Source organism: Sus scrofa, chromosome 18 (assembly GCF_000003025.6).
Source record: "Sus scrofa isolate TJ Tabasco breed Duroc chromosome 18, Sscrofa11.1, whole genome shotgun sequence".
Lineage (NCBI taxonomy): Eukaryota > Metazoa > Chordata > Mammalia > Artiodactyla > Suidae > Sus > Sus scrofa.
This window is the reverse complement of record NC_010460.4, coordinates 20,213,395-20,786,763: the sequence shown is the minus strand read 5'-3', so window position 1 is coordinate 20,786,763 and position 573,369 is coordinate 20,213,395. Positions and strand designations below refer to the sequence as shown.

General features: G+C 47.7%; 6 protein-coding genes and 1 long non-coding RNA gene across 8 annotated transcripts; 3 read left to right on the top strand and 4 right to left on the bottom strand.

Moving 5' to 3' along the window:
- Positions 78,711-85,079, bottom strand: GCC1 (GRIP and coiled-coil domain containing 1). Its single transcript, XM_003134715.4, has 2 exons — positions 83,625-85,079; positions 78,711-81,762 (listed from the first exon to the last, which is right to left on the bottom strand). The coding sequence occupies exons 1-2, from the start codon at positions 84,654-84,656 to the stop codon at positions 80,467-80,469; spliced, it is 2,328 nt and encodes a 775-aa protein (XP_003134763.1). The 5' UTR covers positions 84,657-85,079; the 3' UTR covers positions 78,711-80,466.
- Positions 87,376-87,977, bottom strand: LOC106506786. Its single transcript, XR_001302336.2, has 2 exons — positions 87,718-87,977; positions 87,376-87,607 (listed from the first exon to the last, which is right to left on the bottom strand). It is a non-coding gene; the product is annotated as an uncharacterized LOC106506786 (long non-coding RNA).
- Positions 88,129-91,058, top strand: ARF5 (ADP ribosylation factor 5). The gene is given in 6 exon segments (NM_001145221.1): positions 88,129-88,251; positions 88,780-88,860; positions 89,164-89,273; positions 89,995-90,066; positions 90,571-90,696; positions 90,799-91,058. Coding segments are annotated over 6 exon segments (543 nt in total). The 5' UTR covers positions 88,129-88,184; the 3' UTR covers positions 90,886-91,058.
- On the top strand, positions 93,212-102,143 carry FSCN3 (fascin actin-bundling protein 3). The gene is given in 7 exon segments (NM_001044547.1): positions 93,212-93,456; positions 94,479-95,175; positions 95,790-95,908; positions 98,539-98,698; positions 99,166-99,336; positions 99,813-100,018; positions 101,969-102,143. Coding segments are annotated over 6 exon segments (1,497 nt in total). The 5' UTR covers positions 93,212-93,312; the 3' UTR covers positions 101,969-102,143.
- Positions 106,449-110,890, bottom strand: PAX4 (paired box 4). The gene is made up of 9 exons (XM_021078737.1): positions 110,806-110,890; positions 110,243-110,751; positions 109,892-109,967; positions 108,868-108,993; positions 108,561-108,643; positions 108,191-108,260; positions 107,533-107,588; positions 107,122-107,248; positions 106,449-106,793 (listed from the first exon to the last, which is right to left on the bottom strand). The coding sequence occupies exons 1-9, from the start codon at positions 110,888-110,890 to the stop codon at positions 106,606-106,608; spliced, it is 1,320 nt and encodes a 439-aa protein (XP_020934396.1). The 3' UTR covers positions 106,449-106,605.
- SND1 (staphylococcal nuclease and tudor domain containing 1) lies at positions 133,143-525,291 on the top strand. 2 transcript variants are annotated; one of them, XM_021078633.1, is made up of 24 exons: positions 133,143-133,477; positions 160,664-160,813; positions 167,803-167,923; positions 171,657-171,735; positions 174,343-174,503; positions 175,202-175,293; positions 176,199-176,357; positions 177,776-177,882; positions 180,572-180,662; positions 192,121-192,234; positions 276,784-276,873; positions 310,051-310,151; positions 343,868-343,978; positions 358,996-359,068; positions 380,887-381,028; positions 430,017-430,126; positions 510,370-510,558; positions 515,902-516,043; positions 519,269-519,392; positions 520,245-520,314; positions 521,252-521,365; positions 522,670-522,873; positions 524,526-524,570; positions 524,680-525,291. In XM_021078633.1, the coding sequence occupies exons 1-24, from the start codon at positions 133,400-133,402 to the stop codon at positions 524,743-524,745; spliced, it is 2,733 nt and encodes a 910-aa protein (XP_020934292.1). In that variant the 5' UTR covers positions 133,143-133,399; the 3' UTR covers positions 524,746-525,291. The 2 variants fall into 2 exon arrangements, 1 of the variants encoding a protein (XP_020934292.1); XR_002340257.1 differs by having other exon boundaries at positions 133,152-133,477; positions 522,670-524,570.
- On the bottom strand, positions 463,889-467,447 carry LRRC4 (leucine rich repeat containing 4). Its single transcript, XM_021078634.1, has 2 exons — positions 466,707-467,447; positions 463,889-466,513 (listed from the first exon to the last, which is right to left on the bottom strand). Exon 2 carries the CDS (start codon positions 466,411-466,413, stop codon positions 464,431-464,433), a length of 1,983 nt encoding a protein of 660 aa, XP_020934293.1. The 5' UTR covers positions 466,414-466,513; positions 466,707-467,447; the 3' UTR covers positions 463,889-464,430.

Here is a 573,369-nt window from a genome sequence, read left to right as displayed (position 1 = left end):
AGGATAACCTGACCCCCTTGCTGTACAGTGGGAAAATAAAATTAAAAAAAAAAAAAAATAAAGCTTAAAAGATGTAATCTAATCACCATAAAAGGAGTATTATTCATAAGACTTTTAACTAAGCACACAAAGATGCTTATGCAGGGATTAACTAGCAAATAATAAAATGTAATTAAAGTGGAATATCCTTGAAAACATCCTCTTTCCGTTATTTACTGCTGTGTAACAGACTACCTTAAAGCCCAGTGTCTTAGAACAGCATCCATATTACTACATTTTATGATCCGGAAAGGGCTGGGCTAGGTGATTCTTCTGCTCCATGCAGCACACAGTCACATGTGCTGTTCACTTGTGTGAATGTGGGTCACTCACTCGTGGTGTTCAGCCAGGGGCAGGGCTGGGCTGGAGAGTCAGAGACTCCCCCCTCACTGGCCCAGGGACTTAGCAGTGGTTCAGATGGCTGGGTTTCGCTGAGCTCCTGGGCCGCACAAGTCATCTCAGGACCTCTCCACATGTTTTCTCCAACAGGGTAACCACAGTTCTTATCTGATGGCTGACTTGTGATCAAGGCTCCAAGAGACAAAGGAGAAGGCTGTCAGACCTCCTAGAGTCCAGCCCAGACCTGGCATCGTCACTTCTGATGTGCTCTGTTGATCAAAGCTAGCCAGGCCAGCCCTGCTTCAGGGTGGGGAGGAAAGGACCCCTCAATGTGAGGCATGTCAAAGAACTTGAAAGGATCTTTAATCCATCACAGATGCCCTCGGAAAACTGTCAGGAACTGAAAACTCTCCCTGTCTGCCTTTAAGGAAAACCAGAAAGGAATTTTCCTGCACTCAAAGTTTATTCAATAAAAAAGATAAATAGTTCTACATATCTCAATATTTCTATTCTTAGCCAGACCAACAGAATATTCTCCATCACATACAGAAGAGCTTTGTTCCTCAGCTTGCCTGTATATGTGGGTGAATGTATATAAAATAGGTATGCATCCCATTGCATGTGCATTCATCAGATGACATTGTTAGGCAGTTAGGATTGTTCTAGATAACATGTAATACTGAACGAATCATTTTATCTTTAATTTTCTTTCTTTCTTTCCCTTTATTTTTGGTTTTTGTTTTGTTTTTGTTTTGTTGTTGTTCGTTTTGCTTTTTAGGGCCGCACCCATGGCCTATGGTGGTTCTCAGGACATGGGTTGCATCGGAGCTGTAGCCACCAGCCTACACCACAGCCAGGCAACACAGGATCTGAGCCGCGTCTGCAGCCTACACCACAGCTCACGGCAACGCCAGATCCTTAACCCACTGAGCAAGGCCAGGGATCGAACCTGCAATCTCATGGTTCCTAGTCAGATTCGTTTCCGCTGCACCACAACAGGAACTCCTTATCTCTGATTTTTCTGAAAGAGTCTTAAAGCTTGGCATAAGGAATATATAATAATAGCAATAACAACTCATGGTTGCCAGTGTAAAGACACAGAGGTATCTTTTAGTAAATTGCATCATTTAATCATTATAGTAACTCAGTAAACTGACCATTAGTTCAAGGTCACATGCTATAGCCTGGATTTGAACTCAGGTTCACAGTAACTCTGAAGCCTATAGGCACATTATGAATATAGCAGAGAAATAACAAATATTGGCAAAGAACTAAAGTGACAGGAATTCTCATACACAACTGGGAGGATTGTTAGTTGTCACAGTTATTAATCAACTTGGAAAACACTTTTTGAAAGCATATATTATGCAACCCAGTATTCCCACTACTAGTTAAATTCCCTAGAGAAACTCACGCACGTGTACAGGAGGAGACAAGCATATTTATAACTTCACTGTAAGTAAAACCAAACAACAGGAAACAACACAAATGTCAATCAATAGGAGAACAGATAGCGAAATGGCAGTGTGTTCATGTACCGGGATAGGGAGCACTGCTGAAAACGAATGGACTGTAATATTATACACCAATAAGGACGAATCTCAGAAAGCCAAAACTGAAGCAAAGGGGCACGTCAGAGGTAAATACCTAAGTATGATTCTATTTATACAAAGCAGAAACCACTGAACAATATGTTCACTAAAATGTATACACAGTGGAGAGTTCCCACTGTGGCACAGCGGGTTAAGGATCCAACACTGCCACAGCTATGGAACACGTCATGGCTGCAGCTCAGATTTGATTCCTTCAGCCATGCATGCAGCCAAAAAAGAATAAAATAAAACGCAGACGCAGGAGTAAAATTGATGAAATAAGACAATATCACACAAAATTCATCCAGAAGGGAGAGGATTATCTGGTAGAAACACACAGTAAGTAACAGGACAAAGTTCTATTTCTTGTTCTGGTTGGGAGTTCACTTTGTTACTTTTCTTTTCACTGAAAATACATGATTTATAGGAGTTCCTGTTGTGGCTCAGTGGTCACAAACCTGACTAGAATCCATGAGGATGTGGGTTTGATCCTAGCCTTGCTCAGTGGGTTAAGAATCCGGCGCTGCCATGAGCTGTGGTGTAGGTTGCAGATGTGGCTCAGATCCTGCATTGCTGTGGCTGTGGTATAGGCCGGCAGCTGCAGCTCTGACTGGACCCCTAGCCTGGGAACTTCCATATGCCCTAAAAAAAAAAAAAAAAAAAAAAAATTATACCATCAGTGGTCCACAGCATACAGAGTTTTCCAGGCTAGGGGTCAAATCGGAGCTATAGCTGCCGACCTACACCACAGTCACAGCAACACCGAATCTGAGCTGCATCTGCGACCTACCCTACAGCGCACAGCAACACCAGATCCTTAATCCACTGAGGGAGGCCAGGGATCGAACCTGTGTCGTCATGGATCCTAGTCTGATTCGTTTCCCCTGCACCACAACAGTAACTCCCTGGCATTTTATTTTTTAAATCACCATCACAGATCAACTATACAGTGTAGCACCCATAGTTAGCAATACTGTATTGTATATTTTAAAATTTGCTAAAACAGTAGATCTATGTTAAATGTTCTTATTATACACACAAAAATAATAGTAATAATCAAGAGCGTGAGAGAAAACATTTGGAGGTGACAGATATGTTTATGATGTAGACTGGGGTGGTAATTTCACAGGTGTATAATTATCTCCAAACTCATCAAGTTGTATATGCTGTGCATCATGATACCTCGATAAAGTTGTTTTTTAAAAAATAACCACCACATGCCACTGTGAGATATATTGCTTTAAAAGCAAAAGATTCATTAAACCTATGCACTTATGATCAATTTATCTACAACAAAGGAGGTACAATTACACAATGGAGAAAAGAGTCTCTTCAATAAGTGGCATGGGGAAAACTGTACAGCTACATGTAAAAGAATGAAATTAGAACATTCTCCAACACTATATATAAAAATAAACTCAAAACAAACTAAAGCCCTAATTGTAAGACTGGAAACTATAAAACTTCTTGAAGGAAACATAGGCAGAATACTCTTTGATATAAATCGTAGTAATACTTTTTTGGATCTATCTCCTGAAGCAAAGGAAATAAAAGCAAAAATAAACAAACAGGACCCAATTAAACTTAAAAGCTTTTTCAAAGAAAACCATCAATAAAACAAAAAGACAGAGTTTCCATTGTGGCTCAATGGTAACGAACCCAACTAGGTATCCATGACAATGTAGGTTCAATCCCTGGCCTCGCTCAGTGGGTTAAGGAGCTGACGTTGCTGTGAGCTGTGGTTTAGGTTGCAGATGTGGCTTGGATCCTGAGTTGCTGTGGCTGTGGCATAGGCTGGCAGCTGCAGCTCTGATTTCACCCCTAGCCTGGGAACTTCCATATACCACAGGTCCTGCCCTGAAAAGCAAAAATAAATAAACAAATAAAAATAAAACAAAGATAACATACTGAATGAGAAAATATTTCTAAATGATATGACCAATAAGGGGTTAATATCCAACATATATAAATAACTCACACAACTCAACATCAAAAAAGCAAACAACCTAATTTTAAAATGGGCAGAAGAACTGAATAGACATTTCTCCAAATAGGACATGCAATGCATGAAAAGATTTTCATCACTGATAATCATCAGGGAAATGCAAATCAAAACTACAATGAGGTATCACTTCACACCCGTCAGAATGACTATCACCAAAAAGAATACAAATAACAAATGTTGGTGAGGATGTGGAAAAAAGGGAACCCTCCTTCACTGTAGGTGTGAATTAGTAGTTGATGCAGCCACTGTGGAAACAGTATGAAGGTTTCTCAAAAAATAAAAATAGAACTATCATACGACCCAGCAATTCCATTCTTGGGAATATAAATGAAAAAAAAAAAAACCATTAATTTGAAAAGATGCATGTGCCTCAAAGTTCATAGCAGCATTATTTACAATTACTAAGCTAAGGAAGCAACCTAAGTGTCCATCAACAGAGGAATAGATGAAGATGTAATATATATATATGTGTGTATATATATATGTATATATATAATGGAATCCTACTCAACCATAAAAAGAACTGAAATTTTGCCAGTTGTAGCAACATGGATGAACTTGGAGGGTGTTATACTAAGTGACATAAGTCAGACAGAGAAAGACAAATATTGTACGATATCCCTTAGCTGCAGAATCTAAAAAATACAACAGGAGTTCCCGTCGTGGCGCAGTGGTTAACGAATCCGACTAGGAACCATGAGGTTGCGGGTTCGGTCCCTGCCCTTGCTCAGTGGGTTAACGATCCGGCGTTGCCGTGAGCTGTGGTGTAGGTTGCAGACGCGGCTCGGATCCCGCGTTGCTGTGGCTCTGGCGTAGGCCGGTGGCTACAGCTCCGATTGGACCCCTAGCCTGGGAACCTCCATATGCCGCGGGAGCGGCCCAAGAAATAGCAAAAAGACAAAAAATATAAAAAATAAAAAATACAACAAACTAGTGAATATAACAAAAAAAGAATCGGACTCTCAGATATAGAGAATAAACTAGCGGGTACCAGTGGGGAAAGGGAAGGGGAGGGGCAATATAGGGGAAGGGGAATACGAGGGACAAAGTATTATGTATAAAATAAACTACGAGGATATATTGTACAATACAGGGAATACAGTCAATATTTTACATTAACTATACATAGAGTACAACTTTTAAACTTATGAGTCACTGTACGGTACACTTGTAATTTATATAAAGTTGCACCTCAGCTGAACTTTAAAATAAATAAATATAAAAATAAATAAAAGCAAAGATCATCACCCCTGTGCAGAAAGGGTAACCACCGTCTCCATTATGGGCAAATTTGTCTATGTTTGCTGTGTACAAAGGCCAGCAAAAACACGTTTCTAGCTTGATGTTGAAGGCAGATGTAACGACAGAGGAGGGAAAATGTCACTTCTCCGGTGTGGAAAGAAGTCATTAGAAAAGTAAGCAGCGCTTTTAAATAGTACTTCTTGGAGTTCCTGTCATGGCTCAGTGGTTAAGGAACCCGACTAATATCCATGAGGATACCGGTTCAACCCTGGCCTGCTCATGGGTTAAGGATCTGGCATTGCTGTGAGCTGTGGTGTGGGTCGCAGACACGGCTCGGATCCCCCGTGGTTGTGGCTGTGGCTGTGGTGTAGGCGGGCAGCTACAGCTTGATTCGACCCCTAGCCTGGGAATCTCCATAGGCCAAAGGTGTGGCCCTAGAAAGACAAAAGAAAAAAAAAAGTGGGGAAGAATTCAAGAGACATTTATGAAGGACCAGAGTGACCTGGAAAGTTGCTGTTAAATAATACTTCCCATTTTGAAATATAGATATGCTAGAGCAAAAGGTGTAAAGATTTCTAAAATTGTTGTTTTCCACATTCACAAATGAAGTAAATGGAACCTTCCAAGTGAAGTATATTTGATTTCTCCTTGTTGGCATAAATGCAAAGCAGAAAGCTTCTTAGGTTTTCCTTTAGCAGTAAGTTAATGTCAAAATAACTGGAGAAAAAGAACTTCAAACCATGATCTTTTCTCCCTTCACATCAAAGCCAAGGTTTTACTCCCAGTTATTTGAACAGGTAACATTATGTCAAAACAAAGTACATTAAAATTCATTCTCTGGGGGGCACAATTTATCAGATTAAAATGAGACAGTAAGTTATACATCAGGTGAGAAAAAAACATGCTTTCAGGGCAATTAGAAAGGGAAGTACTTTTCTACAGTTGTGAAACTTCTACCCATTTATTTTTAAGAATTAGTAGTTTTGACCTATTCCTTTTTTTTTTTTTTTTTTTTTTTAATCTTTTTAGGGCCATACCTGCGACGTACAGAGATTTCCGGGCTAGGGGTGGAATCAGAGCTGTAGCTGCTGGTCTACACCACAGCCACAGCAACGCAGGATCCAAGCCGCATCTGCCACCTACACCACAGCTCATGTCAACACTGGATCTTAACCCAGTGAGGAAGTCCAGGGATCGAACCTGCGTCCTCATGGATACTAGTCAGATTGTCAGATTCATTTCCACTGAGCCACGGCAGGAACTCCCCCATTTCTTTCTTCTTCTTCTTCTTTTTTTTTTTTTTTTTTTTTTTTGCTTGTTTTGTTTTTTAAGGCCGCACCCAGGGCATATGGAAGATCCCAGGCTTAGGGGTCATATCAGAGCTACAGCTGCTGGCTTGCACCACAGCTATAGCACCACAGGATCTGAGCGGAGTCTGCCACCTACGCCACAGCTCATGGCAATGCCAGATCCTTAACCCACTGAGCGAGGCCAGGGATGGAACCTGAAACCTCATGTTTCCTAGTCAGATTTGTTTCCACTGTGCCATGATGGGAACTACCCCCCATTTCTTTTTAATTTTACAACTGATACATTCCAGAATCATGCGATCTTCTATTATGCATATTGAACTATCTTAAGGCAAAGAATGAAATCAAGATTATATGATGCAAATTTGTTGCTTTTAATAAAATTAATAGGATTCCCTAGTAATACTCTTTATTATTATTAATATAATACTAGATTCTCTAAATCTTTCCTACACAAGAGTAAATACAAGCAACGTAAAATAAATTCTACCAATTTTGTGCCTAGCATTGTAGATTATCTCTGATCCTTAAAAATCCAGGCAGGGAGTTCCCATTGTGTCTCAGCAGTTCCCGTCGTGGCTCAGTGGTTAACGAATCCAACTAGGAACCATGAGGTTTCGGGTTCGATCCCTGGCCTCTCTCAGTGGGTTAAGGATCTGGCGTTGCCATGAGCTGTGGTGTAAGTTGCAGATGTGGCTCGGATCCTGCGTTGCTGTGCTATAGGCCAGCGGCTACAGCTCCACTGGACCCCTAGCCTGGGAACCTCCATATGCCGTGGGAGCGGCCCTAGGAAAGGCAAAAAGACAGAAAAAAAAAGGATAGCCTACCAAGTTATCTCTGTCCCTAAATCTAGATACTGCTACTAGAAAGCACCACTATGTACCATGAACTGGGGACTGCCACATTAGAGGGCATAAAGTCCAAATTACCAAAGGGAGAAACAGAATTAACATTTACTGAATTCCCATTGTGTGCTAAGCCCTACACTAGGTTCATTACAAGTATTTTATCATTTGGTAACATTACATTATTAGAGCCACTTACAGATTGGAAAACTGAGACCTGAAGAGGTTAAGTAACATCCCCAAGTTTCACCACATGTAAGTGGCAGCCCAAAATTTAGCCCCACTTTACTCTTTCTATGGCTGTCTCCTGCTTCACAGCCCTACATATAGGGTGCCTGTTAGTGATACATTCTAAACAGCAACAGATGTGGCCAGAAGCCAGAGTTACTACCACTGAGCTAAGGGAAGATGGACTGAAGTTTCCAGTATGGGTCAAAAACTCTCATGTCATCATGGCTTGCTGCCCCCATCGGATTCCTTAACGTGAGTCTCTCATTCCTGCCTCTTCACCTGCTTAGACCTAAGTGCTATGACTAAAACTACTTGAGGAGTGATGGCTGTGTGTGCCATTGTCCATGGTCCTGAACGACTGAACGGGTTTGTGTCGTTCATCTGGGAGGTAGGTGTGGTTATGGGCATAGGATGGGCCACAAAACCAGGAAGACCTAGCGGAACCGGGTGTGGTCCAAAGAAAAGGAATCATTCAGTAAGTGCCTTAACGTGCGACAGAACTTTCTGCAATGATGGTGATGATCTAATTCTGCACATTAGCTACATGTGGCTACTGGGTACTTGAAATGTGGCTAGTAGATGAGTAATTATTATTATTATTATTGTTTTTTAAGGCTGCACTCATGGCATATGGAGGTTCCCAGGAGGCTAGGGGTCGAATAGGAGCTATAGCTGCCAGCCTACGCCACAGCCACAGCAATGCCAGATCCTTAACCCACTGAGTGAGGCCAGGGATCGAACCCACAACCTAATGGCTCCTACTCGGATTCATTTCCGCTGTGCCACAATGGGAACTCCTAAATTTTGAATTTTATGTAATTTTTAAGTAACTTACATTTAAATAGCCACAGGTGTTCCATGTTGGACAGCACCGGTTAGAGTATTAGCACTGAACTGTTTCCCGAAAGTGCAAATTCCTGGGCACCTCGCCAAATGTACCAAGTCAGAATGAATATCTGGGATGAGTCCAGGTATGTGCACTTTTAGCCATGAAATTCCCGTGCTCACTGACCTCTGAGCCCCATGTAACTGCAGGGCATCTGTGTCAGCCTTTGGGATGTTTTCCTCAGGGCCCACTGATGTCTGCCACTTTCACTTCAGTTCCTGAGTTGGCCCTGACCCAGGAAGTTTAATAGCCTCAGCCCCATGGCCAGCTCTGCCTTTACAATAGAGCCAGTGGCTCAGGATAGTTTCTGATCTCCCACAGCCTCCCTCTGCATGCCAAGGGTCCTTAAGGGCATGCTTGATATACAAATTCGAAAGCATCTGCCAGACCCTGCCCTGAATCTTAATACTCCCAAGTTCATATGCTATTTACTCTGCCTCCCCATGTATTTTTGTCTAGTCCATCAAGTGTTTGTCTTGGTTTCTGTCTCCTTATGCCTCCTGCACCAGTCTCCTCTGGATGTAGGGGTGGTGTCTTCCCACTTCCCACTAGTCTGGCTCAGGTGAATCCTCTCTTTACCGTCTTTATCCACAGTCAGGATGTATGGCGCGCTCTCATGACATTGACCCCAATCCTTCCGACTTTCAGGTTAAACTCACTTAGAATGGGCCTTCAGGTTCTGATGAATGACTTATTCATCCATAAATTTGATATATCCTCAAGCCAACTCTCTTGGAGTGCCACTTCTCTACAGTTGAGTCCTTTTCACCAAGCTTCAGGTACTGATCACACGATCCAAGTTCCAGCATGCTATACCTCTGAGCCCATTTGAGTTAACTAATTTTCATAATGGAAGTCAGAGCTGAAAACTAAATAATTATTTTCAGGACTGTAAGTTCAATATCTATTAAAGTTTTCATGTACCACGTCTTCTACTCACCCCTCCCCCACCACTCATGCACACAGAGCACACAAAACTTTCCATGATGTAACACTTCAAAAATAATTTTTCATTCATTGTCATATTTGACCAGTAGGACATACAGATTGTTACACTAACTGAAATCAGGCTTTCACACTGCGGCAAATGTCCCACCCTCACTGACCTTGGGCTTGGTCGTGTGACTTGCTTTGGCCAAAGACATTGAGCAAATGTGACCTAAGCAGAGATTTGGTAACCATGAGCACATCGGGACTTGCCTTCTCGGAATTACTGCCATTGCCATGTAAGAAACCTGGGCGCTGCTGCCGAAGCAGCCACATGAAAGAATTTGAGCATTCCACTGACAGTCCCAGCTGACTATCACATCAAGGTGAGGCCATCATGGATCAACCAGCTCCAAGCAAACCGGCAGATCACTGTAGCTGCATGAGTGACTCCAGAAAAGACCAACAGAAGATCTGCCCAGCTGAACCCAGCCCAAAGTGTGAGCAAACAAATGACTGTGTTTTAAGCCCCTGAGTTTTGTGACAGCTTGTTACTTAGCAACAGATCACTGATACACAGAGAGACCCTAGGAGATAGTGTTACTATTTCCAGTTTGTAAGTTAGAAATATGAAGTTCAGAGAGATTATGTAATTTATCTAAGGTCTTAGAGCTAGAAAGCAGCAGAAGGGGGTCTAGATCTTCAGTCTGTCCCCAAGTTCAGCACCTCTACGCTATTCTAAATAAGCTGCAACTACACAAACTTCATCCAACTAGTAAAGGGTCATCGATGACCCAAGTCCTTCCCACATCCATTTGCTGACCTAATTACCAACCTCTACTGAGGATCAGAGTCACCCCACCCCCCCTCCTGGCCTGCTGGTGACCTCACCTCATTTCTTTCAATTTGAAGAGACTAAACCTACTCTTTATCTTAAGGGACCACTTGAATATAGCTAGCAGAAGCATTAGAAGTTGAGATCTACTTTATGTACCAAATGAATATTCTAGTCTGCAGTCCTGATTTAGGTCATCATAATGGAAAAAGGGAAAAGAGACTTATCTGGTCTGGAGGAAAATAATGACAATTATCTAAGGATTAAAAGAAAGGCATTCATTGAGAACTTTGTCTAGATACTCATGTTGCAACAGAACAAAGGATGGGGGAAAATGTAATTGTAATGTATACATGTAAGGATAACTTGATCCCCTTGCTGTACAGTAGAAAATTAAAAAAATAAATAAATAAAAATAAATAAATAAATAAATAAAAGAAAGGCATTCGTGAAAAACAGGTTTTGGAATCAAAGGTCTTGTTTATAGAGAACATTATAGTTTATTTATTCTTTAATACAAACTGAAGAATGAGGAGTTCCCTGGTGGCCTAGCAGTTAGATCCAGTGTTGTCACTGCTGTGGCTCGGCTTTGATCCCTGGCCCAGGAACTTCTGCATACCATGGGTGCAGCCAAAAAAAAAAAAAAAATCTGAGGAAGGCAATGGATTTCAATGACAGAACTGTAAAAACATGCCGCAAAGCTGAATACAACTTTAAAATGCAAATCTTGGGATAAATACGGCTCTGACAAACGTATTTGGAAAAATCTCACCTTCTGAGAAGTTCGTAGATGAATTACCAGAACAGAAAGAAGATATAAACAGGTTTATCTTTCATTTCTTCCCCAGATTCTTGAACAGCGTCATGCCCATTGGGCTAATTTGTGGATTTAGTCCCAGATGAAGCAAATGACTGGAAAGCCATTCCTGCTTCTCAGCTGGAAATGTGTTTATTTTGCTATTAGCTAAAAGCATGTTAACGGGTCTTCCAAGTTTTGGGCGTGGGAGCCCAAAACTTAATTTGAAAACTAAAAATTTCATATCTGAATGTAAAACAGAAGGCAGCTGATATACATTAAGTCACCTGATCTGCAGGTCAGTTGGCGAATAACTTTTGGTGTGATGAGGTGAGGTGCTTATGAAAACTAGCTCATCCACAGAGTTCAAACGACAGGGCGAGCAAACATAACTCATACACAAGCCTTCTCTGACACATTCACTCTCTTGCCCTCTGTCCACACAACAGAGTGTGCAACCACACGGTGCGTCAGCTACAATGGAGTGCGCAACTGCACCGTCCTGCACAGCCTGGCCTGGTGTTGGTTCCAGCAGAACCTGAAGCAGGAAAGGGAAGCAGCGTGGGCTGCCTTTAACTCACCGTTTAACTGCTCTGTGACTCGTGGTTCTCATCTGTAAACACCGGGTGGGAAGACTCATGCTTCCTACTTGACAGAGTTGCAAGCATAAGAAATGTAAACCTGCTTTGAAAAAGTCCAAAGTGCAGAGCAAAACCAAAGTGCTTTGTATCTGACGAAGAGTGTGAAAAGGCGAAACCGCAAGGCCTCTGGGTGATGTCTCGAATAAGCAGAGGCGTTTTAAAACACAAAAGACCCGACAGGGAGCAGAAATAAAGATCTACTATCTGCAAAGAAAAAAATGATTGTGGTTATTCTGGAGTCCTCACGTAAGAAAATAATACTTTGAAAAATAGTCATGTTAAATTTAAGCTACCCTTGGGTGACTTCAAACCATGCCATTTGCATTCAGCCTGTGCTTAATTATATCCTAGAAGAATTCCTCTAATTCTCATTCATGACAATAATCCTGCAAAATTTAATATAGATCCAGTTACAAAGACTTATGCACAAGGTTAATAATAACAAATCAATCATTTCTTTTTTTCACCTACTTTCCGAATAATGATTTTCTTTCTTCTGCATAGTACAAGCGTTCCAAATCCTGTTTACACACAAGCCACACATTCTTCCCATACATTTTGTTACCTCCATACAGAATTTCACATATATTAATACTGAGAAAAGAGTGCTCTGTGTTCAAACTAGTTTATTTCATCCAATTAAACAGATGTTTCTGATTATGTTACATCGGATGCTTCTCTTGAACCTATACCACAGGTATTTGGCACTGGCTTTGGCATTTGGGGAGGAGTACACTTGTGAATAAGAGTGTCTGCACCAAGGCTACATTCTAACAACAACAACAAAAAGGTAAGAAAAAAGAAACCAAAATGATGGAGTTCCCATCGTGGCACACCAGAAATGAATCTGACTAGTATCCACGAGGATGCAGGTTCAATCAGTGAGTTGGGGATCCAGCGTGGCCATGAGCTCTGGTGTAGGTCACAGATGTGGCTCAGATCCCGCACTGGCATGGCTATGGTATAGGCCAGCAGCTGTAGCTCCGATTCTACCCCTAGCCTGGGAATTTCCATATGCTGCGAATATAGCCCTAAAAAGCAAAAAAAATAAAAATAAAAAATTAATAATAATAATAATAATAATGATGCAAGGCAGAATTGAAGAGCTTTAAGGGATGTTGAAAGGGTTCTGGGTGGCAAAGAAAGAGACTACATCTTATCTGTCAGAGTGAGGTTTCAAAAGGTTGCTTTTGAAATAAACCTCAAAGTAGAAATAGAGATAGAAAAGATGCACTTTTGCCAAAAACCATGTGGTTTTCAAAAACATAAATAAATAAAGGCACAGGTGGGAGAAGGAAGAAGGACAAGTGTAAAGACTTTGAGGGGGCAAAGCAAAGAGCCGGGTCAGGATCCAGTGGTGGTGAAATCTGGTGGAGTTCAGGGTACCAGTCTCTACAAAGAGAGGAGAGGAAACGTGAAGCAAAATTAGCTCTCCTGTTTGGAAGAGCATTGATTGCCAGGCCAAAATTTGGGGTATTAGAGCGTCTTTGAAGAGTGAAAGGGAGGAAAATACGATATTTCGCCCCTACAAAACCCTCTTTTTTTGCTTTTTTGCTTTTTTTTTTTTTTTTTTTTTTTTTGGCTTTTTAGGGCCACACCTGCAGCATACCATAGTTCCCAGTCTAGAGGTCGAATCAGAGCTGCAGTCGCCGGCCTACACCACAGCCAGAGCAACACAGGATCCGAGCCACATCTGCAACCTACACCACAGCTCATGGCAACACTGGATCCTCAACCCACTGAGCAGGGGCAGGGATCGAACCAGAATCCTTATGGGCACTGCTTGGATTCATTTCCACTGTGCCACAACGGGAACCACCCCCAGCTCTTTCTATTAGACAATCATTAACACAAATCATGTATTAAATGATGAAATTAAATGTTCACAGTTGCATTAAAATCCAGATCAAATACTGCTTTACTATTTTACTTACATATTTACAATATTATTGCTAGCTATACATTTATTAGATTTCGTGAACAGCATCATATATTTCACTTTGTGTAGTCAAATGCTATCCAGTTATTCAGTATCAGGAAAATATTCCCCAATATACAGTTGACCCTTGAATAATATGGGTGTTGGGACACCAACTTCACCCCAGCCCGCATAGTGGAAAATCCGTTTACAACTTTTGTTTTCTCTTTTGGCCCCCCTGGTGGCATATGGAAGTTCCCAGGCCAGGGATCAAATCCCAGCCAGACCTGTGACCTGTGCCACAGCTGCACGCCACTCACTTTGGCAGTGTGAATACTAACAAAATATAACTTTTAAAACTAAAAAGTGTAAAAGTCCAAGAGACAGACTAGAAAAAGCCGAAATGTGAAAGGAGAGGACAGATCCAAGTAAATCATCCTGAAGGTGGCCTAGGGAGATCATGAGAGAAATTACAAAAGAAAGGCCAAGAGATGTGCGAAATCAGAGCCCTAAAAGGACAAAAGAGAAAAAGAACAGGAAAAAAAAGAATATCTGGATTGATGATTAAAAATTTTTCAGAAATGATAGGGTTCCTCTCCACAGGTTGAAGAAGCCTAATGAATTTCCAGCTTGAGAAGAAAAAGAAGCCTGTGTCTAGATACATCCTGGAGAAGCACTGCATAACAAAGACAAGGAAAATATCTTAAAAGCAGCCAAAGAGAAAAGACAGCTAACTTTCAGATGAAGCACAAAAGACAGCCTCAGTCAATGTCCAAAGACTGTAGAACAATGTCCCAAAGGCTGGAAAAAAAAAAAATAGCTGACAGTCTAGAATTGTAAACAGAAAATATTTTTCAAAAAAGGGGACAGAGGAAGATATTTTCAAACACAAATATCATGACAGACTGCTACCCACAGACACTCAGGGAGGGAAATTCTAAAAGATACATATTTTATACAGAAGGAAATTGATTTCAGATGGAAAAATCCAAGATACAAAAAGAAATCATCAACAAAGTAGTGCATACGTGGATCAAACCAAATAAATACTGACGTTATAAATAATAATAATATTGTCTTGTGGAGTTAAAAGAAAAACAAAATAAACCTAAAATGCAAGACAAAAATATGTTTCAAGAGTGGTGTGATTAAATGTTTTAAGGTAACTGTATTGCTAGAGAAGAGGGTGATAATATAACTAACTTTAGGATTAACAAACCAAACGTGTGTGTTAAAATATCTAGGATAGCAAGTAAAAGAACAGACACAAGGTATATAGTAAAGAAGAAAATGGAAGGAGAAAAACACTCAATTCAAAAGAATGCAAAAAAAGAAAGAGAAAATAACATTGAAAAGGGTAGGACAAATGGAAACCTCATGATAAGATGATAATCCAACTATATCAATAACTACAGAAATAAGTGTAAACAGCTAAGTATCTGGTGGGAGAAACATGTTTTCCAACTAGATAAAATAATAAACAAAATCCACCTAAAGACGGTTCCAAAAAAACACATCTAAAATATGAAGATACCAACAAAAGAAATGGCCTCTACCCGTCATGCATATCGAGACTGTAAAAGACTGCAGGAATGTTTCTGGTCAAAGAGACAAAAGACTATGACAAGTGAATGGGATGTGTGGTCCTGAATTGGATCCTGGACCAGCAATTTTTTCTTCTTTGCTCTATAGAACATTTGTGAGACAAATGTTGACATTTGCATAAGATGTATAGATTAGACGACAATCCTGGATCAGTGCTGATTTCCTGATAATGCCTCTGCCATGTCCTGCCTAGGTGCTGACTGAAGAAAGGTGAGGGGCATATAAAGCACAGTTGTACCAACCCAACCACAATCCAGCGACTGTGACTGTATGAGCTGCCCCCACTGCCACAGCATCGCACAAAGCCATGTGCTTACATCAGCTGAAACCCAGATGACCCAAGACACCTTGGAATAAATGTTTCTTGTTGGATACCATTGAGATCTGGGGTTGTTTGTTTTGCTGCAATAGGTAACTTATATAGTAACACGATTAGATTACTGTAGGAAGAAAAGGTATTTTCACACTAGAAAAATCAACAGGCATAATTCATGATAAACATACAGAAAAAAGCATTTGATAAAATTTAACATCCATTCAATACAGTTTTAAAAAATTAGCAATAGAAGGGCTTGCTCTGACAGATATTGAATTATTATTAAGCTATAGCAAATAAAAGTGGTTTTTGTACAGAAACAGTCAAATAGGACAAATAGGAGAGTCCGGGAAAGGATACATTCATATATAAATGATTTATAGTTAATATAGGTAGGAAAAGAAATTTGACAGAGGAAGATAGGCAAATCAAGTATTTCCAACAAATGGCGTTTGAACAACTGGACCTCCACATGCAACAAAATGAACTTTGACCTAAATTTTACATCTTACCCAAAAAGAGAGAGAGAGGGAAGGAGAGAAGTAGCATGGCAGATCAATTAGGAAAAGGGAAGTGTGTTTTCAGTAAATAGTCCTGGGACAGTTAGATATTCAAATATAAAATTAAATTGTATGCCTATATCACATTATATATGAGTCAATTCTAGGTGAATTAAAGATCTAAACACAAGGGGAACAAATTCAAAACCTTAAAAAATAATAAAGAAGAATATAGTTATGACCTCAAGGTATACACTCAGAGAAGTATTTCTTAAATAAGACATAAAAAACATAAACTGTAACCATAAAGACTGATAAGTTATACTACATTAAATAAGAACTCGTGTCCCTTAAAAAAATGAAAAGAGACAAGCCACAGAATAGGACAAAATTCTTACAACACATACCAGCATCAAAGGACTATTATCCAGAATACATAGAAAAAAACCCTATAATAATTGTAAGGTTAAGAAGGAATTTCAGGAGTTCCGTCGTGGCTCAGTGGTTAATGAATGCAACTAGGAACATGAAGTTGCGGGTTCGATCCCCGGCCTTGCTCAGTGGGTTAAGGATCCGGCGTTGCTGTGAGCTGTGGTGTAGGTTGCAGACACAGCTCGGATCCTTCGTTGCTGTGGCTCTGGCGTAGGCCGGTGGCTACAGCTCCAATTTGACCCCTGGCCTGGGAAGCTCCATATGCCGCAGGAAAATGGCAGAAAGACCAAAAAAAAAAAAAAAAAAGAAAGAAAGAAAGAAGGAATTTCAGCCAGTGATGTCGAGAATACCAATAGTTTTTGTTCTTATTTAAAGCTGTGGACTTGCTGAGCTAAGGGATCCTCAGAGATCATCGTCCTACCTACGGAGTCGTCTGTTTCTCAGGTGACGTTGCCAAGACCCAGGAAGTGGAGGGCTGGCTGCATAGCATGTCCGGTGCCCTCTTCCACGTTGATTCCTCTTCTGACTCTCTGCACGCCCAAGTCTGTTTCGCCCCCAAGTGTTGAACTTTAGATGTGGTCTCATCTCTCCAGCCGTCCCCTTTTCCAACCAAAATTTGCTTCAAGAAGGGATGAGCAGGAGTTTCCGTAGTGGCTCAGCGGTAACGAAACTGACTAGGATCCCTGAGGATGGGGGTTCAATCCCTGGCCTTGCTTGGTAGGTTGAGGATCCGACGTTGCCCTGAGCTGTGGCGTAGATCACAGGCGCAGCTTGGAACCCTCCTTGCTGTGGCTGTGTCACAGGCCAGCAGCGACAGCTCCAAATTTGACGCCTAGCCTGGGAACTTCCATATGCCGCAGGGGTGGCCATTTAAAAAGAAGAAGAAGAAGAGGTGAGCATGCCCAATGACCAGAGAGTCTGATGGATGGCAGCATCCACTCAGTATATTTTAAAATATCTAGTCAAAAAAAGGGGAAAAAAAATCTGCTCAATTCCAGCTGCTGGAGTTTGTCCTGAATTCTATTTAGGGTCTCCAAAAAGAAGTCTGTTTTGTGCCATGTTATTTTTCTCTCCTGTTTGTGGGCCAGATGCAATTGGTCACTACTTGGATACTGAACACTTTTTGCAAATTAAAGAGAAAGTCACCTCAGGCAGCTCTCAAATACAGGCTTATTGGAGACTTGATGATACTGCAAATCATTAAAGAGCTTAGGTTCTGTTCCACTGCCTTCGCTGATCAAATAGAGGGCACTGCTTTGAAGCCAGCAAGGACCCCTGGGACTGACCTAATGCTTTTGCCTTCAGCTTCTGAAGTTTATTACATTACTAATGTTTGCGTCTCTGGATTCTGCTGGCTAGTTTAATCATCTTGAAGTACAGTGATACTATTAACGCTGTTAGGAATGATTTATCCTCCTTTGTATTAACTGTTTCCCTCTGCTTGATTCATTCATTTTATTTATAATTTTGCAAATACAAGTGTTCTTCTCATAAGCCTCTCCTTTCTGGTCATTCAAAGTAAAGACTCTATGAACCTCTTTCTTTCATGATAATCTGTTGCTATGGAAATAGAGTTTCCAAACAAGGATTAAATGATCCAGGAGTACTAAAGAAAGAAGCATTTTTTAAGAGAAAATTTGTGTTAAATATAATCCTTTTAAACTAAGCTATCATAAAAACGTTACATAATTATTAACTGAGCACTATACATCTAGCAAGGTGGTCCCAAGAAACCCAGAGAAAGAAAGTCCATAAAATTGTGATCCAGCTAAGGAAATAAGACACATAGAGAAGCAATGTAAGACTGTTAATAATTCAGGTATAAAAAATATGTCTGGAATCATAAAAGCAATTTTAAAAAATCAGAGTGGATGTGTTTGAGGTGAATACGTCAATAGAATAAGGCTTTAAAGACAAAATCAGGCATTTTAATTTCATAATTGGAAAGTAGGCTTGGAAAGAATGTATAATGTGACCACCTTGCTGCTTAGGGAAGGTGACTTCACTTGCTCATTTGATGAACATTTTCTTTCTTTCTTTTTCTTTTTAGGGCCACACCTGCAGCATATGGAGATTCCCAGGCTGGGAGTCAAACTGGAGCTGTAGCTGCCGGCCTACACTACAGCCACAGCAATGCAGAATCTGAGCCGAGTCTGCCACCTACACCGCAGCTCACAGCAACACCAGATCCTTAACCCACTGAGCAAGGCCAGGGATCGAACCTGCATCCTCGTGGATGCTAGTCAGATTCGTTAACCACTGAGCCAGAAAGGGAACTCCTCACTTGGAGAACATTTTCTGAAGGTCTAATTGGCATTGGGCCCTGGGCTAAGCCTGAGGCAAGGGACGATAGAAAATACTGAAACAGGGTGTGCTGGATCGGGTTCCCTAGAAGCAGAGCCTCAGCCTGAGACAAGGATTTGGGTGCACATGATTTATTAAGGGTGTTCCTCGGGGAACAAGAAAAAGAGAGAAACAGGATAGGGCTGGAGAAGGAGCTAAGCTAAGATGTGGTGTCGGTGAGGGACTGGCTTCAGCTTGATCCCTTGGGGAGCTCTGGCGCATGAACATTCTCCGCAGAACTGGTCCCACCTTGAGGCCGCGAGAAAGCCTCTGTACATCCCTACCAGGCAGGGGCCGGAGGCTGCCCCCAGGGAAAGTGAGGGGTAGTTTACTAAATAAGTTAGCTCTTTGCAAGTGAAGGGCAATTCTCCCGACAAGAAAGCCGGAGTGAGCTGTTAGTAGCCAGTGCTCATGGCAGCTGCCGAATGGATGCCCTGGACTACTAATATCTCAGTGGGACACCAGCAGTGTAACCAATGTCTTCATAACTATTAAGGGAATTTTGTTTTTAACTTAGAATCCTACGCCTGGTCCTCCAGCCTCTCCCTGAAGGAATTACTTGAGGGCAAGATTGTAGCAACAAGATAAACGAGTTCAAGAAATAGAAATACATAGTATACAAGAAAACATGTGAACAAAGAAATATATAAAATGTCAAGTTAATAATCCCTAATGTAAAAATCAAGAAAAAACTGGAAGTAGAATTCCAGATGATTAACACGAGGCAGATGGTGATGCAGGATGAGGAACAGAAAAATCCAAGAATCCTAAGGTAAGTAGCAGTGTATCTGGAGAGGCAGAAATAAACACAGATTAACTCTGGGCCTGTGCTCTCCAACATGGTTGTGATGGGCTGGATTATGTCCCCGCAAAATGCATATGTTGAAACCCTAACCCGCAGTGGCTCAGAATGTGACTGTGTTTGGACAGAGAGCCTTTAAAGAGATGAGTAAGTTAAAATGACATTGTTAGGGTGAGTCCTGATCTAGTCTGACTGGTGTCCTTGTAAGAAGAGGACATGTGGATGCACAAGTGACACCAGGGGTGTGTGCACACAGTGGAAAGGCCATGTGAGGACAAGGCAAGAAGACAACCAGCTACAAGCCAAGGAGAGAAGCCCCAGGAGAAACCAAACCTGGCAACACCTTGACCTTGGACTTCCAGCCTCCAGAACTGTGACAAAATATATTTCTATTGTTCAAGCCCTCCCCCCATGCTCTAGCACTCTGTTACTGCGGCCTGTGCAAACTAATACAATGATACTCACTGGCTACATGTGGCTCTTGAAATTTACATTAACTAAAATTAAATAAATGAAAACTTCAGTTCTGCAGTCACACTAGCCCCATTTCACGTATTCAATAGTCACATGAGCTGGCAGTTACCCTTCTAGACAGTGTTAGAAATAGAAGACATTTCCATCATCACAGAAATTTCTATTGAACAGCACTACTCTAGAGGTTGAACCAAATTTTTAGTTTAAATATATGGAACTAAAATCTTAAAGGGTAATGATTAGAAAAACAGAAACAAAAAATTAAGTGAAGAAAACGTTAAATCTCACAAAAGATCCAAACGGATAAAACACCAAGAAATAATGACGAATATGAAACAAGGTGGTGGGAATATAACCAGCCACATCAATAATCATAATAAACACAAATATATTAAATTCCCCCTTTGGAAGGCAGCGATTTGCACACTGCATAGAAAAGGAAGGAAGGGAGAGGGGCGAGAGGAAATTATGATGTAAAATTAAAAATAGGGGTATGGAAAATATACACTTGCTAACCAAAAGAAAAAGTAGCAATATTAATACTAAACAAAATGGCATTCAAGCTCAAAAACAGTAAGTGGAACAAAAATATTTACTAAAAAAATGTGCAATCATGAAGACTGATAACTCCTTGAAATAGAAGGTAAAACTGACAAATCCATGAATGGTTACATTCAGAGTGGAAACTTTATACTCACAAATGGAACATATACTCTTGCATCAGTAATAAGATTTGATGTATATTACATCACAGGTAAAATTTCAATAAATTCCCAAAGTCGGAAGTTTTAGGAGTTCCCATTATGGCGCAGCGGAAATGAATCCGACTGGGAACCATGAGATTGCAGGTCCAATCCCTGGCCTTGTTCAGTGGGCGTTGTCATGAGCTGTTGTCATGAGCTGTGGTGTAGGTCTCAGACGCAGCTCAGATCCCACGTTGCTGTGGCTGTGGTGTTGGCTGGCAGCTGTAGCTCCAATTAGACCCTTTGCCTGGGAACCTCCATATGCCGTGGGTGCGGCTCTAAAAAAGACAAAAGCCAAAAAAAAAAAGGAAACATTATTTTAAAACACTGTTTAGAAAGGAATGACAATGAGAGCATGTATTCAGTCAAGATGCTGAGCTGGAAGCAAAGGAAACCAACTCTGGCTAACTTAGGCAGAAAATGAATTTATTACCAGGACACTGATTAGCCTGCAGAATCACTGGCTTGGCTGTAAAACTAGACTCAGAGCTGCACAGTTAAAACAATGCCGACCATATTGCCACTGAACCAATCTGAAGAGGACAACGCTACTGCCACCACCAGGTGCCAGCAGCTGCATCTTGAACCATGGGCTCTGACAGCCATGGATGCTGAGAATGTCCCTGACTGTCCCCGACTGGTCCCAAGAACTTCGTCTTGCTGCCAGCGCCACTGCTATCATTTCTGTGCACTGCTAACGTCTCAATGCAAAACCGGGGTGGCACACCTATGCTCAGACCCTAGATCTTATATCTGTATTCATGCTACAAGACAGACTGACATTTTCAGCTTTTATGGAGAAGGCAGGATTTGCCTCCCACTAAGACTTATCAACTCAGGAACAAACTAAGCCCAAAGAAAGTAGAAGAAAGCAATTAACAAAGACAAATGGAAAAATTTTTTAAATGGAAGAAAAAAATGACTTGATTTTTTAAAAGATAGACAAATTTTTATTATGCCTGATTAAGGAAGAGAGAGAAAACACAAACACTTTTTAGGATAAGAAAAGGAACAAGGTCAGAATTCCCATTGTGGCTCAGCAGTGACAAACCCAACCAGTATTCATGAGGATGTGGGTTCAATCCCTGGTCCTGCAGGATCCAGCATTGCCTTGACCTGTGGTGTAAGTCACAGATGTGGCTTGAATCCTGTGTTGCTGTGGCTGTGGAGTAGGTAGGCAGCTGCAGCTCCAATTCGACCCCTAGCCTGGGAACTTCCATATGCCATGGGTATGGCCCTAAAAAAAAAAAGGAACATAACTGTAGATGAAGATTATTACTTTGAAAATAATATTACACACAGGTTATCAATAAATTTGAAAACTTAGAGCCAATGGATATTTTCAAGTATAAAAATATATGTAAAATAATTGACTCAAGAGGAGATACAAAACACAAAGAGACTAATACCCACTGAAGAAAACAGAAATATAATTTTAAGAATCAATCCCTGAAAAGGCATCAGGAAGGTCCAGATGGTTTTATAAGTGAGTTCTAGAAACTTTTTAAGGAAAAAAATGTTATTTCTATTTCAGATAAACAATAACAAATTGAGTACAGAAAAGGTGAAAAGTTTTCCCATTTAATCGTCTTACAAATTAAAAATAACTATGTTACCGGAGTTCCCGTGGTGCAGTAGTTAACGAATCCAACTAGGAACCATGAGCTTGTGGGCTTGATCCCTGGCCTTGCTCAGTGGGTCAAGGATCCAGCATTGCCGTGAGCTGTGGTGTAGGTTGCAGATGTGGCTCAGATCCCGTGTTGCTGTGGCTCTGGCGTAGGCTGGTGGCTACGGGTCCGATTCGAGCCCTAGCCTGGGAATCTCCATATGCCGTGGGAGCGGCCCTAGAAAAGGCAAAAAAAAGACAAAAAAAAAAAACTATGTTACCAAAACTGGACAAAAGCTGAACACTGAATAACACGGTTATTGACAGTGTGATCCAAAAATGTAGGTGCTGCAATTATGGGGAACACAGGGAAAAAGTAGATGCAAAAATCCTAAGCCAATTATTAGTAAACCAAATACAGTAGTATATTAAAATATAGATCATGACCAAATAAGGCTTACTGCAGGAATGGCAGGATGATTCAACATTAGGGAATCTCATTAACAAAGAAGAAAATATCAGGATTTTCTCTGTTTTGATAGATATAAAAAATGCAGTTGATAGAACACAGCAGGCCTTTTGAAGTGAAAATTCCATTCTAAATTTAGAAAACCTTTTATGAGGTAGGAATAGAAATTCCTTTTCCTAGATAGAAGTTAAACATCAGACACATGCAAATTATTTTTGATGATGAATTACTAGAGGCATTCTAGTTGAAGACTGAGAAAATGTATCAGATAAAAGTTCCCAGGTGGAAAGAAATTGCCTGAAACCAATTCTGACTAATTTGATACAAAGGGAGGGGCAGCTTATTGGAAGGCGCCTAGAAAGCTCTCAAAATCAACCAGAAGCCTAGCTCCCAAACAGACAGGAATTACATGGTCTCTGGAATGAATTTCAGCTTTTCTTGCTTGCTCACACATGGGTCAGTTTCTTCAAGAGCGCAAGTCCTAGGACAGTAAATCCAAAGAGCATCCTTGGGTCATGGGCTGCCCCCTTGACTACGCAGGTGCACTGAAGGGAAAGATTTCATTTTAAGAAATGCCCCAGGGCTCCTTCTATGTCCATAATGGGAAGCAGGGTCCTAGGATTTACAACCCTTCTATGACTTCCCACAATGGGAGAGAAGTAATTCCACAAAAATCAATCAATCAATAAATCAAGGTACTGTTAGAAAGAGAAAGGCCAGGTCCCACGATGGTGCAGTGGGTTTTGTTGTTGCAGCTGTGGCATAGGTTGAAGCTGCAGCTCAGGTTTGATCCCTGGCCTAGTAATTTCCACATGCTGTGCCTGTGGCCAAAAAAAAAGGGAAGGAAGGACAGACGGACGGACGGACGGAAGGAAGGGAGAAAGGAATGCTAGGCCAAAAAATAAATTTTCCACAACATTCTAGTCAGTGCAATAAGACAAAAATTTTTTAAGAAAAAGAAAATAAGTGGTAAAGATCTTAAGAGGAAAAAATAACCATTTATTATTTGGAGATGGCATTCAAGCTAGAAAACTCAGTAGAATCAACCAAAAATATCAATATATTATTATTATTATTATATTTGTATAAATAATAGAAATTCACCAAGGTGGCTAAATATATGATCACCACAAATAATCAATAGGCTTTCTACCTACATACAATAACCAATTAGAAAAAGTAAAGAGGAAACATCCAGTCACAGAAATAGCAAAAAATGAAATATCCAAATACAACCCTAGGGAGAAATGCAGAAAATTCATGTAAATAAAAATATAAATTTTTTCTGAAAGATTACTGAAGGAGACCTGAGAAAAAGAAAAAATATTTCAGGATGGGAAAACTCAAAATTATAAAGCCATCAAATTAACCTACGAATTCATTATCATCTCAATCAAATTCAAGAGTAGATTTTTATGGAACTTACAAGCTTTTTATAAAGTTAATCTGGAAAAGAAAAACATCTAAGAATACATTTTTGAAAAAGAACAATGAGGGACAATTTACCGTACCAGGTTTCAAAATATAGAGCTTTAATGATTCAAATATGTGGTATAGTCAACAGAAGACATGAGAGAACCTAGCAGAAGCTGCATATTCATAATATCTGTTGTGATAAAGGCAGCATTTTACATTAAATGGCATTGGTACAAATGGCTAACCATTTGGAAAGAAAATCAGATCCCTGTGTCGTCTGATGCACAAAAATAAATTCCGCATAAATTAAAGAGCTAAATGTAAAAACAAAAACTATAAAAGCATCCTAGGAAAGTACAAGATTATTTTAATGTAACTTGAGGTGAAAAGTTTTTTGTTAGACCCAGAGGCCATACACTAACAACTTCACTATATAAAAATTTTAAACTTTTAAATAGTAAAAGGTATCTTTTAAAAGATTAAAAAAATAAACAATTGCCTGGGAGAAAATGTAAGAGTTCCTACAAGTCAGTATGAAAAAGGCAACCCAATTTTAAAATAGTCAAAGGATAAAACAAGTATTTCACCAAAACATTTCACACTACACATACTTAGTAAAATGTTTAGTATTACTACTGATCAAAATAAAGCAAACAGGTGGGAAGAAAAAAGAAGTCAAATAAAAGCAATATTTGGCTTTTTTTTTACAATCAGATTTGCAAATGTCCAATATTCAGTGTTAGTATGAGAGTTTCATCAGAAAATTATCTTTATAGAAATATAAATTGGCTACAGCTTTTTGGAAGACAATTTGGCAGCATCTATTGAAAATTTAGATGCATGTACCCTTTGACCAGCAATTTCACTTTTAAGTGTCTGTCCAACAGAAATACACTCTCAATTATGACACAATATATGTAGAAAAATTTTTATAGCAGCATTATCTGTCATGGCCAAAACCTGAAAACAATCTAAATGTCCATTATTTTGGGGAAGGGGAACATTGAGCCTGTACCATGTAAAACTGTGGAGCAGTTTGGAAGAATTATGTGGACATGGATGTAATGATATGGAAAGTGTGCTAAGATCTATTAGGAGAAAAAAATTGAGTGAACACTGTGATTATATTTATGTAAAAATCTAATCCTATAGCTTTGTTTTGAACCTTTATGTACCCAAAAATGCATAGGAAAGGGCTAGAAAGATACACACCAAAGTGTTTCTAGGGATTACCTGGGGAGAGGAGGGGGACTGGGGAAAAGAGGATTTCACTTCTTACTCAAATGCTATGCCTAAAATTTTTACAACACAAATGTGCTGGGTGTCTGCTTAGACAATTTATTGCAATTTTCAAAAGACGAACAATCACGCCACTGGCAGAGGAGAGAGAGATTGAGGAGGAGCACATCTGCTTTGGAAAGTGAGATGGTGACCGGCTGTCACCCTGTGAGCAAGAAGGGATGGGAGCCCAGGGCAGCCAATGTCCACTATGATGAGGACATGGATTCAAGAGAGAGTGGCATGGAGCCAGGGATTGTTCGGGTGTGTGGCTGAAGGGGAGGGATCCTAAAAGATAGGTGAGCTTAGGGGGCAGCTACATAGATGGAGGGTGTCCTTCACCTGGGAAGAGACCTGGGAAGAGAAGCAGATTTGGAGAAAAGAAAATGAGCCTGGAATTCCTGTTGTGGCTTAGCGGGTTAAGAACCCGACACAGTGTCTGTGAAGATGCGGATTAGATCACTAGTCTGGCTCGGTGGGTTAAGGATCTGAGGTTGCCACAAACTACAGTGTAGATCACAGATGTGTCTGGGATCTGGTGTTGCTGTGGCTGTGGCGTAGGCAGGCAGCTACAGCTCCGATTTGAACCCCAGCCCTGGAACTTTCATATGCCGCAGGTACGGCCATAAAAAGACAAAGAAAAATGAAAAGAAAAGAAAATGAGGAGTTCCCATCATGGCGCAGCGGAAACAAATCCAACAAGGAACCACAAGGTGGCAGGTTCCATCCCTGGCCTCTATCAGTGGGTTAAGGACCCAGTGTTGCCATGAGCTGTGGTGTAGGTTGCAGACATGGCTCAGATCTGTTGGTGCTTTTGTGGCTGTGGTGTAGTCCAGCAGCTACAGCTCCGATTAGACCCCTAGCCTGGGAACCTCCATATGCTGCGGGTGCAGCCCTAAAAAGACAAAAGACAAAAAAAAGAAAAGAAAATGAGCTCAGTTCAGGCATATTTGTGCGTGGCATGGAGTACCCGAATGGACATGTTCCTTGGACATCAGTCTGAAGATACAGTCACATGCACTCTATAGACAAGCGGTGCCTGAAGCTATGGGTTTGGATGAGATGCCCTAGGAACTGCTCACAGCCTGGGAAGAGTAGAAATCCAAGCAGAGAGCCCCAGAAAACACTGAGCTTTAATGGGTGATGGGAGGAAGAGGGGACCATGAAGAAGACTGAGAAAAAATGGCTGTGGAGGTGGAGGTAAACTAAGGAAAAGGGGTGATGGAGAAGTTAAGTAGGGAGAGAATTTGGAGAAATGGTCCACAGAGCATCCTATCATCAAGAGGAAAAGCAAGACCCAGCAGTTCAGAGATCACTCGCTAAAAGACAAGGTCAGCTTCAGTGAAAGTGGGGGGCTCATGCCAGACCACAGAGGCTTTGGTGGTGAATAGGCTGTGAAGAAGGGCAACAGCAGGTGGAAATGTCTCTTCCAAGAAGGTGGCAATATTGTTATTTCTACATTTTCTATATAATACATATTCTCTGTTATAAGTTGGGGAAACAAAGAATAATAATTTTTAAAGGAAATGTGTTTTTTGGTTTGGTTTGTTTTGTTTTTTGCTTTTCTTAGAGCCGCACCCGCAGCATATGGAGGTTCCCAGGCTAGGGATCTAATCAGAGTGACAGATCACAGCTAAGGCAGAGGTACGATTCCTGGCCCAGGAACTTCCACATGTCATCAGCGTGACCAAAAACAATTAAAATGATTATGACAGGAAGTAGAGATGTGTGATACAGAAAGAGGGAGATGGGATCAGGAGAAAAGTTTTTGTTTTTGTTTTTTTTGTCTTTTTGCTATTTCTTGGGCCGCTCCTGCGGCATATGGAGGTTCCCAGGCTAGGGGTCTAATCGGAGCTGTGGCCGCCAGCCTACGCCAGAGCCACAGCAACGCAGGATCCGAGCCACGTCTGCAACCTACACCACAGCTCACGGCAACGCCAGATCGTTAAACCACTGAGCAAGGGCAGGGACCGAACCCGCAACCTCATGGTTCCTAGTCGGATTCGTTAACCACTGCGCCACGACGGGAACTCCAGAAAAGTTTTTTTAAGGGTAGGAAATTTAGTATATGTATAGACTGCGGGAAGATGTAAGGAGAAAGTAGGGAGACATTTGAGCAAGGTCACAGGGTCACCAAAGAAAAGGAAAAGATGAGCCCCAAAGCAGCAGATGGTCTCTCTCATTAAGACAGAAGAGAAGCAGAAATAACAAGGGCAGATGGACATGTATTTCTTGGTAAAGGAGGACTTTTGACCTAAATGCCTCCCTTTGGAAAGTACAGCGAAGGCAAGTCCTCCTAGATTCACAAGGGGAAGGATGGAAGGGAAATTTCTCAATAGCTACTGAAGACATCGGACATGTTGGCGAATGACTAGGCAGTAGAGAGCAGTAGCCATCAAACATTTTTTTTCTGCTTTAAGAAATACATTTTAGGAGTTCCCATCGTGGCTCAGTGGTTAACGAATCCGACTAGGAACCATGAGGTTGCGGGTTCGATCCCTGGCCTTGCTCAGTGGGTTAAGGATCCGGCGTTGCCGTGAGCTGTGGTGTAGGTTGCAGACAAGACTCAGATCCCGTGTGGCTGTGGCTCTGGCGTAGGCTGGCGGCTACAGCTCCAATTGGACCCCTAGCCTGGGAACCTCCATACGCTGCGGGAGTGGCCCAAGAAATGGCAAAAAGACCAAAAAAAAAAAAAAAAAAAAAAAAAAAGAAAGAAAGAAACAAATACATTTTATACAATGGCCCAGCACACACATACATATATATGTGTATAACTAACCCAACAGATTCATGAAACAATACCCACACCACTGTTTGAGATGAATGTTTTCTACTCTGTCCTATTTAACCTAACAAACACACAAACCAAACCTCACTAGATCAAGCTCATGATTTATCTGTGGATTGTGACCCAGGGTTTGAAAAACACTAGTATAGAACAAGCACCTAATTTCAGTTGCATTTAGTCAGTTGCTCCACTTACCCGATACAGGAGAAGAGGGATCAAGGCAGATGTATTAAAAGAATGAGGGTGGAGAGACTGCGGGTCACGGCACGGGAATTGTGTAAAGATGGACACTAGGTGGATAAGGAAGACAGAGGAATCGAATGAGAACAAACAGGAAGGGCCAGGAACTGGAGGTGTTTGTCACTAAGAATAGGCTTGGTGGGCATTAGAGAGCAAGCAGCAGAAACCTAGCTCTTGGATTTCAAAGTCAGAGGCAGAGTGATTCTGGAGAAATGGTCCACCGAGCATTCTACCATCAAGAAGAAAAGCAAGACCCAGCAGTGCAGAGGTCACTTGTGAAGGACAAGGTCAGCTTCAGTGAAAGAGGGGGGCTCATGCCAGACCACAGAGGCAAGAGACGCCCAGGTGTGACCTTGATATTCTGGATGATTCAAGGAAGTAGACTGCAAGGATGGAGAAATTGGAGAGAGGAGACCATGAAATGCTTGTGGTGAAAGTACAGGCATACTGTGGGTACTATCTAGGTTAGTTGGTAAAGAAAAATAAAAGCTCAGGAGAAATGTCTTAGATCTGTACTCTCCAAATGACCTTTGCCCAATGATGAAAATGTATATCTACCCTGTCCAACCCAGGCGTTACTAGCCCACCTGGCTAGGGAACACTTGAAATGTGACTAGTGAGACTGGGAAACTGACATTTTAATTCTATTCATTTTTTTTATAAAATAGCCACATGTGGATGGTGGCTACAATAGGAGGCAGAACAGTTCTAGGAGAATCATATAGTCAATTCAAAGTACTGTAATGGAATGAGTCTAAAACACTGGGAACCCATTGATACCATTTTCTTTGACAGAAAAAGGTGACATAATCTGTTTATCTTATTTAGCAGAATGTGAAGGACACGGAAATGTCCTTTAGAGATCCAGAGTTCTTGGTCTGCAGAGAAACGATATTAGAGGAAGAGATGTGGAAATACAATTTATCCATGTAAACTGACACATAAACCAATGAGTAGACCAGTTCCTCAAGACAGCCAGTGTGGTGGCAACCAGCAGTACTTCCTGTGACCACCAGCATGCATTTTGGGGAGCTTCTCAGCTAATGACTTGGAAAAAAGGACTTCATGAAGAGACTGAGGAAGAAATTTTAAAATACTTCAGTGACTTCCATAACAATTTCTTCCCATTTTTATAGCTCTTTCTGTTAATTTTTTTTAACTTATTCTCATATAGTTTATGCTTCTCCCTTTAATTCTAGAAAACTCTCCTTCTTTTGTACCCTCACCAAATCTCTGCTTCTAGAAGGTTCCTAATGAGCCAGCTCCTGGACCTCTTGAGGATCCTTCAGCATCAATAAGGTGCCCTTCAGCTTCCTCCATCTGGACGCACATGATGTCATTTACTTCTCCAGGTACACATTGCATTCCTGATCATTTCTTGTGGCTTTTCTTTTATGTGAATACATGTTATGTCCCTTTTCCCTTCCCAGTTTTATTGAGACATAATGGACATATAGCACTGCATAAGTTTAAAATGTATAGCATCATGATTTGACTTACATTTACATTTGATTGTATGTTATTTCTTTTTTTTTTTTTTTTTCTTGTTGGCCATGCCTGTGGCATATGAAAGTTCCTGGGACAGGCATCACAGGAACTTGCACCACAGCAGCAACAATGCCAGATCCTTAACCCACTGCACCACAAGGGAACTCCCATATGTTATTTCTTTAACAATTTCATACATACTCAGTTTCTATTCTGCATCTGGTAATTCTAAAATCTGAAGTTCTTAGGAATCTAAATCTTCTTTTTTTTTTTTTTTTTGGCTTTTTAGGGCTGCACCCACAGCATATGCATATGGAGGTTCCCAGGCTAGGGGTCTGATTAGAACTACAGCTGCTGGCCTACACCACAGCCACAACAACGCCAGATCCAAACCGAGTCTGTGACATACACCACAACTCACAGCAACACCGGATCCTTAACCCACTGAGCAAGGCCAGAGATCGAACCCGAGACCTCATGGTTCCTAGTCAGATTCATTTCTGTTGCACACCTACGGGAACTCCTGTCCTTCACGTTTAAATAAAATCCTAAAGTTAACCAATACCATAGCATACCCTTTGTAATAATCTTCCTAATTTACATACTATTTTTACCCCTAGCAATTTGTATGATACTATTGCCCGTAATTTAACTCTAATGTTTCAATCCCCACAAATAAAGCATTATTATTTTACATAGCTAAGAATTGTTTGGTTATCATTTTTTTTGCTCACCAGACCATCTATTTCAGATCTTACTTCTGGAGACATTTTTTTCATTCCTTTACAATGGCAATCTCAAAATGTGATTTACAGATCTATAGGGTCCCCAAGACTCTTTTAGGGATCCACAAGGTCAAAACTACTTCTGAGGTGTTGTCTTTTTTGGTTTTTAAAGGGCCTCACCCATGGCATATGGAGATTCCCAGGCTAGCGGTCGAGTCAGAGCTACAGCTGCCGGCCACAGCCACAGCCACAGCAACTCGGGATCTGAGCTACATCTGTGGTCTGCACCACAGCTCACGCCAATGCCAGATCCCTGACCCACTGAGCAAGGCCAGGGATCAAAACTGCATCCTCATGGATCCTAGTCAGGTTAATTAACCGCTGAGCCATGAAGGGAACTCCTGTTATTTGTCTTTTTCACTATGTTGACACACACACTGAGGGTGCAAAAGCAGTGATGGGTAAAAGGGCTGGTACCTTAGCATGAATCAAGGCAGTGACACCAAACTAGGCTGGGAATCACTGTGTTCTCACCATCACCGACTCACAGTCAGCCAGTTTCATTTAATAGTGTGCTTGGTGAAGCAGGAAAAAAATATATTAATTTTATTAAATCTTGACCCCTAAGCAATGTCTTTTTAAACATCTCTGTGACCAAAGGGGAAGTACAGCCAGAAGTTCTGCTGAATACCAAATGATGATGCTTGTCTCAAGGAAAAACACTTGTGCTGATTGAGTCACCAGCTTTTTTATGGAACACCGTCATTACTTAAAAGGATGACTGACAGGTGAACTATAGCTATTCAGACTTGGATAATGGCCAGATAGTTGCTCAAAATATTACTTGAGGGAATACAACGGACAGAATTTATTGCCAACCATAAAGCTCAAGTTTTCAAGCAACAATTAGAATTTTAGAAAACTTGGAGTTCCCGTCGTGGCGCAGTGGTTAACGAATCCGACTAGGAACCATGAGGTTGCGGGTTCGGTCCCTGCCCTTGCTCAGTGGGTTAAGGATCCGGCGTTGCCGTGAGCTGTGGTGTAGGTTGCAGACGCGGCTCGGATCCCGCGTTGCTGTGGCTCTGGCGTAGGCCGGTGGCTACAGCTCCAATTGGACCCCTAGCCTGGGAATCTCCATATGCCGCGGGAGCGGCCCAAGAAATAGCAAAAAGACAAAAAATAAGAATAAAAAATAGAATTTTAGAAAACTTGTACCGTCCACCATGAGCATGACAGATTCTCAGTAGCAGGACTTTTCTAACAAATTTTTTCCTTGTAATTTTGCTGATTATTGGTCGTGAGTTTATATGTGGTAGATCTTAACCCAGAGGAATTCAGGGGCCCGTTGAGGTTGCCTTCCTCCAGAGCAGGCTTTCCTTTGCTTCTGCAGGGGGCCCAGGATGCTAGACCTGGGGCTGTCTCATCCCCTTTCTGGCATCTCAACTAACACAAGAGTCTCAAATTCCACTCATTCACCTTGCTTTGGGCACAAAGCTTAGCTTCTGATCACATTTATTTACTGCTCACTGCCTCTCCTATTCAAATGTCAACAAAATATTCTCTTTTTTCTACCTTTGGATTTTTTTTGTCCTATTTACAGCACACATGGGGCATATGGAAGTTCATGGGCCACAGGTCGAATACAAGCTGGGGCCTATACCAGAGCCATGGTAACACCAGACCCGAGCTGCATCTGTGACCCATACTGCCGCTTGCAGCAATGCCAGATTCATTATCTGATGAGCAAGGCCAGGGATTGAACCAGCATCCTCACAGAGGCAACCCCATCAGGCCCTTAACCCCCTAAGCTACATCAGGAACTCTACCACTGGCTATTTCCCTCATTTCCTACAAACCTAGCCCTGCGTCTGAAATTGCCATGTTACTTAGGCACATAAACATCGTAATAGAATCAAAACCCAACTCCAGTTTTGCTTCCCACTGTTTCTTTAAGCTGTATTTACCAGGGGATGTGCCCCTGCAACTGGATAAAAAACAGTCTTGAATCAGAATCTAGAATGTCCAATCCCGTATAATGATTATAACTGGGCTTGACTTAGGAAATCTCCTCCTCTCCCAGCTTGCTTCAGCGGCAAGTCTTCCATGCGAAAGAGGGATTGACTGACTTCTTCCCTAAGTCACTGCCTTGTGCTTCTCTTCCCCCTTCCAAGCTGAAGTCTTGATGTCTTCATGGTCCACGTAGGAAGGTGGAGAAGAAGGATGGGACAAAATACACTTACTTCATTGATATCCTCATGATTCAAGGGCTAATGCGCTCTTCAGAAGTTACCATCAATAGATAGCCTTCTCTTGCAACTTCCAGCCCCAGGTGAGTGCATTTCTAACCTGAGTGGTCCTTATAATTCCCCCCTTACACTTTGTACACCAGTGGTACATGACCAGCCTCTGTCTTCTGATTTCTTCTCACCTTTTGCAGATGGCAGGCTCTGAGACAAACCACACTGGCTCTTTCTCCCAAATACCCACATCTAGATTTTTGAAACAATGAGACAGCCCTTGTTGCGGTGGGGGGGAAACGCCAATCCCCCCCTACATCTGCCACAAGAGTGGGTGATCAGCTCTCCTCTTGCCCTCTAGATTTCCAACATCAGAATCAGACTCCAGCCCACACTCATCAAAGCTCTCCAGGTGGTACCACAGACCTGAGATAAAGAAGAAAGTGTTGGGAGTTCCCATTGTGGCTCAGTAGCTAACAAATCCTACGAGGAACCATGAGGTTGCAGGTTCGATCCCTGGCCTTGCTCAGTGAGTTAAGGATCCGGCGTTGCTGTGGCTCTGGCGTAGGCCGGTGGCTACAGCTCCGATTGGACCCCTAGCCTGGGAACCTCCATATGCTGAGGGAGCGGCCCTAGAAAAGGCAAAAAGACAAAAGAAGAAGAAGAAGGAGAAGAGGAAGAGGAAGAGGAAGAAGAAGAAGTGTCTCCATCGATGGGGGCTGGGGGAAGGAGTGGAATGTATGGCACGGTTTACTCCAAAGGGGTCCTCCTCACTAATCCTTTCCTTGCTCCGTGCAATGACCCCTCTTCCTGTCCTTGACCTACTTCATGAGCAAGGTGCACAGGATTTTCAAACACGCTTTGGTATCCGTCATATTGGTGTTGCAGTCAAAACTCAGGGGAAAGAATTCCAGTCCAACACCCCGTGACTCATCAGTGAGTATGCTTTATCCAGGAGCTAGCTGAGCATTTAGTCCACCACGCTAGAGGAGGCAGGAGCATGTTCTAATAAACTCAATTAACTCATTTCAATGTTGTAAATGTATGATTAAATGCCTTAAAAATAAGGCTGCAGTATTTAGTCATACACGGAAGGCCCTGAGCTGTGAAGAATAGTGCCATCGCGCCCACAAATCAATGTCGTTTCTGGAAAATAATGACCAAGTGTGATACCGTGAAGGACCAGCCTTCTTCATTATGCATCATGCTCCAAGTTCCCTATTACACGGTATGCCTCAGCCCACTGCTACCTCATTTGGATGCACATGAGGCCCTTTTTCCCTCCAGATACGCATTGCATGATTATTTTCCGCTCTAGTAAATGAATAGCTTAATTAGCTCTTTAATTTGATTTTAAAAGCTGAAAAATATAAGTAATGGTGCAGTCTTCTTTTAATATTCTAAATAATCACACTTTGTGACTAGTTCTTAAATATGCAAACTGCCCAAAAAGAACAGAAAAAAAAAATAGAAAAAAGCAACATCTACTAAAAGTTATTTTTGACAATTAAGAGGATATCTCTTGTTTACATTAGAGGAGTAATAGTACAAAAGTAACTGAACACATGCCAGATAATTAACAGCTCTTGGCTCATTTAAATTATGTGCACATTGCCATTTTAATGCATTTTTTAAACACCCACTTGCAATGCTATTTTACTCTTGGAAGAAAATGAATAGCGTTCTACTAGGTATGACTGGTAAAACCAAATTTGTTTCCTGTTTTCTTAGGAAACGTATGTCTTCCTGGCTTTTAGACCTACTTTTAATAATAATTAAAAACATAAAATAATAATAATTGTACTTTGGATTTATATGAGATTTCTGCATGAAAACTGGAGGCATTCTTTTATGGAAGATAATGCCTCTGTAAGAATATCATGTTGTTTCCTCATGCTCATTATATAATATGTTGATTCTAAGGATCATCTAATAATAATAATAAGAGGATTAAGACGGTGATTTTCTTTGTTTAGGAAAACACCTCAGTGGCTCCCAAGAAACAAATTCAGGTCATGAATTTTACACATTTTCTTCCAAATTTTGGCCTCTGATGATTAGTCACAAGGTAGGGATTAGCAAGAAGAGCATGTAGAAGCATGTTTTTCATCCTGGCAGATAAAAACAGGGAGCAAAGAGAAAAGATAACCACCGTTCCTTCTGAAGACGTAAATCCAGAAAATTTGGTCATAAGGACAGCAGACCCACTGATCTGAAAGCTATGATCCAGACCAACAAAATCCTTGTCATTAAATGGTAAGTAACATGATACACCTCACTCAGACCTCAGAAGCTTTGGGAAGTGTTAACACAACCTGCTCACTATTATCCTGGGCCCAGTCAGCTGGACCCCAACCGCAAGCCCTGTGAAACCACAAAAGTAGCTATGGCTTGACCTGGGCCCTCTAGAGGCTTCCAGTCTATTGATCAGTATACTACTGCATAGGTAATTAGAACATGGTAAGGAGGTGGACATTCTCAGAGTGCCCGCTGTGGCGCAACAGGATCCGCAGAGTCTCTGCAGTGCCAAGACACAGGGTCAATCCCCAACCCAGCACAGTGGGTTCAAGGGATCTGGCTGTGGCGTAAGTCGCAACTGCAGCTTAGATCTCTGATCCCTGGCCCGGGAACTCCAAATGCGGCAGAATGGCCAAAAAAGAAAAAGAAGAAAAAAAAAAAAAAAAGAGTTGCACATTCTCTAAGATAGAATTGGACAGAGTGCTGAGGAAATTCACAGGAGGGAGCTATTACTTCCGAGAGGAGAGACCAGAGAAAGCAAACACAGCCCTCAACGGTGTTTCCTTTTCGGAGAAAGCCATGAAAGTGTATGGACCTCAAGAGGGGCCCTTTCAGGCCAAAGGGAACAGCTGCCATACTTGCTCATGAGGCCGAAGATGACCCCACTTTATTCGTATCAAGTTTTGCACAAATGATACAAAAATAACCTAAGGGGGAGTTCCCGTCGTGGTGCAGTGGTTAACGAATCCAACTAGGAACCATGAGGTTGCGGGTTCGGTCCCTGCCCTTGCTCAGTGGGTTAACGATCCGGCGTTGCCGTGAGCTGTGGTGTAGGTTGCAGACGCGGCTTGGATCCCGAGTTGCTGTGGCTCTGGCGTAGGCTGGTGGCTACAGCTCCAATTCGACCCCTAGCCTGAGAACCTCCATATGCCACGGGAGCGGCCCAAGAAATAGCAACAACAACAACAACAACAACAACAACAAAAGACAAAAAAAAAAAAAATAACCTAAGGGCATACCTCGCAGAAATGAGAACGAGGCATAGTCAGAATAGCTAATGAGGTAATCCCAGAAGAGAAAAGCAGGGACTCTGGTAGAGTGGTTAGGCTGACATGTGGTATTTCATGTAGGGCCTCTTTAGTTCTAGCTTCAAGTCTGAAACAGGATATTTCAGGTGTTGTGACCTGGTCGCGGAGGGCTAGGGAGCTGCCAGGTGAGGGGCGACTGCTGGCCATGGGCATTTCTGTGCAGTTTCTCAGGCTGAGAATGAGAGGCAATCCCAACAGAAGTTGAGAAGGAGGAGCCCACACTGTTAGCCCGAGAAGATAAGGTTTTCTCCCTTCCTTTCGTATATTTACTTCCTTCTTGCTTTGAAAGAAAAAAGACCGATGGCAACAGTGCCATCTTTATTTTTAAAGGCTGAATCCCTTCACTTGATGATCTGCAACTGAGCTCCACCCGTGGAGGCCAGATACCTCACCAAGGACCTTGAAATGATGCACTCATCATTTTCAGGATATGTGTGCAGTAATAATATTCATACTACTTTATCACATTTTTGACAACAAAATAACATGTATAAAATATGCTCTTTAAAACTAATAATTTTTGCCAAAGTATAAAGGTCTCATTACATATTTGAAAAATAGTTCCTCCAGCACACGTAGCAACCTAGTTTGTGGACTGATTTAATGTGACATGTGAAAATGAATCAACATTCTATCTTTGACCCATGCATGTAATTTCATTGATTTCAGTGGAGTCTATCTTCAAGAGCCAAGGGTAGAATTGCTCAACAATAATCTTTACCAATCCCATTACTGTATTCACTACAAAACCCACTTCAGTTTCCATACGGACTTTTTTAAACTCAGCACGCATACATTATATTCCACTGAATTTGTTCCTTCCGTGCGCAGAGTACAAAATCCAGCATGGAATTGGTAATGTAAAATGACCGGAACAAGGATTCATCTGAAATAGTGACAGTGAACATTCCTGAATGTGTCAGAAGGAGACACAAGTTTACATGTACTTCCTTTAGTATATAACCTGCGGTAGAGGAGAGGTCTCCCCAGCTCTCTTACTCAGCAATAATACCAATAACCCTCAGTTTTTGTCCCAATCTTCAAGATGCTTCTTTTAAGTTTTTACCAGTTTCTCCCTAACCCCCCAAATCCAAAATTCACTCTTCTACTTGCCTCAGCAGCACCCTCCAGCCATCGTCCAGCAATACAACATGGAACTTAATTAGATGCTTAAGCACTGAAAAAGGCACTTCCCACTTCTGAAGCCAGAAGACCAGGTCATGCAACAACCAGTACCAAGAAAATTAAACCAGTTCACAGAGCTCTTTTCTAATAAGGCACCAGTTAAAATTTCTCCAGCCCATAGCAAAACAAATCGAGCAGGATGTAATAGAATCGTTTTTGGTTGTTATTTTTCTTCGGAAAAAGACTACAAAGCCTGGCATTCCTTTTTTGATGTACACATGAAAAAGAGCCCAGGGCTCTGCCCAGGGGAGTCAGAAATGGTTTAGATTTATTTAGCTATTAAAACCTGCCATCAGTCACGATTTATCTGCAAAGTGGATGTCTATTTTGCACCAACTGACAGTCTTACTAAACTAGTGACAATATGAATACAATCTTCAGGAGCCAAAAGACTCTGAAATCAGCTCATATCATTCCATTTTTTAGAATTAACTCTTTCTACAAAAATTAATTCAAAGTGGATCATGGACCTAAGTATAAAAATCTATAAAACTTCTGGAAAAAAAAGAACAATAGGAAAAAAAAACTTCAGGCCCAGGAGCAGGCAACAATTTCTTAGACTTGATACAGACAGCATAATCCATAAAAGAAAAACTTGACACATTGAACCATATCAAGTTGAAAACTTCTGCTTTGCAGAAACCCACGTGAAGAGAATAGAGAGCAAGGTACAGACTGAGAGAAAATATTTGCAAATAGCATATCCAACCAAAGACTAGTGCCTAAAAAAATATTTTTAAACTCTCTTAATTCAACGTAAAAAAAAAAAAAAAAAATCCAGAAGTTCTCTTGCGGCACCATGGGTTAAAGGATCTGGCATTGTCACTGCAGCAGCTCAGTTTGCTGTGGTGGCTCAGGTTCAATCCCCAGGCTGAGAATTTCCTCATGCCACATATGAGGCAAAAAAAAAAAAAAAAAAAATTCAAAAATGAGCAAAAGATAGAAACAGGAGTTCCCGTCGTGGCTCAGTGGTTAACGAATCCGACTAAGAACTATGAGGTTGCGGGTTCAGCCCCTGCCCTTGCTCAGTGGGTTAACGATCCAGCGTTGCCATGAGCTGTGGTGTAGGTTGCAGATGTGGCTTGGATCCCCCGTTGCTGTGGCTGTGGCGTAGGTCGGCGGCTACAACTCTGATTCGACCCCTAGCCTGGGAACCTCCACATGCCTCGGGTGCGGCCTTGAAAAGACTGGAAAAAAAAAAAAAAAAAAAAGATAGGAACAGATATTTCAATGAAAAAGGTGTACAGGCAGCAAACAAGCACATGAAAAGGTATTCAACATCCTTAGCCTCAGGGAAATACAAATTAAAACCAACCACAACAAGATATCACTGCACACCTATCACAAAGGCTTAGAGAAAAAAATAGTGGCAACATCACATACAGAGGAAAAAAAAAATGGATCACTCATACATGACTGGTGGAACCGTAAAAGGATACAATCATTCTAGAAAACATTTTGGCAATGTGGCAGGATGAGGGATGGCCCCCAAAAGGCATCCATGTCGTAAACTCCAGATCCTTTGAAAATGTTACCTTGTATAACAAAAGAGACTTTGCCAATGGAATTACGTTAAACTCTTGAGATGGGAAGATTATTCTGGATCATCTTGTAGGTACAACGTAAACACCACGGTCCTTATAAGAGGAAAGCAAAAACATCAAAAAGAAGAGAAGATGCTACAGACCTGGCTTTAAGTATGGAAGGAGGGACCAGATGAACCTCTGGAAGCTGGTGGAGGCAAGGAATAGAGTCTTCCCTGGAGCCTCCAGAAGGAATGAATTCTGCTCACCCTGTAAGTCTCATTTCTCAGAGGTCTGACCTCCAGAATTATTTTGTGGGTTTTTCTGTGTGTTTTTTATTTGTTTGTTTGTTTTTTGGCTGCCCTGACTCATATGGAGTTCCCAGGCCAGTTATCAGATTCAAGCCACAGTTGAGACCTACGCTGCAGCTGTGCCAATGCCGGGTACCTTCAACCACTGTGTCGAGCCAGGGATGGAACCTGCATCCTTAGCACTGCAGAGATGCCACCAATCCTGTGGCACCACAGAGGGAACTCCTGACCTCCAGAATTATTAGAGAGTACCTTTGTGTTGTTTTACACCACTAAATTTGCAGCCACAATAGGAAATTAATACATGCAGCTTCTTATGAAAAACATGAACTGCCACATGAGACAACAGTTGTATTCTTGGGTGTTTACGGCAGAGAAATGAAAACATGTTTATTCACACAAAAACCTATATACAAATAGTCAAAGCGGTCTAATTTGTAAGGCTCAAGAGCTGGAAATGGCCCAGATGCCCTTCGACAAGTAGGTACATACATAGCACAGAACACGCACTACTCAGCAACACAAAGGAATGAACTATTGATACACAAAGCACCTTGGATGAGTCTCAAGGGAATTACACGGAGTGAAAAAAGCCAATCCCAAAAGGTTATAGACGGTATGATTCCATTTGCCATTCCTGAAATGACAAAATAATGGCAAAGGAGAATAGATTAGGGACAGAAAGAGTGGAGGGAGGGGGGAAGGTGGATGTTATTGTGAAAGGAACTGGGAAGGATCCGTGTGATGAAATTAATGCTTAGGATCTTACTATAGTGATGGACACACAAACCTACACAGTGGTAAACCTGTGGAGAACCCAACACATACACACATACACACCCCTACAAGTAAAACTAAGGACATCTAGAATAAGAAAAGTAGATTGTATCAATGCCAATATCTTGGTTGTAACAGTGTACTAAAGTTTCACAAGATGCTCCCATTGGCGAAATGAGAGTAAATGGTACGTAAGATTTCTCTGTATCATTTCTTGCAACTGCATGTGAATATACCATTAGCATTTTCATAGAACAGTGTTCTACTTGCAGTCACAGTGCATACTCTGATAGTGAGAAAACAGAATGAAAAATGCTATGGACCAGAAGAGTCAGGACTATTTATTGAGTGCTGGCTCTACATAAGACTCTATATCAAGTCTCTATATGCACAAAAGCTCATTTAATTATCACAGGGACCCTCTTAGGTAAGTGTTAATTTGCACTCCATCTATCAGTTGAGGATCCTGAGTCATGGAGAACTTAAGGACACAAAAATTATAAATAGTGAAACTTGATTTGACCAGATAATCTTATTCCAGCACCTGAAGCCTTAACCCCAGCTCTCTGAGAGGTAGTACATAAGAAGGATCCAATAGAGTAGGGCATTCAGAAATACATACGTGGGGTTAGGGTTAGGGTTAGGGTCAGAAATACATACGTGGCAAAATAAAAGCACATATTTAGAGTATTAAATCATATCTGACTTAAGAATAGTTTCCTTCTACTATTAAAATTTTACATGGGATTAAAATATACACACTACTAAATATAAACTAGATAACCAACAAGGACCTACTGTATAGCACAGGAAACTAAATTCAATATCTCCTAATAACCTATAATGGAAGAGAATACAAAAAAAGAATGTATATTTAAACACATATAACTGAATCACTTTACTGCACATCTGAAACTAACACATTGTAAATCAACTATATTTCAATAAAAATTTTAAAAAGAAAATAAAGTGAAAAAAATTTTATATACCAATATGCAATTGTTTGTAATAAATACAAAAGTGGTTCTAAGATTACTGATAATATTAGTTGTATGAAGATCATAAAATGCCTAGTAAGGAGTTCCCCTTGTGGTTCAGCAGTTTAAGGATCCAACGTTGTCTGTGAGGATGCAGGTTCAATCCCTGGCCTCACTCAGTGGGTTAAGGATCTGGCATTGTGACAAGCCACAGTGTAGGTTGCAGATGTGGCTTGGATCCGGTGTTGCTGTGCCTACAGCATAGGCTGGCAGCTGCAGCTCTGATTCAACCCCTAGCCCAGGAACTTCTATATGCCGCAGGTACATATGCCATAAAAAGGAAAAAAAATGCCTATTAAAGAGGAAGATATTATTTTACTATGCTGATAATAATAAATGCCTTTTTAATGGAAATTTTATTGAAATAATTGTAGATTCACATGCAGTTGCAAGAAATAATACAGAGAGATCCTATGTATCATTTACTCAGTTTTCCCCAGTGGTAGCATCTTGTGCAACTGTAGTACAGTATCACAACCAAGAAACTGGCATGATAGAATCTGCCTTTCTTATTTAGATTTCCCTGGTCTTATTTGTAATCGTGTGTGTGCACATGGGTGTGTATTGGGTTCTGTACAGTTTTGTCACATGTGTAGGTTTGTTCATGGAGCACAGATTAGGGGCAAAAGATATGGCAGGAGGGAGATGGGTGGCTGCAGTTACAAAAAGGCAAAACAGAAATCTCGTAGCCAGATGCTGAGGTTAGACCTTAAAGTTACAACTGCCCACATTTAGCACCAGGAATTTTACCAGAAAGTCCAGAAACTTGCCGGAAGTCTCTTCTACTCTTAGTCCCCTCAGGGTTGCTTAAACCCCACAAAACACCGGATTCCAGCCACTGACACCTAGGCATGCAGTGCTAAGAATGGAGTATGTGGAGTTCCTGTCATGGCACAGTGGTTAACGAATCTGACTAGGAACCATGAGGTTGCGGGTTCGATCCCTGCCCTTGCTCAGTGGGTTGAGGATCCAGCGTTGCCGTGAGCTATGGTGTAGGTTGCAGAGGTGGCTCAGATCCTGCGTTGCTGTGGCTGTGGTGTAGGCCGGCGGCTACAGCTCTGATTGGACCCCTGGCCTGGGAACCTCCATATGCCACAGGAGCAGCCCTAGAAAAGGTAAAAAGACAAAAAAGGAAAAAAAAAAAAAAGAATGGAGTATGCTGTGGAGCTGCTGCATCTCTTAAACAAGCATAGTTTTTCAAAGGATACAGTGGAATCCAATGAAAGAATAAAGACGGCACTCTTGGGAATTCCCTGATGGTCTGGTGGTTAGTATTTGAAAGCCTCAGCCAAAAAAAAAAAAAAAAAGTGGCACCCTGGCATTCTTCATTCACAATAACATGGATAGACCTAGAGATTATCACACTAAGTGAAGTAAATCAGAGAAAAAAGATAAACACCAAACGATATCACTTCTATGTGGAATCTAAATAGGACATAAATGGACTTACCTATGAAACAGAAACAGACTTGCAGGCATAGAGAACAGACTTGGGGTTGCCGAGGGGGAGAGAGAGGGAGGCGGGATGGACCGAGAGACGGGGACTAGCAAATGCAAACTATTACACATAAGATGGAAAAACAACAAGGTCCTGCTGTACAGCACAGGGAACTATATTCAATATCCTGTAATAAACCATAATGGAAATAAACCGTAATGGAAAACCAAGATGTAATAAACCATAATATTTATAGCTGAATCACTCTGCTGTACAGTGGGAATTAACACAACACTTCAACTATGCTCAACAAATTTTTAAAAACAAAGATGATACTCTTTAGAGCTGGTAACTGACTGTGTCAAAAAAAAAAAAAGGATCTGTGCTAACATTTAGCCAATAGATTCCTCACTGCTGACTGTTTTCCTTATTCATTCCATGACATTCATTATCAGATACAGTGTCACCTGAGTGCCATCATTTTGCAGTTTGTTGCAAAGAGATGCACTGCAATGATGCCAACTTATTCATTCTCAAGATCAGTTGAAACTTTCAGGGTGTGAGAAGCAGTTCTCTATGTACAAAAGAGCTTTCCTTAGAATGTACTTTTCCTGATGTATTTTAAGGGAGAGGTAGCTGACAATATTCATAACATTAAATCAAACCTCAAGTATGGCAGGAGAGGAGACACCAAAACAAGGCTGTGTATCGCATCACAACACTGACATCTGTTGGCTACAAATGTACTGAATCCATCTCCCGTCTCTGCGGCTTTAGGACAGACGGCTCCTTCTAAACCAAATCTCTTGCTGGCCCTGAGCACTGGAGGTATGTTAAGTTCTTCATTCCAAACAGGTTCCAAAGGCACGTTCATGGCTTCTCTCTCTCTCTTTCGTGAAAGAGGGCTTTATGCCATTTTAGTTCTTTTCTTTTTTTTTTTTGTCTTTTTCCTATTTCTTGGGCCGCTCCCGTGGCATATGGAGGTTCCCAGGCTAGGGGTCCAATCGGAGCTGTAGCCACCGGCCTACGCCAGAGCCACAGCAACGCGGGATCCGAGCTGCGTCTGCAACCTACACCACAGCTCACGGCAACGCCGGATCCTTAATCCACTGAGCAAGGGCAGGGACCGAACCCGCAACCTCATGGTTCCTAGTCAGATTCGTTAACCACTGCTCCACGACGGGAACTCCTTAGTTCCTTTCTAAAGCTAAAATCAAACATCCCTGTATACAACAGCCCCACTAATCCAAGCACAAGCTCCATAAATGAGAACTGACATTTTAGTGATACAATTTTAAAATGCAAATTATGAGGAAGGTTACACAAACGTTTATTGCCTGTAGCATGTCCCAGATAAATGTCTTCTGCCATTCACCCTGCTAACTCCTCTCTCCCCCTTGACCCTCCTTTTTAACCCTCCCTTCTTGAGCCCATCCTCCACTGTGCTCTTCTCTTCTCTGTGATCCTACACTTCTCTTTTTCTTCCCCTGCCCATTAACTTTGAGAATCTGCAAAGACTCCCCGTCCAGGCCTCCAGAGCCCTTCTAACACTCGGTAAACAGGTATCTAAGCACGAGGCTCAATATCCCATAGGATAAGAATTCCCTGGGAATTCCCGCTGTGGCTCAGTGGGTTAAGAACCTGACTAGTATCCATAAGGATGCCAGTTCGATCCCTGGCCTTGCTCAGTGGGTTAGGGATCTGGGGTTGCCATGAGCTACAGTATAGGTCACAGATGTGACTCAGATCTGGCATTGCTGTGGCTGTGGTGTAGGCTGGCAGCTGCAGCTCTGATTTGACTCCTAGCCTGGGAAGGAGTCATGTGCCATGGGAACTGCCATATGCCATGGGTGCATCCCTAAAAAAAAAAAAAAAGAAGAAGAAGAAAAACTCCCTGACCTATTTCTCCTGCTGTGTCTCTTGAGGTTTCAGTGACTCAGAGTAAAAGGCATCCCCTGCAAAGTCCCATCTCTAAAGCTATGATTTTATACCCTATCAATATCTGTAGCTGTAACATTGTAAAGACTGAGCCATTGCCCCCCTCCTCCTGAATCACCACCCCTTTCCAAGGCCCCATTTCTATCAAACGCAGTGCTGTCCTCCCAGCCTCTTATTTGGAATTGCATGTGGTGCTGAGGCTGGCTCCTCCCTCTTCTCCCCCACAACATTCCCTATCCACTCCTACGACAGGTGTCCTAGTCCCCAGCCCACTGCCTCTCACCTGAACAAAGACAACAGCACGTGCATCCTGTTCCACGAAAGCAGTTACCATCTATGTAATAACGACGGTAGGATGCATCCCTCCTCCAGCCTAGACCGCCCCCTAAACTTCCCACCCGCTCATCTTCACTTGGACACAAGTACCTGAAATGCTAGGAATCCAAAATCAAATTTCTATTCTTTCCTCTCTCCCCCACAACCTGCCTCCCTCCCCTCTGTTCCTCATCTGTTAATAGAAAGACCATTGACTCTGTTGTCCAAGCCAAAAACCTGGGCGCTGTCCACAACCCCTATCTGTCCCTCAGGAGTCATATTCAGTCACTCACAGAAGCTTAATTAGTTGGCCTGTGGATTCCGGGTCCTGGTTTACGCTTTACTTCATTCATTCAACCCAGCTGTGGCAGAGACCACTGTCTGACCACGCAGGGTCTGTGCTCCTCTCCTGTAGCATGGAATCGTCACAGGGGAGGAGCTCTCTAAACAGAAACTATTTCCTCAGTATCGGGGCCGGGGAAGAGGGCATATGATTAGTTCTTGCCCAGAGAACGTAAGCTGATGTTACTCGTACTACTTGGTGTTTACAAAGCAGATGTGCCTTCCCAAGGCTCTTTTCCCAACCACCAGCTGAGCAGAGTGGACTCAGGGCTTAAAGGATGATGGGGCTATGAGACAGAAGAGCCTAGGTCTCTGAATGAGCACCTGGAAAGCCATCTACCAGGAAGACACAGCATGAAACCAACTTTTATTGTGTGAACTATTGGGGAATTCTGGGCTAGCTTTTGCAGTACCTACAGCACTCCCTATTAGTAGTAGTAATGATAATTTAGTGTCTGTTAAAACAGTGCTTGGCACATAGTAAACGCTACTTAGTTCAGGCCACCATCAAATTATTGACAGGAACGCTCAGCTGATCTCTGTGCCTTTAGTCATGTCTGTGTCCCCTCTAGATCGTAAGCTCTGCGAAGGCAGAGTCTGGCTGTGCTCATTCATGCCGTGTATCCCCATCATGTAGCATAGGGCTTCCTGTGCAGTAAAAATGACTAGGATTCTTTCTGCCCCATCACTCCCTGGCTCATATACTCCTCTCTTGGTTTTTATTATCTAGCGCCCTTCTCCCCCTTATACCAACCCCACCTCCCCGATACACACACACACTCAGTCCCAGAGGTCTCACTTGAGCCCTCCTTCCAGCCCTCAGGCTGGCAATTCTCTCACATCCCACCCCTCTCCTTCCCTCCTCCCCCCTTTCAAGCTGCTTATAGCTCAGCTTCTGTGAATTTTTGCCTGGCTTTGTCTAAAACTGATTCTTCCAACATTTAGTTATCCAGTTGTTTTGCGTATCTTCTCCTAGAACTTTGCTTGCATTTGCAATAAATCCTGTGTGTCTAACACACACTCATTCCCGTCCCCTAAGCTCCACTGCACACTCCCTCAGGGAAGAATCGAGGCTCCCTCTTTCATGAGAGCTCCTTAGTGAGTGCTCAGTAAATACCACCCACTGAATCCAACCATTTTCTTTGTATAATCCTCTAACTAGCATCTTCTAGGGCACCTCTAGGGCCAGCTTTTTTGTGTGTGCGTACTTCAATTTGGAGGATTTAAATGGAAATGCATCCATAAATCTAGAATGAAATACATTATTTACCAAAATAAATATCGCTACTGATGTCCTTTGTGACTATGTAGTTTTCCACGAGGGGAAACCGATTGTTAGAGCATGAACTAAGCAATTAGGGCCAATGTGTAAGTGTCTTCATAACAAGTAATAGCAATACTAATTTAATGTCTATGAAACTAGTGCTTGGCACATAGTAAATGCTCTGAAAACATCTCCCTTAATTCTGACACGATAAAATGGTCTTCTTGTTGTTTCTGAAGAATTGTCTCAGTTTCTTCCTCACCTTGCTTTTTAAAGGAGCCCATAACTGAGGAAGGGGACTGTGCTGGAGACATCTGAAAGGGTCCCGGATGAGGCTTCCAAAAGACAACGGTTTGATGAGCACTGCAGAATGAAGCTGAAAAAGATGCGCTGGGTGTGCCCCGCCTCAGAGATGACCCCCCTGTCTTCCTAGGGTGGCTGCTGATAAGTTACAGGGAAATCCTAGAAGTTCAATGCCTATTCCTAATATAGACATCATCATCACTACTGTAATTTACCCTCTGCCTAGGCTCCGCTCATCACACGGTCAACCAGGTCCTGCCATTTGGTTTGCTAATTGTCCTGGGTCACCTAAAGCACAGGGGAGCAATTCCAGAATGCTGACACCCAGGACCAAAAATCTCTTCAAACCATTCGACTGAGCACTCCTCAAAGAGACATAACCTAGCTCCTAAGGAAATGTGTTTAAGCGTTCAGGCATGCCTCCCCATGCTTTAGAAAAATTATTTTTCATTTGTGTGCTGTACTTTATCACTTTGTGTGCAGGCATCCTATATATTGCGCTGCACAAAAATAATTGATTACTCATGAGTGACAGAGTAATTGGCACTACCCTGGTTATTCAGCTATTTTTATGCATTATAATTACCAGCTTCAGTACACTAGACAGAGTTTAATGTTCTTGAAAATTAATATTATTGAAGGACTTGATACAAACAAATGTAATGTTCTTAAATTTAAAGCTTGTCACACACTGATAGAGTCTCACATGGTTGGGTATTTATTAACATTTTGTTTTAATCATTCCAAACCGATTTATCGCATTGCAGAGCCCGCAGCTCGGGTCAATTCAGTACAACCGAATTCTAGTAAGTGTACAATGTGAATTGAAGTTTGCAATAGTAATATTACATGTTTAATGCTGTGAAGACCTAGAATCTTTTGCTCAGTGACCTGCATTATAGCTGAGTTCCCCAAAAGAAAAAAAAAGAAAGGAGTCATTTATATACCATCTTAATAAGTGCCTGGTGTGCTCAGGCTGCGTGAAATATATTTAAAAAGGACAATAATATACAACAATGATGTCTATGAACTCCCTGGAAGAAATTCCGCTGCACTGTGGTCTGTGATGCAGGAGCCAGACTTCCCAGGATAAAAGACGAGACTACAAAGCTGAATCTGGCTCTTAACTTGGTCATCCTACCCAGAGTGATGGTACCAAAACAGAATATCTTTTGTGATGCTTTTGGATATATAAATGGAACCCCTCACTTTATTTATTTATTTATTTTTGCTTTTTATGGCCGCATTCGAGGCATATGGAGGTTCCCAGGCTAGAGGTCTAATCAGAGCTACAGCTGCCGGCCTACACCACAGCCACAGCAATGCCAGATCGGAGCCATGTCTTTGACCTATACTACAGCTCATAGCAACCCAGGATCCTTAACCCACTGAGTGAGGCCAGGGATCGAACCCTCAACCTCATGGTTCCTAGTCAGAATTGTTTCCTCTGTGCCATGATGGGAACTCTGCCACTTCCACTTTTAAATGACTTAATCAAATCTCTCAAAGTGCTTACTGGTTCATGAAACCTTTTCCTCTTCACTGCTGTAATAATTCCTAGTTTACATCAGCCTTTTTCCTTCCTTTTTTTTTTTTTTGTGCCACACTTGCCGCATGTGGGAGTATCCCGGCCAGAGATGAAACCCTCACCATGGCAGTGACAACATCAGATCCTTAACCGCTAGGCACCAGAGAACTTCTTTCTTTCCTCTTTTATTCTGTCTGGCTTTGCACATTTAACAGCACACGTTTTTCATTGAGGCTGTCCATCTGAGTGGGCTCCCCCCTGCCATAGTTCCCCACTCCCCATTGCTCATACCCTAGAGGAACTGCCGGGCGAGACTGACCATCTGGGGGTGCCTTCCGACTATTCACCTCTCTCCCATCTTCATTTTCCCTCATCCTTCCCTCCCAGTCCCATCTAGCTTTTTTCTCTTCCTCAACAGTTGGTACTTACATACTTAATACTGAAGTATTTAAATAGTGCTTTCAGCTGCCTGTTCCTAATGCAAGAACTAGATTTATGAACTTTCATTAATCTCATTACTTTCTTTAAGACAATAATTAAAGTTACATTTTGCTCCTGTGGCTCATGATTGCTTTCTTTTTCCTATGAGTTAGCAAGAGTCCCTTAAAAGAAAATTATTTCCTATCCCCAGTATAATGGCTTAATAGATATGAATAAAAGAATCACAGCATATTTTACTATTATTAGCTTTAAGAATATTAAAGTTAGAAAAGACAGGGGTAGAATCAACCTGAAATTTGGAGCCAAAATTTTAATATTTCTTCCCAATCAGATTAATAGAGTAACATAATTTCAAGCAATTGACTCTATTGTTCTAATACACATTACTTTAGTAATCAAAGTGCCAGCTTGATTAACTCCCATAAATTTGCACAGAAAAAAATGCTTATTACCTCATACCAAATACAAAATTAACTCACAATGGATTATAGACCTAAGATTATAATTCTTACCATGACTAGTAAGAACTAAAACAACAAAACTCTTAGAAGGAAACAGGAGTAAATCTTTGTGACCTCGAATTAGTCAATAGTCTCTTAGATATGACACACAGAAGCACAAGTGACAAAAGAAAAAAAATAGATCCGTTGGACTTCATCAATATTAAAAAACTTTGTGCTTTAGAGAACACCGTCCAGAAAGAGAAAAGACAAACCATAGAATGAGAGGAATATGTGCAAATTATATATCTGATAAGAGTCTAGTATTCAGAGTATATAAAAAACTTACTACTCAACCCAATTAAAAATGGGCAAAAGAAGTTCCCATTGTGGCTCAGTGGCAACAAACCTGACTAGTATCCCTAAGGATGCCGGTTTGATCCCTGGCCCCACTCAGTGGGTTAAGGATCCAGCATTGCCATGAGCTGAGGTGTAGGTTGCAGACAAGACTCTGTTCTGGCATTGCTGTGGCTGTGGCATAAGCCAGCAGCTGCAGCTCCAATTCGACCCCAACCTGGGAACTTCCATATGCTACAGGCGCAGCCCTAAAAAGAAAAAAATTGGCCAAAAGATTTGAATAGCTATTTCTCAAAAGATGAAATACAAATGACCAATAAGCCCATGAAAAGATGCTCAATATCATTAGTCATTAGGGAAATACAAATCAAAACCACTATGAGATACTACTTCATACCCACTAAGATGGCTACAAACAAAAAGACAGACAATAACAAGTGCTGACAAGGGTGTAGGGAAAATTAGAACCCTCAAACATGTAAATGGAATGTAAAATGGTGCAACCACTTTGGAGAACAGTTCGGCAGTTGCTCAAAAAGTTAACATAGAGTTACCACATGACCCAGAAATTCCACTTGTAAAAGTTTGAAAACATATATCAAAAAAATTTGAAAACATCTACCCCCACAAAAACTTGTAGAAACAACCAAAAAGTAGAAACAACCCAAATGCCCATTAATGATTATTGAAGGCATAAGCAAAATAGATAATGGTATTATCATTGCAATGGAGTATTATTCAGCCATAAAAAGCAACTGATTCATACTAAAACATGGATGAATCTTGAAAACATTATGCTAAATATTTTCTTTCTTCTGCTTCTTTCAAGTGAAAAACATACGCCACATATTATATGATTCTATTTACATGAAATACCTAGAACAGGCAAATCCATAGATACAGAAAGCAGATTAATGATTCTCAGGAGCTGAGAAAGAATAAAATGGAGAATGAATTCCAGCAGGTGTGGGATTTCTTTGGGGAATGATTAAAATACTCTGATGAGACTAGGCACATTCAGGGTAGTATGGGTAAAGACGAATGATTAAAATATTCTGGAATTAGATAGTGGTGATGGTTGTACAACTTGATGAATATACTAAAAACCCCTGAATTGTATACTTCTAAAGGGTAAACATTGTAATATGCAAATTATATCTCAATAAGTTGTTACTCTTTCGTAAGTGCTAATTGCTAGGAAGTGCTTTGTGCTCTGATCAGCAAAGGAGCGCCCAGAGATGGAGACTGATTGGTGTCTAAGACCTAGAGTGGATAGAGTACCAGGGTCTTCGTTCTGGCTTTCCACTTTTTGTTCTACTTAATTATTTCAGAAAACTGACTTGTGTTGATGTTATTTTAGTTACGTTAACTTCTGATAACCTCAGTTTTCTAAGATATTCACTCAAGGGAGTTAAAGTCCAAATGTTAAGATTATATATTTCAGGAGGGAGGTGAGAGGGAGTGGGATGGACTAGGAGTTTGGGGTTAGTAGATGCAAACTATTAATTTAGAATGGATAAGAAATAAGTTCCTGCAATATAGCACAGGGACCTGTGTCCCATCATTTGGGATAGAACATGATGGAAGATAATGTAAGCAAAGGAATGTAGGAGTTCCCATTGTGGCTTAGTAGGTTAAGAACCCAACTAGTTTCCATGAGGATGCAGGTTCGATCCCTAGCCTTGCTCAGTGGGTTAAGGATTGGGCATTGCTGTGGCATAGGCTAGCAGCTGCAGCTCGAGTTTGACCCCTAGACTGGGAACTTCCATGTGCCACAGGTGCAGCCTTTAAAACCCAAAAAAAAAAAAGAAAGAAAGAAAAGGAATGTGTATATGTGGTGTATGACTGGGTCACTTTGCTGTGCAGCAGAAATTGGCATGACATTGTAAATCAATTATACTTTAATAAAAAAATAAACAAATATTTTAAAAGATTTCCAGACATCTATACAGTCATGGTCTTCTCTTAAAAAAAAAAAAAAAAAAAAAAAAAAAAGAGTATACATTGAAGTCAGTACAGTTACTGTTTTAATCCCATCTCTACCAAATGGGAAACTTTGGTCACATTATTTAACCCTGCCAGACCTCATTGATCTTCACGGCAAAGTGGGCCTAACTATACCCAACTCACAGATTGTAGAGAATGAAACAATATGCATAGCATTTATTGGGGTCCTTGACAGGGAGGAAGTATTCTGTAATTGCATCTATTATTAGCTCATCATTCCTTTCCAGTTCTAAAATCTCTGAGATGTCTAATAGAATTACAATTTAAACAGTATATATCATAAAAATAGCAACAAACATAGAATAATCGCTTAAGCCAACTTAACACAGAGCTTAAAATAATAAGAAAAAGTTCAAGTCCTGTCATTCTGTACAAACACAACAATGTGTCCTTAAATACTTTTTTCCAACTTCTGCCAGTTGCCTGCTTTCTCAGACAGAGTACCCAGTGATAGTTCAGTTTTCCTGAAAACACGAACATTTTCTTTCCATAATCTGGCTAGACTCCAGGCCATGACTTTCTTATCCTCCTTAAGGTTGCTCTGGTGGGTCACAAAATTGATGGATGTGCAAGGTAAGTCTATGATAAGCCACAGTGACAGAGACTGTTCTGAGTCAGAGAGAAGACACTTTGGTGATGGCCCAGGGATTTTTCCCTACTAATTTCGATGCCCGCATGCTTGAGATGCAATTTCTTAGACTGCCAAGAAACACTATGGACATCATTTGCAAAATGACAAAATTACAGGGACATCTCCACTAACTGTTTGCTAGACTGACTTTTAGCACTCAAGGTGTCTTCCCTTTTCTTTAAGCAGTAATTTATCTAAAAGCTAATTACCAGCCATTAGTTCCCCCACCGAGCTTGCCCAGCAGTCTAAGTTGAGAGTGAAGACAGGGGGGAAATGATATAACTTACCCAAGACACAGACTAATTGTTCTCAAAAAAGAGAGAAACAAGAGTTCCTGTGATGGCTCAGTTGTTAACGAACCCGACTAGTAACCATGAGGTTGCAGGTTCAATCCCTGGCCTCGCTCAGTGGGTTAAGGATCCGGGCATTGCTGTGAGCTGTGGTATAGATGGCAGATACGGCTTGGATCCCACGTTGCTGTGGCTGTGGTGTAGGCCGGCAGCTGTAGCTCTGATTAGACCCCTAGCCTGGGAACCTCCATATGCCACAGGTGTGGCCCTAAAAAGACAAAAGACAAAAATAAATAAATAAATAAGAAAAAGGAAAAAAAAAGAAAGAAAGAAAAAGACAAAAAAAGAAAGAAAGAAAAAAAGAAACAAAAAAATAAGGCTAAAAATAATTGTCAGCAATACTACTACCAACAATAATAACAATGACAATAGCAATAACAAATTCCTGCAAACAAAATCCCTTAGACCGGGTTGTGGGATAATGAGGTGTCATTTTATTTTTAAATGAATACCTGCTACACCAAGAAACAGCAATCTGTGATTAAATCTAAAGCTATCCAAATCCCTTCAGAGCCTGTGAACATTACCATAAAATAAAAAACACTGTGGAGTCCATAGATCAGTCCATCTCTAGTAAACATGACAACCTAGGGGAGGGAGAGAGCAGGTAGAAACTTCAGATAATCCCTCTAAAACATATTAGGGTTTCTACAGGAAGCCTGTCCTTCATCTTCAAAGGTGCCCGCAGGGAAATTACAACCCGTAAACACAAACAAATGGAGCCTTGTATTGAATCACAATCTTGAATATATGAAAACAATACCATTCCACAGATTACTCCATAGTCCCAGGAACTGGCAAAGTACGCAGGCTTCAGCAAGACTGTGGACACACACAATGGCATTTAGAATAACATGACTCCATCTTGATCTTGTTCTGCCATCTGTGAAGCTCCACAATTAACACATCCTACTGAGACTTACCATTTCATCAAACTGGAATACTGCATGTAGGTCCACAGGCTTTGTGATACAGTCACTTAACAGATACACTGATTCACAAGGGGAAACCACAACTTGGGACACATCACAGTAAAAATATTGGGCACTCAAATAAAAAACCTATTATAAAGCCTATGCCTTGGCATGCTTTTGTGAAAGGCAATGGACCCCATGCCTCAGTTTTCTCATCAATAAAGTGGGGATAGGAATTGGATGTATCTTGTAGGGTTGTAAGGAGAATTAAGTAAGTTAACAAGTGTAAAACACTTAGACTAGTGTGTAGTGCAGAGGAAGTACCATACAGGAGTCAGTTGTCATTATTTCTACGGGACTAGAGGTGGGGGTGCCAGGAGAGTGCCATTTCAGCCTGACCAACAAAAAATGAGCCCTTTGGTTTGGCCCTTCTGGATGCTTGGACTTCGAAATCCAACCTGACTGGTGGTCTGGACCAACAGATAAGCCCCTCTGTTACCAATTTGAGGAGGAGCCCATGAGTTCTCTTTGGTCCAGGCAACTTGAACTCCTGAATATCCAGGGGATGGGAAGGAGCACGCTCTGGATGAGCAAACACTAACTAGGAGACGCCTTAAGGAGACCATCCGTGTATTACCAATTATGCAGAAAATTATGAAACAGCAGAGTCTACCAGTAATAACATTGATGCAACAAATTTTGATAACTCAGAAAGCACTTCAAAATCCAATATTCCAGGATCATTACTATGAATAACAGTGATCACCATACTGGCAGTTTCTTATAAAACTAAACATGCAAACAATTGTACTCTTGGACACTCATCCAGGAAAAAAAATGAAAACTGATGTTCACACAAAACCTGGAATTATAAGTATTCGTAACAGCTTTATTTGCAATCGCCAAAATATGGATATAACCTACACATCCCTAAACAAGTACATGGTTAACCGTTGATTGTTTTTCAGTGATATCTTTTAAGACATCATTTGTGCAGAGAAAAAATAAAATAAAAGGAATTCTTAGAAGTGAAAAAAATGCTGATGACCCTGCCCCATCTCAAAGCAACTAAATTTGACTCTGGGAGTGGGAGCGGGGCCCAGGCATCTGTTAGTCATAGAAACTCCCTCCGGTGATTTCAGTGGGCAGCCAGGTTTGAGGCCGGCTGCTGGAGACGCTAAGAGCATAAACCACATGAGGATAGGAATAACATCTCTTTGCCAGCCCAGTATTCGCTGTATCTGGCATGGTGCCTGCATACAGTAGGCATCTGGTATATATTTAGTAATATTAAAAATGAGTGGCTAAGATAGAAATGATCAAAGATTGAGACCAAATGTCACTTACTTTGTCGCCTGCTTGGAACCAAAGAGTCAAATTAGGTACAAGATAAAGTTCAGGTTAAGCCTCCAAACCCTTCCCAATCTCCCCAAAGCGACTGTTGAAAAGCCAAGAAATCCATGATTGCATCAATGGTCATTGTTATTCCCATGAGTTAACAGATAGATACTTTGTCTCTAGGACAGTGAGAGCAAAATCTCATCTCCAGGTAAATGAGGATCTAGAGCCCCTGGCAGCATCAGCCTCACCGGGGAGCTTGTCTGAAATGCAGATTCTCAGGCCCCCGCTCAAAACAACAGAATCAGACAGAATGTGCATTTGAACAACATCTCAGGTCATTCACACCCTCTTTAAAGCTTGAGAAGCACCCATCTAACCCAAGTGGTTGAGAGAACCAGCTGGCTCCAGGGGGAAGGTCCTCAGCCCAGGAGATGTAATAAAGGGTAGGAAGAGACCCTCAGATGAGGATGGGGGAAGCAGTGGAACCACATCCAGAGACCATGTCGCAGAGCTTTCTGACCTGCACAAAACCTCCAAAGCATCTGAGGACCTGACTCCTTAACTGCTCAAGTGCAGTATTAAACTTGAAAGATCAATGAGCAGGTAAACCCATACGGCAAAGGAGAATAGCCTATGGACACCATATAGTGTGTTTATTTTTGCCCTGAAGGATCTGGGTGAAGACAGTGCCCTGAATAGGTACTGGGTGCCATCCTGAGATGGACTACAGAATGTGGGTGTCTCTGAATTACTGGTGGGGCAGCTGAGGCAAACTCTTTGGGTTTGCTCAGGGAGGCAGAGTGGATGGGACTCCTTGCTCCCTCACCCACGTGGCCAGAGTTTTTTGATCCCCACATGATGTCCATTGAGCTGGGCACTCCCCTCACAGCACCAGAGAACAGCACCGAGACCCCTTAGAAACCCCCACGAGCTTGTCCCCATGTCTAGTAGTTTAGGTAGCATGTCAGCACCCTTCCCAGCATTTATGATTGGTGGCTATTATTTTCATCACTTATTTCATCCTAAAAGCAGCCTTCTGTGGCCTTTGCCGACTGAAGGGGATGGCTGTGGTTGTCTTTTTTCTCACAGGGAATCTCACACCTGCAAGGAAATGATTTATTTTTTGCACGTTCCAGATACCCCTTATGCAAATTTCTCCAGATTCCGATTATCACCTACACAGCCTTTCCTACAGAGTCGGTAACTGACGCCCACCAGAAGTTCACAGAGAACAGCTCCCAAACCAGGGTGAACATCTAGGGAAGAGCTCAAACCTCAACGCACTCCAATTCTTAAGAGGCTCTCTGCCCTCCCAGTAACCTGCCATAGCTACACAGACTCAGAAACACCAGAATGGGAGATCTCAGCCAGGAGGTATGTTGCCACAACTATGCTTTGCCCTGCTTTTGCCCTTGACGAAATTGCTTAAACTATTTTCTGCTCTACACCATGATACACAGAAAGCATTTTTCATGCCTGGGCTCTGGCTTGAGGCAGTTTCTGCATTCTGCAATCAGGAGGAAATTGATTAATGTGAATGTTTTAGCTGTGGTTGTTGTTTGTGTATAAACTTTTGTTAAAACAAGTACGGCAGAATAAATGACCCTTATGTAGACACCTATTAAGGCACTAAAAGGCTTGGCTACATTCATCTGAGACGCGTACACATAACGAGGGGAACAATGAGGGGATCAGCAGCTGCAAGGGGTTGAATTGAACACTTCAACAATGGAAAAGTTTTTCAGACCCAAATACCAGCAATCAAAGAGAATTTTTGCAGATAATCCTGGAGAAAGAAAATAATAAAATTAAAAAAAAAAATGCTAGCCAACTTTGCACCAGTTAGCATAAGGTGGCCATCTGAAACATGTCAGCTTAAGAGACGACGTACCACCATTCTTTGGTCCAACTGCAGTATTCAGAACTGTTTCCCCAAATAATCCCAGATGGCATGCCACAAAATTTCAATTCATTTTAAAAGCTTTCTTTGCAGTTATTATGTGATTGAAAGTGCAAAAGCAAGTTGCTATTCTCATGGCACTATTTGCATTGGCTATTATCCCCTAAAATCCCCTTTAAACAGCTACATTGTCAGCCCATAGGCCTCATTTAGAACTACAAAAAAGCCCAGATTAATTCGATCAAAGAAAGAGCCAAGTACAAAATGCACTTTTCAAACTGTATCAGAGTGGGTTGCTTTACAGATCGCTTCAGGGCAAGAACGCAGGGGAAAGAAAGCCCCGAAATAAAGCTTGGTTACGAAGCGAAATAACTTGGTTTGGCTCCTTCTCTGATTTATTGGAGCACCTCGAGACGAAATCTCCAATTAAAAATTCTTAGAGGGAAATATATTTAAATACAAATGCTGACTCGGATGCCCGCAAACAGCAGCATCACGTTCATACCCTTGCCTTTCGGCCACCATTCTCCTCGTGTGGGTAACCTGGTTAGTTAGTAGGCATCTCTGAAATCTCACACATTAATAAGCCAAAGGACTCTGCACTGTAAACATTTATATCCAGGTTTTTTTAATCCCATCCCCAGAGGAAATGTTGTAAGTTACCACAAAATAAGGATTTGCTGGGAAACAAAGGAAAATGGAGGTGACAGGCTTTCTTTTCACAAAACAAAACTTGCTAGGGGTCAGGTGGAATTTGGGGGTGTGAAGCTTGCCGCAAGCCCGCCTTCAGCAGGCAGGCTGATGGGGCTGCCGCCGCGGTTGGTGGGTTGGATTGAGTCTCACCTGGGGGTCTGGAGGTGGGGGAGAAAGCTGGGGTGAGCCAAGCTGAAGTGTGGGTTTCTTAGGGACGCTCCATTGGTTTCCTAGGCAGGGTGAGCAGCGTCCGTTTCCACTGGAGATGGTGTGGGGCGCTGCAGCCGGCCAGCTCCCTCCTCCCTCTCTGCCCGGAGCTGTTCCCCTCAGCCGCTGCTTTTGTGCGCTGAGAACATTTTACTGAGAAGGGATCGGCTGCACAAAGGTAGGGCTCCAGGACGTGTGCAGCAAGTTGTGCAATTGCCTCTTCAGGGACCGAGCAGGGCCAGCTGCTACAAATATGAAAGTGATTTGCACCAGGGAGGAAACAGGCAATTCTGGCTGGGGGTTTCGGTTCAATCTTTCACCCTGGGAGGGATGAACTCCGATTCCTGCTGTTGCCAAAACCACCCTGGAGACAAAATGCATCATGCTGTTCTAATCACATCCCATATGATGTTTGGGAAGGGCACACTTATCAAGGGGCTCCAACCATTAAGCACTTGTCTCGAAATTCTTGGTCACATGCTCCGCTAGAAATGCCCAGGGCTGTTATTCAAATGGCACATAGGTGTTCACAATCCCCACCAACCAAATCTCATAATCATCCCAAGAATTATCTAGAGAAATCAAATATGGACAGGAAAGCCTGCAAATTGGAAAAGGTACCCACCTCCCCCTTTGAAGTCAGGAAGACAGGGAAAGACGCAAATGGTGAACACTTATAGGAAAGGGATTATATAGACTCAATTGCTTTCAGTGAAGGAAAATATTCAGTGCCTCCCCCCCCGCCAAATCCTCCAAATTTGTTGCAGTCTTTTCCTGCAACAAAATTGTAACTACAGAAACATGGTACAAAGAAAAATCGTTCTGGTTTTTCAAGAACTGGAAGAACTTTCTGAAATTCTGCAAACATGAACCTGTAAAGGAAAAGGGAAAGACAACCACGTTTACTGATTCCTTATGAGAAAATGACGTCACTGGCAGGAAACAGATCCACAGTCATTTGTTAGTGAGTTTCTATAGACTGTTGCCTGTTTGGAATGGAAATGTTTCCTGTGATGTTTTACATAGGTCTCACTGGAGCCCTAACTGAAAACACAATTACTTCCCTAGATGGTAAATGTTTGTCTAATCATAATTCAAAATTCTTCCAAGCAAATAAGAAAGGAAGATCAGCACCAGGGGGCTTGTTGGAGTCTCTCTCGGTGCTTCCTTGCCCAAGGGTAACAATGGATAGACAAATTGAGCAACCAAGTTAAGGCAACTAAAGAATCAGATCCCTCGAGGATGAAGGTCAATGTCAGTCTACCAGCAAAGGAACTCAGACCAGCCAAGGGTCGACCAAGGGAGAGAGAGTTCTAGAATGAGTGGTAGAGGGACAAGAAGATGAGTATCTATTACAGCCAAGGGACAGGCTGCAGCACCAGGGACTGTAGAGCATTTTGCTAACTCTCTTACCTTAAATCTTCTCAGAAAGGATGGCTGGCCATCATCTCGTGAGGTACTGAACTCCTTTCTCAGGGAAGACATCAAAAACATCTTGATGTTACAAAAACGAAGGCCATGTGACATCGTACAGTGTGAGAGCCAAATATGCTGGGAGGGTGCAACTGATGTGAGAGATGCCAGAGCAGAGCTGTTCTCAGCACCTCTTTCTTTTGTGCTGGTCCAGACCTTCTCAGTCTCACTCATCCAGGCAAGTTGCAACTGGAGTGACTTTCTCCATGTGGTCTCTGACCCACTTCAGGCACATTAAAGCTGGTAGGTAGCACCTTGCTCCACGCCAAGCCAAGCTGCTCCAGGCTTCCCAATTGACACCAAGGCCTGCTACACAGACTATTCACACACAGACCCTCACAACCAGCTGCAGACTTTGCAGGCCCAGTACAAAGTGAAAATAGGAGACCCTTGTTCAAAAAGCTTTTTTTCTTTCTTCTCCAGGCTCTCCCTTGACCTGTCTTGGTATGTTTTACCTGCTCTTTTTTGTCGTACTCCCTCGGGCAGACAGGCACACACCAGCTGAGTGCAGGCTCTCCCATGTCTAGGGCACCACCCAGGACTGACTTAGGGCGCAAAGCTGGAGCTGAAACTATCCCAGGGTGGCAGGGAAGAGAAGAGGCTGCCGTGAGCAGAAACTCCAAGCCCTCCCAACCCATGCTTCATCATCCCTCAGGTTCCACTTGCAAAGCACAGATTCATAAATAAAATTATTAAGAATTTCCAGGCAGCAACAAGAGAGCATTAAACTCCAAGAGCAGGCCCCCTTCTGAGGTCAGCTGACTTCATTGGTCACGTGCCCAGGAAATCGGCCCTGGCACTCACACATGCCCAGATGAGAGGGTAAACTCACCCTGTGGAGCAAATTTTAACCAATGGGAGTAAACTCTTCTCCCTCCTTAATCCAGACTTACTGTCCCTGAGAGCAGGTTCTCGGAAAACCGTCCTGTAAAAAACAAGTCACACTTGATTCCAACTGCAAGTTGTGCATTTTTGTATTTGGTCTCTTTCCTTCTTTTCTTCATCCGTTTGAGCTGCATCCCCATTAAAGCGACAGCACATGAGCCATTTCCACAGGCTCTGAATTTTGGGCACCTGAAGCTAAACCATCAGTTAACTGAAAAAGCAAGGAAACAAGGAACATACTCTAAATATTTTATTTTTATTTAATGTTTTATTAAATGCTATTTTAAAATGTTTAGGCATGCATTCGTTTGTCAATTTTCCAAAGGTTGGGTTTTTTTTTCAAAGATTGGTTTCACTGATTTAAGTTCTACTTTGTCTTTGTTTAATAAATCACAACCATAATGCATCATTTACAATTTGTGGACTTGATTTATTAAAAGTAAAACAGGAATTCCCGCTGTGGCACAGTGGCTTAAGAATCTGACTCCAGGGAGTTCCCGTCGTGGCTCAGCAGTTAAAGAACCCGACTAGCATCCATGAGGTCACAGGTTTGACCCCTGGCCTTACTCAGTGGGTTAAGGATCCGATGCTGCCGCCGTGAGCTATGGTGTAGGTAGCAGGGTGGCTCAGATCCCACCTTGCTGTGGCTCTGGAGTAGGCCAGCAGCTACAGCTCTGATTGGACCCCCAGCCTGGGAACCTCCACATGCCCTAAAAAAAAAAAAAAAAAAGAATCCGACTCCAGTGGCTCAGGTCTCTGCAGAGATGTAGGTTTCATACCTGGCCTGGCACAGTGTGTTAAAGGATCCGGTGTAACCACAGCTTCAGTGTATGTCACAGCTGTGGCTCAGATTCAGTTCTTGGCCAAGGAACTTCATATGCCATGGGTATGGCCATTAATTAACTAATTAATTAAAATAAAACAATAATTTAAAGATACCTTATTTTTTTGGACGCCCATGCCATTTGGAAATTCCCAGCCAGGGATCTAACCCATGCCACAGCAGTGACAATGTAGGATCCTTAACCTGCTGAACCACTAGGAAACTCCTAAAGATACCTTTAAGGCAACTTGAATGCATAATTTCTCTAAATTTTTATAGTTTTCTTTTCTGATCCTTAACAGTTGCCCTGCCAAACCTAACTTGGCAGCACTATTTTAGTGAGTATCTATATTGTCATTCCAAAATTTTCAGCTTAGTTTCACAGTACTGATTCTTTTTACTACTTTTTCACAAGTTTATGTAATAGTTAATTAAATTGCAATCACAAGTATATTACCTGTAAACAAGTTAACATTCAAACAGGTTTAGGAGTTCCCATCGTGGCTCAGTGGTTAACGAACCTGACTAGGAACCATGAGGTTGAGGGTTTGATCACTGGCCTTGCTCAGTGGGTTAAGGATCCGGCATACCTGTGAGCTGTGGTATAGGTTGCAGACACAGCTCGGATCTTGTGTTGCTGTGGCTCTGGTGTAGGGCGGTGGCTACAGCTTCGATTCGACCCCTAGCCTGGAACCTCCATATGCCGCAGGAGCGGCCCTAGAAAAGGCAAAAAGACAAAAAATAAACAAACAAACAAACAGGTTTATATCCTGACGATTCCAAAGACAATCACATCTAAATACATGTACATATAAATAGGTTTGAGGGCAAACACAATCCATTGCTGGTAACATTCAGCTCCACTGTAGGTATGGAAAACTGTGGTGTCCTTATATTAGTGATTCTCAAAGTGTGCCTCCAGACCAGCAGGATCCACGCCTCCTGGAAACTGGTTAGAAAGGCAAAATACTCAGGCCCCCTCCAGACCTACTGGAAGTGAAGTTTAGAGATTCAAATCTCAGGAGTTCCCACTGTGGCTCAGCAGAAAAGAACCCAATTAGTATCCATGAGGATTAGGGTTCAATCTCTGGCCTCATTCAGTGGTAAATGATCCCACAGTGCTGTGCTGTAGGGTAGACCAGCGGTAGCTACAGCTCCCATTCGAGCCCTGGCCTGGAAACGTCCGTATGCTGCAGGTATGACCCTGAAAAGCAAAAAAAAGAAAAAGAAATGCAAGTCACATGCAAGCATGAGAAGCACTGTCCCAGAGAACTGTTTACTAGCCTGGAGTAGTCACATGATGAGCAACAACTAGTACATTTGGTTGAGGAAATAAGTGTCCTTAATTTAACAAGTTGGTTGATTGGAGGTCAGTTAAAAGAGCTTCTACTCTGTTTTGTTAGGATTAGGTTTGACTTCGAATAAACAAAAAACCTAAAACGACAATAGTTTATGTGACTATAGTTAATACTACTAAATGTACACTTAAAAGTGGTTATGATGGTAAAGTTTGGGTTATTTTTACTGGAATTAAAAGTACATTAAATAAAATTTAAATTTAAAAATAGCTTAAGGAGTTCTTGACGTGGCACAGGGGAAACGAATCCAACTAGGAACTATGAGGTGGTGGGTTCATCCCTGGCCTCGCTCGGTGGGTTAAGGATCCAATGTTGCCATGAGCTGTGATGTAGGTCACAGACATGGCTTGGATCTGGCATTGCTGTGGCTGTGGTGTAGGCCGGCATCTACAGCTCCGATTAGACCCCTAGCCTGGGAAGCTCCATATGCCATGGGTGCGGCCCTGAAAAGACAAAAGACAGAAAAAAAAAAAATGGCAGCTTAAGCAAATTAGAAATTATTCTTTTATCTAGAAGAAATCCAGGAAACAGTTCATTACCTGTACAGAATTCCAGGAAGTGACCAAGGACTCAAGTGTCTTCTGCCTTACTCTCCACCATCCCTAGTGTGGGACACTTGTCCTCATGGTCCAAGGGGGCTGCTAGAGCTTCCGCCACTGCATCTACATTCCAGGCAGCAGCATGAAGCAAAGCAAAAAACAGAGGTATGCTCACCCTCCCTCGATAGGAGCCTTCACAGAAATCTCGCACAATGCTTCCTTTTAACAGCCCATTGTCTGGTAATCACATGGCTTTTCATAGCAGCAAGGAAGCTGGCTCATGTCTTTTACTTTGAGACACAATGTGCCCACTCAGATATTACTGAGACGGGGAGAATAAACAGGAGACAAAACACCAGCTCTATCACACATTGTAATTGTCAAATCATACCTGCCATTACCCATCCCCCAAATGAAGGAATGTCTAGAAGTGCTGTGGAAACTTTTCTAGACATTGCTGTAGTAAAAACGCACATAGATTCAGCTTTCTTTTGAGAAAAACAAATTCACATTTTTCATGAGATTTTTAAAGGGAAAAGGAGGAAGAAGAATAACCAAGGCCTGTTATGTGCCAACCACTGTGCCTTTGTATCTACCCTCTCATTGCTCGTCCACCACCAGGTGTGGTAGGAAGTCTTTCCGTGATAATCAGGATGAGCTAGACTTGATGCAGTTAAAAAGGAAACTCCTGGGAGTTCCCTTATGGCTCAGCTGGTTAACAATCTGGCATTGGCACTGCCGTGGCTCTGGTTCAGCTGTGGTAAGAGTTCAGTGCCTGACCTGGGAACATCTGCATGCTGCACGCACAGCCAAAAAACAAACAAAAAATCCCTCAGGTCTCCCACATGACCTTCCATCATCGTTCAGAACCACTCTTTTCCTGAAAAAAAAAAAAAAAGGCTTCTGCAGCATTATTCCTAGATTCATCAAGCTAGTGAAAAAAATAACAACTTGCTGAAAATTAGGTTCTGCCCAACTTGGTTCACACTGCCTGCAGCCCAGGGGAAAAAAATCCCCGTGACAGCATGGACACCAGCCCTCTAGTGGAGAAGACACTTATTTTGACTTTCATGTTGCACTGCAATTAGATGTGTCAAAATTTTGTCTTAAATTGCCCTTTTGCAAGGAAGTAATAACAAATGTTATAATGGGAAATACATTTTTTCGATGATGAGGTTATATAGCAGACTAATCACTTTTGCTTTTATGAAGAATCAAGTGCTGGTGTTGTTATTAGGGATTGTCAGCTAAATAATTTAAGCTGTGCTATTTACGTAAGTCCCTAATTACTGCTGGGATTTGTATTAAGATGGAGTTAATGGTCTTTTCTGTCATAGCTCTTCTGTAATGTGATGACTTTTGTGAGCTTCCTCCTTCTAATTGCATAAAACAACTAAAGCACTCTGTTAAGGACAAATGGGTAACTAAATAATGATGAGTCAAAACCCCCCTAATTAAGACATGAGTGCCAGAGCTGAGCCCAGAGCCGCTTAGGGGCACACTTCGACTCATTACTGGATGTCTCAAAAGCCAACTGTGTTAATGTACCAGGGGAAATAGCCAGTATTATCCATCCAAGTATCTTCATCAGTACATTCCCCTGAGCCTCTGGTGTCAAGACTTTAACGCTGTAAGCAATAGAGTGCTGAAAGTAGATAATTTGACACCGCATTTGGAAATAAATCTTATTATGTGGGTCCTCATTCCACCTCTCAACTCCTCAGTCCACTTCTGGATCCATAAAGATTTTAGGTTTTGAAAAGAAGTGGCCCTTGGACTATTGCAGACTTTTGGTCTTTCTTATGACTTCATGGCAGTGTTTGCTGGCCTGAACTCTGCCCCAAGGCAGTTCACTGCAAACAACCAGGGGGTGGAGAGAGAAGTGTCATGGACTCCAGACACAGGACTCAGGACATAGGTCACATGTTGGGTTCTAAGCTTGCCAGCTTACTGGAGCATGAGAAGTGCAAGGCCAAGGAGGAAGAGCAGAACCCAGCTGCACGGGGAGGATGGGGGCAGGAAGAGACTACTTTCCCATCCAGATAGGAGACTTCAAAGGACTAAGCCTGGCCTGAAGACAAAACAAGGTGACCAAGAGGAGCGGCTCCTAATTCGAGGCTGCGAACCAGAAATGGGAGAGACAAAAGGAGCTGGAAGGAACTATAAGATGCATTATTATATTTTCCCCTCTTAATTTCCTTAAATGCATATTTGTGTCCTACAGTCTCCTTGTACAGTATGAAAAGTTGATGTAGACAAGCTTTGCTGGTGTATTGATTGGGTAATTCCTACACCGCCACCAACCATATTTCTGTGTGTGCGTATCTATGTTTTACTTCCTCCTAAACTGTTCAATATCTATCTTTTACATCTTAATTAAAAACTCGGCATGAGTTCCTCATTTTGAAAGAGGCGGGGTCTTTGATTCTAGCTGAGGGAAGGGGTAAATCAATACAGGGCTTAGCATACACACTGATGTGTTCAGACCTCCAATGCAAGACCTGCATTGACCACGTGCTGCTGGAGCTCAAGGATGCGCTATTAAGCAGAACACAGATTCGGGAGTCACACGTAGTGGCAATTACCATAAAGAAACTGGATGGACACCCAAGGGCCTCTTACAGTGATAAGAGAAGATCAAATACGGATCCCAAGTTCAGAGCAACATTTTCCAGTGGAAGGAGGAAGAAGAGACAAGTCACAGAGGTAAGAAGAGAGGAAGAAAGAGGAGAAAGAAGAAAGAGGTATTGCTCCCAAGGAGAGAAGTTTTGGGAAAAGATGGTTCATGGTGTCAGAGCCACAATGGTCCAGCAGATCACAGATCTGAAGAAGAGGCTCTTCTGTTGGGAGGCTCAGGAAAGGGTAACACCTAGAGAAGAAAAAGTGGGTGCCTCATGGAACCACAAGGTAAATTTCAGAGGAGGATCTACGCCTTTTGCTTATGGGACAAGGATTTCACAATGAAATCCCACCTGGGGAGCCTTTGCTATATGGGGTAGAAAGCTTGGGGGGCGCATTTTGTCACCTATGCTAATTTTTTTTGCCCACACCCATGGCATCTGGAAACGCCCAGGCCAGGGATGGTATTCCAGTCACAGCTGCAACCTATGTCCTAGCTACAGCAATGCCTATCCTTAACCTGCTGCACCACAGTGGGACTCCCACCTATGCTAATTACAAGTAATTTTTGGACCATGCCAGGGCTCACAAATAGGAGGCTCTGCCACCAGACCAGGGATCACATATCCCCAGGACCTCCAGGGCACCTGTGTAGCTGGGTACCACATACTTTCCCAGCATTGTCCTCAGCGAATCACTCATTTCCTTGAGCTGCCATAACAAAGTACAATCTAGGAGGCTTAAAACTACAAAATGTATTCTTTCATAGTTCTGGAGGCTGCACGTCCAAAATCAAGGTGTTGGCAGGGACACGGTCTCTCTGAAGGGATCTTGCCTCTTCCTAGCTTCTTCTCCCCAATCCTTGGCGCTCCTTGGGCTGTGGCTACATCACTTCAATCTCTGACTCCAACGTCACGTGGTCTTCTTCCCCATCTGTGTCGGAGATGTCCTCTCCTCTTCATTATTTTTTTATTTTTTATTTATTTTTGGCTGTGCCCATGGCACATGGAAGTTTCTGGGCCATGGATTGAACTCGTGCCACAGCAGTAACCCAAGCTGCTACAGTGACACTGCCAGATCCTTAACCAGCTGCACCACAGGAAACCTTCATCCTCCCCTCTTCTTATAAAGACAATAGTCATTGGATTAAGACTTGCTTGAATCCAGGAAAACCTCCCCTTAATGATTACAACTGCAGAGACATGGCTTCCAAATAAGCTCACATCCTGAGGCTCCAGGAAGATGTGAGTTTGGGGGACACTACTCAGCCCAGGACACTGAATAGGTGAGCACCTCCCTAGGAGAGCCAGTCACGGCTTGAAGAGCCGGACAGGCTGCCTTGTCATTTCTCTCTCCTCCCTCCACCATTCAATCCCCTTTTCCCCTCAACTGTGCCCCATGGAGGAGTGGGCAGTAGTTCTTGAGGTATCTTTTTGGGCCAGGCTGTCTGCCTTAACCATCTTTCATGGGAAGTGTGCTGGCCGGTTGTGCACACAAGCAGAGGCCTAGGAACACAGGGCCCCTGAATGCATTCCTGACTGACCCAGTCGCATGGCTGGCACACGCTCAGCCCCTGCTCATTCTCAGACACAAAAGCTGACTACATTTTCAGCTTCTGATCTTTCACTTTACACTGGGTGCAAACTTACCTTGATTCCCTGAGATGATGTCTTCATGGGCTGGTCCTTTCCTAACAGCCACTGGGACATGGCCCAGCATTACTCATTGTCACTCACTGTCCTGAAAGTCCTCACTCAGCCTAAGACCAGGATGTGTACTTCTGCTCGAGGCTCTCGTCTTCCTATCTACTCATCCAGGACTTGAAAACTCTTATAAACAAGTGAATGGAGCTGTCCTGATGATCCACACGGTATCTGACAACCTCGAAGCAGGCATATTGGATGATGCTCTTCTTTTATTTACTTATGTATCATTTTTTAAGGCAACACCCACCGCATATGGAGGTTCCCAGGCTAGGGATTGAATCAAAGCTGTAGCTGCTGGCCTATGCCACAGCCACAGCCACAGCAGATCCGAGCCCCGTTTGTGACCTACACCACAGCTCTCAGCAACTCCAGATCCTTAACTCACTGGCAAGGCCAGGGATGGAACCTGTGTCCTCATGGGTATTAGTCAGATTTGTTTCCACTGAGCCATGACGGGAACTCCAATGTTCTTCTTTTAAAATGGTCCAGCCAGGTCAGAGCTGAAAGCTCTCATGGGGGTGGTGATAGTATATCTTTGGAGGATTTAATAAAATTTTACCTTTAGAATAATTTTAGATTTACAGACAGTTTTCAAAGACAATATAGAGTGTTCCTATGTACTCCAAACCCAGTTTTCCCTCTAATGAATATCTCACATTGACATGGCATATTTGTCACAATTAATGAATCAATACTGATTTGTTACTACTAAGGTCTATACTTTATTTTTTTCTTAATTTTGACTTAATGTCCTTTTTCTGTCCCAGGATCCCATCCTGAACACCTTGTTACATTTAGTCATCATGTCTCCTTCCACTTCTCTGGATTAATTCTCCCGGCTGTGACAGTGAGGACACATCTTTTATAACAGCTCTGCTGTCTCAGAGTCAACAGCCATGCGAATCCACCGACTTAGATGCCCAGGACCCATGAGCATGGGAAGGAAGTTCACAGGGGCAGACATGGGTCACTTAGAGTAATGCATGGGGCCTGAACCAATCTGCACTGTTCATAAATGTCTACAAAACAAGTGAAACAGGAGTCCTCATCGTGGCGCAGTGGTTAATGAATCCGACTAGGAACCATGAGGTTGTGGGTTCGATCCCTGCCCTTGCTCAGTGGGTTAAGGATCCGGTGTTGCTGTGAGCGCTGATGTAGGTCGCAGATGTGGCTCGGATCCCACGTTGCTGTGGCTCTGGTGTAGGCAGGTGGCTACAGCCCCGATTCGATCCCTAGCCTGGGAACCTCCATATGCCGTGGGAGCAGCCCAAGAAATGGCAAAAATACAAAAAAAAGTAAAACAACTCTTACAGTGGTGAGTAGTAAGTTTCTTTCTTGTCCTGAAAGAAACAGTACCTTCGTTTGTACAGCACAAGAAGAGGAAAAGGGAACGGATCAAGAATAAAGCCACACAGACTCAGACACAAGGAGAACAGACTTGTAGTTGCCAAGGGAGAGGGACCTAGGGGAGCGGGGTGGGGGGGGGTTAGTAGATGTAAGCTAAGGAGGGACAAACAACAAGGTCCTACTGCATCGCACAGGGAACTATATTCAATGTCCTGTGAGAAACCATAATGGAAAAGAAAATTTTTAATAGTGTATATATAGGTATAAATGAATCACTTTGCTCTACAGCAGAAATTAATACACTACAAATCAACTACACTTCAATTAAAATTAATTTTTTTTGACATATGGATTAAGAAATGTGGTACATATATACAATGGAATACTACTAAGCCATAAAAAATGAAATAATGTCATTTGCAGAAACATGAATGCAATTAGAGAGTCTCATACTAAGTGAAATAAGTCAAAAAGAGAAAGACAAATACCTTTTTTTTTTTTTTGCTTTTTTGGGCCGCATACATGGCATATGGAGGTTCCCAGGCTAGGGGTCTAATTGGAGCTACAGCTGCCAGTCTACGCCTCAGCCACAGCAATGCCAGATCTGAGCCATGCATCTGACCTACACCACAGCTCATGCCAACACCAGATCCTTAACCCACTGAGCGAGGCCAGGGATTGAACCTGCAACCTCATGGTTCCTAGTTGGATTCATTTCCAATGTACCACAACGGGAACTCTGACAAATACCTTAGGATATCACATATATGTGGAATCTAATAGGCACAAATGAACCTATCTACAGAACAGAAACAGATTCACATAGAGAACAGATGTGTGGTTGGCAAGGGGTGGGAGAAGGAGTGGGATGGACGGAGAGTTTGTGGTCAGTCGAGGCAAACTATCACATTTAGAAAGGACAGGCAATGAGGTTCTGCTGTATAGCACAGGGAGCTGTGTCCAGTCTCTTGGATACATGATGGGGGATGATATGAGAAGAAGAATCTGTGTATGTATGAATGACTGGGTCACCCTGATGTACATGAGATATTGGCACAGCACTGTACATCAACGATAACAATTTTTTAATGTAAAAAAATGTTAATGAATAAAGCCACACAGCTGTGATGGAAATAATCAGAGTACATGTTATGAGGAACTGCTCTCTCGGTGGAAGAGGAGGGAGAGTGAGCAGCCTGAGGGTTCCGAGCAAGGCCAGCCAGCGGGCAGAGACAGGCACTGCTCGTTCCCATCTCCCATGGGGAGCAAGGGCACAGGCAGCTTCTAGTGTTCGAGCCCAAGATTCCTCATCCTCCAGATGGGTAGACTGTGTGGTGGGCCACAGGGATGTAGCCAGCTCACAGAGCCCCTCGCCTGTGCCCTCAGGGCCAGGGAACCATAAAGACATTTGTTCCCCAGAACCAGAGGCACCTGTCATGTGCAGACACCTTCAGGAAGCAGGGGCGGGGATTCTATTCCATCCTCTTCCCATCAGCACATTCTCCACTGAATCTCCATAGGGAGCAGAACAGTCATCTGGCTCCTTATGTGGAGCAGGGGCCAGGTCAGGCTCATGCAGTGAACATCCTGCTGATTCTAGTAGGGGAGGGGAGAGGAAGGAGAGCTAATACATGGCAAAGAAAGAGGTAACCACTCTGAGCCCTGGAGAAGGAACTGGGGCAAAGGAGGGAAAAAAACAGAAAGTAATAGGTACTAATAGGAAGCACTTTTTTCATCTTTTTTTTTTTTATATAGGTCCACACCCACAGCATCTGGAAGTTCCCAGATTAGGGGTCAAAATAGACCTACACCTGCCCGCCTATGCCACATCGACAGCAATGCAGGATCCAAGCCGTGTCTGCAACCTGCACTACAGCTCACAACAACACTGGATCCTCAACCCACTGAGCAAGGCCAGGGATGGAAGCTGTATCCTCATGGATACTAGTTGGATTCGTTTCTGCTGTACCACAATGGGAAATCCGACCCACCTAGTATTTTTTCAGTAACTTTACTGAGACAAAACAGACAGAACAATTCACCCGTTTAAAGTGTAGAAGTGGTCTTTAGGGTTTTCAGTATGTTGGCAAAGTTGTTTAATTATCACCGCTATGTAATTCCAGAACATTTCTATCACCCCCTAAATAAACACTGTACCCCTTAACAGTCACTCCCACCCTTTCCTCCCCATGTCCTGGCAACCACTAATCTGCTTTCTGTCTATGGACTTACCTATTCTGGCAAATAAAAAGAATCATACAATATGTGGCTTTTTGTATCTGGCTTATTTCTTAATATTTTCCAGGTTCTTCCATGCTTTTCAGTACTTCATTCATTTTTATGACTGAATAATTCCATTGTGTGGATATAGCACATTTTGTCTATCCATTTATCTGCTGATGGACATTCATGTTGTTTCTACTTTTTATTATGAAGTATGCTATCATGAACATTACTGCACAAGTTTTTCTACAGAACTATGTTTTCGATTCTCTTGTATACACCTAGGAGTAGACTTAAGAACTGCCCAACCACGGCTGTACCAATTCTTTCACAAGAGCAATAAATAAACCTCTCTGTTTAAGCCAGTGTTCTTTGGGGGGGTTGATGTATGTACAACTGAGCCTAAGTATATAACTGGTACACTTGGCCATTAGGTCTTCAATATTTTGTAAATGGGTATATATGCTTTCATGACCAGGGTGGGTTTTGTCTGCCCAATAAGACTGGGTGCAATTTGAGGATAAGGATCCTGTTCTTATTTTCCTGCCTCAATCACAGAGCCCAGTATGGTGACATGCCCCAAAGAGAATTAATTTAAATACTTCTAGATGGATGCATGGGTGTCGGGGCTCACACAGTCCAAAGGACGCATAGAAGAGAGAACGACCAGCTTCTCCCTCTATTAGTGAGAATTTCCTTTTTCCGTCATCAGTGCAGTGAGCTGCACTTTCTATTCTACCACTTTAATTACAGGACACTTTGTTTTTGGTTGAAATGTATTTGAAGAGACACTAGGTGTTGCTGGTTTCCCATGAAAAAGAATATTGCCAGGAATTATCTAGAAGTATTGGAAGCCCTCATTACCAACAAGTTAGGAGGAATTTTGATTTTCTATTTTCACTTTTGCCAAAGTTGTTTCCAGATTTAAAAAAAATTTACAGAATATGTCATACCAGTAGGCAGAATACTATCCCCCAACAGATGTTCACATCCTAATCTCCAGAACAGGTTACATGGCAAAGGGGAAATAAAGCTGCTAATTGACTGACCTTGAAATAGGGAGATTATCCCGGATTATCCGGGTGGGTCTAATGCAATCACAAGGGTCCTTAAGAGTGGAGGGAAGAAGAGAGTTAGGGGAGAAAGGCCAAGAGATCCAACACCACTAACTCTGAAGACGGACGAGGAGGACCGTGAGAAAAGGAAGGCAGGCAGCCTCTAGATGAGGAAAAAGGCAAGCCAATGGCTTCTCCCACTGAACCTCCAGAATGGAACATGGCTATGCTGACACCTTGATTTCAGCCCAATGAGACCCACTTTTAGACATCTGACCTCCAGAATTGCAGGATGATTGATCTGTGTTGTTTTAAAGTCACCAAGTTTATGGTAATTTGTCATGGCAGCAATAAGAAGTCAATACAAATATTTTTCCCCACCTCATCCTTTTAAAAGTATGAATCTACTTCTTAAGAAGACAGTGGGATAGGGGAGCCGTGGTGGGGGTTAGGTGACAGTTCACCAAAACACAGGTAATCGATCATTGTACTATATTGTCTACTATGTGTTATGTCAGACATTAACAAGAATTATACTTTAGGAGTTTCCGTCGTGGCTCAGCAGTTAACAAACCTGACTAGCATCCATGAGGACGCAGGTTCGATCCCTGGCCTTGCTCAGCAGGTTAAGGATCCAGCATCGCCATGAGCTGTGGTGTAGGTCGCAGATGCGGCTTGGAGCCCATGTTGCTGTGGCTCTAGCATAGGCCGGCGGCTACAGCTCCCGTTAGGATCCCTAGCCTGAGAACCTCCGTATGCCTCTGGTGCAGCCCTAAAGAGACAAAAAGACCAAAAAAATAAATAAATAATAAAAAGAATTACACTTTATAGTACTTTATGCTTTTCTAAGAACTGTCAATACATTGTTTGATTTAATCAATAAACAAGTCATCACAGTAACTTTGAGAAGCTATATAAACGCACTGCTTCCCTTTTTGACAGATTAAAAACAATGAGTCACAAAGAAGGTCCCAGAGACAGATAATGACAGAGTCAGCATCTCGTTTTTTTGTTTTCACATACGTGCCCACAGCATGCGGAAGTTCCCAGGCCAGGGACTGAATATGAGCCTCAGCAGCTACCGGAGCTGCAGCAGTGGCAACCCCAGATCCTTAACCCACTGAGCCATAAGGGAACTCTGGTGGAGTATATTTCTAGTGCCCAGCCCAGTGCCTGGGGTAAAGACAACTACATGTTTGTTGAACTGATGAATAAACAGTGATATAAGCTGAATGTTTCAGGCTTCTGCTACAAGTGGGTTAAAATATAGGTCCATAAACATTAGCACCCATGGGTGGGAGTTACTGGGTAAGTTCTCCTCAGTTGGCTAAATCAATAGCACCATCCTCCTGGATCTCTCCCTCTCCTGGATCTCTTTAAGAAACCCACCCTCAGTGTCTGCTGCTGTGCTCGCCCAGACCCATACTGAGCAAAGCCACCATGCTTCCAATGCCCCACTCTGCCTGCTGTCCAATCACTACCCATCAGCCACTATCCTGGACAAAAGCCTCTACTTCGCTCTTAAGCTACAACTTGTGATAGAGCCGATTTGTCCTGGGTGGGTCTTGGTTTCCTCTTCTGCTAAAGGAGCAACATGCCAAACAAGCTCCAATATCCCTTTCAGATCAGACATTCTGGGATTCCATAAATGCTGTGATGGACCTGCATAATCCAGGCCTTCGGTCCATGCTTTTCTCCTGTGTAGGATGCACTTGCCCACCTAATGCCCCTGACAAAGGTCAGATCATTGCTCATGGCCAGGCTTGTATTCCTGAAGCCTTCCTTCATCACCCTGGATCACTGCCTGACTCTTTGTGATCATAACCCACTGACTTGGTGTCCAGAGCTTTCCTGGCAATGGACATGCTGTGAACCCTGATAGACTGTAAGCAACTTTAGGGCAGGAATCATCTTTATTGGAGAAGCAACAAGGCTGAAATGGAGTGAAGGAGAGGTGGCTAGTGAACCCATGCTAACGGCTGGATCAGGTTCTAATTCCCTAGGCCTCCTGGCCAAATTTTCCACCAAAACTTGGGAAGATCTCCAGAGTCACCTTTGTGGCTTATACAGCATCCAGCCATGGCCTGAATCATCTGACAGCTGAATGACCCAGGAGTGCTAAAGTGAGTGATTCTGGCCCCAGGTGTCCCCAGAGTATGGTTCATTAATGTCGAGAATTGTTTCCTTTCATACCCGAGGGACTCACTGACTCTGACCACCAGCCATGCAAAAGTGTTGACCAAGGTGCCGGAGAGGCTCCTAGAAAGCTCCCTGGTAAAATTTCAAGGGAGAGATGGTGCCACTTCTGACTTTTACCTCCTACCAGACAAGCATATCTTGGTAAGCCCCTCTCCAGAATTTGAGTGCTGCTCTGAAGGACCAAGTGTCAACTCACAGAAAGAAATCAACTTTTTATCACTAAACCTAGGCAGCAGAGAAAAAACAAATGAAAAGTTTCATTTGCCAAGAACTTGCCACAACCATACAAGGATATGTGGGTAGAAGAAAGCAAGCCCCCTAGACCCCTTGAGAGATAAGGTAATAGAGGTGCCTACTCTACAAACCCCTCAAGCAAAGGGGTCCCTTGAGTATAGGGACACACTGCCAGAAGCTTCCTGCTGAGTCCTCATCAGCAGTAAGAACCGAGGCCCAAAGTTTGGCTCAGCATCTGAGCCTGAGGGCACTTGACGCATCCTATATCCTCCTTTTCTCACCATCTTCCTCAGAGCTCTGCGAATTCTCTGATGGGAGCAGGACTAGAGCTCCCCAACTCCTCCAAAAGCCAAAGGAAGCTAATTTACCTCAAGTCAATTCTAGTCATATTCCCAGAGACCTAGAGAAAAAGAACATCCACTAAAATGACCAAAGTCAAAACTACCAGGAAAACAGCACAGTGGTTGAAAGCAATACCAGCAACAATTAAATCTCTCGTTCTGAATGTACAGGACTGGTCAGTCTCTCGTTCATTCATTCAGCTGTTTATTGAGCATTTATTATGTACCAAGGTATGAAAAGTCCTGAAAGTGCAAAGATGAATGGGGCCTGGGACATGACCTTGAAGGGTTTATGGTCAAGGATTTAGAGAGATGTAAATTTAAAAATGAAAGTACAAGGAATGACTGTGTCCAAGGTTGTATGAACAAAGTGCTGAAGGACCTTACGGAAGTACCAGAGCACCCCAGGTATCAGAAAAATCAGCATGGAGGGAGTGATGTTTTGGCTGAATCTGAAAGGGCAGGACCACACTGCAGAGGGCTGGAATAGAATGGGGGAGGGATTTTAAAGGTGGAAAAACAGTGTGCCTAAGGATCCTAGGCTGGGAAATGTAGACTGACCAGATGGCCCAATGTAGGTATTTAAAACCAGCACAAGCCTGCCCACCAGACTGCTTCAGTCTCCTCTCAGCTGGCTAAGGCTCCAAGGTAGACAGATACAGGATGGACTATACGGGATGCCAGGGAAAGGATGCCCACCCAAAGGGGCATGAAATTCCCCAGGCTCAGGCTTCTTTTTTAAAACCTGATTACTAAAAACTAAGGGAAAGACAATGGACCCTCCTATAAATACTAATCCCCCAAATATTTTGACTGTATGGACAGCACAGTCTTAGCTAACCAAAAATGTGCATGTAGTCTGCATTTAAAAACTCATTCACGGGAGTTCCCGTCGTGGCACAGTGGTTAACGAATCTGACTAGGAACCATGAGGTTGCGGGTTTGATCCCTGCCCTTGCTTAGTGGGTTAAAGATCCGGCATTGCCGTGAGCTGTGGTGTAGGTTGCAGACACGGCTCGGATCTTGAGTTGCTGTGGCTCTGGCGTAGGCGGGCGGCTACAGCTCCAATTCGACCCCTAGCCTGGGAACCTCCATATGCCGCGGGAGCGGCCCAAGACATGGCAAAAAGACAAAAAAACAAAAACAAAAAAACTCATTCATGGAGTTCTCACTGTGGCACAGTGGGTTAAGAATCTGACTGCAGTGGCTTGGGTCGCTGTGGAGGAGCGGGTTCTATCCTTGGCCCGGGAACTTCCATATGCTGCAGGAGTGGCCATGCAAAACAAAAAACCTCCTTCATGTAAAATGGTACCAGGCTTCAGATTCATTCTCTCAGACATGAAAAGGGAGCGCTTGGTTCTTCAGCAGCAGCCCACAGGGGATGGACCATTTACACTGAGCCAGAGATGGTCTCCTGGCTGAGGTCAGGGACAAGGTTTACCTCCTCGTGACGGTCATTGGCTTCCAGGTGGCCTTCACTCTTCTGGGCTCCCGAGGTTGGTCAGGACCTTTGATAGTTAGGGGATTCAGGAGATCCGGGTCCCAGGAAAAAGCAGGCTGGCCCTACTCAAACTCACATAAAACTGGCTGGTAACAAGAGTCCATTTCACAACCCGCGGTGTGAAGGCTCTCCGCTGTTACGCAAGAATGAAGCTTCAGAGAAATCATAAGGCAGGTGGCTGCCTCTGAAGAGAGGACCACCTGGACAAGGACCCCTTCCTCACCAGCCCATGCCTGCAACGCAGCCCCCAGAGGTCCCCAGAGAGCCTCGCGTGCTCTCGGGATTGTTGCCCTCTGCTGGGAGACAGCACTGAGAGCAGAAAGAGCTGGGCCACCCAGTTCAGATAAATGGGTTTGAATCCGGGTGCCACCATCCCTGGCTCTGGGCTTTGGGTAATTCATCCTGCCAAGCCTCCGTTTCCTCTTTTGCAAAACAGATACGCTTTACCGGAGCCTTGTGAGGATGAAGTAAAATAACGGAGGGAAAATGCTCTCTGTCAGCCGCTCAGCAGGCACTGGAGAAAAAGACAGTCGTTATTTTCCTTTTGTTTACAGCAACCTTTGTGGCTAAGAAACACTGGACTTAAATCCACAAGAGTTCAGTATAACATCTAATTTTGTTTGTTTGTTTTCGGCCATGGCGTGGCTTGATTTGATGTGGGATCTCAGTTCCCAGGCCAGGGATTGAACCTGGGCCACAGTGGTGAAAAGTGTGGCGTCCTAGCCACTAGACCACCAGGGAACTCCCAGATTCTGCCAACTCTTGGCGCTGGGGGGGGGGGAAATATGGTTTCACACCTACTTTGTTTCATATACTGTGCTGGTTCTTCATGTACTTAATTTCTTTTTTCACCTGAAAATATAATGCTGAAACAGGTATTATTATTCTCATTATAAGAAAATTAAATTCAGAGAGATTACGTAATTTATCAAGGTTACACAGTTGGCGGGAGACTAGACTGAGATTTCAACCCACAATGTTTGAAGCTAATACCTTGCTCCAAAAACTATCAACCTGAGGTAGGCAGGTTGCCTGGGCGAGGCAGGGGAAGAAGGCAGAGGGGAGGAAGTAGAGACAGCTGATGGTTGGGCAAAGTGACCCACTCACTAGGGTGCTCTATCCAAGTCCCAGAGCTATTTCCCAGTTTTGCTGGAGGTTCCGGTTGGCACCCATAAGCCAGAGCTAACACCTCCTCTCATTTTGTTAGAATGATCCCGATTCTAAAATCCACAGTCATCTAGAACCTGGGCGCCAGAGCAGCCTGAGGGCTCTTACGGAGAACCAGTGTTGCCTGCTCAGCTCTACAGAGTAGCAACTTCGGCTGCAACTCAGAGCTGAAGACTTTCTCTCCACTTGAACAAGCCCAGTTCACCTGAGAGACGAGTCTCTCCAGGCCTTTCGACCATCTATGGAGACAGGCCTTGACCCTCCCAAGCCCTAAGAAGACAGGCGCACACCCCAATTAAGCAGGCTTTGGGTTCATCAGACCTGGTTCGGATGTGTACTAGTTACACGATATGGGGCAAACCTAATCTCTCGGCCTTCGTTTCCTCATCTGTGCAACGCGGGATAACAACAGCTGTGAGAGTAAATGACAGAATGAGTGTAAATGGCTCAACACGGTGCTGGCATGCTCAACAAACAACCTTGTAGCCGCGGCTTCGAAGGGCAAAGCAGAGAGCCTCAGAGCTCTGGGTCACAGGCGGGGACTTTCCAACCTCCAGGGTACAGCCCTGATGGACGCGTAGGCCCCAGATGGGAGGTACCCAAGAGGATGGGGAGAAAAAGGACCACAGAAACCCACTCAAACAGAGCCAGTTATCACCTTGCCTTCTCGTCCTTTTCTCCCTCCATCTCTTCTTCCCAGCGATTTTCCTGACTTGCCTGGTAGTAAACAGGCACAGTTCATTCTCGTTACCTTATGGCACACGCCAGGCACTTTCTGACAGTCTCGGACCAGGGCCCAAGCAAAATTTACTTTCCTGGGTCTACATTCTACCCTCCCCCCGCCACCTTCTCCGTCTCTTTCCCTTTCCTTTCTTAGAGTACCGAGCACAAGCAAACTAGTCAAATAACCAGAAAACTTATTTGGAGGGAAAGGGCAGGGAGACAAGGAAGTGGTACCCTTAAGGGTAGGAAGGGACCAAGTCTTTTCCTTTCCATTGGGAGCATTTGCAGCCTTATGTATATCAATACTTAAAACTATTCATCAGACGTTGACTTGCTCCTTTGCTTGTTTAAAATCTTCTCAGAAATCACAGAATAATGAGTCTTGAGAAAGCAGCTGTGACTATGGATCTTCCTCATCTGTCCAAAACCACCGGGAAATACCAACAATCATAATTCATCCTACACTGAAGGGAATCGGGTGAGAAAATTGGGAGAGAATGATCCCTACCATCCAGTGTAGCTTGACATCCTGAGAAACTTTTCCAGGACACCACGAATCCTGACTTGAAGTATAATAAAGCGCCCATAAACACATTACTTCTAAAGTTTAAAATAGTAATTATGGACGTTTCAAGCCCGCCCACGAAGCCCACGAGAAAGATTTTTCCAGTGTAGCTGCCTACACACAAACACATACACACAATTCCAGGCTAAAAAAAATCTATGCTGTAACTGAGGCAGTTCAAGCATGTGAGGCACTGTGCCCCACATCCAAGCTCTCGGATGAATAGGAAGAAATATCACTTACATCCTTTTCATGTCCATTCCCATTCACGCTCTCTGTGTCCAGACATACACAGACCATTAAGGAAGCACGCAGGTCAAGTTGGTCAGGTTTAATGATTCTGTGGTTGACGGTATTATCACTTGAACACATCACTTCTGTTCCATTAAGTCTGCTTACGGTAGAGAGACCAAGTCACTCAGCCTCTCAACCAGAACATCTTCTCTTTTTTTTTAAGGCCACACCTGCTGGCATGTGGAAATTCCCGTGCCAGGGACTGAATTCGAGCCAGAGGTGCAGCAAGGCCGAATCCTTAACCCATCGCGGTCAGGCCAGGGATTGAACCTGCACCTCTGCAGCAACCCGAGCCACTGCAGTCAGATTCTTAACCCACTGTGTCACAGCAGGAACTCTCCAACCAGAACATTTAAAGTATCCTGTACCCCAAACCCTTATGAAACAGATCACTGTGGTGAAATAACAGAAAGACACATATTAGTCCAGTCGGTGGCAAAGCTTTGGTCTTTAGGGTCTAAATATCTCCACAACCAGCAAGAAAAGATGATGAAAGCAAGGACTAGGGAAGTGACACTGTCTGAGCCCAACTTTCTGCATCCCTCCTTTAAGCAGTAACATGCAGGGCAGGTCAGGCTTGTGAAACTCTTACTAACTCCCTGAGGGAGCAAAGTACCTGGTGACAAGAATGCAAATACCCCGGCTGCAGGGACAGGGAGATTTAGCCAGAATGCTCTCGACGGAGCAGCAAGTACCCCAGCCTGGCCTCGGCTGAACTTCCACCACTTCCTATGAGGGTCAGAGCAACCTTCCGGAATCCTCTGCAGCAACTCATCCCCTTCTTCCCTGTCCCTACAAAGGCAGAACCAGCTGGGGGAGGGGGATGTAAACATCTGAGCCGAGTCCTTGCAACCAGGCGGGAGCAGAGCTTCCTGGTCAGACCCTTTCTGGAAGCAGTTAGAAATTTTTTTTTTTTTTTTTTTTTTTTGGTCTTAATGGAAGTCCAGTATTGGGGAAAAGACAGCAAGTCATTCACTCACAATCTCAGGCCAACCTTGGGCAGACAGGTTAAGGCAGGGACAAGCGAGAGAGGTCTATTACAACCCTATCCAGGCCAAAAGCAGGTCACTCGGCAAATCCCTACGACCCCACTGGGGCTCAGAGCTCTGTCCAGGATGGTCACAAGTGGTGTGTTCTGTCCACTCCGATTAGGTCGTAGCCAGCCCTAACTAGCCCAAGCTCTCCAGTTACAGGACGAACTATTCCTTTGCCCTCTGGGCTAGGGGAGAATATGTCGCAATTTCAAACTTCCCGGTCCCTCTCCAGCCGGGATTTACGTCCCCAGAGAATTGGGGCAGCAGTGAACCAGGCTCAAGACCGTGATGAGATGGAGTAAATATCTGGTCCCTGTGCACGTTTAGAAAGTAACTGAACTCCCTTTGGAGTCACATGTACTCCAAGCTCTGAGCTAGGAGTATGATATTAAAACCAAAACAAAAAACAAAACCCCACAAAAAACCGATTTTAAAATTTAAAAGACTCTCAATGATCTCACGTCTTCAACTTTTGCACCTCTCCATCCTAACCCCTTCCCTCTCCTCCCCAGCACACACACCACCCGAAGATGCTGTCCCAACACCTTCAGCCTCTCTGGGGCCCAAGGATAAAACGGCCTTAATGGCATCTTGTGGAAAAATCCCAGCCCACCTCAAGGATTCCTCCCAGTTCGACACAGAGAAGAAATGAGCGATCATCTAGGAGAAGAGGCAGGAGACACCAGATCCTGTCCCTTCCCACAGAAGAGGCACAGACATTGTGAGGAGTTTGTGAAAATGGCATCATCTCTTGCCAGAAGGCCACCAACTACCCGCGGCCGGGAGCCGCATAATGACCTGCTTCTCCTCCGGACTGAAGTGCAAGATAGTGAGGATGGCTGTGAGCGTCTGCTGGCGGCCCAGGGCGTCGGGCAAGGTCAGGAAGCGGTAGATGATGTTCTTGAGGTACTCCAGGTTGGCCCCCTCCCGGCTCTGGTCCCTGATGTTCTTTTCGATGTGGCTCTGCAGGGCTCCCACCTCCTCTCGATGCCGCTCCCCCTCCTCCAGCAGCCGATCCTGCAGCTGATGCACCTCCACCTCTAGCCGGTGTCTCTGCTTCCTCAGCGATGTGATCTCCACCTCCTTGCGAGCCAACTGCTCGGCGTACAGGAAGAAAGTGGGCTCGCTGGCGGCAGCAAGTTGCAGGGCTTGGGTCAGGCTGTCCGGGGAAGATGTGTCGGCGGGGTCTCCAGGCCCCGAGCCACCCACGGGGCTTCTGCGTCCCGGCAGCCCGGAGGACAAGGCCACGGAACGCAGCTGCTCCAACTCCAGGTCCTTCTCGGCCAGCACAGCCAGGGCGCGGTCCCGCTGCTTGTGCAGCTCCTCCTCCAGCTTGAGCGTGCGGTCCCTGAAGTCCAGCTGGCTCCGCTCCAGCTCCTGCCGGTGGGTGTGCTGCAGCCGGGCCAGCTCCTGCTTCCAACCCTCGGCTTCCTGCTGGTGCTGGCGCTCGAGCTCCTCACACGACAGCCGCAGCGAGATGTACTTCTCCTTCAGCTCGGCCAGCTGCTCCTGGGCTTCCTCCAGCTCCTTGCCCAGGTTCCCGTCTTTGGTGTTCTTGCTCTTGAGGACGACCTGAGCCCGCACCTTGTACCTCTCAAACTCCTCCTTCAGCTGTTTCAGCTCCTGCTGGTAGTAGAGCGCCGTAGCCTTCTCCCCGTCGGCAGCCTCCGAGCTGGGCATTATCTCCAGGTCGCAGAGCTTCTCCACGTCCAAGGTCGCCTGGCTCTTCCGGGCTGCGACCTGCAGCAGCTTCTTCAGCTTCTCCATCTTGTCCTTTAGGACATTGACATCCAGACTGGACTCCTCTCCATGGCTGTCCAGAGGGGACCGGCTGGAGGCCGCCAGCGCCAGCGTCCTGTTCTCCAGGTCCAGCTGCAGAATGCGCTCCTTCAGCTTCTGGATGGTCAGCTGGTCTTTTTGCTTGGCTTTCTCATAGGTGCCCAGCAGTTCTGACACCTCGGATATTTGATTTTCCAGGGCTGCCACCCTCTGCTCTTCCACCTGCGACTGCTGGCGTAGCTGATCCTCGGCCAGGGCTGTCTGGAAAACAAGGGAACAGATGGAAGTGCATCCAAAGAAGCCACAAGGCCTGATGGCAAACTCTGGGAAGGCAAGAGAAGGTGCTGCAGAAGGGTCACGGGATGGGGGTGGCCTGATAAAATGGGAACTGGGAAGTTTTCTTCTCATTTGGGAGCTAACCCAAGTTCCTATAACCTGCTTGGGGTCTGCTCCCAGACACACATTGTACTAAACAATAGTAAGGACCTTCGTAGATCTGCTGTTGTCTTGCTTATTATTTCTTTCTTTTTTTTTTTTTTTTTTTTTTTTTTTGTCTTTTTGTCTTTTGTTGTTGTTGTTACTATTTCTTGGGCCGCTCCCGCGGCATATGGAGGTTCCCAGGCCAGAGGTTGAATCAGAGCTGTAGCCTCCGGCCTACGCCAGAGCCACAGCAACGCGGGATCCGAGCTGCGTCTGCAACCTACACCACAGCTCACGGCAACGCTGGATCATTAACCCACTGAGCAAGGGCAGGGACCGAACCCGCAACCTCATGGTTCCTAGTCGGATTCGTTAACCACTGTGCCACGATGGGAACTCCTTGCTTATTATTTCTGCTTTCTCCTCCCATAGGCCAAGCTCCCACAAAGTGTGCTTCCCCAAATCCCATGAAGAAACCATATGACATTCTTTTCCTTTTCCAATATTCCTGGAAGTTCAAAATTGACTTGGGGAGTTCCTGTCGTGACTCAGTGGTTAACGAACCTGACTGGCATCCATGAGGACACAGGTTCGATCCCTGGCCTCGCTCAGTGGGTTAAGGATCCGGCATTGCCATGAGCTGTGGTGTAGGTCACAGACTCGGCTCAGATCCCACACTGCTGTGGCCCTGGCATAGGCTGGTGGCTACAGCTCTGACTGGACCCCTAACCTGGGAACCTCCATATGCTGTGGGTGTGGCCCTAAAAACAGAGAGAGACAAAATAAAATAAAATAAAATTGACTTGGATTTCTCCCCACACTGAAAGGAGACATTGGAAAACAGCATACCTTTCCAGAAAAGGCAAATGTTGACTGCCAGCAATATAAGAGGTGATCTCTTCTGGAAAAAAATCCCTTTACCCCCTTCAGCCACCCTACCTAAAGCCATACACTGCTACCTATACACTGCTACACTCTTATCGTTCACTGCGCAGCTGCCACTGCACTGCTTCAAAGAGCAGAGCTGGTAAGATGCCAATGCCCAGACGCTCAGCGCTATCTGGCTCCAATCCAGCCTACACTCAGGAACTCCACATCCTGTTGGAAGCACATTCTGCAGAAACTGTCAACACCACACAGACAGAGTTTCCTGGTGGCCTAGTGGTTAAGGATCCAGCATTATCACTGCTGTGGCTCACGTTTGATCCCTTCACCCAGGAACCTCTGCATGCCTCGAGCACAGCCCAAAAAAAGAAAAAAGAAAGGAAAAGAAAAACACCACCACACACAGAAAAGGATTTCCCAGGACTCACAAGTGAAACTTTTTGAATGGCATCAAAAATCCACAGTGCATGGAGTTCCCTTTGCGGCTCAGCGGTTAACGAACCCTACTAGGATCCATGAGAATGTGGGTTCAATCCCTGGCCTTACTCAGGGGGTTAAGGATCCAACGTTGCCGTGAGCTGTGGTGTAGGTCACAGACGCAGCTGGGATCCCGAGTTGCTGTGGCTGTGGCCAGCAGCTGTAGCTCTGATTAGACCCCTAGCCTGGGAACCTCCATATGCCACAGGTGTGGCCCTAAAAAGCAAAAAAAAAAAAAAAAAAAATCCACAGTGTAGCCACTTAATTCTAACTACCAAAGGAGGGAAAAAAAAAAAAAAAAAAAGCCCTAATACTTCCCAGGCTAAATGACTAATAATTACCTTCCTCATTTCCTGCTGCAACTGAGCCTGGAAATGGCTCTTAAGGCAAGCGGCCTCTTCCTGAAGCTCCTGCAGTCGGGGGTCCGGCCGATTCTTCTCATCTCGAAGAGCCTGTAGCTCACCTTTCAGCTCCTCCACCTCACGGGTCAGCTGCTTGGTCTGCAGTTCAAACCCTTCCACCTGACCGGCTGCATAGGCCTGTCCAGCCAGAGCTTCTCGAGTCTCTTCCAACCGAAGCTCCAAGTCCTGGCGCTGAGTCCTCTCCTCCTGCAGCAGTTTCTGGAGCTCACGCAGCATCAGGGCATGGTCACTCTGCTCTTGGGCCCGATCATGCTGTTGCGTGATAAGTCGGGCTTTGGTTTCTGCTACCTGCTCCTGCAGCCCCTTCAATTCTCCTTCCAGACGGCCCCTCTCCTCCTCTAACTTCTTACTGGCATCCTCTAGGTCCTGTTTCATCTTCTTTTTGTCAGCCAGATAAGAAGCTTCCATGCGGGACTTCTCCTGGGTGACTGTGGCCAAAGAGCTGGTCAAAGTAGCCAACTGAGTCTTTAGCTGGTGCACTCGTTTGTCCACCTCACCACCTCCAGGCGGTCCATCCCCACTGCTACTGCTAACGCCGCTCTCTGACCCGCTGGCCTCCTCGGACTTTGGAGGTGGTGGTCCACAGGCCGGTCTGTCATCTTCAACCCCAAACTCACCCTTGGTACTGGTGAGACTGGCGGCAGTATCCAAGCTGGTGGCGGTCCCAGTGCTGTCTTCGCTATGAGTGGAGCATCGATCATCCACAGAGTCGGGAAAGGTGAGGCTTTGGGGCTGGACACCTGCAAGGCCCACATCCGCCTCGTGGGATACCGACAGCACCTTAATGCTGGCCTCCAGCGCCTCTTTCTCTTTCAGCAGGCTTTTATAGGCGCGGACTACATCCTTGAGACGTGCCTGGTACTGGAGGAGCTGCTTCTTCTGCGTCTCAATGGTCTCCAGCAGGTCCCTCTTGCTCGGGCCGCCCCCGAAATTCATCCCAAACTTCTCCATGACGGTTCAGGACGGCTTGCTCTACGACAGCGTTCGGACAGGCTGGGAGAGGGTCACGAAGATGTTGGCGGGGGCTGTGAGCGACAGGGAGAGAACTGCCCACCCCCCCCCGCCCCGGCCGCACATCTGCTCCTCACAGCTGTTCGACACCGAATGTGGGGCGCGGCGGGGCAGCCAGGCAGAAGCGTCCGCCAGATCCCTGACAAGAGGGTGGGGGCTGGTCCTATCCTAGAGGAACAGACTGCCAAAGCTCACCAGAGGAACACACTGCCAGGGCTCGGCCCCACTGTTCCAGAGCCGCTCCGTGCCCCGCCGGCACCAGGAGCCGACGGTTTAAGCTGAGCTTAGCCGCATCCCGACTTCCTAACTCTAGCCACGAGTCAACAGCGCTTCCGGGTCCGGCTGGAAGTGACGACAGCGTGACGCATCAGACCCCGCCCCCAGTGAGCGCGAGGTGGGCGGGGTTAGTTCAGCCGGCGGTCTGGAGGCCGTTCAGCTGGGCCTCCAGCTGTTTGCTCCTGGCTAGAGCAGAGCAAGTAAAATCGGGTACCCAGGAGTGATGTTGGTTTGGTGAGGGCGCCTGATTTTGCCCTAGCGAGGGACCAGGACGACGTCGCACCGCGTCCTTACCAAAAACCCGGGTAAACGACGATGTTTGGGGGCTCAATACTTTTGCCCCTAAAGAGCAACAGTTAAGACTCCCATTTAGACCATGAAAATGGCAACCCTTTCGAGGACAGTATTTGGAACCCAGTAGGCGTACAGTATAATAATTATTAGCATCCTTCCTGAGTTCTGAGGTTATTCAACAGAGAGAAATATATATAGCCACGCTGTCCATCCTAAGTGCCAAATATATTGCAGGAAGATCACAGGAATTTTGCTGTTTAGTCTTTATAGTAATTCTGCTGAATGGGTATTATTAGCACTATTTTATAGAGAAACTTGAAGCACAGAGAGGTTAAGTGACACTCCCAAAGTCACACACAGCCAGTAAGTTTAGAATCCTATCAAGATCAGTCCCACTCGCCACATATCAAATGCTGTGCTAGATGATCACCTTGAAGAGATAAGGTCTTGAACACTGTAAACCAGCTATAATGAAAAAGAAATAAAAATCATTATATATTTTAAAAAAGAGAGAGAGAGAAGGTCTTGCCCTCAGGGAACCCATATCTAGAGAGAAACCAGATGTGCAAACACAATTATATGCAAAGGGGTATGGAAGTTAAGAGGAGCGAGGCCTGTTTAGAGGAGACAAGCCTCTCAGGGGAACTATTTTGAGATTTGAATGATGAATACTGATTGCCCATCTAACCGGAGAGGAGGGAAGCATTCCAGGCAGAGAGGAAAACGTACAAGGACTCCTAGGGCATCAGAGAGCCTGGGTCCTCCCGGGGAAGCACTGGGAAGCATTTCAAGGCAGTAGCTTAGGTTTTGTGAAGGAGGTGGCAACAGATGGGGCTGGCAGAGTAGATGAGGACCCAAATTAAGGCATTTGGATTTTATCTTGGGTAATAAGACACTAAAGGATTTTCATCACAAGAGTGGCATCATCAAATCTTGTATGACAAGGTGGAGAAACCGAGGTATAGAAGGCTATTTTCAGTCATGGGGATAAGATGGTAGTGAAATAGAGCAGTGACAACAAGGATGAAAGAGGCTAATTAAAAGAGCTAAAGATGTAGAACTGATCTGACTTGGTCACCAGTAGCTGTGTTGTTATATTTGGATTCTTTGAAATGTGCTCTTCAACCTTGTAAAAGCCTTCTTAGGAATGCAGAGTAAAAAAGAGTCAGGTACTCACTCATTCCTGGTGCCTAACATCTGTTCTCTTTACAGACTGAGGGTCAGGATGGGCCCGATACTAGAAATCTGGTCAGACCCAGTTTCTTGGTGGCCCAGATAATATCCAGCTGCATCAAACAAAAATTCAGGTACATTATCTTATCATCTCATTCTTCACTGTAACTTGGGACAGATAGTCTCCTTTTATAGATGAGAAAATGACAGGTTGTGAGTATTGTTGAATTTAAGCCCTCAAAAAAAAAAAATGCAGAACTGAGATTCAAACTGAGGCATGGAACAATGGCACTCAATAAATATTTGTTTAATGAGTGAAGGAAGGAAGGAACGTTCTCTGATTCCCAGCTCACCTCACCATGTCCAGTCCATAGGGATTGATTCTAGAAGCCCAAAGGGAATCCAGAACAGGCAAAAACACCTGTCCATGCTCCACTGAGCAATCAGTTAGTCCATTCAATCCAGCCAGCATTTGTTAAGCATATATTAGGTGACCCAGTCTCCACCATAAAAGAAATTTAAATTAATTCCTATCTTGCTATTTCCCCTCAGATGCTAAGGTGAGTGGGAAAATAGCTCATGAAGCTCTTCAGCCTTACAAAATGCTAGCTAGCTATGCATTAAAGGTGCAGGTTGGAGTTCCCTTCGTGGCTCAACAGAAACGAATCTGACTAGCATCCATGAGGACGCAGGTTGGATCCCTGGCCTCGCTCGGGATCCGACGTTGCTGTGAGCTGTGGTACAGGTCGAAGACAGAGCTCCATCTGGCGTTGCTGTGGCTGTGGCATGGGCCTGCAGCTGTAGCTTTGATTCGACTTCCATGCCGCCGGTGCGGCCCTAAAAAGACCCCCCCCCAAAAAAAATAATAAATCCAGGTTCCGCTTTTCAAACTGAGGAAGGAGCTTCAGAAAGGTTGCCTGGTTCGATTGAAAGGCATTGTTTCCAGGGCCATCGAGGCAAGGCAGAATTCTCCAGTATGCAGGAGTAGTATCTACTACCCCACCGCCTAGAACTGGAGATCCTCCACTGGTTCTGCTGCAGGCGTTTTAAGAAACCATGAAGGGCATCTTCTTTCACCTCTGGCGCATTCCTCTAGAGATTCTAAGGTCACTGAAGCACCTGCCACGTTCAAAGTCCCTGACTGGGAACTGAGAAGACAAAAGGAAGGACTAAGACACCTGCGCGGAACTGCCGCTTCGGGGCGTGGGGGGGGGGGGGTTGGGAGAGGGAGGGTGCACAAAGTCGAGGCACTCATTACCAAGAGCTAAATCGGAGCCTAGAGTGGATTGGACGGACCAAACCAAAGCCCAGCGGTCAGCCAGTGAGGATGGGGATGGAGGGCCGTTATGGAGCTTTGGAGGCTTTCCTTGATCCTGCCCGGGTTGCGGATTCAGCAGCCACAGATCTTACAGGCACGCCAGAAACAGGGGGAAGGCCCAGACCTTTTCCATCTCTAAAGCCAGCGCCGAACCAGAGGCTCGCAAGACGGTCAGCTTCAGGGTCTCCCAGGGCCAGGGCCTGGAGGCGGGGCGGGGGCGGGGCTGAGGGCTGTGTTGGGGGCGGGGCCATGGCGGGGGCGGGCCCGAGGTGACGTAGGGCGGGCCGGGACGCGCGGAGGCGGCGGCGGCACCTCCTCCTCCTGCTGCTGCGCCCATCCCCCAGCGGCCGGCCAGTTCCAGCCCGCACCCCGCGTCCGTCCCCGCGCCCCCTCCCCCAGGCCCCGCCATGGGCCTCACGGTGTCCGCGCTCTTTTCGCGGATCTTCGGGAAGAAGCAGATGCGGATCCTCATGGGTGAGGCAGATAAAGCGCTCGGCCTGGACGGGGAGCGCCGGCCCCCACGCAGCTCTCCTGCCCCCGCGTCCCTCCAGCCCTGCTCACCCGGGTCTCTGACCCCGAGTCACCCCCGGCCTAACTCCCCGGGACCACTACTCTCGGGTGGGTCGGGATCTGCAGCAGCGCTCCTGGGGCCTGGGACCGGGAGCTGCGGGCCTGGGTGGAGTGAAGCTCCCTCCTCCGCCCCAGCCCGGCTGGTAAGAAGGGAGGATTCCGTCCTTGGAGACGACTTTTAAAAGGAGCACGACCCTCCTCTGGCACCTCTTACCCCTCAGTCTTCTACCGCCCCTCGCGCGCTCTGAGGGCTGGACTTGGCGCCCACCCCCCAGACTGCGCTCAAGGCCGCGAAGGTAGAGAACAGCGCGCACCTGGAGGTGCTCGGCTCTCCGCCCCCGTCACCATCAGCTGTCCTGGCCCGTCCCCTTCCCTGGGCTCTAGGGGGCTCCCTTGCTCCCATCTCCATCCCGGTGCCCTTCTCCTTTGCAGTTGGCTTGGATGCAGCTGGCAAGACCACAATCCTGTACAAACTGAAGTTGGGGGAGATTGTCACCACCATCCCCACCATAGGTGAGTCCGGAGGCGCGGTGGGGAGGAGCGGGAGCGCGGCGGGAGGGCCTCCTCAGGATCTGCTCCGCATTCTGCCGAGGCCCTTATCTCGGCCCCAGAGAGCTGACCGTGACATCAGATGCTGCTACCTGAGAAGTGGGTCACGGTATCTTTTCATGCAGGATGGTGCCCAGGCGGGATGGATGTGACCGAGCCCCGCCCCTCGGTGCCTTCTGGCTTGGGGTCCCTGCTGAAACCACATCGTTTTGGTGAGTTCCTCCCTTTCAGGACTTTTTCCTCATATTTTTTTCCAATTATCTGCAGGCTTCAATGTGGAAACAGTGGAATACAAGAACATCTGTTTCACAGTCTGGGACGTGGGAGGCCAGGACAAGATTCGGCCTCTGTGGCGGCACTACTTCCAGAACACTCAGGTTGGGGCTCCCCCAACCCCAGTGGAAGAGGTGTTAGGGGTAGGAAGATGGAGGTGTTGGCCTAGGCCAAAAAAAACCTCTTACCCCCTTCTACCCCCTTGTGTAGACTAGCCTCTCCTTATTCTTCAGAAATGGCCTCAGTCTCTTGAGAAGCAGAATTCTGAATCCAGGCTGCCTCACTCCGCTCCCATCCCATGTCTTTCCTTGTCCCGGTGCACATCATTCAGCCGGTCCCCTTGGCTGAGGGCAGAGGCCGTATCCTAGCAGAGTGTCTCCAGTTTGTGCTAGGACGTCTCCAGAGCCACTGTGTAAGTTTACTAGATGAGAAGGGTTTAGACACCATTAAAGATGGACATGGAGGAGTTCCCTTCATAGCTCAGTGGTTAACGAACCCGACTAGCATCCATGAGGTTGCACCTAGCATCCATGAGGTTGCGGGTTCCATCCCTGGCCTCACTCTGTGGGTTAAGGAGCCGGCGTTTCTGTGAGCTGTGGTGTAGGTCGCAGGTGCGGCTCAGATCCCAGGTTGCTGTGGCTGCGGCGTAGGCTAGAAACTGCAGCTCTGATTTGCCCCCTAGGCTGGGAACCTCCATATGCCACAGGTGCGGCCCTAAAAAGTTAAAAGCAGGGTCAGAGGGCAGAAGAGAGGAGGAGCCAGACTAGGGTGTGGATGTCCCAGGCGTGAGTGATTGCTCCTCTTTCCTTTCTTCTTCCCACCCAGGGCCTCATCTTCGTGGTGGACAGTAATGACCGAGAGCGGGTCCAGGAATCTGCCGATGAACTCCAGAAGATGGTGAGCACTCAGAGCGCCCACATTTCTGTGCCGGTGTGACAGATAGAAATGCCTCACGGGCCTTGAATGTGGGTTCCGCTTTGTGGACACACTCCCAAGAAGTAGTGCCTCCCCACTTTGAATTGGGCCCGGGTAAAAAGTGTGAGACTTGACTTTTTCCTGGAATTCTCTCATGTCTTCCCTTCTGAGTCTGAGAAGCCGGTAGAGGGAGGGGAATTGTAGGTGGTGGAGAGAAGCATCATCTTACGTTCTTGTTTTTTTCCCTGTGGATGACTTTGACATTTTTAACTGGAAGGGTACTCTCAAAAAAGGCCTTTTCTGGATCTAAGGCCAAGCTGATTTATAATTTGTGTCCTGTGTTCAGCCATAGATGACACAATGTTCTGTTTTCCCTGCAAATAGACTAGAAGATAGAAAGCAGGATTCCCATATGCAGCTGGGAAAAGGGAGCCTGGGGGCCCCCAGAGACCCCCCTCAGATGCCATCGCCTCTGCCTTCTCTCAGTTGCAGGAAGACGAGCTGCGCGATGCGGTGCTGCTGGTGTTTGCCAACAAGCAGGACATGCCCAACGCCATGCCCGTGAGCGAGCTGACCGACAAGCTGGGGCTGCAGCACTTGCGCAGCCGCACGGTGAGGACCTGCGTCTGCTCGGGGGAGCCCCAGGCTGGGCAGGAAGGAAAGGCATCGCCTTTCTTCCCTGCTTCTGACCTGTTTCTTTCCTTCTCCCCACAGTGGTACGTCCAGGCCACCTGTGCCACACAAGGCACAGGCTTGTACGATGGGCTGGACTGGCTGTCCCATGAGCTGTCGAAGCGCTAGCCAACCACAGGCCAGCCCCTGCTGCCCGGAAGCTCCCGCGTGCACCCCGGGACGACCAGACTCCCGGACTCCTCAGGCAGTGCCCTTCCCTCCCAGCTCCTCCTCCCCCGCAGACACAGGCCTCTGCGCCTGCTCCTGCCTGCATGTTCTCTCTGTTGTTGGAGCCTGGAGCCCCCGCTCTCTGGGCACGGAGGGGTCTGCTCTCTTGCCTTCTGGGACCCACGGAAAGGGGCTTCGGGGGCCAAGGCCCCTTCTTCCAGAGGAGGAGCAGGGATCTGGGTTGACTTTTGTTTTTTCCATTTCGAGTGTACCCTTGGGGCCAGGTGGGAGGGGAAAGTGAGGGCTCCGGGTGGTGCTATGACGTGGCACTGGATATCAAGTAATAAATTTGCTGTGGTTTGTACATGGTGTTGTCTGTCACCTAGAAGTGGGGGCCTGGGTTATTGGCTGCAAAGAGCCAATCAGTGGGAGGCTCAAAGCTGCTAAGGCTGCAGGACCAACCCCCGTGCCCTACCCCAAACACACACACACACGTGCACACTCATCGCTGCCCTCCTCTAGTTCCACGTCTCCCTCCTTTTTCTTTTTTGTTTTTTTGGCCACGCCCGCAGCCTCTGGAAGTTCCTGGGCCAGAGATCGAACCCAAGCACAGCAGCGACCCAAACTGCTGCAGTGACAACCCAGATCCTGAACCTGCTACAGCACAGGAGAACTCCATCTCCCTTCTTATTCTTGAGGCTGGAAGTCGTTTAGGGGCTCCAGTGAAAGAAATCTCATTCCCTCCCCAATTCTCTGTGGCCTTTGCTGAGGCTAACAAGCTCTACCTTCATGGTCCCATAAACCGCAAAACTCCTGTTTCCCATCTGTCTCCCAGCGACTTAGAGCAGTGGCTCTTAGTGAGGTCTGTGCATAATCAAATCTGAGGAGGAGGAAATGGTTATAGGGTCCTGATGGGGTTTGTGCTGTGGCGCAGCGGGTCAAGGATCCAGCGTTGTCTCTCTGACTACTCGGGTTCTATCCCAGACCCAGCGCGGTGGGTAAAGGATCTGGCATTGCCACAGCTGTGGTTCAGATTCTAACCCTGGCCCAGGAACTTCCATATACCACGGCTGAGGCCAAAAATAATAATAAGAGTCCTGAGGCACACTTCAGAAAATACGATTCATCAGGACTGGTCAGAGGTCCAAGAATAATGCATCTTAGATGTTTCCGCCACGTGAAGTCTAAGCCTTATTTTATAAAACATTGGTGAGGCTTTGGGGATCCCTCACTGTGCACCACTCGAGCTCTTTCTACCTGGGGAGACCCCACCTATGGGGAGTAGGAAAATGTGTGTGGGGGACCCCAGTGTGGGCTGTTTGCCAAGTGCAGTTCGCTCTGCCCCTTTCAGTTTGCATCCTAGCAAAGCTTAAACAAAACCCACCATCACCGTCAGTATTTCTTCTTGCCTTTCTCCAGGCTCTGGGCTGCTTTTCTTCATGAGCTTTGTAGGCAGTGAGTCCTAGAGGCTGTTGGCCAACAGAGGCTCTCTGGAGGGGGAAGGGCTGGTATCCTTAGCAGCAGCCCTGGCTGGCTGCCCAGCAGTAGTGCAACTGGGGACCACGAGGAGGGTGCTCTGTGCGCCCCCCACCTACGCTGTTCTCCTTACCCTGCTCCAGAGTCAGCCCCTGTGGATTAAATGAGTAACCTGATCCTTGCGGGTTATCTAGGGTTTCCTCACACTCCCTGAAAGGTACCTTCTGAGACATTTTCGGCCTTATCCTCACAAGGGCCATAAAAGTTAATAGATTTTTCCTGGCTATCTTGAACTCTAAAAACGCTTGAGCTCTGGAGAGTTCCCTGGTGGCCTAGTGGTTAGGATTCAGACCTCTCATGGCTTCACCCTGGGTTCAGTCCCTGTTCTGGGAAAGGAGATTCTGCTGCATAATGTGGCAAAAAAAAAAAAAAAAAAAAAAAAAAAAGTTAAAAAAACAAACACTTGCTTGACAGCCCCAGGGAGGAAAGAGGCGGATTTCAACCCTGGGATTAAAATGAGAAACAGAAGGAAGAAGGGGAGGGACTTGCCTGAAGTCACAGGCAGGGGCTGGAGTTCTGATTTCCAGTCTTAACTCAGCTACCTCGATGCCTGGAGTGATGCGGGGAGGCTAATGCCAGAGGCCCAAGCCCACCTCCTCTGGGGCGTGGGTCGATGCTGCTGGGCCAGTGCCCCTTCCCCTCTGTGGTGGGATCAGCGGCAGCCCTCACAGTCACAATGCTCCCGGGTCACAGAGGCGCTGGGCCCTAGGCCAGCCTCTGCCTGAGAAGTTCCCTCTGGGAACGTCTTCTGGTGGGTACCAAAGGCCTGATTCCAGGCCCTATGGCCTGTGGAACCTCACCCCTGGGGGGAAGGCTGGGCCGGACAGAGACATCTCCTGTGGCACCGGCCGCATGGATGAGGCGGAGTGGACGCCAAGACCAGCCAGGGCAGAGGACCTAAGGGTTGGGCTCATCAGCTGGGCAGGATCCTACCTCACTTTTGAGACATATAAGAACACGGTCACTGCTACTGCCAAGGGTTTGGGCCGGAGACAGGTAACGAAGCACACCTGTGCTAGAACCATTTTTCCCAGTGGCCAGGCTGTGTGTGTGTGTGTGTGTGTGTGTGTGGTGGGGATGCACTTGCAACCTAATCTCTTGACTAGCCTCTGCCATTGGCAGGGCAAGCCAGGCTTTTGCTCACAGGTCTGCGCTGCTCCATGTCCTCCTCTTTAAAACTATTCCACGAGGTAAAGCCTCAGGCCTGGCTTCGTGGCCTCGTCTTGCCCTGGCTGCTCCCTAGCCTCGATCCCAGCTCAGCGTGGTTGTGTTATCACCTAAAGGAGAGGCAGAGAGCCCAGGCTGGAAGGCAGAATCGTGGGCATCCAGGGGAAGTTGGACCCATGGAGTTACTGCAAGTTCCTTGTTACGGTTCTGGTTCTAGTTTGAAAATGGGGCACTCTAGAAGCCCTGGGAGAATTAGCCTTCACTTTAGAGAGTGTTGTAGGCACCTCTAGGCTGATGCTTCAGAGAGAGGCAGTTGCAAGGCCCTTGCCTATAACAGGGTTGATGACAACTGAAACAGGCAACTGCATCTCCACTTTCTCTGCTCCCATCTTCATCCCTGGAGCCCCAGCCTGCCTGTAAAGAGGTCTTGTGTTTCTCCTGCCATGTTGGATAGGTGGCCTTTGGGGATGGACATGCTGGCTGAGTGTGCGGTCCAGGGGCAACCATGAGAAAGGTCGAAGTAAGACTTAAACCAAAGCATTGATTGGAACGTTAGATATTTACGGAAGAGAAAAGGGCATTTTACCTTCTGTTACCTGGATGGGTGGGCAGCTAGAACTCCCCTTGGGCTCTTGAGAAGCCCTGTGGCTGTAGTGGTGGAGGTGCCATGAGATCTTTTGATTCCCCCGGACTAGAGGGTAGAAGAGTGGTCAGCAAGGAGGCTGATGTGGAGGGAAGGTGCCTGCTTTCAGTGAAAGCACTGGGATGATGCAGGGGGTGATGGTTGGAGGGCGCTTCCGTCTAGTCTCTTGGAAGTACTGATACCCCTCTCCTCCCTCCCAACGCCCCAGACCTGGGAAATCCTAGTGAGCAACGAGCATGATGCACAGGCTATGGTGCGACTAAGAAGCTTGCAAGGCCTCTATCTTCTGTGTGAGGCAGATGGTTCCCTGTGCTACGGCCGGCCAAGAACGAGCCATCATGGATGCTTCCTCCTCCGTTTTCACCGCAATGGCAAATGGACCCTCCAGTGCATCATCAGTGGTCGTTATCTGGAGTCTGATGGCGAGGATGTTTTCTGCACCTCCCGGGTCCTCTCAGCTTACCACATGTGGACCCCTCGGCCAGCCCTGCATGTCCACGTGATCCTCTACAGCCCCCTCAACCGCTGCTATGCCCGGGCTGACCCCACCATGGGCCGAGTCTGGGTGGATGCACCGGTTCCCTGCCTGGAGGAATGTGGCTTCCTGTTGCATTTCCAGGATGGATGCTACCACCTGGAGACCTCTGCACACACCTTCTTGTCTCACTTAGACCGGCTGGTCTCCCAGCCCTCAACACAGACAGCTTTCCACATGCAAGTGCGACCTGGAGGGCTTGTGGCACTGAGCGATGGAGAGGGGGGCACGTTGTATCCTCAGGGTACACGCCTGCTCCTGGGTCTGGGCTCCAGTCCCTGTGGGGGTGAGGAGTGGTTCATCCTACAGCGCTGCCCTACCTGGGTCAGCCTCAGGTCAAAGACTCGGAAGTTTCTCTCCATCGTCTATGGCAAGTGCTGGGTCCAACAAAGCCATCGAAGCGGGAGGGCTGGCTGATGAAAAGATGAAAATGTGTTTGGGATCAGTGAGGGTTTAGAACCTCCTGACAAGGAAGATACTGAGGTCCCAAGAGGATCTCTAGTGCCATGGGCCAGGACTTTAAAGCAGGGTCTAGGGGGGTTCCTGCTGTGGCTCAGTGGGTTAGGAACCCGACTGGTATCCATGAGGATGCAGGATTGCTCCCTGGCCTCACTTCATGGGTTAAGGATCTGGTGTTGCAGCAAGCTCCAGTACAGGTCACACAGGCAGCTCAGATCTGAAGTTGCTGTGTCTGTGGTGTAGGCCAGCAGCTGCAGCTTTGATTCAACCCTAGCCCAGAAACTTCTATATGTGGTGGTAGATAGGGCCCCAAAAAGGAAAAAAAAAAAAAAAAAAAAAAAGCAGGGGCCTGGGCTTTAGGGGGAAAGTAGCCTGGGTCTTCTCGAGGCTACTATGGTCTCAAAGAAGGTGATGAAGGCTGAGGAGGGAAAGCAGAGGGATCACCGGCCACGGAGTGTGGAAGAGGGGCTAAGACTGAGGCTGAGGCGAAACTCGGGTTTCCTCTGACGTGTGCTTCCTCCGCAGATGTTGAGGTGTGCGCTGCCTCTGAGCACATAACCCCCATGTCCTTGTTCCAGTTTGAGTGTAACAATGAGAGCCCCAATGTGCAGCTTCGTTCCTCCAATGGCTGCTACCTTGTCCAGGTGAGACCTTGGCCCTGAGCTCTCCCTCTCTACACACGCTTTGTCCTTCCTCAAGGCAGATGATCGGATGTTGAGGTGAACCGTGGAGGCCCTTCCACAAACACTCATTTTCATCCAGTGGGCCCACTTTACCAACAGGGCCTCTTAGAAAAAAATCTCTTTTTTTTTTTTTTGAAAAAACTTTATTGAGGCATAATAAAGTGCACTTTTTTTTTTTTTGCTTTTGCTTTTTTGCTTTTTTAGGGCGCACCCATGGCATATGGAGGTTCCCAGGCTAGAGGTCCAATTGGAACTACAGCTGCCGGCCTCCACCACAGCAACGTGGGATCCAAGCCACGTCTGTGACCTATGCCACAGCTCGTTGCAAAGCCGGATCCTTAACCCACTGAGTGAGGCCAGGGATTGAACCCGAAACCTCATGGTTCCTAGTCGGATTCGTTTCTGCTGCGCCACGACAGGAACTCCAAAATGCACCCATTTTAATTGTACCGTACAATAAGCTTTTTTTTTTTTTTTTTTGCCTTTTTGCCTTTTTGCCTTTTCTAGGGCTGCTTCCCATGGCATATGGAGGTTCCCAGGCTAGGGGTTGAATCGGAGCTGTAGCCGCCCGCCTACGCCAGAGCCACAGCAACGCGGGATCCGAGCCGCGTCTGCAACCTACACCACAGCTCACGGCAACGCCGGATCGTTAACCCACTGAGCAAGGCCAGGGATCGAACCTGCAACCTTATGGTTCCTAGTCAGATTCGTTAACCATGGAGCCACGACGGGAACTCCTACAATAAGTTTTAAAACATGTATTTAGGTATGCAAACATGCCACAACCATATCACAAGTTAAAGAATATTTCTGTCACCATAGAAATTTTCTCTTGTCCCTTTTCAGTCAGGTTCCCTCCACTTTTGCCCGCCCCACTACCACAGACATATATTCCATTATTATAGGTTAGGTTTGCTTACTCTGGCATTTCATATAAATGGAATCAGGCAATATTACCATATATGTGCTTCTTTCATCAGCATAATGTTGTTGAGATTTGTCCATGATATCACGGGCATCAGTAGTTCATTCCTATTTATTGCTGAGTAATATTCCGTAATACTACTCATAAACACAAATATAACTCCGCTATCCATTCACTTGTTGATGAACACATGTTGTTTCCAGTTTGGGCCACTCTGAACAAGGCTTCTATGAGTATTCACATACAGGTATTTTTGTGGGCCTATACCTTCATTATTTTGGACAGATACCTAGGAGTGCAATTATTGGGTCATATGATAAATGTGTGTCTAATTTTTAAGAAAATGTCAAGCAGTTTTCTAAAGTGATTGTACTGTTTTATATCCTCACCAGTAATGAATGAATGAGAGGATGCGCCACATCCTCAGCGACACTCGGTATTATCTTTTTAATTTTAGTCACTCTAAAATTAAACGTGCAATGCCTTCTTTTTTTTTTTTTTTTTTTTTGTCTTTTTGTCTTTTGTTGTTGTTGTTGCTATTTCTTGGGCCGCTCCCGCGGCATATGGAGGTTCCCAGGCTAGGGGTTGAATCGGAGCTGTAGCCGCCCGCCTACGCCAGAGCCACAGCAACGCGGGATCCGAGCCGCGTCTGCAACCTACACCACAGCTCACGGCAACGCTGGATCGTTAACCCACTGAGCAAGGGCAGGGACTGAACCCGCAACCTCATGGTTCCTAGTCGGATTTGTTAACCACTGCGCCACGACGGGAACTCCTGCAATGCCTTCTTATTGTGGCTTTCATTTGTATTTCCCTTATAATTAATAATGTTGAGCAGCTTTACATGTGCTTATTGGCTATTTGCATATCTTCTCTGTGAGACGTCTGTTCAAATCTTTAGCCCATTTGTTATTGAGTTGTTTGTCTAAGTTTTAAGGGTGTTTATGTGTTCTAAAATCAAGTCCTTTGCCAGACATATGTATTGTAAACATTTTCTTTCAATCCATGGCTTGCTTTTTCATTTGCTTGATGGTGTCTTTTTGAGCAGGAAGTTTTCAATTTTGATGAAGTACAATTTCTCCATTTTATAAAAGTTAATGCTTTTTTTGGGGGGGTCCCAAGAAATCATTGCCTGCTCAGAAGCAACAAAGAAGTTCTTCTATGTTTTTTCTAGATGTTCTATAGTTTAGTTTTTGAAATTATCTGTGATCCATTTTGGTTTTTGGGTTTTTTTTTATTTTATGATTTTTATTTTTTCCATTATAGTTGATTTACAGTGTTATGTCAATTTCTACTGCATAGCAAAGTGACCCAGTCACACTCACACACATGTATACATATATCCTTTTTCTCACATTATCCTCCATCATGTTCCATCCTGAGTGACTAGATTTTGTTCCCTGTGCTATATAGCAGGACTAGGATCCATTCTGAAATGGTTTTGGAATCTGGGCCAGGGTTCATTTCTCTCCGTATGGAGAAGTGGAAGAGCAGAGGCCACAACGTACTTTCCAAAAAGCATCTGAAAGCATAAGCATACCCCTGAGAGAATTTAAAAAACTAGTGGATGGGATGTGAGAAAGAGGGTCTAAGAATAAAAATAATGGGAAAAAAGCCGAGATTCTGGGTCATTGCTTCCCTTCTCTGTTCCCTCCCTTTTCTCCAGAGGCGCCATAGGACAGTGATGGCTGATGGGCACCCACTGGAGTCTGACACCTTCTTTCGTATGCACTGGAATTGTGGCAGGATCATCCTGCAGTCTCCCAATGGACGTTTCCTGGGCATCGTAGCTAATGGTCTGCTGATGGCCAATGCCACCATTCCAGGTGAGCCAAGCAGCCCTCCTGCCAGGTTATTCCAAGTCAGAGATGCTTTCAGAGAGAGCTGGGGATATGAGAGAAGGACCACCGGAGTTGGGCTCAGAAGATTTGGGTTTGTATACCTTCTGAGTCACCGGATTTTCATCAGCACTTGGGCAAACCACATCTCTGAGGCTCAGTTTCATTGTCTCCATCATCAGTGGAGGTGACAGCCAACTTGCCTGCCTCACAGGATTATTGTGAGAACTAGATTCATGCATCTCAAAGGAAGGAAGAATTAAAATTTCTTGGCCTCCAAGTGCTTTCATAAACATTTCATAAGCTCCTAGTGTGAGACCTGGCACATAGTAGGTGTTCACTAAATAATAAGGTATTGGCAACACCCTTCTGTAATGAGTGTCCCTCTTCCTGCTTCCGTCTGGGAAAGTGTCTAGAGGTGGCCCATCAAGATAACTCCTTCCTGTTTCTTTCAGGCCCAAATGAGGAATTTGGGATCCGATTAGCCAACCGTCCCTTTCTCGCCTTGCGGGGCCGGTATGGCTATGTGGGCACCTCCTCCGAACATGACCTCCTGCAGTGCAATATGGATCAGCCCGACTGCATTCACCTGCTGCCCTGCCGCCAGGGCATCTACCACTTCCAGGGTAAGTAGCTCCTCTTCCCCTCACCTGGGTTCATAGTCTAGCCCAGCTTAGCCCCAACTCAGATTTGGGGGCCTGCCACTCAGGGCCTACTTATCATAAAAGGAAAAACAGGAGTTCCCTGGTGGTGCAGTGGGTTAGGGATCCAGCACTGTCACTGCAGCAGCTCAGGTGTTCGATCCCTGGCTGGGAACTTCTGCAGGCCACAGGCACAGCCAAAACCAAAAAACAAAAACAAAAAACAAAAAAAAGGAAAAACAGAGTTTCTGGGTTTTTTCCCCTCACTTCCAGACCCCCAGAGTGGGTGGGCAGAACAGAAACCAGCCTTCCCTCCTGTGTTTCCACAGAGGAACCTGCCAACCCAGGCAGGGTAGGATGGTCAAGGAGGGGTGGTGGCCCTCCTGGGAGTCCCCCAAAGGTGCGGCTGCGAGAGACTCCCCTCCAGAATGACCTGCTCACCTGAGCTCTTCCCCCCCCAGCACAGGGAGGATCCTTCTGGTCAATAACATCCTTTGGGACCTTTCGCCCTTGGGGAAAGTTCGCCCTCAACTTCTGTATAGAGCTTCAGGGCAGCAACTTGCTCACGGTGCTGGCACCCAATGGCTTCTACATGCGGTCCGACCGAAGTGGCACCCTGTTGGCAGACAGCGAAGACATTACCAAAGAGTGTATTTGGGAATTTTAGGTAAGATAAGGTGGGGGAGGACCCAGGGGTGGGGAACGAGGAGCTAAGGAGCAAAGGAAGAAGAGAGAGGAGGGTGGGGAGGTGTGTGAAAATAAGGACAAAGCACACCCCAGGGTGACTTCTGTCGCACAGCTGCATCAACTCCCAACATTTATTTATTCCAAATCTGTGCCTTTCCTCTCCAGCCTCGCTGGAGAAAGGAGGACTCAGACCTAGGTTTCTCACTGTTAATGTCACTGACTCATGTGCTTGCAAGCAAGCCGGCAGGGGACAGGATGCATGTACCAGTGTATCTCTCTCTTCACTGAAATGCAGAGTTTTGCCCCATTGTTAGGGAAGACAGTTAATGGGGGGGGTATCCTTTCCACCCTCTGCACGTTCTATCTCTACACCCCTGAATCCCTTGGGTGCTGGCATTTGCAGCCCTGCCCCTTCTCCTGAAGTCTAACCTCATCTCTTTCCAACTGCCTGATTGAGAGTTGACTTCATCTGGCCATCCCCTCAAAGTCAGCTTCCTCACTTTCTCCTTCAAAGGTGACTCTTCCTGCCCTCCCCAGGGCCACTTGGGCACTGCCATCCTCCCAAAGGCTCAGGGTCAAGACCCCAGCACCATCTCCCTTTCCTCCCTTTCCGCCGCTTCATTAAACCCTGAGAATTCTTGGGTGCTTCCTTAACAGTGCTTCTCGAGGGCTTGCTCCTTATTAATTGTGTGGTAGCAACCACGTGGTTCCAGGCTTTTCACCAGCAGCCTGCACTGCAGAAGGGCTTCTCAGCGGCCCTCCCTGCTGCCAGGCCCATCCCTGCCCAACCTCTTCCCCGAACCAACTTCACTTTCCTAAGAGGCTGCTTCCGCTCCCTCCTCCCCTGCTCACAGCTCTCCAGGCCACTCGCTGCTCTCAGCTCTGGCTCTTCACAATCGCCCTTGCTTTCCTGCCACAGGAAGCCATGAAGACATAATAGAAAGAGCTTTAGCTTTGATATTATATGGACTTGTAAGGCATGGTCCTTACTAGCTCTGTAACCCCAGGGAAACTGCTCTATCATTTCTAGGCCTCAGTTTTCCTACCTGTAAAATGGGAATGACATTTACTTCCTAGGATGGGGTGAGGATTCAATGACCATTTGCATTTAGATGGAGAGCCCCATATGTGTTCACACTTTTCCTCCATCTTCTACCCTTTAACTGTGGCAAATGGGGAACTCTAAAATGAAATCCCATCAAACCTGTTTTCTTATCTGTCCCATGAAGGCTTCGGGTTGAACTAAATTCTTCAAACTCCTTCTAGTCCTGACATTCTGGTAGACAGTGTGTCAGAGTGGTTAGAGGTTCATCTCTGGACCCAGAACTGGGTCCTAATTAGATTTGTATCAGTTAAACTTGTCATTTGACTTTGTGCAAAGGAACTTCTCGAAGTCTGTTTCTTTTGAGTGAAATGGGAATATAGCACTTACCTTGCGGGATTGTTATGTCACATGAGATGATGACAGTGAAACACAGTAAACAGCCTGGCATCTAGCACATTTGCACAACCTCAAACATTTCCCCCCAATCCTGTCTGAATTCTTAGTAAGTCTAACCTCTTGACTAAAGTCTTCTTGTAAACTCGGGATGTTATTTAGCCTCATTCATTTGATTAAAAAAAATCATTTCTACTGCCTTTGCCTATGAATTAACCTCACCTATGTCCTTGTGATCCCCAATCAAGAATGGGAGAAATTGGAGTTCCCACTGGGCCAAAGTGGGCTAAGGATCGAGTAGGTGACAGCTGCAGCTTGGACTCTATCTGTGGTCTGGGAATTTCCATATGCCGATGGTGCAGCCAAAAAAAGAGGGAAATATGGAACAAATCACTTAATTCTCTCTCCACAGGATCTCACCAGGTTTTGTGCTAAAAGCCAGAGATCAGCAAAGGACCGACTGAACGTTTCTATTTCCTCTTCCCTCCCCAGGTCCTTGGGAATGTCACCTACGGAAATCCAGATTCTCCAGGAGAAAGTACTGCACTAAACCCAGCAGGAGGCCCAGAGTCAGGATCCATGAGAAGAATATCTGTTACTCAACTTTTCCTACCCAGTTTAGCAAAACACCTGTTTCGAGCAACAATACATCACAAAAGGCCACCCCGAGACCCCAGTGTGCCTCTGACTTAAGAGTAGGGGTGTGGAGGCGTTCCCTTCATGGTGCAGCAGAAACAATTCCGACTAGGAACCATGAGGTTGCCAGTTCAATCGCTGGCCTCACTCAGTAGTTTAAGGATCTAACATTGCCACGAGCTGTGGTGGAGGTCGCAGACATGGCTCCAATTTGACCCCTAGCCTGAGAACCTGCATATGTCTTGTGTATAGCCCTAGAAAAAAAAAAAAAGAGTAGGGGTGTGGACATGGGTGGTGTGGATGCGGCCCCAGGCCACTCCAAGTTCTTTCTGGAAGAGGAGAGACCAAATGGTGATTTGTTCTTGCACTGACTCCCCCAGCCCCACCAGCACCACTAGACTTTTCCCACTGATCCCAGGAGGAGCCAGCCTTGCCCTGAAGGATTCAGAATCCAGATATAACTCAATTCCTTTTGGTTTACAATAGAGGAAAGATTATTTATCCTATAATAATTAGGCACAAGGTAATGGGAATAACACTTTATGCCTATATAGCCAACCCTCCCCCTGTAGCTTACCAACCATCCTGCCTTATCATCCACCTTTGAGCCAGTCAGTTGGACACAACAGGTACTTTTCCCATAACTGCCCAGCGTTTACAGGGAGCCAAAGTGATTTTCCCACGACCGGGGCCCCTGACTCCGTTCTTCGATTAGAGTAGATTCTAAGGTCTATGACTTTGCATCAAAACAGAGCTTCCAAAATGACTGTTATTCTTGCACTGTCTTCATAACATTGGCCTTTATCTACCGACCATCTGCCCCATTAATGTTTTTCTTGGTATAGACTCTTAAGTACATTTATTTAAGAAGGGCAAGTTTGGAGTTCCCGTCATGGCACAGTGGAAACGAATCTGACTAGGAACCGTGAGGTTTCGGGTTCGATCCCTGGCCTCACTCAGGGTTAAGGATCCAGTGTTGCCATGAGCTGTGGTGTAGGTTGCAGACGTGGCTCGGATCTGACATTCCTGTGGCTGTGGTGTAAGCCAGCACCTGTAGCTCCAATTAGACCCCTTGCCTGAGAACCTCCACATGCTGTGGGTGCAGCCCTAAAAAAAATAAATAAATAAAATAAAAGCCGTAAAAAGGGCAATTTTAATCACTATCTTGAAATGGAAGACCAGAAACACTTGCCATAAATAAAAAGTGGCCATAAAAATAAATATAATGAAAACAAAGTGATGTTATCAAATCTTAGCTTTCCCTTCCCTGACCAGGGCTCGGAGCTTTCCCTCTGTTAAAAAAATAAATTAGGAGTTCCTGTCGTGGCTCAGTGGTTAACAAATCCGACTAGGAACCATGAGGTTTCGGGTTCGATCCCTGGCCTCCCTCAGTGGGTTAAGGATCTGGCATTGCCGTGAGCTGTGGTGTAGGCTGCAGACGCAGTTTGGATCTGGAGTTGCTGTGGCTGTGGTGTAGACCGTCAGCTACAGCTCTGATTCAACCCCCAGCCTGGGAACCTCCATATGCAGCAGGTGCGGCCCTAGAAAAGGCAAAAAGACCAAAAAAAAAAAAAAAAAAAAGTAAATTAGCAACTGTTACAGAGGGGTTAAAGAGTAGAACCAAAATGAAAACACTCCCTTTGATGTCATCAGAATTGAAAGGGAGAAAATAGAAAAAGAAGCAAAAAAAAAAAAAAAAGGACTTTCGTTGCAGCTCAGCAGGTTAAGAACTCAACGTAGCGTCCAGAAGGATGAGGGTTTGATCTCTGGCCTTGGTCAGTGGGTTGAGGATCTGGCACTGCCACAAGCTGCGGCATAGGCCTCAGATCTGGATCCAATGTTGCTGTGGCTGTGGCTTAGGCTGGCAGCTACAGCTCCAATTTGATCCCTGGCCCAGGCATATGGAATATGCCTCAGGTATGACCCTAAAAAAAAAAAAAAAAAAAAATCGAAAGGTTGTTGAAAAGGAAATAACTTATTGCTGACTCAATATTCTATAAAGTAGCATTCAAACAACTCCTAAAAGATTTTCAAATATCAGTGATGCCTGACCCCGATTTGGGGAAGATTGCACCTCCCCATAATCAGTCCCTGGTTTAAGACGAATGAGAAGAAAAGCAGAAAACGGAAAACGAGAGAGATTCCTTTTGGATAGAGGAAAATCAAGGTTTCTGTAAGCATATTTCTCTTGAAGAAATATGAAATAATTTTGTAAAAACATGAACCCCCCCCCCCAAAAAAATACAGTTCCTGTTGTGGCGAAGCAGAAGGAACCTGACTAGTAACCATGAGGTGGCGGTTTCAATCCCTGGCCTCTCTCAGTAGGTTAAGGATCCAGCACAGCTCATCTATGTAGGTCGCAGATGCAGCTCAGATGCTGAGTTGCTGTGGGCTGTGTTGTAGGCCACAAGCAGATGCACAGACATGCGTGTGCCCAGGGACACACACACACACACACACACGTGCACGCGTGCGCGTGCTCCTACGCTCTGTTCCCTGCAAGTGGCCATCCATCCTCCACTTGAATGCTCAGTCATGGGGCCTCAGCAGACAGCTCCTTGCATTGCTGAGGTCAGCTTGGTCACTGAAGTGAACGGCATATTCTCAGGCCTTCCTGAGAAGCTGTCACCCTACAAAACCTTGCCCATCACCCTGACATTCTGTGCCGCAGGGCTTGAGGGGAGAGAAAGCAGAGCAGGGCACTGTGCCCTGCGGCCCTTGCAATTTCATTCTAGAGCCACACTGTCCGCTAGAATTTTCTGTGCCGATGGAAATGTTCCGTGATATTTGCTGTCTGGTACCGAAGCCATGGGCACATGTGCTTGCCGGGTGTTTGATTTGGGGCTAGTGTGAGTGAGGAGCTGACTTATTCATTTTAGTTACAGTTAAATAGCCCCATGTGGTTGGTGGCTACTTACGGAACAGCGCAGCGCAGAGGATTTGATGATAGGGACTCTTTTTGTTTTTGTTTTTTTGCTTTTTAGGAGCCACACCTGCAGCATATGGAAGTTCCCAGGCTAGGGGTCGAATTGGCTACAGCTGCCGGCCTGCACCACAGCCACAGCAACGCGTGATCTGAGCTGAGACTGTGACCTACACCACAGCTCGCGGCAACGCCGGATCCTTAATCCACTGTGCGCAGCCAGGAATTGAACCCACGTCCTCATGGACACTAGTCAGATTTGTTTCTGCTGAGCCACAATGGGAACACCTGATGACAGAGACTTCAATGTCTGGACCAGTACTCCCACACAGGGCTCCCTGCCTGGCTTTGGACCGTCGTCATTCCATCCCCTGCTCTTCAAAAAGGTAAGAATTTGGAAGGACGATCTACCCCCCACTCCAAATAGCCCTTTGTGCACCCCCTTCCCCCATATCCCTCCCTGTCCCTACATCCCAAGGCTTCCCTGGAAGAGCCCAGAGATTTCTCTGCGGGGAGACAAAATCGAGATAGTTTGGAACTTACTGCCAAGAAGAAGCATGAAAACATGTCCCAGGAGCATGAAATATAAAGGGATGAGCAGGCTGTAAAGAGTGGCATTTCCACTCTTGTTTGCTGCTATGCAAAAAAATACATATGCTATTAAGGAGTTGACATCTCTTTTCTTAGATTAGGGCGTTATTATAACTTTTCTTAGACGTGATAACAGTGTGTGTTATTTTTGGAGATGCATGCTGGAGGACTTAGGGGCAATGCGCCACGAGGCACTATCAGTGTGTATGTGGACATACGCATACCTGTGGGTATATGAGCACTCAAACTCCAAGACAGATGTGTATGTACACACATACGTAGATGACACACACATAGATAAATACGAAGATTAGACAGACTGGATAGACAGATAATAGCTAGTTACATACATACATAAATATATTAGATGATAGCTAGAAAGACACAAAGATACATGAATTAGGTAGATAGAGGCAAACTATTTATACTTGTTTTGTTTTTTGTTTGTTTTAGGGCTGCACCCATGGCATATGGAGGTTCCCAGGCTAGGCGTCAAATCAGAGTTGTAGCTACCAGCCTACACCACAGCCACAGCAACGCCAGATCTCAGCCGTGTCTGCGATCTACACCACAGCTCATGGCAATGCCGGATCCTTTAGCCCACTGAGCGAGGCCAGGGATCGAACCCACAGCCTCATGGTTCCTCATCGGATTTGTTTTCGCTGCGCCACAACAGGAACTCCTATGATTTCTGAATCTAGTAGCAAACTATAGAAATGATCCCTGAAATGATCCTTTATAATTGTTAAAGCGAAGGCTGGGAGTACAATTGCTCATAGGAAAAACATGATGGACAACAAAATTACTGCTAATTTTAAAAGCGTTTTTATTAGTGCCAACTGGAAGCCTCTTAAGGCCAATGTGAGAAGCAGGTGGGCACGGCTTCTCCAAGCAGGTGACACACAGGAGGGGCAAGGTCCACAGGCAGGAGGAGACACAGGAAGGAGGACAGAGCACCGCTCGGCTTGGGCAGGCGGTATCAGATGCTCCCCACCCCATCTCCTTTCCACTCCGAACCTTCTCCCTCATCCCAGGCCCCGCAGTGGGGAGCCAAGCCAGAGCAAGGCCTGAGGGGCACCAAGACTGGCGATGGAGGCAGGGGAAGGAAGGGCAAGGATGGCAAGGCAGCACCGAATCCAGAGAGCTCAGCTGTGGGGGGCAGGCAGCCTGTAGGGATGAAGGGGGTGACCCTGAGCTTGTGGCTGCCATTCCACCCCTCAAAGTCAACGGCAGGGAGAGGGCCAGACGTTGGTTCTCTACCCTGGGCGTACACTTGAATCCCAATCCCACCCCCTCTTGCTGCTATGCTGTCAATGGTAGTATAGACTCAAGGGGTGCTCGTCTCCTCAGTTTTGTGGGCTGTGCAGGGAATGAGGAAAGCTGCATTGTGGGGCTCCTTTGATGACCCCAACTGGAGAGCCAAGCCCTCCTGTGGGTCAAGGAGTTGGTTCGCCTTCCCACACCTGCAGGCGTGAGGCCTGGCCTGAATTCTTACCCCAGCAGGGCTGGAGACAGGCTTGTGGTGGGGCATCTGATGCTGTCCCCCAGCACAACGGATGGCTGGAGAGCCCCAAGGATTCCAGGGCGGGCAGGACTGCTGTGGATACACTGCCAGGGGACTGCTAGAAAAGCAAGAGGAAACCCTCAGCTGCCAGTGAGGCCACCTGTTTAGCACAACTGGGAGCCCAGGGCTGCACACGCACCCCCCGCCCCCCACACCGCAGGCTGTATCCCGAACAACTCCAGAGGGATCCATTCACATAGTTGACTAGGAGGATGGCACTGTGTGAAAGCCTGCCCTGTGAGGGCCCAGGGGAGTCATGACTTCGAGATGGGGCCTTCCCTGGAAATGGGGAGAGCAGTGATCCTTTCCGTCTTCCCAGGCCATGCCCCCCTTCCTGGATACCTGTGCAGAGATGACCCCTGGGGAAGCACTTGGTAGACTCGCACCCTGGGCCGCACCTACGAGGTAAGGGTGGATCCGCTCAGAGGAAGGAAAGGGGTCTGGGGAGAAAGGAGTGGTGGTGAGAGGCAGGGAGGTTCCGGGAAACAACCACCTCTGGGAGGAAGGCGATGCTGCAACCCTAAACTGCCCTCCTCCCCAAGGCAGGCTCTTGGGAGATGAGGGAAGAAGGATTAGGAATTCCCATCGTGGCTCAGTGGGTTAAGGAGCTGACTAGCATCCATGAGGATGCGGGTTTGATCCCTGGCCTTGCTCAGTGGGTTAAGGATTCTGCTTGGCTGTGGCTATGGCCGGCAACACAAGCTCCAATCCTACCCCTAGCTTGGGAACTTCCATATGTTGCAGATGTGGCCCTAAAAAGCAAAAAAAAAAAAAAAAAAAAAAGATTAAACCCCAGGAATAGTAAATTGGGAACAGTGAAGAGCAGGGATTGTGTGTAGCCCAGCATTTAACACAGGATCTCATGCTTGGGAAGCACTGAGGATTTGGTGGATGGATGGATGGATGGATGGGAGGGAGGGAGGAAGGATGATGGATGGATGGGTGGATTAAAGGAAGAGAGGATAGGTGAGTGGAGTGGATGGATGGGCAGAGAAATCACCTGGAAACTGCATTTCCCACTTGAGCTTCTCTTGGCGGCGCCATTTGGCTCTTCGGTTGGAAAACCAGATCTGAGGGAGGCAGAAGCAGCAGAGCTGGCTGGGCGTTCCAGTACCCAGCGCCTACTGTTCTCACCGGACCTGGACCCAGAGGGCGTTCCTCAGACCTGATGCCCACCCCTCCTGCTCTGCGCCTCCTCAGCCCAGAGGCTTGGAGGGGGGAGGAAAGGAGAGCGATCCGCAGGTGGGGAACCAGGAGGCTCTTGTCTCATTTCTGCTCCAAACAAATCTGTCCCCACCTTCTTGGCCCTGCTCCCCCTCAGCGGAACCCAAAGCCTTCCCGGCCCGTCCTTGTGATTGGCACATGCTCACCCTCACCGTGTCCTCGGGCAGAGAGGTGGCAGCAGCCAGCTTTCCCCGGGCCACTGAATCAGGATACTGGCCACGCTGGAACTCTGCAGAGAGGGAAGCTCACACAGCAAAGGCGCGGGGCGAGGAGCAAGACCCATCTCCCCGGAAGGCCCCCCTGCCCACCTGCAATGCGATGCACAGCCTTCCTCTGGAGGCGGGGCCACCCACAGCCTCCAGCTCTCAGCCTTGGCCCACAGGCCTCAGGGCCGTTGCCTGCATGCGTCCCACCAAGCACCCTCTGGCCCCCTGTCCACCCCAGCCCTGCAACCTTTCTCCAGTGCCTCAGCTTGGCCTGGGGAGAAGATAGTCCGATTCCGGTGGCTGGTCCCTGGGTGGGGACCCCGGGGAGCCTCAGAGCCACTATGCAGAGTTGGAGGAACTGGAGCCAAAACAGCTGCAAGGGGAGACAGTGGCTGGTGGGTGTTTGTGGTGGTGATTCCTCTGGTCAAATGGGGTCCCTGGGTCCCTGGGTCCTGGGGTATGGGCGGGGGACAGCATGGATGTAAGAGCAGGGCTGCACTGCTGGGGTTCACAGCAGGGGCACTCATAGGAGGCACACTCAGGGTTATGGTGGGTGCAAGCTTAATATTTTGCGGGGAGACAGCTTCAAGCTTGGTCCAGTTCTGCGTGATCCCACAGACATGAAGAGCGCTCTGAGAGGCTGTGAAAGAGGCAGAGGGTGTGGAGGACTCCGTCCTGCCTCCTCCTCAGCAGATCCTGTGAATCTAGGGGCTGTGGGAGCTGGCTTCTGTGCCAGGACCTGCCAGCTCTTAGCTGGTGACCTTGGATAAGTCACTTCCCCTCCACTGAGGCTGTTTTCTCCTGCCAGGAGAGAATAAGACTCCCTGCCAGGTCCTCTTTTGTGGTGAGGGTGTCCCAGGGAAAGAACAAGAAAGGAGTTTGATCAGTCTCTGGCCCAGGAACTTCCACATGCCCTGCTCATGGCCAAAAAAACAAAGGAGTTTGAGGAGCTCCCATCGTGACTCAGCGGAAACGAATCCGATCAGCAACCATGAGGTTGCAGGTTCCATCCCTGGCCTCGCTCAGTGCCTAAGGATCCTGCATTGCTGTGAGCTGTGGTGTAGGCTAAAGATGCAGCTCAGATTCCGAGTTGCTGTGGCTGTGGCGTAGGCCAGTGGCTGTAGCTCCGATTTGACCCCTAGCCTTAGAACTTCCATATGCTGCGGGTGCGGCCCTAAAAAGAAAAAAGAAAAAAAAAAAAAAAGAATTTGAGAACTGTAAAATGCTTAGATTTGGCTCTGATCATTCCTGGAGACAGCTCCAAGACCCACCTGGCAAATTGAGCTGTGTCCAGGGCAGTCTCTGGTCCTCCTGTAGCCCCCGCAGGACTCGGTTGATAGAGGAGACCTGGGGGTGCAGGGTGTTGAGTGGGGAGACAGTGCACAGCCTCAGGGGTGCATCCCAAGGATGCTCCCAACATCTTTTCTCTCCTTCTGTCCTGGCCCCGCATCCTTCCCAAGGGCTGCCTCCTCTCTCCCCAGCGCTTTCTACTTGAAACTTGTGGGTCAGAAGCGAGCCCCCAGCCTGGAAGGCCCCAGTGCCAAGTACAAAGGGATCTTCTCCCTCCCCAGGCTGCCTGTCTGCCAGCCCCGGGTTCCCGGGTCGGAGAGGGTGGCACTTACACTGGGAGTCTTGTCCTGGGTGCAGAGCCCTTCAGCACAGAGCTGGCGTTGGATCTCCCAGGCAAAGAGGGCTGGGCACTCACCCTTCAGCTGGGCAATTCGAGCCACCACGGGGGGTGTGGCCAGGCGTGGCTTGCTTCCCCCAATCCCCTTGGGCTCTAAGGCACCTGTGCGGTAGTAACGCCCTAGGATCTTGCTCACACAGCCATTAGATACCTGGGGCAGGTAGGAAGCAGGAACAGGTAAGGCTTGATGGGCAGAGGGTGAGTGTCTCTGGGCCAGAAGAAGCAACAAGGCAAAGTGAGACTTGCTGGACCAGGCCACGGGGGCGAGACCAGCCCTGTCTTTGGAAGCCCGAAGGTCCCTATCCCAGCCCTCAGGAGGCTCTTCTAGGAAGCACCCCAAGCCCCAAAGGCCCTCAGAGGCTGCAACAGCCCCCGACTTGCTGAACAGGGCCCCTTCTCCCTGCTTCTTGCCCCCATCCCTGGACGAGGTTCCCAGCAGGCTACCTTAAGTCTCCGTGAGATGTCGCAGGGCCGCATCCCGCTGACCGCCAGCCGCACGATCTGCTGCCGCGTGTCCAGGGGCAGGGGCCGACCATTCACAAAGAGCCCGCCCAGCTGATTCACGCTGCTGATCCCTGGCCATGAGAAGGAGGCATCTGCATGCCAGTATCCCCGCTCCCCTGCCCACCTGTGGCAGGGAGGACCCTCCAGCCTGGCTTGCCACCATGGAGAAAGCCTATGGAGCTGCTCCCCTTCTGCTCTCAGGGTCCCCCAAATACACCTCTTGCTTTGGGAGCTGGCTATTGGGTGAGCCTTTGCTCCTTGGCCATATGCACGGACCCTCGTGATCTAAGGCAAGAGGAGTGGAGCAGGGAGGGGGGGGACTGGATGGAGCTCCGGCAGAACGCTGGCCAAGGGCAGGTGCAACCCTGCGGATGGGAGCAGGGCCCTGAGACCTTCCCTCCCTCCTTGCTGTTCACCTTACCGTCCTGCGGCATGCTCTAGGCCCAGCCTCCTCACAGAAGGGCGGGAACTGGAGACAGGGGAGGGGCCTTCCTCCTGGGAGCTCCTTCCTTAGTCCTGGGGCTGGGCCTGCAAAAATCGAGGCTTCTTAGGGTGAAGTCTCTTGCTTACAGTGATCTTAGGATATAATGTTTTGTGCTCGAGAATAAGGTTTCTGAGACGAATTCAAGCATCACAGGACCAGCAGAGGATAAGGGCCTGAAAGGGTATCAGGGAGATGCCCAAATGGACCCCTGTCACCTTGACCCCTCAAAAGCCTTAATAGCCGCTGGGTGATACACTTGGACCAGAGCTCCTGCCTGCTGAGTTCAGGCTCAGCAGGGTCAACACCGACGCTGAGGATGTTCTGAGCCAGAGAGGGCACCGGAGTCAAGCTGGGCCATGTTCAAGGCTCTGCTTTCATTCTCCTGCAGCCCTGAGGTGATGTCTCTAAACCACCTTCCTTCAGAGCCCCTCGTGGGAGACCTTGCTCTGGCTTTTTATGCTCTCCAGCAAGGTCTGGGGCAACACGGGGCTCAGCCCTCCCTCAGCCATTGAGGCTCTGGCCTCACCCGTTGGAAATAAGATGAACCAGCCTAAAGTCCTGGCTTCTCCCAGAATACACAGCTCTTAACCACATCTCACCTACTGAGATGGTTGTTTCCTGTTAACTCCAAGAGTTCTAGATGTCCTACTCTCAGAAGCCACCTCTCTGGGACCAGATGCTCATTCCTTCCATATTTACCAAAGGCATGTGGTTTTTTTGTTTGTTTGTTTGTTTGCTTAGGGCCGCACCCAGGCCAAGGGTAGAATCGGAACTGTAGCTGCCAGCCTACGCCACAGCCACAGCCACGCAATGCCAGATCCAAGCTGTGTGTGTGACCTACACCACAGCTCACAGGATCCTTAGCCTACCGAGTGAGGCCAGGGATCGAACCCACATCCTCATGGATACCTGTTGGCTTCGTTACTGCTAAGCTGCAACAGGAACTCCTACCAAAGGGAGGGAGGGGGGAGTGGGAGAGAGCTGTCTCTGACCTGCCTAGAAGCCAGTGTGAGCTCCGGGCCACCAGGGACACCAGTCACCAGCCACCATGGCTTTCATCAGCTAGTAATGGGAGGTAAGGCCACCTCCTTTCATGTCTGACCCCCAGCAGGACTGCAGGTCACCCCAGAGACGTTTCCTGTAATAACCACACCATCTCAGCTCAGGAACCTAATCTGCAATTATTTACTGAATAAGATATTAATTGTGAGCATACAGCTGGCTGTTCAGGATGAAGGGAATTTAAAAGAAAAGGAACGAGATTTTTGCCCTCCAAGAGATTACAGTGCAGCCAGGGAGAGAGGACTGGCACAGGGGAACAACAGGGAACTCACAAAGAGCATGGCATCCAGAGCTACCTGATCCATTCGGGGAGCTAAATCGGTTTTGATTCACTCCTCCCTAGGCAATCAGAGACACGTGCCCCTCCAAACTCTCATCTTTCCTGAAAGGCAAGAAGGAAGGCAAAGATTTCCCCAAAGAGAAACCTGAGGCTTAGGTTGGGGTTCCCATAAATCAGGGACCACCCAGAGAATGGGTTTGGAAGCTCAAGGAGGTTTAGAAGCCTGTCCGTCCTCAGAAGTTAAAATTTCCAGCTTCTAACCCAAGGCTCACTCTCTCTCCATCTCCCTCTCTCTGCCTCCATGCCTGCTACACTTTTGTGTAATTGCCACCAAAGCAATGGAAAGAGGAAAGTCAAGCCAGGGATGTAAAGGACTATGCCAGGACAGTGGGGACAGGTGGAAGCTCAGAAAATCATCCAAACCCCGAATCCTTGATAGGAGTGTGGCCCCACTGAGGGACCAGAGCTCAGAGGAGCTGTGGGGACGCAGGTTCCATATCCAAACCTAAATCTCCTCCAAACCTAAAATCATTATGCCCCGACTCACAGACAGAAACCCCATTCCCAGGGACCACACCACACATTTCCAACATTCATATTCACTTGTCTGGTCCTCACAGACGGGAGAAAGAGAGAGCGCGAGAGGGTAGTGGCTGCAAAGACAAAGGAGAGGGGTTGGCTGGGCCACACAAAGACATGGAGCCAGCATGGGACACAGAGCAGACAATGAGCCTGCAGGTAAGCTACCTGTGCGCAGGCAAGGAGGTGAGAGCTTCGGTGGGAGGGTCCCAGTTTCCTATGCTGGGCTCCTGAGACCCCTGCTGGCTCCAGGGATGCTGGTGGTCTGGTCCTGGGGACAGCTTCTGCTCTGCTCCTGCTTCAGTCCTGCCAGGGGGTCCAGAGCTACAGGGAGCCCGAGCTCAGGAGCAGAGGGCAGCCTTCTGGGAGCAGCCGGTGATGTCACAGGCCATGAGCAGAGGAGAGAGGAGGAGGGAGGTGTGCATGGGGCTGCCTGCCACTGGCCCTGAGACAGGGCAAACCGCAGCCAGGGACCCACTGTGTCCCTCCACGGGAAGTCCCCCAAGCCCACCTTGCGTCTGCCTGCCACCCTGAAGCAGGTAAAGGACCACTCTCATGCAGGCCCCCTCAGGGGTCATTGCTCCGGAAGGGATGGGGAATAAGGAAGGTGGGGAATTTCAAGCTATGTCTCCAAGGCTTTGAATGCACAGAAGCCCAAGTGTGACTTCCGGAACCACGGACACAACGTCCCAGGCTGAATGCATATGCCTGGGTTCTGGATCAGCTCCTGGGTCTTAGGTGTATTGCCATCAAGGGTAAACAGGTTTATAGCCCAACACCTAAATAGTGGCCAAGTTGGCTTGTGAATCTCTGAAAAGAAGAAGATGCATTTAGAAGAGGGGGTCCCATAGCACCAACTCTTTAAACACTGTATCCTCACCGCACCTCCACTGGCTCCTTGACTAAGAAGATGCCCAGAGTGAGTTCTTGCCTGGGAATTCGGGGGTCTCTGGACTTCAGAAGACTAGCAACAGGGGTGATGGATGGAGTGAGCCTCTGAGGGGAGTTAGGATGCTGAGAGTGGGGTATTTATGAGGTGTGCAGCCTGGTTTTCATTCTTCCATCTAGATTTCTCAGGCTCCATTCCACTGGGGACTTGGTACTTTTAGGCTCTAAGTTATGAATGACCCTCCTGCTCCCACAAAGGACACCGCAGGTTATCTGGATCATTGTTGGGATGGAGGGGCCAGTAGCTGGAAGGGAAACAAACCCCCCAGCGCATGGAAGCTTTATTGTCACCATGGTCTTGAGCAGATCCCTTGTGAAGGAGCCGACATGATCAGTCCTTTGGGTCCATCCCATACCTTGGATGCTGTGAAACCCTCTCAGAGGTGTGGTGCTCTAAGACTAGACTCAGAGCGGGGAAGACTAGGTTTCACTGGTAAATGCTTTGGTTTGAGGGGCAGGGGCGAGGATGTTGTCTGTGCAGCTGCATCCTAGGGTTGAGAACTCTTATTCTCAAAGCAGGGCCAAATGCATCACAGAAGTGGGTTTTCTACCTTCCCCTGGCCACTACTGCCCTTCTCTTCCAGCCTCCTCCAGTATCCTCAGACCAGCCTGGAGCCCTGGGGCACGGGGGAGACCGCAGCAGGTGCTTTCAGCACCAGGGGCAGGACAGCCCTAATGGCTATGGAGCCCATTCGGTCCCAGGGCAGGTGGGAACGCTGGTCACTCCACTCAGCCATGCCTGGGTGCCTGGAGGTCCCCAGGAAGGCCTGTGGTAGCCCTCATCTTAGTCCTCCTTTCCTGCCTCATCCCTTTCTCCTGATTTGCCCCTGCACCTGAGGACCAAAGGCTCCATGTCCGGACCCACTATTCTCATAGACAGCTGCGTGAGGGTGGAGACAGGGGTGTCAGGGGGAGAAGGGACAAGCCCTGGCAGATGGTGGTGGCAGCGATTTCCCCCATAAACTCCCCTCTCCCCCCGCCTTTACAACACACTCGTGGGTCTGAACAAACAGAGGCTTTCGACCCAGAGGTGATGGGGGGAGGGAAAAGAGAGGAAGGGCCCTAGCAGGGGGGCCTAGCCAGCCCAAAGCTTAGCCACTCAGCCCTCTGCCCAACGCGCCAGACTGTTTGAGGAGCAAATATCTGCCTTCACTGTCTGATTCTCTCTGCCTCCCCCACTGGGCTTGGGGCTAATTGTCCCTCATTAGCTGGGTCCAGGCCCCAGGCTGCGGCCAGCTCCTGCCATCTGCTCACAATTATACATTAACTCAGAGGTCTTGCCACCCGCCAGCCAGGCTGTGCGCCCCTCTCCAGGCTGGCCTTGGCCATTCCTGCTTGTCCCTCACCCTGTTGTAGAGCCCTGACCACTGGCTTCTTCCGCCCTTTGGAGCCCCTGGTATAAAGCCCTGTGGCTATGGAAAAAGATCTGTCCTCAGGAGAGGCGGCTGGAGTTCCCCTGCCCTCCTCATGGGGCCAGCAGGCATGACAAGCCCGTGCGTAAAGCTGGAAAAGGCAGGGCGCAGCCCGTGCAGAGACCGGCGCTTTGCTCTGACAGCTCACCTCCGGCTTTGGGCACTCTATAGGGACGGTGACACCAGTTCCAGACTATTTCTACCCCTCCCTGTGGCACCTCTTAACAGGCTGTGGGTTCTGGCTCCCATCTTCCGTCTCTGCAGCAAGCCCTATCTCCTGCCTGCCCTCAGCTTTCCAGAGCGCACCAGCCACCTCACCAAAATCACTCTCTGGCGACGCGTGCCTCTGAGCTTAAAGTTGTAGTAGTTTCCCAGCTAGAAAAACATGGGGAATCTTCACGTTCCTTGGAAATTCGTCAGCTTGGTGCTGAAGTTGCAAGCCCCGCACCGCCAAAGCTCAAAGCTGCCAGCCACCCTCGTCTCCCAGCCTGGATCCTGCTCGAAGACCCGCAGATCCCTGCGCTTTTCAGCTCTGCTTCTGGACGCTGGCTACACGGCTCCCTCCCTCCGAATGTGCTGGGAGGGGAGTGAAGACCATTTCCTCCCAATTAGCTTTAAACTGGGGACACAGAAAATGTCCCTCTTTTCCCTCTTTTTCACGGAGAGCACCTAACCTCTGAGCTCAGCCCTCCCCAGGTTTCTTGCAGGGACTAGACTTTGCCGGGCGGGATGGCGAGTCTGCGCTCCTCGGAGAACCCCCGGCAGAGCTGGGGGGCTCCGGGGCTAGAGCCAAGGGCTCGAGGGGTCCAGGCGGCGAAACCCGTGGGGATGGGGGGAAGGGCAGGCGATCAGCGGACGCTCTTCCGGCCCCCGGTGGAGAGCGAGTCCTTGGATCTGCAAGCGCATCGGCCCTGCCCGAGGGGAAGGGGCTGCGTCCGGACAGGGGTTACCAGACCAGCCAGGTGCCCCGAAGTGCCTTCTGTTCCCTGGAGATGGGAGCAGCTCTGCGCTCTGCAAAGGTTCCCCACTCCATCCCGCCCCACTGTGCATGGGCTGGAGGATCTGGGGAGGCAAGCAGCAGTGCATTTTTAAAATCCATTTTATATTAATAAGCTTTATTTTTGGCACAGCCTTAGCTTTACAGAGATCCTCCTATTATGAACAGCTTTCAGTAGTATTTGTTATAATTAATGAACCAGTGTGGTTATGCTATTATGAACTAAAGTGCCAACTTTATTTCACTTCCTCAGATTTTCCCCTAATGTCCTCTTTCTCCAAGACCCTGTCAAGACACTACATTTAGTCGCTAGGTAGTCTGAGGCTCCTCTTGGCTGGGGTAGTTTCTCATGTTTTTCTTATTTTTGATAACTTTGCACATTTCGAGGAATCAGATGTTTTGTAGAATGTCTCTCACCTGGGATTTGTTTGATGTTTTTCTCATGAGTAGCCTGGGCTTATAGGATGGAGAAAGGTGAAGCGCTGCTCTCAATGAGTCTCATTAGGGGTCCGTGCTGTCAACAGGACTTACCTCTGTTGACACTGACTTTGATCACCTGGCTGAAGTAGTGTTTACTGGGTTTTTCCCCTGAGGTTACTTTTTCCCCTCCTTCCCATACAATGCTTTTCCAAAGGCATCCTGTATACAGCTCATACTTAAGGAAGGGGGGGTTATGCTTCACCCACCTGAGGGTGAAGTGTCTACACTGACTTTGGATTTATTCTGCCCAAGAGATTTTTTACTCCTCTCTCCTTATTTGTTCAATAATTTATGTATACCAATGTGGACTTATGGATACTCGTTTTATTATTTGGATCATTATCTAATATACCACTTTATTTTGTTGCTCAAGTTGTTCTAGCTTTGGCCAATGGGAGCTCTTTCTATATATATATATATATATATATATATAAAACAATTTTTTTTCCATTATAGCTGGTTTACAGTGTTCTGTCAATTTCCTACTGTACAGCATGGTGACCCAGTTACACATACATGTACACATTCTTTTTTCTCACATTTTATGCTCCATCATAAGTGACCAGACCTAGTTCCCTGTGCTACACAGCAGGATCTCATTGCTAATCCATTCCAAAGGCAATAGCCTGAATCTATTAACCCCAAGCATCCCATCCATCCCACTCCCTCCCCCTCCCCCTTGGCAACCACAAGTCTATTCTCCAAGTCCAAGGGGAGCTCTTTCAGTTGGCTCCTGAGTCCCTTTGGCATGCCTTTGTTTTCATGGGGTTTGGGGGGTGTGTGTGTGTGTGTGTGTGTGTGTGTGTGTGTGTGTGTGTGTGTTTGAGCATCCCCTTACTCATCTTGCATATTTCCTGCCCCAGTCCTAGAGTCAGCCATTTCTCCAAGGAGCTGTGGTATGTTTTGTCAGAAAGTGGCACCAGAAACAAAGATCTGGGCACCAGGTATACTTACTGCTCCTGGGGTGGCAGTGCTTTTGGATTCTCTCAACTGACAGAGCAAAGAAATATGCGTGTGTTCCAATCCTTGCCTAGAGACCTATCTGTAAATAGTTCTATATGTAACCCTTTGTATGTATATTAACCTGAACAGGAGTTCATACTGATGTCTCCAACTCCAACCCACTCTCACATGAATCATTCTCCTTTCCTACCTGGCTTAAATGTAAACTCTGTACAATGTATTTCACCTTTCGTCTTACAGACTCCACTCAGTTCCGAAGTTTCTTGAGTCAGCACCCTTTTCTCCACTCCCTTTATTGAAGCTGTTTCATACGTTTGTAATATAGTTAAATTATTTAGTTACACTCTGCATTTTATCTTGGGATCCCCTGACCTCTACACAGTTTTTTAAATGTGTACACCTTCAGGTTCACTCTTTGTGCTGTAAAGGTCTATAGGTTTGGATAAATATGTAATGTTTTGCAGGCACAAGCACCGTATTACACAGAGTTGTTTCACAGCCCTAAGAGATCCCAGTGCTTCACTCAGTCAACCCTCCTCCCCACCCCCCCTCCTCCCTCCCCCCTGGTAACTACTGATCTTTTTCCCATCACTACAGTTTTGCTTTTTCCAGAATGTTATAGAATGCCATCATATAGTCTGTCGTCTTTTCAGACTGGTTTCTTTCACTTAATAATATGCACCTAAGATTCTTAAGATTCCATCCTATCTTTCCAGGACTTGATAGCTCATTTCTTTTGAGGTATGAAGGAAAGTACATTGTCTGGATGAACCACAGTTGATTTATCCATTCACCTAGCGACATCTTGGTTGCTTCCTAGTTTTGGCAATGATGCCTAAAACTGCTGTGAGCATCCATGTACAGGTTTTTGCATGAATATAAGTTTTTAACTCCTTTGAGTAAATAACAAGACGCACGGTTGACTCATACGGTAAGAGTACGTTTAGTTTTGTAAAAACAAAACAAAACAAAACACCAAAAAAACCCCTTAAAAAACCCCACACCAAACTGTCTTCTAATGTGGCTGTACCATTTTGCATACCCACCAGCAATGCATGAGAATTCCTGTTACTCTACATCCCCGCTAGCAGTTAGCGTTGTCAGTGTTTTGGATTTTGGCTGTTCTAAGAGGTGTGTAGTGGTCTATCCTGGTTATTTTAATTTGCATTCCCCTAATGACATAAGATGTGGATAATCTTGTCATATGCTTATTTGCCATCTGTATATCTTTTATGGTGAGGTGTCTGTTAAGGTCTTTGATCCATTTTTTAATCAGCTGTTTGTTTTCTTATTGTTCTAAGAGTTCTTTTTATATGTTGGATAACATTCCTTTGTCAGATATGGTTTTTGAAAATATTTTCTCCTGGTCTGTCTTCTAATTCTCTTCACATTGTCTTTTGGAGAGCAGAAGTTTTGTTTGTTTGGGTTTTTTGTTTTTTTGTTTTTTTGTTTTTTTTTGTCTTTTTAGGGCCACACCTTCAGCATATGGAGGTTCCCAGGCTAGAGGTCTAATTGGAGCGGTAGGCGCTGGCCTACACCACAGCCACAGCAACGCAGGATCCAAGCCACATCTGACACCTACACCACAGCTCACGGCAACACTGGATCCTTAACACACTGAGCAAGGCCAGGGATCGAGCCCACACCTTCATGGTTCCTGGTTGGATTCGTTAACCACTGAGCCATGATGTGAACTCCTGATTAATTTTTAAAGGTTGAACCAGTTTTGCATACTTGGAATAAACTCCCTGGTTCATTGTGTATAATTCCTTTTATACGTTGTTAGATATAATTTACTAATATTTTGTTGAGTTTTTCATCTATGTCCATGTAACATACTGGTGTTCAGGTTTTCTTTCTTACAATGTCTTTATCTCTTTTGGTAGTAGGGTAATTAATATTGGTCTCATAAAATGAGTTCAGAAGTGCTCCCTTAGGCAGCCTGCTTTGAGAGTGAGGACCGGGTTTATCAAGCAAATGTAACTCAGGCTGAGAGACACACAAAGCTCAGTCCTGTACAACATCCAGGACAGTATAACTCAGGAATTAATCGTAGGATCTTTAAGGCCAACAAACCTCAGTTCCTCCCATGCCATATACATGATCTTAGGCCAGTTAACTGCTAATTTAACAAATAATTAGTGAACACCTACTATGTACCAGACCCTGGGATAACAGCAGTGAATAAAAAGAAAAATCCTAGCCCCCTTGAAGCTTACTCTTTTTTTGGCTAGCATTTTTTTGGTTTTGGTTTTGTTTGGGCCATGCTCATGGCACGTGGAAGTTCGGGGGCCAGGGATCGAACTTTTGCCACAGCAGCCACCCTCGAGCCACAGCAGTGACAACGCTGGATCCAAAACCTGCTTTGCCTCAAAAGAACTCCTAGGCTTACATTTTTGAACTTTCTGTGCTTCAGTTTTCCCTGTCTACAGCATATGACTATAACAGTACTTGCCTCATAGGATCATTGTATTATGTAACTGAATATATGGACTGAACCCTCTATGTAAGTATTATAATTGTTGTTAATATTATTATTGCTACTGTTTATGTGCCAACAAGAAATGTTATTATCTATTGACTGCGTTCCCCAGTTCCAGTCTGGGACATTCCCAGACCCACTCTTGCTGCCCCCGTTCTGTACTCCTGTCATTTCTGTTTCTCTGCTTCTTCAATTGACCCCCTGGATCTCTGGGCCCATTACATGAAACTCTTTCTCTGACCTTACTGGGAGATAGTTGTAAGCCTATTATATGAAACTCTCTGACCTTACCGGGAGATAGTTGGGTGGCTATCCTTCCGTTGTTTTTTGAAATATACATACACTTCTGCATTTTTTTGAAAGGGAAGGTGATGAGGCACGTGAGCCGTCGGTGATCCAAGGTCTTTGCCTGTCTGCTTTTTGAAGCTTATGGGATCTTGGCCTTGGTCTCATTCTAGAGTGAAAGTGGACTGTGCTGTTTTTAATTTAGTCTAGTCATCACTGAAACTAAGTAGGTAACAGGTCCTATGTAGGAAAGCTCAGTGCTTCAGCTTGGGTAACTTTCCACTGTTTAGCAAGAGGCAAAGGCAATGAGGAAAAAGCTCCCTCCCTGAGGATAAAGATCTCACCTCTGTCCCAGGAATCCAGAGCTCTTTCTCTTTACTGTGCCCATGGGGCCCCCAAAGCAGCATCTGTTCAGCCCAACAGAAATCACTATACTACCCAAAGGACAAGCTATGTAAACACCGGTAATACAAACCAAGTTTCATTACTGTCTCTGGTTTGGCACCATCAAACTCAATAACCAGACTTTGAATGGTCCATGTCCCAGGTTTCATCCTCAGCCCAGCTGGCATCCTTTCCACCACTAACCCTTGCGTTCCAAGCTACAGCTGCAGGCCTACACCACTGTCACAGCAACACAGGATCCAAGCCTCATCTTCAACCTACACCGCGGCTCACGGCAACACTGGGTCCTTAACCCACTGAGCGAGGCCAGGGATTGAACCCACAACCTTGTGGTTCCTAGTTGGATTCCTTTCCACTGTGACACAACAGGAGCTCCTGTGCACACGCTTTCTAAAAATATTCTTTTCCAAGAAAAAAAAATATTCTTTTCCATCACGATTTACCATAGGATATTTGAATACAGTTCCATGTGCTACTCTTGTTCTTACGTTCTCAAATTCCACCACTTGAAATCAATTACTTTCAGCCTTCTCTTGGCCGTTTCACATTTCTCTCTCTCTCTCTTGCTGCCTTTTTTTTTTTCCTGGGGGCGGGGGGACGCGCCACGCTAATGTTTCATGGAAGCATCTGTTTACTCTGACTCTCTTTTCTCCCACTACCTGGCACTTGGACGGTTCAACGAAGCCCTGACTTTTTCCACACACTATGCTGGTTTCTCTTCAGTCTCCAGGTACTTGGAGTTCTTTCCCTTCGTTTTCTTTCTATTTCTTGACATTCAATGTCTACTAATAATTATTCCAATCAAATTTAATGTCTAATAATAATTATTCCAATCAAGCGTTGACGGGACCGCTGGCTAGAGCAGCTGGACCTCAGCGGCGGGGATCAGCCACTTGGGAGCCTGGGGTGATCAAGGCGGGCCCCGCAGGGTCTGCACGCGGGCTCCCCCTGCAGCCTGCCTAGTGCTCTGCGTTTGGTATCACACCGAGCATGATAGGAATTGTCCTTTAAGTCAGGCTTCCTTCATCACCTCTCCCCTGAACGAGAAGTGTGACTGGTAGGAGTCAGCGTCTGACCAGCATCAGGACAGCAGGGGCAAAGGATCAGGGCAGCATCAGGTCAGAAGGGGCAAAGGAGATGAGGATTTCAGAGACTTGGCAGCTGTGAGTGCTTCCTGGAGGGAGCAGATATTGGGAGGATACTGGCTTAGAAGTGGAACTGGGGCCTCAGAGCCCTGGCACAAAGACACGCTCTGGGGGTTCCTCTGTGGCCCAGCGGTTTATGGATCCAGCATTGTCACTGCAGCGGCTGGGGTCTGCAGTGGCTCAGGTTTGACTCTTGACCGGGAACTTCCATATGCCTCCACTGCAGTTGGGAAAACACACAAACAAAAAACAGTTGAGAACCCAACAGAATAAAATCCCATGAGTGTTATTGTCACTGTTAAGGCAGCTGAGTTTGAGAGTAGAATTCTCCTCTTTTTTCAGAAGAAAACAAGGAATTTGCTTTAAAGCAACCAGTAAAAATACCAGTCAAATTATCTAACAGTAATTGCCTGGAGGCACCCAGTAACATAGAAAAAAATTAAAATTCTGTTGGATCAGTAATAAAGAATGGTAATTTTACCTCTAGTATTTTCTTTTCTTTTTACATTGTGGGACATGTATACTACATAAAGCTTACCATTTTAACTTTCTTTTTTTGGGCCTCACCCACTTCATAGAAGCTCCAGGGCCCAGGGACCTACCCACTGTGGTTGCAACCTATGCCACAGCTGTGGCAAGGCCATATCCTTGACCTGTTGCGCCACACAGAAGCGTCCCATGTTAACCTTTTGTTAAGTGTACAATTCAGTGGCATCAAGTACATTCACGCTGTTGTATAACCACAGTGCTGATGGAACCTGCGTCCTCTTCGATACCGCTGAGCCACAGTGGGCACTCCAGCAAGGACTATTAAAACAAACTCCTTTCTAAAAATCACTCCCAGGTCTTCCAAACCTTCTCAGATATGTTCAGCTCTGTCTTAACCCCAGGAGCTTAGAAGAGACTCCCACTAATTGCTACTTTGTGGAAACAGAAATTTTCTTGGGAAAGAAAGGCAGTCAAGTCAGAGAAAAGAAAAAAATTGCCCAAGGTGCTAGATAACGGTTTCTGTAGGAGTCACACAGAGAATTGTCACAGTGGTTTGAAACAATGACTCATCTAGCCCAGCATTTGTTTCTGGGACTAAAAAAAAAAAAAAAAGGATCATTTGATGGGGAGAAATAAAAGCTGGGTGGGCAAAAGACCTTGTGAGATAAGAAACAATGGGCAGATAAAGTGAATTCTACTCAATGTTACTGAAAGGAAGTCTTTGACAATAGCTTCAGCTTTAGTGGGGGTGGATGGCCTCTTAGATGCTTCCGAAACCATGCCTCATGAACAGACTGACAGAAGGACCAAAAGCTTGAATTTAGGAGTCAAATAGGCTTGGATTAGAATCCTGTCCTCCTGAGCCTCAGTTTTATTGCCTTTAAAATGGAAATGACATTTCCCCCATGGAATTATTAAAGCAATTTCATGAGAACTGACATTATATTAGAAAAAAATCTAGTCCCATGTCTGGACCATTGTAGAGACTGAATAAAAGTAGTGTTTATAATTAAGCACCAATAGAAAGAAAGATGAGGCTTCTTAGTTACCAAAAATGAAGAGCACGTGGCTATGCAGGTACATAGAAGAGATGCACAATGAAGCCAGACTACGGAGTTCCCTGGTGGCCCTGTGGATTAAGGTTCTGGGGTTGTCGCTGCTGTGGCAAGGGTTCAGCCCCTGGCCCAGGAACGTCTGCGTGCCACGGCATAGCCAAAACCCAAATCGAAACAGAACAAAACAAAAACCAGGCTCACCTCAAAGCGGAAAGAGTCTTTTGATATTTTTCTGGGCTGTTGGTTTAGGGTCACCTGGGACTCACCCCGAATCATTCTTTCTCACACAGATGAATGATGATCTGGAGGCTGGAAAGGTGTCACCGTCAATCGTGCTGTCATTGAAGAGAAGCAAGTCGCTGCCTTTCCGGGTGCACTCTGGTGTGTTGGCCAGTAGACAGGGCCAGTGGGACCAAGTGCTACAGATCAGTGGCGTTACTATTACCTGACTATATGATTAGAGCTGAACTTCTAGGCTCTTCTTAACATTATATGACCAGCACCCTCCCTTAGGAGGCTGGGGGCGGTTTAGCCTCATTAGGAATCAGGGGAATGCACATGGAGGCCACTACGAGATGCGATTGTGCTTCTACCAAAATGACTGGAATTTCAAAAGACTGACAATAGTAAATGCTGGTGAGGATATGGAATAATGAGAACATTCACGTACTTCTGGGGCAGTCTAAACTGACACTTTGGAAAAAGTTTGGCTTTATATACCGAAGTGAAAATACTCATAACCTGTACATTCCCCCCAAGAAATGCATGTTCATGAATGTTTATTTATAGTAGCTAAAAACTTGGAACAAGTCCTGTTCCTGACAATATTGCTGTGTATTAAACCACTTCTAACTTAGAGTCATAAAACACCCCCATCTTGTTATGCTTGTGGATTCCACGGGTCAGGAGTTGAGAAAGGGCCTAGAGCAGATGGCTTGTCTTCATTCCACAAGGTCTGTGGTTTGTGCTGGGAGACTCAAAGGCTGTGACTCAGTGGTGAGGGGCTGGAGTCATCGAAAGCCTTCTTACTCAGACATCTGGCAGTTGATACCAGCTGCTGGCCGGGAACTCAGCTGGGGCTGGTGCCCAACACCCCTGGATGCAGTGTCTCCATGTGGTAGCTTGGGCGTTCCCCCAGCATGGTGGAGAATGCCAGCATCCTAAAAGCATGTTTTATGAGCTGACTTAATAAGTCACTTTTGGGAGTTCCCACTGTGGCTCAGCAGTAATGAACCCAACTAGTATCCATGAGGACAAAGTTTCGATCCCTGGCCTCAATGGGTTAAGGATCCAGTGTTGCCGTGAGCTGTAGGGTAGGTCACAGATGTGGCTTGGATCCCACGTTGCTGTGGCATAGGCAGGCAGCTACCGCTCTGATGCTACCCCTAGCCTGGGAATTTCCATATGCCAAACGTGCAGTCCTAAAAAAAAAACAAAAAAAAGGAGCTCCTGCTGCAGTGCAGTAGAAATGAATCCAGCAAGTAACCATGAGGTTGCAGGTTCAATCCCTGACTTTGTTCAGTGGGTTAAGGATCTGGCATTGCAGTCTGTAGGTTACAGACATGGCTCGGATCTGGCTTGGCTGTGGCTGTGGTGTAGGCTGGCAGCTGTAGCTTCGATTTGACCCCTAGCCAAGGAACCTCCATATGCTGGCGTGGGTTCGGCCATAAAAAGCAAAAGAAAAAAAAAGTCACTTTTGGTGTGCTCTGTTAGTTGAGGAAGAGAAAAGTTCTTCAAGGGGAAGGGGAAAAGTGTCCACCTTTTAATGGGAGGAATGTTGAGGTCACTTTAAAAATCACATGTGTGTTGAGAGATATTTCTGTGGCCATCTTTGGAAAACACAATCTGCCACAAGCCAAATGTCCATCAACAGCAGAATGGGTAAACCTATTGTGGTATAGTCATTATGGTGGAATATTATACAACAATGAAGATGATAGCCAATAGCTACGTGAAATAATATGGATGAATCTTACCAACATAATGTTGGGCAGAAGAAGCCACATGAAGGAATACATATTGTTTCATTGCAGTTATATGTTTTAAAAAACACGAACAAGATTATAGTGTTTCAAGATACATACTTAGAGAAAGCAGCAATTAGAAGGGTGTTTTCTGGGGATGCTGGTCATTCATCTTCTTGACTTGGGTGGTAATTACATTGGGGTTCGTTTTGTGCCCATACACGTCTGGGGCACTTTCCTGTGTCTTCTATTTCATAAGAAAAAGGGTAAGAAGTTAATCTTGTAGCACCGAGAACTATGTTTATTTGAAAAAGAATTCACTATGAACTTTAGAAACGATACCCAGCAAACCAACAGAACATTAAATTCTGTCTCCATCTCTAAAAATTCTCCTGGGTTATTTTTAATGTATACATGTCTACTTACCTTGGTGTAATCAATATGCAAAACTATTCTGTGTCCTGGGTTTATATCGCACTATGAAGACAGTTTACACACATCTTTTTTTCTTTTCTTTCTCTCTTTTTTTTTTTTTTTGGTGCTTTTTAGGGCCCCACTCACAGCACATGGAAGTTCCCAGGCTAGGAATCTAATTGGAGCTGCAGCTATCGGCCTACACCACAGTTCACAGCAACGCCAGATCCAAGCTGAGTCTGCAGCCTACACCACAGCTCACGGCAATGCCAGATCCTTAACCTACTGCCCAAGGCCAGGGATCGAAGCCACATCCTCCTGGATCTTAGTCGGGTTCGTTAACCGCTGAGCCACGAAGAGAACTCCTACACTCATGTCATTTTTAAAAGCTGCCTAGTATTTCATTGTTTACATATCATACATTTTCTTAGATAATTTTATATCTTCGGCACTATGAGTAGCTTCAAATTCTCTGGATCGTCATTGCTAGCACACATCTCCCTAAGAACTCCCTAGATGCTGGGCACTGTAAACAGACCTTTCAATCATCTTTCTCACAGTAGCCTCACGAGATAGACGTGACTTTTACTCCCGTTTTGCCGATGAGAAAATTGACAAAGTCTAGGTTTCACCAGCAATTCTTACCTTGGCAAACACATTCCAGAGGCCTTACTCTCAACCCCTTTGACATAATACCTGCGTTGGACGCCTCCCATCCTGCCCCGGGACATTTTTTTCCTTGGGATTCTCAGAGTGGAATTGCCAGCTTCAAAGGCATAAACAGTTTCAGAAGGCTCTTCTGCATGTTCCAGATGGTTCTCCATATACCCTCCAGCAAAGTTCACCCAGATCAGGAAGGTTTAGTAAAGGGTCAGGCTCGTGTCAAGTTTACAGATTCCAGCAGCGGCGCCCCACTCTACCTCCTCCCTCCTCAAAGTGGTGTGGGCGGCACCACCTATTCAGAAGGTTTTGGAAGGTCTTGTCTGCCCTTTCCTAACTATTTTTGTTGACTATTAGTAACTGGAAAGAAAGAATTAGGTATTTTTGACCCCCTTTTTTTTAAAGCAGATTTATTTTTCTTTATAATGATTCCCAGTTTCTACCATGGAAGCTTTCACTGAGTTGTTATCCAATATCCTTTAGGTTTTACATGAACTTTTAAGAAGAAAAAGCCACATTTCTTTTTTTTTGCTTTTTGCTTTTTTTAGGGGTGCACCTGTGGCATGTGGATGTTCTCAAGCTAGGGGTCGAATCAGAGCTGCAGCTGCCGGCCGACACCACAGCCACAGCAACACAGGATCCGAGCCACATCTGTGACCTACACCACAGCTCATGGCAATGCCAGATCCTTAACCCACTGACCAAGGCTAGGGATTGAACCTGTATCCTCATGGATCCTAGTTGGGATGGTTAACCGCTGAGTCATAAAGGAAACTCCCAGAAAAATCCATATTTCTGCATCTCTTATAAAACTCTATCAAAAAACATTGCCCATTATATTACTGAGTGCTCTTTAGATAGTCATATGACAACCTTTTGGAATTTAATGTCAAGGGAAAAGTTTGACCCTTCCCATAAAACAATATGAAGTGAGAATTATAGAACCTAATATATCCTTTGTATTTTTGCCTTGGTTGCAAGTACTTCTAATCCAAATTTCAATTTAAGTCATCATAATGAGCCCCTCCTGAGTTTCTGATATTAAAATGTAAGGTCCCAGAAGGCAAAGGTTTTGCCTATTTTGCTCCTGTTGCAGGGACAGAGTTCCAGGCAGAGGAAAACATCTCAAACGCCTTATACTGGGAAAGAGTTTTTTTTTTTTAAACTGAAGCATTTGCTAAAATTTAATTCTTCACCATAAATATCATTCCTTAACAAGAGCCCTCTAAGGTTAAGGGAAAAAAAAAACATGAACAGAAATAGAAATCAGTATTTTTTAAACTTTATATTTTAATTTTGGACAACATGGAGTGACTCTTGATAAGAAGGATAAAGAGGAGTTCCCATCGTGGCGCAGTGATTAACGAATCCGACTAGGAACCGTGAGGTTTAGGGTTCAATCCCTGGCCTTGCTCAGTGGATTAAGGATCCAGTGTTGCCATGAACTGTGACGTAGGTCGCAGGCACCGCCCGGATCCCGTGTTGCTATGGCTGTGGTGTAGGCCAGCAGCTGTTCCACTCCTAGCCTGGGAACCTCCATATGCCATGGTTGCGGCCCTAAAAAGGAAAAAAAAAGAAAAAAAAAAAAAAAAGAGGGTTTGCCTTGGAAGGGAGATCTATCTGGAGAGGGATGTGGAATAAAGGAAAGATTAGCTTAATTGATTTATTTTTACTCTGCAAGACATTCGAGAAGATTTAAATGCTAATGAGAAGAATACAGGATAAACTGAGAGGCTATGAGAACAGGAGAGAGGGAATTATCTGAGAGTCCTTGAAAAGGTGGAGGGGTGGGTCCAGAACATAGACAAGAGTTTAGCCTAAGCGGTAGGAAGCTTTTTCTTTGTAACAAGGGAGAAGAAGAGAGGAATGAGAAGGAAGATAAGTTTTAGATTTTGTGGTGGGAAATGGAGGGAGTTATTGATGGCTTTTATTATCTCTCTGAAGTGGGAGGCCTCATCACTATTAGAGACTGTAGGAGACAGTGGGATTGGAGTTAAGAGGAGAACAGAGAGGGAGTTCCCATCGTGGTGCAGTAGAAACGATTCTGACTAGGAACCATGAGGTTGGGGGTTCAATCCCCGGCCTTGCTCAGTGGATTAAGGATCTGGCTTTGCTGTGAGCTGTGGTGTAGGTGGCAGCTGTGGCTCTGATTTGACCCCTAGTCTGAGAACCTCCATATGCCATGGGTGCAGCCCTAAAAATAAAAAATAAAATAAAAAAAAGGAAAACAGATCTAGGGGGAGTTCCCGTCATGGCTCAGTGGTAGCAAACCTGTCTAGCATCCATGAGGATGAGGGTTCCATTCCTGGCCTCACTCAGTGGGTTAAGGATTTGGTGTTGCTATGAGCTGTGGTGTAGGTCACAGGTGTGGCTTGGATCTGGTGTTGCTGTGGCTGTGGTGTAGGCTGGCAGCTGCAGCTCCAATTGGACCCCTAGCCTGGGAACTTCCATATGCTGTGGGTATGGCCCTAAAAAGCCAAAAAAAAAAAAAAAAAAAAAAAACCCAAACACAAACCTAGGGATTTTTAGGGCAGCGAAAATACTATGTGTGATCCTATATTAATGGATATATATGTTCATTACACATTTGTCCAAACCCATAGAATGTACATCACCAAGAGCAAACCCTAATGTAAACCATGAACTTTGGGAGATAACAATGTGTCAGTTTAGGTTCATCAGCTGTAACAAATGTACCCGTCTTATGGGGGATGTTGATCATGAGGGAGCCTCTGCATGTGTGGGGGCAGTAAGAGTTGGAAAATCTCTGTATATTCCCCTTGATAGTGAACCAAAAACTGCTCTTAAAAAAATAATGTCTTGGGAGTTCCCATTGTGGTGCAGTGGTTAACGAATCTGACTAGGAACCATGAGGTTGCAGGTTCGATCCCTGGCCTTGCTCAGTGGGTTAAGGATCCAGCGTTGCTGTGAGCTGTGGAGTAGATTGCAGACGCGGCTCGGATCCCTCATTGCTGTGGCTCTGGTGTAGGCTGGCGGCTACAGCTCCAATTAGACCCCTAGCCTGGGAACCTCCCATATGCCACGGGAGCGGCCCAAGAAATGGCAAAAAGACAAAAATAATAATAATAATAATAATGTCTTAATTCAACAACACCAACAATCCAGCCTCAATGGAGCTGGAGACCAAAGTGATCGAGCAAATAGAAGAAGTTCTGGGCAATGTGTGAGGGCCTATGAATCACTGCAGTACCAATCTGCACATTTGAGAGTTTGCTCTAGCTAAGCAGTAGATTTGGAGAAGGCAGAGAGATCTAGAGTTGAAGTTTTGAGTTGAGTCTAGTGGAAGACAATAGGGATAAGAGATGAGGATACTGCTAGGAGAGGGGCAAGAATAATGGGGTCTAACAGGGGACCAGGAGAAAGCAGAAAAGTGCATATAAAGAGGATAGAGCAGTTCAGGGACTTTGAAGAACAGTGTGTGATGGGTAGACTCTAAAATGATCCCTCATGATCCTTCCTCCTGGTATTTATGCCCTTGTGTAATCTTCCTTTGTGGGCTGGACCTAGTGAGTCTTCTAAGGAATAGAACGTGGCAAAACTGACAAGAGCTTGCTCTGAGATTGGTTCAAAAGGACTGATGCTTATCTCACTCACTGGCTTTGATGCAAACAAATTACCATGTTGTGTGCCCTTTGGGGAGACCTACATACCAAGGAACTGAGGCCCTAAATCCTGTCAGTGGCTCCCTGAGTGATCTTGGAAGGAGATCCTCCCTCAGTCAGATGAGGGGCCTTCAGGAGTTCCCGTCGTGGCGCAGCAGAAATGAATCCGACTAGGAACCATGAAGTTGTGCGTTCGATCTCTGGCCTCCCTCAGTGGGTTAAAGCTTGGATCCTATGTTGCTGTGGCTGTGGCTTAGGCTGGCATCTGTAGTTCCGATTCAACCCCTAGCCTGGGAACCTCCATATGCCGTGGATGCAGCCCTAAAAAGCACACACACACACACACACACACACACAAAAAGATAAGTGGCCTTCAGATGAGACCATGGCTCTGGCTGACAACTTGATTGCAGCTTTGTGAGGGAACTTGAGTCAAAGGCACTCAGCTAAGCCCTGGCTAGATTCCCAACAAAAATCAAAATAATGAATGATCAGGTTTTTAAAAATTTATTATTATTTGACTGTGCCTGGTGGCATGCAGAACTTCCCAGACCAAAGATCAAACCCACACCACAGCAGTGACCCAAGTTACAGCAGGGATGACACTAGGTACTTAACCCACCAACCCACCATGGAACTCCTTCATTGTTTCATTTATTTATTTAGTCTTTTTTTAGGGCTGCACTTGAGGCATATGGAGGTTCCCAGACTAGGGGTCGGATCGGAGCTGTAGCCACTGGCCTACACCACAGACACAATGCCAGATAGGAGCAGCATTTGTGACCTACAGTGCATCTTCTGACAATGCTGGCTCCTTAACGCACTTAGCGAGGCCAGGAATTGAACCCTCATCCTCATGGATACTAGTCGGGTTCTTAACCCACTGAGCCACAATGGGAATGCCCCCCATTGTTTTAATACTTAAGCTTTGGGGTAACTCTTACGCAGGAATAGATAACTAATACAACGTACACGAGAAATAACTTAGTGAGAAGGGGACAAGGACAGCAATTATGATCAGATAATGGAGGTGTTTGAGTTTACATGAAGCAGTTGGGTAGCTGAACAGGTGCAGAGGTCAAATTCACTGAAGATGAGGTCAAGGAGCTGAGAGGCCAGGGTACTGGATAAGTCAGGCACATAAATGTTGAAGTCATTCAGGAACACTGAGTGGAGAATGTGCATCAGGTGTCAGTTTCAATAAATGACAAATGGCATTTGGGGCAGTGAGATGGAGAAAGTTCCATAAGCAGGTGGAATGAAACTCCACAAGGATTTTTTTTTTTTTTTTTTTAAAGAGGGTGGCAAATGAATGGTATGGAAGTGGCATTAGACGTCTAGGAAGGTGCTGACCCCAAAACTTGACTCTGGGATATGTTAAGTATGGGAGAATAACCCCTTCTCAAAAGAGCTACATGGGAAGTTCCCATTGTTCCCCAGTGGAAGAGAATCCGACTAGTAACCATGAGGTTTCGGGTTCCATCCCTGGCCTCCCTCAGTGGGTTAAGGATCCAGCGTTGCTATGAGCTGTGGTATAGGTCGCAGCGGCCGCTTGGATCGCAATAAGCAGCTACAGCTTATTCCACCCCTAGCCTGCCAGTGCGGTCCTAAATCGCAAAAAAAAAAAAAAAAAAAAAAAAAAAAAAAAAACCAAAGGGGAAACTGTCCTCAGTGCAGGGCCAGGTTTTAAGATTAAGATTAAATGACATGCAAGTAAAGTGCTTTCTCCTCATAATAAACACTATGAATATTCGTTGTCTCTCAACATTCACTTAAACATTTATATGCCTTTGCTCCGCCCTCCCTCTCCCCAGTCTCTTTATTCAAAAGAAAGGGGCTAGGTAAAGGATGGGTTGGAAGCGGTTTGGCTTCACACACTCAGTCTAGGGAGAGAGAGTGCCTTTCCATAACTTCACTGTCGCATTTCGGAAGAGACGGAAAACGAGGGTGATTCTCCTCTGTGCACAAGGCATATCACCTCTAAGAGATTTATCTTTTCTACCAAGAAACATTAATCGAGCGCCTAACAAGTGCTAGACATCTGGCGACACAAATACGAGCCAGCTGCACTGCCAACTACAGGGAGGATGCACACCGCCACGTTCAGTGTCAGCCAACAGTTTCAGGAGGTTCAGACTTTTTCAAGTTCTCCCCATACTTTCAGCTGAGGCAAAATGTCGGAAGTCGTTGTGCACCAGTGCTGAGATTCCTCCAGGATTCTGCCTCGTTGGCTCAGGTTCCCAGTCCGCTCACCCCAACCGGGGTACGCAGTCCTGGAACGCCAGCGTCCACGTGGGCACCCCAGCTACCCGCCGAATCGGGTGCAATGGGCGGGGCCGGGCCGGAGGGCGAGGCTGGCCCCGCCCCCGGGGCTCCCAGGGCTCACCGCGCCCCGCGGCCAGATGCTGACGTGTCCTTTCCTTCCCACTACACCTCCCGACACCACACACTACCGCTGCCCCGGAAGTCCCGCCCCATACCTAGACCATCACCGCAAATCAGCTCTTTCAGCGCTTCCTGAAGCGCTTCACCCGTTTTGGGACCAAGGGGCGGGGCTCCGCGAACAGGGTGCCTATTGGCTTGGGGTCCGGCGGGCTCTGGGCTCTAATTGGCCGGAGGGCGGTGGCGCTCTGGCACGCTTGCGCGGCGAGTAGAACGTGTGGCGGCGGCTGAGATCGCGTCTCTTTCGCTCCCAGTCCGGCTGTTGCTCTAGTGAGCGCCTGGCGAGTCCGTCCCGTCCATCACCTGCAGCCGATCGCCCGCCCGCTTCTCTTCGCGGCGGCCTCTCACCAACACCGACACTCACATTGACACCTCCAAGCCGGCCAGCCGCCTTATTCGCTGCCTTTCAATCTCTACACATGGCCTCCTCCGCGCAGAGCGGCGGCTCCTCCGGGGGACCTGCGGTCCCCACCGTGCAGCGGGGCATCGTCAAGATGGTGAGAGCGGGGCCCGGGACACCGATCCCACCGCCCGCCACCGTGCGGGAGTCTGGCGCTGGCTTCTTCCCCTTCTGCCAGCCTGCATGGTCTCCCAGATTCTCTTTCCTCTGCCCTGTTCCTCACTTTTCACCCGTTCTGGGAATCCCTCCCTAGACGCAACCCGACACGGACTCCCCTTGGTACTTTGCCTCCCGGACACCCTGACATTAGGGGTCACACTGATTTCCGTGGTCGCGGCACTCAGTCTCCTGGCTCTTTATCACGACAGATCGATTACTGATTGATTAACGGGGATAATTTGTTGGTATGTGTCCTACGATCCATCCGTCCTTCTGTCCATTTTGGCATATGCTGAGCAGTTTGCAGTTTTTCAAGATCCTGACATCCGCTCTGCCATGGAACTCTTGAACGACGTGCCCTTCCTGAAGTTCTTATGTTTTCACCGACGCTCATTTACTTATTCCCAAGTTTTCTCACTCTCTGGCCCTCATTTTCCTTCACCTCTTGTGTCAAGTCTGAAGTCCTGAGAGCTCCTCATGTTTGTACTCCCCCTCTTTTTGACTCTTGAAATGTTAGGCCGGTAGGAATCTTAGTTATCATTATTGTTCCCTCACCTCCTAACAGATGAGACTGGTTTGAAGAGGGCAAGTGACTTGCCTAAGGTCACATGGTGGTTTGGATTGGAGCCAGGACCTGAGCCCAAGTGTTCTGATTCCCAGTCCACTGCTCTCACACTGTAGATTCTGCCCGATTTTATGTCTTCTCGCTTTCTGCATCCTTAAATTGTGAATTTAAAACCCTGCAAGTTTCATTAAAAAAATTTACCCCCAGCTCCGTGATAATTTTGTAGTATAATTTTTGGTTTTTTTTTTTGTTTTTTAATCAGTTGTCCCCCTTATTGTCCTCCCCTCAACCCTTCCAAATATTGGAACCTGACATTTCTTGGTTGTTACCAGAATTTCTGCTTGTGATGACCTCAGACTTGTAGATTTCACTTCAGACTGGAATTCTGACTTTTCCATCTGGATACATTTTTTTAATGACCCTTTGTCCCAAAGCTCTAGTGTTTTGCAGTTGTGGAAAGTTTCACAGGATTAAAATTTTCTTCAGCTTTTGTGTGTGTGTGTGTGTGAGAGAGAGAGAGAGAGAGAGAGAGAGAGAATTAGAAGGGAAGACTTTTTTGTCCCTCTAATTCATTTTTAGCAATATTCTGCCTCTGGGTGAGATTCATAGGGTTTTTCAGTATTGCTTTTCCACTTTATACATAAAGGAGAGTCAGAATTTATCGGAAACTGAGTGAGAAGGGAATTTCCAAGGTCCACATATTTTCATCTCTTTGAAATATTGACCTGACCCATGAAAAGATTATCCTGAAGGGGTGTCTCTTAAATTAGCTTTTTCATTTACAGAGATCTTTCCCTTTACCATAGGAACAAAGCACCACTTGGCGGCCTGTAGTGCAGTTGGCGGTCTGTAGTGCGACTGGCAGCACAGGGTGAATCTTTCTGAGTTTTTTCCTTTGCTAAAGCTTGGATTTTTCTTAAAGGCCCCTCTCATTTGTGGCCTGGGAGTGGAATGAGGTGAACAGCTTTTTGCTTCTACCAATGCTGGAGGCCTCCGGGGCACCTGGATGCTATGGGGTCAGTGACCACGCCTGCCCACAGATATCCAAATGGATACTGGGTATCAACAGTCACTTTTTCATTAAGGTTCCTATCTCATGCTGAGTCTTGTTTGTATTGTCTTGTTTATAACACCTAATAATTAGTAGGGTCATTGGCTACTATTTTACAAGTGTAAATCTGAGGTTTAGAAAGAATGGCTTACCCCGGAGGAACAGGTACTTTTTATTGGTAATGAGAGGCAGAGCCGGGACTTGAACCCAGGCCTGTCACCAAAGCACATGCTCTTCAGCATCTTGGTACGATGCCTCTGGCTCCAGGGCATGATTTTAGTGGAGGGCAGGGCCAGTGAGGCTTGGTGGCAGAATTGCAGGAAACTGAACCCAGGTGTAATTGAGCCGAGGAAAGAAGAGATGGTACTTCTGTCTTGTCCGGGAGCTGCTGCTGTGGTGAGTGACTTTATTTCCTGGAGTGTGGTGTGGAAGACTGGAGTCTGGCAGGAGGCTTTGAAGCTTCAGTGGTAGCTTCGTCTATGTGGCTGTCTTTCCGTGACCAAGCTGCACAGAGTAGGTGGGTGAGTACCAGCCAGGGATTAGGGGAAGGAAGCTGGGTGAACAGAGTGACAGGCAGATTTGTGCCAGGCTTCGAAGCCTGTCTGGAACGAAAAATCGACCCCTGGCAAATTGCTCCGTGTGAAGCTCTTCTGCTAAGCAAAGTTGTATTTTCCTGGAGAGTAATCGTTTCCAGTAGTACCAGGAACTGCTTCTTAACAACTCTGCGAGGGAAGATGGAGCTCTAGGCCAGAGGACAGTAAGAAGGAAGTAGTTTGATGAATAAGAAAACCGTAGTTACTGCTTTTCTGCCTTTGGGGAGAGGGGCCAAAACTGGAACACTGACTAACCAGAAGCAGGCCTTTCAGGCGAGCCCTCTCTTTAGATTTGTCTGGAATTGTGCTGAGCCGAAGGTGTCAAGTGGTATAGGGTTGAGGTTTGCTGCAGTGAAGAGGAATACTAATCCTTCCTCTTTTTCTTTTTTGGAAAGGCCGTGGAGAGCAAGTTTCTTCTGGTCTCTGCCTTGCCATCCTCTTAAGTCCTGTGTTCCTCTTTTAAGGTTGAAGAAGAAAACTGGGGAATCAAGTTGTAAAAGTTTTGCATTTGGAGTTAATGGCTCCATGGTTAAAGAACCTGACTAGTATCCAGGAGGACTTGGGTTCGATCCCTGGCATCATTCAGTGGGTTAAGGATTTGGCGTTGCCGTGAGCTGTGGTGTAGGTCGCAGACGAGACTCAGATCTGGCGTTGCTGTGGCTGTGGTGTAGGCTGGCAGGTGTAGCTCCAATTGGACCCCTAGCCTGGGAACTTCCATAAGCTGCGGGTGCAGTCCTAAAAAGACAGAAAAAAAAAAAAAGGTTTGCATTTGACCAGTTTTTGGTTTTGGTTTTGTTTTTTTTTAAATGACAGTGATGATAGAGGCTGTGTCTCCTATTGAGAGTGGGAGCCAAGGTACAGAGTTGGTTCTGGAATGCGTTTAAGGAGGAAGTGGGTAGTGAGTTGAACACAAGCATTGTGGGTGGAGCTCTTCTGTTGCTGAGAAGGCAGTGAGGATGATGGAAAAACCGAAGGTGGATTTTTATTTTTTTGAGTTGGGAAAATACTGGCAAGTGTGTGGGCAGACAAAATAGAACCTGGAAAAGTAAATGTCTCTGTCAAATCAAATATTTTCTCAAAACCCTAGAGGATTCTATCTCTGGGTTTTTTGAATAATTTGCTGGACTGTCCTGAGCCACGTAAGAATATTGTCAGCACATGTTAAATAGTGGTTGGAGAAGTCTTGGGATACTTGGTATAAAATCTAGTCACCCCACTTAGCAGCTACTTAGAGACTATCTTCTCTGGTTTTGCCAAACTGATTTACTTCTGCTTTGGGGATAGAGCCCTTTCGTGTGTCTTCACTCTAACTCTCTAGTCTTAATGTTCGCATGTCTTTCTCCACAGAAGGATGAACCCACCACAGTTCTTGAATCTTCTGTGCTTATCAGAAGCCTCCGTGGAAGCAGTGTATCTTATCCTGCTTATGGTGTAGGAGCACAAAGGGGCCACATCCCAGTTCCCATTTTACTCCACCCCATTTAAAAGGGGAGAGGAATCCCTCCGTCTTCTTCGGTTGCATGCTCAGTCATTCTCACTAGATGACTGAGTCACGTGGCACTAAAAGGGGGAGGTGGCCATAATTTCCTCCTCCGACAGGAATTGTGCTGCCAGATTGTTGTTAAGCGGGATGTAGGCTTCCTGGTGAGTGGCTTAGTGGAAATTTCTCCAGTTTACAGCTTGTAGGAAATGTTGCCTATAATTTAGATCATTATGGCTAAGTGTCGTGTTTCTGAATTGAGAAGTATGTGTCTTTGTGGAGCGTAGTGGGGACTGAGTTGTAGTCTGTTGATCTGTCCGTAATACGTGTAATTAGACTGTGAAAGAAAAGCAGTCTTCCTAAGCTAATTAAAGTACTTTTACTCTACTGTCCGAAGGGACATGGGAGCTAGATAGCAATGTTTAGTAGGGCCATTTGCAAAGAAGAAAGTAGAATAGAATGGAAGGCATTTTTCTCTAGCCTTAAAATCGCCCAGCATGTAAGCATGGTAGCTTTCAATCAAAATCATAAGTACAGGAGCAGTATGTTTTTGTTATATCTTAAAGGCTTTCTGTCATTTTTTGCTGTATGAAAAGGAAGCATCCCTCTGGCTCCAGTCATGCTAACAGTGGCTGCTGCCATGCACTAACTAATGATGTAGAATGATGAGCAGTCATATTTCCTTCCTTGAATGAATTTTATCGATCATCTGTGTCAAGCTGTCTGGGTAATGGGGAAACAGTGGCAAATAAGTAAATCAAGTTCCTGCCCCTAGGGTTCATGGAGGAGGCAGACAATCAACAAGTAAAGAAAAAGTCAGCATGATAATACAAGGTAGTGATTTCCAGTAGGGGAATGGGACAGAGTGGTTGGGAGTAAGGGAAGGGGTGGCTCCTTTAGGTGGGAAGGGCTTCCCTCAGCTGAGATCTGGTGGACATCAAAGAACTAGCCATAGGGGAAGAGTGCCCTGCAGAGGGAAGAGCAAGTGCAAAGGTCTTGTGGTCTCCATGAGGATCATCTTCAGAGTTATTATAGTAGCTCTTCAAATTCTTCAAGTTCAGTGTTCCACAGAAATGGTATGGGTTTAACCTGAGCTATTAATATATGTGTGTTTTAGGACGATCAAAGGCGGAAAGGCAGCTGAGGTGGTGATTGTTCTGGTATCCTAGTGAGATCAGTAGCAGACATTAAGTTCACTGAATCAATATAACCAGTGGGAGACTTATTAAACAAATACTTGCTCTTGGTCATATTCATATTTCTTACTGGGCCGGGACTAAGGTTTTCTGACTTCCTATCATCCAATCCTATGTGTTCCCAAGGACAGGATCTGAATGAAAAGATAAATGGCAAAAGCAGGCTCGACAGGAGTTACATAGCATCTAGAACTTGTTGGTGTTTATGCTTCTGATAGCATCTTATTACTGCTTGGAATTTAGTAGTCCTGGCCTCTGGCAACCCTTTTAACCCAGCAAGCTTTGGCTAGCAATGATAATGCAAAGCGAAGTAGCATGCTTCAGAGCTCAAACTAATGGTCAGGAAAGAAGAGCACATGCTCAGTGTGGCTCATTAACAGGAGTGGGGACTCCTGAGGCCGGGTAGGGAGCAGTCCAGGTAATAGGCAAGTGATTTGATGCCTCTGTGCCCCAGTTTACTTGGGGAGTGAAATTTGGGAAATAAGTGAACACCTTTTCATCTGTCTGTTCAAAAGAGAAAATGGGCCAGGTAAGAAGGTTCTACGGCCTGTGGTGAAGTCGCTTATCAGCATGCGCCAGCAATTCAGCTGACAGGTGTGATTCTAGCAGGGGGCAGAGTAGATATCCTTTGGAATCTGGTCTTCGGATTTATTTAATTTCGTTTCTTCAAGGTATAGCATAGCCAAATACTGTAGGAAATTCTTTGCCCCATCAGAGGCGAGGAATAAAGTAAAGGGATTCAACTCTTACTGGGCTTGTGTAGCTTTTCCTCCTATTTCTTGTTTGGAGAAGGATTCCTACCCAGTTTCTGTTGCTAATTCCTCTTTTAGGAGACTGACATATGCTTTTTGTTCTTACAGCAGAAATGGATGCAGAATTACAGGTTGTGAACATTTGATGCAGATGGAGTGTTACGGGGTTTCACTCACTTTCAGTGAGACTCAACATGATGAATTAATGTCATGTTTTTCTCACTTAGTTCTAATGTTTAGGGGGAAAAAGACCAATGGTTTCTGTTGGCATTTTTTAAACATTAGGAAGTTAAGCAACTTACAGGGACGATGAACGTAATATAAAGTTAAATGACATTTTCAGATGTCATTTTTGAGCTCTTCCGTCTCTGATATAAACGGGTCTTGGCACATTCGCTCCCTTTACACCCTTGTGATGGTGACTTCAAGGTCTGTCTTGATGCTTTCACGCAGTTTGAGATGCCTTCAATTCTCTCTGTGTGGGAAGAGGTCTGCTTGGGATGGTCTTCCTCACGTGTAATGGGAGGAATGGCGATTTGGAGAACTGTGCTTAAAGTTAATCAATGTAATGCATTAACCTTGTCCCTGGGAAGCAGCCTGTCAGAGAAGACATCACTGGCTGGGATTCAGGGGCACAGGTTCGAGGTCAGATGCTGCTCTTCTCCATCTGGGTGCTGTGGGGTGAGGCAGTCAGCCGCTCAGGCTCTTTGCTTTTTTTTCTTATGCGAAGTGAGTGGATTCGTGGTCTCTAAGCTCCTTGCCGTCCCCAAAGGCAGCAGGTGTGTAAGAAACCCTGTATCACCCTGTCTTTTAGGCGTGAATCACAGCGGAGAGATCGCATGCCGTCTGGTAGTCTTTACTTTGTACCTCTTATCTTGCGTGAACATATTTTCTGTTCCCATTGGGGTGGGTTTTTTTTTTTTTTTTTTTTTCTTCTCGGTGAGAAGGTAGACTAGTTGAAATATGGTTTTCTTAGTGTGGACGACCGGAGAGTAAGGATTGGGATGGGACTAAGTGATCAGATACTGGAGTGGCTGGAGGGTGGATGGAACTGAGCCGGGAGGTCCTGGCTTTGGTGGTGGTGTCAGGACAGACTAGTGGGAATGGTCGCTCGGGACCCACAGGAACATGGTACCCATGGGTTTTACTTACGCCGTCTCACTTGTCCTTCAGAACATGCTGCCAGTCTCCTGGGGGCAGCAGGTCTTGACTTGAGAAGTGGGGGGATGAGGAGGGCGCTCTGGGAACCTGTAGCTCATGAGGCGAGGACATCCTGGCCCTGCTCTTGTCTGGGGGCGGCTGGCAGGAATATGGGGCTTGCTTGGGTTCTAAGCTCTGATTTTCCTGCTCTGAGGCCAAAGCCTCTTCCTTTAGGTCATTCTCATTGTCTTGCAGATCTTGCCCACTTCCATTTAACGTGCAAGTATAGGAATCATCTTAATCTGTTTTTAGTTTTTCTGCACATGGTTTCTTTTCAGTTTGTTATTTTATTTTTTGCATTTTTGGCTGCCCTGTGGCATATGGAGCTCCCACGCCAGGGATTAGATCTGAGCCACAGTCGTGACCTAAGCGGTAGCTGTGGCAATGCCAGGTCCTTAACCCACTGTGCTGGGCCGGGGATTGAACCCTAGTCCCATCACTCCCCAGATGCTGCCAATCCCATTGCGCCACAGTGGAAGCTCCTTGAATTTATTATTTATTTATTTATTTTGTCTTTTACAGCTGCACTCGTGGCATATGGAGGTTCCCAGGCTAGGGGTCTAATCGGAGCTACAGCTGCCAGCCTACACCACAGCCACAGCAACGCTGGATCCTTAACCCACTGAGCGAGGTCAGGGATCGAACCCACGACCTCATGGTTCCTAGTCAGATTCATTTCCACTGTGCCACAACGGGAACTCCTGAATTTATTTTTTATTGTAGGCATTCTTATATCCTTTCTGGGAGTAGATTAAGAGAGACAGGAGCCCAGTGATTTTCGAAACAAGTCATTGCATCAGGAGCCCCTAGAAGGCCATTCTGAGACACTGAATTAGGATCTCTGTAAGGGTGGCCTGGGAATATGTATTTTATTTTTGATTTTTGGGCCTTGCCCATGGCATGCAAAAGTTCCTGGGCCAAGGATCAAACCTGAGCCACATTGGAGTTCCCGTTGTGGCTCAGCAGAAACAAATCTGATTAGCATCCATGAGGATGAAGGTTTGATCCCTGGCCTTGCTCAGTGGCTTAAGGATCTGGTGTTGCTGTGAGCTGTGGTGTAGGTCAAAGACACTGCTTAGATCCTGCGTTGCTGTGACTGGTATAGGCCAGCAGCTTCGGCTCTGATTCGACCCCTAGCCTGGGAACCTCCATAAGCGGCCCTAAAATGACAAAATTTTAGGGTGCGGCCCTAAAATGACAAAAAATTTTAGGGTGCGGCCCTAAAATGACAAAAAACCCCCCAGAACAACCCTGAGCCACAGCAGTGATGGCACCGAGTACTTAACCACTAGGCCACTAGGGAATTCCCAGAATCTGTATTTTAGAAGAGTCTGAAAGAGTCTGCTTTGGGATTGATCCAGGGACTGGCATTTGAGACTCACTGATCTTGTTAAACTTCCATGCTGTATGTAGTCGAAGGAGTAGGACGTAAGTGACAAAAGAAATGTATGTTTTGGGAGCCAGTACACCAGAATTTGATGTGAGGCAGGGGGTGGGGGCGGGGATGGTAGCTTCTCTTTTTCTTCTTAGCTCTGGTCTTCATGGCTCCCAGGACACTTTGTGTTGCTTTTGTTTTTATTATTTTTTTTCCTCTTTTGGCCACCCCTAAGGCCTATGGAAGTTCCCTGGGCCAGAGCTGCAGTAACCCTGGATCCTTAAACCCTTAACCCAGCTAGGTATTGAACCAGCACCTCCACAAAGCCAAACCAGATCTTTAACCCACTGTGCCACAGTGGGAACTCCCACATTGCTTTTCATCGGTAGCTCAGTATTGGGCTGATGTCCTCAGGGCTCCATTTCCAGGGACTCTGAGGGCCCATTCCCAGGTCATAACTGACGGCTGAGAAGTTGTTGTATTCGCCTGATTGAGGCCCTATGCTCCTTTTAACACTCTGCCACTTTTCCTTCTATTTGCCTAGATTCCTAAGATCTTCCTCTAACTTGGCACGTGATTACTGTGGGAGTCTTTAGTGTCATCTCCAAACACGAAGATGCTGTGCTCCTTACCTTTTGCTCCTGTCATCCTGCAGAGCCCCACACTGGGCTTTTTGCTTTATATTTATATCCATCCTAGTTCTTGTTGATAAGCCCCATTCTTTTTTTTTTTTTTTTTGGCTTTTGCTGTTGTTGCTATTTCTTGGGCCGCTCCCGCGGCATATGGAGGTTCCCAGGCTAGGGGTTGAATCGGAGCTGTAGCCTCCGGCCTACGCCAGAGCCACAGCAACGCGGGATCCGAGCCGCGTCTGCAACCTACACCACAGCTCACGGCAACGCCGGATCGTTAACCCACTGAGCAAGGGCAGGGACCGAACCCGCAACCTCATGGTTCCTAGTCAGATTCGTTAACCACTGCGCCACGACGGGAACTCCTGATAAGCCCCATTCTTAACAAGAACAACAAGAGTAAAACCCCAGATGACCTCTCTGGTCTTAGGCTTTTCATCCCACTGCAGGGAAATAAAATTTTCTTGTAATTCCCAAGTCTTTGAGGTCCTTACAATTAAGGGTCACATTCGCACTTCCTTGGTGGCCTTTCTTCCCTTTGACCAGCAGTTTTTCCTCATTCATCCCTGAAGTCCTTCAGAATGCTCAAGTGAATGCCATGCAGTGTTAGCACTTTCATAGTAACTGGCATTTAAGTTTTGGTCTTAATGTTTGCTCATAAGACTTCAAATAGTAGTATGTAAAGTTAAATGCAGAAGAATCTCTCTGCCCTCCTTTCAGATTTTCTGCCATTCATCCTTATTCCCTAAGTAAATGTGCTTCCCATGGTTTTTTCATGCAGATGTATACACCCTTTTTTTTTTTTTTTTTTAAAGAAATAGAGATGAGGTCATAGGTCATAGTATGTCCCCTAACTTCCTTTCTTCCTCTTCTTTTTTTTTTTTTTTTTGGTCTTTTGACCTTTTAGGGCCGCACCCATGGCACATGGAGATTCCCGGGCTAGGGGTCAAATCGGAGCTAGAGCTGCCAGCCTACTCCACAACCACAGGAATGCGGGATCCGAGCCACGCCTCTGACCTACACCACAGCTCACGGCAATGCTGGATCCTTAACCCACTGAGCAAGGCCAGGGGTCAAACCTGTGTCCTCCTGGATCCTAGTCCAGGAACTAGTCTTGGTCCTAGTTCATTAACTGTTGAGCCACAACGGGAACTCCAGTAACTTTCTTTTTTTAATTAGTTGCCATAACTATCTTTCTGTGTTTAATTAGAATGTCTGCCTCATCCTTTGATGTTTGAGGAATATTCCATAGTTTGGGTGTATTACTTATCCATTTTTTCCTTCTTGATCTGTCAGCATTCCTGTGTGTTCCTGTGTGGGCATTTCCCTAAGTTAGATTTCTAGAAGTGCACTTGATGTTTTTGGTGGTTGTAGGGGGCGCTTCTCTCAGACGTCACCTTTTTATATCTCAAGTATCATCTTAGATTTGATTTAGGGCAAAATACATCCCCTTACTTATTAATCATTTCCCGTTTGGTTAGTATCCTTGCAAACCACTCTGTCTCTGCAGCAGAGGGAGGGCAGGGCCCAGCACCTGGGGTCTTGCAATCACTGCACCTCAAGGGCTTAAAGACCCCCAGGTGTTTTAAGGTCTTAGTACCTAAGGGAGAGCCGGCTCTTCGAGCTTTAGCCCTAGCTGCTTTCTCTGCGTTCTGGAGGGCTCTCTGGCTAAGGAATTGCGTTGCTACCTGACTGCTGGAGACAGGAGGAGGTCAGAGGTAAGGTCCTGCGAGAGGTCTTTTTTTCCTGCAGGCTGGTACATAGCTCCTCCTCTTTCCTCTTTTTCTTTTTTTCTTGGATTAGAAGGTGGGGGATGGAGGCCGTGAGCATGACCACATCCTGCAGAGGGAAACCCGGCCATTTTCGTAGTTGTTTGGAGAGGCTGAACCAGGCGAGTCTTTGCAGCCTTTCAATCCAGAGCTGAACTGAGCCCTGGTGGTGGTTTACCTCGTTTCCTGGGCCTCAGGTCTGTGTGTGCATCCCTCCTGTGCTTCTAGCCTGTGGGAACACGAGCTCTGATTTAGCTGGAAAATCTTTTGGGCAGTCAGCTATTTTAAAAATTGCAGTATTATTTTAAAAGGAAACAATTTCACCGTTGAAAATAGGAAACCGGTATTACTTGCTGGTTATTCCTTACTAGAAAGTTCCTTTTAAAAAAACCCACAGTGAAAACAAAAGAGCCTTCTTACATTCTAGCCAGGTACAGTGTTTTGCAGAGGGCTCTGAAGGATGTTTTTAACACGTGGTAGAGACGTGCTAAAGGCTTCCTGCCACCAAACCGAAGCTTTGTTTTTCGTTTAATGGGAAGGATTGAAAGAGAATTGAAACGCGGGCAGGGGACAGCTCTTATTCATGTATAAATATTAAATGTGGGGACATCCAGGGTTCCTACAACAATTTTTGTTTTGTTTTTTTTGTAAACTACCCCAGGCTTTGGGAAACAGAGACATAACCTGTGTCTTGAGGCAGAACTCAACTGATTTTCTGCAGTGGCTGTGGTCCAGCTCATTAGCTTTGCTGACCACGAGCTGTCGTACCTTGGGTCAGTCATTTTACCTCTTTAACGTCCAGCTTGGCCTGTAAGTGAGCATAACAGCAGTGCTCACCTCGAGGGGTTGTTGCTGATAAAATGAGAAAGGTGGTGTTCAGACCATTCGCTGGTGTCAGTAGTTCCAGCCCTTTTCCTGTCTGTGCTCAGCTCAGATGGGGGTGGAAGTGGAACTGGCTGAGGCAAAACGAGAGGATTCAGGGCATCCTGCAAGTTTTGTGATGTTACGGTTGTTTCATTTGAAGGCTTTGATTTTTGAGGTTATATTCCTATTATAATTAATATTTGGAGAAAGTGTTATTTTTATAAATAATGTGATGGCATTTGTTTAATGTTCTTGGCAAAAATAAAAAAAATGGATAACATGTCAGTCCCTACTTTTGGGGGTGGGGGAAGCCCTACTGATCTGGGGTCTCGAGGTCTGGGAACCCTTGGCCTGGGGGAAACCGTGGGCACAGGCAACTGTGTAACCCTTCTGAGTTTTCGTGGGTATCGTTCATTGTAATCTTTCCTGTTAGGAAATATTAACAAATTTAGGTAACACGTTGAAAAGTGCAGTTGTGTCTGTGAATACTAGTTGTGGTTCCATGGCACAGGTGTGGCTAATCTGGCAGAAATGGAGCTGGCAAAGTTCTGGCTCCTTCTGGCTCCCTGCCCCTCCTCCCAGCAACCCTCTAGCCTCTGGTACTTGAGGACCCACCTGCATTTTGTCTGCCTCCCCCCGCCCCAAAGAACTTATTAAGTGTCGAAGTTGATTGTGATGATCACTGTACAACTATGAATGTAAATACATTCATTGAATAATAAAACAAAGTAAAAATCAATTAGAATTAAAAAGTTGAAGTTGATATATTTAGAAAATATTTTCCATTACAATGTGAAATAGTTTCTATTCTCTTTGCTCCAAGGTGGACCAGGTAATCCAGATTTGGGGGTTTTCTGGTCCCCTTTGGAAGACTGTCACTTTGGGGAGTTGGCAGAGAGGAACAGTAAGTAGAAAGGGCCCAAATTGGATATTTACAAGGAACAGCCTCTTACCTTTGTCAGGACTGAGCGACTCACATCCAGGTCTGCCCAGGGCTATTGTCCTGCCATAATTATCAGTAACACCCCCTTTTTCACTCTCGAGAGTGTTCTGGTTTGAGTGATGAAATGTAGGTTTAGTGGGTTTAGTACGAAGAGGCAAGTCTGAAGGAAGAGTGTGGGGTAGCACAGTCACAGGGGCCCGTATGAACCCAAGCAGATGGTCCTGTAAGTCGCTGCTAGGGTGGCCTGAGAGGAGGGTGGTCTCCAGGCTTTTATGGAGCATAGGCAGCCCAGGCTTCAGACCAGGCTGTACACCTGACTCCAGGTAACACTTTGGGCTGATGAGATTTTAATTGTCACTCTCATTAAAATGCTGCGGTTAAATAGAGGCAGGTAACCTTGTTTTATGGTGGAAGGGGGGGATCTCGTGACGTTAAAGACAAAGTTTTCTGGAAGAACGGAGGGGTTGGAAAAATCAGCTGGGATATTTTCAGATCAGTTTCTTTGTTTTAAACATCTTTTCTGGGGAAATGGTGAAAGGGACAGGTCTTGATAGCAGCAGAGGACTAAAAGGGATGAGACAAAAGACAGCAGAAATGGTAGGTACGGGTGGGAACACTCAGACGCTCCTGAAAGCAGCTGTGAGCCATCTGCCGTCGACGCGCAGGTTTAAGGCAACTTGCCTGAAGTGCCAGAGGCCTGCTGGAAGCTGCCGTAGGGAGAGGGTCCAGAATGAGAAGTTTGTGTGTTTCCAGTCCCTGGAATGTGATGTTGGTGAACTTTTAAACTATGAGGTCTGTTCCAGGAGGAGGAGGAGGCACTGTTTTCTATATAGTCTTTAACACGCGGGGCATTTTTCCTTCTGGCAACAGCCCCCAGCAGTAACTTCCTCTGCCAGGGTTAATTTATCTGCTTACCCCGAGTGGGCCTGTCCTAGGTCTCTACGGAAAGTGGGGCATTTCTTCCTGGCGTTCCTTCCCTCTGTGTGTAAGGGGAGAGGGAGACTCCACGCCCCTGGGTCCTGGAGCCCCGCTGAGATCTGCTATTCTGTGTGCGGTAATTGCCTGTGTTATTACCCCTGGCAGGTGAGCCCTTTCACAGCCCAGAGGCCAGGAGGCTGCCTCTGTGACTTAAAAGCCAAGCTAGCTCGTTAAACTCCTCTCTTGCGAGAGCTGAGACTCTCCTGAGACCTCCCGCGGGCTCTGTGTAGCGCCCAGGCCCAGCCCCTGTCAGTCATCTCCACTCCGGCTGGGAGCCGGGCTGCTGGCCACACTGCCGGCCTGCCGCCGAATTCTTTGGTGCCTGTCCTGGCACGTGTCGTGAAAGCACCTCTTACTCTTGGGGCAGAAGAGCATGTGTTTCTTTGATTACCAACAGGAGACGCTGAGAGCCAGGGTAGGGAGAATAATACACCCGGGACTCAGAGTATCTGAGGAACAGGGGAGATAGGTTTCCGAAAGGCATTGATGGCCCGAAGCTAAACACGGTAAAGATGCCCCCTGATTCTGAGCTGGCCCTAAACTGTCTTGTGAAATTTCTACACTTTATATGTTAAAGATGTTCATTTATCTTGTTTTTCATTGGAAAGAGGGCCCCTCCCTCCCACCCCCACCCCCCACCCCCCACCTGCAAAAAAAAAGGTGAACGGGAATTCCAGAGCTGGGCTTTCGTGATAGTATAGGGTAAGTTGAATATTATTGGTACTTTTTTTTTTTTTTTTTTGTCTTTTTAGGGCCTCATCCGAGACATATGGAGGTTCCCAGGCTAGGGGTCAAATCGGAGCCATAGCCACCGGCCTACACCACAGCCACAGCAACTCGGGATCCGAGCCGCGTCTGCAATCTACACCGCAGCTCACGGCAACACCGGATCCTTAACCCACTGATGGAGGCCAGGGGTCAAACCTGCATCCTCATGGTTCGTTACTGAGCCACAACAGGAACTCCTATTATTGGTACTTTGAATAGAAATGGAGGCGCAGTCTCCTCTGGGCAGTACTTGCAAGCAGATTCCAGATAGTGGCCGAATAGCCATCTGTGTGCTGCGGTGGAGGATGGCGGTGTGCCGGCCACCAGCACATAGTGGGGAAGGCATGGCGCGTGTCATCTCCAGCTGTGTTAGGGGCTTCATCATGGTCTCTGTAGGATTTTAATGGTAAGAAGAATCCTGGAATGGTACATTAATTTAGCAATAGAAGGCTCTCAGAGACTTATGATAGATTTGTGGTTTGCACTTCTTTATTTTGACATCTAATATTGACCATCCACATTTCAAATAGGACAAGTTTCCAAAGTGGATTGGACACTAAAATGGGAAAATTAATATTTTTCATGGGTGGCATAGAAGTTGCCTGACTTTCCCAAGTTCTACAGTCCTACATATAAGCGGAAGTAAATATATTAGATATTCTTGAGAGATCCATTCTCCACTTTTTATTATGCTCACTTACCTAGCATTCTTATTCTGTAAGTTCAAAGAAAAAATTCATTGGGCTTTAGGGAAGCAAACCCAGGGACCAGTAGAGGCAGTAATCTTGGTTTCTCTAGGATGCTGCCAGATCTCTCTTATACTTTCACTAACTGTGTCTGGTGCTCCCTTTTTAAGCGTGCGATTGTGATTTGCTGTTTTGCATAGTGTATATTTTGCCCAGGGACCCGGTGATGGCAGCACTGAGAGGAGAAGTTAGAGGTGAGGCCGGGAAAGTGGTAGCTTGCGCTCCTCCCTTCTGCATCAGGGATCATGGCTACACTTCTCTTCTCTGAGCACTGGAGTGGAGGAAGAAAGAGAATTGGGGTGGAGAAGGCTGGATATGTGGACCCTGTTACCTGGAATGTGATCCTAAGCCTCTGTGTCCTACCTTACGTGTGTCGCCTCCATTTGTTCCTAAATGGAGGAAGAAAAGGCTTTGCCATCACAACACTTTTTTTTTTTTTTTTTAGTTCTTGAGCCTCCTTAACAGAAGACCTATCTTTGGGGGAGTTGCCTCCCATACTTGCTGGGCCAGCGCATATGTTCAAGAGAAATAAGGCCTTCCGCCTTCCTCACATGTATATGGTAGCAGAGTGGGCATGTGTGCAAAGTGTATCTGAGCAATTTGAAATGCGCAAAATAGGCTAAGACAGATACCCTAGAAGTGTATATTTTGAGGTGCTTAAGAGAACAGTTGGTGACTTTTTAAAGGTGTTTTTTGTTTTGTCTTTTTAGGGCCGCATCTGAGGCATAAAGAGGTTCCCAGGCTAGGGGTTGAATCAGAGCTGTAGCTGCTGGCTTACACCATAGTCACAGCAACCCCAGATCCTTAACCCCACTGAGCGAGGCCCAGGGATCGAACCTGTGTCCTCATGGATGCTAGTCAGATTCGTTTCCGCTGAGCCATCTTGGGAACTCCTAAAGTGTTTTAAGTGCTTTAAGGTGTCTCGTAGTCCCTAAACCAAATCTTTGGACTAAGGCTCTAGTCCATCTCTGTTTGGTAAATACTACTATAGGCTGCAATGTGAAGGTATTCAGAAGGTGTGCCCTTGGAATTTTTAACCCCATTCATGACAGACAAATGAATACATCTGTAATACTTTGTGCACAGTCAGTGCTTAGAACAGATCTTCACATCAAAGCCGTAGAGACTAGAATTTGATGGTTTTAGTGGCTGCATTTTACTCCACCTGGGATCTTGTTGCGGGGGGGTGGCTTCTGAGCCTGTTGGGGAGAGCCGTGAGCTGGCTTCAGTGTGGCTGCAGTTTGTCTGTCTTCTCCGCTGAGCACTTCCCTGTCAGTGTGTTCTTTGCCTCCACTTCTGTTTCTCTGTGAGCGTCTTCTCTAGGGATTAAATGAAAAAGTTGCTTCTCTTGCTGTCCGTTTAGACATGCAGATAGGTTTTTGTTTCCACGGTATTTGGATATTGGCTTTGGGATGTACATCTATCAAGAGATTCTTGTCTGTTAAACAGGAATGAACATGAGAATCATGGCGACTCTACTCATAGGAGAGATGCCAGCATCTGCTCAGCTGGAGTATCGCTGTGGGGATATAGGAAATGACTGAGCAAAGTGGGAGGACAATTGACTATTGAATTAGTTAATTGGGAGAGTTCTCCAGTGTGGTCTGGGATATACATATGAGCAGTTTCTGTTGAGAACAGACTTGACAGCTTACAGGAAACAGTCAATGGAGTGGTTGGAAATGAGGTAAGACTGTTTTTAGGGCCGAACCACCGGCTGCATATGAAGATTCCCAGGCTAGGGGTCAAATCGGAGCCATAGCCGAGGGTCTACACCAGAGCCACAGCAACAACGGATCCGAGCCACGCCTGCGACCCACACCACAGCTCACAGAAACACCAGATCCTTAACCCACTGAGCGAGGCCAGGGACCGAACCTGCTTCCTCATGGATGCCAGTCAGATTGTTTCCACTGAGCCACGATGGGAACTCTGGTAAGAATTTCTTGAAGGAGGTAACAGGGGAGATTTGACATCTCAGAATAGGACAGCTGAGGAAGAAAGCAAGTTGAAGAATATGTTCCCAGAGATAACAGACTTCTTTGGGGAGAGCGAAGTGATGCTGGAGACAGTTGGGTTGCCGTGAGAGAGGGCTGGACAAGGTATTGAACTTGGGGAGGGGAGCACCTGTAAGGGGGAGAGGAGGGGAGAACAGGCTTGCCTGTAGGTCTTGCTTGGGAGGGGTTCCATGGAAGGCCTTGGAGAACTTCTGGGCTACCTGTTGTCATTTGGCAGAGGACCAGGAAAAGCAGCTGTGAGTGGAGCGCATGCTCTGAAGAGCTCGGCTCTTGCGGGCTTCCACAAAAATCCACCAAGCTATGAGCTGCTTAAGGACACGGACTGTGTTTTAATTGTTTTTATCTCTTCTTTCCAGAGTCTAGCACTTGATGCTTGTGCTTGATACATACTAGGACCATTCATTTATTTAAAGAACAACGCTGAATGCTCACTTTGTCTCTGGTCTCGTTCTGGACTCTAGGGCGACCAGAGTGAACAAGATAGACATAGCCCTTGCCCGGAGGGAGCTGGCAGCGTGGAGTGGGAAACTGATACGAAACAATAATTATGCTGTTTAATGTTGTGATGGATTCTGTGGAAGAGAGATACAGGGGCTCCGAGCCTGTACAGCATGTATCTGACCTAGTCTGGGGATTGGAAGGCCTCTTTGAGTAAAAAGTTTAAGCTGGATTTGCTGGAGGACATGTCTGAGCCAGGCTGTGCCCCAGCTGGAATACAGAGGTGGGGCGTTAACCTCAGTGTGCACACCATCACCCCAGGATCCTGTTAAAAGGCAGCTTCTGAATCAGTAGGTCCAGGTAGGGTCTGAGTCTGCAATTTCAACAAGCTCTCAGGTGCTGCTGGTCTATAATTGTCTTCAGAAGCTTTCTGTGCAAACTCACTTCTCTCCTTTCTTTGGTGTTTTTTTTTTTTTTTTTTTTTTGGTTGTTGTTGTTTTTGTTTTGTTTGGCTGAGGCAAGCAGAAGTTCCCAGGCTGGGGACTGAACCTGCGCCACAGCAGTGACAACACTGGATCGTTAACTGACTTTGCCATCAGGGACCCCCCCCCCTGCTTTTTATAGTCTTTTTAGGGCCTTACCTTCGGCATATGGAGGTTCCCAGGCTAGGGGTCGAATTGGAGCTATAGCTGCTGGCCTACACCATAGCCACAGAAAGGAGGGATCTGAGCTGTGTGTGCGATCTACACCATGGCTCACAGCCATCCTGGATTCTTAACCCATGGAGTGAGGCTAGGGATCAAACCTGCATCCTCATGGGTACTAGACGGATTCCTTTTGCTGAGCTATGGCGGGAACTCCCTCCCCGCCTTTCTTTGTTTCAGTTGAAGATGATGGGGTTCAGTTGGGTCAGACCCCCCCCCCAATCAAAGACATGTATCAGGATGCTCTCTTTATCTCTTGAGGAGGAACTGGAACTCTGTTTTATTACTGAATCGCTGTCCTTCTCTTGTTTAATTGCTTTTTGTTTCTGCGTTCCCTCACTTCCTTAATTAGTAACTGCTTGTGTCTGCTGTTGGGAAATACAGAAGGCCTAGGAGACTAAGAAACGGGGGCACGGAGGGGCTTTTGTCCCTGGTTCAGTTTGACACTCATTCCCTAAATTGTGTGTGCAGAGGGGGAGGGAGGACAGAGTGGAGATGGTTCTAGGAGTTTTTTGTCCTTGTGGCTCTAAAGTAGCCTGTAGTATGTTTTGTACCTTTAAAAAGTATTTAAAAATGTTATTTAAAAATAATTTCAAACTTAAAAGTTGTAAAAATAGGATAAGTAACTCCTGTGACCCTTTCCTCCAGAGCCCCCGGTTGGCATATCATCGTCTTTGCATTTATCATGTACAGTCCGTATTTATGGGAGCTCTGTTCTGTCAAGTCACAAGCACTGTATTAGTGACTTTCGGACCATTGCCGCTGTGAGAATTACAGAGTTCCTGTGAGCTCTGGCCCTCAGACCCGGGGCCCGAGTCGGCCAGGACAGCTGGTCGACCCCGAGGGCCCTCACATTGTCACCAAGTGATAGATACATGACCTTGTTCCATGTGTCTCTGTTTAAAGACATTTAATATGTAGTGTTGATTCATTAACATTGACCACATGAGCAATAGCACTGTAACTTGTGCCTGAACTAAAATGGTCTAATATTTGGTCTGTAAAGCACATCACAGTGGCTTTCTTTGTGCTTAGGGGCACTCCGGGACTGTGCCTGGGGGCCGTTTTAAACAGCAAAAAGCTGGGATCACTGCAGTAATTTTCCTTTAGCTTTAATAATAGTGTTTGACCCTAAACACTTGGTAGAGCAGTCAAAGTCCTATAGTGATTATCTTTTTTATGTTCTGGAGTCAATTCATTTTGGGTTTTTCCTGTGGTAATTTTCACACGTGACGATTGCTCACCCTGGAAAACCTCTTTTGACAACTGGAATGCATTTTTCTGTAATGACACTTGGCGTTTGCCTGCCCCGCAGTTGCTGCTGAGTTCGTATTTCTGAGTAACTCTGGTTCCTTGCCCACAGTGGAGCTCAGCGTGGACTATGAGACTGGCTCTGTGGAGGGCCGTCTTCTGGCTTCCAGAAGATTGAGTTCCTTCATGCTGGGCTCTATCTGTGCCAGTTACAGCCTTGCTTCCTAGCTCTTGTGTCAGATGTTTAGTACTTGGGGTTTATGAGAAAGTGTCTGGGGAGACCTGTGTTCTAGTCTTGATGCCATCATCTCACTGGGCCGCAGTTTCCTCATCTGTAACACGAGGATAGCAGTGCCTGCTCTGCTTGCCCAGAGGTTGCTGTGAGGATGGCGAGGAGTAGATAGGACGGAGGAGAGGGAGACCAGTGTGCCCTTCGCATTCCCTGAGTACCTACTAGGTGTCAGATACCATGGGGCATCTCCCTTAATGATCTTACTGTCTGGAGAAGATGGCAGTAGTGTTGTCCTCACTCACAAGTGAGGAAACATCATGAAGTTTGGAAAGCTTTTTGACTTGAGATTATGGTCCAACGAAGACGCATTGCAGATTCCTGGTCATCTGAGGCTGTGATGGTCGAGACACTGTCAAGGTTGAAGATTAGTGCAGGGAGTTCCCTGGTGGTCTAGTGGCTAGGAATTGGTGCTTTCACCACTGTGGCCCGGGTTTGAACCCTGGTCTGGAAACTGGGATCCTACATCAAGCTGCTGCATGCCATGGCCAAAAAAATTAAAAAAAAAAAAATTTGCAATATAGACCTAAGATATAATACTTAATTACCATTATCTCTGAGGCCAGAGATTCGAAAATCGAAGTCCACTTTCCTAGACAGTAGGTATCTCAGGTGATAAAGCAGGGGAACCAGATTATGGATTATTTATCTAATTCTTTCTGGTCGAATTCAGAAGAAATGGTTCTTTTTCTATGGTACATAGACTGCCAATCTTTACCTCAGATCACACTTTGAGCCTTTTTTTTTTTTTTTTTTTTTTTTTTTGCCCACACTCATGGCATATGGAAATTCTTGGGCTAGGTCTTGAATCTGAGTTGCAGCTGTGTCCTATACCACAGCTGTGGCAATGCCTTTAGCTCACTATGCCAGGCCAGGGATCAAACCCACACCTCCACAGTCACCTGAGCCCCAGTGCACTGCACCATGGTGGGAACTACTGAGACTTTTTTTTTTTAATTAAAAATTTCTTATTTAAATTATAGTTGGTTTACAGTGTTGTGCCAATTTCTGCTGTATAGCAAAGTGACCCAGTCTGTATACATATATATGTGTGTGTGTGTGTGTGTGTGTGTGTGTGTATATATATATATATATATACACACACACATTCTTTTTCTTAGATTATCTTCCATCATGTTCTATCCCAAGAGCCCACGCCATTTCTTCCTTCCTTCCTTTCCTGCACCCATGGCATATGGAGAGTCCCAAGCTAGGGGTCAAATAGGAGCTGTAGCTGCCAGCCTATACCACAGCCACAGCAATGCAGGATCTGAGCTGCATCTGCGACCTACACCACAGCTCATAGCAACGCCAGATCCTTAACCCACTGAGCAAGACCAGGGTTCGAACCTGTGTCCTCATGGATACTAGTCAGATTCGTTTCTGCTGAGCCACGACAGGAACCCGAGCCATTTCTTATAACAACAGTATTAGCTACTATTCATTGGGTCTTTTAGCCAACCAATCTCTGTGCTAAGGGCTTTGTTCCTTTGTTGAGGCTTCATAAAACCTCTCATGGATATTCTGATATACTTAATTTATAAATGAGGAAATTGAGACTAATACAGCCAGTGAACTTTCAAAAATCACCTCTGACATGGATCAGATTCTGAAACCGAATTCTTATTGCCATTTACCACTGCCCTTTCTCTGATTGTAAAAATGAGCAGTTTGTGTAACTTGAAGTGGTCATCCAGAATTTATTTTTTGCTGTGCACGTACTGTTTAGACTACCATAAAACTAGTTCTCATCACACTCCCTTGTCGTAATGTTTTATATCAGAGGCTGGCAAACTGACTCTGTAAAGGGGCAGGTAGTAAATGCTCTGGCCTTGGTGGGCCATTCGGATTCTGTCGCAGCGACTCAACCCCTGTTGGTCTAGTGGGAAAGCAAGCATATAGACAAAATTATATAAGCGAATGAGCTTGGCTCTGTTCCAATAAAATTTTATTTATGGATGCAGAAACTTGAATTTCATGCTCTTTTCATGTGTTACATAATGCCCTTTTTTAAAAAAAAACAAAAAACAAAAACATTTTTAGCTCATAGGTTGTGTAGAAACAGGTGGGAAGGAGGATTTGGCCAGTGGGCTGTAGTTTGCCAGTGCTGCTTTTTTATCATTCTGAAGTTTTCTTCCTTTGTGTCTCCTTTCTGGGTCATCTTTTGTAAAACTGGACTGTTAAGTCTGCTTTCCTTGCATCTGATAGTGTTTAGTAACCATGGGTTTGGTTTGGGGCTGCCAGCTCACGGCAGCTCTACCTAGTGATCTGGTCTCTGACACCTGCTTTGCTGGCACACGGGGATGGAGATTTTTAACTGTGGGAAAGATTTAATCAGTAGGTAACCTCACCTATGGCTTTAACAGATAGCAGCTTCCCCAAGAGCCTGTTTCTCCGTGCAGCCAAGTGGAACATCGGGATCGGGGGCTTCAGGTCTAGTCCTTGCCCAGGGCTCAATTTTATTTTAAGCAAAAGTCACTTTACCCGTCTCGCTTGCAGAGTTTTTCATCTGTAAAATAAAAGGGCTTCGCTTAGATGCTCTGATGAGTGGCCCTCTCTCTGCAGATGGTCGTTAGCGTCCTCATGAGATTTGAACTCGCCTCTTCGCAAACCGAGGCTCGGTTTATCGTACGGCTGCCCCTGGAGCAGCAGCTCACACCCATCCCTCCTGCAGGAGCACCCAGTGCAAGTGAGATGGGCAGCCCCGAGGCCATGGGCTGCCAGGTCCTTGGGTTTGAATTCTGGGCGCTCATTTACGTTTGCCCCTAAGAGAAGGAAAGAGCCGGCCACGGTGGCGCGTATCCTGGGAAGGACCTCGCAGACAATGCAGCTTGTGCTCCTCTGGGACTGCTTGCTCTTTGTCTAAATGACTTGTGAATGTTCAAGTGATGATTCTTCCTGTGGAGGCAACCTCTCTGGCTGCCAGGAAGCTTTTTTCCGGATTTACCCTCTGAGATTTTCTCCAAGTTAGTTTTTTTCTTTTAGTTCTCCTCTTGCTTTAATTCCGTTTCTTTAGAAGTGTTTTGCTTCATTAAAGTGCACCATAGTTCTTCCCCACTGCTGGGTGGTATTTTTAGGTGGAGAAAACACCTGGTCCAGAGAAGTGTCGCTGGCCTGCTTCTTTGTCCTCTAAATGTGCAGCCTTTGGGCTGTGGCCCTTGTAAGCTTCTGGGTGGCAGTTACGGATTGTTCAGCCCAGTGACTTGGTTCCTTTTCTCTGCCACAGAGGGAAAAGAATTCATTCTGTTTGCTGTGTTGTTTCTCAGAAGATGTTTGTATTGGGAGATCCCATCGTGGCTCAGTGGTTCACACATCTGACTAGCATTCATGAGGATGCAGGTTCGATCCCTGGCTTTCCTCAGTGGGTTAAGGATCCAGTGTTGCCATGAGCTGTGGTGTAGGTCAAAGATAACACTCGGACCCCGAGTTGCTGTGGCTGTGGTGTACGCCAACAGCTGTAGCTCTGATTCAACTCCTAGCCTGGGAATTGGAGCTGTAGCTGCCAGCCTCCACCACAGCCACAGCAACTCAGGATCTGAGCCATGTCTGCGACCTATGCTACAGCTCGCAACAACGCCAAATCCTTAAACCACTGAGCAAGGCCAGGGATTGAACTCACATTGTCATGGATACTAGTTGGGTTCATTAACTAGCTGTGTCAACAATGGAAACTCCCAAAGATATTCTTGTTTTAACAGGCAGATAAACCTGTTAAGCCAGTCCTCCTTGTAGAGCTAATAAGATAGTATTCTTAGGCCAAGATGATTTTTGCTTTTGGAGCTGTGAAAAAATATACCGGATTTATTGAAGTACTTACAGATTTCCGTACCATCACTTTTTTTGCCCTGAACACATAGTGTGGCTAGATGTTTGTATAGCTCTCTTCTGGTGTTCATGGGGTTGGGGTTTAAGAGTTAAACTAAGCCATTTATCAGTATCTAGTGATGATTTAAGGTGGTGTTTCTGTTGCTGGGCAGAGTTTTAGGAGCTGCCCCTAACAGGTTTCACTGTAGGTAAATCTCCCAGTAAACTTATTAGTGAGTTTGAGCTGTTAGAGTCCCGTTTTCCTTCTCAGCTGGCTTGTTTCAGCCTTTATCACCATTCGGCTTGTGCCCTGAAGCCAGGTCCTCTGAATCGCACCTCGTCTCTCTGCAACCTTTATTGGCAGAGCTGAGAAATGTCAAATCCATAACCTCAGTCAAACTGACTCATTGTGACAGCTGTTTTCACAAACATTCTGCTGTATCAGGTAGGGCTAAGATCGTTTTTCTAGAACATGTCATTTTATTAATATAATTGGATAAAGCAGTTACCATATGACTTGCTTTCTATGCCCTATAAATTAGCAATTAAGGATAATTACCACATCCACGAAAGTTTGCAACATGAATCAGTACAGCTTTGGCAGAACAATTACCCCTGACAGTTTCCTCTCAATCTTAACATTATTCTTCTAAAATTAAAATTCTGGAGAATAAACAATATTCTACTTGTTTATTGTTTGTCTGGCTCCCCCCACTAGAATGTCAGCTCTCCAGACATTTTTTGTCTGTGTTATTTCACTGAAGTAATTGACTTGCCTAGAACAATGCCTGGCATGCAGATGGCATTCACTAAATTTGTGTTGAATTAATAAATGAATCCATCAATGGATAAAATTGTAAGTAATCAACTTAGATGTCAGGTCTTATCATTTACAGAGGAAAAATGTCTTGTTTTGGTGCCATTCGAGATACAAGTTAAGTTTGATACATAGGCCCTTGGTCTTTTTTGTATTTTTGTATTTTTCTGGAAGACGGTTTAACTTTTCCCCCCAGAAGTTATTTCCCTTGGCTTTATTTGGCTGGGGACCTTAGACAAGAGCAGGCCATTAAGTGTTTTTATTGAGGAAAATCTTTCTTTCTTTTTCTTTTTTAAAAATGACAGTTGACGTACAATGTTGTGCCAATTTCTGCCCTAGAGGAAGAGCTGGAATGAAGACCCTTGGCAAGTAAGGCAGGTGGGGGGAGTTTAATGGTACTTGGAAGATGAGAGGGAGAGAGCTCAAAGGAGGTGGAGTGTGTTCCAAACTCTAAAGAACAGGAAGGAAATGAATTCTTCTCGTATGGACAGATCTCTTCCTTCCCTAATGGCCTACAGACGGTCTTTTCCTGTCTCATCCCCAAGACTGTGGCCGAATGAGTGACGGGAAGAGTTTCGGAGGAAAGATGTAGCCATGTCAGCCCTCGCCTCCTGGGGGAGCAGGAATAGCAGTGGCTGCCCCCGTGAATATCTGTCCTTATTGCTTATCTGTCCTCTTGGCCTAAGACAGGAGAAGGCCGTGAAGTGTTTGACCCTGGTTGGCTGGGTGACTGCTGCTTGCCTTTGATTCCTCAGTAGTATAGAAGGTCTTGAGCCGCCTGTAGAGTCACTTCTAATGTTAATTCCAGTATTGACTGGTCCCAGGGGCATGTTTGGTGCAGTGATGCAGAGAAGCTCTGACAGCAGTCCTCAGACTCAGACCAGCATTCAGGGAGGGGGCGGTGTACAAAGGAGGTTTTTCAAAATTCCTACATCCAAGTTGTTTATCAAAGCCCTTAACGGGACCGGGATATAGTTATAGACCATTGTCTCCCAGGGACCTGCTTTACTAGGTCGAGGCCTGTATTCAGGGTAACACTTTGCTGATATTTAGGGGGAAAGAGGGTACCGATTAGTCACTGGGTTCTTGAGGGTTTTTATTGTTTTTTTTTTTTTTTTTGCCTTTTCTAGGGATGCTTCCCACAGCATATGGAGGTTCCCAGGCTAGGGGTCCAATCGGAGCTATAGCCACTGGCCTACACCACAGCCACAGCAACTCGGGATCCGAGCCGCATCTGTGACCCACACCACAGCTCACGGCAACACTGGATCCTTAACCCACTGAGCGAGGCCAGGGATCGAACCCGCAACCTCATGGTTCCTAGTCAGATTTGTTTCCACTGGGCTGTGATGGGAGCTCCGGTTCTTGAGCTTTTCAGTGGACTTTGTCCAACTTGAAAAATAAGGATCGTTTCCTAGTCTGGGCCTCTGCTCACTGGTCAGCCAAGGTGAGTTTCCAGCTGGCTTCCCAAGAGGGACTAGGTCTCCTGGGAGTACTTTAGTACTTCTTGTGAAAACTTGACAAAAATCGAGGAATAGGCCTTTGAGACAGATGCTGTGGTTTGTTTGCTCTGGGTTTGTCAGTCCTGATGGAGTTTGTACATGAGTGGTTTCAAGGCAGGTATTCTATGGTGTGCTTTTCTTTTGCTGCTTGTGAAGAATTAACTGTAAATGAATCATTTCCAAGTTCTTTCCCTTTTCTTCCTTCTTCTCATTTCAGAAATACCAGCCATCCTTTGCTCTAGCTAGTACATCTGTTCTCTCCTGACTTTCCTTTGTCTGAGGGCTTGTCTTAGCCCTCAGAGCCCTGGGGTGACACCCAGGCAATGGGTTCTCAAGGCTGTTAGCCAGACTGGTTGGAAGCTGTAGAGTTTAATTGCTGGGAACACTTGATGACAAAGGATAAAAATGAAAAGCATGGCTTGCAGCTAGATAAGGAAGACAGTCTTTTATTATGTGTGTCATGGTATTATTATGGAGGAACCATTTAGATCAAGGTCTGTGTGCTTAAGGTACTGGAGATAATGAGATGTTAATCAACACTTTTTTAAAACTTGGAATGTATATATTTGTTGGACAGAGTTCCTGTCAAAAAGTAGAATAGGTTCACACAGTGAAGTACTATGCAGCCGTGAAAATGAACAGTGTTTTGATATGAATGAGTTCCACCAAAAGGGCAAAAGAAGCAAGTCACTGATGGATATGTGCTGTAGACTCAGTTTAGAGACTTCAGAAACAGGAGAAATGAGATCACCACATTGCATAGAGATGTGTACATGAATAGTAAAAGTGTACAGAAAAGCAAGGGAGGGATTATCCCAATGGTCAGGATAAAGAGGGACCCAGGGAACCAAGGTGCGCCCAGTGTTTCAGTTCCTAACTTGGGTGGTGGAGGAACGTAACAAATTCGTAATTGAAAGAACACGGGCAGTGGTTGGCTTGTTGGGGTGAAATGACAAAGGTTTTTTCCATTTCTCACCCACTTCTTCACCTGAGTCTATTTATTTTATGACTCTTCTATCATTTTGTTTAATTCTTTTTTTTTTTTTTCTTTTTTCTTTTTTTTTTTTATTTTCCCACTGTACAGCAAGGGGGTCAGGTTATCCTTACATGTATACATTGCAATTACAGTTTTTCCCCCACCCTTTCTTCTGTTGCAACATGAGTTGTTTAATTCTTATTTGTATTTGGGTCAGTCATTTCAGAATCTGGCCCCAGGTTCTATGTAGGCGTTTTGTCTTATAAAATAAAAAACAGTCTTGTTCATGTAGTCATTCACCAGGTAATTTGAGGGCCTCCAAGATGCCGAGTACTGTTCTGGAGGTTGGGGACATAATAGTGGACCATCTGTATTACCTGTAGAGCGCTGATTTTCTCTGTTTCGCCCCCGCCTAGGTCCTCTCAGGGTGTGCCATCATTGTCCGCGGGCAGCCTCGTGGTGGGCCTCCTCCCGAGAGGCAGATCAACCTTAGCAACATTCGTGCTGGAAACCTCGCCCGCAGAGCAGCTGCCACACAACCTGATGCAAAAGACACCCCGGATGAGGTAGGTGCTTCCCAGGGCCTCCTGGAGACCTTGGACCCAGGTTACAGCCCCATCTCCTCCTTGACTGCACGTCTCATGGACTCTCCCTTTTCGGTATATTTAGAGTGTTTTTATGTCACAGGACTGGTGACAAACTCACAGCTCACTGTGGCTCGCCTTGGTTTATACCTTCACTACCTTTTTTTTTTTTGGCCATACCCGCAGTATGTGAAAGTTCCTGGGTCAGAGATCGAACCTGTGCCACAGCAGCAACCCAAGCTACTGTGCTGACAATGCCTGATCCTTAACCTGCTGCGCCACAGGGGAACTCCTCTGTTCACTACTTTTAATCCCAGTCATCCCAGTCTTTTGCATGTACACTTTCCCCTAGGTTTAGGCCTCTTCAGGTTTGTCAGTGTTTTCATTCCTTTTCCTCTTGAGAGAGGTTAGACTGTTGCCTAGGAAGTCTCCGCTGTTTGAGGTTGGCATTGGTTATGGCAGAGCCCTTTTATTTATGTTTGAATTCTTCGTTCACCTTCAAAATTCGGAAGGAGGCACAATGAAAAATCTAGTTCTTCTCCCCGGAAGCTACTGGTATTGCTTGTGTCTTGAGTCTCCAGAGACATTTATTGCCTACACAAGCAGACACTCATTTTCATAAATGGTAGCATGCTACAAATGCTTGATAATGGATTCTTAATCTGGGATCCACACACCCCTAAAAGCATCTGTGAACCCCATGAAATTATAAAATTTGTGTGAACACTGGATCTGAAAGAGAGAGAGCTCCTAAATCAGTTTCTCGGGGCAACTTGTGGCTCAGTAGTAGTCAAGAGCCCTGTGTTCTGGCAATCTGAGAAACTTCTGAGCTTTTGTCCTCCCATCCTTTCCAGCCCCGGTGCCTCCCCATCCTCTCCTCCCCCCATCGCCCCCCATCTGATGCCTGGTCACCCTGCGTTCTTTGCGGTCTGCCTTGGACTCCTTAAGTTCTTGCCCTTCCAGGCAGCCGCCATGTGTCTTCTTGTCTCCTATGCTTCGAAACACCAGTTCTTGTCTCTTCTTCAGTAGTGCCTTGGCTATCAAAAATGAAATTTCTGGAGTCTGGTTCTTTGTCCTTTGCCTCAGCTTGATGATGATAGGCGAGTGAGGACCTCAGCTCATCTCTGCTGTTTTCCTCCTGTGGCAGTAAGGAAAAAAGCAGCAGCTTTCATTTAAGGAAAAATAGGTAGTTTTTTAGACAAGAATCTAGAAGAAAAAGCATTTTGTTTGTGAAGCAGTGTTGCAGGAGATAGGGAAGAATCATCCTGAGTTCTAAGAACAGCAGTTGGATTCTTGGGATAATGACTCAATAGACAAAATCAGTTACTTTCCACTGGCCCTTTACCAGTAAGCACGCGTGTTGGGCATGATCGCAGTGTCTACCTCATGGTCGTTCCGTGTGGATTAATTGAGATAATGGGGGATGCCTAGTGTGTGCCTATAAGCTACTTAATAAACATTAGTTGTGGTCATCACGAGTGCTGCTGCTATAAACGCTTCTGGTCCTGTTAGTCCAAGTGCTGGAGGTAAAATCTCTCAGCATTCTTCAGATTTGGGGTGCCAAGTGCTTTTCTTGACCAGCATTTTAATTTGTTCTTCTCTTTTCAGTTTTGTACCGTGTAACAGCTTGCCTGGTACTAAGAGAAGAGTGTTAACTCTGGTTGGCTAGAGCTGATCAAGTTCCTTTCCCCAGAAGGCAGAAGCAGAGCAGCCTCTAGTAGAGATGAAGGGGCTGGATTTTAATTTCCTGTTTCATGGATGAGAATCAAAGCCCATTCGAGCTTGTTCTCAAATATCTTAGCTGTAGCCTATGTCACATTACAATAAAATATTACCAGAACTATCCCAGCTGAAAGAATACCATGTAATCCGAGCCCTGCTAGTTGGAATTTGATGTATTTATATAGCCTAGTGCTTTTTGTCCCTTCCAGAGCAATGCAGTTACTCCTACTAACTCTCATTGGTTTTTTTGGTCTTTTTAGGGCTGCACCCGCAAGGCGTATGGAGGTTCCCAGCCTAGGGGTTTAATCAGAGCTTTAGCTGCCAGCGTACATCACAGCCACAGCAATGCGGGTTCTGAGCTGCATCTGTGACCCACACCGCAGCTCATGGCACTGCCGGATCCCTAACCTGTTGAGACGGGCCAGGGATTGAGCCTGCGTTCTCGTGGATACTAGTCAGGTTCGTGAGCCGCGATGGGAACTCCTCTCCTCCATTCTTGAAACTGCATTACAGCCGCTGTTGTTCTTTGTTCAGCTCTGGTAATGGGCTTGGACTACTGCAGTAACAGTCTTTCTGCCGTCATTTCCCTTCCCTTTAATCCTTTCTCTCCCTGCTTGCAGATCTTTTTGCAACGTAACTTCATTTTTTTCCCTGGCTCAGTATTACTCCCAGATACTTCCATGATCCCTCATTACCACTAGGACAAGTCTAAGCCTCAGCCTGGGATACGGTCCCATTTGTGGTTTGACCTTTTGTCCTCTCTTATTGAACCCTTGTGGGATGCCAAGTCCCAAGCCTGAGGGCGTATTCGGGTCTCTTTAACAGGCCACTTGAGTCCTGCCTGCTCCAGCCTTGACTCATGCTGCCTGCTCCTTTGGGAGCTCCTTGTCCATCTGGTGCCCAGGTGACCACCTGTCATCTCCTGAGAAGTTATCCTCCTGAAGGGTCACACCTGTCATCTCTTTCATCATGCCTTTGCCCTCCCATTCCATATTTATATGTCTGCCTTTACTAGATTGTCAGCTCCTCACTGGGAAGGACCTTATCTCTCATTGGTGTTTTTCTGCCTGGTCAGTGCTTCACTCAAAGCAGGTGCACCCGAGTAAGCATCTTGGTGAATAACGAGGAGAGGAAGCTGAGTGTCTCCAGTCGAGGTTCGGTGCGCTGTGCAGTGCAGCACTGCTTTCTCTCGGGCTTTCCATTGTTTCAGAGCATGTCTAGTGTTTTCACAGTCAAATAGAGCCAAGCACATTTACTGCTCACTTGCTTCCCTTTGTGTCACTGTCCCAAATATCATGCTCTGCCTTCTCTCATTCCTGCTTTCAAAGAAACTTCACTCTCATCTAGCTCCTGTATGTCCCCAGCCATCACTGCCCTGTTCCAGGCCAGTCTCGGGGGTTGCCCAGCTACTCTAGGCAGCCCAGATACTGTGTGGATGGGCGCTGTGGGAGTTAGATATTTATTTCCTTATTGGGTTTCTGTTACATGTGAAGCTGTGTGTTGGTTTCATGCGAAATACAGAGATGACTGTTAGTCCTGTGTTCAGTGGAGCTTTTGAAAATTGGGGCGGTAGGGTGCTTGGGGCAGAGAGGGATTGAGATGCATGTACAGGTGGTCTACTGGGATGACTGAGTGTTGGGCTGGGTACAGAAGTAGCTGGCTTTAAGGTTTTACACTGTTGTGGGATTTAATCTGCTTCCAGTCGTTTAGGGTCTACCTGGTGCAAAGAAAAGGTTGGAATTGAAATTTCATTGAGGAGTTCCTGTCGTGGCTCAGAGGAAACAGAATCTGACTAGCATCCATGAGGATGCAGGTTGGATCCCTGGCCTCATTCAGTGAGTTAAGGATCAGGTGTTGCCCTGAGCTGTGGTGTAGGTCTCAGATGCAGCTTGGATCCTGTGTTGCTGTGGCTGTGGTGTAGGCCAGTGGCTACAGCTCCAATTCGACCCCTGGCCGGGGAACATCCATATGTAGCAGGTGCGGCCCTAAAAAAAAAAAAAGACAAAAAAAATTTTTTGCATTCGTCCTGGTGGACACCGGCCAGAACCTTGGGAGAGGAAAGATCACCTGCCATTGGGTGTTCTGAAGGGGAGAAGCAATTTGGAGTCCCGGCTGCTGAAGAGCCACTGCTTCTTAGCTGCAGCTCTGGGATATCATTTGAAGAGACCACAGTGATTCTTCCAATGAGCCCCGTGTGGGCCTTATTGGATAATGCTTTGAGCAGATTTCCTCCACTGGGAGTTGTTTGTGGCAGCCTCCCTTGGGCCAGCCTCGTCGGCTCGGCAGCCTTCTCGGCCGCCTCCGTGAGGACGCTGGCACAGGATTTGCTCCTGGACGGCAGTTGCCCTTGCGAGGAGTGATGTGGTCACTTTCCTGAAACTCCCACGTACCTCCCTTCATAGCTTATAGCTTGTCCACTTACTGAATTTGCCCAACCCTCGGTGGAACACAGCCTGAGAAGCCTGGTTCAAGAAAGGAATGTTAAAGAAACGGTTTGTCTTACAGCGTTCGGTTCATGTCCTTGTGAGGACCTCCAGTGTGGCTTCTCCTCCTGCCCAGTGACTGCCCAGCTGTGATCCGTGAGGTCCTAAGGAAGGGGTGCTCCCTGAGCAGGCCTGCAGAGCTTTTTGTAATTCTGCCTAGCTGGTAGAAATTGGAGGTTTCCCCTCAGGGGTTAGCTGTTTCCTTGTGAACTGACCCTTGATAAATGAATTTTTGCCGAAGTCCTGGCTTCCATTAGGAGTGCTTTGTTTTGTCAGAGCTTTTCACTTGGGAAAGCAGTGTATTGCTGAGTTGTAGGTATTGGTGTTGTGCTCCCAACTGAAGCCTAAACATGCGATCCATAGCGAAGGATGTTTTTAGAGTCAGTGGATCCCTAAGGTAATAAAAATGTACGAGGCTGTGTTCATTGGTTTCGTACTATTTCTCTGATGTAGTTGGTGGCTGGTAATTGGGCTTATCAATCACCAGAATCTTTTTGGGCACAGGCATCTGTTTTTATTGTCATGGGGTGGGGCAAGGGGTAGGAACGGGAGATAAACACATGGCGAACTCTCTATGGCTCTTTTCCTTGTTGGCGCTCTGATGAGAGTGCATTAGGTGAGTGGGCGCAAGCTTGTGTTTGTGTCTTCAAGAGCCCTCACTCAGGATTAGTTCTTCCCAGAACTGTCCACGGTCGATGTTGTCTAACAGTACTGGTTTTGTGAATGCCAGCCCAGCAGGTTGTGGACTCCACTTGTAAATGAGCTTCTGGTTTCTGGGAAGGCATTGGGACATTCTTCTTCTAGAAAAGCTTGACTAACCCCGTGGAATAATCTTCACGGACTGAAAAGATTAGCAGAAGCTTCCTTTTCAGGTCACTGATGTACTGTTTCGCCCTTACCCCACGTAGCCCATGTTCTGTGGCTCCAAGAGGCAACAGACACGTGTGCCCTTTTATACGTTGAATTGTTTCTGCTCATGAGCTTCTGCGGATCATATGTGTCTGGAACTCTTACCCTCTGCTTCCTCATTTCTGTTCTGAGGGAATTTAGGGGCACTGAGCTCGGTCCAGACTGTAGATTCAAGTGCTACAGACCATTGACTGTGACAGGGCTGCTTCAGGGGAGAGACCTCTCTTTTCTGTACCATCCTAGAAGTCATGGGGCAAAGGCATCCCTTTGCCCATTATCTTGAGATCACACGGAGACTCTACTTGTACCCTTTGTGGATGTGTGGCTCACTCCTTGTGTCACGGTCTTCAGTGGATGAGAGGGAAGAACCGCCATTGTCAAGCTGATCCCTTCCCAGGGCCTCTTACTGGTGTCTTCCCTAAGATTCTGGTCCCACTGGTGCAGCTTCAGACTAGAGCAGTGGAGGAAGAGGAGGCTCCGGGGGAGAATCATTTTTGCCCTTCTCAACTCTGCTGTTCTTGTTGTTGTTATTATTATTATTATTATTTGTCTTTTGTCTTTTTTAGGGCTGTACCCAGGGCATATGGAGGTACCCAGGCTAGGGGTCCAATCAGAGCTGTAGCCGCTGGCCTATATCACAGCCACAGCAATGCCCATATCCGAGCTGCTTCTGCGACCCACACCACAGCTCATGACAACACCAGATCCTTAACCCCCTGAGCGAGGCCAGGGATCGAACCCGCAACCTCATGGTTCCTAGTCGGATTTGTTTCCACTGCGCCATGACGGGAACGCCGACTCTTCTCTTCTTAAAGGAGGAGGAGCACAATATAAGCAAGGCTCTCGCCTGCCCAGGGGACTCGTTCTGAAATAACAGCAGTAGAACCCTGTTCCTACTTGGACAGTTCCCTGTACTGGTTTCAGACTGTTCTCTGAAAGTGCTTTGTAAACTGGAAAGGCAAACAGGTGGCGGTAGTAGTAGTAGTTATTTGTGACTTCCCTTTGGCTAGGTGAGTTCCCGGAGCCTAGGCTTCTCATGCAGGAGTGCGTTGATAAATATAAAGCGTTTAGAGTGGTGGCTGGTACATGGTAAGTGCTGTAAAATCACTGGCACTTGCAGTTCCCGAAGTAAGCCGTAGCTCTGAATAGACAGTGATGGGAGGAAAAGAGCTAGTGCTGGTGTCCGGGAAACCATGAAGCCTGTTTTTAGGGCCTGAACTAGTTAAACCAACTATCAGACCTTCCATTTTCAGGGGCTCCCAAAGAGTCTGACCACATTGCCAGCCTTTTTTTTTTTTTTTCCGGCTGTCCTATGGCATGTGGAGTTCCCAGGCAAGGGATCAGATATGATCTGTAGTTGTGACCCAAGTTGCGGCTGTAGTACCGCTGGGTCCTGAAACCACTGTGTCAGGCCGGGGATCGAACCTTCATCCCTGCGCTCCCAAAATGCCGTTGACCCCGTTGTTCCACAGCGAGAACTCCGAGAGCCTTTCTGTTTTAAAAATCTTTTTTAGGGCCGCACGCATGGCATATGGAGGTTCCCAGGCTAGGGGTCGAATCAGAGCTGTAGCTGCCAGCCTCTGCCAGAGCCACAGCAACGCCAGATCTGAGCCTCATCTGCGACCTGCACCACAGCTCACGGCAACGCTGGATCCTTAACCCGCTGCGCGAGGCCAGGGCCTGTGTCCTCACGGATGCTGGTCAGATGGGTTTCCGCTGAACCGCACCCAGAACTCTGAGCCTTTCGTTTTCCTGTTCTCCTCAGGGCTGGGTGTGTGACCGGGCGGTTGAAGGAGGGCCGTTGCTTTGACGCTGACTGGGTCCCACGGTCCTGAGCATCTCTGGTCTGTCTTTTAGCCCTGGGCCTTTCCCGCCCGAGAGTTCCTTCGGAAGAAGCTGATTGGGAAGGAAGTCTGCTTCACGATAGAAAACAAGACTCCCCAGGGGCGAGAGTATGGCATGATCTACCTGGGAAAAGGTGAGTAGCAGGGAGGAGGGGACTCCGCTCTCTCCAAGTCTAAGGTTCCTGCAAAGAGGAGCTAGAAAACTAGTTCCCATTTTTCACCCGGGGAAGGGAGATCTGGGGCAGTTTGCTGAAGGTCTCGCTGGGAGCGTGCAGAGCTCACGGCGCGGAGGAACGGCCCCGATGGTGCTGCTCCTGGTTGACACCTGTGCCTGATCCCTGGTGTGGTTTATGGGTGTGTGTTCACCATAGCCTTCTTCCTCCCTGTATGAGGCCATCAGCCTGGGGCACTCACTGGCGCTGTGCATCTAGGTCAGAGTGCTAATTGAATTCCTATGGATTTCCTGTTGCATCTTCTATTTCCGTTATCTTTCTTGTGGCTTTTCTTCTCCTCCTGGGGACTCTCTTTAGGAAAGGCAGATTTGGTTAGGGCTTGTGGGTTTTTGCAAGCCACGTGATTTGTAATGGACTGGAAAGAACACAGGCTGTGGAGTTGTGTGGAATGAGTTCCTAGCTCTTCTATTATGTATTCTTACTTAGCCCTTCACTTAACCTTTCCAAGCCCAGGTTGCATTTAGAAGTTTAAAGTGAGTATGTGTACAGCATCTTGCTCCAGCACAGAGTACACACTCAATAAATACATTTTTGTGTGTATACACATATGCCTGTCGTTTAGCTGGGCCCGATGGCTCGTGCAATATTAGGTCTTTTTTGATTTAGGTGGACGAAGAGTAAGATTGCAGAATGGAGTTTGAACAGAAGTAGGACATTGAAAGAACGAGTGGAATGTTTTCTGCAAAGCAGTCAGGTGAACAGGAACACTTGTGTTCATCTGGATTGTTTGGGGAGCAGATACTCTTTAAAGTTTCCTGTGAGTCTCTGTGAAAAGAAGCTTCCAACTGAGCTTCACTCAATAGTCTGTTTACCTTGGGTGGCCAGTGAAGTGGCTACCACCACCCTGTTAGGATTCTGATTTTAACTGTAGAGGTCTCAGACAAGTGAGCCGTGGATGACCTTGGAGGCTTCTTGTCCAGTTGACCCAGGAGAGAAATGCCTATTTTAGCAAGTGACTATCTGCATCCTGATTGGAAAATTATACATGGAATCTCTTCAAAAAGGGAAGTATAAACAAATGTGCCTTTTACCCACAATTCAAATAATAGAGCAGGTAATAAAACACTTCAGCGTTATTGTTGGATGACTGCTGGTTAGAAAGAATATAGGACAAATCAAAGTGTACGGTCTTCAGAATGCAGTTGTTCCAAGAATTTTATTACTCCAAATAATACAATATAACACCTGGTCAGGCTTCTGTTACCCCACAGGGGACTCCCTGGACTACAGAACATTTCTTGGGCGCAGATATCTGTGTGGAGAGACCACCGCGGAGTGTTCATTTAGATCTTCAGCCTAAGACTTTTCCCACATGAGCTATTTTGGCACCTAAGTATTCATTTAAATAACCCAAGTCTCCAACTGTAAAATGGTCTATTTATGTTAAGAGGAGCTGACATTTAAAATTTAAGGTTGTTTTTAGAAAGTTTGTTCAAATTTATTTATTTTTGGCCATACCCACAAAATGTGGAAGTTTCCAGGCCAAGAATGAAACCCATTCCACATATTTTCACTCATATTCTGACCACCTCTCAATGCCAATTGTGATGAAATAATACCTTAGCTACATAATTAGTATTCATATATTTGTCCTATTTTGTAGTCAGTCTTGTTTTTCTGTGTTTAGGACTTTTTTTTTTTTTTTTTTTTTCTATACTGAGATTTTGAAAATGTAACTATAGTTGATTTACAGTGTTGTATTATAGGTATATTGCTTCAGACTCTTTTCCATTATAGGCTATTACAAGATACTGAATATATGTATATATATAGTTCCATGTGCTCTTCAATAAACCGTTGTTATTTATGTGGCTAATCTTTTTTATGATGGAGGAGAATGACAGAATTGAGAATTTATGGTTAACCGAGAACTTATTAAAAAAGAGAGGGAGAGATGATTGATGAGTCTTTTCTACTTTTGGAGAAAACACAGTCACCTACCTGCTCTGAACACCAGCCCTGCTGTGACCTGATCAGATTCATACCTGGGTTAGTAATAACAACAATCAAATCTTTACCCTACAAACCCCCTGTTTTCCGTCTCCTATCCACCACATTTTGTTGCCTTCTTTGGGAGTTTGGCCCAGGGAATTGTATTTTTCTCCCTTTTGAGGGGCGGTTAACTCATTTAGAAATGGACCAGCCAACAGCCATTGCCAAGTGCTCTGGGCCAAGGAACTGTCTGAGAGCTGTTGGGCGTGCTGTTGGCCGGCTGGTTTGACGGCCATTTACCTTGTTTATACCCGGTCTTCCTTCTTTCTCCTCCCTGACCCCTTGGCACCGTCCCGTTCAACTTTTCCCACACTGGTGGAATCCTTTTGACTTGCCACTCTGTAGGATTCCTGTTTGGTTTGAAAGAACCGATGTAATATTTACAGTGTCAGATAGCTGTGTGTGTCTGTGTCTGGCCTCAGCAGTGACCTCTGTGGAAAGGTTCTTGTGATCCACGCTCAGCTTTAGAACCTGAGCTTTCTTTGTACAAACATCTTACCTTTTTTTTTTTTTTTTTTTTTTTTTTTGGTGGAAAAGAGGCTTACGATTTGCCTCTGTAGACATTTGGGCAATGCTGATGGCAAGGCATTTAGGTTGGGTTTGGGGGCGGTATGTCTCCTAGTTGCCGCAGAAGTCAATGAATGCATGGTTTACTGAATATAAATCTTACAGCATTTTATTCTACGCTGACATTACCTATCAGCTAGACTGCTGTGTTTCAGTTTATCTAGGAGCTTGTTCTCTGCTATATTAAAGATTTTTATGTGGTGGTTCCCTCATTGATGTCTTCTTTTATCGTTTTGGCTGACAAGCGGAGATTTAAGAGAATACACAGAGCCTAAAAGCCTTTTCAATAGCATGGAAATGCAATTAATGTTTCAAGTGCCCAGGTGGAGCCTAATCAGGTTGTGTTTTATGTTTCACTTCATTTTTCTTGCCTGCTCTGAGGGCTGCTGTGTGCGATTAGAAATCTCGACGTCCCCGCATCTCTGAGAACCAGAGAACGTCTCTGGTGGGTGGTGTAGTTCGTCTTGGTGGCCGCTTGGAACAGAGACCAGCATGTCCTGGGAGGAGCTGGACTCTCCGGTGTGAAGTCTAATAGGCAGTCCTCAGTGAATCTTTCCGACCGTACAGTGTGTGGGAGCTGACTTCTGATGTTATTGTTTTAATTCCTGCTATGTGCTTGGCACCACACTTGGGATTCACACACATTTAATTCTCACAGGAACCTGTCTAGGCCAGTCGTCTTCCCATTTTAGAGATAAGTATGTGTCGTAAGATGCAGAGAGACGTGTAAGTGGCAGAGGTTGTGTCGGGCGCCAGACCCCTTCTCCCCAGGTCAGCATGACTTATCCTGGGCTACTGCATGTGTCTTGCTTTGCTGTCGGCCTCCCGGAGTTCCTGAGATGGCTTTTGGCTTGGGAGATACACGAAGATGAGAAACGAAGCCCAGAGAAGATTGATAGACCTTGGGTCCTCGAGACTAGACATTTGGGGGGGGGAGAGGTTTTCTGAAGACTAGCCCTGCGTTGCTGCTCTGACCAGTTCTCTGGTCACATCGGTCCTTGAAGAGCTAAGGGGGAAGGTGGTCCCGTTAGTGCTGAATAGCACAAGATTGACGTCTCTTTTTTTTCCTCCTCAGATACCAATGGGGAAAACATTGCAGAATCTCTGGTTGCAGAGGGCTTGGCCACCCGGAGAGAAGGCATGAGAGCCAACAAGTAAGTCTTCCTCTGACTTCCTCTCTCTCCACTAAGAGCTGGGCTCACTCAGGGAAGCTTGGGGAGTCCACTCTATCCACATTGGCTTGGCTGTACCTTCATTCCTGCCCCTGACATAAAATGGGCATTACCTGGTGTTCTCATGGCTTCTAGAACATTCCTTCCCAGGCTCAGGTGTGTATTATTCTGAGTGAGGAGGTTACTCAGCATTCATTAATGGCATTTGGTATGTATAACTCAGAAAACAGGCTTGGAAATAAGGCAGTGCTATTCTTCACATTAATACGTGGCAGTGGGCTTATGTCTTACACCATAGATATTTAGTTCCAGGGTATTTTTCCATCCCTCTCCAATTTTTTTTTTTTTTTTTTTTTCTTTTTAGGGCCACACCCACGGCATACGGAGGTTCCCGGGCTAGTGGTTGAATTGGAGCTTAGCTGCTGGCCTACACCTCAGCCACAGCAACAAGGGATCTGAGCCATGTCTGTGACCTCCACCACAGCTCACAGCAATGCCGGATCCTTAACCCACTGAGCCAGGCTAGGGATCGAACCTGTGTCCTCATGGATACTAGTCAGATTCGTTTCCACTGAGCCATGACGGAAACTCCCATCTCCAGATATTTGTTGAGCATTTACTATATGCCAGGCTGTGTTCTAGGTACTATGACTATTAGCAGTAAATAAAGAGACTTTTCTTCTGCTAACAGTTTAACAGGGAAATAGATACTAAACCAATCAACAAATAGATGTACAGGGTTCTATCAGGTACAAGGCATAAGTGCAGTGTAAAGTAGCGCAGAGTGAATACATCAAATTCAAAGCAAAATCTGCTGTTTATTTATTTTTTGTCCTTTTGCCTTTTCTAGGGCCGCTCCCACGGCATATGGAGGTTCCCAGGCTAGGGGTCCAATCAGAGCTGTAGCCGCTGGCCTACATCACAGCCACAGCAACTCAGGATCCAAGCTGTGTCTTCGACCCACACCACAGCTTATGGCAATGCTGGATCCCCAACCCACTGAGCGAGGCCAGGGATCAAACCCTCATGGTTCCTGGTTGGATTCATTAACCACTGAGCCACGACAGGAACTTCAAAATCTGCTGTTTAGAATCCAGGAAAACTGACAGAGCTCACTGGTTCTATTTTAAGATCAGGGAAGATTTGTATGTCTCCAGAGCCTTTTTGGTTTATGGATCTGTAGCTACTGAAGGTAAAATGTATTCGTTGTTAACGGCCATGTGAATTTCTTAGAAATGAGTCTTGGGTGTATAAGGTTTATAGTGTGTATGTTCAGGTTCAGCCACCTCAGTAGGGTGGGTCGCAGCTGGCTTTAATTAACACTTCATTCAGTCTCTGAAAAGTGATGTGGTCCATCCGTAATTTGGAGAATAAAAATGCTGTTTATTTTTTCTTCCTTTCTTTTTCTTTTCTTTTAGCCGCTCCCATGGCATTTGGAAGTTCCTGGGCCGGGAGTCAAATCTGTGCCACAGCAGTGACTTGAGCCAGAGCAATGACAGTGCTCTTGGATCCTTAATATGCTGAGCCACCAGGGAACTCCTAAAGATCCCGTTTAAATCATGACGTCTTTGTGGTATTGTGACTGTTGCAGCTGTAGGAAAAAGCTTTAGACAGATGTTTGTGTGGACTGCACCAGTGATGGCGATGAGCAAACTGTACCTTCAGTTTGCGTCCTTCCTGCCCTCATAGCTTTTGTGGTCAAGTCCTTCCCCATATACTTCTTTGGTCCTTTCTGACTCCCAAAAGGTTACAATTGATTGGGGTGTGCACATGTGGGAATTTGTTGACTTCTCAAACCTCTGGTTTGAGAAAGTGTAGGCGGGGGCTCCCTGTTGGAAATGCCCAGTGCTCAAGGTGGGCGGGTGGTTTCCGCACATGGCTGGTTGATGGAACCAGGCACTGACATCGGGAAGGGCTTTCTCGTGTTCACTTCCGCTCAGACACGTACGAGGGAGAGCCGTGTCTGGGTTTGGTGGCTTTTGTTTTTTATTGTTTTTTGATCTGTCTCCTGACCTTCTGGCTGCTCTTGTATGTCATTCGGTTTCCTGTCGACGAAGGAACTGCTTTGCTTAGCTGGCCTTGTTGAAATTGTAAGTGGTTTTGGGGTGATAATAGCCTGGAATAATGATATTTGTTCTGCATTCCCCAGCCCTGTTCTGCAGACAACAGGGAGTAAAGGTGGTTTTTAGTCACTGCACTGTGTCCTGCCGAGCTCTGCCTGGATTCCAGTTCCTGGATCTAGGGTGGTTCAGTGATGCTGTGCCCCCTGGAGTGGCTCCCTTCTGAGCCACCAGCTTGTCCTCTTGTAATCGCTGGTGGTGGTGGTACCAAGATGTGTGTTCTTGGGATGTTCTCATTAAAAGCTCTTATGATCACATCTTTTGTTTGAGGAAGTAAGTCTGGAATCCAGAAGTTGTATTCATGGTGGGTTTCTGGTTACAGGCCTGGGTCTGAAGCCATAGATCTGAAGCCAATGCTTTGGTCTTTTCAAGGAGAGAAGACACTGAAGAAACCCAGAACCAAAGATGAGCCTGATATTTCTGTTGGGAGCTCATTAACCACATGTGTTGATTATTTTTCACATCCCAGCCCTGAGCAGAACCGGCTGGCGGAATGTGAGGAGCAAGCGAAGGCAGCTAAGAAAGGGATGTGGAGCGAGGGGAGCGGTTCGCAGACCATCCGGGACCTCAAGTACACCATCGAGAACCCAAGGCACTTTGTGGACTCACACCACCAGAAGCCTGTCAACGGTGAGGCTCTTGGGAAAAGACAGGTTGACTCGGGGCGATTTCTCTCTATTTACTCTCTAATAAACCCATTCTCCTCTGGTACCCGGGGGACATGGCTAAGGCTAAGACAACACCATGGCATTTTGGAAGGGAGCTTGAATCCAGTTCATATAGGTTGCCTCAGAGGTATCGTGCAGAGGTCAGTCCTTTGCTGCTATAAGGTAGTAAAACGGCTGGTGTTTTTGCATGTGGGGGATCTTACTATTTTCTCTAAAAGATGGCTACCTCCCATACCGTCCCCATCCTTGAAGGTAGAAATGTATATTCTGTATATGTCTAAAAGCACACACACATGCTTTTATAGTTCTTGGTCCTACTTTGAGATTTTATTAACTTAGAGACTCAGTAAAATAAAATTATTACAATCCTGAATTGTTATTTTTTGCCAGGCACTCTGTGCACAGGTAAGCAACCTAGATTACAGTTAACAAAGCTTAGGTGTGAGCCATGAGGTCCCAGAAAGTTCAAAAGACGGGGAAGTTGTTCTGAACCAAATCCCCCAGGACTAGTTTGGGCAGGGATCTGATGCGTGAGCACACGTGATCTGCTGGTGCTCTCTCGGGACAGTGGGGAGAGGAGCTGTGCTCGGGCCCTTGGACTGGATGTTTATCATGGGCACGACTTCTGTTGGCAACTCACATGATGGTTCTATCACGCAGCTATCATCGAGCACGTGCGGGATGGCAGTGTGGTCCGGGCCCTGCTCCTGCCAGATTACTACCTGGTCACGGTCATGCTGTCAGGGATCAAGGTCAGATCATACCCTGGGCTACCGGGTGGTGATAGGGTTTGTGGAAGGTTCAGTGATAGGTAGGCTTTTCCACTTGGGGATTTTTTTTTTTTTTTTTTTTTTAAATGATGAGATTCCCCCGAGCAATTTTATTTATTTATTTTGCTTTTTAGGGCCGCACAAGTGGCATATGGAGGGTCCCAGGCTAGGGATCAAATCGGAGCTACAGCTGCTGGACTAGGCGTCACAGCCACAGCAACTCGGAATCTAAGTGGCATCTGCGACCTATACCACAGCCTACGGCAATGCCACATCCTTAAGTCACTGGGCGAGGCTGGGGATTGGACCTACAACCTCATGATCACTAGTTGCATTCATTTCCACTGCTCCATAACAGGAACTCCCATCTTGGGGATTTTGTATTTACCATTTCTTTTGCGTCTGGGCCATTAACGTTGACTAGACTACTTTAACCTTTCCTGTGGGGCAGTTCTCATTTGATCCAATGAGACTTTCTTTTTTAACTGTTCAAGGGGCTGTGTGGAGTGGGCTGTGCTGAGAGTGTTGAAACCTAGAAAGGGAGGGGGTGGGAGACACCCAAGTTTGCCGAGTGTGGCTTATCTTAATTTAAAATAGCCATTTTGATTAAAGAAACAATCAGGGATTTAAAGTGAGGCACTGGTGAATCTCTTGGCCAGGGGTCATCTCTGAGTGTAATTAAGATGATTTTCCCCATGGTAATGTGAGTTTTACTGGCTTTACCAAGAAGTCTGAGTTGATATTTCCAGTTGCTTTGGATCAGTGTATTTTAAAAAGGGTCGGAAGGTCTGATTTGAGACCTTTCCAAGCTGCTTTGTGGGGCGTGTGCTTTTTTGGATGGTTCCCTGTGGCCGGAGCGTCACCCACCCCCCCGACTTTTGCTTTAGTGCCCAACTTTTCGCCGGGAGGCAGACGGCAGTGAAACACCAGAGCCTTTTGCAGCAGAAGCCAAATTTTTCACCGAGTCCCGACTGCTTCAGAGAGACGTCCAGATCATTCTGGAGAGCTGCCACAACCAGAACATTCTGGGAACCATCCTTCATCCCGTGAGTGTGCCTGTGCAGACTGGGCTGCGAGGGGCGGGGGATCTGCTTGGGGTTTGAAAAGCTGTAGTTTGCTTCTTTTCTTCCTCTCTATTTGGGAGCCCCTGAAATATTGGCAGGATTATCTACTGATTTTAATTAAGGCCTTTTCTAGCAATTTGTGATAGAAATGGACAATCTGCAATCTTGTGCTTTTAGAAAACTAATCTCGGTTTACTGGGCCTGTAAGGGGAGGAAGGATCCTTCGCTTAATTTCCCAAGCATTGGTTCCGAAGCTTGCCGGGACGGAAGGGGGAGGTGGCCACGTCAACCGCAAGTGGCGCTGAAACTTGGAGAATAGGGTTGGTGGGGTTTGTACGTGGATCTAGATGGAAGTTAGCTATTTGGGGTATTGGGAGAACTATGATGAGAAAACTGTTCTTGGGAAAAACTGCATATTCTACGCCCCATCCAGTTACTCACTAATGCTGCTCTGGGGTCGGAACTAGGTTCTTGTAGTTCTGACCCTTGCGAGTCTTACCCTGTTGTACACTTTGGTAGGTGGGTTATGCTTGGGCAGGAAATGACTGTTTTTTAACGCCCAAGTTTAGGTAGATTTTCATTATTGTAGCTGTATATCCAGCACAGAGCAAACCGCTGTTACTCTTTGGCTAGAGAATTCTTTGACAGTGGCTGCCGTGGAAGGCTGGGAGGCTTGGTTTGGGGTGTGCCAAGGTCGTGTCTTTCTTCTGGAGTGCTAGCTGTCTGCCCAGGCCCTGCCAGATGGCTCTGTGTCACAGTAGAATGTGAATTGTAATTCACTGGGCAGAGTGTGGCTTACGTTATTCCCTCGCTCAGCCTGCTCTTCAGCTCTCCCCTTGTGAAAAGGGGAGTGAGTGCTGATCTCAGGGAAGGAAATAATAAGGTATAATCTCTGCTGAAGATTAACACCCGCTGCCCACAAGAGCTACTGAAATGTCAATTCCATTCAATGCCTCTAACATTTATCCTACCCCTGTTAAGCGAGGGCTACTGTGCCGGGTGTGGTGGGGATACGGAGCCACGATAGTTGAAAGGAGTCACAGAGCAGCATCTTCAGGGCTGGTTTATTTTTCCTTCTTTCTTTTTTTTTTTTTTGGCCATGCCCGCACTATATAGAAGTTCTCAGGCCAGGGAGGGAACCTATGCCACGGCAGTGACACAAGCCGCTGTGGTGACAATGCTGGATCCTGAACCCAGGGCACCACAGGGGAACTCCAGGGCTGGTTTCTTCATGAGAAAAATGGCTCTACCTTTAGCTATTTATTTATTTACTTACTTATTTTAACTGCAAAGTAGACTGCGGCTGTGTTAATTGTGTCGGACTTTAGAGAAATGGATCTTCTTGCAACAGACTCTAATCCGCCTGCCTCCTCCTCTTCCTCCTGTGCCTTGGTTTTCAGAACGGCAACATCACAGAGCTCCTCCTGAAGGACGGTTTTGCCCGCTGCGTGGATTGGTCCATTGCGGTTTACACGCGGGGTGCAGAAAAGCTGAGGGCGGCTGAGAGGTAAGGTCTCTCGGGGAAGCCGTCCAGCCAAGGATCTTGGTAGGGTCTTTAGGGGAAGAAGTCTGGTCATCTTCTCTCTCCCACCCACACCGGTGTCCAGCAGTAGAGAACTTCTGAAAGAGGCTTGGGTCTCCTGGAGGGCGGCTTGTAAGTCTTGGGGTGTAGTCTGAGTCAGTGCTCTAGAGCAGGGGCCTAGATTTTTCACTCAGATGTCATTCTTCACCTGATTTGCCTTTTTTTTTTTTTTTGTCTTTTTGCCATTTCTTGGGCCCCTCCTGCGGCATATGGAGGTTCCCAGGCTAGGGGTCGAATCGGAGCTGTAGCCACCGGCCTACGCCAGAGCCACAGCAACGCGGGATCCGAGCCACGTCTGCAACCTACACCACAGCTCACGGCAACGCCGGATCGCCAACCCACTGAGCAAGGGCAGGGACCGAACCCGCAACCTCATGGTTCCTAGTCGGATTCGTTAACCACTGCGCCACGACGGGAACTCCCTGATTTGCCTTTTTAAGGCTTTGGGTTCACTCTCCCCCTCCCCCCCAAGCCTCTCACTTAAATTCCAGGTTTGAAGCACATGAAACAAATAAGCTTGAGGCTCATTTGAGGACAATGAAAGGGCTTATCAGCTACTCCCCAGCATGCAGGCTGGAGCCAAGGGTGTGAGGGAAAGAGAGCCTGTGGATCCCAGAACAGGACTCTGCCATGTTGTTGTGAGGCCTGATGCCCTCATTTATCTAAAGGTGTGTTTTAATTATAAATGCTCATGCAGCTGCGAGGCATTGGCATGTTTTTGGTTAAGTGCCTCCTGCGTAAAGCAGAGGTGGAAATAACTTCTTTCCAGAGAAATGATGGTGAATCGTCCAGAGGTCAGTGGCCATTTCAAGTGTCAAAGTCAAGTGTTGCCAGGTGTAGGTGAACTTGATTCTCCTGATGGGCCAAGTGTAAGAAAATGAAGCAGGTAGCGAGAGGAGATGAATAGCGATGATGTTCAGAGTGCCAGCCGCCACCTCCTCGGGTACCTTTCAGGAGAAGGCCATGACCTCTGGTGACTGCATCCCACACTCAAGCTGGTGTGGCTTATTTCGGAGTCGTAGAATTATAATGGTCTTGGTAACTTGACATGTTTTGCCTTTGAGGTGCATGGCTGAGAGATGTGCAGGAACAGAAGCGAATGACTCTTTCCTTTTCTTAGGTCTTCTACAGCCTCCTGTACCTGTAAGCAGACATACTTGGAACTTTTTATAAAAGTAGATTTTAATCTGGGCCATTTGATATATAGCATGCCTGGCACAGGTGACTGTCTGAAAAAACAGAATGATTGTGTAAATTTTTAGTCTTTCTGTGTTCCACAACTAAATTCAAAAGTTACAATACTCTTATCAAGCATGGTGTTTCAAATACCTCTGATTATTTTGAGTGGGTTTTTTTTTTTTTGGTAATTCTTTTTAAAAAAATTACTCGTTGAGTTTTATTTATTACATTTATAGTTGTACAACAATCATCACAACCAAATTTTATAGCATTTCCATCCCAAACCCTCAGCGTGTCCCCCCAGCCCCCACCTCTGATGATTTTGTGATGGCAAATGTTTGATTTTTATTCAGAAAACCCCGAAGTCTGTTACTCTAAATTAACTATTTTGGTTGATAATTCTTTTTTCACTCTTTAAGTTCCTGCCTCTTTGAAGAAAGTGAGTTATATAGTGACAGTGGTATCTACATGTTCTATAATATCTGTTGGAGATGTTGTGGTTTTTTAAGAATACTCATCATTAAGCAGGCTTACACCAAGGAGTGCAACCCACATTTCGGTGATATGATTACTTGCCTGCTGTTTCGCATGCTGTGTTAGACGTGCTTGCATTATTGGTAAATCTCTATTGAAGGAGGTCATGTGTTTTCCAGCTCCTACGTGCTGCTTTGTCTTTTCTCATTTTAGTGCTGCTTTTGGAAGATGCAATACTCTTTTCTGAAATAATAGTGTAATAGTTTCTTTCCCTGGCATCTGTTTATTTGTAAATGCTTTGATAGTTGTTCACAGGTTTTTTAATCTTTGCACGTGTTCCCTTTCCCTCCCTTATTCTGCCTCAAAAAAATGTCTTCTGGGCTTAGGGCTCTAAAACGCATTTCTGCCAACATGATTTTTTAACCTCTGTCCCTGAACTTCCATTTTTCTTACTCATTAGATGCACTCTAGTAACAATTTTGGTTTTTTCCATGTGAAATTTGGGTACCTGATAGCTTTTTTATTATTCAAATGGCTATTGAGCAGTCCTGTGCTTTTTAAAAAACATACTTGTTAGATATGTGTGTTTGTCCCTCCCATTGAAGAGAGCAGGTGCTCTGTGTTTGTCGTTCCAGAGCCTGGCATCTAGTAATCACTCAGGAGGTACTTGATAAGCTAAGGCTCAAGGTGGATGCATACTGTCTAGGCTCAAAAAATTGCACGCCTGGACCCCCCTTCCAGCCATGGGTTTATGGTACCTGTGCCTCTTGAATAGTCCCAGGGGCTATTCAGTTTTTCTGGTAGCTGTCACACTTTGCTGGTTAGATTGGCCTTTTCTCCTGGGGGCCTTGACCATGAGATAGGGTGGGGTCAATCCAGCAGTGTTTGCTCCTGTGATGGTGGTGGAGTCCAGTGCCCACCTAGTCCATCCGAATGATTTGCATCCTTGCTTTGTTGCCAGGTTTGCCAAGGATCGAAGGCTGAGGATATGGAGGGACTATGTGGCTCCCACTGCTAATTTGGACCAAAAGGACAAGCAGTTTGTTGCCAAGGTGAGTCATTCTCAGCATCTGGAGATGCACTGTAGACGATGTCAGGCTAGTGATAATACAGAGATTTGAATAATTAATCAAGAGCTGAAGCATTTCTATTTCTAGGCAAGCCAGTGGTGTGGGGATGTGTGTGCATGGCTGTGTGCACATGTGTTTATTGTGAGGGATTTAGAAGCTATAAGAGCTTAAATTTCTTGCCATAAATTTGTATAACCCCATTCGATGTCCATGGGTTAAAGTTGTAGATATTGACACCTTGAAATCTCCTTCATATTCTGGGGAGTTCTTTCTACTTGGCAAATGACCTTCTCTTAGATATCTCATGCCCAAGGACCTATGAGCTCAAATTTCTCTTCTTTCTGTTTTGGGACTATTGTGGTTTTGAATTTTTTCTAATGTCTGTGTTTTTCAGAGGGCTCTCTGCTGATGTGTCCTGGGAAGGATTTCTCTGATGGGAACTAGAGCTGCTGATTAGATTGTTTGGTTCTAGCAGCAGTGCTATAGAAGGGTTTCTTTCTTAGTCGCGGGGTTTGGTACTTGAATAGTAGACCTATCGTAGACATCGCTTTCCTCAAATCTCTAGTGTTTCCAACTTACTTTTACCTCTGGCGAGGCATGCTGGGAGCTTTGTGTTTACAGACCCAGGGTGGTTAAATAGCCCTCTCCTTGGGCAGAGAAGTGGCTGTCCTGTCCAACAGCGAGTTTAAGATGGAGAGCCACTAGGTGGCGCTGTCAGCCTGAAAGATCCTGGACTGTTTCTCTTAGAAAAGGTAACGTTTTAACCAGTCTCTGAGGAATTGGTTGAATTTCTTCACTTTCTTTTTTATGAAGCCCAAAGCGACAGGTCACAGAGCGCTCAGGCAGCCTGTCTCCCTCTTCTAGTAGGGGGTCTCCAAGCACCTGTCAGGTTACGTGTCGCCGGGCCTTTCAGGGGACGTGGGTGGGAGGAGTCCCGGGAGGACCCTCCCGGTGCATTTTCGGGTCTTGGCGCAGACCAGGATGCACCTCTGCTGCTTTGTGCAAGGACCATGCTGGCTTGGAAGCTCGGACGTGGCTGCCCTGCCTCACCGGAACTTGTTTGTGCTGCGGTTTCTGTAATCTCTGCTAAGACTAGAGCTGCGCAAGGAAAGGCTGCAGCTCACTCACCAAGCGCAGCAGGCCTGCCGTTCTTGACCGTCGGTGAAAGGGGCGGGTGGTGTTCGTGAAGCCGAGGACCTTTGGGAGGGTCTCCTTACCCTGCGCCGTCCCTCCCAGGCCCTTCTCAGTTGAAACAGTTTGTAGGGAAACCTGGAAGCTTCGGAAGGGTTTTGGGCGTTTGCCGGTTGGGGAACGAAGGCATTGCTGAAGAAAAATTCCTCATCTAGAGGATTGTACGATTGAGTCCGTGACTTTGCGTTTATCTTCAGTATGACTTTATTGATAACTAGAGAAAGCGCTTAGGGACATTTATGGGATGTTTCTTCTTCCATTTTTGAAAATCCAGGATTTCAGAATCTATCTTTTTTGCTTTGTTTTAAAACAAGGTGAGGGTTTGTGTTTTTTTTTTTTTTTTAGTATTACAGTGACGTTTTATCTGTCACAATGCCAGGATAGAGGAGATGGCCTCTAAAAGCCATCTGATTAAGGTTCCTGTAGTATCCTAAACATAAATTTAGGTCATTTGGATATAGATGTGTTCAGAGGGTAGAGAGAAAAATGTGTTTATAGGTAGATGAATGGTTTTTAAAACTTATTAAATTTATTATTCTATTTTTATTTTTCAAAAAAATTTTTTTTTTTTTTTTTTTTTTTGGTCTTTTTAGGGCCACACCCATGGCATATGGAGGTTCCCAGGCCAGGAGTCAAATCAGGAGCTGTAGCTGCCAGCGTCTGCCTCAGCCACAGCAATATGGGATACAAGCCACGTCTGTGACCTACACCACAGCTCATGGCAACACCAGATCCTGAACCCACTGAGCAAGGCCAGGGATCAAACCTGTGTCCTCATGGCTGCTAGTCAGATTCGTTTCCGCTGAGCCATGGCAGGAACTCCTCTATTTTTATTTTTAAAGGAGGAGAAAATAGGGGTTCTCTGGTAGCTTAGCAGTTAAGGATCTGGCCTTGTTTCTGCTGTGGCTTGGGTCACTGCTGTGGCACTGGTTCAGTCCCTGGCCCAGGAGCTTCTGCATGCTGCAGGCATGGACATAAAAAAGAAAAAAATATAAAAAGAAGGGAGAATGCTCATGCTAGTTGAAACTACTGTGACACAGGTTTTTTTAAAAACAAAGGTGATCATATTGTCAGTCTCAGGTGGGCAAAAACTATGGCCTATGGGCTGCATTGGGCCTATCACTTGTTTTTATGTGGCCTGTGAACTGAGAATGGATTTTATGTAGAAAAACGTTTTGTGGCACATTAAAATTCTATGAAATTCAAACTTCACTGTCACAAGTAAATTGGGACATAGCCACGTCTGTTCGTGTACATACTGTCTAGGGCTTTTTTTGTCATACGGTGACAGAGGTGAGTAGTTATGACAGAGACCATATGGCCTGCAAAGCCTAAAATATTTGCTCTGTGGCCCTTTACAGAGAAAGTCTGCTGACCCTTGAGCTATACCCGTCCTACCCCGAGTGCCTTGATATAAGGAGCTTGAGCCAGAATGTAAATCAAGACATTGCTGTTTTCATCAGGAAAATCTTGCTACAGAAAAAATGTCAGCAGTGTTCTCAGTGATGTGGTTGATTTATGTCTGGTACAGACTCCTTATCTCACTGGCATCCAGCAGCCCCTTTTTGAGTAGTACTGATTTGTATTCTTTTGTACATCATTTTTAAGTGTGTAAGTTTTTATTTTTAAATGATTTTTATTTTTTTCCATCATAGCTGGTTTAGTGTTCTGTTAATTTTCTACTGTACAGCAAGGTCACCCAGTCGCCCACATACACATACATGGCTTTTTTTCACATTGTCACGTGCCACCATAAGTGACTAGATATAGTTCCTAGTGCTATAAGTTTTTATTTTTAACATGTAAACTTTTTTGAAGATCTCTATGAGCTTCTCAAGAAATGTGCTCATCTGTTTCCCTCTCGGAATAAAATGTTTATATTGCTCGCTCTTAATTTTTCAGGCATGACTTTTTCTTGTACACCATGGAAGATGAGGATGTAAATTTTTCGTACGGGAGTGCGCATGCTCTTTTCTCCGGTCCTCCTCCTTTTTCTTTTCCTTTCTTTCTTTTGGTCGCGCCCATAGCACGTGGAAATGCCCAGGCCAGGGATTGAACCTGGACACAGCAGTGACCCAGGCCACAGCAGGCAATGCCGGATCCTTAACTGCTAGGTCACCAGGGAACTCCTTCCAGTCTATATCCTCAGTTAATATTCAGGGTTTACTTCGTAAATGCTAATCACTTCCAAGCTTTATAGCATATTATGACTGCTTTTCGTTTCCTGCATGATGTTTGGTTTTCCCTGGAGTTAATAATTTTTGAAACTTAAGTATATATGTTTTACGTACTTACTAATTCAACCCCCAGATTCTACCTGTCTGAATCTCTTCTCAAGACGTTGATTTAGACTGTCGTTTTTATTGTTCTCAATATTACTGTCTGAGAGTTCCTTGGTGACTCAGTGGGTTAAGGATCTGGCATCTTCATTGCTGTGGTTTGGGTCACTGCTGTGGCACAGGTTCAGTCCCTGGCCCGGAAACATCTTGCATGCTGTGGATGCAGCAACAAAACCAAACAAAGAAAACCCCACTACTTTTCAGGAGGCTTGTGACTTACCAGTCTGGATTAGTTCTCTTCCCCCCCCCAGTTATAAAGCTGTCATGTTTGGATTTCTTTACCATTATTCTGAGATTTTCTCTGCCTCATTCCTGGGTTGATACTATATCTGCTAGATCTTATGGCTTCTTTATGATTTTCGACTTTATTTTGGTGGTACATTTTCTGTAGCTTCATGGGAAAAGAGTGCTTGGTAGGTAAATACTTGTGAGACCTTTCACGTCTGTTCTATAATTATGCTTGTTAGGTAGGTATACAATTTTGTGTTTAAACTCATTTTTCTTTAGAATTATGAAGGCATTGCTCTACTGTCATTTGCCTATTAGAGATTTCTTTGGTTTTCTTGTTTTTTTAGCAGTCTGAAACCATTCTGATTTCTCATTCTTATGTTGTTTTCTTTCTTTCTGTAAGCTCTTAGCAAATCCTTCTTTTTTTAGCTCAATGAATTTTATTACATTTATAGTTGCACAATGATCATCACAACCCAAGCAAATCCTTCTTTATTCTGAAATTTCACAGTGATGAGCTTTGCTTATCCATGTGTGAGCATGTTGTGGTTTAATTTTTAGTCCTTTATGTGTGGGGATTTCAACTGTTGTGTTGTTGATTTCCATCTAGTTTCTCTGCTTTCTGTTTTTCCTAGAACTCCTATTTGGATGTTTGACTTCATGGACTGGTCTTCTAATTTTTTCTTCCTATTTTCCATCTTTTTGTCTTTTCTTCTTTCTAGTTATCTTTATATTTACCTCTGAGCCCCTCTATTGGATACTTTATGATATTACCTTTTAATTTCTACGAGCTTTTTTTTTTTCCTCTGAATGTTTCTCTTGTTATTATTAAAAAAAAAAACATGTCGTACTTCAGACATAAATATCATCTTTTAGTTTTTTTGAGAAATGAATAATTTTTTGAAGATTTTCTTCTCCCTGTATAGTTGGTGTTCTCTAGGTTGTTTTTAATTCTCTTTGCTCATTTTGAGCCCTGATTTTCCATATTAGAGGCTTTCCTCAGATAGCTGCTGATGCCTTGGTTGTCTCTCTCAAAGAATAAGGTCTGGTCCACACTGGTTTAGAAGCAGTGAAGTCCTCGGTATGGGATTTAGGGTGTACATCCTGAAATCCAGGGACTTCTTCCATGATTTTTATACCAGTCCTATTTTGGGGCCTTATTTTCACCCCCTCTTATCCCCTCTCGAGAGTCCTGATTTGATAGTTTCTTAGTCTTGGTGGGTGGGGCCAGCCTGCCTGTAAGTCAGACCGGCTGTTTTGTTTTCTCACCACTAGCTCAGATTTAGCTTTTGTGGGTCTGTGGAGTCAGTTACCACTCATCCTTCTGCTTTCCAGCCTGCAAAGTTTTGTTGCTATATTCTCCTCTCCCGTTATCTTTGTCCTTTTGGGCTCTTGGCAACTCCCCCCCAACCCCCCACCCACGGCCAAAACAAATCCAAAACCATCTCCCCAAGCCCTTTGTTTTTGTGTAGAGGTAGGGTAACAAAGTACATATTTGAACTTGCTTTATGTTCATAATGTTCTCTTGTAAGCCTGCATCATAATTTTCTTAACTAAACCCCGATAGGTCATTAATCATGTCGTTTGATCATTTGTCCATCATTTAGAAGATGGAATAATCTCCCTGTAAATGGCACTCTTTTCCTTAGGAATATTCTGGAGCACATTTGCTCCTCAGGAATGTTAAGTTCATTTTCTAACATGTCGTAGAGCAGCCCTTGACCAGCTTTTTCTTAAAGGGCAATGTAGTAAATATTTGGGGCTTTCTGGGCCCTGTAGACTCTTTGTGACTACTCAGTTCTGCTACTGGAGCAAGAAAACAGCTCTGGCGTGGCTGCGTTCCAGTAAAACTTTATTTATAAGAGTAGGCGGTGGGCCCTTGGCCACAGTTTTCAAACCCTGTTACAGAACACCGGATGTCAGCATTAAGGAAAAAATGTAAAAGGAAAAATGGCCTGTTTTTCTTTTCACAAGCTAGAACCCAGCTGCAGTTTGGTAGTCAGGTTGCCTGATTTAAAACTTTTGTTAATGCCAAACTACTTTTTCATGGAAACCTAAAAAGGTTAGTGCCCTGGGCCTTCCTGGACATGGTCTGACAGTTCACTTTTCTCTGAAGGATTCTGCTCTGAGGCTGGTGTGACTGTAAGGCCTGAACAAATAGTGGCTCTCTCTTTTCAGCGGTCACTCTGTCTCCTAGGAATTAATTGTACATTAATTAATTAGTCATAGCCCGAAAAGCCTGCAAATGATGACCTATGAACTCTTTAAGCAGAGGCCTCCTGGACCCCCTAGGTGACTTCTGGGACCGATGGCATGCTGTAGATTGGGGTGTTGGCCAAGAGTCTCACTTCCGAGAAATTTGAAACTCAGCAAAGTGTTCTCTTGATATGTGGGGCACCGAAAGACTGATTGCCTTTCTCTGCTTCAGCAGCTTCCCTTCCTAGGGAGGGAAATGCCAGGGAGGGCTCTCCTTGTCTCTCCGGGTTAGCAGAGAGCATGTTCACTTCACAGCGATTAGCTGAGCCTGCTTGAGACTTTTGTGCCTGTCGCGGCTTGCCAGTTTCCTGCCTGCGTTTCCTGTGGCGTTTTAGCTGATCTGTGCTGTTTGTAGCCATATGGTCCCCGGAGCACGTGGCTTGGCTCCCCGTCCCTGCTGCTGGATGCTTGGGCCTTGCAGACTTCAGAGACCCAGTGACACTTGGGGGTGGGGAGTAGGGGTGGAGTCTTCTCACTGCCCTGCCTGGTTGGAGGCCTCTCCCTCCGTTCTCTGTATGGATTGATTGCTTAAACCCTCAGAGCCCCGTTGCAAGAAGAATGACAAATGGTTCCTGTTCTCAAGGAGCTTACCCTCTAGGGCTTGTCTGGGAGATTACCCTAAGTAGTTATCTCTGTGGTATTTGTTGTTCAGGTTCTGTTTTGGAGCTCAGGTTATAAACTACCCGTGGATACAGCGGATCCTAGTACTTAACTTGGTTTGGTTTGGCCCTGATTATTTTTCGCCATGCAAAAATGTCAGAGCTTTGAATGGAGTTCATTGTCATGTCTCTCCAAGATGGATTTTAAGCAAGGATACTGCTTAATATTTTTGGCTAGACTTTTAGATTCCCATTTGGTAATATGGAGAGAACAAAAACCACCAGCTACTTCCTTGACCTTTTGTCCTTCGGCTTTCGGATGAAAAGGAAGTTCTGGGGTGGTCTGTCTGGGGAGGTGACCCCTCCTACACCAAACAGAGGTCAGGACTTGGTTTTGTAGCTTAAGTTAGCAAGCTCAATTGCTGATAAGAAAATGGTTGAATTAGAACAGCTTTGTAAAAAACATTTACCTAGCTTTTGAAATGGACTTGATTTTTTGAAACAGTAGGTTTACAGAAAAATGGGTAGACCAGCATCCCCACATTATTCCCCCCCCCCCAGCTTCCCGTTATTATCTGACATGATTGTGGCACATTGATTATAAGAAGTATACCAGTATTGATATGTTATTGTCAACTAAAGTCTATACTTTAGTCAGATTTCCTTAGTTTTTGTCTAATGGCCCTTTTCTGTTCAGAATTCTCATCCTCAATAGCATGCTAAATTTAGTTGTCATATCTTGTTAGGCGCCTCTTGGATTTGGTGGTTTCTCAGGCTTTCTTTGTTTTTGATGACCTTGACAGTGGTGAGGGACCGGGTCGGCTATTCTGTGGGCTGCCCCTCTTTGAGAATTTGATGCTTGGTTTCCTCTTAAGTACCTATTACAGTGTCCAGGTTGCTTTGCTGGTACTTAGGTGCCCAGAGGTATTCGCAGCAGGAAATTGCGCTTCATATTGTGGGAGGACACAGGGTGGCAGCTGCCCTTTTCTAGAGGGTTGGGGAAGGGATCTATGCAGTGAGCTCAGGCCGACACGTAACAGGGTGGGGTACTGCTTGTCTCCCCCCCCCCCGCCCCGCTTTGGTGTCCCTTCTCTAGTGTTCCCAGGATTAGCTCGGGAGAATAGACCTGGCCTATAGCCTTGGGGAGCAGGAGAGGTCCTGAGAAGTCCTGGGTCCAGAGAGTAGGAAGGCTGTTTGCTGTCCCATGTCCAGTGGCCCCAGCAAGGACGCTTGCAGGTGGTCCCTAGAGGCCCGTCTGGGCTGGTGTCCTTTTTGCTCTCTCTGGTACTGAGAGCTTGGGCAGCTTTGCAAGAACTGGTAATTGTACCTGGGGCTCTAGGTCAGGAGGCCATTGCAGGCTCTTTTTGCTGGTTTCATACCTACCGTGGGGTTTTAAGAAGCTGAGTGGCAGCAGCTTCGCGTCCAGTGGCTGCACCGCTCAAGGCTCTGCAGAGGGGGAGTGTGGCAGGAGGCCAGAGCGAGGGATGGATGTCCCTTGCCCCTGACAGCACTCTGCCATTCTCCTGACTTGTGGCAGCCCTGAGCCTGCACTTGTCATCATTAAGCCACTCATTTTTCCTTTTACAATTGGGCTCCAGGAAATGGGGAGGGAATTGGATTTAGGGCGAATCCAGCGAGTGACTTTTTTTCTGTGTAGATTTCTGCTCCTGGAGTGGGCAGTAGGCTAGGGTGTGTGTGTGTGTGTGTGTGTGTGTGTGTGTGTGTGTGTGTGTTTTGACAGTAGCTTGTAGAGAGGGTGAGTGATGATGTGAGCATGCTCCGATTGGCCCTGATGAAAAGCACCATCAGAAATATCACTGTTGGAAACATGGTCTGTGACGGAGCTGACGAGCGGGCTTTGGATAGTAATCCACTCTGCATTTTACTTACTGCACAGTGTGTGGCCATAACTACTCTTTTATTGCTTCTTCCATGTCTCTGCCCAGGAGCTGCCTGTTCTCTGGACAATAATGACAGTTTACAGAGAAATAAACCATCATAAGGCCCACTTGCATGCTCACATCCAGACACGCATACCCGCACCCCTTCACCAGAAAGGCAGGCTCGTTCAGCCGGCAGCGTCCACGTGCTCAGCTCCTGAAGAGGAGGTTTCTAATCGGGGAGATGCGATGCCGAGGAGAGAGCGTCTGCCTCCGAGGCCTGAGATTTATGGCTCCAAGAAGCCATTCGCTGCTGCTGCTGGGGCCACTCACGCATTATAAGGGGTGACGAATGGCAGTAACTTGTCACCGGGGTGTGCTTAGGTCTTCATGTTCTGTAATCAGGGGGTGAAGGTGCGAGCACTATGATACTTCCTCGGGTTTATTTCTCTCTGGGCATGACGAGGGGGTAGAGCCTGCCTTGACGTTTTCTGGGGTCTTGATTACAGGATGCTCCCCTATGTTTTTGGCAGTTGACAACTTCCTAAGAGTTAGTTTTGGAATGAGAGGAAAGTGTAACTTGTCCATCATCGAGCCTTGGGAAACACTGCGATGTGTGTGAATTTGAGCTGCCTGGCGATTGCCAGATCCCTTGGGCAGTGGTCCATACTTTTGAGGGAGGGGCAGTGTTGATTGGCTGTCCTCGCTGGGGCATTGCGGAATGAGGGGTTTGAAGGTGGGCTAACAGTAGAGCACACATCCTCTCCCCAGTGTTCTGTCTTCCATTTTATAATATTTTAATTTTCATACAAATGTGGGGTTTTGAAGGACAGGGAAGTCATTAGCTTGGGTCCGTTGGCCAAACCACTCTTGCTGTCTTTAGGGAATAGGAGGGAGATTCCATTCTGATGGGCATTTTTACTCAGCATTAATGTGTCTAGGTGGCAATGGGAATAGGATGTACCCTTTTAGTGACTGAGGCTGTATTTTTGATTGTACCTTCTTGGCTGTTTTTAAGTTCTACACTTAAAAAGGTCGGGCTGGTATAAGGGGCTCTTTGATGTGGAGGACCCTGTACACTCTGGCACCTAGGAAATCAATCATCCTTGACCTTGACTTGGGCCTTGTGTGACCACAGATGGTGCTTTTGATTTACCCTTGGACGTCACTCAGGCTTTTCTGGCCAGATGAGTTTTCGGTTCTAGGTTTTAGTGTTAGCCTCTTTGTGATTCTCAAATCTGTGAAAAAGGTTATTGCAGTATGGCTGTGGTTATTTGAGACTGGTTTTTTTGCTGGGTCCAGGTTTGCAAGTTAGTCTTATGCATAGTTGAAAATTAAAAATAAGTACCCCCGCTCCTAATCGACACAGCTCTTTCTCAGACCGTTTCCTCTGTTTTTGGTCCCTGGCCTGTGTTTCTCTACACTGCTTCCATTACTTATGGTGTTAAAACCCCAGGATATCTTCCCATCCACCAGCGGTAATCAGCCGTCCATGGACTTACAGCTTGATTCCAACTGTCATTTTTCTTTTTGCCTTCATTCTGTTTGATGGCACTTTCCTCCTGCCATTTCCTGTCATGTATAATTTCTCACTTGATCTTGCTTTTTGCTCCATCTTCACATTGTCCCTTAAGTCACTCTTAACTCTTTTCTGTGTGTGGTTGGCTGGTTCTCTGGAAAAGATAGAGAACAGCCATTTTTGCAAGAGCCTGCAAATAAATGGGTATATTCTGTTTTAAAAAGTTGTGAAGCCTTCCAGGGAATAGTTAGTGAAGGCTCTTTTAGGACACTTCTCCGTGTGAGACCCACCATGGCAAAGGAGAGGCTAGGTCCTTTTGTTTCCCATATAAAAGAGGAGGGAAATTTGGCAAGTCTCCCTCACCGTGGCACCTGACCCTGGAGTTTGTTCAGCTACCTGTTTGCTCCTGATGGGGTCTTGATTGAAGCAGGGAAGAGTTGGTTTTGATTGTGCAGATGAAGTGGATGCTGGCAGTGTTTTGTAGTCAATAGCTACCTTATAGCAAAGTGTTACTTGCAAAAAACAAACAAACAAACAAAAACAACCCAACCAGCCTGTAACAACAGGCTCTGAATATATTTGGGTGAACTGTGGACTGCTGGCTGAATTATGAATTCTCGTTATAACCCTGATGTCCCAGTCTGATTTCAATGGAATTTTATTCTGTTCGCATTGGTGAAGTGTTCTAATAACCTCCACAGAGGAATATTTGTGCTTTTGCCCTTGGAGTGGATGTCCTTGTAAGTCAGCCGAGATTGAGCTTGGGGTCCAGTGTCAGTGATTGGCGTTCCGAAACAGAGATGCTCGTAGTAGCGCTCGGAAAAGGTGGCTTTCAAAGTAGCTGAACTAATGTCTTGGCAATTGGATATTTCTGCCTGAGATTAGCAGCAGAGCGTCTCCTTTCCCACGCTGAGATGACAATTCTTTTTGCCTGTCTCTTGCCTTTGATTTTTCTGCTCTCTGTCGGGGCGTCCTATTTTGGTTCTTTCTCATCTAGTGCTGGTACCTTCTTCTAATCCAGCCCTTGCCTCTTTTCCTAGAATCACATTGAGATAGGCATTTTGATTTTGGCTTAGAACCTGTTTCAAGGAAAATCTTCAATAGCACGTAGAGACTGGATTTCCAGTTTGTAAGCTTTGTAGTTAACCACATATCTTGGTCAGGGCAAAAGATGAAAAAGCTAGAGCATATTTGTGAATGATCCAGATCCTGCCCCATTGAGAAATCATCGTGTCTTTGGCGACTGATAATTACCGGATCGTTTTCTCCAACATTGTTATACCGTAGAGAATGAACGTGGGTCTACCCCCGACGGCTCTTGATCTCGCTGTTCGTCCTGTGACTAGTGTGCCCTGCTCCTTAGCATGTGTGCTGCGAGATTTTGGACCATTGACCCCCATTTAAGCGTTTTTGCCTTCTCGCCCACAGGTGATGCAGGTGCTGAATGCTGATGCCATTGTGGTGAAGCTGAACTCCGGAGACTACAAGACCATCCACCTGTCCAGCATCCGACCTCCGAGGCTGGAGGGGGAGAATACACAGGTGGGACCAGAAAAGCAGCAGAGCCTCTTTTCCAAAGCCAGAGGGGAGGAGCTGGAGCATTAGATGTGGCGCCTGGGTGGGAGGATGTTCTAGTGTGGATCACTCGGTGTTATTTCCGAATGATGTGCAGCCTCGCTGCCACGGGGCAGGTCTCAGTTTCTCTTAACGACCCTCCCCTCTCTCCTTCATTTTGGTTGGGCCTCACGGCCGTTCCTCCCTAAGGGGCTTGAGAGGAGTTCGGGTTGGCATATGTTAGGCAGTGAGCGAGACTTGTTTATGGACAAGATCTTAGTCCCTGAGAATCAGGAGAGGGGAAGATGTGCGTCTCACTCGCCTGGTAGATAGTAAGGCCTGTTGGGCTGGTCACTTTGATTTGGTCCGTGTGTTTTTGCTCTAGGAGATGAACCTTGGCACATATGTTCTCTGGGGTCAGCTACGCATCTTTTCTAAGTGGTAACTAGAATTACCGGTTGCACGGTGTTGTGCTGCTTTGTTGGATCTTTTGGAGGCGTGAGTGTGCCTAGCCGGTGTGTACAATTCCAGTCTGTCAGCTCGGAGAAATTCTGCTTAGGATGAAAACTGCAGGCAGTCCTGTTTTACATTTTGTGGTCATTTTCTTTGCGTTGTTAGACATTGTAAGAGGTTAGGGAGAGGGATTGAGGTTGAACTGTTTTGTTTGGCTGTCTTGTTTTTTATGACCATTTTCCCAGCTCCTGTGTCTGCCTTGGGATGACTGAAGGGTGTGACTCTGTTGACTGGTTATAGAACTGGGTCCTCAGTGAGAGCGGGCGCCAGGGGCAAATTCAACAGTGTGGTTGAAGTTAGTGCTGTGTCGTTTTGTAATGTATCCCTTTTGTAGTTCTAAAGACTTGAAGTTTGCTTTTCTGATGTTGTGCACGTGCACATAGCTTGGTGCATTCACGAGTTGAGATTCAGGCCCTGTTTTCATTTGTGTGAGAGTTTATAGACAGCCCATAGAGTGAAAGAAAAATATTGTGATTGTCTTTTGAATCAGATCGTGCATAAGAAACCCATGCAGGATGGGTTCTTTAATGTCTGGCCAATCAGTTCTCACACACACACTTCCCCCTCCCAACCCCCCGCCCCGATTCCTTCCTTTTTCCCCATAGAGGAGGCAATTTAGTGGAGCAAACAGTATTGTGGTAAGGTTGAGAATTTAAATGCATGAAAACCTAGAAATGCCAAAATAAGATTCCGTCAGTAACTGTAGCTCTGCCTCATTGCACAGAGTAAATATGCATCTCCAATTTTATCAGTATTGGGAGTAGTCCACAATTCTGCATCTGCGCCATGCAGTTGGCATTAAGGTTCCCACAGCAACCACAACTTTGAAGTTCTTGAACGTTAATTTTTGTGCCTGCATCATCAGCCAAAGCATTATGTGCACGTAGACTGAGTAGCTGAATTTTAAACAGTTTTTAGGGGGTGTGGGGAGTTACAGCTTAGGTAAGATGGTAGCAGGTTTTCTGGAATAAGAACTAAACTACCACCAAGAAGTTTTAGTTTTTCTAGGATCCTTTGGCACTCCTCAGGGGGTAAAGGATGGATTTCCCTTAGCCTCGTGGATGACGGAAAGTTGATGGATTAGATTTCCTAGTTTAGGCAGGATTGTGTTTGTAAATTTCTTGTTCTTTACCAAGGTAAGTTATCTTTTTTTTTTTTTTTTTTTTTTTTGTCTTTCTATGGCCGAACCCATGGCATATGGAGGTTTCCAGGGTAGGGGTTGAATTGGAGCTACAGCTGCCAGCCTACGCCAGAGCCAAAGCAATGCCAGATCTGAGCCGCATTTGTGACCTACACCGCAGCTCACGGCTACACCGGATCCTTAACCCACTGAGCAAGGCCAGGGATCGAACCCACAACCTCAAGGTTCCTAGTTGGATTTGTTTCCACTGTGCCACGCTGGGAACTCCTCACTTATTTTTTAAACTTCTGTTCACTCCTGAGATCTTACTCCATTTTAAGAAAGTTCTAAGTAAGGCTCAGCTCTAAAAGTCAACATAGGGCTTTGCAGTGAAATGAAGAATGATTTTCTTTATTTTTTAATCGAATTCATTGGGAAGCTTTTAATGAGGGTCACTTAGGCAATTAGTAAAATATATTTTGAGTCCAGTGATGGAAGGTGCCATGAAGAACCCTGCCGTAGCGGGTACGAGGGAAGTCTCCTAGGAGCAACTGGTATACCTCTTGAGTACTCATGATGAGAAGTTAGCAGATGGGAGCCAGGGCGCTCTAGGCCAACACTGCCCAATGGATACATAATGCGGGCCACAAGCATGAGCTATATGTGTTATTTAAAATTGTCTAGTAGCTATATTTTAAAGAACATTAATTTTAATGCGGTTGATTTGACCTACTATATCCAAAGCAGTATCGTTTCAACATTTAAGAAATAGAAAGTTAATGAGATATTTTATTTTTACTATGTCCTGGAAACGTGGTGTATATTTTATACTTGGAACAAATCTCAGTTCGTCCTGGCACGTTTCTAGGGCTCAGTAGCCACATGTGTGTAGTGGCTGCTGTAATGGATAGCACAGGTTTAGTGATTAAAGTTCGTCATGATTGATAAATATTTCCCAGGTACCCACTCTGTACCAGGTGCTCTGCTGGGGATGTAGTGGGGAACAGCCCTTCGTGGAATTCCTCTCAAGGACCTTTAAAAGCTGGTAGACGAAATACCTAAATAATCGTATTTATGTTACATGTTAGGAACGGAAAGGTCAGAGTCTCTAAGAACACATCATCTGGGAAGTCTTCTTGAGGAAGTGACGTTTAAGGCCTGAAGGCTGGGTTAGGAGTTAGCTGGGTAAAAAGTAGGGAGAAGACGATTTCTGACCACGACAGTAGCAATGACAAGAATCAGGTGAGATTGGAAATAGGGCCTGAATGGCTGCTGTGGCTGGAGGGCGAGGGGTCTGATGACCATGTGGTTCAAAATACAGGCAGGGCCAGATCATGCATTTTCTGTGCATGTTTCTGGGTGCTTATGACGAGAGAGAGAACATTGGGCATGTGGTGAACCGCGAGGAACTCTGTATGACTGGAATAGAGACCAGTTAATGTCACAGTGCCAGGGAGTAGTGAGTGATGGGTTTGAGAGTTAGGCAGGGGCCGTGCGTTGAAAACGTGTGTGCCATGCGTTTTAAGATGTTTGTCTTAAAGACTTTTAAACTAGCAGCGGCGCCTTTGGATTTGCATGTGTCTCTGTTGGTGGCTTGCATTTATAAAACATGAAAGTACTTGGCATTTATAAGAGACGCTCCTGCCAGATGAAAACTGATCGGTAGCAGGGAGTTCTGGTTTTTGTCTTTGGTCAGCCTCACCTGGGGGTGAAAGGGGAGGGGTGTGAGAATGTGCGTGTTGCCCTGGCAGCCTCTGCTGTTGGAGGAGCCAGGAGTTCTTACCGTTCTCCTTGGGGCCGTCCCCCTGGGACTCACAGTGGGTGGAGATTCTGCTCTCTGCATATCTGAAAGAGGTTTACAGTATAGGTGTAGGAAGAGAAATCACCCAGGGATCCCAGAGGGGCTGTAACTATATGTATGGAATGACCAGGCCAGTGGGAGGCCCCTTGCAGTCTTTCCCCAGTGTTCTTGACTCTATCCCAGCTGTGGCTGTACTTCAAGGGGAGTCTAGTCAAGTCCTCAAGGCATGGGTGGGGTCAGAACCGCTGTTAGCCCACATTGCACATGAGAGTAGGGGGCCCCTCCCTTCAGGCAGCCTCAGGTCAGGGCACATGGCTGGGCAAGGAGAGTGGAGGCTCTGACTCTGTCCCCTTGTGCTGGGCACAGGGCATGCAAGACTACGTGGCTGCCCTAGTGAGAGCAGGGCTGGTAGAATCGCCAAAGAAAACGTCCAGAGTGTGTCTGGGGATGCGGGGATGGGGGAATGGGCTTAGCGTTGCAGAAACAAAGGATGCCTGACGGCTGTCTGGAGATGACAGATGGACCTTGCAGGGTGTCGAAGGAAGCCCTGAGAGTGAGTGCCTTCTCGCCTCTTTGGGGGCATTTTTGAGGAGGAGGGTGTTAGCGGCCTTGAAATGGAAAGATACCGCAGCGGTATTGGAGCTTGATCTGAACAGAAGAACAGAGTGGGATAAGGTCCAGATTAAGGAACTGGAGGAGGAGATGAAGAGGGGGCGTCTCCGCCGGAGCTTCCTCAAGGGCAAGCAGGTGGCTTACGGTGACTCTCGCTGTGGCTATGCGGTCCCTGATGTTGACCCAATGGGGCTTGCCCTTCAGGTAAGAATGAGGAGGCGCTTTTACTGTCTGTCTTCCCCATGCCCATAAAACCCTAACAACATGACGTCACCTAATAGAGATCTTCTGAAACATCTATGTTTCGTGGGGATAGTAGGACAAATTGGATTTTCCTTATTTTATATACAGAGACAAATTCACTTCTATTCAATTATACACGAAGGCAAGGAGGTTTTGCCCGAGGCTAACGGTGTACTTCCACTCCCCTCTTTTGGTTACTTTCTAATTGTAGCTAGAGGAAGGGCTCTGGACAGAATGGTGTGATCAAAGGAACTGTTTTCATTCCAGGTAGCTCCTTTCTGGTGGTACCCAGGAATTCATGAGTAGCCACTGCTCCCAGATTTTCGTTAGAGTTGGGTTTGTTGCTGGGATGTGTGACGGAGTTAGAAGCTAGAGTATGTTGTGTTTCCCTCAGAAGGATTACAGTTGGCTGTCCGATGCTCTTTTTTGTTTCTGTGGCACCAAGCTTTGGGATTAGTCAGGGTGAATCCAGTGTCCACGCTTTAGAGATGCAGCTCCTTCAGGCTGAGATCCAGTTTGGACACCGCCACGTGATGCGCCTGTGGACCCAAACACGTATCAGGTCACGTGTGTTCTATCCAGTTGTTTGCTGCAAATATATGAGTGCTAAGTCTTGGAGAAAGGCTGTGGGTTTTCTGAGCTACTGCCTTAAAGGAGATAACAGGTTGTGCGATCTCAGGACTTCCTAGAGAGCTTTTGGCTTTGATCTGAAACTGGAAAACCTAGTGCTCTATTGCCCAGGGCTGCTGCGGGCTTTGTGTTACACTTGGAGCCTTAATGACAAAGGAAATACAGCCCCTGGGCATCTGATGAAGGGGCTGACTTATTTCCCCATGAAGTCCGATCATGCGGTGCTATTGTAGTGGGCAGAGGCACACACACGTCGACACAGTCACACTCAGACACACCCAGCCTCTGGCAAGGGGGGAAAACCCTTCCCCTCGTCTCTTGTCGGTGGTTCTGTGCTTTTAACTCGGGTATTGTTTTCCATCACCCTGTCGTTCAGCTTCCTTCCTGTGATCTTACTTGCCACATAAATGTTCTTTCATGGCAGGGCCTCTAAATATTCAGACCTGGGCACTCCAGGATCAGGCAGTCTGCCAGATCTCCCAGAGTCCTTGCTGCCTGTTTTGGGGGAGGGGGTGTTTTCCAGACCGGCCCCTGCTTGGGTTTCCAGGTAGGCAGGTGATGGGAGACGGAGCTACAGGTAGGCATTATTAGTGCTGCCCTGCCATGCTTAAGGGCTTCTTCTCAGAGCTAATAATCCCATTTGTTGTGCAGGACCCCAGAGTGCTTTGCCATTTAGAACCTATCCCCTCCGGTTTAGCTCTCTGAAAGCAAGATTTGTGGTCTCTCTGGACCCTAAAGCAGACAATGCTGCCACTGAGATGCATACCCGCAGGAAGCTGTGGGGCTGCAGGCCCTAAGTGTCACAGGGGCAAACCAATAAACCCACTGACTGTGATCTTGCGGGTGTGACTAGGAGCAGAAGGCAAACAGCAAATTGGAGAGGGACTCCAGCCTGGCACTGAGGACCTTGGAGAAAAGCAGAAGCTCTTTGAAATGGATATAGCATTTCACCGGTTTCCAGGGGAGAGATTCGGGGACTGCGGCAATGTGATCAAAAGACGGAGAACGTGTCAGCGCGCCGGCACAGGCATTCTGTACCACTCTCAGACTTGTTTGATCTGGGCATTTTTGAGAAGAACGCTTGAAACTTCTTTGTTAGGGGACTGAAAAAAATTACTATTAGGAGACGATGGCTTGGTCTCAGCTCATCTGTTTAAGATTCCAGGATGCATATATCCTGTCATTTTAAAAAGATGAATACCTGTCGCTCGGCCGGAGTGGTCACTGGGCTCAAGACCTTTCATATCTGGGTGGATCCAGAGTTTCCTAAAATGTGCCTTCCACTGGTCTTGACAAGTGAGTTATAACCTGGGGAAGACAGCAAGTGCCTGTTTCCCTTTGATTTACTTTCTTCTCTCTATTACACATTACATGTTCTTCTGTTTCCTTTAGTTCACGCGTCCCCCTTTCCGTGATCTTGCTTATCCCCTACGAATAATTTTTGTGGGATTTTAACAGTCTCCTAGTGGGTCCTCCTGGTTAATCCTTCCCCGAACCATGTGCATTTAGGTCTTTCAATCCATCTCTTTCTCTCTCTGTTCTCTCTTCATTTAATCATCACTATTACCCAGTTCTATACTTTCAATTTATCTAAATCTTCCCAGTGCTGCTGTGTTCATATTTCTTGCCTCTCTTCAGTCCTGTGAGCTGCAGTCATTTTCTGTTGTTGCCAGAGTTGACAGCACCATCACATTCACTGTCCTGTGACCATTTAACATAGCCGCTGTGCCGAGGTAACCCTCTGGCTTGCGTGGGTTCTTGAAAGCATCTTTAGACCAGAGATTTCCCTACGCAGCCTTTCCCTTCTCTGTATCCCCCTGTACTGTCTCTTTACGCCAGGCCTGCTTTTCTGTCATGAAATCTACATTCCACTGCCTGCAGAAATGCATGGCTTTCTCAGCTTCCTCGTTCCTCTTTTTCAGCAGCGTGCAGAGTGCTGTGACCACGGTAGGCCTTTAATAAATGTTTAAATCAACATCTCTGCTGAGGCTGAAGACCTCCTCCATACTATCTTTGGGGGGCATCATTCAGAGCGCTCCCAATCCAGTGCGCATCTCCTCGACAGCCTCTGATAGCCATTGCGACACGAGCCAGTGTATTGGTGTCGAAAGGCCCCAGGAGGGCCCTTCTGTAGTCTGTTTTTCCCTACTTCCTAATTGGATTGCTTGTTCTGACGGTCAGGTCACACATGGCTTAGTTTCCTGTAGGCGCTTCCTCTTCCCCACTCCTGGTTTTAGTCTAGTTGCTGCCATTGGCTTGACAGCCCTGCCCCTGTCTGCGAAGTGGCCCGTGCGGATTGGGTTCAGTCCACCAGAGGGGTTAATTTCAGGATTTCCAGTGCTTGTGTAGATTGGGCCCCAGCTGACTTTCTTTGAATACCTCTGCTCTTATTCAGGTTTTCCCAAATAGCCTTTGTCATAGCAGTTTGATACCTTGATTCATTGGACTTTGTGGGAGCACTTTTTCCCCAGGGCCTGTGTATTTTTTTCCTGTTGTCGACCTTGTTAGTTGTCAGATTATTTCTTTGCTTGGAACTAATTTTAAAATCAATTAGAGGAGCTTTCCCTTCATCTTTCTCTCTTTATTTATGAGCTACTGATTGCAGAGCTACCTACACTGTGTTTAGATAAATTACCTTTTTTTTTTTTTTGCATAACATTTATATTCAAAGCAAGTTGAATGCAGTCATCCAGTGCCTCGCACTTCTGCAGGCCAGGGCTGTAGGTTTCATTCCTTGGTGGACTAATTAGCTTCGTACTGGGAAAATGCTGTTCAGTTCAAAAAACCAAATGTTTTACGTTCCTCCTGTATGATAGGCACTCTGGACCTGGGAAATTATTCTTATTAGTAAGATGTTCATAAGTTTGAAACGGGGCCTCCCATGCTGACCAGCCCGTGCAGGTCCAGTCATGAGGTGGACTTTGGTCTGGGTGGTGGCTTGTGGGTGAAGCAGCATCAGGTCGTGTCACTGTGGAAAGTGCTGCTCCGAACGGAGACGAGAGGGGACGCCGAAGGACACAGACGCCAGCTCATTTTCAACAGGCAAATGACAGGCCTGTTGCTTAGGCAGATTTTTAATGTCACTTTTCATTTCAGCCCTCCTTTGAAATAAATGCACAGCCAGTTTGTGGCTTGTTCACATTGCACAAGCCGTCAACTCCCCGTTGCAGGTGCCTTTGCCTGGTTCTGGGCAGTGTCAGCGGCCACCTTGGCGCATCACTGGTTCACAGGGGGAGTTCTGTTCAGTTTAGCCTTGAAGACGTTATGGAGACTTTGTGCCCCTCAGCTTTTCACTTCTCTGCTAGAAGCCAGTGAATGTCATCTCCTCCACTCTTGTGTCACTGCCTTGGGCCCTTCGTGAGGCTACACGGAAACAGCCCCTCCGTGTAGGCGTCTGCTGCATCTCCGTGTTGAGACCTCGCCCCCCAGAATTTGATTCCTTCCGCTGTCCTATGACTGGGGCTCCCCCGTAAGGGATGCCTGTGGTTCCTATGGTTTCTAGTTTCTGCTTGAAAATGCCTTCTCCTTTTCTCTCCCCTGCACTTCCCTACGCTGTATGATTTTTCTGGGTCAAGTAGATTTCTCATTTCTTCAAATCTGTTGCCTGCTCACTCCCCGGCCCGTAGTTAATACTCACATGTTTGTTGTATAATGTCTCATTTTCTTCTCCTCGGCCCTGCTGAGCCATCGTTCATCATCCAGTGGGGGATGGGCAGCATACACTGACTCGACCTACTGACTTTCTGAGTCCACTGCTTACCCTTCCTAGCACGGCTGCCTTATCATTTCTAGGGAGGCTGGTAGCAAGGTCTGACCGCCCCCCCCCCCCCCATGTGCTGTTGTATGTTGTCTGGAATTGGGAGAGAGCTGCCTTCTTACTCATACAGAGCTGCTCTAGCATCTGCTTATCCAGCTGGAGGGGCTTGTTTCAGGAAGCTGCCAGGCAGAAGCCGTGGTGGATGCTGGTGTGCCACGTGCCCCGGGCTCCCTCTGCAGCTCGCCTGCTCCCTCAGGCTCCAGATGGGGCTGCAGACTGGGCCACCCGCCTCGTCCTGTTGGAGCCTCTTTCCCCTTCCCCTGTGTCTCAGTGCAGCCACTGTGAGCTAGCGCACCGTGCTGTGCCCGGGAGGGTTGGCAGACGGCTCCGCTCGCTGGGTTTGGCCAGTGGGACAGCCAGGGTGATCAGGCCAGTTTGTACTCTAAGAGGAGGGAGACTTGATATCACTCAAAGCAGCTCGTTTTATTTATTTCTTCCTTCTTACAAAGCAGAGAGAAGTTATCCCAGCCCTTGGCTGTTCCTCTCAGTGTTGCACTAACAGCCCAGCATTTCCTCCAGCTTCCGCCCTGGCTCTGGCTCCCCTGTCTCCTTGCTCTTCATGCCTTCAAGCTCTTCATGCTTCACCTCTAGGAGCGAATGGCCCTTTCAGTCCAGATGCTCCTGTTTGCATACCTGGTGATAGTTATTCTGGAGGCACTTAGGCTCCAAAATATCCGTGTTTGGGAAAACATCAGCCTCTCTGTTGAAAAGCCATTCGGCGGCTTCTGTTTGTAACCTTGTTCGGGCCCCTTGTTCCTATTCGATTCCCATAAAATCCCCCAGAGAGAGAACAGTCCTGGGGCTCCGTTAGAGAGAGGTGGCTCCATCCTCACAGATCCAGGTTGGGCCCAGGGCACCCCAGATAGTAAATGGAATTGACAGACTGAAAATTCGGTGCAATAAAATCCTACAGCCTTTGGCTTCTCACCCTCATCACCCAGCAAGAAATGAATTCTGAAGGCAGAAGCCGATAGTGTTGAAGACCTCTGTCTTGGCCTCTTCACTGAACGTGCTCAGGTGGGCACAGGCTCTCTCCTTGCCCTGTGCCCACCCCAGGTGGCCGCTCTGGAGATTCTGTGTCACCCCCACCATTACCTTCCCCACCTCAGGGTTCTTAAAAGTTTTCCTACAAACTGTGCCCCTTCTTTCGTTTGCATTTCTGCAAGTATCTGAACGGTAAGCGTCTAGATTTGTGCTGCTGCTACTCCAGTTTTCCTTTGAATGTCTTTCGGTCACCTCCCCAACGCCCCCCATGCTTCCGCCTTGTTCCCCCCGCCTTCCTGGAGCGCTTAGAGGGAGTTTGGAAACTTTGATTTGAGCGGTGAAGTCACTCCGGGCACAGGCAATGTGGTCATTCTGTTACTCACACTTTACAAAAGAACTGGACTGTCTGCTGTACGCACCTCGTCTTAAATGTCGGTCTGAAACTCCTTCTGCTGTGTTCTGGATGCCGCTTGAGCCTGCACATGAATCCTCTCATGTCAATGCAGCGGAATTGCCGTTCGCTGTCGCCCTTTAGCTGCCTTGCTTTGGGTTCAGCCAGAAGGAATGGCATCTTTAACCTGAATTCACTACTGAAAACATGAACAGCCAAACTGGCTTGCTCTAATTTTCTTGGATAAACACATTTAAGCTGCTTATTAAATGTAATTTTAGGTTCTAGAAAACTCCACTGGCACCGTTGAAGCCAGGCCCATATCCCTGTGCTCCCAGAATTTATGTAATTTGTCTTCACTGGTCAGGTCTCTAAATCTATAGCTGATAGATAGTGGCTTGAAGAAGGTGCCTGACTGATTGAAGTCGAGTCTTTGCCTTTAAATGCGTGTTCGAGCCTGTGCAGGCCACTTGGAGCGGGGCAGAGTTTGTCCTTCCGATGTCCTTGGGTTAAAAACTTATTTGTGACACTTGTCAAAGCACAGTAAGGTGCACTCGGTTCAGCACAGTTGGGGTAGGTGTAGGGACCACTGCAGTGGGGTTTTGCGGTGGCGGAGAGAGATGGGGCTCAGAAGGCTGCGAGGAAGGGTGGGAATTTATAATCAGGGAGCAGGCCGGGGCCTGGGGCCAGTCAGCTATCCAGAGTGATCAGATCGCAAAGCTGGGGGAACCTGGCTCAAATCGGACAGTGCAGAGATGCACAGGCTCCGAAAGGCAGGGCCTCGTTGAGAAGAAAGCGCAGAGGAGCCTGAGTAAGAGTTTGGTCAAGGAGAGAATCTTTGTCACTTCTGATGTCACGTGTCCACCTTGGTATTTGTAGCTCGTGACAGAAGTTTTCAAGACTCCACTTGTTTACAGACTGTGTGGGTTACCTCTGGAGCCTGTGGGAGGAAGCAGGTCTTAGAGAGTTGTAGCTTTGAGGTTTCCCCAGCTTTCCTGCTCCCTCTTGCCTGCCATCTTTCCCTTCCCCTCTCTCCAGCCTGGTCCTGATTAGTACTGTCTTTGGGGGTGGCCGGGATCAATAAGGGGACGCGAAGCCCGAAGAAGGTAGTTTCATTTCCCTTTTCCTCCTTTTCCCGTCAGTCCACGTGGACTCTGATTGTGTCTCTTCTGCTCGGCTCTCCCTTCCTGCCGTGGTTAGTTCAGGGATGGTCGTAGAGGGAACTGAGCTTCATGCAGCAGGAGGCTAGAGGGTGTAACACCTAAGGGAGCAGTTTTTAACTCTTGCACCGTCCTACTTGTATACCTAGAGGCGCTGTAATGATGCTGAAGTGACATGGCCTTCAGAAGCTGGGGAGTAGGGGCTCGTTGCCGTTTCGGGCTTCTGTTTAACCTCGGAGCATGCCCTCCACCTCTGCCCCCTTCCCGGCTGGGAAAAGGACGTTCGTTTGTGGTTCTAAGGTTCCCCCGATGGGAAGTTCTCCAAGGGCAAACCGTTTGATTGTTCAGTGTCAGATTCAGTGCAAACATGGCTGCCAACATTATTGCCTCTCGTTTGTCGCAAGTGACCTTCTGGGTTTGCACAGCACTGCTCTGAGGACAAAGATTAAGTGGATCTCTCTTGACGCCACACCTTTTCGCTGAACAGGCGACTTGCAGTGTGTGTGGGGAGTGGCCATGACCCTTCTCGTCCTGGTTTTCCTTCCCTCCCTCTCTCTCCCAGCCCTAGCTCAGAGGCAGAGGTGGGTGCCCCGTTGGTTGGCACATGAAATCCAGGCTTTACCCCCCCGAGTCGAGGCTGGGTCTCTACTTTTTCTTATGCTGTGGTTCGTAAGCTACTTGTGTTAGCATCTCTGTGATTGGAGCCCAGAAGGTTCATTGTGCCAGGTGTTTCCAGGTGCCAGGTGCTTCCGTTCTATTTTAGCTTGAGACTCGTGTTGTCGATGGCTGCTCCTGGCAGCAGCAGAGGCGGGGTTAACTAAGGCTTGTCTGTCCAGGATTTTGGTCTCTGACGGTACCATTTTTCTTCCCGGAGCCAGACTTAGACACAGTAATATCTCTGCTGTTTCCGGAATGAGCTTTTCTCCCCCCCAGGTCTCAGAGCCAACTGTGAACCAGACGTATCCCTTCTCAGCTCAGAACATCTCCTGAGGATTCCAGTGAAAGCAGATATGAGAGTTCCGCCCAAAGAAATTTGTCTGTTTCAGAGATCAGGCCTCTCCAGGGAAGAGTGGAGTTTCTTAGGGTTTATGACATATTGTTTGAGCTGATGTTTTGTTGAGGTGGGGCCTGCTAATGGTTTCATGATAAAAAGTGCAAAGGTTTATGAAGTGGTGCCTTGTTAGACCTGGGTTCACACCTTATGCACCAGTCTAGACACTGCACTTGTGAGGTGGAGACGGTGCCGGATAAGAACGGGCCTGCTTTGGCATGTGCAAGCAGCCCTCCAACGGGCGGAAGAAAATACAGGCGATTTATGGCACCGAGGACCCAAGGGCTGGATTGCAGTTCAGGACCCAGCATAGCAGCAGCCCAAAGAGCCCTGTGAATCGTGACAGGCGCCCGAAAGTCTGTCCTGCATGGTTAGTGTTGGCTGGTGAGGGCGCTCTTCAGGCTGAGGAGGAGGAAGACTTGTTCCTTTTTTAAGGGCTCGGGGAAGGTTTTTTGCTCAGCTCAGCTGCTTTGTAGGGCTCGGCTCTGAGCCTGACAGGCTGAGAGAGGCTGTCTGTTAGGCTGGTTAATTGATTTATGCTACATGAACTCACAAAGATGTGATTCGAAAGTCAGTTTGTGGATGTGTTAATTCATGATAATGAAGTCCAGCTGCCAAGAAGACCAGCAGCTTCTAATGGGCTAAGGTGTTTTCTTTTTCTTGAAGTCTCTTGGTTGTTTACGGAATTGGGGTTCGGGGGGTTGCTGGATACTCAGGAAGGCTCGGGTGCTCCACCCCCACCCCTGTGACACAGATGAGGAAACAGGCTTGGGAAGACGTGGTAACTTCTCTGGTCTCAGGAGAGCTGAGATCTGTTCTGCTTGTCCCCACACGTGCCCTGTGGACTCGCATGTTGGCCGGGCAGGTTGGTGACCCCTCTCCCTTCCTTTGGGTGGACTTCTTTCCAAGCTCCTGTTTTGACGAATTCCTGCCAGCTCCCAGGAGTGGCAGCTGGTGGTCTTTGTAGCACAAGCTTTCTTATTTCAATGTATTTTTACAAATTAAAATGTTTCCTGCAGCTGTTTTGGAGGCACTGTAATTGATACCAAAGAGATTTGAATTTGTATTTCTAATGGGTGTTTAACACCAGGAAAGCGGGTGAACTGCGTCTCCTGAATGTTCTTGTCTCCTGTATGGAGTGTGCGCGCAGTAGTCATTTCACTGCGCGGAACAGACAGGCCAACTCTGTGAAGCCACGTGAGCACCGGGCTCTGTGCTCCCTGTCCCTCAGCAGGTGAGCTGTTGGATTCTTGACTTGGCCAAACACTCTGGTTTGGTGCCTTGGGGGGATAGAGCATATTCTGCGCCGTCCCAGAAGGGACTCTAACCTCCTTGTGGCATCATTAGACGACAAGATCCGTTCCTTTCATTTGTTCAGATGTAGAGTTTTAGCTCCTCATTGTTTACTTACCGGGTGTTCCCTCTGAGGGTCAGTGCTTGCTGTTGGCAAGTCTTGCCCGCATCCCTGCCCCAGGAGTGGCACGTTGCTTACTTCTGTGGGGGTTCTCTCAGTCACCAGCAGTATAGCTGTGCTCACACGGAAAGCTGTTTAAAGATCAGCTGCTTGGAGTTCCTGTCGTGGCTCAGAAGAAACGAATCCAACTAGTATCTGTGAGGATGCAGGTTCGATCCCTGGCCTCTCAGGGTTAAGGATCTGGTGTTGTGAGCTGTGGTGTAGTTCGCAGACGTGACTCAGATCTGGTGTTGCTGTGGCTGTGGTGTAGGTCGGCAGCTATGGCTCTGATTCAGCCCCTAGCCTGGGAACTTCTACATGCTTCAGGTGCAGCCCTAAAAAGACCAAAAAAATCAGCTGCTTATCTGGGAGAACTCCATCAGAAGTGCAAATTTTAAAGTTGCATCTATTTCCTGTTTTTATTTATTTATTTTTTTTGTCTTTTTGCCATTTCTTGGGCTGCTCCCGCGGCATATGGAGATTCCCAGGCTAGGGGTCTAATCGGAGCCATAGCCAGCGGCCTACGCCAGAGCCACAGCCACACGGGATCCAGGCCGCGTCTGCAACCTACACCACAGCTCACGGCAACGCCGGACCCTTAACCCACTGAGCAAGGCCAGGGATCGAACCCGCAACCTCATGGTTCCTAGTCGGATTCGTTAACCACTGCGCCACCACGGGAACTCCTATTTCCTGTTTTTAAAACTCGAGTCTTTTTCATATCTCTGCAGCTTTTTGAGATGACCATTTCTTCAGATAAATCACAGTCCAGGGAGCCCAGGAGACCAGGGGAGGATGGAGGAATAAGAGCTGAGTTGCCATTCTGTCTGAGCAGGTGTCCTGTATGACATCCCCCCACCCCCTCCTGCCTCCGCTTGATACACCTACTCCGTGTTTGCCTCAGGCTCGGGATCGCTGGCTGGAAAAGCCAGTGGAGGGCTTTGGAAGGACACTTCCCGGGTTGGTTGTGTCTGGTGCACAGGAAGTGTGAGTGGAGATATTTTCATTTGTGCACAGGTGTGTGGCTTGGAGTGCCATTGGCTCCCTCTGGTCTGATTCCGATGAAGCTGAGAGGGGTGGGTTTGCACTGCCGTGTGGCTGCAATTTCAGGAACGGAGAGAACAGGCAGGGCTGGTGATGATTTTGTGATACGGTGTCCTCTGTATGGGTCCTTGCCTGTGGTTCCGAAGAAGAAATTAGTATATCGGTCATTTGACAAAGTAATTTTGGCTCATAGACTCCCTGTCACACTTGAGTAACTTTTGTAAAGTTTAATATTTTACCTAAATCCCATTAAATGTTAGGCGCTCTTTCTATAGTCCCTTTACTGTCCTTTAACTGATTAGCGAAATATTTATGTGACCCCAGAAGGCTGATTTATTTATTTTATTGTCTTTTTTAATAACTTGCTTCTCCCTAGCGCTGGGCGCTTTCTGAGGCCCGGACAACTGCCATGATTTCTTCAGTGATAAAATCATCCGCCCTCCCCCGGCCTGCACCCTCGTGGGGCTGCTTTGGGCTCTCCCGGATTTAATGAAGCCTCTAGCTGTCTCTCCCCCTGGGTGGGTGGTAATAAATCCACTCAAAATGCTCCCTCCGAGGGCCAGTAACTCATGCTGGGTAAGTAGCTGATCAGTGGTTAAGACTGATCGCCCCGACCCCCAGATCCCAGAACGACCGTGGAAGAGCTAGAAATGAAAATGCCACAGAGCACACTGGCCCTCTTGCTCGGGGAGCCTTTCTTGTCCTAGGTCCGAGGGTTTCTTCTGCAGTTAATTTCCTGGCCAAGGTGCTCTTTTTTTTTTTTTTTTGGTCTTTCTGCTATTTCTTTGGGCCGCTCCAGCGGCATATGGAGGTTCCCAGGCTAGGGGTCTAATCGGAGCTGCAGCCCCCGGCCTATGCCAGAGCCACAGCAATGCGGGATCCGAGGCGCGTCTGCAACCTACACCACAGCTCACGGCAACGCCGGATCGTTAACCTACTGAGCAAGGGCAGAGACCGAACCCACAACCTCACGGTTCCTAGTCAGATTCGTTAACCACTGCGCCACGACGGGAACTCCCTGGAAGTTCTTAAACACCTGCCTCTGCCTGGGCTGTTGCCCACGAGGATGGTGTTGGAGATGGCACTCTGGAAATAGATGACAGACTTGGGTTCCGAACCCTCAAATCATGGTGGTGAGAGATTGGTCAGAAGAGAACCCTTTGAGTGGGGAGATACAGTGTACCCCCGCCACCTCCACACCTTGCCGGTGTAAAGCACGTAGACGGCTTTCTGGCAGATCCCTCCTGGCTGAGCCTGTACTCAGGTTGCTCTCCATAATTCATTTCTTATTTGTTGCCTGCAAGCACAGATCTCAGGTGTTAAGATTCAGGTCAAAACAGGTTTCTGTAATCTCTCCTCTAAGGGTAACTTGCTGCATTTGTTTGTAACGGCTGTGCCTGTGTGTTGGGGGAGGTTGGGGTGGAGGTGGGTTGGTATCTTTTATTCATCAAGCATCTTTTGAATGCAAAAGGCTAAGAAAAAGACAGTAGCTTGGGTATTTAAAAACATTTACTTTTTACGTGTTGATTTGGAATCGTGGGATGAAAAGCACACACAACTTGGAACTCGGTAAAAGATTAATGAGAAACAAAGCCATGAACTCATCAGAGTCTCAACTCTACTAAATTATAGCCCTAAAGAATCACAGTAACTCATCTGTGTGTCACGGAACAGAACCCATTATTGCCTGCTTCGGGTCTGACTCTAGCAGCGTGGCTCAATCAGCAGAGCAATGCAGAGTGAAAATGTTAGGTGTTGATGCTTTTAATGCTGAGGTTTTCAGCCCTTGGCTACATATCAGAATCACCTTGGGATCTCTTAAAAACCCTTTGGGTCTCAGGACTACTGAATCAGAATTTCCAAGTTTGGGTCCCAGATAGTTCCCCTCCTCCCAGAAAACCAAACCAAACCAACCCCCCCCCCAAAAAAAAAAAAAACTCAAACTCTTCTGACCTGCAACTAGGGTGTGTGTGTCTTGGGTGGTTGTGGTCGATGCAATGATCCGATGGGCTCTATTCTGGGTGGGTCTTACGGTTAAGTGACGGCATCTAACCCAAACAAGATCCTGCAGACGGAAATCTTGTTGGGCTTGTCTTAGGAATTATTTGAATAAGTCATTCTTTTACACTTTGGGGAATTTTTGGTTATTCCATAATAAAAATGGCATAGGCACTCATTTCTTAATATTTCCCTTCTGGAATGTTCTTTCCTTATAAAGCAGAATTCTGTCTCCTGTGGAGGTAGGGTGAGATAATCATGACCATAGCTGCTATACTGTGATTTATAATAGACATGTCTTTGGTCTCTGGCCCTCTTTTTGGCACAGAGCTGCCCTTAAAATCCTTGGAATTTACGAAGTGGAGAGAGCTCTAAAGGTGTCTTTTTGTTATGTTAATGAAGTGATTTGGGCTACACCTGAGGATAGGAGCCCAGTGCCCAGACCCCTGTGACTGGAGGATTGAAACTTTCAGTCCCACCCCCTGGCCTCAGGGGGAGGGGTATGCTGGAGGTGGAGCCAATGGCCAGTGCCCAGTAATTTCACCAATCATGCTTATTTAAGAGGATCTCCATTAAAAGCCAAAGGATGGGGTTTGAAGAGCTTCTGGGTTGGTGAGAGGCTGGCGGTTTGGGGCTGGCGGTTTGGGGGGAGCGGTGTGCGCTGGAAGAGGATGTGGAGGGTCTGTACCCCCTCTTCATACCTTGCTTTGTACATCTCTTCCACCTGGCTGTTCTCGAGTTACAGCCTTTTAAAGTAAACCGGTAATCTAGTAAGTAAAGTATTTCTTCTGTAAGACGCTAAGAGCTCTGTAAGCTCCAGCAAATGAATCCAACCCAAGGAGGAGGTAAGAAGCAGAGGCGACATCTCGGACGTGCGATGGGCGTCTGGAAGGTGTGGTGGGGGTGCAGCAGTCTTGGCAGATTTTGCCTTTAACCTATGGGGTCAGACATTACCTCCCGGTAGTGTCAGAATGAAATGGTAGGACACCCAAATGGTGTCAAAATTGCTTGGTGCCATAGGGACCCCTCTACTCCCACCCCCTCCGTGCACATTAGAATTGGTACAAGAGTGAAAAAATAGTCGTAGTGTCTGACTTTTCTGTCCTGTGATTTGGGCCAGTAGTTGCCTTGGAAGCTGTCATGCTGTCTCGATTTATGAAATTTATCTGAGAAACTTTAATTCCCCTTTAGGAATGCCCGTAACTTTTCAGATACTTAAGCGGATGTTCTGTCTCAGAATTGACTTGTTCTGTGTCAACTTTCTCAAGAAATTAAAATGACTTTTTGGAGTTCTCGCTGTGGTGCAGTGGTTGTAGATCCGGAGTGGCCCCAGCTGAGGTTGGGATTCGATTCCTGGCCTGGGAACTTCTGTATGCTGAGGGTGTGGCCGAAAAAGAAAAAAAGAAATTAAAATGACTCTTTAAAATACTGTGTGATTTTTGTTACCGACCTGGGTTCTTGGACTCTTTTTAATCAGTGGAAAAGCCTAGACGAGACATTGAGGGGCTCCTTCTGCAGCACGAGGCAGTGAAAACAAGAAACAGGTGGCCTTGCCGCTTCCTGAGGCGGTGTGGGAGTGAGCTAGTTCTTTAAGCGGGGTGGGTGGAGGGTGTAGCTTTGGTGGTCTCTCCACACTCTTGCTGGTGCTGTGTGCAGGGATCAAGCACTTTTACACCTCAGCTGGCCTTGAAAAAAATTTTACCGTTTGTCATTGCTCCAGCTGCTCTTGTGTGCAGTTACATTTGGCCCCCTAGTTTTTTTGCGTTTTGTTGGTCAAGGGAGACCTTTATCCAGGTGCAGGCGGTCAGGTAGAGGGTCCCAGGTCCCAGCCTGCCTCAATTTCTATTTATTTATTTTTATTTTTGTCTTTTTGCCGTTTCTTGGACCGCTCCCATGGCATATGGAGGTTCCCAGGCTAGGGGTCCAATCAGAGCTGTAGCCACCGGCCTACACCAGAGCCACAGCAACTCGGGATCCGAGCCTCGTCTGCAAGTTACACCACAGCTCACGGCAACGCCGGATCCTTAACCCACTGAGCAGGGCCAGGGATCGAACCCGCAACTTTCATGGTTCCTAGTCAGATTCGTTAACCACTGGGGGCTCCTATTTATTTTTTAAGTCTCCTCTTCTACAAGGTGACTCGAATGCCCCTTTCCTCTCGTCCTCTGTTTGCTCTTGAACGGTGTTTGTTAGAGCGGTACCTTAACCTCTGGTGGAACTTAAGCCCCGCCCCCACCGAGACACTCACGCTCAGGAGTTGGGGGAACAGCTGCGGGTGGGCGCGCAGGTGTGGTCCGGCAGGTGATTCTAATTCTGTGTTTGTGCTGTGGCCGATGTGCTCCTGCCCAGCACGTCCGCTCTGGCCTCACTTTTTAACATTGCTTTCAGCTGTGTATCTGTTACTAGGTCACTCATAAGGGCCATATAGCTCATCTGTAGGTGACTTTAAAAGGCCACCTTGTTAGAATGGAACACAGTAGACGTCTCTGCTGTTGAACTTTTTTTTTTTGCCTTTTCTAGGGCCGCTCCAGCGGCAGATGGAGATTCCCAGGCTAGGGGTCTAATCAGAGCTGTAGCCACCGGCCTACGCCAGAGCCACAGCAACGGGGGATCCGAGCCAAGTCTGCAACCTACGCCACAGCTCACAGCAACACCGGATCCTTAACCCACTGAGCAAGGCCAGGGATTGAACCCGAAACCTCGTGGTTCCTGGTCGGATTCGTTAACTACTGAGCCACGACGGGAACTCCCTGCTCCTAATAAATGATGGCCCTGTGTAGTTTTTATTTAGTGCTCTTTGGGGGGAGCTCAGATATCTTTAAAAGCCTTATAATGAATTCCCACAGTGTTTCCCTAGGGTCAAGTGAGGGATTCCTTATTGTTAAATCTAATACTCAGAAATGGTTGGGCTCTGCTATCTTGTTCTCGATTGTTCTCAACTTGACTGCTGCCCCTGTGGGGTTGGAGAGGTTCCCAGATCGCCTTTCCGGGAGTCTGAGCATGAAGACTCAGCACTCGCTTTTCTTTAGACAGAAGTCCTGCAGGGACTCGAGAAAGGGATTCTTGGTAATCGCGGGTGGAGAGCGCTCTTTGGCAGGCAGCTGGTGGCTGGCCCTGGGTGGCCTTAGAGGAAGGATGTTGTCCTGTTAGGGTTAGGGTGTGAAAGTGGGCATGAAAGCCGGACTGATCCGAGGCCAATCCAGTGAGAGCCGAGGACACCATGTGCCTCCAAGATGTGTCTTTGGCTGATGTTTAAATTGCATCAAATTAAAGGGTATTTCTCATTCTCCACTGTGGTGTCACCTAAAGGCGGAATTAGTGTCATTTTAAGCAGCTTTGAGCTTCTGGTGCTGTCACTCTCGCTGAGGGTTGACCAGGAGTAGTAACTCAGCATTTCTCAAGAAGCGAGAAACTTCTCTGAAGGACGCCTAAGGTGAGTTATTCCTCCAAGTCCAGTGAACGCTACTTGATGTTGTTCTTTCTTTGCTTGTTCTCTTTCTCTTGCTCGCTCTTTTTCTTTTTAAAACCGTAGTTAAGAAGTTCCTTTTAACTCTGGTTATTTGTCATAGTTAAAAGAGCAGAAGGTAGGGGGTAGGGGTCGGGGCGGGGGGAGCGTGGCAGGCATGAGCTTCTCCCTGTATGAAGGAGCTCCAGAAAGCGTGCATCACAGGGCTGTTCGCAGTGTCTGCAGTTCCTCAGGCTGGTACCTGGTCCTGTTTTGAAGAGTGTATCAGGTTGCGGATGAGGAGGGCTCTGGAGGTATGAAGATGAAGCCTCCGCTGTCAGAAATTCACAGTTGTGTAGTGGAAATAACTTCAGCCCTTGTTAAACAAGGCAGCGTATGCCACGTGCCAGAAGGGCTACAACCCAGGTATTGTTGGGACCCAAAAGAGAGAAATCAAGTTTGACTTGCTCTTTACACTTGGATTCTGGAGATGTTCCTTCTTGTCCCTCTCCTGAGGTCCTCAAACACGGGCCTGCCACTGGCGGGGTTGTAGAAGGTAACACTTTGTCTCCCCACCAAATTTTATTTTTGCTTCAGGGATTTCTGTTGAGATCCCTAAGTCAAATCCGGAGTTGCAGGACCCAGCCTCGCATCCAGACAACTATTCTGCTTTCTTCCTCTTGGGGGAAAGAAGGTGATAGACAAGGAAGCTTGGTTCAGAGCTTCGTGTTGGGGATGGAACTGATGGTGCACTACCCAGAAGCCCCTCAAACCTGCACGGTGTTGGTCATGGGTTGTGTACCCTCCCTGTGAAGAAGTGCCTTTGCAGTGCCCAGGAACCTTAGTGTGCCAGGCGTTTTCCCTTGAAGCTCTGCTTTTTACCGAGACATTTTGTGAAGGCCACTCCTCAGGCAGCCCTTGTCGTTTTGCTGAATGTCAGCAAGCATTTACTGTCACTGCTCCAATGCCAGGGAGGAAGGTGATGTTTTTACTTTCTAGCAAAATAGCCCCCGGCCTTTTGGTATCTCTACATTTAAAGGTCAGCACCCTCTCTCTCCTCCTCTTGTCTCCTCTGTCCTCATTGTCATCTTTATAACCTGTCCCTTCTGGAAGCTCTTTTTGTTTAAAAAAAGAAAAAAGGCACTGGAGCCCTATTTTGAAGAGAATGGATTCAGTGAGTCTGGCCGTTCTCTTGTTGACGGTGAACTTGAGGTGGTCACCTTGGTCCTCAGGAAGAAGTCGATTGTTTGTGGTTTCTGGCTCTTGGAAGAAGGTAGTACTGACTTTTTAAAAGAGTTGCTTGTTTTGTTTTTACCGTAATCACGTATGCCTGTCGTTCTTGGACTCTTCTGCAGCTTGAGCATACTGTCAATTTGAGTAGTTTTCTTACTGAAATTGGCCAAGGCAATCATGGTGGTTTGAGTGGGAGAAGTCTCACCTGCTGTCCAGGTCGCCTTTCGTTTCCCAGGCCTCGCACCAGTCTTTTATCAATAGGCATGTAAATTGCACATGGATACAAATATTTTTCAAATGTGTAATGATGCTGGTTCTAATGAAGAACTCAGAGTTGCCCTAAAAACCCTTTTAAATTAAGTTTGTATGTGGTGTTTTTTAATGATAGTAAATTATAATCTTTCGTGATGGTGATTAAGTTGTAAGTTTAGTGAAACATCTGTTTATTTAGCAAAGTGATCATGAATATTCCCTTTGCAATTAACACTGATTTAAGGAAGATCTATATTTATAATTAATAGATATTGAAGGTGTGCGAAATATACTTAGGCTCCAGTGCTTTCCTGGTTCTTCCATATTCTTTTAATTCATTTTGTTCTTTTTGGTGAGCCTAGACATTTGTTTCTTTTGTGTATTGAAATTAAGACATTAAAAAAAAAAAACCATGTCGTCTAATAAAGTGTTCATTTGTTAATGAATTGGTTTTTATTCCTGGCCTCCCCAGCACGGCCAAGGGAGAGGCATTGCATGTACAGTGCGCACGAAGTAAATGTTACTGCCTGATAGATTGGCCACTTTCGTCTTTGTCTCTTGGCCTGTCCTGCACAAGAAACACTTTGAACCAGGTCACTCAGGTTCCCCTGTATGTCAGTTGTGATGTGCTCCTCCCCACTGAGCTGTCCTCTGCTTTCTTGTAAAGGAATCACCTGTGTGGGATCATCTCGTTGTGTGTTCAAGAAGATAATGTACTTGATAAAGTCCTTTGTCAGATGATGACTTTTAATCTTGATCCCTTTCCTGTAAATTCGGAAGTACAGGTGCAGGAAAAGAAGTGACCTCTAAAGAGCGCCAGATAGATAGTGGAAGGAGTTTGGAGAGATAATAAATACTTCTATTTAAAACAAAAACAAAAAGGCTCCCTCTGAATGCTAAGATGGCTGCTTCCAGTAAATTCTAAGATGACCACAGTGCAGCTAAGTGATTTTTCGCTGAGTGTTGCTGCATTTGTATCTTGCCAATTACGTAGTCCCTGGCAGGATTTTCTTTTTTAAACTTACGTTACATTCATAAACTGATACTTAGGGTCTTCTTCCTAAACTATAGAAAAATAGTGCTTAATCCTTTAAATCCCCTCAGTAAGTAGAAGGATACTCAGGGGAAGAGGCGCTCGCTCAACTGTGTGACGATTTGGGAAAAGGATGGAAACAAGGGACTTAATTTGTTCTGTGGGTCCCCCCCCCCTCCTTTTGGTAGATGCTTTAAAGATGTTGCTATGTCTTACTTTCAGAATTTTACTGCTTTGGTTACCAGAATCTTCCATGTCGAATGCCTGTTGTAGCCTCCCCTTAGTGATTTGTAATGCAGGGGGAGGTCGTCTTAGCACAGACTGTGAGGTTGTGACTGATGCATACTTTCTGTTCTCCTTCCGAAGGCTGCCGCCAACTTACCTAAGGTGATTTTTACCTTCTTGTGCGCACAGAGTAGCTCCATCATAGGCATCGTTGAGTCAGCAAGAGCCCTTCCGACTCCTGAAACCTTGTATGATAGCCTGATAAAATGCTGATAATCAATAATAGTCTTAGGGCCTGAGCCATGTAAGGGTCTGAATGTTTGAGGGCGGTAGCAGAGCCCCCAGCTTCGGCTGCTGTCCGTCCGGTTTCCTGGCACGTGCTGGGTTGTTGAGATGGCTTTGAGGCCACATGAGTGTACCATGGCTGTCCAGGGGGCTGTGATTGTGTGCACGCCTGAGTGTGACGTCGTCGTCGTTGCTCTTGAAGCTCCCTTAGGCAGCTGGTAGGGAGTACCTGAGGGGAATGGTCATGGTGGAGAATTAGGCACTTTTAGAAACTCCTTTTTGCTTTCCTGCACAGTCTGTGCCTGCCATGGCAATGCATCACGACTTTAGAAATAGCTTTAAAAAATACATAGTATTGGTCGTACCACTGTCTTGGAGACAGAGGTCTTCATTTTCTCCCCACATCCCATTCAGCTCTTGCTCGCTGCCAGCTAACCTAGCTTTTGAGCCCTAGTCGCCTCGCATTCATTTCCATAACAACGGGTTGTTGTGCCTCAAACTCTAGGGACTGATTTGAGGTGGGAGGAAATAGCAGGAACCAATGAACACATAAATGAGAAATCTGTTTGTAGTGTCACAGACTCATCAGAGGAGGGCATGAGAGATGGGAAGGAAGAAGGGGAACACAGACATATCCTGCTGGTGGAGTGAAGCTGCCCTCCTTGCTGCTTTTCTGTGCCTTCTTTCATTGGGAGGTGCTTCCGATTGCCCTCGGGGGCTGGCCTTTCCTTACTGTTGCTCCCATCCTGTGAACATGCATCACCCTCAAAGAGCGTTCTAGGCTAGACAATCAGTGTCTCGCTTTTGGTGGTACAAAAGTACCTATTTATACCCTGACTTGGGTGGCTTTATTGATGTCCAGGCCCCCTTCTCCTCAGTCCCCAGCAATGATGGGCCACTTTGAGCCTGCGATTGGCGAGATGCAGAAATGGCCAGCGAAGGCTGCTAACATTCGATCTTGGCGTCTGAGCAGTCAGCCTGTGCTAGTGATGTGTGACTAGGTAACGGATAGGACTTGGAGGCAGAGTGTGCTATACTTCGCCAGCACATTTTGTTCTGTATTTTATTTGGTCTTGAAAAACTTGGTTAGACTTTGTGAATAAGCACTTTGTGAATAGCTTTGCTTTCAGTACACATAAGGTGTGTGTGTGTGTGTCTCTCTCTCTTTCTCTCTCTTTTTTTTTGCTTTTTTTTTTTTTTTTTTTTTTTTTTTGCTTTTTAGGCCCACACTTGCATCATATGGAAGTTCCCAAGCCAGGGGTTGAATTGGAGCTACAGCTACCGGCCTGTGCCACAGCTACAGCAACGCGGAATCTGAGCCTCGTCTTCGACCTATGCCACAGCTCACGACAATGCCAGATCCTTAACCCGCTGAGCAAGGCCAGGGATCGAACCTGCATCCTCATGATACTAGCTGGATTCGTTTGTGCTGAGCCATGACGTGAACTCCCTCATAAAAGGTGTCTTTTGATTGTCCGTGTTTGTGGGGGGTGTAGCTTGGATGGCAGAGTTCATATCAAAGTGAAGGGAAAATGTGATTTCCAGGGCTGTTGTCCAGGTTGGCCGAGTTCTTCAAAGTGACCAACACGTCCCTCCCTTTGAAAATTATAGATGTGTTGGTGTGCCCACTCGTTAAATGAATTGTCAAGGGCCCTGTATCCTATGCTTGGGACAGGAATAGCACATGTGGCTCTACAAAGGACTCTTAGGTGTAGGGCTACCCATGGCAGTTCCTGCCCTTGTCTGAGGAATCATGGGACTTGAAATACTTCTGTTTTTCACTCAGAGATCACAGCACTTGTGCTACCATGGCCAGGTACCATAATGCATTGCAGAGTATTGGGAGGAATTAGCTATTAGGTTTTTGAGGGATGTTTCTGTGGTCATGCATATCCTAGGTACAAACGGTTTCTCCAGCTAAAGTCTGAGGGGGGTTGGAGTCAGACAATCCAAAAACTTGTTCAGGCCAGAAGATCCCATAGGAAAAAAAAAATTTTTTTTTTTTCTCCCAGCTGACAGCAGCTGTCAGAGCCTGGCCGACACAGTGACAGTACTGAACATCAGTGGTTTGAGGAGATGACTCTTGCTTGTGTAGGCCCACAGCATGGTGCCTTCTTACAAGGACTAATTTTTCAGGACATGCCACTGTAATAATTTTTAGCAGTGCTTTAGCTGAAGGCGACTCATGCCTTCTCGTTATCAATGTCACTGCCTTGTGTTGTCACTTGGGCTTTCTCTCATTTCTTTGCCTTTGATTTGACTAATGTAGGAGAAACTGTTGCAGACAACAGGGGAGAATAGTGTGCTTTGAGGAGTGTAGAATTAATACATTTGTTCCCGACGATGACTTAAATGTAGTTATTGTTCTTGCTCCTTGTCCCTTTGTCTGTGTTTATTGCTTTGAATTAGGAAACATCTTGATCTTTTATATGTTTCTTACATGTCTGGTTATCAGTTGCCCAAGTCAGTGTTGTGCTAGCCTGTTCCTTTGACCTTGTTTCCAGCTCAGTGGACACACAAGCCTGTGTGAAAATGGATATAAAAGCGCGTATCTGGTACTCATGAGAGCCTTCCACCTTGGCTGACTCTGCCTGTGATTCTTTTGCTTTCCTGGTCTGGCTTCCTGTAATCTTCATGCTGTGTCATCTTGTCTCCTGCCTTCTGACTCCATGCAGACAGACCATAATACTTGGTAATGTGACTGCTCTGACGAAAAGGTTCTGGCACTTTTTCTTAGGGTATGTCCTGGGCAAAGCACCGATCCCCATTTTGGGTGCTGGGCCATAACCACATCAGCCAAGTGTATGTTTCCTGGCAGTTACCATCAGAATTGGTAGCCATAAAGTCTATTAATTCTCTGATCTATAAGGGAGAAGTAATCTTATTTATTTATTTTTTTTTATGACCTGTGGCATGTGGAAGTTCCTGGGTCAGGACTTGATTCTGAGCTGCAACAATGCTGGATCCTTTAACCTACTGCGCCAGGCTAGGGATCAAACCTGTGCCTCCAAAGCGACCCGAACTGCTGCAGTTGGATTCTTAACTCACTGGGCCACAGTGGAAACTCCAAAAGTAATTTTAAAATCAAATTATAGGTCTTCAAAAGATTTCCTAATTATATGTGTGAGGATTAAGCTTAAGTACCTTGTGAGGCTAGAAGAGGGTTTAAATATGTCTTCCTCTAAATTGTAATCTAATTGGCCAGCAAGCTTCAACACACAGTTTTAAAAACAAGGGTCTTTTGTCTTTTTAGAGCCGCACCTGCGGCATGTGGAGGTTCCCAGGCTAGGGGTCTAATCGGAGCTGTAGCTGCCGGCCTACGCCATAGCAACGCCAGATCCGAGCTGCGTCTGCGACCTATACCGTAGCTCCCAGCAAGGACGGATCCTTAACCCACTGACTGAGGCCAGGGATCAAACCTGCAACCTCATGGTTCCTAGTCGAATTCGTTTCCACTGTGCCACAATGGGAACTCCAAAAACAAGTGCCTTATAAAACATTCCTACTTTAGTAGAAAATGGTTTCATAAGACTTTTTTTTTTTTTTGGCTGCAGCTGTGGCATGTGCAAGTTCCCAGGCCAGGGATTGAACTCATGCTGCAATTGCTACCTGTGCCATAGCTGCATCAGTGCTGGAGACTTAAACTGCTGTGCCACAAGGGAACTTCCTTATGAGACTTTATGAAATAGTTGTTTGGAAATTGCTATCATTGTTAAGAGGTGAGAGAAAGTGTTTCAAGATGGGGTGGAAGAGGCTGGCTTAATAGAAGAATAGGCCCACAATCCTTTGCTAAAAAATCCTTGGGGTCGATTTGTATGAATCTGAACGTTTTTGAATTTTAGAAAGGTTATATTGTCCAAGTATGGTATATTAATCGCATAGCCCCCTCAGTGGGCTTGTGGATAGCAACCCCATAACTACATTAATTTCTCTGCAGTGAAACATGTTCACACTAAATGCGACAAAGACTTTAAAGTAACCTTGCATTTGTTTAGGTGAGGTTTTGCAGCCTGTAAGTTTGGGTTAGGTCAAGTTTCACTATCAAGTGTGTTACAAAAACAATTATTTTAGCTTTCGGAGCCTTTTGGAATTCATAGTTGTGGATAAGGGATTTTGGACCTGTGGTTTAAGGTTATTACTCTTAGAGTATTTTGACAGGGAAAGAAGATCACTACCGACATCTACCGTCTTAGCTCCGGACCTAGAAACAAGCAGAAAGTCCAAAGTAGAAGGTAGGAAACAACTTCTAAGGGATGAACTTGTGCTAGTTATCTTTAGATGCCACACTTCGCTTCCCATCCATCTGGTCTTCCTTCTGGGGGGTGTGTAATGGTAATACTTAGTATTTTGGTTGTTTTTGATTTGACCAGGGACTCCAATGAGGCAGACCATCCTAGGTGCTTTATTGATGTTACGGAGGCCAATCTAGAGAATTACTGACATTATAAGCAAACAAATCCATTTAAGTTGCCACTGTTGTTTTTCGGCAGCATTTTTTTTTGTTTGTTGTTCACTCTCTTTTGTCGAAGGGAGCTAGAGCCTCCCTAGACTTCTGATTAATGATGGTCAGACTTGTTTCAAAAGAAGCATTGTCACCTTCTCTAGGTGGCCTTCACAGATTTGGGCTTGGCTCTGAGCATAAGCCGTTTGCCATATAGAAGCCCGTTTGCTTGGACAGTGTAGAGGTGTGCGTTGTCTGGAGTATCATCAGGTGAGGAGTGGGGGCTTGCCTTGTGCCTGCGCAATGCCCAGGGGCTTTCCCTGACCTCATAGATGAGATTTCAGGACTGGGTTAGAATGGGGAAGGTTTTCCATTGAATAAGGCAGGCACATTAAATGATTAGAAAAACTTGAAACCTGGTGGAGGGGACCTTGGATTAGAGCCTGTGTTTGGCCTAGGGATATTCTTTCTAGAGAAAATGGATGCCCTCAGCGTCCTCCTCTGTTGGGAAGGGCGTGGTATGGGCTTCTGTGGGACGTACAGCATCTCTCTGCTGGGGCAGATCCTTAGGGCAAGGCCTGGAACAGAAGGAGGTCCTTGCAGTTTTCCAGGATGGTTGTGCCGAACAAATGACGCTGTTGCCTTCCGTGGTTCCTCAGCATCCTCTGGACACTGGCCTGGTCATGGGCCATCGACTGTCCAAATAGCGTGTGCAGGTTTGCAGCCAGAGCGCTTAGTGCGGATGTGGCCCGGCGCTTCCCCAGCCGACTGCTGGCGGGAGCGTTGCCCAGAGTGCTGCTGTTGGCTGCATCATAAGTAGCATCCGAGTGTGAGGCTGGCGCTTGCCCACTCACCTCCCTTTCTCCTCGCTGCTCTGTGACTGACGGATCGACGGGGCCTGGTGCTGGCGGGGATCCGGTTTCCCCAGCCACGTTGTTGGATGGAGCTGTTCCGTCTCGCCCCTTCTCATCTCCTCTCTTCTTCAACAGCCTAGGAGATTGTCCTTCTAATAGAACTGGAGAGTTGATTCCGGCAGGACTGGGACCGGGCATGCTGGTCCCTGTAGAAACTGAGGGTCGTTTTCTTTCTGCTCTCTTGGTGGTTTCTGGCATCTAAACATGAGCATGAGATTTGCGGGGGAGCAGTTGTGTCGGTAAACCCTGTGTGGGGAGTTGGTTGGTTGTGGAGCCATCACAATGCTTAGGTTCACAAGCCACTCAGTGACACGAATGTATTAAATTCTGCGTGTGTGCCAGGCGTTGGGAAATTGAAAGAGGAGTCTGCCCGCTTTCCGTGGGAGCCCTACCCAGCCATTCCCTGCCAGGCGGGCTGCTCAGCCTGTTCCTCAGTGGTTCCAGTGGGGAGCTTTGGGCTGCTTGTACATTGTACACTCTTTCTTGGGGAAAGCAGGAGAATTTAGAGAGCATAAGGCAGGGGTTGGCGCAATTTTTTTTTTTTGCCCCCCCCCCCAACCCATAAGGGACTACATTGTCAGTATTTTTAGTAAATGCTAAACTTTGCAGGCCATATGATCTTTGTCACAACTGTTGCGCTCTGCTCTGCTGAAACCAGCCTGAGGCACCACTTAAAACATCACTGGGGTTGGGTTCCGGCAAAACGGTGTTGATGATCCCTGAAATCCGAAAGGCATGGGTTTCCCTTGTCTCCAGCTAGTCCTCTTTTTCCTCACAAATGTAAAAACCGCTTTCACCTGACAGGCCACAGAGAAACAGGGAGCAGGTGGAGAGGTTTGGCCAGTGGGTGGAAGTTGGCCTGCCCGCTGCCTCCTGGTAAAAGGTGCTGGACACTGGCCCCTGACGTGGCCTCCTTTTTTTTTCCCCCGCCGTCTCCAGAATGGCTCTTGAGGACAGCTGGCTTAGCATCGATCAGGTGCTGGGCTTTTTTTCCCCTCTAAACTCTTGTTTATGTGGTTTGGCAGCTTGGAGACAAACATGGTATCGACCCACTGATCTTACCTCACTTCCAGCTTTTTTTTTTTTTTTTTTTTTAGGGATGGATAGTGTCCCTCTCGAGGACTGCAGAGGGCCAGAGGTCCAGAACCTCCCCCTGGATAATGAATTCCTGTCTAGTGTCTTACCTCAGAGCTTGGTGTAGAAGAGTCTGGGATCTGAATGATATGTTTAAAAATCTTAGTGAAATACTTGGTGCTTTGGGGAGGGTAATTGAATGGAAATTTTTACTAACAGCCATGATGATAAAAGAAAACAGAATCTTCTGAAGAGCGCAGGACGCTCTGGAGCCTTGGATGCTGGGAGCCAGGTATTAGATGTGGGTGTGCTGGGCATGAAAATTGAGAGGCTGTTTTCCTTTCTTTTTAAATTGAAAAGGCACCCCCACCCTGCCCCTGGCCCCCTGCCTCCAACCAAATCCTTGCTTCTTCTGATTGTTGGTTGTATAACAGGGCTGGCATGGGTCAGGGGGAGGGGGCTTCTAGGAAGCCTAAATGCACAGTGCATCCCGTGTCTGAGAAATCTTGATTCTTTGGCAGAAAACCCAAAATACAGAAATGAAGGTGGAACAGTCTGGGCTGTGGATTTTCCTTCCCTCATTGTTATGTTTATTAAGGTAACGTTTGTTGTATCCAGTCTTCTTAGGACTTGGAAGAACTTTTTTGCCCCTGAAATGCACTTCAACTCAGTATATCTTGAACTCTGCACAGCTCATATAATTTTGTGCCAACTGAATCCTGCAAAAGTAGTTACCTCTCTCACACCTCACCTGTCCAGATCACAGTGAAAAAGTAAAAATTTGACTGCTGAAGAGCTACAATAGTTGTCCCAAAAATTAGCTTCCAGTAGAGCCCTCTTGACAACTCGGAGCCTATTTGTTTATATTTTATTCACACTTAGCCCAAAGCAGATTATCAATTAGAAGTGAATTGGATCTAGCAGCCTTATAGAAAGATAGGAAGCAGAGAAAGATGAAACAGATACTAGACACTGTGAATATGATGTGTCATTTTGTGCCACAGTATTTTCTGTTTTGAGGACGGAAAACGATTTCGCTGCTGGAATTGTATAGATTATCTTCTTGAGTGAAAATGGGACTCCAGTTGAGGAGGTCAGGTGGGGTAAAAGAATTTTGCTTTCCTCAAGTGAGCCATCATTCTGTGGGGGATTCTATTCTGTTTCTCTGGATGTTTTGTTGCTTTTCGCTGTAGTGAGAGTATCCTTGCTGGGACCAAAAATTTCCTATAGCTTTTATTTGGTCCACTTAAGCTAAGTTCTGTTTCAGTAACAAAAGCTCAGTACCTCTCAAAAGTAGAGGTTTATTTCTCATTCATAGATCCATCATGGGTAGACTCTGGCCATGAACCAGGCTAAAGGATGATTCCTTAATCTGAGATTTTACCAATGTCATAATGGAAGGAAAAGGGAACATGGCAGCATGGCAGTCGAGCACTGGCTGGTTGTTTCACACCACCCCCACCCCCGTTCATCAGGACTGCCATCGGTACCTAAGCCTTTCTTGAGGAAGAGCTCTGTAAACCACATGGCCATGCCTGACAGTGATGTGGGAGGTTAGCATCCTCTCCTAGAGAGAGAAAGACAATATTTTGAAACAGTATCAGACTTGAAGGTGGCCCGATTTCTCCAGCCCCAAATGGGAAGCCCATATTCCATCACTGGGGAGAGCAAAGTTGAAACTACTTTTGGCTTGCACAACTTTGGTCCGATGGGTCAGTAATGATAAAGCATTAAAAGCCTAAGGGAATAGAGCATTTAAAGTTGTGGGTCTTACTTTCATAAGCAGTTTCACTTTTCCAAAAGCTTCCTTTGTTTTAGACCTGAATAAATCCCTTTGGGTCCATGGACTTGTTCTGATTTGCATAGCTGTACTTAGCGCTGGAGCTGCATAGTAAGGGTGATCTCTGTAACCTACCACAAAACAACTAGAATAGGGTCTGCCATCTGCCGCCAGTTTGTATTTGGGGTGAATGATGCCAAGACGTAACCTCTGTACCTGGCATCTACTTCCTTTCACCAGAAGTACCCAAGTAGGCGCCTGCTAACTTAATTCAGTGCAGCATTGCTTGCCTTGCGTAGCATGGAGCCCAGGAAGGGTGACACCTCCTCCTTCCACAGCCAGTGGAGTGACGACTAAATGCCTACTTGTGTGAGATGCCGAGTGGAGGCATCTGATGGAAGCGGAACCAAAAGGACCTTCTGTTCAGTCAGGGTTCTTCCCCACCCCCACCCCCCTTCCGTCGTCTTTGCTGGAGAAGAATAACCTCATTTGGGGGTTTCATATGAGCCAAGCACTGATGTTGAAATGCCCTGTAAAGCCTGGCCACAGCCTTGCCAGTCTCCAGGTCAGAAACAGTTGAATCTGTCTCTATTTCGGAGTGTTCTCAAAAGACACCCCTGCTGATGCCAGGCTTTGTATCGGAGAGTGGAATATGAAATCTCCTCTGCGGCTGGTGCGCGGTAGGATGTACGCAGAGTTTCTGTGTCTGCCCTTCAGAGTGAGCAGCGCCGCCACTGCTCTCATTTGATGCGGTGGCTCCATCTGAAAGCGGAAGCTGCTGGTTTCAGACTGGCTCCCTGTAGGATAATGAATTGTCATGCCTCTGCTGATTATCTAACAAGTTTGTACAACGTGTAACACAAGCTGACAAGACAAACAATTTTATTAATTTAAGCCTGCTGCTAATGGGATTGCAGCGCTATATGGATGTAGGAGTATTACACACAAATGCAGGAGTGTGCAGCCCCACAAATACTTGTACTCTGGGCTTGGTAATAGGAATAGTCTGTTCATTTTTAAAGAAAATGTTTGGTATTTCCATTTGTCCTTAGTAAAATCATACTCATTTGAATTTGAATGGAAAACTACTTATGAGTGTTCAGGGATTTATAGAGCTCAGATCAAGTGAGCCGTTTTATCAACCTTTGAAGTATTAGTGCTGATAGATGCCGGCGGGCAGTAGATAAACTTGAGGTTTTCACCAAGCAATTTCAACTAGAGGAGCTTTTGTCTTGCAGCTGTCTGGAGTTGGGTCTTCAGCTGGGAGAGTGCTGGGGCTAATGGAGAGCTGGATTATATTTTCATAGCCTCTGGTCTGCAGTATTTTAATTTCAGGTTCTCATGTTCTTATATATAAACTTGACAATGTGAGGTAGTTGAATCTTGGATCGTTGACTAAAACTGACAAACCATGTTTATGAAAGGAATGCATCATGTAAGGGAAAGGGTTAGTTCAGGTAGATAAGAAGGAGCTTTGCTATGATGGACTCGGTGTAATCTGCTTTTGGCTTCTGTGAGATGTGTTCTTAGCATGGAAAATGAGCCACCCGTAAGACCCAGGGAGCTTTCACAGTCTGTAAGAGTGCCTGCGTCTGGGGGTAATTTCAGAGCTGCAGGGACAATAAACGTGGGCCTTTCCTTTCAGGACCTTGGGTGAGGAACATAGAGCATAGCAGACCCACTTGTGTAGCCTCCCAACATCCAGGCGTTTAGAGTGCAGACTATAAACCTTGCTAGGTTAATGCAGCAGCCAATTAAGAAGTGAGGGCACTGGCATTAAAAGTCCCTTGAAAAAATCTGGGTAAATCTAAAGCAGCAAGTGATTGAGGTTTTCTGCTTGAATAGTGTCAACTTTATGTATCCTTGTGGAGATGATTCACTGTGTACCCCCGCCCCCCACACTTGTGATGTTACTGCCTTTCAGCCTTCCTTTCCCCTCTCCCTGTACCTCCTTCATAGCATCTGCTTTAGGAGCAGCTTGTATGCTTCAATCCCGTGTATTGCTCTAAAGCAGATTGGCACAGGGCAGAGGTGACTGCAGGTGAGTTCTGTAAGTGCATTTCGTGTAGTGTAAAAAAGCCCCCATATACTAGAGAACACTAGCTGATGTGTTTCCCATTTTGTCTCTATTCTTGTGAAACATAAGTTATATTCCGCATGTGGAGAGCCTCTCGTTCTTCCAGTGCCCTTCCGGTTACACTCCCAGTACCATTAGAAGTATTATGTTATTCTTCCTTTAAATGTAAATGGTGTTACTTGGCCATTCTTCGTCACTTTCTGAAAGCTTTTTTAAAGAAACCTTTTTATGGAGGTGAGGCATCTTAGTCATTTGTGTAAGGTGCAGTATAAGCGTGCAGCTCAGTGAATTTATAGGTATGTACACACCCATCTGTCTACTCCCAGATCGACATAGACTATATTAGCATCCCTGGAGGTGCCTATTCCCAGGCAGTGTTTTTTGTCTGGGGGTAACCACTCTTCAGTCAGCACTGATTAGTTGAGCCTATTCTTGAATTTCACTAAACGGAATCATGCAGTAAGTACGCTTTTGTGTCTGGCTTTTTTAGTGTCACGCGCATGGCATATGGAAGTTCTCAGGCTATGGGTCGAATCAGAGCTACAGCTGCCAGCCTCCACCACAGCAGCGCGGGATCTGAGCTGCGCCTGTGACCTACACCACAGCTCTCAGCAATGCCAGATCCTGAACCCACTGAGTGGGGCTAGGGATTGAACCTGCATCCTCATGGATACTAGATGGGTTCGTTTCCACTGGGCCACAGTGGGAACTCCCATGTCTGGCTTTTTTAATGCAACATTATGCCTATAAGGTACATTGGTGCTGTTATGAGTCTCAGTAGTATTTCTTTTTTTATGTGTATAAATAATATTCTGTTGTATGCATTAACTATACTTGGTTTATCCCTTCTCATATTGTTCAGTTAGGTTGTTTCCAGCTTGGATCTATTATGATAAAGATACTGATGAACGCTGTATATGCTTTTGGTGGACACGCACGCTTAGTTCTCTTGTATACTTAGGGATGCTTTTGTTGGGTCCCAGGGCAGATGAATGTCTATGGAGCTGGGCTTTTGTGGACATTACAGCTTCATTAATCTATCCTGCTTATTTATTGAGATAGCTGATGCTGAATGGAAAAGGGATGGACTTTAAAAGGACTAGTCTGGTTAATGTCTGAAACCAGCCCACCACTGTTCTGAGACAGTAAGAGGATAACTAAATTTAAATCTTATTTTGGAATCTGTAAGATGAGTGTTACAATGCCTGGTTGTTGTGTAGTAAATAGGTTGAATAAGATAAATAGCTCCTATGCTTTAACAAATACTCCCTTTTTTACTTCCTAAAGAAATCTGATCCCTGCTCATAGCTAATTAAAGGGAAAGTGTTTGACTTTGCACTATTAATTTTGACCTATCATAGCTTTGCCTAGGACAATCATTTATGTGCATACATGACAATAAAAAAATTAGTCAAGAGATTAATGTATAACTTTTATGTAAGAGTCTCAAAAGGTACCTTTGCTATGTTTTGTCTTTTTTTTTTTTTTGCTATTAAAGGATACACTTCTGCAAAATCATAACATAATTATCTCTATATTCAGTATTTCTTTTAAGTGCTTTTTTCTGATAGCTTCTTTCTTTGGTTGTTCCTTCATACCTTCAGTCATTGAAGATGGAAGACTATACTCTGTGTCCAGACATTACTAATTGCTGATACTATAAAAATATGGACTGGAACTAGAAACTGCTATACGCAGAACAAATTTGTATGTCGTCACTGTGTTCATAGCACAATACGATTTTTAGAGCATATTTTAAAAGAATTAAAGGCATTCCCATCGTGGCTCAGTGGTTAATGAATCCGACTAGGAACTATGAGATTGCTGGCTCGGTCCCTGCTCTTGCTCAGTGGGTTAAGGATCTGACTTTGCCATGAGCTGTGGTGTAGATCGCAGACATGGCTCGGATGCTGAGTTGCTGTGGCTCTGGCGAAGGCCAGTGGTTACAGCTCCAATTCGACCCCTAGCCGCGGGTGTGGCCCTAAAAAGACAAAAGTCCAAAAAAAAAAAAAAAAAGAATATAAAGATTTCAAAGATACATTTCATATACCTTAAAGAGGTCATCTGGAAATTACAACTCAACTCCCCTTACTTCAACTAAGTTAATCATCCACAAACCCAAACAAATTTTTATTTTTTATTTGTTTATTTTGGTGAGGGTGAAGGATGGGGGAGGAAAGTGCTTTTTACATTTGGTATGTAAGTTCCTTTATAAAGTAAATCCTTGACTTGAGAGGTGAATAACTAATGCTGTCTATGGTTAGCATTGGCTGTCTGCAGTTTCGTGGATTACATCTATATTTCAGGCTGGGAAAGCTCTGGTCACCAGCCTCTCTGATACACTGGGGTCCTTTACTTTCCCATGTCTTTCAGAAAGTGTTGGAGTTCCCGTCGTGGTGCAGTGGTTAACGAATCCGACTAGGAACCACGAGGTTGCGGGTTCGGTCCCTGCCCTTGCTCAGTGGGTTAACGATCCGGTCCGGCGTTGCCGTGAGCTGTGGTGTAGGTTGCAGACACGGCTTGGATCCCGCGTTGCTGTGGCTCTGGCGTAGGCTGGTGGCTATGGCTCTGATTGGACCCCTAGCCTAGGAACCTCCATATGCCGCGGGAGCGGCCCAAAGAAATAGCAAAAAAAAGACCAAAAAAAAAAAAAATTTAACTAAGGAAGGAAAGCTAAAGAAATACTTACTATGCTCAGGATGTACAGAGACTTAGCTCAAATACATGGTCATGTTTCAACTGTTTGTGGAACAGTCTCCTTCATCCTCTTAGATTCTCAAAGTCAGACTGAAAAGTTCCAGTTTTAGTCTTTAGCTTTGAGAATTTAAAATTCTCAAATTGCCCTCATGCATTCGTTCAAAACTAGCATCTATTTGGTCCTACTGGCCATTTGACCTTATTCTTAACATCCATTTCTCCTGAAAGCTGTTAAAATTAGCTTCTTCCGGAGTTCCCGTCATGGCACAGTGGTTAACGAATCCGACTAGGAACCATGAGGTTGCGGGTTCGGTCCCTGACCTTGCTCAGTGGGTTAATGATCCGGCGTTGCCGTGAGCTGTGGTGTAGGTTGCAGACACGGCTCAGATCCTGCGTTGCTGTGGCTCTGGCGTAGGCCGGTGGCTACAGCTTCAATTCAACCCCTAGCCTGGGAACCTCCATGTGCCGCGGGAGCGGCCCAAGAGATAGCAACAACAACAACAAAAGACAAAAAGACAAAAAAAAAAAAAAAAAAATTAGCTTCTTCCCTCTGCCAGAAGCTAGCAAGTCCTTCCTCTTACTTAGAACCCACGTTGTTTCTTTATCCTGTTCAGTTTTTCTTGGAAGGCACAGCTTTTGTATAGCAGGTGTGATTGGTATAGTAGGTTGCAAAGGCTTATACCTAGATACATTGTTCAAAACTATCGGCAGTTCTTGAGTGTCCTTAAGAATTGGGTTCTAGAAATGGATTGAAGGTTAAATTGTAGGCCTTGGATACTGATGCTCAGCAATATCTAGGAATCTCCTAATGATTCTTCCAGTAGGGCTTTGGTGTGAGAAGAGATCTAGATTCTCTTGTTCATCTACTTGCTTTGCAGTCACAGGTGAAAACTAACCTCATAGAGCTTGATTTCCTGATCTGTAGACAGGAGCGTTTGGAGTCGATCAGGGAGAGGATGGAAGTGTCCTAAGGGGTCAGATGGCTAAAACTTAGTTTACTAGGGAGGCTGGAAGTCCAGATCCAAGGAGGCGTTGGGTAGTTTCTTCTGAGACCAGTCTCCCTCGCTTGCAGGTGGCTGCCCTCTTGAATTCTTCTACCCATGGTCCTCCCACTGTATGTGTGTGACCCTGGTGTGTCTCTGTCCTTGTCACCTCTTACACTGACACCAGTCAGATAAGATGAGTGCCCACTCTAGGTGCTATCTCCAAATATGGTCACATTCTGAGGTTCAACATACGAATCCTGGGGAGTTGGGGGTGTCTTAGCTTATAACCTTAACGCAAATGTACCAGGCAGCTTAGTCTGGCAGAGAGAAGACTTTGCCTACAGCTCAGACTGAGCTCCACATTAGGCTGACACTTGATATGGATTCTCATCTGCAGAAAGCTTGACACTCTTAAGGAACTTCTAAATTGAACTTATGGGGGTTTCATGTTTGTGAAATCCTCTTTATTTTCAAGGAGTAATTGTGAAAGAAATTGGATATGCAGAGGCATAATATCCTTTGCTGTTGGGACCAAGCAGTCAAACGGTCTCAAGATGTGGGTGGCTTCGTAAAATAGTGCATAATCTATCAGAATTGTCACCATCTTAAAGCTCTATTTAAAGAAAGGACTTAACAGAAGAGCCAAGCTTTGTATCTGAAGATGTTCAGTGTAGCACAGTCTCTCAGAAAAAGTAGAAATAGTCTAAAATAGCCAGAAATAGAGGCTAGCTTAAGTAAATTCTTTATCAAAGTTCCATTAACATTTTTGGAATTATTATTTTTAGTGTAGGACAGAAATCTTAAGTGTATGATTTGCTGAAATTTGTCCTTTGTATAGAACTATGCCTTCTAATTATGTATCAGAATCATAAAGATTTTACTTCTGACAGTTATTTAGGATGACAGTGTCATGTGATCAAAAAGGCAAAGGCAAAGATCATTCTACTTTTAGAATTGTACAAAAACCTAGGGTAAGATTGAAAGGGAACTGTTTTATGAGTAGGTTAAATAATTCTGTTTTGGATGAAGAGTAAAGTGAATTTTTTCATTTTGATTTCCCTTAAGGATTTCTTTTTACTAAGTTTGTCTGTATGGATGACTTATGTAAAAGATTTTTGAAGGAGCATTCCATCAAGGCTCTCCTGCTTTGGGCCTTTTTAAAGCTGTCAGTAACAGGTTTAATCTTTCGAGTTCCTCATGGTTTCCTTCTTGGTTTGGAGACTCCTGTGTCTTCATAAAACTGAGGGCCCGAAGAGCTGTTGTTGATAGCATGTCTATTGATATGTTCAGTACATATCAGCAGTGAAAATTGAGACATCTTAAAAGTATTTAATGCATTAAAGATAGGCCCATTGTATGTTAACATAAGTTTTTACAAAAAATAACTGCTAAAAAATGAGAAGTGACACATTACTTTTACGCACATCAGTTTTAATGTATGGTTTAATAGAAGACAGCTGGAATCTTATCTGCTTCTGCATTTTCTTTGTTTTGATGGGTTATTTTGGTGGAAATTTTTGAAGAAATTCTATATTGACGCGTGAATAGCTGGGAAGGGAAGAAAAGAGAGGAGCCGGCAGGGGTCTTTGATCTACCTCTTGAGAACTGCTACTCTAAAACAACAGTATTTCCAAAGTGATATTGTAAATCACATTGAATGTACTGCCTGAACCTTGTAGAAATCTCTTGGCGTGAAGTGAGGGTGGCTGTAGATTGTGGCGGTACTCTAGATAAAGTATCGTCCGTAAATGATAAAGTATCGTCCATAAATCTGTGTTTTGACTGTTCACTTACTTTCATCGAAGTTTCAACAGTAATAGCAAATACGTTCGCTAATTGCACTTAAGGAGGATAGGAAATCCTGAAAATTTTAGCCCACCGCTGTTGTCAAACAGAAACACTATGTCTAGAATTAGGCCTCTCGTGAGAACTTTGTCTAATGTCTCGTGAGCTTTTTCCCTGAGCATTTGAGACCGGCCACCATTAAGTTTTATAAATATGGCACTGGCTCCCAAAACATGTTCAGGTGGCAAACTCATGATACGTAGGGATATTTAGTGCTGTCATTTTGGTCCTAGATAATGCTCCGGGTGGAAAACACATGATTATGGAAGCCGTATAAAATCAAGCGTATGTGTGTACCAAAATAAGGCATTCTATTAATAGTAGTAACTAACAGTAACATGTCAACTTAATATCGGTTCACTGACGTACTGGTGTTTGACACTTTATAGTAAATGCTCTTTTTATTAAAGAAAACCTTAGGGACAAAAATCTCACTGAGATTGTTTACTAACTTAATTTTTGGTAGCATTATTTTTAGTGGCAATGACACTTTTTCTACATTGTTTTCAGAAGCACTAGTATTCTAGAAAAGCAGACGGAGACCTACTAAAATTTATTGTCAAGGCCTATTAACTCCGATTTCAAATAATAAAACTAGGGGATAGGAATCTGAATACTATGGCTTCACAGTAATAACGAAGGTATCGGCTGACCTTTTACCTATTGATATGAAAGTGTTTCATTTCTTTTGCTAGAAAAGCTCTATCCTGCCCTTTTGCCCAATCCCCCCAAAATATGTATTTTCATAGTGCTTTTTTGTTAGCCCGATCTCGAATAGGTGCCCTGTGAGCGCACATGTGAAGTACATTGGTAGGGGATTTGGCTTTTCGTGGTCCTTAACTCTGGAAGGAACTTCACATCCTCGTACGCCTCTGGTGTTGCTGTATTGCAGATGCTGCTGAGGGCTTCCTCTGCCCTGGGCCGCCATCTTCAGTTTGCTTGGTGTAGAGTCAAATAACCAAACCAAAACAGAACCTTGACCTTCTGTGGTTTTATCCGACTGTCTTTTCATGTTTGTATGTTTGACATAATGTTCAGAAATTTTGCCCTTATTTCCGTGTTGCCTTTCTGCATCAAAGTGAAGACTTGGGGATCAGAAAAAGAATAATTTGTTGGTACCAAGTGATGCTTTCAGGACTGGTTTGTAGGATCAGATGTGGGTTTTTCAAATTGGAACCTTTTCTAATGGGCCTCTGGGAAATGTCTTAGCTAAATTGCAACAGTGACTGGTGAAGTCGATCGAGGTAAATTGCTCCCATTGCTGAGGGTTCAGAAACCAGGCAGTCGAAGCTAAAATTCCAGGGGAAATCGGGCAGAACTATTGCAGATGGTTCCCCCTTGAATGGAGAAGGGGGCTGGTGTCACTGCTGATGAATGAGATTAGAGCCCAAAATTTTTTTTTTTTTTTTTTTTTTTTTTTTTTTGCAATGAATTGGTAACACACTCTTTGGGAGGCTAAAGAGAAATTTATGAAAAGACCACCAGAATCTGTTAGGTGATTCTTTTCAATATTGGCTACAGATGGTATCTAAGAACAAACACCATGAATATATTGGTTTTCTAGTGCTTTATAGAAAAGTAGCACCAAGGAACTTTGTTGCGTAGAGGCTCAGCGAACTCAGAGGTTGAGGGCTTCCTTTGGTTATTTCTAATTTCTATTTATTAGGCAACTACTAAACACCTTTGCATTTAGGAAAAAACAGAAAAACAAAACCCTGGCTGGTTGTGACTGGTTATAGTTTTAAGTTGAGGTAGAGGTCATCAAGGAAGTGCTAGTGATTGGTTGCCTGAGGGCCGGCTTAGGTCTTTTCCCAGACACTTGCTGTGTGTTAGAGAAAGTCCTTCAAGTTCCCTGCAAAATGGGAATAATAATCCATCAGAGCTGTGTGACAACATCAAGCCTTTTGTGATAAGACTCAATTGTATAAGCTGTTCATTATGCGGACTCTGGTAAGTGCAGTGGGCACTTAATTAAGGTCTAGGCTTAATCCTTCAATGTTTCCGAGGCCAAGGCCTTTCTGAGCTGTGGCTCATGGAGTTGGTGGGGACGTTGTGAATGTCTGGGAACACAGCTTTTTACGTGTACACTCAGTGGAGAGAACTTGCTGTGTTGTGGTTCTGTGTCTTTCAGAAAATACTTTATAGACATTTTAGAAGCCTAGGACTTCTACTTATCCAGGAGGATAAGGACTTGATGACTTTCTTAGTTGATGAAAATTCTGTAACCATCACTTAAAGGCTGAACTTAATATGATTGAGGTGTGCAGTTTACCCAGACCATGAGGTCATTTTTTGATTTATTTTTCTTTCCTAAGTATTTGGATATTTATTCAGCATTCTCATTTTAATATTACTTGGATGAACTTGGCATCATATATTAGACGACAAAAATTCATGTTTAATGCCAAAGATGGAAATTGCCATAGAATTGCTGTGATGATATCAATTCTTTTGCCTTCAAAAATCAAGGCTTTGGATCACTGATGAGTTGATTCTGGTTTGTGTGAACTCTCTTACAGATCACTGCTTAATGGTCCCTTTCTTACTGTCTCCCAGAATTATTCTTGCCAAGAATTTGGTGCAAGTAAATATTTGCCTGTTCTCCTCACCACTCTGTCCATGTCTAATTTAAGCTGAGTTCCTCCGGGCTCTAATGCCTATGTCCTGTGGTTTGTGAAGTGTTGCGTACTTTTAGAGCCTCTATAAATAACAAAATATAGCTCAAGGCAATAACACTATGGCCCCCTACCCCTTTAGAGAGTGTGCGTAAGAGAGAAAGGGAGAGAGATACGTGTTTATCTTGGGTAGGAAATGACTAGCATGCAAACCTATTCATCTCGTCATACACATCAGTACTGCTTCTGATTTTTGTTCACTTGTTAGTACATGACATCACTTTATCTTGGGGACATTTTATTGTGAAACTAGATGTGATGCTGGTCCTGTCCTTTCTTTTTATCCCTTCCCTCTTTTAACACAGCAAAGATGAGGGGAGAAAGGCTGGTTGCCAGCTTGGTGAGATTTCCCAGCCAGATGCTTGCGTGCTGGGGGCCTAGCTTCCTGTCCTGGTCTTCCTAGTTTGTTTTTCAGTGGATCTCCACAGATGTCATCACATATTTGGGTGATGTGAAGCTAGGAGCTAGAAGCTATTTCAATTCGCTCTGTCAATATAGTTTGATGAATGCAAATGTCTTTTAAAATGGTAGACGTCCAATTAAAAGGCTCCAGCAGGGAGTCTGTTTTGATAATGAAAGTGATTAAGAAGGCTCTATTTTTTTCCATTGGTATGAATATTCAGCTAAAAGAGCTTGGTTTTCTGTCTGTAATTGGACTCTGCTAATGTGGTTCTAATAATGATTCTAACAAATCTATTCGCTATCCTTGGCTATCAGTGCGATCAATGACCAAGAAGACACAAATTTTGATGGTGATGGCACATAGGATCCTTAATGCCAATCTTTTTTTTTTTTTTTTCTCTCATTTTAAGGAATCAGGAGTTTAAGATTTTTCAATGTTAAATTTAGAGTTGCTCTCAAAACTTGCAACTTACAAAGCTACAAGGATTGGTTTCAGTGTGAAAAGGGAAAGACAGCTACAGTTGATGATAGAGGAGGTTTTATCTGAAGCCTAATTTCTAGAGCATTCTGTCTCTTCATACCCTTTGTGCCAAGATTCTCAAGGAACAACGTGGAAGAGGATTTTCTGGTAAAGCTGGGTTGACTTTGTGACTGTGTTATAGCATAATCTGAAACATGTATTGAACTAAAATAGATGACCTAGACAGGCTGCCTGACTTCTCTCTCACCACCTCATTAGCTTCCTGTCACCCTCCATCTCTCCTTAACAGGGTCAGTGTTTGGGTTCCCTCTCATTTTAATCAGTCCTTTCACTGTATTTTCACTTTGATCATTGTTTGAAGTGTTTGTTGTGCATCAGTTCCCTTAAAACAGACATGTGAGTCAAAGCATATCTCTCTAGTACCAGAGGGTTACAGAGGCATTTGAGGGGCAAATAACTGTCCTAGGTATTTTCAGGGACTCAGAGTGGTCTTTGAATTTGCTTTGTCACCTACATTTACCTTTTTTTTTTTTTGGAGAGGGCATCCAGATTTGAAGTGGGGGCTTCTTAATCTTCAGTTCATAATCTCGATTGTGGCTTTGTCAGTGTAGCCACCCGAATGGAAACATTGGGGATTATTACAAAACAAAGAGGTTTTTTTTTTTTATGATCTTGATATTTGAGGAATAATTTTAAAACAAAGGGATGAAACTAAAGATTTGCAGGTGATGAGTCTTTGTGTGGCATTCATGTGGTTGGAAGAATAATTTTTCTCTGATTTCAAACTTGTATAGATGGCATTCGTATTCTCTATAGCCAGTAAAATATAGGGGAGTATTAAAAATTTCAATATCAGAAGGACAAGCTGTTGTATTTTACTAGGACCTAGAGTCTAAGGTAATAACGTGAGGGAAAAGTAGTATTTAGTGAAAATTAGCCTTGAAAGTTTGTTTATGGGAGTTCCCATCGTGGTGCAGGGGAAACAAATCCTACTGGTATCCATGAGGTTGCAGGTTCGATCCCCAGTCTCGCTCAGTGGGTTAAGGATCTGGCGTTGCTGTGAGCTGGGATGTAGGCTGGCGGCTGAAGTTAGATTAGACCCCTAGCCTGGGCACTTGCAAATGCCGAGAATGGGGCCCTAAAAAAAGAAAAAAGTCTCTTTATTGTCATTTTGCACAAATAGAAATAAGTGCTTCCGGATGGTTAGATGTATTGACCATGACCAGTTTAAAATCAAGTCTTTTTTTTTCTCTGAGTGGAATAGCGAGGGAACAGGAGTAGATAGCTAGGAATGGTTAAAACTTGTATCTCTACCCCTATCCCACCCAATCCCCGTCTTTCTGAGAGAATATAGTTGTTAAGCATGTATCAGAGGTAAATTCGGTACCTCTGGAGTTGATAGACTGCCCCTGGAGAATTAAATCCCATTAGATGCCGTGAGGGGGCTGAAATGGGGATAGGCATGGTCTTAGCCCTGCTGGTGAAAATGTGTCTGCTGCAGACCACAACTAACAGTGGTCACGAGGGAGGGCTTGGGTCGGTGTCGAGAGGTCCAGAAGCATTAAGGCAGAGTGTTGTTAAGAAGTGGCAGTGCTGAACTACTGAACTCCGCTGTTTCAGGCTGGGGGCTGTCTGCACAGGTCAGGCAGGTTTGCTCTCCTTGGTCCAAGGCAGGATGTAGAAACATTGGCCCAGCTCTGATGGATTCTTTGTGCCATTGCAGGGTGACTTTCAACCTAGGATATTGGGTGATTGCTGAGTTCTGAAGGCCTTTTTGGTTTCTCTCTAGCAACATACCCAATTCTGCTTGCTTGTTGTGGGGGGCAGACCCTCACTGGCATCTGTTTTGTTAGGAATATTTTAACCAGCTCATATTCATTGTCTGTCTTTTCATTCCATGCATCTTGTTACTGAGAGGGTACTTTGAAATGTCTTTCCTTTTACTTATATAATGTTGGCAGACTCTTTTTTTAATCTTTTGTGTGTGTGTGTATATATATATATATCATATATTGTGTATATGTGTATAACATAAATGTACACATATATAAGTGAAGTGTGAAATTCTATATGTATGTATCATGTATCTTCTCTGTTCCTTTTCCATTGCAGAGGCAGCTGTATTAACTGGAACAGTGCCCTTTTGTAGCCTACTGCTGGAGTGTGCATTGCTTAATCCTCTCTTGCTTTCTAAACTCTCAGCCTGTTATGAATTAAATAGTTTTTGACTCTTCCTGATAAGGATATTTATGGGTCAGACTGGCAGAATTCCACAGAAGCACATTAGTGTCTTCTTGGAGTTGAAGCATTTACATAGAGGCATCCTTCTGGGTGGAGGGAAGTGCAAGTGCCTTGGGACCTCTGCTGTCTCTGGCCCTCCTCACCTCCCAGCTTTGTGCCCCTCACCTTCATCAGCGTGCACGATGCTAGGCACTGAATACCAGGTCTCAAGCCCACAGAGTATATTTATATTCTCTTATGCTTCATTCACTCATTCATTGCTCAGATATTTCTTTAGCAGTGCTATAGAACTTAAATATTTTCTGGTGTTGTATTAGTAACTGGGGTGTACAAAGATGTTTCGGAAAGTAGATGGGGATGACGGGTTGAGTCAAGATAAAATACAAATAGAGATGATGCAAGGTAGAATGAACATTTTTTTAGGAGGTACGCAAAAGCAAAACACTAATGAAATTCAGAGCCAAAAAAAAAAAAAGATGTTTGAAGATGGGGAAATACATGGCTTGATATGAAGATTGGGAAGTACATGGCTTGACAGAATTCTAACTGGTACTCAGGATGAATAGCATGTACCCCGTGACTGGCACCGGGAAAAAAGTACAACATGGTAAGTGCTCTCCTGCACTATCTGATTGATTCTTCACAAAGCCAAAGTCCTGTTAGGGAAGGAATTACTGTCTTTATTTTCATGTGAGGAAACTGAGCTTGGAAAGAAAGGTCAAGTTACCTGTGCAAGGTCAAACAGCTGGTAAGTGGGAACCTTGGGAATAGAATCCAGGCCTGGCTCAAAGGCACTACTTACTTGTAACCACTACATCTTATTGTTTAATTTTTTTTTTTGTCTTTTGTCTTTTGTTGTTGTTGTTGTTGCTATTTCTTGGGCCGCTCCCGCAGCATATGAAGGTTCCCAGGCTAGGGGTCTAATCGGAGCTGTAGCCACCAGCCTACGCCAGAGCCACAGCAACGCGGGATCCGAGCCGTGTCTGCAACCTACACCACAGCTCACGGCAACGCCGGATCGTTAACCCACTGAGCAAGGGCAGGGACCGAACCCGCAACCTCATGGTTCCTAGTCGGATTCGTTAACCACTGCGCCACGACGGGAACTCCTAAATTTTCTTGATTTTTTTTTCAATTCCGTACTTTATCTAGGTCACCAGTTCTTGCAATTAAAAAAAAAGTGTGGTGAGATGCATGTGTTGAATAATTTGTGTTGTGCCGAATGCTTATTGCTATTTCATGCTATACACTTAATTGCTTCTATATGCTTATTGCTTAATTACATAAAATGCAGTAGTCCCTTTATCATCTTTCTGCAAAACTGCCCCTTATTTATTATGACTTAAGCAGATTAAAAAAAAAGTGTGTGCTAATTTAATATTGGTGGCCAGGGTTCTTCTTGGTAATGTTAAGAATGCACTGATAGCTCATTGGTTAAAGCCTGTGTCTGGTCAGAAGGCAGCTCTTCAGCAGGCAGGCATCAAACAGCTGTCACTGTGCAGCATCTTTTCCAGGCACCAGGTTGACATCTGGACTCAGTATTTTGGTGTAAGAGAAATGGTTCTTGCTAATGATGTTGTCACAGGATCATGCATCAAACAGAGCTTGGTGGGGGTGGGGGTGGCGTGCTGTCTCTGCCAATTGCCTTTTGATCATTACTCACCCTGAGTTAATGCAAAGAAAACGATCAGCTTGGGGGCCACAGGCTGATACTTGGCCTACATGTGCTATCGGTTTCCCAAAGTACTAAATATAAGTTTATTTTCTTGAGATTGGTGTAAGTGATTTGGATAAGTGATGTTTGGCCAAGCTATAAGCTAGTTAGGCGCCTTCTATGTGGTTGGCACAATATGGTCTTAACTGCTTAAAGTCCACTTGCTGGTTGAGTGCTTATACCTGATATGAATCATACATAATGGACGAGGGTGGCAAGAGCTATGAAGTAGTATCTACCAGTAATTTTTTAAAAATTCTCTTCATTTATGAACTATATCCTGCCTTCTGCATCTCACCGGAAATAAACCACATTTCCTGAATTCTTAAAAAGCATTCTCCCTCTCCCCAAATTTTAACATCTGATTTCAGGATGAAACTTACAGTCATAACTGACAGCTTTGTATATTTTTTGGCCGTGCCTGTGTCATGTGGAAATTCCTGGGCCAGGGATTGAACCTCTGCACCACAGCAGCTACTAAGCTGCTGCAGTGACAGTGACAGATCCTTAACCTGCTGCTGACAGCTTTATTTTTAATGGTGTATAAAATAGTATATCTTAAAATAAGTGGAATCTTAGATTTAATTAAGTATGATAGCTCTCTTATGCATCATTATTTGGTTCTAACCCCCACTGTCATCTTCATTTCCATTGACTTGGTAAATTGCGTGGTATATTTGGAACACCAGACTTCTTTTGGTTCTGGCCTGGCCATTTGCTTAAAAAGATGTGTTTTTTCATTGTTCATCATTGGTGCTTTCCTACCCATTGGATAATTTATGTAACTCTTCAGAGTTTATGTGGCATCTGAGAATTGTAGGTGATGGAAAAGATGGTGTCTAATTTAAATGCACCGGAAGCATAGTCTCCACAAATATAATCAATGCAGAGGGACATTAGAGGAGGGGAGTGGAGCATATATTTCAGTGAAAACTCATTTAGATTTAATGCTGTTTACCTTCACCAAGAGAAGGAAGAGCAATAGCTGTGTCCTTGAATCTTAGAGACTTAGACCTTGAAGAGACTTTCTCACTAGTCAGAATTTAAATACCTGGGATGTGTGCTCCTTTTCCATGTGTACAAAGATTCAGTATTTCCTCATCAACAGAATATTTTCTTATGCTTGCAAAACCTTTACTGGGGATAGTGACCTTTGACCTCAGTTCTAGAGCGCCTTCTTTATGAAGTATTTAAAAAAATTTTTTTTTTCTTAAAGTATAGTTGACTTACAGTGTTGTGCCAGCTTCTGCTGTAATAAGTATGTTTTTAAACCATGGTAAGGTGTTTGGGGGTATTTTCCCAATCGATGGTAATTTTAGGATAGGAAAACAATGGACTGTTAGAGAACTGGTGTCTGCTTATACTCGGTCTAGATCCACTCCTAAAACATGAAACATATTTTGTTCATTATTAGAAATTGTCAAAAACAAAACCAAAAATCACCCATTTCTGTTCTGTGTGGCCACAGTGCTGACACATGTTAGAAGGATATGCAAGAGGATTGTTTGACAGTGCTGTTTACATGCTGCCTACAAATGAGCAAGTTAGGAAACGTAGTCTTCCTCTTTTTCGACTACCAAGTAATATGTGAAACAGACTTGTCTCCAGGCACTGCCTGGCATGTGAAAGTAGGTAGATGCTTCGAAAGTAGAATGGACCCTCAGTCACCTGTCTCTCTCTGAGAGGTCATTTGAACATCAGATGATTTATAGCTTAGTCTTCAGTTTCTTCCTTAGTGATATGATGGGTTTAATCATCTTCGCTTAATATGTATATTTTACTATTTAACAGTGAAGCTGTTTTACATTAATCTAGAGGATAGGAATCAAATTTTTATTTAGGTTCTAAATTTTGCTAAGCTTATTTGGTACACATGAGACAGTGAACAGAAGAGAATGTTTGAGCTTTGTTGAAATCTTTTAGTCTTAGCCCTTTAAGAGTGTAAGGGTACGCTGACAGTGCTGTACACATGTGTAGTTTGTGTATACAAACACATTCCAGTAAGATCATGAAACACCTTTCTAAAGATAATGACTTACAGGATAAGCCTAATACTCCTTTAGAAGCAAATCGTTCCTTATATATACAATCTTTTTTATATTTTTAAATGAAACTTATACGTATAACTGAATAACCTTGTACAGCAGAAATTAACACATTGTAAATCAACTATTATTCAATTAAAAGATAAAGTTTCATTTTTTTCCTGCTTGTTAAAAAAAAAAAAGCTCAGTCCCCCAAATTAAAGCAGTATATTGGAGAATTTGTAGTAATCAGAGGGAGTTACGGGTCAGGAATTATTTGTTGCACATGTTCAAATTGGACATGATGAAAAGGAAACCAACTTTTGCATTTTGTGAGCCATCTTGAGGTTTTTTGATTCAGTGCAAATTGGACACAAATGTGTATTTAGAAGTGAAAAGTAGGGAGTTCCCGTCGTGGTGCAGTGGTTAACGAATCCGACTAGGAACCATGAGGTTGAGGGTTCGATCCCTGCCCCTTGCTCAGTGGGTTAAGGATCTGGCATTGCCGTGAGCCGTGGTGTAGGTTGCAGACGCGGCTCGGATCCCGCGTTGCTGTGGCTCTGGCGTAGGCCGGTGGCTGCAGCTCCAATTGGACCCCTAGCCCAGGAACCTCCATATGCCGCAGGAGCGGCCCAAAGAAATAGCAAAAAGACAAAAAAAAAAAAAAAAGTGAAAAGTAGGAGTTCTGTCGTGGCCCAGCGGAAGCAAATCTGACTAGGAATCATGAGGTTGCAGGTTTAATCTCTGGCCTCACTGAGTGGCTGTGGCCCTAAAAAAGCAAAAAAAAAAAAAAAAAGAAATGCTACTTGTACATTAACTGAAATCTTACTCTGTTTCATTATTGCCTCCTTGAAGAGAATTTTACTGTACTGGGTATTTGCACCCCCCATCCCCACTGTGGGCGGAGTTGTGAAACCCCGCCTCCCCATAGATCTGTTAAAGTTATAATACTAAGAACCTGTGACTGTTGTTATTTGGCAGTAGGGTCTTTGCAGCTCTGATCAGTTAGGATGAGGTCGTTTAAGCTGGACCCTATTGTCCTCATGAGAAGATCAGGCATACACACCTTTGGAAGGAGACCCTGTGACGGGGGCAGAGATCAGAGAGTTGCAGCTGCAAGCCAGGCATTGCTAAGGGTTATTGGCCACCATCAGAGGCTGGGAAGAGGCGCAGAAGGATGCCGCCCTAGAGCCTTGGCCCTGCCAACTTGGGGCTCTGAACTGGGAGAGGATAAGTTCTTATTGTCTAAAGCCTGATGTTTTTACGGTAGCCCTAGGAAATCCCATGCCTGTGGTGCCCCCTTTTGTTCTTTAAACTTCTTTTTTTTTGTCTTTTGTCCTTTTGGGGCCGCACCCATGGCATTGGGAGGTTCCCAGGCTAGGGGTCTAATGAGAGCTACAGCTGCCCATCTATACCACAGCCACACCAGATCCGAGCTGCCTTTGCAACCTACACCACAGCTCTCGGCAACACTGGATTCTTAACCCACTGAGCGAGGCCAGGGGATCAAAGCTGCAACCTCATGTTTCCAAGTCAGATTTGTTTCTCTTGTGCCACGACGGGAACGCCTCTTGAAACATTTTATGTCTTGTGATTAGAAAGGACTATTTTTTTTCTTTTTCAAAACAGTTGGTTTTTAAGTGGACATTGTGTATATGACATGTTAACTTGGATTTTTGAAAGGTTGCTTCGAATGCTTCAGTTGGTCTTAAAAGAACTGGCACTTCTGGAAGTTGTGAAACTGGGCTAATTTCCAAACATTGTCGTCCCACCTATGTACAGGGCTTCCCTTCATGCGTCACCCCTGGAGCACCCTTGTTGCCCTAAATTTCTCTGCTTACCGCTCTTCTGAAGCAGGTGTCTTTCTCAAGCATTTTGTTGTAAGTTTGTGGAATGTAATGTAGAACAGAGGTTGGCATCCTATGAGGTGTATGGTCCCTGTTTCTTCAGTGTGACCTTTGCATATGACCGTGGGCAAACTGTCTCCTAGCTCTTACTTCTAGAAACTAAGAATGACCCTTTAGATTAAAGTAACTCAATGGGTGTAAATTTTTTAAAAGGTTAGTAAAATCTCCAAAGACCCTGGCAAACTTTATTTATGTAGATCTCTCTGATAACTGCGGCCAATGTGTACATGTTAGTTTGTCTTCCAATATTTATAACTTCATGTAGCCATGACTTTTCTATTTTTTAGGGTTTTATTGGGATATAATGGATATGCAGGAAAACTGCATATTTAAAGTATGCAATTTGGAAAATTTTGAGAAATGCATGTATATCCATGAAACCACCACTGTAGTCAAGATAGTGAACATACTCATTATCCCCCAAAGTTTGCTTGCATCTCTTACTTTTTGTTTTTGTTTTGTCTTTTGAGGGCCACACCCATGGCATATGGAGGTTCCCAGGCTAGGGGTCGAATCAGAGCTGCAGCTGCTGGCCTACGCCGAAAACACAGCAATGTGGGATCCAAGTGCTTCTGCGGCCTGCACCATAGCTCACGGCAACACCAGATCCGTAACCCATTGAGCAAGGCCAAAGATCGAACCCACAACCTCATAGTTCCTAGTCGGATTTGTTAACATCTGAGCCTCGACGGGAACTCCCACTTGTGTGTCTCCCTTTGTATCCCTTCCCATATACCACCCCCTCTTAGCCATTGGTTCACTTTCTGTCACTGTAGATTAGTTTGCATTTTCTAGAACTTATATAAATGACATCATACAGTAATCTATTCTTAATCGGGCTTCCTTCAGTGAGTATTAATGATCTAGACATTGACGTATATTGTGATTCATATCAGTAGTTCATCCTTGTTATTGATGAGTAGTATTCTCCTGTATAGATATACCATGGTTTATTTATCCATTTACCTGTGGTGGTCATTTGGGCTGTTTCCAGTTGCTTCCAGTTTTTGGCTGTTTACTTATAAAGCTTCTATGAACATGTGTGTACAAGTCTTTGTAGGGATATCTATTGTCTTGTGGATAAAGATGCTGGAGTAGAACAGTTGGGTCGTTGTAGTGGTGATAGGCCCAGTTGCTTCTAATCCTCTCCCAAGGTCCTTTCCCTGACCTCAAGTCATTGGTACGTTCTGCTCGCTTCTGGGCTGAACAGTATTGTGCTCAGGAGGAGAGCCCCTTGTGGATCTCAGAGGTCATCTTTCTCTGATGCTCTCTTCTCCCTGGTACCATGTGCCAGGAGCTCTAGCAGCCTTGGTCTTCCCAGACCTTTGTCGATTCCCATGAGAAACTCTTTCTGGGAAGTAAGCAATTGTAGGGCTCACTTGAGTCCTGACTGGTAGGGATCTGCCACCTCTTGTTGCCTGTTACCGATCTTGTTTCAGAATGTTTCTGTTTTTCTGGTTGTTTTAAGCTGGAGGGTAGATTTGGTCCTTGTTTCATCTTTGGAGATGGAAGTTGCACATTTTTCTTTCTGTTTTTTTTTTTTTTTTTTTTACCTTTTCAGATTTTTCTTGAATTATAGCACTTTTAATTTTATCCACACACATTTTCCGTTAAGCATGTATACCATTTTCTAATTATGCCCGTGTTACAGATTTGTTTTTCTTAATGTGCTTCACCCCTCCCCATTTAGGGTTATTTATTTTAGAACCATATCCACAAAATGAGTTAATAGGATAAAGGTTATTATATAAGCTAATTTTCAGACTGCATGCAATACGTGTCTAAACTTTCCTACATGTAATCAAGTTTTGTTTCATCACTATTTCTTCCTAGGTTAACAGAACCTTAGAATTGTTTTCAAAAGCGTGTAACATTACTAGTAAGCATGTGAATTTTCATGTAGTTAACATTATATTTCATGTAAACCATTCATCTCCTTTGATTAAGGTAGAATTATTTTATTGGTTGTATATCTGTATCTTCTTGTATGACTTTCACATGGGTTTTACTGTTTATTCTATATTTAGATATTTTTAAAATCTTTTCTAAAACTAATTCTAGAACATTGATTATTTTATGTCATATTTATTGTCTTTCCTTAGGTGGGCTTAAATCTGAAATCTTCTCCATCCTGTGTCCCATTTATGTAATGTTTAATTATGAGATACAACAGTAAGTGTGTTGCAAGGCCTTAATGAAAGAACTAAAGTTCTTTCTAAAACCCAGCTCTTTTGATAGAGGGGTGATTGGTATCCCAACTCATTCCCGCCCAACTGAAACCATAGTTTTCAAATTGTTGAAACCCTGGTTTTTCATTTAGCAAGCTGCTGCTTTGAAATAGTCATACAGATATTCTGGAAGCCTGCTGAACTCGAAGGACTCCTTAGTGACAAAACATTGATGTTTTGTAGTGCAGAAGTTTAATCATTTGTGGAGTTCCCGTCATGGCGCAGTGGTTAACGAATCTGACTAGGAACCATGAGGTTGAGGGTTCGGTCCCTGGCCCTTGCTCAGTGGGTTAACGATCCGGTGTTGCTGTGAGCTGTGGTGTAGGTTGCAGATGCGGCTCGGATCCCGTGTTGCTGTGGCTCTGGCGTAGGCTGGTGGCTACAGCTCCGATTAGACCCCTAGCCTGGGAACCTCCATATGCCGTGGGAGTGGCCCAAGAAATAGCAAAAAAGACCAAAAGAAAAAAAGAAGTTTAGTCATTTGTCAAGTGAGAGTTGGCTTCAATGTGGACCTTGGCGGGCAGTGCATGCGGTGCGAAAGCCCGAGTGTTGGTTCCACCATTGGATCTGTGTGTGCGCATTTCCTCAAGTCGCTGGCGGCTGCTGCTTAGAACTCTCGAGTGGCTTCGGTTTGAATTGCAATAACAAACATTTGTTGATGGCTCCCAGTGTGCTAGATACTGCTTAAATTCTTGACATGTACTGGAGATTTAATCTTCATAACAGTGTGTGACTGAAAGGATTTGTGCTCCCCAGGTGTAGATGAGGAAATTGAGGCACAGACTGATAAATGTTCCCAGGATAATGCTGCTAATGCGTGGCAGCTACTAAAGTTTGAAGAGTAAAAATAAACTTATTCTGATATTTTACCCCATTTTGAGTCTTTACTGCAGCGTAGAATTAGAAAAAATGACAGACGTATGAACAGCTAGAAAAATCTACATTTGTTCAAGGTGAAAAACAGTTAAAAAAAAAAAAAAAGAATTCTCAGTAATCACAAAGCATAGGACTGTAAGCAGGAAGAACTCCACTCGGTGTACTAACCTTCTGGGGTGAATAAGAGGCCTTCGATACCCTACAAAGCTTGAACAATGCTATGCAAGTGTCCCTGTTCACTTTTCCTTTCAAACGAGAAGTATTTTTTCAGAGGAAACTGAGTGTTGTTAGGGATTGTAATCCGTATCATCTTAATAGAAATTTACTGGGAACATGAATTTATTTTGACCTTTTAATCTTCTGGTCAAATTGTTGTAAAATTTTCATCTCATTGGCTCCTGTCCTGTAGTTTTAGGGCAAAACTTAGTGGAAGCTGAGTAATGTATTTATTTGGATTGATCTTCAAAAGCAAAGTGTAACTTCTGAAATTGCCCTAATAAACAGATCTGCCAGTTTTCTTCATGATTTTTACATGATGCCTTTGATAATCTATGGAAACTAAAATTTATTATGTGTTGTTTGGTGGTTTTTAAGAAGTTGGGAGATATTATGGGGCCGTGATGATGAAGTTTTGTGTCCTGGAGGCAGGACCATGAAGGATGCAGCTTCCTGGGGAAAACAAGAATTTTTTTTAATAAAACACTCCAAATTGTCCTTCTAGTCTTCACCTTCTTAAGGATAACGTAGCAAAGGCTGATAATTATAAGGGTTAAGTAAAGTGTGTGAAAAAGGTATTCCCTGTATGGGTGTTACATAAAGAAATTAAGGAGGGAGGCGGTGTGTGTCGCTGTGCCATTTAGACCTCTAAATTCAGTGGGTGGTATGGAACAGCGGGCATTTATTAAAACTCCGGGTTCTGGGTGTTTATAGCCAAACCACAGAGAAGGAGGATTTTGGGGTGCTGTTTGCTTTCTAGGCTAGTGCTTATTCAAACATGGCTCCAGTTAACTCCAGGTCAGAACAGAAATGTCGGCTCTGGGACTGATGAATTTTCAGAATGCATTGGCCTTTTATCTTTTAGGATCTGTGGGCTCAGGCAAAGCATATCCTTGCTCAGTTGTCAGCCTTGAACTGACACTTTTTGCCTGTAGTCTCCCACGTGCTCACCTGCTACTTTTTAGCTGTTAGACCCTTATTATCCTTGTTCACAAAATGGTGAATTTTATAACTCTTATGTAAGATGTTACAGCCAGTGACCAGCTTGTTAAGAGGAAAGTCGTAACTGTTGCAGCTGTTGGACATCCAGGCCCTCACTGCGCCTCCTCGCCACCCTCTAGAACACCTCCCTGTAACACTTGCTGTAAAGAGGAAGTGAGGCCTTCATTTGGCGGAAGGAGGATTGAACTTAGGAGAACACGATATTGTTGTTAGGCTGATGTGGTAACATTATATACATCGTCATGGAGTAGACCATCATGGGGTTAGTAGAAACACATGCTGAAAAACTCTAGGGAAGAGCTGGTGTTGTTGTTTAACTTAAGGGAGGATTTGGTAGAGGAAGCCACTGTGGAGTTGATACTCCTTTAGCCTATAGCACAGACTCGAGTGTCTGCCATTCTTCCTGTTGACTAGAACAATTGGAAGAGTAAGTTTGGGTGTCCATATTTGGGGACAGTGGCCAGAATGGGCAGTAGGAACATTGTAGCTACTGTACTGGGAGATAACGGACATTTATGTCTTGACCTCAAAAAACGCCTACCCACAGTGTAGTCTAGAGTAGAATATATGTCAAGGTGTTGAAAGGGAAATCCCAGCAGATTTGTCAGCTTACAGAAGAAAATTGGTTGACTTTTGAGATTTTCATACTATACTATCTGTAAAATGATGATATAGTTGAAATCTTAGTCTCTGTAAATATCAAATGGGTCTTATATAGTGCCATACGTATTACGTATTCAAATATTATGTAGTGATTATTTATTCTTGTCAGTCGAGTTTATTTAGTAGCTCTGGCTCACTTTGGGTCCCTAAATAAGAAGCCTAAAAGCAGCCTCCGGCTTTTCATTTTGCACATCCATCTGAGAGCTGCTGCCAGCTTAGGTATGATGGGTCTTTTCCTGTTGAAAGACTTAAAATCTTGGCTTTCACTTTGGCCTATTCTCAAGTGTCATTTTAAGTTGATTTGTTTTGCTAACGCCGTAACAAATAATGTGCTTCCTAATTAGCCCATATGTAGTGAGGCAAGGTGCCCACCTGCATACTTGGTATTGACTATTTCGTGTAAGAAACTTTTAGCTCAGCTTTGCGCTGTGAGGCGGGGTGGGTGGGGGGATTGTTAGAGCACCTGAAGAAGTCTGTCCTCTTACCTCTTAGTGACAGAGTTCACGAGAGTACATCATGAAAGCTAGGGGTACGTGGTGGTTGCTTCGGACAGTGTGCTGTTGAACAGAACGCCTCCTAAGTCGTTCTGACCCTAATTACGTCTTTCCTCTACCACTGTAATAACCTCTTAACTAGCCCCCTCATCTCCATATTGTCCTCCCTCTAATCCAGTTCTATATATGGCTGCTAGGTTAATCTCCTTGAAATATGTCTCTTCTTCTGTCACTCCCTTATCCTAAATTTTTGAAAAAGCTCCCCATTTCCTGGAGCAAAGGGCCAAACTTCTAAAGTCTCATGATGTGGCCTAAATTTCCCATCTTTCTGTATATAGTGCTTGCTTTTAGAGTGGTTCTTAATGCTGGGAAGTTGGAAATGTGTATGGGTATTTTCATGGGGGGCGGGGGGTGCAAAAGTGCTGGATGAGAGACATTCCTACTCATAGAAGGTGTGGCCAGAATGGCAGTGATACACCCATTGAGCAGTATGGCACGACTTTGAGTTGCGGCTCTTCAGTGCATGCTTCATGCTTTCCTCCTTTTATACTTTGCTAATCTCTCTCTGGCTGGGATTATCCTTTCCCCTTATCTGTACACAAATGTTACCCCCTCCTCAATATTCAGATATGGGACCATGTCTATAACGCCTCCTCAGATCCATTGTGTTAAGTCATCTCTCCTGCTGAGCTGCCATTAACACTTTACCCATGACTTACTTTGTGGTGCCATTTTCTATCTTGCCTCGTAGGCACATGCCGCATCTCTCTTTCTAGACTTTGAGCTCCTTTGAAAGGTAGATGATCATGTTTGTATCCCCAGCATGTATAGCAGGCTTCCTTGCAGGTCATGAACACTTGTTTCCTTTGAATGGATGAAGACGTTTGTTCCTGCCTCGAAGCAATGATAAATTAAGGAACGACTGCTAGTTGTTTGAAAGTCCCCAGTAAAGGGTCTGCAGTAGTTTTGGTGTCTCTCTCTCTCTCTCTCTCTCTTTTTTTTTTTCCTTTGTCTTCTTGTCTTTTAGGCCAGCACCGACGACATATGGAGGTTCCCAGGCCAGGGGTCGAATCAGAGCTGTAGCTGCCAGCCTACACCACAGCCATAGCAATGCAGGATCTGAGCCACATCTGCGACCTACACCTCAGCTCACAGCAATGCCGGATCCTTAACTCTGAGCGAGGCCAGGGATTGAACCTGCATCCTCGCGGATACTAGTTGGGTCCGTTAACCACTGAGCCACGACGGGAACTCCTGGTTTCTCATACATTTTATAATTACTCTCCTGATCACACTGACTAAAATGTGGTAGCTTCTACTTGCCAATTCCAGCCAACACGTGAAACAATTAGAGGATTGTTTCATCTTTTCTCCTTTGAAGGAAGCAGTAGAGTGGGTGCCTGGGTCGGAATTGTTTTTACCAGGTACAATAAAGGAGCATTAAAACTGTCAGTCTTGTAAAGTGCCTGAGCCCACTCTCCCGATGTTTCAGTTGTTATTTGAGACCCAGTGAGGCCAACTTGTCCAAGGTGACAACGTGAATCCCAGTGGACATCATTTCAGCACTATTGTATTTTCTTTGTTTTCATTGACATTTTTCTGTGACATCTCTAATTTGTACTTAGAATGACCTGCCTCTTCAAAGATGGCCTCCTTTTTAATTTTTCCTCTTGACATAATGAAAGCCTATCCCAGTGCTCTCTGTTTAGGCTTTAACTCACTGATTATAGTGACAGCATTAGTCTTAGCTCTTGCTAGAATTTTTTCAGTGCCTTAACTGGCAAATGAGATGATGAGAAGAAGAAATTCTTAATTTTACATCTCTTTTGCTCATTTGCAGGATCAACAACAGGCAGTCTAGTTGATGAATAGTGGGTTTCACAATGCACTGGAATTCCGTACCCTCACCTGCCCTATGGCTGAAAGCAGAGTTCTTTATGATACTGGTGGCATTTAGTTCTATGAAATTCGTATGACTTCTTTGTTAGGCTGTACGGCAGGGAAACGGTGATATTGCCTAGTCGGTGAGAGAGTTTACTAGTTTCGTACTGTTAGACATCAAGGAATAAAGGTAGGACCAGTTATAGGGAAAAATATTTCAGCTTAATACGAAAAAACGGGAGTTCCCATCATGGCTCGGTAGAAAGGAATCTAACTAGCATCCATGAGGACACAGGTTTGATCCCTGGCCCTGCTCAGTGGGTTAAGGATCCAACATTGCTGTGAGCTGTGGTGTAGATCAGAGCCATGGCTTGGACCCTGCGTGGTTGTGGCGTGGGCCAGCAGCTACAGCTCCGATTTGACCCCTAGCCTGGGAAACTTCATATGCCATGGGTATGGCCCTATAAAAACCAAAATATATGTGTGTGTGTGTGTGTGTGTGTGTGTATGAAAAACACTTTCTTTTAAGAAAGGCATTTGGTGAGAGAGAGTGGTCTGTCCGAGAAAGTTAGTTTGCTTTCTTCCAAGGTGCTAACACATGGGCTGAAGAACCAGATGGTAGGAATGTTGTGGAGGGGATTTGACAGCACATAGGAGGCTCGACAAGCTTTCAAGCTCCCATCCAGCCCACAGACTCTGTGGGTTCTGTGACTTAGAATTTGTGAAAATGATGAGACCAATTAAGTGCCAGTAGAAACAGCGCATCTGCACTTGTATTTCCTCAGAGTCATCCCAAGTGGGGTACCTGATTCTTGGTGAAGCTTACTTACACTGTGTGGCAATGATCCTGCCTTTTTTTTTTTTTTTTTTTTTTTGCCTCTTCCTATAGTAACTGATATAATTGAACTATATATACATCAAGAAAAATGAAAACTGGTTTTACAGTCTATGATCGTGAGTTTCCTTTTTAATTGTAAATCATTCCTAGTTATAACAAGTTGCTGGGACAGAAGGAATAGCATTTGTGGCTCCGTAGGAATTAAGAAAGGGAGAAAACTTTTTTTGCTGTCTTGAAGTTTTCACTTGGAATAGAAATCAGGGTCTGAACTTTATTTTATCATTTGATTTATACGTCCTCCTTTCTATCCCAGGAATGACTTTGGCCAGCCTTAGAGCAAATTGGCCAGATGCTTATCTATTTTGATAAAGCTTTCCTTTCTCTTATTAATCATTAAAGCAGAAGTAATCATAATGGAATGTCATTCCAGTAATTATGGAAATATTCAAAGTATGTTCGCATTTGTGATTTCATCCAGTACATGCTGACGGTTACCTGGATTGTGCGAAAGAATCCTTTCACAAGGGGAAACCCAAGGTACTGGAACTGGGGAGTTCTTGGCAGAGCCAAGGCCACATTCTTCGACCAGTTCCTTTCAGGTATCTTCATGATTGGGCTGCAGTATCTGTGGTCCTACCCAAGGCTGCACATCTTTTTTTTTTTTTCCCCCCATTGTAGCTGATTGACAGTGTTCTGTCAGTTTTTCTACTGCACATCTTCTGTAAGGGAGGGAGAGAAGAGTTTCATGCCTTGCCAGAGTCAGTACCTTATTTACCTTTCTGATTTCCTGTTGTTTCTTGATTGCCTTTCCCAGGCCTGGGAAATTAATGTAAACAACACTGACCTCCTTTATGGTTGTTGAGGATGTTTACTGTTGGGGTCTGATTGTCTTCCGGGGAGGGGTGGGAGGGAAGTTAATTTAAAGAGATCTTAATCAGAGTAGTAGGTTCTGTGATACATGTGTTTGAAAACCAGTTCTGGGGTCCTCCATCCTGGCACTGGCCTGCCATTCTGATAAGGGATCGGTCTGAAGATGAGACGTGCAGTTCCTTTGAGAGTAAGCCCTCCAGGCTGTTTAAAGGGGTCTTATTTTTCCGTGTAAACCTCATTCTGTCATAGGTTACAGTCCTTTGGGGGCAGATATAGGTTGTTAGTTGGCTGAAAATAGAACTTAATTGGCTACTGCACTGTGAAGTAATGATTTTTAATTTGGCATGAGTCATAATTCCATCAGCCCTCTGGGTCCTTAGAGTTGTATGTTAGAACATGTAACTGCCCCCCCCCCTCCCCCCCGGTACTCTGCTCCTCTGCAGACCAGATCTGCAGACCTCTGTGTGTGATTGTGCTTTGTGCACTCTGGAACTTCTGACCATGTTGGGGGCGGGGGGTGGCGGGGAGGATCTGTGTCTGCCCCACCTCTGAGGGGTGCCAGAAGGTGTGTCTGCTGAGATTTTTTTTTTTTTTTGTCTTTTTGCTATTTCTTGGGCCGCTCCTGCAGCATATGGAGATTCCCAGGCTAGGGGTCCAGTCGGCGCTGTAGCCATCAGCCTACGCCAGAGCCACAGCAACGCGGGATCCGAGCCGCATCTGCAACCTACACCACAGCTCACGGCAACACCGGATCGTTAACCCACTGAGCAAGGGCAGGGACCGAACCCGCAACCTTATGGTTCCTAGTTGGATTTGGTAACCACTGCGCCACCACGGGAACTCCGTCTGCTGAGATTTTCAATTGCTGTATGTTTGCTTGCTGTGGAAGTGCCGAGGACTAGAACTGTCCGGCAGATGAGCCATTTTCTTGACTGGAGGTTTTCCTCTTTTGCTAAATAGGAAGGGCACCCACTGGGGTGGGACAGTAACATACACGGCCAGTGATTGCCTGTGAATTCAGCAGAGATCTCGCAGGGGTGTGGGGACTTGGGGTAGGCACCCGCTCACAGAAAACTGGGGGGAGAAGTCAATTCTGGTTCTATTTCCTTTGAAGGGCAGTTATCATCTCACCTTCCGAGGCAGGCATGAACCACTTCCCAGTGGTCATGAAGAGCTCAAGTTACTGCTCCCAGCAGACGTTGAACCAGATGTGCCTGCTGTTACAGAAGTGAAGTCTGGCAGCTGTTAGCTCACCTCTTTAATATTCTTACTCTGTCTACCTCAGCCTTTTTAGATTTTTGAAGCCTTATTAGGTGTGAACAATTTTTGCCCAAAGGAACCAGCTTCTTCTCGCCATTGACTGACAGGATAGTGGCCATCGGACACGATGAGCCCAACGTTGTGATTCTTGTTTTCCTCGATGCGTGTGGTGTGTTTGTGTTAACAGACCAACGGCAGCTGTAGCGCGGTTGTTTGGTGTCATAGGGAGATGAATGTCCTTCCCGTTTGCAGCTTTATATGTTTGTACTTACTGAGAGATGGGCACTTGTAGCATGTGGCTGATCAAGGTGGCCAAATCTCAAGGGAGTGGTGGTAGGCCAGGCCGGCCTGTATGTTCCTGCCGACTCTTGAAGCAGCCGAGCTTGGACTTGGCCTGAGCCTCTTACTGCTCTTTGGCTTCATGTGACATTTCATGAGAGAAATTTCTCTTCAGTCATGAAGGCTTCATTGAGCACCTACTGTGCCCAGATGTTTGTTTCTGCCCTGAAGACTTCTTAAAATTTCCCTGGCCTGGTTGTTACTTTAATCATGTTATAACATAGATGTTATTTTGACACTTTTTTTGTTGTACCAAGAGGAAACATGTTAAATTGAAACCTTTGGGTTCCTAGACATTTATGGTTAATGGAACCATATCTAGATAGTATTCCTAGGTATAAAGAAAGCAGTTATCAGAAAGGTACTGACTTGTGGAGTTCCTCCGTGGCTCAGCGGTTAACAAGCCCGACTAGTATCGGGTTCAATCCCTGGCCTCACCCCGTGGGTTAAGAACCCGGTGTTGCCGTGAGCTGTGGTGTAGGTCTCAGACTCGGCTCGGATCCTGTGTTGCTGTGGCTTAGGCTGGCAGCTGTAGCTCTGATTCGACCCCTCGCCTGGGAACCTCTATATGCCATGGGTGTGGCCCTAAAAAGCAAGGGGAAAAAAAAAAATTAAAGGTACTGACTTTTGAGTTTCTGCATGTGGATCGTATTGTACGTATTAACCGAGTGAAGCTTCAGAATACTGTCCCAGATTTGCTCTGCCCTGCGCTGTTGAAGTCTTCCTCCTTGGTCTTATTGTACAAGCTTTTGAAACCCAGTTTCAAATATCATTCCCACCAGTCTCCCTTTCCACACTGCCGCTCTGTTCTTTGTAAAATTCCAGTCACATCCCTCCCCTTCCCAGAAAGTTCTCTTCCTTGCTATATTCGAGGTTAACACCTCTGCCTGGCAAACAGCTCCAGGCCCTTGCTGAGCTGCCCCTGGCTCCCTGTCCGGCAGTTACCTCCTTTCTGAACCCCGTTCTCTTCTACAGCTCATCTTGTGTCCCTCCTCCTGGCAAACTCTACCTCAGCCTTCCCATTAGACAACTTGAGAAAAGTGCTTCTCATTTTCTGCCGTCCTTATTTCTTAAAAGAAGGAACAGCTAATTCCCCAAATGTAAAATGTCTGTGTGTGTATAATATGTTTTTAAGAATAACAAACAGCCTTGCAATTTGGAATACTTTACGTTTGTACAAACCGAAACTCGACACATTGCTGTCTTTTTTTTCATTTTTGAAAACTTCACCACAAGCCCTAGTTTTACAGACGTGTGTTTTTGAGTCTCTCGTGTCTATAGTGAAATTGGCAGAAAGGCTGGAAATGCGAGAATGAGAAGGGATCAGGAAAAGTGTTTTTAAAAGATTCTGTTTATTGAAATGAAGAACATTGAGAGAGTAGAACGGCCCAGACAAACCTGGCGGTGATGAAGGGGGCTTACTTCCAGGAGGGCAGTGGACTTGACCAGCAGAAGGGAGGAGAGATAGTCCGAGCAGGGGCATTAATCGGAAGATGAACAGCATTGAGACAAAGGGTGAGCTGTGAAACCCTCCCCCAAGATTGTTTAAAGGACTGCTTGAGTTTTTTGAGTTGTCTCCTGATTATACAGAGACAGAAATGATACCGATTCATCTTGTGTGTTCTGATGCATGCTATTCAAAGAGGAAAGGAACAAATGCCTCATACAAGTATATTAGTGGTGAGATGACATTCTTACAGAAGATCATCCATGGTGGCCACTGGGGAACTTGAGCCATCTAAGCCTTTTGGCCTAGAAGTAATTTAGTAATTAAGGATCTTTCTGGGTGACTGTAATTGTTAGATATCCGATAGTCATGAAATTTAGTTGGCATTCTTGCTGTTGAATTGATTTTTAATGTTTATTTGCAAAACCTTAAATGTGTGTCCAAAGCCTTGAATGCTTTCCCAAAGTTATCCATTGTACCCTCCCCAGATATGAAATAGCAATTTTACAGGCTAGCAAAATGGTATTTAATGGTGGCTGACAGGATAGTGTTTAAGGACAATATGTATTGGATACTTAAATTTTTCTATTATCTGACTCTTGGCACAGATCATTGAATTTAAGCTGTACTGAGATTGCAGAAGATCTGGCTGCCTTAATAACCCAAGCTATGCAGCGTGTTTATTTAGTCCCAGGACCTTCCTGTGTCTTTCTGCTTTCTAAGCATGTACAGAAGAAAATAAAACAATTTTGGTTTCTACCTTCACATCCATTTGCATTAGGAAAGATGTCTAAAAAAAAAAACGGTAGGGACATTTTCAGGACGCTTCTTGAGCCTGGGGCACACCAATTTTTTGTGGTTGTTGACTTTTTTTTTTTTTTTTTCCTTCTCTAATGTTTGCCTTCTTTGACTTCCCTTCAAGATCCAAGGTTTCACCACATTTCACCTTAAAAATTTGAGGCTAAATTTGATCATGCTGCAGCTGTAAAGGATGTTCTGTTTCATACCCACATCATTTTGTCTTGAATTTCATTTTAAATTGATCACTGTATTTTAGGCATAGGCAATGTCTTCTTAATGGCTTCTTGGATAAAATACATTGTTGAGTTAGATAAGTAAATGAAATCGTCTGGGTTACCAAGCATGACTCACTTAAAATCTCATTTGGAACAATTTCTCCGTCCACCCTTTGTTAACCATATATCCTGCTGGCTTTTTGGTACTGGGACTTGCACAAGAGTTGAAATAAGCCCCAAAGATCTGGATTTGGGGTGACGGCCCCCTCCTCAATTCAAGGACTGTGGATCTCTTTCCTTTCTGCTTTTTTTTTAATCTGTTTTTGGCTTTACTTTCATCTTTTTCTGCTTGTTTATTCTTCCTTAGGAAAGCATGAGCATATGCATTAGAATGCAAAGAATTTTGGAATGATTAAATGGAAATAATATCATATACATAACCCATATGGGTTGTCTGAGTAAGTTTCCTCTTTATGATAGGCCAACATTTGCATATTTGCTTATAGCTCCTCCCCCATATCTTTGTGAGGGTGCCTCTGGTACACACGGTAAGCTTCGCATCCTTTCCTGTGTCCTGCTCATCAAAACCCTTTCTACCTAGTCCACTATCCTGCCGCTCAAAATTCTTAGGTCGTAATTGGGCTGTAGAATGGTGAGGGATAATAATTGTTAACCATTGAACATTGTATTAACCTGTTGAAAAAATGGGATGAAAAATCAAAGCCATCAGTGTTTTCTTCATCCCTTGTATCCTCTCTCCTTTTGAAGAGGTTAGCTTTACTGGTGCTAAATTAAAGCAAGATGATCTGTAAACTTTGCAAAGACATAGTTTAAAGGCCCTGGGGAAAAGGTATTGTTCCTCATTATAATTTTCCTGGAATACTGCAAATAAAATTGGCTATTGGTAAATCAGTTTGTGTTGTAGAACCACTGGGAATAATGGTAAACTCTTTTTAAAGTTTCTAATGTAGAAAGGATAGGTTTGTTTTTTTTTTTTTTTTTTTTTTTGTAGAGTCTTTTTAAAAACACAAGTAATCACTAATATTCTGTTACGTTGAGATTTTTTTTTTTTTCCTGCACTTAATTTTAAACAGTGCTGCTCGGTTTCAATTTGGATTGATGAACAGAATAGTCAACTAAATGTGGGCAGGACAAAGTGTCGAAGTTTACCAGTTATGAACGCATTTGGCATTTGGGGATTAATTCTATATTCTTTGAAAATAATCCCAGGTCAATACTTGATTGCTAAATCTTAATTTAACTATTTCCTGTGAATTAGATGAAATTGTTAGCTGTCCATCTGTTCAAAATTCATATGGATGGGGTTCAATTATTTTATTTTTAAATTCTGATTTTGCGTGTGGAGTGGAAGTTCTAGTAAAAGCTGGAAAGATGTGAGGGGCAGGTGGAGTTATTAGGGATGTAGGGGGGGTGGTGGTGAGTCAATCCATTTGTCTTAAAACAATACAGCTCTTGGTGCCTCTATTAAACCCTGTACCCCAGGGACATGCAGTGGTGGTGAGGGTGGGACTCAGGTTTGAGTCACCTTCTCATGAGTCTGATTCTATCTGTCATTTCACAGGAACAGCGGACATAATTGGCTTTTGCTTTTTAAGGTTGTACGGCTTTCTTGATGCAGGAAATTGGGGTATTCATTGGAGTGCTGTTGATGAGTATTGATGCTTTAATGTCTCACCACTGTTTGTTATCTGTCTACAGGTACAGGGGGCATCTCTACTTTGAAATTTGGCTGTTATTTTCCTTCTCTCTCTTCTTCCTTTCCTGCCTCTTGAGCTCCCAATTTAGATTAAAACTTAAATAGTTTAGGCCTAGAATAAATAAGACATTTATACAATTGCAGTTTGTTTATTTATTTTGTCTTTTTAGGGCCCACTCACAGTGTTTGGAAGTTCCCAGGCTAAGGGTCAAATCGGAGCTGTAGCTGCCAGCCTACACCATGGCTCACAGCAACACCGGATCCTTAACCCACTGAGCAAGGCCAGGGATCAAACCTACGTCCTCTTGGATATTAGTCAGATTCATTTCTGCTGAGCCATGATGGAAACTTCTACAAATGCAAATTTATTACTATTGAATTTTAAAAAATGAACTTCTGGGTTCCCGTCATGGTGCAGTGGAAACGAATCCGACTAGGAACCATGAGGTTGCAGGTTCAATCCCTGGCCTCGCTCAGTGGGTCAAGGATCCGGCGTTGCTGTGAGCTGTGGTGTAGGTTGTAGACACAGCTCAGATCAAGCGTTGCTGTGGCTCTGGCATAGGCTGGCAGCTTTAGCTCCGATTAGACCCCTGGCCTGGGAACCTCCATATGCCTCAGGTGCGGCCCTGAAAAGACAAAAGACAAAAATAAAAAGAACTTCGAAAGTGTTTTTTTTTTTTTCTTTTTCTTTCTTTTTTTTTTTTTAAATAAAGTTTCCAAGTACTACCTGTATCTGTGGAGATGACAGTTATATCGGAGGAAGGGAGGGCAGGAGTTTGATCTGTCTTCTCTTTCCTTGCTGTGACCTGATTTGGTAAAGGTATTTCCACCTCAAAGGAGGATCTCAAGAATGCCACAGAGTCTCATTTTTTGGTGAATGGCTGCAGCTTTGATGTTATCAGGCCCTTGCTTGAGTGTGGATGTTAAAACACGGCAAAATTTCAGGGAATCATAGGGAATTAATCTATTTTATGTAACGTTTACAGACTGATGGGCATTTAGAGATAGAAGGAACCTCATTTAGATCCAGCCACTTTTTCTTTTCTAACAGAGGAGGAAATTAAAGCCCAGAGAGATTAAGTAATTTTATTCAACAAACATAATTGAATATGTACCATATGTCAGAGCCAATCCTAGGAGCTGGGGGCTACAGAGATGAATAAGTTGAGGTCCCTGTTGGAGATAGATGCATAGTTCTCAGATCATACAGCTTGTAATTAGAAGGATAGGAAGTAGAATATTTATGAATCATTCATCATCAAATCTTTATTTATATGACAAGAAACGTGTCAACCTTCTGTCCTTCCCCTTTAACTTATTAAATCGTCTAATGAAGTTGATCCCCACTTGCTTATTTTGTCGGACTAAATCTGGTGTTCTCCCTTGACTTGCATACTTCTTCTGGCTGCTGCTTTTTCTGGGAAGATGAATGTCCACTTCTTATCTCCATTTTAGCAACTCTTCGGCCTCTTACAGTGCATCCCTTGCTGAAGTTACCGCCATCTCCAGTAGGCTCGTTTCTGCCCTTACTTTGACCACTTTGAAGGCGCTGCCTGTGGTCGTACCTTCTTCACCCCACTCCCCCTTGGCTCCTTGGCGGCCGATCCTCCTCCCTCTTTGCCTTTTGCGTTTCCCTTTGTGTTCCCACAGCCACTTTGTAACTCGCCAAACGGGCCGCACTGGTGCACATCCAGTAGCAGCTGGTGGTTCCTCCTTCAGGACTCAGCTCTCATCTCATGGAGAAGCATAGGTGACCTTGTGAGGAACGGGGCACTTGCCCTCTTCCGTTCTTCTTCTTTTTTTTATTTTTATTTTATTTATTTATTTATTTTTTGTCTTTTTGCTATTTCTTGGGCCGCTCCCATGGCATATGGAGGTTCCCAGGCTAGGGGTCGAATCGGAGCTGTAGCCACTGGCCTACACCAGAGCCACAGCAACGGGGGATCCAAGCTGCGTCTGCAACCTATACCATAGCTCAGGGCAACGCCGGATCGTTAACCCACTGAGCAAGGGCAACCTCACGGTTCCTAGTCGGATTCGGTAGCCACTGCGCCACGTCGGGAACAACCCCCCCCCCCCCCCCCCCGATTCTTCTTACATAGATAGCACTTTGTGCTTATTCACCGATCCTGTGATTGTGTGTGGTCTGTCAGGCTTCTCCTTTTGAGCTTTTCCTCTCTGGAAAACAGGGACAACTTTTTCCAGCTGTTTTTAAAATGTACTTCTGTGCAGAATGACTTCTCTCTAGCTCAGACCACCCGCCCCGCCAGCAGTCGACCCTGTTTTGCTCTTCGGGGCCTGTGAGCTAGGCCAGTGCACTGCTGCCAAGCAGCAGCCTGCGGTGATGTGCTATTAATGGTAGATTTATAGTGCTATCAGTTGTCAGTATATTAATTCATATAAGATTAAACAAAACCCTTCAAATCGATTGGCACATCTTTTTAAAAAATTCATAAATTATACATACATAAACTTGAGCCAGTCTCTGATTAAATCTTGGTTTATAATTAATGTGAGACACAACCGAAATTTTTTACAGGTGAAATAAGGGGATTTTCTAGTTCTAAATGCAGTAGTGCATTTGCTACATAATGGTACTTTTTTCCGTATTTAATTATAACCTTAAACATCTAGGGTTCAGTTGTGCTCAGCAGCACCCCATCCTGCAGAAGACACAGTTTTTGCCTTTAAGGAAATACAGTGTACTGCAATTAAAAAAGACCAGGCAGATTGGTTTTCCCCAGTGCTAATTCTCTTTACATCACCATGATAGTTCTTTGAGGCCTGTTAATAAGCGGATCCATTTGCTGAGCTGGAAAGTTTTTCTCGTTTCCCCATTTCATTTGGGTTGCTGACCCTTCTTCATCCTTTGCTGTACACTTGCCCTTGATAACAATTAGATCCATAAAGCTAAATTAAGGTAAAAAGCGGAATATTCTTGATAGAGTAAGTGACCATATATTAGCATTAAACTGTTCAGAAGGAAATATTAGGTGATTTTTTAAATTTGTTTTTGTTTTTCCTCAAAGCCATTTATTTCTGATTAGTACTGATAACAAACCTTATGCATTATGCCTTTTATTCTTTGAAAGTATGGAGATAGGGATGCAAATTTTTAAGCTGCTGGCTCAGAATTTTTGTGTTTGTTTTCTCTGTAACCTCCTGGTCTTGGGTTGTGTTCAGATCGGTAAGATTTATTGGGTGAACATTCTGTAGCTAAGTGGCAAGATGTTCTGGCTTCTCATTAGCAGTGACCCTGGATAGTTTTCTCACATTCAGCAACATTTGTTGGGAACCACCCAGCATCCCTGTCATCTAACAGTGAGGCAGAGCTGGGCTTCCGGGTGAGTAGGTCACCTTGCATTTGTCTCCATGGGGGCGGGGTGCTTTGTAGGGAGTGCTTGGGTTGATGGGTTTCCCTTCTCTCTCTGCATGTGAACTCTACTCTTGTAGTACAAAGAGCTTATTGCATAGAAGAGGAGAATGACTCTTCGCTTGCTCTAAGCTGGAGAGGCATCACAGGGTCCTTAGAGGCCTTGTAGTAGAATCCAGTAGCCATGGGTGTTTGAGACAGTTAAATTGAAGTTCAATTTTTGCACCTGCCACTTTCTGCTGTTGTGAGCTTTGGTCTAAATTACGCTGAGCCTCTTTTCCTTCGTCTGTTTTAAAAAAAAAAAAAACAAAACAAGCAAACTATATTTGCTGACTGTTGAATTCTGTTGAGGATTAAATGAGTACAGTGGGATTAAAAAGGTGAGTCAGATGCTGTTTTTAAGCTTAAATAGCTTTGTATCACCTGTGCAGTGTAAGAAGCATGTATACCGACTTGGGCCAGATGAGCCATGAGAGAAGACAGGATATTTGATGAGAGAGCTCAGAAGGTTGTCTGAGGATGGTGGGTGGCATTTGAGTGTAGCCTTGCAGAACGTTTGGCATTTTAGTAATAAGCACGGTCTTTAGCACTGAGATAGCAGTCACATTTCAGGCACAGGATGTAACATTAAAAGGGGAGTAGAGGATTCGGTCATGGGGCTTGTTCAGGAAGGAAACAATTTGGAATGTAGTTGGTGGTTGGGATTGGAAGTGGGTGAGCATGTTTGATTATATCCATAATTAATCCCTTTTTGTAGCCAGTGAAGGCTGAGGCTTCATAGCTGAAAATTCTCATGTTAACTGGGATTTTGAATTTGTTAACATGCTATGGCTTCTACCCAGTTAAATCAGAATATTATTGGGAATGAGTTCCACTTGTCTCTTCCTCGTGGTTAAAAAAAACGACAACAACATAAAATTTACATTCTTAAGCGTTTAAGTGTACCATTCAGAAGCGTTAAGGATATTCACATTGTTGTGAGACAAGTCTCCAAAACTTCATCCGGCAGAACTGAAGCCCTGTACTCACTACTCAGTTACTTTCACCCTTCCTCTCAGTATCGGGGAACCACTGAGCTCCACTTTTTTTGGACAGTCAGCTTAAGAGACATTCTAGATTTCATCTAGTAACATTGCAGGATAAATTATGTGATAGCAAATCTGCTGTTAGCTCATTTTTCCGTCTTGCTGGAGTAGAAAAATGACATGTTTGTGTTCTGTGGGTTTGCCCATGCCCACTAGCCCCCACCTGTATACACAGGCCTCTTCATGCAATGTAGTGACCACACTGACCCAGTTAAGATTTTTTTTTTTTTTTTTTTGTCATCTTGTTAGGGCCACACCACGGCATATGGAAGTTCCCAGGCTAGGGGCTGAATTGGAGCTGTAGCCGCTGACCTATGCCACAGCCACAGCAATGAAGGATCCGAGCCTTGACTGTGATTACACCAGGGCTCACAGAAACACCGGATCCTTAACCCACTGAGAGAGGCCAAGGATTGAACGTCAGATTTGTTAGCACTGAGTCGCAACGGGAACTCCGTTCTTTTCCATCTTTACGGTGACCCCAACTTAAAACTACAAATACATACCTCGTATGGGTGGTCTTTAAAATCACAAAATGAGAGTCCAGCAAAGTATTGGGAAAAAATTGTGAATCCACTGTTTCTTCTCTTGCTGCTTAGATTCTCTTGCTGCTCAGATTCTGTATCTTAGAGGCTTCGTGCATTTGACACGCAATAATAGTTTGACTGTCTTGCCTTGACTCCAGCGTGGTGCCTGTGTCACCAGCTGTTACATTGCTCAAGCATTTCTCTTGATCAGCTATGTTAACTGTGCGCGCTCTCCGAGTGCGGTCCATCCGTTCTTCTGAGGGCTTTGTGCACATTTTACATTACAGGTGGCTCTGCTGTCTGAGGGTTGGCCAGGTAGAGGTAGCCTGGAACAGGTAAGAGGCAGTATTATCTCCGGAGAGTGTGGGACTCCTGCTATCTGATGTTGCACACTTTGTCCAGTTGTCTGGGGTGGTGCTTTTGGCTACTGAGTCAGGAACCACCCCAGTCGTTTGACTGGAAACAACTTAACCTGAGGATTTATTAGTCAGGTGCGGGAAGACTAAAAAGGCAAAAAGAGAACCCTGAGGGTCCCATGGAGGTTTTACCTACATGCCGCAGTTAAAACCTCTAGGAACCACCTCAAGATTGAAATAGGAACACTTAGGGGAGGTCCTGTTGCGGGTCAGTGGTTAAGGAACCCGTCTAATGTCCATGAGGACTCAGTTTCCATTCCTGGCCCTGCTCAATGGGTTGAGGATCGGGCGTTGCCGTGAGCTGTGGTGTAGGTTGCAGACGCGGCTCGGGTTCTGCAGGGCCATGGCTGTAGTGTAGGCCGGCAGCTACAGCTCCAATTAGACCCCCAGCCTGGGAACCTCTATATGCTGTGGGTGTGGCCCTAAAAAGACAAAGAAGGAAAGAAACATAAACACTTAGGCATTTGGCGGTCGGACCCTTTGGAAGTTGAGGCCTTGAAGGGTGGAAGAGTCCCTTGGTGGTGGTGGCGCTGGGGCCCAGGCCTCCCAGGAGGGGCTGCCAGTTGATTGGTTCAGGTGCATCTGAGGAGGTGCAATGCTCCTGGTGCTGGGAGGGTTGGGAAAACTGCAAGCTGGAATCAGTTGCAGCGACTGGAACAAACTGCTAATGCTGAGAAGTATTGCCCTGGAGAAGCTGATTGGAATAGGAGAGGGTCTGTTGTCCCTGCTTCTGCCTGTCCGTTCTCCCTCTAACATCCCCTATTGGCAGAGCCTAACAAGGAACCAGCTGGCAAAGCAGGAACGTGGTTGGCGGTTTTCCCACCTCGGCACCACAAAGTGGAATTTTCAAAAGGCTAGGTTTGAAACTGACTGACAATAGCTCCATAACTGGCACAAATCCTGTGTCCAACTTAATCTCCTTGAGTTTCCCTGGAGCTGGTGGCTTTGGATGGGCATGCGTTTCTTACTGAAATGAGTTGACCCTTTCAGGTCTTGGGGGGAGGGGGGAGGGTTGTGTGTGGAACCAGATGGGAGTGAAAACCCTGCGGGTAGTGTCAGTTCCTGCTTCCTCAGTGGTTGGGAGGCAGGCGATAGAAAGTAGCCTGGGGTCTTCTGCTCTGTTAGCCGGTACTCTGGGCATGTTTTTTCGGTGGACACCTAACTTCTCAGTTGAGTAAAGCCAATAATTCCAGTTTTATTGGTTGCTGTGAGGAATAGAAATAACATGAAGTGTAGAAATTTAAGCCAGAGCTAACCTTTTGTTTTCAGGGGTTCACTCAGAAGCCCAGCAATAGGGGAAACAAAGTGTGTGCTTGTCAAAATGGGACGGTGATGTGATTGACCTAAAAACAGGGTTAAATAGGCGCAGTTAAAGTGACCCTACCAAAAGGAAGAGCTCAAACTGCGTTCTCAAAGACCAAGGCCCTGGCCTCAGGTCACCATGGATACAGACAACTGTGGGTGACAACCTCTGGTGCAGGGTGATGCCCCCTTTTCATGCCCTCCTGCCCCCACCTTCACCTGGCCATTCTGGCAATCTAGCTACTGGTCTACCTGTTCACTATGTGCCAATAACTGGCACAAAATAACCGGACACATTCATGACTGTGTATCTTTCATCTGGGTCAAGGGCTCTCCTCTTCCCCAGGAGCAGCCTTCAGCGGGTCTGACTCGAGGCTTGTCAGGGTCCCTTCCTGTGCTCACACAAGCATGCCGTGTATATTTAGGTGGATCTGGATGTCTGTGCTGTTTACAGTTCGGGTAACTTCATTTGCCCGTATTTCTTCTCGGTAGTAGTGGGTGATAAATGTTGTCTTTTTCTGATTGATGACAAGCAGACTGTATGGTACAGGAGCGTCATCTTTGTTCTGCAGGGTTAGAATGAACCTGTCCTAAAAAAGTACAGGCTCCCATTTTACTGAATATTTAAACACAGGCCAAGAGGACTTGAATTTCGTAGATAAAATATGTGGCACTAGACCTGGCAGCCTGATTTAGACCTTGGAGTGATGCAACTGGCAAGGCAGGAACTCGGTGTCTAAAGGGAGGCCTTAAGCCGTGCGCTTACATAATTCAGTCTCTTCTTTGGAAATGCACCACTATTTATTGCACAAATTTGACTGGAAATCTGGCTCAATTGGAGGCTCCACTGGCACTAGCTAAATAATGGTGTCAGACCCCAGCATCATTTTCCCTTCTGTGTTGTTCCAGGAAGAAACTTTAATAATAACTATTATTTTTTTAATGTGGTGGAGAAGAGAAGGCATTCACAAAGATGCAGTTCTCTAGCAAAATGATACTCTTCTCTGAATGGGCTCACCCAGTCCTGCTGTCTGTCACAGAGAAAATTGCCTTCCTATTGTAAGAGATTGACTTGCCTTCCCTTCGGTGCCTTCCTCCTCCTCTGGAACTGCGGGAGGGCCGGTGGCACATCACCATGCTGGATGGGTTTCATCTGGCTCACAGCCTGGACTTTTAAGTACAGGGCTTGTCTCTTCTGAGGGCACTGGCTCTCCATTTTTAGCCTGGGGATGAAGGGTAAGGAATGTGGAAGAAGATCTCTCCATTACTAGAAAACAAGATTTGGGGCCAACTGGTTAATGATGAGCTTCCAGTGAAGGGGAGAGAAGTTCCAGAGGGGCAGAGCCAGTTGAGATCTCTCAGTCCCCCTGAGTTTCCAAGACCTCGAAGACCTCCAGGCCCGCTCTTGTCCTCACAGACCCCCTGAACCACCACACACACGTAGCCCTGCACCCCCAGGTTTCCCTTCTGAATTTAAACTCTGGTTTCTGGATCGTAGATGTTGTATTTCCCAATGAAGGGGTTTCCGTGTTAACGTTGATTTCTGTTGGCGGTCCATCTTCAGAACTATTAACTCTGTAGAAAGAGGCCCTACCAGAGAGATGCTAATTATTTTTCTTTCTTAGCTTCATTTGCTCATTTGAGCAATATATGAAGAATGCCTCATTCAGCAAGACTTCACGCCCCTTAGTATTGTTGCAGGACAAAGGAAGGGGCCCTACAATCTTTCACTGTCCTTTCCTTAACACACACACACAAATGCTACTCCCCTGAAGGCCGTCCCTTAGGCTTAGTATAATCTCAGATTCATGAGTTCTGTGGGGAGGTGGGATGTTGGTATACTTTTGATTCTACTTTAGGGGAATTAGCCCTTTTTATACCGAAGCTAACATTTTATTTCATGTTGAACTGTCACACTTGATTTTTTTTTTTTTTAACACTATCAGTTCAGCGTTACTTAAATTACTATATATGTTCTGTAAGGATAACTATTAGCTAATGATAGATTTGAGAGCGTGTTATTTCAAAGATCATAGTAATTGAATTCATTATGTCAAATTTGTAGAGAGCAGCGGATTGCCTTCAAGTCTTAGCCAGGTCAAAAGAAAACACTCATTATTCAGATTTTGTGAAATTGCTTCCCCCCACCCCCCGACATAACACGTTGAAACTGCCAAGAGGACTGATTTTGCATCACTGCTTACCAGAGCCTAGAGTTTCCGGCTGTACAATGAGATATGGAGTCTAGAATCTTTTTAATCATTACTCAGGAATGTACCTATCTTCGTGTAGTACAGAATCATGCCTACCAATAGTTGCTGGGAGGGAGAGACAGCAGGAGGTATTCACATTGAACTTGTGCTGTATGGGAGGCGATCATTACTGGCAATGATAGGAATTTACAGTGATGGCGCTGCCTCCTTTTTTTTTTTTTTTTTTTTTTTTTAAATTCTTGGTGTTCCCATTGTAGCTTAGCGGGTTAAGAACCCAGCAGTGTCTGTGAGGATGTGGGTTCGCTCCCTCGCCTCACTCAGTGGGTTAAAGATCCGGCTTTGCTGTGAGCTGTGGTCACAGACGTGACTCGGATCCTCTGTTGCCGTGGCTGTGGTGTAGGCTGGCAGATGTAGCTCTGATTCGACCCCTAGCCTGGGAACTTCGTATGCCTTGGGTGCCACCCTTAGAAGAAAAAAAAATTCCCTTTATGTACTGAATAGTTCCCCTTTTCCTCCTAATCGGAAGTGCATTTGAGTTTAAAAATGAAATCTTTTGGTATTCTCCACTCTATCCTGTGTCTTGACGTGTTCCAGAGAGATGGCACTCTGCCGGGCACTTTGTAGCTATTACAGAGAGCTGTTTTCCTCTCACATCTTCCCTCCTATGGTCTCGTAGGGAAGAGGAGACCTATACGGAGTAAATTACATTATAGTAACAGGAGTCAGTGGTACTTTAGTTTTTGTTAACGTCCGTGTTAGATGTCGTCAAACTTAGCTAAGTAGCTTTGATTCTTGGTTATGTGTAGGTTCGTGGTCCCTCCGCCCGTGGAGTTTATATTCCCTAAAATAGTCCTTGGATGTGAATTTCAGAGTCGCCTGGCTTTGTATTAGTAGATTTAGCCTCTTTCTGGTTTGTACAGAGTTTTGAGGTGATTTTTGCCTGGTTTAGCACTGCATTGTCATGTAGAGCACCAGGTAATTCTTGACTTGCTGTTTCTTAGGAAACTGAGGCAAGCCTGCAGCCAGGAGCTGCTGGTGCCAAAATTGTTGTCCAGAGCCTAGGCTGCGCTTCTCTTGATGAGCAAGCAGTAAACTGCCCCCTTGCTCTTGTTCTTCTGTCTCCATCAAGTGCCTGAGGAACGTTTGATTTCAGGTCCGGGACAGCTCTTGTTGTCTGACGTCAGGAGCGCTGAGCTTGAGCTTGGTTCCCTTCAAGGATCCAGTGCCCTTTCTTGTCTCATTATCCCAGACTTAGCGGCTGCACCCTCACTATTCCTGTGGGAAAGCCGGCCCAGACTTCACTCGCCCTGGGAGTGGATCTTTATTTTAGGAGCACCAGGTGGGCAGGGGAAGGTCTTACCCTTCCTTGTGGGGAAAGGAAGATGGGCCGGGGCTCTGGGGCGCTGTCTGTTTTCTTTCGTGGTCTGGGAACTGATTTGCTGTTGACTGCTCAGCTTACTTGGGGACTTGGGCCTTCTTTGGTGTTGAGGTCTGTGCGTGCTGTTCTAGATTCTTCTTTTTCCTCTGCCTGCAGAAAGAAGTATTTGCAGATCAGTGAAGGCATCGCATATGCTTTGCTACTTCCGTGATGGTTTTGGAGCCCTTAGACCCTTTACAGTCGTCTTTAAAGTCTTGACAGTTCTCGGGGTGGGGGTGGGGAAGACCTAATGTGTGGCCTCCTGCTTCTCCTGTCCCTTCCCTCCCCTGTCCTTACTGCGTCTGAGCAGTAAATAGCAGGAACTTCTGAAAATGCCCTTTGTTGGCTAATTGAGTAGGAGAGCGGTCTCCAGAGACAGATAAGAAATTGCAAGATAGGCTTGAAAAGGTGCTTTAATTTGGGGATGAGCAAGTTGCTCTGGATCATAATCCTACACTGAGCGCCGCAGATGACAGGCGGTGACATGAGGCTGCCTAAATCTGCTTTGCTTCTTTTCCTCTTTGGAGTCTGTGAAACCCAGCTCCTCCTGGCAAGTTGCCAGGAGTCATTTGCAACTGGGGCTGTTTTCTAGGACTTGTCACTACTTCTGCTATCATTGCGGCTAGTATGGGTCTAGACCTTTGGGGGTGTGGATGGGAGGGGGAGGTATGCCTCTGTTGAATGTATTTGGCCGTCTGGTTTTCCACATCATTATTAGAATGTTTCCAGTTGTATTAGCTGTAAAGACATTTAGGGAGTATTTCGAGTTACCTCCAGCTACACAGGCAGAAATAAATGGCAATTTCCCAGTTATTTATTCATTTACCTCTGGCCATTTTGACATTACCTGAGCTCCTCAGTGTTGCTTGGTGACTCTTTCCGCCTTTGGACTCCTTTTTCTTTTCTTTGCATTGGTGTAAGTGAAGCCAAAGTGCTCAGCCGGCGAGGGAAGTGTGGTGACGCCAGGGTTCCAGCCAGGGTTCGAGAAAAGCCACAAGCGGCTTTGGAGCCCAAGCATCTCACATAGTCACAGGGTTCAAAGTCCAGCCCTCTTCCATGCCCATTCTCACCCCTATGGCTTTTTATCATCCCATATCAGATTTTTAAAAACCATTTTCAACCTGATTTCAGTTTTTATTGTTGACCACTCTTCCTTGGCAATGTGTGTGAAATGGGTTTCATCCTTGTGAATTTAGGACTTTTCCAGACCTTGTCTCTTTGATAGGCCGGTATTGGATTAGAAGGAGGGAGTAGAGCTAATTGAGAAACAAAATGTCTTTTTCTTAGAAACCACTTGGGGAGGAATGTTTGGGTATGTGGATCTTTTGTGTGTGGCCCTGTAGGTATAGTGGTGCACGATAGCTTCCGTTTGGCTGAGGTGTTTTCAATTTTAAACCTTTGCCCAGCTGCTTACTCTAATCGTCTATCTAGTTAGACCTGCCTTTCATAAAAATGTGCTATTGTCTGTGTTTAAGGATAATAAATAGTGAATTTCCCTGTGGATTTTGTCTCCTGGCTGCCAAGGGAATTGAAAGGTCCTTGATTGCAAATATGCCAGGGGCATGTGCTAATCTTCCTATTTTAAGTCCCTAATTCAAATGGAAATTGCAGCCTTTGTTTATTAACATAGCATGTGTGGCAGGGCAACTGGGACCTGTGCATTTACTGTTGGAAATTTTATCTATTTCAACACGGTCATATCTCTTGTTCTTTTTTCTTTCTTTCTTTGCTTTCCTTTCTCCCTCCTTCCCTCCCTCTCTCCCTCTTCCTTCTTTCATTTTTTTCTTTTTTTCCTTTTTTGGGTTGTTTGTCTTTTTAGGGCCGCACCTGAGGCATATGGAGGTTCCCAGGCAAGAGGCTGAATCCGAACTACAGCTGCCGGCCTATGCCAGAGCCCCAGCAGTGAGGGATGTGAGCCCTCGTCTGCGACCTACACCACAGCTCATGGCAACGCTGGATCCTTAAGCCACTGTGCAAGGCCAGGGATTGAAGCTGCAACTTCATGGTTCCTAGTTGGATTCATTAACCACTGAGCTACAGAAGGAATTCCCCCTCTCTTGTTCTTATTTGAATTCAACAGTCTGTTTTAAGATCTGCATAGAGTATAATTCTGCTTGGCCACTTTGAATATATTCCAAGTCTCTCTCTCTCTCTCTTTTTTTTAAAGTCTTGTTTTTGACCCAGGTTATTTGAGTGCATGTTTGTCATTAAATTATTCCCCTCTGCTTCATGGAAAGATCTATGAAAGGATATCATTTTGGTAGAAGGAAAAAAAAGGAATTTAATGCATTTCTTACAAGGAAAAGAATGGCCGGTTGGTTATTCTGCCTCTGAGAGAAATAAAAGTGTGAGACGTTGTGAGGGTTGACCAAACAAGGTTTGGGGGTTTCTTAGCCCTAAACATTTTTTTCAGCTTAAAAAAACCCTCAATGTTGTAGAATGAAATATAACAAACATTCTTTGTTCCGCTTTGCTATTACACCACTCTGGCTTCAGGTCCTCTTTGAAGAGACAGCTTTGCAGATGAGGAGCCCCCTGGACCCCTCCCCCCCATATCTTTCCCCTTTCATCTCTTCCTCTGTCCATCCTGCATCCGTAACCACTGACTTTTGTTTGTAAGTATTTTTGTACTTTTGCTGCTTAAATGTCTCTAAGAATAATGTTGCTTGTGCCTGTTTTTAGTCCATATTTAAATCATTATCCACAACTTGTTTTCCTGCTCCATGGTGTTGTTCAGATTGGTTCATTTATCATGTTGTTCTCATTCAGGCCAAGGGCTGTGTTCTGCTCTGCGACTGTACTGTAGACACTGTGTACAGGAGCATTGTGGTACTTGGTCTGCATAAGTTAAGCTTCTCCAGGGTCTATTCCTACCTGTAGGTACAATTTCCTCCATACAGGGATGCGTGTCTTCAGCTCAAACCAAATGATGCCCAGTAGCACCGTGTGAAAGGGCCGTTGTGTAATCCCTTGTGCCGTTAGGGCACACTTGCGCCCTCATCCTTACTTAGAGAAATCGACAATATAGCGCGTGTCCTATAGGATCTCAGCGTACATCGCCCTGCTTATTAATGAAGTTCTACCTGTTTTTCATACACTTAATGTCCAGCTGCAGTTTTTTGTGAAATGCCTGTTGATACCTTTTGGGCAGTTTTTCTGTTGGATTGTTTCTCATTGATTTGTTCTCTCTTCCTTCCTTTATTGAGTGAAAGCAAAGTAATGAGAGACCTTCCAACAACTCTCACTGCCGTCTCCACCCACCTGACAGTATCTGCATCTGCACACCTAAAGGTGGAATTGTTGGTGCCCCAGTGGAAAGCCACCCACTCCTTGCCTATTTAGAGAAACTGCATTAGCAGCTCCATCCTCTTTCTGTGGCATTGCCACTTGCTTGCTTTCCGCAGGACCTCTGCCTGTTACTTCTCTCCTCTCGGCCCAAACACGGAGGAATCTTCTTTGCCTTCACCCTGCTTCCAGTGCCAGCTGCCTCGTCATCTCTTTGTATTCCTTTGTGGCGGGACTTTTAAAGTATTGTATGTACCCACTCTCCCCACTTCTTCTCTTCCCATTCCCATTCCTCAGCCGCCTTCTCCTGCTGCTTCACCAAAATTAGTCTTTTGTCAAGTTAGGGATGCCCCCCCTCCCCCCGGCTTAATACAACTGCACATCTTGGTCCTGGTCTCCTTGCCTTGCTGGGTCGGACATGGTTGCTCTTTGCCTCCTCAATTCACTTTCTTTCCTTGGCTTCCAGGGCGAGCGCTGCTGGTTGCCTCCTGCTGAGCTCCTGCCTCAGTCTCCTTTTGTGCATTCCTTCTTCTCTTCTCCCTTACCTTTTCATGCTCAAGGCCTCAGCCCGCTGGTCCTTTTTAGTCTCTCAGCTTTCTATGCCACCTGTGTGCCAACAGCCCCCAAATGTAAATCACCAGCTCAGAGTTTTTGTCCATACTTCATGCACACAGCCTACTCCATGCCTCCACCTGAAAGTCGAGCGTGCCCATGGCTCAACCCTGATCCCCCACCCGCCGGTCTTTCTCGTCTCTTGTGATGACCTCACCTGTGTTTCCATTTGCTCGGAGAGAAAACCTTGGAGTCATCCCTGAATTCTCCCTTTTTTCTCATCTCTCATTCTGTCTACTACTTTTGGAATATTCTTGGATTCTGACCATTTCCCCCACCCCACCCCACCCCTCCACCAGTCCTCCTTGATATAATCTGTCATCCCCCCCCATTAATACTTTAATCTCCTAGTAAGTCTCCCTTTCCTTGCTATAGGGTCTGTTCTCAACACAGTGGGCAGAGTAGTCCCTCCACATGTGAAGTCTGTTGTTCTCCCCTCCCGCACTCTGCTGTAGCCCCAATGATGTCTTGGCTGTTTTTTGAACCCCACAGGCATCTCCTGACTCAAGGCCTTTGCATTGACTGTTCCACTGCATCCCATGCCTCCTTTGAGTCTTGGCTAAAATGTAATTTAGTAATCAGGTTTGGCCTTGCTGAGAAATTTACAAGTGTAGCCTAGTCCCTCAGTTCTCTCTCAACACTGCTCTGCCTTTTTTCTGTTTGAACTTATCAGCTACTGAGCCCGTGCTTTGGCCTGTCGGGTTGTTCCTGATGCTTTTTCAGTAAAGAACTTTAAAAATTTTAGTGAGGTCACATTTATCAATCTCTTCATAGTTTGTTTTTATTCAGCCTTGTTTTAAGAAATCCTGCAGGATCATAGGGTCCAGTAAAATTTTTGGCTACAGTTTTTCGGTTACAAGATGGAGTCGATAAAGTTGATGGGCGGTCCCTTCCATTCCCTCTGAGCAAGCACTGATCAGAGAGCTCGTTTTGGCAAGATAAGGTCCTCTAAGAAATGCCAGCCTGACTTCACGTGCTGAGATAGGGACGCCAAGCCCCCTTCTCAAACCAGGGAGAGGTAGAGAAGATTGACGTGCTCTCTAATGGGGGTAAGACGGGGCCTGTATGCAGTGTCACCTCTCGGGATGAAGCGATTACAGTGCATATTGGTTTGTGTGTTATCTGCCTGCCAAAGAAATCAAGCATTCTTTTCTATTCTTTTTAAAAAATATTTCCATGTAAATTAGAATCTAAGCTAGACAGTCCTTTTTAGCAGGCAAGATGCAGCTCGAGTCTTGTTTTCGTAGAATACATTCCATACCTCAATTGCCTCTTAGAGATTTCAAAGGCTTTTATGTACCTGGTAATTTGGAGGAATTGCTTTTATTTTGTGGTTTCTTTGGGACTTCTAATATCTCTCTTGTAAGATGTTTGCAGATGTCAATAGCTACTAGCTCTGAAGGGTTAGAGTAACAAGATCACTCTGTTTTCACTTGTGATATCTTGTTTTCTGCTTGTGCTATTAGTTCTTTCCTAGCTTCCTGAGAGATATATAATCAGACTCTGAAGTCGCCCTGCTTTTTATTGGGATGTTTGGTAGACTCTCTATTTCCTTTCATTCTTTTAAAAGTATCTCGGCCCAGTCCTGACACGCATCTGTTTAGACGGCTGTGTTCACACACTGAGGTGCTTGTCATCCAATGACCTTCATCTGAATGCTTATTGAAACTGTTTCTTACCATTTCTTGTTTGGGGATTCAGATGAGTGACATTTTTAAACCTCTGTGATGGTTCGAAATGAGTAGGGTAAGCGTCCAACAGTAGGTTCTATGGCACATCATAAGGCCATGTAAAAGAGATATCGATTATTTTGTTCAGTTCATTGAAAAAAATGTTTTTTTAGTCTTGTGTAATTGTGTAATCACACAGCAGCCCTCAGGGGAATATGAATTCATTGACACTTCTTTATTCCTGATGGCTGATTCTGATAACCATTGATTTTTGTCTTTATTAAAAATCCTGTTCATTATTGGCCCCTAGCATCTTCTGTCTAGTGAGCGTTCTTATGCTATCAATAGTATCATCATAAACTCTATTTAGGACTCCTCAGTAGTGATTCACTATTCTCATTTGGCTGCTTGGGTGCTTATCAAATATCCGTAATCCTCTACATCTGCCTTTGTGTCAGTGCAATATTTCCTGTAGCCAGGCAGCTCTCACTTGTCCCATTCTCCTTGTTATTTCCTATAAGAGAAACTCAGTGTTACGGTATTTCTTTAAAGATTTTCATGGTTCGTGCCGTTCTTCGCTTTTTAGGCAGTGATCATGGCACCACATGACTTTTGATGGGAGTTCGGAAATCCCAGTTGTTTAGAGGGTGTAGATTTCCACACATCAGCTTGGAGAAAGGACAGAGACTCACCTTCGGTTCTACAGGTGTCTTAACTTCTTCCAAGAGCACCGGAGTGATGATGCTTCCTTTCTATCCTTTTTTCCGTAGACTCCCCTCCCTCCTTCCTCGGTTGGATGATTAATGTGAAGATCAAATTCAACAAATTATGTTTTGTGGATGATACCAGTGGATTGAAATGTTTAAATGATTTGGACACCAAGGCTTGCTTTGGGTCTAGGAGGAAACCTCTATTTTATGTCCTTGATCTCAGAATTGTCATTAGGATTACTTTAAATTGGGGGTATTAAAATGATAAATGTTCTTGGAGAATAGTTGGCTATTGAAGAGAACATAATTTGTTTTCTTTTTGTTATTTGTCTTTTCTAGGACCGCAGCCATGGCATATGGAGGTTCCGGGGCTAGGGGTCCAATCAAAGCTGTAGCTACTGGCCTACACCACAGCCCCAGCAACAGCAGATCCGAGCCACACCTGCGACCTACACCACAGCTCATGGCAATGCCGGATCCTTAACCCACTGAGCTAGGCCAGGGATCGACTTGTAACCTCATAGTTCCTAGTCGGATTCATTAATCACTGAGCCACAACGGCAACTCCAAGCGAACATAATTTGAATACTTGAAGTAGAGAACGGACTGTATAGAGATCTTGTGTCAGGTGTGTACAGGTGGCACCAGAGCAAAGTTGAGGTCAGGCGGGTAATTGTACACGATGGGGGAGCAGTGACATGCATCTTGGTAAGGAGTTGTTCATTAATTTTCTCCTTTCTGATTTTTTTCCACGTATTATCTGGGCCCTAGAGGTTCCTAAATCTGTCCATGCAGTCCTATTCTTCTAGAATACTTGTTCTTGTATATATTACTCCGCATATTTCTTTTGTGCTTAGTACATCCAAGTATTTTTTGAGTATATGCTACAAGGTAGGTACTATATATTTGGTCTGGGGTCATAAAGAATAACATAAGTGGAGTTCCCATCGTGGCTCAGTGGTTAACGAATCCGACTAGGAACCATGAGGTTGTGGGTTTGATCCCTGGCCTCACTCAGTGGGTTAAGGATCTGGCGTTGCTGTGAGCTGTGGTGTAGGTTGCAGACTCAGCTTGGATCTGGCATTGCTGTGGCTCTGGTGTAGGCCAGTGGCTACAGCTGTGATTAGACCCCTAGCCTGGGAACCTCCATATGCCGTGGGTGCGGCCCTAAAAAAGACCAAAAAAAAAAAAAGAAGTGGACAGGACCTCTGTTCTCATGGAACTTAGGGGCTAGCAGGAGAGAGACATGAATGAATGTAACGATACCAATCCCCCCAGCGAAGGCCTCCCAGTTTCTTGTGCACGGTTTCCAGTCCTCCATCTCCTCCCTCTACCCCGAAAGCCAGTCTTCTCAGGTTCCTCCTCTTTATCCCCTCTCTCCACTCCATTGCCAGTTACTGTTGATTCATTTCTTAAACTGGTTCTCCTAAGTTCCTGTCCGTTCTCACTTCTGTCACCTTCATCCAGACTCTCTCTCACCTGCTTAGAGCACCTCTTTTGTCAGGAAGTCTGGGACCCAAGAAGTGCTGAAGAGATTGGTTGTATATTTGTGTGTTAAATTATTATTTATTTCTGCCTCTTTTTTTTTTCCCCCTGTCCTGGTTTTTCTGATTTTCTTCATAGTTTATTCCTATTCTGCAAACTCGCACCGAGTCCCACTTTGTCAGTGAAACATTTCCTGATTATTTTTCTTTCCACTTCCTTGAACTGTGATAGCACTTCAGTCCCTAGTCTATATCAAATGATTTAGCACTTACTCAAAACTAGTTTGTGTTATTTTATATATGTAGGATTTCATCTATTACTGTTACTGTTGTTAGGTTACAGGGATTTTTTTTTTTTTTTTTTTTTTTTGGCTTTTTAGAGCTGCACCCAGGGCATGTGGAAATTCCCAGGGTAGGGGTCAAATTGGAGCTACAGTTGCCGGCCTACGCCACAGCCACTCAGGATCCGAGCTGAGACCTATACCACAGCTCACGGCAACGCTGGATCCCTGACCCACTGAGCGAGGCCAGGGGTCGAACCTGCATCCTCATGGATACTAGTCAAATTCGTTTCAGCTGCACCATAACAGGAAGTCCAGGTTATAAGGATTTAGAGCCCAGGATTATAATACATATTTAGAAAAATAACAAGGAAGGAAAAAATGCATTTAAAAGCGCTTTGGGGAAAATAGTCGGTAGGTGCTTGATAAAGGCTTACAGCATAATGGAATGAGGTATATCTGTGAGAGGGGCCCAGGTACTAGCTTCTTCCGTACTGCAGTTCATGTAGTTTCCCTGTTGAACATTTAGGTTATTCCCAGTTGTATAAAATGCTATTGCTTATTTTTGAGCCTGTCATTAGAAAAGATAATCTTGTTTCCCTTTAAGAGTATTTCAACAAAATATTGATCACTCTGTATGTAGCGATGATTCAATATCTGCGGTACCGATATAGCGTATTTCAGATGCCCGTCAGGATTTTGCGCTGTCGGCTATGTTCATGTGTTGGTTTTCCCATTCCTGATGTGGTGTTTGATTTTGGTTTTAGGATAAGAACAAGAAACTACGTCCCCTCTATGACATTCCTTACATGTTTGAAGCCCGGGAATTTCTGCGAAAGAAGCTTATCGGGAAAAAGGTGAGTGGTGACAGAAATGTATTAGCAGATGGTTGGGATGGGCTTCAGCTGGGTCCTCGTGGTGGAACCGCAGAGCCCAGCAGACGCCTCCCCTCCACCAAGTGGAGTGGCGTTACTTTGCTGCAAAGGGAGGCATGCCTCTGTATTACAAGTGGCTTCCCCTGGGAGAACTTTAAAGTTGGGGCCCCGACCACACTGTGACTGCCAGGGCTCTCACGGCGTGTTCTTTCCAGGGTCCGGGCTCCATTCCAGTTTCAATAATTGCATGTTGCTCTGAGCTCCATCCACCCGACTCTCTGCTTCTCTCCAGCCACCCCCGTTAAACGTCTGGGCTGTGGGATTTGCTGGTGAGAGGAGTTAGCTGTTTTTCTCTGGGCCCCCTCCATCTCCCGGAACTGGAGCCTGCCTTCGTGGGGAGGAGGGCCTGCTTTCCTGGTCAATCCTAGGGAGACCAACCCCACCTTTCTAGGGTAGTGCCAGGGCTCAGAGGCCCCCAGCGGGCCATCTCCTTGTGTTCTGAGGGCAGGATGTTCTAGGACCTGCTGCGGAACTTGCTGTTCTGGGAAGCTGGTAGCGAGCCTCTGCTCTTCCTCTGACCTCCCTGACCCACTCCACCCTAAATATGCTGGGTATTTCTCTATGTTCTAGGTAAATAGAGAAAGCAAGTGGAATGGTTCCTTTGGTAATTGAGGGAAATCTGTTGAGGGAAGGACTGTGAGGTGTGGCCCTCTCCTGACTTTGCTTTCGTGGGGATTCTTCCAAGAAACACAGTATTTTGTGCCTTTTTTTTTTTTTTTTTTTTTTTTGGTAGCTTCAGAAAGGTAAGGCCCTTTGGTTCCAAGTCTGGCTTTGAAGCCAAATTAGCATTCTTTCCCTAAATGCTGGTTTTTAAACGATTGGTGATATGAAAGGTTAAAGCAGGGTATAATAAATACAAATATAACCCATTTTATTATGTACCTTAGTCACTAGAATAATACATTTCACATGAGGTTTTGAAGCTGGGCCTATGATGAAATTACTAATTCTGAAGTAGAGAAACCAAACTGGAATCCCTAAAATGAGCATTAAATCTTCTCAGGTTCCTTCACTGACGAGGCTCATCTGTCATTGTAGAAAACTTGACAGAACGCTATATCCATTCATGAAGTGTTGTGCGAATGGCGGCTGTAAGCCTCGTCCAATTTCTAGATCTCCCGTTATCTGATTGAATGTCTAACGTCTCTGTTTCACCAGTTGATATCATAGAGCTTTCATTTACTGGCTCATAAACAGTAGCACAGAGACAGGCCGGGAATCCCCCCACACGTGCGTCTCTGTCGAAAGCCGCCCAAAATCACCTCGGAGGGAGTGGCAGCCCATACTTGTTGTGTGCTGTGTATTGTGTCATCCACCTGGTTTGTCTGAATATCGCCCTTCTCTGATTCTGCTCCCTCTATGCCTGGGAGCATAGATCACCGCCCAGGGTAGCAGCTGCCGAATGGTTCTAGAAGGTTACCCCAGGGCTCTGCTCTCAAACACTGTGTGCCTGCCGGGCCTTTGTAAAGTCCTCTATCTCGGGATAAAAGGACTGACCTCCAGTGTCAGATGCAGTGGCAATTCTTAAGCAGTCAGCTTCCTTCTTGGTGGGAGAAACCTCATTTACTGGTTTCTCTGCATCAGAGTTGATTGGATTCTATTTGCGCTGAGCCCAAGTTTTGTCCCCCATGGTGACATTGTATAAATGATGAATACTGTATCCCTGCGCAGGGAATAGGATGCAGCTCAGCTCTGCTGGGCTGGAACATTCCTGATGCAAACTGCCTTTCCTGACTCACCACCTGAAACCACTTGCCTGTCGTCTGGGCCCATCAGCTGCGACAGCGAACACCCATGTGCTCTCGAGTCTGGGAGCAGGCAGGGCAGTGGCTGCCTCAGGGGGGCGGCTAGCACATCATCGCACATTTCTGCCAATTCCCTTCAGACCTCTGCAGCTGTTCAGTGTGGCACATGGTGATTAAGAGGCACCGAGAGAGGGGGCATGTGTGCCCGCGTGTGCCTGTGCGCACGAGAGCTGATTAGGACAGCCTGTCACAGCTGAAGCAAGATAATGGAGGTACAGTCAGCTTCTCTGCCCAGACTGTTAGTTGACCATCCCAGAGAGTCTGTAACAAGACCGTTTTGAGGGGTTTCTAGAATGCAGAGAAAGAAGATGGAAGGCGAAGTGGTGACTTGCGTCGTTAGTCAGTGGCCTCCGTTTCAGTTATGGAAAGTGACTTTGGATTCACTCCCAAGATTTCCTTCTGGCTAATTGCCTTAATGAAGGTAACCAGGCACCTCTCTGAGCCTTGGTTTTATCATCTATTATTTGCCTTTCCTCTCTCACTGATGAGAATCTAGGGTGATACTAGTCAGTGACGGTTTTCCAGATGCCAGTAAGTTGGATTGTTTTTGTTTAGTCATGCTGCTTTCATGTAGCATCTAGCATAGCCTGACTTTTTCAGTTATGGTTTTTTCCTTTTTCTTTCTTTTTTTTTTTTCTTTTTTGCTGGCTCTGAGGTCAAGAGGTGTGAGTCGGTGTGCAACATTTGATGACCATTAACCCCTTTCACAGATTTGGTCTTTACCTGCTTCCAGCTCCCACAAAATGTGTGTGTGTGTGTGTGGTTTGAGGGAGAGGTGGGACACCTGTGTATCCTGGGAGTGTTTCAGAGGCTGTCTGGATTGCCACACTGCCTGGTCAAATGGCTTCCCCACCCTTTGTTTGCCGTCTGCCAGCTGTGCTTTGACTGCATTTGACGAAGGCGCATGCATGGAGGAGAGACCTGTCTTGCTCGTCTCTTCAGAGGTTCTTCATGGTCCCGGTGTAGTGGACACGTGGAATCCTTGGTCACTTCACCATGTCCTTTTTAGTTTTTCAGAATGGCATTCGTGGTGTATATAAGACGGTGGGACTGATGCCCCCTAAGAGACCCAGGGCTCTAGTCCTCTTCTGAGAGCAGGAACAGTCTTCTTTCTCTGGGTATTGTTTCCCTTCATGTTTCGAGACGGTCAGCCCAAGAAAAGCAAGAGTTTTTTTGTGCCTAAGTCACTTTGCTCTCAGTGGAGTAAGGGCGTTAACAATAGCTGGGATCCTCAATGGCACTTTCCCCCAGCTGTTTCATAGAATCTCGAAAGTAGAATCTCTGCGCATTTTTATCTGTTTAATACAGCATTTACAAATGCCTTATGAATCACTATAACTCTTGTCCCTTGATTACAGAATTTCTATCACCATGGGAACCATTGTGTTCAAAGTTTGTTTGGACAGTGGAAGAGCAAAAGTGGTAGAAGAGATGAAATTCCAAGAAGCAATAAAGCTTCAGCCCTGGTGATAGCTAGATGCTGAGTCCAGCCTCTCCTGTCTCCAGAAACCTCTTCCCCCAAATTCGTCTGTTCCCTAACAGTTTTTGTCACTGTGTCTCTTAAGAAAATTTGGGGCATGAAGCTCATTTGTAAACCAACAGCTGACATTGTATGGTTTTTATGCCATTGAAATTTGTTCTGTAGGCTGACTTTTTTTTAGGCACTAAAAATTGGGCAATGCTCTGGATAAATGCAGACCTTTGGGAAGTTATTGGGCTATAAATTAGGGAGTTATTTCAAATTCGTGTCACCTATATATGTCCTTCTCTTTTGGGAACCTGTCTTCGCTGAGGTCTGTACTTCTGGGGGCATGGAGCTCTTTGGAGTGGATGGGAATGGTTTCCATGTATGCCGGACTTAAAAATCCAGCAGGTTCAAAACTGGACTCGTGATAAATCTGGTCTCACTGTGTAGAATGGTTGGTATCGTGTGTAAACGATACTGTCTCTATTCTGGGTTAATGTGCTTTTTTATGAGCCAGGTTGGAAACCCAGCCATTGTTAATAGCCTTATTTCTGTGGGTTAGAATATTCTGAATCGACTGTAGACAGCATGGCTCATTTACTCTTTGGTGGCTGCCTTGGCACGATCCCCTTGCCATTCCAATATATGTAGCATGAACTAAACAGACTTTTTTTTTTTTTTTTATTAAGGCACCTCATATAATGCTCATCCTAGCTTAAAAAGAGAGCTGTCATTTAAGTTGTTTCTTCATGGGAAGCACTGAATTTTGTTTTCACTTAAAATTTCACCTCTACCCTGAACGATCATATATTGTTCTTATTTTTATAGGGAGGAAGAAACCAAAGCCCATAGAAATTAGGTATCTCAGCTCAGATGTCTGTAACTCAGAATGGCAAGTAAAAGCAAAGGGCATCTAGAAAGGCCCATGTCCCCATTGTGTGCAGATAGCCAGGGTCAGGCTCTTTTGGGGGTATGTCACTTCTTGAGTATAACATACCTGCTCCAAGGAGTTGCTTCTCTGGAGCCTCGTTGTCCTAGACAACACATGTCCACCCCAGGTGGTAGATCAGCCTGCTGACTGCCCTCAGCCCTCTAGACATTATCTCATTAGTCTTTGAGATGTCCCTGTGAAGTGATGTTTCATCAAATTGTTCTTCAGAGAAACCAGTGTCGGATTACACGTTTTTCTTCAGTTTCGCAGACAGTGTGAGGTCATAGGTGAGGTGCCAAGCCCACTGGAGCTTGGTTTTTCTTCAGTCATTTGGCAGAGATGAGACTTCTGGGAGAAAGGAAAGGAACAGAGTGTCATCAAACACAAGTTTGTGTGCCTAACCCATGGTGAGGCCAAACAAACCTGAAAAGAAGCTTGGAGCAGAAAAAGTGTTAGTGCAGGGCCAAGCACGGAGAACAGGGGGCCTGTGCCCCCCCAGAAAAACCCTGAACTGCTCGAAGAGTCTCAGCAAGTGTATTGTAGGTTTTTTTGTTGTTTTTTGTGGGGGTTTTTTTGTTTGTTTTGTGTTTTTTTTTTTGTTTTGTTTTGTTTTTTGGTTTTTGCTTTTTAGGGCCTCACTCGAGGCATACGGTTGAATCAGAGCTGGAGCTGCAGCTGCCAGCCTACACCACACACAGCCACAACAATGTGGGATCTGAGCCGTATCTGCAACCTCCACCTCAGCTCACGGCAACGCCGGATCCTTAACCCACTGAGTGAGGCCAGGGATTGAACCTACGTCCTCATGGATGCTAGTCAGATTTGTTAACCACTGAGCCACAAAGATGTTCTTCCAGCAAAGTGTTTTTAAAGGCCAGGCGAAGGGAGGGGCTTTCCAGGGGATGTGATCAGCTTGTGCACAGGTCTCTGAAAGGTCGCTGTTGAGGCAGCAGGGTGGTTAACATGATGAATCCTTCGACTCCAGAAGGTCTGGGGGCCACACATTCATGATCATCAAGTAGTTAATTCCTTCTATTTGACGGTGGTTTTTGACATCTGGAGAAACTCAGCATCAGAGATGCTATTCTGGGTACTTGAGAGAGGAGCTACAGCAGAGGGTCTGGGGGAGGTGTCTGTCCTGGGAAGGCCCCATCGGGACCTGCTCAGTTAAAAGGTTCCTTGGGCCAGGGTCAGGCCAGCCCAGCTTGAGAAGCCCCATGCAAGGACAGGTCTCTGACGGTAGCAGGTACAGCCTTCCTCAGCACTCGGCCCTTGAGAGCTCTCCAAGGACAAGGAGCTTTTCTGAGGAGGAATCTTTCTCTTCTCACTGGATGTATCACAGAGCTGTCCTTCCCTTAAAAATACTTTTACCGTATGATAACTTAATCTGCTGTGTTAAGTACAAAGGTGGCAGTCTGGGATTCTTGTTCTGCATTACCGCTAATGTATTTTACTTCGGTGTCGGTAAACATTGCTCTGTCAGCTCCCCATTGCCCGCTTGATATGAATGTGTTTCACTCGCACTATGGAAGAGTCCTTTTCCATTAATGATCGAAACAGGCCCTAAGGTTGTGGATGCTTTGTGATCTAAATTGACAGGTTTATGTGAGGTTGCTCGTCCTTGCCTTCTCGGTGCCAGCTGTTACCATCACTGTGGCTGTAAATTTTTTGAATAAATGGCTGAAGATAGCCACCAAATCGAGAGATGTTTTGAATGGCTCATATTTTCTGACCCTGCCTTTTCCTAGTAAGACTTCTCCCGCTTAGACCGGACGGAGTTGTGTGCGTGTGCACGCAAGGCTAGGGGTCATTTTAGATGCCCTGGACTCCTTGGCTTGACTCATTAGCTCCCTTCTGTAGTGAACAGAGGTCATGAACAGAGCTGACAGTAGAATTGCCTGTTTGTGAAAACTCTGTTGTTCTCAGCGAGGTAGTGCTTTATCTGCTGGCGTGTAAGTGCTCCTTGTGAGGAGTTGCCGGGTTTTTTTAATTTGCAGATTGTGCTTTAGGGACCATGAGGGTGCTGGGGTGGGCACATAGCTCTTTGGCCAAGTGTGGTATTTGTAGGATGTATACTGTAATGTCTTCTTCAGGAAGCACCTCGAAGCTACATTCCTGGAAATTTCTTCTGCGTGAGCACCTGTAGGAAATGATTTATTAGCTGCTAGAATCCTCAAGAGCTCCTGTCTCTGGGTAATACTGGGTATCAGTTTGTTTAAAGATGTTCTTCCCAAGTTGCTCGTAGGTTCTGGTGAAAGTTCTTGAATTTATACCTGATTTTTGGTCGGCTTGTCTTAAGCCACCTACTCCTGATCTTTTCAACTAGGATTCTGAAATGTCGTCCTTGGGGCTGGAACTTTCCATGCCTGTTCTCTGCAAACTGGGATTTTATTTTAGAGGGAGATTTGTGCTGAATCAGCTCAGCTGTGTTTGGGGGTAGGCAGAGGGCAGGCTTTTTTTCTTACTTTAAAAATAACCCTATTTGCCAAAAACCCTATGAAACATGCTGAATTGCAAATCTTCCAACTTCCTTTACCTCCTGGTTTACAGAGAATAGATTCTTTGGAGCTTGGGCTCGATGATGGTGGTAAGAATATCCTACGTTGTAGAAGAGAGGAAAGTGAGACTGTACCGTGTGCTCAGTGGGAAGGAAACCCGACTCTTGGTTTCTTTTCTCATGTTTTTTGTTTGTTTGTTTGTTTTTCTTTTTCCTTCTTCCTTCAGTAGTTATCTTGTAAGGGCCTATATAGGGATAGTACATATAACTTTTCTAATAAGAAAGCTTTTGCTATATTTGCAAAATAACACATCATTCAGAAGGAGTAAGTCTGAATTTTAGGCACATACTTTTTAGAGTGGGTTGTTTTGGTGGTTTTTTTTGCTGACCCCTGTTTTTGCTGTGTCTAGAAAGAAAGTTAGGCTCATGCTTCTGGAAGCTTGGGTATTTCTTTTCCCCAAGGGCGTGAATAAGCTGAGAGTGTGCAAGAAGGTAGTGTGCATAGTTATCTGTCGGTTCTAAGGCAGAAGTTTTTTGAGTTGTTTGCACTGGGGTGACTGACGTGCTAGTTGAGGGCTGCAGCTTCATAATTGACGCCCTGCCGTTGTAAGCGCGAAGGATCCGTGCTCCTTGTTGTTCTCATCCGAGTGAAGCCCTTTGTTCTTATTGAATCAGGTTCTTTTACTGATGCGTGGAACCACCTCCTTGCTTTCACTTGGTATTTATCTTTTCTCTGGCAGATTTTCAGGTATTCCTAAAATGTGCAGTTCTACCCCTTGAGGATTGCTGGCTTGGACAGTCCTTCCTGGTATTTTTTATGATGGTAGGTGCAGTGGGCTGAAGAGTATCCCTTCTGAACTGATGTCCTCTTGGAACCTCAGAGTGTGACCTCGTTTGCCAATAGGGTCTTCAGATGTATTGGGTTAAAATGAGGCATGGGGTCCAACACCCAAGACAGGTGCCCTCATCGGAAGAGGGTGGGACATGGACAGAGAGGGAAGGACACGTGACAGTGGAGATGGAGATTGGACTGATGCAACTGTGGACACCGTGAAAGGCACAGAATGCCTGGGAGAGCGCCAGAAGCTAGGAAGAGGCAAGGAAGCGTTCCTCCCCGGAGCCTTCGGAGGGAGCATCTGCCTGCCTCCACCTTGATTTCAGACCCAGAGCTTCCCAGAACTGTTTGAGTAAATGTCTATTTTAAGCCAACCAGTTCTTGGTACGTGGTTACAGCAACAAGGAGAGTAAAACAGCAGAGATACAGGTTAGCTTCTTTTGTATATGTGGCCGGTTTGCTCCTGGCTAGAGTTCTCGCTTTTTGGCTTTGTTTTTTTGTTTGTTGGTTTTGATAGGCAAGAAATAGATTTATTGAGATAGGACGCTTGTGAGAGATGCAAGCTGGCAGGCAAGGAGGCTTTGCCGAAGGACAGGTCTGGCTTTGTGTTTTGGTAATAAGCTCCTCTGCAAAAATAATCCATTGGATGGGTTTGGTGTTGAGGTCCTTTGCCGTCTGACCCCCTGCCTGTCTTGTCTTTTTATATTTGTGTTCATTCTTTCCATCATTACTTCCCCTGGGCATTAATGCCATCCCATCTCCAGACTTGCCGACAGTTGGCATAGAGTACTGAATACTTGAGCACATTTCTAGAGTCGGTAGGCTCACTCTCCAGACTTCTGACCCTTTTCCCTTCCTTGAAGGATGAGTGCTGATGTGTATTTAAGAAGGCTCCTGCAGGGGTTGCTGCTGTGGTGCAGTGGGTTAAGAATCCAACTGCAGTGGTTCTGGTTGCTGTGGAGGCATGGATTCAAAGGTGCAGCATAGGTCACAGCTACAGCTTAGATTCAACCCCTGGCCCAGGAATGCCATGTGCCACAAGTGCAGCCATAAAATAAAATAAGATAAATAATAAAATAAATAAATAAATAAAATAAAATAGCTACTGTAGTTGTAGGGTCTCTATCACTTGAGTCACGGGCGTTGTAGAATCCCGTGCACTCTGGGAGAAATCACTCCTTGCAGTAGCTTTGGATGAACCCTGCTCACCTGTTTGAGGCTGGTGAATGAGACGTTAGGAATGATTTAGCAGAGGTCTGTTCTGGAGCATCGTGGGTAACACGGTGCCTGCGTAGGGTGTGTGCCATGGGGAGCTGTGCCTGAGTTCTCTTCTGCATGTATAGGAATGCTAGGTTTGGTCTTCATTCTGGCTTTTTTTGGACTAGATGACTTTTCTGCACCTTTGCCTTTCTGTCTATTCTGGCTTCAGAAAGTGATGGCGCTGGGCTTGGCTGATGAGCAGGTGCATCATCTTCTGAAGATAAAGACTGAGTTAGGTTTATGTTCTTTGAGGCCTCAGTCCTTAAAGCTCTGCTCATGCCTAAGCCCTTGACAGTTTAAGAAGGCCATAGGCGGTAGCCTGGTGACATCAACTCACTTTTATTATTCAGCAAGTATTTTTTGAGCAACTACTTCATGCCATACCTTGTTCAAGACATTGGGGGTTGAGTCTTACACTCACCTATTCTCATGGAAATAATAGTTTCGAAAAGACATGTATGGCTGTTGGGTACCTTTTTGAGGTAGAATATGAATAAGATATGTCTGTCATAAGCTACTTAACAGTCTAACTGTGGTAAGATTACATCAAAATGTGTGAAGTTGAATAAGAACAGATTTGAATAACTGGTGAGATAACAAGCATGTCTCTTGGCAGTCTTGGATTAATATTAATGTGAACTGTACAGATCATAGTTGTCTTTCAGAGACAGGAGAGGTCACACCTGCTGTGTGACCTTATGCACTTAATGGCTGCAGCTGCCTCTTACATGTGAATATTTCTACCTCTAACTTCTCTCTCTGCCTTCAGATTGGTTTCCAGCTGCTGAATCCTAGATACCCAAATAGAGATTCCAGGAGATAGCTGTCATCTAGTCTGCCTAAAATGTTGTTCTTGGCTTCCATGTGATTTTTTTTTTTTTTTCTCTGCTCACAAACTCCCTTGGTTTTACTTTTGTTGTTGATCTTAAATAATGCGCCCACTCGCCCATTATCCCAAACTTGAGTATCAGCAGTCTCCCCATCCCAAGTTGACCTGAGTCTGCCCTGATTATCATTTCCGAATCTTCCTTTCCCAGTGATGCCCAGGCCTGGCCTGCGTGCCCCTTCTCTCTCAGTTACTGCAACTCCATCTCTAGTAGCTCTTCCAGTCTCTGCCGTCTTTCATGTTGCCACCAGAACTGCTTTCTTCATGCCTGGTCATGGTCCTCTCACAAACTCTGGTGATACCCAGATGCCTCCAGAAAAGCATCTGACGCCTTCAGTGACGATCAGAACAAAGGGAAGCTGCTTGTATAGAAATGACTGTCGTGTCATTCAGGGCTGTTGCTTCCATTTCCAGCCTTATTTCCTGCCCCAGCCTCCATATCATCTGTCACAAAGAACTTCTCACCCTTGCATCAGTGTGTGAGGCCCTTTCACAGCTTCTTGACTTCACACCTTTTTTTTGGGGGCGGGGGGGGATAAGAATCTTAGCCTGATCCGGTGTTCCTGGCTCCCCATGTCATGTCGGGGGCTGGCTGTCCTTGATTCTCCTGTGGGCATTTCTGGAGTACCTGTTTCCAGATCCGACCTTCCCCTCTCACCCTGGGGTCTAACCTTTTCTTCAGCTCACAGCTTCTGACATCGGGAATCAGGTTGGGCTCCCCAGTAAGACTTGAGGAAGTGGTGGGTTTTGTCCTCCTCCAGGCAGTTCTTAAGAAAGAATGGAGTCTTTGGATCTAGAGAGGAGCTATGGAAAGCTCAGCATGCAGCATCGAGCTAGGCAGATGGTTTTCTTGTCACCTGTCGTCTTGCGTTTCCTCATACAAATGTAGATCCACTTTAAGGAGACTTGAGCTGTAGCACTGCCTGACAAATGAAAACCAAGGCCTTAAAAATAGGTAGATAAGGAGGTTTTCCTGGGTGTGAAGTATGGTTATGCACTAACTGCTGCCCCTGATTGGCAGCGTGCTGGACACCCTGCAGGCCCTGCCTCACTGTTGGGCTCTGCATGGGGCGGCCCGAGCATCAGCCTTCGTGCAGGAGGTCTACTTTGGGGCTATTTCTATGTCTTTTCGAAAATGTGCAAGCATTTGTAATTTGTCCTCTTTTAGAATGACAGAGGGATCGACTCAACTAGTAGGCAAGAAGTTAATACTGTTTGCTGCACTCCTTCATTAGAGTTTTAGAGCTCTTAAGTGGCAGACGCTTGATCAACCCTGACTGCTCCCTGCCGTTTCTGTTCCCCCTGACTTGGGGTTCACAGTGTCCCCGCTCTCCAGCAGTAGTCGGGATGAATGGCAAGTAAATAAGTCACTGACTCGCTCCCCTTTGCCACTTCTGCGATGTATGGGGTACCTTTCAGCCTGGCAGGTTCCTGCTGAGCCCAGCTCCTTAGAGCCTGTCACTCTAGACTTGGGTGTGTGGGGCACGCTGGGCAGGGCAGACCCTTTAAGCATCAGATTTTCCCTTGCCAGACCCAGGTTCTGCAGTCCATAAACCTCTTACACCTTTTATCCAAGAAGAGAGAGGAGGTGGGGGAAGGGAGGGGAATGTGAGGAGAGGAGAGAAGCCAGTAGCAGAGTGACCTGGGCACTGGTTAGAAGCTGTGCGCCTGGAGAGCCGCGGGAGCATCTTTACTTTTCTGGTGAATCTTAGGAGCCGAGCGATGCATTTCCTTTTGGGGCGGTGGGTGGGGGGGGCTTCCTGTGGCATGCGGAAGTTCACAGCTCAGGGATGGAACCCGAGCCACAGCAAGGACAACACTAGATGCTTACTTGACCTGTTGTGCCACCAGGGAACTCAAGAGATGGCTTCCTAACTGCACAGTCTGTGCATTCATGATGCCTCTGTTTCTTTATTTGTAAAATGGGCATGTTAGTTTGACAGCTGGGGCTCTTTAGGTGTGCTGATGCAGGGAGGGGATGGAAGCAGCCAGCTAGCTGCTGCAGGAGTAACTTTGGGGTGGGACCCAAGAACCATTGAAGGTCCTTAGGATGGAAATAGAAACTAGCACCTCAAATCCAGGCCGACAGCCTTGTCCGCAACTGTCAGCCCCCATTGCAATGAAGAGGTAGGATGTTTCTGTGACCTCAGAGGTAGGAAAATAAGCAGCTGAGGATTGTTCAGATTCTTACACTTGGAATGGATTTGTTTCTTCCAGTCTGCCTCATGTTTTTGATTTGTAAAATACAAGGGATCTATTTTTGTAAGATTTTACTAAAGAATCCAGGGAAGGTCAGCTGGTCATCCTGGATCAGACCCTCTGACAGCCTTTACCCATCAATGTGTAGTTTTCCCGGTGGTACCTCTGGGGAGGGCTACCATAAAGAGGCCTGGCACTGCCCTACCACATAGGATGGGCTGGTGGTGGGAACAGTCTGGTGCCTGGACCCGGGGCCCAGAAATGCATCTAGTTCTTGTTCACCTAACACCATGACCTTGAATGATGGTTCTTTTTATTTCCTTAATTTCCTTCTGTGAAAGGGGAGTGAACATTTTTTGCCCTATTTATGCCGCAATGATCTAATCATTCTTTTTACAGTTCTGAAAGTGTAGTGTTTTTTTTTTAATTTCTGTTTTTTCCATTATTGTTGGTTTACCGAAAGTGTCATCTTTTGACACCAAAGATTTGTTTTATCTTAAATAACAATGTGAATAGCTGCATTAGCCAGATCGCAAGATTCGAGGGGTGTGTTTGCCTATGTTCAAAATAAATCTACCACCTCTATAGAGTGGCTCTAGTTATCTTTTACCTACCACACTCCTGCTTCCGCAAGAGAAAGCTAGGAGGTTGAATTCATTCTTTTCCAGCTTTTGCTCATATTACTGAGTTATGGTCAGAGTATCTTTACAGAGTATCTGTTACAGTTGGGGTCACAGTCAAGTTTCCCATTGGGGCAAGGACCTCTTTCTCCCTTTTCCGGGATCTCTGTCTACAGATGATTTTCTTCCAATGGGGAGCTGATGTTTGTTTCCCTCTGTCATTCATCAGTTCACTAAATTTGGAAATAATGGCTTTAGACACCAAATACATCAGAATGATTGAATTTTTGAGTTGGCCTGGAGCCTTTTCATGTTTCCTACTAGTTTCTCCCTTGCCAGGAGTGCTGCCGGCTGTGTGGAAGGAAAGCTGCGTGTGGTTTGAACTCCCAGCCTGGGAGAGGTTTGGAAGACGAAAAAAAAAAAAAAAAAAAGACAAAGATGAGTCCTGTTGCTGCTCTTCAGTGTTGCTGGTTTGGTGGTCGCTCACCGTAGCTTTGCCAAGGGGGAATGGCGAGAAGCTGAGTCTAAGTGGATTGGTGGCAGTCTCTTGCCGTTAAGAGAGGGGGCAGGGTATTGACGGTCTCGTGGCTCCTCCTGTACAGACACAGTCCCCCTCGCTTGCCTTGTGTCGCTCTGACTTCCGCTCGTTTTGCTTCCTTTTCCCTCCCATCCCTCTGCCTTCCGTGTTCGTCGCCCTCCTCAAAGGTACTCGGACACCTTCAAATTCTAAGCTTGCGGTAGCTCTCATGTTCCCATACACACGCCCCATCTGCCATACTGTCTGACTTGGCTGCTGCACTGGATCCCTGGGACCTTTCTGGCCTTCAGAGGAGAAAAGTGATTTGCTAAATGTCATTTTTTCTTGTTCCTGTTCATCCTCCCAGCAGCATGAACCTTGGTCCCCGACCAAAGCTGACAAAGCATCAGCTTCTCTCTGAACAGGGTCCACTTGGTTTGCTTGACGGTTCCGGTTTCTCCTCGGGCCTGGGCTGTCTCAGATGGACACCCCATTTTATAGGCTGGCTGATGTAATACAGTTTAAATTGTCTTCCTGCTTCAACTGTCATTTTACCCTGTTGTTGGAAAAGGGGAAAAATGGATGAGGAAGGAAACTATTGGTCCCCCCTTTAGTCTGGATTTCCCTTCCCTGGGGGATTGTGGTCAGGGGGCCAGAGCACGCATGTCCTTGCCAAGTGCTCTAGTGACATGTCAGCTTGATGGCTGCTCCAAACACGAGACCTCACGAAGCAAAGAAGAGCTCTTTGGATGGCCCTGGGACCTGCTTCGGAGCCTGTGGCAAGTGTATGTTCTTTGCCTGGTCGGCCTTCCTGGAGCTGACCTTTAGAGCTGTTTGTTCCTTCCTCGACTCCCTGTGGGTGTCCCTGTCCTCCACCCCTGTGGGTCCAGGTTGATGCCTTTGGTCCTTGTTCCTTTTTTTCTTGCAGACTCCTCTTTGCATTGATACAGTTTCTATGGCAAGGCAGAACTTTTCCCTACAGGATTTTTTAAGTTTAATTTTTAAACAGCCAGGAAGACATAATTCCAAACATTTTTTTTTTGTTTTATATAACATAACATGTTCTTTACTTTTTAAAAAAATAGATGGAGGTGTCATTTTTAGAAAGGACATATATGGATAAAGCAGTGCATCTTTTTTTATTTTCTTCTAAAGATTTTCAAAGTCAAATCAAGAAACTAAATCCTTTTTGTTTTTTCATCTGCTAAAACAGACATTTTGAAGTCATTTGGCAGAAAATACAATATGGAAACATAGGATATTTTTGACAAACTATTGTATAAAATAGGCAGGCGTTTAAATTTGTTAACTTTTATCTTATAGACGTTTATTTGCTAAGAAAACACAATAATGTTTTAAGTTTTTCGTGTGTGTGTGTGTGTTTTGGGAGGGTTTATTTACTTGCTAATTATTTGAGTAGGTAATGTATTCATTTGGTTCAAATTTCAAATTCTGATAAGTGCCATGTAATTGAAGAGTGCCCTTCTATCCTGGTCCTTCACTGATTGAGTTTCCCTGCTCAGAAACAACTAGTGTTGCCATTTCCTTGTAAATCTTCCCAGAGATAAGTTAGGCCTACATAGGCTGGTGTATTTGTGGGTGGGTATTCGTTAAATACTAGCATCATAAATAGTTAGAATTTCATACATATTAGCAAAAATGGTATCTTGTGTTTTGTGTTTCATCTTTATGTGCTTAAAAATATTAAAGTGTTGTCATCATTTTCAGCCTAGTTTCCTCTCTGGCCTTAACTTTACTGCTTGAAAATGTAATTATGAATTCTGCTAATACCGGGGATAGTGTCCATTCTGTCCTTGTCTATGATGGTGTATTTTGTTTTTGCTGTTTTGCTATAAAAATAACATTTCCTGCCTATTTGATCAGTCACAGAAGCAACACTTATTCATTCTAAAAGAAAATATTTTTGAAAGAAAAAGCAGAAAGAAACTACCACCCAGGGGTAGCATCTGTTAATACTTGAATGTGTATTATTCCAATCTTCTTTTTATGCGTTTGGGTGTTTGCATAATTTTCAACTTAGCTAATAATTATATGGTACTTAGTGTTTTGTAACCTGCGATATGATGGTTTCCCTGTGTCATTAAATAGACTTCTACATGAGGTACTTTTATCATTTAATATCAAGTGAGTGTTTAATCAGTATCCTATTGCTGGCTATTTGTGGTGGTTTAGCATATGGGCTTTTGGAACCAAATTGACATAGGTTTGAATCTCCAGGGTAGCATTACCTAATTGAGGCCTGTCATGAGCATTAAATGAGGTAATATATGGAAAGGACTGAGTGCAGTACTCGGCTCATTGCAGGAGCTCCATCGATAATAGCAAACAGGGAGCAGGATGTAATATGACAACTAAAATGGGAACTCGTTCTCTCTGTTCTGTGTTCTGATAATGTTGAAGGAGAGAGAGGGAAGATGGCCATCATTTCATTTTCTTCATCTTCTGTTGCCTTTAAACCCCATCTGACGAGATTATAGTCTATTGTTGGCCCTTCTTCTTAAGAACATCTTTTTGATCCCCAGGTGTGCAGCGGCCCTGAACTGGATCCTGACTTAGAGGAGGTGGGGGTGGGCCTGGGAAGGAGAGTTTGGAGAGAACTCAGAACATCCAGCTTGCTGCTTTTCTGAGATTCCTGGTACATTTTTCACAGCCTGATAGAGTTTCCATGGGAACTGGCAGGAGATCTGATGAGAACTTAATTTACTGTGACCCAGAGTAAGCTAAATAAAGGACGAAGTATGCCCCATCCAGCATTTTTTTTCCCCTCACCCCTCGTCTCTCTCAAAGTCTCAGGCTTGAAGCCCCCATTGAAGTCTCTGCTGAAGTTACCTCTCCAACAGGCAGAGGTGTTTGAACATCAGTTAGAAATAAATGTTAGATGTCCTGCTTTTCAACTCCCAAATGAACACTGAGTTAATTAACCCAGCATTTCAAAATATTATTTATTTGCCACTTGAATTTACTTTTCAAAGGTCAAATTCATACATTCATCACCTTTGAGGTAATACCATGAAGTGGGTTCATTTCTCATCCCATAGGTAGCATGTTTGGTTAAAGTACTTCACCTCAGGTGAGAGGTGTGGTTGTTGTTGTTGTTGTTTTTTCCTTCTTTTTCTTTTTTTGTCTTTTTAGGGCCATACCCACGGAATATTGGAGCTTCCAAGGCTGGGGGCCTAATCGGAGCTACAGCTGTTGGCCTATACCACAGCCACAGCCACGCCAGATCCTTATTAACCCACTGAGCGAGGCCGGGGATCGAACCTGCATCCTCATGGATGCTGGTCAGATTCGCTTCAGCTGAGCCACAATGGGAACTCCTAGGTGAGAGATTTGTTATGATTTGTACGATCGGGTGATGATTCTTGGTTACTCATATTATAGTCCACACTTAAGCAATTTAGATTTATGCCAGTACTCACTAAGAGGTATGTTGAGAACAATGAAGTAGAAATGTGGCTTTATTTAAAAAGGTAGGCAAACTGGCACGCAGTTAGTATTATATTTTCATTTTTCTGTAGGGTTACCTTTAGGTTTCTAGTATTCAAACTGGTGTCTTTGGGTTGTTTGTTTGTTTTTTTAAAGCAGAAAAAGTACATATTAACCAGAATTGAAATAAGTGAAGCCATGTACATCCTCAACACTGTTGTCATTGGTCACCTTCGTCTGTCATCTCCCCCCCCCCCGCCCGCCCCCCCATTTACCTACCAGTTCTTTTTTTTTTTTTTTTTTTTTGTCTTTTGTCTTTTGTCCTTTTTGTTGTTGTTGTTGTTGTTGCTATTTCTTGGGCCGCTCCCGCGGCATATGGAGGTTCCCAGGCTAGGGGTTGAATCGGAGCTGTAGCCACCGGCCTACGCCAGAGCCACAGCAACGCGGGATCCGAGCCGCGTCTGCAACCTACACCACAGCTCACGGCAACGCCGGATCATCAACCCACTGAGCAAGGGCAGGGACCGAACCCACAACCTCATGGTTCCTAGTCGGATTCATTAACCACTGCGCCACTACGGGAACTCCCCTACCAGTTCTTTTAAGGACTAAACCAATTAAGGTTCAGGATTCACTTTGGCTGTCTAGCCTGGAATGTCAATTCTCATCTTTGTCTATTTTCATGGTGCTCATCTTTTTATCACTCTGGTAGAGGAGGTCACATTCCTGCTACCAGGAAAAGAGGAAGGATTCCTCTGTAATTTCCACAGGTTGGAATCTCCTTTGCGTTCCCATTTGGATTTTATCTTTTTGAGCAATGAGTGTCTTCATTTCAAGTAGTTCTAAGTACCTTCCTGCTGTTTGCCATCTTATTTCGTAGTTCTTGACTTTGGCAAGCTTCACAGACCTCATTCTTGACCTTTCTTCATGAGTAACCCCCTTGACTTCCTTCTCAGGTTGAGTTTTTGCTGAATATTTCCTCTGGTTTTTTTTGGCATGTTTTAGACAGTTACTATGGATTTGTAAGTTATGTTTCAAAATAGGGAATTGGGGACATGGAAGCACTGAATAGAAATTGGTTGATCCCAAGCCTTCTGGAGAAGTAGAGCCAGGGAATCAAGTCTCCCCTATTGTCAGTGACACACAGGTTATGGTTTTTTATGAGTGTGACTGTTGTTACCTTAGACCACAACTTAACTCTGGTCGTCTTTTGTTGGCCTTCTGTAGTTTTGTGGCCTGATTGTAAAAGCAATATATATTTGTTTTAATACGTTTGGAAAATGTAAAGGAAAATTCAGGAGTTTCCATTGTGGCTCAGCAGGTTAAGAACCCAACTCTGTGAGATAGGGGTTTGATCCCTGGCCTTGCTCAGTGGGTGAAGGATCCAGTGTTGCTGCAAGCTGCAGCATAGGTCACAGACAAGGCGTGGATCCAGCATTGCCGTGGCTGTGGCATAGACCTCAGCTGGAGCTCTGATTCAACCACTAGCCCAGGAACTTGGCAAGTGCAGCCATTAAGAGAAAGGAAAAAAAATAATTCAAAGCACTGTTAATATTTTGAGATGTTTTGATTCAGATATAAAAATATTTAAGTAAATCTATGTTTTTATTTTAATTGACAGTGTAACGTCAAAATTTCCTTACATCCTTAAATGAAATTTCTCAAAGTAGTAAGTTCTATGGCTATGTAATTTTGTAATGTAAGTATGGATGATTTATAATGTTCCTTGTGTGCAGTAAAGTGACCCAGCCACCTGTACACACCCTTTTTATTTTTTTTTTCCCATTTTCCATCAGGTTCTTACCCAAGAGACTGGATATAGTTCCCTGTGCTGTACAGTAGGGTGACTATGTAATTTTATTCCATGATTGTATGATAATTTATTACACCAATTTGTGTTCATCTTAATTCTTTTGAACTCGGGTAATGTGGCTTTATTTTTGTATTTTAGTAAACATGCCATACTGTATAATCAACTAGGTTCACTGAGCATGTAAAATCAGGTCTCTAGATGTTGGAAGAGCTAAAGTTTTAGAAGCAAAAGGCTTCCATGAGAACTGTGATCCCTTTCATTTGATTTGAAATAAAGCAATTCATTTTACTTTATCCCTTAAGGCCCAGCTGACTTAGGAGTTGGAATTTATATATATATATATATATATATATATATAGATAGATAGATAGATATAATAAAAAGTTTAACTTAATAATCAGAAGTCACTTACTACCAAGATATATTTTCTATTTTTCAGTCTCTGTCGCTAGTCTACCTGCTTACAGATAGTATGACTTTGCCGTTTTGCATTGCAGAAGAGACCCCCTCTTGCATGATTTTCGGACAGATTACTTAGGCTCTCCGAAAAACTCTTATGTCGTGTGTGTGTCATTACTGTGACTCCCCCAGCACGGTTTCCCAGCCACCTCTGAACTGCTAAAAAAAGAGTCTCCCAGTGTTCAGGAAGAGCAAAAATGTGTAATTTTTCAAAAACTCCCTTAGATTGATTACTGATACCTTGTGGAATGATGACTGATATATCATGGAATTATTAAAAATTGGTTATATTCATTCTTTTCAGGTTTGGATATTACTTATTAGATCAATGCCAGTTAATTCTTCTGTTCTCCTGCCCATTTGCTCCAGATCCCGTTATCTCTAACATGCCTATAATTTCCTGTTAACTATGGGCTGTTTTTCTAGACTTTTGAACCCCATATTTATCATGGAATATTTTAGTGAGTTACGTGCTATATTCATATGTTTATTGTGATATTTACTCACAGGAATTAAGAGACACTATGTTGCAGATCTATACTTACTTTTTCAGTACATAAATGATCTAAAATTTTGTTATTTTCTAACACATTTACATGATTTACTATTGTATTTCTTTCGTATATATGTGAAATATTGCATGCATATATAGCAGTTTTGCCTGTTCTTTTTCTAATACAGTAAATTTGATTTCTATTTCCTACACCTAGTTGTTTTGAAATGTACCAAATGAAATCAAATGATTGGGCTTCAGCCCAGTCTTTGGAGAATGTTTGAGAAGTCTCTCTCCTTAGGGTAGTTTGTGTGAAGATCTTGGCCAAAGATTGCAGTAAACTCTTGACCATAGATGGAAACCTCCGTTGGTGATTTTCTAGTATTGGCAGGTCGGTTCTGTTTTGTGATCCAGGTGGTTGTATCAGGATTCTACTTTATACTCATCAGGCATTTTCCTGTTACCATCTAGAGCTGCTAGGAGTTTTGGCTTGAACTGCTTTCCCATGGAGTTGCCCAGATTTCTGTGGTTAATTCTACAGTGGCAGAATATTGTCAAATATCCTCACTGTATTCTTAGGCTGTTACCTTGATGATTAAATTAATAAATTTGTATCTCAAATAGTTACGTAATGACTGGTTTTCCTATTTTGAGATTATCTTATGTCTTAAAAGACATGGAGTGTCTCTTTTAGTAGCAGAAGAATAAAAAAAATTATGTCTATGCTGGACTTCCCCATCATGGCTCAGCACAAGGGAATCTGACTAGTATCCATGAGGATTCAGGTTTGATCCCTGGTCTCGCTCAGTGGGTTAAGGATCCAGCATTGTCTGTCATTAGCTGGGTCATCTGCAGATGTGGCTCAGATCTGGCATTGTTATGGCTATGATGTAGGCCAGCATCTGCAGCTTCGATTCAACAGCTAGCCCAGGAACCCACATATGCCCTGGGTGTGGCCCCAGAAAAAAAGAAAATCTCCATGCTAAATTATATATGGAGAAGGGCTCCTTGGGCCCTTCTGTGTATTCCTTCTGTGCTACAGAATTTATCATTCATTTTCCACTGTGGAATTGGCGCAGGCAATAGAGGAATTGGGTCACTTGGTATGAAGACCTCACATAGAAATGAGCACACGTGACACGTCAGGGAGAAATGTTTTGCTCTGTATGCCGAGGGTATAGTCACACAGGCTAAGTAATGAAGATAGAAAAGGCCTTGAAAGCTGAGTGACAGTCTGGTTCATTTTAGGAGCGTGAGCGTGCACAAGGAAATTGGCTGGAAGCAAGCAGCCCGTTGAAGGGGTTAAAACCTCACAGGAATTGTCTTTCTTGAAAGAACATTTCCATAGATGACATCTGTATCATTTTTGGCATTCTAAACAGTGCCTGTGCTGTTTCTCCTGAGCACGTGACCTGCAGGAAAAGCTTCCCCTGAAGTGGCTGGTTGGTGGGTTATTTGAACCACCGCCTGAGACCTAGGCCCTGAACATTTTCTTTCTCTTGATGAAAGAGTGACTTTTTCTTTTTTCATTAATGTTTTGGTTGAGGTTCTCTGAGCCAGACAGGCTGGGAGATTCACATGTCTCCGTGATTTGACTCTGGTGGCTTTAAGTAGTTGCTTTAATGATAGTAGCTCTTGTGTGAATGGTATCAGCTGCTCTCAGATGACTTTCAAGATACTTTATTATCAAAAATGAGATTGCAATGATAAAAATAATGAGATTTTAGTCAAGTACTGACATGCGGAACAACCTGGATGAACCTTGAAAGCGTTGTACTATGTGAAAGATGGGAGACACAAAAGACCACTTCATGTACATGTCCACTTAAATGTCCAGAACAGGCAAATTGAAAGAGGCAGTAAGTAGACGGGTGGTTGGCCGGGGGCTGGGGAAATAGGGGAAGGGAAGTGCCTCCTTACCAGGTAGAGAGTTTCTTGTGGGTGAAGATGTTGCACAGCAGTGTGGACACGCTGAAACATGTAAGACTGGCATGCTTTTGACTGTTGTTGACCGTTGGCGGAATGGCTGCCGAGGGAATGACAGAGTTCTTGGTGTTTCTCTCTTGATGTTGTTGCTGGTTGGCATTTTCTCCAGTGGGTGAAGTGGGTGAGAGTGAGGATGGAGAGGGCAGCCAAAATGTGTGAGGAGTCCCTTCGTCAAAGGAAGAGTGTGGTTGTCCAGTGCTTTGCTAGTTCGTAGGAAGTGCTCTTGGATAATTTATTATCTTCCAGTTATCTGCTGCTATGAGACAGTGTTCCGTCGCTCCCAGTTCTTGACTTATCATGTTATATCCTTCGCTAATCTGTGCATTATGTTAGAGCTACTAAATGGAAACCCAGTAGGTTGTTACCATTCTATTGACTGTACTCTGGGGGTTAAGGGAGACAGAATGAATTCGGTTTATCAGAGTGGGAAGTCTTTTCCTTGTCTACTGTGCTAATAGGAAACAGGATCACTGGGCATGATTTGGGGGTGGGGCCCAGCCCATCAATTAGTAGCTCTTGGACTGAGAAGTAAAGGAAGTACTGTATAATGTTAGTGCTGAGTCAGTGGTCGCTTGACAGAGGAACAGAGTAAAATTTTATATCCTGCATCTGCTGTTCCTCAGCTATATGAAGTACTGCCGCCAGTTATAACAAACTTCGACCAGTAGTATCAGACCTGTCAGTGATCAGCATGCCAAAATGCAGTTTTTTGTTATGTGACAAGTAGGGAAAAACGTATGGCAGACAGGTGGTGGTGGCAGCATCACTATCAGCACACAGTGAGATTGGCAGTTCATTTGCAGATAGTGATGCCTACCTGCCATGGAAACGGTGCACCCCTGGGCACCCGGAAGTGGCCTGCTCACGTAATCCTTATTGGTTGGCAGACGCTACTGAATGATGACCCTGCCCTCCTTCTGGGAACTAGTCTGATGAAATAGACATTCAACATCCAAGTCTCTGGTTGCGAATAGGTCAGTTTTTTTTGTTTTAATAAGAATGTATGTTTCCATCGTATATTTTGTTCTAACTACCACTTGTTTATTTTTTAAAAGTTCATCTTTTTTCCCTTCTCTGAATGTTTTTTTGTTTTTTGTTTTGTTTTTTTAAGAGCTGCACATGTAGCATGTGGAAGTTCCTGGGCTAGGGGGTTGGATTGGGGCTGTAGCTGCCAGCCTATGCCACAGCAACTCGGGATCCGAGCTGTGTCTGCGACCTACATCACATCTCACAGCAATGTTGGGAATCCTTAGTGCACTGAGCGAGGTTAGGGATCTGATCCGCATCCTCATAGTTACTAGTTGAGATTATTGCCGCTGAGCCACAACAGGAACTCCCTCATATGTAATTTTAAAGCCTTAGAAATTTATATTGTGAGAAGGTGAACATACCCTATAATAGTATTTTGAAGTTAAGCCCTTCTAACAGTCTTAGGTAGGTTCCACAATATTCAGTTTATGTGTCCCTGAATTCCCCCAGTAAGATCGTAAGTACCATTGTGCATAAGCTTTTTAAAAATCTGAATATGTTGCCATAGCAGAATATATAGATTGCCTTTGTTTTCAACAGCTACAGCAATATTTATTGAGACATGCTTATAATATAGGGGGAAAAAATTGCCATGGTCACTGCCAAGTTGGAACATGGGCTAGTGTGAGAGTTAGATCCCAACTTGTAATTACACATTTGTGTTAAATTACCATGAATTCAAAGAACAGAATGCTTATACATACGTCTTTGTTTCTGTCGACTAAATTCCTAGAAGTAGAATTGTCGAGCAAAAGATATCCACGTGTTAACTGTTAGTACAGTTGGCAGTTTGACCTCCAAAGATGTACCAACTTAGGTTCTTGCCAGCAGTAAAAATGCCACTTAGAGAAGCAGATGAAAACTAAGTGTTCATTAGATAAAAGCACAGACACCAGTGATGAAATTCAACTCAAGAGCTAGATGTGGGAAATTGGGGTGGGATGCTTTGAAAGTCCCCCGCAAGTGTAGATCTGCAGAGGACAGATCGCCGTGGGAGGACTATTCCTCATAGAGGGAATGTGTCAGAGCACACGACATCCAAAACCCCTGGACGATTTTCTAGGCAGTCAGTGAGCTGTGGACTCTTCTCTCCTGTTCTACAGTTGCCTCCGAGAGATGGTGAAGCAGGTACATCTAGTTAGACTTGTCGTACCTGGGCGTCAGCTTCAGTTGGCTTTTTTTAGATATTTCATATCCTGAGAAAGATGGAATGATTTGTCCTCTATAACTATCTGAGACTGCTACTCTTTATTAATGGGTTTGGGGACATGACTTCTAGTTATTACTGCCTTCGGGTGACCATCTATTTTCCTGGGAATGTGATGGAAGTATCTTCTTCTTCTTTTTTTTTTTTTTTTAACCTTACCGTGGCATATGGAAGTTCCCAGACCAGGGATCAAACCCACACCACAGCTGCGACTCAAACTACTTCAGTTATGATGCTGAATCCTTAAACCCATTGTGCCACAAGAGAACTCCATCTTCTTGAATTCTTAAGAGATTCTGGGGTTGTGTGGCCACTGCCTGGCTTATGTTAAGTTACTGCTCTATGAGGTTTGTGGGTAGGATACCCCAAGTTAAAACACACAGACACACTTGTGGCAAGAGGCATGTTACATAAAATTTGCCACCTTCACTATTTTAAAGTGTACCGTTTAGTAGCGTTGATTGTATTCACATTGTCCCACGGTCGATCTCCATCTTGCACAGCAAACTCTGTAGCTGTTCCTCAAGGACTCCCTGTTCCTCCTCCTCCCGGCCCCTCGCAACCACCACATGCTTGGTGTGAGTTTCATTACTCTAGGTACTTCATCAATGGTGGACTCATACAGTTGTTCCTTTTTTGTGACTGGCTTATTTAACATAGCATGACATCCTCAAGACTTATTCAGGTCTTGGCACTTCGTATGTCAGAATTTCCATCCTTTTTGAGGCTGAAAAATGGTCCATTGTGTGTATTTACCACCTTGTGTTTGTTCATCCAGCAATAGACAACTTGGGTTGCTTCTACCTTTTGCTTATTGTGAATAGTGCTGCTGTGAACACGGGGTACATAAGTACAGTTATTTCTGAGATCCTGGATTGAATACACCTGGAAATAGAATTGCTGGATCTTATGGTAATTCCATTTGTAGTTTTTTGAAGAACTTGAAATATCTTTGCTTTCTGTCTCTGATCCGTTAGTGTTGGAAGATGAAGAATTGTGAGTTTGGGAGAGGGCGTCTTTGGCCATACAGCTGCTGAGAGGTAGCTTGCTTCATGACATTTGGCTGTAATTGGTACCTGTAATTGGTACATTGGTTTATAATCCAGTGCTAATCACCTAGTTTCCTGATAAGCATTTGTGTTTCTGGGCTGGGGACTTGGCTGTGTGCATATATGTCCACTGTTTTTTAAGGGACGTGGACTTGGAGGTGGACAGAGATGCAATCAGGATGGTCTTTGATCAGTGTCTGTGTGTAGTTTCAGACATTGACCTTAGGTGTTATTGCTCTGTGCATGCTGTGCCTTTCATCAGGGAACTTCGTTTCCTCTAGTAGGCCTCTGTCTTCTGTGTGAAATACGGGGGGAGGAAGGTATGTCTAAAGGAAGAAAGGCCTGTGATGTTAACACCTGACTATCCTCGAATCTTTTTTTAGCAATAGAACCGAGGATAATTTATATAACAGAAGAGCTATATCTTTGGGCTGTTTTTCCTTGTGCCATTGGCAAGCTTTCCTTAAGAATCATATTTTTCTTCATAATTTTCCTCTGAGGTCACAATACATTTTTAGTCCAGTTCACCATTCTCATTTTCACCTTTAGTTAACTTAACCTGAGAGCATATTTTCTTTCCTTTGTTAGGGTGATCTAAGTGCCAGCTCATGGGCATGCTGGAGAATAGGTGTGCTCTGGGCTCTAGTGAATGCAGGCTGGCTTTTCTCTACGGGCTTTGCAATACCTAGTGCCCAGAGCAATAGGAATTTATTGGAACTCTTGGCTGGTTGAATACTTAGCTCTCACATTTAGTGCTTTGGTTTCCTAGGTTAGCCTTCTGGTGAGTGGCCTTTTCCTTCCTAGGTTGGCACATATTTTTGGACAAAATGTAACTTAACCTTTTTGTTTATCTGTGACTTATAAGCTTCCTCCCCAGTAATTCTTAAATGACAGTAAGCCAACCCCTTTGATATCCCTGAGCTTCTCACCTTAGTTTTATTTACCGCTCTTATTTTGAAAGACTGGGTGACATTGTGTGTATTCTACACAGATGCATAAGTATCTCCGTATATTTGTGCTGCTTGTGTGCCTGGAACTCCTCTAGGGAGAGTTCTGGATGGAATGATTTAATTTCCCCTGACTGCTGCTGACCTTGGAAATTTTGGACACAGATGACTGTGATTGACACTTGTATAGAGGAGAAAAGAGACCCACACTCAACACTCAACCTTCATGCTCTAGAGGAAGGCAGGGGAGATGGTGGCTCAGAGAAGTAAGAAGAGACAAGCAGGGGACCCACGGGATGGTTTCCGGTAGCGCTTTGGGGGCCCCTGGCATTCTTCGGGACAGACAAGGTGATGTTAAAACTAGGTATTGGGGTGAGTTCTACCATGATAGAGTAATGAGTAGTTATAAAGGTTGGAGCACGAATGCAAACACAGGTTACACTTTTCAGATACATTTGTAGGTTTATAAGGACTTAAGAATCCAGAGGATTAACGAAAATGCTTGCAGCTGTGAGGTTGTTCTCAAGTAGCGGTTTCTGTTTTTCTGATCCTCATCACATTTGCTTGAAATATTTGCAATTGTCAGAACTTCATTTCCCTGGTGATTGTTACATGCACTTGTTATTTACCTCACACACAAACTGTGGCTAATGTTTCAGACCATTTTAATGTTATGTTTTTGTCTGGTTTGTTATCACTACTTCTAGAAATCTCTGCCAATCTCTACCGACCCCTTATGTAAAATGTTTGCACGTTTATTGTGGCTCCCATGCTTGTGTGTGCTTCTTGTTAAATATTTACCAAACTGAGTGTTGATCGGAGAGTAATGACGTCCGCTTAAATGATGCCTAATGTCAGATAGCGACTCTCAGCATCTCCATAGGCCCTGAATGAAGCTGGATGTTACCTTTCCTCTCAGAACAGATAAATGCATCTGCCTGTCTGACAAGGGGGTGGGGAGTAATGGGTTCATTTTGTCAGAAACACATCAAATATGAAAGCTCCTTGACTCCGTGCTCATAAAAGGTTTAGAAGCATAGAGGTTAACATTCCATTGATGAAAATGAAATGTGCTCAAAATAGTTCTGACTCTGGGGGAGTTGGGAAGGGTGATTGTACATAAGAGAGAGCAGCATAAATATATGGGAATAAACAGCCAGCCTTAGCACCTAATTACAATGATTTCGAAGGGGGTGTTACCGAACACATCCAGGCTGGATTAGAGAGGTAGGAAAGGAGCCTTGGTTTATGTCCCCTTATCTTTGCAGCGTAGATGGGTAATTTTGTGTCCATGTATCTGTAGACGTTCTTTTCATTTAAGACCTATCAGAGCTGAGTGATGGCCTCCTAATGGAATGTAGAGCTTTCAGGTTTTGCTGCTGCGTATAAACAAAGAGTTCACATCTACCAGTTGCTTATTTTCTTTCTAGTATTATCAACACTCAACAGAAGCATTAATCGAAACTACAAAAGCAGGTCCTTCTTTAGCATGAGTTTCTACTTACCATCTAGATGAATGGGTGACTGAAATGTTTCAAAAATTTTTAAATTTCTTACTTTTAGAGTCATTACATATAGCGCTTATTAACAGGGAAAAGAGGTCACGAGTACACAAATGCAGTACTGTCCCGTTAGGCCCAGAGCAAAAGAAAACTTGGTCTCTATTCATTGTCCTCCTAATTTTCTAAGGCAAGGAGTATCCTCCCAGAATCCTTCTAGTTAGCCTGTTAATGGGGATGATTCCCCACATTCCGATTCAATTATCTTTGGTAAATAAAATCTCCAATAACTGGAAGTTCCCTTGTAGCACAGCAGGTTAAGGATCCAGCCTTGGCTGCAGTGGTGACTCAGGTCGCAACTGGGGCACAAGTCCAATCCCTGGCCCAGGAATTTGCACATGCTGTGGGTGCAGCGCCCCCCCCCCCCAAAGAAAACCTCCAATAAATACTACCTGCAAAATTAGCCTGGAAAGTGTCTAAATAAGCACTAAATAGTGTATCATTCTTTAAAATGTGTTGTATTTATCTTTAAATTGGAATGAATATGTATGAGGTACATACTCTTATTTGCTGTGGCTCCTTAAGGAGAAAAGTGTATTTAATTGAGTGTTCTGCCTAATGATTTCAGTAGTCTAATTATTTAAAGTCAACGTGCGTCGTATTTGTGCATATATGTATATACGCATGTATTTATCCTACAGATAATTATTTATCACTTACTCTGGGCCAGGCTCTCCTCCAAGAAAATCAGTATATGTTTGTCTAAAAATAACTGACACACAGAGCTTGCTGGGAGTCGGGCCCTGCTCTAAATGCCTCATGTATATTAATGCATTTCTTCTTACAATGAGGTAGGTAGAGTCATCCATGTGAAACTGAAGCACAGAGAAGTGAGGCAGCTCTTCCAGGTTCACACAGCTCATATGCAGAAGTGCTGGGTACCAAACCCTGCAGCCTGCAGCTCGCGAGGCCATGCTTCTACATTTTGTTTTGCTTGTTTGTGTCTCCTGGCTGCCTTAGGAGGACTTGCCCAGATGACATTGTGTTTGCTGTTTCTGTCATAAGAGTGACGGGTTGTTTAAGAGCTTGTTTCCTGAAGCAGGGTATTTTTTTAAACTGCCCTTTGTGAATTTATGGTTGGCCATGTGGAATGGTGGGGTAGAATTCTATGGCACTTACGCACAATACCCCTCGCCTAATAGCCGTGGCCTGGAAATGTTGTGTATGTGTTATGCGTAGGTGGTTGAGATGCTGTCCTTTCACTGTCAACATCATGCAGTCTGCAAAGTTCTTTGCTGGTTTTACACTTTTCCAGTGTGATTAGTTATACGAAGAGGATTTATAGATCGTCAGAATTCCTTAGGCATGGCCCAAATAAACTGTTTCCAAGCTTTATAAAAGATTGAGATACAAATTTGGTTTTTCCGTTCTCCTCTTAGTTCCTCTGAAGGGTCCCTGAAACGGCTTTCAAAGAAAATTCCACAATCTGATGGCCGAGGAGGAATCGGATTGCCTGCTACCCTTTCTTTTCTTTGAGAATTCTTTGAGAAATAAATAATACCAGAAATTATATATATTTCTCTTAATATAAAGCTTTATCCCAATTTCAAAATACTTCTTCCCTCCTTCATGCTTTAAATTAATAAAACAGAATGCTCAATAGCTTGCGATCCTCAAAATGCCGAACCACCTCATTTTGAAAATACCCTGCAAAATTTTATGTTTGAAAAAGAGTTCCTGATTACATGTATCCGTATGTGCTGTAGACACTGCTCCTGTATAGGCCTTGTGCCAAGAGTTTCCATGAATAAAAGGCATGGTCTGCCCTCTCCTGGAGCTTAACCATCTATGTGTACTAGTTTGTAGCCGTAAAGCGAGGTAAGACATTAACACCGGTCTCAGAAAACACTGTGTAGCGTTCTGTGGTTGACACATTGTCTTCTAGCATTCATTGATGCTCTCAATTGTAGTGCTCCCATAGACTTGGTGAAGAAAAATGAAGCCCAGAGATGGGATGTGACTCATTCGTAAGCGAATGGCAGGTGGGACTATGCGGGATCCCTGGGTTCCTTGTGGTCCTTGCTGTAAAGAGAGATGAGGCCCTGCCTTCATATCTGGTACATGTAAATACCTGCAGAGCCAACATTCCAGGAGCACCTTGCTGGAAAAATGAGGGGCACATTTGCATTAACCCATCACCTCTTTTTAACTCCCGTCATTCCACTTGCGATCACCCCAAATTCCGGTTATCAGTTATTCAGGTGAAGACAGTGTGAAGATTTGCAGTTGATTTTACTGAAACTGCTCTTTTTCAAGTGATTGACAAGTCAGGGATGAGTATCTAGAGATGAAAAACTCCAAGGCAGGAGAGAACAAATCTCAGGGTCCCCAGGAGAGGGACATAAATGCTAATTACACATTGACTTTAATTCCTGATTTGTCATAGCTGTCTGCAGGTGTGTGTCTTGGCTGTGGGCTATTTTCAGGGCCTCATTTGTAGTTGAGATTTTCTTTAATAATGTTACCTCCCCAATGAGCTCTTTAATCTCTTGACTTTCAGTTCTCTTTCTCTAGATAGAGGAAAAAATTAATTGGCAGATGAATGTAGAATGTAGTTGCTGATTCTTTTGGTTATCGAAGATGAAAGATTTTTGTGAGGCGGGGAGGGCTTCCCATTGATTTTCTGTAAAGGCAGCTTCAGGGATGGCCCACCTTTTGGCCTGGAAGATGAGATGCTAAGGCGTTCATTTTTGTCGGTTAGCCTCACCCCCATCACCACCACCACTTCCGCCACTCAGGTGGTCTTCCTGGTCAGTTTGCGTGCCCTCTGCGGGGCGAGCTGCTGCTACTCTGTGCCGTGTATTTGTCCTGGTGAGCCGCCGTCCCACTCCTGTCGGCTGAGGAGGCAGCTTGTCATTAGCAGGTACAAGGTAAGTAACCTTGAGATTCACTTAGTTTATTTTTAAGCAGGGATGAATTTTTTCCCCTGGTGGTAGAATTGAGGGCTTGTGCTTGGGTGAAAACACAAAAATATGTGAATATCTCCATATGTTTTTTGGACACCCCCCCCCCCCCCCCCCCGAATGCCCCAACCTGGACCATACCCTGTGTTGTCTCTGCCCTTTGGGAGCTTGGCCCCGAGTTACTTTACATCGCGTGGTGTGGGCACCCTTGAGGTTTAGCTCCTGTACAACACTGACTTCTTTCTAGGTATCCACGTGCTTTCCTGGCCCTCTTCCTGCGTCTGTAGGTTAGTAATGGAGTCTCGAAAGAGGAGAGCTCCAGAGCGGGTCAATATAGACAACATGCAGAGGGCCCTTGGCTCCCAGGGTCCCTGACTCCCATGCGGCTCCCCTATTCCTTGCTGTCTTTGGCCAGCTGCGTACAGGGAAACTATTAAAATCTCTTTCTTGGTGGTACTAGTTTTTCAGCCCTGTCCCTACCCCCACTGGCAGTCTAATCACATTCCTCACATTTATCCGTCTTCTTAGCCTTAGACAAGGTGATAAAGCTGAGCAGTGAGGTCAGTGTAGACACTTGACCTTAGGAGTTATCTTTATATTTTCCTGTCTCTGTGTTGTTGTATTATGACAGTACTTCTCATAAGAAAGGCTTACCTTTCATTCAGCCCTTAATTGGCTGTCTCACTGATAGGGCTGCTTGTTGCTTTTAAAACGTGATTAGATGGAGCGTTCAAGAGAGTGATCTGACAGAATTTTGAAGCAGCTGTCCTTCTGAAAATTTCCATCCTCATTTTTTAAATGTCTTTTTTCTTTTTTTCTATGCTTTTTTTGAGGAACAGGCAGTGTGAAAGGATCTTGGTGGTGCTGACCAGCAGTGGGGCTCAATTTGATGCTCCTGCCGTGTGATACCTTTAACCTGATCAGTGGGAACTAAAGCTGGGGGTTCTGGACTTGGAGACTTAGGGGTGGCTTCAGGGTGCTTGACCCAGTGTCCTGCTCAGTATAGGTGTGACCTCGGGCATGGGCAAAGCCAAGCCTTGATGCTCTCAATCAGACCCTGTGTGTTTGCTGAGGGATACCGCGTGCTGTCTTCTTCTGACTCGTGAACATGGTTTCCTTGAAAGTTGTCATAAACAAAAGGCATTGCTCACTGTGTCCATCTCCATATGGTTAGTAATACTAGCTTTTTTTTTTTTTAAATAAGGCTTTAAGAAAAGAAAAAAAAAACTATTTTTATGGCCACACCTGTGACATACGGAAGTTCCCAGCCTAGGGCTCAGATTGGAGCTGCAGCCACAGCAATGCCGGATCCCAGCTGCTTCTGCAGCCTACACCATAGCCGACGGCAACGCTGGATCCTTAACCCACTGAGGAAGGCCAGGATCGAACCTGCATTCTCATGGATACTAGTTGGTTTCTTAACCCACTAACTCCAGTAATACTAGTTTTAACCAGCTTTCCTGATAAAGGCTCCAGTCCTCCTGGCCTGTTTGTATATTTTAAAAAATCCTTTTCTAATTCAAAACCTAAAGGTTATTCTGGTCCAGTCCATCCTTATTTTGTTTCCAGACTTCCCTAACCCCAGCCCTGTTGGTCTCTGGTATAGCTGGCTGTGTTGTTTCCATGCACATTCTGTGAAACCAATCCCAAGCACTTGGGTGACTGTCGTCTTGTTTGTTCTTCATAGTTCTTAACTCGGTCCTTGGGAGACAAACCACATACGCTTTTTCAGTAGAGGCATTTCATATGTTCAGATGGATTTCCAAAGGAGTTGGAAAAGGTTAAGGAACTGCTTTACTGTAATGTCTAGGAGTCCTGCAGGAATGTTTCAAACTTCTCTGTCGAGTATAATTTATGTGCTGCCTTAAACATTCAGCCATTTGTTTTTCACTTAATACCAGTTATCTTTGGGGTTCACAACATCTTTTAACGAAATCGAGCAGGAAGTACTGAGAATTGCCATCTCTCTCCTCCCCACTCCCACATGTACTTCGTTCTCTGCTGGCAGTAATCCGCCTCTAGCATGGGGCTTTTGTTAACATTGGTGAGCTGTTATTGACACATCATCACCCAAAGTCCATAGTTTACTAGGGTTCACTCTTGGTGTTCTGCATTGTCTGGATTTTGACAAATGTTTAATGACACGGATCCATCATTATAGCATCATACAGGATAGTTTCACTGCTGTCAAAATCCACCACCCCCTGGCCGCCTCTGGCATCTGTTCATCCTGTCTCATTCTGCTAACCCCTGACAATCACTGATCTTTTTACTGTCTTCATGTTTTTGTCTTTTCCAAAAGGTCCTAGAAGGAATCATCCAATATACAGCCTTTGGATTGGCTTGCTTCTCTTAGTAATGTATATTTCAGATTCCTTCATGTCTTTTCATGACTTGTTAGCTCATTTCTTTTTAAGTGCCGAATAATATTCTCTTGTGCTCACGAACCACAGTTTATTCATTCACTTACTGAAGAACATGTTGGTTGCTTCCAAGTTTTGGTGTTTATATATAAAGCTGCTAGAAATAGCCATGTGCAGGTTTTTGTGTGGACATAAGTTTTCAACTGTTGGAACGTATGGTGAAAGTTTGTTTAGTTCTGTACAGAACTGTCTCTCCGAGTGTCTGTCCTCGTCTGCATTCCCATGACAGTGAACCAGAACTCCTTTTGTTCCACATCCTCATTTACATTTGTTGCTGCCTTTGTTTTGGATTTTGGCCATTCTTTTAGATGTGTAGTGGTAGCTCATAGTTGCTTTCACTTGCCTTTCCCCAGTGACACATGTGGGACATCTTTTCATGTGCTTGTCATCTGTATGTCTTTGGTAAGATGTCCAGGTCTTCTGTCCATTTTATTTTATTCCTATGCCATGGCCACAGCAACGCCGGATCCTTAACCCACTGAGCCACAATGGGAACTCCTCTTTAGCCCATTTTAAAATTGGGTTTTTCATTTTTTTGAGATTTAAGAGTTCTTCCCGTATTGTAGATAATAGTCCTCTATCAGAGATGACTTTTGCAGATCTCTCCTCCCAGTGTGTGGTTCAGCTATCAGTTGATTTTTGACATCTTTGGCCTGCAAAATCACACGGAGAGTGAGGTCAGCTTTCGCAGTTATGCAGGCACATATGTCTTGCTAGTGAGCTGTGTTGCAAATTCTGAACCTTAACTACCTGGATTCTTTCTTTTCAGGTCAATGTGACTGTGGACTACATTAGACCAGCCAGCCCGGCCACAGAGACAGTGCCCGCCTTTTCAGAGCGTACCTGTGCCACCGTCACCATTGGAGGAATGTGAGTGTGGGGGGCAGCGGCTCGGCCGTAGCTAAGAATTCCCTGCTTGGTCTCCTCTCTCCTGCCTTTCGCCCTCGTTTACTTTGTGTTCCTCGGAACTCTCTGCTTATCATTGTTACGTGGCTGCGGAGCGCTTTGTTTGCAGGGTACTTCAGAATCACTCATTAGTTAATCATATACTTTCATTATTGTCATTATTGAAGATTTATTGGGCTCTGTGTGCTTGGCACTGTGAGCGCTCATTATTACTATTAATAATGCTGTTTATTGAGTGTCAGTCAGGCCCATAGGTGCTCTGCAAGATTAGCAAGATTCTCTGCATATTAGTTTAGCAAGTTTAATTGTAGGCCAGAAAAAAGGGAGAGAGGTTAATTGGGTATTTTCTTTGTGTAGATGTATGCAATCAGTAGATGGCAGGGTCTGCCTCTTCCGTGCGGGCTGTGTCCTGGTTACGTTCCACGGTCTCTTGGGAGCTGCGTTGACAGCAGCCTTCCGAGGGAGGTATCTGATGGGGGAAGGAGGTGGCCTGCTGTGCCCCGCTTCCACAATAAATATTAAAACAATCACTCAGTCCCCAGTGGCCATTCTTGCTCTGCATAAAATATACCAGCATGGTAATTGTTTCCTTCTCTCTTTAACAAATCTTAAATGCTGTTTGTTACCAAACTGGTATTTTTCTTTTCTTTCAGAAGGGGCATGGCAGAGGGGAAGAAAAGACTAGGTTTCTCATCAAAACAGGGATGGTTTTACTGAAAGTACAGCGAAGCTTGTCGGGACAAACACCTCTGTCTAAGCTAATACCTCTTAAAGAAAGAGGCTCTTGCAGCTCATTTATTTTCCAGAAGCTCTCCTACCAAACGGGAGCTTCCTCCATCCCCCTCATTCTCATGCTGTCACGTTTGGAAATAGGTATTTTTAGCTACTGATGCCACTCCTGTAAGTATTAATGCTGTTAACGGTCACACAGCCACCCGAGACTCGCTTGTTACCGAGAGGAACTGAATATAGTCTTCGGATGTCCTTACCTCAACACCATCACAGGCATCAGGTTTTGTTTTGTTTTGTTTAAGAAGTAGGTTCTTGAGAAACGAGGTAATATTTTTGGAATGGGGGAAACTAAAATATTACGCTCATTCTTCTGTGTACCTTGCAGTACCGATTATCACAGTTGGTCACCAGTTCTTAGGGGCGTGATGCGTGTGTTCCTCCTCTGGCGAGCTGGAAAGTTAGTGTTTCCCTGGGTTAAAAGGTTTGCTGTCCCAAACAAGGAGTCCTCTCAGGTATCTGCTCCTCCAGTCCAGTTATTGAGTTAAAAACAAAACAAGCCCCACTCATGTCAAAATGCACGTCTTTTTATTTTCGGCAGTTGGCTTCATGTTTATACGTAACAACCCACTAGAGTGGATTTCTCTCTCTCTCTTTTTTTTCCATTTGGTTACCATTGAGGTATATTTTCAAAGTAACTTTACACTGCTTAAAATTAGGTATTTTTGAAGTGTTCTGTAGAGGAGTATTTTGACCTTACTATCTCCCAGTCCTAGCAATTAGAATGTAAAAAGTACTATTTTGTATGATTTACCCAAGTATTTACTTCAGATTAGATCAGCCCAGTAGGGTACCCAGGATGCAGTGCGTTTCCTCATGGATTTGCTTCTGCCAAACTAGCTTTGATGAGGAAACTGCTGGGCAGGACTGGGGAGGACAGTAAGGACCTGCTAGTATTACTGAGACCAGCCCTCGCTGGATGGTGAGCTCCTGAAGACAGGGATTTTTGTCCCTTATTCTCTGCGTGTAATCTCAGTATTGAGCAGATGGTAGGAATTCAGTAAATTCATGAATGATTTGTTTACTGTATTGCAAAGTAGCCCTTTATTGAAATGTAACAAGGAGTACTACTTCTGAGCTACAGGTTTGTTCTAACCTAATCAATACCCACCCCTATCCGCCCCCACCTCCCGCCACCAAAAAAAAAAAAAAAAAAAAAAAAAAAACGAAAACACACACAACCACCCTTGCATTTGATAGTCTTCCCTTTATCTGGTTATTGGAGGTCAGTACCAAGAATAAGGCATATCTAGAAACTGTACCTGGGAGTTCCCATCATGGCTCAGAGGAAATGAATCTGACTGGTATCCATGAGGACGGGTTGTTGGATCCCTTGCCCTACTCAGGGGGTTAGGGATCTGGCGTTGCCATGAGCTGTGGTGTAGGTCACAGATGCAGATTGGATCTGGCATTGCTGTGGCTAAGGTGTAGGCCAGTGGCTACTGCTCCAATTTGCCCCTTCACCTGGGAACTTCCGTGTGTCGCAGGTGCGGTCCTGAAAAAATAAAAGATAAAAAAGAGAAAGTGTACCTTGTAGCGTTCTTTGGATGTTCCAGTCTTCCTGTGGCTTCTCTTTATTTTCCTATGGCCTTGATTTTGTTTTTACTTTTTCCTGAAATTTCTGTACTTCCAAGTAATCATTCCAAGTAATATTATAGAAGGGTTGAGGTATTAATAATAATGTCTACATATTCAGCTTATATTTAGAATTAAGGTGTACTAAACGCCTATCTGATTTTACTAGTTATTCACAAGCATTGGCTAGAGCCAGGGGTTTGGGTTTTTTGTCCCAAATAGTTTCATTTCATTTTAAACTCAAAAACATAACATGTATCTCCATATCTTTGAATACATGGGCAGTAAGAAACAACTGTTTGATACCCTGGTGAATTGCCTAACTTCTTGTATGGAGTGATGGCTTAAAAATAGTAATTTTGGAATCCTAGATTTTTGCGATTTACATCCCCCTCATTTGTTAGAGTTTTTCTGCACTCATTTTTGGACATCTTGGCAGCCGTTTAAAAGCCGATCCTCTTATTAAACCTTTAAAACTATTCACCTATTTTCATAAATGCACACTCTATATAGTTCCATTTCAGTCATTGATGTAATATTTTATGAAGGTCATTATTAAAATGACCAGTTAAATCTGGGGACAGAAGCAGGTTGGGACAGAAGCACGCAGGCGTGTTAGAGTGACCCTGGTCACTAACTGGCATCAGCCAGTGGGTTTGGGGGCGGTAGTAGGATGTGTAGGTGAGCTCAGGGCAGGCTGCTTAGAAGAGCTTCTCCCGTAAGGTGCTGGATCACTGTAGGTTCAGCTTTACAGACACTATAGAATTAAGCCCTCCAATCTGAATTAATGTCTCTTGTTACCTATAGGCTCCGATAGCAGTCTTGGTAGCATCTAGAGGCTTTCTTGTTCAAGAGTCAGCTGGGATTCTGACTCTGGAATGGCTTCTCTCAAGGGGAAAGAGAAGAAAGAGGCAGATTGAGATGGCCTCCTGCAGGGTTGTTTCAAAGCTGATTTTTCAGTGTATTTCACATGCCAAAGTGTGTGAAGTATCGCTGTCCTCGACAGGGCTCAGGGGAACCCCTCGGTTGCTTCCTCTTGTTGTATGGGAGGGAGTCGAGTCCCGTGGTTTTGGGGAGGCCTCTCAGGTGTGACCCAGTCTTTTGGCCCCGGTCTTGTGCCCTCTGGGGAATCAATGAAAATGAGGTTCATCATTCCTCCAATAGATGAAAATTTTTTTCTGAACTTCACTGTGGACTTGGCAAGAGTTGTTACCTGTTAATCAAAACAGTGTAAATGAAAAATAAAAACATCAAACTTTGAGTTGTTTCTCATTCTCTGGCTCCCAGGTTGGGAATTAGCTGATCCTTTTAGGCCTGGATTGTGACAGGAAGCTGTCAAGATGGCGCTTCCTGTTAATTACTTTTTATTGTATTTAAGACACTTAAATAACTCTTCTTGTGATTTAGTCTTCTATGTAATTAGCTTCAGTGATTAAAATCTCATTCTTTCGTTATTGCCAGAGCCTTCTTGAGGATGAGTTTTGTGGGGTGACCTTTACTTGTGCTGGCCTGCCCAAGTACTTTGAGCTCCAGTTCGGCAAACCCGTGTAATCTAACTGCTGCCTCATGGCTTGCTGCAGATCACATTTTCAAAGAAAGACATTTTTAAAAAATTGTTCGCATTTATAAAGGAGCACCTAAAAATATAACTTGGAGGGTCAAGCCTCACACATAAACACTCATAATTACCACCACCTCACCCCCCCCATCCACGGAAACTTGTCACACCCAGTAGGTAACAGTGACATTGAAGTATTGGCCCATTGCTTCTCATTATGTGAAGTATTTCATGTTAATAGGAGACAGTAGACATGGCCCATTTTAGAAAAGATGAAAGGTGGAACTGTGGAGTAGGAACAGTTAGAAACAGTTAGTGCCTGTTTTCTGCAGCTTTCTGAGAGGTGATCTGGGTTTTTTAACACTGACTTTGGAAACATTGTTTGCATCTCCGCTCCTCCCACCTGCATGTGAGATCACTGCCATCCACCTTTCGACACCTGCATGGGCTCCTCACTCCTAGAGAGGTGGGAAATCTGTTGGGCTTGGACATCTCAGTTACTTCCTTAATGATGACCATCTAGCAGGTGTGAAGCCTTGGCCGTAGGCGGGCGGGAGGAGGCGTGGCATACCTGCAGCAGGCTCAAATCTGTGCCCCAGCTCAGACCAGAGTGACAGCTGTGACAAAAGGCCAGATCCCCAAAACGGCTGTGCCACCAGGGAACTCCAGTGAAGCCATCTTTATGAACTTCCTTTGTAGCTCTTTGGCTTTTTCATAGTTTGTCTTTAATTACATAGATCAGACAGTTATGCTTGCAGGGAATCAGACTTTCTTGCCTTTTTCATTTTCATTGGATCCAGGATTCATAGGGATACTTCTTCAGCTTTTCTGTTAGTGACTGAGCATGAGGTTCAGGTCCTGTTCCAGAATAATTCTTAGCCTACTTCGGTTTTTCTCAGCTGTTGTAGGGAGATGTAACATACCCTCCCTAGCTGTTCTGGCCTGAGTTCTGTAGCTGTAACACTTTCAAATCTTAAGCCATCCTGGGGTCTGACTTCCAAGCTAAACATAGCAAGAAGGTGGCCTTCGGAAGCTCTATTTTCTGTCCTGGTGTTCCTACTCCCCAGGTGGCCCGCAGTATCCTGACGAGGTACTCTTTCAGTACCTGAGGTAGTGTTATTGACAGTGGCTCCTCCAGGAGGTGGCATCTGGGTTGTAGCCACCCTTGTTCTGCTCAGATTGATGGCTTGCCCTTCATCAACTTTAATGGGCTTTCCCCTCCTCCTGCCCCCTGCCCCCCACCAGCCTTTTCCTGCTTTGAAGGAGAAAGAAGACTTCAGAAGAAACATCCTTCCCCTCCTCTTCCCTTCCCCCGGGACACCTGAATCATAAACACCTCACCAGCCTTTGCCTCAAAAAGGAGCCCTTAGACTGTTTTCTGAACTTCATAGGCTGCTTGATTTATGTAATTGTGCTACTTCTGCTGTATTGAGTAGTAGAATTATGCCTCTCCACCATCCCGAAGGCAGTGGAGGCATCTGTGGCATTTAGTTTTGAATTCTGGAAAAAATAGTTGAAGCACGGACCCTATCTCCTGCTAGCTCGAGTACACTGATCATTTCAAGAGAATACTTGATGGTAGCAAAGCATTCGGGTGGGAGTCAGGAAAACACAGCTTAGCTTCAGACACAGCTTTCATTCAGCCATTTTATGGCTGTCTATGTTTGTGAATCTCGTGCTGCTCAGGCTTTTTTTTTTTTTTTTTCCCCCTTTTTAAGTCCAGATACTTGCAAGTCATGGTAATATCATCCTCATCACGATGTGGAACCTACACTTAAGCTTTTCATAATGGAGCACTCGGATCTTACAAATCAGCAGAATCCTTTGCAGGGCAACGTGTTCTTTCTTCTGCTTTTAATTTTTTTTTTTTTAATTTTCTTCAATTATCTGTTGAGTAGGATGTGAAGGAGTGGGTCACAGTATTTACTGAGCTGATCCTTGGGAAGCCCCCATCACTGATTTCAGAGCTTCAGCTGCTGGCCTGTGCCACAGCCATAGCCACACGGGATCTAAGTTTGCGTCTTTGACCTACACCGCACCTCATGGCAACGCCCAGATCCTTAACTCACTGAGCGAGGCCAGGGATCAAACCCACGTTCTCATGGATACTAGTTGGGGGGTTCGTTACCACTGAGCCATGAGGGGGAACTCCTAAATGGCTGATATTTAAAGGGTGAGCCTTAGCAATGCGTAGACTTAAGAAAAATCTGAATGGCACGTTGAGAAATCTGCAGCAGTCACTTCCTTTCATGTAAGCCAGGACAACCATAGTGACACCTTTTTCAGAATTAAAGCAGTGGGTGAATGAAGATGGCTACCCACTGCATCTGTCTTTGATTTGACGAAATGGTTTCTGTTGAAAGCAAAGCCCTATGGTCCCGCCTTTAGATGGAGGAGGAACTCTGAGAGCCCCAGAGTTCAAGCTATTCCACCTGTGTAGATTTTTAGCTATGCACCATTTTTATGAAGGCTAATTCTGCTGGTGCTCAGGCTGGAAAGTTCCATAGGGACTGCCCATAACTGTTTGATTGTCTGCTTATTTATCTTTTGAGGGATGCACCTGAGGCCCATGGAGGTTCCTAGGCTGGGAGTCTAATTGGACCTGCAGCTGCCAGTCTATGCCACAGCTCACAGCAGCACCAGATCCTTAACCCACTGAGCGAAGCCAGGGATCAACGAATTCGTTCCTAGTCGAATTCATTTCCGCTGCACCAGGACAGGAACTCCCATAACTGTTTTTTTTAAGTGGCCTGCCCATAACTGTTTGTGGAGGGGTTTTGGTGGTTGTGTGGGATGTTAGCTGCTCAGGATCACACAAGTAATGTGATAGAAGAAATGCCTGTACTTGCTGGTTAGAGTATTTTTCTTTTACCAAAGGTTAAAATTCTCTGCCCTTAGCAACTCTGTGGACATCATAGGGATGGATGGGGAAGAGGCTGCAGTCAGCCCAGCGCTTCTAAATGCTGTTCCTGATTAATTGCTCAGATGGTGCCCACAGAGCCTACTCACTGTGTGCTTTGCAGGTGTCAATAAAGGCCCTCGAGGTGCCCCCGATTTGCCACCAGTCTGAGCCCATCTGCTTTCTGTCTTTCAGGATTTGTGCAAACTTTCTGATATGCTGGTAACTCACTTTCTTATTTTTCAGCACCATTTGGGCTTTATGCTTGTGCATATCTGCCTTTTCTGTCATTTCAGTAGGACTTTGCAAAGAATGTCATGTGGACATTAGTTTGCAAGCCTGCCATTCTGCCCTCCCTCAAGCATTCTTTCTTCCTTTGGGGGGTGCAATTGATGTGACAAGGAGAGGGCACATTCAACATGGTTACCAGTAAGCACAAATGATGTGTTTTTTAATGCCATTTCTCAGCCTCTTTTTCTTTACAATTCCTGTGGCCAGCACAGTACAAAGTGGTAAGCAAAATAGAAATGGAGTTTTATGGATTTTTATGTCTCCCAGTGGTGATGCTGCTTAACAGGGATTTGCTTCAGTTCATACTGAGTGGTTTAAAATCAACAACAGAAAAGGAATAAAAACTTTAACATTTTCGAAAGTTAAGAAAATAGGGAGAATCGCCCATTATTTAATCATACTAATATAACTATTGTGAGGGGGTTATTCGTTTTGAGTGCTGGTTATTGTTTAAGAGTTCCTTGGTGGCCTAGTGGTTAAAGTTTCAGTGTTGTCACTGCTGTAGCTTGGGTGCAATTCCTGGCCCAGGAACGTCACATGCTTTGGCTCTGCAAAAAAAAAAAAAAAAAAAGCAAGCCTCTTGGAGTTGCCTTGTGGTGCAGCAGGTTAAGAATCCAGCATTGTTACTGCTGTGGTGGTGGCTCGATCCTCGGCCCTAGATTTTCTGCATGCTTGGGGCATGGCCAAAAGAAGAATTTAATTTAGGAGTAGGAGAACTTGGATCATTTGGCATAGTGTTGAGGTAAGGACTAGTTATTATTGGAGCTGAAGAATCTGGGTATTTTGTGAAAGTAGGTTTCGGAGGTTAGCACATTTTGAGTTACACCTCAGCTCTTCTCCTTGATCGCTGTGCAATCTTGGGCCTGAGTTTTTTCTTGGGTGAGTTAGATATAATACTCCTACACTCAGAGGGCTGTTGATGAGGATTAATTGTGCACGTGTATTTTAAATGTTTAGAGGAGTTCCCTTGTGGCTCAGCCGTCTAAGGATACCTGTCAGTGCTGTGGTGCAGGTTTGATCCCTAGCCAGGGAACTTCTGCATCACGGGTGTGGCCAAAAAAAATGTTTAGTACAGTGACGAAGACATAATTGTCAGGTGCTTTATTAAATGAACCCTCCATGTGGCCTCTGAGCTGACCATTGGCCTGATTGCAGATCTACGGATCTCTTTTGTCCTTTCTCTCTGTCCCCTCTCCTCTGTCTCTGGCCGTTTCTTTTCATGCACATTTTTCCTTTTTCAAGGATTTTTCTTAAATGTGTTTATATTCCATTCTCCTGTTCTTCACAGTCCCCTTGGCCAAGCCCAGCCACTGATAATATTTATCCCTCACAGATGAGCTTAAACAGGCGATAGACAATGCCTAGTCTGTAGTACGTGCTCAAAGGCTAAAGAACAAATTGCCCCATTGGATTATGGTTAGATTTTGTTGTACTCATCTATTTTTTATGGTTCCGTGGCAGACAGTTTGGTTTCGGATTCATCTTTTTTGCTCGTTTTTCAGCTGCCTGTAAACACGGAACGTGTACTCTGTTCACCTAGGACGGTAATGACAGACACGTGCTTCTATGAAGGAAGAAGCAGATACTAGATACTCATGAGTAATTTTTAGCGTTTCAAGAAGTTTAACGCACATTTAACATTGAGTAGGGACAACATTCCTTAGTAAAAGCAATTTACTGAACAGTATCTTTCAAACCACAAAATGTGCCATCAAGCCGCCTCTCTCGGCATACTTGGTGCATACACGTATCTAGCTATCCATTGACTTCCTGTGTGTGTGTATTTATGAGAAGAGTTTAAAAAGCAGAGGGCTCCTAAGTGTTTTAGAAAATGCTGCTATTCTGTACCCCCACCTTAAAAGTCTTACTGAAAGTCAGAGTCTGTCTCTTTTAGACTAATCCTCTCTGCTGTGATACCTTTGTGAATCGGTGTGTTTACAGCAAGTGGAACATGGAGGGGTCGATATGCATGGTCGAATTTGGAGGTGTTTAATGGCATGAGCTTCATAAAGTGCCAAGGAAACTTGGGACTGCCTTAATCAAGTTTCCAGTGTGGGTTTACATGGAGCCTTTCGGCTTTCTGCTGTATCGGTTTGCATATCAGCTGTGATTCTGCAAGGTCTTGCCTTTATGTGAGCTTCTATTGTGTTAAAATTGTGATTTATAAACCATCGTTATCAGGTCAGCAGCAAGGGGAATTAATTATATTGCAGTTGTTACACCATCCCTCCTCCTCCCCCCAAACAGATCATCTTGACATTGACTGCAAAATCACCTTTTTTCCTTTAAAGTAAGAAGCACCTATCCTGTGTAAAAAAGCATTTATTCTTGTCATGACTTTCTCAGAAAATCTCCCATTGAAACTGTTCGTTCATGTGTCAGTTAGCACAGCCTGTGGCTATGGAGAGATGTGTGGACCACAGAGGCTCAGTCATGGCTTCCTGCATTTCAAAGTAAGGAACCAAAATAATCCTCCCCTTTCCCATTTAAGAACGGGAAATCTTAAAACCCTTATTGTGTTGTTGCTGGGCTAACTGGTTGCTTCAGTAAAAAATATATATATATATCTTCTAATTCTTAGGGAAACAGCCACCAGAAAATGTTGTTTTGACTTTGTTTTATAAGTGGAGACTCATTTCTGTATCTTTTACCTGCAGCGATTGTGTACTTTGTGCAGCACAAGTCTAAAGCAGCTCCCACATTCTAGACCTTACCATACTGATGTTGTGCTTGGTCCAGTTGCTAATGGATTCTTCAGAACAAAAAACGACTTACCTGTTCTCATGGTGCCAGCTGGCTGGGTTATGGGCCATAAACCATAACGCGCAGTTAGTGGAATTCTTACTCTGCCTCTTTTTTTCCTTTCTGACCCATGAGAGAACTTCTCTTCGAGCGTCCACCCTAAGAAGCCCCCTGTGCCAAAACAGTTTTCTTCTAACTTATCTAGAATAAGATAGTTATTCTTCCAGTAACAGTGGCTCAATATGTGTCAGAGCAGAATGACAGCCGTCCAGAATCCTAGAGGATAGTTTTCAATTCCTTTCTCTCAATAAAGCATTTTTCTATGTATATTAACACATGCAGACACTATAGAGAATTTGAAAAAGAACTTTCTGGGCTACCCCATCCCAATTTGCTCTTTACTGGACTCTCTGATTTGGCTGGTTCTCCTTGCGCTGTCAGAGCAGATCATTCCAGATGCCATTATGTAATTTTCTGTCTTGGGTGTGTGTTTGTGTGGGCGGGTGGTTTTGTTTTGTTTTTTAAGTGGTGTTTAATGTCAGGCTAATAATAAACTGGATACGTAGGCCTGGTTTTGTCATAATGGCCACGAGTTTGCTTATTTGTCCCTTATTCCCCTGAGAGGCGGAGAACATCCCACCTCCCCAAGCTAGGCCTACATTTTGGAGGGGGCTCTTGTCATCACAGCTGCCCAGAAAATGCAGCATGGCAGCTGGCAGCTCTCTTCGGAAGAGACAAAAATGAGGAGTCTTCGCCCTGGTCGCCCCCCACAACCAATTCCTTGTCTTCCCGTGGCCGAAATAGGCTGGAAAGGAATGATTTTGCTGTCGCACACCACTTCCAAAGTTTGGTCTACTCCCTGCTCATAATTCTTAGCTTCTTGTTCTCTGGAACGTACCAGATTCTTTGACATATTTGGGATTCTAGGGGCCTTAAGTTGCATTCAGTCATCCTTTGCCCCTTGAATTCTTGAAGATGAGAAAATATTCGTTGTCTGGGCAATTTTTTACAAAATGTGGTGATAGAACCACCTGGGGTTCAAAAAAAAAAAAAAATGATGCCTCCAATTTAAAGTCTAGGTACTGATATTTTTGGTTTTAAAAATACGGGTCTTTACCCCTGGAGTTCCCTGTTTTATTGGCCTGGCCTGGGGGTTCCGAATGGAGAGGCTAGTGTGCTGCCACTATGAACGAGCCCTGTGAAGGGAGGTCTGGAGCAAACGGGAGGTTCCAAAGCCAGCATTCGCCTCTTCTCTCAGATAAGTATGGGTATAGGTAACAGGAAGAATAAAAATAGCGTCACACATGTGTATTTTCTCAGCTCACTTGCAGTCGCTAAGCACAGCCTTTTCCCTCCACTCATTTCTCTCCTACCAACCCTGCCTCAAAAACGTGCGAACGGCATGGTGATGTAGAGCTGAAGGGGCTGACGGTTATTTCTGGCTTTGCCTCCAGCTCATAGAGTGACCTTGGCAAGTCATTAACCCTCTTTTCCTAAGGCCCTGATCTGGCTTTGATGAAGGAGAAAGTGGCATAAACCTTATTGCTAGTCCTTCGCCTCCTTAAGGTAGCTCCTCTTAGTGCCCTAAAATGCCTTGAGACCTGTCCTCGGGCTCCCAGCGGACAGTGTGCTGGTGAGTAAGAGATGCAGTAGCAGTGAAGCCAAGAGCTTCCTCTTGGCTTTAACTCTTGGTGTGGATTTTTTCTTTTGTGCAGCCCTCCCTCCTCAGGCTTTTGATCATAAACACTGGGTTTAAAGTCTGTGGATGTGCAAAATCAGACTTTATTCAAGCAGTTTATTCTTGGTGATCACTGCCAATTGACTCAGTGGCCTCATTGCCACTAGCTGCTGGCATGACCTCAAGTTAATTACCAGAAAGAACAATGTGCAACATTGGGAAGAGCTTTGAATTTAGACCTGATGCTTCTTATACCCCTTTTCCCTCTATCTGTAACCACCAAATTTACAGATTTTTTTTTTTTTTCCTGGTTGGCAGCTGTTGTGTTGTTATTTTAAAATGTCCTCCTTAACTGGAACTTTTGGGCAGTTAAAAGTGTTTATGTCTTTTGCTGCCATTGGTAGTGTTGCTAACTAACCAGAACTGTGTCTTTTAAATACTTTGGGGGCAAAAGACATTCAAGCATAATTTATCCATTTGTTAGACTCAATAAATGCCAGTTGTGGGGTTTATTAAAGACTCAAGCCCATAGTTAAATATTGGAGAAGCTCTAGAGTTTGCTGTGGTTTATTTTGAGGGGTAGATGGATGCATCTGAAATTAATAATGTGTATTTTGATGAGTGAGGCATAATTATTTGGCAGCCTTTAATCCAAACTAATAATCCTCAAGTGATTTGCTCTTTCATGCTGATGTCCTTCTAGATATAACCCCGTTTATGATCCTGGCTGTTTTCCTTCACGCCTTTCTATTTATAAACAGGGCTTATATTCAGCGGTATTTACATGTATAACAAACTAGCCAGTACTATAAGTTAAATATTTTGAACATCACTGATCTCTGACTACATACAACACTGCAGAATTTGAGCCTGGTCTTAGAGAATCTCACAGACTCGGTGAATATCCTTATGGCTCAGTGGGTTAAGGATCCAGCATTGTCACTGCAGTGGCTCCGGTTGCTGCTGTGGTGTGGGTTCAGCCCCTGGCCCTGGGAACTTCCACATGCTGCAGGCTCAGCCGCAAAAAAAAACAAAAACAAAAACAAACTTGTTTCCAGGGGGAGATGTCAGTCTTCTAAGAGTGGGTTTCGGAGAGGGAAGAGTCCATCACTAGAAGTATTCCTATTTTGGATGGGATAGTTTTGAGTTTTCCGTACCTCGTCCTGCATTTTGATGAGCTTTGTGTGTTGAGAGGGTGGGGTTGAGAATCATTGCCTGTAAAGGGATTCTCTCAGCCTGACTTGGAAGCACTTGGTAGCATGTGTTTTCTCGTGACTGCGCTATCCCAGTATAGATCTATCGAAAGTGAATTGGAGTCTGGAGGCTCTGCTTTTCCCAGGCTGAAACTCCGGAAAACTAGAGCGCACAGGGAGGTTATCTGGCCCATTTGTGCCAATTGTGTGCTTTTCATCTGTAGGTCATTAGTCCATTTGTTTGAAGGCTTTGTTTTTCCTATGGATAGCTTATGTTCAGCAATAAGCCAGTGTTCACTGTGGATCAGAAGACAGGTTGTTAGGGGTCAGCCCCCATTTCCCTCCTCTCTATCCAGCCCTCTCCCCAGTTGACCAGCCGTTTTAATAGCTGAGTCATCTTTTTCTGAAAAGTATACTTTTTTATTAACGGCAACTCCAAAAAGCGTGAGCTGATGAGTTTGCTTCTAGAGGCTAGAAGCAGACTGTGATTGTTCCCAAACTTTCCTAGAGTAAACTTGTTTCCAAGATACAAGTAATAACAGCATCACAGCCCCCAAGTCCATGCCGTACCCCAGATAAAACCTAAGAAGACTGGCTGGAGTATCAGGTTTCTCTTCATCATCTTATTTGCCTCTGGGGAGTTGTTCACCTGAATTCTGGTCCCTGTGATTTGGGGAGATGATCGTTTTCCATTCATGACATAACTTAGGTCACCTCCCCTCTTACCCCTGTGATAATAAAATCGCCGTGATAGCTATCCAGTCGTTTTTTGTATTTTTGTTTTTTGTTTTTTTTTTTTTTTTTTTTTTTAATCCTGTGACTCTTTTCTAAATTGGAACTTGTTTCTTTCTCATCAGCCTCGTAATGTATTACAGGCATCACTCTCAGTATTGGCTCCAGAAGTGATTTAATGCTGGGTTTTTAATGACTCCTTCATTAATCCTGGTGTTCTGGGATTTAACAACCACTGGCCTTTGACCATTGGAAATGATGAAAACCTTGATTTCGTGCATATTGGATAACCCTAGACTCTTGCGGGAGCCATGAACCTGGCTCCTGGGGTGGCCGGCGTGTTGGAGGGGGCTGCGGCTGGCGGGGCGCGCTCCCAGGCCATGCAGTGCTGCTGAAGAAGTGAGGGCAGTGTCTCCTCGGCCCTGGTGACCTCCTCCCAGGATAGCTGGGTTTGAAGGAGAGCCTACACTGATGGTTCATCGGCTGGACAGGTCTCTGGACTTGGAACGGAGGCTCACCTTTTCAGTATTTTCTAAAACATTCTTTCCTTGAGAACACAGCCCTCAACACCTGTCCTTTGAACATTTTTTTTCCTTTTAATAAGGTCCCAGAATTTTGCAGTGTTGAAAACTTATCTAGTCCATCTCCCTCATCTTATAAACAAGGTGTCCAAGTCCAGGAGGAGTGACAAGACAGCAGCAAGAGCCATCACCCACACGTGTGACGGCTCCATGGTGCAGGCCCAGTCTCAGGACTGTCATTTCTTCCCTCCCCGGGGCTTTAACCGGTAACCGTGCACAGCGAGTCCGGGCCCCTGCAGCTTCTGTCCGTACCTCCTGCTGCCGTGGAGCAGCGATGACCACACTGGGTGCTCTCCTTCCTCTTAATGGAAACATTGTGATGTTCTTTGGACGAGATGAGCCACAGCCAGTTTATTTACAGTAGATTCTTGTGGCCAGCCTATTAATACCATGAATAGATGCCACGTTCTTTGCTTCTCCCCTCAAAATTACTGCTCAGGAGAAGGGACCCCATCATGCACTTGGGTTCTTGACAGAGGCTCTTGTATTACAAAGCGCTTCCTCCGTTTGTGTGGAGCACATAGGTTAGCCTGCTGCAGCCTCAGTCCGTGCCGGCTCTGTGAAGGCCACGTGGCAGCAGCATTAAAAAGGAGCTAGTTAGGTGTGTGTGTTGTTTTTTAATACATGAAGGAAGCAGTTGTTACAGTGAATGTGACCTGGGCGTGAGCGCTGGGTGTCGTAGGAATCGCTCTCTTAAACGCCACTTTAAAAAGCAGTGCTCTAAAACCAAAACAACGAAAAATAAGTTAATGAAAAACAATGCTTTCATAACATTGTAAAGCAAGTATAATTTTTAAAAAATGGGAAAAAAGCAATGCTCTAAGGCAGTAGAGGCAAAATTTTTCTGTAAAGGATAGTATGGTTCAGCTTTGAGAGCCATATGGTCTGTGTTGGAACTATTCAGCTCTACCTTTGTGATGCTAAAGCAGCCAGACAGTATGCACACAATTGGGAGTAGCTTTGTTCCAATAAAACTTTAATTATAAAAACAGGCAATGCGTTTGCAACCCCTGTTCTAGAGACTTATGCTGTGTGGGGGTATGAATAGATAGCTCTAGAATAAGTAGTGGGCTCAGCCATATGAATATTATGAAAAGGCATCCTTGTGGCTTAAGGAAGGAACTTCTGAAGGCATAGAGCATGTCTAAAGAGTTTGAGCATTAAGACAGAACCATCTCATAATTGTCTCTAAGATAATGTACCTTCTCAGTTAATACACTCATTCCTGCAGGGTATGGTTTGAGGGAAAAAGGGAGGTCTTTTGCAGTTCCCGTCGTGGCTCAGCAGTTAGCGAACCCAACTAGCGTCCACGAGGACTCCGATCTCCGATCTCTGGCCTCACTCAGTGGGTTAAGGATCTGACGTTGCTGTGAGCTGTGGTGTAGGTCGCAGACACGGCTCAGATCCCAAGTTGCTGTGGCCCTGGAGTAGGCTGGTGGCTGCAGCTCCAAATGGACCCCTAGCCTGGGAACCTCCATATGGCATGGGTGTGGCCCTAATATGAGAGAAAGACTAAAAAAAAGGGGGGGGTGTTTTAAACAAAACAATACTTCTAGGTTAATTAATGTTATAAATAATATTTGATTTTGTTTATATCTAACAAGCACCCACCCACCCACACAAAACCCCACATCTGGTATCACATTATATGCAAGTACATTTTTTGGTAATGTTTGCTCTTGCCCCTTGCCCAAAACTCACAGTACATGGAGATGGCTGTGTTTGAACATTGTCTTCGTACAGTCACTTTTCACTTCTCCAGTTGCACCGTTGCTTTGAGGTCACGATGACAACAGTTCACTTCCTGTGTTGGGTCCCACAGGCAGCCACCTGTCGGATTCTTACTGCTTGTGCTCACCTGGTTGTTTGATCCTATAAAAGCAAGTCCTTATTTTTCGGGATGTCTGATTCTCATTTTTTGTTTAATGCTGTCTCGGTGCCAGTATCTGGCACACTTGAACTTGGAAAACAAGTCTTTTCCTTTGTTACCCACTTAATTTCCTGATTCTTTTGCCTTTCTTTCTCCCCTGTCACTGTCAGCAAATCAGCACTGACTTAGTAGCCTTTGTTGTATCTTAGCCTGTTGAAATTTTCAAACTCCTCTAGTTGATGAAGGCACTGCCCAGCACTGACTGGTAGTGTTGCTGGTCTCCTAGAGACGGTTTTTCGTTCTTTTCAAATGCATCTGGAATAACAGCTGCACTTCCATTCCTGCGTAAAATGGGTTAGCACAGCTTCTCGTGGCAGAGCACCTGGACTCTCCGTCAAGATTAGAAATAATAAAATCGGGACCAGATTCATCACCAGCAGGGTGGGAGGACCCATTTTTCTGGGGTGGGGATAGGTCATGTGAATGAGGATGTGACCCAACTGGTGGTGTAATAGCATCACTTGTGTCTGTGAAATGTAAGGGATTAGATAATCTGTCATTATGCTAATTCTCAGTAACAGATGGTGGAGAGTTCTGCATCTCCACAGCAGTTTTCACCGTGGGGGAAATTAGCTTGCACCCAGCTCAGCAGTCAAGCAGGAATTCCATTGTGAGAGAAATGTTACTGGTGAGCTGCTGGTGACTGCATCAGTGTGTCCCTTTGAGGACATCTGCACATCCACTGGGTTCTGGAATTTCTCTGGGGTGCACCTATTCGTGGCCAGACCTCTTTGCTGCTTTCTATAATATAAAAGATGGTGAGCTGGTTTCTCTCCATTTGGTTCATTTAGGAAGATTAAAATCAAAAGCAAATTAGGTAAATGTGTCTGAAAGCATTGCTATATCATGTGTTTTTTCAGAGAAGAAAACGCCTTACACAGATCGAAAACGTTATTGACTGTCGGTCTTTAGAATCAACTTCAGAGGTGAAATGCAAGGTGTTCTTAAGTGCCAGGCCTTTTGCCTTGATGACAACAACAACAAAGGACTTAAGCCCTTTGGCTTCATATTCTCTTAAGAGTCATCTCGATCCTGCAATTTTCTCTTTGTCTGTAAATGAGTTCTCTTAGATAGATGGTTAATTCATAGCTTCCCCATCCTGTCTATGCCCATGATGATCAGTTCTTTATTTGCTTACTCCTACGCCCGGTTTATCACGCCCCTGCTTTTCATATCCATTTGTACGTCCTGCTCAAATCTCAAAACATATTTTAACACTAATACTGATTTGAAAACTGGCTTTCAAATTCATTTGTGCCGCAGAATCACCTGTGTAGCTTATTGGAATTGATCACCGATCACATAGGATAGAGTTCCAGATGTACTTTAAATAGGCATGGTCATTCGGGTTTCATGGATCAGTAAGTTGGATTTTGTGACCTTGTTTAAGAGGCAGTGCAACCATTTTGAACTGGGAAGCCTAAAAGTCAGGGACCAGCCATCCAAAGCTTTAGTTCCCACTGGGAGCTGAAATCAAGATGTTTCATCCTGTCTTGGTGACCCTCGAGGGTCTTGGGAGAAAGCAGTTTAGTAATGAGGTAATGAGTTTAGTTGTTTATTTGAAAGAATTCCCTTGTCAGTTCTTTGCTATTCCTCCTGCCATCTCTGCTCCATGCAATCAACAGCTCGGATCTATATTAACACAAGAGCCTTCTAGAGATGCCTTTTCTAACTGAGGTTTTCCATTCTCCATTTCTTCCTGCATAATGCTGCTAGATTAATTTCCCATAAATGCTGTTTTCATGCTGTTATTTCACTCCAAACAACTATTTTAGATGTTCACAGCCATCTTCAGTCAAGCCCCCTACTCTGTTCTCCTTCCCCTCCTCCTCAGCAGACACTCTCATCTCCTACTTTATAGAGAAAAGATGGGCTTATCAGGAAAATGCCTTTAATTTTTGTCTCTCAGTCCCACACTTGTCTTCCTCCTGCTGTCTTATCTCCTCCTTTCCCATCTCTGTGGAAGAGTTCACCCTCTTTGTTTCCAAACTAACTTTTTTTTTTTTTTTTTTTAACCCACATAGAAAATTGTTTGTAAAACTTTTTTTTTTTTGGTCTTTTTAGGGCCACACTCACAGCATATGGAGGTTTTCCGGCTAGGGATCAAATCAGAGCTGTATCTGCCAGCCTACACCACAGGCACAGCAACACAGGATCTGAACCATGTCTGTAACCTACCCCAGAGCTCACGGCAATGCCAGAACCTTAACCCATTGAGCGAGGAGAGGGATCGAACCCACGTCCTCATGGATACTAGTCGGGTTCATTAACCACTGAGCCATGACAAGAACTCCTGCACCAATTTTCAGAAATCCCCTTCAGTCTGCTCTCACTATATCTGCTTTTCTCCTTTTTATCTTCTCTTCATAGCCAAGTTAACGAAGAGTTAAAAACAGTGTTAATTCTGTGTCTGTTTGCTATGTGTTCTGTGCCATCTGGCGTTGGCTACTCCGCATCATTGAAATTGGTCTTACCTAGAAGACCAGTGCTTCCCTCAAGGACACTTTCTCAGTCCTTACTTCTTCTGTGTGTGATGTTTTAAATACCACAGAGAGATCAATTGCTTTTTTTTTCCTGTACACCATTCTTGCCTGCATTTCCTTCTACAACTCTGATGACTTGTCCTCCATCGGACTTGAGTGCTCCTTAGATATTTGTGCTTCCTAAGCGTCCGTCCTTGACCCTCTTCTTAGCTCTGCTCGGTCTCCCAGGGTGATCTTATTCATCCCCTGGGCTTAATTTGCAGGTAGATGCTGCTGATCTCCCTGAAATCTGTATCTTTAAGGCCAGTGCTTCCTACCAGGCTCTCCAGCAATATGTCCAGCTTCTGACTAGACGGACATCACCACTTAGTTGCTGAAGCTCAGTGTGGCTGAAACTGAGCCCATGGTCTCTCCTCAACCAAGCTGTTGGTATACTCAAACGAGCACATCTCGATTGATGTTGCCACCCTTTACTTAGTCTTTTATTCCAAAAATTGAAGTGTCATATTTGTCACCTCTCACTCTTCATACCTGATTACCTGTGTGAATATTGCAAGTTCCTTTCAATCTTCCTCGCCTCACCGCCTGTTCTGTGCTGTCAGTTCTTCCTACCGACTTTCCTGCTTCTTCATCTCATCTGCTTTTTACATTCCCGTTGCCATGTGCTCTCTGACACAAACGTGATTGTTCTCCTGCTTAAAGTCTTCCTGGATTATCCTGCAGCCTGTAGGATTAATACACACTCATGAACTGGCCTTTGCCCCTTTCTCCATGTTTACATCCAGCAGTTCCCTGGCTCTCACCTATTTCTGTTTAAAAAACAAACAAACAAAGTCAGTCTCTGCTCTGTGTGCCTGGAACATAGATTTCCCCTCACCGGCTTCCACCCACCCTTCAGCTCTTGACTTCTTAAGAAACCTTTACCTTTGAGATCTTGCCAAACCGAAATCGCAGTTGGACATCTGAGAATGTCCTTGGCTCAGCACCTTGCGCTGGCTTAATTACAAGGTTCACAGCACTCAGAGCACCAGGTCACAAGTATCCTTTTAATTCCCAGTATGCAATCCAGGAAGGGTTGGAGGGCTTGGCGGGGGGCGGGAGCGGGAGCAAACCATGTGGGTTCTTGTGGGCCACTGCAAGGACTTGGCTTTTACTTGGAATGAGATAGGAGTTTTGAGCAGAGGTGTGATGGCAAGATCTGTGGAATTTAGTCTTCAAAGGATTATTCTGGCTGAGAATTATTGTTCTGGTTGAGAATGGAGTTTAAAATCTTGGGTGCCTTTCTTCTCTCTTATGTTGACTCAAAGCAAAACTTGTTTTTGGAGTAATGCTCGTTTCCAACAAGGGGCACAAGTAGTACTGAGGGGTCCATCCATGTACCCTTGACCTAGTTGCCTGCAAAGGTGATGTCTTAGATAATTACAGTACAATGTCAAAACCAGGACATTTGGCATTGGTACAATGTGTGTGTGGGTCTCTCCCATTTTACCACATGTGTAGATTCATGTAACCATCACCACCATCAAGAATACAGATCTTCAGCGATCACAAAGAGCTCCTTTTTGCTCTCCCTCCTAAGCCTTTCCCTTGCCATGGTCCGTGATGACCACTCATCTGTTTCCCGTTTCTCCCATTGTGAGGTCCATCTGAGTTGGTGCCTGTAGCGATGGCTTTTCCAGTCTATGTGTGGAAACTGGAAGCAGGCTGACTGGGTGGAAGGATGCCTGTTGTACACTTGAGACCTGAGGTCTAGTTGAGTTCAGTCACTAGATGATATATAGTGTCTCCAAGTGTCAGATCAGCCACCTGTCAGAGGAGAGACTTGGAGATCTTTTCAGCTCTAACTCTGTGGTTAAAATGAATGAAGCCTTTGATTTTTTTTTCCTGTCATAATGAGGTCTACTCCTCTTAATACTTGCAATAATCTGTAGTCTTTTGTGTATCATCAAGCTCAGAAGTACTCCTCAACATCCTCTAACTGTTGTATTGACATTTTGCTGCTACTTATTTCTCAAGTATAAACTCGATAGGCCAAAGTAGTACTTGGCAAACTATATAAATATGAAGATGATTCTTTGATATTTTTTCTCCTATTTTCAGTTGTAAGATGCAGAAGTAAACTTGCAGCCTCAGAGATAATCTAGCGAACCTCAGAGATAGAAGAAATGTGATAAATTGTTGTCAAATGTTGATTCTACTCTTGAATCAATTCTTTGAACTCGTTCCTGCTAATGAGATTGGTCGGTTTCTTGCTATTGATAACAGTACCTAGCCAGAGTGGAAGATACCGACAGCGAAGAATCTGCCAGACTTTCATTTACCTGGTACAAAATACACTACACATCTCTTACTTGCTTATCACTCCCTCCTCTTCTTGGCACTGCAGAGCATTTGGGTAGTACATGGTATCTTAAAGAAGTAGTGAGCATTAAAGAGTTGCAGAATCCTCTTGAGTTTACCAAGCACCTGGACTCCAACCATTTACCACTGCTGTGTGTGTGCAGAGGACAGGGCCTCACAGTCCCCAGGGTGGAAGGACACTGTGTCCCTGGCCACATTGCCCCGCAAAAAAAACCACAACCAGTAATGTGTACAAACCCTAAGGTATGTTTAATACTTATTGAAATGATGCGTAATCTAGTTGGCCTTGAATACTGTCAGCTCTGTAAAGATATGTAAGACTGTTGACCAGTAAATCCTCTCTCACTTTAAAAATTACTTTAGAAGGGTGTCTGAGCTGAGCTGTAGTCTGTGGAGCACTTGAATCTACCCTCTCATGGTAGAGATAGGGAGGCTAGTGCGGGCTTAGCTCCTTTACGAGAGTTTAAGTGGCCAGAGAGCCAGGGTAGAACTCAGATCCTCTGCCCTGAATCACAGCTCTGTGCCATGAGCTTTTTATGAAACGAGCTCATAATTGCTCTCTATGGACAGCGGAAGTGGGAAACATTAAGTGGCTTTACTATTGAAGAATAAATATAAATGCTGTGTGTAACGTCTCTCTTTTGTTGGATGAAAGAGAATTGGATAAACCTTTATTCTTACCATTTCTGTTTTATGACCACATTCGTCTGTTTTTACTGTGTTATTCTGTGTCGTCACTCATTTTTTTATAACTGCGACGAAGATTTTTGTCCCTATTAAAGTGTTAATATGAGGCGTGATCATTAAACCGTCCTTTTTAAAATTAACTCTGCCACACTATCAATGTCTTTTTTAGAAAGTTGGTTTCTTCTTTGTACATTTTGTAAAGATGTTAAACAGTAAGCTAAAATTGAACATGTTTTTGGTACCTAATGGCGTGAAATTGTTTTAATTAGTAAGCAGTTTAGTGCCTCTGATTTGTTTGTTTTTTTTCCCCATTAAGAAAGTGAATTCTTTTTTGTTTGAAACTTAAGCTAGGAGAGTACCTTTTACAAACGTTACACCCAATTCACATTTACTTTATTTTATTTTTTTTTAAGGGCCACACCTGCTGCATATGGAAGTTGCCAGGCTGTGGGTGGAATCAGAGCTGCAGCTGCTGACCTACGCCACGGCAATGCTGGATCTGAGCCGTATCTGTGACCCACATTGTAGCTTGGGGCAACACCAGGTCCTTAACCCCCTGAGTGCGGCCAGGGATCTAACCTGCATCCTCATGGAATACCAGAGGGGTGCTTAACCTGCTGAGCCACAAGGGGAACTCCGTCATTCATTCTTATGACCACTTCTCATCCCTATACCTGGATGTAGTGGTATCTTTGTTAAAGACACAGTAGATACTATTTTCATGACGTTTAGACACTCACTTTTCATTATGTTGCACACCTTAATATGTTCATAGGTATTCCTAAGCTGGCTTTTATGCTTCCCTTGGGAAGGAGGAGGTAATGGTCTCTCGCATCCATTGTTTAACATGTGACTCTTGGGCTTTCAAACACACATGTAAAGGCCATATTATGCACAAAAGTCTGGAATGACTACAGTCAGCCTGTGTAGCAGGAGCTCTCATGGGGCAGTGACTTGACTCGGGCGTCAGAGCAATGCTGGGGAAAGAGCTCAGACTGTCTGTTTTACATCTTACATGCCCCTGTGACAGAGGGAGAGGCATTTAAGGAAGTCTTCACTTCGTACCAATGTTTTATGAAATACTGATTTCTCAAAGGGAAGGGGAGCAGAGAAAAGGGGATGAAGAAAACATACTTAATAACTACAATCAGCATTTATTCCTTGTGTTAAAATACAGAGAAGGAAAAAAAGTCCTCTGAATCCCCAGAAGGCAGGCAAATTATAATTAAATGTTTAATGTATATTTTAGCTAGGATTATTAGTATTAGAGTGATCAAATTTATAATATGATATGGATGGATTATTTTAATGTGCTGATAAATTTTTAATGTATTAACACTATCTTAGATGATTCATGTGCACAGTGTTTTCATTTCTATTTTATAGAATTTTAAAAGGATGGCAGCATATAAAGGCAAAAAGGCTGAGAATCAGAAGGCTCTGGGGTGCCCATGGTGATGGGTTCACTCTGGGCTCCTGCAGACAACTTATTTAACAAAAACTCGGGGTTTCTCTCTGGGTCTGTCTTCATCTGTGTGTGGAGGTTTGGGATTAGTTTATCTCTGAGGACTCTTTTTGCTCCAATTCTATGACTCAGTCAGTTATTACTTTGTTATCATCCATCCGCCCACAGAACCCTTGGGAACTCTGAGAGTGAAATCCATCAGCTAGCCAATAAATATTTATTGAGTGCCTACTAAGTGTTTGGCTCTTTTTTGGACCAATAGGGAATATGATCTAGTTGGGAAGACGAGATACATTCACAGAGGAGGATGATAGCGTGTGGCAGTCAACGATAAATGCCAAATGCACGGCCCAGCCGAAGGGACTGAGACGAGGACTGCAGTGCCCGCCTCCGTGGACGAAAGCAGAAGGTTGAAAGGCATTTAATAGGGTCGGGATAGAGGGCTATATGGGGGGCCCCTTAGTAGAATGCCTTCTTAAAAGTCTGTAATTCGTGGCACTGTAGTCAAGAGAGAACTGAATTTGAAATTTTAAAGAGTCTGGCTTCTAATTGTGATTCTGCCACTTACAATCAGGCTTAATTGTAGCAAGCCTGAGACTTGGTTACCTTTGTTTTGTTTTGTTTTAAAGACATAAATACTTATACCACCTCTGTATTGCTATAGAAGGATTAGGTTAGTGAGTGTTCAAAAGCCTGTCCTATCATAGACCCCCAGTAGATGTTCATTAAAGTCTGAAATCATTGTTGGAAAATTTCAAACAGGGTTTCTGTGGTTGTGGTATGTTGGAGAATTGGGATGGAGGATTCAGCTGACAGAGCTTGCGACTGACCCGCTTTGCAAGGAGACCAGGCACCAGGGAGGCTGTAGTCCAGGCGAGAAGTGGCGTGGGGCTCACGCTTGAGTTAGAGGAAAAGAACAGAATAGAAAACGGTCAAGGGAGAGACGCTGGAGATTGGAGTTCAAAGTTTGGACAACTGATTTGATCTGGGAATGAGAGAGACATCAGGCCTAGGTGACTGGGAATGTGACGGTCCCACAATTAGAGACGTTAAGGAGAATGAGCTGATTTGGTAGGTTTCAGGAAGCTTAATCTGGGGAAGTGAGTTTTATTTTTGAAATGCTGAGTTTTACATGGTGATGAATCATGCAAATTCACATGTCCTGCAAATAGTTGGAAATGTAAATGCATGGCATATTTAGCAAGGAGTGGACCAGTTTGGATTGGAAGTGCTTATTTGTTACTTTCTTCAAGCTGGTTCCAGTATTTAATTGATTATCCTAATTGTTGTTGCGGGATCTTGGTCTCCCGGGAAAGCAGCGTGGTTGTCGAGTAGAGAGAGTGTCACTTTGGGCATATACCCCAGGTTCTGTCCTGTAGAAAAAGGGGATTGAGGTTAGTCCACGAAGCTTCTGTCTATGAAACAGACTTTTTTTTTTTTCTTCTGTCTTATTTTGAGTGTTGGAGATTGGGGAAAATATTAGATATTCGAAGGTGGCATTGTTTTATTGCTGCTGCAGGTAGTACACCCCTCATTCTTCATCCAGGGTTCATCATTGGCCTAACCTCAGATATTTTGCTGACTTGGAAATACAGCAATACTCAGAGGGAAGCTAGTGTAATAGAGTATAATACCACAGTTTTCCTTGTCTTATAAAGCCATAACCATGATATTGCTGAATAAATGAAACCATCATATAAGAGGTAGCAATAAGATTACAGTACTGCAGAAATCCTGGGGGCAGAATAAAATTGTCTATTTAGTAAGCATAACTATTTGGTATTATGCTTCTTCCCCTTCCTTTTTACAATTGTTTTGGCCTGTATTTTCTACACTGTCCTCTCTCCTAGCAGAGTCCTAGCCAGGGTCAGAAAGTGAATTAGGTAGGTGTTTTAATTCTACTGCCTCCAAGTATATTTCTGTCTTATTTTCTGTTGGTTAGTTTTTTCAGGAGTTGAGGGTAGGTGAGCCCTCTTGGTAGGCTTGAGTGGAAATAGGGTAATAGGGATGAACAGGCTCGGGCACGATTTGAAGGAGAGAAATAGCTGTACTTGGCAGGTTGAATGCCGAGTGACATCTCTTCATCACCCACTTTTTACAACCCGCTCCCTAGGTATCTGTGCTTTTAGTTCCTTTCTTCCCAAACCGAAGAGTGCTCTCGGTGCTGGGTGGGTCATGGCCACTGAAGCTGGGGAGGCTTTGGATGGGTGGGTATGTTGGGGATCCAAGGATTTATCTGTCTACGAAGCAGTAATTTTTTCATGGAATAACTTGTTTTTCCTTTCCCCTTCCTCCTGCTCCTTCACCCCTCCCTCCTTTCTTTCCTTCTTCCCTTCTTTCCTTTCTTGATTTCTGCAGGCCTTGGTCATGGGTGTCCTTTGGTTTCATTCTAACCGTGCACCCTTTTGGATTCTTCCAGCTGGACCAAGTCCTTATCAGTCTTCACTGTTCCCTTTCCACATCCCCCTAACCCCTGAGGAGGAATGCCTAGAGTTTATGAAAGGATGAAGTCGGAGTCTTGGTCCCTACGAGTTCTTGATTTTCATAATCACAATTCTAATCTCTAGAAAGTGCTTTCATCGGTAGAACAGCTGTGTTTAGAACCTGTACAGATTCTGAATGCTTATTAAATATGAACTAAAACATACTGGAGATTGTTTTGTTTGAAAGGGTGTTCCTTTGCTTGATGAGCTTCGAGGGCTGTTGAGAACCATCCATTCTATATTTGCCCATTCTTGAGTCTGGCTTTCTGGGGTCATGCTTCTTTGTGGCTCATGCCATTTTTTATGTCTCATACAACCACAGCTGTGTTGGTGGGTTGCCAAAAGCAGTTACTTTGAGTCTGGAGTAAATGTGTCCTGCCCTAAGACTGCGGGTACCTAGTGTACAGCCCGTGATAATCACCGTTTCCTTCACCCTCACTTCACTGTGGCTCCTAAAACCTGGCTAGTGACATGGAGGCATTTGAATCTTCCTCTTGGTTTTTGATCTGTGGTATGAGTTCTGGGAAAGTCTCCAGCCGCTGCTCAGATCCTCTAGTGCCTATCCAAGGGACAGGACCAAACAGAAAAAGGAGCCCTTAAGAGTAAAAAGATCGACAAATCTATTTTAGTTATTTTTAGAATTAGATTAGTTCAAAGGGTGAGCGAAAAACTAGGGAGGACGGTGGGAGAGAGATTTGGGAGCTGTATAAAGGATGTTGTGCCACCTCAGATGTTTCTAATTCCTGAGGCTTCTATAACAGAATCTCCCGTCTGCATATGCTGCTTGGTTCTGTGGGAAGTGCCTCCTGGATGTATTTTAAGGGGGGAAAAAATGGGAAACTCATTGTTCCAGATTCATGGGCATTGAGCCCGAGATGAGAGGCTAAAGACGCTGAGTGGGAGAGGCAAAGTGGACCCCTTAGAGACGGTGTTGTAGTAGCTCGTGGCTGCTACCTGTTGCTCTGTGGGGCTTCTTCCTAGTTTGAAGCCTTGTTGAAAAACAGTAGCTTAATAAAGAGACTTGGTCGTTGCCCATTGTCTATAGAGCTGTCTCGTCTCAGATGTCACTCTCATCCTTTTTCCGGTTAAGAGAGCCAGGGCTGTCTCAGGCCTGAGGCGGTCAGGTTCTTGCCTGGGTATTGGGGGTCTTAGTGTGAACTTGCAGAGAAAATCTGAGGGGAAGCCGGCTTTGGGGCTTAGCTGTTCACCATCTCCCTCCCCTCTTCACGCTTTCCTAGGCGGAGGCCGCAGCTTTCCTGTACACGTGGGTAAAGGTGGCCTGATGTTCTGAAGAAAAGCATTTCCCCATCCTCTCTGCTTTCCGCTTTGTTACTGCATCTTGGCGTGACCTCTCCCGCCTTCCTTGTCTCTAACCTATTTACAAAAAAAGACATCAGCCCCCTGTAGGTTGCCTGCAGTTCCGCCCCACGGTGGAACGTTCCTGTAGAGGCGAGAAGTGAGCTGAGCCATCTGGTCTGTTAGAAATCAGTCTCGGAACCCCAGCTGGGGACCTTGACCTCAGCGCTCGTGAGGAAGCGTGTCCTTGTGGGGAAGGTCTCGCCAACGTGGAGAGGACGTAGCGGCAGTTTCCAGCATAAGACGTTAGAGTCTTGAAGGGTCGTGGGTGACAGAGGCCCAGGCTACAGGCCTGATAGCTTCTCGGATGGTGTTCCCCAGGTGCATGGCCGCGGGGTGCACTTTGTGCTCTGTATGTGAAATTTGACCCGCAGCGCCTTGGAGTTACTGTAAGGACATCGTATAGGGAGTGCGTGACGGTGCGCGGATGCACACGTGCCAGATGCGGGCCTCTGCGCTCTAGACAATGTGACCATTATAGAGGAATTGAGCCGATAATTATCTTGCAACCGTTTTCTTCAGCCTTGACTCAAGTATTGTGTGAACGCATTTCATTATGGGCTTACTTTATTCTGAATATATGTCTACAGGTTTGTTTGCCTTAAGGAAATACTCTGTAATCTCCATGGACACCTCAGTGACTGATAAAATGTTGATGGTTTTTAAGGGGAAAATGTTAAGCTGAAATAACTAGGGAGATGTATGAGCCAGAGCCATTGAGAGTGATCTGCGATCCTTACTCAAACGGAGAATGCTCTGTGTGTGTGTGTGTGTGAGAGAGAGAGAGATGGTATCATGTCTCATGCCCACTCTTGAAACATACTTATCCCTTTATCCCAGGTCCTATTTTGATAAGGTCCTATTTTACCCTTTAAATTAGCTCTGTTAGGACTAAATCGTGGAAGTCAAAGAATGTGTAAGTGACACACTGTATGTGTGTATATTCAGAAGATTATTCATATAAGTGAAAGTACTGAGGGTTGTGGAAGGCAGGCTTCTCATTGTCAGAAGAGACGTACAAACACGGAAAGGAAGAGAACTCCGCTGAGCCCCTATGGTGTTGGACTGGCGTTGTGGTACCTTTGTGAACTTGAGGTGTGTTGGTTCAGATTCTTTTTTTGAAAAGCTAGCCCCAAGGCAAGATGAAACTGACCAGAGGCTAACGGGGGAAATGGAAGAGGCTGTGGGTGCCTAACCTCTATGGAGAAAGGAGGGAGCGGAGGTTGAACTGGAAAAATCTAAGCTGTGGGCAGTTGTAAGAATTTCAGTAAAGATGATAAGGAGTCCTCAAAGCCAAAACTGCAGATCCGGGGAGCCCCAGGTCTCTGAGCAAGGGCCTGCCTCAGTATCTCCTCTGCACCCAGTCATTGGCTGGAAGCAGCTGGGAAGAAGCATAGCCTTGGCTGAAACAGCGATGGGCTTCAGAGCACAGCAGCTGGGGCTGTCTGTCAATTATGCTTCCTGCAGTCAGAGATCCGAGAGGCATGTTTTCATGACTGCCACACGTGGCTTTCAGTAGCTATAGAAATAAATGTATAGAGATAAAAATGTAAATGCGGACTACTTAGATCAATGGCTAATTTCAGAGCTGCAGAAAACAGTGGAAGATGAGCCTAGGCCATATTGTGCCAGAAAGCAGGGAACCACGTAAAGACTGATGGGGGACCTGTTCTCAGGCTCACAGGACCCCGAAGCCAGTTTGACCTGGCTCCCACTGGCCAAACTGGGGGCAATTTCAGTGTCACAGTAAGTAATGGTGGGGATAGATTATGAGACTCTTTAAATAAAGTATTTCATTTCATGACAATATACTGATATAAATAAATAAATGAGTAACTTGGGAGTTTGAAAATTAGATAGTGTCTCTTTTCCTTATCCGTTACAAAGAGGAAAAGAGTAACTTTATAGTGGAGAAGCCTGGGGAACACCGCCCTAAACAAGTGAGCAAAGTGAACATTATCAGTAAATTACACATCAATTCATAGGAGGCCGTGGGAACAATACAGCATCACTTCTGTGACATTCCTGCCAAAGATTCATAACTTGCCTCTGATCACAGACATCAGACAGGCCAAAATTACTAGCCTGTACTTTTCAAAAGTTCCAAGGCCCTAGTAGACGAAGAAAGATTGATGAAATGTTCCACACTGAGGAGACAGGAAAAAGAAATGCAACACCTGATTCTGAACTAGATCCATTTTCCCGTAAGTTCTCTGTTGGAACAGTTGGCAAAATTTAAGTAGGCTTGTGGCTTAAATGGCAGTAATGTGTCCAAACTGATAATCCAGTTCAATTTACTATTTTCTGATTATGTCAGAAAATCTCCTGTTTTGTTTTGGGGCCACCCCGAGGCCTATGGAGCTCCCAGGCCAGGGATCAGATCCAAGCTGCAATTGCGACTTATGCTGCAACTGCAGCAACGCTGGATCCCGAACCCACTGTTCCAGGCCAGGGAACAAACCTGCGTCCCAGCACTCTAAGATGCCACCGATCCCGTTGCACCATAGCAGGAACTTTTTTTTTTTTTTTTTTTTTTTTAATATCCTGGTTTGTAGGAGATGGATGCTAAAGTTTTTGGGGCCAATGGTATAAGAGGTCAGCTACTCAAATGGATCAAAACTCGGCATGTTCCATTACTATATATGTGCAACTTTTCTGTAAGATTGTTTTTAAAATTACACACACACACTCTTTAACCTAGGTAATGTTAGTTATCTGACCTATCCATATATTGATTATTACTTCCAGTCTTGGATTTGGGGAGTAGAAATGGGGAAGGCAGGCAAAAAATATCATCAGATAATTACAACCAACTGTGGCTGAGATCTACCTTTTAAGAAGCCTTTTCTCATCCGTGGGCATAGAACCCCTTTTCTCCAGGCTGGCAGAGTTGAGAACCCCATAGTTTCAAAGGTATCTAATAATGAGAATGTATGGGCTTCTTTGCAGCCTGCTTGCTGTGGCTGTGAGTGGGCAGGGAGGGGGTGTCAACTAGGTGGAGATCTTTCGAGCACGTTCGGGAGCCCCTTGTTGCTTGTGTCTGTATCGGGAACATCTGGTCATGCCTAGTGGAAATGGTTCACTTCTCCTATAACCTAAAATTTGCCCTGATTTTGGAGAAGCATTTCAGCCCCGGCACTAATTCTCTTTCTGTTTCTAGCTGATACAGGGAGAGATGATTTCCTGTTAGACTTCCAAGGCTATTAAGTCCTTTTTTGTATGCTGATTGTGAATTATCCATTCTAGCCAGACCTGTGTAATTGGAGAAGAATTACTGATACACTCAAGAAAGCAGAACTTATAAATTTGTCTAAAGCAGCGTAATGTCTGGGCACATAATTTAATGTTCTCTTTTCTTACTGGGCAACTAATCAATATACCAGTATTGGGTTCTGAGCCATCTCTGGCCAGAGGGGAGATCTCCTGACCTTTCATTAGTGGCCAAAAGAAATGAATGAGTGAGTAGAGTCAAGTACATGGATCTAGGCTAATTCCATTTTATTTGTCTCCTTTCCATTCTCTTTAAATACAGGTCTTAGGTAATGGGGAGGAGAATGACAAAAGCTGGGAAGGCAAGTAGAAAGCTTTTGTCCTTAATTCTATGCTGGGCAAGCTTGGCTAATAAATGCTGAGGATGAGAAAGAATGTTCCAGGGCCGTATTTCCGAAATGATCAGATGTTTCCCTCGTACTGGGATACAGAGAAAGACACAGTCCTTGCCCTCTCAGACCTCAGTTGTTCAAATTGGAAGATAGATGATAAATTAACTGTAATATCGTGTGATATCACAGAGGAGCGCACCCCGAGAAGAAAAGACCTGTGATGTGCTTCTCACGTGCCTCGCTCGTCGGAAGCGCTCTGTAGTGACGTGTTCCTGTTTGCTGCATTTTTACTCTGCCCTGCTCAGCACCAGCATCGCTGCTGTTCCTCTAGAAGTGTCTATTTAGGGAGGAGAAGCTGAGAACACGGCTTTGCTTTAGGGAGAAGGGAGAAGAAGGCAGTGGGCAGGCCGTGCCGTTTAGAATCTGAGGCCCGATCAGCCCGTGGATCTCTGCTGCCAGCATCCCGCGGGCGAGAGCTCTGCGCCCTGCTGGCCACGCAGGAACTCGGTTCAATACTGTGAATTGATTGGAGCAGCATTAACCAGGGTGGATCATTAAATGTTTGTGCTGTTTTGCTTGGTATTCTCTAGCTCTTCATACGGAAGCTTATTTGTGCGAGTTTCACGTCGCCCGCTCTGTCATTCCAGCTTTCTCCTCCAGACCCCACGGATTGACTGTGAAGTGTCAACACACAGTGACAAACATGTCTTTGCTCTTCTGGCATTTCCAGTCACTGAGGCAGCTCAACCTGTCGCAAGTGGGGTTGTCCCCGTCTTCTCCCTGACCTCTTGGTGGGCGGAGCCTCTCTCCTGCCCTTTGGGGGCTTTGGTGACACCCGTAGTTAAATTCTCCCCCTACATCAACATCTACAGCTGCTGGTTTGGGGCTCTTGGCATTCTCCATGCTGCCAAACCCAGCTTGGTGATAATGACAGCATTTGCCAGCACACTTCTGTGGTGACTCAGGAGACAGGGTGGCCAGCAAAGCAGCCTCTTTGTGGGAGTGGATTTTGAGAAGTGCTAATTCCGTGGCAGTTTGGAGATATTAATATCGTGCTGGCAGTAGACAAACAGGCAGCAGAGGGGCACATAATGAGAAGAAAATCAGCCACAGCAGCTTTTCCTTTCTCTACCCGCACACACAGTTTTTCTTTGCTTTGCTTTTTTAAAGTACATCCTTGGGTTTCAATGAAGCGAACCCTTAAGTGGCTTAAACGTGCATAACACAGACTGGCTAATAACCCAGCTCACTGCATCTCCACAGTCTGAGACTGTAAGGACACTAGCGTGTTAAGAGTTAACCGCATTCCCCACGACGCTAGATCTGGCATATGGTACAGTACCTATTGCTTAGCATCCCTCCGCCCTAAAGGGCAGCTAACCAGATGGTCTGAGTGGGGCCTTTGTTGTAATTATGACACACAAAGAAAGACAGAACCGCTGCTGTCCCCCAGTGCTATCATGCCTCTTGTTTTGCAGTACTTGCTACAGGTAACTTTTGAAAACTTGTGTTTGCAGTTTCATTTTGTCCCATCAGAGCTCCCTTCCTAGTTTGGGGAGGAACCATGCAGATATACTTCATCAGTTATCTGAGAGCCACTTCCAGTGTACTCTTCTGAGTAGATGGAAGTCACTTACAGCGGCCCCTTGTTCTCATTCTAGTGAAGAAAAGATTCAGCGCCTTCGAGAATTTTTTTTTAATTTTTAAATTTTTTATTTATTATTATTTTGTCTTTTTGTCTTTTTTAGTGCTGCACCCGCGGCATATGGAGGTTCCCAGGCTAGGGGTCTAATCAGAGCTGTAGCTGCTGGCCTATACCAGAGCCACAGCAATGCGGGATCCAAGCCACGTCTGCAACCTACACCACAGCTCATGGCAATGCCAGATCCTTAACCCACTGAGTGAGGCCAGGGATCGAACCTGCAACCTCATGGTTCCTAGTCAGATTCGTTAACCACTGAGCAATGACGGGAACTCTGAGAATGTTTTTTAAGCAGGATTCTAATCTGAATATTCTGTGGTCCTAAAAGGACTGTGTATTGCTCAAAGCTAGTCATGTCAGATTGGTCAGATTGTATGCTTTATTCCCCTAGCTCGTGCCTTTTCTTTTCTTTTTTTTTTTTTTAGGGCTGCACCTGCAGCGTATGGAGGTACCCAGGCTAGGGGTCGAATTTGAGCTGTAGCTGCTGGCCTATGCCACAGCAACGCCCGATCTGAGCCACATCTGTCACCACAGCTCATGGCAACACCAGGTCCTTCACCCACTGAGGGAGGCCAGGGACTGAACCTGCGTCCTTGTGGATACTAGTCAGATTTGTTTCCACTGAGCCAAGAGGGAACTCCATCATGCCGTTTTTTTTTTTTGTCTTTTGTTGTTGTTGTTGCTATTTCTTGGGCCGCTCCTGCGGCATATGGAGGTTCCCAGGCTAGGGGTTGAATCGGAGCTGTAGCCACCGGCCTACGCCAGAGCCACAGCAACTCGGGATCCGAGCCGCGTCTGCAACCTACACCACAGCTCACGGCAACGCCGGATCGTTAACCCACTGAGCAAGGCCAGGGACCGAACCCGCAACCTCATGGTTCCTAGTCGGATTCGTTAACCACTGCGCCACGACGGGAACTCCCTTTCATGCCGTTTCTTATAAAGAACTTTCATTCCACCCCGACACACCCAGTTTCTTCACACGCCACCACCGCCCCCCCCCCCACCCCAAACTCCTTCCTAGCCCTCCCTCCGCCAAACCCACTTTGGGTGGGAGAGCCAACATCAGGAGTGCTGATGAGAAGAGATAGACTTTGTTATGCGAAACCAGCATTCTAGCATTGCCAAACTGGAACACGCTATTTTCTAGTTCCAGTATGGGCTAGAAAGGAGATTTTAAGAAATTTAGGTCATGCTTTTATGTGCTTTGTTTTTTATCTGTGTGCTGGATATTTTAGAGCAGACTTTTCTTGAGGGTAGTGGCTTGTTTATAACATTCTGTAAATAGCCCTGCCTAATGTGGGCTTTTTACAGATATTTTCTGCCAGGTTTTATGTAGGGATTGATATAGCATCTGACTGGACTAACCAGAAAAATGCTGAGCTAGGGGACTTGATTATTCCACCTTTTTATTTGGGTTCCCAGCTTAGCAGCTCATGGGTCTTGAAATGCTCGGCTTCTCCCGCCCTCTGCCAGGATGCGTTAGGACCTCCAGGTGCTAACTGTTATTATTTCTGTTGACGGAGCCCCATATGCCCCTCGAGTGCTCACTGACCTGTCTTTTCTGTTGCAGCAACATTGCCGAGGCCCTTGTCAGCAAAGGTCTCGCCACGGTGATCAGATACCGGCAGGACGACGACCAGCGGTCCTCTCACTATGACGAGCTGCTTGCCGCCGAGGCCAGGTGAGAACAGTCGTTGGCACAGTGGGCGCCTTGTGTGCCAGGGCGCCACCTTTTTCTCTCTCTCCCCTTGTCCTGCCTACCCCTGAGCAGAAGGCGATGGAGAACGGTGTGCTCAGGCAGCCGTATTCCATCCGGCCTTTCCCCCTCAGAAGAAAAGGGACTCATGTCAGACTCGCTGGCTCCCCTCCCCGTAAGCACGCTTGGGCCTCCGTTGTTGACAGTCTGCAGAATTGAGGCATTTATTAGGTAGGATCTTTCTGTGTAGGTGCCATAAAATGAAGGACAGACGAGAAAGTGCTCTGGGATATTTTTATCAGCACCATCCTTTCTTTCCCTGGCACAAAGAGTGAAGCCCTGCTTGCCATGCAGGACGTCTGCCTCGGGTTCTCCCTCCGAGGCCTCTGCTCCCTCGCCCTCCCATTTGTCACCTTTGGACCTTCTATCATGTACAAAGGAAATGAAAATATTTATTAGGAAATGAGTTTGGGCCCCACACTTCTGACAGCTGGCAGGAGAGCCTTTTCCAGAAGCCCTGTGACATTTTCCTTGTGTCCTTCGTCCCTGTGGCTGGTTGCCCCAAGGACATGCGTACCGCTCAGCAATATTTCTTCCCGGTGACATTCCTCAGCGCTCTTTCTCATGGGGACTTTTGTCGCTGGGCAGTGCTGGTAGTGACTCCCAACTCGGTGACGATGGCCGGCCTGACTCGGACAGCTCAGCAGGCTGCTTGGATCCAGGCAGAATCTATTCCCTCTTCAAAGCGATTGCAGGCCCTTGCCTCACACAGGTGTTTTTCTTTGACCTAGGACTTCGTGTGTTCTAGAAGCTTGGTGATGGCCAGCGTTATGCTCTGCAGTTAGAGGAGGAAGGAGTTTGAGCACATGTCATCTGTGCTTCCTTTGTGACTGTCATTGCAATCACTCCCCCTGCGCTTGGCCCAGAACCTTGCCCTGCTGGATACCTCTAGCGCCGTGTCACATCCTGATGGACAGAGTGTCTGTAGTGTGTCACACACAATGCAGTGTGTCAGGTTGTCCGTGGCTTTTTGGATGCTTTCTTGTGGGCTTTTCCCAGTAGGACCTGCCTAGGACTAATTCTTGGGCACTCAGTTCGGTGTCTTTGTTTCCGGCTCGTTCATGTCTAGTGTAAAAGAATATGATTTCTGGGTCTCGGTTGGCATTGCTCTTGATCCTTTTCCCCTCCCTTATTGTCTCTGCCTGCCTGTAGTATCACGAAGCCAACTGGACTGAAAGAACCCATAGTGGGAAACGTGGCTTCACTCTGTCACAGCGTTTGATGATCTCACTGTGCTAGGAAGTGGACAGTGATTAGACGGTGCCTTTGGTGGGATTCTGGGGGCAGGGCGGGGCTGGACGTGCTGAGTCTGACCTGGTGGTACCTTGACGGAGAGGTTATGCGTCCCCAGAGTAGCAGAAGCACTTAGCAGTGCAGTGGGATCTCAAGTCCCATTTTCTGCTCTGGGTTCATTCTACCACGAGTGCATGTTTAACGCTGACAGGCAGGTAAGCATGAAAATAATTTGCCTGGCTGCTCGCGGAAAGTGAGGCCACAACAACCTCTCTTATTATGCTGTCGGAAGTAGCTGTGTTGTGCTGTAATGTTTAATGACTATGCAGGGATGGTGAAATTTTTTAGGTTTTAAGAAGAAAACAGCCCTTTTATTAGTTTGCTACTCATTTGAAGCTGAAGGAATGTAACAAGAGGTTTGCCTGTTAAACCTCTGAGCTGCCTGGAGATAATTGCGTTGAGCCATTGCTTTCAGATGGATGGTGGAAAATCTGGCTTCGGGGTCGTTGTGCTGATGCAGGTTGAGTAAATGGAGGGAAATGAAGCGCTTCCCATGCTGCTGAGGCATGGCCATGGGGCAGTCCCTGCTCAGAAAGCATTAGGAGAGCTGGCCAGGCGGGTCTTCCTTGGGAGCCGTCTTGTCGGCAAGCCCCAGGAAGCAGGCCCGGGCCATCTTCTAGATGCACACCCCCAGTGAAGTGAGTTAAGATCGAAGAAAGACCAGAACCTCTGCCAGGTAGACTTGGTGTGGCTGTCGAAGAGCCTCTTCAGTGCAGAAGGTACGCTTTGTCTGGGAAAACGAGTAAGTGGAGCTCGCTTTAAGCCCACCTCCTGTCTGCCTTTGATTTCATGCGCTCTGGCCCCGTGAATACCCCACCGTGTGACATACTCCCCACGCTGCCTTAGCGCCCTTACGTGCTGGCGTCATGCTACAGCGTCTCAGAGCTCTGTGTACAAGCTGCTTCTGCCCCTTAGCCTGCCTGCCCAGTGAATATTATCTGAGTTTAGGCTTGTTTTCCCTTAGATAGATGAGCTATATTTTTTTCCAGTTGAACTCAGCCTTGTAATTTTATGCCCCTGTCGATGCAGTCCTGTCACCTCCCAGCTTAGTGTCCTCTGCAGATCTCATTAGTGAGCTGTGCACTCCTTTCCGTGGCCCAGAATAGACCCCCTAAACAAGAATGGCTTTGCGGATGACCCCAAGCTTCTCATCACTGTGGCTGTCGCTTAACTGTCTTTTGTTTATCATCCCTCAGCCACTTTTTAATCTTCCGCAATTGTATCCTGAGCCCAGCCAATTTGAATTAATTTCCCAAGTAAAATTTCTTGAGGTACTGTGTCTAATGCTTTAGCAAGGGCCAAATTAATAACATCTGCCGTGTTCCTGGCAAGTCATTCCTCATGGAAGTCTTTTGGTAAATAATAAATAGGTGAAGGTAACAGGGCAAGGCCAGCATTCTCTCGAGTCCCTCCCTACCAGGACATTGATTCCAAGAGATTTCTTTGTCCCTGACCCGTGAGTACCTGCTTTTCTCTCTGCTTCTCACTAGTGATCTCGGCAGTGGTACACTGTGCTCTTCCATCGACTTTGCTTTCCGCAGCGCTGCTTGGCCATTAATCCTTTTAGAGAAACGTCGTGAGCTTTAGGGGAAGGGCTGCCTGCTAACTCGGCTGACTTTTCGGGTCAGTGCAGCTGCCTGCACGCCAGGGTTGATGAGCTTTCTCAGGGCTCTGCAGCCACCATGTCCTCTGCAGGAGCGGGGGTACGATCTGCCAGCCTTTCTCCCATCAACTGATGGGCGCTCAGGGAGTGACCTGTTAGGTGCTCACTGGGAGCGCAGGTGAGACAGCAGAGGCAGAGAATACCAATTGGCAGTTGCCTATGCTTTTAGGCCTATGCCCCTTCCCACCAGAAATGAGCTCCTACCCCGGCGGCACCTTCCTTCAGATGCCTGTCGGCTTTGGGGAGACCCTCAATATGCCTGGAACGCGCGGCACATGTAGTGGAAGCCACATCTTTTTTGTTTAAGGAAGAAGTGAATCCCCGATTCCCATCGGGCGGCCTTCCTTTCTTGTTCACTTGTCTGTCATCAGCCACCTCCTTCCTCCTTACCTCGTGTCCTGGCAAGATAAGGGTTTGGCGCTTGTGTATTTGGGCCCAGCTTCTCTCATGGGCTCCATTGAAAAGCCCTTGATTGTGTCCCAGGGTTCTGAGAGCTCCAGTGTGTGTCCTCCACATTTTCAGTAAAAAGAATTGGCCTGAACCTGGTTCCCCCTTCTAGGGGCATCACGTGGGTTCCTTTGGCCGCGTGTCACCTCGTTTGTTTTCTGCACCAGTCTAACTTCTCACCCCCCTGCTGACTTCCCAACATTTCCCATTCTCATTTGACCTCAGTATTTCTCAGTCATGGGCCCCCTGCTTTGTCTTGATGAGTATTCTAAGCTTAAGGGGAGGCTTTTGACTCCTGCAGAGAATCTTACATCCTTCTGGGGTATTTCCAGGATACCGAATCATTATAGGAACCCTTCTTATTAATCTAAGGTGTTACAAAATCTCTCAAACTCTATTTATGGTATAACACATCCTGTTCTATTTTAAATAAACCAGAATATCAATTCCCCTGGCATTCTACAGGCCTTCCTGGTGGGCTTTTGTTGTGCTGCTTGTGGTCACTAAAGGTGAATCTTGGGGAGTTCCCTGGTGGCTCAGCAGGTTAAAGATCCAGCGTTGTCACTGCTGTGGCATGGGTTTCATCCCTGGCTCGGGATCTTCCGCATGCTAGGGGCATGCGCCCCCCCCCCCCCCAAAGTAGTATTTTAAGGTTTCCTAAAAACTGTTAGTCTGTGGTTCGTTGCAGGGAAACACAGAAGTTGTTAGTTCACAACTTGGGCTTTATTCCTTTAAGGCATCTTTTAGTTCTAAGATTTTGTGATTTCAAGATAGGATGTATATATTCCAAAAAGAAATAGATACCCCAGCTTGACAGTGGGAAAGCAGTTGTATTGAACAGTCTAGCGTCTGAGCAGATTTAAAAGAATTTAGATTCATTCTGGACACGTGCAATGAGGTTAGGGTTACCTCGGGGCAGAGGGGGCGGGCAGGTCCTCCCTTAGCTTTTCCTGTGTGTTGCCCGCACAGGGCAGATTAAGAAAACCAGTGGTTGTGTCCTCCGTCTTTGAGAGGCAAGCATAAGCCCGCCAAGTCTCAGCTCTGCCTGGGTTCCCAGGCCTGCAGGGACTCCTGTTTCTGACTGAGTGAGCCTTGCAACTTCCCCTCCTTTAAAAGCAAAAACAGCTAGTACTCTTGCCTGCCGACTCTGGCATGCCCAATCTCCAAACCCCGTAAACACTGGTCCTTATCGCTTGTTTTTCCCCAGCGTGGTTGACTGTGCCCTCCCTATTGTAGAATTCCCTCTGCTTGAACCCTAGGAAATCCGTGTTGGCGTGTCCTTCACAGGCTTTCACCAGAAGGCTATGAACTTGTTGGTAACTCTTCCTTAGGCCAGTTATCTATAGTCATTATTAAGAGGGAAACTTAATCTCTCTTGATGATGGGCCCTCTGTGGGCTTACCACCTCCCTTGCGTTGGTAACAGGGAATTTTAAATATGTTTTGCATTTCTATCAAAGTGCTTTCAGTACCCCTCGGAGAGAAGTATGATTGATCTCCAGCTCCTGATTCAGCCAGAGCAGCTCCACAGAATTGTAAACCATAGGTGTTTAAAAACAAACAACGATGACAACAAACCCATGTACTTAAAACAACACGAAAATTTATGATAGGATCTTTCTTGTCTGCATCTTCAACTTAAGAGGCATTTACAATACTGCTTGTGAATGAAATGTGAAGACTTAGTCCCCAGTGCCTTTTTGCTTTCTGTTACTTTAACTGGAAGAGATCAGCACTCCTAGCTTGACACAGTTGTGATTGGTGAAGGGGCCTTGGTGAGAAGCAAGTTTCATCTTCCTACCAGTCCGGTGAGAAAGCTGGTGTTGAGGTTGAGTCTGTGTTTTGAAAATCTGAAACTAACTATCCTATCACAGTGTATAGACTGCCTGAGCTAACCAGTTCTCCTAGAAAACAAATCATTCCTCTAATGGGAACAGTTGTTCAAGGCTGGTTTCTCCTGCACAGGAAGGCTTTGGCATTCACTTCTTTTTATTCCCATTTTCTCGCATGTGCCTTGGGTGCCAGGCGTTGGGGAGAATGGTGGTGAAGGAATCAGATCATAGACTCGAGATTTAGCAAGCGTGCAATCTCAGAGGGCCACACGTTGAATAACTTGAATAGGACCTCTGGGTGTTGCCGTTTGGCCTACGCTCTTTTCTTACTTGTTTTCTTAGCCCCTCCTCTCTTCTCCCTCTGCATCGTTAGCAGGGCCTGCCTTCCGTCTTTTTCATACCATCTCTCATTTCTGTTAAATCTTCCCATGAGAGCATCTCCCTGAAATTCATCTCTTCCGTCCAGCCTCTGTTCTTCTCAGTAGTTTAATGGTACAGCTTTAAATAAACCAAGATCTCTCACTTTCGATCTAATGACTTGAACCAGTGAAAAATTCTCTTTGCATAAAACTAGATCCTACTGAGTACTGTTAAAATCAGAGCTTTGATTTGAACTTTCTCTCTTTCCTTCATCGTCTAATTGTAGATTCCTGTAACACCAGAGTACAATTGGATTTTTTGTGGCCCAAACATGAGAGAATGAAGCCAGGGCTGGGTGAATGATCGTCCGCCCTCTCCACCCAGCCGCGTTCCATCACGCCAGCGCCAGTCGGAGGCCAGCCCGAGAAAGGAGGCTCTTCTTTGCCTTCAGTATCCTGAGGGCTTCCTTCCTTCCTTGACCCTGGACGTGCGGGAGATTTAAGGCTTGCCCTTAGGTGCCAGAGCCAGGAGGTTGCTAATGGGATTCAGCACGTGTCAGTGTTGGGGGTGGGGTAGATCAGCTATTCCGAGTGGATGTGATAACAGGAAAATGCATTAAAAGAGCGGGTGTGGGGAATGATTTGACGACACAGCTGAATGTGAGGAAATTTAGCTTTTCCCTTTCTTCAGAAGAGATGATGCACTCAACATCCAAATAGCAGTAATCAATCTGCATTTCAGGCAGCACAAATGGCCACTTCTGGAGAGCTGTATAATATCTCCACTTCCAGATTGTTTTCTCTCTCACCATATTAAGAGATCTGTTCACTTCTTCATCCCATCTTTCCTCCCGACGACCCCACCCCTTCCATCTGATAGAGCTCAAGCTGTGAGACTCGTCTCGATGACTGGGGTGAGGGCTCTGGGGTAAATTGAACCCATTAGCTTTCCTGCCTATGTTGGATTCAAGGAATGGTGGGTGATCATGGTCCAATGATGGACTTTTTAGTAAGAGAGCCTCCCGGCCCAGTCTTTTCCGTAAGTATTAATCCGTGCTGGTTGTATTCCTTCAGAGGAAGTTGCTCTAGACTTCACTTTCCTAGGCAACTTGGTTTGTGTGCCCCCCACCCCCGTCCAGCACCTTGTCCCTTCTCTGCCATCTCGCTGTTCCCCTGGCTCAGAGGCTCTTACTCCTCTCTCTGCCACCCCTGAGTATTTGAGGTTGCAGAATATGTTTCAGAATACATCTGAAGACTCTCGTACTGGGATTAGAATCTTAACCCAAAGTAGATTGTACCAGTAAAGTGATAACACCCGACTTTTTGGAACATCTCCTGCCGTGCCTCCCTAGACTACTGGTTTCCCACGTTAGGTCTCCAGGCCAACAGTATCACTGTCCCTTGGGAACTTGTTAGAAATGTGAATTCTCAGGCCTCCCACGGCTCCCCTACCCCAGACCTCTAAGTCAGAAACCGTGGTTGAGTTCCAGCAACCTGTTTTCACCTGTCCTTCAGGTAATTCTGATGCACACTAAAATTTGAGAACCACTGCCCAAAGCAACTCTTGACCACTGTTTGGTTTGTAAGAAAAATCAAAACCTGTGTCCTTTTTATAGCACGTTAAAAATTTAATAATGGAAATTATAATCATGAGTGTGGGTGATAGAGAAAAAGGCTGGAACAGACAGGCTTTGGCTCTTGGGATTTCTCTTCTAGGGATGGCTTCTCTGCCAGCCGTGCTTGTCCGCACCACGCCCAGGGAGTCTCTCCCTTCTCCCTTGGACTCCTGTGTCTTTCCCCTGTGTTCCTGGCCTGTTAACTGAATTCCTTCTAAGTAGCCTCCACCAGCTCTTGGCTAATTTAACGTGAAATCATCTTGAGGGCTGCTGCGCTTGCTTGATGTGCCTCATCTGCGATGGCAGGTGGCTGAGTGGGTCGGAGAGCTGTCTCTGTCAGGGGTATCCCTTCCCGCCTTTTGCTCTAATCCTCAGAAATCTCTCAGGAGGACCATAGTTTGAATAATTAATCCCTGATACATCAGTGCATAGAATTTGAAGGCTACCTGTGAATGGGGAAATCTCCTTCACGTGAGGCCTTCTTTTCATTTGTAGGACTCGTTGCATCTAAATTCCTTGTAAACTCCCCTGTGCATATGTCATTGCCCTAAGCGGCCCCTGCCTCCCCTCCAACAGCTTTGGGCCCAGCAGTCTAGAAGGTTACTTCCCATGCCTCTCGCTTCTGCATCGGGTTCAGAAAGCCAAATTTCTAGTGAATGGCAATGAAGTTTTCCAGCAGGTCTCCGTAAATGTACTCATATTGGAAAAACCATTTTCCAAACCTAAGTCCATTGCATCTTTTGAATGAGTAAAAGATCAAATCCAAGCCAGAGCTGTGGGCAAATACAATTAGAAGCGTGGAGGTAGAAGTGGGTATCTGGGCTGCATGGGAAGGAGCCCCTAAACTGAAGGGTCAGTTCACAAGTAGAGTCCACGAGGCAAGTCACTTCTGTCTGGGTTGCTTTGAGAAAGGAAGGTGGAAAACAATAGCGCTTCCCTGACCTGTGACCCAGCTGTTCCACTTCTATGAATTTATTCTAAGGAATAATTAGCGAGGGTACCTGACAGTTTAAGAGTTATACCTTTGGCATTATTTATAGTGCTTGGAAGTACTATACTGGATTCACATAAATATCTAGCAATAGGCAATTGATTAAAGTGTGGAATGTGCATCCATAGTATAGATTTATGTAAGCTATTAAAAATGATGTAATAAAACTAATAACATAAGGAGGTATTTAGTTATTGTTTCTGAAGGGAGGAAAAAGATTGCCAAACGTTTCCCACAATTTCAAGTGTAAGTGGGCGGGGTGTGTGTACACACACTTGGAAATTATGGTAACGATGCTTTTATTTCAGAATAGAATTACGGATCATTCTTTCTCCCAGTTTTCCTCTGGCCCTGTATTGTCTCTGTGATCATGAGATTAAAAATATCATATGCCTCCTAGAAGGAGAACACAGGGGCTGTGCTTTACACGTGAAGAAGGCATAATAAACACTTGGACAAGCCTGGGTGTATGTACATGTATAACTGAATCACTTTGTTGTACAGCAGAAATTATTACAACCTTGTGAATCAACTACACTAATAAAGCTTTTTTTTAAAAAAATTATAAAACCAATGTCCTTGAGGCCATTGTGAGTTGTCCTTGCCTCTGATCTCGCTTCTCTGAGGCCGTGTCCTCTCAAGAAGTCTTTAGACGGGTACTGGCCATTTCCACCCGACTCTAGGAGCCTGGCGGTCCTGATGGGGGGCAGCGTGGTCGGCTCGTGTTTCCCGTCAGTTGGAGCGTTCCTCCTCCGATCTGAGCACTGCAGACCTTTTGCACACCTGGCACGACAGCAGTGTGTCTTCATCTCTCCTTACGGTAGTTGTAGAGGAGGTAGCGGGCCACCTAGATCATAATCCCTCCTGACTCGCCAGGCCGCCCCCCTCCCTTTGACCGTGGGACTTTCCTCCTTCCCAGTCTGGGCATGCTCCACCTTTTCTGTCTTAGCAGTGGTTCTGATGCTGTTGAAAATGTAGCCACGTGATCTTAGCGTCCCTGCCCACCACTGGGCCCCTGTGCCTGCTCTGTATCTTCTCTTCCATCCAGCTGCCGAGGAAGCAGGAGAAAGGCCAGGGGAAGTGTTCTTGCCTCTGCGTTGCCCTGCTTTCTGTGTGTGGTTCATGCCGAAACCCTGCATTCATCAACGTGATCTGAAACACAGTGTGAGGTCCCTTAGAGGTTTAGCAAGTTACTCACCCTTTGTTCTGCTTTTTATCCTTTTCTGCCAGAATTCTTTTCCTTTCTCCTTCGTCATTTATCCTGTGTTACCTAGTGGGCGTTTCTGACAGTCCTGCCGACTGGTTCTGTTCTGTTGTTTATGGTGGTTGGAGCTTTGCTCCCCCGGGTTGCCATCTCCTAGGTCTGGGAGACTTGATGAGGGGAACTTGAGGTTTTTGTTCTTGATGCCCCTTTGCCGATGCTCAGAGGCCAGACCTTTTAAGCTCTTCACCTCGCACCGCTCCAAGTAGCGAAACCAAAGTGCCTGAGACCTGCGATGTAGCTCACGAACTTGTACCTGCAGGAGAGCCACTTGGCCTCGCTCTTCTGTGCCCCACACTCACGTTGGCTTTATCCACGTCTCCACAGTGAAATATCTTCAGTAGTCTGCGTTGGCCCCCCCGGGGCACTTGTTGAGCTTTCCTAGGCACACGTTAATGGAACTAGAGGACCCTGAGTTTAAAACTCTGTGAACATAGCTCTGTGTTAAATACCGTAGCAAATACGAAAGACAGAACCCTGTCTCTCAGAGGGCCTGTGGTCTCGCTGTAGAAAGGAAGATGCAATTTGAAAATACGGAATTACAGCTTAGAATTGCACGCCGAGTTGAATGGCATGCACGCGCATGTACACGGTCCCCTGTCTGACTCCACCACTTCAGAGTAGCTCGTAGTGTCTTTCAGGATTCACACGGCCCCCAGCCCAGGACCCCAGGTTACAGATTACTGTGTGACAACTGTTTTGTGATGGTGGTGAGGTTGTGGCTGCAGATAACGTATAATTCTTTGCTGTCCTTAGAGTGACTCTAAAAGACAATGCAATGAACAACTTAAACATAGGGGACAGGCAGAAAGCGGACCTAATTGGATTAGAGGGAGTAACGGGGAAATCATGGGAAGGCCTAAACTGGGGCCCATGAATGCCAAGCATTATAGTTTCCGCTGGGTGTCACAGGCTGGTGGTCCTCTTTCTGGGTATAAGTAGGGGAACAAAACAATGAGCTAGATTTTGCGAAGTCACATAGCAGTGGTGAGCACTCCCAAAGGGGAGCGAGTGGATTTAGTTAAAATATCCTGATGTTATCCTGGAATAAGCTGGTGAGGGCCTGGCCCAAGAGGTTCACAAAAGAGCCGAGTGAGCATAGTTAGAAAGGCAGAACGTTGCGGATGTCGGCAAGGAAGCAGAGACAGAGGTGAGGGACAGTTTGGTCCCTGGTTACCCAAGACAGCGTTGTTAAAAGGAGCTTATGGGTTCAGGGCCTCCCAAGCTTGCCTTGTCATTTCCCTGCTACTTCTCTGTCATATGCTTTCTTGTTGTTGTTGTTGTTGTTGCTGCTGCTGCTGCTGCTGCTGCTGTTGCTATTGTATGCTTTCCATCACTTTATTGTCTTTAGATCCCTTTTATGTATGAAAGTGGGTTTTTTCATGAAATTGTTGGAGTTCCTAGTCCATGGAAGAATTCACACACATGATTCTACTAACACTTCAGGTTAGCTAGTAGTTCCTCCCAGCATCCTCCGTGAAGCTCCCTCATGTCACCAGGTGATACATTCCTGACCTGACAGCTGTTTTAGGATTGGGATGAGATTGGACCTAACCATACATGGCTTTGAACTTCTTTTGTAAACTCACAAGTATTTCTTCAGAATAACAGCCTCTCATCGTTGAATTGAAATTAAGGTCATGGCTTCTTTGTGGGCACAAAATGAACTAACGGCACGTGGTGTCAGTGGCGCTACAGCATGTCCTCGGAGAGAGAGGTTTTTCCGCCTGTACGAGGGGCCTCCGAACCTCAGAGCAAAGTGTTTCTTTGTGTAGCTAGCGCCGGCTCCTAGAGTTCCCACTGTGGCACAATGGCATCAGCTGTGTCTCTGTAACACAAGACTCAGGTTCAGTCCCCAACCGGGCACAGTGGGTTGAAAGGATTCGGCATTGCTGCAGCAGCATTGCGCCTCGGATCTGATCGCTGGCCTGGAGACGTCATATGGTGCTGGTGGCCCAAAAAAAAGGTAGTGCCAGGTCTTGATCCTCTTGGGCTGAGGTAGGTGGGGGTCACCCACCTTGAACACCACCCCATCTGTCTTTGCAGAATCGATAGTCTTATCTTCCAGCAGGAAGGCAGCAGCATCTCAAAAGAGGAGAATGTCAAACTTGGTTGTTGAAAGAAGAGTTTCCGGTGATCTGAATGGGGTTCCTGTCCCACGCTATGGCTTCTAGAAGCTTCTAGAAGCAACCTAGAAAGCTGAGTTTTCATCCCTCTTCTTCACTGTTACCTCTTTGTACGTGCGTGGACGGTCCTCACTTTTCCTGGCTGCTGGTGGTTTCTGTCCATTATCGACACGGCTGGTCTTTGGCCATCTTTGTGCCGCAGCTGCTTGGGGAAGAAAGCCTCTGAGGGGAGCAGGCTGCGCCCTGCCCCACTGCTTCCTTCCTCCTAGCGGCGCAGACTCCAGCCTGCCTCTGTGAGAAAGCAGCTATTAAGCAGACACAGCAGGCAAAGTTTGGAAGTCAGGAGTTTCATCCCTTGCTAGTGAAAAGGGATGTTGAGCTGTGTTTGCAGCCTGCAGGAAGGGAGGGGCTCCACCGTTTACTCCGCAAGCAGGCAGGGGAGCAGGCAGCTGTGGAAGCAAACCTGCCTTTTATACTCTCCCAGGTCTCACAGAGCCCCCCCAAACCATCCTGAAGAAGCTGGGTTATGCAAGATCTAGGGGTGCCCCTCCCCAAAGTGATGACGAAGCAGCAGAACCAGAATCTGCCCGCTGTTATTTGCTGCGTATACAACCGAGTAGGCAGTCGCATCATATATGCGTGCTTACATCTTGGAACAAAGGCGTATGTTATATATTCCTTTTGGCAACAGCACTGTGATGAGCCTACCGTCTTTTGTTTGTGTCTTACATCTTTGAGATAAAAGCACAAATTTCTACACCAAGCAGTTCTTGCAGACACTCTGGAAGAGAAGCCCTTGCTGTGGCATTAGTCTTGTGTCAAGCTGAGGGAGGCTGTCTGGGATGGCTCACCCCGGGTCACTTCTACAGACAAGAACCTGAGCAGCCTCAGCACAGGGAGGGAACCTCAAGCTGGTATATTAGACCATTAACTCTTTTTTCGAAGATCCCTCACTCTTCGCCTCCCGGGTCTGGTGGACCAGTGAGGGCGTCCTTTGTACTTAGTGTCTACAGATTCTTTTTTTGTTTTGGCTACATCTTCAACATGTGGAAGTTCCTGGGCCAGGGACTGAACCTGCGTTACAGCAGTGACCCGAGCCGCTGCAGTGACAATGCTGGATCCTTAATGCACTGCACCGCAGCAGAACTCCAGTGTCAACAGAATCTAATGTAGCAATCATATATAAAGTATGAAAAGATGCAGTTTTTCCAAAATTAATGCCCAAGTGCCAGGTAGTATCTGATAATATTTTTTAGAAACAATGTAAGCAGAATTTTAAAAATGGTTTTCATTTTAAAGAATTCTGGTTCGTTTCCATTGTGACATGTACTCTCTTATCCATGTTTTCTGCTTTGGGGTATTGCTTTTGCCCTTTGCACAGAGTGTGTGACCTTGGTTAAGTCCTGAATTTTTGCTTATGGCACAAAGCTGCTTTAGGGTCACAGAGAGAAAGCAGAATTTGTAGTTTTATCACCTCACTGCCTTTGTCTCAAGAACTTCTGTTTCTGGCTTTTTGCTCAGGCCCCGTTCTTTTTTCCTCGTCGTATATAAGATGCCCCTCAGCCCCCAGGAAAGGCCAGGAGTTCAGCAGTGTTCTCACATGAACCGTCTGTTTATTGGGCAGGTCCATTTATTTTGGTTGTTCTGATTGTTAGAACAGCATAAAGCTGTGGGCGATTTGTGCTCCCACAGGACCTGCAGAAAGCCGAGCAGGCCTCGCCTTGAAGGAAGGTGACTTAGAGTCAGAGTGGCAGTGAACTTGCCTTGCCTCACAGAGGTTTGTTCCCAAGGCTGCTCCTTGGAGTTTATGGTGGCAAGATGGGGAGAGCCTGCTGGTGGTAGAGGAGGCTGTAGAAATGGGGTGCAGGCAGGATGGGGAGCTCCCGTTAGGGCGCAGATCTCAAGGGACTGGGTGCTAAGCCTGGAGCATCAGCCTTGGTCTGCAGTCGTGACCAGGCTCCCTGAATGATAAACCGCTGGGCTAAAGTGAAATGCAGAAACTCTGCAGTTTCTAAAACTGAAGCCCTTGATTCAAATTCAGGAGGAAATCATGGGATTCATGGAACTAGGAGATGTTTTTTTTCAGTTAGCAGTTCAGAGTGAGCGTACGATTTTTTTTTTTTTTTTTTTTTAAATTCTTTACCTTGACTTCTTACCCTGATCACAGACTGGAGAGGAGGTAGTAAGGGATGTGTTTTGGTTGTTGTTTCCCAACAGGCGTTTCAAATGAGATGCCACAGCCCCACCGGGTGGGAAAGGGGGCCGGTGGGGAGTGATAAGGGCCCAAGAAATGATGGCAGCGTGGTTGTCGGAAAGTTAGGGCCTGAGAGGAACGCCCCTCCTCCTGGTTCTTCGTGGAGCCTCAGTGGGAAGAAGGTCCCAGCGTGGTTGCTAGTGGGAGGGGCCCACATGCTGACCCCCGTCTGGGCTTTGTACTTTGTCCGCAAGGTGCAAACCCTAGACAGCCCCGTTCATGGGGAGGATGCACTCCTGAATCGCTTTCTCTCAACCCAGCAGAGTTCCCTGCAGGGGTCTGCAGGAAGGTCTGGTGGTGCCCCGACTTAGGGATGAACCCCTCAACTCTGGTTCCGTGGTCCTTCATTGTTCCAGGAGTGACCCAGTCTCTGAAGAGACCAGAGGTGGGAGCCTGGAGCAGACCAACCAGTGGTTGGATGTGTGTCAGAGTCCCCAGAGTCGCCGCTGCCCCCAGGGTCGCCACTCCCCTGAGACTGATTGAAATGAGGCTTGACGTCAGTTGCGTACCTCTGCTCATTTCTTCCCCTGCTATTAAAAAGACTCTTCTGTACAGTGTCCTTCATTCGGGGCAACTTCTCCGCTCACCTGGGAGGAGCTTATTTCCATTAGAATTGGAACGCCAGCTCCATGTTTTGCATTTAAAATGTTTCATGTGACTAAACGCAGAAAGAAACCTTATTACCTCCTTTCTCAGGAACATGCTCTTCCACCTGTTTCTTGTTTTGTGCCTGGAACAGTGCCTTTCATTTGGAAACTGGCTGAGGAGCCCTTTGACTCCCGCTAGTTGACACTAGCAGCCAAGTGCTAGTGACTGGGTTCTGGCCTCTTCCTTCCCCTCCACCACACGCCCTGGGGGAGGCTGGCTCCCAGCAGTGTGCCACAGACGCCTTTCCCGTCTCCTTACCCTTTCCCAGTGTGATTTGTCTTGTCTTTGGGGGTGTGGGCGGTTCATGCCCTCAGCACCTACAAGTTGCTGGGTCAGGGCGGGATTGAACCCACCTCACAGCAGTGTCAATGCCGGCTCCTTAACCTCTGCACCACCTCAAGAGAACTCCATGATTGGTATTTTCATCAGACTTTTTTCCCCCCCTCTTTGCAGAGCTATTAAGAATGGCAAAGGATTGCATAGCAAGAAGGAAGTGCCTATCCACCGCGTCGCAGACATATCTGGGGTGAGTTGTGTGCCTGACTGGCTCAGAGGTGCCAAGGGCTTGGCCCCTCATGCACTGAGCGATCTCAGCTTGTGTGTTTTGTGTAGCTCATTTGTTTTCAGGCACTGGATGTGAGTTTTTCCACGGCTTCTGCTAATATGCCTGTGGAGATTCCGTTTTATATTCCGGGAATACAGAATTTAAGTGAGGGCATAAAACCTATTTGTCTACCTGAACTTTTACTGAGTTGCTTTTCCATTTTTCTTATTATCATGAGTTTAGAAGTTCTTTCAAGTCGTATTAAAGTAAAATTCCTACAACAGGAAAGTCTTAGTGGGGAAAGGTCAAATAGAGATGGGTTTTAGGACAAGTTTAAGAATTCATCCTTATCAATCAGAGGAATGTGTGAGCATCCTTTGAGCTAACAGATACTAGATGATATAGAAGAAGAGATGCTGCAGATACGTTTGCGCCTTCTAAAGGCTGTGTCCACAGGACTATTCAGGGATTAGGACGTTTTCCTTGCGTACTTAGGAACGCTTGTGGCTGAATTAGATACCTTCCTTAGTTGAGAGGGCTTATTGATTTATTCAGTAAGTGCCTACTGTGCCTGGAACTGCCCTAGGCACAGAGACGATAACACAGAACGGACCTGATCAAGTCCCTACATGCAAGCCGAGAGGGGGACAGTAGCAATGCCGGAGGGCGGCTTCTGCTATACAGGCAGGCCAAGGCAAGGGATCCCGTGGCCAGAGAAGGCCTGTGGGCTGTCACTTCCCCATCTGTTCCTGGGACACGCATCATCCGGTCCAGCTCCTGTAGTCACTGAGGGGTAAGGAGGGCTCCAGGGCTTGGGTAGGGATGAATGCACAGCCCAGGGGACAGGACAGAGGAAGGGCTAGTAAATATCACTTGGGGAGCTTGCCTTGGGCACCAAAGAGAGAATACTGCTGTAAACACGAGCTGCTGGAGCTCGGCTGAGCCCACAGCAGTGATGAATTCCATTGTATCTTGCTGTGTCCCAAGCCTGGCTCCCTGTGATGGTTTATACAGGAAAAGGTCTGGCAGGTCTCCTTTGCCTGGGTGTGGTGCTCCGCTCTACTTTTAAGTACTGGGATTCTGTGCAGCTTTTCGCTCTGGGTAGCCAGTTGCTGCAGATTACACCTTGAACAGTGTTGCCCATATCAGTGGGACTTCTGTCAGGACGTTGTGCCACTGTATAGTGAGCGAAGTACATTGCCGTGTGTTCTTCGTAGCTGAAGGTCCCAAGAAGCCCAGAAACCTGATGCTGATGGCCTTCGAGCCACAGGTGACTACCCTGTATCTACTAAGGCTCATCCTTGACAGGTGACTCTCCCAGTGAGCTGGTGTCAGGCCAGTTTTCTCTGATTTACCATGCTGAGTTCACATACCTCTTAATTTCCATGGGTATCTGCCGTTTCATTCTCAACGGTATTTTCTTGAATATCCTTCTTTGGTTCAAATCAAAATTGGCGATTTTTTTTGGTTGGTTCAACTGCAAGGGATGGGGAAGTAATAAAATACCTATTTTGGAAACCGTAGTATGCTCTGTTTTGGCCTGTGCAGTTCGGGTTCATGCTCGGACTCCCCATTGGCAGCAGGTGAAGTCTTTCGCAGGTTCTTGAGGTAGAGGCACACTTGCCTCAGGGCTGTCCTCCCGGCACCCCCAGTGCAGGGTCCTAATGATCCTTCATGGCGTCTTTGAATCTGATGCTGCCTCCTTGATACATTCGCCCACTTGCTTGCTTTTTGTTTTTCTCTTTGTTTTTGGTAGCAGCAGATCTTAGCAACTTGTCCTCATAATCCCCCACTCACCTGTAGCTCCGTCTCATACATGTCCTGGTTCTCTTTTCCGCCTGGATGTTGGAGAATTGGCTTGCTCTGACATTATTTTAAAATAAATGCAAGTCACATCTCTCCCCCCCCCCCTCATTACCACATAAATAAAAGAGGAAAACTGGATCACGTGGGAGAGCGAAAGTGAAGAAGTGATTCCTTTCCGTAGATGTCAGGATGACCTTGTCTGCCTTCTTCACACATGATTCAGCTTAGATTGTGGGGTTCGGGGTACCCTCTGTGATAGAAGAGTTTTGTCTCCTTCTTACCTTCGCTTCTGTCACAGTGTCAGGTTAAGTAGGTGTGTGTTGGATGCCCTTGTGCTGTTTAAGTGCGACGTGTGGGTCTCCAGCCTGGAGCATGTTCTGTCCACGTCCCCGAGGGATGGCAGGCATGTGGGTCAGACAGGCAAATAGTTTACATCTAGATGAAGAGAGAAACCTCGGAATAAAGGCCGTCGAATACAAAGAAAGGGTTTCATTAAAGTTTCTCCGTCAAATGTTGACTCTTTGCCTGTGTCCCTCCCTCCCGTTGTGGGTCCCCCTCTTAGTCGCAGGTCATGGTAAATGGCAGTTTCTGTTGAGCTGACAGCATCTGCAGCACAGCACCTCGATGCGGACGAGGAGCTGGTATTTGTACAGGGCCTCTTGCCCCACCCTAGGGCGCGTTTTTGGAGGAGAAGACATACATACACAGCTCACATTTTTTTCTCAACACACTCAAGAAATAATGCTGCTGGAAGAGGTTATATCATGACTGTGAGACAGATAACCCCTCAACTTGTTCTCGTCTTACTGGCCTCCCACTTTTAGTTGAGTTTCTATCCCTGCTCCGTATCTCTTCGTGCATTTTGTACAAACGGTCTCACCGGATGAGGGTTAGAGTGCATGGAGATGCCTGCGTGGAGAGTTAGCGAGTGCCAGGCCCCTTGGCGCACTACCTGTCATGGGAAGTTGAGTAACCCACACGCAGGAGTGAGAGGCTGGCTGCCCGAGCTAGCAAGGTGCTGGCCTTTTCATGTCCGTTCGTCAGCTTTCCCGGGACTGGACTGGATTGGCTTCTAAACATGCTTTCCAACAACTGGGTGTTCTCCTGAGCTTCTTGCATCCCATCTCATATTGAGAGCTCGTTACAATTGTTTTGACTTTTAAAGAGTGTTGTCATGGCTCCCCAGTGTTTAGGTTGTGTTGGGCTTTTGATTTAATTGATGGCGATGATTTTTGACATGAATGTCAACTGAGTGTTGTGTTTTACATCAGGTACGCGGTGCCTGTGTGTAATGCCGACTGATGAGCCCATCTTTGGGCTGGGCTTGGATAAACTTGGCCCTTCTGCGTCTCTGTCTCTGTTTTACAGGGTATCCACTAAGGAAAAAATGCCATCCGAAGAAGGTATTGCTTGCCTTTATTTCTGTTTTTGAAAGTGGAAGGAGCGAGGTACTTGTCGTGGCTGTGTCCTTTCCGTAATCATCTGATTACTTTTCAGGCCAGGACGTTCCTGTGAACATGAAACCAACTAAGAACTTGATTGGGAGTTCCCGTCGTGGCGCAGTGGTTAACGAATCCGACTAGGAACCATGAGGTTGCGGGTTCGATCCCTGCCCTTGCTCAGTGGGTTAAGGATCCGGCGTTGCCGTGAGCTGTGGTGTAGGTTGCAGACGCGGCTCGGATCCTGCGTTGCTGTGGCTCTGGCATAGGCCGGTGGCTACAGCTCCAATTCGACCCCTAGCCTGGGAACCTCCATATGCTGAGGGAGCGGCCCAAGAAATAGCAAAAAAAAAAAAAACACTGCTTTGGAGTTCCCATCATGGCTCAGTGGTTAACGAATCCGACTAGGAACCAAGAGGTTGTGGGTTCGATCCCTGGCCTTGCTCAGTGGGTTAATGATCCAGCGTTGCCGTGAGCTGTGGTGTAGGTTGCAGACGCGGCTCGGATCCCACGTTGCTGTGGCTGTGGCGTAGGCCGGTGGCTGCAGCTCTGATTCAACCCCTAGCCTGGGAACCTCCATATGCCGCGAGAGCGACCCAAGAAATAGAAAAAAATAAAAATAAATAAAAGAACTTGATTGATTTGGTGCTGGATCTGATTTGATTCAGAGGGGGCTTCTGTGCTGACTGCTTGCCTTCATACAACCATGTTTTCATTGTCAGTGGGTCTTGTTTTTCCCTGATCCTGTTTCCACTCCCTCCTTCGCCAGTAAACAAAAAAGTCAGGATGTGCCTATCAGTGGAATATAAGGCTGTTGCTTATCTTGGGTTTATTACTCTTTTTGCTGTAGCCTGCTCTGCAATAAATGCAATCTCCTGCAGATATAACGTGTAAAACAGGTAATAAAATGTGGCTGGTGCATGGCTTACTGTTGTTCTGGTAAATCAGACAAATCAATTACAGTTCCTGGGTAAGAGAGGGCTCCCCACTCCTCAGGTTGCAGCCAGCGCACTGGTTTTTTCTGTCTCCCTCCACTGGTACTCGATGAGTCATACATGGTGTCGATTTAACTTTTCCTCTTTTTGCTGCTGCTGCTGTGTGTGTGTGTGTGTGTGTGTGCTTTCCTCTCGGGTGTGGGTGCAGGTTGGGGTTATGATGTGGGTTTGTTGATAACTGCACGAGAGGATAGAGCCCAGCCCAGCAACCTACCCCTGCAGCCTCATTTCTGAAAGTCCCAGAATGGGTCTGATTATGAGGATGGCGTTGCCCATCTCCCGGACATCTGCCTTGGCATGATATGGCATCATCCTGGAAACTTGGAAGCGCATTTGCAATTGTTTATTCTGTTCTTCCTTCCTTGCCTTCCTCTTGGGCTCACTAGAAGGTTTTCTTTGCTCATGTCACATGCTAGCTTTTTGGTAACCTCCTCTGTCCATGGCTGGGTTTTGTTGAAGATTCTTAGTATTACTAATACCAATGTGCTTAAACCGCGGCCTCGAGTGGTCCAAAGACTACCTCTGGGGGTCAGGGGTGGAGGGGGCCAGACTTGGAGGTCCCTTTTTCCATTAAATCATGAAATGAAGGCTCGCAAAGTTGACCGGTGTGTCTCGCTTGGCAGATGTGAAGGATGGGAGTGTTCCTTTCAAATAAACAAATAGGTGGGATTTGTAGCTCTCCTCCTGGCCCATTCCTGCAGTTCCTGGTTTTTTAGTGCCTTCTGGAACTTGGATGGCAGTGTCCTCTTTCCCTTGGGGTATCGGAAGCAGTCCTTTCTATGAGGCTTGAGGGCCGTTACGGAAGTTGTCTTTCCTTAGCTCTCAGTGGAGTTGGGCCTTAATGTAAGCATGTTACAGTAGTAGTTTTGGCTGAAGAGAAGTAAAAAGTGCCCGGTAAGTCTGAGAAAGGTATGAAGCAGTAGGGCAGTCAGCCAGGGGCTTTAGAGCTGAGGTCCGCGTCAAAGTGCAGTTTCCCTTGGCCGCCCTCTGGCCTGCTTGTGCACTTGGCCACCTCCTCCTTACCTGACCCTAGAGCTCCTTTCTGCCTCCGCTCTGTTCCGTCTAATCCCTGGTGATGTGATGGTACCAGCACTCTTCTCTTGTTTGTTTTCATTATAGTAGCTCTTCCCTTTTTTACTGTCCTTTAGAGCCTCTGAATAACCTCCTAACGTTCTTAGGTCCCTTTTGTGCTGACCACACAAGGTCAAGGCCTCTGGTTCTGCCTGGCAGTTGGGTTGCTTAGCGCCGGAGTTCCCCCCTTCACACTGTGGTATTTGCCCCTGAGGAAATCCCGTGGGAACCCTTACACTGGCTGCTGACCTTGGTGCTGGCAGCCTGCTGTCCTCCATGCATCTCACGGCCCACGCAGGGGCGCTGTGGTCCATGCCAGTGGTGGTTCTCAGGTGCTTTCCTTACACCTCTGCTGCATTTGGCAGCCCTCGTTTTTGTCGATCTAGGGGAAGGTGGTGTTCTCTCTGTTCCAGTCTTCCTCTACCCTCACCTGAAGGGTCTTCAAATCCAGTTGGTCTGCAAAGGGCAGCTCATTGATAGGCTTCTCAGCGTCCAGAAAAGTGCACTGCAGCCCTAGGGCTTGGGCAGCTGCCCTGGAAGTCTCTCCCTGGCTGCTGAGGCTCTTTGCTTTCGCCTTCCTTTCTCCTCCCCTCCCCTCCCTTCCCCTCCTGCCCTCCTCCATCTCTCCTCAAGCGCCCCTTTCCCCTCTCCCTCCCTCCAGAAAGAGTCAGAGTTGGTTAAAGAGACGTTCATTGTGCCAGGAGTTCGCTCCAGCCAGTTTCCCTTCCTCATGGCTGAGGGCACGGCTTTATTGCCTTTTGTCCATAGTTCTTTCAGCCATAGGAGTCCTGTGTGGCCAGTTCTTGTTTTGTAAGGCGCTCCTATTCTCACTCCCCAGAACTGCAGGGTATCTGCCTCCTTGTAAAGAAATCTGGAAGCATTTATGATTTCCATGGGAATAAGAGAGGAGTCTATCTTTCGTAGAATGAACATGTTTCTGAATGAAATTGCGAAGAAATACTGGAGTTTTTAAAAGATTATATTTCAGCCTTTACCACAGTTAAGTGGTAGTGTTTACTCCTTTTTACAAATCTAGTTTTCAACTGAGTTCTTCTCTTGTGAAAAAAAATTTTTTTTCTTTCACCATAGGATGCTAAATTCGGGACCTAGACTCTTGAGGCAGAATATTAACTCAGGTACTCAGTGTAGGAGCACGGGCTTCAGTGTATTCTTTGATATGGCCATTAATTAACATTTGTGGCTTAAGGGCTCCAGGGAGTAACATCCCCACAGGCCTTGTTTTATTATAAGAAATGTGTACTCCCCACAGACTTTGTCTACTGTAGAAAATGCAAATCTCTAGCCCACTCCTCAACTGATAAAAGAGGAATGAGAGGCATGGTAAAAGAAAAGGGCGAAGAAACTATGAGACATACGGGACATTTCCACCCCAAGACGCTATTGGACAAGGACTGATGCAGGTAATTGAACAAGGCCAATGGGAGAAAACAATATCTTTCTGGACCCCACGTTGGTACCCCCCCCATCTTTAAGAGATAAAAACCCATAGGACAATAGAGAAAGGGGGCTCTTCTCCCCCCTCCCAGCTGTCCTGGGAGCTATCCGCTTTCCTTTAATAAAGACTTGGCTTGCTTGCTGCCCATATGTTCGAGGAGTTCATTTTTCGACTGCCGTGACCAAGAAGCTGGATTCCGGTAATCAGCTTTCCGGCATCGCTCTCACCTTTCTTTATTTAGTTAGGGGTAGCAAGAGAAATTAATAGGTTTTGAAACTGGCAAGAAGATTATTGGGTATCCTGTCAATGGAATGCTGGGTGCTGTCTGGTAGACCCTATGGGGTTATCTGATGCTTTAGCGCCCTGCTTTTAACTGGGCTGTTTTGCACCCCTATGGAGAGAGAATTTAACTTGTGGAAGACCTGATGATGATGCAGATGATTCCTGTTTGTACAAACAGGATCCCGTATAAGTCGATGTAATTAATTTCCACTCTGTAGAAGAAATGATTTCAAATTTTGCATTTTCACTCTGTAGTTTAGCTCTACAGTATTGTGTCTTTAGCAAATTCCTTTCAGCATTCCTAGTTGGCCTATATATAGCCATCCTCCAGGTCCTGCTTTAAATCACTTGTAACATCTTTCTGGTTCCCTTGTTAATTAGTGGGTTAAAATAAAAATTTTGAGACATCTTCATTTTCTATTTGTATAGAAGTTATGATTTTACCTGTTTGAAAATTACCCATGAAGAGGGGAAGCAATTGCAGAAACAAGAGAGAAGTATAAAACTACTTCTAGAATTGTTTGATTACTTACTCTATACCTGAAGATATGAAGAGCCATTTGGTTCTAAGAGTTCTTGTAGAAAAATAAAGATCTAGAGTGAATATGTCTCTTTGATGTGCAGAGTGGCTGGTTCCATGCTTGTACCTTACTCGGTCTGCTGTTGTCTTCACCAGCAGGCTTTTGTGTTGGAAAATTCAGGAGTAGGTTGAGGTAGGGGGATTGGACATAGAGCACAGGGCCCTGTGTCTTGACATTGAGTGGCCGTGTTTCAGCTCTTAAGTTCAGCCGCTCTGAAGAGATGTTTGATCAGATGACTTGCCCAGAGGTAGAGCTCTATTAGAGACGGCAATTTTTGAAAATCTCTTGCTTCTTTCAGTAGAACATTTTATTTCTGAAATAATCTGTAGACGTGATACGTCATTGAATTCTGTTTTGTTTTGTTTTGTTTGTTTTTTTTCCCCCCCATCTTTTTGTCTTTTCTAGGGCCGCGCCCGGGGCATATGGAGGTTCCCAGGCTGGGGGTCTACTTGGAGCTGTAGCCACCGGCCTACACCAGAGCCACAGCAACACGGAATCCAAGCCTTATCTGCAACCTACACCACAGCTCACAGCCATGCTGGATCCTTAACCCACTGAGCAAGGCCAGGGATGGAACCTGCAACGTCATGGTTCCTAGTCGGATTCGTTGAGCACTGAGCCATGACGGGATTGTTCTATGATTCTATTTCATGGGTCCAAATTGGCTAAATGAGCCCATTACAGGCTTGGCTAAATGAATGTTAGGGTATTTCGGAGGCAGTTGATAAAATTCCTGATTCCCAGATTCAGGTCGGTGATTGGGTTGTCTGCTCTGTCCATTGGCTGCTGAGTGATGTGATATAACTTGAACTATTTCTGCCCAGCCACGGCTTCACTCTCCACTTCACCATCATAACACTACTTAGCCCTAGATTGAACTCATTTTGTCCTGTGGCTGTTGCTTATATAAACATCTCAAAGTAAGTCATTTTACTAACATAGACATTCTGCTTACTCGTATTTTGAGGCTTTATTTAGCATGCTTCCAACATATTCCCTACAGACTATGTTGTACAGAATTTTGGACACTCCTTGCAGTATTGGCGTCCAGATTAATATCTCTGAATCAGACCTCAGGGTGGCTTTGGAATTACCTAGTCATTTTGTGCCTCAGTTCCTCAGGAAAGGCTATTCTAAAGAGGAAGTGATAGACTTCTTAACACAATATTAGACTGGGGGGGTGTGAATTTTGAGGCAGACCTGTGTTCTCTCTCATGGTCCGTTAGCGCAACGTGCCTGGACCCTTCGCCCACAGCAGAGAGTATTTTCAGATTCAGTCTCTTCCACGATTTCAAGTTCTCAGTCCACCAACTGACTGCATTATTGATGAGCTCTTTTTGAGAAGCCGTCTCTTCACTCCCGACCATGCTTTCCTCCTCCTTCGGGCCATTTCTCTTCTTCCTGGTGGTTTCCCCTTTTGATCTTCACTGTCCTCTCACCATGCTTTTCTTCTGCATTTACACAGTCATTTAGTGCCACTGTCTTGTCGCCGTTGAAGTGTTGATTGGTAACTGTCTTCGGGTGACATGCGGTGACAGCTGCGCAGTGGTCTTCCTCAAGAGTCCCTCAGCTCCTGAGAAAGTGGGATCTTTTTTGTAGCTCTTCACAGAGCCTAGTTTAGATTTGATCTGCCAGGGGATGATCTAAGTGGTATGAAATTGTGTCTGAACAAATGGGACCCTAGGTTCTAGGTGCACATGTAACTGTGCTGGTCAGTAACTAGAAGTGAGCAGGCTGGAAGGATGCATATTTTCTAGAATAGAGCAGCAACATGGAGTACATGACTAGTAGCCAGAGCTCCAGTGTCAAATCACCCAAGTTCAAGTCCTGGCTTGATTGTGTATTGTTTTGTCACCTTGAAGTTGTGTAGCCTCTTGGTGCCGTTGTTTCTCATCTGTAAAATGAAGGTAATAGTGGCCCTTACCTCCTTAGGTTGTGGTGTGCTTGAATGAGTTACTACAGCCAGAGTTTAGAACAGTTGCCATAGTATTGGCTAAAGAGAGACCAGTGATTGATGTGGGGGTGGGGGTGGTTATGAACTGGCTGAGCATTCTGCCCAGCATGTGGGAGGTCCTTTTAATGATCCGTCATCCTCATCAATCGTATTTCTTTTGCACGCTTTTTATCCAGTTCAAGGCCCAAATCATACTCCTCCCTCCTGAGCTCTTTTGCTGCCTTTTTATCTCTCCTTGATATTTAAGACATGCCACCTGGCTTGTGTTTTAAATGCATTTGTCATGTTCAGTCGTGAATAAATGATCCAACGATAAGAATTTATCCAGAACTTATTATATTCCAGGCACTGTGCTGGGCATTGAGGATATAACATTAAACAAGACAGGTGTGGTCCTTCTAGGGCATCTGTGATTCGTTCTGTAGAGACGGTTGTGCTAGAAGTACAGAGGCCTGCAAGAGTGTGTCCTCATAGCCGTACCTTCTTCCATGTGCCCAAGACCATCTTTTAAGCAATTTTAAAATGAGGCCTGGGAGTTCCCTTCGTGGTGCAGCAAAAACAAATCCGACTAGGAACCGTGAGGTTGCTGGTTCGATCCCTGGCCTTGCTCAGTGCATTAAGGATCCAGCATGGCTGTGAGCTGTGGTGTAGGTCACAGATGTGGCTCGGATCCTGCATTGCTGTGGTTGTGGTGGGCAGTTGTAGTTCCGATTTGACCCCTAGCCTGGGAACCTCTATATGCCATGGGTGCAGCCCTAAAAAGCAAAATAATAAAAATCATAAAATGAGCCTTAGAGGAGGAGTCAGTTGGAAGATAAAATTATGTACCAGAAGGTCCTGAGGTTGAAAGTGACATGTTGAGAGGGGCAACGAGGTCAGCATTGTCCACTTCATTCTGGCTGCTCGAAGGAGATGAGAGTAGCTTTAGTATCTTTACCTCATTAGGGAGTTGATAGCAGTGTACGTGCTGGGGACTGAATGGAACGAGGGTTGTGGCGGTGGGTGTTCGGGGAAGATAAATTTGAGATCAACTTTGGTAGGAGTTCCTGTTGTGGCTCAGTAGTAATGAACCTGACGAGTATCCATGAGAATTTGGGTTCGATCCCTGGTCTCTCTCAGTGGGTTAAGGATCTGGCATTGCCATGAGCCGTGGTGTAGGTCGCAGATGTTGCTTGGATTTGGCCTGGCTGTGCTGTAGGCCAGCAGCTGCAGCACCAGTTCCATCCCTAACCCAGAAACTTGCATATGTCACAAGTGCAGTTCAAAAAAAAAAAAAAAAAAAAAAACGAACACTTTGCTAGCAGAACTGGTAGAATGTGGCCATTACCTGGATCAGGGGTCTAGAAAGTGGGCGTGTCCTAATGTCCAGCACGAATAACTGGTCGCTGGCGCTGCTTTTCCCATGTGGTACACCCTCGTGGCATATATTTGGGAGGAAAATTGAGCGTTTCTGGGACCTGTTAAAATTGAGGTAACTGTGAGCCATTCAAATGGCCCACAACGCAGAAGAGTGACTGGGCTTCATGGCTGAGTTCAGGCCTGCTGGTCTGAGTGTACAAAACTGCCCAGAGAATTGAGAGCAGCAGGGTTCTCAGGCCAAGCCCTTTATCTCCACAATTTACAGAAACTTGAGGTGCTCTCCAAGCTGTGAAAGGAGAAGTCGTAGCAACTGAGGAGGAGAGAGCCTCACAACGCAAGTGAATCCGTAATTACAGGTGCACTCGTGGAAACAGAAGGGACCGTGATGCGAGATCTGCCCCTAAGTTCTCGGCCATCGCTCACGCATTTTGGGTACCTGGTCTTAGGGTCTCACAGTGAGAGCCTCACTGTATCATCCACACGTGACTACATCACACCAAAGTTGTAAAGTCACTGACTGGGGGCACGGTGACATCTGTGTTTTTTCTTTGGAAGATTTAGAATGCCCAAACACCGCGCCCACCCACCCCAAACAACACATCTCGAACAAGTATAAAGTTATTTTTCTTTAAGGATAGTTTCATTGTTGTTTAGCCTGTCATTGCACGTTTTTCACGTGTGTGTGTGTGTGTGTGTGTAATTCTGGGTACTTTTTATGAAACCTGTCTCTGAGCCCAGCCGTAGACCTCTTTACATCATGCTGCAGGCTTCACTCGAACACATTTTTCTTATTCTCACGTTATGCTAATGTGTGATTTTTGTTTGCTTTTCTCCCTGGCGTCCACACGCCTTGTGGCTCTGCACCAGGACTCTCTAAGTTAACCTTTTATTCCTTAGGCAAAGGCTGCTTAGTTCACTGTCCTCGGTGCCGTGAAGCTCTCTCTGTGCTTGAGCTGCTGTTTCTGAAGGAATCGGGGAGCCCTCTTCACGTGCAGTTTTCGGTCGGGCTGTTTTCCAGCTCAGTCTCCAGACTTTATTACAGTGTCCATAATATTTATTTGTCTCAAAATATATGGAACAATTATAAAAAAACGAATTCACTCCAGAGAACGTTGACTCTTGGCTCAACAACCGGGTGAGCGTTATCTGACCTGAATAATTTGCAAGTTAATCTGGGCAAAATTGAATCAGCCCTGAATGTTAATATATTTTCTTCTTTTCAAAGCAAAGTCTTACACATTTTTTAACACCAGTTTTCTGTCAAAATTTTTGTTCTTAAATGCATCAAATATAAATAAGCCAAAGGAGGAAAATTATCTCTGCTAGTACTACCCGAAAAGGTTCAGTAGGAATACATCTGTTCACCAAAATGTGGAATTATTTCCTTTTTTCATTTTCTCTCCGACTCCCCCCTCCTTTTTTTTTTTTTTTTTGGCTTTTTAGCTTTTCTGGGGTCACTCCCGTGGCATATGGAGGTTCCCAGGCTAGGGGTCCAATCGGAGCTGTAGCCGCCAGCCTACGCCACAGCAACGTGGGATCCGAGCCGTGTCTACAACCTACGCCACAGCTCATGGCAACGCCAGATCCTTAACCCACTGAGCAAGGGCAGGGATCGAACCCACAACCTCATGGTTCCTAGTCGGATTCGTTAACCACTGAGCCACGACAGGGACTCCATCCCCCCTCCTTTTTTTAAGTGAAGAAAGGTTTTGTTCAGAACAAGGGCTTTCTCTGTTATCTTGTTAACTGTCTAGTCAGTGCCTATAACAGTATCTGACACATGACAGGTAGTTAATTCCTTTTTCCACTTATTTCTTTTTCCATATGAATATTCCTCTTATGCTTTTAGTATCTGCCTAGTATTCTCTTACGTATTATTGGCTATTTAGTTTATTTGGATTATTTTTTCCTTTCACAAAAAAAGTTGGTTTCTTTTAGCTAAATCATAGTCTGTAATTATTTTCTTAGAACAATTCCGTAAAGTGGAAGCTTAGATCAAAGGATAGCATGAAGTTTTTTTTTTTTTTTTAACTTTATCCTTATTTGCCTATAAATCTTTACTGAGTAAAATGATTGGGTTTTTCGTTTGATGCCTTTGGTAGTCTTAAACACTGACCACTTTCAGTTTTAATTAATAATTGCTACCATAATGGATGTCCTTTCTCTGTTTCAAAAACTTGAACTTAATCTTGCAAATTTTATGATTGCTTTCATTAATGCTTGCTACTTAAATTATTGAACCTAAATTGGTATGTCTGCAAGCAAAGATGAATGTTTAAAGTACTTTTAAGGGATGCTGAAATTATTTCAGTGATCTAACCCTTGTTTAAATATTTTATGTTATAGGTTTCTTGAGGTCCCCCTCCCCCATCCGTTTCTGAAGTTGTGCTCTTGTCGCAGACGGGGTAGAGTTTAGAATGGCATCAATTTCTTTGCCTCTGAGTTCTTGATTTGCCCATGAAATGAAAACTTGTGCTTTATCAGACCATCCTTTAAATGCTTTACTCTGTGCATATTATTTTAATTATCTCTCTCAAGCCGTTTTGTGGTTCTCTAATGAATTCTCACCTCTTGCATATAGAGCTGTAGAAGTGATAAAAATTGATCTAAAATTTTTAAGAAAGTGCATTTCAGACCCATGTGTTACTTTTTTAATCTTAGCCTTATAATTGATACCAAAGTTACAGACTATGGTTGATGTCCTTTTTTTGTCCCATATTCCATCATGTACTGTGTATAAGCTGTATTTTTAGACCATTCTCGTGTCCTTTTTTCTGGAAATATATGAGTTGTTTATTGTGGTATTCCTGTAACAATTCACTGTCTTTTTTTTCTTAGAAAAGTAACAGCAGAGTTGTTAAAAGTCTAATTGGCCTTTTTCTCACATCCCTATTGATTGTGTTTATTAATCTTTACAATTTAAAATTGGGATAGTATCTTTATTTTCTCATCAATGTCTATTTGCAAAAGGACTTCCAGTCGTGGGGCAGCAAAAATGAATCTGACTAGGAACCATGAGGTTGCAGGTTCCATCCCTGGTCTCGCTCAGTGGGTTAAGGATCCAGCATTGCCATGAGCTGTGGTGTAGGTCGCAGATGCAGCTTGGATCTGGCATGGCTGTGGCCCTGGCATAGGCCAGTGGCTACAGCTCTGATTAGACCCCTCGCCTGGAAACCTTCATATGCTGCGGGTACAGCCCTAAAAAGGATGAAACACACACACACACACACACAGTCTATTTGCTATAACTTGGTTTTCTACAGTTTGGGGAAATTACATGTTTTTGTAGAAATAACCTGAAAATAATTGGAAGGTATGGCTTCCAGTGAGTTAAATTTCCCTGTACGAATTTTTTAGTTATAAGTTGGTATTTGGGACCATTGTTTCCTCTGTCCATATTCACAAGCAATTATAATTGCTTCATAATACAGTGTTTTCTTCATAACTAAAGCAGCCGGTGGTAGCAAATACAGTGTGTTGCCGTGCTCATGGATGTTGAAAAGAATTTATCTGTTGATATAAATTCTCATGAATGGGATAGTCTTCCTCCTGAGTAAAATGTGCAAAGGCAATCCTATGTTTACTCATCTGACCTGGGAAGGACATTCTCTCCATGAAAGAAGAGTAGGAGCTTTTGGTTCGGCGCTCTTTTGGGGGGTGGGGGGGAGACGGTTGTAAACCAGGAAGGAAGAAGGCATGGCTTCAGGGACTGCAGCCTCGGAAAGGATGTGAAGGGAAGGCCCAGGGCCTCTGCTGTGCAGCAGGCCCCACGGCCACTGTGCTGTGCAGAGGTCCACAGGGCAGGGGGAGGGGAGGTCGTCGTCACTTAGGTCATGATTTTAGGAACACTGGACACCAATTTAGCCCAAAATGGTAATGATCTCTTGGGGAGCCGGAGTCTAAAAATGGGAGTCGGGGCAGTCTGGAGTGAAGTGGCGGATGGGAAGAAGGTGGGTTTCATTTGGGAACACACATTCTGAGCCCTCAGTTTCAGACAGTGTGTGGATTGGCAGACCTGGGCAGGGATTTGGCCTGGCACTGCCTCGGTTGGTCATCCATGTCAGAGAAAGGGAGCTTGCATGGTTGATACGTTATCCTAACTGGGTGTAGATTTGCCTCTACTTTTTTTCTATGCCACACTTATAAGTAGACTTCGTTTTTTGTTTTAGAGAGTAAGCCAAGGGATGTATTTCCTGTTGATGATAAAAATGCAGATTTTTACACTAAAAGGCTGTGAACTTCATTTCTAAAGGTTAAATGGAATGGTTCTCACAGCATAATTTCAGCTGGTTGAATTTCGGAAACTGAAAGCCATTCACTAAAAGAATAATCTCTGAGCCTGTATAGAATTTTCATTTGGTTAGGAAGTAGGAATTATTTTATTCACGTTAGGCCGGATCACAGAGTGATTTTATTTCAGGGTAGAAATGTCAATAGGCGTATGTACTGAGTGCTCTGCTTTTCTTGAGGAGGACATTTCCTCCGTGGCCAACCGAGGATGGCATCCTGCCTTCTCGTAGCCCATGGCCTAAGAATTGATCCATCCTTATGGTGCTTTTGGGAGATGGATAAGACTTTTTTTTCCTCCATAGTCTTCTAACACCTTGCTTTTTCATCTAAACTATTTTCTGCGTAAATTTTTAGAAGTACTTTAATTCATTGAATAGCTAAAGTGGTTTACCTAAAACATAATTACTGAGCACTGAATTTTAAGCTTTGTCATTCATGCTGAGCTACACATAAACTGACGAGGAATATTTCCTTGGTTAAAGATGAATATTGCACCGTCTACCTACCCAAGCCATTTCTTGTTTATCTTAAAATTTAGGTGTAACCTAACAGAGTTTTGGTAAGCATGCACACATGGAACCATCACCACAGTCAAGATAAGAGGGTTTCATCATCCCCCCGGGCCTGTTCTTCTGTCCCCTTTGGAGTCAACCCCCAGCCCCTCCCCTCGTCCTCAGCAACTACTGATTTGTCCTTACAGTTTCACCTTTGCAAGAATGTCATAGAAATGGCATTGTGTAATGGAAATTCATCCGTGTTGTCTTTGTCCTTTTTATTGTAGACTGGTGTTCTGCTGTGTGAATGCACTATAATTTGTTTATCCAGTCAGTTCCCTGTTGAGAGATTTCGGTTATATGCAGGCTAGGCTGATGACAGATGAAGTCCAGGCCGTATTTTGGGGGTCCCAAGCCATTTCTGTAGCAGGGTTTGACTTCCTTTCCTTTGGACTGCCGTGATTGTCAAAATGCTGCTTTGTACATCTTCATCCTCAACATTTGATTGGGTCTTCTTAGCCTTTGCCCAGTCCTGCCTTCTTTTCTTGTTATTGTACCTCCTGGAACAGAAATAGATGGTGGATGAGACCAAGCGAATAAAAATACTTTGAGACACCTGACTTTTGCGGGGCTCTTGAGGGCAGGCCCATCCTTACTGTTTCAAGTCTAAGAGCAGAGGCATTTTTTCCCTCTGTGTTGGGCACTCGAAGCTGCATCTGCACAGACAGGCTCTGCAGCTCCCTTCTTCCAGGGTAGGAAGCCGCCACGCGCCACCTCCTGCCCTGCGGTCTCTGCTCCCGTAGGCCGCCCTCCCTGAACAGTCGAATAGAAGCAGGAAGACAGCGGAAGGTCGTGCTCTCTGTTGCGGGTGCTGCGGGTTAGAATGTGGGGCTCCTACACGTGTCCTCTGGCTTCATGTCCCCAGGAATGAGCCCAGAGCCTGAAACGGGAGTTCTTCTCTGTTCAACGGTGCTGGTGGCCTGAGTGAGGCGCTCTGCCAACTAACTAACTACACAGGGTGAGAACCTGTAAACCACAGTCGGCATTTAATGAGAGATGATTAATGGCCCAGCTTCAGCACCTTTTTTGGGGTGGTTTTTTTCCATATAATTTTTTTTTTTTTTTTTTTCGGTCAGAGTGGTTTTCCATAGGGTTCTCTCCTGCGTTCACTCCATCCTGTTAAGCTTGCACCTCACTGGTGTTTACCCCCTTCCCAGTCCCGCCTAAAGACACCTCCCCACGAGACATGCATAAGCCACCGGGAAGCTTAGCTGCAGATATGAAAGGACTTTGTAGCCATGTTGGAGCTGGAGGCCCTTCCCCGGGGTCTCCTCCCAGGGCTCCGTTTCTGTCAGGAGGTTACCTTGCTCTGCAGCTGGTGCCTCACAGAGAATCATAAAGTCATTCTGTGAATTAAAGCATCCCCTGGGGCCATAGAGCCCCCCCCCCCCGGGGGGGGGGAGTGTGGAGGGACAGGTGACATTTCTGCCTTTCTGGTAGGGGGTGTGGTTATGGTGTGTCTTGCACTTAGTTGCAAAAGTAATTCTCCTGGACTCCTGGTCAGAGCCCTGGCAGGATACAGAACTGTGAGAGACTGTTTGCGTCAGTATGCTCAGCCGTGAGTTCTGATTCCCGTGCTCTTTTTTTATGTTTGCCCCCCCCCGCCCCCACATCTATCCTCTTGCACGCACAGATTTTACTGCTTCCATATTAAGATTGGCTGGACCCAAACAGCGTTGTGTTCCGGAGTCCTTTAGACTCAAACCAGCCCCGTAGGGCAGGATAGTCGGCTCTTTGAGGGGAGAAAGCTTCCTGGTTTGCTGGAGTGAGCAGTTCCAGACCCAGGCGTACCTGCAGGAAGCTTCATCAGGTTTGATGGGCCTCGTTGGAGTTCAGCTTCTCAAGTGCTTGTTGGAATTGAATACCCCCGTGGTACCATTATGAACTCTGCGTGTATTTGTTTTTAGTTCTTTTTCCTATGATGTTAATCAAAGAGTGATTGTGATGATGAGAACTAATTAGTGAGCTTCATTATTAACACTTCCCATTGGAGACTTGCACATGATAATCCTGAGTGGTTAATTGTTAACTAATAGGTTTACTCTGATTCCCATTTCCCTTTGCTGATTTGTATGCTGTGATATTTGCCTCTCCCCAGTCCTGACTTTGTTATTGCCCACGGTGTGGGTATTTTCAGTGGAAAAGTTAGAGAATGCCCTTGGCTTACGTCCAGTGTAAAGGCGGCCTATATCTCCGTTCCAGAGTTCCGAGGACTCTGGCTTATGTGAGTTCTGTTCTTGCGGGTCGCAGGTGACCTGGCCGTCTAGGTGGCGGTCCTGTGCTCCTCTGTCCCGTGCCTGCCGCAGAAGGATTCTCCTTCTCCTGTTTGCTTCCCCACCTCCGCCCACAACTTTCCCACTCTCCCAAGCTTTGTGATTCATTGCACTCAGTTATTTCAAACGTGTTCCCTTGCACAGTGAGGTACCTGGTGGAGGTAAGTTGCAGACTAACCGCTCCGGGGGCTTATTGATAGGCATTGACACATGCACCCACATGTGCAAGAGGTTTGGCCTGACAGTCCAGAAGTGAGGGTAGGGTAGGAGCACATAATTAAGGTGTCTCTGTAATTTTCCCCACTCCCTAAGGACCATCATGCCTCTCTTCAGGGTCATTCAAAACCCGGCTCCTATAAGCTTGAGGTATAGATATTAACATCCTTAGAAATGAAGTCACCCCAGGCACATTTGTTGCCTCATTACTTTCTCAATTTCAAGGTGCATTGAGGAGGCAGAAACATTCCTTAAAGAGATGCCATCCACAATGGCATGTTAAATGTAGCTAATGTAATCTTAAATTAGCTTTTTTAGGAGTACTGGAAAATACTTATATTTGTTTGGGAGCACAGGTAATATGAAAACTACCAGTGCAGCAAAAGAGACGTATCTGTCCAGACGTGCATAGTAGTAGCCTCTTGATTATTTACACCAGTGGAGAGGAATATTGGTACAGAAAACAGAAAAGTGTAGCTAATTTATCTATGTGCATTCTCAGAGTCTTGGGCCTGTCTAACTCAACTATGATAACTATGGCAAATAGATTCCCTGAGCTCATGTAAACAAGCCAAACATAGAAAACCTGAGGATGAGAGTGTCTGCAACTAGACTTCTCAGCAGAAGCATTTGATACCTAATAGTCTTACCTTGAAATTCGCATCCTGTGTAGTAAGTCTCAATGTTATCTCTTTCCATCTGAAGCCTTTAATCTTTTAAAAGTACATTTGGAATTATAAGGAGATCTTTAATTTCATTAAATCCTAGAAGGTTCTGCTTCGGGATTATTGGAAGAGCATTTTAAATGTCGTGTTAATGACATCCTTTGAGCTTTATCGCTTGGCTGCCCTTGAGATCCACCTGGCATCTTCCGCTCCTCATCAGGTCCTGCACTGGACTCTTATTCTGGTTCTCAAAATCACGTTTTCTCTTATTTACCTATTGCCATAACCTTAGAAAGGCGTATTAGAGTCCAGCACATTGCTATACTTTCACAGCCTCTTTGGAAGGCAGATCATTTAACCATAACATTGAGTCCCTTTTCTAGTGATATACTCAAAATTCCTAAAATAAAAAAATTTCCATAGCTAAATTAGCAGAGAATGATCTATGGCTGCATCACCTGAGGGAACTTGTCAGTCTGCCTTTCTAGTCTTTTCATTTGGGCCACTGAAACAAACATTAAAGGTTTTAAGAATTTTTGTATTGGGCAGAAACTTGGCAGGCAAAGGAAGAGCTTGAGATCACGAAAGACAGACAACATTGCCTGCCTGTGACTGAGATTTGGAAGAGCTGACATCTTTTGGTGATTACATGCAATTTGATTGTCTCGGACTTGCTTCCGAGAATCCATCAGCTTGAAGCAGGTTTCTCTCCTTTCCCTTAACGACTGGTCCGGAGTCATGTCTTCTTCTCCAGGCCTTTGGAGCACTTGCCTCGAGAGGATGCGGAGCTCCCCGTCTTGTCTTAGGGTTTTGCCTCTGGAAATAAACATGGCCAGTTCTGGTAGGCTTTTAGAACTTGCCTTCATGCCTGCAGTTGTCACAGTCGGCTTTCACTGCTACTCAGTGTTACAGTCAATGGTATGTCACATTCTCTTTGCTGTCTTCCTATATGCTGCTTCTGGAATAGGACTACATTGTAGATTGAGACTTAGGAGGAGTGAGAAACATCTATCGTTTTATTTTTTATCTGTCTGTCTATCCATCTATCTTACATGACTAACAGTAGCCCCTTCTTTTCTTCTCGAGCCTCAATCCAAGTAAATATTTCTCTTGATAAACTCAGTTGCCTCATGATTTTGCGATAATCAATTTGGTAATTGTTGACGTATTGGCTCAGCTCATGACTAATGTCCTGGATTTAGACTAGAATGGCAAAAGGATTTTCATCAGGTAGTGCCTTCTTTCCCAGGGAGCATTTGTCCTGCTTGACTGTTCTGGACTTCAGCCAACTGCCAGAAAGTCCTCTTCCGCTCTGGATGGACAGTAGAATGTGGGTGGTTTAAGCGTTCAACCCACGAAAGCCCATTGTTGCCTTGCCTCTTACCAGTGTGCCCTTAGGGACACTGGGAATGGAAGACCGTCTCTCCTCTTCTCCGAGAATCTGTTTCAAGGGAAGGATGAATCTCATTACTGCAAATATTGTTTTCATCCCAGCCTACCTCACAGCTTCGGAATGAGAGGAGCCCCTTCGGCTGCTCTGAAGACTCTCAAATACTTGATGGCTTGTTAAATTTTCATTATCTAGTGTGCATTAATTTCGATACAATAGCTCTGTTAGAAAGGAAGAGCCAGGCCAGCGCATTGGGAAAGCGCGTGGCGCTTGCTCTCCGCAGAGGGCGTTTGCAGTTCTGCTGGCTGCGCTGAAAACCTCCCAAACTCTGACATCCAGTGACTGTCCCCCCACCCCCAGGCACATGCCACGTGATATTCTGATGCTTGCTTACTCTATCATCTGTTCAGATAGCTTGAGAGACTGAAAGGATTTGAAGGCTCTTAGCATCTCTGAAGCCAAGAGCGCTGAGCTGCAGAAGGTCCACAGTTTGGTGCTCTTGAGGGAAGAGTGCATGTGCTGGCGCGTGAAAAAAATTTTAAAAGTGCTTGTGCAATTTCATGCTTTTTTATTGCTCCTGTGATTATTCACACTAACATGATACAGTATTTATTGGTCCCCGGGGACCACATCCCTGCTGTTGCAGATTTCCCAGGCTGGCTACCGGAGCAGTGTACCCGGGTCCCAGCTCAGCCCTGAACGGTGCGGAGAGCAGGGTTTGCGGTATTGGAGCCCAAAGAAGGCTGCAGACGCCTCCTTGTTAGGAAGACGTGATGACTAAAGCCTGAAGATGAATCATTTGGGTTTCCTGGGGAAGGGCTTTAAGGGCTGTATCACAAGCCTGGGGGTCACGTTTTAAATTTTTTTTAATGAAAAAATAAAGGTTAAATTATGTTCCACGAAAGGTGAAGATTGGTCTTCTCCTGTCAGTTTTATGTAGAAAGAAGAGCTCTTTCCTGTCCCAGAAAGGGAGTGAAATTCTCATTTCAAGGCACCATCCTAACTTTTATATCCCCTGAGTGCTTTGGTAACTGGACGGAGGAGAAGAGAGTCAGTGAGAATGTTCTAAAAGCTTTTAGTTTTTGGCCACCCTGTGGCATTTGAAATTCCCAGGCCGGGGATCAGATTCTAGCCACAGTCCTGACCCAAGCTGCAGCTGTGGCAGTACTGGATCCTTAAGCCACAGTGCTGGGACGGCGATTGAACCTGCATCCCAGCGCTTCCAAGATGCCGCCAATCCCATTGTTCACAGTGGAACTCCTGTTCTAGAGACTTTTTATCACTTGTATTTCTTCTGCGAAAGTCACCTGGATATCTTGTTTTTGTCATGGTTTCAGAAATGTCTGATTTCCCTCGGTCATTGCCTGGCTTCCTGTGTGGTCTACTGGACTTCTTGCCTGAGACCAGGGAGAAAGAAGCATTCACCTAGACGTCATTACTTTTCTAATGATTCTTCTGTTCTCCCCCAGGACACCCAGAAGGCAAAGCAGTTTCTGCCCTTCCTTCAGCGGGCAGGTCGTTCTGAAGCTGTGGTGGAGTATGTGTTCAGTGGGTCTCGTCTCAAGCTATATTTGCCAAAGGAAACTTGCCTTATCACCTTCTTGCTTGCGGGTAAGTCTTCCGTGTCCTGTGTTGTTTGGACAGTTCCTCCTGAACTGAGAAGCCGTCCCTGCAGGGCACATGTGCTCCTTTCCTGCTCTGTTTTCCACAGGACCCGGAGCCCGCAGAGGTGCTTCAGTCTCTCCCTGAGACTCGAACACGGAGTTCCTGGGTTTGCCCCTCTCACTGCAGACCCAGCCCTGGGCTCTGCCCTGCTTCTCCTTTCCTCCAACCACAGGGCGTAGGCGGTCGGGAAAGCTTCCGGGACAGCCCTTCTTCTCACACAGCCCGAGTGAAGGGCCTTCCAGACCGAGGAAGATGTTAATGGTGGAACTCTCACGGCTGCTGTTGCCTGTTGGGGATAGACCGCCTCTGCGCTGTCAGTCGCGGGCAAGGCCACAGAGGTGCCGAGACAGCCTGCCCTTGTAGTTCCCCAGGCAGTGCCTGCTGCTGCTGCTGTGGCTGGCCACACCTCCGGCATGTGGAAGTTCCTGGGCCAGGGATTGAACCTGAGCCACAGCAGTGACAGCACCAGATCCTTAACTCACTGTGCCACCAGGGAACTATTTCAACTCTTGTCAAGTGTCACTAGGTTCCAAATCCTTGATGAAACCCCAGGCGTGACTTTACCTGTGTGGGCCCCTGCATCTCTGCGGTTTCCCTCTTGCACTAAAGTCGCCATGCCGGGGCAAGCCTTTCTCCTTTCTTTGCTGACTGAATATCCATCTTTCTTACCCTATCTTCTCTAGCAGCTTAACATTTCACAAGCCAGTAAGACTGGGTAGGAACCATGTGTTCAAGGCAAACAGCTCCATTTCTTCCCTGCCGGCAGGAAAGAGAGTTCTTTCCACCTGTACTTCTCAGTGGCCGGGATCCTTGAGGGAGATCAGCACAGTGCACTCCACCCTCTGCTTACACGCACTCACTCCCGAAAGATGCATCCTCCGCGGCCTGAGGCGGTCCTGTTGCCTCAGCTCTTCTGTTGAATTTTGAGTAGCGTTTGCCTGCGGGCAGGGAACCTGTTTGCTGTCCCTGCCCGATTGCCTTGGCCTCCCTCTCCTCCAAGGCACTGATGGTTCCTTCCCGGAGAATAGCCTCCCTCAGGCCCCAACTAAATGGATTGTCTTGAGAGATTCATCACTCCCTGAATACAGGGCCGGGAAGTTCACTGTTCCTGGCTGGCCGTCCCTTCTCCTTGAGGCCCCTGCGCGATCTGAAGAAGTTAATGGTTGCTACCCAGCCCTGCAGGCTCTCTGAAGAAAAAAGAAAGGCCACACCTCAGTGAAGGGGGCTCTGCTTTCATTTCTGGGAAAGCGAGTTGTAGGGAAACCGAGGGGGCGGGTAGCGGTGTGTGCCCGAGTCCTGGCGTGGAGCCGGTGGTGCCCTTCTGGAGGATTTCCCCAGCCAGTGGCTTTCTTAGCAGTGAATGCTTATTGTTACAGGGCTTGAGGTATATATTCAGCTCCTTCGCTGTCTTCTCCCTGCAAAACAAAAGCATCTTTTTGGCAGTGTAGAGCTTTATCCCAGAGGTGTGAAAGAGAAACTCTATTCTTTCCTGGAAACTTGGCCACAGATCTACAGGGGAGAGAAAACACTGAAGTTCTGGCTTCTAAACTCAGAAGTACCTGAATGGAGCCGGCTCAGAGCTGGAGACCTACCTTGGCTGGAGTCTTCCTGCAGAACCTTCTGGGCGTACCTTGCTGAAACACAAGCAGCCTGATCACTCGACTCCCAAGTACACAGCCTTTCCTGGTCCCTCTGCGTACTTGGCATTATTCTAAGCTTAGCAATTCAGAAGGCATTGCCTGAGTTAACATACATTGTGAAAGATAGATTACAGAAGCAAATACTTGATAAAAATATAAGCTTTTATATTATTCTCCTGCCGTACTCTATGCGCTTGTATTATGCATCTTCTGGTTTCTTTAGAAACCTGGCAGGGATACAGGACGTTGAAAAGCAATAAGAGAACGCGGGCCTTGGTTTGAATCATGGCTCTGCTCTGCATAAGCAGGAAACTTTAGGGAGGTTTGTGACTCTCTTCAAGCCTTTGTTTACACATCAGTTAACTGGAGAGGGTTTCTTGCCTCTCAGGATTTTCGTGCGGGTTTAGTGAGAGGTGTAAAAGTTCAGAACAAGCCTGCCACCGAGTAGATCATTAAATAAATGTTTCTTTCCTCCTCTTCTTACAGAGACTTAGTGAATTCATAACTAGAGCTTCCCTTCCCTCTGTATGGAATGGCACAGTCGAGCAGTGGTTTTACCATGGAGACACTCACCTCCCCATTAATTCAAAAAAAGAGAAGGAGCTGATTAGCCTCCACCTAACTGAAAATGCTCACTGAAAGCAAAGCTACCAGCTGTTCCCTTGGAACTGGGAGCAAGGAGCTTTGCATCTTGGTAGGACACAGTCCTAGGTCTTAAGAAACTCTGAACAGAAAGCAGACATGTGAACAGACTGTAGCGTTGGCTGCTAGGTAACATAATAGAATTATTTACCATGCAGAGAAGTAGCACAGAGGAGAGAATGGCCATTTAGGTGGAGATCAGAGATCATACATCTGAGCTGTGTTTTTGTCTTTTTTGGGGGGGCGGCGGGGGGCGGGTGTCACACCCATGACATATGGAAATTCCTGGGCCAGGGATCCAACCTGAGCCATAGCAACAGCCCAAGCCACTGCAGTGACAGTGCCAGAGCCTTAACCTGCTGCACTACAAGAGAATTCCTGAGCTGAGTTTTCAAGGACAAATAGGACTCTACAGTGTTGTAAGGACGGGAGAGGAGCAGGGGGGAGAAGAATATTCCGGATAGAGGTAACAGCATGTACAAAGATGTAGAGGTTATGATACATTCTGACGTGTCCAGGGAGCCCTGAGCCCTTTGGCACTGGTGCAGTGTGAGGAGTGAGGCGTAGGGTGAGGCAGAAGCACTGTCTTGATGGCGTATCTGTGGACCCTCAGAGTCACTGGAGGTGTTGGGGGCGTGGCGTGCTCACACTTATGCTAAGGGTGTTTGTTTCAGTAGATACAATGGAATAAATGGGGGTGGGGGCTGGGAGAGCCATTAAGGAGCAGAAGGTTGAGGAGCCGGAAATCAGGTAGTGATTTCAGAAGAGGAGAGATTGGAGGAGTGTTTAAGAGGAAGACTTCCTAATTCAGGGAACAACTGGGGTTTTTTGGTCAAGGATAGGGGGTGACACTGAGTACACGAGGGAAAGTTAACAAGTCCAAGGCTTGAGTTACTGGGCAGATTTTGATGTCCACCAGCAAGGACAACCCTAAGAACAGGTTCTAGGAACAGGTAATCGGTGGCCAGAGGATTAGATGGAGAAGCCTGAGAGAACAGTTGTGGAAGCCGAGGGAGGGAAGAAGTCCAAGGATCAGCAGTGTCCAGTTTTACCTTAAAAGTTCAAGTGGCTAAAGACTGGAGTGATTTTATGCTATTGATCAATTAGTAAGTCACAGGTGAGCTTGGTCATTGCAGTTTTATCAGAGTTGATTCAGCTAACCGCAGGTTATAGGCCACTGGGGAGTAAAGGTAGGCAGTAAGGAACAGACTTAAAAATAGACTGCTCTTCACGACAGTCTAACACAGTGGAGAAAGTACAGAAGAGCGGAAGCTAGAGGGTCAAGGTAGCATTCTAAGGATGTCAGCATCTGGAGTCCGTTTATGAGGATGGGAGCAGAACGTGGCGCAGACACTTGCAAAAGCTATTCGGTGTACCTGCTGTTTTCATAGTGCCAGGTATAGACTGTACAACTCAACCAAGTCTTGTTGGCAACTGAGGATGTAAAAGAGGTGAAGCGAGAGGATATCGGAACTTGAGAAGCGCTGGTCCCAATTCGCAGGAGCAGGAACTCAGAAAGGGTGCAAGTAGCTGATGGCTGGGGCAGTGACCAGGCGGGGACAGAAAGAAGGCATGGAGATGATGGGAGGAGATGTATCCTGGAGAGAGGAAGGCCCCTCAGTTGACTGAGACCAACCCCAGAGCCGAATGTGAGTGTAGATGGACGTGAGGCTCACCTGGACTGTGGTCCTCCTGGCACAGCTTGGCAGCTCTCTGTGGACTGTGCCCTACACCCGTGAAGATGGCATCTGCTGGAAATGACGTCTGCCGGCAGCCGGGAGGGAGTCGGGCTGAGATTCTCAAGGGGAAAGTCGAGATCATTGTTCAGCAGTCCCGTGTGTGCTGGTCCCGTTAATCCCAGCCTTTCGGAGAGCCCTCTGGACTTCAAGGTGGGATGGACACTTTCCATTTTTATGTGGCCTTTTTTGGGCAGACGGCCCCACAGCTTGATAGGGAGTGGCATTTGGCCCAAGCCAGCTGGCCTCTCTGTCACGGTTCCTGCACCCCTGTATGTGGAATGATTGCTTGGTCAGATGGGAGAGCAGGTGGGGCCGGGCAGAGTCAGCTGTAGCTAACAGGTCAGTGCCTCCTCAAAGCTCTTGCCCTTCAGTCCTTTGAGCACCTGGCTTAGGTCTGGCCGATGAGCAGGTGACCTTACACCATCAGAACTGGTAGCTCAAGGTCCCTCTGCCTGCTGCTGCTGTGGCCTCCTCTGTGCATATGGATTTCAGTCTCCGAGGCCATCGCAGGCAGTTCTTGTCCTGAGGTAACAGGGAATCCAAGATTCCCCAGGAAGCCCACATTTGTTTAAAAGCATCCTTTTTTTCTCATCTAGCATTTAGTGAGCTCCATACGTTTCCTTCTCTTGGAAGTAAAACACTTTACCTTCGATCTTTATTTTTAATTTATTTTCGCTTGTCCCGTGTGTCACCTTTTATTTACTTCACCTTTTTGGTGTCTTGTCTAAAGGGAAACTGGGGCACATGCTTGCGAATCACTTGGCCCGCGAGTCACATTTTTATTTAAAAGCACTGGGAGGCATGGACTGTGTCCTATTGCTGTGACCTTTGTGTCAAGTTTCCTTATTTTGCATTACTTTCTTAGCTCTAGGGTATCTGGGTCATGCTGAGGGCACAGTTCAGGAAGTTGTCCTGTTGGCTAAGCATAGCAGGTATCAAGTTAATGCCTGTAAACCAAATGCCTGAATGAGAAGAGAATAATAATTTAGGTTACATACAGTGCAGCGGCATCTAAGGAGTCTTGTATCAGATACTGGACTCTTCTAACTCACTGACCACCCCCCTCCACCCCCGCACCTTTCCACGTTCTTAAGGGCAGGACAGTATTACGCGTGAGGAATGGTGGACCCAGCCGTGTTTGATGTGGTGGAGAGTGGATGTTGGTCACTTTGGGTGGAACTTACAGTGCAAACCTCCTGGAAGGCTGCAGCTCCCCGGCAGGAGGTTCCCATGTGGTCACAGCAGGTGACTTAGCGTTAACCAGTGACCTGGGCATAGGAAACAGGACTGGAGAAGGAGGCATCCCTTTGCCTCCTCTATGGCACCTTTCAATTTTTTTTCTCTTTGATGCAGGTCCCCTCTTGGAGCTGCCTTATGACAAGGAAAGGTTCTAGACGGCTGGGATTTTAGAAAGGGTGGCGGGTATGTGCTTGACGAGCTGACGATTGGGTGCTGTGTGTCTTTCCACCCTGAATGCCTTTGAAGAAAGTACCTCATTTCCTTCTCTCTCTCTAAAGTCTCTTCTCCAGCCAGTCCTAATGGGAATATCAACTGCCTGTTTCAATAGACCAAAAACTTTAATGAGAGAGGAGAGGGAAGGTGGACAGGAATATCCCCCTCATCTCCTGGCCACAGGAATGGTGGATCCCCATTGATTACCACTGCCTAACCAAATTACACAATTAACGCCAATGTATGTTTAAGTGAGAAATCCCATTCTGCTATCACAGAGGTGCTAATGAATCAGGCTGTTCTTGTAGTTGTGTTTGCTGGGCGTCTATCCTTAATTAAGCAATTACAGGGTCTGCTGATACTTATGAATTCTTTTTAGATACTTTAATTGAATTGCAACTTAATGGATATTTGTGAAGTGGAGTGCTCTTCTCTTGGGACTGCTCTGTTTGATGCTTTCTCCACCACCCACTTGCTTCCAGTTGGGTCCCATTGCTGGAAATGGGCAGCTTGACATGAGGCTCTCCCAGGGCTGCTCTAGTTCTTCATTGTTAAAGACATTGCTATGAATTATATGAATTACATTCTTAACAGGAGGTCTAGAGGGTCACTTGGAGGAAGGTATTAGCACAATAAACAGGTTTAGAGAGAGGCTCTTAATGAGGCCACTGTTTTTTAAGCCCACTAAAAGAAAGGCGATCTTGCCACGGGTTGTGGATGACGCCTTAGTTATTCGGACAGTTTCAGCCTTCCTGAATGCCTTTTAGTCTAGGAGTTGAGACAGCCGTATGCAAACCTTCAACAGGGAAAACCAAAATGGGAGTTAGGCAAAGTACGGGCAGCACACCAAGGGCGTGCAGAGGAAAGAACAGTTGATTGAGGAGCAGAAGAGAGTTCCCAAGGGGGAGGGCATTTGTGCACACGCAAAGCTCCAGAGCATTTTCTGTTGGCGACCTGGGTGTGATTCGTCTAGGCCGGACAACTTTGCCGATGTCGTTAGTTCTCGGGAAGAGTTGCCTGAAGAGATGGATGTACTTCTCGGTCATTTTGCCCAAATGCTTGCGCCTGGGCATGTAAATCTCCTCCTCAGCTCTCCCGCCTCTGCGGGCAGACTGGCACCCACTAGTCACGTGGACCAAAGTGCAAGCCTACGATTACAGCCTGATTATCTTCCATTTTTAGATCATGAATCATCCCCAGAATGAGCCTCATCATATTTGCAGGTCATTCAGTCACATGGCTATTTAATAATTTTTTTTTTTTTAACCCACTGGGTGCTTTGCTAGGAATATTGAAATGCATAAGACATGGTTCAAGCCTTCCAGCAAAGTAGTTGTATCTGCCAGAGTATAGAATGTGTAGACCCAAAGAAAAAATATTTCGAAGCAGTGTAAGCATAGGAGAAACATTCCTAACCTTGGATAAGATTGTCCTTCTGTGGTACTGTGGAAGAGCTAAGGAGGTCCTGGGTCCTAACCCGGAGGTACAGGAGCCAAAGGAGGATGGAGCCGAGCGCTGGCTCAGCCCAGGTCAGGGCCGGCCCGGAGAGCGACGTTCCTTCTGAGGACCACTCTGTGAGTCAGGACATCAGCAGACCGCAGAAGGATCAGAAGAGTGTGACCTGGACGGTTAAGTGACCTAGGGAGGCCAGCACCTGAAGGACTAGTAGAAGGCGTCAAAGGAGACGGCCAGGACACAGTGACGTGTCTCAGGGTAAAAGAGGCAGGGATTCCATTTTTTCCCAATAGTCATTTCTATTTTTTCATTTTGATTGAGACAGACTAATAAATAAAGACATCAGTAAAAATGAGATTTGTTTGGCATGGTTTAATGGCAAACAGAGACCTTGGAGCTAGACCACTTAAATATACCTTCCTGCTCGCCTGCTTCCCAGTTAATTATTTCCGTCCGACTGGCCTGCTTGTCTTGGTGTGATGCTGGGACCTAGGGGTGAGGGGAGCAGCAAGGCCCATATGGCAGTCAGGACAGAGACTCTAGCAGTCCCAGGGGTGGCCCTACCTTCTGCCGGGTCCTTCTGAGGGTGGGGCAGCCTCCCAGTTGTGATGCTCAGCCCTCACCATCTTGGCAGGAAAAAAGATGTTGGTTTATCCTCAGCTTAGCCTCAGTTTCTGGTTTCTGGATAGGCCCCTTGATTGCCTCTGGGTGGGTGGGGGAAAGGAAAGTGAAAGGCCTCCTTACCCCCTAAATCCTCTGACTTCTGCTTTTCACCCTTGCCTCTTACTCTTGCCACTTTGGAGTTGCAGTGTCGCCGAGGCCAGGGGGAGGTGTCCTGGGTAGGGGTCAGGCCCGTGAGCTTCCCCCCCAGGGCCGCCTCTTGCGTTCCTTCTCCTCCCCTGAGGCTCTGAGTCGGTGAAGGTTATTTTGGTCCCCTTCCTTCCACCTGGTGGGCGTGGCGGGGAGCCGCAGGCAGCTTACAGAGTTCTGATGGCTCTTCTCTGTGGAAATCTTTCCAGTACCAGCACCTGTCTCTGCTTGTGCCCAGGTACCTCAGTTCTAATCCCATCCTTGTGACACCCCCAGAAAAATAAATTTCACTGTGAATATTTCAGTGCCATCTTGCCAGCCGATTGGCATTTCCACCAGCCATTTAGTAGTAATGCAGCATCCAGGATTGGGCTCCTTGCCACTTCCCCTGCCCTGCGGGGTGCCTGTTTGGCCAGCCTAAGAGTAGGAAACGGCAGGACCTGGATGCAGGAGAGGGAGTGTAAATGGCGTGGTAATTTGAAATTAGAGGGAGATGCTTTGAAATCTGGTAATGGGCAGCCCTGGGGTGAACAGTGCACACCGTGCCTGTAAGACTTAATCTTGGTTGCTATGGGAACCACCTCTCACATCCCCCGTTCAAACAGAGATACGGCTGGATGTTAAAAGGAAAAAAGTTCTTCATCATTGAAGAGTGTCCCGGGGTCCTCGGTCACCTTGGGTTCCTTTCAGAAAGTTTTCCTGAGGCTTCCCCCAAACCAATGGGATGGCTTTGCCAGTCCTTCCTGGCTCTTTGTGTGACTCTTGAGTGAACAGCACTGACACGGACGTTGGAACCCCTGCGGTGTCCAGTGTGGGCAGACATCTCAGGCGCACTCTCCCGTTGCCCCTGAGCGGGCGCCAGGGCTTTCCACTTAAGGAACTGGATAGGGCCCCTGGCCACCTCAAGCCCTTCCTCACCACCCATGGGCAAGGGCTCCGAGGAAGCCCAGAGGCGCTGTGGTCTCTGTGCCACGGGATCGGTCCCAGAGCCCGAGGTAGGGCTGCCAAGCACAGACCTTGTAGGAGCCAGAACTATTCACAGAAGTTCCTTTCGTATTTGGAAGGCGTCTGAGACACAACCGCATTCTCAAGTGTGTTTTTCCATCATTAGAGCCTTTTCCCATTTAATTAAATTACCCACTGAATCCAGGCCTTGTAAGTTTGGGGATTCTCTCTTTTTTTTTTTAAACCACCCTTTGCCTATAATAAAATGAACGACCTACATTACATGGCTCTTCAGCGGCCTTGGATTTCTAGACATGCAAAGTTGAGTTATAGGCTTCTAAGTGGGCTTTGGAGAAACTTTCTGAGCTTTTTGGATTCCTTGTAGTTGTTCCTTCTTGTACTCAGGCTTTTGCAATCGCCGTCCCGAATAAGCCCTAGTAACTCCAGTGCTTACCTTCCCTCTATGTAGGAAGATATTTACACGGACTAGTGAGTCTACGGCGGGTGGAGGAGTTCCCGTTTCCCTGCCCTGGTGTGCCTCCTTCTCCTGAGCGTGTACATCTGCTGGTGATTTTTCTAGGGTTAATTTGGGTGTTTTTATTTTTAAATTGGAACATGGTGTCTGTCTCTTCTCTGTGTGTGTTTTGGATGCAGCCCCTGTGCTAGGCATGCGGTTATTAACTCTACTGATACACCAGTTCGCTCATTAGCATTTGCATTTTAAATTACAAGCTGGAGCAGACGACATTTCTGCTATATTTGTACCACTGCCTTCTTCATGAATGATGTCGTATGTGCAGGGAATGCAGAAATAACTCCTCTAGGGCCCTGAGGTATTTTCGTCTCTCCTTCAACAAACCATTTTCTTTTTCACTCTTGATTCTCATTGTTTGGTGGGGAATTTTAAAATTTTTCCAAGTTTAGGCCCATTTGTGAGTGCTGCTGATGAGGACGTGCTGGTGACGGACCAACCCTTCATATCCAAATAGGCCCAGCGCGCTGAGCGGCCTCTGTCCCTTCCACGTGATGCGCCTGGCGAGCAGTCGGCTTTGACTAAAGAGGAGGGCATTTCTTCTCCACAGCTTGGTGGCGGGGGATGTGGGAGCGTGCTTGCTCTCCCTTGTGTTCAGGCTCACGCCCCTCTGCTCTGTAGTTGATTAGTCAGAGGTCATTTGTTTTCTGTTTTGTCTTTTTAGGGCCATACCCGCGGCATATGGAGGTCCCCAGGCTAGGGCTTGAATCGGAGCTGTAGCTTCCAGCCTATACCACAGGCACAGCAACACCAGATCCACATCTACAACCTACACTGTAGGTCACGGCAATGTAACCCACTGAGCAAGGCCGGGGATCGAACCTGCAGCCTCATGGATACTAAAACAGCTTCATTTCCCCTGAGCCACGATGGCAACTGCAGTCACAGGTGGTTTTTTAACGTCTGTTATGGCGTGGCTCTGCACAGAGAAAGAAAGAAAGCTCCTTGAAGGAGCTTGATTTTGACAAACATCTCGACTGCACGACAGCACAACACACACTTGAATAAAAGCCAGTGGCGAAGTCCTCGTCAGCACCTGGACCACGAGAACCGCTTCAGAAATGCCGAGTCAAGGATGATGGACCTGGGCGTGGAGCCTGCCCAGCAATGCCTCAACCAGGCTTTGGCCAGCTTCCGGCAGCAGATCCCGGGCAGGAAGCAGCGCTCTGGTCGACAGCTGTGTGTTCATGCCTTTGTGCTCTAAGGAAGCACAGTGTTTGTGACAGCGAACCTCGGCTCTCTGAGGTCTGTCACAGGGACCCCTCCTCTTGGTGAATTCTGACTTTTAAAACACGTCATGAGGGGTTCCCGTCGTGGCGCAGTGGTTAACGAATCTAACTAGGAACCACAAGGTTGCAGGTTCGATCCCTGGCCTTGCTCAGTGGGTTAAGGATCCGGCATTGCCGTGAGCTGTGGTGTAGGTCGCAGATGTGGCTCGGATCCTGCGTTGCTGTGGCTCTGGCGTGGACCGGTGGCTACAGCTCCAATTAGACCCCTAGGCTGGGGACCGCCATATGCTGTGGGAGCGGCCCTAGACAAGGCAAAAAGACCAAAAAAAAAAAAAAAAGGTGGAAAATCTAGATGGGTCGCACTGGAAATAGTATATATGCGTGTCAGGTGATAAATGACAGGCGTAGGTGACAGTTCTTCATACCTTCTGTCTTGCCCATCAACTTTTCAAAAGAACTTAAGAAGTTTGAAAAGTCGATCAAGAATTGTGCATGCCTTTGTTTCCTTTGTTACATGAGAATGGTGCACATTCGCCATGCTCTTTGGGGCTTCCATGAGCCCCAGGCTCCGGACAAGGGCCTTTGAGCCTCAGTGTTGTTTTTGTCCCCACCCCCCACCCCTAGTTTGATCTCTGTGCCTGTTACCTGGCAAAATTGTTCTCTGGAAAGTAAGCCCAGTCTAACAAGGTAGGTGTGGATAGCATGGAGGTGCTGAGCAAGTGCCTGGAGACTTGGGAGTGGCTTGCAGAACATGAGATAAGAGTGGCTGGCCTTGGAGTGCAGCTGCGGGTCATGTGAAGGTGCCTTCAGGCTGCATGGTGGCTCGCGTCTAGATGGTACTCAGTATTCGCAAGTCTCACCTGTAAGTGCTGCTTGAGGATGCTGACGGAAACAGTTGAGACAGACAGCTCACTAAAGACCCAAGGAATCCCACGGACCGGTCCATGTGTTCATTACAGCTGTTATTCAGGTGAAGGACTGCCTGCTGCCCAGCTCTCCCCAGCCCGCTGGGGCTCCAGGGAAGGGGGAGCCGGGCTTGACTGTGCTCCCCCGGCTGCCCTGCCGAGCCATCCGGCCCTCTCGCGGTTCTCTGCCCCTTCCTCCACTCTGTCGTTGGCTTCTGACGGAAACCTTGAATTAAGTGGGTTAGGAATAAACTGCTTGAATGCATTTGTGCAGATAGCTTCTCACCAGCTATCTGAAGTGCTTTTGGAAATACACGGGAGCCCTTTGTAAGCGGCTTTCTAAGCTGCGAAGTCCATTGTTGCCACTCTCTGCAGTCAGCGTGTCTCTAACCTAAGTAATGTGGACTTGGCTCCTGGCCAGGGTTGGGCATTGGCACCTCGCACCAGCCGCAGGGCCGCCCACCAGAGTCACTAGCAGCTGTTGCAGGTTGGAGGATTTGCAGAAATTGAGATGGCTGTTCCCAGATACTGGCACATGCCCGGTGATGAATGACCGAGTCTGTGCGCGGGGCTCTGTATGCTTTCCCTCGGCCTTTGCTTCTCAGCCCCCGATTGTGGCGCCTGCTCAATGGCCCCGTTGTGGAGGAGGGCACTGAATGGAGGGAGAGTGGCCTGCCCCTGCCGCCGGGCCCTCCCTCCATTGGCCTGTACCGAGACATTAATAATAGCCCTTTGATCCCTCAACTGGTTCTTGGGGCAGGAATTCCATGGCACATGGTGCAGATGCAGGGAGCTAAGAATCCCAGCAACCTCCAGAGGCCAGAGAAGTGAACTTCACCTGAAAGAGCCACGTGGTCCCCGTGTCCCTTACCCTAGTGTCCTCTGCCTTCGCCTGCTCGCACCGGCGTAGCCAGGGAGGGAGGATCAGAGACCAGAAGAGGTCAATTTTGATACCGTCACGATTGGGTGGTATGTTTATTTCTGATAGGATTGCCCAAGAGTGACATTTTTAGGGGGTTATGCGCCTCTGTATAATTTCTTCTTATCACATACAATTTATGCATATTCATGGATGCATGTGCTAAAACCGGTATTACAGTGCCGTCTCCCTAGAGATTAAAAATGACCTCTTATAAGAGACTTGCACCCTCCCAACGCCATCCTCCACCATGGCGCACTCATGGCACCTTTTTATTTTCTGTACTTGTCACTATCTGAATTTTTCTAGTTTATTCATCAGTCTTCTTTTAAAATCGACTCTCTCTATCGCCAGAGTATAAGCTGCCTGAAGGCAGGGTCCTTGTCTCGTGACTGCAGAACCTCTATGCCAGTGCCCAGAACAGGGCCTGACCCAGAGTTGGCACTCACTGGCTAGTTCTTAGATGAATGGACACACACCGGTTCTAGGCTATCACTTAGCTTATTTTGAAATGCTGAAAACAAAATGACACTGTTACCATGAGTGCTAGAGCCACAGCAGTCCTAAAATGGAAAGCAGGGTATCAAACTGGGTATCTGTCTAGAGAACTGGATTAAGACTTAGAGCTGCCCCCTCAAAGTCACGTCACCTCTCTGGGCCTGGGATTTTTTTCAGAGAGTGAGGGGACTGGACTAGGTTTCTCTAGGTGTCCTTCCAGGCTGAATCTCTAAAAATAATAGCCTTTCCTTAATGAGTATTCTATGCTGTGAGTTAACTCATTTAATCCTTCCCACAGCTATTGGGTAGATACCATATCAATCCCCGTGTCAAAGGTGAGAAAGCGGAGGCCTAGGAAAATTAACTAACGTGCTGAATCAAGAACAGCGCACTTTCTTGATCTTAGCCTGCGCACTGTCGTTTAGAATGCAGCGCCCAGCTTGGCACTGAACATCCTCTTATCAAGGGTTACTTTCCTCTTGAGTTTCTCCAGTCTTCCCTCCGTTCAGTGCATTGGCTTCTGCTCTCCTGTTGGCTCGGGATCAGATGCTGCTTTTTCTTTGGGAATATAACCAAAAGCAAAGCTTAAGGAGGCAGTGGTGGTGACCCTCTCCAGGAAGTGTAGCCGCGTGGGTATGAGATTTTAGTTGTTGGGTCGGAGTTTGGATTTGGTACGTGGCCCCACAGGTGACACCAATAGGAACCCACCTTAGCTGAGAGCATGGCTAGGACGTGCGATTGGGGAGGAGAGAGCAGGTTAGACCTGTGGGAGGGGTTTGTGAGCAGGGGCATTTATGGACAAATTAAACTTGAGCCCTGAGTAAGCAAAGTCCTAAACCAGTTATTACTGCTCTGGGCACTTCTAATGGGCCCTGTGCAACCCTTATAAATTATTCAGCTGCTTTACTAATAAAAGGCCAAGCAACTTGCCCAGTCCTGGTGATACTTAAGTGGAGCTCCGAGAGAACGGGTCAGAGGGGCAGCACTATTCGCTGACCACCAGGGAACCCTCCTTTCTCATTTGGCGAACAAAGGGTTAAACCAACTACCTTACGTGCTAGAGTTTTGGCAGATCATGCATAAAGCTGGTGTTGAAATGTGAATTCTGGAGATAGACAGAGGGCTCTCCTCTGAGGAGAGGCTTGCTAGGGTTCCCTGGACTGTGGCATCTGAGGCACGTTTCACAGAGTGTCTTGATTATGGTGGTGAAATAAATAAATGTCCCAGGATAGCTAACAACAGAAGTGGTTGGGTTTTTAAAATAATGGTAATAATTCTCATAACATTTTATTTTGGTATAATTTCAAATATACAGAGATGTTCCAAGAATAGGGCAAAGAGCTTTGCTTTTTTATTGAATTGTTAACACATCGCCCCCTTTGCTATCAGTGCATTTTTAGAATCAGAAGACTTTGGCCCGACTGCCCCCTCTCATCTGTAAACAGCGTCCGATAATTTTTTTCTGTCTCATACAGAATATACTTGAAAAAAATTGTCCATGTGTGGTCACTGACCTTGTTCCCTGGCAGTAACCATCCTACTGCCCCGGTCTGGAAGGTGGGCTGTGGCCACTATACATCCTGGCTTTTCTGGGGAATCTCCTGCTTTCAAATGCTCTGTTCAAGGTTCAGGCCAAGTGTCCTGGGTCTTTTTAATTGGAAAAATAATCATGATGACAACTTTGGGGCTCTGTCAGCCCCAGGTGTTTCCAGAGGTAAGGGAACCTAGAAGTAGCACTTGGGAGAGGGTAGCTTCTTGCCCTGTCCAGACGCCCTGGGGTCGGGCACATCCCAGTGGATCAGCGGGTCAGCTCTGAGTTTTCGTGCTGCCGCTCGAGATGACTGGAGCCCTCTGATCTTACATCCTTTCAGACTTCAGTGAGGAAGGGATCCGATTCAAGCAAAGTCGCTCATTCATACACACATCCAAGTATGTTTGGGCTCATTTTTTAAAGGTGCCCTGCGAATATCAGTGATTTCTTAAGGAACTCTGTTTATCTGAACTTTTATCGGGCTGCGAGCTGCGAGTCGCTGCTGAAAGAAGACCCTCAAGGCTGATGCCGCCCAGCACGCCCCGCAAAAAAGCAGGACAACTCCTGTGCAAGGGCTTGACTGCTTGTCTTCGCAGTTCATGGCACAGACTTTGCCAAGAGTCACTCTCTTTTTTCTTTCTGCTTGGAGATTCTCATTATCCTCTCACTCCCAGTATTACGCCTTCGTCAGTCCTCATGGAGGCGAATAAACACCATGTTGGTGCTGGTGCCTGTCCTCAGTGGTTCTACTTCACTAGACTGTTGTTTTCATTTGTGGTGAATGGCCTGGATTTCGTAATAGTGAGAATCCTCCGAATAACATTACCGCCATCATTAGCCTTTGTACTTAGGCATTTTGTCCCCATTGCTTCCCATGAGCTGGGGCGGGGGGAAATTCAGGTCATTGTTACCTTTCATTCAGTACAGCAGGAACGTGCTTACTAGAGTTGGAATCAGAGACCTAATTTTAGGGGAGGGAAATAGGTGAAAAGCGAGTTTGACATACCTTATGGGCAAGTTGATGATAGAAGGTTCACCGGACGAGAAATAAGACCTTGTCTCTCATCCAGAGCCTCCTGCTGACTCTGGCCTGTCCTCCCTTCTGCCTCCCGTTGGCCGTGCACTTCCAGGCTCTCCCTGACGATCACCAGCTCCGGTCCTAGCTTAGGCGGCCGTGGATTACGCTCTCTCTTAGCCCTCAAATGCCATAATCTGATGAATGGTTTCCCCTTACTCAGTAAATTGAGTTGATTGGATTTCCGGCCTGATGTAAATGTAATCTGTATGAGGAGGAGATGACAGCTTAGAAGACAGCTGGTGTCTTCCCGCAGTTCATCAGATAAACACTCTAATTGGATGGCAGAGCTCAGTTTTAAAGTATCTCGCGCTTAAAGGTAAGCTAGCCAAAGGCTAATGCTGATCGATCCAGCTCTCAGAAGAGTAATTAGGGCCCTAATGACCATGCGTGCCTGGGATGGCTCCAGAGAAGCCGAGAAGCTGCATTGGGCTTTTCTGGGGCCAGGTGCTTTTAGGGGGGCACACCCTTTGCTCCGAGTTCTCTGAAAAGTTCGTGTAGGACCTGGGCCTTCCTGTGGCGCAACTGTCTTATGTTCTGGGTGTCGTCTCAGTGAGATTATAGATTCATTGTGGTAAGCGTTGCCTCATCTGGGGTTTGTTTTTTGTCACGTGCCCACTTTTGAAAGCTACAGATTCAAACACATAAACTGAGAAGTAGGTAAGTTTTGAATTGTGTTAGAATGCTGGTTCACCCGCTTCAGATGTGGGGTACACGACGGGTCCACCTTCAGCAACAGCCCGGTTAGAAACTGCCAATACTGCTTATGCAGAACGGCTCGCAGTAGCTCTGAGAACCTTCTTCTGCATTTCCCAACTTACTTTACATTGAACGATGCACATGTGCAGAGATTGGAAGGGGAGGGATGATAGGACAGGGAGCTGGCAAGCAAGTGGAACTCTGCTCTCTCTTTGAATCCCTTTGAAAGCTAAGTTCTCAGAACTCATTCAGCTCCTCCACCTCCTGCCCTCGTGGAAGCTTGTTTTCCCTAAATCCCTAAGAAAGAAGGAAAACAGTTTGACCTTTGTTTGCATCGAGCTTCAAAGCAGTTCAAGTTCAATACTTAGCAGAAAGATTGCCTTTAATGAGCCAAGTTGAGAGGAGGTGGATTTTAATCTGCATGTTTGGAAGGAGAGGAGACGTGCACACACAGTGAGGAAGGGAGCTTGCAGCTTTAACCGTTACCTTTGAAACGGGACCAGCATTTAAGAACCACAGCAACAACAACAAAAAAACTGCACGGGTTTCTTTTGTTTTTGTCATTGTTTGTTTTTTGAGCATAAAAGCATCTCTTCTACAGCACGTGCCTGTGTGTAGCGTCTTGAATTTAAAAAAAGCAAACCACCCTTTACTCAGAAGTCATCTTGACTTACTTCAGACGTCATCTGCGAAGGACGTTCCTCCTTCGCCTTCTTGGGTGCTCCCTCCCTGCTCAAGACGTGGCCCCAGCCGCGGGTGAAGTGGGGGTTCGATCCTCTACAGGAGGAAAAGGTGCTTCCCTCAGCCTTGGTCGGCGCTAATGGCCAGCTGTGTTTAGTGCTCTCTCACTTTGCTTTTTCTTTCCCCTGTTGTTTGGTGGGCCTGGTTTTATGCTGAACAGAAGATAAAGAGTGCTTGCTGATCCCTCCTCTCCCCTCTCATCCCTCCTCCTCTCACTGCACTTGGAAGAAATTCTTGGTTTGCAGTTTGGAACTGACGCTTTAGAGAGCCTGTCACCAGGGTGGAAACTAGAGGCACTTGTTGCTGTGGTTGGTGATGTTTCCTCGGAGTCTCGGGATAGTTCCCTGGCACGTCCACATGCTGCAGAGAGCGGCAGCCCCGATGCGTTCGAGCATCAGTGAGTCCAAGCTAGCACAGTGCTTCTCAAACTTTATACTCAAAAGATGACAATAACCAAAGAAACCCATGGAGTTTTTATTGTTGTTGTTCTGAAGGGGGGAAGGTGGAAGATATTAGGTTTCAAACAAGTGCCCAGGTGATGTCTGTGCTGCCCTGTCTTGATTGCAAATGATCCGAATTGTTTCTCCATCGTCTTTTTTCCTCCCAGACTTGGGGATTACGGGAGCTCTCTGGCACCCACAAAGCCGTGGTGGGTGCTTAGGAACTGGTCCCCATCTAGTCTGTGTTTAGGCTCCCCGACTTGCTAGATATGTGGAGTTTCCCCATCTCAAAGAGTGAAATGGTCTTGCTGTGTGCTGCCACTCACCCAGCGACAAGCAAAACCTCGGTGGCCGTTTTGAGCCCAAACTTGATGGCGTGATTTGGATTCTGTTCACCTGAACGTCATCTGCCTCTGCCTTAAGCTGTTGGAGTGCAGCGCCGTCTTCCCGCCCATGGAGCTAGCTGTGGTTTCACAGCAAGAGCTGTGATGGTTCCTTCCTCCCGCTCACGTTCGCCCTTGCTTGTTGGGGGTGTGGAGCATCCTAGATTGGTCTGTTCTCGTGGACCGTTTCTGCCTTGATACCTAACATCCTCTGTGCGGGACAGCAGAGCGGGGCAGTGAACCCTCTGAAGGGTCCCCAAGCAATGTGTTCAGTGCGCACTGCCAGTTAAATCTCAGGTTATAGTCGGTTAGAGACTCCTACCCTCCCACCGTAGAGAGAGACGCTGTGTCTGAAAGGGAATTCCTTCTAAGGAGTAAAGCTGTGTGTGATGGTTAAAAGTGGAAGGTGGGAAGGTGAGGTTGGCTTCCTTGAAGCATGTCCCCGAGTTCACGGGGCCTTTCACGAATCTCCGCCCCACCTCAGTAGTGAGTGTGGGAACCTCAGCAAATGCCTTGGATTTTGTCTTTTTATTACTGAAGACACAAAGGCTGCTTTCTCTAGCACAGGATTCTTTACTGCTTATTGGGCCTCATCTCAGGAAAATCCACATCGTGGCAGCCAGCTACTGTTCATCCATTTCTTCTCTCAGCTTCTGACTTTTTCCCAGAGTTTGCTGATGCCTGAACTAGAGGAAGCCCCAGAGCTGCCCAGACTTCCCCGCCTTACGCTTCCTTGTATTCCTGATTGAACACGGACTTTCTGCAGTAGCCCCGACTCCCCCAGGTCTTTGTGTTGTGTGTCTCTGACATCCAGTGTGCTTAACACAGTCCCCGGTGCATAGGGAGCGCTCATACATAGCTGTTGCCTAAGCGGAAATTGCATTTCCTTTGGGAGCCACCCATTCTTCAGTGGAAACTAGGGAGCAGCAAAGTTATTTATGTTCCTACACACAAGTCATCACACAGCAACTTTTCATCTTTGTTTCTTTTGGCGCTAATTTCTAAGACACTCGTGGGCTTTTGTTCTGTGGTTGTGTTTATGGCACCAGCATACATTTGTAAGATTCCCTTAAGACCATGTTCTACCTTGGGGAACCAGAACTGCACATAAATAGAGGTCATCAGTGATTTCCAAAGGGCAGGCAACAGCCACAGAAGGGGCAAATTGATGGAACAAGCTCGGGGCCCCGGAGAAAGCCTGCTTTCCCGAGAAACTCTTACCTGTAGGCTGAAAATTAAAAACTTAGCTTTCTGGTATCTTTTTAGACCCATGGCCTTCACAGCCTCTGGAGATTCCGGAGCAGATCCATCAACCATCGAGGAGAGCAGCTCTGTTAGATTTTATGGCTGTTTGCTTTAGCTTTTCGTGCTGGTAACTCATTTTTGACATGACAGGCTACAACAATCCAGATTTTTTCTGAAGTTGCTTATCCAAATTGAAAGTGTCAGATACCCAATATTTTGAGGCCAGCAATTAACCAGAACAGTTTTATTTATGTAGATGCCTGTAAAACATCTTTATCAATATATCTTGACCTTTTTTCCTAGTATGGGTGATTGTAAGACAAGCAAGAAAAGCATGCAGTTAAGAAGGAAAAAAGCCTCTGTGGTGAGTGTGTGGCTCCCACTGGCCTTTCCTCCCCCTCCCCCAAGCCTCTGAGGTCTGCTCCTGCGAGCGGAGAACCATGACGTGCTAGAATGTTCTCTTCCCTCCCACCGAACTTCTCTTCCACGCAGTTCTCATTCACAAGGCCTATTCCAGGCTTTTGTCGTTTCAATCCCATGTCCTCTTTATCCAAGATACTTTTATTTTTTTCCTGCCTCTACTTTGTTTTTTTTTTTTTTTTTCCTTTTCTCTTCCACTTCCCTCTCATAGGAAAGGCGGGCAGGCAAGAAGTTTTCTGTGGAGGCGTCGTGAACCAGCACCCATGCTCAGTGCATTTACATGGATTCCTCGTTTAATCTCCCTTAACTGCTCTCAGTCTGCCCTGTATTTATCATCATAATGTTCGTTTGGCGAGACAGTAAAAGAAATTCCAAGGAAATGTTCTCAATGTTTTGAATCAAATGAAATTTTTTTCCTCATCCTGCCAGTGAATTCTGTGGACTTAGATGTGAAGCTATTGGAAAACAAGTCTGGTAAAGTTTCATTTATTCAGAGGCTGCGTATCCAGCTTGGCAATTATCACTTCCTTCCCGGCTCTCTCCTGCTGCTGCTCTTATCTTAGCCTCTTCACTGCTCTCCTCCACCATGGGGATGGAGGGAGAACGGATAGAAAATTTACCCTGTAAATGTTGCTGCTTATTTTCTAATTAGATTATTGTGAAGCAAAAACTGACAACAGTTTGGGAAATTGGATTGATGTCTAGAAACTCACTAGCTTAGAAGTACCTCTTGGTGCTGTGGGCCACGTGGAGTGGGTGATGGGTGGAGATGAGAGAGTACAGAGGGCACTTAGGCGAGTGCCTCTGGATGGGGCGAGTCTGGACAACCCGTCTTCCTTTCTTCTCTTCCATCACCAAGTATTTATATTGAGTGTACACTGTGTCCTGGGGGCACAGCAAGACCAAGCCCCCACCCCCTTCCTGGAGCTGGCATTGGGTTTTTGTTTAGGGGTGCCATGCTGAAGGTTTCATGACAGTGTGAATCATCGCTTCCCCCAAATGCAGCCTCTGAGCCTCTTGAGAGCAGGCGCCTTTGTTACCCACTCAGGTAGGATCATGGGTCCTTCCCTCACGTCTGTTGATTTCTTCTTCTCCATGAGGAAGCAGCGGCTCTGCTGGTCTCATGAAGCGAGGCTGGAGAGAGACTCTGGGGAGATCGGGCTCTTCCTTCAGTCTCTTATGTCTTGAGCTTTGTGTCTCTTGCCCTGGAGACTCGGTCTCCAGCCATGTGACCCCTCTCTAAGAGCTTCGTGTTTGTGTTGGCAGAAGTTCGGATCTGGAGAGCAGTGCTTCTTATGGATTAATTGCCAAAGTAATTATATTGTAAAATAATACGCATGATTGATTGATACTTACCATATCCCTCTCTGGGGAGCTGGAGAGCTTTCATCAGTTTGGAGAGATGAGCCGGTTGCCTGTTTAGGAGCAGAGCTTTGTACAGAAAGCCAAATTGATGGCCTGGGCTTAAAGGCAGGAGGCGATGATGGGGGTGGTTAAAGGACAACCACCGTAACCATAAAGCCTGTTGCACCAAGAAGGCGCCTATCGGTTCCGGGCAAGACATCTTAAATCTCTAGCAGAAGACGGGCAGCAGGATAAGAGAAAAGGTATCATGTTCTCCCGCGCAGAGTCTCAGCTTGTTCAGAACGAGCCTCCCTGTGTCTGCAGTGGGATTCGGCCCATAAGGAGACGCCTGGCCCCAAAGCCCGCTCCTAAAGCCTCTCCTCCTGCCGCTCTGTCCGGCAGGACGCACACAGCCTCTGTGGGCGACATGCGCATAGCGAGAATGCCGTATTTATTTTGGCGACTCTGCATCACGTGCCTATTTAACTCCCTCCTAAAGGCACTTTTCAGCACATGAGCAAGTAAGGAAGCCCACAAAATCCTGGGCACAGTGGACTGTGGAAGGTTGTTCCTGACTCTGCGTATTTATGGGCAGGGGCTGAACTTAACGACATTTATCTTTGTTGGTTAGGGCACTGATAGATACCTGCCTGTGTGGCGAGCTGCACCTGATCTTAGAGAGAGCGGCAAGCGCACGCCCATCACTCATCCTGCCTGGGTGCCCGGGACTCAGTGCCAGTCCGAGGCGGCCAAAACGGGGGGCAGTGAGGAGAGTGGATTTAAACCAGAGAGAGGAAAGTACAGCTCCTAATAGCTCTCCTCGGGAGGCCAGTTTTGACCTGCTCCCTCCCCCCACCCCTTTTTTTAAAACCATACATAGATTTGTACTGAAAAGACAAGGTTGAGTAGTTTGTTTTTCTGTCTTTTTGTTTTAAAGAAATAACGCAGTTATTGACAGCTGTGAAAATAGAAAAATTGAAAGCGGGTAATCACATCCATCATCCAAACAATCGCTAACACTTGCACTCAGCCCCTTTCCTGCTGTGTTCCTAACCTGTTCCTTCGGCTCCGAGAGCCAGCAAAGACCTGGTTTGATCTCCTTGTCTTATGCAAGGGCCCTCGCTACTTGGATTAACTTGTCTGTTTCTCTGTCCTTAAAATATAGGACTGGTAAATTTAAAGGAGAATAAAAATAGAAAAGTAAATGGAGAGCGAGCTGGAGAAAAGCTGGGCTGAGTTCTGTTGTTAGATCGTCCTTGGCGCTGGCCCTTGGGCATTTGACGTTGAGCAGAAATGTGGGGCTCTTCATGAGTTTCTGAGACTCTGCCTTTTGGGGAACAAGACCCACCCCATTTCTTGGGGATATTATCAGAGATCCGTCACGGTTATAGAATCAGTTTATCCTAATCTTCCTTCCAGACAAGATCTCCGTCTCCAGACGAGTCTTCCTGTGTTCTCATCCTTCTGGACTGTCTTCCCCATAATGGAGACCTGTCTCTTCACATCATTCTTCTGCTCAAAACTCCTCAGTGGTTCTTTTGCCTTCACAATAAGGCATTTAAGGGAGTTCTCTTTGTGGCTCAGCAGTAACGAACCCGAATAGTACCCTGAGGACACGGGTTTGATCCCCGGCCTCACTCACTGGGTTAAGGATCCAGGTTGCTGTGAGCTATGGTGTAGGTCGCAGGCCAGAATCCTGTATGGCTGTGGCTGTGGCGTAGGCCAGCAGTTGCAGCTCCAATTCGGCCCCTAGCCTGGGAACCTCCATGTTGCCACAGATGTAGCCCTAAAAAGCAAAAATAAAAATGAGGCATTTGAGGTTTCTTCATGGTCTGAGACCTGTTCACCCTTATAGCTTCGCCTCCCTGCACCCCCACCAAGCCCTCTTCCTGAGCAGGGCAGTGTCCAGAACAAGCCACGCTGGCCTTGGGGAGTTTACACATTCTGCTCTCTTGGCTTAGAGTGCCTGACCCCCTTTCTCCTTTCATCATCACCCCTTACCCCCAGGAGTCCAGCACTAGGTATGCGCTCTCAAGGAAAGCTCGGTTTAGCATCCCAATTACCTGTGCGCATGTCTGTCTTTTACACCAGCTTCTGTGTTCCTTGCTCATCTCTGTGTGCCCAGCCCTTGGCCCAGTGCCTGGCACGGAGTGGGTGTACAGTCCGTGTAGGCTGCGAGAGTGGAGCAGTGCGCTAAGGTTGGCACCCAGTAGTCACCTGCCAGGTCTCCGTTCCCATCTCCTTCCTCTGTGACTGCAGGCTCCCTGAAACACAGAGGCCAGGTACCCCACTTGCTCTGGTCGTCCCATGGAGGCAGTAGAACTCTGGAGGCTACATCAGATGGCATCGGGGCGACAGGTTCCTTTGGGGGAGGATGGTTTCCAGGCAGCGAGGTAAGGAAGCAGTTACAGACGCCTGGGGCAGTTCCTGGGAGAAAGTGATCAGAAGGAGCTCCACGGAGGGCCTGGAGCTTCAGCCGGGTCCTGAAGGCTCTTTCCTGGTCTGCCTGCTGCTGAGATCCAAGGCCAGGAGCAAAGCTCAACTTGGGACAGGCCATGGTAGGCCCGCGTGCTCCACTCCACTCTTCCCTCTGAACAACGACAGGTCCATGAGGCAGGGACTTCTCTCTGCTGCTTTGCTACCGTAGAGTGAACCCTGGCACCTGGACTATTGCCTCGTTCATAGTGGGCCTTCAATCAATAGGGAGCATTTCCCTAAACAAGGAAGTCCTATATGAGGGGCCATGTAGAAACCTAGCACTTAGCAATCTACTCTTCATTGTCCTGTGGCCAGGGGAACGGGCAGTACGTAATTCCAACACATAATCCTAGAGTTTTATCCCCAGCACTCCTGAAAAGTAGGTCCAGGTATTGTTTTCATCAAAGCTCTTAGCATGTTGTCCCTGCCGCTTCTGGGCCTGTGGAACAGAGAGGTGACAGTGTTAGGACCACACAGGCACCTCATTTAGAGCCAGTGGTAACACACCGACTAGTGCCCTGTGCTGCCGAGCTTCTCAGCATCCGGACCGAGACTTGTCCTCCTGAGGCACTGGTCCTGTGTGGGTGGCAGCTGACTACATGGCTATATCATTGTAAAAATGCCTTTGATGAATTGACATTCGTTCACTCATCTTGTTCGTCTGATGCTACAGCTTTTGTCTTGTTGATTCAAAGCAGGGACTGAGACTGTACGACCCTCTCGGTGTCTGGTTCTGACCGTAGTTTCCATAGATGGCTGTTTTCTCTCGTGCGTGGTGTGTATCTTTTAAACGGCAAGGATGTGGGCTTGTCCTCATCAGTCTCGGCCGAATGGTAGAGGATCGTGCAAAGAAGGGTTGCTCAGGATTCTTAGAGAACCGTGTGATGAGGGCAGTGGCTGCCGGGAGTTGGGTTGTGATCCACGTGTGCTCAGCTGCCTCTTCTGCTCGTCCGTCTTTGTTGAAGGCTAGGGGACGGCCATGAGGATACACGGTGAAAGCACACGCCCCACTGGAATCTGCTGGAAGGCCGGTCACGTTGGTCCTTGCTGCCGCTCAGGGCCACCCTGCGTGGCTAAGAGTTAAGTAAATGGTTAACTCTCCTGAATGACGTTAGTAGGCACTTCGTGTTTGCTAGTACTGCTAGATGCTTATTAAGTCATAAATTATCTGATTTAACATGTATAATAAGCCTGCAACGCCTTGTAATTTTTATCCCTATTTCTCAGGTGAGGACACTGGTGCCAGTTGTCTCTGCAAATGGCATCCCCAGAAGGAGCCAGGATGTGTAGGGCACAGCCGGCAGGGTGGCCCTGAGAGGCAGAATTAGGACTAACCCTGAAGCACTTCACTTTTCCTGAGCGTGTCAGGGTGGGCAGGCGTGGTAGTGAGAGCCCCGCAAGACTGGGGTTCCCGTTCCCCTCAGAGATTCAAGCCTTCGTGTGAAGCCCCTGGATAAATGTATCGCATCTTCCAAGATTGACGAGTCTGCCTCGTTTTCATCCATCCCGGGTGCACGCACCTGCCCTCCGGACCTCCGAATGCTTACCCTGGTAGGAGCAAGCGGCGATCGCCTCACCCGCCTTCCCCCAGCCTGGGCCGCGTGCACAGACGCAGCATTCCCAGGGCATCAGGCACAAGTACCAGACTAGAACCGTGACTCCGAGGCTACCTGGGTATTCGCTGCACGCACAGGAAATAGGGCCAGAGAGTCAAGTTGAGGGTACAGGAGCAGAGAGGGGACCCACAGCATGCCAGCGTGTTTGCTGATTACCGCTCTTATTAGAGTTCTCAGGCAGTGTTACATTAGCCAATTAATAAAAAACGAACATACCATTGGAGGCTACATTTATGTGGGGCTTTCTGTTCTTGTTGTTAAACTGGCTAATTTAACACCATCCTAGAATGATGGTAATAGCAGCAGCCCACGAGTTAAGGAGAAGGTGGGGGTGATTCCCTCTAGAGCTTCCCCAGCCGTTGCTGTGTGCCCTGTGTCTTTGTTCTGAGAAAATGGGCTAAATGGTACCTGGACACGAGCTGGCATGGCTTCATGGTCATGGGGATACCGCTTAGAGGCTCTCCCTGGCAGATTACATTGCAGTCACTTTTATGTACACATTTCTGCACATGCAGCTGTCTATATATTTACCCAAACCTGGATGCCATTCCCGCAGTGGCTTTCCATTTCACTCAGTAAAAAGTGGAGTTCTTATTATGGCCCCAGGGTGTGTTCTCCCTGCCCCTCCACAATACGTATTATTTCCAACAGGTACCTCTGTGCTCGGCATATCCTAGGCACTTGGTAAAATATCTGCTGATGAATGAATTCCAAGTAATAGCCACAGAGTCCTCCTGTGATACGGAGATCTCGAAAGGTGTGCCGGCAGTCATGTTGTGAGCGTAGATTTTCATTTCATCTCTGTCCTTGGTATAAACATCAAGCAACAGAAGAGCTGGTTCCTGTTTTCCTTCTAGTTCTTGTGCCCCCTCCAGGCTACTCTCTGTTCTCAGGTGGAGACATAAATGGAGAAAGTAGAAATAGATCTGCTCTTCCAGCTGCCGCCCGTTCGTCCCCTGCATTTGACTGGGTGGGAAGAGAGGGACCAACGTCGCCTTAGCGTCCATCGCTTTTCCCTCTCCCAGTCCCATGTGACAGGATCTGGGCCACTATCAGCATTGTTGGCATAGACACCTTCTTGTTCTCCACTTTCTAGAATGGAGCCTCATTATTGATTCCCAGTCATCTGGAGGCACAGGCTCTCCTGAGACAGTGGTGGACTGCCGGGATGAGCAACACTAAATGCCTTTAGCAGCTCCCCGCCTTCCAGCTACCGCAACAACCAGAAATTTTCCCATGTATTTGCAAACTCCCTTCGGGGTTTGATACTGCTCCTGATTAAAACCACTGATCTCGTGTAGAAAAAGAACATATCCTATTATAACCATCTACAAGATGGGATGGAGGGCAGAAGTTTTGCTAAGCTGCATAACTTTTTTTTTTTTTTTTTTTTTTTTTAAGGCCCCAGCTGAGGTTAAGTAAAGACGAATTAATAACAAAGTCAAATCAGCCTGGTTATATGACTTACTCTATTTAGTTATGTTCTACAGCCCCAGGGGCATCAGTGGCTGAGAAAATAGACATTAAATCTGTATTCACCATGATCCTTCTCTGTTGATTTCTGCAGAAAAATGGACCACGTTGCCATCTATATTCACATCTTTTCTGAGTGATATTTTAGGAGGGAGATTAGGGCCAGACGCTGAGAGCCTTTAAGGGATTATATCAGATGCTGCAGCGTTACAGTGAAATTGGAATGAAAGCTCAATTTCTGCGAGGTTCAATACTAGCCTGCCAGCTGCCCAGAAACATCCTGGGATGAAGCTTAGTGGAAGTTGGGTCTTGGAGAAGAGTCTTCTAGAGCCAGATGTGTCCTTCCCTTCCCAGATAGACTGGGGAGGTATAGGCATAACAAGCCAACTTCCTGGCAAGAGGGGGCATGTGTTAGACACATCCATAACCTTTGGGCTGTGGAAGCTCTCTCACCTGTGGCCCCTGAATAGCCATAGCATTCGCCCCAGATAGTGACTGAATTTACGGATGATGTAGATGCATGCCTGCTTTTGCAGGATTAAATTACCTACTGGGGTAATTAAGGAGCATGAAGTTTTAACATATTGCCCAAGTACCTAAGTACTTTTCTAAAATCCTGCTAGAGTCCCATCACTGGCCATTTTTTCCATACAGTAACTACAAATATGAACAATCTTTATTTTTTTCCTTTTTTTTTTTCTTTTTAAACAAATGGAGCCATATGATGGTGAGAGCTGGATTCAGACACCTTCATTTTCAGCTGCTTGAGCAGCAAGCTGAAACAGACTAGAAGAAACCTTGGGATGATAGCAAAACAAATAAAAATTAAATTCCTTGATTGAGTGTTTGCCACTGTACCAAACACGTGCAAAAAAAAAAAAAAAAAAGCCCTCCTTTTCAAGAAAGAAAAGCCTAAAGCCAACACAACCAAAATCTAAATACCCCTTTTGCCATGTGAAATTGTCTCATCAGCCTCATTTTCTTCTATTGACATCATCATCTTCTGTTTGTTCTGATGCTTCATTTTTAGTATCTTTATGGGCTTATGAAAGCAGAAAGATTGCCTGGGTTGGAACAAGCTTCTCTACCATTTCCTATGTGTCCATTCTCAACCAAAATAAGTGCAAATGCCAGTGTCCGCTCCTTGCCAGGCCTTTGAGACCTACTTGAAAGAAAAAAGGTCTATCTTACCAAACTAGCTGAAATCAACAAACAGGGCACCCCGCAATAGCAATAGTGTGGCCCTTTGGAGACAGAAGGGCATCTTTCTTAGCATTACCTTGGAGAGCTAATTAGCCTGACCATTCTTAGCATGAAATCTGTGCGTTCCAGTGATTTGATCCTATCGGCATTTTAAGATCATTTTGCATAACTCTTAGAATTTGCGAAGAGAGTATAAAGATGGGTAACCACATTGGTGCCCATTATTTATGGCTTTTTCGTTGTTATTAGAAAAAGTCATTTCAGAGTTCTGATGTAAAGCTGAAGTACTCTTTGCATAAAGAAGTGTGATGGATTTTCTCACTACTTGGAATTGCTGTGCTTGAAGGAAGATGGGGAATGGGAATGAATATAGTCAAATAAATTAAGCCTTGAAACCCAAATAGTGCCGTGTAAGCAAGCTGACTACAAATCAAACACAAGTGTTTGCAAAAGAATACGTGATCGTAGTGGAGGCTGAGCAGAGCCAGCCTCTTTGTACACATGGGTGTATTTCTCCTGACATATGCAAAGACTTGTTGCATTTCCACTCCTGTGGCCTCAGGTCTCCCTGGCGCAAAATATCATCCATCCATGAAGGAGAAACCTGCAGAGCAGATTTCCCCAAATGGCAAAGGGTAATCTGTATCAGGTGTTGGCCGATTGGAGGTGGGGATGCCCAGATTTCCTGTGTTTTGTTGTGGTTTGTTTAATGAGTGACTTGTATTTTTTAGCGTTGCTCTGGCTGGCGTAGACCAGTCCTGGAAGGCTAGGGCAGGGTGTGGATGACACGGATCAAGCCCAGCGTGTTTGTTCTTTTCAGCCCTGTCCTCCAGGCAGCTTCCGACAGCCTTCCTGGAGCCAGTGTTGGAAACCGTCCAGCTTCTCATTTTACCGATGAGGAAACAGAGGCACAGACGAGTGGGGCGTCATTGTCATGGTCACAGGCCATCTTCGTAGAGCAGGGACTTCCTCCCGTGGACTTTCATCTCTACACCTTGCCCTCTGGCATAGCAGGTTCTTAACTTGCCTTTTTGTGAACAGATTGCTCCCAACTCAGAGCCAACACTCCTTTAGGCATCAGTTCAAACGACATTGTGATCTGCTGGACTCCACAGAAAAGTTTGGAGTAGAGCGTATTTTCCTCCTTGGAACTTCATGTCAAATCTGCAATTACTTCTTAGCTTATTCTGATGATTGCATTCCATTTGATCTATTTCTCTCTAAGTTGTTCAGCAGCCGTAGGCCAAAATCATTATGTTCTGACCTGAACCAGGGGATGGAGGCAGCTAGATTTGAAACTGAAATGCAGAGCGTGTACAGGGTGCAGCAGGCTCTTCGCTCTGGGTGAGTGTAGGTGGCTGGTGAGGGAGTCCCGGGAGGCGAGGCTGCGTTGCGTATTTCCCAACAAGGAGCAATAGTGGCATTTTAGGTGGAACTTTTCTTCCTTGCCTGGACTTCCCATGAAGTGCAGGATATTTAGCATCTTAGCTCCCCTCCAGAATGCCATGGCACCCACTCCCAGAGGAAGCACTGGGAGATCAGTCAACCACTCCTGCAGTTTTCCAAAGGCTCCCAGGTGGTGGTGCACAGCCCCTGAGTGAGAGATCTGTTGGTTAGTAGCAGTGTTGGAGAAGGAAGATGGGAACATTGAAAAACAGTTCTGCTGGAGGAGTCAGGAATGTCCGTTTCAGCAGGATCAGGTTTGGTGTGGTTTGGTTTTGTGGCTGCACCCACGGCATATGGAAGTTCCTGGGCCAGGGAGGGACTGAATCCCAGCCGCAGCTGTGATCTCCACCACAGCTGCAGCAACGCCAGATCCTTTAACCTGCTGTGTCAGGCCGGGGATGGAACCTGCACCTCCGCAGCGGGTTCCTAACCCACTGAGCTGCAGTGGGAACTCCAGGATCAGTATTTCTTCTCTGTGGCATCCAGAAATAGAACTTTCTTGCCACTGTGATGCCTCATGCACAAGTTAGTGGCAGGAATGGGGGTGGTAAGGGAAAAAAATTGCGAAAATCACAGTGGAGAAAATCAGCAAAGAATGTCATTTCTGCTTTCCTGCAACGATCACTTGTTGCCGTCCATGCCGTTTGTTTCTGGGAGCGGGAATAACAGCAGCTTGATTTACTCCCTTCCTGAATTCCCAGCTGTTGTGTGTGCTTCGTGCCTCACAACCCTCAGTGAGAAACAAGGCCTGGCATCAGGAGATGCAGCCCATTCCTCCCTCCTGGCTCATCTTCCTCCTGCCACGTTCTCTATAACCAAGACCACCAGGGTCGTGTTGTGTTTGTCTTGAAATGCCTTTTTGCATGAGGGTGTGGTGACTCCGCATTTGCCTGGAAACTAAAGTTCCTAAAAATATTTCCAAGAGCTCCATCGGTATTTTGGGGGTCATTGGATTGCCCATCAAGCAGTGGCTTAGACCAAGGGTAAATACACTAACACTTGTCAAGACAGTTATCTTTTGAAAGTATTAACTTGTGTAATAACACATACTTCTCAGTGTTTCCACATACTTCCCGCCACCACCCCAAAAGCTATCACAGCGCCGCCGCTGTGAGGCAGGAAGGGCTGTTGTCACCACCGTTTAACAAGTGAAAACTCGGAGACTCAGAAGTGTTGTTACTTGGCCAAGGTCACGTAGCTTAATTAAGGAAAGAACTGGCACTTAGTACCCCGCCATTTCCTCCTCCTTTTCTGGGACCGAGGGAGGAGACCAATTTGATGTGTCCTCTGTGGATGTCAGAACAATGTTTCTTTTTTAAAAAGAATATTTTAAGCTTTTCAATTCCAATCTTCCATTGAGACAAGTTCTTTATTCTTCTGCCAACGAAATGTGACCTCCTGTCCATCAGCTCTCTCCATCCCCCTTGGACCCACACTCTGCTCTTGGTTTTGAAAGTTGTCTCAGTGGCACAGACCTGCCGTCCCTGTGGCCCAAGGTGTGTGTGTGATGTGGGGGGGAAGCCATTGTCACGCTAGTAGGAAGCGAAAGACTCTGGAGAGGTGCTGCTTGTTGCGTCCACTTTGCACTTTCAGCCCCTTATGAATTTCTCTGCAGGGGGTTGATCACTAGACAGTGACGGAGGGAAGAGGAAAGCTATGATAATGGTTTTCAAATAGATCATAATTTTAATTAAAAAGAAATTGATAACATGAAAAGCTGTGTTTAGGTAGTAGATATGCACACAGCGTTAGAATAATTATTACCTTTTTTGAGTCTGAAATTATAAAAAAAAAAATGTTTTGGGAGAAAGAATGCATAGGAAGCGGTAGAGTTTCACTAATAAGCTGATTCCTTTTCTGACTCCAAAGCAAGTGTAGTGGAAGATGTGGCACCACCGTGCTTTCCCAAGGCCAACACCTTGGCTCTCAAATATCCTGAGCTGGGCTCTGGTTCTCAGAAGGAACTCAGGTGTCCTGCCAGCAGGATTGCCCTGTGTGGCACCCTTCTGCCACTGTGTTTAAACATTGGGCATATCAGTAAACAGCCCCCACACCTTAACTCGGTGTATGTTCCTCTGGCCAGTCGGTGTTCACTCTTTGTCGTTGCTGCTGCTGCTGCTGTTGTTCGCTCTTTAAGAGCAGTCGCTCTTCAGGGCTGACTCCTCTCCAGATCCTTCACCTGTGGCATCCTGTGCTGCCTCTGTCCTCGAACAATCCTTGGAACTGTGTTGTCATTGCACTGCCTTGTGACAGTTTCTTTGTCTGGAGTTTTGACACTTGGGACATGGTAGAGATGGTGGGTGGAGGGTGACAGTTGCCCAGCCCCCCCACCCCTGCACCCTGACAGAGCGCATCATTGCGGAGTGTCTGTTTTTCTAGCCTGTCGTAAGCACCTTAAACCAAAAGAGGGAAGGCGATGGGCCGAGCTGGTTCTGCCGCACGTCCAGGCGGACCCTGCCGTCTGCAGCAAGGAGGCAGAATGCTTGCTGTGTCACGCTGGCTCCACTCCCTCTTGTGTGAAATGACGGAAGTGGACAAAGACTGTCTCAGGGATCTCTTAATAACTCCAGCTTTGAAGAGGCTGAAATACCCCCTTTTTTAGGGAAACGTTTTAGTAAATTCATTTCAAATGTGAATTTCTGACTCACAGGAAGAACCTGAAGTTCTGCATTTGTCCTTTATAAGCCCGATCATCTAGGACAAGTTAATTAACCTGTCTTTGCCTTAGTTAGCTCATCTATAAATTAAGGATGCTCTAAGTAGCAAATAGCATGATTTGTGTATGTGGTGCTTAACCTGATGCTTGACCACAACAGAAGTTACCACTCAGATTACAGTCGCTACTATTGTTACACTAATTTTTTTGTGATCAGTCTGTATTCTTTTGAAATATGTCCCTCCAAAACGCCTTTCAGTATGTAAACCTAGCTCTGATAATAACAACTACTTCCCAGCATGCTTTTTAAAAGCCAGCATAGCCTATCAGATTATCTGCCTACTGAGGAAAAGACATGCAAAAACAGAATTCCATAGGCTAAACCAGGGCACTGGGCAGCTTGAGTGAGATGGAGTGCATTCAGCCGGCACTGATAGGGTTCAATGGCAAGAACAACTGCCTGTCAAAAGATAGGGCTTAGGATGTGTACCTCAGAACCAAGCCGGCATGTGACCTTGTGTAGGTCGTTTTAATTTCTCTGATTTCCAGTTTCCTGCTCTGTGCGCTCAGCAGTTGCTCAGGTTCTTTCCAGCTATAAAACGGTGTGATTCTGTGACTGCTTCGGTGCTACATGTACATGTCCTTAGGGTCATTTTCTGTTGTGTTTTGGGCTGAGAGGAAAGCGAGGCACTGTGCTTTTTTTTTTTTCCCCAGGTTTTCCTTTCGGTTCTGTGTGCGTTACAGTATTGTAGTCACTGTGCATGTGCTATCGGTCCTTGAGACGTGAACTTGCGTTAAACCATCCCCCTCCACCCCCCATTTTCTGTTGAGCACTGGGTGTTATCCCTTTTGCATGTTATCTTGTTGCCTTATTGATTCTTGCCTTATTGAATCCTTCTTTCATCCGCTGTATATTAATAAGTAAGCCGGTCTTCTGCGTCTTTACCACGGAAGCACTGGATTCGAGTGCTGTGATTCATTTATTCCTTCAACAACCTTCATTGCACTTTTGCCCAGCTTCAGGCCACCCTTTGCAGCCAGATTATTCTGCAGGAGTTCAGCTCTGAGTTGTTCAGATGTCACCCTACCCTGTAGCACAGTTTCTTTGCTATTTAGGCTGATCACTAACCTTTTTATACATCTTGGAAAGCTGCAGGCCCTCTCTTCAGAAAATGCCAGATACAGGAGATGGAAAAAAAAGGTGTGAGCAGCCAAGGAAAGAAGGGGCACTTTAAAAAGCCTCATTACTCAAAACAGCACATAGTGTAATGTGGCTGGCATGCCGCCTGTAAGAGGGACAGTGGTTGAGGATTCGTTTGGAGAGTCAAGTTCCCCAGCCTCTGAGGGGCCCTGTGTCTGTGCAAGGCTGCCAGTTAAGATCGCACTTCATAGATGTTGGCGACATGGCTCGGATCGTCAATGTCAAAAAATGAGACACCTGGGGAGTTCCCATCATAGCTCAGTGGTTAACGAATCCGACTAGGAACCACGAGGTTGCAAGTTCCATTCCTGGCCTTGCTCAGTGGGTTAAGGATCCGGCGTTGCCATGAGCTGTGGTGTAGGTTGCAGAGGCGGCTCGGATCCTGCGTTGCTGTGGCTGTGGTGTAGGCCAGCGGCTACAGCTCTGATTAGACCCCTAGCCTGGGAACCTCCATACGCCGAGGGAGCGGCCCAAGAAATGGCAAAAAAGACCCAAAAAAAAAAAAAAAAAAGACCTGAACACAGGGAGATAGCGACAAGGCTCTTTACTTCTGCAGAAGGGCGCATGTGCTCAAAGAGCAAAGAAGAAAGGACCCTCCCTGTTTACCCCTAACGCAGGTGATGCACCTGTCCCCTTCCCATTGGTCAGGTCAGGGCGCACATTCATCTCCATTGGCTAATTTGAAACAAATTGTTACTGGGAGAAGAGGGAAAGAGGAGGGGGGTGGCAGGAAGGCATTGACACCAGAGCAAATTGGAGTCACCAAGATTTCCTTTGATAGAAAAGACATTATGTTTCTTCGCACATAGAGAAGCCGACGGCTTGGAGTCGTAGACATGCTTAGCCTTCCTCAGCTTCCTCAGTCACTGTCAGTCTTCTCTTCAGAAAGTGCATGACCTCTCAGAGATTTCCATCCAGTTTCACCCGATTGGCAGACACTAGCCCAGGCCCGTCCTTGACGCCCCCACCCTGCCCCTGCCAGGTTAGGAACTCCCAAGTTGATAGGAAGCAGTGAATGGTGGGTATTGCATTGTCATTTTTTATTTTTTATTTTTTTTTTAATTTTAAGAGTGACCATTTCAGAGGAAAAGCACACAGATCTTAAGTATACAGCTTAATTCTCATATGTATATAAATACGCATAGGATTCCAGGTAAGCAGGTAGCTGTTCGCCACATCAGAACAGAGCATATTTCTAGCTGCCCAGCAGGCTCTTTAACAGCCTTCCCCTCAACGATAACCAGAATTTTGACTTGTGTCTCCATGGGTTAGTGTTATCTGTCCTGCGCTTCATACCTGGAATCATAGTCTTATCTTGCCCAACTTTAGATTTTACCCAGCTTTTTGCGGAGATCACCCGTGTGTTGTTCGATACATCGGAAGTCCCTCCGTTTTTCATTGCATCGTCTATTCTTAAAAGATGACTTGTACCGCAGCACAAAGACCAGTTTGGGAGGATCCGAGCTGACGTGAGGAAGTGTGGATAGGAGGAAGCCGGACCTGGGCTGCAGGGTGGGCCTGAAGAGGAGAGGGCAGGCCTGCTTGGGAAGGTTCTGACCTAGAATATCGTTGGTTATTTGATGGTAGAGAATGGAGAAGAGAGAGGTCACTCTTCTGGCTTGTAAATCATGGAGCATTTCCAAGGAGAAGGTGATTAGGTCACTTTTGAGACCTTGAACGCTACTTATCTATGGCTTTCTGCAGGTCCAGATGAATTTGCTGGAAAGGTCAGAACTGAAGATGAAAACTCTTGAGAGTCATCAGCTCATAGTGGAATCTGAAGGGCAGGGAAACGATCGCCTAGGATTGGGGTTTAGAGGAGGAAGCAGCTGTGAAGCTACAAGTTTAAAGAGCAGTTGGGAGAGGAGGTTCTGACAGCAGAGGCTTAAAAAAATAGGGGGGCCCCAGGAGGAAGGTTTAACATGGAAGCCAAGGCCAGGCAGAGACCTTGGATCTGGGAGAGGGCTTTGAAGCTCCTCGAGGTGTGGTGTTTGGTGCCATCGCCGCTGCCCCCACTCCTCCCCCCGAGCTTTGTGACCTGTCTCCGGGCCTGCCGTCCACACTGAACTGTGTGGCTTCTCAGAAGAGAGGTGCTGTTTCTCCCCCTACTCGCTGCAGAGTCCTCCTCCCACCTAGTCCTCGAGAAGTGTCCAGGTTGCACCTATTTCTGAGGCAGCCCTGAGTTGGACGACCTTTCAGGAACTGAGTGCCTGAGCTTCCTGGGGGCCTCTCTTGCTGAGGGAGCTGGGGTGCGGGTGCCGGCCATGCCTGCCTGTGGCCAGGAACAGAGATGGGTGCAGAGCCGGAGGGGCAGCGGGCAGTGCCGCTCTCTGGGAACGCCCCCCCCGCCAGCAAGCTAGGTGGCTCCTTCGCTTACATAAGATGTGTGTGTTCTGGCAGGGAGGAGCTGCGCGAGTGAGTGTTCAGCAAAAATGATTTGTGTGGAGTTATTTTGAGACCCCACGGGAGGGAATGGCAGCCAAGCCCTGCAGTATTTTAAACTGCATCACTCATCTCCCAAGATTAATACATGCCAGAGCCTCGGCCAGAACGTTGGTAACAGGGAAATAAGCATCTTAGGGTCCTAACCAGTGAGAAATGTCAGTCCTCCCGCTCTACACGAGGCGCCTGGGAACTGGGTGTCTGCAGATTCCCCTGTACAGGCTCCTGTGATCCTGTCTGCCCTGAGGGCCGGAAGTGGCCGTTGCTTCTTTGGGGTTGGCCTGGCTGTGCAGCCACAGCTTAATTGTGCTCTGATTCGCTATAGAGGGAGCAGACTGGCTTTCCTTTAGGTAGAGAAGGGAGCCCCCTTTCGTGGTCCCCAAATCCATCATTCGGTGGTTGAGCTCCCTGTGGTTCCAGGCTGGCCGGGAGGGAGCCCACCTTCCCCGGGCAGAGCGTTCACCTTTCTCCTGACTCAGGCGTGAACAGCTGTCTGAGGGCGGCTGACTTACAGAAGAAGGAATTCTCCAGTTTAGTGACATTAGGGGAGACGGCCTCCGTATGAAACACTTTGCCTTGTTTTTGTTTCGCTCTCGGCTGTTGTGCTGTGACATTTGCCTCCCCTCCCCTCCTGCCGATAGCCGTCCTCTTAGCCATTCAGGAGCCGGGGTCTCCCTAGGATGCTGCCTAAGGGGGAAAAGGCCCTCCTTCCCCTCCACCCCCACCCCGGCTCCAAGGTTGTGTGGCTCCTTGTGCCAGGACGTCTTACTGCCTTCTGCCCCCAAGGGCTCCATCGGGGCTAGAGGACTTTTCGGTGCTTGCTAGACTGTGGAAGGAGGGTCCAGAAAGAAAGGACCCTGTCCGTGACTGCTGTTTTGTTTTGTTTTACATTTTTAGAGAACAAACAATTATTTAATGACACAAAGTATGGAAACAGAAAAATAGTCACACAAAACAGACAACCACATGGTATGTGGCTTTTTGGAGGGCCCCCCCCCCAGTTCCTTACAAGGACGTGCCCCCCAGTGTTTATTTTCAATGTAGATGCCGTGTAACAGGCCTCTCAGGCCTCAGCCCCTGTCCTCCTGGGAAGGTGTGGAAGGGGGCATGCTTGACGAGAGGCACTGCTCATGCTTGTGGCCCCCAAAGAGAGAAACTTGCTTCCCGCCCATTGCAGCCCCGAGGAGCCGCTGTCCATGGTCTGAAAGGCTCTGGCTGATGGCATTTCTGACTCTGATGCTGGACTAGGGCGGCCTGTTGGGAAGGGGCTGGGATATGATGAAGTGTGAACTTGAAACAGAAGAAAGTGAGAAAGCTCAAGCAAGCTGGCATCTAAAGTTTCCAGGATGGTGAAAGGGAGCCCGGCAGGCCGCCTAGGGTGCAAGGCAGGAGGGCGACTCCTGTCTTCTTTTGCCCTGGGCCGAAACTTGATTCCCCTGTGTGCCCTGCCCAGGAGTCCCCCGCTCCTGGGTCTGCTCTCCACCACTTCAGCCACTCTGGCTGAGTGCGGTTGTGGTACAGCCCTGGTGCCCCCTCCCCACAAAGAGCAGTTTCTGTTTGACCTGGTCGTCTCCACCGCCTCCGTCCTCTGCCCTTCAGTCCGCTTTCCTTGAAGGCGGGAGCCCACGCAAGTGTGCGCACGCGCACACCCCTGGGTTGTCACGGCGCCAGGAGCATCAGGCAGCGTGCTTGATGGCAAGCTGTGTTTGCGAGGTTGATCACCTCCACCCTCCTTAAACGCGCTGTTGCCACTTCCTTACCAGTCGTGCCCTTATTAGAAATCATGATTTGGGGCAGGCTTCTTGTCCCTGGGCTTGTGCCTCGTGCTGTCCTTTAGGTGTGAGTAATAAGCCCCCTGGAGCAGCTTTCCTTTCTCCCTTGAAGACGAGGCCCAGCCTGATGAGACAGGTTAATATCTCCCACTCGGCTGCAGATAATCACGCAGCTTGTCCGTCAGGCCCCTGATTTCCTCCCTGGCCGTCCTTTCTCTCCTGCTTTTCAACTGAAGCTTTGTATCTGGCATCACAGTTCAAATCCTGGTGCTTTGGTGCCCTGTTGCTACCCTGTGACAGGAGCTAAAAAGCCTCAATTTAAGTGCAAGCCGTGCTTTCAGTGTCCCACTGGCCACAGTGATGACTGAAATTGTCCCTTCTGCAATACTGCCCCAGTGGAGAGCAAAGGAAGCAGAATTCTTTCCTTTCCCTCGGGTTTTCCCAAACAGGGGAAACAGTCACTCCAGTGGAGCAGCCCTTCCCAGAATTCTGCAAAGTGGATTCTAGGCAGTGGTTTGGCTTTGTGCTTCCTTTTTATCCCCAAAAGCCCAGTGAATGAATGAGAGACAGAAATGAATAGGCTGCTTGTCACAACACCACCGGGGTCTCCACAGTGCCTGGGGCTGCTGCTGCGAGACAGAGTGGAGGTGGGCTGGAGAGGAGGCCGTGGAGGCCGCCCCCTTCCGCAGGCCGGCCCCCCTCTCCCCACAGTCCCTCCAGGGCTCCCACAACCCAGGGGTTCCTCCCGCACGACTGGAGCCATGTCTGGCGGCAGCCTCCTGCCTGGAGGAGAAGTCTAACTCTGCCTGGTCACGGGGTAGGCAGTCTCGCCATCCTTCCCCAACTCAGGCAGCACATTTCACCTCCAAAGACACCTCTCCACAGCGGTAAGAAGGGCTGCTCCCTGTGGAATGAGCCCCACCACCCCTTCAAACTTTTTAATTAAGTCAGCTAGGAAGGTAGTTGCTGCTGGAAGATGCCTTTTATATGACCCAGGCTTAGAGAGGAAAGAGAGGAGAATGGTAGGAAATCGAGTCCTGTGCCTTTTGAGGACCTGGGGATGTTTCGTCTGACAAGATAAGACATGAGGATGAGAGGAAATAGATGCTGGACTGTCTTCAAATACTTGCAAGGCCATCAGGGGAGTTAGTGGATGTTTTAGGTGGTCCCGAGGAATTGGGCCAGGTTTTAGAAGGCCTGGGGTGTCGGGCTGTGGCTTTCTGCCTTTAAGTGGTGAGTTGCTGGAAGCTGCTGCTGAAGGGTTTTGAGCAGAATATTGTGCTTTAGGAAAATTAATCAGCCAGGAAGAATCAGTCCAGGGGAAAATGGAGGGCAGGCAGGTAGATCAGAAGAGCTTGGCTCAAAGTGCCAGGAGCCTGAACAAGCAGTTGTGCTGGGGATTGGGAGGGTTCAATGGCTGATGCAGACAACCATGGAGGTGGAAATAATGGAATCAATGCCATGTGGCAGCCAAAGTAGGGACGCATCAGAAATAGCGAGGTTTTCTGAGGGGAGGGGTCCTGGTGCTGCAGTCGGGATAGGGGTCGAGGAAAGAAGCGGAGATTTAGCAAGAAGGTGAGTTTGATCTTAGACTTTTGAGTGTGGGGAATTGGCAGGATGGCACCGGGGAGCCGTCTGTCAGACTCGTGCAGATTGGGTCCCGAGCTTAGAGGACGTTCAGGATTACCTGTCTGTGGGGTCTGTGTGATCACGTGATGGAGAACATGAAAACGGGTGCACTTTCCAGGGGAGAGGGCAGAGGGAGAAAAGAAGAGGGCCCAAGATGTGACTGAGGGCAGCAGCAGGAAGACAAGGCCAGCGGCCCAGAGAGAGGACCCCAGGGGACAGAAGCAAAGGGAGGAAAGAATTCCACTACTGGGATGGCAGGTGAGAACTGTACCACCTCGCCCCCCAGAGCTCCCTGCAGCGTGGGACCCAGCGCCGTGTGGAGCAGGACTCCTGCCAAGAGGACATGAGCCTTGTCTGTGGGGAGGTGAGAGGAGGTTACTTTTCCGAGTCGAGGACGGAAATAAAGTCTGCGTGGCAGTGAGCCGTGTCACGGTGCCAGTATATTGTCATGGAGTGGAGGACACGGCTACCGTGAGGAGCACAGAACGGCAGCTCTGGACGTGTCGAGGTTTTGAATGGGGTCTGGGGGGGTAGAGTGGGAATGGAGGGGAGCACAGGAGCGCTGACGTTCTGGATCGGGGTGCAGAGAGTAAGCCTCGCTTCCCCTGAGCCGAGTCGGCTTCCTTCTTACCTTCTCAATCTCATGACCACAGGCTTTTTTAGTATCTTTATTATTATGCCTGAAGATACCCTTGGGGTTCCCTTTTGGCACATCGGGTTATGGATCCCGTGTTGTCACTGCCATGGCCTTGGTTCGATCCCTGGCTTGGGAATTTGCATACCCCCCCCAAAAGGTCGATCCTCGTGCTGTCCACTGCACTGACGCTCTGGTTCTGGGAAGATGAGCGCTGCCTCGCCTGGATTTTTTTACCCAGCGTCCAACGAGCTTTAAAGCATGAGTCGGCAAACTTTTCCTTTAGAGGAATGGACACTGAAATTTGAATTTCACAGTTTTTCACATGTCATAAAATAATCCTTTTTCAACCATTCAGATACGTCTGAGACATTCTTAACTCATGGGTTGTACAAAAACAGGCAGTGGGTTGGATTCGGTCCATAGGAAGTTGTCTGCCTAGCCTTTTTTTATGATGCTAACAAAAAAGAAAGAAAGAAGGAATCCCATTCTTCACCCAAAGCCCAGAATTGAAGCTGCTTATCAGGAATAGGATGTATTTAACTATCCAAGATCAGCCCGTGCTCTTGAAGAACCTTGGCTTTTCAGAATTCCTCTCGTTTTGGGCTTGTCCTTTATTTCTGTAAATATAAGAGGTGGAGTGCTCTTCCTCAGAGCTTCTCCGCGCTCAGATTTTTATTCATTCTCCTTGCTTTGGGGTCTTAGTATTCCTCACGCTGGCTGGTTTTTTTCTCCTCCGGTTCCACTAGCTGAGCATACTAATCTCTGGACACTGGGATTTCACTGGCCTCGGGAGGAGCAGCTCAGGAATTGTCTGAGCAGCAGGCACAGGAAGGGCAGTGGTTGAGAAATGTACTCCGAACAGCGCAGAACCACTTTGTTGAAATAACAACACAGCTTGGTTTAGTGAGAGTCACTCTAAATTGATGTGGGTAAGAAGCTCTGATATTTGGCTGCCAGGTGTATGGCCGGATACCTTCTGGAAGCTCGTGCTTACAGGTTCCACGTATGTGTTGCCTGGGGCGCTCTCCCTACCCTGGAGCTGCACTCTACCAGCTGGACAGTAGATTCACATTTTCCCCTTTATCCATGAATGTGGAATTTAAAAGACCAAGATTGGAAGTCCTTGGTACCGAAAATGAAACTTATTTTTATACATCTAAAGTTTTTATTTGATTTGAAGATAAAGTCACATGTTTAAAATAAGTCAGGAAAAGCAAAAGTTGAGGTTCTCATAGAAACCAACTCCCCCTCGCTGCTCAGACACAGGATTTGGTTTGCGCTTCTTAGGTGCCATCTCCATGGTGCCACGGTATTAGGTGTAAACTTGAGCAGTGCCGCTCTCTTGTCACAAGAGAGACCATTGTAGCCTTGGCTCTTAACCTCAAAGGCTTTGTTTTCCGTCATGAGGTCATGAGGTTATTGTTTTGGCACTGATAATTGGGAACAACCCAAAGGGAAAAAAATTGTAGAGGGCGCAGTTGTTTCCTTCTGCTCTGAGTTGGTGGTGATAACACTGCAGCTGCTGCGTACGGCAGCCCCCCAGACGAACACGTGTATTGTGAAGCAGACAGCCTGCCATCTCCACCCTACACAACAGGGAAAGCCTGGCTGGCGTGTTTCCCATGGCCGTGTGCTAAGGCGGCCCCAGGAAGGGAGCAGCCTTTTTTCTTCAGTGATAGTTTTTTTTCCTCCCTCTAAAAATGATTGTTTTCAGATCTTGCTCTGTGGTGGGAAGAATTCATAAAAGATTATTCTGATGCAGGCCCGATCGTTATCTGCCACACCAGCTCCATCTGAAAAAGCTTTTCTCTCTTTGGGGGATGATTCTTGGGTGTCTAAAGCCAAGGATAAATCAAGCTTGGTGAAGCCAGTTCTGCGCACTGCCTGGCGTGCCAGACCGAGGGCCAGCAATCCAGTATAAGGCCTTGAAGCCATCCCTTCTTTGTCTCCTCCTTGGACAGCGGTCAGTGACTTAGCATCTAACGCTCACTCTCCTTAAAGGCCCCGAAGTCAGAGTTACTCGATTCGCTCATGAACTCACCAAGTGTTACTAGGATGCATATGCGAACTTGGAAGAGGACGTGGTTATGACAGGTTTGTTGCATCTAGTTGTCTAGGTTTTCTTCTCTCTGGCATCGTCTTCAGCAGATAGTTATTGAGTATCTGCCCACCGTGGGCCAGATACTGTGACTCCAGAGAGAACCGGCGTAGAGTTACCAGAAATAACTGCAGAATGGGATCCCACCAACAGGCTAACAACTGGAGGTGAGACTTGCGACGTCAGCCCTCTGCTAGTGGTCCCGCTGTTGTGACTTGTGCTCCCTTCTGGAGGTGCCTCCCTCCACCCCTTCCTCTTCAAAGGGAGCCGCAGTTCCCGGCCCGTTGTGAAGACTGGATCTTATTGCCACTGTTCCCAGTTTGGTTTCTGGTCTTTGAGAAGGGGCATCAAACATCACCAAATCAGTCTCCCCTAAACAATCAGAACCATGAACTAAAAACAGCCTCGGCCTTACCTCTTTGCTCAGTTCTGACTCCCCAAACTACAATTACCTGAGGAGCTGGATCTTTTTAATTAGGATTTTCCTTCATTCTTCCTTTATCCCTTTATTCTCATCCCTGAAAGAGCGTTAGCAGTGACATGTTCCAAAATTGGCCCAGAAGATGCTACCTCCCCCGAGGTAACAAAATAGCGGTTCAGAGAACAAGGGAGAGTGTAAAGAATTTGAGACGATGCAAAATCCTTGTTTCATTTCTGACCCTTTTGATACAACTCGAAGCCCTCTACCACGTAGAACTTAACTCCTAGGAGGAACCACCTGTCTACCATTCGCCGTGCTCTTCGGGCCATTTTAGGAACGTGAAAGGGTAGGACCAGCTGCTCCTAAGTGGGACAGTTTGCAGATCCCGATTGTTAGCTGACTCACTGACATTTGCAGCTTGAGACCTCCAGAAAATTTCCACTTTAAAGCTTGTGAAAGAGGACTGAGAGCAAGCTTTTTGCTATGTGAGATGTGTGTTCCATTTCCAAGATCCGGCTGCGTGAGGCGGTTTGGCTTTGCATGTAGATTCAGGTGATAACCACGTTCCTTAAAATCAGGCAGATGGCCGCCGAGCCTCTGCGTTTCGTGCCGATGGCTTCAGAGTCCCGGCTTTTGTTCTTGGTGCTTGGGGAAAGAGGAGGAAAGGAAGGGAGTGTTCCTTTTCTTTGGCTCCATACAGAGTTAAACATCTTACTCTACGAAGTGGGGGTTTTTTTAATTTTGGTTTTCACTGGCGGGGAGGATGGCAGGGGAAAGTATAGAAATGGAACTAATTGAATGTGGGGCTAAAAATCTCCGCTGAGAGTCTGAGTTATAAATTGACCAGCTGCAGCAGCAGGGACTCGGGCAAAGGTATTGGAGCGCAGTCAGTGTGACAGGAAGCTGATTTCGGTGTTCTTCTGTGCCCGGCCTGGCCCGGCCCTTGACGTTTACTCCGGGGGATTGTGTACACAAAGACGGGGGATGTGTCCGCGCTTTCCTCTCTGGGAAACTTAGAGCATCTCACAGCCTTCCCACCCGGGGTCTTAGAGGCCAGGGATGAAGATGCTCGGTGACATGAGAGAGTCTCGTCCCCCGTCCCTTTCCCAGCTGTCTGTCCCCCGGCTCCACTTCTTCTGCTAACCAGGCATGTGCCACATGCCAGAGATGAGCACTGTTTTTGTTCTGAGAGCCCCGCAGAACTGCCTTTTTGTCTCCTCTGTGGTTTGTTTGATCATCAAAATTTGCAGTAAAATTTCAGGGAGCTTATTGAAAGTGAAGGTAACTTGGTTTGAATATTATTTAAGAAGATTTAAAATCTCTCTCCCTAAATTTAGAAAATGAAACCACAGTTCCCTGGTCTGGGCTGCTTTCACAGAAGCGGAGGGATGGGCTTCGTGGCCACCTTTCAGCTTTAGGATCGAGTAATTGCCTTTTCATTTCCATTGGGAAACTTATTTATAACCTCATAGTCATGCCCACACTAAGTTTTTCCGATATTTCATCCAGATTTTCTTTCCCCTAATAATTACACCCTCTGTTCTCAGGCTAAGCGTTTTCCCTCCTTTTCGTGTTTACACCTTTCAAATATTTGCGGATTGTTATCGTGTCACCCACTTAGTCACCGCTTAGCCGAGCTGTACAGATTTAGCACCTTTTATCTTCCCTTTCATGGCAGGCCTCCCCGCCCCTGAGTCATCTTCTCCCGCGCTCTCCAGCATCTGCTCCAGTTCTCCGCCCTTCCATGCGGCTGCATGGCTTCGTGGAGCCGGACATGGGTTCATGGGCGGGAATTGTTTTACACGATCTCGGTGCTCCGACTTCGGGTCTCACTGGTCCGTGCGGCCCACTTCCTCTCTGTCTTTAAATTGCAGTTCCCAGGTGTGACAGGTCCAGGACAGGGGGGCGGAACGCTTTTTCCATCCTCGAAGTGTTGGGTCACCAGGAGGATGCCATCGGCCCCTTTCCTGGTATTTGCAAAAAGTCTTCGACTCTGGCTCCTCATGAGCCACGTCCTTCTCTGTGTGTGTCCTTCTTTTCCAGAAGCATTTTTCACAAACAGCCATTCACCATTTGTTTAGAATCTGCAAAGTCGCTGTGTGCTGGGCAGTGTATGGGATGCTACTGAGAATAAGATCTGAATAAGACATAGTCCCCACCCTAAGAACAATTTAGATTGAGTTTTATTGGGGTTGGAAATACCAGATTCTCAGGCAGCCTTGCTCATGGAAGCAGTGAGGGGAGAGAGCAGATTATGGGAGTATCTATGAAACTCGTAGCCGGGATCCAAGGTAAGGTCAGATCTCAGCAGCGGGTGGCTGTGGGGCTGCAGTGGATCCAAGGACTTCACTGCCATCTCCCGTGTTAGTGATGCGCCCGCGTCCGCCCGCCTTACCCCCTGCTCCCGATGGGCCACCATTCTGCACACCGTCCACTTCACATTCCAGAAAGAATCTTTCTCATCTCTTAGCTTCCATTTCTCTTTAGACAGAGCTTTTTTTCCCTCAGCCAGCCTGGCCATGACTTGGTTATCCTTGAATCGGGTGCAGTAGCACCTCTCCCCTCCTTCATTTCTCACCTTCTGCTCTGACCTCTGTCCCCAGCTTTTGATCAGGGGAGAGGACAGAAGCCTGGGTCATGTGCTGGAAAACACAGCCGCCTGAGGCTGACCCTCCTCGAGGGACGGGCAGTGGGAGGCCCGTGATTGACTTGGCCGGCACAGCCTCCCGGCCGTCTCCTGGACACAGATGCATCCGCCTGACATAATCCAGTTATCGCATGTGAATTCTCAGGATTCTGCACCCTAGAGACAGCTGAATTCCCCACCAATAGCATACTTCATACAACGGCAGCAGAAAATACCGCCCTTGAGCCGGTAATGAAGCTTCATGAGTACAGAGTCTGCGTTTTAACCTTCCAACCCAGGGCCTCGCCCGGAGTGGGCACTGATACTTGTGAGGCGGAGGGAGGAACGGTCTGCCCAGGGGATTTTCAAGTATCCTAAAGTCAGCAGATGGCGAAGAGGAGGTCCACACGCCTCCTCTGTCCTCCCCACTGTAGTGTCCGTCGTAGCAACAAGCGCCCAGTGGACAAGCAAGAAGCCCCATCCACCAGTCCTTCCCACTGGTTACTGTTCCCCATAGACGTGTGTCTGCTGCAGCCAAGGCCTGGTCCCCTGTTGGCTGTACTGTGTGCCTTTGGGAAGCTCCCAAGCTAGCCGAGGCTGGTTGGCCACCCTTGCCTCTCACTCTCAATAAAGGAAAAAGCCACCACACTCTGAGCCCAGAGGCTTAATTATCATAAAACTCCACACACGGTGTACGACATTCGGAGCGGTACCTGACTCTCTCACATGGCCGTCGATAGAATCTCTCATAGAGCCATTATTGTATCATTAACAAGAATTTGTGCTTCTTGTTCCAAAGCCGACTTTCCGAAGTGTTTGTGTTAATTGACCTGGTTAGTCAGGGTCTCTAAATGTATCATTTCTTTTTAACAGAATGCTCTTATAGCCCAGCATTTTGCATTTGAAAGGGAGCACCCGATATTCCAGGAGTCCGACCTTGGGTGGGAACTCTCAAAGGGGCATAACCCAGACGGTAGAGAATTTGGAGCGCCTTCACTTTACAGACAGACCTTGGGGGCCCGGGAGGTTTTGTACTTTGTCAGCAGCAGAGTGAAAACAGAAATGACATGCTGACAGCTGGTGATGAATTTTTCTCTCTACGCCATATAAGATCAGGCAGATCCTCTCTTTTGTTTTTGAGTGATCTTGGTCAACCATTATACCCCAGAAAGCAGAGAAAAAGTGTGACAGATAGTGACTTTTTCCCTACGGGCCAGTCGGTCAGTAAGGCTTTTTAAGGAGGTCGGGGAGCCTAGGGAGCGGAGAGAGGACGCGCGTCTTGCCTGCCTCTCGTGTGTCTGCCCTCGATACAGATCGGCTGGGAAAGCCCCCACTGCGGGGGGGGTCCTCTGTCGTCATTCTGACACACACCCCCACTGTGATAGGAAAGGAAATGTTCAAGAATGGTTGGGTGGGTTTTTTCGTTTGTTTGTTCATTTTCACAAAATGGTTTTTCTGGTTTTTGAATGGCTTGTCAGTGTCAGAGGTACGTGTGGCAGTCACCCTGCACGGGTGGCCTTTGAAGCCCAGTAGACTCCCGCATGTCCTGAGCTGTAGCAGTGCTGTGCCGGGGCGTTATCAGAAAAGACAGTGCTTGGCGGTCATACACGCGCCCCCCCACCCCCCAGAATTGGAGGCGCTCCCTTGCCTGGCCTCCTGCTCCCATTCCTGAGCTCCCCCCTTTGCTGCCTGTGGGCTGGCCTGCCCGCCCGGCCTGCAGCCTCCAGGGCTCACTCTTTTCTTTCTTCTGCTTTCTTTAGCCTCTTGTCTTGGTAACAGAGCGGCACACTGGCGACGCCAGCCCAGTCCCACAGTGGAGTCAGGTGCGGCGTGGGCCAGGCTCTTGGGAAAGAGAGTCAGCGGGACTCTTCCTGCTGACAGCACGTGCCTGTCCCCTGCTCCAGTGGCCTCTTCGGTCCTTCTGGCGCTCCGATATTACCTTGTTTGACTTCCTCTCTGTTAGTGGACAGCATATTTCTTGATCCCTTGGGAGCACCAAAGCAAGTCCCAAAGCTGGAAATAAGCACTCGAAAAATAAGCGTGACCCTTGAACTCTCCAAGAGGGCCGCAGGGCCTGCTCCTCCCTGCCGGCCTTCTCTCTCCACACCTCCATCTCATCCCAGGGTTCTCCACACCGTGGCCATGCCACACCAGAGAGCTCCAGTTACAACATGTCATAACTCTTCATGAAATAGGGAGACAGAGGGCAGCACATGTGGTCATGTGTGGAAGCTGTCACAGGGGTATCTGCATGACCCCTACGGAAGTGGAGGCATCATAATAAACACTGAAAGTTTGAGAACCACTGAGTTCCCATTGTGGCTCAGCAGTAACCAACCCAACTATCCTTGAGGATACGGGTTCGATCCCTGGCCTCCCTCAGTAAGTTAAGGATCCAGTGTTGCCATGAGCTGTGGTGTAGGTCGCAGACGTGGCTCAGATCTGGCGTGGCTGTGGCATAGGCCGGCAGCTGCAGCTCTGATTCGACCCCTAGCCTGGGAGCCTCCAAATGCCGCAGGTACAGCCCTACAAAGATAAAAAAAATAAAATAAAATGTAAAATGAAAGCTTTCTTTGGCTGTTAACATTGTAAAAATCAAGGGCTCTTTCATTTTCACTCGAGCCCCCATCTCTCCTTTCAAGGTTAATCTCAGGCTTTTTGACTCCGTGAATTTATTGATGCCTTTCTGGAAAATGAGTTCCACTTCTCTCTCACTGCCTGGCCCTGAGATGTGGGAGGGAGGAAGGGAGGCAGCCCAGTGATCTTGCCCACATGACTCTCAGGTAGGGCCTTTGCCATGCCGTCTTTGCGTGGGCGGGAGAAGAGCCCTGGCCACCAGCTCCAGCTGCTCCCCTGCTGCAGCTTCTCTCCGGCGCTGTGCTCCCTGTCCAGCAATCTGTTTCATGTCATGTGTTGCTTTTTTGAGGCCTGGTGGCTTGGAGAGAAAGCTCTGTTCTTGAGCTTCTGAAAACCTGGGTTATAAACTATGACCTTTCCTCTGAGCCTTATGACCTTGAATCTGTGCTGTGGCCAGAAACAAGAGCAGCCACCTGGCTTCATCCATAAGGGATGTACCTTCTGTCCCAGCAGTGGCAGCCCCTCTTCTCTCAAGACTCCCAGACTCCCTACCATCCTGTCTTCCTGGCCAAACCCTGCCGTGTTGCAGAAGGAGAGACCCGCAGGGACCTCAGATGTAGGCGTGAAGTGCATCCTCATATCATCTTTATACATATATTTAGTTTGGTTTTTGGCCGCCCCCTCAGCATACAGAAAAAGTTCTGGACCAGGAGCAGCCACCCAAGAGGCTGCAGTGACAAGGCTGGATCTTTAACCCACTGTGCCCCAAGAGAACTCCTCTCCCCTATATTTTGATTGTTTTCTTTTCCTATGTCTCTAGCCTAGTTGCAGTGTTGGCTTCATAATTACAGCCGCATTATGGATTTTTTGGAAATACTTCCAAGTCTAACTCAGACATCAAAATGTGACATGTCCTGGCCTGTCACAGGTGACCACTGTTGGTGATAAATATTTGCAAAACGAATGACTGAATCAGAGAGAGAAAGAAAGGCAGGCTACATCGGTTAGTGAGCACTTGTGCTGCAAGAAATACTATCCTTAGCTACATAGGGATGCAAAGGTGAGATTTTGTCCTCAGGAATCTTACAGGCTAGTATGGGGAATGAAAGGTGTCTGAGCTTTTGAGCGTGGGTAGTCGCTAATAGTGTTAATGATAATAATGATAAAGTAATCAGAGCTAAAATGTATGGAACCTTTCCGTATGTCAGGCATGGTACTAAATATTTTACTAAATAATCTCCCCTAATTCACCCAGCAGCCATGCGAAGTAGGTTTTACAGATAGGACAGCAGAAGCTTTGAAGGGGCTCAGTGACTTGGCCAAGGTCACAAATCTAACAAGTGATAAGATGTGAATCCAGGTCTTTGTGGCTGCAGCCACGCAAAACTTCATCAATATTCTGTATTGTTTTGTTTTTTCTGCGTCTCATTCTGAATGAAAAACCGCTGGTGCTCTTGTCCCAAATACAGCCCCAAGACGGAGGGCGGGGGTGTATTTGAAGAGGAAAATGACACCGAGCGCACACTCTGGAACTGGATGCGGAGGTCAGATAGTAAAGCCAAGGTGTCTAGGAGTCAGCCGCGCCGGCTCTCCGGAGGCGGAGTGGCTGGGGCTAGCCGTGTGATTGGTGAAGGGGCCACTTCTGTGAGCTGTGGTTAAAGCAGGGAGGCTACAGGGCTGTGAGGAGGGAGGATAGGAGATGAAGAGCCGTCCCACGTCTTGGCGGGCGTGGGAGGGGCGCCTCCTGCGCACCTTCTTTGGATCTCCCTGCGTTGCCCCATAACCCCCTGCGGCAGGACTGAGATGCCCGCCCCGTCCCGGCTGCCGTGATCCTGTGCGTTTTCCTGACCTCGGGCGAACTACACTCCCCGCGTCCACCGCGCCCTCGGCCCTGCCTCCGTGATGGCGTTCTCATCTCATGCCTGGGTCGTTGGCAGTGCAGGGGACCATCCTTGCTGTACACCAGGCCACGTGGGCCCCTTTTCATGGCAAACTCTTCTTTTCTCCTGACACAGGCATCGAATGCCCCAGAGGAGCCCGAAACCTCCCAGGCTTGGTGCAGGAGGGAGAGCCCTTCAGCGAGGAAGCAACGCTCTTCACCAAGGAACTGGTGCTGCAGCGAGAGGTAGGCCACCTTCCCGCTGCTTCTTGGCAGAGGAGGAGGGAGAAGATGGGGCTCCCTCAGTCCCATGTGTTTCTGCCGTGTCGGAGATCGGTCTGTCGCCTTCCCCGTCCGTGATCCATTCTGGGTCTGCCCACACCCTGTTCCTTGAGCCCTGCGTCACCGGCCAGCCGCGCTCCAACGCCTCCTCCCCACTGGTGCCCTGCGGTTCGTGGTGAATGCCAGGCCGGCCCCGCCAGGATCCTCAGGCAGAGAGCTCACGGCTTTGCCATCTCCTCCTTGGTGAATTAGCCTGAGCGGCCTGCCTCCAGCTGGATTTAGAAGCTTGACTAACCCTGTCAGGGGCCAATTTTCTTTGAACATTTATTTGTATCTTTGAGTAATTGCATTTTCTGTAGCGGGTTTTCTGACTTAATTTAATTGTATTTCTCTTTCTGCCTGTTGGGCTGGCTCTCACAGGCAGGAGTTCGGCTGCTCAGCTGCCATGGTGCCCGTCGTCTACCTGCTAATTTTTATCAAATCATAGTCAACAGATCCGTCTTCTTTGCAGGAGTATGCCAGTCACTCATCCTGCTCGGTGGGCACAAAAAAGGAACAGTGGGGGCGTGTGCTGGGCTCGGGCCTAGGATTTTAGATCTGCCTTTTGCCTCTTTTTTTTTTTTTTTTTTAAATGATCAAATCCATAGGGTACCTCCAGCTTTTAGGCAATATCATAATTCACACAGAATGAAAAAGATTGTGGGGGTCTTTGGCTTCTTGAGAGCAGGTGTGTGGGTGTCTTTGGGGGTATTCAGCAATGCACATGGCTGTTGATAGGCGTCAGCATCTCATTATGATTTGACACACTAGCGAAGGTACTGCAGGTGGGGGCTGAGCCCCCTTAGCTGTCTCCTCAGGCTCTCACGTCACCCTCTGTTTTGTGGGTGGTCGGCTGCACGTTTCTGTGAAGAAGCAGTCCTTGTGTGAACTGCAAGGGGTCCTCCCCTTTTTGTTAACTGCCCTCCATGGGTGAAATTATTACCAATTCAAGGGGGCCCCCTGCTTGAGACGTATTTCAAGAGTCCAGACACTCCTGCTATCTGTCAGTAGCTGTTGAAATTGTTGACGTGGCCCAGGAAGGGGGCAGGTATGTTCGAATTCCCTCCCTGTGTAACATTCCTTTGGCTATCGAACCACAGAGCAGTTTCATGTTGGGGAAGGCAGGTGAGTTTCACTCATGGTCATGACTTAGCGACTTCATAGCGGGAACAGGAACAGCTGTGTGTTGTGCTTTGAGGGAGGAAACCCCGCACCGGACTGCCTAAGACACCTGCTGGGAGCATCCTTATCACTTACTAAGTCCCATTTCTGTTCATTTCTCACTAGAGTCCTCTTCCTATTGTTTCGCATCCCCAAAGCTTCTTTCCCTTTCTTTTTCAACTCTTGTTTCCCCAGCCACTTTTCTTCCCAATTACGTTTCTGGCCGCTGGTGACCAAAAGCACAAAGGGGTCAAAGAGAATACTGACCGCTTAGACGGAGTGAGTGGCCCGAAGCTCTTGTGCTCTCGCATGGTTATTGCGACCTCACCTTTGTGTGTTTGCTGATATTTGATTGTTGAAAAAGATTAAAGAAAACAATGTCCCCTTCTTCTTTGATGCCCTGGCTTATAAGTGAGTTTGCAGATCCCTAGTCTAATCCAAAGTGGATATTTATCTTTCTTGGCTGTAGTGTCCTGTCTCTCATAGCTGTAAGGTGGGGCCTCTTGATAAAAAACCTTTCTCCATTTTCTTAGCTGCTTGTGTGATTACTTGGGCTGACTGTTTGGAAAGGTCTTTATCCAGAGGAAAGATGATTGTGGCCTAAATTGAGAATAACTCGGGATTTTGACCAAAGGAACCAGCTAATGGCCTGTTCTCCTGTGCATTTCCCTTCATATGACGGATGAAACGCTTCTGAACAGTGCGGGAAAGAAGGGAGGTTTGGGTTTGGTTATAGCCACCCCCCCACCCCCACCCCAAAGATCTAGAAAAGCCTGATGGGTGCGGTGATCCTTCCCACCCAGAGGAGAAAGGGCTCTGTGGTTGCCAGGTTGGCTGAGCATGGTCCACAGCCTCCCCCCTCATGCAGCGCTTACCTTTAGGGCAGCGTCCATCATGAGATTCCACTCCAGGAAGTCTTCTGGGGCTGAGCTGCTGCTGTGATGGCCGAAGTCAGTAGATTTGCTTACCTTGTACCTGTCCCCTTGCATTTAGCTCAGGTCATCAGGTATGTGACGGTGTGGTTGTCCTTGACCCCGCCCCACCCCGCCTCTGGACATTTGTTTTCGCTTTTTTGGGCCACACCCGTGGCTTGTGGAAATTCCTGGGCCAGGGATGGAACTCGCACCACAGCAACCACCCGAGCCGCTACAGTGACAATGCCGGGTCCTGAACCCACCGCTCCCCAGAGGAACTCCTACATTTTTTAAGTTACCATGTTTTTGGCCAGGATTTCTCTACCCCCCGCCTGCTTTTCCCAGTTCCTGTGAAACTGCTCCGTCATATAGGAAAGGAGCGACAACAGATTTCACAGCAGCCCCTGGGCCCCAAGTGGGAGCCCGCAGAGATACGTCCATCGGGTCGCACTCAGGAACCCACAGACCGACTCGGGAAGGATGTGGGCAGGGGAGTTAACTGTGTAACGGACGCCACCCCCAGGTCAGCCCCTCCTGGGAGCGGACAGAAAGCTGGGGTGCAAGGCACTTGGCGCTTGGCCCTGAAAAGTGACTGCTTGTCTACAAAGTGCATTGTCTTAGCGTTGGGTAGACAGGGCGGGTGCTGCTGCCTGCCGCCTCCTCTGCTTTGGCTGAAGACGCTGCATCCCACATCCTCACGTGGGGCTGCACTGCCTCACACAAGACTGCGCGCGTTTCAGATGAGACCTGAGGGCCCGATTTCCTGAAATGTGTTTTGCAGGACACCGGGCAGGACAGAGCTCCTGACATCTCTGGCCGTCACTCAGCTCATTTTCCTGAGTGTCTCCTCTGCCATCTCTCATCCTTTTTCTCCATCCTACTCCATGGTCCTTCTCCTCGGACACCGGTTCCTGTGGGTTCTCGTTCCTTTCTCCGAGTCGGGAGTCTGGGAGGGCTGTGCCAGGTCACTGGTCTGGTGTTCTGGTGGTGCTGCCAGCTTCAGGGCGAGAACAGTGAGCTAGACACCAGGTCATTAACCTGATTCTCTTTGTGACCTTGAAGGCCAAACCAGCCAAGCAACTCGCCGAGGACTTGAGCGGTTCTTCCCAGCCTCTTGCAGTTGGTACACAGCAGGCCTGGGCAGATCTGTCCCAGTGCACGTTTGTAAATAAAGCTTTATTGAGATACAGCCACACCCACCTCTTTAAGTACTGGCTCTGGCTCCTTTCATGTTACAGTAGCAGAGTTGAACAGTTGCATCAGGGTGTGTGGTCTGCAAAGCCTAAAATATTGACTATCTTTTTGTCTAAAATGTTTGCTGACCCCACTATACGGGTTTTGCCTAGTTGGTTTTAAATGGTATAGCCCTGAAAATGAGGTGGTTCTCGTGTCCCCCACCTTTGAAGCTGGGTGACTTCTAGACACCATGTGCTTGATGACACGCCCTTTGCCAGACGCCCCCTTGGCCTGCCTCATTTCAGGCAATTCCCTGCCACACTGCCAAGGACAGGAAGATCTGGTGTAATTTCCCAGATGGGGAATTGTGCCCGTGGCTAGCATCTTCCCAGAAGTAGTGGTGAGAGACAGACAGCATTAGATAACGGGCTTGAAAGTACAAACTCCAAGGTTTGCACACCCCAGTTACCTTTGGTTCTGGGAAAGCAGTTCCTTCCTGCCTGGGCATTCCTCTCTGAAACACTGAACCCGTGATCCCAAGCCATGTCTTCCTCTCGAAGCCCTTCCGGTGATGAAACCAGCCGTTTGGGATCTCTCCACACCTTCCTGTCGGAAGGCCAGCTAGCCAACACTCACTTGCTGACCCACGGTTTTTGGAGGGGGCGTGAGGTATTATGAATCAGATCAGTGCACTGTTCCGGGCTGTAGGCGGTGTGGTTGGGGGAGGGGAAGGAGCTTCTATGGAGGAACGGGGATCATTTCCAAGGCCCTCCTCAATGACCCCTTTGTCCTGAGAGCTGCGAAACTGCCCTTTGCCGCTGCCTGGAAAATGACGTCCTCGTGCTGGACAGCGAGCCGAAAACTCCGGCTGCTGCCCTGACCTATTTCCCTTCTTCCTGCTGGCCTCAAATGGGAGGATGTCCCCCCTGGGGAGCTCATTTTGCAGGCTGCAGTGGCCAGGACTCAGTCCCGGATTCCCTCCCTCCCTCCCTCCCACTACCCCTGCTTTTTTAAAAAACAAAAATGCATGAAAGCATCACAAGCAGCTGTTGCTGTTTGAAGAACAAGTATTTATGTTTCAGAGAAATACAGGCTCAGCGGTGAATACTGGTGTAAATTTAAGGGGGGGGGTTCCTCTGGGAAAGAATTCTTAAAGGAAGGGAAAGTGGTTCCCTCCCCTTTGTTTTAGCAGCAAGCGTGCCTCACCTTGTCTGAAAAAACTAAACCAGTCTAAGCGGTTCACTTGATCTAATTCTGTTTTTCCCCATGCCCTTTGTCTTTTCCCCAAAGCCCTGTGGCACACGCCCTCTGACCCTTCCCATGGCAGCTCTGCGGGCCCCTTCCCTGTCGAGACACGTTGGGGGAGGAACAGTAGCTGAGTTCTATCTCTGGATTAAAGCGGTGAGGACAGCCTCGAGGAAATCCACTGGGGTGGCGGACACCCACTGCTCTCCGCCTCTCTGTCGGTGCCACGGCCCCTGGGAACCCTTGCTGAGCTGGGAATAATAACCTGCTGGAGAAGCAAGCCGCTGTCCGGCCACGGTGCATTTATTTGCACAAAGATACCCTGTTCTAGATTATCTCTGCCGCTGCCCAGGACAGAGGGAAGGCGGTAGAGCCAGCGCTCCAACCAGCTCTCTTCTCCCGCGAGGTGTTGCGGCGCTTCGGGGGCTAAAGCTCCTCTCCCCTCCCCACACACTCCTGACAGGTCATCACCCACCCGTGGTCTTTCAATCTGTTTTCCATTTAAGGCTATTTTCTTTGAAGGGGGGGCTCAAGTAAAGACTTTCTGTCTTAATTGTGATAGAACTTTCATCTTATGTGTAGCATTTTCCAGTGTAAAAGCACTTTCATGTACAGTATTTTGTTTTAATCTCATGGCAAACCTCTAAGAAAAATACCATCCCTGGTTTTACAGTTCTGGAAACTAGGGTGCAGAGTAAACCACCTCTATTCACAAAGCTCGTTGTAGGACAGATAGCAGGACTCAAACGTCTGCGTTCCCCGTCTGGTGCTTTTTCCCCCAAAGCTTTGCCAGTTGTGCTATTAGAAGGTGGTCGTTCTTTTTAGCCATATTTTAGATCTCTCAACCCTTAAATGTCTGGGGCTAATGAATTCGTAAAAGGTCTTGCCGGAGATCCAACGCTGCCTGCGTGGTCAGGAGCCACTGAGTCTGCTTCTAGATGCTCTCGAGGCCACAGGGAGATCCTAGGCATTGCTGAGGCTGCGCCTGTCCTCGTCAAAGACCTTAGATCTTGTGATGGCCTGATTCCTGCCTCATCTGTTGCCTGGCCTTTGCGGCCCTTGCTTTTTATGTAATGATTCCTCTCTCAGCCTGTTTTGCTTCCTTTCAGTTTGATCATCCACATCGCCATTTCTCATCTTTTTAAAAGACCACTGGAAGTGCATTGTTTATAAATGTATAACTGCCCGTTGCCTCTGGGATAAAGTTCCGTCTCCTTAGCTGACATAGATCCTTGATGGCCTCTCAGCGTCATGGCCCCAGCCCTCGTTTCATAATCCACACCTCCTCAGAACTGACCTCACACTCTGGGTTCCCCACGCCAACATGCCCTCCCATCCCTCTGGGCAGCTCAAGCTCCCACGCAGCACCTTCGCCCCTGGCCTTCAAGATCCAGCTCCTTCTCTAGGAGGCCCGCCCTGGGTCTCTGAGGCTGGGTGAGATGGCCCTCCTTCAGCCCCCAAAGCGTCTGTCTTGTACTGGCCCGAGCTGAGTTCGTCTCATTAGATTGTCAGCTCCTCAGAGAGAGGAACCGGGTTTGGGTCTCTGTGGTCTCTGTATTTTGCCTAGTGTGTAAGAGACACTCAGTAGAGAGAGAGTTTATTAAGTCAACTAACCCAATCCCATGACCTCACTCTAGAGGCTGGGGAGAAGGCCTGTTCTTTGGCTGTCTGCTGTAGCCCCCTGGGAAGGCTGCCGCATTTGTGGCAGGGAGTCTCTGGCGTGCTGACGTTGGACACACAGCGGCTTGTTGAGGAATTCTCATGGGAAAAGTCAGTCACCCAGACCTGCCCGAGTGCTCACTGTGAGGCCCCACCCTCCGTGGGGCTCCGCATCGGCCCCGCTAGGATCTCTAAAGGCAAGGCTGTAAAGGTGTGTGAGTGTCCTGAAAAAATGCCAGCGTTCAAACAGAAAGCATTAGTGTCCCTTCACCACTTTCCTGATACAGGCCCCTTGTCTCTCTCCCTCCCTGCTTGTTTTCCATCCTCTGCTTTTGTTGATCTAACTATTAAATGAGCTGAGGGGTCACTGTGAAGTTCAAACTCCTCTTCAGTGTTCGGCTAGACACGCCATGTGATAGCAGGCTATTCTCTGCCCACTCACAGCCCCTTTATTTCTGGGCTCCTGGCCCTTGCCAAGTCTCTCTGGAACCTCTAGAAGGAGCGCCCTTAATTCCCATTCTAGCCCCTAGATGAAAATGGCATCAAAATGAGAAGAGGTGAGATCACAGCGAAGAATGTCACATGGCCCTTTTTTGTCCCCTTCCTCTGGCTACGGGGTCTCCCCTGTCGTCTTTGACACTCCTTGGGACCATTCCCCAGGAGCCTTCCCCAAGCCAGCTCAGCAGCATGCGCTGAGAGGAGCTAGCGGTGTGCTGGCTCCGGTGGGATTCCTCTCTGCAAAGCTGCTGGCTCAGCTGGCTCTTGTCTGTTTCCCTATTCTTCTGTCTGGAACTTTCATAGCTAGTCAAGCATAGCATTGCATCCATTCTTCTGAAATAGCTGCTGGGCCTAATTCCTCATTGGCTTGGCCGGGATCCTGTTACCTGTAGTTATGTCATAGAGCCTGACTGGTATAGGACTGAGAAGGCCCCACTGCCATCCGGAGGCTGGTGTTCACATCCCAGGCTGGCTGTTGGGCCCAGGGGCAGAAGAAGGTTTAGGTCCACCAGAGATTCGGTCTCTTTGGGATGTAGAGGAAGGTCTCAAGGATGTAATTCTACCTCAGGGAAGAGAATCCTTTTCAGCAGAGGGATTCTTCCTTTCCCTGGAGAATGGCTCCTAACTATTGTAAACTCTTCCTCGAGAGGCTTTCGTGTTTTCTCTGCCAGTTTAACTTGGTCTTTTTTAATATTCCTTCCAGTACAAGAAAAATTAGAGAGATAGTCTCTAGACTTGGTAAATTCCATTTCCTCCACAAGTAGAAGCCTTGGCAGTGCTTCTGAGTTTTCCCTCCCACCTTTAGTGCTAACCCACGTCACTCCCAGAGTAAAGATTGAAAGGCTCACATCTCATTGTTATAATGAGAATTTATAATTAATTATAATGAGACTTTATAATTTCAGTAAGGATATGAGAGACTTCCTCTTGCACCTTTCCGCTAGAAGGGTGCACAGTACTTAGTCTGAACCTTATCTAACTTGAGGCCTGGAAGTGAGGCTAGTGATTGCCGTTGAAGAATGCATTGACCGGTTCACTGAGAGATTACCACTACAAACGTTAAGGTCATGAAAAGCCTTCAAACAGAGCCTTGCTAAGCACAATCCCTGCCACCCGTGGCATTCGATACTATCTGCCTGTCTGACATAAAGCGATGTTCTTTATGAGCCATCCCTGTGGAAGACGGCTATGGCCAGGCACGTTCAGCCTCCTGGTCTACCCCCTGTAGCACCGTGACCTGGAACAAATGGAGAATTGCTATCAGGAGGTGAGAGACTGCTAGACTCTGCCGAGGTAAAGGTGCCCGGTGAGCTGGGGGCCATTTATTTTTATTTAGATTTCTCTCACCAGTTCAGTCATCCTGGGTATCCACTGCTTCTTAGGCTTTAGTTGGGGTTCTCTTTGAAAGGGGGTCAGGGCTCACATTCTTAATATAATGACAAAGGGCTGAAGAGAAGGGACTTGGAATTGCTGTTTTTCAGGTGGAATCCCTTATGAAGTCTGTCCACTTCTTTCTGGAAGCCTAATTTGGAAAATAGTTCTGTTTCATTAATACCTTCTTACTAGCAGATCATATTTTACTTGTCACACACAAGACAGCCTCATACAAACTTGCTCACTATGCTTCCGGAAATGCTTCACACCAAACCCCAACCCCCAGCCCACTCCCATGTACACTCAAGTGTGAGCTTTCAGGCCGGCATGTTTGGGGGTCTTGAGGCCTCATGCCTCCCTATTCTGTTTGTCCTGACTCTTCCCAGACATAACCCACTGCCTGGAATGTCACTGATTTCCCCTTGGAATCATATAATTCAGCTGATAGCATCTTAGAACACAGATCTTTATAATACACAGTAGCAGGGCTTCCTGAGCTGCCGGCCAAGAGTAAGCAGGTTGCATTTGCTCTCCAGGTAATACTAACATGCTGGGGTTTCTCATGTGACTCCCCCAAGGACACAGGTGTGAATCTTCTGGCAGGTGAAGCAACCTTAACCCTGCCCTCTTCTTGGCAGTAGCATGCCCACTTCCTGAGTCTGGCGCCAGGAACCAAACAAGACCCTCTGGGTTCCAAACCCAGCTTTATTGATGAACTCCCCACTTGCCACTCCACCCGTGACAGTTTCTGGTCAGCTGAACTTAAGTGGATTCTGAAAATGAAAGTGACCAATGGTCTGTCGTGAAAGGTAGTGGTGCGTGAAATCAGATTATGAGCAAAGCTTGAGAATGAACAGCAGAGATCACCTCACCTGGTCTGAACAACCTGCCTCACGTATCCAGCAAGGCTCAGCTCGTCCTCAGACCCTTCTCCAGATCGTTCAAGGACGTCTTTGCCTTCCTGGCCACTGACAAAGACTCTGTTAGTAACATGTGCACAGTCAGACCTGGGTTCTCCCTCCAGCTCCACCATCGACGGGGTGACCTTGGACCTGGTCCTTAGCCTCTCTGAAACCAGGGCAGTCTCGGCGCATAAGAGAATTCAATACGAATGGCGCCCCTGGGGTTGTGCAGAGCAGCTGTCCTGCTAAACCCAATTGCCTCACCTATACCAACGGTAGGGTGCCTTCTCTATTGGGTAGTTATGGAAATAATGTATATATATAAGGTGCCCAGCACTGGTGCCCTGGCAGACAGTAAACAGCAACAGCTCACAGCATCATTTTTACTATGAAATGAAAATTCTCTTGGAGTTGAGCTAAAATCTAGGATTGAAACTTCACTGAGGACAAATCACTATACCCGGAATAGGCAGGGTGGGTGGGTGCAGGCATGTTTGTTGGGAGCATCTAAGTAGAATCAGGGGTCAGGGTCTCTGCTGCTGCTGCTTCTGCAGCCTCCTGCTCCTTAGGACAGCTGCTTTCTGGGCAGTGTCACTGTCAGTGGAAAAACTAATGCCGAGAAGCCCTGAACCTACTCACAGAGCCTCTTCTAGACTTGACTTTGGACCATAGGTGAGCCATCTGCCACCAAGGAAGGGGAAGCCAGGACTCCACACGTACCGCATGGACATCTAAGAAATGGTGTGAAGGTCTGGACCATGCACCCCCAGTGCCGCGAGGTGTTTGGAGGATGATCTGCCAACACCCAGGGTTTTCCCAGGCCTTCTCTCTGTTTACACTGGATTGTGACCTTGCTCATTTCCCAGTGTCACTGGGACTTGAGAACGAGGGCTACAGGGATGACTTGTCAGATCCTGGCTGGTCCACACGGCCCCATCCTCTGATGGTGTGACAGTGTTCTTTTTTTTTTTCCTGTACCACCTTACCATGACCACGGTAGTCTGGGATTGCCATGAGTTTATCTGTGATCTGTGTTAAACTGGAGGGTAGGAGGAGAGTGGAGCACCAGGCAGGAGCTCTAAAGAAAGATCTAGATGTTTGCCAGGATTGAAAGGGACAAGAAAAGGACCGTAGGGTGAATCCTTTGGGACGCTGCATGCAGCAAGAACAAAAGCTATCCATTGAGCCAGGAATGAAAAGCCGAATTAGAAGCCGCCTCACTGTGCCATTTTTCTCCCCAAATTAGCGTAAAGCTGCTCCTTCTCCCTTTCCCTTCTCTTGATGCAGTGGAGTTCTATGTAATGGTCACCAAAAAAAGGATCTTGGTATTGAATGCGGACCGAGAGGTGGAAGATCACGCCAGTGAGACCAACAGGTCCCTCCTTCCGCTACCAGAGCCCTGCATGTGCCTCTGCACTTCGCAGGCTCTCCAGTGCGGGCAGCGCTGGGATGCTGTTACCTCCCCAGTTAAATAAATCTAAAACTACTGACCCAGGATTTTATAGCAACACTGCAACCCTATATGAGGAAATGCAACAAATAGTCCATTACCACTGATTGGATATGGATTTTTTGGCCTGGCCACTTGCCACTTGGTAATTTTAGAATAGGGTCACTTTCGGAATTGGAAGATTCCTTGTTAGGAGGATACTGGTGTTTGCTAAATAGTTGTTTCTTATCTTCATGCCCTCTTCCAGCCGCAGGCGTGTCCTGAGTGTGGGGCGGTCTCTGTCTGCCTGGTGGAAACGGCCGGAGCTCATCCCTCATCGGTTTACAGGGCTGCAGACGTGGCCGTTTCTAAACGCCTAGGGTGCACTCAACCACTTCCTCCTCCTCAGCTCAGCACTTCCACTCTAAAGGCATCAGCAGCTTTGTAACTTGCATTTTATTCTGCTCTCTCTACGTTTTGGCCCTTCAGGTATTTGTGGGAGGCAGGTCCGGAGGCTGGCGAGCTGTATTGTCATTGATTTCAGAACTAGACCCTGAGTCATTGTCTCTGGAGAATCACTTAAGCGAGAATGCCAGGAGCATCCTGACGGGCTCTCTGGGCTCTCACACACGGGCTTTTCCAGTTGGCTTCTGGTTTGTATTTGAAAGCTGGTGGCCTGCCTTGGTTTCACCATCTGCAAAGTGGGAGCACTCAGCCCTGTTCCACCTGGAGAATGCCCAAAGGCACAGTGGCAAGGTTCCTGAAGAGCCCCCAGTTACTCCCACCTATGGAGAGAGGGGTCACCAGGCCCCAGGTAACAAAGAATCACATGCAAGCTGAGGGCACTGTGTGACCTGGAGAGGGACCTCTGGCCAAGAGTTTTTTTCCCTCACCTGCATCTGAATAGTAAGACCCAACTGATGAAAGAGAACTGTTGTTCCTGGACCCTGACATCTGACCCTTCGTTACCTCAAAGGGCTACCGACGGGTCGAATTTCCGCTTTCCCTCTGCTGTACCATCTGTCTCTCACATTGCCTCTTTCTTGACATGACTTTGGTTCTGATAAGCAGTACTCCCTAAGCAGCGGCTGTCCCAGAGTACTGAAGCGGGTGCTCAGTCTTCCTTGAAGCCAACTGGTTGGACTAAGCCTGGGAATCAGACTGTCCATGGGTGCCTTCCCGTTAGGGGTTCATGTGCCTGTCCGTGATAACTGTGTCCCATTTCCTGGTTCGCCGGGAAGACTGTATTTACACACACAGTCATCACGCCTGTCTGCGTATGGTCCTAGGGTTCAGATCCTGCCTCTCACCTTCTGCTCTTGTTGACTCGTGGACATGTCTTTCAGCCTAGAGTGTTTCAAAGGTCAAGCTTGAACCGCAGAAGCCATCTTCATGGTCATTACCAAGGATGACACAAGATAATTTCACGTTTATCTGCTGCTTGTCTGATTCTTTTTGCCAGTTGTCCCGGGCGTGGGGTGGATACAGTGAAGCCAGAAATTACTCTTAAACTATTCGATCCTTGCTTCCGCATGCAGAATTTTAGTCAGTTGTTGAGATAGCCCAGCCAAGCACCACCAAAGAATGGCAATGTCAGACATTCCTGAGGCCTTGGGATCTGCAGCGCCTCTTGACTCACGTCAGGAGGAGGCACGTGGCTTCACGAGCCCTGACGAGGCCGACCGAGCACGTGCAGTGCGGAGGGAGCCGTGAGGCCGCGCTTCACGGCAGCCCTGCAGGGGCTGAGGAGGGGCTCCTCTGACACCTTCGCCCGTGCCCCAAGCCTCCCTAACCCCCCAGGACAGGAAGACCACACTAGGGAGGTGCTGAGTTCTCGCACCGCCCAACTCCTTCCATCTGTCCTTCCTCTCTCACGCCTTTACCCTTCCCGTGTCTCCGTCATTTGTACAATATCGTTGGGAGGTGTTGAAAGGATCAATAGCAATTCACCTTTTCCCTTATTGATTAGAGTGGCGGCAAGGAAAAATGGCAGGCGGTCCCAATTCATTTATCATGAGCTATCCGTTTCCTACCAAGCCACCAGTGACCTCTCCCTCTACCTGTTACTTTGCTGGTCTGCTTCTGGGTTGCCCTTTGTTCCCAGGCTGCTGTAACAGGAATGAAAGAAGCCCTAGGTTCGGCTCCTGTAACCAAAGCTGGGTGGGAGGGAGACTGCAGGTAATGACAGGAAAAGACTGGAGCCTGTGCTTGGAGTCTGTGGCTTTGAGAGGTTGGCCAAAGGCGCTAAACTCGAGAGGCAGCGTGATGGACACACGTTGCTGCCTCCCCCAACGCCGCCCTCCCCGTTTTTCTGAAGGGCACAGTCTGGTTTTGTTACTCATTTTTCTACGGCGTGTAAACTGAGTGTGCTGAGTGAAAAGCCCAAGACCCCTGTGAACTGGCTGTCTTTGCTGTAGGAGCAGAGGTCCGTCCCTCTCTCCGTAAGCCGTCACCCCGGAGAGCTGGGGAGGGAAGGTGGTCGCACTTAGGAGGGCTCTCTTTGCACCAGGGCATAAAGCATGGAGATAGTTCTTCAGAAAAACACTCAGAAAGGGGTGTGTGGGGGTGGGGGTAAGCACCCTCTGACTCTCACTTGGGAAGGGTGATGGGGCCCCTTCATCAACATTTCAGGCACTGTGCACTGAAGAGTTCTTAAACCTTCATGCCGATTGGCATATACTTACGATGTCACTCACCTGGTGGGACCCCCAAGGATCTCTGAACCCTGAGGCACTCAAAAGAGTTGGCCCTGACCACGAAGGCAACACTTGGCCAGCCCAGCCTGTCTGCTCTCTCTGCGCCCTAGTTTAAATTTGTCAATCCTTTAGCACATACCCTTCCACGGAAGCACCTGTTGCCCGCCCTGCCCAGCAGAGTCGTTCAGCCCTCTCAGCCCCTCCACAGCACAAGCCAGTTCCAGACCCTCCAGTCTCTCGAGTTTTGGCTGGGGAGGCAGCAAGTGTTTGAGGGGCTCCCCAGAGGCTGCCCCTGCTCTGTGACCCCTGCCACCCAGCAGGTGGAGCCGCTCACCCGACCAGGCACCTCCCAGGGGCTACAGCTGCCATCAGGCAGCTTGCAATCTTTCATGTCAGGGCCCAGCACAGGGCCAGGCTTCTCCAGAGGAGCACTGCCACTGCCGTCATGCATCCTGAGTGACTGCCCAGTGGGTTGAGGTCACTCTTCTGGATGCTCCTGTCCCAGTAGGGAGATTTTGCTAGAAACCCAGTGCTGCTGTGTCAGGTAGCTCTGCGGTCTGCAGGTGCCAGACCTGAGCAGGCAGCCAGCTCTCTGTGAAGCTGGTTAATTACATGCGAAGCTGCCAGCAGGACCATTGTTCTTTTCCTATGGATCATTAATAACCATCCTGGCCTGCATAGATGGGGCGAGGGAAGTCTCGGACAAGTCCATCACCTTCCTCGGCTGCGATGGACAGGGTCTCCCTCCCTTTCGGTCTAAAGCTTTCACAATGGCTGGGGATGAGGAGAGGAAGGAAGAGAAGGACCTGTTTCCACTAGCGCATGGGTTTTTCTCCTAAGCTGGAAAGTGGCCCCCCGCTTTCAGAGCGTCTTGGCAGCCAGCATACAAAGGGTTCAGGGTTTGCCGTGGGTGGGAAGTGCTAGTGGCTCAGCTCCTAACGTTTGCAGCAAACTACAGAACGGGCCGGGTTTGGAGATGAGGCAACGAGCACGGCAGATGGCAAATAGTCCTGCTCACCGGGGCCCGACACGGGCACCCTCTTCTTCCTCCTGCCAGGACAGCCTCAGTCCTACACCTGAGTATAGCAAGCATTCCGGATCTTTTAAAAACTTCCTTAGACAAAGACGGAAGAAGGCAAAGCAAATAAAACATGGGGAACTCAGTAAAAAAACACTTCCTGTCAAAGAACCTAAAATAGAGCTCTTCCTTTGTTAGAGGAATTTGGAGTAGAAATCTACATTTCTCCATAGAGCACTGAGTGCAAAAATAAAAAAAATTAAAAAAAAACGAATTGGAAATAGAAATAAGAATGACCCATCAGCTTCCAAGGACTTGAGCGTACTGCCCTCAGAATACTGAAATGGCACATTTTATAGCTGCAGGGCCTCTAGCTGTTATACTGTCCGGCCGAAGGGTTCACAGTGGTTGGGGGACCAAGGCGGGAAGGAGGTCATCACTGGGCGCGTTCACACCGGAATCCCCAGGAGACCCGCCTTCTCCGAGGTCCCCTTGTGCTGTTCTCACCTGCGCCCCCGGCCGTGCAGCACGAGTAACACCTGGAGACTGTGACATTGGTGGCCTGTAAAAGGGAGTCGGGCGAATGTGACTGCGGGACAGAAGAGGTAAACTTGTGTGTTCTCCACGCTCTATTATTTTCGTGAGGAAGAAATAAGCTAAGTCAGGAGGAAGTTATCCGGGGCCTCAGTGCTCTGTAAAGAAGACTCTTTCTCGACAAGGATGCTGAGAGAACAGCACACAGGTTGCGAAGGCGTGCCAGAGAGGCAGGAGGACAGCTGTCTGACCCACCTGGAATTTTCCATTGCTTTTCCTGACACGTGAATCATAGAAAAGCTACTGTCTTTCACGCCAAAAACCGAGCTTCAGAAGAGCCCAAAAGAAACAGCCAAGGAGCGCTAACTCAGTTCAAAGGTTTTTCTTTCTTTCCTCTGTGCGCCTGTGTTGGGAGTCAGGAGGGCGGATTGCAGGGTGGTTTTGCTTTGTTTCGTTTACTGAGGGAATCCAGGGGAGGTGGTCAGAGTTCCTAGCTGGGATCACCCTCGAGCTCAGTCACTGTGTTGGGGTCCCATTCTCCTGAGCACAGGATGGTGCCCGGCTGCCTTTTCCTGCCCTCCCAGCACCCTGTGCTCCTAGACCTGCTCCCTCAACTCACGTAGGAGGCTGAACGAAAGCCATGCTGTGGTATCAGGTTCTGGGCTTCACCTCGGCCCTGTAGCTGAGGCTGGTCGCCGGCCATCATCTTAGCAGTGATGTCTGTTTGTCTTTCACGGGGTCGCCAAGTGGGGGAGGAACAAATTACATTTTCAGGCCGATTTAGTTTTATTAACTCTGATTTTTTTTTTCCTCCCTTTTCCAAAGCACAGCTCAATGAGCTAAACATACACACAAGGGTTATATTTAGTCCTGATGGTGTGGTGGAGTAGGGAAGGCACAAACACAGAGGTTTATCTGCTACCTAGTAAACACAGGGAGGTGTCCGGGCTGGAGAATTCAATAGTAATAATAAGCATTTATATGGTGCAATGACAACTTTGATACAGGGCATAATTTTCTGGGGATCGCTATTAATTGTGCTTCTGCCTGTGAACGGCCCCCTGGTGAGGGGCTTTGAACACCACACAGAGTTAAGCTATATTAAACATCAATTAAAACAGCGTAAAATAGAAACGGAATAAAATATGCAAAGGTCAGAGTGGCTGTGAACATGCAGACGAGGCCCTGGGGAGAGAGGGGTTAGGGCCTGGGGTGAGTCTAGTACACTGGTGGCTTCGGGCTCCTGGTTGCTCTAAGCTGTTTTCAGATGAGTAGGTTTGCTGGGGAGTAAATAATGGTACCTTCTAGCTTTCCTCAGTTCAATTCTTCCCCAAAGAGGTTTCAGAAATGCCTCATTGTGGCCAGCAAAAAAAAAAAAAAAAAAAAAAAGAGAGAGAGAGAGAGAACAACTAGCCAGTCTGCCAGCCCTCTCCTGGAGACCTGGGATGATGGGTGTGCTCCTTACCCGTGCTGTCCAGTGTAACAGCCACTGGCCACTTCTGGGTATCGCATACTTGAAATGTGGTTAGTGCAATCGAGGCACAGAATCTTTAATGAAATGTAATTTTAATTTAGCCACATGGGGCTCGTGGCCACCCACTGGACACACAGGACCTGTACCCTTTTTGCCCCCACCAAGCACTCAGGAAATGTTTGATTTGCACTCTTCTTCCTGAACCCATTTGTGCCTCCTCCCATACCTAGAACTTTTCTTCAATACTGTTTTTTTTTTTTTTTTGACTCAGTCCTCTCATGCTCTTGACAGAACCTTCCAGATTCTTTCGTAAGGGGCATACATGATGCCCAGAAATGAGAAAGGAGAGCCACGCCTGCATCCAGACAGACAGGCGGGGTCTTGTCCTCGCCCCCTTTTCTCCTGAGAGCCCGGAGTCAGGCTAACTTGAGATATTTCCCCCTCTCCCGGGCAGCAAAGAAGGGCATGGCTTTGGATCTCTGGCACTGTCCCTGTTCCCACTGGATATCTGGCCGTTGAGCTCGCCAGAAGCTGCAGGGCTTACGAATTTCCCAGGTCATCCAGGGAACACGCACCTGAGGTCCCTGCGGCCCTGAACTGGGAAAATAGCTCTTCCCATGGCTCTCGCGACACTTGCGGAAAGCTTAGAATGAGTCCACTCACTGGAAAGACAGTGCAGTGGATCAAAGCACTAGACTCAGAATCCAAAAGGCCGTGTTTAAGGCCTGGCTCCTCCATTTACTCAATCTTTGACCTTGACGAGAATCATTCTACCTGCCCCGGGCTTCATCTTCCCCAATAAAAATGACTCTGCTAGAGTGAATGACCTCTGGGTGCTGAGAGGACCCAGAAAAGAGATCCGGAGAAAGAGGCCCTACACCTCCCACTCGTTACCCCCTTCAGGTGTCAAGTCTGCACCTCCTGAGCTGAGGCCACCGGGCGGCCTCCCCCATGTCTGGGTACCACTGACTCATCCTGGAAGTTGCCCAGCAGCACAAACCCCCCGGAGCCGGACAGGGTGGCATTGGCACACCCCTGCGAACCCTGGGGAGTCAACAACAGTCCCTGATCACTTGGGGGCCTCTTCAGAGATGACATTTTGGTCTCTTGCAGGAGGCGGCAGGGGTTCCTTGGCTTAAGCGGTAGGTTCATGAGGAAAAGAACGTACTTGATTGCGCCCCTCATCGTGGCTGGCTGGTTGCTCGCCAGCCCCCCTCCACCCAGCAGTCACTAAGTCACTCCAGGGGTTGTCCCCAGCCACCCAGAGCCCCTGTGGAGCTGCCAGCACTGCACAGCTCACACGGGGCCCTGTATCGTCTCTAATTGAGGAGCTGGTGAGCGGACGCCCTCGGTAGAGGTATTTTTAGCTGCAGTGATACAGCCTCGTCTTTTTGCAGGATGTTTTGTTTAGTTACTTTTTGAAATGAAGTAAGGAAAATTGAAGACTGGTCTCAAACCCCAGGGCAATACCAACACCCAAGAAGCTTTGGCGCCCCCCCCCCCCACCTCACCACAGGCCTCATTACTCCTGGCCAAGGCCAGACCCTGGGGCTCCAAGTTTGCCCAGAACCCCCGGCCAGAGAGACGGTGTATACAGAGGGCAAAGAGCTAGAAATAGAGGTGGCATGAAGCAGGCTGCCTGGTGTGAGGGGCCGAGTGAGTGGGCCTCGATTCCTGAAGTTTCAGCAGCCTGGCCTGGAACCAGGGGGTCTGTTCCATGGCTTGCTGATTTCCTAATGCTTTTTTTCCCTCCCCTTCGCCCTGGTCGGTGACTTTCTGGATTGTATACTACGTGGCTGGAGGCCGGAGGCCATTGGTGGAGCCTGTGTCAGACCCCGTAGAAGGGTCCTGGAGTGACAGGGCAGTTGTTCCCAGCCCTGGCTGCTCTCGGGAGCTGGGGGCTGCCGGAGGCTTAGGGAAGCGACTGCTAGCTGGGCCTCCCTGGCTTCATCAAGCACCAGCTTTTTAAGTTCTCCAGGTTCATTAGGTGATCCCGGGCATGCTGTTTGTGTGAGGCGTGATGGCGGCATTATGATTCTGGAAGAACGTGGCTGTGTTGTTCCGAGGTGCATGTGCTGAGGTGCGAAAGGGCGAGATGCCGTCGTGTCTGAGATAGGCTTTCAAATACTTCAGCGAAGAAAGAGGGAGAGGGATGAATCAAATAGGACAAATTTGAGAATTGTTGAGTCTGGGTGGTTGGTATATGGGAGTTCCTAACAATTCTCTATTTTCAGTGTTTTGGATCTTTCAAGTCAAAAGTTTTATAATGAAAAAAAAGTTTTTTAATTTAAAAGCTCTCCACTTTGCTGTACAGCAGAAATTAACACAACATTGTAAATCAACTATACTTCACTAAAACTTTAAAAAACAGGAAAAAAAAGAAAAAAGAAAAACAAACCTCCCTAGGTGAATCTAATGTTCATTTCAGGTTGAGAACTTGTGGTTTAAGAGAATAAATTTGGATCCCCGCAGCCTACATGAGCTCTGGTTTGGGATTTTGCGTAACCTAAGCTGAGCTCTTAGGGTGAGTTCCCGTGAGTAATCTGGACCCTCAGCTCTGGGGTAGATGAGCAGGGTGGGCACCGAGAACAGACTGGACTGTGTCTGTAACCAGAGCTCAGGGGGGACACGCAGACGGTCCCCTGCACCAAATGTCCTCAGTGTCAGAGAGCTGGGGTGCCGTGCGGTTTGCCTGCCGGCACTCCCACCCTGAGAACCTCGCTGGCTGCATTGTGACATAGGTCACAGGAGGGTCCTGATTGCCTCCATGTTCCACACTGTCCCTAGTGGGATTCTGCTGAAGCTGGGCTGCAGGTGGGGCGCTGAAACCTGCCCCCTCTCCCACTCATCCCCAGGAGTCCCCGTGTTCCCCGTGCTGCACACAAGTCCAGCATGGCTCTTTTGTGTCCTCAGTGTCTATTCCAACTCCCAGGCAGAGCTTTGCTCTGGCTGCTCAGCAGGTGGGGCACACAGCAGCTTGCTGCAGCCAAGCTAAATGGAGCTCAGGAGCTCGGGCTGGAAGCTTCTGTGCTACGTTTACACAGCCTTGCTTAGGACCCCAGCTTAGCATCTCTTCGTTCAGGGGCAAGCCGCTGGCTCTGCTTTACTCAGGGGGCTTTGCGAGTTACACCTAAACATTCAGCGAGGCTGTGTGTTGCTAAGGGAAGCTGAAGCAGAGGAAGGCTACACACTGCCAAGGTCAAACAGCCCAGAGCTTCCCTACCCAGTAGTATTTACCAAGAGCCTGAGTCCCCTCCTTCCCACTTCCAGGGGAAGCCTTGACAGAGTCCTGTCAGCAAATGCCAGCTTGAGAGAGGTGCGGCAGTCACCTCCTTGCCTCTGTAGGAGGGCTGGGAGCGTCTGTCTGCCCGCCCCCAGGGTCTGAGTCACTATTGGTCCTGCCACTGTCCAGTGCCTCGGTCCAGGATTCCAACGAGGGGAGCTTCTTCCTCGTGAGAACAGGCGGCTTCAGAGGTGCTGTGGGACCAGGGGAGGCGGGAGCTTTCCCTGACTCTGCTCCCCAGGACCTGTCTCCCCTGCCGCCACCCTCAGATCATCCATCGGAATCGTTTCCCCCGTTGCACCAAGCACCTCAAGGGCATCTGTCATGTCCACTGTTGCCCAGCACCTGGCACGGGGCCGCCCGCTGGACCTGCTCTAGACAAGCAGGCCAATGGAGACGTGAGCCAAAGAAGGGCTCTAGCAGGGAGTGTCAGTCAGCTAAGGGTCCGAAACCTAATGCTTAAAAAAGTAGTTTCTCATTTGTTTAGGCTTATGAACCGCAACTGTGATCTGGGGCCCTGCCTGAGTTGGTAGAGCAGCCTGTGACCCGGGCAGGCTTCTGGCCGATAATGGCCGTGGAGAAACACTCTTTGTTCCCTTCTCACTTGCCTTTGGAAGAAATGGCATTTTCTCTGTGCCTCGGCTTCTCCCACTTGCTATCCATGGGCCCTAACAATCTGCGCTCTCTGCTTGCCAGGCGCTCTGGGGAGGGTGACGTGTGTGTAGGAGGGTTTCCTTTTGGGGTTTTTTGGGCTGTCAGTCAAGTGATGCTTGGCCACTTTTCTTGGAAGTTACTCTCCTGAACCTGAATGAAACCTCAGGGCCATTAGCTCAGCTTAAGCGAAACCATGTACAAGAAGAGCTTCTGAAGTTAGTGATGGGACGGTCCTGTCTGACCGCTGAGTCTTATCCCTGTCCTCTCAAGTCCAGAGCAGAGGCTGTCATCCTGGGCGTGCCCTGAAATCACCCGGATGTTTTTGGGGTTTTTTTGGGTTTTTTTGTTTTTTTGTTTTTTGTTTTTTGGTCTTTTTTGTCTTTTTGCCTTTTCTAGGGCTGCACCAACGGTATGTGGAGGTTCCCAGGCTGGAGGTTGAATCGGAGCTATAGCCACTGGCCTACGCCACAGCCACAGCAACACCAGACCTGCGCCGCATCTTCGACCTACACCACTGTGCCACAACGGGAACTCCCCGGATGTATTTTTTAAATATCAAAGTACCATCTCCATCTCTGGTCTAGAGTCGGAACGCTAGTATTTTTTTAACAGCTCCCTATTGCGGGTCATATGTGCTCGGGATCCACACCCACTCTCTCAGCGTCTCACCAGAAGGAGCTGTAAAGGCACTTGGACATCCCACTGCTGAGCACCCCGTGTCACCTCCCTTAGCTAGTTCTGAGGCACAGCTGCCATCCCAGACTGTGAGGCCCATGGTGCAGCCCCACCCCCACCCCAGGCGCGCACACAGCCCAGTGCTCCTTAACCTTGGGCAGGGCCAGGGGGGGAGATAGGGATCTGTGGACAGCAGTTCGATCTTGTTTGGAGGGCGTTAGTGAGGAAGAACCACCCAGAGCTGTCTTTGCAGTTTGCTAAGATGAAGGTTTGGGTTTTGTTTTCATCTAGTTGGAGGGATGCTCGCCTGGGTGACACCCACCAGCTCCCAAGCATCCCCTCCCACCCTGCAGTAGAACCACCTGCCTTAGCAGTGAGAGGCAGGGCCAGACACCAGTTGAAATCCCAGACAGCTTCCTCCCCTCTCCCCGTATCTTGTCAGATATTTCAAGCCTTAAGTCCTTATTCAAGCTCTGCCTACTTGGCTGGCTGTTCTTGCACTTGAGCGGCTTGTTTGCCTGGACAGGTCCAAGCTGTCTGAGCCATCAGCAGCTGCACCTCCTCCCTCGCGCCTTCTGTCTGAGCCAACCTTGATTCGCAGCGGTGCAGATGGCCCCAGCTTTATCCAGTGACGTCTGCCACTCCCATCCTTCTCCTGCCCTGCTTTCCCACAGATGAAGGGGCCCAGCCAGGCCTGGCCTGTGGGTCGACCTGGGGCTGCTGTGGAGACCACTCTTAGTTCATGCTCTGGCATATTGAACCAGACAACACGCTTAAAAAAAAAAAAAAAAAAAAAAAAATTTTTTTTTTTTTTAATCTGAATCACCTAAGACAAGGGTACAGCAAGGTCTACGTTCAGATTATGAAGGAAACACTTCCCAGTCTCCCTCAGAGCTGGCCTCTTTTTGCAGATAGCCTTCATTCTCCTCACTGTGCTTCCTGACTGTTACTGGGGGCTGCGAGAGCAGGTGTCAGACATCGCCCGTCTTTCATCTCCTCCCCTCTTCTCCCTTTAACACAGACACCCTCTCCCGCTCCCTGGCTTCTCAGACGGGCTCTGGGCACCGAAAGGTGGTGCCTGTAACGCCCTGCTTGAATCAGTTCCTCTCCTTTCCCCCTCGTCCCCCTCCGAGAGAAACAAAGTGGCGGATGACAAATGCGAGAGGGGCTGTAGGTGACCTTGTAGACGGAAAAGATAAGTCGCTCCAGGGCGAGGACCTCCCTCAGCCTCTCCCCAGGCTCGCCACCTGCCGAGCTGCAAACAAGGACCGGAGTGGGGACCCCATGCAGCAGGCTCGGCCTGAGTGAGACCCCCAGCCCGACCATCTGGCAGTGGCTCCTCGCCCACCTGTGCAGCTATGCACAGGGCACTCAGCAAGAAGGTTCCTAGACCTTGCCCGTGCTCCAGCAATGCCAGTGTTCCCATGATTTGCCCTGAGGCTCCGCTGCTATCCACACTGTTTGAAAGCATTCCTCTCCACTGGAGAAAAGGGTCCCAGTCTGAGGCTGCTCGCACTCAGCCCCACAGCCAGCCCTTTTCAAGGTGGGTATCAGGACTAAGCTCTGTTGCCCACTGTCTCTGCATCTTGCGGTATTTTCTTCAGGATTAGGGTATTCTTAATCCTTGATGCAGTATCTTTATTGGCACCCAAGGACCAATAACATAGTGGCTAAAGACAGGGGCTGCCTGAAGAGGCCTCTGCTTCTGTCCCCACAGTTAGAACCGGTCGTTTGGTGAGCACCGTCCCGTCCTGGTGAGCGTGAGACAGTCGAGGGGCCTTATTCCACCCAGACATCGTGGTTAGCTACAGCCTAGGGGCGGGGTCTCCTCTCATACCCGATTTGGGAAGTAGGAAGAAAGTCCCTTTACCCTGGCCAGCACCTAGGAACCTTCTTGTTTCTCTAAAGCCACATGATAGGTGTGTCACCAGGCTGGTCAACTTCTTGTTCTCGTGCGCTTCCGGCCAGCACTTTCTCTTCCTGCTACAGCTGTCGCTTAGCCTCTTAGCCCAGGAAACTTACTCTCTTGGATCCATTCTCTTCTCTTCCGCATTTGAGTGACCTGCCTGCTTTTGCTTTTGATCCCCAAATTCTTGTCATGGAGAACTGCTGGACTGAGAGTGACCCGCAGCCACAGTCCGGCAGTTCTCCAATTAGGTCCTCAGGATCTGAATTGACAGCATTTGTCCTAACCAACCTTTCTGAAGCCAAAAACCTTAGCCAGCAAGAACCGTGGCAGATGCACTACCACCCCAGCCCAGTTAGGCAGCAGGGCTCTGGCGGGGTGCTGCTCTCTCCTTCCTGCCAAGTCCCTCATCAGGCAACGGTGGTTCAAAGCCATGGAGATTGGGGCCGCTCTACCCTAACTCACTGTGGCACTGCCTGTAACCCTGCCTAGCCAGGGACCTAGAGGGCTGCCGGCTCTGCCCACATCACCTGGGCATCTGCCCGAGGCCCCAGGGGGCTGCAGAAGCACAGCTTCGAGCCACCCAGCTAAATTGCTCCTGTTGGCCCTGCACACGGCAGTCTCTCCGGTTCCTCGAGTGGCTTTCCCTGAAGTCATAGTCATGAGAGATGGCGCTGCTCTCTCTGGGGACAAGGAAGGAAAAGATGCCCGAGCTGTCTCTTCCTGGGTCTCAGTTTCCAGTGGAAAAGCCCCCGCTCCCCAGTCCGCAGTGTCTCCCACTCCACACACCACCCGTGATCCCAACACAGGCCATTTTGCAGCAGCCGCTCTACTCGGGGGCCAACTCTGCACCCTCGTGGTATTTGTGAGCTGAAGCAGTGAGGCCTGAACTTGCAAAGCAGAAATGAAATGACCCTGTGGGGCCCACAGGTACAGCACAGCCAGCATTTGTTTGGGGTATTGCTTTCCAAATATTACAGGGATCCGGTTGCTAGTTCTTGCCTGTGTGTGACGGTCACGTTCTGTCTCAGCCATGACATCTGAGCAGGGACAGGGGGAGAGAAAGCTTTGCTGCTGCACTCTGGCACCAGAAAATGGTTCTGTCTCCAGCAGGGAGTTCTCATTGGGGATCTGGCGAAGTCGCGCTCTAGAGAATCACCAGGGAGACCCCTCCATCTCCTGCCAAGCTAAACAAACCCTGCCCGTGCGCTCCTCTGAATCACACCTCCCTGCAGCTTCATCCCTCCTTCCCTGGCTCGGCACAGGCCCCTGCCTTACGGGAAAGTCCTGGGTTCTGCAAGAGAGGCATTTGAGGAGAAGTGAACCAATGGAGGGAGTGGGAGGGCCGCTCAGTCATCTCCTAGGTAAAAGGGAAAGGTCATCAGAGCCGTTCGGGGTCTGGGTTGGATTCCCGTTGACTCTGTCTTACTGCGGCAAAGGGGCCAGTGCACCGGGGCCAGCACTGGGCGCTGCCAACCCCATGCAGCTGCTGACAGCCAAGCACAAAGCGACGCATGCTCTGTAGACACAGATGGGTCTGCGTGTCAGCATGAGCCCATTTTTAGCCCTTGCCCAGGCAGGGCAGCCCATGACACAGTAATTTAATTAAATTTGCTCGTCTCCATGGCCCACATACTTGAAGAGGTTTGGGGGGAAGTGAATCTGGCCGAGGAACATCAACCCTGCCGCTCTGGCACTGCCCCAGAGCTGAGCCGCAGTGCCATAAAGGGTCTCGCCATCCTGAACACGGCCCAGGGCATCTGTCTGCACTGCAGGCCCTCTGGCCGGGCTGCGTGCTGGCACATCTGGCAAGGCAGCCTCGGGAAGCAGTCCGTCTCCATCACCGGGAAGCGACCCGGGGCCAAAGAAGGGGACTCCCCACCCCCTACTCAGGACCTGCTGGCAGCAGCCTCGGCAGTAACTGCAGCCACAGTGTTAGATTTCTGCACTGACTTCAGTGTGTGAGAAGGGAGAGGGCAGAATAAGAGGACCCCACCCGCAACTGACCCCGCAACCTCAGTTATCACCCCAGTTTCCGCCTTGCCCACATGCCCGTGCTTCTGCCCTGAACGTGATGGATATTTAGGGTCCTGAAAGTGCTTGACTGTATGTGTTACTGTGTTACGTATCTCAGATGTGATCACTGAGTTCACATCACACCCACACACTCCACACCCTTCGACACCCCCCCCCAGCCCGCCTCCCAGCCGGCCGGCCTGCTGGCCTGGCGTTGTTTGACCTCCTCTAGGCTCCGCCCTCCGGTCCAGAGTGCCTGCCTCCCTCTCAGCCTTTTTGGCCCTGGGTCAGCAGGACCATGCCTGCGAGAGGCAGGTTCTCTGGTGAGCTTGGTCTCCCCTCCCAAGAGCACATCCTCCTGGCTGTAATCTCTCCTGCGCAATGATAATAGCAGCATCTCCGAGAGAAAGGAATTTCTCTGGCACTGCTCATCTCAACACCAGCGGAACACAGGCTGTTGCTTAGGAGTGGGAATCATTAGAGTCAGGCCATTATTGGAGGGGACCGGTCTCTAGGGGAGCTGGCAGAAATTACCGCTCCTTCATAGATGGAAACTCATTTGCTCAAAGCCCCCGCCCTCCTCTTTATGTCTCTGCCTTCCTCCACCTCCCCTCTTCTGAGCTTTGAAGCTGAAAAGAGAGGTAACTCCACCCAATCCAAGATGGCAAATTTCTGCTAAATTAACTTGGTTAAAAGAGATCCTTGGCCGAGAGCGGCTGTTTTCCAGAATGTTTCTGTTGGGACTTCACTGGAGACCATCATGAAGGAGACAGATTCTAATTAAATGCATGTGCTAAGATTCTAGCCAGGGTCACTCCATTCCCCAAGAGAGGATTTGTTGAGGTGGGGGAAAAGGAGACGTTCCCTCACTGCAGGCCCCGAGTCAGCCTGGACTGGCCGCTCTTTCCCCGTGAGGCTCCCTGAACTCCCGGTACCAGGCAAGGCGGCAGCAGAACTCTAGACGTCTCTGCTTCTTCCATGGTCGTCTTGACCTTGATTGGACCTCTGACATCGCACTTCTGCAGAACTTCCCTGTACAGGGTTACCTGTTCTTGACAGCTCTTTGCTTTTGTCGGGATGAGGAGAGCGGCCTCAGCCACTTTTAATGTGTTAGCTGTTTGGGCTGCCGTCAGTACTCCCTGCCCTGGAGGCCGCGGTTGAGGAGAAAGGAAAAGCTGCCTGATTTCCCAGCTCTGACTCCTTGAATGAAGTCAGGAGTGGGCACCATCTGTCTGAGAGCATTAAGTGTGGAAAGGCCTTCCCTCCCTGCAAGCAAAGGGTAAGGGACTGAACCAAACTGCACGCCCCAGGGGGCACCAATCCCTGGGTAGCTTCTGTCAGTGGCGCCCCCTGGAGTTGTAAGGCGTGGCGGCCCTGCCGCCGTTCAGCAGTAGAGTGGGTAGAGAACCCAGAAACCAGAGACCTGGTCTCCGCACCCATCCCCGGCTACCGGACACCTGCAGTCACACCTTCCAGGGCTCCATTTTCACCACAAATAAAATGAGAAGGTTCAACTAGATTGTCTGAATTTGAAATTCCCTTCACTTCTTGAAGTTAAAGCAGGAAACCACCATTCTGTCCTCCGTGGCCATTGCCGTTGCAGGGTCGCCAGCCTTGATAACACACTCGTGGTGTGAAGGTGTCCTCAGCTGGCAGGATAGCACTGATCCGAGCAGGTGGGGGCAGGAATGTGGACGGAGGATTAAGGAAAGGGAGAGCTACCCCGCAGCCCAGCGAGCTGAAGCCAGCATGGGGAAGAGGCCAATTCCTTATTCTTAACTTTGTAGGTCTCTGTGGCCTCAGAGCCTTTTTCCGTCAGAGGCATGCACACAACACACCCAGCAGTCGCCCTCACCTCCCTCACAAGGGAAACAAATGAAATGCAAACTTGCCCTGAGATATCTCAGTCTTGCCATGTCCCTCGAAGGCTCCTCTCCCCATTCCTTATTTAAAATTATCTTCCCTTCCCCTGGTTCCTGAAGCAGTCTCCTCCTCGGCCCTCCTCCTGTCTTACTCCAGACTTCCCCGGTTCATCCCCTTAAGAGATGAATCAGAAGAATATGCTGTCATGTCAGAAGGAAGCCATTGTCAATTCACACAGGCAGACGCTAATAGGATAAAGTATTATCCGACTTCCTTTAAGTCCAGAAATTAAGTCTTCTTGCAATGGTAATAGATTATAACTGGTATCTACTGCAGCTAGTAGGCCGCAGAAACAGGCTGTTAGTATCTGAGGCCTCGGCTCCATTTCGGGGATGGTGTTGGGCCTGTTGTGAGGGATGTGCTGAGAATTCCTTCAAACACAGCTGCCCTGTCCTGCGAACTGTCCTCGTGGAGAGCTACCCATAGCTCATGCCATTCACCGACCTGTAAGCTCATTCACTTCAGCTACAGGGTGGGATCTGAGTGGGAGGACCTGTCTGAATGCTGGTGATGAACCTTGGGTGAGTGGGTGGGGCCTCAGAAGCCTGGGAAGAAGCGCCCGAGGCCAGGAAAGCATACTTTGCACTAGGAGCAGTTAGTGTGAGAGCTCTCCTGTCACCCTGGGTGACTCACTGAGCAGCAGCGTGGCTTACCTGGTGACTAACTCAGCACCTGCACAGACAGGGGAACCGGGGTCGAGACCTTCCTGAACATTAATGTAAGAGCCTGCAGACTAAGGACTTGCCTCGGAAGAGGAAACGGAACTGTTAGAAGGAAGAAAGAGCCATCAAGCTTGTAAAAAGGAAGAATGTTGCAGGATATCCTGGGTCCGAGCATAGCAGATGGTTATACTCAAATAGTGATTATGGGGGGGGCAATTAATTGGGGTGCTTTTTTTTTTTTTTTTGCTTTTTAGGGCTTCACCCATGGCATACGGAAGTTCCCAGGCTAGGAATTAAATCGGAGCTGCAGCCACCAGCCTATGCCACAGCCACGCCAGATCTGAGCCGCGTCTGCAACCTACACCACAGCTCACGCAACACCGGATCCTTAACCCGCCGAGTGAGGCCAGGGATGGAACCTGCTTTCTCATGGGTACTATTCGAGTTTGTTACCGCTGAGCCACGACAGGAACTCCCTAGGGGTGCTTTTTATTACTGGGAGATAGAAGAAGGTGGGTGACTGCGAAAGAAACAAGGAGCTAAGGGCTGTCCCTCTGGTGTTTAGCAATTAATCTGAACTCGAGGAGCCGCTCCAGGCTTGTTCCCAGGTGCAGGATGGACAAACCTGAAAGGCTAAGTGCTGCTTTGGTGCATCCACTCCCCACACCTGCCCAGAGTGGCCTCTGTCTCAGTGCCTCCCTACTGGAGTTTTCAAACCCTTGAACGGGATAAGCTAGAGAAAACAGAGCATCTTCTCAAGTGCTAACTTCTTTGCCAAAAGCGCTCCTCCCAGGGCTGCCGCCACAGGCCAGGCCTGACCCCTCTGACTCACCGCCAGGGTCCATGCGCACCCAACTCCCAGTCAGCGTTACTTTTATGGGAAAATGCGATTGACATAACACCCTCCCTCCAATATAACACTTTTTGTGGATAAACAGTGAGCTGCACCCTCTCCTCCTCCCTCCCCTCTCCCCCCATGACTGTGCCTTGGTGAAAATAAGGGAGCCGGGCAGGATCCGAATTTGATTATAGCCCTGAGGGCGGGGTTCTCCCTCCAAGAAGTGGACAGCCTCCAGCCCAGGGAACAGGACTGTTGTGGGTAGGTGGTTTGGCCCAAGTACTGACAGCAAAGCTGGCACATTCCAGAGGATGAAACCTGTGATCATCTGAAAATCTAATTCTAGCCTCTCATTAGGAAATCAAAAGCATTCTTTCTTAGGCTTCTGTTGGAAAGTTGATCTCCCTGCTTTTCTTCTCCTCTCCTTCGTGCCCTGAATTTCACGCCACCCGTCCTCCCCTTTCCAGGGTCCAGCCAGCCTCCTGCTTGCCAGGGCAGAGGAGTCTCCCTGGCTTTCCTCCCTAACTGCATTGCAGCCCCTTAGCCTGTATATCTGCCATCGAGCTCCATTCTGCTCACTCGCCCAAATTATGGTGCTTTTTTTCTTCCCTGCCTTTCTTTCCTCCAAGCCCTTCCAACACTGCTGCAAAGCCCCGGCAGCCCTCTCTGTGCCTCCACAGGCCCCACCTCCCTTGGTAAAGCAGCCTGACAAAGCAACAGGGTGGGGTAGAAAAGGCCTGGGAAGCTTTCCCTCGTGGTCCAGGACCAGGGCTTCCTATAGATGTTTCCTGGCCTGGCCCTCAGCATGTGCACCACCGCCCGCAGAGGCAGCTTTCCTTTCTCCTGACTCACCACAAGGAAAGGTAATCTATTCCTGGATTAAGACAGGGCACTGGGCCCACGGAAGAGCTGGATTCAAGAACAGCGCACAAGGCACTGTCTTCCGGGGAAGGAAAGATCAGCCCATCTCTCCCATAGTGCTTGGGCTTGAAGATGCCCGTGACTCCTGGCTCATCCTCCTTTCTCTCTAGGATAGCGCAAGAGGCAGCTTCTCTCCTTGGACATGGGCGGGGTTCAAGAATAGAGGTGGTGATGGGTCAGCTAGTCAGTTGGTCCATCCCCTTAGCTGTATCGTCAGTTTTTTTAAATTGAAGTATATTTGATTAATCAGTGTTGTGTTTCTTGTGTGCAGCAAAGCGATTCACTTTGTATAGCATCAAGTTTCAATTCCCACCACAACCTATGAAGTAATGAGGTAGATACCAATATTGTGCCCATTTTACGGATGAGGGAAGTGAGTATTTGTCCCATGTCGCACAGCTAGTAAGCGATGGAGCTGGGATTCAACCCAGGAAGGTTGGCTCCAGAGTCTGTACTTGCAAGCACTATGCTATATTGCTTTGTAGATATGTATATTTCCCTGATCTGGTTCCCGAAGCCTTTGTCCCTGCTCCAAGAAGCAATTTACTTCATTTCAATTTAAAGCAAAGATGAAAACAACCTTAATCCACTGCCCACACCATTCTTCCCCCCTCTGGGGAAAAGGGTGCTTTCTGAATGGATGGAAACCAAGAGAGGTGCTTTTGAGCCAAAAGCTGCCTTGCAGTTTAGCTGAGGCAGGATTCAGAAATGGCGTGAACAGTGCTTGCATTAGCCGATGGCATGGCGTGCTGAGTGCCAGCAGAGGAGATAAAATCAGACATATGTTTGGATATAAATGTTCTCCCTCTTTTTCTCTTTTTCTTCTTCTCTAATTTTAAGCTCCTGCTGTTTTGTTGCAGTAAAATGTTGGAGCCTTAATTGTGGGCTCTGGCCCCCTTCTAAGGTAGTAGCCTGGGCTGAGTAAGGCCTACTTAGCCACCTACCCATCTCCACCGAAGGAAGCCAGAGCTCTCTCCACTGTTAATGGCCATGGACTCTAGATGTCTTCCCCTTTGACAGGAATTGCCTTGAAGGGACTTTTTATGTTGCTGCTGCACACACACCCCCGCCCCAAGTTGGTAGCCTCAATACATGTTAACATCCATGATAAAGCTAATGTCTCTAGGCCTTAGAAAGTAGCTTGTCATTCTACCTTCATGGACAACAGGATGCAGCTTCACACCAAAGCATGATAAAAGGCAACAGACTATGGGAGTGGCAGCCAGATCCTGATAAAGGGGCGAGGGGAGATAGAGTGGATGAGAGGAGTTGAGGGGGGCCACCCCTCCCCACATAGTCTCCTTGTTTAGCCAAATAAGCAGAAACCACTCCCCTGTGGGGAAGCTGCTCTGAGAGGGGCTCTAAGACCTCTGTCCATCCTCTACTCTGCGCAGCTTCCAAGGCCAAGGTTGGGAGAAGGCCAAGCCGCCCTGCCACTGTGAATACCCTGCCTTGTCCACTTCGCCTCTTCCCTAGCAGCCGTCACGCTCTGTGGGATCCTGTGGCTTCTGGCTGCCATGGAACCCAAGAATTGGGAAGCTGTTGTGTGTAATCCAAGTCCTTCGTGAGCACACGTGGGTGGCCCTTTGCCCAGCTCAAGGGCCCCTGTGGTCAGAGGTCTGCCTGGGCCTTCGAGGGCAGCAGAGCTGGTTCTGAAGGACACTGGACAGCTCTAGGAGGAAGGGGATGGGAACACAGCAGTATCTACAGGAAGGGCCCATTTTCACTGCTTTTTGGCCGGGAAGGAAATACGTTCCTAATAGCCAATAAGAACCTGAATGAGAAAGCACATTTGTTTTGGAAACCAAGAGACCTGGGGTTTCAGTCCCACCTCTTCCAGTAACTAATTAGCAGTATGACCTTGGATATATCTTGCCATTTCTCTGGGGCTCAGTTGCCTTGAGTTGCCATAAAATGTGAAGGGATTAGACTAAGTGATTTTTCATGGCCTTTAAAAAAATTCTATAATGAAAATCCTCTAACTCCATATAATCAGCAATAGTCTTTTTCCCTCTAACATGTTGCTATAACTACTCCCCTGAAGAGCTACCAACCCATGTTCCATTCTCAGCTAACAAATCCTAGCGCTCTGCCAGGCCCAGGATGAGTCACTAGCCCAGCATTAAGGGCTGCGCTTTAAAGGTGCTCATGGGACTCCCCTCTGAAAAGCTCTCCCAAGTGCCTGCCACACAAGAGGGCACAACAGCGTGGCCGCAGAGGCGAGGGCGGCTCTAAATGCCAAACCAGGGCCCAGGGTGGGGAGGAGGCCCAATAGGGAAAGGAACCACCCTTGCAGCTCTAAGGACACCCATGCGCAGGAACCACATTCTCAGTCTCCCCCAGCTCCTCTGAGGTTCCTTCTGGAAACCACTTCTTCCCCACCTCCCAAGACCTGCATATGCCCCACCCGCAGGACAAATGCATTTGTTCTCAGGACTCTTCCCCAGGAATGTTTTGGGCCCGTTTCTTCATTTCTCCCCCCAGATCTCTGTTCAGTCCCAGAGCCTTTGTCATCCCAGGGCTCCTGCCTAATTCCCTGACAGCCCAGATAGCTGTCAAAAAGGAGGGGTGTTAGGACATGGCTGCTCATCCTCTACTTCAGAAGCAGCCACTTCCTTCACAATTGCCCCAAATGTGTACGGGGAAGCAGCTCTAAACAGCCTGCGTTGTGTCTTAAGGCATTAGGCAAAGGGGAGGTTTCTTGCATTTTTTCCAACTGATCCTAGCCAAGTCCCACCCTTTTCTCTGCTGCAGTTTTCTCTCTCTCTATTGGGGGTAGGGTAGTAAAGGACAGGCAGAGGGAACAAATCTTTGTAGCCTGGGAACATGAATGGCAGTTTCTAAAAGTGTGAGCCCATGCATACATGCTGCCACAGACACTGAAACCTAGAAATTTTGTGATGGAAAATACACACACACACACACACACACACACACACACACGGAGGATTAAGATTTGGCCCTTTCTTCACCAGCTACTGCATAGTGCTCCCTGCCTCTCTCCCTGCTCAGCGCCAGGGAGCTCACACCCACTCATTCCCGATTCTCTGCATTAGTATAAACACGAGCGCCCGAGAGATGCAGGGTCCCAGTTCAGGCGTCGTGCCTGACGACATTCCTCCGCTGAGCATCAGGAAACGGACACCCACCACCACCGAGACAGGTCTGACCGTTCAGCACCCACAGAACAGAGGCAGCACAGCCTGTGGGATGTCTAAGCCCCACAGCATCATTGCAGTCCTCTTAAATCCAGGTCCCTGGGGTCCCTGAGTAGAGCTGGTACTGTCTGACCGGCAGCTTCTGCTGAGGTGGCATTTAACTCCTGGCCGGGTCCCAGGAGCTGGGGCTGACCCATTTCCCCCACTTTTCCAGGGCACAGGGAATTCGGTTCTACCCCCAACAGAGCCAGGGACTAACACACTTAGCTTGTGAACGGTGCACTAGAATCGGGGTGCTTTTATTTAAGCTAAGGAAAAGCGGTTGACAGCTCCAGCGGTTTCCCATACTTTAAAGAAACGGAACACTGTCCGCCCCTCCCGTTCTTGTCTTTAAATAGAAATGATTTGGTCGATGCTCATAAGAAGCTATAGGTTCAAGGGCTTACTCAAGTTAACCCTTTGGGGACATCGAATTAAAAATTGAACAATATTTATTAAAATACAAAAATACACTTTTCTCACATTACAATCAGTGTTCTTTTGTTGGCATCCCCCCACCCCACCCACCCCCTTTCAAATCTGAACCCTTTATTTCCTTTTAAAGCTAAAATAATAACTGAAAGAAGTTACATCATTAAATGGACCAGAATAACAGAGATCTCTGCCTTCCCCCCGCCCCAAGCCCCCCACTTTCTCTTCCGCCTCCTCCTGGGGCAGAGCTGGGAGCGGGAAGCCTCTCCCCCTTTGTGCTACATTCAACAGGACTCCTGGCGGAACTCACTCTGTGCGCATCTATTTATCACTTTGTTTTAACTGGATTTCACCTCTCTTTTGTGAACCATCCTGATGGGGAAAGGCTTCATGGCTTTAAATGAGCCTGAGCTCCTTTTCTTCTCTACTGCCCCCTCCCCATCACCACAACCAGTTGACATCAGCTGTAATAATCCCTAATGAATCAGCATTTAGAATAGTCACCAAATCACAAGCATGAGAAAAGCTTCCACTCCCCCAAGCTTCCCACTCCCAGCCTCTTCTCCCTTCTCTACCTTAAAACAAACAAGCCTTAAAAAAAAAAAAAATCATCAAATGCCATCATTGTCTACAATCATTTGTCAGATACCAGGAACAACAGGTGGATGTGGCACAATGCTGGTTATGGCCTCCTGTGAATACCTTCTCTCCATCCCCCTTCCCATCCCCCTCTGGTTGCCACCCCCCCTTTCAGGGGCCGCCTCCCTCTCCTGGGAAGCCCTGAATAGACACATGCCTTGCACAGAGTGGGTTAAGCCCAACGGCAGGAATCTGGTGCAGTGTGAAAGCATTTGACTGAGAGCTACGCCAGCTCCCTTCTCCCGAAGTGCTCTGTCAGGCGGGGCACACCGTGTCCCCGTGCACAAACCAAGAAGCCTTGTGCACAGGGACACACGTAAAGACTCAGTCCCTTTAAGGATTCATTTGAATTTTGGTGGTTTTCCCATTTAAAATACATTTTACAGATCTATCTTCCCCTTGGTCTTTGAAGAAAAAATTATTGCCTCTCAACATTTTAGCACAGTACAAATTCTTGGTGCTTTTTTTTTTTTTTTTTTGTATTTTTTGTTTGTTTAAATAAGATAAATCTGTAAAGACAGCTCTCAGCCTAAGAAAGATGTCTATAGAAATGGGTATTCCTGGGTCCTATGAAGCATCTTCTAAAAAATGACGGATTCAGTCTCTCTCCCCCCCACCCCCACCCCCCCGCAGCAGCCCGCACCCTAACTCTTTAGGGATGTTTGTTGGTGTTGGGTTTATCTTAGCAGTTTCAACCTTAAACCAGAAATCCCCTCTGGCAACACAGCCAGTTGACTTGTGGCTTCTACCCCACAGCATTCCCAAGGTCCCCCCACCCCCTTTAAATAGAACTTACAAGTTAGAAAATAGTTTGTTTTGATTTTCTTTTTAAATTTTAATATAATCTGTTTCTTTTACCAGCCCATAGATTTAATATATAAGCATATACAAGAAAAAGTCTCTCCCCACTCTGTACAAAAGTTGCTGTCTTTGTGTGTGTGTGTGTGTGTGTGTGTGTGTGCATTCTATTGCATTTTATAAGTTTTTTTGGGGGGAGGGGGAGTCATATTTGAGTTTCCTGTACCTTGTCCTTGGTATGGGTCTGAATTATATAAGGTTCAGAGATAGTGGTGACTGTGGGGTGCAGAGAGTTCCCCAGGCTGTTTTCTGTCCAGTGGGCCCCGTGTGCTGGTTTGTAGGTGTTGTAGTTAATATGGTCATGAATTGTGGGCAGCACGACTGCCCCCTCACCTGATACACCGGCTGGAGCTGCTGTTGCTGCCGCAGATGCCGCCGCCGCCGCCGCCGCCGCCGCCGCCGCCGGGAGGTCTTCATCCACCTGGATGATCTCAACTGTCCGGGCGGCTGCGACTGTACTCCTCTGCTGGTGCCGCTTGCGAAGTTTGTAGAAGACGATCAGCATGGCAGCAGCCAGCAGGGTCACCGCCACGAAGCAGCCAATGATGATCTTGGTGGTCTTCATGACTTCATCCAGGCTGGTCTGCATCTTATCATTGGTGTCCGTCGCGGTCACTGCCACCTGCTTGGGCACACGGGTGGTCTGAATGAGCACCGTGGTAGAGGTGGTGTATGCCGGCTGGTAACCCGTGGACGTCGTAGGAACAGGCTTGTACTTGCGCGTCGTGTCCTCGGGCGAGATCTCGGTGGTCTCCACTGTGACGGTGGTGAAGAAGCTGTAGTTGGAGGTGTTGAGCTCGGCCGTGCTCACGTTGAGGTAGGCCGAGGCATTGGAGTTGCCCGCCACGTTGGTCACCATGCATGTGTACACCCCGGTGTCTGAGAGCAGCACGTGGGAAAAGTTCAAGGTGCCATCGTTGAGGACGGAGATCCGCGGGTGGCGGGAGGCGTGGCTGAGCACTGTCCCATTGGGCAGCAGCCACTTCACGGAGGACATGGGGGGAGTCCGACACTTAAGTTCCGCCATCCGCCCCTCGGAGATGTTGAGGTCCCGGGGAGCATCCATGATGAAGGGGGCGGAGCACTGGAAGGAGGCCTGGTCCACCTCTACCAGGTAGCGGCCTCGCATGTGCAAGGGAGCGTGACAGCGGCCACAGCAGGTGGAATTGGTGGGTATGTACTCCCGGAGCCACCAGGCTAGCCACAGGATGTCACAATCACAGTTCCAAGGATTGTGGTGCAGGTGCAACTCCACCAGGTACCTCAGGGGGGTGAAGAGGTCATGGGGCAGAGAAGAGAGGTTATTGTGGGCCAGGTTGAGTTCCACCAGCGAGGCCAGCCCATCAAAAGCGTTCCGCTCAATCAAGCTGACCTGTGAGTTCATGACCCAGAGCTTCTTGAGGGAGCTTAGGCCATGGAAGGAGCCAGGCCTGATCTCAGGGAAGTGGTTCCCTGACATCTCCAGCTCCTCCAGCCCCACCAGGGGGGTGAGATTGGGCATGTCTTTAATGTTGCACATGCCCAGGTTCAGGTACTTGAGGTTGAACAGTCCCTCAAAAGCCCCCTCAGAGATGTACTCCAGCTTCTTGAGCTCCCCCAAGTCCAGGCGCATGAGGGAGGGCACGCGGTTGAAGGCGTAAGAGGGGATGCTTTCTATGGGGTTGTTGCGAAGCCAGAGCTCCCGCAGCTTGGACAGGTATTCGAAGGCCCCGCTGGGGATGACTGTCAGCCAGTTGTCAAACAGCTCCAGGGTGTTGAGGCTGGCCAGGCCGTTGAAGGCCCCCACCTCGATCTGCCGGATGGAGTTCCTGCCCAGCTGCAGGACCTCCAGGTGGTGGAGGTGGCGGAAGGTGTCGGCCTGGATCATCTGGATGTTGTTTTCCATGAGGTTGAGGTACCGGGTGTTGGAAGGAATACCCTGCGGGACCTCGGAGAGGCCCCGGCGGGTGCACACCACCTTGCTGAACTGGTTACTGCACGAGCAGACCGACGGGCAGTTCTGGGGCCCGGCGGAGGCGGCAGCAGCGATGGCTGCGCACAGGATCCACACTTGCGCCGCGAGGTAGACGACGGGGAGCAGGACGGCATTCCAGGTGTGGTGCACAGTTACCTGCCACAAGAGCTTCATGGTGTGGCACGTTCATAATTCACCATCGCCTGGGATTTTGGCTCGGAAAGGAGAACCAGCCCTACCCCGGCTTAAGTGAGCTAGGAGCTCCTCTTTCCATCTGGAGAAGGAGGTGGGGAGGGGGCGATTAGAGACGGAGCAGATCGGCCGGGAACAATCCTGCCAAACTAAGAGTGGCCCCTCGTCTACCAGCCCCCCCACCTCAAGACCAGCCCTCGGAAAGCTGAGACTTTCTTTCCCCCCCCCCGCCCCCCGTTGCGACCATCCCCACCCAATCACTCGCTGTCACCTACCTCGGAAGGAAGGAAGGGAAGAATTGGCGTGGTGTCCTTAAGCGTTCTCCGCCAGAGCCGGCCACAGCGTTCCCATTCTCACTTCTTAGTTTTAATTAACAAAAGGGGGAAGCAGAGGGGGCGGGGAGGGCAGAGGGGAGGGGAGGGGACGGGTGGGGGAGACAAAATGGCTTCTAGTAAATCCGGAGCCGGCGAGCGGAGCGGCGGAGTTGAGGCGCGCCGGGAGAGCCAAGGCCCGGCGGGCTATGCAGGTGCATGCCCCCCCCTCAGCCCCAGCGCTTCCCGGCTTTGTCCTTGGACCCTGGCCCCGGCTCGCACCAGCCGAGGGGGAAGCCGCTTCATCGCCAGAGTGTGCCTCCAGCGCCCCCCGCCCGCTCCGGGGCTGCCACCCCGGCGGGGAATGAGGGGGCGCCCCGCAGCCTCCCAGGCCGCGTTCGCTGCCGGTGCTGCCGCCGCGCTGCCCCCTCTGCTTGTGTCGGCCGCTCCCGGCCCGAGGCAGCTGATGCAGTCGTTGGCTCGCGGTGCTGCGAGAGTTAAGAGGAGGTGTTCGCCGCTCCTTCGCCCTCCCCAGACACACACCCCCTTCTCGCCTCGCCTCGCCTCGCCTCTCAAGGGTTAAAAAGACCGAAGCCGGGCTTCGTTGGCCAGTCCGCCGGCTGCTGGTGCGCGGAGTAGTAATCCGTCCAGCCCCCCGAGGGGCAGCGGCGTGGAGGCAGCGCCGGGACCTGGTCGGCCGGCCGGAGGAGCGCGCGGCGCCCGGGTCGCCCCGCACCGCAGGCCCCTTCGGGGAGTCCGGGGGCGGGCACGGCCCCCGGCGGCGCGGAATTGCCCTCCGCAGCCGGGCCCCCGGCGCGCCGCGGGCTCTGGCTTTGTGCGGAGGGAGCGAGTTCGGGGCTCCGGCCCCCGGCGCCTTCAGCGGCTGCGCTGCCCGCGGACTGCTGCAGCGTCCCCAGCGCTGGCGGCGGCGTGAGCAGCGGGGGTCGCGGCTGCGGGAAACGCTTCGGAGCCCGGGAACATGGTCCCCGCTCGCTAGTGGCGGCGGCGGCGGCAGCAGCAGCGGGGCCCCTGCGCGCGGCGCCCACCGTCTCCTCCTCGCGCCGGGCTCGCGGTGTTGCAGGCAGCAGCCACGCAGACTGCTCTCTCATCCTTTTGTCCTTCAGTCAGAACGTGAATGTACTGCTGACGCATACTGTTCTGGGGAGAAGATTAGCGTGATGCAGTGCTCTTATGTATTAACACCGCTCCCCCTCCGCTGCCTGCCCTCGAGGGGTTAACGCCGGCGCTTTCCAGCGCCGCGCAGCCCCGAGCTCCGCGCCTCCGTCCCACTTCCTCCCTCCTTCCTTCCTTCCTTCCTCCCTTCCTTCCTCCCTCCTTCCTCTCTCCCCCACCCCCACCCCCTCCCCGGCCGCTTCCTCCCCGCCCCCTCTAGACGCGGGGAGCTGGCCGGCCGAGAGAGCCGGAGCGAGCGTCAAGTGAGGGGCCGCGCGCAAGTCGCAGGCGTTCGCAGCTATTTTGGTCCGATCGGAGGGAGCCGCCGGGTGGCCGCTGATAGGCTGGAGCTGCACAGGGCTGCTGCGGAGGGACCGCGCCGGCCCCGGCCCCCGCCCCCGCCCCGCACCCGGCGCCGGGCACCCTCAGTCTCTGGGCGCGGTGGGCTCACGGGCCGGGGAGCCGGAGGCGCGGCGTCCCGCGGCGGGGCTGCTGCAGTTGGCGGGCTTCCCGCCCGGACCGCGTCATCCTCACCCCCGCCGACTGCTGACGGGGCGCCCCGGCAGCGAGGCCCGGGCTGCACGCTCGGAGTTCAGAGCTGCGCGGAGGGACGCGGGGGCGGCCGGGGCGCTACTGCACAGATGCCTGTTCGTCCTGCCCCCTCCCTCACAGATTTCCTCACCTCTCCTCCGCTTTAACTAGGGCTTAAAATGATAGTTTTCTTAATGAGGGTTGCGGGGGAGGCAAACAGTGGAAGGAAAGACCAAGTGCGGGGAGCTGGGGGAATGACAACCTGGGACATCACAACAACCAGCAGGAAGGATCGAGGTGAACTCCCAGCAGCCACGGCACAACCGGTTCATTCATGCAGCTGGAGCTGCGGCGTCTCACTCTTCCCAGCCCGGCTCCCAGAGATTGGAGGGGGGACGGGTCCTAAACCTGCTGCTCCCCCCCCCCCCGCGCCGCCCCGAGCTTCACTGGCTCTTCTTAGTTGCCGGGACTCCCTGGGAGGAACTGCGTAGCAACCTGCCCCTTCGTCTGGTGAGAGGAGACCCGGCGGCATGTGACAGACCAGGGTAAAAGAGAGAAAAGGACTGGGTCTCCTTTTTCCCTCCCGGGAAAGTGACTGCCCCTTTCTCTGCCTAGTGGGGGTGGGGCCATCGGCGGCTAAGCCCTGGGAAGCCCGCTGGTAGGAAAATGGCTTTGGTTCAGTATTGCTTCTTTTCAAGGGCTACCTCCAGACTCCTTGTGCCCCGCCCCGCTCTGCCTTGGCAGGCTTGCCCGCCCATCACCTGGACGTGGGCTCGCGCTTATTAACAAGAGAAAGTCTCAGCTCTCTGGATTCTGCCACACCCTTATCTCAGTACCGTCTGCTGCCTAGTAACCCGAAAGCTCCTTAAATATGCCAGAGAATGTTTGAAGTCTCTGTTTCTGAATAGCATGGAAACAGTTCTGTTGTAGGCAAGTTGGATTCCCCATCGTTTACCAACTTTTTAAAAACATCTTTTTATTACAGTTGATTTACATTGTTCTGTCCATTTCAGCTGTACATACCAACTTTTTTATTATGCATTTGCAGTCAGATAAGAACATGAATAGCTGATATGTTAACCTGTGATCACATAGGAAGTGGTGGAGCCAGGCCTTGAACCCTGGCAAGAGCTCAGATGTCTTGGGCATGGAAGTGATGCTCCAGAATTTTCTGCCCGTGAGAACTCAGGTTTGTCTGCTATATGCTTTCCACTATCCTAGAGATGATTGGAAAGATAAATAGTTCTGTTCTTGTTTAATCTTTCTTTACCCGGTGACACAGTTGCCACAGTTGTTTCCATTTTATGGATGGAGGTAGTGAGCTCAGGCAGGCAGATAACATGCTCAAGGTCACATAACCGGAAGGCCACAGAGCCAGCATCTCAACGCAGTCTTCTCACCCCGAGCCCTGTGTTTTCATCACTGCAACAAAATCGTCCAATGTGTTCACTCTGCGTGGAGTAAATGCCAAGGCAAGGTGAGGGGACAGGCTACTTAAAACACTTCAGTGGGGCATTCCTGTCGTGGCTCCGTGGAAAGTAATCTAACTAGTATCCACAGAGGACACAGGTTCAATCTCTGGCCTCACTCAGGGGGTTCAAGATCCACCCTTGCCATGAGCTGTGGTGTACGCTGGCAGCTGCAGCTCCAATTCAACCCCTAGCCTGGGAACTTCCACGTGCCATGGGGCGTGGCCATAAAAAACAAAAACAAAAACACCTTCAGTGAGATGTATGTAGACTGAAGGGCAGGAAAGGAGAGCCAAGAAAATAGATCCTTTAACTTGTTTTGCTCACAATTACTAATCAAAGGGAGAAGTGGAGATAAATTCCATCTGGGCTCTTTAGTGGCTCTTACTGCTTTCTTGACTAAGCCCCTTTTGCACATCATCAGCCTCAAGTGGGAAAGGCCCACCTTATACCCGGGTGTGAATCTAGCCTGATAGGGATCTGTGGAAGAGAATCCGAAACCTGCTCTTGAGAGGGCCCTCTCTTTGCCACCGCTGGCGTTGAGCCGGTCAGGTTCCAGAGGAGACCCTGGCCAAGTTCTGGATGGTGCCCTGGAATACGGCTCTCCCTCCTTCCTCGGGCAAAAGAGGGGCCGGCCTGCCTGGCTGGTGTAGGGAAATTCAGTCCCCATCTGTTGCGCTCCAGGCCCAGCAAGTGACAGGTCTGTCTCCATGCAGTGTAGAGGGGTGGAAGAGTAGGATCAAATCAGTGCTTAGTAATGAGGTGGCCTTGCGGTAAATATTTATGACGGATACTGATGGAGCTGAGAATGTCCAAGCTTCTCACTGCCCCCAGAGTTCTAGACAGGGCTCCTTTGCCCTCTGTAGGCCCGCCGGGCTGAGGGAGCATCAGAAAAACTACCAACCGGACCAAGAAGGCCGGGGGGGCCATGGCAGCACACACAGCTCTTTTCAACTGAAATTGGCCCTGAAGCCTCTCATCCTGTCACCCGAGTGTCATCTAGCCATCTGTCCGTTGCTCCTCACAGCCCCTGGTTCTGACTGACTCCTTGATTTGCTGCGGCGCCACCTGGGAATAAAAAGAAGAGAAAGGCTTCTGCTTTGAGGGGAAGAGAAGGAAGAAATTCTGGGTTGAGATCGTTTTCACTTGTGGTTTCCCACAGCGAGACGGCTGCTCTGAAGCCAGAGAGAGCTGAAGAAGCCAGCCCGTGACTGGGCGCGGCCTGTGTCAGCAGCTTGGCGCCTGCACTTTTGAAGACCAGGATATCGGCGTTCTAGACCCCTTTCTGCCACCGATTAGACATGTGACAGTGTTAAATTAAAACAGCCCTAAACCTTGGTTTCTTCGTTTATAAAGTGAAGGGAATGGGCTGCTTCCAGCTCTCACAGGCCGTGATTCCCACCCCACCTCAGACGTGAAGCTTTGTGAAGAAGGTTGATCCTTTGGGATTGTAGCCAAGTGTTGGAAATGAGCCACGAGGTTGAGAAGCAAATGGTTCCTTCAGTTTAATCTAGAGATCCACGGGGCCGCAGCCGCACAGGAGAGACTGTGTTTTCCCAGCGACTGAAAAGGCTCATAGATCACAGAGTGTTGAAGCTAAAAGAGGCCTTGGAGATCATCTGGACTTAACCTCTCATTTTATAAATGTCATTAATGAAGTTCAGAGAGGCCTCGTGACTTACCTAGAGCCACATGACTAATTAACATCAGAGTCTCTCTCCCTTCTGAGCTCAGCCCCTCAGTTAAGATGACGGTGTGTAGCTAACTGGCATTTACACCTGGGGCTTGGAGATGTTTCCAAATGCCTGTCCTCTGTGCTCTTGCATGCAGGGGCCATCCCTGTGCTTTGCTGGACTGGGCAAACAATGGGTCTCCGATTGGGGCTGGCTCTCGGGGGTCGTGGGGTGCGTCACCCGACCAGGAGAAATGGGGCTCCTAGTCAAAGCCTACGGTGGACCACTCCCTACCCGGGCTTGCATGGCTGAGGCATTATCCTCGGCAGCCACTAGATGTCCATAATGCCTCGCAGGGTTTGCCAGGTGTGAGCTGGGTGCTGTCTTGACTCCAGTAGGCTTTTGGGTCCCTTAAGATCCGTCAGGGTCAAGAAGATCACCTGTGTCCTCCCTGAAACTCTAGTTCCTCTTTTCAGTACTGTCAGGCTGCCGAGCCCTCCTCAAGCACTGTCTCCATTTTTGTAGTCTTTATGCTGCCATTTTAACTACACAAGGAAGAAGCGCAAAGGAGGGAAAGGGATTTGGAAAACAGGAGGAAAGAAAAAGAAACAGAGTGTGGAAAGCGACCTCCCCAAAGGGAAAGGCATCAGTTGATGGGTGAATGCGCAGTGACAAGACATTTAAGAAATGCTCTTGGAGTTCCCTGGTGGCCTTGTGGTTAACGACTCGGTGTTGTCACTGCTGTGGCTCGGGTTCGATGCTGGCCCAGGAACTTCATGCTGTAGGAGTGGCCAAAATGGAAAAAGAAAAAAAAAAAAATGGGAAGAAATGCTATGAGGGAAAGTCACCTTCTCCTGCCTAGGGCAGTGTGTGTGTATTTGCATCTCTCACCCGCTTCTACCCTCATGTACAGATACCCCTCCAGGGTGAACTGGTCATTAAGTTTCCATTTAATGGGTAAAGTCACCATTGCAAAAAAAGTCAGGTGATTCTTCTCACCCCTGATCCTGTAGCAAGCTAGTGACCATGCCATTACTACCCACAGTCATAAAGGGAATGGATTTCATTCCTTGAGCCTGATGATTCAGGGCGACACAGCTGTTCTGGAATCACGCACTCTCTCCAATGCCCTCACTGTTCTTCCCCCCCGCCCCAAGAACTCAGCTCTGTAAGGTAGTCAGAAGGAAGCAGACCTAAAAGCACTCTCCCTCCAGGTCCCATCCAGAGAAATTTGCAAAAATCCTCAGAAAAGACAAGACATGATGCTTAGTAAGAATGGCAAAAAGGGGCTTTTCTGAGGCTGGTTTCCAGGGGTTACACGGTTTCTATTTGGGCTGCCAGGCCTGAGTGGAGGGAGAATCCTCGCCACACCGCCACTGCCACCTCTTTGGGAATAGACCGTTTGTGCCCATTGTAGCCCCAGACAGAACAGAGAGGTCCAACCCAAAGCATTGGCAATGTACTCTTCAGGCGCACTAGCCTATTACAGACCCTGTGGTTTGTTTGTCCTTCTCTTTAACTGCCTTTGTATAGCAGTAACGATGATGTTAGCAGCAATATTTACTGCAGCATTGACAGGTGCCCATATTTAGTCATCACAACAGCTTTGTGAAGTGGGTACCACTGGAGTCCACATTTTGCAGATGAATTTCAGAAGTTTTCTCAGGAGCACAGAACCAGTGACTTTATCAGTTTCTTGAGGCTGTCATAACAAATTTCCACCGATTTGGTAGCTTAAAACATCAGAAATGTATTCTGGAGGCTGAGAGTGAAAAATCTGGTAGGCCCATCCTCCCTCCAAGGGCCCTGGGGGAGAGGCTCTTCCTGGCCCCTTGCCTGTTGCAGCTCCTGGCGACTGTTCCATTCCTTGACTTGTGGCTGCATCACGTCAATCTCTGGCTCTTGTCATGTTGAAGCCTCCTTTTGACTTCTGAGGAAACCTGTCATTGGCCTTAGGGCCCACTTGAACAGTCAAGGGTGACGTCATTGCAAGATCCTTAATTGTGTCTGCAAAGACCTTCTTTCCAAGTAGGGTGGTATTTACCAGAATGGGGTCCTTATCTGTCTGGGGCCCACTGCGCTCACTGCAGGGACAGAGCCTGGTTTCTAGCCAGATGTGAACGGTACAGCCATTGGGTCTTTCCATTGGAAAGGGAGGGGGTCCCTCAGTCAGTGCAACAGTTAGGAAACATCACTGAGCCGAGAGAGGGGGGTAGGTGGACCTGAGAAACTCAGAATCCGCCTCGATTCCTTTTCTTGATAATTTTCTCACTCTTTCTTTACATTGCCTGCAGATCTTATCCCAAAGACCTTGGGACATCCAAGCATTTACCAGTAGTATTAGAAGTACCTTTTGGCATTGCTATAAAATTTGCCTTGACTGTAACTAAGTCCCAGAAATGTTGAGCTTCCCACTCTCTGGAAATTAAGAAAGTCCTAAAGATCAGAGCCTAGCAGATGCAGATGTGGGAGTGAGAGTTAGGAGTATGTGGCTTTTCAAGTATCTCTAACACAGTTCAATCCTTAATCAGGAGTCTGTGCCTGCAGTTATACACATATACACAGTGGTCTTATAAATTTATTCATATTTTTGTTGGTGAAAACTCCAACATTTTTCCCCTGATAGGTTCCATTAGAGAGAGAGTGAATGAGTGAATGAATGAGTGTTTGTATCCTAGTGGGCATTATACTGTAGTGGTGGTTATGAAGAGTATTCTGGAACCAGAGAAACCTGGGTTCAAATCATGGTTCTCTCTCTCTCGCATGCTGTGTATGTAAGTTGCTTCTTTGAGCTTCAGACATTTTATGGGTAAAGTGGGATTAATAACTGTGGTACTACAGGACTAGAAGCAAGTAAGGAAAAATCCATCAGTCTTAGCTATAAGTAATAGTAGTAGCAGCTATTATTTTCTAGTAAGGAAACTGGTATAGAAGAGAAATATTTTTATCCAAAGTCAATTATTGAGAGAATCTTTTTTTTTTTCTTTTTCCTGCTTTTGCTATGGCACCTAATTTAGACCTTTCAGTTCTTCATTTAAGGTAGAAATTGTTTTTCATTGTTGGGTTTTTAATAGCTTTAAGATAATTTTAGACTTAGAGACGGGTTGAACATACAGACTATAGAATACAGTCTTCCCCCAGCTTTCTCTTAGGTTAACGTATCACAGAACATTGACTCAAAACTAGAAATTAAGGCATAGATTTTTACTCTTTCCCTCTATAGTCTATTCTTTACAGCCACGTGATCTTTGCAACATGCTATCAGATTTTGTTATTGATTTGCTTACAATGCCCCTCATAATTCAAATAACAACCAAACCCTCCTTAAGCCATCACGCCTCACCTGCTACTGTGCCCTCATGGTTCTGTTTTGTTGGGGGGTTTTTTATTTTTATTTTCTCTGCCCTCATGTGTTTTATCACCTTCCCACTCAGCCCTACCCTTCAGCTACACTGCTCTTCTTTCCTTTAGATTACTCTAAGCTGCTTCTCCCCGTTAGGGCCTCTGCTCTCTCCTCCATCTGGAATGTTCTTCCCCCACACCTTCAGGCGGTTGGCTCCTTCTTGAGCAGGTCTCCTGAGACTTTCTGTGACTACCCTGTCTTAGCCTACATTAGTCGTCCCACCGGTCATAGTCATGTCACGAGGTTTTGTTTTCTTATCTGATTGACCATTATCTGAACCGAGGTTGTGTATATATTTACTTGCACACCACATGGAAGCAGAGGCCTGTTTCAGCTTGTGCCCAGCACCTAGACCCTAGTCGTGAATTAATTATTTCGGAGGAAATAACTGACCCAAGTGAATAGAAGCTCAAGCCTCCCTAACGGCGCTTCAGTAGCCCCAGCCCTACTCCATAAATCTTTGCAAAGATAGATGGAAAATTACCAGCTTTTTTATTTTATTTTATTTTATTTTATTTGTCTTTTTAGGGCCATACCAGCAGCACATAGAGGTTCCCAGGCTAGAAGTCCAGTTGTAGCTGTAGCCACTGGCTTGTGCCACAGCCACAGCAATGCGGGATCTGAGCCGCATCTGGGACCTACACCACAGCTCACGGCAATGCCAGATTCTTAACGCACCAAGCAAGGCCAGGGATCAAACCCCCGCCCTCATGGATGCTAGTCGAGTTCATTAACCACTGAGCCACAACAGGAACTCTTTTTTTTTTTTTTTTTTTTGTAACACTGGGAAATTTGAGGAGGATCCTAGGGATCTTAAGGTTTTGCAATCCTCGATTTTTAGAAATCCTAGCCCCTTGCTGGCAGGTTTATAAGCGAGAGTTTTATGGAAGTATCACCAAGACTTACAGGCTCTTGGCAGTTGTGGAAAAGTGAAGAGTGAACAGAAGAGCAAGTATAGGCACACAAATACACTTATCTGTGCTCCTGGACGCATGTACCTGTCACTTTCAAATTTTGCTAAAGTGCATTTTCTCCAAAGGGAGTGAGGGCTGTTGCGCCTGAAATAGGGAACACCAGGACCGTGAGATCAAATGCTTTGAAAGTGGCTGTGCCAACGCTTTTTGCTAATTAAAGAATGTTAGGACAATCACCAGTAGCAGCAGTAAAGGGCGCCCCATTACCTCGCTTTATGGAGAGCTGAGTAAATTTAAAGGCAGCTATAAATATCCCGCCGAGTGCCGGAGCTACAACGCAGGAGCTGCAGCACAGTCGGTGGGCTCCCGGCTCAGCTCTGAGCAGAGCCTGGAGCTTCTGTCCAGGGTCCTTATCTCTGTTAGCTGTCAGTCCCCAAATTTTGCATGACTGAAGGACGAACACTTCCATCCACAGACCGTTCATTTAAAACACTTGGAGGAGATGAGCCAGCAGCTGTGTGGTGAGTCTGACCGGGAGCCCTGGCCGCCTTCTCCAACTTGGCTGTCGCCTTTCTTCTCCTGTTGTCTTGAGGGAACGTGATTCTTCATGTTGTCACTTCATTTTCCTTGACCGAAGATGTGTCACAGAATTTTTTTTAAATAGTCACGTGGCTTAGGGCTATTCTGAGAATATTCTGGGGTCCCTTACAGAGCTGCTCAGAGAGTGAACAAGGTGGGAACACAGCTTCTACACCTACTGTATGTAGGGCATTTCTGACTGAATTTAAGAAATATACTCAGCTTGGAACTTTTTCTGTGTGTTTCGTCTGCTCAGTTTGGCTTGAAACCTGTTGTGCCCTTTTCCGCTGCTGCTGCCGCCGCCGCCGCCGCTACCTGTGTCTGTCCCGTATCCTCCTAGGCCCTCTAATCCCCCTCGTTCACAGAGCGGCACCCTGTTGGCACTGCCTTCTCTCTGCCAGGCTTCTTGGTCGATCTTTATCTGTGGCCATCAAGCCACCTTGTTAATTGTTTGCAGTTTTATGCTGCCCGTCTCTGCAGTGGCCAGGGTTTTCTTGCTTCCTGTTCGGGGGGCCTCAGTGTACCATCTCGTACGGGCCCCCGTGAGGTGGGTTCATTTGTTTCCTGTAAAGAGTTTCTGAGGGAGACTTGGGCGACCCCTACTGAAAATGGGGGCTGGAATTTTGTCTCTTATTGCTGTTGTGACCATCCTCCAGCCCACCCCATCCTTGAGCAAAAGGACAGGCTCTTTCCCTTAGAAACGGAGGGGAGTGACGCCTTGGGAACACCAGGAGCCTAGCCTGGAACGCACACCACTGGCTTCCCCATGAGTCATCAGATGACCGATGGATGGGTTGGCTGACACCCAGGTTCCTGGATGCTGTGTTCCTTTTTCATTATATGAGCCTCTTCAGGAGTGGGATCTGCCCAGCCTCCAGCCTGCTCTTGACCCGTGGTTTGAGATGCACTTCTGTCTGCACATGTTTCCAGCGGGGATGACCTTTTTATCTCTAGAATTTGGGGTGGGTGAGCATGAAATAAGGGAACTAGGACACCTCGGCTCCTCTAGCAGATGTAGAGAGAATTAGAATTCCCCCGTTGCTTCCTCGGGAGTTGGTTGGTTGGTCAGTCTGTCATATTCATGTTCTTTCTCTTATTGCCTCTCTCACGCACAAGTTCTGAATTTGCCCCAAACCGATGAGTAGATTTATTTGTTTTCATACCAGGTAGCACAGCTGCCTTGAACCTCGTGCTCCTTCACCCCAGAATACTACTACCCCCAGCCATGAGTCCCGATCTTTGCAGTTTTTCCTCACTACCAGCCAGGGATGCGAAGCAGCGTGCTCTTGGGAGCCTGTCGTGTTGGTCTGCTGGGAACTCTTTCTCTGAAGGACAGCAGGCCGAAGCAGCTCTGCTTCTGATGAAGGGTGCTGAGGCCCCGGCGTTGTGGGGCCACCCACTGGTGATCTGGGAGTCTCCTCCCATGATGCCTGGACACTGGCAGCCTGGCTGGAGGAGCCCTTGTTGTCTACCACTTTCTGGGTGACGGGGACCGGTTTGTGTGACAGCCCAGTGAGGTTGCTTGATTTGTATTCCGTGCACAAGCCCTAAAAAACCATCTGAGAGGAGCCCTGCCAGCCAATAACTCTGAAAGGATTCTTTGTGCAAGTGAGCAGTCTCTGGACTGGTCGCGCTCCCTCCCCGGAGCTGGCCTCTCTGGCCCAGCAGCTCGGTGGTGCTTTGGAGCTGGCGCGGAGCCCCTGGGGATCCCGCCCCAAGAGGAGACCATCTTGGGATCCCAGGCGCATGGAGCAGCTTCAGCTCCGTCCTTCCTGCCCTGGCATCTGGCAGTCTGCCTCCAAATGCCAGTCTGTGGGATCTCTTCAAGGCCATGTGTGCACGCGAGACAGTAAGAAAGACGGCACATGAGAAGATCAACCAAGCCACCAAGAGGGGACGTTCTATGGCTTCCCTCTAGCGGAAACCTCCAAGAAGAGGGTGGGGCCTGTGTCTAGCACCCTGGGCTTGGTGGGGCTGCCCCACCTCTCTTTGAGCCGGCAGGACCCCGTGTGGGCCTGAGCCTTCTGATTTCCTAACCAGTTAAAGCAATCTTTTGCTCCTGTTGTCTGAAAAGGGACAGAAATGAGACCTTCCATCCCCATACATCTGGGGCCTGCAGGGTAAACACCTTTATCTCGTGGAGACCAAGAAGAGCTCCTGCTCTGGGAGGAGGCCAGACCCGCCTCTGCCCTTCAGCACCACCGCGGACAACACTGCCCCGTTGCCAGCACTGCTTAAAGGGTGGGCTTCCTGCCAGCTCTTGGTCTCTCGGAATGTTATTTGTTATTAAGGAACTTTCTAAACACATAACCTTGAGTCGCTTGCTTAGGTGAATAAGACCATTCTCGTTAAATTCTAAGAAGGAGAATTAAGTAGAGTTGAAGGATTTTCTAAAGACTCACATGTGGGCGCAGCCAAAGGCGGAAGGAGTCTTAGTCTTCGGAAGGGGTCTGACGTCTCTGTGTTAGGCTGTGTTTGTCAGAGAAGCCAAGAGATTGGCTGGGTGCCCATTAAGTAGGAGAGTGTAACCAGATAATTTTTTTTTAATCTTTTTTTCTTTCTTGTTTTGGTCTCTTTAGGGCCACACTTGCAGCATATGGAGGTTCCCAGGCGAGGGGTCTAATCGGAGCTACAGCTGCCAGCCTACATCACAGCCACAGCAACACGGCATCCTTAACCCACTGAGCAAGGCCAGGGATAGAACCCGAGTCCTCATGGATACTGGTTGGGTTTGTTACCGCTGAGCCATAACGGGAACTCCTAAAAATCTTTTTCTTTTAGAAGCCTCTTGGAAGGGTGTGCGCTTGAGAAAGGCGGGGTCGGGGGCTAAAGCCAGCAGATTCGGGTCTCCGGCACTGGCCCGTATTCAGCTCCTCCTGCGGAACGTTGGCTCCCCAAGAGGAACAGAGACGGATGTGGGTCCCACACAGACCCACCCACGGACCCGCTGCTGTCACATCTGGCTACTTGGGGAATGATTTTCCTTCGGCTGAAAGGAAGCTTTTCCAGGCTCGCTTCCCATCTCCGGGACCCTCTGCCTCACTTGGGCCCGTGGCCCTTGTGGTCAGTATGGTCATCACCTCCCCACGCGGTGCCATTGCAGTGCCATCGCGGCGGTCTGCGGCCCCGAGGCATAGCACTGGAGGATTTATGCAGACCCCACGCACAAAGGGACAAGCAGGCTCCTGAAGAAACAGGCCTGAGGGCCGCATCTAGCCCTGCCTGTTTCCCAGAGACCTTTGTCCCCTGGAACAGGTCAAGTATGAGCAAAAATTCTGAAACCAGTGACTTGAAAGCTGGTCACCGGGGGCTCTTCTGCATGAGCGCTGTGCACGTACAACATGCTTGTGTTGAAAAGTAAAAGTCTTCCTTGTTCTCACCTTGCCGAAATCATTCGTTGTTTTTTTCTCCCAAAGAAGATCGTGAAAAGGGGCTTAGAATAGAGAACGGGCTGTCTTCCCTTTCTCCTAACCTCTACCATCTTCTATTCCTCCTTTCATTCTTACTCCCGAGGGAACTCTTAAATTATAATCTTGTTAACGAACCCGACTGTGATCCATGAGGTTGCAGTTCGATCCCTGGCCTCACTCAGTGGGTTAAGGATCTGGCATTGCCAAAGTCACACAGGCGTGGCTCAGATCCACTGTGGCTGTGGCTGTGGCTGTGGTGTAGGCTGGCAGCTGTAGTTCCCATTTGATCCCTAGCCTACGAATTTCCACATGTTGTAGGTGTGGCCCTAAAAGGCAAAAAAAAGAGAGATCCTTCAAGAAAGGACATGGGATGGCCTTGCTGTCATCGTCAGCTATAACAGCCTTTTCCCATTTAGTCCTTTCTTTTTCCCCGTCATTCACGTGGAGTGGAAGGAATGAATCTGTTTCTGGATCAATGGGTCTCGTTCAGTCGTCGTCTGCATTGGTCTCTGCGGCCTGCTAATGCCATTTGTGTTTCTAAAATCCTCATTTTGCAAATCCACTTGTGTCCTGGGTTTAGCTTCTGATTACTGGATTAGTAGAGATTATATGGTCTGTCTGATGTCTTCTCCGAGCTTTCTATCAGATTCATGGCTATGAATTGAGAACTTTGTACATTGATAGAATGGAAACTAAAAGCAGAGAAGGGCTGATGAGGGAAAAAAGAAAAAGGATCTCATAAAGAATTAGAGTGGCATTGGTGCTGCTGTCGTGGCACAGTGGTTAACGAATCCAACTAGGAACCATGAGGTTATGGGTTCGATACCTGGCCCCGCTCAGTGAGTTAAGGATCCGGTGTTGCCATGAGCTGTGGTGTAGGTTGTAGATGCAGCTCAGATCCCATGTGACTGTGGCTGTGGTGTAGGCCGGCAGCTACAGCTCCCATTAGACCCCTAGCCTAGGAACCTCCATATGTCGTGGGTGTGGCCCTAGAAAAGACAAAAAAAAAAAAAGAATTAGAGTAGCATCAGCCCTGATACTTGAATCAGAACCAGGTAAGAACCTGAAAATAGACTTTATAGCTTATTTTTTTGGCCTGCAACCACAGCATGTGTAAGTTCCCAGGCAAGGGACTGAACCCACACCAAAGCAGCTACCCAAGCTGCTGCAGTGACAGATCCTTAATCCGCTACACCGCAAGGGAACTCTAGACTTTTTATCTCGACTTTATAACTCTGCTACTTCACCTGTGCCCTTTTCATGAGCTCTTGCCTTTCCTCCTCCCTACCCCATCATGGCACCAGAAAAGAGCTCTGAGCCAATGAATGCTCTGGGTGGCGTCCTTTGCTAAGGGCTCTCCTGTCATCATCCACCCCTATGGCCTCCATCGTGTCAGTTCTCATGAGACAACTCTTCTGTTTGTACATTGAGCACTCAAAAAGCTAGAAGAAAAAGGATAGAGATGGGCTTTGGGACCCAGGACAACTCTATGACTCAGAAATTTTAGGAGGTGCAGCCATCCAGCTCCGTGACGGAGGTTAAAAACGGGCACTTGGAACTGGAAAGGGCTCATGGGTCGCTCAGGCTGTATGTGTTTTACACCACAAGTACCAGAACATCTAAGCAGGAGATTTATTGTCTCACGTAAAAAGTCAGTCCTGCAGTCCCCTTGTGGCTCAGCGGGTTAAGGATCCGGCATTGTCACTGCTGTGGCTCTGGTCACTGGTTATTCTGGCCCAGGGAATTTCTGCATGCCACAGGTGTAGCCAAAAAAAGTCAGTCCCAAAGTAGGGCAGCTCCTGGAGTGTGGGGGGGGGGGGCGTAGTTTAACTGAGATGTGGCCCCAGGTCAGAATCAGGTACCTTGGTTCTTCCCTTCTTCTCTGCTGAGCCATTTCCTCAGCACGGTCACAGTTCTTTTGGCTGCAGGGTGGTTGCCAGAGCTCCAGGAACTGTAGCCCCACACACCAGCCTCCAAAGGCAGGAGAAACAGTGTCTCATTTGTGCCTCCCTTGTTAACAGCAAAAAAAAAAAAAGTCCTTCCCCACATGCTTCTCCCCTAACTTCCTCTTATATCTTATTGTGCAGACTTGGCTGACATGACTAAACTGAGGTGTGGGACCAGGGCAGAAGACTCTCCTCCCTCGCCCCAGTGATGGACTGAGACCAGGGGGTCATAGGGCCCATGAATTTGGGTGGGGAAAGAATTACTTCTTTATTTTTATTAGCCTCTAACTCAAATTTAGCATGTTTAGCCTGTCCTTTTTTTTTTTTTTTTTTTTTTTCTTTTTAGGGCTGTACTCGAGGCATATGGAGGTTCCCAGGCTAGGGGTCAACTCGGAGCTACAGCTGCCCGGCCTGCACCACAGCCACGGCAACAGGGGCTCTGAGGCTCATCTGCAACCTATAACCACAGCTCACAGCAACGCCGGATCCTTAACCCACTGAGTGAGGCCGGGGATCAAACCTGCGTCCTGATGGATACTAGTCAGATTCGTTTCTGCTGAGCCACCCGGGAACTCCAGCATGTCCTCTGAATATGAATGTTAGCCAAAAATCATAGCAGAACTAGTGTATCCGTGACTTTACCACTGTTAGAAATCACAGGTATTTTTATATCATGTTATAGCAGTTGTAGGAATTTCAACGCACTGTTTATTCTGATCACCGCCTTGAAATTATAGCTGTCAGACCTACTGCTACATCTTGTTCTTTGTATGTGTTCATGAAGAAGCACATGTATTTGCCATATCGTGTTTTAGGCAGATTTTTAAAAATATTTTAAGAACTGTTTCGGAGTAATTGGTTTCTTTTGCAATCCTATATATTTTCATGAGTGTATCCAAATGTTATTCTGTGACGAGGTCTCAACTGCCAGAGGGTCCCATGGCACAAATTATAACAGGTCAGTTGGCACTTTCTGGAGAGGCACGTAGGCATCACAGAGACTGGCCAGCAGGGAGAAGGAGAAGTGGCTATAGCGCGGCAGGCGTCGGGCCTTTCCGCAGCGAGCGCCCAGAGACGCAGGGAACCTAAGGGCCACCGAGTGCTTCCGTCAGCTGCGTTTCATTTCCCGGGCCTCTCAAACCTCAGATATTCTTATGCCATCTACGCGCCATTGCCAAGTCCAGGCACCATCCAGATGTTATTTCCTTAATGGTTGTCTTTTAAACACTCTGTTCTTTCTGAACTTATTTTCAAAGGAACTTTTAAAAAACAGAAACATATCGCTTACTATAAATGAAATTTTAAGAAGAAATACAGACAACATAGAACAGGACTACCGAATTCTAGCTGAATGCTGTCTGTCGGCAAGGCTCTGAGCCTGTTTTTTGTTAGATGCTGAAGACAGATGAGCAGTAAACCAAGACTTTCGCCTTCACTTAGTCAGAGGAGTTGAGAAATAATTGAGAAAGAATAGCTCTGAGTGTGGTTGTCCTTCTGTGCCCTGTCACTGCCCCACCTAAAATAATTCAGTCCCTTGGAAAAAGCAGGGTGCTGATGGACTCCTCGTTTTACAGACGAGAAAACCCCACCTGCAGAGGAAATGAGGTTAGCCTGACTTAGTTGTCAGGAACGTGTCGTCTCTTAATGCCCCCTGCTTTCTAAGAACTCACAGACACTTTCACCAACTGCTGCTGGGACTTGGTCCAGGACAGACTTGAAGCTTTCTTACTTGTGGTTCATGGAATTCACCACCTTTCCTTTGCTTTGCTCGGTTCTCCCCCCACCCCCACCCCTTTTAAAGGTCAGGCTGGCATTTGCCTGTCTCCATGCTGACAGCATCTCTTCTGTTCGAGGGGATCCAGCCACTAGTTGTGAACCGATGAGGCCTGATGTTAGTTACTCAATGGGATTTTCGGGGGGAGGGCGTCAGTTTTGGAACCCACTGGCGAAAGAGGCAGCCCCTCTTGGCACAGCCCCCAAGCTCAAAAAGAGGCAAATGAGGTGAGCAGAGGCCCTAAAATGTCCGAAGACCAGGGCCTGCAACAGAGTAGTTTTAACCCTGGTCCCAGCAGGAGAGGAACACACAGAGGGGACTGAGCCGGACACGCAGCTTCAGGATGCAGAACCCGCGGCTGGAATAAGAGATCTTCCATCTAGAGAGAACTCACAAGCCCAGAGAAGTCACGTGGTTTACCTTAAAGTCATGCTGGCATCTAGTGGCAGAGCTGAGATGAGAACCCGAAGGCCAGTCCCCTGTCTTGAACTCTTTTCATTCACTCATTATCTTAAGTCACTGGAAAGTGCGTCCTCCTCCGAGTTCCCTTGCGGTGTAGCAGGTTAAGGATCTGGCATTGACACTGCTGTGGCCCGGCTTCCATCCGCTTGGAACCGCATGCTGCCGGTGCAGCCCAAACAAAGAAGACATTGTCCTCCTCCTCACACTGTTAAAACAGGTCTGGGGTCACGGTCCTGCCTCCCCCGCCTCCTCTCTCTCCTTGTGTTTCAGCCCTTCTTCCTGTCCTTTCTCTGTCTTGGGGTGGCAGGCAGCACATCTCCAGGCCCGCGTCCTTGCCTGCACCTCTGCTCCTCCTGAGCCCTCTCGTTTCTGGGGCCTTTCGGGGCCGGTGCTGAAGCTGGAGGAGAGGATTCTTCCTCCTGGTGGCCAAGCTTTGTGCCCCGCACACCTCTTCTTGATGAGATGCTGTTGCTTGCGGACGTCTCTATGGCAGGAGATGAGGAGCCCCTGGAGGGTTTGGAGACAGCCCTTCCTCTGTCTCTCCTCTCTCTTACCTCCCCCATGAATATTCTAGCTGCCAAGTGTGGCGGGTTCTGGGGTCCACCTTTCTCTTCTTTCCTGTTCGTTTCTGGACCTCAGAGAACACAAGAGGCAGAAGCCCTGGATGGAAGGGGACGAGACCACAGCTGCAGTTTCCACGCCCTGAATTAGAACTGGCAGTGGATTTCTTTCTTTTTTTTTTTTTAATAATTCAGGCAACCCTGTTGTGAAGGACAGGCTGACACTTGCTGACCATGCTTTTGCAGAATTTCTCCTGGAGCTGTTAGTTGTGTGCATGTTTACATGCTGAGTGTGCCTCGTGGGCATGTTTGTGTGTGAGTGGTGCTGCCATCCCGGAGCAGGCCTTCTGCAGAACGCCTCAACTGAGACGCTTTTCTTAATGGTTTGAAACGACAAATGTTATTGTCTTTGAGTTAAGTGCTTCAATTAGCACTGATTGGAAAGAGTGGGATGAACTGGGGAAACACGCGGGCTGTTTGGTAACAGCCTTGAGAACCAGGGGAGGGAGGAGAAGGTGTCACCGCCGAAAACAGCTCCCAAGGGTGGCCTGTCCCTCTGCATGGCCGGGGGAAGGAGCTGCTGGGACCAATTTTTGTTTGAGGGGGCAAGAGAGCCGAAGGCTATTAGCGGGGTATGTGCATCATCCCTGCTGCTATGAGAGATCTTTCTCCACGTCAAAGCTGCCCCTCTGCCCACGGGCTCAGGGCATCGTCACGATGCTCTCTGCTTTGCGGCCCTTCGCCCAGCTGTGTGCACAGGTGCTGCTCTGTCCGTCTTCCTGTCCAGCAGACACCCTTGGGGAAGTTCAGCTGCATTACAGAGCCTTTCAAAGCTGCTAAGCAGCCTCAGACGTTTTCGCCCTGCAGTCACTCCTGGGGGTTGCCGTGGCGCTGGAACCTTGGCCCTTGTGAGTCTGTGGCCTCCCCAGCCTTTCCTCTTCACCCCCTTTCCTCTGCTCTCCTAACAGGAGCAGATCCAGCATCATTTCAAGCCCCAGAGTTTGTCGCTCTTCCCTTCCCATCCACGTCTGAGTTTCACAGCACTTGGAGGGCTCGGTGATTGATCTGTCGCTGTGCCTCGTTCTCTGGAGGGCTCCCTCTTTCCACTCTGGATAAAAGAAACAGGGCCCAGCTGCTCCGGGCTTTGATCTCCACGGCCTCCCAAGGAGGGCAGGGAGAAGCCCGCAGCTGCCATTGCAACATGGGGCCCACCGGTTCCTTTCCTTTCCTTTCCTCTGGGTTCCACGATGGTTCCAGCCACTGCCCACCTCTCAGCCCGTTGCTAAGACCAGAAGGCTCGAAGAGCGCCCGTCTCCTGCCACGTCGGTGCAGCAGGACGGCGTGATGATTGCAGGGTGGACTTAGGAATCAGGGACCTGTTTTCGAGTTCTAGCCCCATCGCTTACTGACTATATGGCCTTACACGTAAGGCACTTAATTCCTTAAACCTTAGTTTCCTCATCTATAACGTGGGGGTGATATTAGTTAGCAGAATTATGACAGAAAAGTCACCCAAGGGCCCTGCCGTGCGGGAAGGGGCAGAATGGTGAGGCAGGGGTAACAGCGGGTCTCCGGAGATGAGGTGAGGGTGAAAGAGGCTCTGGTCTGATGGCTTAGGGGCATCACGTGACAGCTCGGCTGTGACCAGGGAGGCCGCAGCAAACACACACAGCGAGGCTCGCCAGAGAGCCCGGGCTTCTGTAGCGGAAAGAGCTGACCCCAAGGACGCCCTCTCCTTCAGGCAGATAGGCCCCATCCTCTGGTCCCATCGGGTTTCAGGAGGTCGAGCCAGGAGCTGGTGTGCCTGTGTGAGAGTGTGCATGTGCACATGCGTGTGGAAGAGAGGAGTGAACAGAAAGAGATGTTTACCCAGTTTCCAACCTCTTCTTTCTCTCCTTCCTCTTGTTTGCATGTGGAGGGTTCTCCTGTTTGAATGCCCCTAAGAAGACAAAGAATTTTTGCAAAAACCAGTGTTTCCTGGCAATTGTCACTGCATTTTTATATCATTTATAGACAGCTTGAGTCAGTGGGGCCCAGCAGGTCCTGAATGAAAAGTGGGACGAAAGCCCCACCCTCCCGGGCCCCTCCTCCCCCAGGTAGTTCACCCTGCCAGCCCCCACCTCCCGCAGAGCAAAGGCCTCTGCAGGTTTCGCCTTGACGGAGCGATTCAGTTACTGCACCAGAACAAGGAGCTCACTGCTGCCAAACCCTCCAGAAAGAGGACCTTATAGCCACGGAAAATCCAGGAGTTGGACCCCAGACGAGTCCCACGTGCCCCTCAGATGCCCTGAGGTTTTGCCATTGAAAACAGTCTGTTAAAAAGTCTTGTCTCAGCCTCAGTTCCTGGCTGATTTTCTGGGTCCCCCCTCACACCATTTTCCCCTGGTCTTTGGGCCCAAATCCCTCTTCCATTTATCATGTCGCCAGCAAATCCACTTTCTGTGCTGCTGCCAAGTTCTTTTTCTGCATCCCCACAGCCATCTACCTGTGACCTAGCCAGCCTTCCCCAGAGAGTTCCTATAATTATTTGAAAGAACCATTGTTCCAAGAAGATAGGCAGAGCCGCGGAGATGAGGGGCCTTGGGAGGAGACAGAGCCAAGTCAATCCTCCCGAGCTGAAGAACATCATTGCTGAGATGTTTCTGAGCTCTTCTCTGCCTTCTCTCCTTTTTTTTTTTTTTTTTTTTTTGGCTGCTCCTGCACCATGTGGAAAGTTCCCAGGCCAGGGTTCAAACCCACACCACAGCAGTGACCCCAGCCGCTGCAGTGACAATGCTAGATCCTTAACCCACTGTGCTGCAAGAGAACCCCTCGTCTCTATTTTTAGCATTGACTTATACCCTAAATCCATCTCTGGGTCCATATAAAAGGCGGTAGCTTCACTTACCCGAAAGCTGAAATACCTGGGGAGAGCGCCCAGAGGGTGGAATTCAGGCCCGGTCCTTCCTTGGCTCTGTCTGGTACGTTCTACCCCCAGGGTTTCCCACAGGCCCCCACCATGGGGTCTGCCTTCTCCACAGTATTCACCAAATCCTCACATACAGAGCATCTTAGAGCCACAACGCAAGTTCAAGTTTCTGCCCCTGGGTTTGTCTGCGCTTTCTAAGACTTAGGTGGCAGCCTAGAAGGCATACCTAGTACATTTGAGATGAACAAGATTGTGTTCCACCAGGACAGAAAATCAAGGTTCACAATTTCTTAGGAGTGTTTAGAGAGATGGGCTGCAACTTACACGGTGGAATGTAATTTACCAGCTGTAACAAATGCCAAGTCCTGTGTTTAAGTTCAAAACATCAGTTACACAATTAAAAAATGAAGGTGACCTATCTCGATGGCAATTCATTTGCACATTACCCCAGGGCATTTTGTTTGCTGCAAACTGTATACTAACAACTGTGAAACGATTGATAAAAATTGCTTTAATAGAGAATAGTATAGATCAGAGGAGGTCATTATTCTGTGCTTAAGCAACATCTAGGATACTGTGGTCAGTTCTGAGTGTTTTAGAGAATTCTCGATAAAAGAAGGCGCATTCCAAGAAGGGACCAGGTGGTACAGAGTGGAGGTAGGATCCAGGTCCAGGGACTAACAAATCACTAGGGATGGGAAGAGAAAAGCAGAACAAACATTAATCATACGAATGGCTGTTACTGGAAGGAGGCCCAGAAGGGCCACTTTTTGTGAACTTGTTAAACACTGTGCTAGTCACTCACACCTGAGTCTCTTCTCATCTGCGATTTCTCAGGGCAGCCCTCAGAGCTGAGAGGTATTTGGGCTCAGAGAGCTTCCCCAAAGTTATCCACATGTAGGTAAGCAAAAGGGATCGGATTTGTTCCAAAGCACTCCGGACTGCTAAACTTAGACCAGTAAGGGGAAGTATGGGCTGAACTTGAAAGATGACATCTCTAAATAGTGGGATGGGCCCTTCTTGGCTCCCTTTGGGGAATATTTTGCTAGAAGCCGACCATCTCCCAGAGCGATTGATGAGGAGACCGGGTGACCTTTGGTTCAGATTCGGGGGCGGGGGGCCCCTCTCTTTCCTTTGGGCCGTCCGTCCGAGGGCAACTTCAGGTGCAGGAGAGACGGGGCGGGGGAGCCGGGAGGCGAAGAGTGCTGGCTTGCCCTCTCTTCTGCTCTAGCTTTATGGGCCATTTACGCCAGCCTCCTCCTTGTGCCCTTTTGTGCTTGTCCTCCCACCCAAGAATGGGCGTTTTGAGGAGGCCCCACCCTGCCTCCCCGTTCCCCAGCAGTGCAGCCTGCTTTGCCGCAGCATCCCTCGAGGGGGTGTGGCCATCCCGGCTCCAGACAGAACTGTCTTCCAAGCGGAGAGGTTGACGAGGCCTGTGTCTGTCTGCATGCTCACACTGCAGCCTGATCGATGCCTGTCAGAGCTCGGCATCAGAGTGACAGCCGCACACCAGGCTGTTTGCTGAACACAACGCGTCCGTCAAGGGAAATCAGACAAAATCCATCTCCTTGTCCAAAGCCTGGCCCGATGGGCTGCGCCTGGAATGCCAGTCTTGTGTCCCACCCTACTTTGTGCCCTGGAAATCATTCCTGCTGGGATTTCAGTGTTGCAGAGACAGCAGGGTCCTCTGGGGCAGGAGAATTATAATCAGTAAAATCCCAACCCCTACCCTTAAGGAACTTCCAGTTTAGAGCTGCTGTATGCAGCTCCAAATGCATACAGAATTCTGTATGCAGGGCTAATGCATACAGAATTAACCCACAATTATCTTGAATTGATTGGCATAAACTGGAGCATAAAGCAAATGGATTGAATTAAAAATTTTGCAGATGTGTTTTGAGCAGGGTGTGACCGGATTAGTGTGTTGTAGACAGTTGATGGGGAAGGGTCTCTTTAAAAGCTCTCATTAGAGAGGCAATTATGGGGTTTTAAGGCTTTCAAATTGTTAAGGACAAGTTTTGGCAAAGGTTCCCTGTTTGTAAACCATTTGGGGCTGCGAGAAGCTGTCACCCTGTGTCTTGGCAGTAAGCCAGCCAGCAGCTTCTCTTTCCTCTCCCTAAAGCCTCTCTTCTCCCCTACAAGCCTGTACCTGAAACTTCAAGGAGACCCTCTCTAACCCTTCGCCACTCCAGCACTTCCGTCTCCTACGGCTGCTGCCTCTTCAGTGAAGAGCTCTACCCCGCTCCCCACCCCTGTCCGAGGCTGTGCCCGCCAGCTCTCCCCCCTTGCCTGCCCTCCCATCAGGGGTCTGAATGATTCGCAGGTGCCAAAGGAAATTGTTGCAAGAGGCCACTTTGGAAGGCAATATATTTTTTTCCCAGGAGCTCAAAGACTGTGGAACAGACATTTGGTCAAAAGACAGAAGTGGGATGTCTGGATGGCAGTGGAAGGAGGTTTGCCCAAGAGCCAAAGGAGGGGACCTAGTAGCTGAGAAAAATGAGATGTTTGGGGAGGGGCAGGGTTGCCAAACCAGCAAGGAGGGGGTGGGGATCCCGGACGAATGGGAGCCTAGAGAGAAGCCAGAGTTTGAGTGGCTCCTTTTGCCACTGGTCCTCTGAGGGCCTTTCAGGCTCAGGGAGGATGCTCTCGCCTCGCTGTCCTGGGGATGCGCCTGAGGGAGTGAGCCCCGGCCTGGGCCTCCTCGCCCTGCACTGCCCTACTTCAGCGAGCTGAGCCCTCCCCACCCCAGGCTGTGCAGTGCAGCAGTCAGAGCTTTATTGCCCCCACACAGGAGCCGCTCTGCAATAAAAGAAAATAAACCAAGGTAATGGGAATGGCTGGTGCAGGGGGCGGGCCCCCGGAGAGCCAGGCCTGCTGCTGCCCGTCTTCCCCGCACCACTGCGCACCATTAAGGCCGCTGTCAGTAAGTCATCTGCGGTCCCCTGGGCCTCCTTTCTGGGGCTGAGTGAGTGACCCACACGGTGGTCAGCTGTAGCAGCAACAGCAGCAGCATATATACGCAGCATCCTTATTCAGGCTCCGGGGGCAGTAAGACAGGGTGTAGAGAGGCGATTTCACCCGGGGAGGAAAGGAGGGCTGCCCCCAGGCGACCTCAAGACAAGCCTTTGTCGCTCAGCCTCTGTCGTCCGTCCCGTACCTGGGGCGTAAGTGCCTAGTAACCCAGAACCGCCTGGACGAGCTGGAGTCATGGGACCTTTAAGTACCCAGAGGGAAGCAGGAGAGGCACCAGCACCTGGCCAGCTGTCCTGCAAGGTCCCTGCCTCGCACACACACATTGTTCTGCACAGCGGATATATATGCCTTGCACGGAGGTTGCCATTCGCAGTGGTTCAGAGTCTCCCATAATTTTCGTTTTGTCATGCGGCGTGTCTGGCCCTTTGACCAGCTAGCTTTTAAATTCCTCCTTCCTGGCTCGCTTTCTCTCCCCCTCCCCCGCTCCTCCATCCCTGCCGGGGCCAGACTTGTTGATGGGCCTCAGCTTTTCCCACACACACCGCACTAAATCTTGCCTGTCTGCCTCTCGACCCACCATCACTTCCTGAGCTCACCCAGGCCCGTGAATGCTTAATTTAAAACTGCTGCTGCCACCCAGCAGTTTGTAAGTCCGAGGCCGACTTCACCAGAGGAAACAAGAAAGGCTTATGAATGTACTCAGGTGAGGGGGAACCACACGCACAGCATCTCTGGTGCGGGGATGGGCTTTCTTAACCATTCAGTTTAAGAAGATGGGTGTCTGGAGTTCCCGTTGTGGCGCAGTGGAAACGAATCCCTAGGAGCTATGAGATTGTAGGTTCGATCCCTGGCCTTGCTCAGTGGGTTAAGGATCCATGCTGCCGTGAGCTGTGGTGCAGGTCGCAGACATGGCTCGGATCCTGCATTGCTGAGGCGGTGGTGTAGGCCAACAGCTGCAGCTCTGATTCGACCCCTAGCCTGGGAACCTCCGTATGCCGCCGGTATGGCCCTAAAAAGCAAAACAAACAAAGAAACAGGATGGGCGTTTGCAGTGGAGAGTTACTCTAACAGGGCAGACATCTGCCTGGTCTGTTGGCCTGCAGGATGGATATGAGTTTGAAATTTCCTCATCTCCACAGCAGTAAATTCTGTCTGGGCTTTTCCGTTATAAGCTTAGTTTTCAGCTGGGGCAGCCGGAGGATTTTGTTTTGGTGGAAGGATGAAAAAGGCAGACTCGGGCGCGGGGTTGGGCGGCAGGAGGAGGGTGTACCAGGTTCACCCCACCCTTCATCTTTACCGTCACCCTCCCCGCAGCTCGCTCAGAGCACAGCTTCCCTTGTCCTTGGCCTCTCACAATGGCTGATGTTCCCACCACAGGGATTTGAAGGAGCCCCCGGAGCTTCAGAGGCGGGAGCGCCTCCCCGAGTGTCTGGGCTTGCACGCCTCCATGGAGTCCAGGGCTGCGGGCCGAATGAAAGCAGAGCCTCAGAACCCCCTGGCCTCCCGGCAAGGTGACCTCCCGACTCTGGCCTGACCACCTCCTGGTGCAGCCCAAGAGAGGGGGGTGCAGCCCATGGCTCTCCCAGGCCATCCGAGAGGTGGTGATGAGTTCCCGGGGCTAGGTGCACACTGAGCAACCAACGGAGAAGAGATGCAATGAGTCCCAGAGGGTAATGAGCCCAGAGCACGGCTACCTGGAGTGCTCAGTATGGGATCATTGGGAGAACGAGCAGGGGCCGATCTGTATGGAGGGGAAGTGAGGTTTTCCTCATGATTTTCTTCCTCTGCACTGACACATCACCCCTCTGCCCAAGAGCGGAGCAGACAAGGCCAGCAGGATGACAGGTGCTTCTCCCCAGGTCCACTTCCTGGCCTTTCTCAGCATGCCTTCATTCCCCGCCCCTGCCGCACACTCCCAGGGTCAGAGCTCCAGGAAACTCCGGGGCCTCTGGGAGTGCCATCCTCCGAGATGTCAGCGAATCATTCTGCCCATGTGACAATCGAGCCAGGCCGTGCCATTAGACAGGACTGTGATCAAATGCTGCCTTCTGTACTTACAAAAAAGACCTTGGAGAGTTTCTTTAACCTCTTTGAGCCTTCATTTCCTTATCAGAAAAGGGAGACCAGCATGACCTACACGAAAAGGTTGTAAGGATTAAGGCAACATGCACATCTTGGGAACCTAATTGAGTGTGTGGCGCATAGCAGGTACCCAGTAAATATTAATTCCCTTCCCTCTTCCCTCTGATAAGGAGCTATTGGTCTTTCCTTCAGATGGGGGGGTAGAAACACTGGCACCTTCTTGCCTGGCGCATTTGAGATCTACCCCCACCCAGCCTGGCTTGTTGGACAGAACCTGTGTTCAGGGCAGTAGCTGCAAGGGCACAGCCAAAACGTGGCAGGTCCTCAGAGCTGGCCTTTTGCTCAGATTCTCTATGCCACAGACTGTGTTTGGATCCATAACAAAAAAAGAGAAGGTCTTATTTCTCTTAAGATTATCTTCCTTTTATGTTCTTTGGATCAAACATTCTTAAAAGCCAAGACAAATCAGTAGATGGGTGCTGGTGACTGGCAGCTGGATCTTCTTTTCATTTCACTCATTAACTAAACATGTACTGTGTCAGGTGCCATGCTAGCAACTGGGACCACAAAGTCAAGGGCGCTGTGTTTTTGACATCAAGGGGTTGGCTGGCTCAGGAGCTCATCAACTGAATGCAGGGTGATCCGTGCTCTGCGACTCACAGAATTCTCTCAGAGCACAACCGGGGATCCAAAAAGACTTCCTGAAGGAAGTACTGCTTAGGCCGAGTCCTAAACGATGGGTAGGCCTCAGCCGAGCCAAGAATAGAAGGACATGAGTTCCAGGGAGAGACCAGTGGCTCAGTTAGGAATTGCATCCAGTTGCTCATGTGGACCAGAAACTGCATTTGCTGAAACAAGATCAAAGTTTACTTCTTTCCCATAAAGATAAAAGTCCAGGGAGTTCCCTGGTGGTCTAGTGGTTATAACATTTTCACCACTGCCACCTAGGTTCAATTCCTGGTCTGGGAACTAAGATCCAACATCAAACCACTGCATGCCACAGCCAGAAAAAAGAAAATCCAGGCCTAGGCAGTCCTGAGCAGGTACAGTGACACTGCCAATGTCGACAGAGATCTGAACCCATTCGTCCTACTGCTCAACGACCCTTAACACATAGATTCCATTCTCAGGACCCGAGGTGGCTGTGGAGCTCCAGACATTCACACCTTCCTTCGGGACAGGCTGCCACAAGAAAGGGAAAAAGCCCAGCAAGAGCAAACACTCTTAGAAGTCCCACTCCGAAGTGTCAGCCAAGGAGTTCCCTTGTGGCTCAGCGAGTTAAGGATCCGGCGTTGTTACAGCTGTGGCTTGGGTTTGCTTCCGAGCCCAAGAGCTCCCACATGCCAGGGAAGCAGGGGAAAAAAAAAAAAAAGGTCTCAGTTGAATCCAGGGGTGTAACAAGTGAGAGAGGAGAGAGTCTTTAAGCAGGCCACAGCAATGTCTGGACCAAAAGGATGCCTGTTACTAGGGAAGACAGAATGGAGATTGTGCCACAGACGGCATGTGCCAAGGCTCAGAGACCTGACATTTCAGTGTCTGTTTAGGGAACACATAGCATCATCTGCCCAGATCAAAGAGTCCATGTAGTCGGTCTAAGAGGGCTAGGAAGGGGGTGGTGAGAAATGAGGCTGGAGAAGCAGATCTACCTTTTCCACTAGGTAGGAAGGCTCTGCTGGTTCAGCTGAACAGGGCAGCTGCCAGGGCTCAAGCCAAGCTGGTCAGGCGGCTGCCAGGACCCCAGGCCAGGCTCGACACCTCCAGTCCAGACCCTCTCCTCTCTCAAAGGAAAACTCCCGTGTGGTTCTGGAAGTCACACAGGCCCTGCCAAGGCGAGGGCCAGGTAAGCTAGGATGTATGTTGGCCAAAGGCTTGTCATTTTCCCTTCAAGAACCAGAGTTTGGTTACTCTGTGACCCGCGTACACTCAGAACGTGTCTCTCCTCACTCTATGTGCCTGACCCAATAGGAAGAGCCCACAACATTTATTGAGTGCTTGTTGTGTACCAGACGCCCTGAGTGCCGCCTCCTGAAAACCTCCCATTCTCCTTACGAGCGAGGTAGTCGGTTGTATCACTCCCATGCTGCAGTCCAGAGAAACTGAAGCACAGGCTTAAAATAACTCGCCCAGGGTTACTAAACGGCAGAAGCCGAATCCAAACGGGTAGTCTGGCTCCAGCCCTCTCCCTGGGAACCACAGTTCACCTCTGCTGGGGGCTGCGGAGAGAATGTTGGGACGGAGGAAGGTGGGCCTGGGCACAGTGTGCTTAGCCGTGCCTTTTGCAGGGAAGGAGTGAAAGCTCAGGCTGACAGACTCAGCCTGGTCCAGGCCGAGACATGGCCTTGGGCTCAGGGTGTTCTGACTCTCGTCACAGGCCACCGAAAAGCGGCCACTCCGCCTTTTCATTTCTCTCATTCCTGCCTCCCCACCTGCGTGACTCACAGGGTTTCTGTGCAGCTCGTCTAGCCTCCCATCCTCCCTCCCCTGCTTCCTGCCTCCCTACCCCGTTCCTCTGTTCCAGACCGGAATCCAGAGGGGCCGGGCTCCGACGTGTCCCATCGCCCATCCCTCTGGATCCTGGGCTACGACGCTTTTCTCCTGGCCTCTGCTCTCTCCGCCACCTTCCCTCCCTTCTCTGCCCCCGTCTCTGCTTGCCTCCGTGGACTTGAGCCGCCCTTTCTGTCCCCAAGTTGTGTCCTCGTTCCTCTCGTTCCTCTCCTCCCCTCCCAGTCACAGGTTATTTCCCAGACATGGCCCCAGCCGTTCCTTAGCCTGGAATGTGTCTGCCTGGCCCCCGGGGGCGTGGCCCGACTCTCCAGGCCTCAGAGTTGGCCGGCGCTCTTCTTTGAACCCCTCCAGTCCTTGCTGTCTTGGCGGCATTTTGTCACTAGCTGCCATGACATGACTTCACCATGTCTTCTCTACTTAAGGTCTTTGAAGGCCGAAGTTCTGTTCTTCCTCCAAATGGATCTGCTGCCGTGCCTCATGCAGTGCTGTGCTGCTTAGCAGGTGCCAAATAACTATTTCCTGATTGGTTGATGGTGGTAAATCTATGTCTCTTTACATGGGCTTAGTGATTTGTATGTACTTCAGTGCCTTCAGCATCTCTCTTCCCATTTGGAAGAACTCTAGTCATTTGGGGACATTCTCATCTCTTTAATCAGCTCACCAGGGTGTCCCTGGTCTTCCAGCCCTGCCGGATCTTTCTTGAGATGCAAGGCCGAACCACAGCCATCGCCTCTTGCAGGTACATTGTGCTCCATCATCACTTTGCCGTGCGTTTCCTGCTGCCTACCTAGCCTTGGAAGCTGGCTTTGTTCGGGAACCTCTGGACAGCCACCAGAAATACAGCTGTGCAGCAGGTGCTGCCCAGAAACAGGAGAGCCCTGCCAAGCACTTCCTCTCCCAGGGGGGGTCAGGACCCACCCCCATCAGATACCTCCTAGCACTGCCTAACATCCAGCTACTCCGGCCCAGGGCCGTGGGGACTGGGGGTGGGTTGAAAGGAAACAGGCCTGCGACCTCATTTGGAGACCGTGACGTGGAAACCTGTGGGTTGACAAGGTAGATCGAGTTGCCTGGGGACAGAGCATGGGCACTGAGATGGAGTTCTTTGTTAGGAAGAGTGAATCCGGGCAGGCTTCCTGGAGGAGAGACGTGGTAAGAGGTCACCCCCTGTCAGCAGCTTCACATATTTTCACTCTGCCCTCCTGGGCAGAAACTTCCAGAAGGGGGTCACCTTAGCATCCCTTTACTGATAAACAGGCAGCCATCTCTGGGTGGGTTCTGCTACCTCTGCATCCCTCTTGGCAGTGCCAGGGCTGCTACTTATCTGGCTTTTACAGCCAGGAGGCAGGGTCGTGGCCCAGGGGACAAGCAGGGCCATGGGAGGCCAGGCGGGGTTGAGCAGCCTATGCAGCAGGCAGATCACCTGGGCCAGAGCAGAAGGTCCTTGCGGGGGAGATGTGAGCCCTGTGTCACCTACATTCTCTTGGAGAGGAAAAGATGTTAAAGTCTCCTCTGGCCCTTCTTTCTCTTTCTGACGCATCCTTGTGAGGACCTGCTTAAGATGGAGAAAGAGAAGTTCCCTGGAGGCTCAGTGGGTTAGGGACGCGGCGTTGTCCCTGCTTTAGCACGAGTTCCATCCCTGGCCCGGGAACTTGCGAGTGCCATGGGAGTGGCCAAAAAAAGAGAGGCCAGGACCAGCCTGCCCTTCCTTTGTGCTGCTCCTGCCCTTCCCACCCTGCCTTCTCCTGCCCGCTGGCTCCAGGCAGCAGCAGCTCAGGTGCAGTGAGCAACCGAGGAGAGCACCTGCTCGGAGCACTAAAGGACGTCAGACTCTTACACTGAGGACTTAGGCTCCTTACGCTGAGGCAGGGCTCTGACAGGAGGCCCACCCGCAGTAGGAGAAGCCGCACTGACAGCCGGGGCGCAGCCAGCCTGTCCTCTGTCAGAGGAGCCTTTAGCCGGCAGTTAGGCTTAGGCAAAGGTCAGGCGCACTGCGCTTCTCCGGAGTCAAAGAGATTGTCTCTCAAAGCTTAATTGTGACTTCTGGGAAATCTTAGCCGAAGCTAGTGGGCATCTCCATTTCCTGCCTCCAGGACACAGAAACACCTCCCTTGGACGAGTGCTCCCCACGTGGGGCAGAGAGCACTTGTCAGTAGAATTCTGCTTAGTGCGGCCAAATCGGAAGATGTGGCGGGGCGAATGAGGCCACCCTGGCCCCATCGGGGGGAGCGCACAGGACAGCTACGCCGTGCCTAGGACCAGGGCACCATCGGCCTGGGCAAACAGTAGCATTGAGTGGCTGCCTGCTAGCTCCTGGGACCTTATTAAGCTGAATGGTACTGAGGACGTTTGGTTAAAACGCGCGAGAAAAAGGTAATTGTGATTAATGGGACCCTGGCTTCGTCAAGAAGTTGGACAGAGAGTCGCGTCAACAGCAACTTGCTGACCCATCCTACATACTCTCCTTTCCTGCTGCTAATATTCACCCTCTCTTACCTCTGATCTCCCTCCTGTGCCTTGGGGAACTTTCAGCAGGTGATCACAAGGCCCCAAATAGGATCCTGAGCCAGTGAAGGAAGAAGTGGGCATGTGGTCCCATTCTCATGCCAGCTCCTGTGCATCACTCGCAGCCTCTCTTTACCCAGAGGCGGCTGGGGCCCGGCTGCGGGCTGCAGCCCAGCAGTGTCTGGGTGCAAACTCCAGCCCTGCCCAAGGGGGTCGGGAGGGCCTGTGGCATAGGAGCGCTGTACTCTGACAGCGTAAGCAGTGCCATTTTAAAATCATCGCTAGCAGTAAGCGAACCCAACCTCAACCCACAGAAGAGGGCTGAGGCATTCCTGCCCCAGCGCCCAGTTCTGATGACTGAGGTGGCTGAGCCGGGAGTTGGCCTCCCAGTCCACGCCCTGCAGTTCCTCCACTGCAGCTGCAGCGGCCCTCCCTCGGTGGCGTCGCTCTTCTCTAGCTCTGTGTGTCTGCATTTGCTCCCCAGCCTGTCTTGCAGGGCTGGTGGCCAGGAGAGGTGGGTGCGTAGGACACGGGGGAGGCACGCACAGCTGCTGCCTGCGCTCCTGCCCGGGGAAATGGAGGAGCCCGTCCTCGCTCCAGTTATATTCAGTGCAGCCAAAGTCAAGTGCGAAACAGCCCCTTCTGCTCGTGACGTCTGGGCGCCTCTGAGTCATCGGTGCTGGCTGCACTGACCAAAGCCGGTTTGGGCCCCTTGTCAGGGCTCCTATGAGCAGACCTGCTCTGATGGGACAGCTGTGGGACAGCCCTGTCACCTTAGCGGGGTTCTCAAAACAGGCCTTTTGCAGTCATTTGGGCCCCTGGACATCCCCAAAGAGAGTGTACTGTTCCAGGAACTTGCCTTCTGCCCCAGGACCTCACCTCCTCGTCTGTTGTGTGCCTACTGTAGTTGATAGTGGGATGAACCAGGTGCTGTGAGGAAAAGCATTACCCAAGTATATAGTGGAATGACTCAAGTGAAATCACAGCCTTGCAGAATCCTTTTTTTGACCTCATGTGCGCCATGTGGAAGTTCCTATGCCAGGGCTCGAATCTGCACCACAGCAGTGACCCAAGCCACTGCTGTGACAACACTAGGTCCTTAACCTGCTGCACCACGAGAGAACTCCTATGCAGAATCTTAATGGATGGGCGGGGTAGGAGTTCCCAGGTGAAGTTACAGGAAGAAGCATCCTTGCTAAAGGGAATAGCATGCACAGAGGCCTGGAGCCACATCCTGTGTGCACGTGGAGGGGGTTGGGCATTCGGGCATGTCTAGAACAAAATAACATGAGCCAAATGGTAGGAGGCGAGACGAGGAAGAATCCAGTTAGATACAAACTTGTACTCCACCATGCTACAGAATCTGACCTTCAGCAGAGAACAAGGAAAGGACTTCAGCAAAGGAAAAGGTGATCCAAATTGGATTCTTTGCAAAGTACCAACATTTACTGAGCACTTACCGTGCCAGCCGCTTCTTGGGTGATTAACGTGAGTTAGTTCATTTATTCTTCAGTAAAACCCTTTAAGGAGTTCCCATTGTGGCTCAGTGAGTTACGAACCCAACTACTATCCATGGGGGTGCACATCCAATCCCTGGCCTCGCTCAGTGGGTTGGGGATCTGGCGATGCTGTGAGCTGTGGTGTAGGTCACAGACACAACTCAGATCTGGCATTGCTGTGGCTGCGATGCAGGCCAGCAGCTACAGCTCCTATTCAGCCCCTAGCCTGGGAATTTCCATGTGCTATAGGTACGGCCCTAAAAAGGTAAAATGAAATAAAATTGAGGTGGGTACCATTATCATGCCCATCTGACAATAGGGAAAAGCCTGGGACCCAAGACTGACCCACTCAAGACCACACAGCTGTTATGTGGTAGAGCAGGATTTGACCCAGATCATCTGGCCCCAGAGCCTCTAACCACTGTGCTGCACTGCAGGTGATAGGCCACACTCTGCAGCGTCATGGAGGGGCCATGAGGGAGTGGCATGCCTGTGGCAGGGATGCCAGCAAGGGGACTGTCATCCAAAACCAGAACCTGAACTCAGGGAGTGGCAATAAGGATAAAGAAGTGGGGGATGGAGTTCCAGTCGTGGCTCAGTGGTTAAGGAACCCGACTAGTATCCATGAGGTCGCGGGTTCAATCCCTGGTCTCGCTCAGTGGGTTAAGGATCTGGCATTGCCATGAGCTGTCATGTAGGTTGCAAACACGGCCCGGATCCCCCGTGGCTGTGGCTGTGGCAGAGGCTGGCAGCTACAGCTCTGATTCGACCCCTAGCCTGGAAATCTCCATAGGCCACAGGTGTAGCCCTAAAAAGACAGAAAAAAAAAGAAAAAAGAAAAAAAAAGAAGTGGGGAAGAATTCAGGAGACATTATGAAGGACCAGCGTGACCTGGAAATTGGCTGTAATGATTCCTAAGCCACTCTTGCTGCCTAGCAAGATAAGAACTGCAGGTGGAAGAGCAGGTTTTATAGTGAAGATAGTAGATTCGGGGTTGGACTCATTACATTTTATCTGGCGGAGGTGAATCCTAAAGAGAGGTCTGGACTGGAAATAGACATAGTGGTGTCATGGAACTCTAGGCTGTGAAACACAGGGACAACAGCTTTGAATGGCCCCCTGGGGAATAGCCATGGTCAAGGGGCATGTTGTTGGGAAAGAATTCACCGTTGAGACCAAGAAAGAACAGAGAGAAGAGGCCAAGATTGGGAATCAGAGAGGCCTACAAAAAGACAGTTTCACAGTGGAAGGGGAGTGCTTAGCTTTGCCAGATCATTTGAAAGTTCAAAAATTATACATGAGCAGAAATTAATAGAATGGCCACTAAAGTCTTGCGACCTTTGAAGTGCTAGTTATATTGGAATATCAACAGCGGTGACCTGCTGCGTTGGATGGAAACGTGAAGGGGAGGTGAGCGGGATACCCTTTGGCTGAAGACGGAGGTTTCAGCTGGCTGAGATGTAAGGTCGAAGCCAGGCTTTCGAGGATGGGCGAGAGATTTGTAGGCAAAGAGGTAGACGCCGATGGAAAGGGAACTGGGGTGATGATGGCAGAAAAGAAGGGTTGACTGATAGAAACAGGTGCCCAAGGTGCCAGAGGGTGTGATCTAGAGCCAGGCTCATGTCCTTCTCTCTAGGACATAAGGGAAAGAAGTAGTGACAGGTAAGCGCTTTCTAGAGGCAGAGTGTGGGTCCACGTGGAAACCCACAGCAGTTCAGGTAAAGCCTGAGAGTTGGGTTCAGCAAAGTGGGCGGGGGGGACCTGCCAGGAGGGAACTGACTGGCATTTGGATGTGACCTGATGGGACAACATTTGGTTACTTCCAGGTCAGGTGAGGGAGTTGATGGCCTCATGCAGTTACTCCATAGCTCGCACACGCACACACTCTCACCATCTTCTCAGACCCTCCCGGGCTCAGGCACAGCCTCAAGGACTCTGGCCAGGCCTGAGGGGGACACCTCTGCAGCTGACTCCCTGGCCCAGGCCAAGGGTTGGGATACAGGGCTGTCTGGAGGCACCGGATGAAGGGGTGTCCTCATTGCTCTTTTTGGCCAGGACCACTCTTCGCCGCCTCAGCGGGGAGCTGGGCCTTGCAGGTGTGCCCCCCCCCCCCACAGAAGGAACTCCAGAGCCGATCTCAGGCTCAGGAAACCTGTGGGAAAGGATGCCAGCGGCGGAGGCCTGGTCAGGGGTAGCAGCAGAATGAGGGCCCCGCTCCACCTCGTTCCCTGCGAAAACCTCAGGGAAGAGAGAGTTAAATCTCCCTCTAGCCTCCAGCCCCGGGTTTTCCTGGGAAGATGAACAGTCTGCTTTCCTTATTGTCTGCACCAAAGGAACAGATTGCGTCAGTTTGTAAACTGTGTTACCGCTTGCAAAGGCCTGGAGTCAGCAGGTTTGCACTTCCCGGCAGACTGAGGCGAAGCTGATCGCCTTGGCTCCTGCGTCTTGGCCTCCGGCAGGACCAGGAGCTGCCCCACCACCACGCTGTCGTCCCACCCCCCATCCCTGAGGCGGTCCAGGAGAGAGAGAAGGAAGCCCAGAGCTTCTGGCCAAGCGGTCTCTCGCCCAGTGCTCAGGCCTTCCCTCAACTTCCAGGAGCTCCTCGGCCCCTCTTGCCACTCTGCCAACCTGGGCCCGGTTTCCAGGCATTCCTAGGGCTTTGGCTTGGACCAGCGTACAAATGTCAAAAAAGAGGTTTTTTCCCGGAGAACTCTTGGCACTGTGGGTTGGGCTTGAACAAGTCATCTGGCCTGGAGGTGATGAGAGATTAGGAGCGGTGGCGCTGGTGGGGACCGAGGCCCCGCTGCTCCAGGAGCACAGGGAACACCGGGATTGCTGCCTGCCACGCGCCCCTGTTACCAGCACAAGACCCAGGAGGCGTTTCATAGGCACTGCCTCTGCGGCTCCGGGAACGTGACATTATTAATTGCGTGTGTTAATGGTCACCATCTCTGAAAGACGGTGCTGTGGCTGAACGTGGCCGCCAGTGGAGGGGACAAGTTGGCTGTGTTATGCTGCTACTATATTAAGGTGAGGTGTCTCTTCAAGTTCACGGCTCTGGCTGTGGCAGCACATTACCGCCTTCGTGCAGCATCAGTGATGCTCGGAAGCCCAGCTCTCCGGCGGTGTGGCTGCTTCTGTGTGGCAGGAAAGGAGGCTCGGCTGCACTCCGGGTGCGCTGGTTCGCTGCCCACATAACTGCGGAGGGCTCTGGATGGGATGCGTGGGTCGGGAAGAGCTGGAGTGCCTTTCCCCCTCTTTCCACTTCGCAGCCTTCCCTCTCTGCAGGCAGCCTCCCCCGTGAGCCCCACGCCTGTGGGGCTTCCCTGCCCGCCCTCCCCTTCCACGTAACCCATGGTCCGTCCTCTCTCTCATCTCCTCCCAGTCACACTGGTGCACCACCAGTGGCACACCCCCATCCCCAACTCACACCTTAGGAAATTCGGAGCAGAGAGGCCCTTTAAAACCTGGTCCAGCTCTCATTAATACGTGAGGAAACTGGGCCTGGAGAGGGATGTGACGCCCCAGCTGTAACAGGCCGAGCTGGTACCTGGAGGGATGGCTGTTTCAGTCCAAGGTTTTAGCTTTGCTCAATGCCTTCTCCCCATCCAAGCCTCATTCCTATCTTGTTCCCAGGTCCAGGCTTGTGGCCAAATGGCCTAGGGGTCATTTAAAGCAGGGCTCTGAGCAGAAAGCCTGTGGAAAGGATGGAGCCTTCTGCTTGTCACTGGAGCCCCTGCTGCCACCTCCCCAGAGCTAGCCCTGAGCAGCCCCTGCTCTGCCTTCTGGAGGAACATGCAGCCGGCACCTCCCTCCCCCTAGTGCAGGAAGTCTTCCTTTCCAGACGCCCCAGGGCAGGGGTGTCCTGAGCTGCCTCCCTGGCATCACCTGTCCTGCCTGAGGCAGCCACCTCCCTGGGGGAGGGAGCATCCCCCACAGCTGTTTTCCAGGCGTCCCACTGCCTCCCGGCCTCAGGGGGCCGAGGCTCAGTAATTTCCTGGGCTGCCTCAGGCACCTCACAGGAGGCGCTCTGGGGGAGATTAGACCTCTTTTCCTTCCTCCTGACACTTAAAGAGGGGGAGGTGCGTTACGGGGTAGGGGGGGGGTCTCCTCCCGCCCCGACTGCCAAAAATCCCCTCTGCTGTCCCTCCTCCCGCAGCCACGCTGTGTGTCCTTCCGGTCCAGTGCTTGACAGTTCCTTTGCCCTGGGTGCCCCTGGCTGCCTGATTGAGGCTGGCCTTTCAGCACAGGCAGCCTCCAGCGCACTTGCCCCCCATCCTACCATGAGTCAAAGGAGGCCACAGGAGGACCCTGGTCTTTCCAGCTTTGCCCCACCCGTGGAGCCACTAGACATCCAACTTAGCTCCTGGAGCAGGAGAGGTAGGACAGTTAATTGAGCCCCCAAGGCGATAGGAGACTCCTCTGTGGTCTCTCAGCTGAGCTCTGAGACCTTCTCCCCCAAACACCCCTGTACTTTTTAGGAAAGGTTTCAGAATCCAAAGGCTGATTGGCCAGGGAGGGCCGGGACCAGCCATCATCTAGTAAGACCCTGGCCCCCCCACACACACCTTTCCCAGCTCTTGCTCCCTGCTGCCCGGCCACTGTCTGGACTGGGAGAATGACTCAGCCCCCACCACCTGTTTGATTGAAGAAGCTCCTGTGTTAAGAAGCTGGAGGGGACCGGTTGCAGGGGAGGGGCCGAGAAGAAGGCTGTGGGAAACACCCACGGCCACCTTCCCTCCCTCAGTCGCTCCCAGCGGGGAGGGTGGGGAGTGCTCCCTGTCTCCCCCTTCCCTCCTCCCCTCTGCCCGTCCTCCTGCACCCGCCTCAGGGAGGGGTGAGGCCACAGCCCAGCCGGGTGGCCACTGAGGTGTGTGTGTGCTGCCTGGGACGGGAGCTCTTCCTCAGTAATTAGGAGACGTGCAAATTAACAGCCTGTGCAGTTTGTATTAATTTGGTAAATAAGCCAGAACAATTTCATTAGTGGCACATTAATATGCTTGGGAGCAGGAGGACGTGTCCCACTGTGAGGCAGCAGGGCCCGCGGGCAGCCCGGGTCCAGCACGTCTCCTGCCCTCCCTCTGGCCGTGGCTGACTGGACCACACCTCCTGATGACCTGGGTGGAGAAAGAGCCCCGTCCACTGAGCAGAAAGGCATCTGTTTGTTCACTTGGGTTTGGTCACACTCACTCACTAGCTCTTCCCATCAGCCTGCAGGCCCCTCATCTCCCGCTCGGGGTGTAAGAAACCCAGAGCTCCTCTGGGCGGGGGATGGGTACTAAGGGACCTGAGCTCAGCCACACTGGGCTACCACTGGTTGTAACTAGCCCAGCTGCTGTCACCTGGCCCTTTAGTTGAAGGAAGAGGAAGCAGTCTTAGGCCACCAGGAAGTCACGGCTAGAGTTAGGATTTGAACCCAAGTCCGTCTGACCACAAGATTCATGCTGCTTGTATTACCGGGCAGATTCAGAGAACAAGCTTCATTCACCCTGGAGCTCACAGTCTAGCTGGAGAATAAAGACATTTGGAAAGGAAATAACTGTCCCTACCAGGAAGTCACTACCTGATGACGAGGAAGCATTTGTATGTCAGGCACTCTTATAAGTGTGTGCCATGCTCATATGAGCTCATTTGGTTGTCAAAACAGATCCTCGGAGGCAGGTACTATGGCAATTCCAATTTTACATACAGTACACAGAGGATCAGAGAAGGCACTTGTCTGACCAGAGTTCATGCAGGGGGTGGGTGGATTTGTCTGAAGCGAGTGTGTGCCCTCAACCTCTGGCCGAACCCTGGGCTCTAAGTGTCAAATGAGGGTGAGCCCATGATGTTTGGGGTCAGGTGTTCAGGTCACTGCAGGCCAGGGGCTCGGGAGGCCTTCATTGGAAGACGGTGTTGAAGGTGGAAGAGCTCAGCTCCCGGGTCCTCATTCAGGACCCCAAAACCCCGCCCACTCTGCCAGCTTCAAGAGGAGAGGAGAAGAGCTGCTGGCAGGTGCCCAGACCAGCAGGAGTGCACAGGAGGCAGCACCTGGGTGTCCTTCAAGACCTGAGGACCAGGTCTGACCTTGAGGCATCTCGGCCTCTGTTCTGTCTTAACCAGGGTTATCACCAAGCCAGCTCCTCCATGTGGCACCACCCACCTGCTTCCCACAGTCTCAGGAGGCAGTCTCCTCTCCCAGCACGGTGTGTGCCCACGTCACAGCATTTAGCTCATGAGCATCCAGGACAGGGAATGAGAAGAGCCACCATCTGTTCCTTGCTGACACTGCTTGTGTCCACATGTCCACATACTCCATGGCCCCCTCAAGGCCGAGTCAGCCCACGTGTATGCTCACCAAATGCCCACACCCTCATGAAGTGCTCTGGCAGCCCAGGGTGGTCACCCAAGGCCATCCTCCCTGATGTCATATGCTGGTCAGTATACGAGGCCTCCCTAGGGAGACCGTGAGTCCTGATCTCTTGCTGGAATGCCAAGGTGCCAGAGACACCGACAACCAGGTTGTCCAGCACCATGCGCTTTGCAGCACACTCCACGAGTGGCGTCTGGTTCCTGTGTGCAGTAGCTTCTGAAAAGAAAGCAGGAGAGCTTTCTCGTGTATTTGACAGAAACGAGGTGGCCCACCCCCAGCTCCTGTCGTCATTTTGAGGCAACTCGTCGGAAATGCTGTCTGTGTGAGTGTGTGTGGTCCAGCCTCACGCCGCACGAGGCCATGGTTGCAAATTCACTTAGTTGCTAAAATTTATTTGTAGCCTTAAGGTTGGCGCTCCTGGTAGTTTTTTGATTGTCTGTGGATGTGCAGCAAAAACCGTGAGTCTCCTGGTGAGCACGTGCCCAGCTGAGGCCTAATGGGGTGCCCGGCCGCCTTGGTAGTGCTCTTGTCCTGCACACACGTGTCCCCCTCGCGGTCTGCTTAGCGCCACAGTTTCCAGTTGTTTTGCACTTTTTTTGTTGCAGTTGAAAGTGGCCTCCAAGCGTAGTGCTGAACTGCTGTCTAGGGTTCCTGAACACGGGCTGCGAGGTGCCTTAAGGAGGAAATCCATGTGTTAAATAAGCTTTATTCAGGCAGGAGTTACGGTGCTGTTGCTGGCTGTGAGTTCAATGTTAATGAGTCATCAATATGTATTAAACAAGGCGCCTTTCCGCAGAAACACTCATAGAAGAAGGTTATGTATTGATAAGTTCATGAAAATGTGACTAGAATCTTATAGGAACCTAAGCCTGTGCTTCCTCTGGAGGCAAGCGGTTCAGGATTCGCTCATTCATTGTTCCTGGTGACCTTATAGAGCATAAGTATCACAAATACCTGTATCTATATCTACGAGTATGTGCATGTATATATATATATGTTTTTTTAATTAGAAAATGTAAGAAATTTGAGTCTTAAAAGTTGACTAGAGAAGTGGAGCTTTGACACATATGGACCCACATAGTGTTACCATCAAGCCACACACGCCTGGCAGTCTGTAACACGGAAACGTGATGAAGGGTGAACACATTTACCAGCCTGGGCGCGCCCTGCTGAACCCTCTGCTGATTCCCCCGCAACTTCCCAGAGCTATAAGGGTCAAGGCCTCTGATCCTCAGACTGAACCCATGTGCCCATCCAGGCTGGGGCATGCCTGGGAGGATAGACGCGGCATAGGACTTGGCCAGAGAGGCCGGAAGCCGAGAGACTGGGGAGCAGCAGGGACCCCGGCCCAGCCCTCCAGTCCTCCGCTAAGCCCAGCCCACCTTCCCCTGAGCGCCTTTGTTAGATTGAGAAATTACTGTGGTGGCGGCAGCTGCAATAAAGGAGGAAGCAGAGACCCCTGGGCGACAGCTTTATCTCCCTCTACAACCCGAGATGGATTGGGCGGCGGCCGCTGTGCCCAAGGCCAGAGCTCTCTTCCTCTGCGGCTGGCGGGGCCCAGGGCCTTGTCAAGCCCAAGTTAGCAAATCGATTGCAGGCAGGGAGAGACTGGGTAAGTGTGAAGCCAGGGCTCTCCTGCCAAGAGAGCCCCACGTGTGGCTGCTGGTCGCTGGGCTCTCCCTCTGGTGGGAGCCTTTAGAGCCCGGCGTCTGCTTCGTGGCCGCAGAGGGTGCCGTGTGCGTCTGGTGTTCATTGTGTCGAGTGGCGTCTGAGCGTGGACGCCTGACAGGCACCTGCAACCCGTCCCTGGGGTTCTTGCCTCCATCCCAGCCATCTGGGCCAAGAGAGGCCATAAGGCTCCTTGTCACAGCCACGCCGCCCCACGCAAGCCCTCGGGGCTGGAGGGAGGCCTTGTGCTCGATCGAGCAGAGCGGCCGTTCTCAGTTTTAGGAAAAGGACACTTGGCGGCGAAAACGGTGGAAGACAAGAGGTCTGGGAACGGGGGAGCCAGTATGAGCCTGGGCTCAGGGTGGGCCCGGGAACTGTACCTTTTTCATTTGCTTCCAGCGGGGCGTGAGGAGGCATCTCCTAAGCCCTCACTTGCAAAGGAGCCCGGTGGTTTGATGGTGGGAGCCCTCGGCACCACCCGCACAGTGCCCGTTGTCTCATGAGGCCCCAGACACAAGGCAGGCAGCCCCTCTGTTCTTCCTCCTGCTTCCCAGGATTCCTTTGGGACCTGCTGCAGCTGGGCCTTAGCATGTTTGATGGTGGTCTTCCTGTGTGTCATTGTGCCCGTCCCTGTTCTTGTCTGGCCACTGCTAGCCCGGCAGCCTCTCCCCCCATCCTTAGCCCTCCAGGCCCTGGGCATTTGCAAGGTGGCAAAGGACTGGATCCTCAGCCCGTCACTCACCTCCATGAACTGTGGTCCCTGCCTGGTTGGTGAGCTCTTGGGTCGCCTGTGTTTTATTAAGCAAGCACCATTTTGTCCGCCTGTCCTCTCCCACAAATGCAGGTCCCCCAGCCAATAAATTGCCAGCTTTAGAGAAAAGCAAAAGGTATTTTGCCATCAACCCGTGCTTGATGCTGGTTCTCCCCGCCCCCCAGCCCTCAGCGGTGTGGTGCTGGTGTTGGGTAGACCCAGCCCAGCAGAGGCCAGCTCTGCCAGGGACATGCCAGATCCCAGGGTCCTAGCTGGTGCAGGGAACTGGTCTTAACCCAGGGCAAAGCGAGAAAGGGGGTCAGAGGTGTGGCTAGAGGTGCGGAGGGCTGGAGTGGGGAGGGCTGCCGAGAAAGAAGAGGTCTGTCTGCCCCAGGACCAGGAGGCAGAGAGGGATTCTGCCCTCGGCTCTGCCCCTTCTTAGCTCCACTCCCCTTCTCCATGCCTTCCTTTCCCCGCCAACATAATCAAGTTGGATGGGCCTGCTGTAATATCTTTTTTTCTAGCTCTCATAAATTCTTCATATCCCCTTCGGTACCACACCCGCACTCCAGGCATTACTGAACTTGCATTTCCACCCGAAGGGGTAGCAGGGCCTCAGGTAGGAAGAAGATGTTCAGGAATATAGAAAGAAGCCGGGGTTCCACCTTGCTGGTCCTGCTTCTTGTCCACCCCCCCACCTCACCCCACCCCCGCCGCCGCCCCACTGCCATCCCTCTGCCCACCCAAGCCACTTCTGTCTGCTTGTAGGGAGTCTCGTCCCCACATCTCTCCTGGCTGAGTCGGGACTCCACCAGGTGGGTGGGCTGCTCTCCCCACCCCCATGGCCCCCAAACCTACCTCTGCCCTTGGCTGCCACCCCTGGCTCCAGCACAGGCTTCAGAGAATTCCCAGGTATTTAGACGTTCATTTTATTGCTTAATCGAGCTTGAAACCCTTTAAATTAATACAAGTTTTTACGTTTGGCAGCAGAGGCTTTTACAGGCCCCTTTAGCAGGGGAAGAAAAAGGTTGGGAGAGAATCAAAGAAGGAATTTATCCGGGGCCATTGCCGTGGTGAGGTGGGAGCAGAGTCCGTGCCGGCTCTGGGGTCCTGGGTCTTGGGGAGCTCCTCAGGGGCGGAGGCCCAAGAGCCCGTGGGCTCTGCAGGGATCCCTCGGGGCCTGGGCTGATGGCAGTGAGTACACCTTTCCAGTTACTCCGTTTGAGGGGTAACCTGCTGAAGTCACCCCCTAACTGGCCCCGTGCGCTAGTGTACTTCCTGCCCGCATCTTTTTGCCCACCTGTCCCCTTTCCTCCTCTCCTCACCTGGCTTTCCTCCTGCCACTTTCTTTTATTTTTTTTTTTTTTTCGACTTTTTTTGTAGGGCCGCATCCACAACATATGGAGGGTCCCAGGCTAGGGGTTGATTCGGAGCTGTAGCCACTGGCCTACACCGCAACCACAGCCACAGCCACAGCAATGCCAGATCTGAACCGCATCTGCGACCTACACCACAGCTCATGGTAATGCCAGATCCTTAACCCACTGAGCGAGGCCAGGGATTGAACCTGCATCCTCATGGATACTAGTCAGATCCATTTCCACTGCGCCGTGACAGGAACTCTAGGGCCGCTTTCATCACCTTCAGTAAGCATTACTTCAGGAGTTCCCATTGTGGCTTAGTGGGTTAAGGACCTGACTAGTATCCATGAAGATGTGGGTTCAATCCCTGGCCTTGCTCAGTGGGTTAAGGATCTGGTGTTGCCATGAGCTGTGGTGTAGGTCACAGACACGGCTCAGATCTGGCATTGCTGTGGCTGTGACATAGGCCAGTGGCTATAGCTCCAATTTGACCCCTAGCCTGGAAGCTTACATGTTTCACAGGTGCGGCCATAAACAGGAAAAAAGGGAAAGAAAAGCATGACTTCATCCAGCTCTTCTAGAAAGAGCACAAGTTCCCCTCTCTTTGGGGATTGCCTTGCTCCCTAGGGCCTGCCTGTTTTCCTGGCAGAGCTGGGCTCAGTGGGTGCTGAAGCAGGGTGGGATGTTTCCAGAGCTGTGTCTGTGCCTCCCTCACCCTTGACCTTTAACTGCACGTGCGCACACGCACACACACACACACACACATACATACACACACACACCTCACTTAACCTCAGGAGGATCCAATTTACCCTAGTGGCTTTCTGCCAAGAGGAAGGGGAGGAGATTTCTGAGAAGAGAGGGGAGTTTTGAAGTTGCTCTGTTAGTGACATAAATACCAAAGGTAATTCTGGAATGTGCGAGAGACTGAAAAAATGTAGACCCCACTCCCAGCCCGGAAGTGAAGGGTTCTGAGAGGCTCCAGCCAAACACCCGCTCTCTGCCTCACCCTTCCAGCCGCTCCGGGCCCTCGGAGTGACTGTGAGCTCTGGGCCTCGGCGCCGCTCTCCTGCCCTGCACACCCGGGCCCCCGCTGCAGGCCGACGCCCCTCTCTCTCTCTCCCCGCAGGTGGAGGTGGAGGTGGAGAGCATGGACAAGGCCGGCAACTTCATCGGCTGGCTGCACATCGACGGCGCCAACCTGTCCGTCTTGCTGGTGGAGCACGCGCTCTCCAAGGTCCACTTCACCGCCGAGCGCAGCTCCTACTACAAATCCCTGCTGTCTGCCGAGGAGGCCGCCAAGCAGAAGAAGGAGAAGGTAGGCTGTGGATTTGGGCCTGGTGGGGAGCCGCGGGAGCTCTCCTCGCCCTCCCTTCTACCCCCTCACGCCAGCACCTCGGCCTCCGTCCGCCGGGCCAAAGCGGGTCTGTCGTCCCCCAACTGAGTGACCCCAGCGGGCCCTGGAAGGTGACCTTGGAGTAATGAGAGAAACGACTGGGGGTGCCCCTGGACAGTAGGAGACCCGAGGCCTGCCTTCCTGCCCTGACCCTGCAGTGCTCTCCGAGGGGCCCGCCTCCCAGTCTGAATTTCCCTCTAGTGCCCTGCAGGGAAGCCCGTTTTGGAAGCTGCCCCAGGAGATGCATAAAGCTGTTAGGACAGCAGATTTACAGCCCATCAGTCTCCGCAGACACTGCATTGAGGAGACAAGGGGGGTGGGTCGGGAAGCAGCTTTTGGAAACAAATGGACGATTAAGGAACCCGGCAGGCAGCGGTTTGGTGATGGGAGCTGGGCTCAGCACCCCTCCCCTCCCCCTCAACTCAGCCTGTCGCCACTGACTTACAGCCCAGCCCCGATAATGGGGATAAATCAGCCGGCCACCAATTTGTCAGGGCTTCTCTGAGCTTGAGGAGGATTTCATGGGACAGCCGTGCTGAGCCATAAATTTGTTTCAGGAATAAACGTTTCCTTCCCCATGGGGCAGCCATCTGGCTTACGACTCACCTCTCAGAGCCAAGGCCCAGACACCTGTCAAAAGGAGCCAAGGGGGCTTTGGGGCTTGGAAGGTTCCTCCCCCTCCTCAGCCCACCTCGGCCACCTCCTCACTCTGCTTCTCCCCATCTTTCCTCTAAGAGGACACGGCACTTCCCCCAGGCCGCCTTCCTGGATCTCCGTGTATCTCTTATTCCCACCCCCTGGGGACTAGGGCAGATGGCCAACCCTGCTAGAGGCGGAAGGTTCTCCAGGGAGAGGTGGCCCCAAAAGCTGGAACAGGTGAGAAGTGAGCCGGCCTCTGGGGGCCTCCGAGGAGCGTGCCGACCTTCTTTGTCCCAGTTCCGCTCCTAGTCAACCCTGTCTTCCAGAGAGGTGGGGATGCTGGCAGCCTCGGCTCCTACAGCAGAGGAGCCTCCTCTTGGACTGCCACCCTGTGTCCTCTGCTCACTGCAGGGAAGTGGAGGTCACGGGGCGGCAGTGCCTCACGTGCAGAGGTGCAGAGTTAGCAGCTGGGGGTCAGAAGAGCAAGCCCTGCTCCCTAAGGCCCCGATTCTGAGGCATCCTTGCCCCCCCGCCTCCGCCCTGCTCCCTGGCTACTCTGCACCTGAGCTGAGGAGCTGTCTCTGAGTGCCCTTCTGCCCTCTGAGAGCAGAGACCCCAGAGGGACAAGGAGAGGACAGAGAAGGGAATCTGGGGGAAGGTGGTCCCCAGCTGAGGTGCCGAACTGGGCTTCACTGTTTCCTACGCAGTGGATTTGTCTGAAAGAGCCCAAGTCATCATTTCACTGGTGCCATGTGATGCTGCCGAGGAGTAATTAGCAGTGATTAATTACTTACCGGGGCTGCGGGGTTTTATTCCAGCCCAATTAAAATGCAGTGCATGGTTCAGCGCGGGGGGGCCCCCGCCTGCCTCCTGGGCCCCTCTCCCTCGCGTCTCCTCTGCTTCGAGGACCCGGGGGAATCTAGCGTGGTTGCCTTCTCCTGGCGGGGCTGGTTCCCGGGAGCGGCGTGGCCAGAGCTTGGCAGCCCTCGGAGTCGGCTGGCTTCAGAGGAAGGGGTTTGGTGGTCAGCGGGGGGACAGTGAACCACACGTCGGACGTGTCCCCAGGACCCCAGCCTTACACATCGGGGTTTAAGGACCACAGTAGTACTTGAGAGCTGACTGAGGAAGATTACACAGATTCTTTGAGCGCAGGAGCGTGCAGACGTCTTAGGTAGGTGTGATTACGTGTGTGCATTTGTGAGCAGGTCCATCTGGGGACACCCGGCAATGCTGAATTCCCAGGCCTGAGAGCTCGGCTGCCTTCTGCCAGGCCTCATTCCTCCCTGTGCCTCGCCGACTCCTCTCCTTGAGAAGAGGCTAGTCAGGCCCTCGCCTTCCTCCGTAGGAGGCTGGTGCCGGGTTACCCCGCCCCGTCCTTCAGCATCCTCAGGACCAAAGAGGGAGCCGCAGATGGCAGCTGTCTGGACTCTTCCCCCAGCCCCCTCGTCCCCCACTCGTGCCCCAGCAGGGCCCTGGACAGGGCTGGATTGGCCATTGATTGGCTTTTATTGAACTTGGCTTCCCCACTGCGGGCATGAAGGCCTCTACCGGCCTGGCGCCATGCCAGCCCCACCTCCAGAGCCTCCTGAGCAGCGATATGAAACAGGCTTTAGAAAGGAAGGGCTGCAGCCAGGGCAGCCTCGGCCCACAGTGCCCATGCCTGCCAGGAGGAGGACCCAGGGCTCCCCAGGGAGGAAGAGGAAGAGGGAGGGCCACGGGCAGGGTGAGGGCAGGAGGAGAGACAGCCTCCGCTCCCGACCGGGCCCAGGAACGCAGAAGGGATTTGAGCGGGGGGTGGGGGTGGGGGACTTCCCTTGCCCACCGTCCCCCTGGGCCTGTAGCCAGGACCGCGGAGGGGTCACAGAGGATGTCTGGCCACTGTGGCGTTCCCCTCCCTTCCCCATTCTGCAGAGGGCCAACAGAGGTCAGTGTGGGCAGAAGACACCCTTGTTCTAGAGGTGGGAGCTCAGGCAGCCCAGCCCAGCCAGCAGACCAACTTCCCTCCAAGAAGCTGCCTGCAAGTCTCCACTACTGGAGGGGCCGGGCCTTTATGCCACAGGGAAGCCGAGCTCCTCCATCCCTCCCTCTGCCCTTTGACAACCTCGTGCCCCTGGCGTCTTCTCACCTCAGCAGGCAGCAGGGAACACCCCTCTGCTCCCCTCCTACCGCCGCGTGAGCTGGGGGACCTTGTGCAGGACTGGCCCCCTGCTGCCTCCACTGGAAGTAGGGGCCCAAGGGGCAACGCCAAGGCTTTGCAGCGTCCAGGACCTCCAGCTGCTGCCCACCTGAGCCTGCCAGCCAAGCAGCTCCACCTCCTCTCTCCCGGCAGGAATCCTCATGCTGTCGCCTGAGGCGCCTTTACCTGAGGAGCCCTTAGCAGTTTCTCTCTCGCCCTGTCAGTCTGTTCCCAGTCCATCAGCGCTGCAGAGGCGCCTCCTTCCCCCACAGCTGGGGGATGCGGGAGGGGTTAGGACGAGGGCCCTGTCTCTCCAGCCTGCTTCCTGCTTGGAAGGGAGGGAGCAGCCGGGTGTGAGCGGGAGGGCCACTAACCTGGTCTGGAGGAGGCAGGGGCAGGGATGGCAGACCAGCTGGAGGGTGGTACCAGTGGGGAAGGGAGGCAGGGGACAGACTGATGGAGACGGGGCAGGGTTCAGCTCTCTCTCCTCGCACTAGGCCGGGTCTCAGAGTCAGATCCATCCTCAGGCTGCAAGGACCCCAGTGGAGCTGGGAGCCTGGTAAGAGGGACTGACTGAGTGGTCCCCTCCCGGGGGAACTTCCAGCTAAGGGGACTCAGGGGGAAAGACTTAGCCTCTCCAGGCTGTAGGCTTTGGTGTTGGGCACAGCTGTGGCTCCCCCAGTGTGCTGTGGTCTGGGATTAGAGAGGCCCTTTGCTGGGGAAGTCAGAAAGTTAGAGGCCCCCTTCTCTGTGAGGCAGGCGGGGCCTTGAGGCACAGGCCAGGCCTCTGATCTGGCTGAAGTTCTTCCACCTGCCTCCCCCCCCTTTGCCCTTTGGCCAAGCCTGGGGTTCTTGGCAGCAGAGCTGTCTAGGTGCTGGTGATGTGGGAAGTGAGAGGGGTTGGGAGCTGTTGGGGTTAGCGCCCAGCCGCAGGCCAGGGACCCACAAGCTCAACCCCACAGGGGCAGAAGGCAGCGGGTAGTGCTGTGTGTGGCAGGAGCTGGGCCTGGGTAATGTCTGTCCTTCGCCGACACTCCCCCGGAGCCTCCCTGGCTCAGACAGTGCCTGAGGCTTATTCCAGTTCTCAGGGCCCTCACCTCCCTTCTGGTGGAAGGACACACCCTCGAGCCACATTAAAGGCAGGAGCCAGGCGTCTGCAGTGTGGCCCAAAGTAGTTAATTTCCAGCCTTCCTGCCCTTGAGCTGCTTCCTGATGCCACCCTGGAATCTGCATGTCCTCTTGCAGTGGGCCTTGTGGTCAAACTGCCACTTCTTGCAAGGGAAGAAAAGGAGACTCAGAGAAGGCACATGACTTGACCAAAGTCACACAGCAGATTAAAGGGCAAAATGGAAGGATCAGAGTCCATATTTCCCACTGCTCCATGTTGCCTTTTGTGTCCAGAGGCCCAGTCAGTGCCAACACTCCCCCTGAAGAGCTCTAGGGCCAGGCTGCCTGTGTTCAGATCCTGGTTCTCTGACGTCTAGGAAGCCCGTGTACCTGTTTCTTCACTTGTAAAAACAGGGCTAATGTTTTTACCTTTTCAGAGGGTCATTGTGGGGATTAGAGCTGGTTCTTAGGTGACGTTGAATACGCCACCTAGTAAGCATATACGTTTTTAGCTAATACTTCCATCACCCCTGTTCCTGTGTGTGCATCTGTGGGACCCTGTGAGTGGTCCCGTCCCCCGGGCTCCCCTACCCCCTTTCCGCCGCTCAGCCGGAAAGCCACCTCCCTCCCTGCGCTGACAGGCTTCACCACCGGGATAATCTCCTGGCCGCGGGATTGGACTTGACGCACTGTCACCCCGAATCAGCTTCTGAGCCGCTGCAGCCCTGACAGTGCAGGGCGAGGGCAGGAAGTGGGGGGGGTGGCCCGACTTCCGAGCTGGGGTCAGAGCAACCTGCTCGAGGAGAAAAGGACAGAGGGGTTGCTGAGAAGAGGCATCCTGGCACAGGTGCTGCCTTCCCCTCCACGGCCCAGGGCGGTCACTTGGAGAGCATTGGGACACCAGTGGCCCCGTGTTGGTGGGAGAGCCTGGAGAGTTCAGAGCCGCCCCCGCAGGGTGATGTGAGGGAGGGAGATGGGTACCCGACTGGTTCTCACAGGCTGGTGTGCCAGGGAGCCTTTGGTTTTGCCTCACTTTCTCTGGGCCCCTCGGAGCGCACCTAAGTCGGACAGGCTGGCGTGGGGCCCACTCCCTTGTCAGTCAGCTCCCAGCTGCTTCCGATGCCGGCCAGAGTTTGCGAATGGCTGGATCAGAAGTGCCCCCCACACCCCGCCCCAGGTCGGAGAGTTTCAGGGGCTCAGCCCAGTGTGAGCGCCCTGTGGTGACGTCATCTCCACGCTCACCCCCCCTGGAGCAGTGGTCTGACCCCCAGAGCCCCTTTCCTGGCGCCCTTTCTGACTTCACCTCCAAATCCCCTCCTCCCCTCCGCTGACCACACACGCAGGTCTGGGCCCACTACGAGGAGCAGCCCGTGGAGGAGGTGGCGCCCATGCTGGAGGAGAAGGAGCGCTCGGCCAGCTACAAGCCAGTGTTTGTGACCGAGATCACCGACGACCTGCACTTCTACGTGCAGGACGTGGAGACAGGTGAGCACACAGGCCCTGCCGCCTCGGGGCCCCTCTGTTCAGTGGGAGGAAGGGACGCAGCCGCGGGCTTCCAGGGGCTGCCCCGGTAGCGTGTGGCTACCGCCCACCTCCCGGGCCCGGATCTGCACTCTGGCCCTGCAGGTCACTTTACCAGCTGCTTGTGAGCCCTGCAGTGGGCGAGGCTGAGCAAGTCCTCGGAGAACTGGTGAGGTACCCAGTTTGTCCGGGTGGTGCTCTGAGGCTCTTAGGTAATTGTTTTGCTCCCAGACACCCCTGGCGGGCCTGGGCGTGAGGGCTTGTAGCCCTCACCATCTCCACGTGGTCAGGAAGTGTAAGCCCCCGCCACTCAGTGCCCCTCTCCCTGCCAGCTTCCTTGGGAGGGGAGGAGGGGGAGCCCAGGCTCGTCTCTGCTGGGGTTTCTCCTTCTCTAGAGGTTACCATGGCCCTGAGTGGTAGCCGGTTGCCATGGAAACAGGCGGCGCTCTGGGGGAAGTCATCTCCAGGAAACCTCTCTGAAGGACCCTCTCTCTCCATCCTCCTCCTTCCTCCAGCCCCCAAGCGCTATGCGCCGTGGCCAGGGTTCCCTTCACCAGAGACTCGGGCTTCCGGGGGAGAGAGGGCAGCAGAGACGGCTCGCACAGCAGCTGTGCTGTGACCCCTCCAGCCCAGCTTCCCCCCTTCACTCCCTTTCCTCTCGTCCTGACCTCCCTCCTCATTGCACCCTGTGCTGGGAAACGTTGTAGTTGAGGTCAGAGGAAAAAACTCTCAGAGTCACCTCTCAGCCCAAGGAGCCAGGTCCCCTCACAAAGCAAGAGGCACCTGAAGCTGTCAGTGGCACTCAGGGCAGCCCCGTGGGTGGCAGGCTGCAGCCCTCCCCCCAGGCCCACTTCAGATCATCAGCAGCCTCGTCTCAGCTACTTCCCCTCTAATGATATTTCCCAGGCAGCTGCTCTCGTGGCGTTATCATTTCACCAGGAAAAACCAACTGTTTGGGGCCCTGGGCTGGCCATACTTAGAGGGGAGGAAGGCCTGGGAGGGGCTGGGTGGAGCTGATGAGCCTGCAGGGTTAGGTTCTCTTGTGCTCAGTCAGCTGCAACCCCAGTGAGAGGAGGCCCGACCATTGCTTGGGAATGAAGCCAAGAGGGGGCCTCCAGCTCTGGGTGGCGCGAGGAGGAGGAGTCTAGGTGGTGGCCAGGTGGGACAGAGAGCTGTTCATAATCGCAGGAGGCAGTGAGAATGGCCCTCAGGAGCTTGGGGGAAGGGAGCTCCAAGAAGACCCTTCCCAGGGTAGGCCAGCTCCTGGTCAGGCTGCATCCGGCCCGTGGGTCCTACTATAGGGCCTGTGTTAAGTAAGAACAGACCCTGGAGTCTCCAGGGGACGGAACTTGAGGGTTCAAGGCCATGGCTCACAACGTCTCTGCCATCTCAGCCCCGTCTGGTGCCAGCCCCATCCCCTGCCTGGCTGTCTTCTGGCAGCTCTTGGAAGCCAGGGCAGAAAATGAGGAGAGAAGGAGAACTTAGCAAGGAACCCATATATGGTAGGAAGACTGGAGCAGGGAGTTGGGGGCTACGTGGCCCGGTGCCTGGAAAAGAGTCATGGGGGACTCCGGAGCAAACCCCGCCCTCCGTCACCTCCGTGGAGACAAACCTCAGTGTGCACGGCCTCCCTCTCCTGAAACCCTTCGCCCCTCCGGGAGGCAGGGACCGCCTCGCGCCCTGTCGCCCGTCTCCTAATTAGAACCTGCCTTCGGGAAGGACCGGCTGAAATGATGAACACGTTGCCGTTGGCTGTAAATGACCAACCAGGCTCCGCGTAAGGACCTCCCGGAGGCTTTGCCTGCTCACAGAAGAGCTGTTGCCTTGGAGCGAAATAATAATAATAATAAAAATAGACCAAGTAGAAGAGGATCTTGTCTGTGTAGAGGTGGCTCCTTAGTCCCTGAAATGTTACTGTCTGGGCAAGGCACGCAGGCTCAGGAGAACGTCAGAGGGTTTACTGCCGGGCAGGGGGTGGGCACTGCTTCTGAAAAGTCCCTAAAACCATGACCATGGGCGCAGGGGTCCTAGAGTGTGGGCACACGTCCTTGTGCTCCTCCAGGGTCCCTCTTCCACACAGTGCAGTTAGCGAGCGGCCTGCGCGGCCGGGGCTTTGCTGGGTCTCGTGCAAGTTAGCAGACCCCGAGTGAGCTGTGCAGTCTGTGCCCTGAAGGAGCTCGCAGGGTAGTTGCAGAAACATAAACTTAGACAAGGAGCAGATAAAGCCCGCTGCGGCAAGTGTGCCAATGGCCAGCATGTGTTAGACCCCTGAAACAGAGTGGCCTGGGGCCCTGGGGTCAGGGAGAGAGCCCCCACTTAGACCACACACCCGCAGCCCACCCCCCGGAGAGGGAGGGGGTTGCAAAGGGCTGGGGCGGAGCTTGAATCAGGGCCAGAGGGCCATAGAAGAGGAGCCACTGGGGACTGATGCTTAGCAGAGCAGGGGCAAGGGTTGTGGCAGGAAGGAGCTAGGGAAGGTACCTGAAGAGTCCTGGGGCGGGAGACAGACCAGCAGCAGGGCTGGTGACCCAGGGGCAGCGGTTCGGGAGAGACAAGGCAGGGGAGGGATCTCCCTCCCCCAGTTGAAGAGGGCAACGCGTTGGCATAGGAGGCGGGACCCCAGCCAGGCAGCACTTGGGGGTTCGGTTCAGCACGTGTCTCACAGGCACGTCGGGTGAGTGGCCAAGACTGAACAGACTGAGACCCGGCCTTGCTCCCCGTCTTTCACAGAGCAGCCTCTGAAGCCCTTTTCCTGTCTGGGGTCGTATGGGGCCCACCCTTCAGCTCCACTTCTGCCCCCGGGAGACGTTGCAGAGAGTGGCTGCTAGCAGTCACCCCCTCTGCGCCCCAGGCCAGGGCCAGCCCTGGTAGGAATGGAAGAGGCTGGTTGGCCTTGGCCTTGCTCCTTGTCCACTCACTTTCTCCATCTCCTTAACCAGAGGCCGGGAACATTCCATAGGGCGTCCCCGGCCAGTAGAACTGAGATTGGAGGACCAGATGTGCTTCTGAGGCCTGCAGTGTCAGCAAGATATTGTGAAACCTCCTTGACCAGGGACCAAGGAGGACTCCCCATGGGATGGGGACAAGCCAGCCCTACAGCATTCCACATCCTGCCCACTCCCGGGCCCTTCTTGAGATGAGACTCCAAGGATACACGGCAGCGGGTCTCACTCCCTCTTCCTCCCCCAGGCACCCAGCTGGAGAAGCTAATGGAGAACATGCGCAATGACATCGCCAGCCACCCTCCCGTCGAGGGCTCCTACGCCCCGCGCCGCGGAGAATTCTGCATTGCCAAATTCGTGGACGGAGAATGGTAAGCCACTTGGACCTGAGCAAGGCAGAGTCTTAAGCCGGAGGGATAGCGGGTCTCTCCCCAGTGCACAAGCCTGCAGAGCCGCCAGCCAGACTGCAGGCGTTTGCCCTTGCGGCCTGTTTCCATGGGTGGTGGATCTTGACCTTGGCCAGCTCTCCAGAGTGGCCCTCTTCGTTGCCCACAGCCGTCTGGGGCCTGCGCTTTAACCCGTGATTTTTCTGCAGTCCAACCAGCCTCTGGCCTACAGAAGTGTTGTTTCTTCTCTCTCCTGGGCTACTTCGTGGGGAGCCCTGGCCAGCTGGAGCTTTCCACCCCACGCAGGAAAAGTGATGTCAGGGCGTGGTTCTCCGTGAGCCCCAACCAGCCACTGAGACAGGAGCGGCAGCACTCCCAGGCCGCAGGAAGGTCACTTTTGTCTGATCCACCAAGGGTAGGGCCCGTGGCCTTTCCAGGGTGACGAAGTGACTTGGATGTGTTCCCTGCTGCGGCCTCCCAGACAGATCTGCCGGCTAATTACAGCTGCTGTTTAGTGCGCTGGGCTTAAACAGCAGCCATCAATCTAGTCATTAGTCCTGTTGCTTTATGCCCCGAGGACACGTTAATCTGCTCCACATGCTGCCCTCTCCCTCCCCCCGCTCCCAGCCATGCTCTGATTCCATTAGAGGGTGGCCCGTGGCACCCCGAACGGGGCCCTGGTGAAGACCAAGAACTGCCCTCTGTGACCAACCCCTGGGTGTCACTCTGAGCCCCGGGCAGGGAAGTGCTGTCCCCACTGCCCTGACACCGCTGAGCCTCCAGGCAGCCCAGACCCCTCAGTGCTGTCCCTTGAGCTTCGCCCTGACGCTGTTGCAGGTACCGGGCCCGCGTAGAGAAAGTCGAGTCTCCTGCCAAAGTGCACGTCTTCTACATCGACTACGGCAACGTGAGTGCGGGAGGGGGGCCCTTCAACACAGTAGGCCCCCAGGGCAAGCCCGTCTCACCTCTCCAAGGTCCCTCCAAGCTTTGGACCCCCTCCTGGACTGAGCAGTGAGCACACGGGCCTCTAAGAGGCCACTGACGCCTGGGTGACTGGGCAAAACCGGATGTCTAGTCAGAGGCCCGAGAGCATGGAGCAGTCCCCAGTCACAGCCCGGCTCCTCCGTCCTCCCTGAAGCGTGGGCCCGCGAAGGCGCTCTGCACCCCGTGGCGCCCAGTCCACATGGGCACTTGCGTGCTGATCCCCAGCACATTGCCAAAGCCAGGCTCTCTAGGAAGGGCCTGGTACCCCTGGGAGAATTGCCCTTGGGTAGGGTCTGGAATCTTGACAGTTCGCGGCAGCAAACAGGAGAGGAGGTTGTTGAGAACCACGCCGCTGCTGTGTGGCAGTGGTTGTCTGCTTTCCTCAAGGACCAGGGTGGAGGGTCCACTGATAGAAAGCCCGGAGCCAGACCGTGCTCCCAGCTTGCCACCTGGGCAGACGCAAAGGGAGAGGTCCTGCCATGCTCGGGGGGCTGCCGGGACCCTCTCCTTGGAGAGCTCTCCCAGCCGGGGCCCCCTGGCCTGTGTGGGAAGGTGGTCCGGGATCGCATGTCACAGAGGGAGGGCCCTGGGAAACAATGGAGACAGCAACAGAAGACCACTTGCCAGGCTGGTTATTTCAGGCAGTGTGCCAGCGCCACGCCCGGGCGAGAGGGTGTGAGGCCCGGCTTCCCAGGGCCTCTCACCCTGTGCATGTGGCTACATTGAAAGGAGTCCTGGGCAAAGCAGGGCTTCAGTGCGTGCTGAGTGAGGATTCCCAGGGGCCCAGCCACGGGCGTTGTCCCCTGAGAGCAAGGGGGCATCGAGTGTGTGATGCCTTTGGCTTGGCGTGTCCTCTGCAGAGGGAGATCCTGCCATCCACCCGCCTGGGCACTCTGCCACCTGCCTTCAGCACCCGCGTGCTGCCAGCTCAAGCCACAGAGTACGCCTTCGCCTTCATCCAGGTTCCCCAGGACGTAAGTCTCCATGTCCCCTCCTGCCAGCGGGGACCGTCCCATGACACAGCCGTGGCTGAGGGCACGGGGAGGAACTGACGACGGTGGTCTGTTAGCAGCGGCCTCGAGAGATGGGCGTGGCCGGGGAGGTTGAGGGAAGCTGGCATCAGAGCATCTGAGCTGGTTCCTGAGAAATGGGAGGCCTGGTCAGCCCGGGCACGTTGGTCGAAGACAAGTCCGCCAACTATGGTCGGGTGTTGGGGGCTTTGAAGGCAGAGGTAGGAGATGAGAAAACCAGCTAAGTCGGGCCCTTGTCTGCCGGGGCACGGAATTTATCCTTTGTCTTGTAGACAGGAGGGGCTGTGGCATTTTAGGCAGAGGTATCACATGGTCAGACCTGGTTTGGGGAAGTGGCTTCTGGTGGCATCGTCTGAGAGTAGGAGGAGTGCTTGGGGAGATGGTGGCAGCTGAGAGCCCAGGAGCCTGGAGACCAGCAGCCCAAGCGGGGCCACACTGGAGGCGCAGCGCTGTCAGAGCCAGTGGGGGTGCTGGAAGGGCGGCATCCAGCAAGGCTCTGGGTTTCATGCATGTGGACATGTGCTATTGGGAACGAGAAGGAGCAATTAGGGGCTGGGGGACCTCCAGGCAGCCTTTGGTATTCAGTTTAGAAAGCAAGCTAGAGCTAGAATCCTGGATTTTAGAGTTAAAACCATGAGTGTGTGTGGGGGTGAGTATGTAGAAGGTGGAATGGGAGAGACGGGGCCCCAACCTAGGGGCAGGGGGAGGCGCAGGCTGCAGGTCAGGCAGGCTGAGGGGACACCCCCAGCCCCTCCTCCCCAAGGAGGTCCCTGGTGCTCAGAGCGAGAGCAGCCTGAACAGCATGGTTAGAGCTGCTGCCACGCGCAGGGTGCCGGAGAGCAGACGGCAGGGTGGGAGTTGGTGCCGTGGCGTATTTTCTGCCCTTTCACGAATGTTGCTAACGAGCAGAAGAGAACCCGTAGGAGAAGATGTTGACAAAATAGGGCAAGGGGCAGTGTGTGGGGATGGGGACGTGAAGTGCCTGAGGTGACAGTGAAGGCAGAGGTGAGGACTGAGAGGGGCCATGCAGCAAGGGGGTGGTTCGTTTGGGATGCGGAAAGCCACTTTTCCTCAGAGACACAGGGCAGGTGGGTGGGGGGAGGGGGGGACCGGGTGGGCCCTTCCCTCGTTAGGATCTGAGCGGTGAGATGGTGCGGGCACGTGCTGGCTGGGAACAGGACCTGGGGCCCTCGCGGCTGTCGGTGTGGCTGGCCTCTCGGTCTGACCTGGGTGCGTCCCTGCTGCAGGAGGACGCGCGAACAGACGCCGTGGATAGCGTGGTGCGGGACATCCAGAACACGCAGTGCCTGCTCAACGTGGAGCACCTGAGCGCCGGCTGCCCCCATGTCACCCTGCAGTTTGCCGATTCCAAGGGGGACGTGGGGCTGGGCCTGGTGAAGGAGGGGCTGGTCATGGTGGAGGTGCGCAAGGAGAAGCAGTTCCAGAAGGTGGTACGTGCTGTGCTGGCGGGGCGGCCTGTCCTGTGTCCCTCTGTCACCACCATCTCGGAGAGGGACTGGGCGGGGACAGCACCAAGAGCCAGGGAGGGAGCAGGGAGCCGGGAGCCCACCATCCTGCTGCTCCTGCTAGGGAAAGATAATGGATTTGCGTTTGTTGGGGTTTAAAAAAAAAAAAAAAAGCTAATTACATCCCAAGTTAATTGACTGCTGGTTTGGCTGAGAACGCAGCTATAAACTGGAGCGGAAGGTGTCCCTTCACCCGTACCCTCTGGTGACAGGCCGGGAGGCTCTGCCAGAGTGCACACGGAGAGGGTCACCGCCCGTCATGCTCTCTCCGATTCTCACTTCCCCCTCCCCGGCATACGCCTCCCAAGTCCACGGCCAGCTCCCAGCGCTCCGTTGCCTCTGAGCCAGAGCTGCCCGGGAGGCAGCACCAGGGCCGGAAGGGCTCTGCCGGAACAGCCCTCCAGCCTGCTCAGGAGGGCCCGGGGCCTGGAGCTGGGCCTGAGTCTCACCCCCCCATCCTTCACGACACATCTGGCCCTTGAGATCAGCCTTGGGAAGCCTAAGGCTCCCGCTCATGAAGTGAGGCGAGCATGGCCTGCCTGGATGCTCACCTGGGTGGCCCACAAGGTCGGGGACTGACCCTTGGGGAACCAACCACCTTGCCCCACTCAGCCGTCGATCGCCAGGGCCAGGCCTCTCCCACTCCGCACGGTGTGCACCTGCATTGCCCCAGCCTCTCCCCACGACTCAGCTGCCTCAAAGGACAGCCCGGGGGGAGCCCACGAGCTTCTGCTCTTCCAAGTGGAGGGACAGGAGCAGCAACGCCAGACCCGGCATCCTCCCCTCCCCCTCTTGGCTCTCCTCTCACCCCACGTGGTCACGTGATGAATTGGTGGTTTATGGATCCGTGGCTGTGGTTTTCCAAGCTGATAACTCATTTGGCCAAGACCCCAGTGCAAAGCGCTCCAGCATCTCATCCGGACGGGAGAGGCTGCGCCCTGGTCTTCCCCCGGTTTCCCGAATCACTCCCAGGAGCTCACTTAGGTTTCCCTGTAAAAGAGGAGTTCTCAGTGTCCCCCTGTGAAGCTAACCCTGATGTCTCTGGTGTTTAAAAACACCTGACACGCGCGTGCTTCCACTTACTCTTTCAGCAAGTGTTTACCGGGGGCCCGCAAATCTCAGTGAACCAGAGACAGCATTTCTGCCCTGTGGAGCTTGAGCTTACACTCAAGCATGAGGAAACAAACCATAAAATATCACAGTCCGTGAAATCAAATATTAGACAATAAGTGCAATGGGAAAGAGAAGGTAGAAGGGAATCAGGAGTGGGTTGGACGGGGTGGTTGTGATCTTAAACCGGATCGCCTGAGGCCTGGTTAAGGTGATACCTGATCAAAGACTTGAAGAGGCGGGACCGGTGCCCAGGTGGACAGGAGGGGGCAGCGGGTTTCAGGAGATGGACCAGCCAGTGCAGAGAGTCACCGAACAGGAGGAGACTGGGGCTCCGCACTCGGGTTTTACTTGGAGGGAGCTGGGGACCTGCTGGGCAGGGAGGTGGCATGACCTGGCCTGGGTCCCTTCTGGCTGCTCAGTTGCAAACACCCCACCTTGACCACCTCCCTCTCCTGTCCCCCCAGATCACAGAGTACCTGAATGCCCAGGAGTCAGCCAAGAGCGCCAGGGTGAGTTTTCACCTCAGGAGCCCCAGAGGGTGTGGAGAGAGAGGGGCTTGGGCCCCTGGGGTCCAGCAGGGCCCACCTCCCTGACCAGCCCTTCTCTGTCCTCTCACAGCTGAACCTGTGGCGCTACGGAGACTTCCGGGCCGATGACGCAGATGAGTTTGGCTACAGCCGCTAGAGAGGGGATCGGGTCTGGCCTCCAGCACTGCTCACGCCAGTACCTCTTCCTCTGCCGGGAGGATGTTTTCAGCTCCAGACCTCAAATCAGGGGCATAGATTGGGTCCAGCTTTGCTTCAGTGTATGGAAATGACTTGTGGAATGGCATCTGGGCTGGGGGTGGGGTCAGGGGCACCCAGGGCTCTCGGGGGGGTGGGGGCAGGGCATTGTCTTCCGCGGTCTCTCCCAGCTGATTTTGTTTTTATTTGGGGGTTTGCGGTGTGTTTGGTTTGGTTTTTTAATTGTCCTCAAATCAGGAAGAAACACGAAAGACTTTGTCATAATGGAGGGCATATCCTGGCACCCAAGGCCAGCTGCCAGTTGGCACCCCACTTCGACCCCAGACCGCCCTTCTCCCCAGCTCTCTGTCCAGCTGTTGATTATGTGATTTCTCTGATACGTCCATTCTCAAATGCCAGCGTGTCCACATCTGCCCCTTTGCCAGCCTTCCCTGTTTCTGTATTTAAAGCTTTTTGAGACCCAATAAAATAGTACATGCTGTCTGCAGCCCTTTTGGTTATGATGGAACCCAGAGCCCAGGATGTCGGCATTCCCAGCCAGGAGGAGACCTGGGTGCTCAAATGACCCCCAAGGTCTAACCCATGTGCCTGAGCCACACCCTGTGGAAGCATAGCCCTGGGGAGCAGGGCAGAGCTTTAGATTTCCAAGCAATTCCTGGGGCCCGGTGGGCATACCTGTCACCATGGCCATCATGCAGGAGGCTGCAGATCTCTCTTGACTCATCCACACTTTCAAACCTCAGCAGCTCCACAAGCGGTGCCCAGGAATTTCCTGGTAGAAACGGCCAGGCAGGCAGCTGCTGGGACTTTCTTTGGACAGGACCTGTCAGAGTCCCAGCAGGGGGCCGGAGGGACTTGCAGAGGGAAATGGAGTGGTTTCCCTCTCCCTGCTCTAGCAGAAGGAAAGGCCGATGCCAGATAGGCAGGCATGGCACAGGTAGGGTCCAGAGCCCCTGGTCCCTGCTCAGCTTCCTCCATTGTGTGTTCATTGGCAAATGGAGCTAGAGGCCGGGGCTCCCAGAGGGGTCGGAGCCACCAGCCCAGGAGAGCTTGTCTTTCCAGGTTGTTAGCTCTCGCTCTATTTCATGTGACAGGGTATCCCTGAGTCCCCTCGGTGGAGCTGGCCCTGGAGCTCAGAAGCCTGAGGGGTTCCCTGAGAGCAGCACTGTGGTGTGTGCAGCAAGAGGGCGGGTGTGCATGCGGTGGGGGCTTTCTGTTCCCCCCCACCCCGAAGGCAGGCCCACTTTCACCATGGTCTCTTGTTTTATATTTCAATCCATTGTGGAGGCTGCTCTTGGAGAAGAGAAGGCCCGTTTCACCCATTTCTCTACCTCCTGGGAGGACCCAGAGGTAGGTCAGTGTGTCTTTGCTTGAACACAACTGGCACAGGCGCAAGATGCCAGCCCACTCTTTTGTGAAAGGGTCTGAAATCATCTCACTGTCTTAACAGTTGCCTTGGTTACATCTGCGCCCAAGGATAAACCCTCCGTGGTTCTCTAATTGAAATGATGCCTAAGCCTTCCCACTTCTTTCTTTTTCCCTCCAAGGCTGCTTTAGACAAAGGTCAGAATATGGGCCAGGTCTGAAGGCCCGGGCGCTGCCTGCCTGTTTTTGGCCCCAGCTCAGTGTTCCTGTCTTTGCCGCATCTGTTGAGTTCCCGAGGTCTGTCCTGGGCAGAGCTGGGACTAGGGTGAGGCCAGCCAGTCGCCTAGGGTGCAGCATTTAAGGAGCTACTCAGGGCGAGCAGGTGCCTTGGCGTATTTCCTTTTCATCCGCGGTCGATGCCGGTCAGCGTTAGCATTTGCACACGTAGCACAAAGGAAAGCCCTCTCCAAAGGCCCCTCTCCCACTAGAGTTGCAGAACATGCTCCTTGGTGTCAGGAGCATAAGCTCTGCCTCCCCACCCGCCTTTCCATTTGAACAACAACGTCTTTTGCGCACCTGTTCCACACCAGACAGCTTAGGACCCAGCACAGCCCCTGCTCAGCGACGGGTCCAGTGAGTGTCAAGGCCAACCTGCAGAGGCTCTCGGAGACTTGCGATCTCACTGCAGAGGAGGCTGTAAGACACAACACCCATATCCAGCCGCAGCAGAGTCGAGGAGGGTGGGGTTGGGCTAATGACAACAGCGGGAAAGCAGCGTTGCTCATCTGGGCAGGCTCTGGAAGTTTCCCAGTCTCTCAGGGCTGATGCTGTGGACTGCAGGGTGCAGTAGGCTACCCATGGGGGAGAAGTACTGCCGCCCGAGACCCCTCCCCAGTGACTCGCACCCGCCTCTTCCCTGCCAGCGTGCAGGACCCGCAGGGAAGGCCGGCTATGGAGGGGACGGCTTGCATGGCTGCCTCCACTTTATTTATTGGTTTGATTATTTCTGTGTCCCAGGGAGAGAGTCCGTGGACCCCTTTTCTTGCTTTAGCCCCTGTTGGGAAGCCACGGGGAGGGGTTGGAGAACTGGTGCCTCAAGAGTGGTTATTGATGTCCTAATTACAAGAGGATGCTAATTTAATTTGAACCTAATTACAGTGCACTACCCTGGGTGGCATGTGTTTTAATAATTAACGTCCTTCAGATGCGTAGGAGTGTAATAATATTTACCCCAGGTTGGCCAGCAGCCTGGGGAGGCGGGCTGGGGGCCCATACGCCACCCTCCCCCGGACAGCTTGGCTGCTAGCAGGTGGGGAAGATGGCACACGAGCCTTGGTTGGCTGGTGTCATCAGCCTTCCCAGGGAACATGTTTGGGCCTCACTTGACCCAGTAGGCTGCTCCGTGCTACTGGGTGCCAGGCTGGAAGTGAGATACCAGCAGGGTCCGGGCTCTTCCCCCACCCCACCCCACACTGTGCCACAGAGACAGGACTTTACCTGCCAGCCTGAGCCCCTCCTAGGGACGGGCTTGTTCAGTGGGGGGGAAGAAGAGCTGCTTGGCTTTTCTTTCTTTTTCATTGGTAACAGTGGAAGGAAAGTACACATTCAGAAAGGCACACAAATTATGAGTGTAGCTCAGGTTTTCTTTTTTTTTTTTTTTGGCTTTTTAGGGCTGCGCCTGCAGCACATGGAGGTTCCCAGGCTAGGGGTCTAATCGGAGCTGTTGATGCCGGCCTGCACCACAGCCCCAGCAATGCAGGATCCAAGCCGTGTCTTCCACCTACACCACCGCTCATGGCAACGCCGGATCCTTAACCCAGTGAGCGAAGCCAGGGATCAAACCTGCAACCTCTTGCTTCCTAGTCAGATTTGTTTCCGCTGCACCATGATGGGAACGCCATAGCTCAGGTTTTCACGACGCAAACCTAGCCGTGTAAACACGCAGATCAAAACCAAGAACATCACCAGCCCCTCATAACCTTGCCCCTGGGTCACTGTCACTTCCGAAGGCAACCCCTGTTTTATCCCAGTGGGTGAGTCTTGCCCATTTTGTTGCGTTTGGGGTTTGTTGTTGCTGGGGTTTGCCTGTTTGACATTTGACGTAAAGGGAATCGTGCAGCATGTGTCCTCACATGGCCGCCTCCTCTCGCTCACTTGTCTGTGAGCTGCATCCTGGTTGCAGTAGCTCCAGTGTGTGTGTGTTCTCATTTCTGTGTGCTCCAGTGTCTGAAGAGACCACTCTTTGGTGGTTGTAAAGAAGTCAGATGCTCACCAATCTGCTAGAGCCAGAGCGATGCCAGTCCCTAAAGGAGAAATCTGCTCACCCTCATTATCCAGCTGGGGGACAGGAGGTGACACGTCCCCCAGCTGGGTGAGAAAAGGGGTAGCAGGATGCAGGGCAGGGCCCTTCCACCCACCGCAAACCCAGAACCCTGTGGTTGCCAGCATGGCTCCCTTGCCCAGCCTTGGGAGTTCTCAGCCGTGGGAACAGGGTCTATCGGCAAGTTCTAGAAGCCAAGCCGGAAACCAGGGGTTTCAGAGAGTCAGAGGGAACTCCAGCATCTCTACCAAGAAGTCTCGCCAGGCCAGTGCTTCTCTAGGTGTAGCTGGCAGGGCAGCTACCTCAAAATCACCTGGGGTGCTTGTTAAAATGCAGATTCCAAAAATAGCGCCAGGACTCTATTGGGAATTGGGGGGGGCGGGGAGGCTCAGCCCTCATCCATCACAGGAGGACAGCGGGAATGTGTGGAGATGATAAAACAAGAACTGGCCCGTTGTTTAGCAGCGAGCTGGTAAGCATCTAAAACAGATGATTAAAAGTGGTTGCCGCGAAGTAGCACAGCCCAGGTGGGGGGTGTAAATTCCCATAATCCCCTGTGTACTCTCTATTCACCACATGCAAGTGTCTCTTTTCTTTTTTGTCCTTTTTAGGGCCGCACCTGCGGCACGTGGAGGTTCCCAGACCAGGGAGCCTATCAGAGCTGCAGCCACCGGCCTACACCACAGCCACAGCAACACAGGATTCGAACCGCATCTGCCACCTACACCACAGCTCACAGTAACACCAGATCCTTAACCCACTGAGCAAGGCCAGGGATTGAACCCGCATCCTCATGGGTACTAGTTGGCTTTGTCACCACTGTCGAGCCACGACAGGAAGTCCCAACAGGCAAGAGTTTCTGGTTATCTTTTTTCAATTCACTGTCAGGTGAGTACATGCATCACTTCCCCAATTCCTGTGGTCCGAGGCCTGGGAATCTGTACGTTTGACAAGCTTCCTGGGTGATTCTGATGAGTTCTCAAGTTCAAGAATTAGCTGTCACTGTGCAAACTCATTTTACAAGATGAGGAAAGCGACAGAGTAACTTGCCCAAGGTCACCCAGTGTATTAATGGCAGGGCCAGAAATAGCAAACAGGTCCCCTGGCCCAGGCCGGTAATTTTTCTCTACATCGTGGCTCTCACCCTGGCGAATGTCCACCTCAGTGGGCCTGTCCCTCAGGGACCTGAGGGGCGAGCTAGGGACCTGGTTCAGGGGAGGGGGGTGCCAGGGTGACCCCTCCTGCAACAGGCCCAGAACACTTGTAACTGCAGCGTGCTCTCAAAGCGCACAGTTTGTGCAAAGCTGCCAGCAGGAGTGTGTTTGCATTATTTCTTCTGAAGAAGAGCCAGCCGGAGCCCCTTGAACATTCAGGTCTTCGGCATCTGCTGAGCACCTCCCCGTCGCAGGGACAGTTCTAAGGGTCGGGGTGAGTGAGGACTAAGCCCTAGCTTCACGGGACCTGCCGTCGATGAGGACAGGAGGTGCCGGCAACAGTAAAGTCAGCACATCTCAGAGGACTTCACACCATACGATGCCATTATTCTGAAGTTCAAAATCAGATGGGTTACATGTATGTGTCTGGTGAGCGGTCATAAGATTTATGGGACGTTTGTGGAAGTGTAAAGGGACATTTACATCCTTCCTTTGGACCACAAGAGTAAACTGGCACTTTTTTGAATAAACCAAGACACGTCATCACCTTTAATATATGTAAGAAAATACAAATTCAAAACAAAGGGGTGATAAACAGAGAAGTCTGGAGAGCGGTCACTTCCAGAGGGGACAGGGAACCAACCCCAGGGGTGGGGAGAGGAGGGGTCTCAGAGACGTCGGTCCCTGGGAATGTTCCAGATCTCAGTCTGGGAGGTGGGTTGGTGGATGTTTACTCTCACTGAGGTGGCTTGATTTTTTCCTGGGAGCTGGGTGGAGGTATGGTCAGAGAAACCTTGAAAAAGAACACTCTGCCAAGGAAAGTTATAGAAGGTTTCAAGGACAAAGAGCTGCTACAGTTTACCAGATGGAGAGTAAGTCTAGTTAAGGGCACACGCTGAGTGAAGCCCTCCCTTGGCGAGGCGTCCTGCCTGAGTTCCAGGGTCGTGTGTGACCTCAGATCAAAAGATCAAAGCTCAGGCCCGCCCTCGCCCGCCCTGGGCACTGACCAATCGAGGGCCCACCACCCAAGACACCCGGCTTCACAGTCCCTGGAGAAGTTGAGATACAACCTACAGTAAGGGTTCGTGGATGTTTCCGAGTCTACCCTTCCCTGCAGTCATCGCTCTTTCTAGAATGTCAGCATACCAAAAGTTTCCCTAGGCCCCTCCCCACCAAGGTCATGGCAGTTTGTACCTCTGTCACCATAGTTGTGGCTATTCGTGGTGCCAGGGTCTTTTAAGAGGCATATTTGGACACGGTCTTTTTGCCAGTGCACCTAAGCAAGCCTGGAGTTTGAATCGACACTGGGCAGGATGAGTGCTGCCACCCAGCATGGCTGCTTCAGGACCTTGGACAAGGCCAGCAGGCTTGGCCAGGTCCCTGTCCCTGCCGCACAAGGGCTTTGCCGCCAGCCTGGCAGCACAGATTCATCATCCCGGCTCGACGGAGTCATTACTCTAGGCCCTGGGCCCAGCCGCTGTGCCTTGGGAGCGGCTGACATTGAGGCGATTCAGTGAGCAGGCAGCCTCGATCCTGCCTCTACTCTGGGCAGGTCTGCATCCACCTGGCTGGTCCGGACCAGGGGAATGTGGCCGGGGACAGAGCTGTGGCGAATCTCAGCAGCACCCCGTTGGGCTCTGGGATGTAGCCACACGCACAGCTCACCCTGCGGTCCGGAGTGTGTCTGAGCCTCGGAGGCTTCTCGGTGGAGGAAAACGGCAGTCTCCCCTCCCGTCCATCCAAGGCAGGCACCTGCCCGCCCGTGTCAGCCCACAGGCCGCCCTTTCCAGCCTGGCCTGCACTGCGTGGTTCAGAGTTCGGGTTTCAGAGAATTTCTTGTGGAGCCTTAGGCTCAACAAGCCGATCAACCTCTGACGCTATTTCCTCATCTGTAAACTGAAAATAAAACATAAAAGTTCCTGCATTTAAAGCTGAGAGAATTCAGTGAGGGATCTGTAGAGCTCTTTGCGCCCAGCCCAGCACTGCCTCTGTGCAGCCGTGGCTGTGGTTACAGGGCAGGGAGGCAGCGCCGGATAGCGGAGCCTCACCAAGGCGGGCGCATGGGCGGCCCAGAACTGTTTGGGTGAAAGGAATTCGTGGTGATGGTACAAACCCCGAGCACAGAGAGGCCGGCTCCTGTTTGTGAGAGCGTGGCGGCGTTCAGGCCCCCTGGGAGCCAGAGGGGTCAGAGGAGGGTCAGGGAGCTGAGGTCACTTGGCTGGGTCCCTGGCTGTTTCCACTTTGCGGAGGGATGGGAAGTGGGCGTCACGGACGCCTGGGGCAGGTGCAGGCTCCCTCCCCGTCTGGTGGCCTGCGACATGCCTGCAGCTGAGTCAGCCCATGTGCACTGCACACCTATGATGTGCTGAACAGCACAGAGTACCTGACCTCACGGACGAGAGGCAGCATGTGCCCGTACTCGGCCGGGCCTGGGGGATGCCACCCAGCCCAAACTCCCCTCACACCTAAGATCTGGGCTTAGCAGGCAGGAGGAAAATGGTGGTGGAGTTGGCTGTTTGTGTAGGTGTCTCAGCAGCCAGCAGACCTGAAAACTTGCCGCAGAAAATGGCTCTTCCTTGGGAGTTCCCATTGTGGCTCAGTGGGTTAAGAAGCTGACTAGTATCCCTGGCCCCACTCTGGGTTAAGGATTCAGCATTGCTGTGAGCTGTGGTATAGGCTGCAGACACAGCTCGGATCCCGCCTTGCTGTGGCTCTGGTGTAGGCCGGTGGCGGTAGCTTCAATTTGACCCCTGGCCTGGAAACCTCCATATGCCGCAGGTGCAGCCCTAAATAGACAAAAAAAAAAAAACTTCCCTGCTGATGTGGGTGAGTGGTGAAGGGTGCAAAGGCAGTGCTAGGAGGGCAGGTCACTGCAGCTAGAGGGGAGCAGGCTCCCCCACCCCCCTGGGAGCCAGCGCTGGAGGTTACAGGCCTCCCTGTGCCAAGAACCAGCAGCTTGGAGGAACAGCAGCATCCAAGCCGCTCTCCCGCCTCAGAGCTGCCACGCATTCCATGTGCACGTCAGCCTCGGGGGAGCCTGCCTCCAGGACCGGGCACAGGCCACACTGGCTGTGAAAGCTGGGGGCTCGGGTTCCTCCCCATGCAGCAAAGCCAGAGCAGGGCTGTGTAGAGGGACCCCTCAGGGCTCAAGCCAAGGGCACCCCGCCAGGCAAGATGTGTTAGACCCCCTCAGGTCCACGGAAATCCGGAGGTCACGGGGGCACACTCTGAGACACCACGGTGCATGGCTGGGGGCATTCCCATTGGACAGGTGTCAGAGCTCATGAGAGGTCAGTGCCTGATCCCAAGTTACACAGGATGTGAGAGTGTCAAAGCCACATAGAGGCCCACCACGGTAGTCACTTAGGTGATTTTCTGGTCCCCTAGGGAGAGGGGCCTGTGTGGGCAAAACAGACCTGGGGCTGGATGCAACCCCTCCAGCTGGGAACATCTGGGGAGGACAGGTCACAGAGAGGGCTCCGGCGGGGGGGGGCGGGGGAGGGCAGCATGCCCACTCTGGGGAGGGTGGGGGCAGTGGGTGTCACCAGGAACTGCCCTGGCCTCCTCCTCTCATCTGACCTGATCTGTGGAGGACACCTTCCAGGGAGACCTGAGGCAAAGACCTCAAATAGCGCCGCTATTTGATCAATTGATATTGGCTCCCTAGGGTGCCATGTAGAAACGGATTCTGAGGTCATGCCCGAAAGTCAACTGCAATCGATTATTGATGTCTATCTACCAAGAATGTAAGGAGAGGGTGCTCATGTGTGTCCCATATATTTGCATTCCTTGTCTCGGGAGGGTTTCAGGAATCCTCTGACCGCATCAAAGCAGGAGCCACTTCCATAGCATCCTTGACAGCAGGCATCGGCTTCTGCTGGAACAGAAGCCTGGAAAGCCCTCTCAAGGCAGTGTGCCCGGACTAGTCGGTTCTTATCCTTTTGCTCTGCTGTGTTCCAATTTCAAAGGATGTGTTGCAATTTAATAAACATGAGTTAAGCCTTGCTTCTGTGCTGAGCATTAAAGACCCACAGTTGAGCCTGTCAAGTCCCCTGCCTGCCAGGTGGGTGTTATCTGCAGGTATTTGAATCTGGTCATTTGAATCTAGAGCAAGACCGGTTTTCTTGGGGAGGGTGAGGCCCCTAAAGATAGAGACGGGAGCTCTCCAGCCGCCGGAAGAGGTGAGGCCCTGGGCAACTCTTGCAGACTAACCTCGCTTTTTCCTTGGGTGGGGGCAGGGCTCTCAGGCCAGCAGGCTCAAAACAGCACCTTCTCAAACTGAAACATGCTTGTGAATCATCTGGGGATCTTATTAAAATGCAGGTTCTGATCCAGTAGGTCTGGGATAAGGCCAAGAGCCTGCTTTTCTAACAAGCTCCCAGGAGGTGCTGAGGCAGGAGGATCCGTGGGGAGCCAGGCCCTCCCCCACCCCTCTTTGCAGAATCTACCAGGCAGAGGTCAGCAGAGAAGCCGCCTGCCCCGACAGAGCGCACCAAGGCCTGCGTTTGGAAACGAAGGAACAGAATTCATGCTTCCTACAGCCCGAAATCTGAGGGAAGGAGACACACCCTGGCCTGGCTCTGCAGGACACCTGACCTGGGGGAGACGAGGGACAGGGCTGGGTGCTGGCAGGGCTACTCGTGAGAGTGTAGCGCTCCCTAGACTCTGTGGCCCCAGTATGATCACGTGTTCAGTGACAGCCAGCAACCCATGAGCCGAGCCCTGGGCTAAGCACTAACAGGTAGCTCTGAGAAGGAAGGACTTTTGACCTCCATGTCACAGACACCCTCTAGATGACAGGCCATGTGTTAGCCTTCTATGTCACCCTAGGCCCAGCACAGTGTCTGTCAGTTGCAGGTACTTGAGAAATGATTTATGAATAACTAAAGTGCAGCTCAGCCCAGGCAGAAGGTAGTCTAGGGGACCAGGCCCAGAGGGAGAACGGGAAACCAGGTGGGAGCCCCCAGGATGCCATGTCACCAGGCCCCAGCAGGACTCAGTCCGAACAGAGTGGCCTGGGAACCCGTGGCCAGCCTTTCGTTGTTGAAAAAAAGGGAAATCTTTAAGCTCTGCGTTGCTCCAGGTTGATGATTCCCTAGTTCTTTCTGGAAACTTCTGGATCCAGGTCCACTGAGCCGAGGTGGCAGAGCCTGGCAAAGCTTTAGGGCTGGTCAGGATCCTCTTATCCAAATGGTCTTATACACCGACCTCTTCCCTGGCTCCAGGCTCTGTGCCAAGCATATCACATGCTCGTATCCCACGGCCGCCTTGCTGTGGTCCAAGGCCATACCCTGGTCCAAAGTGAGACTCCCATCCTGGCGACCACACACCGGCTAGGACCAACATGAGGCAGCCAGGAGCCCGGACCTGGACGTAGGCGGCCCAGATGCTGCTAGTTTCTAGTAGCATCTGCCCTGTTGTGAGAAGCAGCTGGAGGGGTCGTGAGTGGTGGGTTTGGATTCTCCCAAGGACACTGCTGACTTGTGAGCAAAGGTTAGGGCATCACCAGCAGGGCTCGCGTAGAGTGTCTCTGTGTCTTCTCCCTCACAACTCCGTGGAGCCTTGGAGCCGGAAATCATCACTGCCCCATTTTACAGATGAACGAAGAATCTGAGGACCAAAGAGAGGGAGCGACTGGCCAGGGTTCCAGAACTACTTAGCTGTAGGGCCCAGGCTTGAGACCTGGAGGCCGGCATCCCACATCTGCGCCCATGGCCCGCCGCCTCCTCCTGGCCGGCCGCCCCCTCTCGTATCTCGCGCGTTCCACCCTGGGTCCGGCACCTCGGCCGCCCCCTACACCTCTATCCGCAGATAGGGGCTCCACCTGGGAGAGGGCGCTGTGTCATTCAGAGGGTGGCACGCACCCTGCAGTGGAGGCCTCAAACCAAACACAGCAGGTAGGGGTATCTGATGCTCCCCGCTGCAGGGTGTGCCAGGCATGGAAGAAGCCAGCACTTCCTGGGGAGACCAGGGCACCGGTGAGTCCAGCCCCTCCGTAGCCCACCTGGTGCCTCTACCAGACCCTCTCCCCCAGGTCTCTGCGCACGTCCTGTCCTTGCTCTTCCTCTCCCCTCTCCCCCGATATGCTCCACCCCGTCCAGGAACTGCGACGTGGGGACCCAGTTACTCTCCATCCCCCACTCCCAACTCTCAGTAACCCCTCCCCCATCATGGTGACAGAGACACAAATGATTTGAGTGGTTCTATAAATATGGTTCCTGCGCCAGCAGCAGTAGCACCACTTGGGAACTGGTTAAAAATGCCAATTCTCAGGCCCCACCTCAGACCCACAGAAAAGGAGACCTTGGAGCCCAGCAGGTGAGAGTGATGAGCGCCAAAGTTGGAGAGCCTCTGATCTAAATATCCATTCATGTGTTCATTCAGCACCCAGCAAGCACAGCAGCCCTGCCAGGGGAGGAGAGGCATCCAGCAGCACCAAGGTGCCCACCAGCTGCCCATCCGGAAGATGCTGCCCAGTAGCTTTTGGGTGGCAGACAGAGGCCCTCCTGGTTGGTCTGGTGCAGACCAGGGAATCAGAAGCTGGAAAGGACGCCCGAGGTCCAGGCCAGGAGGGAAGTGGAGGGCTTGCTGAGGGTCTCCTGAGGTTGGGAGGAGGGGAGAGTGTGGAAGAAGATGCCTGGTTTTGCCCTGGAGCTGCACTCACAGAACCAGCCATCAAAGCCATAAGGACAGGAGTTCCCATTGTGGCTTGGAGGTAACGAATCTGACTAGTAGCCATGAGGACAAGGGTTCGTCCCCTGGCCCCACTCAGTAGGTTAAGGTCGTGGCGTTGCCCTGAGCTGCATTGTAGGTCATGGGTGTTGCTCCAATCCCGCATGGCTGTGGCTGTAGCTAGCAGCTGCAGCTCCGATTTGACCCCTAGCCTGGGAACTTCCGTGTGCCATGGGTACCACCCTAAAAAAAAAAAAAAAAAAAAAACTGTAAGGATAGGGAAGTGACATCCTCTGACCTGGCAAGCAAGGGAGTCTCCAGAGGGTCAGTAGTCTTTTGTCCTTTGCAGAAAGGAGGTGCAGCCGGGTGGGCAGCCAGGGTTTTCTGCAGGGGAGGGCAGTCCTGCAGCTCCCATTCCTCAGCTTCATTCCAGAGCGGGGACATACTGCAACCCCCCCCCCGATCAGAGGGAGGCATCAAGCCCCTCCCCATGTCCTGCCTTCCTGGAGGGCTTCAAATGAGTATGAAACTACATCCCATCATAAGCCAAATCATGGCATCACATGAAGCCTGATGTTGTTTGATGGCATTCTGGGTGCCCCAGAACCTTCTCTTCCATGAGGTGATGGCTATTATTTATGCCCAGGCCTTGCTCTGATCTCAGGGAGAATATCTCATCATAAACTAGCATGCCATGGCAAACAATTAAAAGAGAAAAATAAACCTCAGTGCAATCTCGGGGTGCTAGGCAATGAGGAATTACAAGGTGGTGGCATGAAAAAATTATATAAAAATCTATTTTTACATCACAATAATGTGCTTTTATACGGGTAGTAATTTCTGGATGTGCAATAAAGTGGCTTTTACATCAGGCAGAATCAGAGTTTATAGGCAATCGGTGCTTTTATCTGGGAAAATATAACTCACCCGGCCCCACACCATCCATCCTGCAGGCAGCAGGCCCCATCTTCCCCAGCACCATCAGTACTGAGGAAATAATTATGCAATTAAAGGGTCAGCCCTCTGCACCCCCTCCATGATCTCCCAACATCGTCCAGCTTCTGTCATGACTCCTTCCCAAAGATGGGGCAAGCCGTGGGTCCAGGACCGAGCAGTGGAGGGGCCAGACAGATGCTAACCACGTTGGGTCAGAAAGGATCCTAGTGCTTAGAGAACACACCACAGGACCAGCAAGCATCCACAGACAGTGAGGATCTGCTACCGCCCGGGCCCTGTGCTAACAACACGAGCCCCCGTACCTGGCTTAGAGAGCTCGCCGACTTGCAACGCTCATGATGCAGGTGGGGCTGGGGGAGAGCCGTGAACGCTACAGCAGGTAAATCCAGGGAGCAGAAGGGGCACGAGAGTTGGGGGTGGGCACTAACCTGAGGCCCCTACTGCAGAGGGGGCAAATGGGGGTAGATGAAGGTGTACGTGTGTCCTGGCGGGCAGGGCCCCGCCTAGGCAGTATCTCTGACTGAGGCATGAGACAGGCATATGGGAGAAGCTGGTGTCTGTCCTCAAATGCACGGTGCTGTAACCGGGCTTTGATACTGTCCATCTAACCCGACATTTTCTGTATTCTTTCAAAATATCAGACACTAGAGCATCCGTCAGGATCCTGGCAGGAAACAGGTGATGCTTTCTCTACAATAAAGGCATAGGCTCAACGGTGTATGGGCAGAGTTTAGGGAAATTGACAAGAGATGGTACAGAACACCAGGGCTGGCAAGAGAATGGAGCTGGAGGGCAAGGGGCAGGGGCAGTTAATGGAACCTGAGAGAGTCCCCGGATGGAGAAGGGCATCAGACAGGGGACCAGGCTCGCCTTCTGGTCCCTAAAAAGCTGAGAAAACGAGGGCGGCTGAAGGGAATGGGACAAGCTAAGAAGGGAGCTAGGAGCCGACTTGACTCTCCTCCCGCCCTCCAATCCCTGGCCAGTGCTTCCCAGTGGCCACCCCAACCAGAAGCCAAAGGCCAAGGGAGCCTGATGCTGCCGCTGTGACAGGTCAGGACGGAGAGCAGGGTGGGAAAGGCTGGACCTGCAAACAGAGAGCATCCAGCCCTGGCCCATATTAGGAATTACTGGACAGTCTGGTAATGAGGCCAAAATGCAGCAGTATAGCAGTGACTGTGATCACTTTCCTTTTTTTTTTTTTTTTTTTTTTTGCTTTTAGGGCCACACCCTCAGCACATGAAAGCTCCCAGGCTAGGGGTCGAATCAGAGCTGTAGCCACTGACCTATGCCACAGCCACAGCCACACCAGATCCAAGCCACGTCTGTGACCTACACCAAAGATCACAGCAACACCTGACCCTTAACCCACTGAGCGAGGCCCAGGATTGCACCTGCGTCCTCATGGATACTGGTGGGATTCGTTTCCGCCGAGCCACGACGAGAACTCCTGATTACTGCTTCTATGCAGCACATCTTCATAGTGTTTCTCTTCTCACGTTTTTTGGTTCACAGAGTCCATACTTAGCATCAGCCTCGACAATCCTACCTGACACCGTGTGCTATTTCACGGCCAGGGAGGTGGGCAAGAATTCCATACCGTAGTGTAGGTGGGGTGTAGACCAAAGTGGCCATTCTGGTGAGTGAACCGGCAGTCCTGAGGCAAACCCAGGCTCCAGCACTGCCGCTCCTGGCATGTCCCCCAAGAAATCCTCACACACAGCCTCATCAGGGGCCAGGCGTGAGGACATCCGTGGCACTGTTTCTGGTGGCGGCAGATGGAGGGCCCATCCCCGGGAGGCTGGATGGGCCAAATGCACTGGAAGCAAACTGCGGGCCCCGTGCCACAGCAAGGAAATCGCTGTTTACGTCAACTTGCAAGAATCTTCAAAGCAGCGCTGAGGAGAAAGATCGAGAAAGCGAATGAGAGCCATAATTCGGAAGCACTCAGATACAATTAAAAATACATGCACACTTTGCAAGCACTTTTGCAAACCCCACCATTTCAGAATGGCTGGCTTTGGGGAAGAGAGGGAGTGACAGGGTGGGGGATAAATAAACAACATCCTAAATCAGAGGAGACAGCAGGGACTCAGGCGCCAGGAGACCTGGGCTCAAATCAAAGCAGTTTACCGTGTGTCCAGGCATGTTAGCGGCTTTATTTTTATTTACGTATTTATTTTGGCCACACCGAGGCATACGAAGTTCCGGGGCCAGGAATCGAACCCGAGCCTCCGCAGTGACCAGAGCCACAGCAGCGACAGTGCCAAATCCTTAACCACTAGGCCACCAGGGAAGTCCCGCTTCATCTTTTAAATCAGAGAAAATATTAAAACATTTAAATCAGAGATGAGGAAGGGTGTTTACAAGACAACCTGCTGGTCCAAAAAGACCTGTTCGGGGGCTGGAGGGTGTGCCAGACAGGGGACCCGCTCCTGCTGCTTGGAGGCGGCCCTGCGACAGCAGTGCAGGGCTGCTCAACACACAGGGGATGATGCCCAGAGTGCCAACCACGGCCTCCAGTGAAGCTGTGCCGCCCCACCTGCGGCAGGAGACAAGGGACCCCTTGCGTCCTCTCTCTGCCTCTTCTCCACTAAGATGCGCAGGATGCCCCCACCCCCGTTTTGTTGTTAGCCGTCCTTAACAGCTTCCATCATTAACTCCCAAGCTGGTTTGAATTTGTTCAGAGGATGAGCTCCCCATCACCTGAAAAGCTGAGAAAAGAAGGCCTCAGGGAACGAGCCATGTGCCAGATACATTCTGATGGGAGAAAGCTCCTGGGGCGTGTGATCGCCCAGGGGAAACACAAGGAGCGGATAGGAGGGACCCTCCAGGGAAGGTATCTTGGTTTGAAAAGGGTCCAAGACAGAGGCAGGAGAGGTGCAGACAAGCATCTGGGTTTTGCCAGGAGCTGCCCAGGAGGTCCTGAGATGTCAGTTGCCACGAGGCCTCCTCACCCAGTAGGGAGGGGTCGGGGCTGCAGCATCGCAGTAGATTTGTGCCTGGAGGGCTCCCCGCTTCCCCTTTCGCTATCCCCCCTTCTCCTCCAGGGCCACACATTCTGTAAGGCTCGAATTTCTTTCAATCAATCCCCTTTCTTCCTATCTCTTCTGACCTCCTATTTGCTGGATTTCCTGCCAGCAGGGAGGGGGAGAAACAACTTGCTGTAGGCCTTTCCTCTGCGCGGGGCTCAGACACTGGCCAGACTTCTCATTTGCACCAAGACAAGGAGGTAAGTGAGCAGCCCAGCAGAGATGCAGCTCCCGGGCAAACAGCTTCTTCTGCCAGCCTTGTGTCCTCTGAACCTTGTCACACTGCAGCTAGGGGACAGAATGAAGAAACATCTCCACGGGGAACCTGGCTATAGTAGATTGAATTGTGTCCCCCAGAGGTATGTCCAAGTCCAGCCCCGTGCCCCTCCAAACTGCGAACATGACCTTATTTGGAAATAGACTCCTGGCAGATGTAATTAAGTTTATCTTGAGTTACGGAGGGATTGTAGGATGAGATCATCTGGATTCAGGGTGGGCCCAAAAGCCAATGCCTGGGGTCTTCATAGGAGAAAGGAGAGAGAGATTTGAAACAGAGACACAGGGGCAAGGCCTTGGGAAGAAGGCAGTGGAGGAAGAGGAAAAGCACCTTCCTGCCACCCTTCTGAGTTCTTAGCTGCGACCTGGGTCATCAACACTGTCTTTTCGTTTTGTTTTGTTTTTTTAATGTTGTCTTAACAAGAGAGAAGCAGTAACAGAACAACATAAACAGAAGTTTTGGAGTTCCCGCTGTGGCTCAGTGGGTTAAGAACCTGAGGTTGTCCCTGTGAAGATGCGGGTTCAATCCCGGGCCTCTGTCAGGTGTACATGGACGATAGCCAGGAGACTATGGGTAACTTCCCAGGTGGCTTTAGAATTTAGGATTAAATACCATCTTTTTTTTTTTTTTTTTGTCTTTTTGCCATTTCTTGGGCCACTCCCGCGGCATATGGAGGTTCCCAGGCTAGGGGTTGAATCAGAGCTGTAGCTGCCAGCCTATGCCAGAGCCACAGCAACGTAGGATCCGAGCCGCGTCTGCGACCTACACCACAGCTCATGGCAACGCCGGATTGTTAACCCACTGAGCAAGGGCAGAGATCGAACCCATAACCTCATGGTTCCTAGTTGGATTCATTAACCACTGTGCCACGACGAGAACTCCCCCATCTTAATCGGGAAGGATGGGGGAGTTCAGCCTCTTAGGGAGGAGCAAGTCACTTTTAGGGAAGATGAATGGGCCCCCACCAGAACAGATGGGCTGTGGGAGTTTGTGAAACAGTCTATCTGGGTGTCGTGTCACTTCTAGTCTCCTCTCCTGTGATGAGGATCTATTCCACCTGACTGATGAGATCTCTGGGGAGGGGACTGATGACAATAGAGGCCCTTTGGGAGGCTCTGACTTTAGCCTGGAAAGGGGAGTTCAGGGAAAGCCTCGCTCCGCATTTGCTGGTTTTCAGTTGCCTGCGGCTTAAGATAATCTAGGCAGCAGAAGGCGGATTTAGAGTGCCATGTCCTGAACTCCTCGGGTCATATTTTGGGGTGGCAGGCTTTTCTCCCCTCCAGCAAGCAGAGACTGGAGTGAAGCTGGCACAAGCCGGGGAGCCCAGCAGCCACCAGAGACTAGAAGAGGCAAGGAATCCTCCGCTGCAGCTGCTCTCCCGAGCAGGGCCCTGTGGACTTGGCAGAAACAGGAAACCCAGGCCCGGCGCGACCTCAGCTCTCCTCGGGCCTGAAGGGCTGGGCCACACAGCGCCAACCAGGCGCCCTGCCCCAGCCCTGACCCCTGCCTCCTGCTGCTGCGCGGTGCCCGCCATTCACGTGGCCCCATCGGGGTCAGAGGGCGTGAAGCATAGAGAGAGCCGTGGGAGCCCCCTGAGCCTGGGACCCCTGGCTGGCATCACCGGGCTGCCGCCCCTCCGCCTCCGCCTGGGGAGACCGCGTTCCCGGTGGTGATTTCATGCCCCATAAGACGAGCAATCAAAAATAATAGACGCACAGCAGCCTGCCTGGGGTGCCGCCGCTGCAGCGGGTGGTGTTGAGGCGGCTGGCTGGAAAATCGACCAATTCCCGGCCCCGGCCCGGGTGGAGACAAGTAACAGCATCACAGAGAAGCAGGAGCCCCTGGGGCTGGGGCTGCAGAGTCGCGGCCAATAAACAGGCTGGCTCTCAGCAGCCTCCCCGGCTGAGGCCACGCCCTCTCGCCCCCGCCCCGCCCCCGCCCCGCCCCTGGGTATCTCCTCGCCAGGCAGGTGTACACGCCTGGCAGAACCCAGCTCAGGCCCGGCGGGGGCGGCGAGGGGGGCAGCACAGGCAGCGGAGGGAAGAGGGTAAGAGGAAGGGTGGGAGGTTCTCGAGTCCGGGGGGCCTCCCTAGGGGCCTTCGGCTCACTGGGCCGTCCCCAGATGGGTTCCCCGCAGCTATGAACAGCCAGCTGTCACCGGCGAGGGTACTTTCTGAGCCCCTGTGTCAGAGCTAGGCACCTAAGAAGCCCAAAGATAAATGTCCCCATGCCTATCTTCCCACTTGGAGGGGAGACGCACGCAGACTCCTTACCTCACTGACTCTCTTTCCGCTTGGCCTGTGGAGAGAAGACCCCAGGATGGGCACTGGGTCCCAGGCTCTTCCAAGAGCCACTAGCAGGGTCCAGTGTGTACACCTGTGCCTCTACAGAATGAACTGCTGTTTTATTTTCAAACAAAGAATGAACGTTTTAGTAAGGAATTGGGCGAGTGAGTGTCTGCAAAGCATTCCTCTAGGGGTCAGTGGTTGGGACATGGATTTATCTCAATTACACTGCTGTTGATGAAACGTATTTCAATAACACCTCTTTTGAAACAGGGGAGAAGGTGAGTCCCAAGAGGTATTCCTCATGTTGCTCTTTCATCACACGCTACCTGGAGCCTTTGTGTTCCCTCCCACCTTGGGGTCATGCACACTCAGCCCCCACCTGCCCAGAGCTGGGTCCAGCTGGCCTCCAGTTCCCATCATGTCTTACCTGGAGAATTGCCATCATTTTCTAGCATCTTCCTGCCTTCAAAACCCTCTCCTCTGTAAGTCCACTCTCCAGCTCTAAAAAATGTCCAAGTTTCAAACTGCCTGTCTGTCCCTTTCCTGTCTGTGGCTGAGCTAGACCTTCACCCCTGCCTGCCCAGGCATCCTGCTCCTCAGCCAAATTGAATACCCCGTTACTTTACCCCCCTGGGCCTTTGCTGAAGGCAGTTCCCACTTTCTAGAACACCCTTTTCCACCTTCACTGCTAGCTTTCCAAAGCTCAGCTTACCTGTTACCCTCTGTCCCCAATTCATCCCTGAGAACAATTGGTCACTTCTCTTTGTTTCACTTTTTTTTTCTTTTTATGGCAACACCCGTGGCATATGGAATTTCTCAGGACCAAATCAGAGCCGCAGCTGCCAGCCTACCCCACAGCCAAGCAACACTAGATCTGAGCTGCATCTGAGACCTATACCACAGCTTGCCACAATGCTGGATCCTTACCACCAAGTGAAGCCAGGGATCAAACCCACATCCTCACAGAGACAACGTCAGGTCCTTAACCCACTGTGCCACAGTAGGAACTCCATCTTTGGGTCACTTTGGACAGCTTCTATCGCGATACCTACATTTCTCATTACAATGACGGTCTTGTGCTGTCTCCCTGCTGAATGGCTAGATCCTGGCCATCGCACTGAGAACAGTGCCTGGCACATAATAGGCATCCAATACATGCAGCCACACTGCAGTGAGCAGTAGACCTATGATATAAATGTTTTTCTTGCAAACCACCGAGAGTGGCAGCGGTGGCGGGAGGGGACGCTTTGTTAAACAGCATTATGACATCAAGAGCTGACTGAGACATATGTGCCCAGGGAGCCTAGAGCGGTAATGGGAACGAGCCTGCAGCCTTGGCAGAAAGCCATTCCAGAGGCGGGGCGAGTGACGGAGTGCTGGTGTCAAGTGTGAGGTGAGATTGCTTTAATGTGAGGATGAAGAGTCAGACCTCCCAGGTTCAAGTCCTAGTTTGGCCCCTTGCTGAAACGTCTGTGTCTCTGGGCAAGTGACTCATTTTCCTCACCTATAAAATAGGAACGATAAATCAAAGGCTGTCTCACAGGGCTCTTGTGCGGAGCAAGTGAGATGATGCTAAGCCTGGGGCCTGGCAGGTGGCGGGGGCTCCGCAGGCGTTTGAGGGTGACAATGATGACGAATGCCAAATGGTCCTCATCTGCCCTCATCCCCGGTCCAGCTCGCCGGCTCTCAGCCTGGCTCTACGCAGCCCGCGCGGCATCCGTCAAGGGGAACTCCGCGGGAGGGAGGCCGCTTTCCTCGGTCGCTTTCCGTGGCTTCTCTTGAACTTTGATGTTCCCCGAGGGGCCGGCCGCAGCCTGTGTCCTGCCTTCCCTCAGAAGAGCCGAGCGTGGCTCCGGCTCCTGTCCCGGATCTCTCCCTGCGGGGAAAAAGGAAGCCACAGCTCGGAAAAGCAGGGCTTGACGAAAGCAAGGGATGGAGGGGACACTGGCGGGGATGACTTGGTCCTCCCAGCACTGGTGAGTCATGGAGGCCCACTCCCTGGACCCCAGGCTTCTAGATATGGACAGGAGGTGTGAAGTCCCTGAGTTCCCATTGTGGCGCAGTGGAAACAAATCCATTAACCACGCGTAACCATGAGGTTGCGTGTTTGATCCCTAGGCTCGCTCTGTGGGTTAAGGATTTGGTGTTGCTGTGGCTGTGGTGTAGGTCGGCAGCTGCAGCCCCGATTCGACCCCTAGCCTGGGAACCTCCATATGCCGCAAGTACGGCCATTAAAAAAAAAAAAAAAAAGTTGTGACGTCCCCAGTTCATCTGCTTGTTGGTCACATCAGCAGGCAGTCATTGTACCATATCCTCAGGAAGCAGGGACTGTAGGGGTTCAGAGGTGGGGGTGGCACAGGCCCTGCAGAAGCTTCCAGTCTGCTGGGGTGGCCAGAGGGACACTGGAAATAGCTGAGCAAGGCACTGTGTGGTGTACCAACAGGACCTTAAAAATCAGCCACCCAGCAGCTGATCCCACAAATAGAGGCTGCCAAACTCTTCCAGGAACACCCTAGAGGGGCCAGAAGGATGACAAGTTTGGACAACTGGAGAGAGGGTGGGCTGAGGCAACCCAGGCCCCCGTCTGCAAATGGCCTACTCAGTGTGGACCATGGCCACTGCGTCATGGCCACCGCGCAGCTGTTCCCTCACTGACTCTTCCACCAGCAGCCTCCTTCCAGGCTGGAACTGGTCCCCAGACGAGAGTCTCCCTCCTGGCTTGCCATTTCTCAGGGCTCCCAGCACCCTGAAGCCAGAAATAGGGCACGGGGGCGGAATCGAGTCCTGCAGACATCTGGCAGCTCCAGGCTCGGGCCGGCGTGAACAGAGGACTCAGAGCTCCCGGGAATCCTGCCCCCACAGTGGCCGCAGCAGGAGATGAGGTCCTGGCGGAAAGAAGGCTGTCGGGGGAAGGTGGAGGCCTGAGCTGCCCCACCTGGCTGACCTGGAGCAAGCCACCTCCCCATCCCGGCACCACCGCTTCCCCACCTGGACCACAGGGAGCCCATCATCTTCCTTTGCCCCACAGGGGCAGAGCAATTCAAGAGAAAGACTTAGATGAGATATGCAATGAGGCTGAGGGCGTGAGAAGGGGGTTGTTTGCAGCAAATATTAAGGCAGGCTACCTTTCTCCTCTGCTAGAAAGAATTCCAGGCACATGGACCCCTCCAGGGGGAAGCAAGAACCTCCAGCGCCATCTGTATCATCTACCACTGGCAGCACAGAGACCGGCATAGTAATAACAATGCATCGTCATAATAAGATAGCAAACTCATAGCATCCACTGTGTGCGAGCGCTGCTCCAAATGCTTCACAGGAATTTGCTCTTACGCGCTATGAGGTAGGTTCCACCACACCCCATTTTGCAGACGAAAAGGCTGAAGCACAGAGAGGCTGAGTAATGTGCCCAAGATCACACAGCTGGTGAGACCTGAGGTTGGATTTGGACCCGGCCATGTTTGTAAACCCCTCCTCCCTCTTTTTCTTTCTTTTTCTTTTTCAGCTGCACCTGCAGCACATGGAAATTCCCGGGCCAGGGATTGATTCTGAGCCACAGCGGCAACCTACACCACAGCTGCACCATAGCAGGAACCCCTGTACCCCCGCTCTTATGCTGCCTCTACTCCTCAAAGGTCCTCGGTGAATCCTCTGAACAACTCTTTAGCCCAGAATTGGGAACATGGAGTTGGGGCAAGGCCCCAAGGTGCACCACAAAACACTCCTGCCTGTTGTGCTCGGTAGAGTCCCCTGGAGCGGCTTGGGGGTGGGGGACGGGGAGCAGAGACAGGAGGGACCCCTGGAGGCCAACTAAATGCACAAGGAGCTGAGAGCAAGTGAGAGGCGGGAGACAGGGCCGGAAGCTGATCTTTTACAGATTATGTGGGAGGAAAGGAAAGAGAAGGGCCTGCAGGACGGATCAATAGGGAACAGCACACAGGCTCCACACAGGGCGCAGCGCCCCTCAGCGGCTCTCCTCTCACCGCAGGACCACTCACCTTGAGGGGAGGAACACGGCCTGGGGGACTCGTGGGGCCATGCAGAGCCGCTTCTTGACCAGAACAGCTGAGGCTCCAGGTGAGGGCTGCTAAATGCTGCAGGGGGTGGGAGCGTTGGCTGCCACTCAGGAAGGGACATTGCCAAGGACATGAGCGCTCCTCTCCCTCCTGCAGCTGGGCTGGCAGGGAGGAGGCCAGGGCAGTGGGAGGCAGGGCCGCACCAGGGACGGACCTTTGTGCAGCCAGTGTGTCCTGCCTCCCTAGACCAGGACGATGGGGGCCGCAGGGCTCTGAGACTCACTCGCTCCCATGACTGGCAGTGGAGGCTGGCAGAGGCTAGGATCTCCAACGACACCCACACGTGGCCTTTCTCTGTGGCCTTTCTGCTCGTGAGTCAGTTTGGGCTTTTTCACAGCACGGCAGCCCCAGGGCAGGCAGATTGCTTATGTGGCAGCTGAAGACTTCCAGAGTGAGAACTCATTCCAGCCAGTGAAGCAGAAGCTTTGTCACTCTTTCTGACCCAGACTTGGAAGCCACATAATTACACGTGCCCCGCCCAACACTACCTTGCCGCTTCGCTGGCTGCAAAGGTGCCCTGGGGGCCAAGGGCAGGGGGCATCGATTCCCCTGGGAGAATAGGAGACAGGGTTGCAGCCATGCTGGGAAGGGCCGCCTGCCACCCACGAAACAAGTAGCCCTTCATTCAATCCCAGATGCTCCTACCCAAGTCCCCAAAAGTCCTCCCACTCAGGTATCAGGGAGTATCCCAAAGGCACTCCGTGTCACATTGTCATGCGGGGAATTAGCTCTGTGCATGGCCAGGCTAGCTGTCCCCAAGCTCACAGGACAGAAAGGTTCACAGACTGGATAAAGATTCTCAAATTACATGGCTTATTAAATCAATTAAAAACGCACAGTGAGAAGTGAGGGGAAGTCAGTACACTTAGGCTGGGTGCCTGCGGGTGCCAGGAGCGTGCCCTTGAATCCGGGTGCCGAGGTTCACGTGTCCTGCCTCTCCCTGCTGCATCAGCCTTGTCACCGATGGAGAGAGGAGGACGGGTCAGGGGAGTGGAGGGGCTCAGGAGTCCACCGTGCCTGGAGCCAGCCAGCACTTGCTCGATGAGAGACGTGCAGAGGCGGGGCTGGCTCACCAATTAGCCTGTGGAGCAGCTATTCATTATTTAAAGGTTTGCACTCATTTGGTGCTTTATTTAGATTATTAAAGGTATTTTTCACAGCAGGAGATAATAGACGTTAGCATCTGGGCTGTTTGATGTTACTAATTTTCTGGGGCATAGGACACACGGAGCCCAAGTGAGTGGCTGGTTTAAGACCTTGTGGATACTGAACATGTCGGGAGCATCATATATTTAATGTGTCATGGATATTTGATGCCTGTTTTTGAAATCTTGTCTATCAGTACGTTTATTTGTTCCATTCTTTGTCTCTCCATTCACTTACGTAGATTCTATATACCTTATGTTTAAAAGGTTTCACTCGCTATTTATTTGCTTTGATAGTTTCTCTTACAGTTTTTTTTTTTTAATCAGAACTGGATATTCTTAGGAGTTTCCATTGTGACTCAGCAGGTGAAGAACACGACATAGTGTCCCCGAGGATGTGGGTTCGATCCCCGGCTTCGATCTGTGGGTTAAGGATCCGAGATTGCCACAAGCTGCTGTGTACGTTGCAGCATAGATGCAGCTCGGATTCAGCATTGCTGTGGCTGTGGTGTAGGCCAGCAGCTACAGCTCTGATTTGACCCTTAGCCTGGGAACTTCCATAGGCCACAGAGTGGCCCTGAAAAGGAAAAAAAGGAAAAGAAAAAAAAAAAAGGAATTGGATAGTCTTTTTTTTTTTTTTTTTTGGCTTTTGCCTTTTTAGGGCCACATCCGCAGCCTATGCAGGTTCCCAAGCTAGGAGTCCAATCGGAGCTGTAGCCACCAGCCTATGCCACAGCCACAGCAACGCCAGATCCGAGCCAAATCTGCCACCTACATCACAGCTCACGGTAAGGCCGGATCCTTAACCCACTGAGTAGGGCCAGGGATCGAACCTGAAACCTCCTGGTTCCTAGTCGGATTCATTTCCGCTGTGCCATGATGGGAACTCCGGAACTGGATATTCTTAAACAGTCCAGCCAACACCCATTACACACATTCACTCTGGAAGAGGCTCCTCTGGGTGTTTGGGCTCAGATTTTATCTTCTGATGTTGTTGCCTCTCCTTGCAGTCATCATTCTTCTGGATTCCAGGCCTCTGCTGGGCCAAGGCCCTCACTCCAGCCTTGGGAAGGGGGTCGCTCCTCTCCTCTGTGGCTCTTCCTCTAAAACCTGGACAGACTTGCCAGCTGCCCTTAGAAGGGGCTGTCCTTGAAGCCCACAGACCCTGACCTGCTCTGGGTGGGCTGGCTCCATGACCAGCACAGTTTGCATCACATGGCAGGGACCAGCTCTCTGCCACTCTAAGAATGTTCCATGCAGAGCTAGGTTCGACTCAACAGAAACCTCCCCACTCTCAGACCTGCCTTGTTTCCTGTGGGACCAGCCATACCTTTTACATGTAACCTGAAAAGACCTTGTCCTGGCAAGACCTTCCTGACAGCCCAGCCATGTCCGTCCAGAGCTCCGTCTATGCAGTTACACTCCTGCCTGGGCAGCTAACCGTCCATCCCAGGTGTGCTGGTGAAGCCCATCCCAGTTCTGGTCCAGGTCTTTCCTCAAGTGGGGGGTGACAGGATCGCTGGGCTTGCTCATCTCCTCTCCCAGCCATATTCCCGTTTCTGCTCATCTCCAGTGAGCAAATGCTTCTGTTTCATTCAGTTGCTTATTTGTCGAGGGTCTTCCGTGTAGTGCCAGTCACTCTTCTAGGCACAGGCGATTTAGCAGTAAATCAAACTAGCAAAGTCTCTGCCTTCCTGGCCCTTCAATTCTAGTGGGAGAGACACACACGTTACCACATGTAATCCACAATACAGGGTGTTAGAGGTGCCAAGTGCCCAGATCGAGGCCTGGGTACTAAAGCAGGGAAAGCGGTGGAGGTTGTGGGAGGAGGAGAGTGGGGCTGCAATTGTCAACAGAGTGGTCAGGGAAGGCCTCGGTAGGAAAGTGACTTTTCTTTTTCTTTTTCTTTTTCTTTTTTTTTTTTTTTTAGTCTTTTTAGGACCACACCCATGGCATGTGGAAGCTCCCAAGCTAGGGGTGGAATCATAGCTACAGATGCCAGCCTATGAAACAGTCACAGCAATGCCAGATCCTTTAACCCACTGAGTGAGGCCAGGGATCGAACCCTCATCCTCATAGACACTAGTCGGATTAATTTCTGCTGTGCCACGATGCAAATTCCAAGAAGGTGACATTTAAATAAAATCTTTTTTTTTTTTTTTTTGTCTTTTCTAGGGCGGCTCCTGCGGCAGATGGAGGTTCCCAGGCTAGGGGTCCAATCGGAGTTGTAGCTGCCGGCCCACGCCAGAGACGCAGCAATGCAGGATCTGAGCCGCGTCTGCAACCTACCCTGCAGCTCACGGCAACGCCGGATCCTTAACCCACTGAGCAAGGCCAGGGATTGAACCCGCAACCTCATGGTTCCTAGTCGGATTTGTTAACCGACTGAGCCACGATGGGAACTCCTAAAATCTTGAAATGCAAGAGAAAACCTACCATGTGAATAGCTGGGGGAGGGAGTTCTGGGCAAAGGGAGCCGCTGGTGCAAAGGCCCTGAGGCTTTGGACAAAAACAAAGATATCTTCTGGGTTCTAGATTTTTAATGCTTCTACCTCTGCAAGGGCAGCTGCTTCCAAAGAGAAGATGTGGGAGGACCAAATAGCATGGACCAAGCCTCCACTCTGCCCTCAGGCTTTAAGTCAGCAGGTGTCTGCCCACCGGAACAGGCCCTTGTCTCACCCACATGACTAACTGTCTTCTTGAAGGACTCCTTTTGGAGCAAAGGGAAGTCTGGTCCCAAAGAAGAAATCAGGCTTCCATCCTCCAAGGCAGAATTTGCTCTTGATCCTAAAAGAACAATCTTCCCAACATTCTCACATTTTAAGTCCAATCTTTGGGATAAATTCTTTATACTTACTTATCTTTTTGAGGTTGGTATTCCTGTGAAATGATTTTTAGGAATGATTTTTTTTGGGGGGGTGGCTACCAGGGATTGAATCAGAGCTACAGCTGGGGCAATGCTATATCCTTTAACCCACTGCGCCAGGCTGGGGATCAAACCTGCCTCTCCCCAGTGACCTGAGACACTGTAGTGGAATTCTTTTTTTTTTTTTTTTTTTTGTCTTTTTGTTGTTGTTGTTGCTATTTCTTGGGCCGCTCCCACGGCATATGGAGGTTCCCAGGCTAGGGGTTGAATCAGAGCTGTAGCCACCAGCCTACGCCAGAGTCACAGCAACGCGGGATCCGAGCCGCGTCTGCAACCTACACCACAGCTCACGGCAACGCCGGATCGTTAACCCACTGAGCAAGGGCAGGGACCGAACCCGCAACCTCATGGTTCCTAGTCGGATTCGTTAACCACTGCGCCACGACGGGAACTCCTGTAGTGGAATTCTTAACCCACTGCACCACAGCAGGAACTCCAGGAATGATTGTTACCACCTCGCTTTGCAATTTTGGCACTGAGGTTCAGAGAGGGCAATTCCCATGTCCAGGACACACAGCCACTCCAGACACACAGCCACTCCTTCCTCCCTGTTCTCTTTTATTTTATTTATTTTTTTATTTTTGCTTTTTAGGGCCGCCCCTGCGGCATATGGAGGCTCCCAGGCTGGGGTTGAATCAGAGTTACAGTTGCCAGCCTACGCCACAGCCACAGCAATACAGGATCTGAGCCATGTCTGCGACCTACACCACAGCTCACGGCAACACCTGATCCTCAACCCACCGAGTGAGGCCAGGAATCAAACCCTCAACCTTTCCACTGCACCACAATGGGAACTCCCTCCCTGTCCTCTTTTAGAGGCTGTGTATCTTTGGCCAAACAACTTGGCCTCAAAGCCTCAGGTGGCTCATCTGAGAGGTGGGAACGATCGCCCTTCCCAGCAGGGTGTGGTGAGGAATGAATGAGGCAAGATGCGGAGGTGCATCCCAGGCGCTCAGTGAATTGTTACACTGTTACTGCTTTCTCCCTAGGGTGGAAAGGGGGGCTCTGGGTCCAGCAGAGGTGCCAGTGCCCCACTCTCCCCCTCAGTCTGGCCTGGATGATCTGAGGGCACACACAGGGCACTTTGCGGGGTGCAGGAAGAGAAGGGCTCCCAGGATCGGGGCTGGGCGCCTCTGGCCTCTCTGACTATTTTCCGTCTTCCTTTTCTTCATGAGCTCCAATAATTTAACAACCCTGGGAGTGAAAAAAGATGGCTGGGGAAGCAAATGCAGAATAGCTTAAATTAAAATTAAATTGAAATAAATTAAATTAAATGGGCAACTTTCCGGTGCTCATCTCTCAGGCCAAATTATTGTGGAGCGCAGGCTGCAGAGGAGACAGCCTTGGGGCGGATTCTGGTGCTTCTTGGTGGCTCCCCAGAGGCCGCTGGTGCAACCCACCCGCCCTCGCGTGGCTGCCGCCTCTGGCAGCTCCTCCTGGTTGAATGAGGTGCTGGGGGGGAGCACCCGAAGCCAGAAGCTCAAAGCTGGCCAGGCGCACCCATGCCACCTTAATCCGTCTGCTTCCTCCCCAGGGTCCCAGGTCAAGGGGAGGCTTGAATCCAAGAGGGTGATTTCAGCTCCAAGTCCCGTGGCTGGAGGAGGTGCATCTCTGATGAAAACACCTCCTAGTCACCATAATCCGACCCCTTGGGTTTCTAAAGCTGCCTTTAGACTGGGCTGTGGCAGAGCCCAGCTGCCCCTTCCCTCCCAGGGAGGCAGAATACCAACCCCAGTAGTCAGTGTAGGCGCATGGGCTCCGATGCGTTCTGTGATATGGCTGTGGATTAACATTTGCAGCTTCAGGGCTCCAGGGAAGAGCATCCCCACAGGCCTTGTTTTATTAGAGGGCGTGTGCCTTCCCCACACGCCTTGTTTACTCTTGGAAGGGTACCTCCCCCTACATGGACCTTAATCTCCTACCCACTCCTCAGCTGACAGAAGGGGAATGAGAAGAAGGGTGACTCCGTCTAAGGGAAGAGAAGGACAGAGAGACCATAAAACTTAGGGGCCATTTCCACCCCTAAAACCCCTATTGGACAAGGACTGATATAGGGAACCGGGTGAGGCCAACGGGAGAAAACCACATCCTTCTGGACCCCACGTTGGTGCCCCTCCCCATCTTTAAGAGATAAAAATCCTATGGGACCATAGAGAAGGGGGCTCTTCTCCCCTCTCCCAGCAGCCCTGGGAGCTATCTGCTTTCCTGTCACACAGACTTGGCTTGCTGGCTGCCCGTGTGTTCGCGGAGTTCATTCTTCAACTGCGTGCACAAGAATCCGGATTCCGGTATCCTCTCTCCGGCAGCGCCAGGGTGCCACGGGCACTCCAGGTCCAAGGTTGGAAGAGAATTTGCCACAAGCACCAAATTTCTTTCAAGTCTTGGTTTCGAGTGAAAACTTCATGTGCATTTTGCATTCTGTCTCGTGATAGAGTCGTGTTTATGTTAATGCATGATGTTTTCCAATATTTACTAACGAGTAAAACTGACACGCTCAGAGGCTGTGCCCCTTTATCCTGGCTTTTCCACGAGCCCTTGACCCAAGGCCTGGCAGCCCCCCCGGGTGAGAACCAGCTTCCCAGTCCCTCTGCACTTCCTACCCCCACCCACCCCAGGCTGGACTCCTAGAAGGTGGGAAAATGGGTATTTACAACATAAAGGGGCCTCAAAGATGTTCTGCTAAGTGACAAATGCTGAACCATTGCACTTAAGAGGCACTTAGACTGAGATTCATTGAGACAGAAAGTGGTTGCCAGGAGCAGCAAGAGATGGGTTTGGGCAGTTATTGTTTCCCAGGTGAACAGATGCAGATTTGCAAGATAAGAAGGTTCTGGAAAGGGATGGCCCAACAACGTCAGTGTCCTTAAAACCACTAGACTGTACACTTGAAGATGGTTACGATGTTAGCATTTGTGTTGTGTGTGTTTTGCCACAACTTGAAAAGCAAGACTGAAGGCGTCAAGGGCCAGAGAGGTTAACAGGCCAGGGGCTCACTGCAGGGCAGAGCCAGGGGCACGGGGCTCTCCACAAGGTGGCAGCACACATGGCCCCTGGCCACCCGGGTTGTCCCCAATACCGAGGCTAGAAGGAGCCCTGCCAAGCAGTCACTCCAATCTCTGAATTTTACAGATGAGGAAACTGAGGCCCAGGGAGGGGGAGCCACCTCCTTGAGCCACAAAGTTAGGGCTCGACCTTGAGGGGTCAAGCCACTTGAAAGATCCCGGGTGAGTCACCCAAAGCCCTCCCCAGCTCCCCACTTCTAAAAGGGTGCAGATAACCCTTGGCCCCTCCCCAGGCTGCCAGGAGGACAATTAATTAATTAACCTTCCTTAAGGGCTCAGGCACAGGCTGATGGGCAATAGGCATTCTCATTATAATTTTTAATCAAACCTTGCCATTTTACAGCTCCCATCACCCAGGGCTACCGAGTGTCTCTGGAAGTTAATGAAGCCTGCCAGGGAGGGACTCAGAGGAGGAGGCGAGGGCTGGGTTTGGGGGAGAGCCAGGGATCCTGAGTCCCCTCAGGGCTTGGCCCCCGGGTCCACGTTAGGGGGAGACACCAGAGGTGGGGGTGGTGGGTGAAGGCCCACCTCTACTGTGCTCCGTGGTCACATGACCCAGCCCAGGGGGGACCCAGGGATGGGTGGATCGAAGGTGGCCAGAGGGTCCCTGACCCCAGTCTCTGACTCTCACCAAAGGACAGGCCCCCTGCTCTCAGTTTACCCCGCTGAGCCCTGGGGAGATAATTAGGAGCTAGAGACAGAAACAGCTTCTCCTGTTCCCTATGACTTTCATTCTGCCAGGGCCACCCATTTGGGCAGCTCCCCGTCCTTTTAAGACCTTTTTTCTCATTTCATCAGGCAACAGATACCCCTTGGGTAGGCCAGGCCTGTCCTTGTAGCTGGAGACCAATGGGCGGTCTAAGCATGGTCCACCCCGCGTGGAGAGGACAGTGATGCGCGTGTGGCCTGTGCTCCTGGCTGGGATGAGCAGCCGTAAAGGTTCTGGGGATAATGGGGATCCTGGGAGCGGGGGCCTCGCTGTCAGGCAGTGCAACCCCCACGTGGGCCTCCAGGGCCCCCAGGCAGCCCATGAGCCCGAAGCCTGCAGCAGCAGCACCAGAGCAGGCCCAGCACCTGAGGCTGAGATGGTGCAACCCAGCCTGGAGCCCCCTCTAAGGCAGCAGCAGCAGGAAAGAGCTGTCACCGATTTAAGATGCTTGATACAGAACAGACAGCCGGGCAGTGGGTACCCAGGGGGCTGTGGATATTGGTCTGAGCGTTCAGGCCGGGCCGCCAGCTCCCAGCCTTACAAATGGGGGCGGGGGGCCCCCTCATCTTGGCTGCCACACACAGCAGGGAACACTGGAGATCTTTGGCAGAGAGAATCCAGGGGTGTGAGCGGCGGAAATCAGGACTGCTGAGGAAAGCAAGATCCCGCGGGGCACCCAGAGGCTGTATAGCCTCTCACAACAGGCATTGTCACATCACAATGTCCAAAGATTCTGCTTCCTGGCTCTGTCTCCTCCGGGATCCGATGAACCCAGTCCTGGTGCGAAGGGAGAGCTGAAAGAGGCCTTTTGTGAAGTCGGTAATAGAAAATCCCTGGCGTGAAAGCCACCTCGGGTTTTCTATTCACTGAGCACCACTGCAAACCCTTCTGATATACATTTATATTTTTTATCACTTGGAGTTTGAGTGCATTTCCATTACAAATCAATACATGAATCTGTTCACCTTAAAAATGATTAAAATAGGAGTTCCTGCTACAGCTGGGGAATAAAACATAGATGAACAGGAGAAGAACACATATAATCACAGACTCACATACAGGACCCCGCGGAGATATGAGACTCAAAGAAATGAACAGAGCAGGAAGCGTTTACACCTTTTAGACCAAGAGACAATAAATTTGTGAAGCATTGACAAGACAGAGGGGTTTGGGCTTAAGGTAATACATTGGCGACATGGCAAAGTTTGCTTTTGCAGCCTTCTCAGCCCTGGCTTCCCTGTCGCTGGAGATGAGGGCGCCTTCTGCCGTCCTGGGACCAGGAGGGGACGTTTCATGGGGGAGATTTACCTCCCGCTTTTCAGGGAGATAAAGGAGGATCGGAGTGTCCTTCTTACACCAGCTTTTTCTCAAGTTGCTCAATTCAAAATGATCACTATGCCGAAGTGGCACGTTTTGGGGGTGACATTCTGAACCACAATGTCTGCCACTGGCTTTCTCACTCAATGCCGTTTTTCTCACTCAAAGCTGTTTTTGAACATTTAGATCTAGTTCGTTCTTTTCTCTGTTTATTTATTTATTTGGCTGCACCTGCGGCATGCCCAAGTTCCCAGGCCAGGGATGGAACCTGAGCCACAGCAGAGACAATGCCGGATCCCTAACTACTAGGCCATCAAGGTCCTCCAAGATCTAGTTCATTCTTTCTGGCTACAGTGCACTCTTCTACCCTAAGAGGACAGCACAATTTGTTACCCTATGCCACTCTGGAGGGTTCAAAAATACCTCAGTGATCCTGCTGGTGCATGTCTGTGTGCACATGTGTGTGTGTTTCCACATGTGTCTTTCTCCCTAGTACTGACCCAGAAGCATAGTCACTAGGTTATAGAATATGAACATTTTTTTTAATTAATTTTTTTTTTTTTTTTTTTTTTTTTTTTTTTTTTTTTTTTTTTTTTTTTGCTCTTTAGGGCTGCACCCACGGCATATGGAAGTTCCCGGGCGAGGGGTTGAATTGGAGCTGCAGCCACCAGCCTACCCACAGCCATAGCTAGGCCAGATCCAAGCAGCATCTGCAACCTACACCACAGCTCACAGCAACGTCAGATCCTTAACCCAAGGATCGAGGCCAGGCATTGAACCCGAGCCAGGGATTGAACCTGCATCCTCAGAGATCCTAGTGGGGGTTCGCTTCTGCTGAGCTACAACAGGAACTCCCAGGATATGAGCATTTTCCATTTTAAATAGATACCATCAAATCACTCCCCAAAGGGGCTGCACCGGTGAGCTCCCCCAGCAGTTATGTGGGCAGACCCATTTCCACGCACCTTCACTAGCACTTGATATTATAAAGGAGATTTTTTTTTTTAGCCAAGCTGGCAATTAAAAATAATGGAATGTTGATTTGCTTTTCCTTGATTACTCCTGGGATGGACATCATTTGGTTATCAGCATTTATATTTTCTCTTTTGTGAATGGTGTACTTACACACTTTTTTTGGTGGCAGTGGGGCAGTGTGTAGCGGCTCGCTGTGGAATCTCAATTCCCCTGGCCGCAGTGATGAAAGCATTGAGATTACTGGGGCACCAGGGGACTCCCTCCATTGGTTTTATTTTATTTTATTTTTTGGGCCCTGCCCATGGCATGTGATGGTCAGTGATCGGACCAGCTCCACAGCAGTGGAGCCCTGCCGTGACAACACCAAATCCTTAACCCATTGCTCCACAAGGGAGCTCCCCCCCTTTATTTTCTATTGGATGGTTTTTCCTTTTTCCTATTGATTCATAGATGTTCTAGAAATGCTAGATTTTAATTCCTTTTCCATATATTTAAAATGTTTGCCCTCAGTGTGCTAATTACCTTTTAAATGTGTCTATGGTATCTTGGACCATGTACGAATTCTTTTTATTTTTTTCAGAGCTGCACCTGCAGCATATGGAGGTTGCCAGGCTAAGGGTTAAATCAGAGCTGTAGCTGCTTGCCTATGCCACAGCCACAGCAACACGGGATCCAAGCCGAATCTGCAACCTACACCACAGCTCGCAGCAACGCCAGATGCTTAACCCACTGAGTGAGACCAGGGATCAAACCTGCATCCTCCTAGATACTAGTCGGATTCATCATCACTGAACCACTATAGGAACTCCCAAACCCTGCACAAGTTCTAAATTTTGGTTTTTAAAATTTCCTGTCTGTAATAATCTCCTTTTTGATTTGGTGTGTAGACTTAGTACCTTGTTTAATAAATCCTCTCTGCTGTAAAGTAAAAAAAAGATGGTTTTCTATAATTTATTCTAATAATTTTTGAACTTTTTACATTTCATTCCTTAACTCCTTTGCAGCCTATTTTTATGGCAATAATGTACCCAGCTAAAACCACATTTCCCCGTCCCCTCTGCAGGCAGGGCCCCCACAGGACCCAGCTCTGGTCTAGAAGAAGCAAGCAGACATCCATGTGGGAACTGGGGGGAAAGTTTTACTTTCTGCTACAGGCACTGCCCTTTCCTCTTTCTCGGCCCAAAAGGCTAGTGTTATCCTTTCACAAGAATTTCAGAGTTCGTTTGTCAAGTTTCACAGAAAGTCTTGTTGGAAGTTTTACTGGGATTTCTATGTCGAACTTTGAGTAACAGAGGTAACAGATACTTAAGGTACCAGAAATTTTAGTTCTGCCTGATAAGTAAATTCACAGGAATGCACACCAAGGCTGGTGCCGAGACCCCATGATGTCGACAAGAAACTGAGCTTCTTTCTTCTCTACTTTTGTTAGTGTGTGTTTTTTCTGCCCTTGGACCCAGGGATGGCATCTTAACAGCAGTGTCCACTCTAAAGTACCTGGGATGGGAATTCCTGTCGTGGCTCAGTGGAAACAAATCTGACAACATTCAAGAGGATGCAGGTTCGATCCCTGGGCTTGATCAGTAAGGGTTAAGATCCAGTGTTGGCGTGAGCTGTGGTATTTGTTGCAGATGTGGCTCGGATCTGGCATTGCTGTGGCTGTGGTGTAAGCTGGCAGCTACAACTCCAATTCAACCCCTAGCCTGGGAACCTCCATATGCTGCGGGTGCAGCCCTAAAAAGACAATAAATAAATAAATAAATAAATACATACATACATACATATAAAGTACCTAGGATGAAACTAATAATTTTTCAAGTCCCATGTGGAGCCCTCCCATCCATGAACGCAGTATGGCTTTTATTGGTTCAACTCTTTTCTTACAAATTCTTCTGGAACAACTCCACTTTGTTGCAGATGATTGTATTTTCAGATCTGTGTTTATAAGGGGGAGGGTCCTATGGTTTTCTGCCGTGCGCTTTCTGCGCCTATGTTTGGAACCCTATCCTCATAAAATGAGATGGAGGTTTTCTTTTTCTGTGCTCTGGAACGTTTATACAGGATGGTATTCTCTAGTCATCTGGAATTTTGGCAGAACTCACCTCAAATAATGTCTGGGTCCGGTACTTTTTGAACTTGGTCCCTGACCACCATTTCAAGTTTTTAAAATATTTATTGGCCTATCCAAGGATTATGCTTGTCCTTGGGCCTATTCTTGTCGCATTTATTAGTAAAAAATTGTGTATTATTTTATATTTTAAAAATCACTTCTTTCTGTAATTATATATCCCTCTTTCATTCTTAATGCTACATGGAGGTATAGATCAGGCGTAGAGCATTTGACTGCCTTCTTTTTTTTTTTTTTTATGGCCATACCTGTGCATGCGGAAGTTCCCAGCCAAGGGATGGAATCCACACTGTAGCTGTAACCAGAGCCACAGCAGTGACAATGCTAGAGCCTTAACCTATTGAGCCACCAGGGAACTCCTTGACTGCATTCTTAATGCCACTTATTCAGCCCTCTTACTTTTTTCCTTATCACCTCAAGTTTGTCTATATTAATAAAGTTTTTAATGATCCATGTTTTATTTTTGTTGAACAATTTCTCTATGCCTTTTCTCTTTCCTTGACTCTTGCTTTTATCATTAGTATTGCTATTTTCTTTGCATTATCTTCTTTTCTAGCTGCTGCTTCTTTTATTAATGGAAATTCCCAGGCTAGGGATTGAATCTGAGCTACAGCTGTGACCTATGCTACAGAAGCAGCAATGCCAGATCCTTTAATCCACTATGCTGGGCTGGGAATTGAACCCTCACCTCCACAGTGACCTGAGCCACTGCAGTTGGATTCTTAACCCACCGTGCCACAGCGGGAACTCCTTTTTCTACCGTCTGATTTTGAAATCACTGTTCATTTACTTTTAGTTTTTCTTATTATCCAATAAATGTATTAAGACCATAACTTTTCCTGAGTACAACTTGGCTATATATCATGTATAGCTATAATGCTCTCATTTTGTTTAGTTATAAACAGATTGTAACTTTTTTCATTTTGTTTTGCTTAACTTATTTGGAGGATGTAACGGCTTGCCACCCGAAAATATATTTGGCTGATACTATTTTGCTAATTTTGGTTTTCTTTTTAGTAGATGTAAGCAATATCCATCCAATCATATGCTTTTGTAGATAATTTTTCTAGAATTTCTCTATATTCTTGTTTTTCTTTTTCTTTTTGGCTGTGGCAGGCAGAGGCTTGATATGGGATCCCAGTTCCCAGGCCAGGGATCGGACCCAGGCCAGGCATGGCGGTTGGAAGCACTGAGTCCTAATTACTAGGCCACCAGGGAACTCCCTATGCTTGTTTTTCTTAAATTATACAAAGATGTGTTGGGGTTTGAAATTACTTAACATCAGTGGGCTTTTTAATCTGAGACTAATATTTTCCTCAAGTTTTAGGAAACTTTGTCTATCTATACTCCACTAAATATGTTTCCTCTGATCTCTTTTTTTCTTCTCTAAACACCTAGTAAATACATGCTGGATGTCTTGACTTGTTCTCCATTTTTTGCATCTTTTCTTCCATGATCTACATAGCTCAATACCTTTTTACCACATTCTGGAAGGATTCTTTGCCTTCACCTTCCAGCTTACTGTTTTGCTCATCAACTTAGTCTATTGTTATTCCCCCTTACTGAATTTATCTTCATGAGGTATATTTTTAATTTCTATGACTTCTTATTGTACCTTTTTTTTTTGGAAAATAAGCTGCTCTTGTTTTATGGATGCCATATTCCTTCATCCCTCTGAAGGTATTTTCAATATTCACGTAAAAATACTCTCCTGCCTTCTCTATTAACTGTTTCCTCAGGTAGGATTCTTACACTTATTGTTTATGCTATGCCTTTCCCCAAATGTTCAGGAGAAGCTTCTGGATCTGAGTGAACCTCCCGCCCCAAAGAAGAGGCAGGACACAGCTGTTTTCAGTGAGTGTGTAAGGGAGTCATTCACAGCGATGGGGTCCTAGGTCATTTCCCCTCGCTGTGGTTGTTCCCTCTTCATCCCAATCATAGGCCTGGGGTATGGCCCTGCTTTTACAACCTAAGCTCTCACAGTCATCATTTCACTGGAGACAAATACCCACATTATCCCTGCCTGACTCAAAGTGCAGTGTGTGTGTGTGTGTGTGTGTGTGTGTGTGTGTGTGCACGCATGCACCTGCGTGTTCATGTTCCGGCAGCTTCAACCAATTCCCAGTCAGTTATTCCTGGATCCTATCCTCACAGGATTTACCTCCTCTGGTCATGAAACTCCTTCTCATGCTCAGAAGTAGACTAGGATATGTTTCTAGCTTAATTGCTTTGAGTCAATCTATTCTTTCGATATATTCAGATTTACATCTTCTCTTATTTTAGAAAATTTTGTCTTTAATTTTATATATATATGTGTTTCCATACTATATATATGTATATATACACACGCAGTGTGTGAGGGGGTAAATGTATATATATATGTGTGTATATGTATATATGTATATGTATGAAATTCCCAGGCCAAAGGTCGAATCAGAGCTCAGCTGCAGCCACAGCCACACCAGATCCTTAACCCACTGAGCGAGGCCAGGAATGGAACCCCTCTCCTCACAGAGACAACATCCGGTCCTTCGCCTGCTGAGCCGCAACAAGAACTCCTTTAATTACATTTTTAAATATTTTTTTCTGTTCCATTGCTTTGATTTTTCTCCTCTGGGAAGTAGGATTATGTGATGTTGGACTACCTTTGTCTATCATTTTTGCATCTGTTGTTTTCTAATTTTAAAAATCACTTTTTAAATTTCCACTTCATCTTGTTTTCTGTTTGGTTTTGTTTTCTCATTTGTATGGTGTAAACATGCTCTTTGTCTTTCCACCTTCCATTCTGAAAAGGTTTTGTCTGTTCTGTTATGGGAACTGGAAATGTAAATGCGATTTACATTTTCTCAGGATCGGTCTGGCTGCTGTGTGGGGGGTGGAGCATTGGGGAGCAAGAGAAGAGGAAAGATGCTGGACAGAAGACTCTTGCAGAGGTCTAGGGAGATGGGCTGATGGGGAGAGGAGGGAAGAGATGGGAATTATGAGAAGCACTGGTCTTGGAATATATTTTGAAAGTCTCACTGATAGAATATGCACTGGATCCAAGATAAAATTAGAGAAACACTTTTGAGAGCAAAATTAAGAGTTTGGTTTTGGGCGTGTTAACTTTGGGGTTCCTATTAGACATGCGATTGGAACAGGCAATTGGATATTTGGCTCCGGAGTTAGAGGAGAGGCTGGGTCTGGAAATAAAAACATGGAAAACCTCAGCATACAGTATTTAAAGTCATGGGACATCACTTATAAAGTAAGACAGACACGGGGAAAAAAAGTCTAGGCATGATCCCTGGAGCCCTCCAGCATCTCGAGATCATGAAGCTGAGGATCCGGCACCAGAGTCTGCAAAAGAGCAGCCAGTGCAGAAGGCGGGTCAGAGGGTGAAACAGCTGCATCAAAATGTGTTGAGAGAACAAGAGGAGGACTGAGAGACTTGACCATGGAAACTAGTTGGTGACCTTATATTGTTTTCTGATTAGAGTAGATTTAAGAAGAAATGGATCCATCCTCTTCAATCCTTTCTCCCTTCCCTTTTTCCCTCCTTCCTTCCTGAATAATTCAGTCCTAAAGCCATTAGGTAGGGCTGGACCAGGCAGGTATATACAGTGGAGAGTGGAGGGACAGCCTTTGGCGCGATGTTAGAACCTGAGCAGGGTAATGAGAGCATCTTTGGGGGTCAGGGCTGTGATGTCAGCATCAATAGGAAGCTGGTTATATATGAAAGCTGATCAAATAAGCAAATACATCGAGGATAATGGGTTTCAGCCTTCTCACAGGCGGAAAAAAGTTAAATATGCAAAAGGGAAAATTAGAATCTTAGGATGTTGGACTGTAATTAGACATATCAGTATGAACTACTGGCTTTCCTCATAGGTATAGGAAAAAATATATGAAATTTTGTGTAGAGAGAGGGATTTTTCTAACTCTGCCCACTGAGAGGGCCTGGGAGCAGCACAATCCAAAATCCAAGAGCACACCATGTGCCCAAATCTTGGTGTCTAAATACCACTGTCTCCTAAAAGGAACCAGAGTTCCTTGGAGAAAAGGCTGATTCCAAGGCTGAGGCAAGAAAGGTACAAGAGATGCCTGGCACATCTTGTCCCAGAATGTAAGGTCGCCCTCAAAACGTATCAAAGGGACACAGAGGCCAGCCTGAAGGAGCGCTCACTGGCCGAGTCTGGGGCTACTTCAGTATTAAAGTAAAGTAAATGGTTAAAATGGCAGGTTATAACTCAGTGAATAAAGTAAGAATCCATGAGCCTAAACCGATAGAAAGAGAGGGAGAGAAAGGGCTGGGGTAAGGGGGAAGGAGAAAAGAGATGACAAAGCTTTCCTTTATCATAGCATGCCGACGAATAAATGCAGAAGGAACGATGGAATTAGAAAATTTGGCAATCCTCAGAGTAATAACCAACTCAGCCAAGAACCATCAATGCACGCTAACACTAGTGAGTGCAAATTTGAAGAGTAACAGGATATTACAGCGCTTCCAAATACTTATTGATTACCAAGAGGAAAAGAAGGGCTTTCAACGGAGAAACCTGGCAGTCACTACCTGCGTCAACTAACAAGGTTAACATCATCGGTAATGAGACAAATTGAAATCATGTACCACCTGCCAGGACGCAGAAGAATGTAGCATCACTTCTGTGGTACTCCTGCCAGACGCATAAACTGAATCTAATCACGAGGAAATACAAGACAAATCTGAGCTGAGGTGCCTCTGCAACATAACTGGGCTGTACTCCTCAAAACTGTCAAAGAGTTCCTACCATGGCTCGGCGGAAACAAATCTGACTAGTACCCAGGTGGATGCAGGTTCGATCCCTGGCCTCGCTCAGTGGGTTAAGGATCCGGCGTTGCTGTGAGCTGTGGTGTAAGTTGAAGACACAGCTCGGATCCTGCGTTGCTGTGCCTATGGGGTAGGACAGCAGCTACAGCTCCAATTCAACCCTCAGCCTGGGAACCTCCGTGTGCCATGGGTGCAGTCCTAAAAAGAAAAGTAAAGAAAAAAAAAAAAAAAACCTATCAAAGTCCTAGGTCAAGGAGAGACTAGAGGACTGTTCTAGATTGGAGGACACACGACAACGAAGTGAAATGCATGGGCTTGGATTGCATCCTTTTGATAGAAAAGACACTATTAAGACATCGGTGAAGCTTGAATGCAGTGTGCAAATTAGGTGGCAGTGATGTGTTCACGTCAACTGCCTCATTTTTCTGGTGTGTTGTAGGAGAATGTCTTTGTAGGAGATATACACTAGCAGGTTCCTGGGGGATGGGACATGATATCAGCAACTTCAAATAGTTCAAAAAAAGGAGAAGTTTTTTAGACGGTTCCTGTGCCTTTTCTTTAAGTTTGAAATATTTGAAAACAAAAACACAGGAAAGAATACACAGATGAGTGAGCCTAGGGACAAATCCAGGAAGTGGGCCATTGAATTGGACACCTACTAGGTTTTCTCAATGTCAGTGAGATGAGAAATGAAAGGGCAGGATCAGGAGTTCCTGCTGTGGCGCAATGGGATCAGTAGCACCAGGGCACAGGTTCGGTCCCCGGCCCAGCACAGTGGGTTAAGGATCCAGCATTGCTGCAGCTGCTGCTACAGCATCATTTGCAACTTCAGTTCAGATCTGATCCCTGGCCCAGGAACCCCTTTTGCCTTTGGGTGGCCAAAAAAAGAAAAAGACAAAAGAAAATAAATCAAAGGGCAGGATTCAAAGGGAGGGGTTAATCTAGGCAAAGGGGATTTAGGAGACAAAATAAACCCGTGTGGCTCCTGATTCCAGCAAAATAGCTCTGAAAAGACATTTTAAAGACAATCAGGGAAGTCTGAATAAGGACTAAGAAGTATTAGACGTTACCAAGTAATTCTTTGCTAATATTCTAAGTGTGACAAAGCCATTGTGATTATATAAGAAAATGTGCCTCTTCTCCCCAGACACACATGAAACAAAATAACTTAAAGTCTGGGGTTGGCTTTGAAATATTTCAGCGAAAGGGACTAGACGAATCCAGCAGAGAAAAACCGTCGCTGATGGTTGCATCTGGGTGATAGTTTCGCATTAGACATCGCAGGCTGCCGTAACAAAGAACCCCAGGCCGCAACCACAGACATTTATTTTCTCGCTGTCGTGGAGGCTAGAAGTGCAAGGTCAAGGTATTGGCAGGTCTGGTTTCCTCTCCGTCTGCTCTCCTTGGCTTGTAGACGGCTACCTCCTCACTCACACAGTCGTCCCTTGGTCTGTGTTGTTTGTGTCTTAATCTCTTCTCATAAGGACACTGGTGAGATGGAATGAGGGCAGGACCTCATTTACCTCAAGTACCTCGCAAAGGGTCTGTCTCCACATATGTCACATTCTGAGCTACTGGGAGTTAAGACTTCAACATATGAATCTGAGGGAGTTCCCATAGTGGCCCAGTGGTAACAAACCTGACTACAATCCATGAGGATACAGGTTTGATCCCTGGCCTCGCTCAGTGGGTTAAGGATCTGGCGTTGCTGGAAGCTGCTGTGTAGGTTGCAGATGCGGCTTGGATCCCACATGGCTGTGGCTGTGACGGAGGCCAGCAGCTGCAGCTCCAATTCGACTCCTAGCCTGCAAACCTCCGCATGCTGCAGGTGCGGCCCTAAAAAAAAGAAAAAATGAAGTTGGGAGGAGATAGTTCAATCTATAACAGGTACATAGGAGTTTATTATACCATTCTGTCACTTTTGTGACTATTTAATTTTTCATATCAAAAATTTTTTCATAATAAAAGCAAATGCAGAAGTAAGTGAAGAGAGCCACCATGGCTGTATATTTTGAGGAATTTTGCTACAAAAGACATCAGAGAAATGAGATCACACCTGGGGGTAGGACATGAAGTCAAGGGAATAATTTTAATCCTTTAAAGTGACTCTTTGGGAGTTCCCATTCTGGCACAGAGGAAATGAACCCAACTAGGATCCATGAGGTTTCGGTTTCGACCCCCACCCTGCCCTCGCTCAGTGGGTTAAGGATCTGGCATTGCTGTGAGCTATGGTGTAGGTCGCAGACACTGCTTGGATCTGGCGTTGCTGTGGCTGTGGTGTAGGCCGGCAGCTGTAGCTCTGATTTGACTCCTAGCCTGGGAACTTGCATATGCCACATCTGCAGCCCTAAAAAGCAAAATGTGTGTGTGTGTGTGTAAAACGACTCTTTTATTATGGCATATTTGTATGCTAATAGGAAGGATCCAATTGAGGGAAAAATTTCATGTACAATGGAGGAGAGGGGACAATTGCAGTAGAAAGTCTTAGCGTTGGCAAAGGGGTTGGAATATTCTGATAGGCCTGGAGGTCCTGCCCACTAGAAGAAGGGCAGGCTGTCGGGGGGGTTGGGGGAGGCTGCTGCTGGGGAGCCTGGAAATCCTCTTCCAACTGATTTCCCTTTCCTCAGTGAGGTAAGAAGCAAGGACATCCATGGGTTAGGAGTGAGGAAATGTTGGAGTTCCCTAGTGGCTCAGTGGGTTAAGGATCTGGCATTGTCATTGCTGTGGCTCAGGTCACTGCTGTGACGTAGGTTCGATCCCTGGCCCAGGAACTTCCACACGTAGGAGGGGCAGGTAAGAGCAAGGAAATGTTGGAAATTTGAGGACAGGAGAGGAACGAAGATGTGATCTGTTCAGCTGGAGACGGAGAGTGACGTGCACAGGCAAACCGAGAAGGAATGCCGGGAACTAGGGAGCCCCTTTATGCGGGGCAGATACATGGTTTGCAACGATTTCCCTGCAATCTGTGGCTTATCCTTTTAATAAGGGCTTTTAATTTCAGTAAGGTCCAATTGGTCCGTTGTTCCTTTATGGTTCCTCCTGTGGGGGTCAAGCCTAAGAAGTTTTTTTTTTTTTTGCCAAGCCCTAGATCCTGAAGATTTTCTCCCACCTTTTTCCTAAAAGATTTATAGTTTTTACCTTTTACAATTCAATCTGTGATCTGAGTGAATTTTTGCATGAGATGTGAGACTCAGCTCCAATTTCGTTTTTAGGTCTAGACGAGCCCAATTACCCTAGCGCCATTTGTTGAAAAGGTAATTTTTCCCCCATCGAGTTGCTTTCACACATTTGTAAAAAAAATCAGCCCAGTATCTCTGTGTTGGGTCTATTTTTGGATTCCCTCTTCTGTCGCATTGATCTCTGTGTCTATCCCTTTGGCAATACTGTGCAGTATTGATTACTTTAGTACCTTAATATCAGGTAGGGTGATTCCTCCCAATTTATTATTCTTTTTCAAGATTGTTTTAGCTATTCTAGGGCTTGTGTGCTTCCATAGACACTTTAGAATAAGTTTGTCTATGTCTGCAAAAAAACCCCACTGGGATTAAAATAGAAATTGCATTAAACCTATGGGCCGTTTGGGGAGAACTGACATCTTCACTTTGTTGAGTGTTTCTTTTTTTTTTGTCTTTTTGCCATTTCCAGGGCTGCTCCTACGGCACATGGAGGTTCCAGGCTAGGGGCCTAATCAGAGCTGTAGCTGCCGGCCTATACCAGAGCCACAGCAGCTTGGGATCCGAGCCACATCTGCAGCCTACACCTCAGCTCATGGCAACGCCAGATCCTTAACCCACTGAGGGAGGCCAGGAATCGAACCTGCACCTTCATGGATGCTAGTCAGATTCTTTTCCCGCTGAGCCATGATGGAAACTCCCTAATATGCCTTCTGTCTCTATGGATTTGCCTTTTCTACATATTTCATATAAGCAGAATCATACAACACGAGGCCTTTTGGGTTTGGCTTCTTTCACTCGGCATGTTTCCAGGGCTCATGCATGTCGTAGCAGGTATTAAGTACTGCATTCTTTTTCATGAGTGAAAAGATAGACCATTGTGTAGACAGAACACATCTTGTTTTTCCAGTCATCAATTGAGGGACCTTTTGGTTGCTTCTACTTTGGGATATTATAAATAATAGGAACGGCTGCTATGAACATTCACATACAAGTTTTTGTGTGGACATTAATTTTCTTGAGTTATATATCTGGGAGGAGAATTGCTGAGTCATACACTAATTTTACTTTTAACTATTTGAGGAACTACCAAATTATTTCCACAGTGACTTTAACCATTTTATATTTCCATTAGCAATGTGTAAATGTTTCAATTTCTCCACATCCTCACCAACACCTGTTCTTTTATTTTTTATTTTTATTATTTTAAAACATTTAAAAAATATTTTGCCTTTTTCGGGCCACACCTGTGGCATATGGAAGTTCCCAGGCTAGGGGTCGAACTGGAGCTGCGGCTGCTGGCCTACACCACAGCCACAGCAACGCAGGATCCGAGACACATCTGTGACCTATACCACAGCTCATGGCAATGCCAGATCCTTAACCCACTGATCGAAGCAGAGATTGAATCTGCATCCTCATGGATACTAGCAGGGTTTGTTAACGGCTGAACCATGATGGGAACTCCCTCTTTTCTTTTTTAATCATAGGCATCTTAGTGGGTGTGAAGTGGTATCTCATCGTGTTTTGATTCTATTTCCCCAGTGACTAAGGATGTTGAGCTTCTTTTTATGTGTTTGTTGGCCATTTGTATATCTTCTTTTCAGAAATGTCTGTCTGACTCCTTTACCCATGTTATATTGGGTTGCCTTTTTGTTGTTGAATGGTAGTAAGAGTTTTTAATGCATTTTGTGTATTAGATCTTTTTCAGACTAATGATTTGCAAACATTTGCTTCCATTCTACAAGTCTTTTTCCTTTGATGCACCAAAGTTTTAATTTTGATGAAGGCCATTGTATCTATCTTTGTTGTTAATTGCTTGTATTTTTAGTGTCATAGCTAAGAAATCATTGCCAAACTCAGTCATGAAGATTTACCTTTATGTTTCCTTCCAAGGGTTTTATAGTTTCACCTCTTAACATTTAGTTCTTTGCTCATTATCAGTTAATTTTTGTATCTGGTATGAGATAAAGGTACATTTTTTTTTTTGGCTTGTAGATTTTTAGTTCTCCCAACACCATTTGCTGAAGAGATGGTTCTTGTCTTCCCATTGAATGGCCTTGGCACTCTTGTCAAAATCAATTGACCATTGACGTACGGATTTATTTCTGGACTCCCAATTCTATTCCATTGGTCTATATGTCTATCTTTATGCCAACACCAAGCTGTTTTGATTATTGTAGCTTTGTTCTAAGTTTTGAGACCAAAAGTCTGAATCTTCCAACATTTTTGTTCTTGTTCAAGATTGTTTGGCTTTTGGGGAGTCTCTTAGATGAATTTTAAGATTGACTTTCCCATTTCTTCTGAAAAAGGCCATTGGGATTTTGACAGCAATTTTATTAAATCTGAAGACCACTTGAGGAGTATGGTCATCTTAATAGTTGATATTAAGTCTTCCAACCCATGGATACGGATGTCTTTCCCTTTATTCAGGTCTGTGATTAGTCCATGCCAGACTTCCCTAGCCTTAGCCATTTCACACTCAGTCTTACGGGCAGCTTCTGCTTTCCCTCCACATAGACTGTCAAAGATCTTTTCTTTTTACTGCTTGAATTTTCACTTCACTTTTTCATTCTTTTTGAAATCCTACTAATTTTATTAGGAATTCATTTGCATTAAAAGATTTGGTCTGCTTAGAAAAAAAATTTAACTATACAAGAAGGGTTTGTAGGAGTTCCTGTTGAGGCACAGTGGAAACGAATCTGACTAGGAACTATCAGGTTGCGGGTTCGATCCCTGGCCTTGCTCAGTGGATTAAGGATCCGGTGTGGCTGTGAGCTGTGGTGTAGGTGGAAGACATGGCTCAGATCCTGCATTGCTGGGGCTGTGGTGTAGGCTGGCAGCTACAGCTCTGATTAGATCCCTAGCCTGGGAGCCTCCATATGCCACTGATGCAGCCCTAAAAAGACAAAAAGGCAAAAAAAAAAAAAAAAAAAAAAAAAAAAAGAGAGAGAGTAGGGGTTGTCAGTTATTACAGTTTAATGTGAACTTGTTGAACCTTCAAATCAATGTCTCCCGCCTTGAGGAAGAAGAGTTGGATTGATGGAGTGGGAAGGAAATGTGTTGGAGAACAGAGGGTCCCAGGTGGGCATTTGGGGTGAATAAGGATGCTGGCATGGCTGCCTCTCTCTCTTCCCTCTGAATGCTTCTCTCCCCTGGGCCAGAGCTTAAGTTAGTTCTGAAAGTCTATTCCTTTATAAGTCCTACAGACTTTTCAGGGTCATATGTAAAACTGTTCACATGGAGAAAATACACTCTGAATTCCAAAAAAGGACCAACCAACATATAAAGCAGTGGGAAGTCTCTCCTTATTACCACACTCATCACACTCCCGGATGTGGGAGGAAGGCTCCAGGGCTATAACTGCTGACTTTTCAACATCCCTCTACCTACCTCTCCTCCTGGGTGGGAGCTCTTCCCAGCCCAGGAGCAAGGAGGCGAGGCTGCCTCCCTTTGGGCTTCAGTTCATCTTTTTCTTCTCAGATGGAGCCGAATCCTGCAATTTAGGGTTGGTTATCAAGAAAGGTGACATTTTACTGCTTCATCTTTTTTTCCTGTCTTATTTTTCAGTTTCTTTAGGATGGAATCAAAGAAGAGAGGTGCTATTTATCAGACCCTCTCAACATCTTGTGAAGATTGCTGGTTTTCAGGGTCCCAGTCGACCCTGGAGCAGATTTACTAGTAAGGGAGTGGTAAAAAAAAAAAACAAAAAACAAACCCTTTTTTCCTGCTTCTTAAAAGTATGGCTCTTCAAGGACCCAGACATCACTAAAGTGAGTCGAAAATGTGTTCACATAATCATTTATTCATACACCTCATCAGTGGAAGATTGGCTGTTTCCACCTGTTCACACAGGAATTTTTATTATTTGCAAAGATCCCTTCTCTGGGCATTTCTGGACGCACCAAGGAGTGTCCTGAACTGATTACGAAATCAGTCTTCACCATCACTTGTCCTTGCTCTGAATCCAGCCGCAGCCCTCCCCGGCGGCTGCCTTTGCTGCTTCTCTCTCAGCCAGACAAGCGGCCCCATCCCCACTGTCCCTGCTGGTGGCACCAGGGTTCTGTGGCTGCTGGCTTGACCGCTGTGCAGAGCAGCCTCTGGGCTGAGCTGCCGCAGCTGGTGCTAGGGACCCCCTACTCCCACCCTACAGAGACCCAGGGAGGCTCTCTGGGTGAGAGGAGATGGCTCCTTCCGGGGTACATTGAGTCAGGTCAAGGTGGCTTGGGTTTTGAGGAGTTAGAGTCAGTGAACAATTCATCCCAAAGCCCCAGGCCTCTCCAGGGTACAGTCACCCTCCCAGGACGGATAAAGCAAGGTAAATTCTAGGACCTGCTGCCACATGGCTCCCTCCTGGTGCTATCAGCCATGGCTGATCTGGCTGGCTGGGTGAAACCCCCTTCTCTCTTAGAGAGACCTGTGTAAGGGCCCCCTGGTGATCTCTGCTTATGGCATCTCATCCAGCACCCCCTCCACCGAGCCCGTAGATGGTGGCAGTGCTTCGTAGTCCCCGGCCCCCATTGCACACAGGTCAGGGTAATTTGCTTTAGAAGGTGTCTCAGCCCTCAAGTAAATGTGGCAGCAAACAGATGCTGGGGGTGAGGTGGGAAATGCCTACCAAGGGGGTCCTCCTAACCAGAGCTTTGCCAGCTTCCCTGATTATCCTCAGTGTGAGTCTTAAAAGGCAGATGAGAGAGAATATGGATGAGAAAGTGGGTCCCTCAAAGCAGGAGCCTCATTTGGGGCTCGTGTTTGCAAAAGCCCCCATCTTCAGAGGCGACACATGCTTCTTCTGGAACCTCCTCAAGTCAAGAGTGGACAGTGAGATGTCTCTTCTGGCATGAGGGGTCTGGGTGGGCCATGCACCATAGGGCCTCTGTTTCCACCTCCCTGCCTGCAGCGACTGGAGCCCAGGAGGGTGGGCTGGAAGCTGAGTTTGAAGGAGGAAGAGGGTCCATTCATAGCAGCTATGGGGTGTGCCACCGCTTTCCCGGGTGGGCTGAGGCGACAAGGCATTTGGAGCGTAGGGAGGAACCTTGGAGAACCCAAGGGGCCGGCGGATTGGGCCACGCTGTCGCCCCCAGCCCTCCCCTGGCTTAGACGGAGCCTCACTCTGCCCCTAATGAGCTGCCCTAGGTCCCAGGTCTTTGGGGCCCCGGCGGCCCCGCGCAGGGCCCCGAGGATCCACGAGGGGGCGCGCGAGCCCAGTGTCTGTGAGCGGCGGGCGGGGAGGCGGCGAGAGGCCTGCAGAGTCGACCCTATTCCGGTCCGGCCCGGCCCCGTGAGTCCGTGCCAACCACGCGCCTCGGGAGGATGGGCTTTACCTCGGGAGCACAGCAGGCCCTTAACAAGTTTGTGTTGAGTGAATGAGCCATAAACCCAATTACACTGAGAATTGCGAGCTTTAACTTGCTCTATCCTACTTACTCCGTCCCCAGACATTCCCGCCTTAAAAGAAGCCCGCTGCAAGGGGGCAGTGCCAGCCTAGACGGCCTTATGCAGTCAATTTGGGGAAGAAATGACTGAAGAGGTGAAGTGAGATGGGATGGCGGGGTGGGAGTGGGGATGGCGGGGGGTGGGGTGGGGTGGGGGTGGGGCCTGGGAGCAGCTTTCCCACCAGCCCCGTGTTACCTGTTTCTGCTAAAAGGCCAACTAGGAGGGACCCAGACCCTACGGAATATCGGAATGCCCTGGCTTCCTGGCAGTGTTTCAGGTGAAGGACCGCAAGCCAGGGCCAGAGGCAAAGTGAGTTGGCGCCAGGGCGGGGCAGTTTTTCAAGCCTTCCAGGGACTCTCCTTCCCTGGACACACCTTGCGTTACTCAGGGTGGGCCTTTTCTGGCTGCTCATCCCTCTGTGGGGTCTTGGGCATCACTTCTTCGGGAGAGTCCTTTTTTTTTTTTTTAATTTTTTTAAATGATTTTTTTTTCCATTATAGCTGGTTTTGTCAATTTTCTGCTATGCTTCGGGAGAGTCCTTAACCAGCTCTCCCTGATGCCCAGTCTGGGGTAGGGCCCCTCTTCTGCTGCGATGACAGTGCAGGGTGGGGAGTCCTACAGAGCCAGGTTCAAATCCTTGTTAACGGCTGGGTTATTTGGAGCAAGTTGCTACACAGAGAAATGGGACCTGCCGCAAGAGTAGCCGTGAGATGCTCTAGGACCTTCGAGCAGAAACTGGCACATCTCCACCCACGTCAGCTGGGGCTGCTATG

What these genes read in the sequence shown, in the direction of transcription:
- GCC1 (XM_003134715.4), bottom strand. Translation starts at nt 84,656, where the DNA reads ATGGAGAAGTTTGGGATGAATTTCGGGGGCGGCCCGAGCAAGAGGGAC. An exon ending in TGCAGCAGGAAATGAGGAAG is followed by an intron (nt 81,763 to 83,624) that starts GTAATTATTAGT and finishes CTTGTTTTCCAG; the next exon opens with ACAGCCCTGGCCGAGGATCA.
- PAX4 (XM_021078737.1), bottom strand. Translation starts at nt 110,890, where the DNA reads ATGGCCAGGGATCAGCAGCGTGAATCAGCTGGGCGGGCTCTTTGTGAA. An exon ending in TGGACACGCGGCAGCAGATC is followed by an intron (nt 110,752 to 110,805) that starts GTGCGGCTGGCG and finishes CGGAGACTTAAG; the next exon opens with GTAGCCTGCTGGGAACCTCG. An exon ending in GACACAGCTCAATTTGCCAG is followed by an intron (nt 108,994 to 109,891) that starts GTGGGTCTTGGA and finishes CTCCCCTTGCAG; the next exon opens with CTGTTTTGGCTCCAGTTCCT.
- SND1 (XM_021078633.1), top strand. Translation starts at nt 133,400, where the DNA reads ATGGCCTCCTCCGCGCAGAGCGGCGGCTCCTCCGGGGGACCTGCGGTC. An exon ending in AAGCTGAGGGCGGCTGAGAG is followed by an intron (nt 177,883 to 180,571) that starts GTAAGGTCTCTC and finishes CTTTGTTGCCAG; the next exon opens with GTTTGCCAAGGATCGAAGGC. An exon ending in AACTGGTGCTGCAGCGAGAG is followed by an intron (nt 430,127 to 510,369) that starts GTAGGCCACCTT and finishes CTCTCCCCGCAG; the next exon opens with GTGGAGGTGGAGGTGGAGAG.
- LRRC4 (XM_021078634.1), bottom strand. Translation starts at nt 466,413, where the DNA reads ATGAAGCTCTTGTGGCAGGTAACTGTGCACCACACCTGGAATGCCGTC.